This window comes from Delphinapterus leucas, chromosome 18 (genome assembly GCF_059928025.1).
Source record: "Delphinapterus leucas isolate spDelLeu-1000000601 "Yukka" chromosome 18, BTC_Dleu_Yukka2, whole genome shotgun sequence".
Lineage (NCBI taxonomy): Eukaryota > Metazoa > Chordata > Mammalia > Artiodactyla > Monodontidae > Delphinapterus > Delphinapterus leucas.
In genome coordinates, this window is record NC_143146.1 from 31,584,293 (window position 1) to 32,161,008 (window position 576,716).

At 38.8% G+C, this 576,716-nt stretch overlaps 1 protein-coding gene across 5 annotated transcripts; it reads left to right on the forward strand.

Annotated features, from left to right (window-relative positions):
• The first annotated feature begins 22,109 nt into the window (after positions 1–22,109).
• Positions 22,110–471,019, forward strand: KLF12 (KLF transcription factor 12). 5 transcript variants are annotated; one of them, XM_022577039.3, is made up of 8 exons: positions 22,113–23,227; positions 163,409–163,472; positions 222,512–222,601; positions 315,035–315,581; positions 346,545–346,680; positions 390,885–390,947; positions 443,056–443,213; positions 459,525–471,018. In XM_022577039.3, the coding sequence occupies exons 2-8, from the start codon at positions 163,440–163,442 to the stop codon at positions 459,704–459,706; spliced, it is 1,209 nt and encodes a 402-aa protein (XP_022432747.1). In that variant the 5' UTR covers positions 22,113–23,227; positions 163,409–163,439; the 3' UTR covers positions 459,707–471,018. The 5 variants fall into 5 exon arrangements, with proteins under 5 accessions (XP_022432755.1, XP_022432747.1, XP_089755575.1 ...); XM_022577040.2 differs by lacking the exon at positions 22,113–23,227 and adding an exon at positions 23,266–23,480; XM_022577047.3 differs by lacking the exon at positions 222,512–222,601 and having other exon boundaries at positions 22,110–23,227; positions 459,525–471,019.
• Positions 471,020–576,716: the final 105,697 nt, after the last annotated feature.

Here is a 576,716-nt window from a genome sequence, read left to right on the forward strand (position 1 = left end):
ATAACTTGCACACATGTTATCAGGAGACTTATACAAGATTGTCTGCAGCAAAGATGTTCACAAGAGCAAAAGACGGAAAGCAATCCAAATGTTCACAAACAGAAGAATGGATTAGTAAAATGAAGTGTTTTCAGACAATGATGAAAACTGAGAAACCACAACTTACTTTGGAAAGGTAATTGTAGCAGAGGGTATTTTTCAGAAATGGCCACCATATTAGTTCTGGCCCCAAATGTTCTTCCAGAACCTTCTCCACCCTCCCCTCCACCTCCCATTAAGAGGTGGAGTCTGTGTTTTCTCCCTTTGAATTTGGGTGGGTCTTTGTGACTGCCTCGACTCATACAAGACAGAAACTATGTGACTTTTGAGGGCTGGTCATAAATAGGCAATGTAGTTTCCTCCTGGCCTTTGGAGCCCTAAGCTGCTCTGTAAAGAGTCTGATGACCCTACAGCCACCAAGCTGGAGAGACCCCATGGAAAGAATACATAGAGAAGGAGATAGAGGTAGCCCGAGAAGCTGGGCTTGTATTACCAGCCCAGGCAGCAGGAATGTGAGTGAAGATGTCTCAGAGATGACTCTGGCTCTAGAAATCATTTGACTCCAAACACATAAGAGACTCTGAGCCAGAAACATGCTTCTCTCAAACTCCTGAATCCAGAGATAGCACGAGATGTCTGCTTATGTCCGTCAACTACAAATGACGTTTGTTGTTTTAAGCCACTGAGTTTTGGAGTGATGCATAAGGATAGATGACCAGAACGATGACAATGGGTGAAAACAAATAAAAAGTCCCAGAAAAGTTCTTACTGTATAATATCATTTTCTTAGTGCTCAAAAGTAAGTCAAACAAAACAATAAAACTACTTTTTAAATAATTGAAAAAATAAATGCAATATTTTTTAGATTTTGATATTTCTGATTTCATTGCAGTTGAATCAGAGAATATTTGTATTATTTCTACTTTTCAAAATTCATTAAGGTTTTCTGTGTAGCATAATAGGTGATCAATTTTTGTGAATGCGACTTGAGCACTTGAACGTGTGTTTGCTATTTTCAAGATACAACATTTGATATATACATCTGTAGGTGTAAATCGGATCTACCCTACTAATTATACTATTTAAGTCTTTTAGTCACTTAATTTTGATGTGTGAGAAAGGTGAATTAAGGACTTGTAGTGCTAGTATGTTTCTGCCTCTTTTGTAAGTTTTTAAATGTCTGCTTTATTGCTATTCTGCTTTTGTTTTGGGTGGAGCACAAATATCCATACCTCTATCTCCCCTGTGAGTTATAAAACTTCTTAGTTTCATTTAATGCTTATGGGCCTGAAACCCCATAACTGATACTAAGATCATGACTCTTGCTTTCTTTAATTTTTGTTTGTTGAAAGGTTGCCCAGCTTTTTATTTACAATCCTTTTTTTTTTTTTACATCTTTACTGGAGTATAATTGCTTTACAATGGTGTGTTAGTTTCTGCTTTATAACAAAGTGAATCAGTTATACATATACATATGTTCCCATATCTCTTCCCTCTTGCATCTCCCTCCCTCCCACCCTCCCTATCCCACCCCTCTAGGTGGTCACAAAGCACCGAGCTTATCTCCCTGTGCTACGCGGCTGCTTCCCACTAGCTATCTATTTTACGTTTGGTAGTGTATATGTGTCCATGCCACTCTCTCGCTTTGTCACAGCTTACCCTTCCCCCTCCCCATATCCTCAAGTCCATTCTCTAGTATGTCTGTGTCTTTATTCCCGTCTTACCCCTAAGTTCTTCATGACATTTTTTTTTCTTAAACTGCATATATATGTGTTAGCATACGGTATCTTATCTATCGGATGAATGGATAAAGAAGATGTAGCACATATATACAATGGAATATTACTCAGCCATAAAAAGAAACGAAATTGAGCTATTTGTAATGAGGTGGATGGACCTAGAGTCTGTCATACAGAGTGAAGTAAGTCAGAAAGAGAAAGACAAATACCGTATTTACAATCCTTTTAAATCAGAATGTTTTAGGTATGGCTCACTCATAGCATAGCTTTGGCTTTTCTTCGAGGTCGGTCTGAAATCCTTCTTTCATAGAGAATGAAACTTATTTATATTTATTAATGAGAGATATCCTAGTTCTGTCACTTATTCAGTCAGTTAATATTTTTTGAGTTCTTCTACTCCAGGTATATATAATAGGAGCTGGAAATACAGAAGTGATAGATGGTAGATAGATAGATAGAGGCACCATTCTAGGCATCAGAAATGTGAGTGAAGGAGGATTATCTAACTATCTATCTACCATCTTTCTATCTACAATCACTTCTGTATTTCCATTTCCATGTAGCCTGCAGTCTAATGGGAGGAGAGAGACTAAACATAATATCATGTTTTCAGTTTTATAGGCTACTTATTTAAACCTTTAACTCTATGGTCTGTATTATGCATGTCTATGTGTTTGTGCAGTTCTTCTATTATTTAGAAATGTTGTATTCTTACACTAGCGGAACCTTATAACGATATAATATCCTTAGTTTTTCATTTCTTTAGACAGTCTCTGTTAACTTTCTATTATAAGCAATGATAAAATTAGCATGTTTCCTGTTTCCTCTCTCCTCTCCCTCTCTGTCTCTATTATCTTTTTAAATGTTTAATAGTATGGTTACATGTGCTTACATTTCTATCACTTGATCTGTCAACTTGGAATGACATCTCCTCACTCTCAACTATTATAGACGAAGCAAACTGACGCTAACGCCCATTTCCCCTTTCCCTCTCCAAATTTTTGTTAGTTAAATACTTTTTAAACTGTTAGGGCATATAACCCATATGTCTGTTCTGTCACCACATTCCATCACATTTGGTTTAATCTTTGCCTGTAGTTAAACCAATTCAACACTCCCTGCCATTGCATCAGCCAATGTTTCCAAAGTCATCTCCAGGAATTTCATCAAGAGGAGTTAATTAGAACAATATTCCCTGTGTGCCTCATGTTCAAAACAGCCTGGACAGACTTTAGTCTTTATATTCGAAGGATAGTTTGGCTGGATATTTAATCTTTCACTTACACTTCCCTCTGGGAATACTGTAGAAGTATTCAAAATATTGACAGTTCGATGCCTGCTCTTTATCTGCTGGGAAGATTTGCTCTTCTTCTTCTTTTTTTTTTTGTGGTACGCGAGCCTCTCACTGTTGTGGCCTCTCCCATTGTGGAGCACAGGCTCCGGACACGCAGGCTCAGCGGCCATGGCTCACGGGCCCAGCCGCTCCGCAGCATGTGGGATCTTCCCAGACCGGGGCGTGAACCCGTGTCCCCTGCATCGGCAGGCAGACTCTCAACCACTGCGCCACCAGGGAAGCCCTGCTGTTCTTTTACATATTTTTCTTTCTTATTTTCATGATGCTGTAGCACTTGAGCTTTTTCCTGGAGGTCATGGAGTCTGGAAGGCTAGCCTGGAGGATCCTCCCAGCAGGAACATTTCTTCCCCTGTTCTAGCACAGAGGGAAGCTAATTTCTGCAGTTATGGCTCATCTGTGTTTAATTCTACCTTTTCTGTTTATCTGAACCGAAAGGATCTAAAGGACCTCTACTACAGCCCTGCACACCCCAGTTCCTGACCCCTTCTTCTAAACAAATGAAGTAGTATCTGCACTTTAGGAGAGCCCCTTATCTTCAGGAGGTGGCTCAATCCAAGTTCTGGAATTTTCTGGGCTTCTTGTCTCCACCTCCTCCTGTGACTTTTGGTCATTCTTACATGATTTTGAAGTTAGCAGATTTTAGTGGATTATATGTGTAATTTCATGAAAAATTAAGTTTGCAAGGTCCATTTTTAATGCCTTAGGCTTTTGCCTTTTTCCTAGGAGAAGGGGCAAAAAGCTGACTTATGCAACCCTTTTTTGTGTCAATATTTCAAAGTACTTTTGGTTTGCCAGAATTGGACTTAATGAGAAAGAACTGTAATGAGAAAGAATGATGCAAAAGCAACAGCATTCCTCCCAATGCAGATTATCCCAGAAAAGAAGGAAGGACAGGAAGGGAATATTCAAGTGACTAAATATTTAACTTGATTCGGCCCCACAAAAGTTGTAAATGACTGAGTCACCTTGAATTGCTCAGATTATCTTCCTACGACCTTTAAAAGGGGAGTTTTAGAACTGAATTAAGTTCAGTTCTAGAAAAATAAATACTATTAGAGATTTGCACCCATAGGTTAATGAGTGTAAAACTTTAAATCTGCTACATTTGGGGGCTTGCCTGAAATTCCAAGGAACATTCATGTAAAGCATACTTGCACCATGAACCTTAGACAAGAACTGGAGCAATTCAAGAACTGGTCAGGACCATGATGCTATGAGAGAACTGTGTGCAGAAAGCCAAAGTTTGGAGCCCCAAACTGTGATATTAACTGTGACTCGGAAACGCCAAAAGAATAAATCTCCTACTCATAGAAGGAAGGCTGATTCTAGGGATACCAGTTCTGGCCATAAATGTGGTGATGGTGGATATTTGAAGAGTTTGACTTTGGAAGAAGAAACAAGCTGTGAGGAGAACTCATAGCTAGTGATGTAGAAACTCAATAAACTAGGGAGGGGGTCCTTGAGACCTGGAGAGTGGAGACACCATGATATTGCAAGAGCCAAGGATTGATTAGTCAGTGTCTATCATCCCTTTAACCAGATTGCCTGGACACAGTGATGGGAGAGTCACTACTCCCGGGAACCAGTGGGTATCCCAGGAGATTTAGACTGGGGGGTTCCTATACATCATTTCATATAACCCTAAGCAAAGGCACCTTAGTTATCCCAGCATCATGATAGCACCTTTTGTAGTACAGACTACCTCGGAGCGCAAAGTGAGCAAAGAGAAATTCTTGGGAAAGCAGTGACGATCTTCCAGTGGAAACAAGTGACAACTTCACTCATGATCCACATGTAACTCCATAATCTCAGAGACTCTGGCACGTAGATTATGGGTAAACAAAATTTGAACAGGGACTTAGCTATGATACTCTTAGCAAAATACTTCCCTTCATAGGAATGCAAATACTTATTAAGGGGATAAAAGAAAGAAGATAATATTTTTGAAAATTTAATTAATACAATTTATGTTTGTAGTCATTCTTTTTTTTTTTTGGATATTTTATTTACATTTCTAGAACTGTTTAAAATACAGAAAAACACAAAGGATTAAACAATAAATACCTCTATTCCTATCATCCAGAATTAAAACTTTAAAAAAATTTTTTTAAATTTAATTTTATTTATTTTTTTATACAGCAGGTTCTTATTAGTTATCTATTTTATACATATTAGTGTATATATATCAATCCCAGTCTCCCAATTCATCCCACTGTAGTCATTCTTAAGTTCTCAATAGTGTCAAGACTTTATTTACTGAATAAATAGTATTCATTGCTTTAGGAGGGGACCAGATCCAATTTAGAACAAAAAAGTCACCATTCCATTTGCTGGTAGAAACTTAAAAAAATCCCAGGTAGGCAAGCAAGAGGGTAAATTCAAGAGGATCAGTGATGTCTAGAAACCCAAGATGGGGGACAATAGGTTCAGGGGTGAATCCTAGGAGAGCAATAGCTTAGCTTCGCCAGGTAAAGCCCACACACTGAAAATTTTCTAGAGGTTTAAATCCAACATCAAACCGAATGCTGTTAACTAACAGTGGTTGAATAAGATCTCTGAGTTCTTGGGCCTTTGAAGTCCCTGACCTGAGTGTGGTGTGGAGAAGGCCATTGGCAGCTTGCGTTGAGAGAACTGGTGGACCAAAGGACACCTCATGTTTGGAACAAGGAAGGTGAAGAAAGCATGGTTTGACAACTGGGGGCCACTGGAGGGATATGGATCAACAGTGGATATACAGATACTTAAGTCCAGGCAGGACCAGCTATAGCTTACTGGACCAAACAAGCACAGAGGATAACACCTGGATCAGATGACTCATCCCTAGGCCAGAACATCTTTACCAGTGTCTCCCTCGACCTCTTTCTGACCCAGGTCTTAGTTCACCCTCTGTCTTCAAACAGAATGAGGGAGAATCACTGATTGACTGATTTGAAGCTTTCAATTGACCACATTGAATTCAGGAGATTACTGAGTATATTTGAATTGGCAATACGAAAATTTCCACATCAGAGAGACCAGGAATTCTCAAGTTTAAGTAGTTTCAGTTATGGAGGAAAGAAAATCACTTTCATATTTAACACCCAGATTTTGTGACTATGTGAAAATTAAACCCAATGTATGTGTTAAGAGTGACAGGTATATAGCAAACATTTAATAAATGATAGCTGCTAACAGTTATATTATTACATCTTTCCATTGTTATCTAAAATTTATGCTTTGGTCCTATCAACTTTTAGGTCTTAAGAGACTTCCATAAAAGCAAACATCTTTAAAACGTCCTGTTAGTTTATCAGGCGGCACAAAAGTACTGGTAAATAAAATCTTTGGTTCTTAGGGTGGAAATACAATTATGGGAACGGGGTGGAGTAATAAAAGGCAGAAGGTAAAGACGAACGTCTGAGAGGGGAGCATTCTAGAAATTTTGCCTGGATAGGAAAACAAGCTCATCTGGCCCCCAAGTCACACATGAATTATTTGTACCAGGATGACATTTAAATAATTAATAATGAGAAACTTAGCTTAATATTCTGGCCAACCAGCTGTATTGAGAAATCAAAATTTTTTAAGTGGCTCGCTAAATCTGGGATCAGAGTAAATGTGTTGGGTGGTCTTGCAGGCTATTTTCAACACATTGTAGGAGCCCAGTGGCCTGCTTTTCTCTCCATTAAAGGACTGTACCACAGCATCTATTTATATTCCAAAGTCAAGCCACCCGTTTTCTTGGAAAATGCTGCCAAAGATGGAACACTGCCATTATGAATTGCCTCTTCTTATACTTTAAGAGTGCCACCGCTTCTCACTTTGTATTTGTTCACCTCATCTTTTTCTTTTCAACATGTATTTTTAAAACACTGCAAATTAATTACAGATTTTTAAATTCCTAATATTTTTGGTTGGTTACATTGATCAGCAGATATAAAGAGCTATCTTTATTCTTCATGTTGTAACTCCAAGCCACCCTGGTGGTAGATTCCTTCTGTCAAGTCAAGCTCCTGAATCATGTATTTATAAGTTTCAGTCATTTCCTGGTCAGAATTTCTTACTATTCCTTTGACTTTCTCCTAGGTTTAGGGATTCTCCTTAGTTTGGAGTTTGTATAGTTTGGCCTATTGACTATAAATGCCTAATCACATTTTATCTAGTTAGAATTCCAACTTTAAACGTAAATTATGATATGAAAACGCCCCCATTTTTTCCTGCTCTCAAGACTTATTTTTCAGAACTATTAATCTTCAGTCTTCTCTCAGACCCTAAAGCCAATTCTCTATCCACACTTGTAATCGCCTAAACAAGTTTATATTCATGGAACTAACTGTGAAAAAAAAAAAAACAACACCTCACCACCTATTATAAATCCTAAAATTGGTTGTCAGGCATGGAGGACTACTATTTTCTTATGTTACAACTCATTAATAATGATAACAGAAATTTTGTCTTTTAATTCATGGAAACAAATCTCTCTTATTTAAAATACTAATGCTCCGTGTATGAGTGTTCATGGATGGTGATATTTGGGTGGGAAGAATTCCTTCAACATGTATTAGAGAGGTGTTCATTAGTTCGTTCAATAATGAATTCAGTAGATATTTATTAAGTGCCAACTATATTCCAGGCACTCTTCTAGCGAATACATTAGTGAACAAAATAGACACAGATATCTGTCCTTCCTGAGATTACAACCTAGTGGGGAGGAGAGAAAAAATAAAAAATGAATGAATTAATGCTTACCATTGATGTTGATATATGGAGAGAAATAAAGCAGGGAAGGGAGGTGGGACAGGGTGGGGAAGAAGTGCTGTTTTTCAAAAGGTGGTCTGGGAAGGCCTCCGTGACTGGGTGAGCAGACACCAGAGGTGAGAATGCTCACCAGGCACAGATCTCAGGGCAGAGCATACCAGGCAGAGGGGGTAGCAAGTTCATGGTCCCGGGGCAGGGAGGCCTGGTGTGTTCAGGAACAACCAGGAGGCCAGAGTGGGTGGAAAAGTGTGAAGGAGAAAAGTGGGAGATGGGTTTTGGAGAGGCAGCAGGTAGCCATGACATAACCACTTTGGAAGCCTGTGTGAGGACTTTGCTTATAAAGAGTGAGAGGGGACACCACTGTGAGGGCATTGAGCCATGGAGTGATAAGATCTGACTTATGTTTTAAGATGTTCCCTCTGGGTAGTGTCCTGAGAAGTGTCCATGAGGAGGGGAGGATGGAAGCAGAACGTCCATTTAAGAGGCTTCCACAATCACCTGGGTGAAAGGTGAAGGGTAGTAACAAAGAGGTGGTGGGATAGAACTTGAAAGAAGAATCAGTAGGACTTACTGGCTGATCATACACGAACCCTAAGAGAATGATTCAAGAATGTTATTAAGTTTTTTACCCTAACAACTGGGGAATAGAAGTAATTGCCATCTCCTGGGATGAAGAAGATGACTAGGAATGGTTAGGGTTAGGGTGGGGACAGGTAAGATCTGGAGTTCAGTTTTAGATAAGTTAATTTTAGGTATCCATCATACACATGAGTGTAGCTATAGAATAGAGAGTAGACTATGTAAATCTGGAGTGAAGGGCACCCTGAGATATACATTTGAGAATGATCAACATAGAGATGCCATTTAAAGCCATCAGGACTGGATGAGATCACCAAGGGAGTGGGCAGAGACAGTTGAGAGACCGAACAGCGAAATGTGGGCACTCCAACACGAGGAAACTCAGGAAAACAAAAAAAGAATGAGATAATGTGGTGTTCTGGGAAGCAAGGGAGGAAAATGCTTCAAGGAGGAGAGGGTGTTTTACTATCTCTTTCACTTTTGGTTCCTGTTTGTGTTAAACTTCATCTTCTTGACCTCTCTGCGCCACGTGCTGCTGATGGGTCAAGATGATGCAGACTGAGCATTTACTACCAGATTGAAACACCGGATTTAATTTTTGTTGACCTTAAATGCAGTTTTGGTAGAGCGGTGGGGATCAAAGCCTTTGTGACCGCCTGGAGGAGGTGGGATAGGGAGGGTGGGAGGGAGGGAGACACATGAGGGAAGAGATATGGGAACATATGTATATGTATAACTGATTCACTTTGTTATAAAGCAGAAACTAACGCACCATTGTAAAGCAATTATACTCCAATAAAGATGTTAAAAAAAAAAAGTCTTAATGGAATTGTTTTCAAGAGAGGATGGGAGAAGAGAGATTGAGTACAGAAAAAAATTGAGCACTTCTTGGCGGGCTTTTGTTCTAACAAAGAATAGAGAAAGGGGGTAGGAGCTGGAGGGGACTGCGGTGGTCAGCATGGTTTTAAAATTCATTTAGAAAACTTGGTAAATTACAGGACGTTGTATGCTAAAGAAATTGATTCAGCAGAGAAGGAAAAACTGGTGATGCAGAAGTGAGGAAACAATTAGGGAGCAATATACATGAGTGGGTGAGAAGAGAAGGAATTTCATGCTAAAGGGGGAGGAACTGGCTTTAGATATGAGAACCATGGTTTATCCATGGTACCAGGAGGGAAGGTGGAGCTGTAAGAAGATGGGTAGCTGGAGCGTGCAAGCCTATATGTGGAAAATTCATTCCTGAGGGCTTCTGTTTTCTCAGGGAAGTAAGAAGCAAGGCTCACAGTGGAGGGTGAGGATGGAAGAATAGTATTGAAAGAGGTGAGACAGGAAGTGTAAACAGTCAACGGGCCAGGAAATGTCCTAGGATTGGTGGGCAGGACTTACACCCCAGAGGAGCATTTTGGAACTCAGGTTGCTTGGGAAAATATTCCCAGAGTATTAAAAACATGTTTGAAAACCAAGTGATTAAATATTTTGGAGAACTACTGTATGCTCTGTCGGCCCTGTCTTCCAAAGTCACGACGTCAGTTACGAGGTGAACAGCAACTACAGCATCCTCTTCAAAGAAAGATGTTTAACACTGTATCATCAAAATTTTCCCAAATGTTTGAGAGCACAGAACTCTTTGTGTCCCATTACCTATTAGCATCCTTCAGAACAGTGTTCCATGGACCCCAGTTTGGAAAAATCACTGTCATAACTACAGCATCACCAAAGGTGTTCATTAATTCCCCGAGAGAGGCTCTCGCAGTCACTGCTATGCCACCTATAAGGGGCAACATCTGAACCAGGTGCAAAACTTAAGAGACTCCAGGTAGGGAAGAGCTCATTAACTTTTTCTGAAGTTCCTCACTCATGAACCCTAACGGGGTATAGAAAGCCTTCAAGGACAATTCAGTCTAACGGGAAGAACAATGTGCTGGGATCCAGGAACTCAAAGCTGAAGTGCATAGACCTGGCGATTTCGGCAAGTACCCAGCACTCAAGTATCTAAATGTCGACTAGCAAGTTTCCTCCACCAGTTGTGAGTATGGAATACACAGTGATTAAGAAGACTCATCTACCATCCGTCAAACCAGGGACAAATCTTATTTCCATCTCCTACTAGCTGTGTCACCTTGGAAACAAGTTAATATCCATGGATCTCAGTTTTCTTCTTTGCAAAACAGAGAAGACGATATCACCTACCTCACCGGCTATTATGAGGATTAAATGAGAAAAAAACACCTCACTTAGCACATTGAACTTTTACCTGTATATTGTAACAAGCAATAACTGATAGGAAGCACTTTTCTAAATTAAAAGTCTTGTGAAATTGTAAAGCAGCGTTAGTTCTGTATTAACAGTGTGACAAAGGAAATTAAGAATGTTTTTAAAAGAAAACATATAAGTGGCTGGTTTCGTTCTGAAAAGTATGAAGTCAACACACTGCTCCTTCCTAGTCTGTTTTCTCTTCAGTATTTTAACAAAAGTCTACATCAGAGGTTTATTGAACTTGTACTGCATTATTGCAGAAAGCAATGGCTTTTCTGTTGGGGATAATAATAGTAATAAAATAATGTTATTTTAGATTTGTGGTCTAGCATTTCCTTTACAAGCAGGTATTGTTCCTAATGGGAAAATAAAGATTACGAAGGGTTAACTGACTTAGTAAAGGTCAACAAAAAAAAGTCACAATCGGTCCACTCATAGAGCGGCAGGAAAGTCTGTATTTCTGACATATTTATAACTCTATGGTTAAGATGTTTGTTTAATGTTCTCTTTTATTCAAAGGTCTCTGACCATTTAAACCTTTCCCCCCTTTAACTTAGATGTGCTTTGTTAGTTATTAGCATCCTTTAAGTACCTGCTTCATGCTCACTTTAAGATCTGGACCTACCAATTTTCAAAGACTTCTACTTTGACAAAATTCCAAGATAATTACAGCAATTTTAAAAAACATGTTCTAGTGAAAAATAAAACCTTCCTTTAGATTTGAAATTTCAAAGAATTAAGTTTGCTTAATTCTTGTAAGAAGATAATTCTTAGACTTTGTGATACTAAGACTAAAAAATACACTATATTTTGCATATAGGTTTAAAATGTGTTTGAGTATGTTTGCTTTAGCCATGGAACGTGATTCAAGACCAGACTCAGAAGTAGGAGCTAAAAACCTGAAATCTAGGTTTTATTGTCAAATCCATGGAGGATTGCATATCTCCTTTCTAACCGATACTTCTAGATAAAATGGCAAAATATTTCATTGCTGCTTGATTACATGTTACTAAATAAAAGTGGTATTTATAAGTATCGTTGGGGTGAAATTATATAAATATTTTTATTAGCACATGATTGTAAGAGATACAGATCCCAAATGTAGATGTGCATGAATGACACAAGTCAATACACACACACAAAAAGAGATAGAATTACGAATGGTGTGCGTCTAGATTTCCGCAGCCGACCCAGCCATATGTTTCTTGTCTAGGTGGCTGCCCAGGGAACTCAAGCATGTGGATAACAGTTCTAGCGGGCAAGAAGCCATATAAACAATGAACATAACTCAAAATGAAACAAAGAAGCATGCTAATAGCAAATTGTATCATTGTAGAATACTACTCAACCAAACTTTTTTGATGAGTGATAAATGGATAAATGATACAGAATCATCCCAATGAAAAAATAATTGTTTGATGGAAGAACCACATAGCATTTTGTGCTGTAAGATGTGACAGTCCCATTCTCTCTCTGATTTTTGTCTACACTTGCCTTCATTGTAACCTCCCCGGAGCCAGCCAGGACAAACACGATGCCTGATACCCAGTGGTTAAATTCTACGAAACATTTTGTTTATTTTGTCACTGTGATAGGAAAGATCTGCTTCCAGCTTCAAAGAGATAAACAATGGAATTTAAATTCTTTTTCCTTTTATGTAACAAATAGAATGTATACTTTCTGTTAGTTTGTGGGTGGGGTGGGTAGTGTAACAAAGTTATAGAATTTCATTCACATGGGAACATTTTGATATATTAAGAGTAAGCCTTATGTTTTACCTGATGCTTTTTCTGAGAAAATAGTCACCCCGCTTAATTCAATGAGAAAAATACTTAACAATTGATGAGGATTTGTGGAGTTGAAAGTTGTAAACAAGACAGTATTTCAATACAACAGCTCTAAAATAACTAAACAGACTTCCTCTGTTGAATTTATTTACCCTTTCTATAGCACCTATCATCTTAATACTCAGGCATAAAAGTACCAGTAATAATGTGAGAATGAAAATCTTATGATTCTAAGTTTTCTCTCTCAGTGAGTTACAATACAGTGTTCAACCATACATTTATTCCCCTTTGTTACACTGCTTAGTTCCTGAGACTAAGGAATTCCTTATATACTACAACTATGCAGTGATTGGTGTGAAAGAGAGATGAAGGAATGACACTGTCTATTCAAAAATCAGTCAGTAGTTTAACTACAAATAGTGTACAAATATGCAGGTATAGTAGCAGTACCTAATGGCCGTGTATTCATTTTTTTCTGTCCTGGTTTCATTCTCAATTTTGAAGAAACTCTCTCTCATGATCTTGTGATAACCAGTTAAGTTCCTGAGACCAGTATTTATCTGCTGGGTCTGTTGAGAGGTTATCAGGCTCTTTCATGTCAACAAGATATATGGGAAGGATTTATATCATGACAATTAATGACAAATTATACAACAAACTTATAATAGTTTTAAAGACAAAGTGGTACTAAAGCATCAGATGCCTCAGAGTTCTCATCTATGCAATGGGAATTGCGTTAATACCCAAATATTTGCTGAGTGCCTACTACATTCCAGGCGCTTTTCTAACCCAATGGGCTGCAACAGTGAACATGTGAGAAAAATCCTCTGCTCTTGTGGAATTCCTACTCTAGTGGTGGGGCAGATAGACAGTAAGCAACAAAAATAAAGCAAAATATGTAGTGTATTAGATGGTGATAAGTGCTGTATAGAGAAAGATAAAAGGAGAGGAAGATCAGAGTGCTCCCTGGGGCTTGCAACTTAGTTGCAATAGTTGGTGATGCTTGCCCTGAGGAGGTAAAAACAGTAGTAGAGGTTCGTAGAATTCTTGGTTAAGATTGAATGAATTATATGCAAAATGCGTTGAGCAGTGTATGGCACATAGTAGAGGGTTAATAAATGTCAGGTTGAAAAAGAGGGTGTGATACTTAGGGTTATCTTGAGGAAGGTTTTTGTTTGTTCTGCAGACTTTCCTTTATTGGCCATGGCCATTTTTATCTGGAGTTAAGAATGGAATTGTATTTGACTTTTGCATAAAACGTTCATAAAGCTAATTTGTAAACTGGATAAAAGTAAAGAACTGGAAGACCTAGGTCTTCATGGATCAGTTATCCACATTTTGTCCCTGTCTTAAAAAGAGAGAAATAAGGAGGAAGGAGTGGGGGCATGGAGAGGGAGAAAGCGAAGGGGAGAGGGAGAAGGAAAGAAGGAAGGGAGAAAGGAGAGAAGGAAAGAAAAGTTCTTTAAGAGTCCATCTTAAGAATAAAATTGTTTTAAGGCATATAGTTTAAATTACTTTAACTTTATATGTGACTAACTTGAAAGATGGCTCAGTTAAAACAGATCTAGGGCTCCCCTGGTGGCGCAGTGGTTGAGAGTCCGCCTACCGATGCAGGGGACATGCGTTCGTGACCCGGTCCACATGCCGCGGAGCGGCTGGGCCCGTGAGCCATGGCCGCTGAGCCTGCGCGTCCGGAGCCTGTGCTCCGCGACGGGAGAGGCCACAACAGTGAGAGGCCCGCGTACCGCAAAAGAAAAACACAGATCTAAATCCGAATCTAGGAAAGTACCAATCTTTAGTAATTGGGTTCGAACATTTTATTGAACTATATAAAATCTATAGAAATCTCATATATTCCTTAAGATTATTTTTCTTGACAAACAACTTTATTATTCTAGAAGGTGACTATATTTAGGGGTATTTTAATAGTAAACAAACAATGAGTTATTTGTATTAAAGAAGTTAACAGTTCTAGCTAATAGTAAAGAAAAATAAATACTCATAGGGCACCCACAATGTGCTAGGCAATTTGGAAGTTACTTTCATTTTTCCATGAAAAAGTTTTGAGGACTTATGTGTTGGGTGCTGAGTGAGGCATTGGTGGGATAACTAAGAAGTGGTCACACACAATTCTTGCCAAGTTTCAGAGAGCTTACAGTCTTGAAGGAGAAGGTATATAAGACCTCATTCGTTCTCCACATCTTTGTAAAGAAGATGCCATCCCAGTTGTACAGGGAGGAAAACTGAAATCAAGAAAAATGAAGCAAGCTGTCAATGGTCACTCAATCAAGTGATGAAAACCCATAATCAGTTCAGGACTTTTTGGTTAACAGGTACAAGCTCTTTCGCTGCTGATTCACTAGTATTTGAGTATGAAATACGAATGCAGTTTATATTTACCTTTCCGATTGTGACTTGCTTATCCAACTTTTAAAAATTAATGTTCATTTCTCAAAGACATGTAAATCGATAGAATAGCAAGATGAGCCACAACCAGACTCTGTTACTGGGTGAAGCTAAACTGGGATTCTCGTTTGCCTTAGGTAAATCACACATGGATTAATCTTAAATTGGCTACATTATGGTTTGTGTACTTTAATGAGTTTTTAAAAATCACACTGTGGGGAAAAGTATATGTTAGGAAATATCACAAAGTCTTTTTTTTTTCTCTTTTATGAAATGGTGTCCTTACAATGACTGTGTCAATAACTTGTCAGCCTACGATATGTTTTTCCTTTTTTAGCTGTCAGCCAGCAAGAATTCGATAGTCTCAGTAATATAATGGTTTGCAATTTAAAACATTATGCGAAATTATATAGCAAAAAGGTAGAGACTGTCAGTTGGCTGTCCCAAATTCCACCTAAGATGTTCTCTGTGTCCACTTTCCTGTGATGGATCTCTGGGAAGCCATGTGACCCAATCTTGGCCAATGAGATAGAAGCAGATGATATGGGTAAGGCTTTGGGAAAAATTTCTAAAAGGAATAGATCTGACCTTTATCTTTAGCCTTTCTCCCTCTTCCTCCTGTGGAGGGAAAAAAGAGTTACACTTTCAGAAGGCAAGCAGGAAAAGAAAATGGACTTGGAGGCCCTTGGACACCAGAGAGCAGCTTCACAGCCTTGAGCTCTGGCTGTGTACCTTTGGACTTCTTGCTTCACTGCAAGGGCATTGGGTGGGGCGGGCGGGGCAGGGGGAAGGGTGTGTATCCTAAGCAGACATTAGTTGGGTTTTCTGTTGTTTGCAGATGAAAGCAAAGTACTACTGATCAGTACAGTGATGTTTCTCCCTCTGTTCCCTCTTCCTTCCCTTTCTCTCCCCCTATTTTCATTTCATGTTATTTTATTCCCAAGTTTCTGGCTAAGTTTTAATTCTTTCTTTCTCTCTCTTCTTCTCTATCAGCTATCTAATTTGCTATTTTAGCTTCCAATGTGGTAGAACTAAATATCTATTTAGATGCCTTACAGGTTTATCAAAAGTAAAAACAAGTATGAATTTCATAAAGGCACTTTTTTTCTCTTATTACCAGGACTTGAAAATTGAGACAAAGTTTCCTATTTTCTTTCCTTTGTACCCCTTCCCCTAAATACTTAAGTTGTTGAATTTCAGAGTCTGAATTTGTAATGCCAGCTGTTCCAATGTTGATTTCCTATTGTAGACGCACTGGCATCCTCTTAGTTGGGCTGTGGCAACAGCAGTTTGACTCAGTCCCAGCGTCCTACCCACCAATTTCACATTTATATTCCTAGAGTAGAGTTCAATCTCTACTAATCAAACAATTAAAATTCAAGCTATTCTTGTTTACCAACCTAAGGTTTTTTTAAAATGTCAAAACACCACCCAATCTTAGCAAGAACACAAGAAAATAGCACTCTCATATATATGGTGTCATGGTAAACTGGTAAAATACTTTTGAAAAATAATTCAACAATATGTTTCTAGAATAATAAAAACAAATTCATAATCTTTGTTTCAGTAACACTATTGAAACTAGGGGAAACTATCTAAAAGTTATTTTTAAAAGAAAGAAGCCAAGGCGTTTACTCTAAAGTAAGTACAATTGCAAACATTTGGAAAACTTCGAATGTGGGAGGGACAGTACCCTAAATAGATAATAGCAAATCACTATTAGGAAAAATAATGATATGAAGACTTTATGTCAAGATCAAAAATATTAATAATAAAAAACTGCAATGAAAATTTTCCCCCAAGTTGAAAAATAGTAACCCCTGAAGGGACAGGAGAGCGATGCAACTGGGATGACCACAGTGGGTGGCTTAGAAAGTACTGGAAACCCTATGTTTCTTAAGTGCGGGAGAAGCCACATGTACCTGATATATACTATTTTACATACCTGACACACTTCATGTTATTAAGAAATAAAAATATCCTTTCCATCTTTTCAGTGCAACCTTCTCCGCAAAGTTTCCAAACAGATATCACTTTATCCAGAGTATTTTAATTGTACCTCGTGTTATTGTTGTTCATTAGTTTTATCTGAGCTCATCTTCATAAGCTTATAATAGTGAGGCTAGCCCCTTGCATTCAGCATGAAATTAAAGTGGTATTCTGTAAACGATCTATACTTTAGCTGAGCTAAATTGTTTCCATGAGGGTACAATTTTCATTTGTAAAATTTTAAAAGGCAAGGATAACTATAGTTCAAATCTGATATGCCTCAATTTGTTATATTTAAAATTGTAGATTATCTCTATTACAAAAGTATAGCTCCAATGTTTGCAACCTAAAAAGTTGCAAAGTGCCATTTTAAAAAACAAATTTGTTGTGAATTTCCTCTCTGATATTGAAGAATTGAATTTTTATTCAATACAGTATAATTCTAATTCTAATAACACAGAAAAGTAGTATAATTGATTGGATAATTTTTAAATGATTACATATGATAGGGACAATGGAACTAGGTAAAAATGCTTCACATTTAATATATTCCTTTATGTAAAAACTTCTAACTTAGAAGAAAGTTGATTGAAGAATGTTGCCAGAATTAATGTTCAGAGGTATTTCTCAACATATGCCAGAATTTTATTTTCAATATATGTACACAAACGGAAACTCAGGTTTTCTTCTATATTGTATTTTAATGATGTCATTGTAACTTTAATAATTGTTTAATAGATTCAACTAGTACTCATTAATTCCCTACTATGTGCAAAATAGTGTGCCGGGTGAAAGGAAGGCTAAATAAATGGTTCAGGTACTGCTCTTAGTTCACAAAGGGTTATCTGTGATAGGACAGCCAACAATATTTAATGAAAGCAGAAAGGTGTAAGTACCTTAAGAATAAGTGAGGGAATTTACATTTGCTGGATGCCTGCTCAGGCTAAATATATCTCACATCGGTCCAAATAAGCGTACAATAAACGTTAATCCTTCAATATGAGGGAAATATTATTTAAATAGGTAGAAAAATTGAGAATCAGAAAAAGGATGAAAAAACCATCTGGTCAGTGGCTGAGGCACTCTTTCCGTTATACCAGAAGAAGCTCAAAGAAGGGAAAGATGAGTTTTTGGTGAAGGAATAAGAGATGCATACATGTGTATGGGGTGTCATGGCATCATTTGGTGATGATTCCACAGGAGGAAAAGGAGGGGGACTATTAAGTAAAGGTATCCAGGATGGATGGGGCATTGTAAGATGTCCACATGTGCTGGGAGGGGAAGTATGAGATATGAAAAGCTAAGTGGGGCCCTTAAGTGTCATTGTATTGTATTGAAACAAATTTGTGCCACTTTGGGTTTCTAAGTATAGGTATGCTATAATCAAGGTTTTGCTGTTGGAGAGGTGGACTGCATATGAGAGGAGGGGCTAGAACTTCAGAGCTGGGGTACCAGGAGAGCATGTGGTAGTGGGAGCAGGGGGAGACTTGAATGAAAGTGACTATGCAGGATCTTGGAAAAGAAGAGACACATCTGAGGATGTGAGGAAGATATTGAAGCTAGAAGGACCAAAAACTGTACTGACTACAACAAAACAAAGTTATGAAATGTTGTTTTCCCCTAATTTCTAGATAGCCCCTCACTCAAATCAAAAGATGTTGCATGTAATCACATAATATCACCAGCTGTTTGCATTTGTAGTAAGGCTTTTAGATGCCTTTCTCATACAGGAAAATTTCCCTTTGCTGCACATTATTGCCAAAATATGACACAAGGGAAAAAACAACAACAACAACCAGGCATTGAAAACCTAATAGCACATATTCACTTCAGGCCCTAGGAAAAATCAAGGTTATATTTTTTAATTTCTTTAAAGCACCGGGAATCACCTTTCATTTTCACTTCTAGTCAGTTCTAGTCTTTCAACACAGCTTTTACTTCTGAAAATGGACTTCATCGCCCCCCGCCCCTGCCAAATTATACTAGTGTTAAATCATCCATGCAATCTTTGGCATCATGCAGCCAAAGGCTTAAGAACTTTACATTCACATAGATACTGAAGAGAGTCTTTACCTTAGAGAAATCAGGCTATGGGACAGGTAATACTCTTAATACTGTAAAAGAGTTCCTGTCACTGACATTAATTTTTCAAAGAGTATCACAACTGGTAAAGTATAAGAAGATCTGGCAAAAAATTTCTGGGTAGGTAACATTTACATTAACAACTTAACATCTCTAGTTGTAAATTTAGCTGTGTATTTACATTGAATTAGGTATATTATTTGCTTCGAGGGTGCATGTGTATGTTTTTTTTTTGTTTTTCTTTCTGGCCAATATGTTAGGGAAAAGAAATCCAATGTGTGTACTGTTTATGTGTATAAGAATGTCAGAATAAAAACCTACATCCTCTTTAATTCATTCTTCTGGTATTTGCAATAATAAAGACTAAATAAATGAAGTATATAAACTTAGGAAGACAGGTCATTATCTTTGACCCAAATCATCTTGCTTTGAAACAGAACTATAGTATCATATAGAATTGGATTTGACAGATACTTCCAACACTGAAATTTTATGATTCTGTAATTTCAACACATTCTTTTATGCAGACAGAATTATGCATTCTTGGTAAAATAACTTTGCCATCTTTAGATTTTCTGCTTTTTCACATCCCTGCATACACATGGAAGTAGAAGAGAAAGGACTAAACATAAAGGATGTGCACATACTTTTGCCAGGGTATGTGGACTTTTTTCCTACCTCCTCCCAGCTGTTCACACCTTACTGTTTAAATCCAAGTTCTATACAGAGATAGAATTATACAAACTGAATTGGAAATGTATGCCTGTACACAGACACACACTCACATACAATTGTCTCCAGTATCCTAAGTGCCAATAATACCTTGCTTCTTTATTTTCTTACTGTTTTTGCCCTTCCATATCCATCCCCAGCTCACACAATGAAGTGATTCTCTCTCTTAAACCTTTTCCTGTTTCTATCTGGGGAGTTGCCTTAATTTAACATTTCTATTCTTTCTTATGTCAGCAATTTAACAAACTTTGCTAGTATTTTTTTTTCTAATACTTGATATACTTCTCTCTTTTAACCACACTATACAGTTTCTAGATATTAACCTTGACCTATCTCTATTTTCGTTAACCCTCTGGAATGGAGTTTTGTACTTTGTTTTCTTTTTTTTTTTAAACAAATTTATTTTATTTATTTTTGGCTGCGTTGCGTCTTCATTGCTGCATGCAGGCTTTCTCTAGTTGCAGTGAGCGGGGCTACTCTGTGTCGGTGCACGGGCTTCTCATCGTGGTGGCTTCTCTTGCTGCGGAGCAGGGGCTCTAGGCGAGTGGGCTCAGTAGTTGTGGCTCCCAGGCTCTAGAGCACAGGCTCAGTAGTTGTGGCACACGGGGTTACTCGCTCCGCGGCACGTGGGATCTTCCCGGACCAGGACTCGAACCCCTGTCTCTGTCTCCTGCATTGGCAGGCGGATACTTAACCACTGAGCCACGAGGGAAGCCCTGTACTTGGTTTTCTTTCATCATTCTATTAACATGCCCATGGCTGGAGCCATAGGAAGGAAGTGCAGTCTGGAATACGTTTCCACGTACAGAGGCACTTGCTCTAGAATATATTTATGGTAAGTCCGCCACTCAGCTCTCTTTGAGAAAGAGCTGTTAGTACAAGAACTGCCACGATGACATAATGTCTTATAGCATCCTTCCACTCTTGCAGTTAAACTCACTTCTTTCACTCCCTGCCCCACCTAGAGGAAAACTTTACAGTGTTTCCAGTAGAGGCAAGTTTTTCATTTAAAGGCTGTGCATCTGTTGATGGTCTACGGTTTTTCAAACTTGTCTTTTCATGTTGTTTTGATCCAGATGTAGAGGAATGTAAAGGGCTGTTTACCCGGCGCCCAGGATCAGGCCAGCGGGTGGGGTTCGGGGCTGCTTTCTCCGGAAGAGACCCCACCCCAAGGAGGGCCCCTCAGCCCCCAGTTTCCATCTTCCTTTGGGCTTCCTGATTCCCTTGCCGCACCCACGTCTTCGGATGTGGGCTTCCATCGCCTTCCCGCTCGCGCTGCTTTCCTATTCTAAGGATACTTTGCTTAAGGAGTGGGGCACAATTTTTGGCCACCTTCACTTATTTGTTCTTCGACACCCTAACACCAGGACAGACCCCTCCTCTTAATCCTGATTTCTCAGGCGCAGGCCCACTGATTCATCCCGTCAGGACCAGAAGTGGGCTGTGGAATCCTGCTCCGGTCTGGACCACCTTGCCCATCTTCCTCACCTACAGAATGTGGCAGGAGGTAGAGAGCACACCAGGCAGTGCACTGCCTTTGTTTTCATTAATAACGCACACCGGGCCTCTAGAAGTGTTTGGAAAATGCCACAGAAAATGTAGAACATGGCTTTTCCCGGCTAGAACTCGTCCCTTCACTCTCATTTCCTGTTTCTCGGCCTCTGCCTCCTTTTTCTTCCCACCCTACTTCGTGCCACACTTGCGAATCTTTCTTCCCTTAATGTAAACTTCCCCTTCGCTGCCTTCCCACGGCCGGGGCGGTTTCCCACGCGGGGCGGGCTCAGGGGCGCCGCGCCGGGGTGTCCGGCGGCCTGGGCGCCCCAGCGCGCTCACGCAGCTTTGCAAGAAAGTGGCGCACGCAATCGCCACCTCGGCCGGCCGCGCCCGGTCCGCCAGCTCCCAGCCCCGCGCGCCGGCTTCCGCCCCCGCCGACCCTCCAGCGCGGCGCTGACCCCGCGCCCTAGGGGCCACCGCGGGAACGCCGGGCCGCACGGGCTGCCTCCTCCCCCTCCCGCCCCAGAGTCGCGCCGATCCGCTCCCCCGGGCGCGGAGGCGGGGAGGGAGGGGCCCCCGGGAAGGGCGTGAAGGACGCGGCTCCTGGCTGCCCGCATCTCGGGGCGCAGGGCGGGGTGGGGGTGTGCTGGACTCCCCTCTCCGCCGCTCCTCGCTCCGGGTCTGCAGCTCCTGCTTCCTGCTCCTCCCGCCCGCAAGTCCGCCCGCCTGCCTAAATTCCGAGCGAGGGCGGACGCCCCTTCTCCCCGGTCTCCCGAGCCGGCCGCGCGGCTCCGCCTCGCCCCCATTCATCCCGCCAAGGTGAACCGCTGGGAAGGAGGACGCCCCCGCCTAGCCCGCAACTTGCGTCGCTCCAGAACCCAAACAATGCTTCCCCCGCCTTCCGCGTGCGGCCCTCCGCCTAGCCCAGCCTCGCGCGCAGCCCCGCGCGCAGGGAACCGCCTGCCCGGGCCGGGACCCCATTGTTGCCCGGCGCGGGCGATGCCCGGCGTCCGGGGGCGGTCCCCGCGAGCGGTCCCGCAGCCTCCGCCGGCCGCCGGAGCCGGCTCCGCCCACACCTTTCCAAGTTAGCTGGTGGGTGAGCCGCGGGGACGGCTCGGGCCCCCGGCCCCCTCCCTGCACGCTTTCACCCGGGCGGGAGGGGAGGGGAGAGGAGCGGCGGGGGCTGTGGGCCGAGCGGGCTCCGCGCTTTATTTGTCTCCGAATTCTCTTCCTAAGGCTGCCTAGCGCGCTGACACAAAAGAGGGGACTTTCTCGCGGCTCCGCGCGAGTCCTCCCCAGACGAGTTGAAATCGGGGGTTCCTCCCGCCGCGAGGCCCCGCGGGCACCCCTCGCCCCGCGGCTCCCGAAGCGGCGTTGGCCATGTGTAGGTTATTTTGGGTGCCGCAGCAAGGTGGTGCAGGTGATCGGGAGGCTCCGCCGCGGCCGGGGGCGGGGGCAGGGGTGGGGCGGGGTGGAGGTTCCGCGGACCCACCCCCCAGCCGGCGGCCCGGGCGCCGAGGCGAGGGCCGGGCAGTGGGTGTTGCCTTCTACCTCTGCGAGCGGGGAGGGGTTAGTTTCCCACAGGGGATTTCAACCATCACACTCAGAGCCCGCCTCCTAATCCTCGGGCGGAGCGGCTCGGGGGCCCCATTTTATGGCAATAAAGCGACTTAGCGCCTGCTGAGCGAGCCCCTCCCCGCCGCCGCCCCCGCCCTCGGCCCCACCCCGGGGCTCGCCCGCAGCGGCGGGGCTTTGTTTCGGGGGAGGAGGACCCGGAGCTCTTTTGTTTGGGGGTTTGGTGTTTTCACCTCCCCCCCCCGCTTCCCCCAACCCTCCCCCCCACTCCGCGCCTCTCCGGTTTCCTGAGCTGCGGGCTGCAAGGGAGGAGAAGCGGCGTCTTGCAACCCCCCTCGGCTGGGCCCCGGGGTAATTCGATGCGGGCCTGGCGAGGCTCCCCCCGCTAGACCCGGGCTCGCGTCTCGGCAGCCTCCACCCACCGGCCCACCCTACATTTAGCGCATCATGTGATCCGGGTAAGTCATTTGCAAGTACAACAGTTCCCTGGGTTGCCCCCCATTCATTTCCTGAGAACTGCAGAGAGCAGCTGAGAAGCTCTGCCCGTGCGTGTGCGAGTGTGCGTGTGAGTGTGCGCGGGTGACGCCGTGTGTGTGTGTGTGTGAGTGTGCGCGCGCGCGCGTGTGAGAGCGAGAGAGAAAGGGAGAGAGAGAGGGGGACTCTGTGTGAGGGAAAGAAAACAATTTCTCCTGCTCTGCAGCTTCTGTTCAGGTCTGTGCCGATTCCGTTTCTTATCAAAATAAACAACCCCCTCCTCTTTTTTTTTTTGTGCCATCCCAGATCAGACCGTATTCTCTTAACATGTTTTATTTTCCTTCTGTCATCTGCTCAAGTTAAATCATTTTGGTTGGTCTGTGTTCGTAAAGGGGGAAAGTGTTGGGAAGCGGGAGGGGGCCGAGGGAGGGCGATGCTACTGCAGAGCAAGTAGCGTCGGTTGGATTCGTGGAGAAGAAAGGAGGAGGTTTCTCCCCCCACCCCCGCCTCGCAATTTTTTTTAAAAAAGAACTTACCAAGTAGCGTGAATTAAGCAAATGTTTTTCTACCCCTCGTGGAATTGTTGGTTGCAGTGCTTGCCTGACAGTTGCCAAGGATGAGAAATAAAACACCAGGGCTGAATTGGGGAGGGGGGAGCTTGTGGAAGTAGTGTGCCCCCAGGAAGAGAGCGAGTTGGGTGAAGAGCTGCCGCACCGGGCCTTGTGGGCTTGGGTGTGCACTGGAGAGAGCGGAGGGGAAGGGGTTAAGGCGAAGATGACACTGCTGGCATGAATAGTGGTCCTGGTGCTACATTCATTATTGTCTCTGGTCGTAATGATGTGTAACTGTCACTTGCTACAGTGCCTGGTCCATGGAAGTAGCCAGGGGCTGGCCCGTGGCTGTTATTTTCAATTACGGGGGGCCTGACCGGAGTTGACAATGGGCAACTTTGCAGGGCCACCCGGGCCGGGAAGCCCGCGGAGACGGCCTGGGAGCCACTTCTTGCCTTAAGAGGCTCGCTCAGAGGACTCGGACTTGACCTCCGCGACATTAGTTGGTGTTCGTGTTAGATGCTTCCCTACGGGGAGAATCAATCCTGCTTTTGTTGGGTAGAGAACTGCCTATTAGAACTTTGAAAACTTTTATCTTTGGGGAAAAGGGTGGGGTGCACTCAACAGTTCTGTTTCGAAGTGCATTTGAGGCAAATGCTTGGAAAAAGTACCAATTCCTTTGTTATATGCCCTGCAGCTTCCCAACCCCCTTCACCCTGCGCTTCCAGTTTTGCATACTTTAATAGTAACAGCCTTTATTCAGCTGATAAAAGCTGACTGTGTTGAGTTAAAGAGTATTAGTACAACGGAATGTGTAATCTGGATAAACAGTTTGTGTGGTTAGTATTGTCGGCTCTCTAATTTAACTGTACAGATGGTTTAAGTGTCGTGCTGTATGGATTGTTTTAAGCAATTCCACTGGCTAATAGAATCCTCCTCAGACGAGCACTCGAATATTTTATTTTAAATCAGCTTTAATATTCTCTGTTTCCCTGTAACACCAGGGAGAGGAGCAGCTCTATTTACGTCTAGTGCGTGTGCATCTAGTGGCTTCGGTAGACATCTGCCAATCAACGCACGTCATTCTGCAAATCCACCTAGACGCCTTCATGTCCTTTTCTTACTGGAGGATAGAGTTGTTTAGATAAGTTAACGCTTTGAAATAAATTTGGTGGCTTTTAACGGGCAGCAGCTTGTGATGGGGAATAGGGGTGGTCACTTTGAAGGGTGGGTGTATTCCATCTTCTAAGAAATGCTCTTTGGAATTGGCATTCAGTAAAAACAGTGACCCCTCACCTTAAAAAAAAAAAAAAGCCTGGTTGTGCTATTTGCAGACCTCATTCAGATGTTGTTTACATTTTTGAAAACCACGTAGAAATTGGTTGTGATAAAGGGGTATACTTTTAGGCTAGAAAATGTTTAACTTTAGAAGCTTAGAAATAGGTTGTTGAAGGACAAACATTCGGTTGCATAAGTTACATCTTTATGGCTGCAGCCTGGTCAGTTAGAGTCCGAGTTGGGGAGAGAGGGTTTTGAACATACAAGAATTGACAGAAATTTATAATGTAGTTAGGGAAGAGGTTTGTTATTTTTACCTTCTAATTCATAACTATTATGAAATATACTTGCGCTGGTAAAAGTTGGGATGTTTTCACATAAAATTTTGATCACTTATGCACTAAAACTACTATAGCTGTGTGAGGTAAAGAAACATCCTTGAGGGGTTTCTGTTTATTTTTGAAGTGCTTCAGTTATTTATCTATTACTTAGTAATGCATATTTAAAAGAAACTTCTGTCAGCTAAACTTTATTTTGGAATGCGTTGAATTACTATTTACTGAATGAAAATGGTTGCACTAATGGGCCCTTAATATTTTCTTTTTCTCCAGAAAATTCCTTTTCCACAACTGAATGTCATTTGGGAGAAAATTGGTCCTGGTATAGCATTTGAGACCTTGACCTTAGCAGCAACTCTTGGCTGGCGCTTGTTTACTACAGCTGCAGCCTATGTGTGTACAGAAAGGGAGGGACTGCAAACACTGGTGCGCTCTCTCTCCCCAGACCAAGGGAAAAACAAATCAGGATGCTTGATAGTCATTCCGAAGAGCACCCATCAGGCATGTAATAGCATTAGTGTTCTGGTCGTTTTAAAAAAAATCTATGTTCCTCGGGGATTACTTTCCGGCCTCCTGGGAAAGGTAAACATGCACTTCAGCAGACTCAGAGTGAGTTTTAGATGTCATATCATGAAGCAGGCTGCTATCAACGTAATGAAATAATTTGTTCTTAAATATAGGTGTGTTTTCTATCCCCATAAAGATGGCATAAGTGCTTAGGCCTCTAAGCCCATATGAGGGCATTTTGAACTCAAGCCAGTGTTGGTTAATCTAGAGTATTGAGTAACTTGACCAGTGAGGTGATGTTGTTAACTAGTTGAACATATAAACGTCTTGGATATTTTCATCATGGTACAAAATGGAAAGTGTGGAATTTCATATTTCTGCGAATTAATATGAGACTGATCACATTAAATTTGGGGCGTCAAATGTTTTGTTTTCTTTATATTGTGAGAGTAACAGTCCTCTTAGTGTCAACTTCATAAATCTAGCTGTAGATGATCTGTGTATTAATACAAAGAAGTTTGTATTCTGCAAAACTAGAAGTGGCACAAAGTTATTTGAAAAGTTATTCTTTTTTTGGATAAATAAGTTTCTGCGCTTGTGCTTCCATGTTGATTAATGAATAAGAGCTAAAAATCTCCAAAGAGTTTTATTCAGAATCAACGCCATGGTTATCTTTTTCTTTGAGAAAACAACTTTCATTTTTGTAAATAACTCCTAAAATAGATGACAGTGGCTCACCTTTGTGATTTACATTTTGAAAATACCACGTGGTACTGGAGTGGAAATATCTGTATTTTTGCCCAGTGTTCGTTTATTTTCCATTTTAAAATTCACGTTTATTTATTTTTTCAGCCTACACATTATGCACGCCTTTCAGTCTTAAGTATGGACAAAATGTAAGGGTGAAAATATTAAGATTAAATCCCTGGCAACACCCTATAACCACAGCCTTAAGTCATCCACCGCAACCAGGGGTCCCCAAATCAAAAGGCAAGTAACCAGATGGACCTCCCCTGTGCCCAGAAGGGCAGCAGCCTTAGGCTCTGTGAGACCTGCTTGGTTTCTAGATCCCAGGCCCTTCCAGAGAACTGTCTGACTTCAGCTGGCCAGAGTTCATTGTCAGGCCGTAGAGCAGCGACACCCCATCTGATGTCAGCTTTTGTGTTCTTGCGGTAGGGAACACATGCTGTGGATTAAATGGTTACTTTCTCTATATATTCTCAGTAATTATGTTACAAAAGGATTTTTCGCTTTGGGGTGTTTATTGTCATAAAAGTGGCTACTTGAGTAGTCCTGCTGCTCCAATGAAAATTTGTTTTGGTCTGGCAGTAGATTACAGGATATTCACTCAAAGAATTCTGCTCTGGGATGGGCTTTCCTCCTGTCTTTTTTTCCAACTCAAAGTCATACTTTTATTTTGTGGCTAATTTAATGGTATATATTTTTGAATTTTTACTAAAAGCATAGTAACTGGACTGGTCCAAACAGTGTTGCTTTTTAGGTACAGATGCAGTAGCAGAAAGCCCTTGCTGCTGTATTCTGGCGTGGAAGATGAGGGGAAAAACTACAGAGCTTTGGGGTAGTTTTCCCACCCCCATCAGAGGCCATAGAAGCTGCCACTATCACAACTTGTTGGCCTCCACAGCCAGGAATTGTGTTTCACGTGCTACATTCACCATGCTTAACAGTATATATGGCTTTTCACAATAATTGCTGGCATGATGTGTATGTATATACCATATATAAAAATATAGCCACTATTTTAGGTATGTACATATATATGTGTACATACATAGTATTTATATTTATGAATGTGAGTTTTTATATTCTCTACCTGTATAGGTACATACCCCATACATAAACCGTGTACGTTATGACCACGAATTATGGTAAAAAGTCCCCTTCCCACTTGCATAAAAGAGGAGAAGAACAAGCCGAGTTTGTTTTTCAAATTCTATGTTTAGTAATACTATTTTCACTTTAGTTTAACAAGCAGACTTAAAACATGAAAACAGTCCTGCCCCAAAGAAAACAAACCAACAGACTTACATGACAACCAAGGTAAATGATTGTAAAAAATGAAATAAATAACTGTAAAGAAAACCTTCATTCATTTCATAATCGGGTGTCTGCTAAGATTATACATCCTGAAATCAGGACTGATTTAAGCAGAGATGTTGCAGTTTGAGCCTGGCTCTCTTGCTTGCCAACTCTGGATGACCTTTGTTAAATTTCTTAACGCCTCTGAGTCTTTAAAATGGGAAAAATCATATGCAGTTTACAGGGCTGTGGTGAGGGTAAGATGAAATAATGTAGGTAAAAATCACTTTGTAAAACTGTAAAGCACTGGTGTGTCAACTGATTTGACAGGAAAACCACTACCTCCCCGTCCCCCCACCCCCTGCCCTAAAAGGGATGAACTTTCCAGCCTCTCAAAGTGAGCATATAAATTACGCTTATGGAGAAGGAATTTCCGAGTGTGGGTAGAAAACTCCTGGCAGTCAAAGGTCATGAATTCCATTCCTGTCTCACCAGAGATTTGCTCTATGACCTTGAGATCAAGTCACTCTTAAAAAGTTTTTATGTAGCTGGTATAAAAGTTACTGACTGTTAACATTTATATAATGCAGGTGAAGTATCTGAGCTTTTCCAAAGGAAAATACATGAAAATACAGTTTCCATGATCATTTATAGAAAATAGAAAATAAAGATCAGCAAGGATTATTTAGAGATTATAAACCTCCAGGCTACTTCTTCAGTGAGTCAACTGAAACCTCTATCGACTGGTCATTGAAAATGTCCTTAATGTTTTTTTTTTTTATGGAATCATTAAATTTGTGCTGTTGTACTATAATTTAGAACAGCCTATTGAACTTCAGTTCCCTAGTTAAGCCAAGATTCTGTTGATTAAGTTATGTCTGATTTATGGTTTAGTCTCTTGGTTAGACTCAGATGTTGTTGCAGTACAACGTGTGAACAATAAAGGAAGGTAGATGATGGGGATCTTAAATGGGTATTTGGAAATTTATTGCACACATTTTTTTATATGCACACATTTCCGGCCGTGTACATTTTTTAAACACACACACATTTTTGAGAAAATTAAGAACAATAATACTTTACATAATTTCTCCCCAGCTACACTTCCTCCAGTTAAGAAACAATTTTTTTTCACACTCTGCGCACTGCTATGCTTGCAGCAGCAAAGAAACAGACTCAAACTAGCTCATCAATATAACTCTTTCCGTGTCACACATACACCTTGCCTACCTCCTGTTCATGTTACAACTATCACTGTGAACATCACTTTCTGTGGGACTCTTATTTATCATCCCTTGCTTGAAGAATACACCAGGTTCCAGTCTGTAATATATGGCCCCGTAACACACGATGTTCCTTCTGGTGTAATTGCTGGTTGATTTGTCTTGTCCCTTCCCAATAATAAGCCCCTTGAGAGCAGGAAATGAATCTTCTTCATAGTTACTTTCATGGCTTCTAACATAGTGGCTGATCATATAGTGCTAAAATACTTAATGAAGGAACAAATTGAGGAGTACAGTCCATATGACTGTCCTTTCAGTAGCTAAGTGCCAAATATCATGGTCATTTCCCCTTGCCTTTTCATTTCTAGTCAGTATATTCATGTCTATTAATCATTCCACAATTCACTACATTTTCCTGAAAAATTTTTTCTCCTTGCCAAATGAAGCCTTGCAGTGGAGTTAAATACTACTGGATTTGAAACCTTAAGCTACCCAGGTTTTAGCCGTCTAACTGGGCAAGTTGCTTCTGCAAGTCTTAGTTTACTCATTGGTAAATAAAAACAAAAACAAGAACATATAATGTCACCATTGCAGAATGTTTTTGAGGATCAGAATTGTGGTAATGCCTGCAAAGCATCCAGTATATAGAACCTTGTACATACTTAGTGCTCAGTAAATATTAGGCTGCTCAAAAGGTACAAACTTCCAGTTATAAGATAAATAAGTACTAGGGATGTAACATACAACATGATAAATATAATTAATACTGCTGTATGTTGTATAGGAAAGTTAAGAGAGTAAATCCTAAGAGTTCTCATCACAAGGAAAAAATTTCTTTGTCTTATGTTTTTGTATCTATATGAGATGTTGGACGTTTACTAAATTTACTGTGGTAATTATTTCATGGTGTATGTTATCCATTAAACTTACACAGTGCTATATATCAATTATATTGCAATAAAACTGGAAGAAAAAAACTTTCATCTCTTCTAGTATTTTTTTTTTTTAAGATGTTGGGGGTAGGAGTTCATTTATTTATTTATTTTTGCTGTGCTGGGTCTTCGTTTCTGTGCGAGGGCTTTCTCTAGTTGTGGCAAGTGGGGGCCACTCTTCATCGCGGTGCGCGGGCCTCTCACCATCGCGGCCCCTCTTGTTGTGGAGCACAGGCTCCAGACGCGCAGGCTCAGCAGTTGTGGCCCACGGGCCCAGTTGCACCGTGGCATGTGGGATCCTCCCAGACCAGGGCTCAAACCTGTGTCCCCTGCACTAGCAGGCAGATTCTCAACCACTGCGCCACCAGGGAAGCCCTCTTCTAGTATATTGATGGCCTCTCTTAAAAGCAGCCACTGAGAATGAATAGCAGCAACAAAACAACTACTCTTTATTGTGCAGCTACTATAATACAGAAATTAGGCACTGTGCTTTTCATTTCTTAGCTTATTTATTTATTTACTGTAAAGATTTTTTTTGGACGTGGACGATTTTTTTAAGTCTTTATTGAATTTGTTACAGTATTGCTTCTGGTTTATGTTTTTGGTGTTTTGGCTGAGAGGCACGTGGGATCTTAGCTCCCCGACCAGGGATCGAACCCACACCCCTTGCGTTGGAAGGCGAAGTCTTAACCACTGGACTGCCAGGAAAGTCCCTTAGGTTATTTAATATGTACTATTTAGTAAACAGGCATGTCTAGTTGACTTTCAGATAATTGACACTTTGAATCCTCTATGTGGAGACCGCCGAAGTACCTTTTTGTACACTGGATTTTGACTTACGAATATCATCAGTTCATGAATGAATGAATTTTTTAAGCTCTTGTAAGATGGGGCCATGTAACAGTCTTTCCCCTCCCCCCAGCCCTGACTTTGCCATTTTTGATAATAATTTCGAAAATTATTTGTGAATTTTACTGTTTTTATGCCTTTCATTAACAAACTGAGTAGAAGAAGGGGAAAATGAAAATCTTGATTCTGGTTTTGAGGAACAGGGCTTATTATCCAGTTGAGACAAAGAACTCATTAGGTGTGCTGAAAATTGGTGAATCTTTATTGAAAGGGCTTAGTGGAGGTAAGCTAATGAATTGTAAAAAAATAATAAGATGACAGAACATACAAAATGCCATACATCTGTTTTTAATGACACTAATAGATTGTGTATAATTACAGATTTTGTAATATTCCTTTGTCTCTGGGAATGGGTGTCCTTTAAAATGTAAGTCTAGTCCCTTGACTTACACATATTTGAGTTTTGTACAAGTTTGCTGGAGTGCATTATATATTAGAAACATGAGATTCCTTCCTCCCTTCCTTTATTAAATATTCATTGAGTACATGTGTATGATATTATGGTTTCTATTTAATAGATGTGGAAACTGATTTTCACAGAGTAATGCCATCATTATCAATAACCAGTTAGCTTTAAAGCAAAGATTTGAAGACTGGAAAACCTTTGAACTGTCCTCTGTGTTACTCTTACCTCCCTTCAGCATTAAATATGCTATTCCAATTAGTTTTATTGTAGAGAATTAGAGCAAAAGAATGGGAGATTGTACAAATAAATATTGTCTTTAGAGGCTGTTTTATTTGTAGATTATATTGATATACATTTACTAGAATACCTTTACTAGAATATTTACTTCAGTGTAGAAGCCAATTCTGTGTTTAAGAGACTTAATCCAAAAAATTATTTTAGGCGGCAACTGCTACAGGATGTTCCATAATGTTAATAGTAGACCAGTAAATTCTGGCCAGTATGCATTCTGTTGGATAAAGCTATTGAAGTCAGAGGCATAATAAAATTAATAAAAACATATTATCTGTATAAAAAATGCCTTACTTTCTCATTGGACTTATGCTTATTTAGCTCCTACCATGTATCTGGAATTATATATGAAAATGGGTAGGACATCACCAATGAGCTGAAAATCAAGTAGGAGAAGTAAGACTTCTGTAGAAAATTATAATTCAAAGTAATTTGTGATACATGGATCAAGTGCTATAAGTTGCTTAAACAAAAGGCAGGGGAGAAAAATTGCTCCTAGCTGGGAAATCAAAGCTTTCAAGGTTTGAAAGTGGATAGGTGGCACAAATCCTTCATGGAAAAAGTTTTACGTTTTATAGAAAAGAAACAGCAAACCTGCAAGTGGAAGAGAGCAAATTAAAAACAGCTATTTTGGCATCTGTGGTGATTTCACACCTCTTTTTCTGTTATCTTTTAGAGCTGATGGCTTTATGGTGTTTTGGCGAACTTCTGTCATTTGGTGTATCACCAGAAAATTTTCTTTTCCAAAAATAGATCCCGGCATATGCTTGGCTAGTAGGGCACACAGTGTTACAATGAGTTTAGAGAAGGTTTATTTGGATAAACAAAAATAATGGTGGTTCATTAATAAAAATTTAAAAGTACACTTTATATGAAGTTATCTAATAAAAGTTTTGCATATTGCTGAACAGGTTTGATATATGTTTTATTTATAAATGTTGGGAATTTTAGCCTTGACCAAAAGCCTTTACATATAGGAATAAAATCTTTTTTTTCTGTGTAAGAACAATGGAAGGGAAAACTTGAAAATCGATCAGTTTTACAGAAGGTCAGAGTCAGTTGAAGGGATATTTAGAAAGGAACTTTACAGTAGAGTGGTTGAATATTTAAAGAGTGATATCCTCTGGAATGTGCATTAGCTTTTCTGCTGTAGGTATAAATACAGGACACTTAAGCAAACACACGAGATACTTCATTTTGAGAGACTGTATAATAAGAAAGAAATGAACTCTTAATGAGTCTATAAAGAGCATTGACGGTATTTTTATTGTACACTGAACTTTCTGTTGAGTATATTGGGACTCTACCAAGGCTCCAGGCTGAAGCAGTTGTGTTTTATGTATAAGTAGCTTTGTAATTAAGACAGTTTAGAATTCTTGAGAAGTAGGGGCCAGCAAAAAAAGAATTTCTTAGTGCTTGGTGGTTTACAGAGTGGTTTTAGTTTCATCCTGACAATCCTATAATGTAGACTGGACACAGTGAAGGTAAAATAACTAGAAGGTAGCCAAGTCAAAACTAGAACCTTGATTTCCAACACCAGTAAAATAATTTGTTCCCATTTCATTCCACTGCTGTCTTCCTAACTTTCATTTAGTCTTAATAAGCCAACATTTTGAAAGTCCACATTGCGCAAAAGAGGTGCTGCTCAGTGAATATTATTGGATGAATTCTTATCTCCTTCCAAAACATACTTTAAGGGGGTATATAAAACCCCAAATATAACAGCTCGGAGAGATCAACCCAATTAATCCTAGAAGAGACTGTGCAATTGGAATGCATCCATACTCTGAAGGAAATTAGGGAGATGCTTCATCACTTAGCACATAGCAGGGCTTATGTTAGGTGCTGAGGATACTAAGATAAATAGAACATGGGCTTTGTCCCAACGTATAGGCAGATTGGGGAAAATGCAGCACAGTTAAGCCCAAAGGAAGGGCCATGCTAGTGTATTCTGCTCCAGTTTATATTCTTCATGTAGATCTTTTATGTGCCTAAAAATAATACACTAGATATTCTTAGATTTATGTTATAGTCTCTTTTAAGTACTTTCAGTCTTATCGGAAAACCTTTGGAATTCCATTTAAACGTGGCTTTCTAAGTGTTTTCTCTTTCAAAAATTATATTGCACATTTACTGTACATAAAATGTGTATATACATTTTAAAGGTATTATTTAATGTTTACAACCAACTCAAAGCTAGATATTTATAATATTTACATGTGAATTTATTCTTACCTTTATGACTTAGTTTTTCAAAGGATTACCACTTAAGATCTATAGGAAATAAGCTGTGTTTTGCAGAAACTCACTTGTTGGGCAGGGTTTACAAATCTCTCTCTGATAAAAGTAGGTACACGTGTGTGGAGACTTTAAACTTGATTTTATAGTGAACCCCTTTCTCTTTTTTTTACTTAGCTTCCCTTCTTCCTCTAGCCAACAATAGCATTATATTCCCTCATAACCCTCATCATAACCATCAGTATTATGGGTCTTAATATTTTTCTCCATAGCCATAAGTGTTATAGATGCATCTGCACACACCGTTTTTTGATCACGTTTACAAAAGTGAGATTATTTTTTGGAGACTCTTTTTTTTTTCATTTCGTCCTGCCTAAGGGAAATCCTTCCACTTAGCTGCAAGAACTCTAATCCATTAAAAACAAAACTGTTGTATATATTGCAAGGTATGGTTATTTTATAGTCTGTTAACTTACTGATGGGCAATGCTTTGTTTCCAGTTTTTGCTACTAAAACCAATATTGTAATAAATATCTTTATATTACAGACTTGTGGGATCGATCACCAGGGTGGCGTTATTGATTCAAAACGTTGCCACCAGCAATGCAGGGAAATACCCTTTCCCATAAACTCCATCAGCAATAGATGACACTTTTCTAGTATGATAGTTGTGTAGTGGTATCTCATTGTTAACTTCAGTTATTATTTCCTGACTTCTAGTGACCTGGAGCATCTTTTCCTATGTTTGTAGGTAAATTGGTATTCTTCTAAGAGTTGCCCTTTATTCTTTGTTCATTTTTCTATTTGGTTATTGTCCTTTTGTGAGAGTTATTTATATATTACAGCTATTAAACCATTTGTCTGATGCCTGCATTGCAGATAATTTTTTCAAGAACTAATCTTTGGCCTCTTGTCTGTTTAAGAAGTATCTTTTGATATTGTTAACATTTAAATTAAAAAAATTATTTATTTTTGGCTTTGTTGGGTCTTCGTTGTTGCGCGCGGGCTTTCTCTAGTTGCGGTGAGCAGAGGCTACTCTTCCTTGCGCTGTGCAGGCTTCTCATTGCGGTGGCTTCTCTAGTTGCGGAGCACGGGCTCTAGGTGCGTGGGCTTCAGTAGTTGTGGCACATGGGCTCAGTAGTTGTGGCACATGGGCTTAGTTGCTCCGCGGCATGTGGGAACTTCCCGGACCAGGGCTTGAACCCGTGTCCCCTGCATTGGCAGGTGGATTCTTAAGCACTGCACCACCAGGGAAGTCCCTAACATTTTAAATTTTAATATAATCAATTTTTTTCCTCTCTGTTTCTCTGGTTTCCTGTTTTTGTTTTACGTTTTTGAAAGACTTTCTCCATTGGTAAAATAAACATGTAATGTCCTATACTTAGATTTAATTTTTCTTTCCACTTTGATCTTATCTTTAGTCCATTTGGAATTTTTCGTTGTATATGTGGCATGAGAGGGGAGGGAGGGGGTCCACTTTTACTTACTTTCAGATGCATATCCAGTCCATTGTATCAGAACCATTTTTAAGGTAATGTATCCCTTTCCCAGTAAATATAAATTCCACAGTTGTTTTCGTATATCCTATGATAGTACTGGGTTGTTTTTTTTTTAACATCTTTATTGGAGTATAATTGCTTTACAATGGTGTGTTACTTTCTGCTGTATAACAAAGTGAATCAGCTGTATGTATGCATATATCCCCATATCCCCTCCCTCTTGCGTCTCCCTCCCACCCTCCCTATCCCACCCCTCCAGGTGGTCACAAAGCACCGAGCTGATCTCCCTGTGCTCTGCGGCTGCTTCCCACTAGCTATCTATTTTACGTTTGGTAGTGTATATATGTCCATGCCACTCTCTCACTTCGTCCTAGCTTACCCTTCCCCCTCCCCGTGTCCTCAAGTCCATTCTCTACGTCTGCATCTTTATTCCTGTCCTGCCCCTAGGTTCTTCAGAACCGTTTGTTTTTTTTTTTTTAGATTCCATATATATGTGTTAGCATACGACATTTGTTTTTCTCTTTCTGACTTACTTCACTCTGTATGACAGTCTCTAGGTCCATCCACCTCACTACAAATAACATAATTTCGTTTCTTTTTATGGCTGAGTAATGTTCCATTGTATATATGTGTCACATCTTCTGGTACCGGGTTTTTTTCCTTTTAAAACTGATTTTCTTAGATATTCTCAGACATATACTAGGGTTCTAGGGTATATGAACTAGGGTTCATATCTTAGGAGTATTGTATTCATTGTCCACCTCCCCTGGGCAAAAGATACATAAAAACCCTATTGTGATTTTAATTGCACTAAATTTACATATAATCTGGGGACAATTAATATTTTAATGTTATCTCTATTTCTAATGTTATTTCATTTTATTATCCCAGTTCAAAAATATGGTTGTCTTTCCATTTATTCAATCTTATTTTTTATACTTCAAATAGATTTTAATACATTTTTGTAATGATTGTTTTCTCTTTAATTAAATTTAATTCTAAGTACATTATAGGTTTTTGGCTATTTTATATCTATTGGGATAATATAATTTCTTTTCTTAGTTTGTTGGTACAGTGAATTAACTGCACTGCTTAAGTTTTGAACGTTGTACCAGACATTCCTTATTCCTTGTATAAGCCTTACTTGGTCTTGATGCATTATCTTATTATGTATAGCTATATTTGATTTTCTAATATTTTGTTAAGAATTTTTTAAAAGTTAGCTTTTATTCTTGTAGTGTCTTTATCTGATTTTTCTTTCAGGGTATTTGTAGCCTCCGAAAATAACTTGGGAAGTGTTCTGTCCTGTTCGTTTTTGGGATACTTTGTGTAGAATTGGTATTTTTTCTCCCTTGGAAGTGTGGACGAATTCACCAGAGAATTCGTGTGGATTTAGAGGCTTATTTTTCTTTCTAGGAAGGTTTTCAATTTATTTAATGCATATAGGGCTATTCAGATTATAAATTAATTTTTCAGTGAACCTTCTTAGTTTGTGATTTTGAAGGAATTTGGCTTTTTATATGTTATAGAATTTATTGGCATAAGGTTGTTCATATTACCTTATTCTTTTAATATTTGTAGGATCTGCACTGATAACACTTTATTCCTAATTTTGGTGACTTGTGACTTTTGTATTTTTGTCTTGATCACTTTGTCTAGAGGATTATCAATTTTATTGATGTTGTGAAAGAACCAGCTTTCGGTTTCATTAATTTTTTCCTCTAGTATTTTACTTTTTTCTAATTCATTGATTCCTGATCTTTATTATTTTCTTCTTTCTGCTTGTTATAGGTTTACTTTTTTCTTTTTGTAGTTTCTTAAGATGGAAGCTTAAAATATTGGTTTGAGACCTTTTTTCTTACGTAATGTATGTAATGCTATACATTTTACTCTGAGCTCTGTTATTTTACATTTTTATTCAGTTCAAAAGATTTTCTAACTTCCATTGTGATTTCTTCTTTGATCTTGGATTATTTAGAATTATGTATTTTAATATTCAAATACTTGGGCATTTTGGGATATACTTCTTATACTGTCCCTTCCTCTGTGGCAGATGGCTTTTGCTTCATTTGATGTTAGAGTCTTGGATGAAGCCAGTTTTTATGCTTGTCCCCCAGTGGTAGCTGATCCCTACCCGCATGCCAACACTTCCAAGAGTAGCTCTTTTAGGCCTCCTGTTCTTTTTCTAGTCTTTTGTCTTAGCACCTGGAGGAGGATTATGCAGAAGAGTAGGTGAGTGGCTGTGGAGTGTCCTTGCATCTGGTGCTTCCTGGGATACTAAGTGACTTTGCTAGCCCACATTCAGCTTTTAAAAATTTATTACTATTTTAGTGGTTTTATATTGCTTAAAAATTAAAAGAAGAATTTTAATTGTAGTAAAAACAAACAACTTAAAATTTACCATCTTAACTATTTTTAAACTCACAGTTCAGTCATGTCAACTGTATTCACATTGTTGTGCTTCACATCTCAAACTTTTTCATCTTGCACAGCTGAAACTCTGTACCCACTGAACAGCACCTCTTCATTACCCCCTCTCCTGGGACCCTGGCAACCACCCTTCTGTTTGTGTTTCTTATCAGCTTTTATGACTGTTCACTCTTTTTCCATTATCATGGCCAAAGGCAATTCCTATTTCTCTGTGAAGGGTCAGTCCTATGAACTGGAACCTAGTTCACTTGGTTGCCTTGTGACTTAAACTTTTTGGTCTCAAAAACATTATGAATTTGTAGTGTGCTCATCTTACATAAGTATTTTCTTTCTATATCTGCTTAGCTTAAATGTGCTTAGATTTCATTCTTTTCTTTTCCTCTGGTAATACCTGTTGGACTGTGTGTGTGTGTGTGTGTGTGTGTGTATGTATGTATGTATGTGTATATAATCTACTGATGGAAAATTTCTTTTCTCCTTTAGTTGACTATTAGCAAGCATTGGAGGATTTGCTAGTATTGAACTATCCTTGCATTGGGAGCAAACCCTTTTAAAAAATAATTTATTACTTTTTATAACTTTGCTTGATTCTATTTGATAACTTGGAAAGATATTTGGAATATGTATTCACAAGTGAGATTGGTCTATAATATTTTTCTTGGTGCTGAATCAGATTTTTGTATAATAATTTTGGTGGATACATAAATTAACTTAGAAAGTATTCATGTCTTTCCTTGCACTGTAATTGGAACTGTCTCTTAAAGGCTAATACTCAGGTGTGAACCACTGGATCATAGTTGGTTTTTTTTTTATGTTCCCCCAGTGGTACATATGTAATCTTTTTTCCAATTTCGTCTGTATATCTGTCCATTGAAGTTTTCAGCTTTTCGGATCAAGTTTTGGCTAGGAAATATTCCATTTGCTTTTTAAAATTATTTATTTTATATTGAAATATAATTGGCATGTATTACATTGTATTAGTTTCAGTTGATTTCTGAATTGATTACCACAGTAAGCTTAGTTTACATCTGTCACCACACATAGTTACAATAGCTTTTTTCTTGTGAAGAGAACTTTTAAGATCTACTCTCTTAGCAACATTCAAATATCTGATACCTTACTGTTAACTGTAGTCACTATGCTTTATATTACATCCTCGGGACTTACTTATTCTATAACTGGAAGGCTGTACTTTATGACCACTTTCACGCATTTTGCCCACCCCCATACTCAGCCTCTGACAACCACCAGTCTCTTCTCTGTATCTGTGATCTCTGGATATCTGTATGTACCCATTTGCTTTATAGGCTTTTAAATTTGTTACCTTGGGATAACATGTATTATAGTATTCCCTAATGCATAATTACATTTCTACTGTAACACACTTTTTTCTTATTCCCAATATTGTCTTTTTTTTTAACTGTTCTTTCCATAAATGGTCCGTGTGTTACTTCGCTGTTTTATTAATTTTCTTTTATAAACATTCTTTTGGTTTTTTAAAATCATTTCTACTCTGTTTTTTCCTTGTTTTCTTTTTCATGACTTTTTGCTTATATTTTTTCAATTCTCTGTCCTCTATTTCTTTTTGCTTTGTCTTTTTTTCAAAAAAAAAGAAAAACTTTAACTATGAAGGCATTGACATTAGAAATATTGTTCTGAATATATCCTTTGCTATATTCTATGTGTTCTTATTGAGGAATTACTTCCCTTTTCATTGTTTTTAGATAGTTGGTAATTTTATTTCTTCTTTGAATCAAGAGTTTCTAGGAATGTGTTTTTAAATTTCTGATTATTATTTTTAGGTCTTCAATTTTGTATTTCCATCTGAATTTTGATTTACATTCAGAGATTGTAATCTGTAAAACAGTCTCATTTTTAAATCACTAAGTTTTTTTTAATGTCTAAGTATATGATTTACTTTTATAAATATTCCCGAGAGATTTGAATAGCAGTATCTTCTCTGTTGAGGAATGTGATTTTCTATTTTTCATCTGCTAAATTGTTTGTTGATTTATTTTACATTATTTTATGTTCTAACTTATATCTGTTCTGTTAAATTTGATTAATTCAAAAAGTGTGGTGTATTGAGTTTTACATTCTAATCATAGTTTTACATCTTCATTAAACTTAAAATTTATTTTTTGTTATTTTAAATTGTTGTGAAATATAAGTGACCTAAAACTTAACCATCCCCCTCCTCACAGCCCTTGGCAATCACCACCCTACTTTCTGGTTTTTTGAGTTTGACTATTTTAGATACCTCATATAACTAGCATCATATATTATTTGTCTTTTTGTGTCTGGCTTATTTCAATTAGCATGATGTCCTCAAAGTTCATCTATATTATAGCATGTGTCAAGATTTCTTCCTTTTTTTGAGATTGAATGATATTACATTGTATGTATGCTACATGAAAATGGATGTTTGAATGTCTTTTGAGTCCCTGGTTTAAATTCTTTGGGGTATATAACTGGAAGTGGAATTGCTGTATATTGTTGTAATTCTTCATTTAATTTTTTGAGGACTTACTATACCATTTACCACAGTAGTTATACCACTTTGCATTTTCATCAGCAGTGCACAAGGGGTCCAGTTTCTCTGCATCCTGGCTAATACTTGTTATTTTCTGGACTTTTAAAAAAAGCCATTCTGATGGGTTTGAAGTAGCATCTCATTGTGGTTTTCATTTGCATTTCTGTAATAATTAGTGATGTTGAGCATCTTTTCATGTGCTTACTGACCATTTGTGTATCTTCTTTGGAGGAATGTCTAAGTCCTTTGCCCATTTTTTAGTTGGATTTTTGTTGTTGTTGAATTGTAGGAGTTCTTTGTATATTCTGTTCTGGATACAAACCTCTTATCAAATACATGATTTGCAAATATTTTTCTCCCATTCTGTGGGTTGCCTTTTCACTCTGTTGATAGTATCCTTTTGATACACAAAAGCTCTCAGTTTTGCTTTAGTGCAGTTTATCTGTTTTTTCTTTTGTCGCCTATGCTTTTGGTGTCATATCCAAGAAATCATTGGCAAATCCGTTATCATGAAGCTCTTCTCCTGTGTTTTAAGTTTTATAATTTTATGTCTTCATTAAATTTTGGTAGATTTGCTTGTATATTTACCTGTGTATTGTTAGGGACATACAACTCCATGACTCTTTTTAAAATTATCCTTCTTTTTTGTACTGAATACCTTTAAAATTAAATTCATCCTAGACTGATGTTAATACTGCCATTCCTGTTCTTCTTTTTGAGAGAGACTTTAAATATATATGATTTTACTGGACTAAATGACTTATTCTGTCATTAACTTTTCCTTTTTAATTTGTTTTATAATATAAAGTAGTGTTTTTCTTCAGCATTTTGCTTTTTCTTTTACCCATTTCATTATCTCAGCTTTTTAATAGTCACATTAACATAATAACTGTCCCTGTGTTTTTCTTAATTATGATTTTTTATTCATTTCTTCATACTTTTGTGAATTTAATCAAATTGATATTTATATTCTTTTATTTCCTACATGACCCCAATCAATTTGGAAGATATGCTTCACTGTGCTGTTTGACTAATAGTATTCCAACCCCAACTTCATGTTTATAGCTCGTGTAGTGCTGATGTCTTGAGAAAGAACATGCACCATTTCCTTAAGACCACTCTGTTTGACAAAAATTTTTTTTTTTTGGTAATGTACTGCCATTGCCAGAACATTTTAGTAACCGACATAAAAATCTCTGGTGTCTACAGTGTGAAGGGCCCCCTCTTAGATGTGATGCCATTGGTTGCCTGTTGCTTGCTGTGATAAGAGTTAGGAAATAACTTTTCCACTACATCTTACTGCAAGGTGATTGCCATTTTTCTTAAATTTTCTCCTTTGTGAGTTTTCATTATATTGGCATCCTGATATCCTGGAGTACGATATCAGGGATGTTTTATTCTAAGGTTAGGAGTCTACACACACATTGTACTGCTAGCACTTTTCATAATTTGCTAGAGGTTTCTATTTTAAGAGTAGTTCATTGATCTCTTCAAACCTTGGGCAGAAAAATTACTTTAGCCCTAATTTAGTTTTAAAAAGATTTGAGGTTGTTATCCCAGTTTCTAACCTTAACTTGGAAATCGTAACAATCTTTGAACTCCATATAGTTAAAATATTTTCTGAAAAGTCTTGTTGTGAAGTCATAAACTTTGTTCCTTGTACTGGGAACAATCACAGTCATGAAAATCAACTAATTCTCACTGAGTATGTATAATGCGCATGGGGTTGTGTTTAGATCCTGCCTTAGTTTGGTTGGGCTGCCTTAACAAAATGCTACAGACTCAGTAGCTTAAGCAACACAGATTTATTTCCTCACAGTTCTTGGTACTGACAGTCCCAGACCAGGGTTGGTCTGTAGTGAGGACTTTCCTCCTGGCTTGCAGATAGCCATCTTCTCCCTGTGTCCTCACATGACAGAGACAGTGTGCACTGGTGTCTAAGGACACCAGCCCTATTGGGTTAGAGCCCTACCTTATTTAACCTTATCACCTCCTTATAGACCATATCTCCAAATATAGTCACATTGTGGGGTTAGGCTTCAACCAAAACATTTTGGGCAGACACACACATTCTGTCCATAACAGATCAAAAGCCTAAATTTTTGAAAAATAAAGCTTTAACTCTTGGTTAAGTTTCCTATCAGAGTGAGTTGTTAATAGTTTGACTTTCAACCACTCAAGTAAAATTACACATTCATGTCCTTATATAAATAATTTGAAGAGATCAGAACCTCACCCAGAGAAGGTCTTTGTCAAATTACCATGTGAACAAGTACGTTGGTTTGTGAGAAAGGATATATAACTGGGTTTTTTTCCTCAGAATAAAGATATGGTCTCCAGAGATTTGTTGCTGGCACTATGTAGAGTAATTCTTAGGGATCAGCAAGAAAATGCTGCATAGGCTTCTGCCTGTGCCTCAGTGGTTGCTTTTCAAGCAGGACATTAGCAAAGAAGGGAACAAAGTAAAGGCTGTTCTTTATCCATTTTTCCTCTTTTTGGGAAGATGTTTATTTCATTTGGATCTAAGGCAAGAAAACACGTATCTACTGAATGCCTACTGCAGTGGGTTGAATGGTGGCTCTCAAAAAGATTTGTCCATTTCTGAATTTGTCAAACCTGTGAATGTTACCTTATTTGGAAAAAGAGTTTTTGCAGATGCACTCAAGTTAAGGACCTTGAGATGAGGTCATTCTGGATTACCTGGGTGAGCCCTAAATCCCATAAGTGTCCTTATAAGAGTCAGAAGAGAGGAAGGCAGTATAAAGACAGAGCCAGGTATTGGAGGGATGCTGCCGCAAGCCCAGAAACACCGTATAATGCCAGCAGCCACCAGAAGCTTGAAGAGGCAAGGAATAGATTCTCTTCTAGAGCCTTCTGCGTGGTGTGTCCCTGTCACCACCTTAATTTTGGACTTCTGGCCTCCAGAAGTGTGAGAGCGGAACTTCGGTGTTAGCCACCAAGTTTGTGGTAATTTGTTAGGGCAGCTTCAGGAAACTAATCCCCGCCCCGCCCCCCTGCCATGGGGAAGGCATTCTGCTAAATGCTAGGGGTGCAGAATTGAGCAAGACAGGGTCCTTGTCACCAAGAAGTCAACGTTGTTTGAAATGTAAACAAAAGCCTAGTAAAACATTACAATAAATTGTGTAGTAGAAGTTTGTACAGAGTGTACTGAGAGCATTGAAGGGTACAGCTAACTTTGCTAATTTGGAGAGTTTGGAGATTGATTGAGGATGAAACTTTCCATCTGGGTTTGAATGAGGAGTAAGAGTGTGCCTGGAAGAAAGGGGATGAGGGAGAAATGTGTGGGAAGTATCATGTCCTGCTCCTTTAACCTCCATCTGGGAGACAAGCACCCCATCTGAAAGCTCAGTATTTTCAAGTATTGAGAGGAGAGCTGTTTCTGGAAGTGACATTGTCAACTTGAAGCCGCCGGGCTCGAGTAGTTTGTCTCTGTGATAAATGTAAAAGATATTTAAAAAAATCAGTCCCTTTGGCAGCTCAGAGAGTAGTATGAAGTCAGTACCCTACGTGTCCTGAGGTCACAGTTATAAAGACTCTCTATGCTCTGTGATTGGGAGTCTGCAAACTTTTGCATCAAGAGCTAGAAAGTAAATATTCTAGACTTTGTTGGCCATGTAAGGTGTCTGGGGGTGTGTGTGTATATGTGTATATATATTTATTTTTCCAAACACACACACACACACACACACATATATATATGTTTACAGCCATTTTGTGTGTGTGTATGTGTGTGTGTGTGTGTGTGTAGATATAAAATAACCCTTTAAAAATGTAAAAATTATTTTTGGGGAGCAGGCCTTACAAAAACAGGTCATGGGTTCTGTTTGGTCTGCTGACTCTTGTTCTATGATATAATAATATCTTAAATTAGGGGTCTTTTTTTCTTTCAAAAGGAGAGTCAAGTATTTCTGCTATAAAGAAGAGATATTAAATATGAACAGCTTAAAATCTGAGCCAAGGTATGACTGATTGAACTTTATAGCTTTCTAACCTCAAACAAAGATTGAACGAGTGTAGAAACAGCCAGATAAATGCTTAAGTTTTATTTAATACCTTTGCTTTTTTTAAATAAGTGGAACTTAAAAAGTATATATTTCAAAGATCCGAAAAGAAGAGGAAGCTTGCCATCTTGATGATTTCTTTAATAATACCACTTTAAAAGACTACATTTCTGTTTAGTAACTGACAGCACTTTTAAAAGACCATTTCTTTTTCGTTGGCACAGATGTTTCTCTATGTGAGATGTATTGTACTTTTCAAGATGCTTCAACAAGATTGTGTTCTTTAGGATGAATGATTAAATGGACATTTCAGATCATCTTGTGAAAGGACTTTATCATTAGATTGTCTTCTCTTTTTTCACTCACAGCTCCTGAAACGTCCCAAAGTGCTTTTATCTTTAGAAGCTATCAACAAATTATTATTTTGAATTCTTTCAAGGTAAGCTTGTATAGCTACCTCAGAGATTACTTATTTTTAGTTCCAACAAAACTGTTGCAAATTAGGTGTTATAAAAACATTATACTGAGCTTAAAATGAAAAGAATATTACGGATATTTCAAAAGCTTGTCTTTTCAAAAGCTCAGACTTTCTTTCAGACTATAGTACAGTTCCCATTTGTTCTTTCCCCCACTGAGTACATAGAGTTCAACTGAATCAATAAAAATTTCTAAAGCAAAAGGTAATTTTGGATACAAATTATAGAAATCAATTTCAAATACAGAATTAGAATACTTAGTAGTCAGTCTTGTGCTTCATGTGGTACTCATATCCTGTTTCTAGGGTACAAACTCCTCCCCTACCAACACCACGAAGTCCTAACCTCAGTCTCGTTTTTCTTTTAGCCATTATCTCTCACCCTTTCCTTCTTTCAGAGGAGAATACCAAGTCAGTTAAATTCAGACCAACTGTGATGTAGTTGGTGAAATCTGGCAAAAAGAATTAGCATCCTATTTCTTCCAGGGCCTGTTTAGTTATTTACACCCACTCATCTGTAAAACAGGGACAGCGTTCATTCTGCATTTGTTGAGAGGATTATAGAAGTTGTGTGCAAAGTTTCATCACAGCGCTTGGCACAGATATGGCCAATAGATAGTAGTACATATTATTCTTAGACAGTGTTCTACAATCTAGAGGAAGAGAGAGAGAACGCATTGAATAACTTGTAATGTTAAAGCTGTGATAAGAACTGCAGTAGGGGGAAGTAATGGCAATTCCTTCTAGAGATTCTAAGAAGCTCTGTAGAGCGATGGCCTGTGAGCCACACCTTGCTGGGTGGGTTGCTTTGAATGGGTGGAGGGAGAGGAAAGGGCTGTCTAGACACAGGAAGCAGCTTGAGCTCAGGGTGAGGCAGGAAGTGCTGGGTGTGTATAGGGCTGAGGTCCACTGTAGCTGATTTAGCCCACAGCAATGCTTTCTTTGGAAATATACAATGCTTTCAAAAATTTAAGCCAACAGAGTAACCTGAGAGATTTCACTTAAATCTACATTTCCAATTTTTCTTGAAAAATTTGTTTACAACTGTTGGTTGAAGCTTATCACGATTTCTTAGCCTCACATTGTTTTAATTAATATATTTTAGCATTTTAATATAGTTCAAATCTTCTTCCATTATTTTCAGAATGTCTTGGTTATTATTGCTGCTTTATTCAGTGTGTTCTGGTAGGCAACCTCTGTTGGCTTGGATTGATATTTTTATCATGTTAAGGAAGCATTCTTTTCTTTCTTCACTAAGAATTATCATTAAGAATAGACTTTGAATGTTATCAAATATTTTGGGGCATGTTATATTATGATTTTTCTTTTTGACATGTTGATGCTTTGCATTATAGTATGTTTCTTTTTCTATAGTAAATTAGTAAGTGTCCCATGTTTTTCTGTACTCTAGAGCATCAGAATGATCTTTTCTTTTAAAAGTTACTGTAAAATATATTACCTGTTCTTTAAATGTTGAGAAACTTCATGTTTGTGTATATCTTTTTAAAATAATTTTTTGTTTCTTTTCCCCCTGCAACCCCACTGAATCGGATCTGTAGTTGTTGATTCAGTCAGATTTCCTACTTTTTTTTTTTTTAGTATTTATTTATTTATTTGGCTGCACCTGGTCTTAGTTGTGGCATGTGGGATCTTTTAGTTGCAGCATTCAGGCTCTTAGTTGTAGCATGTGGGATCTAGTTCCCTGACCAGGGATCGAACCTGGGCCCCCTACGTTGGGAGCTCGGAGTCTTAACTACTGGACCGCCAGGGAAGTCCCCCTACTTCTTTTAGATCAATGTCGATTAGTAGCCTTGGTTACCTCCAAAATTTAGTAGCATAAATTTAAACATAATATATTTAAAAAGTTTTTACTTGGTAGTTAAAAGCAATTCTTAATTTCATGATTTTTATATCTTATATCTTTGAAATAAACTAGTTTATGATTTATTCTTTTTTAATTTTTTCTTCCTGTTTTATTGAGGTGTAACTGGCATACAGCACTGTATAAGTTTAAGGTGTACAGCATAATGATTGGATTTACATATATTATCGTGATCACTACAAGTTTAGTGAACATCGTTTCGTGTAGATACAAATATTTCCTTGTAATGAGAATTCTTAGGATTTATTCTCTTAACTTTCATATATAACATACAGCAGTGTTAATTAATCATGTTGTACATTGCATACCTAATGCATATTTATCCTGTAACTGGAAGTTTGTACCCTTTGATCACCTTCATCACCTTCATCCCCTCTCTTCTCCTCTTATCTCTTTTTCTGTGAATTTGTTTGTTTTGAAGTATAATTGACCTACAACACTATGTTAGTTTCTGGTGCACAACACAGTAATTTGATATTTATGTACATTACAAAATGATCACCATGATAAGTCTAGTTTCCGTCTGTCACCATACAAAGACATTACAGTACTATTGACTGTATTCCTCATGCTGTACATTTCATCTGTGTGACTCATTTGTAACTGGAAGTTTGTACCTCTTAGGCGACCACCTGTCCTATTAATCTGTTTCTGTTTTATTATATTTGTTCATTTGTTTTTTAGATTCCGCATGTAAGTAAAGTCATATGGTATTTCTCTTTCTCTGACTTATTTCACTTAGCATACTACCTTCTAGGTCTGTCCTTGTCACAAATGGCAGGGTCTCATTCTTTCTTATGGCTGAGTAATATTCCATTTTATATATATCTTCTTTATCCATCCGTCAATGAGCACTTAGGTTGCTTCCATATCTTGGCTATTGTAAATAATGCTGCTGTGAACATAGGGGTCCATGTATCTTTTTGAATCAGTGTTTTTGTTTTCTTTGGAAAAATATCCAGAAGTGGAATTGCTAGATCACATGAGAGTTCCATTTTGAACTTTTTGAGGAAACTCCATACTGTTTTCCATAGTGGCTGCACAATTTACATTCCCACCAACAGTGCACAAGGGTTCAATTTTCTCCACACCCTCCTAACACTTGTTTTTGTTGTCTTTTTGGTAATAACCTTTCTGACAGGTGTGGGGTGATAGCTCATTGTAGTTTGGATTTGCATTTTCCTGACGATTAGTGATGTTGAGCATCTTTTCATGTGTCTGTTGGCTGTCTGTATGTCTTCCTTGGAAAAATGTCTGTTCAGGTTCTCTGCCCATTTTCTAATTGGGATTTTTTTTTTTTTTTTAATGTTGAGTTGTATGAGTTTCTTTGTATATTTTGGATATTAGCCCCTCATCAGATATATTGTTTGCAGATATCTTCTCCCATTCAGTAGGTGGCCTTTTAATTTTGTTGATAGTTTCCTTCACTGTGCAAAAGCTTTTTAGTTTGATAACTCATTTTACCATTAAAAAAATATTCAAGTTTAGTACATTTTTTTCTGTTTTCTGTTGCATTTTCTAATTGGTTATTTCCAAGTGTTTGGATTTTACATTTAGTTATTTTTTAGTTAGAAAATCTGATTTACAATTTCTGCATTTTGGTATTTATTTAAAATCCTTCGTCATGGTGTATATGGTTAATTTAGGTAAAATTTCTCTATATATTAAAAACAGAGTGTTTTTATTCAGTATAAAATTTGACATAAATATGCTAACTTTTGTCTTTTGCTCTTGAAGAGTTCTGCTTAGCTTCTTGAAGAAAGATAATATGTAAATGAACATTATTTAGAGTTGCTCAGAGTCGTAGAGCAATTGGAGTCAGTAGGAGTTTGGTGAAAAAGTTGATCCCAAGAGATCCTAAGGAAGCCAAAATGACCTAGACATGGACAAATTATTATTGCTATTGCAGAGAACATAAATATATATATGTGTGTGTGTGTGTGTGTGTGTATTTTCAAGGAGATGAGGGACATACGTTAAAGAGCCTTTTTTTTTTTATCTTTATAGATTATTATGCATCTGTAACACATTCAGTTTCTTAGGTGAATAATGCCATGTGTGGGCATCTTCACTTTGGTTCTTTCTCTTTGCTCCTGCTCTGTAGGTGCACCATGCTTCAAGTACAGGGCAAGTCTTAATGTCTTAGCTTTACTTGATTTCTGGTTTCTGATATGTGGTTTATTTCTCTAATCTGCTTCTTATTCTTTAAATTGAGATATGTATACATATACCCAGAGACCTCAAATTGAGATATATATATACACACACACACATACATACATATACATAATATACATATACCTAGAGACTTTATACTTAAAGAAGTAGAACATAAAACGATCTAAAAAGTGATGAGTTAACATTCCTTTTTACTCTTATTTCTGTAGTGATATGATTATCTTGAAATTCAGCTTATTACTTTATTTTCGTGTAGTAACACTGTGATTTCAAATTTTGATTGGGAAGTTTGAAGAAAAATTTTACAGGGACTCTACCCAGGATATTTGCTCTTAGAAATTGAATCCTTAATACACATGTGTCCCATAGAGGCGGCTTTATTCCTTTTTCCTTTGAGCTGTTTTGAAGTGGAACTAACTCCCTTGCCAGGACTTTACTATCATAATACAGAGGAAGAATAGGAAAGACTTTCTTGAATTGTTTGACTTGGCTGTATTTTGTGGTTAGTGGGAGATAGATTTGAGTTGCTAAACACCTTGCTGTCTTTACAGAGAAAAATACCTAACAATACTTGGGTTGGAGCTGGCGTCTAAAATCATCTGTTTCACATAACACAATCATATATTTTCTAGGCAGTTACATTTTTGAATATAATTTAATTTATGGTCTTGATGACCCAATGAAAAAATGCACAATTTCTATCAGCAGTTTTGTTGTGTTGATTTTGGTTCTCCAGAAAATGTCACTATTTTTTGAATGTGAATGTTTAGAAAGATTTTGAGAATTTGATAATTAAAAAAAAATTTATGTATTGAAATGTATTGTTGAGTAGGAGAAATGGGAATTCAATTATAAAGTGCCCTAAATTAGTCTGTTTTATTATGTTAGAAGCCATTAATTTCCCCTTATAGTGAAGTATAATCATGATTTCACCAATATTTAAAATAATAAATGAACTTTTCAGATAATTATGTGAAAATTCTATTTTAAGTATTTGAATTCAATTTTGATATCTAAGATGTCCAATTTAAAACAGAAATTGGTCCAGACAGCTGTTGAAATACCTGTATTGTCAAAACAGTCCTAAATATCAGTTTTGATAGATACCGGTTTACGCGTCTGCGAGCATTTCCTGTCTACAGGTAAAGCACAGATGAAGCGTTTAATAGCTAGGAAGCACCAAATGTGATTATGAAATATAATTGACTGTGAGTGCCTTGAGGACAGGGACAATGCTTTATAAATAGCCTTGAATTCCCAGTAGCTGGGGTACAAGCTACATAGAGTAGAGGCTCAACCGAGTGTGTAAAATTCAATTACATCATTTCTTTTTAAAGCTGACAAGAAATTGCTATCTTGTAACCACCTTAATTTTATTACAATAAGAGATGATGCTGAGAGCATCGGTGTCTGGGCTTGAGTCTCTCTTTTTTTTCCCCCCTCTACACACTTTCTCCTTACACGTAGTATGAAAGTCATTTTCCCTGCCTTTCTCTTTGCAAAAGCCTTCTTCCTCTTTTCCTTTGGAGATCAGTAGGCACAATGTGTATTAGTTTTTCTCCTTTTATTGTCAGTGCTTGAATATTGCATTATTTGAACAAGCACTTCATCCTTTCGTGGAAAAAGCCCCTCAGGGGTTTCCCTGGTGGCGCAGTGGTTGAGAGTCCGCCTGCCGATGCAGGGGACGCGGGTTCGTGCCCCGGTCCGGGAAGATCCCACATGCCGCGGAGCGGCTGGGCCCGTGAGCATGGCCGCTGAGCCTGTGCGTCCGGACGGGAGAGGCCACAACAGTGAGAGGCCCGTGTACCGCAAAAAAAAAAAAAAAAAGTCCTTCCGAAGCTCTGTTTCTGTTAACATATTTAGGTTGGAAGCCAAGTAATGCTGTCTTCACTTGTACACTGATGAGAGAAGCCAAGAGTTCAGCCCCTGCATTCCATCCTGTATGAATTTACTCTTTTACCAAAGATCCTTTTCCTTTCTTTTCTAACTTCTGTTCCCCTTTCTTGCCTTCTCAGTAATTTTTTTTTTTTTTTTTGCTTTGTGGATAAACCTTCAATAATGTCAAATTATTCTCTGTGTATTGTATGATGCTTCTAATTAAAGTATTTCAAATATAATGATGACGTGATTTTATTCTTAGCTTTGCTTCCCCTTTTCCCTTCATCGATCAGATTGATATTTTCAAAAATTTTAAACAAAGAGCCTGTGATAAAGTTAGAGATAATTAGGAACAAAACTCAATTCTGTTGGGGATACAAAACTCAGGTAATTGTATTTCTAGAAAATACTTGTCTCTTGAGAATTCTGAAATGGCTAAATCAGTCACTATTTCCTTTGACAGTTATCTCCTGATCTTTCTTATAGACCATCAAACTGCATAGTTTTGTCTTCAACTTTCTTAAGAGATTTATAAATACAGTCATCCAGTAAACCTTATATTTATTTAGTGAAAGAACAGATCTCTCTTATCAGCACTGAAATAATCATTGACTTATGTTGTACTTGGCCCTGATGATGTGCTAAATTTCATGGTGACCCAACCTGCTGTGAACTGTGCAGCTTATGGTCTTAAAAAAAAGACAATAAATAATTTCAGAAATTAATTAAATTAATGAAGGTGGCTGAAGAGCTGTAGAGGGGAAGTATACAGAGCTACTGTGGAACCTATATGGAGTGTCAAGGGGGACCTAACCTACTTTAGTGTGTTTACTCATCAAGTTTAAAATATGAGAGCCTATCTACTCCATATTTTATCTCCCAGTCACCGTGGTTTCTTATGGCTCTTCTGTTTCACATTGCTGGTCTATTACTTCCTAAACTAAATCTAATGAATTTAGAAGTTAATAGATTTAATTAATAGCACTAATGGACTTATATACTAAACTAGGAAAATGTTTTCTTGATAGAACATGTTGACTCCTGAAATTGTGTACTAGCTTTACTATATTATGTTTTCAGTCTGTGAGACTGGGAAAATGGTGGTGTCATGAACAGAAATAAGGAGAAGCTGAGAGGAAGGTAGGGGGCTGGAGATAAACACAGTAAAAACCGTATCTGACCTAACCAGCAAAGTGGGGTTCTGGTCATTCAAAACATCGGGTACATGGATTCACTGAAACCATATGATATTGACCAAGCATTTAATCTTTAATGATTCGGAGGTCACGCAAGTCAGGAAATTTTGGTATCTTACTCATCTTTATGAATTTCAGTTTATGTGAATGTGCAGAAATGTCAGTTTGTAAAGTTACAGTTGAATGAATGTGGTATAACACAGTGCATGAGTTTAATCATTCACTGAATATCTCTACCTGTCCACAGAGGAATAATGTACAAATCATTGAAGTAATATATTAAAAATATGTTCAACTGTGATGACTCACAAGCCCAAAAAACACCTTATCTGGGAAATTTCCTTATCTGTATATGCCTCTTTATTTTTTGTATGATGTGTGTGTGTGTGTGTGTGTGTATTTTAATAACAGGATAACATCAATTTTGTGACCCAGTTTTAGAAAGGTAATTATTCCACTGGGAAAATTGTTCTCACTTTTCTTGTATTAAATTAACTTTTTAGGATCTATTATAGCGTCATATTTTAACTAATAACTTCACCAACCTTTAACAGAACTTCTATCGTCGTCTCTAAATCACAGTGTAAACTGTGATGCTATGATAAAGTATGTCTTACGTTGTGTTGATGAGTTATTTGTGTAATCATTGTACTTTATAGTATCATACTAGATTAAGCCTTTTGAAATTAGGCAGAATTGAATTATGGCTCATCAATACATATTCATAGTGATTTTGAAGTTGTCTTTTTCCTTTTGGATCATTTCAGTAACAATGAAACATTTCCTTAATTGTGATTATTTTTTTCCCTCAAAAAGATCTATAAAGTCAGATACAAATAGCACTTATAACTTAGCCAAATAATACCTCTAATTCAAGGTTGGACTTTGTTCTTCAGAATTCTCTGAGGGGTGTACTTGGGCCACTTTGGAGATTGTTTCTTGTTAGTGACTGTTAGTTTTGATCAGCTGGTCATGTGAGTGTATGTCGGATTTCCCTTCCAAAGTCACCATTACCCCCTGTGTAATTGATGAGCGCTGTCAAGGGAGGTAATCTGAGATTACGCCAGGGTCCTTTCCCTCATCAAAGCACCATCCACCAGGCTTATTCTCCATTGACGGCTCTGCCTGAGTCAGCCAACACGGTGAGAGTTGCCAAATGGTGATTTTCGTTTTCTGTCATTCCTTCTACTGGTAATCTCCTTTATGGAAGAGCTTTCCCTTCTTCCTCATCTTTTAATTTTTTTTTAACGTGTCACAGATTTCTAGTTTATTCAGGGCATTACGATTCACTATTACCCTTATTTATTTTGATGCTCATATTGTCCCAGATTTGGCAAATGGGGACCCCTTATGTGTCTCATCAATCTTGGAGCACTTCCTTATTTTGTGACAGAATAAGTTGTTCCAGGCTCATCTTGCCCTTTCCCTGCCCCATCCTTGCAATACGCTGTATCTCTTAAGGTAACCGTGGTTCCTTTTCTGTATGGTGTTCAGGAACTAAGATCTGGGCCCTCCCAACAGACGCTAGGAAACACGTCCATGTATGCACGTATGCAAGCATTTTTACACACATATACACACCCATAAACACTTCATCTATAGCTATGCATACATCTGTGTGTGTGTATATACACACATATTAAATATATATATATTTAATACATATTATATATATATTTATATATACATATATATACATATTAAATATATATATATATTTTAAACTAAGTTCGTACTTATACTTCCAGTTCTAAACCAACACGTCTTTCTAGCCGTTGCCCTTTCTATGTTTGTAAATACTTGCTCCAGCAGTGAGAAGCCTGGCCCTGCTTAGCCTCAGCATACGTCCTTATTTGCTCAATCATTTTACCTATTTTCTCTATCGACTCTCTGTCACATCGTGTGCTGTCTCCTTACTGTCCACCTCCACTGCCCTGTGTCCTTAGTCACCAGTGGATAGCTGCCAACATGCATCAGCTCAGCTGCTCCCCTCTGCCCTGGGCTTTCCGGGTGCTCAGGGCCAGCGGGCATGCTCACCTGCATGTACCATCCTCTCTCCCCACCCCTGCAGCTCTCCATGTCCTTGGGTGCTTCTGGGCAAACAACACAGTAATATCTTATGGTCAGCTTTGTACCATTTCAGCACCTTTAGCACTGTTGTTAGAATGTGTTTTCAAAGAAATTTCCAGTATAAATCAACACTTTTTTTTTTTTTTCAATGAAGGCTTACCCTGTGTGAGGCACCACGCTGGGTGTATTACAAGAATGAAGATAGACACAGTCTCCACCCATTATGGGACCATGACTAGCGGGTGAAACAACTGAATTAAATGTGATGAATTTTACAAAAAGGGAAGAACGAATGTTGTGGAGGTACATTGAACGTGCTTCCCTAGTACCCCGTATTAGTGTCTTCTTTCTCCTCCAAGATTTACTGGATGGATTATTTGTTATTTGTGGTGTGAATATGATATGTGGCCAGGCTAGAGGAAAGGCTTGGAGAGCTGCAGACTCTGGGTATGAGACCAGCACCTTGGTTTGATGGTCTTTCATAGTCTTCCTCTCTTGGTCAGAGGAAAGGCTATTTTTATGACTCATTTTCTGCTTGGTGGGAGGGCTCTAGCTGATGTTTCTGAGCCAGGTAAGATTTGTATCGTAAAAGGTTTGTATGCTTATGGGGCTTGACCCAGTGCAAAGAGATTTCTCTAAAGCCATTTATAGAATAATAATTAGGATAGAAAAAGTCATAAAGATACCCTTTCCTAACCTTAGAAAGTAAACACCTGTTAATGAAACTTCACTCATTTGTGTTGTAGAACAAGACCTGTAGCATATAACATGTTGTCTCTTTAAGGGTTTGAAAATATTCAGTGTCCCATGTGAACTTGTTTACTTGTTCGCTTAAATGTAAACCTTTTAACATTTTGAACACAATTGCTTCATCATTGTTCAGTGCTACATAAACAAGCTAGCAAAATATTTTCTAAAAATTCTTAAGCCTATGATGAAGACTCCTTGCTTAAAAATTTGAAAACAAAGGTTACCAAGGTGTGATTTATATAATGGCTCTTTCGTGTGGTATTGACTAAATATCTGGGAAGTATGCATTCCTGCCTTGTGGCAAAATCCATGTATGAGGTTTGATACGGCCATTCATTATTCAGTATACAGCTCTCCAGGGCATGAGGCCTAAAGAGTAATGGAAGCTTAAAGGAGCTTTAAATCATCTGTCTTCTGTAGATAAAGGTAAAGTGACTTGTACTAGGTTATAGAGCTTGAATGCAGTAAAGCCAGGGGCCCAGACAGAAATTTAGCTCTCATGGCTCTAAGTCAAAATCTATGCCTGAGATTTTAGTGCTTCTGGATTTGGTGGTGATGGTAGTGGTGATAATAATAATAACAATGCATTTTATGATCATAACAATTTAACATTTATATTTTTATAAATAACTATATAAATAATATATTATAAAAATGAGTTACATAAATAATTGTATATTATATAATTATTATTTAGGATTAATTATAATAATTATTATTTGATTAGCCTAACAGTTTGTAACACCAAGCTTTTGCCAGAAGGTTAGCAATACCGATGGTTAGTAATTACCTGGACCATTTTTAGCACTTAATTAAAATGGGAGCAATGTTCGCTTGTCAGTGTTTAATTTCAAGAATCTGATCAGTGAGTTCAGCTTTATCTGTGACTGAGAAGCTGAAAATCTGAATTGTCTTTGGTATTATGGCTGAAATGGTTACATTCCTGGGATCAGGATTTCTGGGCTATTAGGAGGTGAATGGTACAGACGGAAATGTAGAGCTGTGGTGTCTGTCATTTGGTAGTAGATGCTGAATGTGGCCTATGAAAGTTAGTTTAGCTAGTTGTTTCCATTTCTTAGTTTCTTTTTTGGATTTTTAGGTATTTTAAAAGGGAGAGAAGAGAACATTGAATTTTGAATATCTGTGCGGTGGGCCAGTAGATGCACCTATAAGTCAAAAGGAGTATTGCAAACAAGTATTTGGAGGAGCATTTTGTAGAGTTGGGGCTTGGAGTATGGAAAAATACTAAGTTACTGCTTTAGAGAAAAGTTGCTTTGCAATTGCAGACATTTAAATCATCCAAGCACATGAATATATGTATAACATTTTAAAGTATGCTGTGTGGTTAAATGTTTGGGAAAATACTTAAAAATGTGTTAAAAATGTTGGGATATAGTGTCTGAATCTTGTTAAGCAGCAAATCTCAGCAGCATATGTAGTGTTTGGATCTTTGGGCCAGGGTTGTGATGCCTTACACATTACTGTGATTTAATAATGGCTTTTAGAAATTTGAAACTGTTTAAACAAGCTCTACAGTCGTGTTTAAAACTCATTTATGTTGTGATTTGTGCCTTAGTTTTCCTCCTGTATTTGGTTGTTGATTAAAGAAAAAAGTCCAGGTACTGTGGACCCAGCAAAGATGTACAGTAAATACTAACCATATTCTCAGGGCTAAAAAGTTCATTTGCCGATGTTTGTAGAAGTGATACTCCATTGTACTTTCTGTAAACGCCATGTCTCCCTGTAAACCCTTTAAGAGGAGAAAAAAAAAAAACCCACCCCCCGCCCCGAAAAAAAAAAAATCACACCCTTATTTAACAATAGCATAAAGACTTTGAGAAACTACCAGTTTTGCCATCTTTGAATATAGCACTTGGAGACTCTTCAGAGACAAAATTGTTTCTGAACTTGGTATTTTGTATTCATTTTAAACCTAATTTATATTACCACAATATGAGCTAGGTATTTTTCCTTTTTTAAGAGTTAGAAACCATAGTTCAGAGTAGTGAAGTAACTTACCCAGGTAAAGAGATTTGGAATTTGAACTCAGAAATGTCTGACCCAGTGTTTCTAATAAATCCAGGTTTTACACATTTTTTGTCTCGCCTGTCACATAGTGAGTTAAGCTAAATGCCACAAACTGTGTTGGGCACTTACTGAACTAGATCATAAACCACTTTCCAGCTTTTTGGAGCTCTCTGGGCAGACTTTTCTTCTGTTTGTTCTCCCATCCACCCCAGGAGAAGAAGCAGGCTGGGAGAATGATATTCTAGCTCCCTTCTCATTTCATTGTGATTTCTTTGATACTGGAAGGTCATTTTTTTCTTCTAATAGGCAGTAACCACATATGTGAGCTGAGGATAAAAGGGAAATGACACTGGTAGAGTTTCCTTGCCTTAGGTTAACCTGCTGAGTTTCCTAGGAAACAGACATGATTTACAAATATTGATTTGAAAAAGCTTGGAGGAAATCCTAGGCCATTGTTTCTGCCTTTAAAATAGTTTTTCTGAAGAGAGCAAGTTAAATAATTGAATCTTTAATGATCACATTTTATGGAGAATGCATCTTGCATAATAGGTGTTTCTGTGAAATTTGCGTTGAGGCTTGTGATTGTAATCTTTACTGCCTGTGTGATTTCTTTGTTGGAGAAATGGGGGACCTTTTTTTTTTTTTTTCCTGTAGCTGAGTACAGTCTAGTCAGTCACCCTTTGATTTTCTGAGCGCTGTGCTGAGTGCCAGTGTGAAAGGGGCAGTGGGTACAAAGGAAGGTAAACATAATTTAAGATGCAGCTTAGCGTTTAATTAGAATGATGAACTCTTGTAGTCTGTCTTATGGCAGGCACACTTTTGGAGTTGATTGAACTTGGTACCTTCCTGTACCACCAATTCAGATGAAAACCTTTCGAGTTTTATAATTAAAAGGGGAAGAAGAAAACCTCCAGAAACAGCCTCTGAGCACTTGTCAGCAAATTGACGTAACTGAAAGGAACTGCTCAGGATGTGCGTGTAAAAGTTGAGCCTCTTCAGACCAAAAGAGCGAGCTCGTGACATGGTGGAAGATGGTAGGAATCTGGGTGGGGAAGCCACTACGTTCATTAGAGGATTTCATGAAGGTGTGAGAGATACCGGCTGTGTGTGGGTGTGGGTGTGTGTGTCGGGGGGGAACTGTGTGTCCTTGATGGTATCACGATACCATGCTGAAGACAACCCAACACACCCAGTGCGATTCTGGAATCAGATATGAGGATTGGCAGAGGTCATCACTGTAACTCATGTTCAAAATGGTAACCCCCAAGTCACTATGAATAGTTTTAAGTTTTCAGTACATTCTTTGTAAGGAATTGGAAATATGTAACGCAGCTTATAAACATGTCTTTTAAAAACTACAATAAAAAATAGAGGCACTGAAAATGTTCACTGTAACAAAAATTCAGTCATCTCGGAGGACTTTTTCCTTGAGGAGTCTAGATAATTGAAGTTTCACTGAATGCAGTCATAACCCCCTGACACTTCTAATCTGAAATCCCACGTGGGGTTTTCAATCACATCTCAAGAAAAATATGGATTTGAAAAAAGGGAAATGAACTGATTTTTGTTCTACCTGGGGATTTGAAAAATGTGAACTTTTCAGGCTGGAGGGTATATGATCAGAGCCTATAAAATGCCGACTTAATTGATCAAATCTCAGAAATCTGTAATAGAACTGAGTTTTCCTCTGAAATCTGAAAGATATTTAAGTATAAAACAAGTGAAAGGAAATAATACTGTACACAGTGAGTAGAATAATCGTAGAATATATTATTTACGTGGGGTATTTAACGCTGAAAGCAGTTAGCTTCAGAAATGCTTAAAAAATGTAGCCAAATCAGTAGAACAATAGATCTAAAAGCCTTTCTGGTTGTGGGAAAAAAACATTTTTACTGAGTCCCTCCTATGTGCCAGCCCTGTGCTTCCTTTTGGGGACTCCTGGCCCAGTCCTTTCCCCTCAGAAGTGCACATCTGACGAAGGAGATGACCCACGTGATCTATAAGGGAAAGTGCAGAGCGCTGGGGAAGCCAGTTGTGCTCGGATCATTTCTTCCCCGCCACAAAGTCACGTGCATTGGCTTTTTAAAGCCAGGAGCTGTAGTTTTCTAAATCCGTATATTTTAGAGTTATTAATAATAAAACCAGTGTCCTTTACTTTCCCAGCCCTCAAGGGATTAAATTATAAATAATTTGAATAAACAGGATTTTAAACTTTTTCTGCTGTGTGTGTATGTATGTGTTTGTGTGTGTATGACAAATATTTATTAGTATACACGTGTAAGAGATGGGTCTAAAATATATAAAATTATATACATCAGAATCTATAAAACATACCGATTTAAATTTTTGAATACATGTTTGTGTAACAAATATGGACTATCCCCTAGCTTTTTAAAGAAATTGTTCTTTACTAGTACACCTAGTATACTTTGAAATATTTGGGAAAACTAGTTCTTCCCTAAGCGTTGAAACAGAGTGGTTTAAATGCTGAATTGCTATTTGAACCAAAGTAATGCTCCTTTATGTTAGTTTGTATTTTTCTTTGTTTTACTTGTCTAGAGAAATGGGTCTGAGGCGAATAGTCCCTCTCACTGTATATAATTTTACAGTCGTTTCTTGACACTCTGTGCGTGTGTGTGTGTGTGTGTGTGTATTTATATATATATACATATATATGGCATATGATGATATATTTTCGAAAACCTTAGAATTATAACTTTAGAGCTGGGATTCTTTGAAAAGAATTCTTTGAAAATTAATGTAGTCTAATTCTTTAAAGTTATTTGTAAGTAAATGATAATGATTATATTATGGTGATTTATAGTTTACAGAGTTCTTTTTCATTAAATGGATCTCCAGCTTTGCCTAAATCTATGACCTCTGTATTTTAATTTCTTTATTCTTTGTGTCATGTTATTTTGGACATTAGTGTCAGCAAAGATGACTAAAAAAAGAACAATGGAATTTCCATGGGAAGTGGGAGACTTTTTCGATTTGTGTAAGTGTCCATGTAAAATATATTGATTAATAAAATGGGAAGTAGTTGTAAGACACTGGGTCTGATTTCTTCATACAGGTGGTGGAAAGAAGAGGAAAGACCTGTTTTTGATAACAGAAGGGCAGGAGCATGGGAAGTGAAGAAAATAATTGAATGTTTTCTTAAAGAAAAAGTAGGAGACGAGTGACCTTTCTTTCCCAAGTTTTGGGTTAACTGCCCCCAGTCTGTCCTCAAAGATGATTTAGCCACCTATAAAGATGTCCATGGTGACTTTTTTGTACCTCAGCAGAGCAAATGAAACAGCCATTACCATTCCTACCACTATCTAGTTTAATCTTTCACAGATGCTTAACTTGGGGTGGTGGTGGATTATGAAGCACTACTTTGCAGTCAGTGAGGGAACTTTTCGAGGAAGGCAGCAACATGGCGAAAATAATGTGAAAAGCTTAATCTGAGCAGCATGCGGATTGGGTTTAATGAGGAGAAACTAGAATCAAGGAGACTAGGTAGAAAGTGAAAATTGTGGTCTAGAGTGAAATAAGGGAGTTTTGGAATGCAAGAAATAGGTAGAATTAAGAGCATTTCATGAAGGGTGTTTTGACTCCTGAGAATACAAACGAAGAGAAAGAGAGGGAGAGAGGAAAGAGGATTCTGAAGTTTCAGCGTTGGGTGATTGGGAGATGCCATTCACATGGGGAGATTGTGGGAGAGCTGATCTGGAGTTAGATTCTGAGCTCAGTAATGGACAGATTATGTATGAGCTGATGGTAGGCATTTGAGTGGACCTGTGCTCACGTGGTTAGAATTCAGGTACTGGAGCTCAGGTAAGATCTTTGAGCTGGAAAAAGTTTGGAGAGTAGAGTTCTGAGCGAAGCTTTGAGACATGATTCAATACACTAGGGGGAAACATAGTTTGCCTTTCTTCAAAAATAGCTGTTTCAGCACTTGCCCCCAAGATTATATTTCTGCTCCAATTATCCACTAGCATTTCTTAACTCTGTGATTTAGTCAATTAAGATGTGTTTGATTAGGAGTAAAGAAAATGAACTCAAACTGGCTTTGATAATAAAGGAGTCTTTGGTCTGATCATAGAAAGTCCAGAGGCAGGTAGGTCTTCAGGATTAGTTTGGTTTAATGTCTCAATAGTATCATCAAGGATGTATCCAGTTTCTTTCTGTCTTTCTGTGTCAGCTTTAACGTCATTCTGGCTCTTCCTCAAGTGTGCAGGAGTGAGAAGGAAGGTATCTGGTTTTTCACTTGTAGGATGAGAAGAAGTTGGCTCCTGGCAGCTCTCTCAGGTGAGGAAGCTTCTTTCTCAGATGCCACTTGTGATGAAGATGCTGTAATTCGCCGTGACTGTGGGATGTTGTTTTTCATTCATTCAGATAGTCTTTAATTTCTTTCAAGAGTATTTTCTAGTTTTCAGAGTGTAGGTTTTGTACTTCTTTTGTTAAATTTATTCTTAAGCATTTTATTATTTTTTATGCAATCGTAAATAGAATTGTTTTTTAATTGAGGTGTAATTGACATAACACTATATTAGTTTTAGATTTACAGCACAGTGATTTTGATATTCGTATGTATTGTAAAATGATCACCACAGTAAGTCTAAACATCCATCACCACACATAGTTACAAAATTTTTTTTCCCTTGTGATGAGAACTTTGAAGGTTTACTCTCTTAGCGACTTTCAAACGTGCAGTACAGTGTTATTAACTACCAGTAGACACGTTTTTTTAAATTCATTTTAGGATTGTTCATGCAAGTATATAGAAACACAGTAGATTTTTGTATAATGATTTTTGTATCCTGCAACCTTGTTGAGCTCATTTATTCTAATTTTTAAAATGAATTCTTTAGGAATTTTTATATACAGGGTCATGTCATCTGTGAATAGAGTTAGTTTTACTGCTTTCTTTCCAATCTGAATGGCTTTCATTTCTTTTTCTTACCTAATTACTCTGGCTAGAACTTGCAGTACAGTGTTTAAAAGAAGTAGCAAGAGCAGACTTTCTTGTCTTCTTCCTGATTCGGGGGAAAGCGTCTAGTCTTTTGCCATTAAGTATGATGTAATGTGTGTGTGTGTGTGTGTGTGTGTGTGTGTGTGTGTGTGTGTGTGTTTCGTAGCTGCCTTTTAGCATGTGAAGAAGTTCTCTTCTATTCCTAGTTTGTTGAGTTTTTTATCATGAAAGGGGATTGGATTTTGTCAGATGCTTTTACTGTGTTTAGTGATATGATCATGTGTTTTGTGGGTTTTTTTAGTATTTTGATATGGTGTTATTACATTAATTGATTTTCATATATCAAACCAACCTTGCATACCTGAGGTCAATCCGACTTGTCATGATATGTAATTCTTTTTATATGTTGCTGGATTTTGTTTGCTTGTATGTTGTTGATGATTTTGTATTCATATGCATAAAACATACCAGCCTAGAGCTTTCTTGTGATGTCTTTGTTGGAAATAATTCATTTTTAAATGCCTAGTTTAGATTAGCTGGAATTTTTAACATGTCATTGATGACTAATACTTCTTTATGGGCTTATTTAAGTGCACACATTAAATAAAATGGCATGCGAATTAGTCTTTATTATCATATTTTGAAGGTTTTTTTTTTTTTAGGATTGGAAAGGGAGCACAGTAGCACCTATTTTTGCAGTGGAATGACAGAATTTATTGTATTCATGAACCTAGTGTGTTTTCTCTCCACAGTTTATTTGTTTTTTTGTTTGGGGGAAGTGTTTTTTGATTCTTTGTGTGTTTATAGGACTCATTTACCCCATCATTTACCTGAAAAGCAATGAATATATTATATTATGAATAAGATAAAGTTAATTTTATGGAGATTAAGCTTGGATTTGTATTTAGGGTTTTATTTATTTAGGGTTTTATTTATGAGAATTTTACAAATGATAATTGCACAGTTCCACTGCAGGTAGCAGAATAATTTATTGCACAGGTTTATTATTTCTTAGGAGCTTGGAACACAATACAGTTGTTTATAATATAATCCAAAAGATGAAAGCTTATTGTCTTCAAACATCCCCATATGCGTGCACGTTTGTTTCTTTAATCATAATTCCTTGTGAGTGATCTTAACGCTTTAAAATGCTTTCACATTTGTCATCCTATCTGGCCATCATCAAAACCTTGTAAAAATGGTAGAGTTAACATTGTAATCTAAACTTGTCAGACAAATAAATTCAGTCATTTAGAGATCTTAAGGCCGCAGATCTATGAAGTGACATTAGAAAGATAGTAACCTAGATGTTCAGAATCCCAGCCATATGCTCTTTTTTATAAACCAAATTATCTGCATAAAAGTACCATCTAACGACCATCTCTGATTTCTGAATGGCCTTCGCCTTTTTCTTTTTGTCCTTGGTGTGCTAGAGCAGAAAGAAAGCCGCAGCCAACAATGTCACCAGCGCAGTAGTTTCTGTGGTAGATTAAATTCCTCTGAAGGATGGTATTTATCCTTAGTGGAATTTCTGAGCAGATGATTTACTAAGTAGTAAGAGTTGCTTGGCCTTTGGGCCTGATCTCACCATCTTTCATGGAGTTTTTAGCAGATTCCTGTTTCTTAGGGTCCCCTGATGTTGAGAGAGAGAGAGCAGGAGCATACTTTGTCCGCAGTCTGTAACACCCCCTCCTCCAATCACTCATCCCTGTGAAGTTGCTAAGAATAAGAGCATGTTGGTAAAACCACCCTGGATCATGCCCTCATGAGTGCTCTCTTGCTTGAGGATGCACCTGGGTGCATCCTTTTCTGCTCATTAACTCTTTGTGTATTTGGTGGGGCTTCCTTGATAGCCCAGGTCTGGCTTCCCTCTGTGCAGTGCACTGAGGAACGCCAACTCATTATGTGTTAGTACCTTACACTTTACAGAGATTCTCATTTAATGCTAACAGTGGAAGAACTTTCTGTCTCTAACTTACAAATAAAAAACCCCTGAGGCTCAGGAACTTGAATGACAGGACCAGAAGCTGGTACAAACTGGGTCTAGGAACCTGACTTCTCTCAGATTTTAAGCTTCCTGAGAACAGGGAATACATTTTAATCAGTGTTTTAGCCCTAGCACTCAGCATGTATCTTGGCTCATACTTGGATCCCCCAGATATGTGTTGTATAAATGTTGAGCCCCCGCTCCATATTGTGTGGCTCCCCCCAATTCTGCTATTGTGAGATTGCTTATGCGGAAGATTCTAGACTCTTTACAGGGAACCTGAGGCTCTCTTCTTAGGGCCCAGGGACATCAGCTGCTTTCAGAGGTGAGAAAATCCTGCCAAGATTTTTTTTTTTTTTGAAGCCATTCTGCTGTCTTGTCTCTGACCTACATAACTTCTGACAGAGGACCTGTGTCAACATTCACATCACGTGCTCTTGCTGGTGGCCAAGCTTCTGTGCCTTGTGCTACTGATGGCAGAATTCATGGAGCTGCTGCTTTGGATCTGAACTTGCATGTTGGGCCAGGCTTTCCGTTACTTACTCAACAAGTTGTGTTGTCAGAATTAACTCCAAGTGCAGTCGTTGCCAAAAACATCATAGTTCTTCTCCAGCATCCTCAGGGGCACATACGTAGAATGTTCCAGATAGTGTACGTTTTGGAAGATACAGGAGAGAGGTATAATGGGTTTACGTCTTTAAAACAAAAGATTACCTGCTGGCAGGTGATCATCAATCTCTCGCTGTGCTTAAAATATCAGTGATTTGTTTAGCTTATTTTTTGTTAAACAAAAACAGGTTTTCAAAATTTAAAGCACTTTTACATTTCTATAAAATATTAAAAGCTCAGTATAGTTTTCGTAATTTTAATTCATAAAAAAAGAGAAAGCAGGCTGAAATTAAAATTTAGCCTGAAATCCGTCTACTGCAGCTTTTCCTCATTGAGGCTGATCATCCACTTCAAGTATGGTTTTAGCAGGCACTGACAATCCCTATTCCAGTACAGATGCTTGGCTTTTTGCTTGGAAAATGCATGGGATTGCAGTGTTTCTCAGGGTTGGTTCCACTGACCGTTTGCACCAGACTTAACGAGAAGTATGTGTTCAAATGCAGAGTCCTGGGCCTAACCCCACATGACTAAATCAGAACCTTTTGGATGTGAGGCCCAGGAATGGGCATTTTTACGAGCTCCCCGTTGATTGTGGTGAGCTCTGAAGTTAGAAGCTGGCTGGCTAGTAGATGGCAGCAACGGATCAGAGTCACGGAGATCTTGGATTTAGTCGCTGCAGCCTTTAAGGCTGCTGCCATATCTGTACGTGGAAATAGGGATGATGTAGTTACCTCAAGGAGGTGCGCGGATCCAGTGAACTCAGTGTCTGGTCCACAGCAAGTGCTTAAGAAATTCTGGGCAGGGCAGGCACAGCCATGCTCGTTACTGTTAGCATTGCACCCAAATGACATAATAGCTGCTAGGACTCATCGTCCCCCAAGCAAGGCTGTGAGGGTGTTACCAGAAAAATAACTTTGGAGAGTCATGAAGTCAATGCCGGACCCACGGCCCGTTTTTACAAAGAGCGTTATTGCTGCGCGGCCACCCCGTTTGTTTAAGCATTGTCCGTGGCTGCTGTGGACCCTTTGGCTTACACAGCCAATGATATTTACTCTCTGGCTCTTGACAGGAGAAGTTCGCTGACTCCCGCTCTCCTCTCTGTGAATGTGGTTTTTCCGTGGAAGCTTCATTGACGTTCATCCGTGGTGCAGAGGCAGTCAGGCCTTGTGATAAGTCAGGCCTGGTGGTAGCGGCCAGTGCCCCCACCACACCTGCTGCTTCACGTCTTTACGCAGCGCCAGCCCTTCTTCGGGCCTTTTCTACCACTGCCTTCTCACTCGGCCTCAAAAGCAGTGATGGGGTCCGGGACCATTTCAGCATCCGGGAAGCTGGCTGCCTGAATGCTTTCAAGACCGCCCAGGACTCAGGTGTTAGAGTCCCCACACATAGCAACATGGGAAGGGGAACCAGTTTCCAGAGAACATGCAGACAGTCGAGTCATGTGCTCTGGTGGGCCTTCTCACTGCCAAGGTCGAGTTTACATTGAATTCTGGAAACGCGTTATCATTCATCTCCTACCCTTTCTACGTAAGAAACCACAACCAAGCCCAACTATCAGATGAGAAGAAACAATCCAAAATTGACGTAAAGCTGTAGAAGAATATTTTTATGGAAACAATTGCAGTCTCATTCTCTAAACCTAAAAGTCCAAGTGAAGATACAATTGTTGAAATGTGTGGTTATATTTCGCAAATTAAGGTCACCGCCTAGAACTTCTGTTCAACAAGTATGGTATCAGGCTCAAGCGTACGCGCGACAATTAATTTACAACATTTTGATATTCTCCAGCAGGTTTAATAACAGGGATATCTCATTTTTCCACAAGTCCAAGTTCCGTCCTTCTTGCCGGAGCCTCTAACGTTGTCACGGGCTTCAGTTGGGAAAGCACCTCCGCGCTGTGGTTTTTACGTTTATTCCTTAGCATAGTCCCTCACGCCCCTTGGGGCAGGTGATGAGGTACCTCCATTTTTGCACGTGTTCATGATAGTAAGACAGACATCTCTCAGTCGTCAGTAAAAATGTTTGGAGAGATTGAGAAATTAGAATGCTATCCTGTGTTCATGTGGGTTTGATTATAGGTTGCTTTTCTCTTATATTTCTACTTCTTTGGTGTTTTGTGTCTTTCTCTGTGTGCATCTCATTCCTCCTTTACTTGGTCCCCTAACTCCATTCTTCCTTTTGTCCCTTAACTAGTCATGATAGGTATGTATCCCTTGGGTCTTGCTTCTCTAACTAGTCATGATATATAGTATACCCCTTGGGTCCAGTGTTTATGAAGTATAACTAGCATAGCATTAAATGTTCCTCTTAAAAAAAAAAAGCTTCCTGCCAAACTATAATTAAAAGTCTTTTTATGTGTCTCTTGATTAATATTTTTATTCGCTCACAGACTCTCTAATAAGGAGAGTTCCCGTCCCCTGTTTTCTTGGCCTCTTTATGTTGCTGGCTCCGAGTGTTTGATTGCTTGATGGAGCCGATAAAATTCCCCTGATGTTTCCTACTCACTCTAAATTTGGAATACACCTACAGTATTCTTTTAGGCCTTATTGTTTCCTAGACCATCTATTTAAATACAGTCCTAAAGCTTAAACGGAACACTGTTATTGTGGCTAAGAATAATATGTGTAATGGAGCAGTAGATTAGATTTCATTACCATCCTCATAACCATGCAAAAGCCAGCGCTCCCACAAAGCACTCAGTAAGTTCTCGTGATTATTAAATTTTGCCAGTACCATGGCAAGTTTATAATGGTTACTTGCAGTTATTTGTGAGTGGAGTGGAGGGAAGAACTTGGCCTTTAAATCCAATGGGGCCTCTCTAAAACCCTGATGTTTGAAGCTGAAGCAGAGGTACCCATAAGGACAATAGTCAAGGGGAAATCTGTTGCCCATCACTGAACAGAAAACAGTATCATCTAATGCATGGTTTTGCTGCCTCTGAGGCAGAGCAAGGAGCTTTTAGTGTACTGTATTGTATTGAGACTTCTATGAACTTGAGAATGTTTGCAGCCCTTTTATAGGGAGTGACTGACTTGACGCTCTTATTTCAATTTCCTTTTATGGTTTATCAGAAAACCTTTATATTTGTTTCAGAATCCCAGATTTTAATTGGATTTTGAGACATAACGTCAAATTCATCAAGTGAATTGAATATAAATTATTTTTTAATAGTGAACCTTCTGTACATGTTCTGTGACATTAAAATACATGATTCTGTCATTTCAATTATTCTGTTACACTTTATGATCCTGTGTTTATGTTCTTGCTTTTCCTCAGCTTAAAATTCCCATCTGCTGCTTCCCTCCCCACTCTATTCCCTGTTCTAACTATTCCAACTTTCAAAACCTGATTGCCTAGTTCATATGCCATCTGCTCCGAGAAGCTGTCCTGCTTTCCAAAGTCAAAAGTGAATTTTCTTTTGTTTGAATTTTAATTTTTGTACTTTCTATATGTCAGAAAGAGACATTTTGCCTAGACTTCTATTTCACAGCTGTTTTGTTAGTTTTCACTGATAGGTATCATATCAGGCTGAACCATATGAAATTACCATTATTCAACTATTTTTGAGCTACAAAACATCAAGTTAATAAGGTCAAACCTCATACGTATTTCATCATGAACTGCACAAACTTATGAAAATAAATGATGATCTGAGTTACTTAAAACACATCTTGGACTTGGATTTACATATCTCTGTTCTAGAGCACTTGCTGAGTTATGGACATGACAAATGTATTCAGGAAATGTTTGTTGAAATGAAATCAATTGGACTGTCTAGATCATTACTTTTTATAAACAGCTAATAATTGATATAGAAATGAGACCTGTTCTGTGAGCCACACCCTTTTAATGCCAGCATATACAGGAGTCCACAGTATACTTCGGTGTACATTGTCCAAACCATTACAGTATTGTCACACACGTAAAGTTAAACTTCTTGTCTCAGTCACTGTTACTTATGTTTTAGTTTTATATTGTTACCTTGGTTGAAACATTTTTCTTTCCTTTGCCTATAGTTGTCTTATTTTGCTTTACTTAATGCAAAAATAAGAATTCTTTTATTTTCTAATGTTCCTCTCAAAATTTTTTACCCACCTAACTCTTGGCTGAAGGTCTGTCAGTGTCCCCCTCCTCAGAAAATCCTCCCTGGCTTGCTTTATTTAGCCATGGGGAAAAAAAAATCCTTTCCTTCCTTTGCAATATTTTTGTGCTTGCTAAAGGTCCAGTTAAATCACAGGAGATAAAAGTTGCACTGACAACCTTGGGCATTCTCTGTCGTTTGCCAGAAATAGCAAACTAGATACTCATCTTGTACAAAAATATGTGCATGTTCCTCCTCACTAAAAACATCTTGTATTTGGTAGAGGGGTAGAAGTCTAAGGCAGCTCGTAGTGTGGAATCTTGGACTGGGGCCCATGAGGTGGGGTTGGAGGGGAAGAAAGGATTGTGCTGAACAAATGGAGAAAATTATGCTTTTTTTCTTTATTGACAGATTCGTTAGTTTAATAACATGTAATCTCTTTCTTAGCTACTTGCAATACAGTGTGATTTCCTCAAGACATTTCTGTTTTAGCTCACTCACGCTTTCTTTCTAACTAGAAGAAATTTTACATGAGAAAAGGTGATTCTGGAATTGGAAAGAAAGCTCCGTCTGTAAATATATTGAAATATTTTACAGCATCATGCATAAATATGGTTTTGTGAATTTCTTTTGTTCTTGTATCAACAATTTTGCCATATAATACTTTTAGTTAGGGTAAAAATTCTGATGGGGCTTCCCTGGTGACGCAGTGGTTGGGAGTCCGCCTGCCGATGCAGGGGATGCGGGTTCGTGCCCCGGTCCGGGAGGATCCCACATGCCGCGGAGAGGCTGGGCCCGTGAGCCATGGCCGCTGGGCCTGCGCGTCCGGAGCCTGTGCTCCGCAACGGGAGAGGCCCGCGTACTGCAAAAAAAAAAAAAAAAAAAAATTCTGATGGGCTCTTTTACAAGCTCTTGAGGCATGTATAGACATTTTTCATTTTTAGACAGATCCCAGTAGTTGAGGTTGCTGGAACATGAGATTCTATAATCTATATAGTTGAAATTAGTATAACAATTAAATAAGGTGACTTATTCTCTGATAGGAGTGGAGTAAGGGAACAGATTATTGTAACTGCATAGAAGGAAGCTTTCCATGCCTGTATACATGTATTGTTCCAATGAATAATTCAGTAAAACGCACTAGATCTTGTTGAGCATGGATTGTAAACTCAGGGGTAGAGATCAGTGTATGTCCTATGCCTAGGACGGTGCCTTGCACACGGCAAATCCATAATTATTACCTGTTGAGTGAATGGTTGAATTAAATGGTTGAATTAAAATACCTAGGTGCTTAATACCATGTGATGAGCTCTAAGGAACATAGAAAAAACATATTAAACATGGTCCTTGAGGTTGTAATTTAGAAGTAGAGACAAAAATCGGTGCATTCATGGAGAGTGATTTGTACTGAAATCTATAGTACTTAAAGTAATTTTTTTAATAAAAAAGGAGATGAGGCAACCGTAGAGATAGCGTCATTTACTAATGACCGAATACCTATTTTGCACTATTTATTGTGCTATAAGTGGTTTACATATATCATCCCAGTGAATCTTCATAATAACTCTGTGATGATTGTTCCTGTTACTCCTCCATGCAATAATCAAGGTTCAGTATCTTTCTCAAATCACCTGGCAGTTAAGGGGCAGAGCTAGGTTGTGAGACCTATTTTGTCTGCCTGTTTTACTGCTTTGCTGTATAATTGCTTTTCTGGTTTTCTAGAGCTGTCTGGACCAGGATTGGCCCACAATGGTAGTTGGGTACCAGGAGTTCTCTGGACACCACAGATGCAAAAGAAGACTTGGGGCTCTTCCTAAAGCAAAAGTGTAAAGCAGATACTGCTGTCAGTGGACCTGGGGCTCCACCCATTGGTATCAGTTCAGTGATGGAGAGAGGGACTGTTGTAGAGGGACTTGAAGGGACTGCCTTTGTCTCTTCTGTCATAAGTATCAGTATTAAAAGTCATCCATTTTTAGTGACGTTTGTAAGATAATCAATTTCCATTATAAGAAATATTTTACATACACCTATAAACATTTGTTAAAAGCAAACTGAAGGTTCAACATGGCTGCCATTGTCTTTGAGTCACTTTCGGTTAGGAAACTGATAAAATTGATAGATCTCTGTCTGCTGGTTTTGGTCTTTTTTTTTTTTTTTTTTTTAGCGGTACGCGGGCCTCTCACTGCTGTGGCCTCTCCCGTTGCGGAGCACAGGCTCCGGACGTGCAGGCTCAGCGGCCACGGCTCACGGGCCCAGCCGCTCCGCGGCATGTGGGATCTTCCCGGACCCGGGCACGAACCCGCGTCCCCTACATCAGCAGGCGGACTCCCAACCACTGCGCCACCAGGGAAGCCCCACATACTAGTATTTTAACCCAGTCTCCGGAAAACCTATCAGTAGGTTTGTGATGGGGGTCAGGAAGTCTGTGGATTGATTACTTTTAAAAAACCTTCTAACCGGTCTTCCCGGTTAGAGAGAGAGAGACTGCAGCAGTGAGAGGCCCGAGTACAGCAAAAAAAAAAAAAAAAACAACAAAAAACCATCTAACCATTTTTGAACATACAGTTCAGTAGTGTATATTCACATTGTGCAACAGATACCCAGAACTTTATTGTACAAAACTGAAACTATATCCATTAAAACAACTCCCAATTTCTTCCTCTTCTTAGGTCCTGGTAACCAACAGTCTGTTTTCTGTTTCTATGAATTTACCTATTTCTGATTCTTCATATAAGTGAAATATACAGCGTTTGTCTTTTTGTCATTGGCTTATTTCACTTAGCATAATGTCTTCAAGTTTCATCCATGTCGTAGCATGTGATAGGATTTCCTTTTTAAGGCTGAATAATATTCCATTGTATGTATATACCACATTTTGTGTATCTGTTCATCTCTCACTGTACATTTGGGGAGCTTTGACTTCTTGGCTGTTGTAAATAGTGCTGCCATGATCATGGGTGTGCAGCTATCTCTTTGAGACCCTGTTTTCAATTCTTTTAGATATATACCCAGCAGTAGGATTGCTGGATAATATGGTAGTTCTTTTTTAATTTTGTGAGGAAATGTCATACTGTTTTCCATATCAGTTGCACCATTTTACACATTTTATATTTCTACTAACAGTGCAGGGTTTCAGTTTCTCTATATCTTCACCAAAACTTAATTTTATTTAATTTTTTTCTTTTTGTTTTTTTTTTTTTTGCATTGTGGCCTTCCCACTGGGTATTATGAAGTGTCAGAAAATCTTTTAAAAGCCCACTGGTGAGTCTGATGGTAGATTAACTGTGTAAACCACTATCGGAGCACATCTTTGTATTGCAGAGACTACAACAGTGCCAGCTTCAGGAATCAGTGTATAGAACTTTCTCTTTAGTCCAATAAGAGATGACTCAGTGTTTTTTCAAAAATAGAAGTTTTTCAGGAAGAGTTACCTTATCAAGTTAGCTAATTGGCTGGGTTGAATTTAGGTACTTCCTAGCTTAAGATTTGCATTGTCTTGTGATTTTGTTTTGCATACTGTTTATTTCTTGTGGAGATATTTTTTATTATTATTGTTAATTGTGATAAAATACACATAAAATTTACCATCTTACCATCTTTTAATTGTTTAGATCAGTGGCATTAAGGATATTCAGATTTTGTGCAGTTATCACCGCCATCTTCAGAACTTTTTTCATCTTTCAAAACTAAAACTTTGTACCCTTAAACAATAATTCTCTGTTCCTTCCTTCTTCCAGCCCCTGGCAACTACCATTCTACTTTCTGTTGATGAGTTTGACTACTCTAGGTGTCTCATATAAGTGAAATCATAACAGTTTTTTGTGACTGGTCTATTTCAAATTTGAAAATATTTTGTTGCAACATTTTAAAAATGTTTCTTTAATTAACCTTTATTGAGTCCTTTGGGAATAGAGTGCCATGTATCTGCACATTCCCTCCCCCAGGATCCGCCTCACACACGTTGTAACATCTCTGAAGGCAATTTAGCATTGTATACTAGTTTAATTTGACAGGGGTTTAGTTTCTTGCACATAAAATAATGGTACATTTTACAATTGATGGGAACTTGTTTTCGATGATGGTAGGGTAGGTGATTTCCGTAACGTAAAATGATTACCTAGAAAACATTCATTTAGGGGATGCCCTTACGATGCCCAGTAAATATTTTAATTTAACTAAAGACAAGAAAAGCTATCAGGTATCATTAATCAGCACATTCGAATCATTACTCTGAATGATTATGCTTCATTTATTTTGTGTCAGAATGTTTTCCACACAATAATAGAGAATAAAAGTGCATCATTAATTACAGTAGAGCAACTCACACATGTGTGGGTATATGTATTTCCATATCCTCACACAATGAGGGAAATTTAATGTAAGAATCAGTCCTTAGCAGAGTTGAAGATTCAAGTAAATAATATTACATTTAGGACCATTTATAATTATGCCTTATAAAAGTTTTCAGTAATGCTTGAAAAAGTTTGTAGAAACATTTCCATATACTTGTGTCTTCTATTTGTAAATGACAAGCATTTTTAATAATAATGTTCCTTCCAGCTCTTTCCCTTTCCCATAGCTGTCTGGACTCTTGTCAGAAAACCACAAAACAAACACACAAAACCCACTTGCAGTATATAATTGCACTATTATAAAAACACACAGTGTTGTCCTAGGTCCAAAAGGCAGATGAAGGAAGTCAGCCCCGAGTTTGTTTCATTAGCTGCACTTACTTTCCAGAGTAGAGGACTTAATTTACAGTTCAAAAACCTCTTAAAAGACATATGTCTCTCTTTTAGAGATGAGAAGATACATAGACAAGAAAAACTCAAGTAGTTTAAGTGATGCTACAGGAAAAAGGGGGTGGAGAACAAAGTTTGAAAGGTTCTTGGAGAAAGTTAGTCTCTTTCTGAACTCTGTCCTCTCTCTTTTTGTAAGAAAGCCAAAATAATTTCAACACTTTTTTTTTTTTTTTTTTTTTTTTGAGGTACGTGGGCCTCTCACTGTTGTGGCCTCTCCCATTGCGGAGCACAGGCTGTGGACGTGCAGGCCCAGCGGCCACGGTCTACGGGCCCAGCCCGCTCCGCGGCATGCGGGATCCTCCCCGACTGGACCACAAACCCCTGTCCCCTGCATCGGCAGGCGGACTCTCAACCACTGCGCCACCAGGGAAGCCCTGATGTATAATTTTTAAGGAAATTTTGAGTAATTTGTCCAAGAATACTCATCCTAGTCAGAGCTAGGATTTGGGACTTCTGACTCTTAGGACCATTTCATTTCCACCACATCACACTTAGTGATTCACTAATAACTTCATCACGCTTTGTTCCCTGCTCCCTCCCTAATTATATCATTTATTTCAGTATTTTAATGTTAATTTTTATAGTTAAAAATTTTTGCTGTAGCCTGTGAGTTTGAAAAGCTGTTGAAGCCAAAATTCTTCCAGTATGGAATGTACCTGTGATTTTAGGAGAATATGAAAAAGAAACTAAGATTTATACTAATATTTTGTGGAATACCTATAGTCTGTATACAACTATGAAAAAACTCATTTTTAATGTAACTAAGAAAATAAGCCTGCTTAAAAGATTTCTCTTTTGTAACAGCTTTCTTGAGATATAATTCACATACCATATAATGCACCTATTTAAAGGATACAACTCAGTGGTTTTTAGCATATTCACAGAGTTGTACAACAATAACCACAATCAATTTTAGAACATAGAATACCTACTTTTAAAAGTAGAGTGTTCAGGGACATCCAGGTGGTTTTCAGTTTTTGGCAGTTAATAGAGCTGCTTTAAAAGAAAAAGTATAGGCAATTTAAACAAAATAATCTTTAAGTTAATGTCAGAATCGTATGTTTGAAAACCTTTAATTATATTGTAATTATTTCTCAGCTATTTAGAGACATTTTGTGCCAGTGTGCTGAGCTGAAAAACTTAAAAAAAAAATTTTTTTTTTTTTTTGGTTATATCAGTGACTTAGTGTTTCTCTGTTCCTGTTTTTGTAAGTTTTTGGTCAGGAAGGTGAAGTGAATGATGTTTGCTTAAACAAATGACTTTCATATATTACTGTAGGAGCTATAAACATACACATGGTTAGATTTCTGTTTTAGCTTATCAGGTTCACAGTGTATCGCAGGCAGAACATTTTATGTAGCATTATTTATCAGGCAGTAGTTCTCAATCTAACGCAGATTAGGGTCACATGAGTATTTAAAAATACTAGCACCTTTATTTACTCCTCAGAGATTGTAATTGAATTGATAATTTAATTCAGCATGGGACCCAAGGGCCAGGAGCTGGCCAATTTTAAGTTTCCTATATGATTCTCCTGTATGGCCAGATTAAAAACCTGTTTTAGATTCTTGCTGTCAAAAACATTATTTGAAGATATTTTACCTTTTGTCTGTCTGAAGCCTAAGAAAAAGAACTGATTAAATCAAGGCTAGATTAGAAAGTAGGAGAGGCAACCCTGAGTAAATCACTAGGCAGCACCTCTGAAGCTCATTTGCCATGCTGTTGGCCTTTGCATCCTCTGTACTTAGCAAATGCCTGCTCTGTAGAAGTTCCTTCCTTCTTTTCTTTCTTCCTTCCTTCGACATTTATCAAGTGCCTACTGTCTGTTCCAGCACTCTTTTATACCCTGAGGATATAAATACAATTTGGAGTCCTTCTTACATTTGAGTTGGCAAAAGATGCATGATAAATATTTGTTGAGTTGAATAGAATCACAGCTGAGCCCTCTTGGCGTACTGCTGTGCAGTGCCTCAGATCCTTTGTAGAAATTATGCCTTTTTGATATCCAGGAACATTCCAAGCATTGTTTGTCGTTTCCTCATTTGTCTGCTCAGGGATACCCCACATCTAGCCAGGCTTGAGTCATCAGGATAGAGTTAGTTAGGATGAGTAATTTAGGTCTCACTTCTCCATGTATCACAAACACATGGGTCCTACCAGCAACTGAGTTTTGGGGAAGCTTAATGTCAAGTTCGATGACGGAGACGGGGAACACGGACTGGGGGTTGTAAATGAGAGAAGTCTGTCCCTGGAGGACTTGGTCTTAGAAGCCAGGCTTCCATTCAACCCCATGGCACATTTTCTTTTCTGAGAGCAGGGGAGGAAGAGGAATGGTGTGTTTCTGTAGGAGTTCATACGTTCTGACTGGGTTGATCATCTCTCCTGTGCTTCCCTATACAGTTGCTTGACTATTTTAGCGCTGACTTTACTTATGGAAAAAAAGAGAGCTTAGAACAAAATAGTAAAATGTCCATGTGTGTGCATGTGAGCCCAGCACACACACACACACACACACACACACACACACACATACACACACACATATATTTAAGAGTGAGAAAACAGAAGCAGATGGGGCAATACTTTGTTTTGTTTTTTTTTTAAGCAGTGATTTTTTTAAACACTCAGTTATTTTTAGCTTTTCAGCCTTTCAGCATATAGCAAATACCTTCTGAATAAGAGTAAGTGGGTGTGTGTTGCTGGCTTTTGTATCTTGCTGTGGTGCTCCTGATGGAACTATAACACATGGGAAGAAAGAAAGATTGCAAGGTTTAACAAGGCTTTCCTCCTGGTTGAGTCTTTGCTGCCACTATTGGCATTATTAAATTTATATATGCAATAGTGAGTAATAATATCTAGAGTCATAGCATGTCCCATGTTTTTAGGAAAATATTTTAACAAATACATTCTGCTTTTACTTTGTAAATGAAATATTTAGTTGTTCAGGTTTTTTCCCCTCACACTGCATTCCGCCCTCAACTCCTACACTTTTTATTGGGGCCGTTTTACTTGTTTATTTTGTTTTGCAAAGAATTTATTCTCTGGACATGTGTGGATTGGCATGTGCCTTTTAAAGACTTTTGTTTGTTGGGGCGCTAGACGTATACCAAAGGAGCTTCTGTGTGGCCACCATTCAAACAAAGCTTCCTAATTTCAGTGTCATTGAGTCAGCAGCTGGTGCAGCTGAATTCAGAGGAACAAGCATAGTTATCGACTGTTTTCTCTAAAAACAGCCTGAACAAAGCATTTCCTTAAGCAACGCTGAGCAGGATCTGGAACTTCCTATGCCTCAAAAAAGTCTTAGAAAGGTTTGCGGAAGTGCAGAGATCAACATTACTGCGTGTAATTCCTCTCCTCCACCCCCGATTCATGGTAATTGACTCCTTTAAAAAAAATCTCGTATTTTAAAATCATAGGATCAGCATCTGTAAGCAAAAAACAAACAGAAAAACAAGAAATAATCAGTTAAGTACATGGTCATATCAGCTAGATAATCGTTAGTAACGCCAGAGGAGTGTAAAACACAAATGCTGGTTAATTTAAGAAAGTTTCAAAAATTGTAGCTTAGTTGTAGTGATTGTGTGCTATTTTTACATGTTATTTTTTTTTCTCGTAGACAGTTAAGGGGAGTAATCTTTTATATAATTATATTTCTTCAGTAGAGATCTTTGAAATGGTATAGATCAGGAGTTGGCAAGAATTTATTCATACATTTTATTTTTAAAATTTTAAAATAAATTTATTTATTTTTGGCTGCATTGGGCCTGTGTTGCGGCAAGCAGGGGCTACTCTTCGTTGTGGTGCGCGGGCTTCTCATTGCGGTGGCTTCTCTTGTTGCGGAGCACGGGCTCTAGATGCGTGGGCTTCAGTAGTTGTGGCATGTGGGCTCAGTAGTTGTGGCTCGTGGGCTCTAGGGCGCAGGCTCAGTAGTTGTGGTGCACAGGCTTTGTTGCTCTGCGGCATGTGGGATCTTCCGATCCAGGAATCATACCCATGTCCGCTGCACCGGCAGGTGGATTCCTAACCACTGTGCCACCAGGGAAGACCCATTCATACATTAAAAAAAATAATCATGCTTTCATTATTTTTTATCATAATCATGCTTTCATTAATTTTTCTTTTTAGTGAGTATCTACCATATAGCAGACACTCTGTTAAGTACTCACAGGGACAAAAGAAATGCATGATAATATGCAAACAGTTAAGTAATAATAAAGGTGGAATATAATTTGGGGAGAACGTCAGTGGCATAGATCTGCTTTCATTTGTTTTATTTCCAGATAAATTTGTATTTTCAGGTAAAAGTTTTATTTTTGTAGCAATAACTTAAGGGTTCATAAGGAGGTTTGAATACTATCCCTGCTTTCTGTACTTTTGTGTTCTAAGTGTCTATGAGATATTGCCTACTTGTTCTAGGGGGAAGGAAGATTAGGAAATGTTATTAGATTACATTGTGCTTTACATTTTTCTGGTAACACATGTAGAATTTCTTATTCTTTTCCATTGGCATCGATTTAAAATAAAAATCATTGTATAGGGTCAGACTCATGGCCAATCAAGGAGGGTCATGTTTCTGGGTTGCCCCTTAAAATAGTCCACTGACATCTCAATTTCTTTAAACTACTACTTGGTTCTGTTGAATCCACTTTAGTTTTCTATTCATTATTATTTTTTTTAACTTAATAAAATTTAGTCTCACAGATTAAGGGATTATTTTATGTAGGTCTCCTGCCTGCCTTACCTTACAAAATAATGACTTTTTCTTTCCTAAACCTTATGTATATTTCTCTCAGGTTTTAATGAGGTAGACCTGAGTGTACTGCGGCCAGTATTAGATGGACAGGTTGTGTTATAAAATCATACCATGGGGCAGGTATGATTCCATAGATTATTTGGCTTCTGTTTCTAGACCAAGACATCACATTATTTTTATATGGCCCTCCCACATTCTCATGATCATTAAATTGTGAGTAGGTATCGCCTTTAACATGCATTATTTAGTAAGGTCTGGTGGTTAACACTATGAAGGGCATCACAACTCTGTAAAGGTAATGTTGTATGCTTTATTTTTAGTTCTATTTGGGTCATGTTTAAATTTTAAAAATATTTTTGTGAGTTAAGAGTGTCCTAGAGAGATACCTTCGAGTTGTTCATAGTGCCTTTGGGCACATTTCCTAAGTTTATTTATAACTTGCCACCCATGATGCTATAAACATCTAAAACTGATTTTTTTTTCTCCTCATGAAATGAATTATCGAGGAAATGTTACAGACCCACTTCCAGAGTCTCAGGAGGGCCCCTGCATTGCACACGGGGGCGTTTAAGACTTCGTTGCCTTCCTTTCTCATTCCTTTTTCCCAAACAATGCCACTCTCACCCTCATAGGTAATGTCTGTATCACCGAGACAGTAGATCTCTGTGTGAATAACTTTCTCAGCTTTTTACTTGATCCATTTGTTGGCTTACCACAGCCTAGTTCTCTACCCGTTCCTTCCTTCCCATTCTGAGACAGGCGAGTTCTTTGAATTGGGGGTGTCCTGACATCGGTCCTCTTAGAATCTGGGTCCTTCCTGGCTTTTGGGGAGTTGGGCCCCTCACCTTGTCTCCCATGACTGTTTTCATCTCCTCCTCCGTTTATGAAAATCTCTCAGGTTATATCATCTTAAAAAAAACCAACTTCTTCCTTTATGTTTTAACATTCTCTAAGAAGTACCTTCACTTTCTCTTTCACTTCAGTTGAAGGAATGTTTCTTAAAAGAGCTCTTTTCCACTTCTTGATCTTCACACGCCAACTCAAGACCCTTGAGCTTATGTACCTGCTACCAAGCTCAAACTTCCTTTGCTAATGGTCTCGTAACTGCTAAATACGGTGGTGTCATGGTGATCTTATTTGACCTTGCTTTTGCAGTTGATGTGCTGATTGCTTGCTTCTTTAATTCCCTTCTGTTGGCTCCCATATCATTCCCAAGCTCTTGCTTCTTCCTTTCTGACTGTTACTTCTGAGACTCCTGTATGGGTTTATCTTTTCCTTCTTGCCTCTGGAGTTGGAATTTGAAATAACTGTCCAGTTATTTCTAGCCAGCTTTTAATTAAATATCTCCTTTTGGTTATATAGTAGCGTTTCAGACTCATCATGTCCACAGCTACATTCTTTATTTGTTCCTTTAGAATCCTGCATTTCTTGTTTTTATTTATTTTTTTAAATTAATTTTTATTGCAGTATAGTTGCTTTACAATGTGTTAGTTTCTACTGTACAGCAAAGTGAATCTGCTATGTGTATACATATATCCCCTCTTCTTTTGGATTATCTTCCCATTTGGGTCACCACAGAGCACTGCATAGCGTTCCCTGTGCTATACAGTAGGTTCTGAGTAGTTATGTGTTTCATACTTAATAGTGTATCTGTGTCAATCCTTCTCCCAGTTCATCCCCCCTCCCCTCCCCCGTATCCATACGTCTGTTTTCTACGTCTGTGTCTTTATTTCTGCTTTGCAAATTCCTGTTTTTATTAATGAATCTTTGACCACCAGGTGCTACATCCATCCCTAAACCTGGGAACCATACTTGACTCACTACTTATATCTCTCATCAGTCACCAAATCAGGCTGATTTTACCTCCTCAATATTGTCCTTCTGTTGTTTTATTTTTTTTAATAGGCTGTTTTCATAACCTAGTGTCATGGCTGGTCTCTTTCTGTATTACCTCCATCCATTTGCTAAACTGGAAAGATAACTTTGCTAACATACAGGTATGATGGTGTCATTCTTTTGTTTAACATATAATGATTCCCCATAATTTATAGTCTGAAACTTAAATAACTTTGTCCCTCGTGACGCGGCTCCCACCCTCCCTTTCCAGCCTTCCCACAGTTTGGGAACTTTCGGTGTCTGGGACCTGTGGTGCTCTCTAATGCGGCTCTGCTTTGGCACACGGGCTCTGTCTGCGTGTGCCTGAACTCACACAGCTATAGCCTCACTGACACTATCAACTCACCCTACTGCTCTTCAGACTAAGTTATCTTCTTTTTGACACTTCATGTTTCTTTTCAGTGCTTGGTATAATGGATAGCTGTTCTTCGTTAGCACATCCATCTACCCCATTAAATTGTGACTTACTGAAGGGCTGAAGCCTTCTTCTTCATTGTATTCACAGCCCCTGCTATACTGCCTGGCACATAGTAGGCATACCGATAAGTACAGTAGAGCTTCCTCAACAAATGAAGTTAGAATCAACAGTTGGTCAGTTAGTCAGGAAAGTTATTAAAATAGAAAAACATAAAAATGATGTATACATATCTTAAATATTTTAAACATAAATGCATTTTTTGGCAACCCTTTCATATAAGGCCAAGACTTTTTCTTCCAGTTTCAATTCACAGATGGGATTCAGTGTTATCTTTCGTATCAAAACTAATAATGGATTATCTGTTATTTCCAATTTGTTTATTTTTAGAGTGAAACTAAAAACCTTAGAAACACTTTTGAAGATATTTTTGATTTATTTTTCTCATTGTACAATTATGATTGCCCATGCCTTATTCAATGGCAGCTTTAAAAATTAGTATTTTATTAGGTCTAGTCTTTGAAAATCTTGAAAGCGTTCAACGTATTTTTCATAGAAACAGATATTGTGCTGCTTTTCGTACTCCAGCTTCACTGCTTTAAGTAATATATCATTGAATAAAAATCACATTACTATAATAAAGTATAACTGCTTGAACAGCATTAGGATCAAAACTACTCTTGCTACAGATATGGCTCAGCTGATGGCAGCAGAGGCCCTTGCTCTGCTCAGGAAGGAGGCTTCTGGTTGGGAGCATTCCAGGTGCATCAGTCAATATGATTTACAAAGGGAGTGGAGATCATTGGTTCATCTGGACAGTTGGTTAAGTGGAAGTTGGTTAAAAGCATTCTACCATGTTTGTCAGATTGATGCTTAAAAGATGTTATCTTTGTTACTTGGCATTTTGGTAACTAAGAGAGCTGGATAGAAACGTGCCTGCTTTCGTGTGCACTCTCTCTACGTCATTTATAAAAATGTTAAATAAGACCACGGTGAGCACCTGTCTCCTGGACGTTCTCACGTTTGTACGTCTGTTTCTCTGTCATTTGTCTCCTGCTTTAACCGCAGCAAAATGTAATTTTAAAAACTGCTCTTTGGTTTGTTTCAGTCTGTTGGTTGCTCTCAAGTAGAATGAGTGCTCAGCAGTATTCTACCATTAATTCCTGTTTGGTTTTGTCCCTCAACATGTTGTTTTCTTGACTATTTAAAAGGCCTTCATTTTGAAAATTCTGCTTCGTCATCCTTGTTAGCAACTGCATCCTTCTGTCCACTGGCCTGTCTAACTAGCATTTTACATTTGAGCCAACAGTTTACAAATTCCACTTTGAATCTTTAAGTCTGTGATAATGCCAATCGAATTTTTGTTACATCTTGTTTAATGATTAGGTTTAGACCCACCTTCGAACTAATGACTCTTTGATTAAGTCCTGCATGCCTATCTGTTTCAAAAGATAAGTTGGTATTTGCAATATTCTTAATACTTTTCCCAATAAAGACCAAGGAAACAGTTATTCAGTTTCTGTCTTTCTGTCTCTCATCTAAAGTACATGCTTTGCAGAAAATCTTACTTTACTTCCTGAGGTTTTATCTTTTTAAGCAACATTCTTTTTATTGGTTTTGGAGGACTTTGTAAGGTTACTGTCAAATTCTTTCTTGGCAGGCCTGATTAGTAGTTTTTCCTTGACCCTCTAATCTTTGAGGGTTTCCCTGTATCCCTTGATAGGGCTCTCATTTCATTTTTTGAAAAGCAGTTAGCTATATATGTCGCCTCCGACCCTGTCCCTGTACCCTAAGCCTCTACCCAGGGCCTAATCGTTTTGATCCTTGGCAGATGTTTATCTTGAGCTATGGATAAGGTCTTTAAAATGGTCTTCAAAGTACCTAGGTTTATTTTCTTTAAGCTGCGTGTTTCCTTTTTAGGAATAATGCCCCATTTTTAAGAGTTGGCTAGTGACCTGTTATAGCTGTCTTCCAAGTCTGGAGTGATGATGCTTTTTTAAAAAAATTTTATTGAAGTATAGATGACTTACAATGTTGTGTTAATTTCTGCTCTACAGCAAAGTGATACGGTTATACATATATATATATATGTATATATATATATATATTCTTTTCCATTACAGTTTATCACAGGATATTGGATATAGTTCCCTGTGCTACACACTAGGACTTCGTTGTTTATCCATCCTATATATACTGGTTTGCATCTGCTAATCCCAAACTTCCCTCCTCCCCCTTGGCAACCACAAGTCTGTTTTCTATGTCTTTGAGTCTGTTTCCGTTTCGTAGATAATTTCATTTGTGTCATATTTTAGATTTCACATATGAGTGATAACATACGGTATTTGTCTTTCTCTTTCTGACTGACTTTGTATGATAATCTCTGTTTTGGCAGGACGCCTTCCCAGTCTTTGATTTTCAGTGTTAGGTGAAACTCTCCTGCCTGACACCCAGAGGTGTACACTCATATTGCATTACCATTATTCTTGGTGTTTTCTTTTCACTATCTTATTTAAAACTCTGAGACTGTTCTCTAAAAGGATCATAAAAGTAGGACCTGATAGTTGACTGTACAGGCTCTTTCAGTATAATGTATATATGAGTTGGAAATGGCTATATTTCATAATAAAGGAAAATTATTTTTGGATAAAGAAAAGCGTGCTAGGCTATTAGAGCAAGTAGCTTGAGAAAGCAAGTGTTCCAAATATTCACCATCTGCTTCAGTAGACATTTTGAGAATAATAGAGTACAGTCTAAACCCCCCCCCCCCAGGCATTTCCATTTCCTCTTTACGTAAGTTTCACCTTCTCAGAATCACCTCTGTGTCCACTGGCCTTACTAGAGTGTGGATGTGGATGGACCGTATCATCCACAGCAGCTCATATTTCCTGTTGATGCACCTACCTGCTCCTGTAGCACTTCCAGTCTCCTTTAAAGTGTCCCCTAATCCTTCTGTGTCTGGGTGCCCAGGGACATCTTATATGTACTGATGAGTTATTCCGTCTGCTGGTTACCATGAAGGGTCTTCTCCATTTTGGTCTCTTGCTTGCTTACATCCTCTTTTCCTAAAATCCCTGAGAGGGCCTCATCATTGCTGCTTATAAGTTTTGTAAGAAAGAATCCTAATTCTGTATGCCTAGAGACATCATTCAGAGCTCTCTAGATTGTCAGCCCGTGAACAGAAGGGAGAATGTCCCTTCAGGTAGCTGGGGTCCTAAGCCATGTTGATTATGTACTTCCTTCATGTCACTCCTAACACTGCTTTATGGCTTAGAAACTGGGAATTTGTCCTAAAGCAGGTGCATATAATACTGTTCTCTGTTACTGGCTGCTGTGCGTATCCATTCCTTACCCCATATGATGGACAACTACAACACAAACAATACGAATACCCTCATCCTCCAGCCAAGAAACAACAGCCTTCATGCAGATGGATAGGTGTGGGCTCAGGGAGTTTCCATGTCATCATATTCACCTAGATATGTCTCTTTCTTTCAAGTTAGGAACTCCTATAGAGGTAAATAGGGTCCAGGTAAATTACGACATAGTATCAGTTACAGTAACTTTGAAATCATAACATGAGTGTCTGTTTCACATTTGAACTTCTCACATTGAAAAATACGTATTTTGAATACGAACATGGTTTACTGCTTTAAATTTTAGTGTGTCTCTCTATATGCCAGTATGTAAGTGTGTGAATATAAATAACATACACAGTATTATCAAGGTGTGTATGTGTGTATGGCACAAAGTAGTATGATACATATGAGTAAGTTGTATGTACAGATCAAACAGTGTGATTGATGCACGTATGTGTATGTGTGTGTGTATGCATGTGCATCAAATGTGTAAGAGTCAAATAGAGTAGTGTAATATATATGTGTGTATGTGTATATATGAGTCCAACATAGTGATATAATTGTGTGTGTGTGTGTGTGTGTGTGAATCAGACACAGAGTAATGTGTGTGTGTAAGAATCAGGGGCAGGCAAGCATGATACATATGTGTGCATTTGTATCTTTGTACAGGATTCAGACACATAGTAGTGTAAAGTAAGTGTGTGTGGGAGAATCAGAGTAGTATAGTTGGAAAAACACAGGATCAATAAAATTTATGATGATTCCAAAATGATAACACCTGCGTGACTGTGAATCACACAACCTTTCCAGGCACGATGTAGGCGAGATTTTTACTAGACCTAACTGCAGTCTTTTATGGTTCTAAAATGTGATGGTTAGCGCAGTCGCTGTCTGAAACTACTGAGCCTGTTCCATCACTGTGTGAGTTATTCTATCTGTAATGACACTCATAACTGACCCTTCTGCATTCAGAATCTCTGCTGTATCTTTGTTTATCAGCTTCTGTGGGAGAGAGACATGGTAACCCTAATTTCACGGTTATTTTTCTGAACTATGCCCCAAATGGCCCCTGGTTTTATAATTAAGGGAATCCAACACTTCCTTGGATGTATTGTCAAAACCGCATTTTCTAAATCCTTGCATTAACATAAAGAAAATGTTGCAGCAATCTGTCTCATCTTGTTAAGGCTACCTGGCCATTTAATACCTAACTAAAAGGATTGAGTGAGTGAAAGCCTTGAAGGCAGTATTCATCTTTGTAGGCAGTACATAGATAGCCCTTGCCACATGCTACATACTCAGCATACATTTATGGAATGAACAAATTATATGATAAAATACATTTAAATAATTCATTGTTATCTACGTGCCCATGTGTTTTCTCAAGATTCCTTTGCAATGCTTTGCTTGGAGATGGTGGAGAAGGGTGGTTTCCTACCATCATGGTTGCAAGATGGCAGTACTGTTTAGATGCTCTTGGTAACTGTGACAGACAGGGTGCGGAATTGAGGGATGGTGGGAGTAGAATGTTACTGCTTTTCTCTCTTTTGGGAACAGTTATTGCACCCCTTTTAGAGGAACCATCTTAAATCAGTGAACCACTGATTTAAGTAGCTCTGTGTCCATAGAGTCATATGGGAGCTTTCCTCTGGGCATAAATCTTGTGTCTATAGGGCACTGAAGCAGTTAATATAAATGCTGTCTTTTGGAATCCAAGTTCAGTGCGGACATAGCACTGAGTTATGGTACCGGAATGTCAGACAGTCCTACTTTTCTCTTAGAATATTCTCTTACTGCAAAGGGAAGTGAAAAACTCTATAAGGGAAAATTATAAACAATAAAAGAAAATTTGGTAACCTAATACAAAAGAACACCTTTTTCATTGCATGAAATGCCTTGTACTTTTTTTTTTTTTTTAATTTCAAGATCCATTTGAGCATTCATCACTAAAGCTTGCTGTGATGGCAAAAAATGCCTTTAGAGGCCCTTAGTCAGCTTTGGCTGATTAGGTGTAGTGGTAATTAATTCTTACTTTGATACCTTGTCAGCCTTCTTATTTGTAGAAAAGGAGTAAACATGAGAAATCGGACTTTAAAAAATGTGGGTCATTATTAGCTATTGCAGATGTTCTTCAGGAAGCGATTTGGCCCTGAAATGAATGAAATGAGAACATGTTATATAAGGTTGGTTTCCCAAGCAGTTTTGATGTTCTTAAAGTTTAGCATAAAAAATACTAATAGCCTCTGGATGTCTCATATTGGCTATCGGTGAGCTCTTTTCCTTTAGGCCTCCTTCCAGCATTTTGAAATTCTGGCGTTAGGTGTGTGCTGACTCTAACCTCAGCAAGAAGACTTCTTCCAGAGTCAAAATGAAACTAAATATTCATATTAGGGGGTGGTGGGGAAAGAAACACTGCCTTCCCCTCAGGAGCAGACTGCATGTGAGTTCTGCCAACTGGCCTGTTTGTGAGAATTAGTGAAGTCATCAGACCAGAGCTATTTTCATGCACTGACATGGTGCTCCAAGGCAGCTGGAGGTGTTGCATAGAGGAAGCTCTGAGAGAGAGGTTTTCAGAAGCAGAAAATTTCCCTGCTGACTGACAGCATCCGACATCTCCAGGAAGCATGAGGGCTTGTGTAACAGCCCAGGCAGAAGGACGGGGAGCGTTTTCTAGCCTTTCCAGGTTATCTGAAGGGATGTCTCAATATCAAGGTGCCAGGATTGTCCAAAAGAATAGGTGGCCCTGGGTAAGGAAGATGGTGCTGGAGATGAAATCTTTTGTTTATAGAGCAGCAAGACAGATTCCTTTTCCTCTCCCTCCCTCCCTCCCTCCCTCCTTCCTTCCTTCCTTTCTTCCTTCCTTCCTTCCTTCCTTCTTTCTCTCTCTTTTTGTCTTTCTCTTTCTCTCTCTCTCTCTCTCTCTGCCTCTCTCCCTCTCTCCCCCCCACCTTCTTTCTTTCTCAAAAAGGTCAGAAATGCAAAGGCTGCCCTTTTTGCTGGCACAGTCCTGTAGGAGATTATGAGCAAAGTAAAGGAAGTGGGACGTGCATCATGTATAATTTATCAGCATATTGAAAACAAGTTGGATACTATGCTGGACAGTAAATGACCCCAGAACAGCCCCAATGTGGGAGAAAATACTGTTCAGTTGTATTTCTTAAACGCTTAAGAGAAAGATCTATCACTTGGAAACAGTTTTTTTCTGTAACCTGAACTGCATTTAAATTTTTGAATTCTGAACTCTGCCTTGTGGGCTCTGTCTCTAAAGATCCTTCAGAAAAGCATAAATGAATATTTGATTAGAGAATCATCTACCGGATGCTGTTGTAACCACTTCCGAAATGATCTAAAAGTGTACACGGAGCTCTAGCTCTTCAGAGACTTAGAAAAAGTCCAGGGACATCAACCAAATGGAGATAAATTTAGAGATAATGAGATACTAAGCCTGAGCGTGAGAAATTCGCTCCTTTTCAGCTTCAGTGATGCAAGTATTTTCAATTCAGAAAGCAAGAGGTGTCCTCTGATAAGTAGTTTCCTACAATAGGAGTGAATCAAAGCAGACACTCTTTAGCATGAGTGCACTCAGGGGTCATGGCTGTGCAAGCTGCCATGATTCAACCCTGTTGAGCAATGGGACGTCAGAGACAGAAAGCTGCCTTGTTTATTAGAAGTAGGGTAACCACAGTCTCAGGCAAGTGAGGAAGGTTTTGCTGGCATTTTCATTCTGAATAGCAAGCCCTAGTGCAAGGAAAAAAGAAAAAGCCAAAGTGTTCGGTATAGGTGTTTATATACTACTAAAGCTCACAGAGCTCTTGTTTACTTCTTAATTTTTTAAATTAAAAAGCACAATCCTTACATTTCTTATTCAGTAACGGGTAACAGCTTAGCAGAGCTCTCATGTAAGTCAAGGATGATGGTGCATGGCCTGGATTTCTACAATACTTTACGAATTCGAAGTTAATGAAACCTTTGTTTAGGTGGGTGTTTCCTTATTGCCTTAGAACTTCTGGGAAGGTCGAGGAGGGTTTGCAGAGTAATTTTCTATTATTTGATAGAATTGGGGCCATCCTTTGGAACATTTTCAATTACAGGTGAAGAAACTCGGACCCCCAAGTGTCTTCCTTGCCTGAAATCTCGTAATCTAGGAAGTATTAATGGAAATTAGATGAATGAGTCTAATTGAGGGTTACTTTATGTTCAATATTAGACTTGCTATTTGGGTGGAAAATTAAGGAAAACTGTAACATGCTTATATTAAAGCTCTCCTGGCTATAATTTATTCTTTCTCTGGTACTTAGAAGGAACTTGAGAGCCACGAAATTTGATATAGTTTTGAAAAGCCAGGCTTGGAATCTAACTTCCCCCTTATTGCTGGGACCTTGGGCAAGTGACTTATATTTGGGGCCTCAGTTCCCTCATTTGTAAGATGAACTTAATAAAAGAACCTACCGAAAAGGATTGTTGTGACATTTTGAAAGAACAGATCTGAAATGCCTTAGTGTGGTGTCTGGTATGTAGAAGGAGCAAAATAAATCTGGCCTGTGCGGAAGATGACTAATAATGTTATTTTGTTCTACAGTACCTCAAGGCCCTCGTTTGAGGGATTCAGTTTCATTTCCATCTGAGTATTGGACCCCACGAGGGACCAAGGTCTACATTTGCCCTCACCCCTGTATACTGGAAAATAATTTTCTTTCTGGTGGGCTGAAATGAATGCTCTATCAGTAATCAAGTTCAAGACATTAAAACCTGTGAATAGAGGTCAGTGAACATTTCGGAGTAGGTTGTAGGAACACCCCCAAGTTCACAATGGCAGGTCCCATTCACGGTCATTTTATATATTAAGATCTCCTCTTTTTTGCTTCCACTTCTTACTCATGACTGTATATGGGTATGCATTTTTATATGTGATTTTTGCATATATTATTTAAATGATGGTGGTAAAGTTATGAGAGAGATTTCTTTGTACCTGTTCTATGGATGAGAAAACTGAGGCTCTGAGAAACTTGTGAAGAAGCGGTTGCATTAACTCTGTTTCACTTTTTGTTTTTCTCTCCCCCTGTGTCTCCATCTCTCTCTTCATCCGATTCTTCTCCTCACTGTACTTTCTTGGCTTCCTTCCTTTGTACCCTTCATCTTATTTTTCTCCCTTTGTATTTTATTTTATTTTTCCTCATTTTATTTTTCTGTTGTTTTGTCTTTCCTCATTTCTCTTATGTATGACAAAAACAACTTTTAAGAGTTGCTGTCTCTAATGATTTTTGAATTCTATACCCATTTTTAAAGGAGAGAATACATTTTCTTTTAAAGCTGTTAAATTAAGTTGCACTTTGTGGCCAGCAGTTTAACTCGCCTCCCCTGCATGTCCATGACTAGCTGACAGGAAAAGTAGTTTGTTATTCTTGTTTAAGAGATGGAGGCAACTCATAGATACATATCTTGAAAATTTTCTTTTTCATTGACAGCCAATTCTACTTATACTAACAGAGTGCTCTGGTTTTAAAAGGCATCCTATAGTAGCTACCATTTTGATTGCTTTAAATCTGTCTCCTCGGAGTAGAAAACCTACTGTAACCTATTCTTTGAGAGTCCAGTGAATTTAGTTGGACCCTTTTCAAAAGCGACGGGAGGAGGTCAGAGCTCCCTCCCGGGCTCTGGGGCTGGGCAGAGGCTAGGGACAGCTGGCCCCAGCCTGTCTCTGTCTCACTGTCTCGAACCTGCTATCCTGTTGCACTTTGTACCTCTTCACACAAGCACTCTACCCCTTGTCCTTGCTTTTTCCTTTTTATCAGAAGACCATGTAGAATTAACTTTATGAAGATAAGGGAAACTGAAAAGTTAGACCTCCAGAAACAAAAAAAAGCTTGGAATTGAATACTAGACCATATTTTATAAGTTCCCTTGTCAGGATCCAACAACTTGTGCCTGGCCACCCATCGTTCACCTTGACCCTCCTCTCGCGCCTTAATGGCTCCCAGTAAGTTGAAAAAATAATTCTGAGCTCTTATGTTATGCAGAGCACTACAACTTTCCCTGACCCTGGTGCCCAGTTCTGAATCTCCTTTTGCTTATCTAAAGAATCATTAATAATTTCTAACTCCAAATCTTTGCTTTCCCCTTTCTCTTAGAGGCCTCACAATGAAAGGGGAAGTAGGCAGATTTTTTCCCACTGAGTTGAATTTCATCCCCCTTCCCTCCCAAAGAAGGCAGACATGGCTTTTATTTTTCCAGTCCTCTTTTACATGTAGAATTAAAGCCAAAACAAATTATGTTAATCTTGGCTTTTTGGTTGAGTAGATTTTGGATGAGTTGAAGTTTACTGTAACTTTAAAAAACGTTTTTCAGTTTGACAGTATCGTCGGGTAACACAGTTTTCATTTTCACAGATTACTTTTCTGAGCCTATTTGCAGACCAAAGCATGACAAATACACAAATAAGTTTCACTTCTTTTCTCTGCATAGGAAACTCTTCATGTTAAGTGGGATTCTTATACGCTCAAAGGGATATACTGCATAATTTTATACCTAGTGCCATATAAGTTGGATTTCTTATTCATCACACACCATATGCAGTGTTATTAATCTTTACTGTAAGTAGAATGACAAGTGAGCAATAAAAGCAGGCCTTAAAAAACTACCAACAAACATACAGGAAAAAAATATCCCCTAACAGATGCTTCAGAAAGAAGTGACAGTCAGTGAAATTTGGGTTACATGTATGTTGCATAACTGATGCCCTGGTGTGTACCCTCAATACGGTCCATGGTTTTCACTTCAAATCCTAGCTTGGGCTCCATTCTTTTCTCCGTTTTCCCCTCCATCTCTCTCTTTTCCGTCCTCTCCCATACTTCCCACACCTCTTAACTCCTGTTAAAGACATCTTCTCTGGGTGGGAACTGCTTGCCCCTTTCCTCTTCCTTCCCACTCTTCAGGCAGGTGTTCCATTTGTCTGTATCCATGGTCCCAAGCATGTCCATTGTCTGTATCTGTGGTCCCAAGCATGCCCATCATCTGTATCCGTGGTCCCAAGCATGCCCATCTTCCCTGCGGTGGGTTGAGAATAGCTTTTAAAGTGGTTGGGCCCCACTCACGCTTGATGCTTCCTGTCTCTGTGTCCTCTGCCTTCCTTGCCCATCTGTACAATCCACTGTTGCTCTTGGGGTGGTGGTTTTGGCTATTGTTATTCATGCCTGCTTTGCCAGCTGCACATTGGACTCATTCCTGGGCCTTACCGTGCCGCCATTTATCCTGGTCCTGGGCTTGGTGCTTTATAGCCCTTGCTTCCTGGCCGCCTGCTGCCTGGAACAACTGTGTTTGGGGTGGATTGATGCTGTTGTTTTTCTTCTGTCACGGTTGCTTATCCATACCCTCCTACATTAAATGAAAACCCCTCTTTGGATGCATCTTGACTGTTTCATGTGCTGGGCCACAGTGGGCTCTGCCTGCAAAGAAGTTAAGACCTGCGCAAAGGCTGAAGGACCTTGTAATATTACCATGGGAAGTAGGTTAAAGAATCTTGATTGTGCCTACAGTTTGTTTTCGAGCTCTGGAGATGAGCATCATATGTGCACAGTGGTGTAGAACCACAGTTAACTGGGGCAGCAAGCCTTGTTGCTTTCTGTTACATCTTGTTAAGAACCAAGAAAGTAAAATTTACAAGTATCCTCAGATACTTTAATGGCAAAGTAAATGCCTTGCATTGATTTGTTATTGTGGCCCATTAGCACAAGCATCGTGTATTCTTTTCTTCTAATAAATTGCTTTGCAGCCAGGGTTTTTCTTTTTAAAGTCAGTTAAGTGAATGGAATGGATTTGAGAAGCAGAAGTCTAAATTTCCAACTTGCTTGATGCTAAGACTGCAACGCATTTTGGTGAGAGAGTAAGGGGCAGGATTTGACTTACTAAAACTTGCAGTTAACTTTTCTTTGGTAGTTTCTCTTGACATGACTTTCCTGGTGATTTTTATTTTTTTTCTAATTTTTAATTTATTATTATTATTTTAAACATCTTTATTGGAGTATAATTGCTTTACAATGGTGTATTAGTTTCTGCTGTATAACAAAGCGAATCAGCTATACGTATACATATATTCCCATATACCCTCCCTCTTGTGTCTCCCTCCCACCCTCCTATCCCACCTCTCTTGGTGGACACAAAGCATCGAGCTGATCTCCCTGTGCTATGCGACTGCTTCCCACTAGCTATTTTACATTTGGTAGTGTATATATGTCCATGCCACTCTCTCACCTCGTCCCAGCTTACCCTTCCCCCCACCCCATGTCCTCAAGTCCATTCTCTTATGTCTGCATCTTTATTCCTGTCCTGCCCATAGGTTCTTCAGAAACATTTTTTTTCTCTTAGATTCCATATATATGTGTTAGCATACGGTATTTGTTTTTCTCTTTCTGACTTACTTCACTCTGTATGACAGACTCTAGGTCCATCCACTTCACTAAAAATAACTCAATTTCATTCCTTTTTATGGCTGAATAATATTCCATTGTATATATGTGCCACATCTTTATCCATTCATCTGTTGATGGACACTTAGGTTGTTGACATGTCCTGGCTATTGTAAATAGAGCTGCAGTGAACATTGTGGTACATGACTCTTTTTGAATTATGATTTTCTCAGGGTGTGTGCCCAGTAGTGGGATTGCTGGGTCGTATGGTAGTTCTATTTTTAGTTTTTTAAGGAACATCCATACTGTTCTCCATAGTGGCTATATCAATTTACATTCCTACCAACAGTGCGAGAGGGTTCCCTTTTCTCCACACCCTCTCCAGCATTTATTGTTTGTAGATATTTATTTTATTATTTTTTTTGCGGTATGTGGGCCTCTCACTGTTGTGGCCTCTCCCGTTGTGGAGCACAGGCTCTGGACGCACAGGCTCAGAGGCCATGGCTCACGCCGCTCCGTGGCATGTGGGATCTTCCTGGACCGGGGCATGAACCCGTGTCCCCTACATTGGCAGGTGGACTCTCAACCACTGCACCACCAGGGAAGCCCCGTTTGTAGATATTTTGATGATGGCCGTTCTGACTGGTGTGAGGTGATAACCTCATCGTAGTTTTGATTTGCATTTCTCTAATGATTAGTGATGTTGAGCATCCTTTCATGTGTTTGTTGGCAATCTGTATAACTTCTTTGGAGAAATGTCTATTTAGGTCTTCTGCCCATTTTTGGATTGGGTTGTTTGTTTTTTTGATATTGAGCTGCATGAGCTGCTTGTAAATTTTGGAGATTAATCCTTTGTCAGTTGCTTCATTTGCAAATATTTTCTCCCATTCTGAGGGCTTTCTTTTTGTCTTGTTTATGGTTTCCTTTGCTGTGCAAAAGCTTTTAAGTTTCACTAGGTCCCATTTGTTTATTTTTGTTTTTATTTCCATTCCTTTCAGAGGTGGGTCAAAAAGGATCTTGCTGTGATTTATGTCATAGAGTGTTCTGCCTATGTTTTCCTCTAAGAGTTTTATAGTGTCTGGCCTTACATTTAGGTCTTTAATCCATTTTGAGTTTATTTTTGTGTATGGTGTTAGGAAGTGTTCTAATTTCATTCTTTTACCTGTAGCTGTCCAGTTTTTCCAGCATCTGGTGCTTTTTAAATATTTAGTATTGTCATCAATGGTTACTTTCCTGGGGCATGAGAAGTTTTGTTCAGTGTTATCCATCCTGCTAGATGCCCTTGAGCAAGAAATTTAACTTCTCTTTCCCTGCCCATAAGATTTTAAGTATTATAATTTTTCCCCACTTTTTTTTTATAGGGATGTCATGATGCTTTGGAGTAGAGTTCATGCGTCAATACAAAGTACAGTATAATGGATTTTTATTATTTTCTTTAAAGTCAATCTTTGCTCACTAATTTTTAATTAGGACAGTGGTGCATTGAAGATGTTTAAGCTCGTGAGTCATTTTTCCTAATAAGATAATAGGCATGTTCCTTTTGCTTTTTTATTTAAAATTTTTTTACTTTCTATTGCAGTATAGTTGATTTACAGTGTTGTGTTAGTTTCAGGTGAACAGCAAAGTGATTCACTTCTACGTATGCATATATCTATTCTTTTTTAGATTCTTTTCCCATATAGGTTATTAAAGTGTTGAGTAGAGTTTCCTGTGCTGTGCAGTAGGTCCTCGTGCATTCCTTTTGTTTTTACTTTGGCAAATGAGGAACAAGCAGTTCTGTCAAGAATGGAAAGTACTGGACAGTGTCCAGAAAATGAAAGCCCCTGAGTTAATGTAGTCGGTAAAATATGCAGGCCCTCTACTATGTTCAGAACACCAAAAAATTCCATGAACAGTGAGGCGGCACAGCCGCGAGAATGGCCCTGGGCTCTGATCTTGAAGTTGTCTCGCATTAGCTCTGTGCTGCTGGGTAAGTCATGAGGTATTTTCTCATTTGTAAAATGAGTCATTTCAGTTTGCCAGCCCCAGAGTTCCCTTGTGTTCTGTCATCTTGAAACCAAGTGTCCACTTCCCTGCCTTTCCCTGCCCTTCCCTGCTTGCTCCTCCCCCCGTGTCAGGCCTTGGACTTGGCCCCTGCAAGGGAGCTGATGCAGACCTCCGTGAGCTGAGTCTCTGTGGCACTAAAGTTGCTGATGAAGAAACTCCAGCTCCTGACAATGAGGCCCTCAACTTATTTTGTTTTTTTTTTTTGTATTCTGTATCATGTATAAATTATTCCTGGCTAAAGCGTCTGGAAGTTTAAATGATCACTCTGAGTTAGTTGCTTTGACTTCTTTTTATGAATTGTCCTAGCTCTTTTGCCTAGCCTGGTGGTTGTAAGTCTTTGGAGTTAAGGATGAGCTTTCTGTGTTTGGTTTTTAACCCCCTTGGGTCTAAGAATTTTGATGCTGCGAGTTGTCTGAAATACATGTTGAAGATAGGAGCAGCTTTAAATTTAACATATCTTAATCCTATTTTATATGATGGAATACATGGAAAAGTTTACTGGGGTTGGGATATCATATAAGAAAGTATAAGTTAAATTACTTTTTTTTTTGGAAGTTTTGAATTTTATTTTAATTATTTTATACAGCAGGTTCTTATTAGTTATCTATTTTATACACATTAGTGTATATATGCCAATCCCAATCTCCCAATTCATCACACCCCACCCCACCCCAGAACTAATAAGCCTTGAAATGTTCCTAAAAATACTCTGTAGTCACTAGTCCCACAAAATGAGTTTGTTCTCTCGTTTGTCAGTGAATATGAGTCTCTAGTCTCATTTACCCTTCTGAAGAGTCACAGTGATATGGCAAAAGATTTTCTGCTTTTCCTCCACTTCATCTTCCTTCTCGACAATGTAATGATATAATTTTAAAGCAATCCTTTTAGCACATTTTCTCATCCAGAGAGGTTCATGCAATAATTTAAGTTTTCACACATTCATTCTATACTTACTGAACATCTGCAGTGTGTGAAGTCCAGTACCCACGTAGGGAAGCTCCACTGCTTATATATTTCTTTTGCGGTATGCGGGTCTCTCACTGTTGTGGCCTCTCCCGTTGCGGAGCACAGGCTCCGGACGCGCAGGCTCAGCGGCCATGGCTCACGGGCCGAGCCCCTCCGCAGTATGTGGGATCTTCCCGGACCGGGGCACGAACCCGCGTCCCCTGCATCGGCAGGCGGACTCTCAACCACTGCGCCACCAGGGAAGCCGTGTTCTGGCTGTTTTGAAGCCAGTGAGGGCAGTGTGTTGAATGGTGAACAGCGCTAGCCTCTGACTGCTTGGCTTTTCATCCTGCTCCACGGCTTGTGTCTTTGGCCAGTCTTTACCTTCTCTCTATGCTGCTTTCCTCCTCTATGAAACAGGGAAGTTAACTCTATCTCACAGGGTTGCTGAGTGTTAAATGAATTAATACATGGAAAGGACTTAATATGGTGCCTGACACATGGTAATCCTTACTGTTTATTATTATATTACTATCATTCATTAATAGTAGTAATGGTACTGTTGAAAGTGGTATTTCTTGCCATCATGATTCTTGCAGTTTCATGGGAAGTTGGAAGTTCTATTATAAGGAATATGTATTAAGTATAAATTCTGTTTGGAATACAGGTTTTTTTTTTTTACATATATTTCTTTTTAATTTTAAAAAATTTTATACAATGTGTTTTTTTTTACATCTTTATTAGAGTATAATTGCTTTACAATGGTGTGTTAGTTTCTGCTTTATAACAAAGTGAATCAGTTATACATATACATATGTCCCCATATCTCTTCCCTCTTGCGTCTCCCTCCCTCCCACCCTCCCTATCCCACCCCTTCAGGCGGTCACAAAGCACTGAGCTGATCTCCCTGTGCTATGCGGCTGCTTCCCACTAGCTATCTATTTTACGTTTTGTAGTGTATATATGTCCATGCCACTCTCTTGCTTTGGAATACAGTTTTTCACCACAAATGGCAAATGAGATTTTTCTCTATAAATATTATATTTAATAGAATTAGGTTAGATAATAACCTACTTTGATACATAGTTCATCCTTAATTATTTTGGATATTTCAGTTTATAATAGCAAGTATCTGAAGATGCTCATTGTAAACATATGGACAAAAAAAAATCTAGATAATAGAGCTTCCTGAAACAATGGCTTTCTACTGATGAGGTGTAAGTTAATATGCATGTGCTTTTAAAATTATTGCTGGTATGACTGTGGTGGATGGGAGAGCACAGGGCAGCTGGGAAGACTGCAAAGATTTTAGAGGGAGAGCAAGGTGTTAATTGGCAGAGATGATGAAGAGAGGCCTAGCAGCTGAGGAGTGGAGTGTTTTGGAAATTTGAGGAAGAAATGAGCAGATTATATGCAAGGGAGAGGAGGCTAGTTGCCCTGCAGCTTTTCCTCTCAGCTGTGGCAATGGGAGAAAAGGACAGACACCAGGAAGGGTGACATTTTCTAGAAGGGATTATGTTTGATTCTTCTTGATTCTTTACTCATGGCTGTGAGTGGCCTACTCATGTCCAAGGGACACTGCCTTTAAAATTTAGGGAACTGAAATATAATGGAAACTTGCTTCGGGGAAAGAATTCTCCCATTTGAATTGTGTGCGCTGTGATCCAGGCCAAGATGATGGGGTGTGATGTTGGGCGGGGTAGGTAGCCTGCTTCCTTGGCTATTAATGTGATTCTCAGCTTTGATAAATGGACCCTTTGTGATTTCCTTTCCATGGAGTGTCAGAAAACTTATTTTCAGTAGAAGTAGTCTTCTCAAGGTGGGGACCAGTAGAAAACTTACAAAAAAACACAACAATTGATTCAAAACTGTAATTCTCAGAATTATCTACTGGGCAGCAGATGGGTACCACGAGACTGTTTGTCTATGGCATCGTATCCCAGAGATCGACACACTGTATGCCACATTTGTGATGCCACATAAGGGCCACTTTAAATTTGGACTGTCTTCCAGTTTCTGGGCTTAAAAGCAACCTGACATTTATAGAAAATTTTCTAGTTTAATTCTCACAGTTACTCTAAGCAGAAGTTACAGTATCTTCCTTTTTTATGCATAAGGAAAATGAGGCATAGAAGGTAAAATATTTATTTTAGGTCATATACCTAGAAGATTTGGGAGCCAGACTTGAAATCCATGTCTTCTGATTCTAAATCCTCTTTTTTTTTTGTACTTGACAGCACTTATATTTCTCTCTACTTCATCCCAATTCTGTCTGTCTTTCTTTGGGGGTGGGGTTTAGTGTTGAGCAGTGATGGTGTTTTTGATCCTCTGCTGTAGACAGTTGAGTCCGTTGTACTTTACCTCCCTTATTGCTACCTGGAAGACTCCTCTCCTGTTTCAGTCATTTCACTTCCTTTGTCTTTGACGCCCTCTTTCACTCCTCTTCCCCTGGTCACGCCCTGCTTCTCACAACCAGCCAAGCACACATTCCGATGTGGCTTATGTCCCTAGATGTGCAGGAGTCCTTGCAGAGTTGTCAGTGGTGTTTGTAAGTGTGTGTGGTTGATTTTCATACATGGTTCTTTGTTATAAAACTCATTTCTCTTTTTTATGGTTCTCACCTAACACTGTATTTTTAAGTTATATCTACTTTGGTATCAGTTCTTACTTCTGCATAGTATTCTGTAACATTCACCTATTATATTTTACTTTTCCATTCCCTAGTGTATACCTCCATGCCTTCAACTCCCATTACTACAGTGTTGCCTTCAACGTTTCCAAACATGTATCTTTAAGACGAGTGATCAGATAGGGCTTAAACATACTTAATTTCACTAATGACTGCCATATTTTTATTTTATTTTTTCCATAATGGCTCTACGAGTTTAAACATGCACCAGCTGTGTGTCAAATTTTCCCTTGTTCCAAATCACTGCAAAAACTTGATATTATTCTCCTTTCTCATTCTACACCATTCTGATAGATATGAAGTAATAGGTGGTTGTTCTGATGTGTATTTCCTTGATTTCTAGTGAGTTTTAACCTCTCTCCTACTCTCTCTCCCTCATTATACTATCCTTTGCCTTTTTATGGAAACTCATGCTCATTAACTCTTCTTGGACTGTTGAAGTATCGTTCTAACTGGCCCCTCTGCCTCTCATTCCCCAGTGCCCCTTGCTCAGCACTACCAGATTCATCCCCCTAAATGTGTCACATGGATCTTCTACCCCAAATCTCTTAATGGCTTTACATCCTCTGTGTACGAGGTCAGCTCTTCTTCTGTGAATTGCCCGCCCCCATCTGGCCTCACCATCACGGTGTGGTTGGTCCATGGTGTTTTCTTAGTCTCGGCTCCTACAGTCCCCCATGACCCCTGACACATGGTAGGGTCTCCTCACTGTGCATTACTCCACGTGGAACGCCCTCCCACATCTGTCCGGGATCCTCATTTTGTTTCTTAGTTTTCATTAAAATTTTGTTTACACATAGCTTAAACAGTCAAATTGACCAACACAGCTGGGTAAGAAGCAGCAGCAAGTCTTTGTTTTCTTCACCCTGTTTTTCTGTCCTCTGAGGAACTACTCTTTGTTTCCCTTAGTGCTCGCCCTTACCTGCCGACTTCCCAGTGTGTAATACAGGATTGAGCCCTTTTCCTCTCCACACACCCCTGCCTGCCCCCACCAAACCCACAGCTTTGCTGTCTCTCCAGTGTAGTTGTGTAGGCTTTGGTTCAATCCATATTAAGTGTTTACGTAATTAAACCTTTGGAGACACTGTGCTCAGCGTTTACTCTTCCTTTCTTATAAATTTTGTCTGATTGTTTGTTTGTTTACCGAGTTTTGAATATTCTTATCATTGCTCCAATCCCCAAGTTGTCTGATTCTCCTCTCTGTGCGTTTAGATTCCTGGGGTGTTATGTCAGATCCTTCTTCTTGGGGCCTATGGTGCTGCCCTGCCTCGTGCACAGCTCTAGTCCTGGGGCCCCATAGCTGTCAGTTCTTTCCTCTCTCTTGAGCCCTCTATTCCCTTATCTCATGGTTCCTCCTCCTTTGTTTACCTCCTTCTTTGCTGTGCATCTCTTCCTTCCTGAGAAGGGTCCTTGTAGGAGATGTAAATTTTTGACACCTAACATACCTTTACTTTTATATTTCATTGACAGTGTGGTTCGGTCTGGAATTCAGGGTTGGACATGATTTTCCTTTGGGATTTTGAAGGCATTCCTCCACTCCAGCTTCTGTTTGGATGCCATCATGATTCCCAGTACTTTTGTTGATGACCTTTCCTCCCCCCCGCCCCCCTTGCTTTTTCTCTCTCTCTCTCTGGAATCTTGTAGAAGTGTCTTCCTGTTGCAAGTGTTCTGAATTTCTCAATGATGTGCCTCTGTGTGATCGGTTTTCATCAAATTTTGCAGTTTCTATCATTTGCAGCTGGTTTTATAGTTCTGTCAACTTTTAAACCCTTGTTTTAGGGAAATTTCTTTTTTCAAATGCAGAAATCCCTTGTTATCCAAATTGATTCATTTATTGAGTTCACATAGCAAGCAACCAGAGCGGAACGTGTCAGAGGATCCAGGAATAGTGTTTCCTCCAGAGAGTACTACCTCAAAATTTATTTTCATTATCTATTCAGTTCAGGCAACCAGAGTTTGGGGAGCAGGACGGTTGTGTTTGTTTGATGCCGTCCTCATCTCCATTTTCTGTTTTCTCTTTAACTCCCATATTCCCACGTTGCACATCCTGGACTTCAATTCCAATTTTCTTCAATTCCAGTTATTGTTTTACTCCTCCTTTGTGTTCAGTTCTGCTTCTGAAAGAGCATGTCATTATCATCTTCCCATCCTTTTATTGCATTTTTTTACCGTCACATTTTTAACTTCTAAAAATCACTTGTTCTTATAGTAATCCTTTGTTAATGATGTCCTCTTGTTTTTTGAATGCATTTATAATCACTGTAATCTCTGGTTGGAGCACTCAGCAGCTTCCTGTAAGCTCTGTACTGGAATGTGGGCTTCTCAGCAGAGTCGCCTCCCTGGGCTACTACTTGTGGAGCCCCAAATGGCAGGGAATATCTGTAGGCTTGATTCTAGGACCAATTAGGTTCTCAAAGAAAGAGCTTCCAGACTCCTGCCTACAGGTATAGGCCAGGCAGCCATTTGCAACCTGACTGGGAAGAAAACTGGACATGACACCTCAGCAGTCTGCTCCCCCTGTACTCTGTTCTCCGTATGATTCCCTCACTCACATGGTGTCCCTGGACTCCTAGTAGAAGCCCCATGTTTTCCTCTCTCCCGAGAGTGAACCACCGGTCTTCTAGGATTGGAGAGGGCGGTCATCTGTGTTCAATAAGGTAGGGCATCTGGAGATCTAAATAATTCTTAGAGGGATTCTCGGCCAGTTTCCCTTGATATAGCTGAATTTTACCCCCTTTTCTAGAGTCAAGTGCAGCTGACAGCCTCCCAGATCCTGGAAGGTTTTGTCGGGTAAGTAAGATTGCTTCTCAGTTTTCCTCACAATTGGCTTGGCTTCATTCAGCTTTCTAGGGTCTGCTAAATCATTTACCTTTCTTCCATCTGCTTTTTGCCTTTCCAAAAATTTTTTTTTGCTGTGATTGACTCATCTCACATTCTATGCCAAAAGAAAAATCTATTACCTCTCATTTTATTTGAGTAGAGGAGAGAGTGAAAGTCAGTGTGTATGATCAGTCTGCTCTTAATCCCAAAGTCATATTCTTGTTGGCCATTTTTGTTTCCCTTTCTGTCAATCATGTATCCATATGTTTTAGCAGATTTTTCTGTTGAGTCTCTTGTCTTTTTCTTTGTAGAATTTCTTTATATATTGTAGTGTTAATTCCTAATTGAATTTGTATCCTTATGTTAACAACTTGGGTCACATGATAAAGCTCTACTCTCAAAATTTTGATTTTCTAAAATGTGAAATTAGATGCTCATATTGTTGGATTCTAAATGTGTCATTGTTGTGTGGGATTCCCAAAATGTAAGTACTGCAGTGATTTAATGCCTTAAAGTTTCTTGCTTTTAAATTACAGTCATTGAAAGAACACCTATTACGTAGTATATGATTTGTATAAGTTGCCTTAGTTGGAAATTGTAGACACCCAGATTGGCAGGGACTGATTGTCCCAAAATCTCTGTTCTTAACTTCTTCTGTGACAATAGAATTTTTACTTGTGTGCGTGGCTGCCCAGAAGAAAGGTGACTGACATTTTCTAGCCTCTAAATGCGGCCGAGTAAGTTCCAGCCAGTAAGAACTTACTGTAAGTGGCTGCCACGAGCCCACCTGTAAAGCCACCTAGTGCATTCCCTTTACCTCACATCTTCCTCCCTTCTTCCTTTCTGTGTGTGACATGTGACGCAATGGCAGGAGGTCTAACTGTAGGATTAAACTCATGAGAGGGGGTCTGACTCTAGGAATGGTGATGCCGTGAGCTAGAATGTGCATGGTTCTGTAAGACTTGGGGGAGCAGAACTTCCATACCAGCCCTTGACTCTGCATTCTGAATGCTAGAGATAGAAATTGCAGTCATGTCTAAGCCACTGTCCTTTTAAGTTTGCTGACACTTGCAGCTAAACCCAATCTTAACTGATACACCACCTCAAACTTGCTTAATCAAAAACAGGTTTATGGTTTATTGGCTTACGGAATGGGTCCATCCAAGAGGTGAAGCTGTTTTTAAGTCCTGCCCCATGCAGCAGTTTAAATTATGTCACTAGTGCTCACTTTCTCTATTTACTTTTCAGGTTTGTCGCTTCTGCTTGCTTTATTCTCAGACGGTTCAAGTGTGGTAACTGCATGGCTGCTGGTTGCCTCTATCGTAAAGACATTTATATTCTCAGAGAAAGAGCAAGCACTTCTTCTGATAACTTAACAGTTGTTCCTGTCACCTGTTCTCTAAACCAGTCAGAGGTGACCATGGGGGAGAATGCTCAGATCAGTTAGGCCAGGGTCACATGCCCATTCCTGGGCTCCAGGCGGAGGGACATCTGTACCCAAACACACGGACTAAGCAGAATTTCTCTAGGATGAAGCAGGGCTGGTTCCGAGAAGATGCTGGGAAGATAAATATTACATATGTCTAGTTGCGTTATGGATAATTAATCTTCATATTGCTGTGATTTAAAAAATATGTAAATTTCTTGCTTTTTCTGTTTTTCAGTAGTCCTTTCCAAACAATGCAATGAATGTTAAACTGAACGATTTTATTCATTAGGCAAATCGATGACAGTAAAGAAATAAAAAATGAATGATGTAGTAAAGAAGTACAAAGTATTCTTTGCCTATATAGAATGCAGCAGTAAGGTGATCAGATGAAAATATCTGTGGTAAAAGAATCATAGTAATGTTTTCTAAATAGAGGTCATTTCTATTAGTGATAATTAGGCATTCCTTATTACAGTGGTTACAGTATATCTGAGCAGACTGCCTCAACTGTAGTCAAGAAACAACCGTATACGGTTCAATTCCAATTTGTAATCTTTGCAAGTAACTCTTCTTTTTCTCCTGTGAGCCTCTAGAAAGGCCCCGCGCAGTGTCACAGCTGACCCCAGTTTCTTTTTATCAGGTGGAAAAGCAAATCTCTAAGAGCCCCTCAAAATGAAACGGAATATGTTGTTTCTTTTGGAAAACAAATGGAAAAGTGTAATTTTGAAAACGTGTTTTAAGACTACAGGTGTTGTAGCTTGTCAACAAACTAAATACTTCTATAGCCTTTTTTTTATGGCTTTATTGAGGTGTGATACACACAAAAAACTGCATGTATTTAATGTATATAATTTGATGAGTTTGAACATCTGTACACTCATAATACTGTCATTATAATCAAGGTAGTAAACATATCCATTGCCTCCCAAGAGTTTGTGTCTCTTCGTTATATTTTTTAATGGTTAAGAACACTTAAAATGAGATGTACCCTCTTAACATTTTTAATTTTCTTTTTGGCTGTGTTGGGTCTTTGTTGCTGTGCGCAGGCTTTCTTTAGTTGCGGCAGGAGGGGCTACTCTTTGTTGCGGTGTGCGGGCTTCTCGTTGCGGTGGCTTCTCTTGTTGTGGAGCACAGGCTCTAGGCGCATGGGCTCAGTAGTTGTGGCATGTGGGCTCAGTAGTTGTGGCTCGCAGGCTCAGTAGTTGTGGCGCATGGGCTTAGTTGCTCCGTGGCATGTGGGATCTTCCCGGACCAGGGATTGAACCTGGGTCCCCTGCATTGGCAGGTGGATTTTTAACCACTGCCCCACCAGGGAATTCACTTAACATATTTTTAAGTGCACAGCACGATGTTGTTAACTATAGGTACTATGTTGCACATCAGATACCTAAAACTTGCTCATCTTGTATTACGGTAACTTTATATCCATTGAACAATAACTCCCCTTCCATAAACTTAAAAAAAAACTTAGCCTTGCGTAGAAGGTTAGTCAGGCATTTTTAAAAATAAACTTTATTTTTGAAAGACTTTAAATTTACAGAAAAAAAAATGTGATGGTAGTACAGAGAGTTCTCATACACCCACGCCCAGTTTCCCGTTACAAACACTTTACATTTCTATGGTATGTTTATTACAATGCGTGAATCAATATGGATACATTATTGTAAGTTCATACCTGATTCCCATCTTTGCAGTTTTTATCCACTGTCCTTTTCCTGCTCCAGGATCCCATCCAGCACCCCACACTACATTTTGGGGTCATGCCTCTTTGGCCTCTCGCGGCTGTGGCAGTTTGTCAGACGTTCCTTATATTTGATGACTTTGACAGTTTGCGGAGTACTGGTCAAATATTTTGTAGAGTGAGTCTCAATTGGTATTTCTCTGATGTCCTTCTCATGGTTAGTCTGGGGTTATACCTCTTTAAGAGGAGGATCACAGAGCTAAAGTGCCATTGTCATGACATCAGATCAACAGTATATGCTGTCAGAATGATTTATCACTGTTGATGCTGACCTTGGTTACCTGGCTGAGATAGGGTTGGTCAGGTTTCTACACTGTAAAGTTATCCTCTTTCTTTCTTTCCTTACCGTTACTTCTTGGAAGGAAGTTCCCTACACTTGAAGAGTGGGGAGTTGTGCGCTTCCTCCTTGAGGGTGAAGTGTACACAAAGATTATTTGGACTACTTCAACTCATGAGATTTGTCTGTTGTCCCTTATTTATCTATCTGTCTATTTTTATCTATCTATCTAAACACATATTAATATAGACTCATGGTTATTTTATACTTCTGGGTTATAATCTAATACTACTTAATTTTTTTTTTATTTTTATTTTTTTTTGTGGTACGTGGGCCTCTCACTGTTTTGGCCTCTCCCGTTGTGGAGCACAGGCTCCGGCGGGCCGGCTCAGTGGCCATGGCTCATGGGCCTCGCCGCTCCGCGGCATGTGGGATCTTCCCATACCGGGGCACGAACCCGTGTCCCCTGCATCGGCAGGCGGACTCTCAATCACTGCGCCACCAGGGAAGCCCCTAATACTACTTAATTTTGCTACTCAGATTGTTCTAGTGTTGGCATTGGGGACTCTTTTAGTTGGTCCTTGTATCCCTTTGACAAACCCCCTTATTGTGTTTTTGTGTGGTTGGTTTGTTTGTTTTAGCCATGCAGCACAGCTTGTGGGACCTTAAGTTCCCTTACCAGGAATTGAACCTGGGCCCTCTGCAGTGAAAGCGTGGAGTCCTAACCACTGGACGGCCAGGGAATTCCCTGTTCTTTTTTTTTTTTTTTTTTTTTTGTCTTTTGTCTTTTCTTCCCTTTACCCTTGCCTTTCCCTCTCCCTCCTTTTCTTCCTTACTTTCTGTCACTACAGATGCTACATACTCATTTTATGTATCTCCTGCCTCAGTCCTAGAATCAGACATTTCTCCAAGGAGACCTGGTTCCTGTTATTAGAGAATGATACTAGAAACCAAGATCTGGGTACACGGTGTGCTTGTTGCTGCCGGGGCGTTTTTATTATCCCATTTTACAGATGTAAAGTTGGAGATCCCAAATAAAAATGGTGGCAATGGAAGAGGGTAGAAGTAGTTGTGGTCACATTGTGGAATAAGAGGCCTTGTTTCTGGGTAGTTTTTCTTCCATTCCTCTGCAGTTGGGAACTAATAGGTTTTTCTCTCTCACTGATGTTTTTGTGAGGTCGTTTATTTTCCTGGGCCCTCTCATGAGTCATTTATCTAAGGGCAAAGTGTAAGAGGGTTTTTATTAATGTTCTGACTGGAGGAGTTATTCATTTATTGACCACATCATTTTTTTTTCTTTTTGCAGTTTGCCAAAAAGGCATAAAATGAAATATGATCTGCTCAAGAGTATTGTTTATTGTTTCTGACAATAAGACTAGAATCCTTACAGGATTATTGGGAAACATGGAACCCTTTAGGAGTGTTTAATGGATGTAATGCTCTCTCACTCGCTTCTTTCAACGTAAACGGCAGTTGCTCTGAGGACTTGCCTAATGTATTATAACTAGATCCATAGCCCAATTTTTACATTTCAGTCTTTATTGAAAGCATAAATATTATATGGAGTAGAGAAATGCCAACCTTCCTCAAGGAACGCTTACTTAGAGAAAAATTTAAGCCCACTTCGTCTGTCTTTGTACAGCACATACCACTTTTGTCCCTTTTCGTTAATTAATTAATCAGTGCTCTTTAGAAATGGGAGAGTGGTAGATTTAACTGGTTGTCCTGGCCGGGGACCAAGATACTTCTGTAATCTGGATTTACTGTATTTTAGTAAAATATCAAGAAACACTGAAGCCATTATGGAAGTAGAGAGTGTACACACAGTCATGCACCCATAGAGGTTAATTTCCATTTTTCCATGAGGCCTTCTGTGTGTCTGTTAGGAAGTTGGAGTGAGTTCTTTTGGCTCAGTTTCCTTACTGCTGTGTTAGCCCGGACAGAATGGCCCTCCATCAGGCCACAATGAATTATCCTGTCCTTGTCCTCCTTCCACAGACCCATATTTAGTCATCACTAAACATATTCTGTTCGTTCTGTTCTTTTGAAGCATGTGAATGCATTAATTTTTTTTTTTTTTTTTTGGCGATACGCGGGCCTGTCACTGTTGTGGCCTCTCCCGTTGCGGGGCTCCGGACGCGCAAGCTCAGCGGCCATGGCTCCTGGGCCCAGCCACTCCGCGGCATGTGGGATCTTCCCGGACCGGGGCACGAACCCATGTCCCCTGCATCAGCAGGAGGACTCTCAACCACTGCGCCACCAGGGAAGCCCAGAATGCATTAATTTTTGATGTTTGAAATGGTTTAATTTGTCAAAGGATGAGGTTCTTAATTTTATTTTCCTTCTGGCCATTAGGGGACTAATTAGAAAAGCTTGAGCAGTGCTAGACCCCCATTTCATACAATCTTTCACGTTTACAGAGTTAATGAAAAAATAATATTTCACAAAGGGAATCTCAGTTTAACCTTGTGGAGAGGCTCTTCAGTCAGTTAGTCGGACGTTGCTTATCATGCATGGAATCTTATTTATACTTTTCTTCTTCTTTTTTTTTTTTTGTATTTGGATGATCTTGAGAAAGATCCTGATGAGTCTTTGCTGCTTTCTTGACACTCTGATTCCTGTTTTACACAGTTTCTCCCTACTTTGTTGTGTCTCCTGGAATATCTGGGTACTAGAAAGTCCCAGCCCATAGAGAGCATTGTGCTGTCTCGGTTTTAATTTGTGCCTCAGTTAATGCTTTTCTCATGTTCATTTAAGTGCTTTATGAGTTTCTGTTCTCTGAAGCATAGATCTTAACTGTTTGATTGAATGACATGTTGCAAATATTTAATGTTTCATATTTATGAGGTCCTTCTGAATTATTTTATTACTCTTTTGGACATACTTATCAGGTCTTAATTGATGTTAAGACTTGGCAATCCATTAAGGCCTCTTCAGTCAGTTCAAACTCAGGCTGTAGCTAGGATCCCTGTAACCCTAACTCCTGCAGTGTTCAACATAGCTGAAGCAAAACAGAGATCCTGTTCTGGGTTTGCTTCTTTTTTAGCAGTCTTTAGGACCCTCTGACCTTTTGATTTCATTGTTACAGTAAAAAGCATGGAATATTGCCTGGCCCTGGGAGATGCTACCAGGTCAGATCCATTTTCAGGACTGGGTCCTTAGGCTGTTAATTGCACATGAGATCTTATCTATTAAGAATCAGCAAGTAGATAATCTCAGTCTAAATATTTAAGTAAATTATTAATAAATCATATACATTCCGGAAGATGGTAGTAGCAAACACTTATATACTGTAGCGCTTATTTAGCATATGCATGCTTTATATGAAGGAGGTACCATGTCGTAGTCTTTATTTGGCAAATGATGAAATTATGGCCCAGGTAATTTATATGCTTTGAATACATTCACACAGTAACGAGGCAAGATTGGACCAAGGCATTCTGACTCCAGAGACTGCTATAAAAGCTTGACTGTCCTGCCCTGGGGTCTACCCCTTTCTTGGGGATGGGGGCAGGTGGGGAGAGAGAGGAGGAGGGGGTGGGGAGAGAGGGTGTGTGTGTGTGTGTGTGTGTGTGTGTGTGTGTAATTCAGAGGCCTGGGGAATCTTATTGCCATATCTTTGATGTTGGATTCCTTTTTCATGAAGTTGAGCCGTGGGTGTTGGTGATTTTGATAATGAGTTTTAGGAAATCACAGTTCCTGAGATCACTGGAAGTGCTGGAGTTCCTGCCTCCCCACTCATCAACATTTTAGCCCCATTTACACAATGCTTGCATTTGAGAAGAAGCCAGCATTTTAACATGAATGGTCAAGGTCAGTTCCATTTGATAAATATTTATCAGTCATCTCCTGTGCACTGTGTTCACAGGATATGTCCTTGCACTGGGTGGGACAAGGCAAGCCTTACCCTTACATAAAATACGTCCATAATAAATACTCAGGTGAGCAACTGCATTGCAAGGCATATGAATGGTACAAGGTATTCTGGGGATTCAGAGATGGTAAAGAATCCGGACATAATTTCTTTGAGGAAGTTGCTTTCGAGCTAAGTTGCGAGATGGGATTTTTGTCAGAGATATTTGAGGTGGAGGGAACCAGGTGATCAGTGGCGCTCAGGAGGGAGGGTGTGCACGAGTAGTCGCGTGTGGTTGTTGGGTCCCATGTGTACGAGGTGGGGAATAATTCTGTGGTTTGGGGTCATGATGTGAATTTTATTTAATGTGTACGAGGTGGGGAATAATTCTGTGGTTTGGGGTCATGATGTGAATTTTATTTAATGTGTACGAGGTGGGGAATAATTCTGTGGTTTGGGGTCATGATGTGAATTTTATTTAATGTGTACGAGGTGGGGAATAATTCTGTGGTTTGGGGTCATGATGTGAATTTCATTTAACGGCACACTGGATGATTGTTGTGGCAGTGAGAATGGAAGAGAAGGGATCAATTTGAGAGTCATTCTCAGGACCCCTAAGACTTGACAACTAATAAAATGGAAAAGATCTGGGAGGAGGAAGGGGGGTTCAGGATGGTGTCAGGCTTTTAAGTCAAGCAGACTTGAGAGGGTGGATGGAGATCAGAAGAGCTGGTTTTCATTTTAGCCTGCTTGCTGAGGCAAGGATTATTTCGATATTCGGTATAAACATTTTTTGACCACCTCAACTGTTGCAAACCTGGGTCATACGACCTAATATTGTTTAAAGGGAGAGGGGACAGGTCCCTAAAGGCGTCGTGGAGAAAATACCTCTTAATAACAACAGCTCTGTTATGTAGCACATTCACTGTTTCTGAATGAGGTATTCTAAGAGTCTCTTGTTCAGTCTTAAGTGGCTTGAAAATAAGGGAGAGAAGCTGTAGGCATACTGACTTTGGCACTGAGTTTATAGTACTGGAGTCCACTTCATTCCTGAGACTGTTCTTGGCTTGATGGAGGCTCCAGAGGTCTAGAGGTCTCTGGAATCCTGTGTCCCAGTCTAGGACTGTGGATGTTCAGTGCAGCCACTTGGAGCATCAGTTTTTTTTTCAGGAGTGGTGGGCGGTCTGCACGCACAGCCCTGTGTCTCATGCACAGGCTGCGGAGAGCATACCTTTCTCTCTTCCTTGTAGACGCTCTCCATGACGGCACGAACCCTGTCTGCTTTGGATGGCTGTTGCGTTTTGGCACTTGGCTCCATGCCAGATACATGATAGAAAAATAGAAGTGAAGAGATGATGAGTTGTTCCCATAGTCTGTGGCAGATTAAGTTTTCAAACATGGTATTCTGATGGCTCTTTATTAGGGAAAGTGTGAATTAAGGAACCTATATGTCTGATTTACCATTTATGTATTCCAGTATGTGATACCTGTAGTTGAATTATTTCAACCAGAATATCTGTTTAACACTATACTCAATTTTTGACATTCGTGAGTTTTTTTTCCCGCCTGCAAGAGTGTCTTGGTTTTTATTGGTCCACTATACTTATGAATATATTTTTGATCAGCTTATAAGGGTCCACAAAACAAAGATAAATAAATAACCCTTTCTGGATTATTATCGGGGTTGCATTGAATTGATATGACATGTTTTTGGAGAGAAATGACATCTTCAAAATAAAAAAACATTTTCAGTCTCATAACTTGGTATCTTTAATCATTTATTTAGGTCTGTTTAATGTCTTGTGATAATTTATTTTAGATAAGAAGTATTTTATTTAATGGAAACAGTAAAAATTCTGTAACATAGTAAGTCTTATTAATTTTGCCTGCATATCATTTTTTATAGTTTTATTGAGATATAATTGACAAACATCACTGTGTAAGTTTGTGTACAGCATAATGGTTTAACTTTATATATATTGTGAAATGATTATTGCTGTAAGTTTAGCTAGCATCCATCAACTCATGGATACAATAGAAAGAAATAGCAAAAAAAAACAAAAGAGAGAGAGAGAAGAAGAAAGTCTTTTTCCTTGTGATGAGAACTCTTAGGGTTTGGTCTCCTGAGTTTGTTCGTTTTTTAATAAATTTATTTATTTTATTTATTTTTTATTTTTGCGTTGGGTCTTCGTTGCTGTGCACGGGCTTTCTCTAGTTGTGGTGAGCGGGGGCTACTCTTCGTTGCGGTGCGTGGGCTTCTATTGCAGTGGCTTCTCTCGTTGTGGAGCATGGGCTCTAGGCATGCGGGTTCAGTAGTTGTGGCTCGCGGGCTCTAGAGCTCAGGCTCAGTAGTTGTGGCGCACGGGCTTAGCTGCTCTGCGGCATGTGGGATCTTCCCAGACCAGGGCTTGAACCCGTATCCCCTGCATTGGCAGGTGGATTCTTAACCACTGCGCCGCCAGGGGAGCCCCCTGAGTTTGGTTTTTGAACAAGCCGTACTGTGTACTTTATACAGTGACTGTAAGATACTGTTTTATATTGATTTTTTGGACGATAGGTCATGTGTGAAAGTTTCGGGGCAATGCAGGTGGTACTGTGTGTAAGTCAGGAGTTTTGTGTAGTCAGCATTGCCATCTTTGCTTCTGCCCCCTTGAGTCCAGTGATCATCCAAGCTGAGGCTAGAGAGATTGGTAGAATTTCCGTTTTTCTCTTAATTGTGTTCAGTTTTTGAAAGCTAATATTTGTCCTTTATTATTTTCTCCTATTTCCAAAAGTAAGATTTTTTGTTGTAAATCTTTAATAAGGCCAAAGCACAATAATGGCATTATTTCTTTGTTTAAAAATTTTTTACAGAATTATGTTTTCTTGTGTAGCAGTTTCCAGATATAATATTAGAAGTATGAGGGAACCCAAGGATTTGATTAGGCCAACTAATGTGAGAGGGACTGATAAATAAAAGTTAAGATACTGACATATTGTTAATGGAAAATCAGAATCAGGGAGGAAGTACCTCTTAAATAAAAGATCTTATTGATTTAAAGTGAAACTGTTTGCTTTTACAGAAGTTTTCCAGGAAAGCACGTAACACGCAAAGTGAATCCATAGCTGTGTTTTAAAGAATAGCAACTTCTATTCCAAGTTAATATTCTTTCTTTATCACCCCTCAGTTTTACATGTTTTAAACTAAGCTGTAAATTTAACTTGAATAATTTTAACATTTCCAAAGACGTATCTCAAAAAGCAATTTAAAGGAAGCATTGACATTTTGAAGTCAAACACAACCCCCTTTCTTATGAAAGCAGTCAGCTTATTTTAACTGAACATTTATTTGCTCTTAAGATAGAAATACCTTTAGCAGAAACTTTTCTCCAGGGTTGAGATTTTTTAATGATGTGAACCTTACGTTAATATGACCATTTTATTCTGGTCGTACATAGTCATTTATTTTGTGAATGGAGTGGTGATTGGCAACTACATTTGCTTTCATGTAAAGCTTGACTGTGACATGCACCAGCTGTAGACCCTTACGTGACCTCTGCGCGTAGAGTACCGTTGTACCTTCTCTTCCCTCCATACCTTGCTTTCCTGGTGGATGACCAGGCTGTGAGTTTCTCAAGATCAAAGGTGATATCATTTCTGGGTCTGTAGCCCCAGCATGTGCGACAGTGCCAGGCAATAGTATGTGCTTAATAAATTGAATGAATATGACTAAATGTATGTCTGTATGTATAGCAAACAGTGTTTGCTACTGACAGGTTTTCTTTCTGAAAAATTTATTTTTAACTAATTATAGGTTCCTAGGAATTCTCCTGGGTCTTGTACAAAGCACATCTTGTGTCCCTTTACCCAGTTTCCCTCGGTGGTAACGTTTTGCCTGACTGTAGTGCAAAATCACAACCAAGACCTTGGTCCAATCTGCAAAGCTTGTTCAGATTTCACTAGTTTTACATGCAGTCATTTGTGTGTGCTTGTGTGTATAGTTCTGTGCAGTTCTGTCACATGTGCAGATTTATTTAACTGCTATCACAGGCAGAAGGCTTCCTTGTGCTACCCTTTTATTGTTCACCTCCCTACCCCCATGCAACAGGTTTTTAACAGTGCCGACTCTGCTTTGCATTCACTTATGCATTAACTGTGGCACGTAAAAGAATTACGTTTCTGTTCAAGAAAAGGGAGCAGCAGTGATAGCATTCGTGATTGTTCCCCAGTCTGTAGGTCATCTCTCACCCACGAACAGTTTACATCTTTCCTATTTTAAAGAAACATTACCTTAAAGTTGGCTTCCCCAAAGTTAGGAATCATCAACATTATCATCATGGGAGTCTACTCCCATTTGTTGGAATTTAGAGACCGCAGGGTATATTCATTATCCAGAAAATGCGTGAGGTTGCAAAACATAAATCGAATGCTAAAAATGGGGATCCACAGTGTTAATGAGTTAGATATTGACAGGTGAATCTTAGGAAATGATCTTGAGACCGAAAAACTGATGCAATCTCATGTGCCCTGAATGGGTGTGTCCACTGGGTTTTCATTGGTGTGACCACGGATCCCTTGTGCATGATGGAGGCTGTAAGGATGGATGCATGCAGTAGGCTTAGTGTGTCTAAACGTGTGACTTTATGTGTTGAAAGGGAATCTGTCCCTTGGGGTGAATATAGCAGGCTGGTCGCTGATATGACCACCTATGTTTATGTAAGTATGGAGGAGACTTTTGGTGTAGAAGGGAAAAAACAGATGCTTGTGGATGTTTTCCTTTAGGAAGTAGTTTGAAATTTTGAAAATGAATCTCAATACAATAGAGATTGTATTGTATCTCGTGTCTGGGTATGAGAGAGAAGGCAGTGTCTCTCCTCCTTCCCTCGCCTACTTATTCTCTCGCATTTCATTTCATTATGCTGGAAGGCAAAGTGGTGGACGTGGCTTGGGAGTTTCATCACTGGGAGTGAAAGGACCCTCTCCTGCTGACTCTGCTTCTTGCCTTTCTTCCTTCTCTAGCCTCTCCCTGGAGCACCTGCTGGGCCAGGAGCTATTGTGAAAGACCTGTTTTGTAAAGAAAAGCCTCCAGGTGACACTCCCCAGATCTGGGATCAGAAAAGTACTGCCACCTCCTCAGGGTGAAAACCCTGCAACCTGTCTTGGGCACACTGAGCCCCTATTGGGCGTGGAATGTGGGTTTGTGTGCGCGCTGTGAACAGATCTGGGAGTCTGCAGGTGGGCGTGGGGATACCACGTCTGGGTTAGTGTTTGGCTAAGCCTTTAAAAATAGCTTGTTTTTCGTGTTTTGGAATATAACCTCCCTGTTCCAGTTTATTAACCATCAATTTTAAATCCTTACACTAGGTGCTGTGGGAAGTTTAAAAAAAAGCCTTTATCTTTGAGGAGCTAACAGTCTCTTCAGAGGATTTATCTACTAGTGGGAGAAAAAGAGATTTACCAGGAATGCAAAATAATAGGCCACGGACTATTTTAAGTTCTGAGAGAATACATTGTTAACCTGATGGCAGTGGTCTGGGTGCAATCTGTGAAGACTTAGAGAAGGGGCATTTCCAGACAGTTCACAAGGAGTGGATGACTGCTGGGCATTGAAGAAGGGGGCCCTCGGCTAATATGTGCACTGGTGTGGAGGTGAGCAGGTGTCCTGGGTTCAGGTCCTGTCCCTTGCTGGACTTTTTAATTCAAGTTGAGTTCCTTCGCTGACTATAAAATCCCTGCTGTCGACTGAAAAAAAAAAAATAGGCACAACCTCAAAGTTAAGACTTGTATTTTATTTGGTGGACAAAACTGAGGACTTGAGCCCAGGACACAGCATCTCAGATAACTCTGAGGGACTGCTCCCAAGAGGCAAGGAGGGGAGCCAGGGTGTATAGGAGTTTTTGCAGCAGAGGCCAGATAGTCGGAGCGTCAAAAGATTACTGCTAATTAAAGAAAACCAGGTGTCTCAGGTTAAAGAATTTAGCATTTTTCTATGTATGGGAAGATGCAAGAGTCTGGGCTCACTGAAATCATTCCTTTGCTATGCACCTCAGCTGTCTGTCGCCAGTATCCTGTACTTTCTCATCCTGAGTCCCCTGAGGGTGCATCCTCAGGGGTGGCCGCAGCATTTGACTGCTAGGCGGCGGGCATCCTGTTTCTATCCTGAGTTCTCTCAAGGCTCACTGTTGGGGACACTGTATGTGATGGCTTGATGGCTGCAACATCCTTTGTTTATTGATATGGCAGGCAGTAGTTTTCATTCATACTGTCCTCAAGTTGTGAATACTAAATAATGTGTACAAAAAAGCTCTGTAAACTGCAAAACCCCACACAGATTTGAATTCTTGCTCTTTGATTATCAGTCTTAGAAATCAAAGGTTTTTTATTTCTTTTGTATACGCTTTAAAACTGCAGAGCATTGGAAAGTACACTGGTATTTACCTATATTTAAGAGCATGAAATGGTACTGAAATAGCCCGATTTAGCAGATCACTTTAGGATGAAATATGTTTTCCCCTTTCGACCCGTCAGGAATGAATTTTTAGAATGATGGTGCCCCTCTTCAGCTTTTCTAAATATGTGTGAGGGAAAGATGGCTTACTTCCGAAGAAGGACTGTGGAAGGACAGCTTTTTGTTTGGCTTCAATCTGACTTTATATTTTTCCTAGAATAACAAATGCCAGCAAACAAGACAAAAAGCTATATGGAACTAAAGCTAAAGGAACTTCCCTTCCACCCTCGAGGACCTGTTTAGATGCCAGCTACTGCAGTGGGGATCAAAAATCCTCATCATCTCTGCCGTGATTCAAGTAATCAAATTAATAAAAATAAATGTATCATTTCCAACCGAGACCTACTGTAGGATAGAGGGAAAAATCCTGAGTGCTTTATAACAGGCACCTGTGAGGCCGTTCTCCCTGAGGAAGTAATTTGAGTACAGATGTGAAGTAAGCTGTGGGATCAACAAGCCTGGAAAGCAGAACAGAGGTATATGGATTGAGATAAAAATTAATTGCTAAAAATATGAAGCCACTGTATATGACTTGCCTTTTTATAATATTCTGCTCCGGAAGCTTAGATAAAGCCGCTTCTATATCATCCTTAATACAGTGGTTTGGCTAAGCATTATGCTTTGTCCAACCTGAGATATTTTCAGAAATAATTCTCTAAGATTTCAAATACATCTTCCTAATACTTTGCTTCATAAAACTGAATCAGAGTAACGTATAAAAGGTACTAAAGTAAGATTTAGATTAATACTTTTTTAAATCTGTATGGGTGAAGAATTTCTAAAGGATGACACTGAATCCAGAAATCATAAATTGGAAATAGATGGGTATATTTGACTAAAAAAACTAAACACATCTTTATAATAAAAATTTGGTGAATTGAAATGACAGATTATAATGTGGAAAAAAACTATCTGAAATATATATAGCAGTGAAAATTCACATATATATATATATTTTTTTTTCTTTTTGTGGTACGCGGGCCTCTCACTGCCGTGGCCTCTCCCGTTGCGGAGCACAGGCTCCGGACGCGCAGGCTCAGCGGCCATGGCTCATGGGCCCAGCCGCTCCACGGCATGTGGGATCTTCCCGGACCGGGGCACGAACCCGCGTCCCCTGCATCGGCAGGCGGACCCTCAACCACTGTGCCTCAGGGAAGCCCGAAAATTCATATTTTTAAGGGAAGAAATCTCTTAACCAGAATAAGGCAACTGCCCCTGTATAAAGATGGGAAAAGATTTTAACAGGGATTTTGCAGAAGACATACACGTGACCAGTGAACTGATGAATTCATGTTTAGTCTCATCGATAGTCCAAGAAGTTCAAATTAGAACCATTTTATTTCTGCTGTCAGGTTGGGTAAGATTAAAAAGATGACCATACCGGGATTGCCCTGGTGGTTGGTCCCGTGGCTAAGACTCCGTGCTCCCAGTGCAGGGGTCCTGGGTTTGATCCCTGGTCAGGGAACTAGATCCCACATGCTGCAGCTAAGGGTCCGCATGCTGCAACTAAGACGTGGCGCAGCCAAACAAATAAATAAATATCAAAAAAAGAAAGAAAAGAAAAGAAAAAGACCATACCAGACGCTGGGGAGGATGTGGTAAATACTCATGCACGTGCATAGATGAAGCATGAGTAAATGTGTACTTTTCTGTGGAAATATGTATAAACATTTAAAATGTGAGTACCCTTTGGACCAGAAATTTTACTTCTAGAAATTTATTCCAAAAATGTGATTATGAATATGTGCAAAGATCTGGCTACAATCATGTTCACCAGAGTATGGTTATCATTAAAAATTATGAAGCAATCAAAACGTCAAATAGAGATAGTTAAACAAATATGGTACATTGATAGAAGAAGCACTAAGCTGCTGTTAAAAACAACATAGTTTTGAATTTATTGATAGGGAAATTTGTCAGTGAAGTGTTGTCAACTGAAGGAAACAGGTTACAAAATGGCGTTTATGTCAAGGATATATAGTAATGTTGAAAATGTGCTGTATGTTAGATCCTTTGCTAAGTGCTTTACATTGATTATCTCCCTTAGTAACCACAACGTTCCTCCTACTAAATATTATTGGCCCCATTTTACAGATTAACAAACAGAAGCATCCGGAAGATAAATAGCTCAAGGTTGCAGCAGTAGGAGGTATAGAGCCAGGATTTAATGAGTAGCTTCCGGAATTAAACTTTTGTATGTGTGTATGCATATATGAAAGGGCACAGCAAATATGGTAACAATGCTTCCTGTTCGTTACTAGTATGTCAAGTGATTTAAATTTTCTTATTTATACCTTTAGGCATTCTCTGAGGATTTTAGAATATGCACATTGTACTTTTCTCATCAGAAAAAGCAAAGCTATTTTTATTTTTTAATGTTTGTATTATAAGTAGCAGTTTTTAGAGTTTTAGAAGGGGAGGTGCACTAGCTCTAATTTGTATACAATGTGTGTCAACTTTTACTTTAAGAGGAAGAGTTGAAGAAAACTATGAATGATGAGCATATATAGTTGGCATTTTTCATAACACCCATGGGACATTGCATATTAGGAAATTAGTAAATGATGTTTTCTGTGGTACTTTTTAGGGTAGATACAACAAAAAATGAGTTTTAAAGAATAAAAACAATTGAACATTGGACACATTTATCAGTTTAAAATTTTAAGTACTATTTTGAAAAATCCAAAAAGGAAAGAGTTCATATAAAGGTAATTTTATTTTTATCAACAAGCCGTTAAGTATTTACTGAATATGGAGAATTTCCAGGAATAAAGAAGAAGTGTAAGATGCAGAATTAACAATCTAGTTGTAGACACAAAACGTCAGAAACAGATAATCTGTATGTATTTAAAACAGTATGTTATCAGGTGGTAAATGATAAACTTCAGATGAAGATACAGAAATAAAACTGAGTCATAAGGGTAGGGTTGTATATAAATATATACTTGTATATAAGGTACTATAGAAGTATGCTTATAAAGTGTAAGATGGATAGGGTTAGATAATACTCATGTGTAATAGGGAAGGTACATGGAGAACGTAAGGACTGGGTTGACACTGAACACAGGATGGGTGGCAGGTAGCCTGAGCAAGTGGTCGAAGCCAGAGAGAGCAGGATGGGAGCAGGCGTTTAGTTCAGTAATGGTTGGCAGGAGGTGGGAAGTGAAGTAAGGCGAGGGCAGATTATAGAGATTCCAGTGTGAAGCATTTATGTAGAAAGTTTGACAGATTAAAAAAAAAAAATTCGAGGGGGCTTCCCTGGTGGCGCAGTGGTTGAGAGTCCGCCTGCTAATGCAGGGGACATGGGTTCGTGCCCCGGTCCGGGAAGATCCCACATGCCGCGGAGTGGCTGGGCCCGTGAGCCATGGTCGCTGAGCCTGCGCGTCCCGAGCCTGTGCTCCGCAACGGGAGAGGCCACAGCAGTGAGAGGCCCACATACCGCAAAAAAAAAAAAAAAAAAAAATTCGAGGCTGTCTACAGGCTTAATTATAATAGTTTTCCAAAAGTTTCTCTTCAGTTCGATAGATTTATTAAAGGAAGGTCCTTTAATCAAGAAGAGTCCATGCCTGGGACTTCCCTTGTGGCGCAGTGGTTGAGAGTCCGCCTGCCAGTGCAGGGGACACGGGTTCGAGCCCTGGTCTGGCAAGATCCCACATGCCGCGGAGCAACTAAGCCCATGCGCCACAAGCCACAACTACTGAGCCCGCATGCCACAACTACTGAAGCCCGTGCACCTAGAGCCCGTGCTCCACAACAGGAGAAGCCACTGCAATGAGAAGCCCACGCACCGCAACGAAGAGTAGTCCCTGCTCGCTGCAACTAGAGAAAGCCCGCGCTCAGCAACGAAGACCCAATGCAGCCATAAATAAATAGAGAGAGAGGGAGGGAGGGAGGGAGGGAGAGAGGGAGAGAAGAGTCCATGCCTAACAGATTTGGAAGTTCCTGTTATACACCACAGGGTTTTATTTTCAGTTTTCAAACTGTGCTTTTATGCTATATAACATCCCATGGATATTACATGAGAAGTAGTGTAGCTGATCAGTCTGATTGGAGCTCTTGTAAGTAGCGTTCTTAATTAAGAAACTCTGGTTGGATGGGGCTTTAGACATCATTTAGTTTGAGTTCTCACCTCAGTAAAGAGATTTCTTCTATGATAATCCCCAAAGGGGATTATTTCTAACTATTTGTTTAAAATGAATAGAAAGAGGAAGATGAAGACGTGTTTGATGCTTAGGCCAAAATTTGAAGTAGCCTGTTTTATCTGTTGAAACATATATTTATAACTGAAGAAAAATTTAAAAGCACACACCACATGTTTCTTTTTAGATTTATACTTGGAAAGGATCATGTAGAATACTAAGTTACCAGTTAAGTAATTTAATCTTTGAAATGCTTTAAAAAAATAATTAATTAATTTTATTTAGTTTTTGACTGCTTTGGGTCTTTGTTGCTGCACGTGGGCTTTCTCTAGTTGCGGTGAGCGGGGGCTACTCTTCGTTGCGGTGCCCTGGATTCTCATTGTGGTGGCTTTTCTTGTTGCAGAGCAGGGGCTCTAGGTGTGTGGGCTTCAGTAGTTGTGGCACGCAGGCTTAGTAGTCGTGGCTCGCGGGCTCTAGAGCGCAGGCTCAGTAGTTGTGGCTCGCGGGCTCTAGAGCGCAGGCTCAGTAGCTGTGGCGCATGGGCTTAGTTGTTCTGCAGCATGTGGGATCTTCCCGGACAGGCAGATTCTTAACCACTGCGCCACCAGGGAAGTCCCTGAAACGCTTTTTTAAAAACCATTTAATCTTTCATTGCAAGATGAAGGAGCATCCTTAAATCTCTTAAATTAATCTGGGAAATTGAATATTGTTTTTTGTCAGTGACTTCATAAATATGTTAGTTAGCTTTCTCAAGTAACGAATAAAATGTCACTTGATCTTTTGGTGTGATTATAATGTATTAAGTATATCATGTTTATATTCTATAGATATTAACTATTTTATTGTCTTACAGTGTACTCTTTATAATACTGGACAGGTAGCGTATTAAGGGTGTATACAAAAAGTATTCACTTCTGGTTTGATGAAAGATCAATTTCTTTGTTAGTAATAATTTAAATCAAGCTGATTGTATTATTAATAAATTAACAAATGCTTGTGTGCTTCACACAAATACTAGATTATTACCAGTAGCACATACATCCTCTAAGTAAAAAAGAGACCTATGATGATAGTTTTTCATAAGCCTAGAATTAAGATTAATCCAGTTCTTTGTGCCTGAGATACACCCCATCAAACTAAGTTGTATACTCTCCTTGATATTCAGTATACAGTGTATTGTAGGTATAGTTGGTCATTTAGAACAAAGTAGAAGGCACCTTCTCTGTATTTGTTGAATGTAAATTTTATGTACCAAGCCATTCAAACAAAAGAAGCTACAGGAATTGATTTTAAATCAAAGATAATATCATATACAATAGCATTGCTAGACTGATTGAATAAATAAGGAGAATTAGGGCTTCCCTGGTGGTGCAGTGGTTGAGAGTCCGCCTGCCGATGCAGGGGACGTGGGTTCGTGCCCCGGTCCGGGAGGATCCCGCATGCCGCGGAGTGCCTGGGCCCGTGATCCATGGCCGCTGAGCCTGTGCGTCCGGAGCCTGTGCTCCGCAACGGGAGAGGCCACAACCGTGAGAGGCCCGCGTACCGCAAAAAAAAAAAAAAAAAAAAAAGGAGAATTAGTTAAGAAAGACATTTTGGAGAAAGGGAACAAGAATTTGAAAGAGCATAAATATGGACATTAGTGGACCAAGGCAGGTTTACATACAGAAGGAATGGTGAATTGTTGGAGTCTATGAACCCATCAAGACTTGGACTGTTTACCTAATCTTTACATTTCCAGGATCCAGCATAGTGCCTTGTACATATTGGTGCTCAGTTCTTTTCTTCTTCTTCTTCTTCTCCGTCATCTCCTCCTCCTCTACTTCCTCTTCCTCCTTCTTATTAAATATAGTGCCTTTCAGATATCAAAAAGGGTAGAAGGTAGATTTTAACAACTTGCAGTATAATTTGGCAGTTCAGAATTCAGTTCGGAGTTGGAGAGATGGAAGTTGACTCCTGCCTTAATTACTTGCTCCCATTTTGTGATGTTGAGCAAGTTACAAGTTACCTTCAAGTTACAGTTCCCTCAACTGTCAAGTGGTAAAGAGTACCTAACCACAAGTTCCTAACTTGTGATTTTAGTGAGATAAATCTTGCAAGCCTTTAGCACTGTGTTAGCTTAAATGTTAACCTTAAATAAAAGAGATGTGGGATGCGGCAGAATGCTACTTTTGTGGTTTGCGTTAACATGTAAATGTATTCTTTATGGCCTGCCATAAGCTTCTAAGACGTGATGCTTAGTGGCTTGACTATTATCTGTAGAATATGATTATTTTCTTTTTAAATTATGTTGGTTGGATGTGGGGCAGCAATAGGGAAGGTGTGGGTGGTGAGTAAATGATGGCCAGGTTTTGTTGTGGAACGGTGGAGCTGTTCAAACTTTTTGTCCCTTCCCCATGTAGGTATTTAAAAATTTTGTTAAGGCCCATTTAAAGTAGGGTGCGAGATCACTGTGCTAATGCAAGGAATTGGTATTTCCCTGGGCCAGAGGTTGACATGAGTAAATACAGAGTCCGAAGCAGGGAGAGGAAAAGAGAGGCAGTGACATAGGAGGGAAGTCACACAGTGCTGGGCAGGGCCCTGCCCATTCCTCCCCAGCTCTTCCCCAGTGACTGCTTTTCTGATCTCTTAATGCTTTTTCCTGAGACGTAGCCCTTCTATCTCCAGTAGACTCTGTCGTCAGACATCTTCTCTTTCGTCTCCTGTTTTCCAATAAACCCTCTACCCTACCGGGTAAAGCAGAGCATGCCCTCCCCTCCCCCAAGTCTCAGCCCTGGCTCTGCGTCATTCTCCTCTGGGATGTCCACATCTCCGAGGGCATCCTGACTTTCATGTTTGCCTGTCAACTTACTCAGGTAATTCAAGACAGATGATGACTTAAAACAATTTAAATAAAATATAAAAGATCTACTGTGTAAATTTTTGAAGAAAATTCGTGTCATAAGAAAATACAGAATTTCAGGTACCCTAAGACCCATGTGAGGGTGAATCATGTTCTACTGGCAGTAGCAACTCACTCTCCTTCTTTCCCCATGGGCTTTCACTCGGCCCTGGTTCTACACTTAGCCATGGTCTAGAGGTAAGAGTTGATAAGGCAATGCCTTTAGGAGATTACATTACAGAACTTAACTCAGAGGGAACCAGACATGTTGTTTAGGAAGGAGGTAACTGTTAAGGAGATGATTGAAGGAGCTGTTAATATTGGAATGCAAGGCTCCTTCTAGAGGCTGGGAATTACCTGGTGTTTAGAATAAGACATGCTTAGAAAAATACATGAGAACAAATTGGAAGAGTGATACTGGGTGCCCTAGATGCCCAAACCTGTTCACAGATCTTCCTAAATACTTACCTTAGAAATCATGAGTGACTTAGACGCCAAAGGAAAAAGTTAAAAACATATCTAATCCAGTGTATTCTGGCAAATTGTCCCCGGTGTAGCTAAGTCTGACCTAAACAGTAATATGATCAGGAAACATGCCTGTATTAATTTTGTGATCTTAAAGATAAAATTTCTATTTAGTTGGAAACATTTAATAGGAAACTTGTTGAAAATAAAGGAGATGACTAACCATGATGGATGAAGTTTTCTTATTGTATAGTTGAGGAGCTCTTCTATTTTAAGAAGAATAGATACGAACACCTGAGGAAAAAGCAAATCTAGTGGGATTATATAAAGAAATATAAGTAGGGCTTCCCTGGTGGCGCAGTGTTTGAGAGTCCGCCTGCCGATGCAGGGGACACGGGTTTGTGCCCCGGTCCGGGAGGATCCCACATGCCGCGGAGTGGCTGGGCCCATGAGCCATGGCCGCTGAGCCGGCGCGTCTGGAGCCTGTGCTCTGCAGCGGGAGAGGCCGCAGCGGTGAGAGGCCCGCGTACCCCCGCCCCCCCAAAAAAAGAAATATAAGTAAAAGTGCTGTTTTTATATGGTTTATACATTTTTTTTCTTTTAAAGTCGTTGGAGAAAGCATGCAATAAAGGATCAGAAGATGGTTCAAGTCCTAGTTCTACCCTTTATTGTTGATTGGATGTCCTCCGTATAAACTTGGCCAAGTTATAGTTCCTACTTAAGCTTCAGTTTCCTGATCTGTGAAATGCATTTACTAAACTTGTCTAGTCGGTAATGTTGTACTGAGTGTGAAATGATAAGTATGTAGAACATGTGGCAAGGTGTCTGGAAATTAGTACTCAATGAGGGATAACATTTTTTTTTTTCCACCTTGAAGTTTCATATGTAGGGGACTTACTGTACTTAAAAAGAAATAAAAGAAAATCCATTATAGTTTTCTTTTAATTTTTTTTATTGGGGTCTAGTTGTTTTACAGTGTTGTGTCAGTTTCTACTGTACAGTGGAGTTCCCTGTGCTATACAGCAGGTTCTTATTAGTTATCTATTTTATACATATTAGTGTGTATGTGTCAATCCCAATCTCCCAATTCCTCCCCCCCCGAGTGATAACTATTAAAAATAGTAAGCGATAATTGCAAATTCCTTTTTTTTTACGTTATACATTATTGCTGGTTGTTTCTCTAGAGTACTGTAATTGGTCGTATCATGTATGTCCTTTTTAAACAAACTGAAAAGGCTCTTTTTCTTTATTTCTCTCTTGTAGTGTAATCTTTCCATAATGATGTGATTCTCTTACCTTCTTTCTCTTACACACTGTCATTTTCTGCAGCACCTGGCAAAATGCTTTTTGGTAATCCTGTTAACACGAAGACTAATTGAACGTTTTGAATCTTGAAGTGTTTTCCACTTAAGAGCCATGTTTATTGTATTATTCATCATGTTAAGACAAATTCTGGGAGTGACCTTGTTAATCTTTATAGTCTTTTCAATAAACACTGCTATTTGAAATCTGTTTATTAATATTTAAAAATAGTATTAGGAAATATACTTATAAAAATATATAGTGTATGTAGTTTTTTAAAAAAAACATTACGAAGGTATGTCAGTAATGCAAAAGTAAGGTAGGGAAGAAACCTTAGACCACCACACCACATTTATTCAACAGATACTTTTGTGTATTTTACTAATTCTTCATGTGCACGTCATTTTTACTTAGTATTGCTCTTTTCCCCATCTTTCTTAAACGTAGTTTATATTGGTAGCATAATAGTTCATTACATTGTTTTACCATAATTAAGTCGGCCATTTCCTTGTGATGAATGGAAAAGAACTGGAACTGTTTTTAGGTTACAAATGGAGTTTCAATGAGCCTCTTATTTATTTGTTATTTATAACTTTATGTTATTTATTTTTTTTTGGCTGCATCAGGTCTTAGTTGCGACACGTGGGATCTTCGTTGAGGCATGCGGGCTTCTCTCTAGTTGTGGTGCACAGGCTTCAGGGCACACGGGTTCTGTAGCTGTGGTGCGTGGGTTCCAGAGCACGTGGGCTCTGTAGGTTGGGGCACGCAGGCTCTCTAGTTGAGGTGCACAAGCTCAGTAGTTGTGGTGTGTGGGCTTAGTTTCCCTGTGGCATGTGGGATCTTAGTTCCCTGACCAGGGATGGAACTTGCATCACCTGCATTGGAAGGCGGATTCTTTACCACTGTACCACCAGGGAAGTCCCCCTCAATGAGCCTTTTATATGTGTAGTTTTCCTTCTTTTGTTTATTTTCCCCTCCCTTCCCTTTTTTTTAGGGGGTAGGATTAATGCAGGAATATTATTACTGGGTCACAGATTATTAACTATTGATATTTTGACTCTTAAAACACGAGTGCCTTTCAGAGGGTTCTGGTAGTTGGTATTGCCATAGGCAATGTACGAGTAAGATGGTTCTACCATTTTCTAACAATGAATATAATAGGTATTCGTTTTAAATTGGCTAATTTAATTGATGCTTAGTGATATCTCACAGTTTCTTATTTCTTTACAAGGGGCGAAAGTGACCTTGTTGACATGTACTTACTTTCTGATTTAAGACAAGAGATCTGGTCATGTCTTGCAGTTTTCTGGAATTAGTTGTATAGTTGTAATAAAGCACATCTTGCTGGAACTAATTTAAAGAAAAACTCTTTAATGCAACTTGTTGACTTTTATATGATGAATTTGTATGCTCACAGTTGAAACTGCTTATAGGAAAAGTCTTTGAAGTTAAAAAAAGTACTTAAAAATGTTTTTCCGGTTTATAGATCGAATTACTGATTATTTGACTTAATGAAACATTTGCTGTAACCTCTTTCTGTCTGCAGTCCCAGTCACTAAATGTAGGATTGGAAACCACTGTTTTGGTTTCATGGGTGGTTAAAAATAGCCTCAGGGGATCCTTATCTTGAGTTTTACTCTTCAGGCCAATTGCTTACTCTTCTTAGCTTGCTCTCTTTCACGTGATTTGTAGGAGGACAGATCTTAGTATTTACTCACAGTACCCTCCCACCCCCTCCCCTCCCCTCCCCACAGCAGCTTGGACGAATAGACCTAGAGGGGCAAGGAAATGTCCCTGAGATGTACAATTGGAAGGAAATTTAAAAAAAAAAAAAGAAAGGAGGAAAGGGTGAGAACAAAAGAGGAGGACAAGGGGAAGAAACTTAGAAGGGAGAAAGACCTGCACATATGGAAGGGAATAGATTTGAATTATCACTGCCTTCAAATTTCTTCACCATTTCCTCTGTAAGCCTTACGATAGGCTCAGTTGATTTGTATTTTTGATCAAACTAATTCTGCATCTCTTTCCCTTGCTCTTTTTCCTTTACTTTTCAGATTCTTTGCTTTATTTTTAAGAAATGCACAGTCTGAGTTTCTGGATCTTTCTGCCCTCTTGTCAATGCACCCACAGCCCTGCCTCCATGTGAATTTGCACTTCAGGGGAACCGTTTCCTGTCAGAAGCCCAAGGCAGGCCCCTGACATTTCTAGGTGGCGACTCACACAGGAAAGGACCTGAGAAGTTTCACAGGGCACATGACTTCACGGTGGGACGAACTGATCAACTTGGTGCACAAATGGGTCCCTTCTATCCCACACCTTTTGGCCTCCCAGGGATCTGAGATTAGAGTGGCTAGAAAAGTTAAAAACTGATGTAACCATATTCCAGAATATAAAATATGGAAGGTTAGATTTGATGTTTAGATTCACCTGGATTGAAATCCAGGTGAATGATACTGATATTTGATTCCAAAATAAAGTGATTTTTTTTTTGTGGTAGTAAAATTTGCATAACATAAAATTTACCTTTTTAATCATTTAAAAAACGTGTCACTTATATGACAAAGTTATAGCTTTTCACACTGTGCAAAGAACTTTTCTAAATTCAAAATGAACAGAACCTGATTCTTGTCTTCAAACAGCAGAAGTAGAGTTAAATCCATGTAGTTTCAGATAACTGTATCTAACTTGGAAATATGTGTATGCATATGTAACCTACAAAGATGAAAACCATTCCTTCCCTATTTTATGAATAGATGAACCTCTAAATAGCACTTCATTTTTATTGTGGTAAAATATACGTGACAATAAAATTGACCTTTTAGCCATTTTAAGTGGATATTTCAAGGTGATTTTTATTCACTGTATAATTTAAGCATCAGGGAATTATATAAAGTTTTATGACAGAAGCATACTGCTAAAAAAAGTTGATTTGCAAATCTTTTACTTTTTTTTTGAATTAAAATAACTGATTTTCTTTCCTCTTCCGCCTTTCTACATTTTTTACACATATATTTTGGTAGCTGAACTATTGCCAAGTTATTTTAGACCTGTTTTTCCTCTAATGTGGAGATTTTTTTTTAATTCCCCATCAAGGTCTAAAAGAAAAGATAATTTTTTCATGGGATGGGTTTGCAATCCATGTGCAGTTATTTACAATAATTTTATAATAAAAATATGAAATTGATAATTTTGGATGTGTTTCTTTTGGCATGAATTATGTTAATTAATAAAGTTAAACTTTGAGTAAGGTTACCTAAAATACAGCTGTTTTGCTGGGTAAACCTTAGCAAGTCTAAATTATTTAAGGAAGGTAACTTTTGCATTCTCCAAATAATATTTTCTTTGTATCATAAGGACGCTAGAGGTGTGATTATTTATGGCAGTAATCAAGTTAGATGCCTGACATATCTACTTGGTTTCTTCATTTAGCTGTATCTGCAGTCATTTGGTTATCTCATCAGATCAGTCTAATGCATTTCATTTCGCTTTATTGATTGATATAATCTCTATTATTTTGTGTTTATGACAGTGACTGTTTATATAAAGGCAGAGCATAAACTTTTATGATTGTGAATTCCCTTTTGTATCTCTCATGCTCAGTGTATGTTAGTAAATTATTATTATGGGCTTGATAGACCTAAGGCAATGAAGCACCAGAGCCTTTGCACCTACTTAGATTGATTTTATAAAACTGTAAAAAAAAATGAAATGTCCACCATGTATAATTTACTAATGTTCATAGCTAAATTAGTAGCACAATTAAGAACCTTTAAATCGACTTTGAAGCTACAGCGGTAGTTGGGGCATCAGATGTATTTGGACACTTCACCTGAGTGGATTAGCGACTCTTCTCAGAAAGTAGAAGTAGTTGGGAAGGAATGACATTTGCATAAAGGCACTTCCTTTTGCTACCTTTGGAATTTTTTTTTTAGAAGTATGGTTTAATCTTACTCCGTTATTAAACCACTTTAAGCTTCTTTTCAAGTATCACAGCCAAACCGAAGGATTTATTTCCTTGCCTGTTTTTTAAAACACTGCTGTCAGAGTAAAAAAAGGCAAGCAGTAGAGATACAGCCCCCTTGTGTTTTCAGTTTATTTGCATTTGTTCATGACTTCTAAGGTATTCTACATTCCCAAAGGAGTTTGCTTGCTCTGTTATATATAAATTACCTGAAAGGGTCTGTAAGAGATCAAAGTAAATGTCAGCCTAGTAAATAGAAGAGATTTTTTTTTCTCTCTCTGAGCTACATTATAAAGGGAGATTTCTTTTGCCTTATTTTTGTTTAGAACTTAATGTAGTTAGGAAAACAGTGAGTTATTAAAGTTTGGAAAACGTCAGGAATCTCAAATATTTGAAATCTATTGAAAGCAAAAAACAATCAATAAAAATTTATTTGATTACTTGGAGTTTCTCCTAGTTTCCTACATTTTAGAGAGTTTTTGCTTTTTTCTTCCTTAATGTTGAAAAACAAAATTTGGCTGAAATAAATGATTCTGCCCATCTCCCTTAAAGTAGTATTTAAATGAACAGTACTAACTTGTTTATATTGCCAGTTAATTTATAGGATGCTTAAGGCCAAAAAAGATGACCAGGGACCAAACTAATTTGTGTCCATGGGCTAATGATTTTCGTCAAAAAGTTTTTGCACTACATGTATTGATTATACCTTCTCACTCTCCTTTTCTCTCTCTTGGCAGAAGTCCAACTGATGGCTGCTAACATCGTAGGGGCTCTTCTTAGTGTGTCACAGAGAAGTTTTTGAGCATGACAAAATGACCCATATATTCTTTGATTTCTTTGGTTATTGGAAACAAAATGTCTGTGCTAACTGTTGCTAGTGAGGACGATTAATATATAAACCATTTGATGGATAACCAAAGTGCTGAATCATGGAAAGTTTATTATTTTGCTGGGTATTTGTTAGAGTATGAAGTTGGAATTCAGAAAGTATTGTCCCTGAAACATGATTGGGTATGTGCTTGTTAGAGGTGGTTAATTCTACAAAGCACATTTCATCTATAATGCCTGCCTGATAAGAATGTGCTACTTCCATTATAACTCTCTCTCTCTCTCTCTCTCTATATATATATATATATGACAGTGTATCTCTTGGGAATTGTTTGAATTCTCATATCAATTTTTAGGAACATTGCTGTAACTCTGACAACAGAAATAAGGAAAGTTATACGTCACAGGCCACTTGGTATTTCAAAGGCTGGAAGTTGAAAGGGGTTCCATTGCACTGGTGGTGATAAAGTCTTAGGGCTTGGAACCCCTTTCCAGGTTATCTTTTAGGGACACTTAACTCTAGCTCTGTCTCACATACCTCTTTATTTTCTTCGAGATCCCCAGAAACTTGGCTGAAATACTACCTGTTTGCAAGCAACACCTGATGTTTCTGACCAGAGTTGCTGTTTTTTCCGCCTTTTTTCCTGCTGTGCTGGGTTCATTGGTGTCTCCCTAAAATTCATGTCCTTCATGGGACCTCAGAATGTGACTTATTTGGAAATAGAACTGTTGCAGATGTAATTAACTAAGAAGCGGTCATACAGGAGTTTGGTGGGCCCTTAATCCAATATGACTGGTATCGTTAGAAGAGATACAGAGACACAGACACACGGGGAATACCATGTACCGAGGGAAGCAAAGATTGAGGTGATGAGTCTTTGAGCCAAGGAGCACCGAGGGTTGCTGGCAACACCAGAAACTAAGAGGAAGGCATGGGACAGATTCTCCCCTGCAGCCTTCAGCGAGAGCATGGCCCTCCCGATACCTCTAGCCTCCAGAACTGAGAGACAATAAGTATCTATTATTATAAGCCACCTAGCCCTAGGAAACCCGTAAACCTGCCAATAAGCTGCAAAGAATAGTCTCCGAGTTTATCAATTGCAAGTCTGGTTTTGAGACAAGTGCTTAAGTAATTTTAAAGTTCCATAAGCGTTACTCCTGCTGGAAATGGTACAAAAGTAGAATATAAAATAGGGAAACTTATAATAGTTGAAGGAATTCCAAAACCAAAGCTGAGGATCTCTAGTTGGAAGAGCATTACTTTCAACCACAGCTTCAGCTCAGTATCTTGTGGGAAAGTGTTTCCATGCCTCAGAGATTCTAATTTAGTTGGCTTAGGGTGGGGCTCCGGCATCTGTATGTTTAAGCTTCCCAAGGGAATCTGGAAACATGCGGCTTGCGGTGAGAATCACGAGCACAGAGCGTGGAGTAAGAACCATTCTGTCTAGAGCAGCGGTTCTCAGCCTTGGTTGCACCCTGGAATCACCTGGGTGACTTTGAAGACCCACTGATGTCCGAGCACGGACCCCAGAGATTCTCTGGTCATTGGTCAGGGATTTTGGTGGCTCAGAGGGACTTTAAAAGCTCCTAATGTACTGTGATGTGCAGGCAAAGTTGAGAAATGCTGGTCTAAAGGTCTTTTTATCCCAGTGAATAGCAGGGATACTTATTTTAAAAATTTTGAGATTATGGCGATGATGATTTTTGTTATGCAATGGATAGGTTTAGATTAATGTTAACTTTCAAGAAGACAGAAACAAATTTAGTATCTGATTCTTCCTCACAGTGCAAGATTTCCCGGACATCTCTGATAAAGGAGGCCAGTGAATTATGTGCTCGAAGGATTGGAATGGTCCCTGCTGGTTGCATGTTGGTTAGGGTGGGGCTTGGTGTTTTTTAGATGGACTCTTCTCTCTACCATTGCTTTTTCTGCTGTTTGAAAGCCTGCTTTGGGCCCACATTAAAAGAGATGAGGATGAAAGTGTAGAGTTCAAAAAAGTATGGAAGATACTTTTATCTAGTGTCTAGTACTGGTATTAAATCTAGCTAGGGAATGATTTTCTTTTGTGACATAGAAATGTGTAGATATAGTGAATCACATTCCTTTTTCTGAAATTCTGTTCATAGTGAATGTTACCATTGTATCAAGTGATGGTTTCATGAGACGGCATTCCTCCTGATCCTGTGATCCCCCTTTTACTGTGTAGACTTGACGAGTGGGTTGTGCCTTTAGTGTTATGGACTGAGAGCTGGTTAACACCTCTGATGCTTCCTAGTGGCTTATTTCTAGTATTTCATTGTTGCCATTTCGTACACAGGGATGGTATATTTAAAATACCTAGGAAGACATAAAAGCGACAAATTTAACCTGGGTCTGTTTCATGTAGAAGGCTCAGAATGAATGCCTCCGTGTTGACTTCCCATTTTGTGCTGGTTTCCTTGTCAAGTGTGCATGCTTTGCTATTTCCCAGTGACCTTACCTATGTTCCTTTTTGTGTATTTGTTTCTAAACTCCACTGCTGCTCTCACAGCTGCTCTTCAGCCACTGGAAGCCTGTGGTCTGAGCCAGCGCTACCATGAAGGAGACCTCATTAGGTGAAATTCTTTGAGGTTGCCTTCTGTGATGTATACTTGATGGCTAATTCTTGAAAGTAGTAATAGTCATAGCTATCTGAAGTTCTTGTATGTCTACTAAGCACTCTTGTATTATTGTATTTAATTTTCATATGAATTTTTTGAGGAAGATGCGAGTACTTCTGTTTAATTGGTAGGAGACTGTCACTGAGCATGGTAATTTGGATCTAACCAGATATACTGATAAATAGCTTTCTGAATAAAAGCTCTGGTTTGTTACCTTTGCTGATTTCCTTGATATAAATGTACTGACTGTGATGAATTCCAAGCTATGAAAGTGTAGTCACAGGGTTGTGCAGAGATGTACACAGTCAGCTCTCATGTGCCTCTGTGAGCCAGCTCCAACTCTTCTCTGGCTCTTACACCAAAGCTAATGTTTCTATTGTGTTTTCTGTTCTCCCTCGCTCCCTTCCTTTCTTCCTCCTCTCCTTCCCTCCTTCCCGTTCTTTCTCCCTCCTTGCTTCCCCCAAGGCAGTTATTTTACAGAAGCTCCTGTATCACTATCTCAAGAATATCATGTCCTGTTTGTAGCTTCTTCTATTAAGAGTTTCTTAGGGACATGGAATTATCATCAAATGTCAACATCTAGGACCTTTATTGCTTTAAATTGAAGTCAAATTAATAGGGTTTATTATAGTAAGTTGTCTCTTTTTTATTCTTGATAAGCAAAGTGTTTGAGTATGCTATCAAGTGAAATGCCTGATCATTCCAGATGTGAGCAACAATTTTATGAACTTATCAGTAACAAATCAACCTGATTTTATTCACAATACCAACCGTTCTTTTTTAACATCTTTATTGGAGTATAATTGCTTTACAATGGTGTGTTAGTTTCTGTCTTATAACAAAGTGAATCAGTTATACATATACATATGTTCCCATATCTCTTCCCTCTTGCGTCTCCCTCCCTCCCACCCTCCCTATCCCACCCCTCCAGGCGGTCACAAAGCATTGAGCTGATCTCCCTGTGCCATGCGGCTGCTTCCCACTAGCTATCTATTTTACGTTTGGTGGTGTATATATGTCCATGCCTCTCTCTCCCTTCGTCCCAGCTTACCCTTCCCCCTCCCCATATCCTCAAGTCCATGCTCTAGTAGGTCTGTGTCTTTATTCCCATCTTACCCCTAGGTTCTTCATGACCTTTTTTTTTCCCCTTAGATTCCATATATATGTGTTAGCATACGGCATTTGTTTTTCTCTTTCTGACTTACTTCACTCTGTATGACAGATTCTAGGTCCATCCACCTCACTACAGATAACTCAGTTTTGTTTCTTTTTATGGCTGAGTAATATTCCATTGTATATATGTGCCACATCTTCTTTATCCATTCACCTGTTGATGGGCACTTAGGTTGCTTCCATGTCCTGGCTATTGTAAATAGAGCTGCAATGAACATTGTGGTACATGACTCTTTTTGAATTATGGTTTGCTCAGGGTATATGCCCAGTAGTGGGATTGCTGGGTCATATGGTAGCTCTATTTGTAGTTTTTTAAGGAACCTCCGTACTGTTCTCCATAGTGGCTGTATCAGTTTACATTCCTATTGTAAATAGAGCTGCAATGAACATTGTGGTACATGACTCTTTTTGAATTATGGTTTGCTCAGGGTATATGCCCAGTAGTGGGATTGCTGGGTCATATGGTAGCTCTATTTGTAGTTTTTTAAGGAACCTCCGTACTGTTCTCCATAGTGGCTGTATCAGTTTACATTCCCACCAACAGTGCAAGAGTATTCCCTTTTCTCCACACTCTCTCCAGCATTTATTGTTTCTAGATTTTGTGATGATGGCCATTCTGACCAGTGTGAGATGATATCTCATTGTAGTTTTGATTTGCATTTCTCTAATGATTAATGATGTTGAGCATTCTTTCATTGCCAACAACCGTTCTTTTTGAGTTTGATTCAAAACGATTTTTTCTTTCCATGCCTCCTTTTCCTCTGCATAGCCTTTACCTGAAACCACTTTTTTTCCAGGATAGGATTTTCCTGACACAGCTAATGTAGGAGCAGACTTGGAAGGGTTCTGGATCTCAGTGGTCATGAAAACCCATGAGAAAAATCAGTCATCTTTCTCCATAATTGCAAAGGAAATGGCTGGTGTTAAAATCTCCTTCCCATTGCATATTTTGATGGAAAGTCTAAACACTTGTCTAATCTCCTTCCCCTTGTCGATTTCTACCTGATTATAAATCTCAGAAAACACGTGTCTTAGACTTTTCATTTATCCTGTCTCTGGCTGTAACACTGACTTTCTTAAAAACTGGAGTGTATTCTAAATCATTGCATTTTGTCAAATGCCCTGCCCTTGCTGAGACCTCGAGTTGGATGTATTAGGCGTTCGTGAAGTGCTGCTGCCATCTCTTTAGGATTTGCCCTGTAGTGATTAGGGTACCCATCTTCTTTCTTCAGCAGAGCTGTGATAGGTGGCTGGGAGTAGAGAGTGCTTGAATCCATCACTGGTATGGACTGCTTGCTTCTTCTTCATTACTTGACTATACAGAAGTTGCTTTAGTCCATGAGTCCTGTGTTATTTGAAAAAAAAAAATTGTTAAACAAAATTTCTAAAATTGCTTCTTGAAGTTTTATTTATGCGTGAAAAAATACTTTAGTGAATATCAATACGAGGCTTGTAAAGTCTCCTTTATAACCAAATTACGGGTAAGAATGACCTCGCTTTGAAGGCAGGCTGCATTTTTCTTTTCCATCATGTCAGACCCCTTGAAGACATGGCCACAGGCCATGGGATTTCCCATTCAACAGAATGTCATTTTATATTTGATCCCCAAAGAATTTGGAATTGTTGAGATTTTATGACTGTCTGACACTTGTATTTAACGTGCAGGCCACGCCACTGAGTGATAAGAGCAGATGGGCATGGGGACCATAGGCGGAGTTTATGTTACTGTAGTATTACAGAGGACTGTGAAAGAAAACCCCAGAGGGTTCCAGTGTGGTTTGCAGTGCGGGTAGTTTATTTTGCTTTTGTTGAGGAAATAAATAGTTAAAGGAGTAGATTTTATCTTCTTAAATATTAAAATTGGAAGCGTTTTCCACCAGAAAAAGAAATTTCCCAGAAAAGAAACACTTTTATTTCTCAGTCTGATTACAAGAAGAGATGCAAAGTGAAATTGATCTGTTTCCTACTTTTATTTAAACATACAGATCTTTGATTGCAAGGTACTTCGAAGTTAAAAAGATCTATTACAAGTGAGCTTCTTGACAGTGAAATCTGATTTTCTATGCGAACACCGTGAATGGAAACTGCTTTCTCTCTGTGATAGTTCTTTAATAATTGTACTGATTTATGAGGAATATATTTGTTATCCAAAGAGAGTTATTTCGAAACGGAATTAAAATCAAATACTTTAGAGCCAAAGAAACTCTAGGTTTGAAGTCTTCATATGGAGCGTTAATAGTATGCGAATGGAAATACATACACTTTATGTAATTTCTGTTAATTGAATAAAGCATGCCTGACATTTGTTGTTTGATTTCATCAGTAAAAAATAAAATCATGTTGTAGCTTTTCAAAGTAACAGGTCACCTATGACAAGACTAGGATGTTGCCTAAAAATTTGAATATTATGGAGTTAGACATAATTTTTAATGAAACAGAAATGAAATGTCTGGTAAAAACTACATGTGTGAATGTTTTGAACAGTGACTCCTTCCCGAAGGTGAATTTGCCTTGTTGAAACTGTATGTGTGGATCTATTTTGTGTAACTGTTCAGCAGTGGTGAGCTCCCTCTTAGGGCATCTCTGCATCTTAGGTCATGTCTGTAGGAGATAATTAGCTGTGTGTTATGCATAAGAAAGCAGGATGCCTGGAGAGAGTGGGGGAAGAGAAGTGGAGAGATCCTGGAAAATTTTTAGTGAGCAAGGGTTTGAAATGAAGAATTCATTGTTTAGCAACATAATTACTGATTTAAAATTGCATTGAAGTTTTTTTCCTTCTTGGGGATGTTGCCTTTATGCTTTTTCTTTTAAAAAAAAAAGTAGTAAAAGCAGTAATTATAAGGACTTTCAAATGTTTTCTCACGACTCTGGTTGTTCCAACCCTAATTTCTCACCTTCTCTTTTTTTTTTTTTCTTTTTTAACATCTTTATTAGAGTATAATTGCTTTATAATGGTGTGTAATTTTCTTCTTTATAACAAAGTGAATCAGTTATACATATACATATGTCCCCATATCTCGTCCCTCTTGCGTCTCCCTCCCTCACATCCTCTCTATCCCACTCCTCTAGGTGGTCACAAACCACCGAGCTGATCTCCCTGTGCTATGCGGCTGCTTGCCACTAGCTATCTGTTTTACGTTTGGTGGTGTATATATGTCCATGCCACTCTCTCACTTTGTCCCAGCTTACCCTTCCCCCTCCCCGTATCCTCAAGTCCATTCTCTAGTAGGTCTGCATCTTTATTCCCATCTTGCCCCTAGGTTCTTCTGACCATTTTCTTTCTTTCTTTTTTAGATTCCATATATATGTGTTAGCATACGGTATTTGTTTTTCTCTTTCTGACTTACTTCACCCTGTATGACAGACTCTAGGTCCATCCACCTCACTACAGATAACTCAGTTTCATTCCTTTTTATGGCTGAGTAATATTCCATTGTATATATGTGCCACATCTTCTTTATCCATTCATCTGTTGATGGACACTTAGGTTGCTTCCATGTCCTGGCTATTGTAAATAGAGCTGCAATGAATATTTCTGTGCATGACTCTTTTTGAATTATGGTTTTCTCAGGGTATATGCACAGCAGTGGGATTGCTGGGTCGTATGGTAGTTCTATTTGTAGTTTTTTAAGGAACCTCCGTACTGTTCTCCATAGTGGCTGTATCAATTTACATTCCCACCAACAGTGTAAGAGTGTTCCCTTTTCTCCACATCCTCTTCAGCATTTATTGTTTCTAGATTTTTTGATGATGGCCATTCTGACTGGTGTGCGATGATCTCATTGTAGTTTTTTTTTTTTCCCTGTACACGGGCCTCTCACTGTTGTGGCCTCTCCCGTTGCGGAGTACAGGCTCCAGATGCACAGGCTCAGCGGCCATGGCTCACGGGCCCAGCTGTTCCGCAGCATGTGGGATCCTCCCGGACCGGGGCACGAACCCGTGTCCCCTGCATTGGCAGGCGGACTCTCAACCACTGCGCCACCGGGGAGGCCCTCATTGTAGTTTTGATTTGCATTTCTCTAATGATTAGTGATTTTGAACATTCTTCCATGTGTTTGTTGGCAATCTGTATATCTTCTTTGGAGAAATGTCAATTTAGGTCTTCTGCCCATTTTTCGATTGGGTTGTTTCGTTTTTTGAAATTGAGCTGCATGAGTTGTTTGTATGTTTTGGAGATTAATCCTTTGCCAGTTGCTTCACTTGAAAATATTTTCTCCCATTCTGAGGGTTGTCTTTTCGTCTTGTTTATGGTTTCCTTTGCTGTGCAAAAGCTTTTAAGTTTCATTAGGTCCCCTTTGTTTATTTTTGTTTTTATTTCCATTTCTCTAGGAGGTGGTTCAAAAAGGATCTTGCTGTTATTTATGTCATAGAGTGTTCTGCCTATGTTTTCCTCTAAGAGTTTGATGGTGTTTGGCCGTACATTTAGGTCTTTAATCCATTTTGAGCTTCTTTTTGTGTATGCTGTTAGGGAGTGTTGTAATTTCATTCTTTTACATGTAGCTGTCCAGTTTTCCCAGCACCACTTATTGAAGAGGCTGTCTTTTCTCCACTGTATAGTTTTGCCTTCTTGATCAAAGATAAGGTGACCATATGTGCGTGGGTTTATCTCTGGGCTTTCTAACCTGTTCCATTTATCTATATTTTTGTTTTTGTGCCATACTGTCTTGATTACTGTAGCTCTGTGGTATAGTCTGAAGTCAGGGAGCCTGATTCCTCCAGGTGCGTTTTTCTTTCTCAAGATTGCTTTGGCTTTTTGGGGTCTTTTGTGTTTCCATACAAATTGTGAAATTGTTTGTTCTAGTTCTGTAAAAAATGCCAGTGGTAATTTGATAGGGATTGCATTGAATCTGTAGATTGCTTTGGGTAGTAGAGTCATTTTCACAGTGTTGATTCTTCCAATCCAAGGACATGGTATATCTCTCCATCTGTTGGTAACATCTTTAATTTCTGTCACAGTGTCTTATAGTTTTCTGTATACAGGTCTTTTGTCTCCTTAGGTAGGTTTATTCCTAGATATTTTATTCTTTTCGTTGCAGTGGTAAATGGGAGAGTTTTCTTAATTTCAGATTTTTCATCATTAGTGTATAAGAATGCAAGAGATTTCTGTGCATCAATTTTGTATCCTGCTACTTTACCAAATTCATTGATTAGCTCTAGTAGTTTTCTGGTAGCATCTTTAGGATTCTTTATGTATAGTATCATGCCATCTGTAGTGACAGCTTTACTTCTTTTTTCCAATTTGGATTCCTTTTTCTTCTCTGATTGCTGAGGCTAAAAGTTCCAAAACTATGTTGAATAATAGTTGTGAGAGTGGGAAACCTTGTCTTGTTCCTGATCTTAGTGGAAATGCTTTCAGTTTTTTTACCATTGAGGACGATGTTGGCTGTGAGTTTGTCATATATGGCCTTTATTATGTTGAGGAAAGTTCCCTCTATGCCTACTTTCTGCAGGGTTTTTATCATAAATGGGTGTTGAATTTTGTTGAAAGCTTTCTCTGTATCTATTGAGATGATCATATGGTTTTTCTCCTTCCATTTGTTAATATGGTGTATCACGTTGATTGATTTGCGTATATTGAAGAATCCTTGCATTCCTGCAATAAACCCCACTTGATCATGGTGTATGATCCTTTTAATGTGCTGTTGGATTCTGTTTGCTAGTATTTTGCTGAGGATTTTTGCATCTGTGTTCATCAGTGATATTGGCCTGTAGTTTTCTTTCTTTGTGATATCTTTGTCTGGTTTTGGTATCAGAGTGATGGTGGCCTCGTAGAATGAGTTTGGGAGTGTTCCTCCCTCTGCTATATTGGAAGAGTTCGAGAAGGATAGGTGTGAGCTCTTCTCTAAATGTTTGATAGAATTCGCCTGTGAAGCCATCTGGTCCTGGGCTTTTGTTTGTTGGAAGGTTTTTAATCACAGTTTCAATTTCAGTGCTTGTGATTTGTCTGTTCATATTTTCTATTTCTTCCTGGTTCAGTCTCGGAAGGTTGTGCATTTCTAAGAATTTGTCCATTTCTTCCAGGTTGTCCATTTTATTGACAAATAGTTGCTTGTAGTAATCTCTCATGATCCTTTGTATTTCTGAGGTGTCTGTTGTAACTTTTCCTTTTTCATTTCTAATTTTATTTATTTGAGTCCTCTCCCTCTTTTGCTTGATGAGTCTGGCTAATGGTTTATCAATTTTGTTTACCTTTTCAAAGAACCAGCTTTTAGTTTTATTGATCTTTGCTATTGTTTCCTTCATTTCTTTTTCATTTATTTCTGATCTGATCTTTATGATTTCTTTCTTTCTGCTAACTTCGGGGTTTTTTTGTTCTTCTTTCTCTAATTGCTTTAGGTGTAAGGTTAGGTTGTTTATTTGAGATGTTTCTTGTTTCTTAAGGTAGGCTTGTATAGCTATAAACTTCCCTCTTAGAACTGCTTTTGCTGCATCCCGTAAGTTTTCGGTAGTTGTGTTTTCATTGTCATTTGTTTTTAGGTATTTTTTCATTTCCTCTTTGATTGCTTCAGTGATCTCTTGGTTATTAAGTAGTGTGTTGTTTAGCCTCCATGTGTTTGTATTTCTTACAGATTTTTTTCCTATAATTGATATCTAGTCTCATAGCGTTGTGGTCGGAAAAGATACTTGATATGATTTCAATTTTATTAAATTTACCAAGGCTTGATTTGTCACCCAAGGTATGATCCATCCCGGAGAATGTTCCATGAGCACTTGAGAAGAATGTGTATTCTGTTGTTTTTGGATGGAATGTCCTATAAACATTAATTAAGTCCATCTTGTTTAATGTATCATTTAAAGCTTGTGTTTCCTTCTTTATTTTCATTTTGGATGATCTGTCCTTTGGTGAAAGTGGGGTGTTAAAGTCCCCTACTATGATTGTGTTACTGTTGATTTCCCCTTTTATGGCTGTTAGTATTTTCCTTATGTATTGATGTGCTCCTATTTTCGGTGCATAAATATTTACAATTGTTATATTTTCTTCTTGGATTGATCCCTTTATCATTATGTAGTGTCCTTCCTCGTTTCTTGTAACATTCTTTATTTTAAAGTCTATTTTATCTGATATGAGTATTTCTACTCTACCTTTCTTTTGATTTCCATTTGCATGTAATATCTTTTTCCATCCCCTCACTTTCAGTCTGTGTGTGTCCCTAGGTTTGAAGTGGGTCTCTTGTAGACAGCATATGTATGGGTCTTGCTTTTGTGACCATTCAGCCAGTCTATGTCTTTTGGTTGGAGCATTTAGTCCGTTTACATTTAAGGTAATTATCGATATGTATGTTCCTATTACCATTTTCTTAATTGTTTTGGGTTAATTACCGTAGGTCTTTTCCTTCTCTTGTGTTTCCTGCCTAGAGAAGTTCCTTTAGCATTTGTTGTAAAGCTGGTTTGGTGGTCTTGAATTCTCTTACCTTTTGCTTGTCTGTAAAGCTTTTAATTTCTCTGTCAAATCTGAATGAGATCCTTGGTGGTTAGAGTAATCTTCGTTGTAGGTTTTTCCCTTTCATCACTTTAAATATGTCCTGCCACTCCCTTTTGGCTTGCAGAGTTTCTGCCGAAAGATCAGCTGTTAACCTTATGGGGATTCCCTTATGTGTTACTTGTTGTTTTTCCCTTGCTGCTTTTAATATTTGTTCTTTGTATTTAATATTTGATAGTTTGATTAATTTGTGTCTTGGTGTGTTTCTCCTTGGATTTATCCTGTATGGGACTCTCTGTGCTTCCTGGAGTTGATTAACTATTTTCTTTCCCATATTAGGGAAGTTTTCAGCTATAATCTCTTCAGATATTTTCTCAGTCCCTTTCTTTTTCTCTTCTTCTGGGACCCGTATAATTTGAATGTTGGTGCGTTTAATGTTGTCCCAGAGGTCTCTGAGACTGTCCTCAATTCTTTTCATTCTTTTTTCTTTATTCTGCTCTGCAATAGTTATTTCCAGTATTCTATCTTCCCGGTCACTTATCTGTTCTTCTGCCTCAGTTATTCTACCTTTGATCCCTTCTAAAGAATTTTTAATTTCATTTATTGTGTTGTTCATCTCTGTTTGTTTGCTCTTTAGTTCTTCTAGGTCCTTGTTAAACGTTTCTTGTATTTTCTCCATTCTATTTCCATGATTTTGGATCATCTTTACTATCATTATTCTGAATTCTTTTTCAGGTAGACTGCCTATTTCCTTCTCATTTGTTAGGTGGTGGGTTTTTGCCTTGCTCTTTCATCTCCTGTGTGTTTCTCTGTGTTTTCATTTTGCTTAACTTACTGTGTTTGGGGTCTCTTTTTAGTAGGCTGCAGGTTCGTAGTTTCCACTGTTTTGGTGTCTGTCCCCAGTGGCTAAGGTTGGTTCAGTGGGTTGTGTAGGCTTCCTGGTGGAGGGGACTAGTGTCTGTGTTCTGGTGGATGAGGCTGGATCTTGTCTTTCTGGTGGGCAGGTCCACGTCTGGTGGTGTGTTTTGGGGTTGTCTGTGGCCTTGTTATGATTTTAGGCAGCCTCTCTGCTAATGGATGGGGTTGTGTTCCTGTCTTGCTAGTTGTTTGGCATAGGGTGTCCAGCACTGTTGCTTGCTGGTCGTTGAGTAGAGCCGTGTCTTGGCGTTGAGTTGGAGATCTCTGGGAGATTTTCACCGTTTGATATTACGTGGAGTTGGGAGGTATCTTGTGGACCAATGTCCTGAACTTGGCTCTCCCACCTCAGAGGCACAGCCCTGATGCCTGTCTGGAGCACCAGGAGCCTTTCATCCACGCGGCTCAGAATGAAAGGGAGAAAAAGTAGAAAGAAAGAAAGAAGATTAAATAAGATAAAATAAAGTTCTTAAAATAAAAAATTATTATTAAGAAAGAAAATTTTTAAGGCAAAAAAAAAATGGACAGACAGAACCCTGGCACAAATGGTAAAAGGAAAGCTATACAGACAAAATCATACACAGAAGCGTACACATACACACTCACAAAAAGAGGAAAAGGGAAAGAAATATATATATCGTTTCTCCCAAACTCCACCTCCTCAATTTGGGATGATTCGTTGTCTATTCAGGTATTCCACGGATGTAGGGTACATCAAGTTGATTGTGGAGCTTTAATCCGCTGCCTCTGAAGCTGCTGGGAGAGATTTCCCTTTCTCTTCTTTGTTTGCACAGCTCCCGTGGCTCAGCTCTGGATTTGGACCCGCCTCTGTGTGGTGGTCGCCTGAGGGCGTCTGTTCTTCGCTCAGACAGGACAGGGTTAAAGGAGCCGCTGATTCGGGGGCTCTGGCTCACTCAGGCCAGGGGGAGGGAGAGGTGCGGATGCGGGGCAAGCCTGCGGCGGCAGAGGCTGGTGGGACGTTGCATCAGCCTGAGGCGCGCTGTGCGTTCTCCCGGGGAAGTTGTCCCTGGATCACGGGACCCTGGCAGTGGCGGGCTGCACAGCCTCCCAGGAGGGGAGGTGTGGAGAGTGACCTGTGGTTGCACACACACTTCTTGGTGGCGGCAGCAGCAGCCTTAATGTCTCATGCCCGTCTCTGGGGTCCACATTGATAGCCGCGGCTCGCGCCCGTCTCTGGAGCTCCTTTAAGCGGCGCTGTTAATCCCCTCTCCTCGCGCACCAGGAAACAAAGAAGCTGGAAAAAGTCTCCTGCCTCTTCGGTGGGTGCAGACTTTTCCCCAGACTCCCTGCTGGCTAGCCGTGGTGCACTAACCCCTTCAGGCTGTGTTCACACAGCCAACCCCAGTCCTCTCCCTGGGATCCGACCTCCGAAGCCCGTGCCTCAGCTCCCAGCCCCGCCCGCCCCGGCGGGTGAGCAGACAAGCCTCTCGGTCTGGTGACTGCCGGTCGGCCCTGATCCTCTGTGCGGGAATCTCTCCGCTTTGCCCTCCGCACCCGTCGCTGTGCTCTCCTCCGTGGCTCCGAAGCTTACCCCCTCTGCCACCCGCAGTCTCCGCCCGCGAAGGGGCTTCCTAGAGTGTGGAAACCTTTCCTCCTTCACAGCTCCCTCCCACTGGTGCGGGTCCCGTTCCTATTCTTTTGTCTCTGTTTTTTTCTTTTTTCTTTTGCCCTGCCCAGGCAACGTGGGGAGTTTGTTGCCTTTTGGGAGGTCTGAGGTCTTCTGCCAGCGTTTAGTAGGTGTTCTGTAGGAGTTGTTGCACGTGTAGACGTATTTCTGATGTATTTGCGGGGAGGAAGGTGATCTCTGCGTTTTGCTCTTCCGCCAACTTGAAGCTCCCTCTCACCTTCTCTTATATATAGTGTTCTGGTAGGTAGCACAGAGCGGTCAGGCACCTCTGTATAATCCGGTTCCCCTTGCACTCTCCCAGTCTGTACGAGTCGGCAGTGCCCACGGCTGTGGACCTGTCTGCTCTGATGCTTTCTTACCCCCTCTTGCTTCATCCCTGAGGGTGGCCAATGGTTCATATGCCCAGACCTCTGCTTTTCTGTGTCTTTTCAGTGCCCTTTGCCAATTACTTTCAATTCAGACCATTTGACAGCTATGTCTTGCTGTAAACGTAAGTACATGGAGTGTGTGTGTATCATTTCTATCTCTTGACAGTTGCCAACTTATCTCAGGAAAACCGCTTTCCTTCTTTTTCTTCCATTTGGAGTAAAAAGATCATGACCCCATTTCAGCTGTTCCATCCTTTTTTTTTTTTTTTTGCGGTACGCGGGCCTCTCACTGTTGTGGCCTCTCCCGTTGCGGAGCACAGGCTGCGGACGTGCAGGCTCAGCAGCCATGGCTCACGGGCCCAGCCGCTCCGTGGCATGTGGGATCCTCCTGGACCGGGCCACGAACCCGTGTCCCCTGCATTGGCAGGCGGACTCTCAACCACTGTGCCACCAGGGAAGCCCTGTTGCATCCCTTTTTATGGCAATGTTAAACCTGTGTATACATAGTCTATATTTAGCAAATAGGTTAAAATAGAATTTCCCAATAAAGGGAAGAGTTAGAAATAAGACCAAGATGAGATCTCAAATAGAATGAAGTGACTGGTCAGGCTTAGAGGATTTCAGACTTCCTGGAGTTGTGTGAATCATCTCTGTTGACTTTTATTTTTAAGGTTGAGTGCATTTACTTATTCATTTATTTTTAGCTCACCTTTTCACCAGAGTGCAGTTCACATGCAGAAAAGCGCACATACCGCTGGTGTACAGATGGGCAAACTCCCACAAAGTGAACATAACACACTCCACTGCCACTCAGATCAAGTCATGAAACATGACCAGCAGGTGCTCACGCACCAGTCGGCTGCTGTCTCACCTCCATCACCGTAGACGACTGTCTGTCCCTGATGCTGCACAATACACGTGCTCTTTTGAGTCTGGATTCTTTTGTGCAGCGTTATGTTTTGAAGAAAAAAATTTTTAATTGAAGTACAGTGCTGTACAGTATTATATGTTACAGGTGTGCATTATAGTGATTCGCAATTTTTAAAGGTTATACTCCATTTATAGTTATTATAAAATATTGGCTGTATTCTCTATGCCGTACAGTATGTCCTTGTAGCTTATTTATTTTATACATACTAGCTTATACCTCTTAATCCCGAGCCCTCCCTAGCCCTCCCCTGTCTCTCCACCCTCCTTTCTCCCCAGTGGTAATCACTAGTTTGTTCTCGGTATCTGCGAGTCTGCTTCCTTTCGGCTGTCTTCACTAGTTTGTTGTATTTTTCAGATTCCACATATAAGTGACATCATACAGTATTTGTCTCAACATTACGGTTTGAGATTCATTCCTATTGTTCTTTTTTTCATTGCTATATAATATTCTGTTATAGGAATTTACCAGAAACCTTCCACAGACTTATTTATCCATTTTACTGTTGATGGACATCTCGGTTGTTTCCAGGTTTCAGCTGTTAGGAATATATTGCTATGAATATTCTTGTGAATGCCTTTTGGCACGTGTATGTACATATTTCTGCATAGCATGGTAGTAGGAATGGAATTGCTGAGTCTTCAGGAATGTATTTTCATTTCAGTAGATACTGCCAAACAGTTTTCCTTAGTGACTATACCAATTTAGACTTTATGAAAGCTCCAGATGCCCCATATCTCACTACTCTGTATTTTCTCACTCTCTTTTTGTCATTCTGATGGTTGTGTGTTGATGTCTTAGAGGTGACTTTAATATACGTTTTCTTAATAATTAATGATGGTGTATACGTTTCATATGTTAATGGCCATTTGGCCATCTTTGGGGAAAAACTTGTCCACGTTTTTTCGGTCCATTAAAAAAACTGGCTTATCTGTCTTTTCTGTTTTTGTTCATTTCTAAAATTGAACCGTATCCTAAATCCAGTGTGACTTTTCTTGCGGAGGGTGAGAATCATGGAAAGGTTATTCCGGTAGAAATATGTATGTGTTCATTCATTTAACACAAGGTTTATTGAACATGTCTTATGTTCTATACCTTTACAATGGTATAAAGGTAGTGTCTGCCTTTGCAGTCTAGTGGGGTATTAAGGCATGTCAAAGACATCAGGAAGACTGAGGGTTAAGTGCTTTGCTAATTAGGGACAAGGAGAAAGCCCAATGAGAAAGCATAAGCAGGGCACATAATAGACTCAGAGTTTTTAAGAAAAGACTTCCCATGAGAGAAGAAAGGGAACCAAAATTTAGATGAAAAATAAGAGTTAGCCAGATGAAAATGAAGATGGGGAATAGTGTTTTAGGTGGAAGAAGCAAAATCATATTGGAGAAATGGCAGTGTCTGTGGAGAGGAAGGATGTGTTTCCATGTAGATAGGGGGGATGTTGAAAAAAATATTCATCGATTTATTTAATTATTGTTTGCTGAGCACCTCTCATGTGCCAAACCCTGTGTAAGTTGCAAGGACACAAGGGTGGATAAAATTATTAACCACAACAATGATAATATCTAATATCTCCTGAGTGCTTCCTGTGCTGTGCACCGTGCTAAGCTCTGTACCTGCATTGTTTCATTGAACTCCCATAGCCGTTCTGTGACATAGGCACAGCTGTTATTCCTGTTTTATATTTGTTAAAACAGGGTCCTCCAGAGTTTAAATAACTTCAGTAAACCTAGAAAGCCTCTATGCCCACTGAAAATAAATCTGTTGGGGACTTCAGAAATTGCACAAAGAACTACACATACCAATTGTAATTGCATTGGAGGGTTACAGTAAGTTAGAGATGGGTCTGTATATGATAACCAGAGTAGATTATAAGAATAAACATTTTTTAGTGTTTTAAAAAAATTATAGGTATATAATATAATACTATATGTATATTATATGCACTATACTAATACTGTATATAAATTATTGTGTATAAAATATTTCTATCCACATGATAATAAACAGGTAATAAACTATACTACCTGAGAGCACAGACTCTGGAGTGGAAATCCTTGGTTTGATTCCTGACTCTGCCATTTATTATTAAACTAAGCATGGCAAACTCTTAACCTGTGTGCTTCACTTGGAAAAATATTGTTTTAAATCCCTACTATTAATATATTCATTTCAAAATTTGGTGGTCCTGTGAGGAAAAATATTCAAATTTGCCTTTGGTCTTTTTCTTGAAAGTTTCAATGTGCTGCACGCTAACAAAAAGATCATTTGCCAACAGAGACCTTGTAAAGTACATTAGTTTGGGGACAGCAGACAATTTTTGGATTGAGCTGAAGGCACTGAAAATAGAAGGTTATAATTGAAATGTCAGCAAATATGACTTTAACAATTCTAGTTGATGCTCTTGGAATATTAAATATACCTGTTAAATGCATTTTTCCTTTTCAGTATTTAAATTTTAATATGCATCTCCTATTGCTGCAGCCTATTTCCTGTATCAGTAGTCCCCTGTGGCAGCTTTATCTTTGAATACAAACTATTCTTGTTCAATATTTGAGTAACGATAATGAGTTTTATTCCGTAAATAACAGCCTTAGGTACTCTAAACTAGAGCCCAGCATAACTTTACCGTTTGCAAGAACTACAAATATTTTTTATTTGTTTTGTATTTTTCATTTGTTTTATTAAATGTTTTATATTCCAAATAGCCATTTTAATGTTTTATTCATTACAGTAAACAAATGCAGAACACATGAAGAAAACTGTTGATGAATGTACAATGGGTAAATCTGTTGTGTTTGTGGGGTACCCTCTCTCCACTGGGCTGGAACACCTGAGATGCTGAAATGCAGTGTTCCAGGAGCCTTCTAGAACAAGTTGACAATATGAATTATATTTGAATTAGCAATCTAAGTGGCCCAGAGGTGATACACACTCCAAACTATGGAAGAGTCCTTGAAAAATCTTATTTTGTTCAGAGTTTCTTGTCCCCTCTGAGGGTTGCCCAGTAGTTTACTTTTCAAACTTTTCCTCAGAAAGGGAAAATCATTCCAGGTGTGTGGTTGAAAGTAGCCCGCTGCAAGCAGTGAATTTATTGACTCTCTTATTTTACATTAAATCATGTGATTTTTGAACTGTGCTCATAATATACTCAGTTTGTTTTAATACAGTTTCTCCAAAAAAAAATCTAAAAGTGAAATTGATGCTTCCGTTAGAAATTCCATGTTTATTATGTGAATTTATGTTCTTCTTGGCACCCCGATGCAAAGGCCCAGACAAATCTAGGGTGTCCATAGTTTGTAGTTTCCTTGGCCTCCTAGATGTTTTGAATCTGAAGGTCAGGCCAGTGCAGTACATATCATGAACTGATTGATGTGTGGATGGTGTTTTGTTTGTTTTTTGTCAGTACAGAAGTACTGTGTTTATAAAGTAGGAGATCTCGTAAACGGGTATAGAGGCTTCATTTCATTTGAATATAACTACGAGGGAACCACTGTCAGCAGTTGAGGACCAGCGGCCCTCTGCAGAGAGGACATCCCTTCTCTGTCCCGCTTCCAGCCTTCTTTTGGGTGGCTCCACTGTTTCAGCCTCTTGGCTCCTGGGAGCATGGAGATTTGTAGCTCTCTCAGTAAATTAGCCCAGAGCTGCCCAGCTGATGTGCTGGGGGTCGGTTCCAGGTGTGTTGAGATACTGATTTCCTTAAACAGTTGAGGATGCCCTGAAAAGGGTTGGGAAGCACTGAGTTAGCCTTTGGTAACTTCATGTGTGGCCTGGCACCTCCACCCCTAAGATGCCCTAAGGGTTGTGGGTTCCGGGAGTTTTTATACAGGAGGGCCTCTCTGTGTTTATATCACCATGTGGAGAATGGTCAACTCTTAAAAGACCCTCTGCAGAATTAGAAGAAATAAATGCATGTGCTCGTTGTCAAGCAGATCCTCTCTCTCAAGTCAAAGGTTTTATTGCCAGTGAACCAGTGTCTTCTGAGTCTAGCCCTGCTCACTTTGCCTGGTATCACACTTATTCATAAAGTTAGCATCTGGCGGGAACTGACCCACCAGGGATATTTGGTAGAAATGATACGATTGAAAACATGACTTCACACGTAACTCCATGAAAAAAATGAGGGATGGTATGAGCTATAATATGTGATTGTTTTTTAGGTATTGCTACTTGTCAATAAAAGTGCTGGGAAAATTCCTTAAATGTACAATGAATTCTTTCACCACTTTTACACATTATGAAAATGAGAAACTCTGTTAATCAAATTTGTTTACTCAGAAGAATGCCTAAGGAGAAACATAAAGAGCAACATTGAGACACAGAATGAATGAAAATGTTATTGTCAGTAGTTTTGACATTTAGAAATTTCAGAGGATTGTTTGGCCTGAGTTTCCAAATGATGCTGTAACATAATATGCTTGGCTGTGTTCAGTTTAATGATGTATATATTGTCCAAACAATTTTGATGGGAAAGTGTATTTCCCATCAGCAGCAGAGTGGATATGTGATGCAGAATACGTTACATTTTATTTTATCAATTTAAATACAGCTATGCTTCAGGACACAAAGTGGATGTTGGGTTGTATTTCTGGTCCTCTGGGGATCTTTTAGTTTTAATAGGCTATGAGGATTAAGGAAAGCCCTCGACACTTGAATTCAGGCATGGCTGTGCGTGAATGACTGTGCTTTTGGAAGATACACACGACACTTTTGAGATCACTTTGCAGAGTTTTCAGAGATCTGAAGATTGATAATCTGGTGAGATAAAAATCAGGTACCAACAAGCATCAAATACATTCTTCACAATTATAGCTTTCCAAGGAGCTGAGGACTGTGCTCAATTAACAGTACATGTTGGGATATATTCACATCCAGATACATTAGATGCTAGATTAAACAAGAAAACATATCTTTGGGGAATTCAGTGGAAGAGAAGCCATTATGGTCTCTATAAAATACAATTAGAGGCCAAGAAAATTCCCAGTGTGTTGTACAAGGCTTTGAAATGTAGGACCTTTGACCGGTGCTGTTTAATAGAAATATAATGCGAGCTGCTTCAGTAATTATAGAGTTCCTGATTGCCATGTTAGAACGTAAAAAGAAATAGGTGAATTTAACTTTAATAATATATTTTTTTTAACCCAGTATGTCCAAAGTGTTGCCATTTCAGCACATAATCAATATAAAATGATAAATGAAGTATTTTAAATTATGCTTTTTGGTAAAAGGTCTTCAAGTGTATTTCACACTTGCAGAGCAGCTTGATTTGGACCAGTCATATTTCAGATGCTCAGCAGCTACAACTGGTGGCTATTGGAGCAACCACTAGGAATGCGTGGCGTTTAGTTTCCTTAGTACTGTGAGTAGAGGTTTTATGCTGTTCCGTTGTACGTCTTCATGGTAATTAAAAACAAAATTCTGAGGGGCTTCCCTGGTGGCGCAGTGGTTGAGAGTCCGCCTGCCGATGCAGGGGACGCGGGTTCGTGCCCCGGTCTGGGAAGATCCCACATGCCGCGGAGCGGCTGGGCCCGTGAGCCATGGCCACTGAGCCTGCGCGTCCGGAGCCTGTGCTCCGCAACGGGAGAGGCCACAACAGTTAGAGGCCCGCGTACCGCAAAAACAAAAAACAAAATTCTGAAATCAGTGCTTTCTAAAACCTCGAGCCTCCTTTATTTTTAATTCGACGAGGGATTTAGTTGGAAAGAGGAGGAAGGAGAAGCAGTACTTGTTGATCCCGTGAATGAGTGATTAACGTTCATAGGACAGAGATCAAGGTGTGGATTTCCGAATAATTACAGGGATAAGATGGACGACATTAGAGAGGCAGTAAAAGAGAGGGTGTAGAAGTTACTGAAAATCAGCGTCTAAGGCTGGAGTAGATATAATATTAAGTTGTTAAGTTTTAGAAGATGGAGCCAAATAATCTCCATAAACAGGAGTTCTGGATGATGGATTTTCAGAATGATCTTCACTTCTATGGGTTTTAGTTTATTTGGGTCCTATTACTATGAAAAATTGGAAACCCATCTCCTGTTGCCTTGTTCCCTGTAGAAGAAGAGTATGGCATACGCGTGCCTGTTTTCTGGAAACCTGGCTGTCTTTAGTAACTCTTTCTCTTTTCTTAAATTAGTATCACTTAATAATACAGGATACCCAGAGAAGTTCATGTGGCTTGTTTTCTCATCTCTTTCTGGCTCCAGCAGGTTCTGTGGCTTAGTACTGTGTTTTAAAACCAAAGTAGTACTTATAATTATGAAAAATAATAATTGAATAATAACTACTCTTTTTATCGAGAGCCTTCTGCAAATTGCACTTCTTAGATTCTCTAGACGTAACAAACATGCTGCAAGGTAGGCATTATTTTAGCCATTCTTGTGGATGTTGAAAACCTGAATTCTAGAGAGATTGTGATCGGGCCATGGCCGTTTAACTTGGAAATAGAAAAGCTGAGTTTCGAATTCAGGTCTCTAGGATGTTAGATGTCATCCAGCTCTGAAGAACTCTGCAGTTACTGTTCATGGTCTTGTAAAAATGGGAGGGTTAACTTTCCAGTAACTTCTGAGGCTCCTGGGACTTCTGGCTACATGGGGGAGTGTTCTTGCATAATATCTCTGAGAAAAGCTACATTAAAAACAAAATGCATTGGCAAAAGGAGCTCTGATGTCCTTTATTTAATATAGACCCCATTCCGTCCACAGAACATACATGGAGAAATGCTGCCCAAGTGTAGCAATAGCAACACTGGGGCCATCAGTGGCTCCTGATCATAATTGAGAATGGGAACAGCAGTGTCTTCAGTGGCTGCCCGGATCCACAAAGTGAGTGTTGCGGTGCCTGAAAGCTGGCCACATCTGTACCTGGATAAATTTGTCCTGGCATAGTGCTTTCATCAAGCTCACACCTCAGGAGCTTCTAGTGAGGGGCACTGTGGTGTGAGGAAAAGAGTATGGACTTTGGAATCAGACAGAAGAGTGTTCAGATCCCCACTGTGCAGTTCAGTAGCCATGAAGCTTTCTTCACTGGTAAAGTGGAGGTTAATATCCCTCCTTCATGGTGAGGACTCCCTAAGATAATGTGTATGAAGTACCTGCGACACTGCCTGGCGCGTACCTGGTATATAGAGTACATTTTTGCTGCTGAGATACTGTTGGAAATAATATATTCCTTTAATTTACACAAAACAATGTCGCAGATATGTTTCTGAGCCTTCCAAGTGGCCATCGTAAAACCCTAGGGAAAGAAATTACTTATAGTCACAGATGAACACTACTGTAATGCATTGCGTCACGGAACTGTGCTTAGAAAAGGAATTCTCCCTCTTCCGCTTTGGAATTGTTCAAGACCACCTCCAGAGGATCATTCAGCTACTGGTGTGTCCACAGGCTCAGCTTTGGAAAGAGTGAAAATATTTCACTTCATGGTCCCGTCTTTACCTCCTAAGCATTTCTCTTCAGAGCACCACATAGTAAAGAGATGCGGTGTGCTAAGTTCCCACTGACCTATTAGTCATCCATTATATTCTGCCAGGTGAGGAGCCACTGGGAAGGAGAAGTTTTGATAAATTTCACTGAGTTCATCACTTCAGAGATAGAACTCAAACTCTGTTAACCAATATTAATGTATTCCAGCTCATAGCATATGCCTTGCAGGCTTGTGCATTTTGTTTTCAACAACAGCTGTTTATTCCACTTTAAAAGAATTTCAGAGAATTGGACTCTCCAAATAATTCCTGTGTTCTAATATAAATACCTTCTTTTACAGTAGGAACTCAGTAAATTGCATTCCATAAATTATTTTTGGTGACTTCGTATGATTCTTTTCTTTCTTATTTTTTGTGCATTTTTAAAATAGAGGATTTGTAGATTCCACAACTTTATAAGTGAAAGGAAACTTGAAGACGTTTCAGTCCCTTAATTTCATAGATAAGGGAGCTGAGGCCCAGATCGGTTAGCCAATCACTAGCACACAGTTGATAATGTTAGTATTGCCATATACTGTAGTGTTGTTTACTCTATCTAATGTGACACGAATCTCATCAAATAATGTTTAGTGGTCAGCTACAGGAATTCAGCATATTGCTAAGAACCATAGAAACTCCAAACAAAATGTATCATACAATTTGCTTGCATTAAAAACTGATGCTGGGTAGAAAGGGTTGTTCAAGAGAGTTGGAGCATTAGATGTGTTTCAAGTTGCTTGCCCTTCTGTAATCAAGAGTAGCTCGTGTAGCCTCCGCTTGATAACTGATTGGCCCATGGGTGATAGCTAGCTTTGGAGTGACTCATGCATACACTGGACACGATTCTATAATATCTGTGTGGGAAAAAAAGTAGAGCAAGACTTTAGCAAGAGTTTAGGCTTAGAGATGTTCATTTGAGAGGTAATAATCAAATCTCTGGTGGGTGAACTTCCTAAGAGATCAAAGCCCATTGTAAAATTAAGGAGAGTTTTGGAAGATACCCCTTTGTAGGGAGGTAGACTATTTAAAAGACATCCAATGGTAGTAGAGAGACTGGAGAAAAGAATCAGAGACCTCATTGAAACGGGGGAGGGGAATTTTCTTTCCAGGTGCAGGTTATCTATAATGCTAAATATACATCTGTCATCAAAGAGACCATTTCATGGTCCGGGGCAGGTGGATCAACTTAGAGTTAATGAGTTGTGATCACATGCCTGAGGAAGGGTAGAAATTGTTCTGTAGTTACCTGAAGTTACATCTAGTAGTAGAGCTGGCTGACTGTTAGCATTGAGACAGAGATTATCTGAATATTTTGAAGGTAGGAGAGAAGATGCATATGCCGGAGAGGAGTACAGAATGAGAACCCAGATGTGGTGAGGGAACTTTAAAGCCCCTCAACCAAGTAAGACACCTTTAAAAAGGATAGCTAGGGTAGGCCTATATGTCAAAGCATTTTGTGAACCTGACGGTGGAAGCATGTTGAAGTTTGAAGCTTGTGAGCAAAATTTAAATAAATGTTCATTATGTAAGTTAGCAACCAGCAACCTGTATGATGAAGGAAATGAATATGTTTTGGACAAAGGCTGGCATCCATAAAGCAAATAGTATATGGCTTGCTCTTGTGTGACACTTGTGTTCGCTTAGATGCTAGTTGAATGCTCTTTTCAAATTCAAGTTGAACAGCAGATTCACGTGTATACTTCATAGCCCTCTTCTTGATTACTAGCAAGTTGTCATCTATCAATACTTGGTTCTCACGAACTGAAATGCAGTTATTTTCATTCTCCAGACCATGGCTTTCTGCAGAGGTGAGGTTATGTGTCAAACCTCAACACCTGGTTTTACCAATGTTTTTTTTAGCAGGCCCAGTAGTTTCCCAAATAACAGCATGCCACCTCCAGCCTTTTGTTAATCTTAAAATATATGATATATGGGGTGTATTTAGACATCCTTTTGGGAATAAAGTTAAAGAATTTAAAAGACTGTCCTTTTTTATTTTGCGGTACGCGGGCCTCTCACTGTTGTGGCCTCTCCCGTTGCGGAGCACAGGCTCCGGACGCGCAGGCTCAGCGGCCATGGCTCACGGGCCCAGCCGCTCCGCGGCGTGTGGGATCTTCCCAGACCGGGGCACGAACCCGTGTCCCCTGCATCGGCAGGCGGACTCTCAACCACTGCGCCACCAGGGAAGCCCAAGACTGTCCTTTTAAAATCAGATGTTTTTTGATATTATATTTAAATTAAACTGTAAAAATACTTGCCCATGCATATTGGGGATAATTTTAAGGAAGGAGAGAAGATGCATATGCTGGAGAGGAGTACAGAATGAGAACCCAGATGTGGTGAGGGAACTTTAAAGCCCCTCAACCAAATAAAACACCTTTAAAAACGATAGCTAGTGTAGGCCTGTATGTCATAAAGCATTTTATGAACCTGAAGGTTGAAGCATGTCGAAGATAGTATACTTACTATCTATGGGCATATTTTCATTGCTTTGTATTTGATTAATAAATATTTTGAAATATTTGATCCATGAGAGTCAGAAATGTCAGAAATACCTTCAATCATGGAACATAGCACAGTTCATGAGAAAGCACTTTTAAAGTCATTTTTTCCATAGAATTAGCTTCTTTAAATCATATTTTAATGTTCTTGGTTTAGCATATATAATATAAATCCCTTTATACTGTAAGACAGATGTGCACCTAAGACACTGGAAGTTATGCTTTCACAATTGTTTTGATCATTTATTTGAAATGGACCTTCTCTCCACATTACAGATTTCTATATTAGAGCCCCTCGTTGGGTGACATGGGCTGGCTGGTGTAGGTATGCTGATCCTTAGGACGCTCGGTCATGTGTGTGTGTGTAAATTATATGTGTCTGTGCATACGTGTGTGAGTGTTCTCAGACTCAGATTTAAATGTGCTCATTCCTAGTGCATCCCCTTTCCCTGAAATGTCTTTTCTTCCTCACTTTTCACAACTCAGCTTTGTTTCACCTTGCTGTGGGTTCCCTCAACTTCCTGCTGTACTTTATTCTTTTCACCAGACCTCATATGATGTTATTAGTTCTTCAACTTGATATAAGTTAGAGAATATGGACTTTAATTACAGTTACTTTCATTTTAAAATGTGGGTATTAATTCAAGGTCATTAGAATAGCTATGCCTTGTACATGCATTTATTAACTAATATATATAATAACACCTAGTTCATGTTAAACATATGGCAAACATTCAATAGATGGTATCTATTATTGTTATAATTATTTTACTTATTTATATTTGTCTCACCTTTGTTGTCTGTGAGCTTCTTTAAATTAGGCATTGTGGCATATAATTTGTAATGCCCTCAATTTCTGGCATATGGGTGATTCACAGATGAATTAATAACAGAATATATGTACCATGTAGTAAATGTCAGTGGGCCTTCATCAATAAACTGCTTGGATTGTACTTGAGTTGAGGTCCAGTTTCAGTATTTTTCAGTTTTTCAAGTGGTCTTTTTGATCCTTCTGAACAAGAATCAACCTAATATATCATTTGTCATTCTCAGCAAAAGTTATTTTGATATTTTGGTATTAATTAATTATGAGAGAAGCATAGGGTTATGTAATACATTTGACAGTCTACTAATTTGCTCATCATTGAGAAATACTTATTGATTATGTACTTGCCATGACAGCCAGCTATCTCTTATGGATCAGATTATGAACTACATGGGGCAATGACTGTGATGTCTGAATATGCACACTGGATTAATGAGTTCAGCTGGTCAAAACTATCGTTCAGTAAGGCAAGATTTTCGTTAAAAATATCAAATAAACCCTCTTGTTTCTGTATCATTATGTCAAAATGTCACTGAAACAAATCTACTTACTTCATTGATCCATCTTCAAATTATATTTAAAATCTGCCTGTGTTAAAACTTCTTTGCGCCCAGTTACGTGAAGAGATTGAACATAAAAGTATCCTTAAAATACCTCAGGTCTGATGTTTTCTAATTCTTGTTAAATATTTTGAGATTGCAAATTTCATTTAAATGTCAACTGTAATTGTGTGCCGTTTGTTTTTCTACTCAGGTTTTACAGTTTGATGGAATGTTTTCCCCACGATTTAATAAATATTTGTTTTATTTCACGTGAATTAATTCAAAACTGGATAAGAGCAACATATTTTAATCAACTATTGTTGTGATGGACTAGAAAATTTACTCCGTACGCAAACAGTTCACTATGCCTTTGAGTGGGGTTTATCTTGCTTAGCATTGGCAGGCTAAACATAGAAAGCAATAATTAATAGGAAAGCCAAATATGTATACTGAATGAGGCACTTATTTATTTATATTTTAAATAAATTTATTTATTTATTTTTGGCTGCATTGGGTCTTTGTTGCTGCGCGTGGGTTTTCTCTAGTTGCGGCGAGTGGGGGCTGCTCTGTCTTGCGGTGTGTGGGCTTCTCATTGCGGTGGCTTCTCTTGTTGCGGAGCATGGGCTCTAAGTTCGCGGGCTTCAGTAGTTGTGGCTTGTGGGCTCAGTAGTTGTGGCTCGCGGGCTCTAGAGCACAGGCTCGGTAGTTGTGGTGCAGGGGCTTAGTTGCTCCGCGGCATGTGCGATCTTCCTGGACCAGGGCTCGAACCCATGTCCCCTGCATTGGCGGGCGGGTTCTCAACCACTGTGCCACCAGGGAAGCCCAAGGCATTTATTTTTCCTGACTATGTCATAGCTCTTTAGTGTATAGAATTTTAATTACCCAATAATATATACACCCAGTTATGTCCAGATAACACCCATTGAAGTAAAGTAGTGAAGAAGTTCTTAGACCGTGTGAATTATGCATTTATAAGCGGTACCAAATGTGTGTTTACCATGATTTTATTTTCATTTGTTTTCAAAACTTGAAGTTTGCTTTTCTATATGTAAATCACACAACCACATTATATTTAACACAACCACATTATATTTATAGAAAGTGCCAGGAAGTGAACTGGAGATTAATAAGTAGCTGGGTACCCTGTGACTCCTTTTCTCCTACCAGCCTCTTAAAAATCCCAAAGATTTTTAACATCTTTGGCATGATGGTTTAAGACACATCCTGACAGAGAGGGTTGGGGAAGGATGTTAGGGTCCCCCACGTGGCGGTGCAGACTAGTGTGTGGCCAAGTTACTTTTGGCAGAACGTCGTGTTACATGCAGTAGCTTTCCATGCAAGTACAAATTGCACATGCTCATATTTGTGTTGCAATCTAAATCACATAAATTAGACATACGAAGACAAGATTTAATCATCTTGTCAGTCCTTTGCAATACAAATCAGATTTTTGACTACGCAGTCCCAGTAAGATGGCAATTACACTGGAAGACGAGCATAGCATACGTTACTTTTCAAACCATTATATTGAGCACAATATGTGTAAAAGAAAGGCTTAATTCATTTGCTATGGTTGCTTTCTTTTAAGGGTTTATTTGTTCTCCGTCTGCGCAGAATGATGGGGTGTAACGGAAGCCGCAAACAGATTGAGAGAGTAATTTCCACGTCAGTGTGCTTTGGCTCCGCCTCCTCCCTCAGAGAATGGACTGTTTATTCAGAGAACTCTGTTCTTTTATTTATTTATTTATTTATTTTTGCGATACGCGGGCCTCTCACTGTAGTGGCCTCTCCCATTGCGGAGCACGGGCTCCGGACGAGCAGGCTCAGCGGCCATAGCTCACGGGCCCAGCCGCTCCGCGGCATGTGGGATCTTCCCGGACCGGGGCACGAACCCGTATCCCCTCCATCGGCAGGCGGACTCTCAACCACTGCGCCACCAGGAAAGCCCGAGAACAATGTTCTTAAATGATTGTGCAAAGCATACGTTACTCCACATGGGACCTTAGTTCTTAAAGTTTGCTCTTTCTGTATTGTCTGTTTTTCTTAATAGTGAAGAATTCCTGGGTGGAAACATAATTTCAGAGAAACGTAGAGCTGGAAATAGGGAAGAACTGTTTTGTAAATGGAGAATTTTCAAATGATTTGTATGTAACTAACAGAATTCCAAGGGGATTATTATGGGATATGGGTTATTAATGACCTTGAATTCCCTTTCTCCTATTTCTGCTAGCTGTTACATCATTGAACTCTCTTAATGGGTGCTGTACTGTGATACCCTAGAGTGGAGATCCTGTCGTCTTTGTATTCCCAGGATCTTCCCGTAAGAGACACACTCTCATGGTTGAAGGTGGTATCGAGGAAGTGGAACTTGGGCCAGAGTAGGTCATTGCTGGTTCCTAGTTCTCAGGAAAGTTTAAGTGGAAATAGGAGATTGGACACTTGATGATAAACGTAGCGAATAGGGGCGGGACTGACATTTGCTGAGTAACTAGTATGTGTCAGGTAGCGTGGTAAATACATTGTCTACATTCTCCTTTTCAGTGCACCCCACAAGGTTTTTATGTTACTAGTTTAATAAATTCAGGAAAGGGAGTACATAAGGTGAAGCAACCTGCCCCAAGTTATATGACCCCAGATGTTAAAGCTGGTGTTCATTCTGTCTGGCGTTCATGCCTGGATCTTTTTTGTGACCATCAGTACCACCTTTCTAATGGGAGTGGAACATACCATTCTTCATGTGAGGTCCCAATTCTGGGCATAAAACCGTCCTTGGCGTTTCCATATCATCATTTGGATTGCCTGATGAGTAAAGGAGGGGGGGTGGAACTTGGTGCCTGGGTTTTTGTCTCAAGGAAGGGAGGTAATGCTACAAAGTTAAGTGTGTAATTATAAAATATGTCCAGGAAACAATCTACATTGAGGCTTTTTGTGCTTTTCTTTTTGCATTCATCAGATCTTTGCTATGATGTTCTTGTATTAATACATTTAATACAAATTGGGTTCCTTTTTATCAGGATATGCTTTCTCTATGGATTCTGCCTACCCTAGTTGAAGTGATCTCTATTAAAAGTGTGAAAATTCCGAAGTGGGATACAAAGAAAAATTATCGCTCTTTAATCTTTATTCACGAGTCATGAAAATTATATGTATTTCATATGTAGATGTTATTTAGATTATAGAGCCACATCTACTCAAAATGGAAAATAAAGAGCTATCCTTTTCTATTTATTGTGAGAGGCATATCTAAAATCACATATTCATACAGATGTAATTTCCTGACTACCTGTGGCCTATATTTAAAAATACCTGAACATTAGTTTGCTTCTCTACAGAGAATGATGTGTGTGCCATGGAAATCCGTGTGTCTTTTCTCAGCAGTGAGATGTCTCATGCTGTACAGGTTCAGAAGAGATACTGTAGGTGTCACCTGTCACCTAGCAACAAGCTTACTGCTTTGTGTCTTTAGTGTCTCTTTTTCATTTTAAGTCAAAATAGTTATGAAAATGTAGCGCTTAGATTTGCATTTATCTCCTGAAATATTTAGATTAACCTTCAAACATTTTCAGTTCCCAAGATAACTCACCACGACAGATGAAACAGAGATAACTTTCAATAAAAAAAGGCAACTTATATATCAGAAACCTTGGTACAGAGTAAGGCCAACATGGATCCTGTTATATAATATCTCAGACTGAAATGCACAGGCCTGCCAGTGAGTTCCCTAATCAGCTTTAAAAGTTGTGGTAACTGAATTGAATAGGTATATTACACGTTTATTACTTGGCTTTTTTTTTTTTTTAATCAGCACTTGAAAACACAAGATCACAACTAATGAAGTAGTGATTTGTAAAGTTGAATCCAGAAGACAGAATTCCAAATGGGATTGCTATACCGGCATCAGGATTCAATTATTTGAAACAGAGCAAACTAAATTACCTGTGGGCAGAGTGGTATACCCTGACTAGTCAGATGTCTGTAAACACTTTTAAAATGTGTTTCTGTGTCTCTGCTTAAAGATACATAAAGGGATTATCAGAGGAACCAGCAACAAGTGTACTTATGGGTCCTGAAGTATTTTGAATGTGTTAAACACTAGCCTTTAAAGATTGAGAACATAATAGATCATTTAAGATGTGATGAAGAGCCTGTTACTAGAGGGTAATGTAATGCCTGTACTCTGAGGTAGTTATTCCGAAGTAACTCCTTATTCATTAAGGAGGATAGCATCCACTTTCATTCCGGCCAAGGTCATTTCTGTTATCCAGGATACTCTCTTTGAATTCTTATGGAAGCTGGCTGACCAAGTGGAAATTTTAGGGAAGAAAACAAGAGTTAGAAAGTGAAGAATTTGGACAATCATTCTCTATTGCTTATAGCTACTGAAGAGAGAAACAGGTGTAAGTAGAATTTCTCCAGACTATCCACTAAAAGAAAAACAAACCAGTATTTACCAGTGGTTCCAGGCAGCAATATTTTTGTTTAAAAGTAAATCTAAAATTCTTTCTAAAATACAATATTTTATGCCTTTTGTAATTTCTAATGTTTTTCATATTGGAATAAGTGACAACTAACCCTTTGCTTTTCTTCACCTGACAATTGAGAATCATTTTTGGAGCCGGGAAAGTGAGGACCAAAACACGTGTGATGAGTTTTTTGATGAGGACTCTGCCCTTTAGAACTTCGGTACTTAGGGAAGATTTACTGGATAATTTCACAAACCTATTTGGCAGAGTTAAATAATCTTTTAATTGGGAAATTGATGATATAATAACTGTTATTGGAAATGTGCCAATTTCCTATTTTATATCGTGGTTTGGTTTTGATGGGAATTTGGGGAACAACCCAAAGGTCCCTTAGCATGAATAAAATTGGAGCTTCATCTATTCTATCTTGTGGTCTTAATTTGGGGAAATTCTGTTGTTTTCCTGTTTAATATCTGTCCATTGATTAAAGAGTGATAAATCTTACGTGTGCTTACGTATATGTTAGTGCAGATTGTTGTATAGACATTACTTCAGTTAGGGTATATCGGGTAGGTAAAACAGGTATTATCCTTGCTTCTGTGGAGACGGAAGGTGGGCCTCAGAGAGGTTGATTGAGGTTTTTAAGGTCACAGAGCCAGTAGATGACAGAGGTGAAACTGGGGACAGGTCTTCTCAATCCTAAACTGTGTCTTCGTTTTCTGTGGGGTGGGTGCCACAGAGCAAAAGATGACCTTGGGTGCTTCGAACAGCTTCAACTGAATGGAGAACAGAAGTTAGCATTGCACCAAGCTGCCGCCAGGTTTAAAACGTACTGAGGTGTACATTTAAATTATAGGTAGTTACAGAGATATATACAAAGAGCCGTCCACTAACATCTGGGACTAACTCAGGGGTTTTAAAAGGACCCCACCATTATCTGACTCGTTGCATAGGAAATTAACCTCTGATCGTCACTGTCAAATGGATCTTTTTTTTTTTTTTTTTTTTGTCAAATGGATCTTAAAATGCTCATGTGCTCAACTCACAGAACTACTTTCAGAACAAATATTATCATTAGGATACTTGGTAAATCCCCAAATGCTGTAAAACTGTGTGATGTTGTGTTTTGTATAATTCACAAAATTTAATGTTTATTGTGGCCTGTAGCTTAATTGCATCAAAAAAATACACATTATATAATTAAGGCCCTAGTTACTTGGTTAAGAAGTAAGGGGAGTTTATTTTTCTTTTGTTTCGATCATTAGCTTCTCTTATTCATTTGACAAACCTTTATTTTATCTCCTAAAGTTTGCTGGGCAATGGGCTGTGTATTGGACAATAGATGGTAATAGAACTAGGTTAGCAGGTACAGCTTCTTCTGGTGGGAATATAAATTGGTGTAGTCTGTATAAAAAGCTTCTTCTGGTGGGAACATAAATTGGTGTAGTCTGTATAAAAAGCAATTTGGGTAATATATTTTGAAAGAGTGAAAAAAGTTCTTATTATTATGATCCAGTAATTATACTTATATAACTATATTCTGAGGCAATTAAGGTAATTAAAGGTGCAGACAGGGCAGCTAAGTACAGTGGTGTAGGATATGGATGCTTGGCTGAGGGGTGAGCCGTGGAAATCTACACTAGGCTTCCCTGGCCAGGCCCCACCTCCTGATTAGAGCCTGTCTGTGTCTTCCCAGAGAGGGCATCCTTTCTAGTTGTCCAAAGGCATCCTCCAGGCTAGCAGAGGTCCTTGTGTCCAAGATTTACGTAGAAGGATGTGTGTTGTCAGTAATAGTAAAAAATAATAAACTAGTAGACAAAAGTGAGGGAGTAAATAATACTGTATCCCTACAATGGAGTATTATGAATTTAGGGAGAAGCATTAATAAGTTGAGTGTCATGTAAAAATTCTCATGGTTTATTAAAGTGTGAAAAAAAATTATAGAACCAGAATGTAAGATCGAAACCAGTTTTGAAGTACCTGGTACATTCTGCTGAGAAGTGGGAACTGATGGATTGAGATATATTTTGAAGAATAGAAAGGACAAGACGTATTTTGATAAGAACATGGTGTTTTAGATGACTTTTTAGTTCTTTCAAGGGGTACCCTATTATGGTTTCATAATGTAAAATAGAATTATCCTCTGAATTTCAAGAGAATATTTCACCACTGTCATATTAAAATATTGTATTTATGTTCCATTGCTTCTTAGTGGCATTTCTAGTAGTGGTGAAAGCTGTACTATATTTTAGGGGATGTGTTTTGAGTCGTAAGAGACATATCTATATCAATATAGACATAGAGGGAGAGATGGAAGGAGGGAGGGAGGGAGGGAGGGAGGGAGAGTCATTGACTGACTGATCAATTGATTGGGTTAAAACTGGAATAAAATGAAAGACCACATCATCTTACAGGCCAAGCCCATGGAACATGTACATTCTGGTACATTTCATTTAAGGCTTTATGAGTGAGTGAACTCCTTTTTCTGTTCAAATGTATGGAAACACATACAAAGGAGACCTGGCTGGATACTGCCTGTGTAGACATTGGCACAGAATGGGTGCTGCTAAGAACTCCAAGGCGTGTCCCCTCTTGAGTGTAATTCCAAATGAAAAAAAAAAAGTCAACTGTGCCTAATAAGCTGGCTTAACTGAATGCCAAAGAAAATTTGCCTCATGAAATGGAAATTCTGAAGCAAGTTACATAATACTGAGAGAGAATAAATAGGAGGACTTTTAAGATCTATCCAAATGGGGCAAATGGTGTATTGTAATCAGAACTCTCCAGTACAGCAATATTTAATTCTATTTGGTGAGATCCAAATGGTGTTGGGGATTTGGAAGCTTTCAGAAATCACATAAATATTTACTTGGTATTTGTTTAATTTTTGAGTGACATATCTTAGATCAGTTTTTAAAAAGTTACTTGGGTATTGGATAACATGGAGCCACCCAAAAGTATTCATGTTAGTTGTTCTGCACATTTGTATCAGCTATAAAGAGGGAGAACAGCATTCCTTTTAACAATCTCTTAGTTGCGAAGAATAATAGAGCCAACTGCTCCAGCCGGAACATTTGTGGCTTCTCTTTCTTACATTAAATTTACTTCTAAAGCAGTTTCTGCCATCTTCTCCCCAGCCTTCTCTCCCTGTTGCATGCCTTTCTTTTTCTCCCCTCCTTCCCTTATCTTTATACAGATTTTCATATCTTGTGCCCAGGATCTGTCATAGTGTCATAGCTGGAGTTTCTGCCTCTGTTTCTTCATTTCTCCATTTTGCCCTTTACATGGCTGCTAAAGAGGAAGCAAAAACCAAAACTGTTCGTCAGCTATTACTTTTATTGTGTCACTCCACTAATCAAGAGCTTCAAAAATTGCAGAATTAAGGTTTTCTTTTTCTTTCCTCCAGTGGAAGAATGTTACCAACATGTGGAACTTTTTTCTCATTTTTTAAAATTGAAGTATAGCTGATGTACGATATTATATAAGATACAGGTGTAGGATATAGTGATTCACAATTTTTAAAGGTTACAATCCATTTATAGTTATAACAATCCATTTATAGTTATAACTATAACATATAGTTACAGTTATAACATATCTATTTTCCCTGCGTTCTACAACATATCCTTGTAGCTTATTGTATACATAATAGTTTGTACCCCTTACTCCCCTACTCATACGTTGCCTCTCCCTACTTCCCTCTCCCCACTGGTAACCACTAGTTTGTTCTCTTTATCTGCGAGTCTGCTTCTTTTTTGTTATCGTCACTAGGTTGTTGTATTATTTAGATTCCACATGTAAGTGATATCATACAGTCTTTCTCTGTCTGATTTATTACACTTAGCATAATAGCCTCCAAGTCCATCCATGTTGTTACAAATGAAAAAATTCCATTCTTTATGGCTGAGTAGTATTCCATTGTGTATGTACAGCACATCTCCTTTATCCATTCATCTGTTGTTGGACACTTAGGTTGCTTCCATATCTTAGCAATTGTAAATAATGCTGCTATGAACATTGGGGTTAGCGTATCTTTTTGAATTAGTGTTTTTCTTTTTTTTTCAGATGTATATCCAGGAGTGGAATTACTGGGTCATATGGTAGTTCTATTTTTAGTTCTTTGGGGAACCTCCATGCTGTTTTCCGCAGTGGCTGCACCAATTTACATTCCCACCAACAGTGTATGAGGGTTCCCTTTTCTCCACATCCTTGCCAACATTTGTTATTTGTGTTCTTTTTGGTGATAGTCATTCTGACAGGTGTGAGGTGATATTTCTTTGTGGTTTTGATTTGCATTTCCCTGGTGATTAGCGATGTTGAGCATCTTTTCATGTGCCTGTTGGCCATCTGCATGTCCTCTTAGGAAAAATGTCTATTCAGATCTTCTGCCCATTTTTTAATTGGGTTATTTTTTGATGTTGAGTTGTATGAGCTGTTTATATATTTTGGATATTAACCCCTTATTGGTTCTAATTATTTGGTTTTTTTGTGTGTGCTTTTCTTGCAGGATCAATGTGACTCTGGAAACAAATGGATGAATGAATATCCATATGAAGAGGAAAACAATAAAGGTTGGTTAGTCAAACTGTATAATTGCAGTGGCAGTCCTATTTTGAACATTAATTTTGGGCAGTTATTCTCATTAGAGCACTTCTTTGTCTGACTGTGAGACAGAGGTCAATGGTTAGAGACATTCATCTATCTATAAAGTGTAATTTTTTTTTTTTTTTTTTGCGGTACGCGGGCCTCTCACTGTTGTGGCCTGTCCCGTTGTGGAGTGCAGGCTCCGGACGTGCAGGCTCAGCGGCCATGGCTCACGGGCCCAGCCGCTCCACGGCATGTGGGATCTTCCCGGACCGGGGCACGAAGCCGCGTCCCCTGCATTGGCAGGCGGACTCTCAACCACTGCGCCACCAGGGAAGCCCTAATTTTTGTTTTTAAACCCTTAAATATATAAAAAAAAATTATAAAGAGGCAGCCCTTCTTTGTGCAAGTCTAGCTGTTGTCAGTTTCGGGAACTGAAGCTGGTTTAAGAATCAACTTTCAGATGATAATTAAAAAATGGAAAACCACTTGATACAACTGATCACTGGGACAAAAAAAAAAAAAGCCAGATTTTGTTTAATATGTATCAATTCCTACCACAAGCCTAAGCCTAATCCTAGTGCTCTATGGTATATGATTGCTGTCAGTGCTGTCCTCTTTGCAGCTGCAGTCTTGGCTTTCATCAGGGACATAGGATGATTATGAAAGGCTTTTAACTTTGGTTTTTCACAGACAAATACTGGTGTAAGTTAGAGGGTAAGAAAATCCTGGGAATTTCAACAGTAATCAAGTGCTGGCTATCACTTTGTAGTATTTATTTGAACTTTTTGTGTACTTCATACTGGTCATAATATAAACATCATAAATTAATACTAAGAAAATGACAATATGTTAAACCATTTCTATTTCATAAAGTCTAGTACAGAGGCGTGTGCCTCATAACTCTTTATATAGCTGCACAACACATACAGTTTCATATTTTCCTTCCCCCATTGCTCCTGCTACCTTCAAATAAATGTACATCATGTCTTTTTCTGCCAGCCCACCTTCACAGATACTTACAAATGATTTTCCAGATTATATCTTTCACTTGAAATTGCCTTCTTCCAATTCAGCTTCCATTCATGACAAAAAGTCTTAACAAGTTAGGCCTAGAAGGAACATATCTCAACATAATAAAGGCCATATGTGACAAGCCCACAGCTAATACACTCAATGGTGGAAGTACAAAAGCTTTTCCCCTAAGATCGAGAACAAGACAAGAGTGTCCGTTCTCACCACTTCTATTCAACATAATACTGGAAGTCCTAGCTAGAGCAATCATGTAAGAAAAAGAAAAAAGTTATCAGAATTGCAGCGGAAGATGTAAAATTGTCTTTATTTGCAGATGGCATGATTTTATATATAGAAAATTTTAAAGACTCAACCAAAAAAACTGATAGATATGATTAATGAATTCAGTAAAGTTGCAAGATACAAAATCAACATAACAAAAATCAGTAGCGTTTCTATACGCTAACAGCAAAGTTTCTGAAAAAGGAATAAATTGATTCAATTTACAGTAGCATCAAACACAGTAAGGTACTTAGGAATAAATTTAAGGAGATGAAAAAGAATACATTTTAGGAGATCTCTATGCTGAAAACTACAGGACATTGATGAAAGAAATTGAAGAAAACACAAATAAATGGAGAGGTACCTCATGTTCATGGATTGGAAGAATTAATATTGTTAAAATATTAATATGACTGAAAGCCATCTATAGATTCAGTGCAATCCATATCAAGATTCCAATTATGTATTTTACAGAAGTAGGAAAAAACATTTCTAAAATTTATATGGAACCACAAACGACCTTGAATAGCCAAAGAAATCCTGAGAAACAAAAAATGGGAGATGTCACATCACACTTTCTGATTTCAAGCTGTACTATAAAGTTATAGTCATCAAAACAGTATGGTACTGGTAGGAAAAAACCCAACAAATAGACCAATGGAACAGAATCGAGAGCCCAGAAATAAACCCAAACATATATGGTCAACTAATATTTGACAAGGGAGCCAAGAATACTCAATGGAGAAAAGGCAGTCTCTTCAATAAATCATACCGGGATAATTGGATATACATGTATGAAAGAATGAAATTGGACCCATATCTTACACCACTTACAAAACTTAAGTCAACATAGATTAAAGACTTAAATGTAGGACCTGATACCATGAAACTGCTACAAGAAAGTACAGGAACAAAGCTTCTTGACATAGGTCTTGGTAATGATGTTTTGGATATGACACCTAAAGTACAAGCAACAAAATAAAAAATAAACAAGTGGGACTACATCAAGCTAAAAAGTTTCTTCACAGCAAAGGAAACCATCAACAAACTGAAAAGACAACCTACAGAATGGGAAAAAAATATTTGCAAACTGTGTATCTGATAAGGGGTTAATAACCCCGAATAGAAGGTGCTCGTACTACTCAATAGCAAAAACCCCCAAATAACTGAATAAAATAATGGTCCTAAGTCTGAACAGACATTTCTCCAAAGAAGATATCTGAAAGGCCAGGAACATAAAAAGATGCTCAATATCCCTAGTCATCAGAGAAATGACATATCACCTCACACTTGTTAGAGTGGCCACAATTAAAAAGATAAGAGATAATGCTGACATGGATGTGGAGAAAAGGGAATCCTTGTGCACTGGTTGGTGGGATTGTAAATTGGTGCAGCCACTATGGAAAACATTATGGAAGATCCTCAAAAAATTACAAACAGAACTACCATATGATCCAGCAGTTCCACTTCTGGGAGTATATCCAAAGGTAATGAAAACACTAACTTGAAGAGATACCTGTACCCCCATGATCATTGCAGCATTATTTATAGTAGCCAAGACATGGAAACAACCTGTCTGTCAACAGATGAAAAGATAAATAAGATGTGGTATATATACACAGTGGGGTATTATTCAGTCATAAAAAATGAGGAACTCCTACCATTTGTGACAATGTGGATGGACCTTGAAGGCATTATACTAAGTGAAATAAAGACAAAGGCAAATACTGTATGATTTTACATGTATGCGGCATCTTAAAAAAAAAAAAAAAAGCCTTTCTTTTTTCCTTGCTAAAATTTCTCCTTTGTTGTATTTGTTTCTGGAAAGTTTTTAGCCCTCTAGAGGGAGTTTTGATTCAGAGATGATACAAGGTAGATTTCTGGGTAATGTTCTTTTTTATGATCTCAGTATTACCTATATGGGTACATTTACTTTGTGAGAATTAATTGTACTGTGTACTTATTTGTATATGGATTAGTGGTGTGCTAGTAAACTGGCTCTAGGGCATGGGGTGGGGAGGCCTGATCTGTAATATTTGTCAATTCCCATGGTGTAAATATTCCCACTACGGCTGGTTTCAATGGTTTAACAAAGAGCTTGCAAGATTCCTTAAAATTTAACAATTGGCTCTCATGAGCTGGAGATGAGCTAGCTCCAGCAAACCATTGATAATTTCATGTATAATGTAACGTTAAACAATTTTCTATACTCCTTAAGACAAAATAGGGCAAATGTAGTAAATTCAAATTTTCCTGACTCATTGCTGCGTAAACATGGAAACCTTCACTCATTATCATGCAGAAAGTACTTATCCCTTTTCTTATGTATGATGTTGATCTTATATTTATGTTTTTGTTCATTTTTAATTAAATTTTTATGTTTGAATGGATCAGTGTCAGCTTTGTAAGTTTATACATTTTGACAGTGTCATTGCTCTGTAACTAATTTTATGACAACTGAAGATTATTGCAAAGAGAATCTTTGTGTTAATACTTACCCTGAGGGTAGACTGAAAATATTATCTGGATTAAGTATAATATATTATGTGTGATTCATTCTAAATGATCGTGCCTCATAGCTCATAATTCATGAGTTCAGAAGTCTTTATAGAGGAAGGAGCAGTGAGTATTTCACTTAATGTGTTTGTCCCAATGAATTATGTTTTTCTTCTTGCTGTTCCTTATGTTTCTCAATCTGTGTTTTCAGTTATAGATGCCTTAGAACAAAGAGTACATTGATGCTTGTTTTTAAACCTGCTTGAATCAGGTGTTGTTAGTTTTAGTAAGGTCTGATTCAGAGAGAAAATTGCAGTTTGGAAATTTATCTCTTCTATATTTCATGTATATTCCCAAGGTCAGTTTTAAGATGACGTTTTTAAAATGTCAGCAGTGGATGCAACATTGCCACTGTCTACATAATTGAAAAGGGATTTGAATATGGCTCTTAAAACTATTTTGTACATTTCCAGTTTGCCAGCGGTGATAAAATCTTGCCAAGAGCCACAGAATATCATGCTGTGCCTTCTGCTTATGCTCTAATATTTAAACAGCCTAAATAGCATTTGTAAAATTTACTTTGTGGCCATATCAATAGTTTATTTTCAGGTGCTGTCTTCATCTCCTCTTTCAACCAGTCAATCAATCAATTAATCAATAATATATAAATACAGTATATAAATGTATTTATATCAAAATATGTGTGTGTGTATATATTCACACACACACTCAGTTTTTAAGTTCTTTCTTTACTTAAAAAAAAAACTGAGTTCTTTACTCAGTTTTTAAGTTCTTTCTTTTACTCCATTTCATTGCACTTGAATTTGTCGCTTTACCATTTGCCATTAGATAACATTAAATAAGTTCTAAAAAGATTCCAGTTATCCATTATTTTCTATTCACATATATCGGCATAAAACCTTGTCTGTGTGCTCTTTAACATATTTTAGCAGTTGCTCTCATTGTGAATGTTTGTGGACCTGACTCCACAAACCTGGCTTTGCTCCATTGTTTTCCATCCATTTCAGTATGTTTCCCAAGTGCTCTCAACAGCTGGTTTAGAGCAGGTGTCCAAAACATATGCATGCATATACATTAGTCCAGCTTATCAGAGTTCATGTTCAAACTTTTGCTCTGTGACTGCCTCTGGTGAACAGCTGCCTAAACCATTCAGCGTTAACAGTGGCTAAGTTTTCCTTTTTTGGATTTGGAAAGCAAGAGGACGATAGCAGGCCTTTCTGGGACATCTTTAATTCCCTACAGAAAAAAAGTTTGCTTCATAGCTATGGGCATATATAGGGTGGTTACTTTAAATTTCTTTTCCATGAAGTTTCAAGGCTCTTTCTTCACTCAAGGTAGAAAGACTGTAATAGCAACAATCCAGCCTTTCTTCCATTTTGAGCTAAGTAGGCATAGTTGTTGAGAAAGCCCCAGTTGATGTAAGTGAAATATATTGTCAGCGGTAGGCCACTATACATTTATGTAGAGTAGCTGCCTGGGCAGTAAACATGGAATCACAAAAAGTCAAGTCTTCGCTCTGCAATTCTCTGCCTGTATGATCTTGGACCAGTGACTTCTTGCTGAATTTTAATTTTCTCAAGTGCCAAGTGGAACTAATAGCACCTGTCCTACCTATTTCAAGAATTGTTATGGGGTGAAAGAAAATATGACATATTTATGAAAGTAATTCAGAGCTGTAGAGTTCTAAAAGTATGGGTCGTGCTTGCGACTATTATTTATGCAGCATAAGGCAGAGATTCATGACTTTGTTGCATGACGTCACATCACAAAGTCAAGTATCTTCAGAATTGGAAGTGCCCACAAAGGTCATTGACTCTAATCTGTGCTTGGTACATGGCTGTCTTTCCATAAGAGTTGGTTGGTTACTTCAGCGCTGTATCTTGAGTACTGCTTGGAATTTCCTACTGCATGTGGCAGTTCATCCTGTTTCCAGGCATGTCTAGTTATATTAAAAGTTATTCCTTTTATTGAGCCTAATCAGTAGATGTGATAATGATCCAAACTAGTAGGTGTATAGCATATTTATTAAAATATAGTCCTGCGTGAGGTCATTCTTCGGTCAAGTCCTGTCACCCTTGGGTGTCTGATTTCTTAGACCTGGGATACGAGAACAAAATGATATACAGGGATTTGAGAAAGATTATGCAGTTATTGAAGTAGAATAATGGCTTTATTCTTTGAAAAGATGATGTATTGCTCATTTTAAAACATTAAAGCATGCAAAGTCCCATCACCTCCCTGTCCCACACCTGTTAGCATTTGGTGAGCATTATTTGCAGCATCTCTGTGTACGTATATACAAGTAAAGAGAGATGGTTTTACAAAAATAGGATCATATTTATACTTTGTATTTCTAATATAGAGTTATTTTTGTTTGCTTCTGATGTAATGGAAGAAATAGAAGCTGAGTTTAAACCAAAGGAATTTATTATTTTCAAGTTAACGTCCTTTCACCAAAGTGATGCTCTCATCTGAGAGTTAAGAGAAAAAGAAAATAAAAAACTTTGAGTTCTGATAATTCTGTGGTTTTTTTTAATGACTGAATTTAACTTCAAACAACATCTTTTGACTTGTTGCTATGAAAGATGGGTAAATTAATGACATTTCTAACTCTTTTCCCTCTTCTTGTTTTACTATCTTCTTAAAACTTAGGTTTATTAACATTTATTTTCTGATTGTTAACTGTAATTATCAAAGCCAATTAGTATTAATTCTTATTTTTCTCAGAAATATGGAAACACTACTTTACTGTCATCTGGTATTTGGCGTCACTGTGAAGGCTGAAGCAAACTGGTCTTTGCACTTGTTCTTGTCTTGCTTTTTGTTCAGATGTCCATGGACTATTTTTAGTAAGCTAGAAGTTCAGTAACTTCATCAGTTTTGCTTCTTGGTTTTTATCATTCTGTGTCAGTTTTTCTTGGATCCTCCCATTCAGCTCTGAGAAGTAGACTCTGTTTTTATGTCTTCAGATTTAAATATTATATTTAAGGTGTCTTTTCTATTTGTTCTCTTGTTTAGTAACCCTGAAGATAGGTATAATGTTTCTCCTTGGCGTTTTGTATCTGTGGTCTTCACCTTTAACGTTTTTATTTCACTTAACTGTGCTTTCCCATTCAACATTTTTTCTTGCTACCTTTTCAGTCAAATTCTTTGTTACTCTTTAGTTCCTGGAGTTAACTGTCATCTCTGTAGTATTTCATAACTCTGTCTACTTACTTTCATCTGTTTCACATGTCCTGTATTTTATCATTTGAGCCCTGTACTTTCCTGAATATTATTTTCTTTTAAAGCAAGACCCTTTTGTTTGAACCATTATTATTTTTGAGCCTGTGAAGTGGTGCTATTTATCCAAATTCTTCATCTGTTTCCTTGGGTAAATTCTTCCTGCGGTGTTTGTTCTTCACTGGCCTCTTGCTTACATTTCTCTCTGGCTTTTAATACTTGCTGCTTTCATGCACAGTTCCCTTGTGGCCTCTCTCTGGTTTTTACCCATCTTTGAATGGGGCCGGTAGTTTCCAGTATGGCAGGTAGTATTGTGGACAGGGGCACCAACAGTTTTGGGCATGTGCTAGATGAGTCCAAATCTTTGTCTTGCGTTTCTTATTTCAGATACTCTAAATAAAGGTGTTACTTCCAGAGTCCTCCCTCAATTGCCCTTGTACAGCAGAGCCTCTGGAGACAAAGGCTCCTGTACTTCTGGCACTTCAGTGACCCCCCTGGATGATGGAGCTAGACTCTAGAAAATGCTGCATCTGTGTGTTTGCTCTCTTAGCACCACTTTCTCTGCTTTCACTGGATAGGCCTTTCATCGCTGTGATTTTCACTTTTAGGAAATTGCTCCAGGTCTGAGGAGGTATGTATCCGTTCCCCGAGGACTCCGAGATTTCACAGTCTTTGATGAGTATGTTTTGATTGGCAGTCTGAGTTTCTGACTGTTTTTACTTTCACTTAAGATGGAGTTCTTCTCTGTTTGTTTGTTTTTTCTAAATTGGCTTTAAAAGTTTTCAGTGAGTTTTAAAGGAAGGGTAGAAAAATGCCTTAACATCGCCGTTTCTAATAGGTAGTATTTTAGGTACATTTAAGGGACCCATGGAGACTGCTGAACCTGCTGACGTGTTTAAGAGCTTGGCTCTACGTGCAGGCCTCCTGGCTTTCAAGCCCAGCTCTGCCAGGGCTTCGCCTGCTTCTGTAGCTCATTGTCACACCAGTGCTATGTGGATGACAATGATAGTAGTGTCTCGTCCATGCAGTTGTCATGAAAGTTAAGTGAGCAAAATGCTAAAGCGTTCACATATTGTCTGGTAGTTGCTAAGTGCTCGTTGAAATAGCCATTTCATCATTTTAAGTCACGTTAGTGATGTCCATTTGGCTTTAGGAAAATTTGCTGTTCAGGCCAGTAATTGTATCTATATTGTTTCCTTGGACTGAGGATACTGCTGGAACATACCTGCATACCAGGGGGTACCGGGTCTCTGACTTAATATGTCAGCTTCCAGTTTCAGGATCTGACTGGGGACTTCTAAGTTGTTGCTCTGTATCGATAAGAAATAGATACCTCTGGCTTTCTCTCGGAGGAAATAAAATCCGTGCACTCACTGGATATGCTCCAGTGGTTGGTACACATGCTATCCATTTCCCTCACAGAATGTTGACAGCTTATTTTGTATTAGGCAGGGTTCTCCAGAGAAACAGAACTAATAGGATATATATATATATATATATATATATATGCATACACACATATATGTGTGTGTAAATATACATATATATATAATATATGTAATTTATTGTAAAAATTGGCTCATGTGATTATGGAGACTGAGAAGTCCCATGATCTGCCATCTGTAAGCTGGAGACCTGGGAAATCCAGTGGTGTAGTTCCAGTTCAAGTCCAAAGGCCTGAGAACCAGGGGAGCCGGTGGTGTGAATCCAAGGCCAGGAGAAGTCCAGTGTCCCAGCTTAAGCAGGTGAGAAAGGACTAATCCTCCCTTTCTCCACTTTTGGTTCTATTCAGACCCTCAACAGATTTGACGATGGCCTCCCACACTGGGGAGGGCCATCTGCTTTACTGAGTCCACTGATTCAAATGCCAATCTCATCTAGAAACACCCTCCCAGGCACACTCAGAAATAATGTTTAATGTGGGCACCCTGTGGCCCAGTCACCTTGATACATTAAATTAATCATGACACCTATGCTGTAGTCTGATTGAATCTAGTAATCTTATACTTAGAGTATGTTATTTGTTAGACACAGGCCTACAAAGCCAAATTATATTTGGACCCTGTTTTCAAGGCTTCTTCATCTCAGGGACAGGCAAATGAGTTACTACTATTTGATATGATTAGTGCTACAATATATATAATGAAACCTAGGGAGCCGGTGATGGCTTCACTTGTGAAGTGACCTTTGACCTGGGCCTTGAATGATGGTGTCACATTTTCTGGAAGAAATAGGAGTAAAAGTCACCATTTTTTTGTTCAAAAAAAATTCTAAGTAAACACAAAAGTATATTTTCTTTCTCTTGGTCACAAAAGTGCCCTGCAAAATTTCCTTTTGGAGCTAAGGATAAATGTAATACTCAGTGATACCATTAAATATTTCAGCTAAAATCTGTTGAGGCTCGTTTATGTGTCCAAATGATTTTCTCTTTGCTTCCCCCTCTGTCTCTCTCCCCTTTTATGTCTCTCTCTCTCTCTCTGTCTCACATGCTCTGGTGTACTTTTGTGTTCTCTCTCTCTCTCTCTCTCTCATTTTCATTCTCTGGCCCTTTGATTATAGTGGATCTTCAGCTAAGCTTTATGTCATCCTATTTAGAGTACATTACCAAAGTAGTTTATATAATGTGTTTTACTAGAAATTTTCAGGAGTGATCATAAAAATGATATGAGCATCTTTTAAACATAACCATTTTAGTTAACCAGTTTTGATTTAATGAGAACATCAGAGTATTAAAGCAACGTAGTGATTGATTATTAAAAGCATTTGTTGAAATATAATATCTATCTGGTTAATTTTGTTATTAACAACATCTGTGCATTAAAAAAAAATTGTAACCTCTTTCACCTCTCTCCAGTTGATGTTAGCTGAGAATTAATCTCTTACTGTTCTCTAAAGAGACTTTTGTTTAATAAAATCATGAATGATTATTGACTCAACAATGAGTATGATTCTTTATCCTGTAGTTTAGTCCTTAGTATACCTTAAGGCCTAATGGAAGTAAGGCTCACAAATATTCCAATTTAAGAATCAGTTGGTTATTCATATTCAACATGCTTTTTTCCTGGAGCTAGGGTTGGCTCGGAGGAACAGAACCACGGGAATGGTAGAGAATATGGAATTTAGTATCAGGATTTGACCTCATCTGATTTTAGGAGCTAGCTAGGCAAGTTAGGTGTGGTTGTTGCTTCTGTATTTTGGGTGCTAGGCCTGACGTCAGCAGGGCACGCAGTCAGGAAGAAAGGGTGACAGGAGGTGCTGGAGAGCAGGGATGAACGGAAGCCGTGAGGGTGAGCTGAGTCCACACAGGCTCCTCACTGCTCACCAGCCTCCATCTCCTCGAGGATGCTGCGAACTGCAGGGGAAGCTGGCGCCTTCTCTGAGTCACAAGTATCTCGTGTGAGAATCAGATACGCTGATGGAGATTTTGGGGGTTCGTTCCACCCCTGAGCCAGCATGGTGTGCAAGCACAGAGTGGCAGCGGGCACAAGCTGCACCCGCCCCTGAGCCCTGCATTGATCTTCTAAGTGTGGTGAGAACACGAGGGCTGCCGCACTTCTGCCTTCTGAGTCTCACCACGGTGTCCCTTATAACCCAGGAGCTGTGGAACCCTGCAGGGAAGACAGTGCTGGACCATGCAGGTGGAGCTCAGCTAAGCTGTGACAGTTCATACCCAGCACTGAGTCCCACGTTGCCTGTTCTCCCCATTTTCCTGCAGGAGTCTCCTTCCTCACCCTTCCCTCCACCTGAGTGTTGTATGTCGTACCTTTTCTGATCCATGTCCTCTTTCCTTGATCCTTCCATTCCCGTCCGAGGACGGAAGCACTGTCTTTGGGACCCAGGCTTGTAGTGGAGATGATGTCCCACACAGAGAAGTCTCACCCGCTCTGGACAACCACCTGCCTGGATTCACTGTTTTTGAGCTCTGCTCACCTCTTGAGGAACGGCAGGATCGTTTGTGGCCTCATGTGGTACTTGACTCGTTTTTGGTGTCAGTAGTAGCTGAGATCACTATGCTCCCTGGATTTTGACTGTCCCTCTATAATGTAGTAGAACGGTCAGGCTCAAGCCAGGGCCGTGTGGCCATGGGGAGCTTTGAGAGCATAGGAAGATCGAACATAGCATGAGAAGAGGGGAGATTCTGATATAAAATGGTGGAAATTAGGTGGGTCATCCGGATGTTAGGGGCTTATCCAGCTAGTAAAGTTCAGAGTAAAATTATGAGCAAGAATGAGATTGAGAGATTAGATCCAGAGTAAGAATAAATGATGTCAGGGCCAGCGTACGTTAGAGGTGAGGGTGACAGGCTGTAACTGAACAGAATCGCTGGAGAGCAGCTAAGGAGGAGGCATATGTTAATTCACGCCCGGTTCCGGACAGGAGGCGCTAATACTGGAGGGGAGGATTGGGGGCTGGGGGGGGGGCGTCAGAGGGCAAAGGGCAACACCAGCGGGACTGCCGAAGTAGGAGCATGCTGGCACCAAGAAAGGTGAGGCCTGTGCAACAGGCTGGAAGGGCAAGTGGCTCTTTATCTCACAAGTCGACTCTCCTGTGCTGGGAGGCTTCCCGGAGGTCTGTGTTGAGCCCTGGTGCAGGACCAGGAAATCCTGTATGATGGGCCTTCCTGGAACAGAGGTAAAGGAGAGCATTTGGAGAGGTGGGTGAAGGTAGACAGGGAGAGGGTATTAGCCCTTGACTGGGTTTGGGGGGAAAAAGAAGAAAAGCTTTTGAAGGTAACCTGCCTTCAGTTCCCAGAATTCCATCCATAACCCCAGAAAGGACTTGACTCTGATTTGTGATTTAGAGTAAATTCAGAAATAGCATTCTAATCAGATAGAGAGTAAGAACAATTAGGTTGCTAAAAAAAGAAGTTCAGATACTGGTAGAATATGCCAGTTTATATTTTTACATTTACATGGTGTGTGTGTGTGTGTGTGTGTGTGTGTGGAAGAGAGAGGTTGATTGATTCTAGTTTATGGGTAACGCTTGCTAGATTTTTCTGAGTTTTAATTACTTTTTAAATTTAATTACTCCATTCCTTTTAAATTGAATTGCAGATCGAATTCACAGTCCTTAAACACCAGGATCACATGAATTGAGACACTTTATCTGGTTATTCCCTTTGTGGACTCAGTTCTTTCCAGTGGTGACTACTTTTCACGGAGATTAATGTCGCCAACCTATAGATATGAAGGACAGAGTATCTTATTTATGCTTGTAAACTCTTCTCTCCTCCAGAATATACTCATTCTAAAAAGGAGAAAATGATGGAAATAGGCGGGTGTCTGGCTTCTGGCTAGATATGTTATTTCCATCCGTGACAACCTTTATCATTCTCTGAGATCCTGAGGGACTTGCGTAAGGTTGCACTGCAGTTAGTAGAACGGCGTACATTTAATCTTTGTTTCGAAACATTTATTTGTACATCATTTCTAAAAGTGCCATTTAGAAAGGCCCCAGTAGAGAAATAATTGTGGAGGAGCTACTTGTGACGATATTTGTGTGGGAGGAGAGGTTGAGTGATTACAGGTAGAGGAGAGTAAGCAGAATTTATTGTTTTAAGCAACTAAATGATTTCCATTTATAATTTCTTCTGGTTCTACTCCAGGACATTTATGCATCTGAAATGCTTGCTTGTCTAACTAGGTAATCATTGCACCCCCACCTCACTTCTTAATTCTCCTCATAGAGTTTGAAGAAAAACTGAGATATCAGCTATTCAGAGGTGGCCCCGGGCATGCAGTCTGGCAGTTCCCCAGCCCACTTCTGGCCAGCTTGGTGTAAATAATCAAGGGGCGGCAAAGAGAGAAAAGGCCAAGAGATTTCTGTGTTGCAACTCAGTGTGAATTGAGGTCTCTTCCCTGGTTCTAATCAATTATGCAACAGCATTTATTTTTTGTTCTGCCAGAAACAATATACATTGTTGTATGTAAGAATTTAATTACAGTGGAGAAGTCTCTAGTGCTTTTTGAATGAGAAATTAAGTCTCCATCTTACTTTGCCTCTAACTGTGAAACAGATACTACTAAAGCCCCAGCAGAAACTGCTGGTAAGGTTAGTTGCTCTTTCCATGTTGAAATATGTTGACCGGGTGAGAGGGGAGACTAAATGGGACCAGTGGGTTAGCGAATTGTTATTCTTTTTATGTTGGCTCAGTCTTGTTCAGTAGTTCAGGATGCAGGGTCTGTGCTTCAAAGGGGTGATGTTATTGCTGCCCTCAAGAGCAGCTTCTTTCCAAACTCACAGATGCAGAGAACAAATTAGTGCTTACCAGTGGGCAGGGGGGGCAGTACAGGGATGGGGGAGTGGGAGGTACAAACGATTGGATGTAAGATAGGCCCAAGGATGTATTTACAACATGAGGAATATAGCCAATATTTCATAATAACTGTAAATGGAAAGTAACCTTTAAAATTATATAAAAATTAAAAAAATTAAAAAATAAAAATAAATTTAAAAAACAGTAGCTGTTTTCTAGATTTTTCTTCTCAAGCAATGCTGAAAATTTCAAACATATATCTTAGAAATGTAGAAATTTGGAGTTGGATGTTTCTATAAGAAATATCTCATTCAAGTGGATTAATGTAAATAGGAGGAAAAAAATCAATAAAAATGAAGCAATTTGCTCAAGGTTACATAGCCCAGTGTAGAGGGGTAGGTTTGGGAGAAAGGAAGGCTAAAGGGAACGTGGTGACTTGTAGTTCACGGATTTTTAAAACCCAGTTTAAGCAAGTAGGTTTAACTTTTGCCTATTTTTGATTTTAAAGCAAAATGGATGGATATCATTTTAATGGACGTTTGAATAAACAGATGGATGGAGGATGAATGAGGACAAAAGAAAGAGAATGAGAAAGAAAATGAGTCTGATCTCTCACTTTTTCCTTCTTTGAAAAAAGTGTTAAAGAATGTCATCATGTGATCATGTGCGATGGAAGAGTGACAAAGATGAGGCCCTGAAAAGTTGGCAGATGGGTCACACAAAACCTGAAACACTGAAAATTTATTAAGGTTGACTTTTCCAGTAAGTGGAAGAGTGAAAAGGTCTGGTTTACAGGAGCTAACTATGTGGAAAATGGCAAGGCAGGATTTTCCTAAACAGTTACCCTACACAACTATGCTGATGACATGGCAAAAATATTCTGAATTTACTGCTCAGACTATGGTTAAATAAAATAACAAACATGAAGAGGGTACTTTCCTATACTAAGTATTTATGATTATTAGTCTATGCATCTGTGGTAGCCCCAAAATTTTATATTAATGTATCTAGCAGCATGATATTTTTTAATGGATAATATGCTTTTTTTTTTTTTTTTTTAGTTTGGTAAATTGAGTGTCCTAAGGATTTCCCCTCTACTCTTCTTCTTATGCTTTGGTGTTGCAAATTAAATTTTGATTCTTAAAATAATTGCTTGTGTTGTGTGATGACTATGTAGTCTTAACAAAGCAAATTCTAGCTAACAGTCATTTTATTTCAGAATCAATAACTTTGAAAATTCTTATTTAATCAATTTAAACAATGTGTTTCTAGTTGAAAGAGTAGGGGTAGATGCTTTCTTGAAGTTATGAAGTTTTTGGTAGATGTAAAAGAATATATGTGATGGATGTATATGTAAGTTATTAAGACATAATGATAAAGAGAAACCCAACTTAAGAAATAGAATGTTTCCAGTATTTTTAAAGACCCCTTTTAGTTCCAGGCATGAGCATTATCCTGCATTTTTTATTGTACTTTCCTTGCTTTTTATAATGCTTGTCATCATATATAAGTTTGTATTCAGGAACTACATACTGTTTACTTTTACTTGTCTTGGGACATCAGATAGATGAGTAGTGCTATACTCTTTTCCTTTGTAACTTGCTTTTCTTACTCAAATTTTGTGTTTTGATATTCATCCACATTGATACATGTAGGTAAAATTATTCATTTCCACAACCGAATAGAACTATATTATATGACCATACTGTAATTTATCCATTCTTCAGCCATAGACACTTTTATTCTTTCTAGCTTTTTGCTATTTTAAACCATACTGCTGTGTACAGTCACTTAAATGTGTCCTGGTGCACAAGTAGAAGGGTTTCTCTGGAGTATATCTCTAGGGGTAGAATTGCTGGATTGTAGAGTATGCACATTTTCAACTATACTAGATAATGCCCCGTTGTTTTCCCATATTGTTGCAACACTTAAATAGCACTGTTTGATAGTTCCATTTCTCCACATCCTTACTGACTCTTGGTTTCTGCTGACATTTAGAGTTTTATGAGTCAGGTGTGTGTTAAATAGTGTTTCCTTGTGGCCTTAATTGCACTTTTCTATTACTAATAGTTTATATGTTTACTGGTTATTTAGTTTCATCTGTGGAATTCCTTTTCATGTGTTTTTGCCTATTTTTCTGTTGAATGGTAGTCAATTTTTTTCTCGCCTTGGAGTAGATATTCAGGGCTAATTAAATATGTTGAAAATATTTTCTCCAAGATTGTGGACCGACTTTTCACTTTTATAATATTGCTTTAATTTTTGATTTGGCTGAATATATATTTATTATATGGCTAGTGTTTTTCTATGCAGTTTGTCATGATAATTTTATATGGGATGTTTGTATCTACTAAGTGAGATTGGCCTGTAGTTTTCTTTTCTTATAATATTCTGACTGGGTTTTGGTATCAATATTAGGATCTTTTTTCTTTATTCTTTGAGAGCATGTGAATAACTAGAATAATCTTATCTTTACATATTTGGTAGAACTCACTTGTAAAGCTATTTGGGACTGGAGTTTTCTTTGTGGGTAAAATTTGAACTTGAAGTTCATTTCCTTTAGTGGTAATAAGACTATTTAGGTTTTCAGTTTCTTCTTCAGTCAGTTTTGGTAAGTTGTGTATTCTATAAAGTTGTTCGTTTAAGTTTTCAGATTTATTGACATAAAGATTTTATTAGTTTGCCAGAACTGTCATTACAAAGGACCACAGACTGGATGGCTTAAACAACAGAAATTTATTTTCTTACATTCTGGAGGCTAGAAGTCCTAGATCAGGTGTTGATGGAGTAGATTTTTTCTGAGGCCTTTTTCCTTTGCTCATAGATGGCTTTCTTCTCCCTGTGCCTTCACATGGTCTTTCCTCTGTGTACCAATCATATTGGATTAAAACATACCCACTTGACCTCATTTTACCTTAACTACCTCTATAAAGGCTCTGTCTCCAAATACAGTCACTTTCTGAGATACTGGGACTTCAACATAAGAAATTTCTGGGGGACACAATTCAGCCCATAGCAAGGATGTTCACAGTTGTCCATTAATTATATCTTTAATCTTGTTGTATCTGTACTTATGTCTCTCCTTTCATTTTATTTGTTTCAAAATGATTATTTTTATGTTTTTTACTTCTCTTTTTATTTCCTTTGGTAAGTCTTGTCAGGGATTTGTCAATTTTGTAGTCTTTTCAAAAGCTCCTTTTGTTGTTGTTGTTGTTTCCTTCTATTGTATTTTTGTTTTTTATGTATTCTTAGTTTTTATTTGTCTTTTCTCTTGAGTTTCTTCTCATAGTGGTTGTCTGATAAATTTAGTTACTGAACTAACTAATTTTTAACTTTATACTCTAAGGATTTCAGTATAGAATTTCTCTCTAAACACGGCATTAACTGTATTTCATGAGTTTTGATATGAAGTATTTTCTATATCATTTAGACCTATTTATTTTCTGTATTCCACTATAATTCTTTTCTGAGAGTCTTGAGTTATTTACAGATCTTCTTTGACTTATGATGAGATTATGTCCTGATAAACCCATGATAAGTTGAAAATATCCTTGGCAATTCCCTGGCGGTCCAGTGATTAGGACTCTGCGCTTCCACTGAGGGGGCCCGGGTTTGATCCCTCGTCAGGGAACTAAGGTCCCACAAGCCAAGTGTCATGGCCAAAAAAGAAAAAAAAAACACCCTAATTCAAAAATGCACTTAATGTATCAATACCTAACTAACCAAACATCATAACTTAGCCTAGCCTACCTTAAACGTGCCCACAACACTTAACGTTTTACCCACCTGGGCACAGACGTGCCCAAGTTGGGTAAAATCATCTAACACAAAGTCTGTTTTATAATAAAGTGTCGAATGTCTCGTAATTTATTGAATACTGTTACTGAAAGTGAAAAACAGAATGGTTGTCTGGGTACAGAAAGCTTGTGTGTTAATTGTTCACCCTCCTGTTTATGTGGTTGACTGGGAGCTGTGATGGCTGCCACTGCCCAGCATCACCAGAGTGTCATACTGCATATCACTAACCTGGGAAAAGATCAAAATTCAGAATTCAAAGTACAGTTTCTAGAGAATGCATATTGCTTTCACACCATTCATAAAGTTGAAAACTCGCAAGTTGAACCATCGTAAGTTGGGGACCCTCTGTAGAAGTTTTAATTTCCAAATGTACTTTTAGTTAATTTTAAATTACCAAACATTAGCTTTGTTGTGTTATATTTATAGCATGTTGTCTGCTTGATATTAATTATTTATAGTATTACTATATGGCCTACTTCAAGGACAATTTTTGTAAATGCTTTGGATTTGGAAAGAATGTATGTTCTCTTATTGTTAGGTATATTGTTTATATTTGTCCAGTAGATAAAGCTTTTAAATTATTTTGCTCAAACTCTTTGTAGCCTTACTGATTTTTGCTTGGCTAATCTATCCATGACTGAAAGAATGGGTTATAATCTCCATTTCTTGGCTAATCTATCCATGACTGAAAGAATGGGTTAAAAATCATGACTCTCTTAGTTTCTTGTTATTTCTATAAATTTTGGCTGTGTATATTTTGAATTATGCTAATAGATGCATACGCGTTTAGAATTTTTTAATACTCTTAGGAAATACATCCTGTGTCTCATTACTTAGTCATTTTCCTTTCCTTTCATAATGCATTTTGTCTGTATGCTTCTTTTGTCTGAATTTACGTATTCCAGCTACTTAGTTATTACTGTCTTTCAGCATTGTGAGGACATTATTCCATTTCACTTTAAATGCAGTCAGAGTCTTTGAAAGATTGCAGGCAGGAGGTTCATATGGTCGAGTTTTGCGAAAATGGCATGGACTTCTGTATGGAAAAGGCATTGGAAGGTTGCAAAAACCTGGAGTTGGGCTATTATAGGGCAGCATGAGATGGTGGTGGCTTGGCTTGGAGTCTTAGCACCTGAGATGGAGATAAAGAGAATGTATATGATTCAGAGGGAGAATTAATTGACAGATGTTGGTGATGGATGTCAAGGGTGATGTGAAAGACAATGTATGAATGATGAAGCTTCAGTTTCTACCTTGAGCAACTCATTCCTTGAAATTATCATTTATCAATTTTAAAGTAGTAGAGGAGTGTGCTCCTTCAATTCATTTTTGTACATGTTGCATTTATTTTTCAAAAAAATGTTGAGGGTCTCTGAAGAATAATTTTCATACTTGCTGCTTTAGAAAGAATAAAAATAAGCCTATTCGTGTATGGGGATGCTATGAAAGAGCTTTCTGTCTAGTCCTATTTATTAATTCCTTAACTTTTTTTTTGATGACTCAGTGTGTGCCAGGCACAGTGCCACTTTTTCTGGGCTTGCAGTGGTAAATACGGTGAGTAGAGTGTGTGTCTGTGCTGAGTTTAGTAGTAAATGCAGATCAGCACAGACTCATGTATCAACACAATGTGGGAGGAGCTTTGGTGAGAGAAGTGTTCGGTTCTGTGACAGCACGTGGCAGGGACACCCACCTAGATATGGCCCAGTAAGTATGGTGAAGATTTTCAAATGAAGATGAAGCTTAGACTAAAAGAGACTCACCAGAGAAAAGTTAAGAACTTTGGAGAAAGAACATAGGCGAGAAGGAGATTTTGACAAAGTTGAGGAACTGTTAAAAAAAAAAAAAAAATCATTAGGATTTGAGAGTAGGGTGCCAAGAGATATAGTACCTGTTTGAGGAAAGGAGGACTCAAATTATGTTAGTGCCTTATAACTTAAAAGTTTGGTATTTATTGTGAAAACAGTGAGGAGCTTGTGAAGAGGTTTAAGAAAGAAATTGACATGACCAGCTTTGCATTTTAGTGAACTCTTGAGTATATATGAAAAGGATTGGGTTGGGAGGTAAGGGTGGACCACCAGATAAAGGACTGATGATAATACTGTCTTGAACTGGCTTTAGGCTTGGCTGTGGAGGTGGAGAACACTGGATAGATTTGGAGGATATTTAGGAGATAAAGTGATAGATTTAGTTATTCAGTGTATGTGATGTTGAAGAAATTAAGGAAGTCAGAAATGGTAGCAAGATGGGGCTTGAGTCACTGGGTGGATGGTGCTACTGGGAGGATCAGGTTTGCAAAACATGATGAGATCTTTTAAACTTTTGAGATTGGAATGTCCTGGGAGAAATCCAAAGGGATTTTCCAGTGCGTATATTTGGGCCTGTTGCTCAGGAGAGAGTTCTGGGCTAGGAACTTAGGAAGTCAGTGATATATTGATGGCACTTGAAGCGGTTGGAGTGAATGAGATCATCCAAGTAATGTTTATGGAAAGAGAAGAGAAAAGTGGGAGGGTCAGCATGGAGAGAATTGATATAAAACAAGTACAAGAGGGTATAATATAATAATATGATGAAATGCAGTAAGAAGATATAAACCGTTGATGGGATTTTAAAGGGGGTAGTTGCTGTTAGGAGAACAGGAAAGTCTTCACGTGAGATGATCATTGAAGAATGATGGCTAATATTGAATAATTGTGAAAGAGAATGATTCAACCAGAAGGAGTTATACAAGCAATCACGCAGAGGGAGGAAAAAAAGAGCATAACTTTAGAAACCAAAGGATAATTTAGTTTAGGACAGAACAGAAAGGTCAGTTGGGGCCATTTTATAAAATACCTAATGCATTATAATGTTAGAGTGTAGTTCAAGGTATTTGAATGAATTCCATTAGTGTGCCTTGTAAAAATGTCTGTCTCTTATTTATTTTATTAACCATGAGGTCACAGTTAACAGTTTGTAGGTGTTTTTTATTCTTACTGTATTTCCCCTTGATGTGATTAATTGAAATTCTTTTGAGATGCTTTTTGAAAATCTGTTTCTTTTTTAAAAGAAATACTCAGGTTGTATTTAAGGAAATTTATTAACACTGAATTCACTCATTTGATTTCACTCATTATGTTATATAAGTAAGCATGCACTAATTATTAAACTCTGGTGTTTAGAGGGAAAAAAAAGTGGTTGAAATGATGAAAGGTAATTTTAGACATACCTGAGTTGGCAGGTCTCAAATAGTAACAAAAAATTGAGGGTGAATAAGTGAGATAAACTTTTGTCTTTCCAAACTTTCTGCATACATTTTTATTAGGACTTCTAGAGTTAAAAGTATACTTTTGAATTACAAAGTAGATATGTAGGTGATTGGAATTTTAGATTTTTGGATGAAAACACTTGTTTTATTAATGGAAGAATTAATATTTTTAATGAGTATACAGTGATAATGTTGCAGTTGAAAATTCAGTTCTTAAGTGTCAAGATTGCCTTTTACTGAATCAATTGAACAATTAGCAAACTTTATCGACTGTGTAGAGCTCTCTACCTGAGCCTCTGGAAAAGTAGGACACCTGTACTGTGTTCTTAACAGTTCATCAACTAGTTAAGCAGCAAAAGATTTAAATCAGTTAAATTAGTTTGATGTTCATCCTGGTCCTTTTCCATGGCTTTTTCATCCTGAGTTGTTTCTTTTAATTTATCTCTTGGTCGACTAGATTTCATTGTCAAGTAATTTTAAGAAAATATCATAACACCCTGCATTCCCTAAGATATTTTATGTTTGAGCACATTAAACAGCTGCTTTTATACCCTAAGGTCAGATTGATTTAATAAAAGAATTGGACCATACTTTCCCTCAGAACTTTGTAAAACTTGAGTGCCGAAGTAGTCCTTTTGCCATAGCGTCTGTTAATAACTTGTTTGGCTAGATTCTATTATTGAATAGTTTATTTTATGAAGGACTCATGGATGCTGTGTTCCCTGACTTCTTGCATGTTTCTATATCTGTTTCTTTTATATTCAAAGGATATTTTGCTTTGTTGTAACATTTTGGGGTCCTACTAAGAAATCTGTAGACATGGCTTCTTTGTCTTCCGGCATTGAGTGTTCCTCCTATAGAACAGTGAGGCTAGTCTGACCTCCTCACCACGCCATGGGAGTGAATTGCTCTTTTCTGCCTGAACACCTGCAGAACGTTTTTACTTTATCTTGAAGTTCAGTGACTCAAGGATATAATTCTTTTGGATCGTTCTGTATCAATTTTTAACTGTTATTGCAATCTGTTCTTCCTTCATGTTATGGAAAATTCATACTATCATTACTTGAAATATTTCTCTAGCCAGTTTTTGGGTTCTTTTCTACAGAGTCAGCAGTTTTCAGTTTGTTTTTCGTGCTTATCTTTTCTCCATTAAAAAAAAATGTATTTGTCTTTCTCCTCTGTATTCTTTGGAATTAAGTCCTTTTTTAAAAGATCAATAATTCAATTTTTAGCCATATCTTCTCATTTCTAGCCATGTCGCCTCATTCCCTTGCTGTTTTTATTTTATTAGTTCTGAATTGATAAATTTTTGATCTTCTGTTTGTTTTGATGGCTCTGCAACATCTTTTTAATTTCTGTTATTTCATCATTTCATCTTTGATCCCCTCTTCACTGATAATCCTTTAAAATAAATCCTGCTATAATGGGAAGCTTTTTGTTTTAGGTTGTGTTTTCTTTTGGAATGAGTGCTTTTCCCCTCCTTTCCTCCCCTTCCCTCGCATTCTTTCTTTTATTACTTCCTTTATTCTATGATATGTTTCCATATTTCCTGTTTTGCTTCATCTTGTCATGTAAGCAGATAGTCTGTTTGCTGAGACGCAGTGTTGGTGAATCTTTCTTTCCTTCTTTCCTTCTGTGGTTGAGACCTATCTATTTTCCCTTGGTTGCTACGTATTGAGAATTAGTTGTCCCTTTCATTTTGCTCTAATTCCAGGTGAGGAATGGGATGGCCTTATTGTGGGGAATGAAAGAAGGGAAGGGCTTGGCAGTGTGAGCTGTGTCAAAATGTTCTGTGACTTCTCTCCCCAGATGGCCGTGCGTACACAATGATGCCCTTCAAAGGAGATCTCAGATATAATACTTCCTTACGAAAGCATGCAAACTATTTCTGCACCTTTCAGCTAAGGGGCACGGAGCTAGTCTTTAGGGAGCGTGGTGGTGTTTTGTTTCATCCTGTGGCTTTCCTGTTTACGCGTATGAGCCCTGTTGCATACATCTTTACTTATTCAAGGGCTGAAAATCTCTCCACAGGGTAATTATTTTAAGTATTTAAGATTACTTTGGGCCCTGTAGGAACGTCATCAGCTTTAAATAACAATGTCATCTTATACATTTTCTAGAGCAAAACATCTTCAGAAATACTGAAAGGGCTTTGCATTTCTCCTGTATGTATTGCTGTTGCACCATTTCCTGTTGCCAACATAGAAACAGCTTACTCTAAAGTGCATATCATTTTAAATTATTAGCTCGTTAGGCATCCTGGTTTTCTGTCATTCTTGGTGTTTCAACTTAAAATGAAGTATTTATAAAATAGGTACATAAGCTGTATTAAATCACTATGTCCGGCACCTCGTAGAAACTTTTTCTCAAGGAGAGGGAATGATCCTTTTTTGGTGCTGACATAAATCCATTCTCACACGGACAAAACACAACCTCCAGTGTGCTCCTGGTGATTCATTAAGTCTTTGGAGTGCAGAAGGGCAGTGGTGGGTTACACCAGGGTGAGATTTTAGCTGGGAGTCTGTCACCTCCTATCGATCTACTAGTTATTTGTTTCATTTATGTTTGAAGATGCTCCACTGCAGCTGTGATGACTGTGAATTCCATATGAGTCATACAAGATGAGAAAATAAACTGAAATGTATACAGTTTACCAAAAAAAAAAAAAAAAAAAAAGGAAGTCAAGCTTCATGTGCAGTTTATTATGGCTTCATGCAATTGATGTTATACTCCCTTCTACTGAGATGGCCCGTAAGGAAACTATTTGTCATCTGTCATAAAGATTGACTCTCTGTGACTGAGGAACCACCATGCTGTTCTAAATGATTATTACTAATCCATCGTATTGATAATGTTATTGATTGGATTAATTATAGGGAATCAAACTTTGAAGACTACTTTAAAGACTGTCCATACTTCTTTAAAGGCACATTCACAATGAAACTGTATCAGCATAACGGGGAAGGTTTCATTTATTGTCGGTGTTTCTTCATCCCGATTACTCAAAACTCAGTGCTAGAACAGCCGTAAGCTCTCAAGCTATAATTATGTTATCTTAAACAGGTTGCTGTGATTTTATATACTCATGCATTTAAATTTTTTTCTCTTCTTTTTCTCAGAGTAAAGATTTCAGAATTTTAAAGTTTTCTTTGGCATCATAACTTTACATCATTCTTTTCCCGAAAGTATTTTTTGTACCATTAACTTTGATTTAATAAACATTTATTGATTGCATAATACCAAAAAATATGATTGATTTGGCCAGTGGAGTTGTGCAACCAGTTAATTTGTGAGTGGGAAACTAGCAAACAGACAAAAAAACTTTTAAAACTCCTATCTGTTCAGCTAGGAAAAAAATCTATTAGCTGTATTTGTTTGTAGTTCATATTGCCACCACGAACGTATGTCATCAGTAGTTATACACAAAATCTAGAAAATTGGTGGTGATGAAACCTATTTAGCCACTGTTAATGAAGAAGTTTCTTTGTTTTGAGTCTCAGGAGAAATATTCGTCATGCATTTCTTAATCTGAGGCCTTAAAGGAATCAACTTCATAGTTTACAGTTTAGTAACTTTTTCTGTCTTGGAGCATATCATCATATAGGTGAACTAACCTGGAAAAGGGTGCTGTAGCCCAGATAAATTATATATGCATCACAGTGTTGCCTAAGAACAGGGGTCAATTGTTCTCCGGTCTCTTATGGTATATTATTGTGTCTTTATGGAGTCTGGCAGCTTATCAGAGCCTCTGTCTAGCTTTTGGTCCCAGAGTTTTATTTTGTTAAGGAAGTGTATGTATTTGGATTGCATTATGTCTCTCCCCCAAATTATTAACTTCAGTATAAGAACCCTTAAATGTGTTTGTAATTGATTGTTTATTAAAAAGATCTGGCAAGTGAGTGGTTTAATTTATAATGCTTATTAACTTCTTGACTCCCTGCTTGATTTTATCTTTCTTTGGCATCTATTTTTATTGATATATTACATATTTTTAAAAATAGCCCAGTTTTTTATCCCCTGCCAAGTTCTGGTAACTTTCTCATTTTGTGATATTAATGTTTATAAATTTCTACCATTTGCAGTTGGTATAAACTTAACTTTGAAAACCACTAACAACTCTTTTGTTTTTCATGGATGGACGCCCTCCCACAGTTGACATTAACCTTTTTTCTGCAGCTTATGAAATTTTGTTTAAAAAAACATTCCCTGCCCTTCTGCTACTTCTAGCCCTTGATTTAACCCACTAAAAATGGGTACTTTTGATAGCATCTGTACTGGGAAATGATTCCCAAGGAAAACATTTGTTAGAACACACAAACGATTTATTTAGGTACATCTCAGAGCGTAAATATTCGCTTCAGCTGCCAGTATGTGCTTTATTGGCTAATGTTTCTGCAGTGTTTCCACATTTTTATAGGCTGGCGGCCAAGTTGTCCAATAGTCTGGTACCTCTCAGGGAGTGGAAGTGGGTGTGTCTATGGGGAGTTGGTGGCACTAGAATGCTCTTTTGTGTAGCCAGTTGGCATATGCTAGAACCAGCAGAAGTTGATCAGAAGGAACCTGGAAGCATCTGTCTATAACCTGGAAGCATATAAATACTAATGAGCTTCCTCTACCTGTCCAAAGTGGCTTGAGGAAGCCTGCTTAGATCCGCTGTGATGTTGATCCAAGGAAATCAGAACTCTTAGAGCAACTTGTTCAGTCATGTTCGATCTAAAGTAGTTAAAACATTTAGTACAACTGAGGTCTAATATGTCATTTTTGTACAAAGATATATTATGGTAAAAAATACTTCTGTAGTGCTCTGTGGTTTTATAAAGAGCACTGTCATGTGTTTTCTCATTTGATCACCCAAAAAAAAAAAAACCAACTTGTGAAGTAGATGGTGTTATACCCATTTTACAGATACGAAATCAGTCAGTCACACAAGCTGGAAATGCTGACATTGTGGGTTTAAATCCTTGTCACTGGATCCCATCTTCTGTGTTTTCTCACTGTGCTACACAGGAAATAAGGGTTGGCCAATGGAAGATGGACTGAGCTAGTATAATACAAGATTGCGTCAAATAGATATCAGATTAAGGACCCAAGAATGCTGCTTGTACCACCAACCTCCGGTGGTCAACTGGCAACAAGCTGTTTGTTGTTGATCATAACTAAGCACTATGGGATTTGTAAAGTTTTGATTAGATGAGATCTAAAACTATAAGTAGGTCTCTATATGATAAGAACAAAAACTGGATGAGTGAGGAGGCAGATTTGTATCTATCTAATAGACATAAATAATATGTTTTCTGGGTGTGTGTGTGTCTTTACTGCATTAAAAGGAAGAAGATTTGATATAATCCCTTGAGGAAAGTTTTGAGAATGGCATATTGTTAGTTAACTGGGATCAGTGGAAGAGCTTCTGTCCCGTGTATGCACTGAGTGCTTTCTGTGGCTGTGCTTGGTGTCAAGCAATAAGCCGGGTACTGGGGTGACAAAGATGATGAATACATAGGGTTGAGGAGATGACTCCTTCACTTTGGCAGATGCTGTGGACTGAAATGTCTCCCCCAAATCCACGTGTTGAAGACCTAATCCCAGTGTGACAGTATTTTCAGGTGGGGTCTTTAGAAGTTAAGTAGATTATGAGTGTTGAACCCTCATGATGAATTAGTGCCCTTGGAAGAAGAGATGTGACAGATGAGCAATCTCTCTTCCCATGTGCGGGCACAGCCAGAAGATGGCCTTTTGCAAGCTGAGAAGGGAGGCCTCACCAGGAACCAAATAGACCAGCACCTTGATCTCAGACTTCTCAGCCCCCAAAACTATGAGAAATAAGTTTCTGTTGTTTAAGTCAACCAGTCTGTGATATTTTGTTGTAGCAGCCTGTGCTGACTAATACAGCAGAGTTAGAGTACTCTTTATAGACCCACATTTGAACAAGGGCTTGAAGGATGAGTAAAAGTTCGGTTGCCAAATGAGGAGGAAAGGTATTCCTCCCAAGATATGAACTAAGTGTGGGCATGTCCTAATGTGTGGAGGGGAATGTAAAAAATTCTAGTGGTAGCATGTTGTTGGGAGGATTGAAGGAGAAGTTAGAAGCTAAGCTGGGGCCTGTTTGCCAGCTGTCCTCTCGAATGTAGGCTGTACTGGAGGCCATTGCACATAACATCCAGTCTAGTGACTTTTACCCCTTTTTAATAATTCTGTATCTTCATATGTTCGATTTACTGCAGGCAGTATAAAATGTCATTATTCACAGTAGTTGTCTATGATATGTTTTAGAACCTCTGAGAGGATAGGTTTTGTATTCTGATCCTTCATCATTTTGGATCCATATTTTTTGGCTATTATGCCTCCTCCCTCTTTTTTTCCTACACATGCGCGCGTATGTGTGTGTGCGCACACTCACACACACACAGACACGTTCACACACAATGTGAGGCCAAACTCAGCAGCAGCCTAGTATTTCCCTTGGATTAGTATCATTTAGCTCCAGTATGGCAGAAAAAATTGCGAATAGGTGTCATGAACAATAAGAAGATATATATATATGTATATGCATGTACGTTGATGGTTTTTTTACATATGTGTATATGTATACATATGTAAAAAAATCAACCTGTATGTTTTATAGAAATATAATTCATAGCTGATCTATACATAGACTGGAAGGGAAACTGTTGGCAACTGAGAAGGCAGTTAGGGGCTATTTGATAATCATTAAGAGATGATGACCTGAATTAAGGCTGCAACAGTAGAGTTAGTAAGCATGGGTGGTGTGGAGAGGTCTTTCAGAGGTGGCATCAATACAACTTTGTAATTGATCATGAAGTCAGAAAGAGTGGGCTCCTAGATTTCTCATTTGGTGCATGTTGATGTTATTAACATGGATAGAGAATAATGGAGAAGAAAGTAGGTTTTTGAAAGTATGAGGTAGGGAGAGAAATAAGTGAGATGAGCCTTTATAAACTTCCTTGGACACTTTTTAACTTATGGCAATCCAAGTAGAGGTTATGCTAGGGAATAAGGATCTAGAGCTCAGGAGGAGGTGGGAGCTGGAGATGGGTCACCCATATAGAGATGGAATGATGGCGGTGAGCATGACTTGGATTACTCAGGGAAAAATGTGTAGAAGGAGAAAGAGATACAGACTGAGGTATGGGTTTTTCAGGCTCCTGATGGTGACACTGAAGTGTGTAATAGAAATCACGTGCGAGGGACTCCTGAAAAATAAAAGATGAATAAATTACTTTGCGTTTGCAGAAATATCCTTTACATTTGCACTTTATTTTATATTAAGTGTTTTCACAAAACCATCTTTTAGAAAGCTTCCTAAGTAATTCTGTCGTCCAAACACATAAGGCAAAGAAAGTCTCAAAACTGAGTACTCATTTTACAGTTAGTTTACTGACAGGCATAGATGATGACATATACAGATTCTGCTTTTGGGTGACCTGAAAAAGAGCCCTCTCAAATAAGCAGTTATTTGCATTGAGAATACTAGGCCAAGTAGAGACATACGGAAGTATAGTGGCGTATCATTGGTAAGGTCTTAGTTATCCAGAAACCATAGCTGTACTAGACCCCACCAACTACTGGGAATTATATAGTAAGACATCTGAGAAGACAACTAGACAGTACAAGGTATATTCACTTTGCTTATGTGAGAGTATATTGCACACTTAAGTATCTGTATTACTTTCCATCTAACTTCAGCTGGCTTATTTAAAAAATATATAAAACAAATGAGAAGCAGCAAGTTTGCATTAAGCATTTTAGCAAAGAAAAGGATTGAAAGAGTTACCTAGTTAAATTTCCTGATCTTACTTAGGCCCAAAGATGTTAAGTGACTTATCCAAGGTCATTTAGCTAAATAATAACCTAAATCAACTTAACTCTTAGTCTGATATTCTTTCTGTTCTACCATAGGGCAGAATGAGCATTCATTTTTACTAAAAAAAAAATAATATTGAGAAGTAAAAGCCTGACAGACTATAAAATGCAGGTACAAGAACTCAAGGAGCACAGGAGTTTCAGGTCATTTAGTGTAGACACACTTCAGTGGGCCCTGAAGTTATGTCTTTATGCAGCATTGCATAGTCATTGAGGTTCATAGTTATTGGTCTGAGTCATCAAGAAAATGTTATACCCCTTATTACCTTCTACGTAAAATATATTAGGAAGATTTCCATCCCAAGTAGGTTAGTATTTTTTCCTTTTAAATTTGAAGTTAAAAGAGATACACTCTCGGGCTTCCCTGGTGGCGCAGTGGTTGAGAGTCCGCCTGCCGATGCAGGGGACACGGGTTCGTGACCCGGTCCGGGAAGATCCCACATGCCGCGGAGCGGCTGGGCCCGTGAGCCATGGCCGCTGAGCCTGCGCATCCGGAGCCTGTGCTCCGCAGCGGAGAGGCCGCAACAGGGAGAGGCCCGCGTACCGCAAAAAAAAAAAAAAAACACACACAAAAAATACAAAAGAGATACACTCTCGCCCGTCCAGAAAGCGAAACTCTCCAGAACACAGTATTCTAAGAATGCTGTGTAAGGGAGGCTTATTGATGAAGGGATAGATCTTTCTTGCATTGTGCTTGCTCTCTCATTAAAATGACAAGACTTACACGTTTGGTGCAGAGAGTAAAATACCTTAAAGAGTGCGTGACCTTATTTAGAACTGAAGCCTTCAAATATTTAGAGGGAGGAGGGATCTCTGTTAGATGCCTTGTTTACCAAGCTCATGGTTTAAGGCTCATCCTGGGCAGGAGGCATGAGAACCTCAGGAGAAGGTCTCGCCCCCCTGCCCCCCACCTGAGTTTGTCTTACAAACTCCCATCACACATTAGTTACCTCATTCTTCTGTCCTTGAACACCACCACGCTTGAGTTGTGTTATGTGGCTGTGTATTCCAGTCTTGGCTGAGTCCTTCATCTTGACATTTCTGTGGCTCTCTCATTGATTCAAACTCATTTTCTCAGTTTTGGCGACCAGCATAACCCTATTTTAACTGGTCATTCTTGGTTCAACCCTTCCACCTTTGGCTGTCAACCATTCCACCTTCTACCCCTTTCACTAGTCTAGGAAACTGATTCCTGAGACAAAAATGCATTTAATTATGGGCTTGGGAAGTGTTACATTTGTCTTCATAGAAAGTTATCAGAAAACAAAATTAGTGGCCTTTCTCAGTAAAGGAGCTTGTCAGAATTGATCATTTTTATTTGTCTTTAACCATATCCTGGCATTTATTTTGGTCATTATTTATAATATTTTTGTCTGTAAAAGTTAGAGGGAAACACACATGAAGATTTTAAATAGAGCTATCATTTTCTTTGTCTCAGTTTGGCATATATGAGTGGCTGAAATTAGAATTAAATTAATGTGGAAAAGTCAGAAGTTATTAGTGCATTGCCGAATATTAGCTAACATTTTACTGTACTTCCTGAGTAAAGCGCTGGCAAGTGGCTGGGCGTGTAAATTCAAGGTCATTGGGTGTCAGTGCTGGGTGTAAGACCTTTGGGGTTAAGTTCCCTTGAATAGGGTAAAGGATTGTGGGGGATCAAGGGCATTGTATGGAATGGACTACTTTGTGTGTCACCGAGTACAAATTGTATTTTGGCTCAATCCTTTTGCACATGGAGGCGCAAGAGGCCACAGAGGTTACGCCTGCATTCAAGCTGTCCTCAGATGAAAGTTGGCTACCCTTTTTTTACAAATCCCCAAGGAAAAGAGATTCCATGACCTTGGTTGACTGCACATTTCAGAGCTTCTCAATCACACTTGTAAGGAGTTCTTCCTAAAGCACGTTCCTAGTCCTTCCTCTTTCAGTTAGTTTCTTTTCTCTGGCATATTACAAAAAAAAAAATCTTTTACTGTTTTCTGTCCCCCCTTTAAGTTTCTCTTTATCAAAACAATACATATTCTTTATGTACTCATTAGAGAAATAGCAGAAAACGTAAAAAGAAGTCAGAGACAAGAAAAGTAAACCTACGTAGTTTTCATTACACTGGAAATGAGATAACTTCTTATATGCTATTTGTATTTTGATTTTTATACTTAAGCATATGTAGTACAAACCTTTGTGTGTCAGTGAGCATATTTCTACATCTTTTGAAATGACCCTTTATGGTATTTTATTTTACAGCTCTGTGATAATTTATTTAACCACCATCCTATTTTTGGACATTTAGTTTGGTTCCAAGATTTAGTAATTACAAATAGCAGAGAAATAAATATTCTTTTGCACGCTCTTAATTATTTCCTTAGGATGAATTCCAAGAGTTAGAATTGCTAGAACGAAAGGCATATGCATTTTATGGCTTTTAATATTTTCTGCCAAATTGCCCTGTAGTTAACAGCTCCACCCACTAGATTATGAGAGTAGCCTGCTGTTAATTAATTTACATTGCAGCTGTATTCAAGAACTTGGAAAAGCTAGTTTGCTGGCCTGAATGGTCATTTTCTAGGTTGAAGAGCAGGCTATATAATAGGTGCTCAATAACCATCATCCCTTTTTTCTACTGAAATTCCTGTCACCTCATGCCTTTTGGTCAGAGTGGGAGATTTTAATATATTCATTCTATTTTAAAAAGGAAAGATGAGGGCTTCCCTGGTGGCGCAGTGGTTGAGAGTCCGCCTGCCAACGCAGGGGACACGGGTTCGTGCCCCGGTCCGGGAAGATCCCACATGCCGCGGAGCGGCTGGGCCCAGGAGCCATGGCCGCTGAGCTTGCGCGTCCGGAGCACCCCGCAACGGGAGAGGCCACAATGGTGAGAGGCCCGCGTACCACAAAAAAAATGAAATAAAAATAAAAAGGAAAGATGAGTAGTAAAAAGGGAACAGGAGTTTTGGAGCAATGTGCAGTTGTGTGCGTGAATGGTCTTTGCATTTCCTACCCTAGGGACATTGAATCAGCTTCCAGAATGTACCTTTGTGGACTGTGGGCAGTGGGATCATAAACAGCCGCATAGATATGAGTGCAAGGTCTCCGAATGGGTGACAACTAGGATTCCCATCTATTCCATCCCGATCTGCGAACCCGATCAGTCTCTCTCTGTATAGGACTGAAACAGAGGTAATTAGAGACTGGAAGTTCTGTATATGTTAGAAAAATCAGGCTAATATTACAATTTCCAAATTTTGTGGAAGAACAAAGAAGTGGCCTATCAAAAATAAATTGTGCTTTTAAACTACAGTATTTCTTATGGAGACTTTATTAAAATACTGTCCCCTAAGGAGTCTTTCATCTGAAGTAAATATGTTAGAAATTAATTTTCTTAGGAAGTGGACTTTTAATGGTGGCAACATTTATCTATGTAGATATCTATAATATCTACAATATTAAACTGTAAAGATGTTGATGGTGCTTTGATTCATAGCACTACTTTCTTAAATTAAAAAATTTATTCTTTTACTGAGGTGTAGTTGCTGTACAATATTATATAAGTTACAGGTATACAGTACAGTGATTCACAATTTTAAAAGGTTATATTCCGTGTATAGTTATTATAAAATAGCGGCTATATTCCCCGTATTATACAATGTATCCTAATAGTTTGTATCTGTTACTCCTCTACCCCCATCTCGCCCCTCCCCCCTTCCCTCTCCCCACTGCTAACCACTAGTTTGCTCTTATATCTGTGAGTCTCGTAGCACTGTTCCTTTTAATTTCTTGTTTTGTCTATAACCTAGCCATGCTGAGGGTATTTGATCCTAAGGCAAAGCCTTTCAACTAGTGTGGTATCAAGTCACACTGGTATGCCACAGATGGGTTACAGGTATCCATCCCTTGAGCGTTTGAGACTATCTGCCAAGGCCAGCCTTGTCTGATTAACTCACTGTGCGGTAGAGCCATGAATTGTGACTTTTGGCTTCCTTGGAAGACTATATTCTAGGTTCAGATCAGCACAGACGTGTCTGAGCATCCTTATTCAGTCTCCTGTAGATTACTCTGATACCATTTGGGGGAGAATTGAGGGATCCAAAAACTTTTGAGGTATTCACTAGAACTAGAGTAGAACGAGAGTTACCTAAGATTCTCATAGAGTGATGCTGAAATTCAAGAGGTAGTTTTGGTATCTTCAGTGCCCTTTGCCCTGGAAAAATGACCTAGATAGGCTTAATTTTGCAGTCCTGTGTTCTATGAACTGTACTACAAACAGTGGGAGTTGCAGAGATAATCAGTCATGGTTAAGAGCTGTTGAGGAGCTTACCACTGCACAGACCTTCTTCTTAATGTCAATATTTGTACTTCCTTGCAGACTGTGTATCCCTGCATCCTTGGCTGTAATTTTTGTAGGTGTGAAAAAGTACTGAATACCTAGGCTTGCTCTTAAAAGTTGTACCATAGCACAGATCACATTCTCATTGTCTAAGTTTTGAATGGAAGATTCTGAATGGTATAAAATTAGACATTAGGCATTTGTAATAATACTTTAGGAAGGACCTATCAGCTCTTTCAGCCATATTTGTTGGCTTCGCTGGTAATAAATTATAAAAATAGGCCCATAAGTTGAACCTCAGACTCTTTTATTTTCTGAATTTTATTTTATTTTTTTATACAGCAGTCTCTTATTAGTTATCCATTTTATACATATTAGTGTATATATATCAATCCCAATCTCCCAATTCATCACACCACCCCCCGCCGACCCCGCTTTCACCCCTTGGTATCCATACGTTTGTTCTCTACATCTGTGTCTCTATTTCTGCCTTGCAAACCGGTTCATCTGAACCATTTTTCTAGATTCCATATATATGCATTAATATACGATATTTGTTTTTCCCTTTCTGACTTACTTCACTCTGTATGACAGTCTCTAGGTCTATCCATGTCTCTACAGATGACCCAATTTCGTTCCTTTTTATCACTGAGTAACATTCTATTGTATGTACGTACCACATCTTCTTTATCCATTCGTCTGTCGATGGGCATTTAGGTTGCTTCCGTGACCTGGCTATTGTAAATAGTGCTGCAATGAACATTACGGTGCATGTGTCTCTTTGAATTATGGTTTTCTCTGGGTATATGCCCAGTAGTGGGATTGCTGGGTCATATGGTAATTCTGCTTTTAGTTTCTTAAGGAACCTCCATACTGTTCTCCATAGTGGCTGTATCAACTTACATTCCCACCAACAGTGCAGGAGGGTTCCTTTTTCTCCACACCCTCTCCAGCATTTGTTGTTTGTAGATTTTCTGATGATGGCCATTCTGACTGGTGTGAGTTGAAACCTCATTGTAGTTTTGATTTTCATTTCTCTAATAATTAGTGATGTTGAGCAGCTTTTCATGTGCCTTTTGGCCATCTGTATGTCTTCTTTGGAGAGATGTCTATTTAGGTCTTCTGCCCATTTTTGGATTGGGTTGTTCTTTTAGTATTGAGCTGCATGAGCTGTTTATATATTTTGGAGATTAATCCTTTGTCTGTTGATTCGTTCGCAAATATTTTCTCCCATTCTGAGGGCTGTCTTTTCGTCTTGTTTATGCTTTCCTTTGCTGTGCAAAAGCTTTTAAGTTTCATTAGGTCCCATTTGTTTATTTTTGTTTTTATTTCCATTTCTCTAGCAGGTGGGTCAAAAAAGTCTTGCTGTGATTTATGTCAAAGAGTGTTCTTCCTGTGTTTTTCTCTAAGAGTTTTATAGTGTGCAGTCGTACCTTTAGGTCTTTAATCCATTTTGAGTTTATTTTTGTGTGTGGTATTAGGGAGGGCTCTAATTTCATTCTTTTATGTGTAGCTGTCCAGTTTTCCCAGCACCACTTATTGAAGAGACTGTCTTTTCTCCATTGTGTGTCCTTGCGTCCTTTGTCATAGATTAGTTAACCATAGGTGCGTGGGTTTATCTCTGGGCTTTCTATCCTGTTCCATTGATCTATATTTCTGTTTTTGTGCCAGTACCATATTGTCTTGATTACTGTAGCTTTGTAATGTAGTCTGAAGTCAGGGAGTCTGATTCCTCCAGCTCCGTTTTTTTCCCTCAAGACTGCTTTGGCTCTTCAGGGTCTTTTGTGTCTCCATACAAAATTTTAGATGTTTTGTTCTAGTTCTGTAAAAAATGCCATTGGTAATTTGATAGGGATTGCATTGATTCTGTAGATTGCTTTGGGTAGTATAGTCAGTTTCACAATACTGATTCTTCCAATCCAAAAACATGGTTTGTCTCTCCATCTGTTTGTGTCATCTTTGATTTCTTTTGTCGGTGTCTTATACTTTTCTGGGTACAGACAGGTCTTTTACCTCCTGAGGTAGGTTTATTCCTAGGTATTTTATTGTTTCCGTTGCAATGGTGAATGGGAGTGTTTTCTTCTCTTTCTGATCTATCGTCTTTAGTTTATAGGAATGCAAGAGATTTCTGTGCATTAATTTTGTATCCTGCAACTTTACCAAATTCATTGATTAGCTCTAGTAGTTTTCTGGTGGCATCTTTCGGATTCTCTATGTATAGTATCACGTCATCCGCAAGCAGTGACAGTTTTACTTCTTTTTCAATTTGTATTCCTTTTATTTCATTTGCTTCTGTAATTGCCGTGGCTAGGACTTCCAAACTATGTTAAATAATAGTGGCGAGAGTGGACATCCTTGTCTCATTCCTGATCTTAGAGGAAATGCTTTCAGTTTTTCACCATTGAGAATGATGTTTGCTGTGGGTGTGTTGTATATGGCCTTTATTATGTTGAGTTAGGCTCCCTCTGTGCCCACTTTCTGGAGAGTTTTTATCATAAATGGGTGTTGAATTTTGTCGGAAGTTTTTTCTGCATCTATTGAGATGATCATACAGTTTTTATTCTTCAGTTTGTTATTATGGTGTATCACACTGATTGATTTGTGTATATTGAAGAATCCTTGCATCTCTGGGATAAATCCCACTTGATTCTGTTGTATGATCCTTTTAATGTGTTGTTGGATTCTGTTTGCTGGTATTTTGTTGAGGATTTTTGCATCTATATTCATCAGTGATATTGGTTTGCAGTTTTCTTTTTTTGTAGTATCTTTGTCTGGTTTTGGTATTAGGGTGACGGTGGCCTTGTAGAATGAGTTTGGTAGTGTTCCTTACTTTACAGTTTTTTGGAAGACTTTGAGAAGGGTGGGTGTTAGGTCTTCTCTAAACATTTGATAGAATTCACCTGTGAAGCCATCTGGTCCTGGAGTTTTGTTTGTTGGAAGATTTTTTTTTTTTCTTGCGGTACGCGGCCCTCTCACTGTTGTGGCCTCTCCCGTTGCGGAGCACAGGCTCCGGACGCGCAGGCTCAGCGGTCATGGCTCACGGTTCCAGCCGCTCTGCGTGGCATGTGGGATCTTCCCGGACCGGGGCACAAACCCGTGTCCCCTGCATCGGCAGGCGGACTCTCAACCACTGCGCCACCAGGGAAGCCCCCAGTCAAGCATTTTAAAATGAAAAATATATCTCTTCGTGCTTATTGTATTATAGCAAGGACTAAATCATCATAGAACTTTTCCATATAGAGAAATAGAATTATTTTGTTTAACTGTTTTTAAAATTAAAGGATAATTGGTAGAAAGAAACGTTCTAACCATAAGCTCTTTTAAAAAAAAATTATTTATTTTTGCCTGCTTTGGGTCTTTGTTGCTGCGTGTGGGCTTTTTCTAGTTGCGGCGAGCGGGCTTTTCATTGCGGTGGCTTCTCTTGTTGCAGAGCACAGGCTCTAGGCATGCACGCTTCAGTAGTTGTAGCATGTGGGCTCAGTAGTTGTGGCTCGCAGGTTCTAGAGCGCTGGCTCAGTAGTTGTGGCACATGGGCTTAGTTGCTCTGTGGCATGTGGGATCTTCCCAGGCCAGGGCTCGAACCCGTGTTCCCTGCATTGGCAGGCAGATTCCTAACCACTGCGCCACCAGGGAAGCCCAGAAAGAAACATTCTAAAAACATTGTTGAGTGACCTGTCCTATTTATTAGAAGTAGTAAGACTTACTACCTAAAACTATTTTTTTCATGTTCATATAATACGTTCAAGAATTGGAAACAGATTGAAAAGTTAAGGTTAGTCAGGGCAAAGTGTTGTGACTCAAAATCTCCAGTTGTTTTTCCCCCTGGACATTTTTCAGGGACATGCAAATCAAAGTCATATATATAACAGATATAACTTATATACAAACACACTCAGATGTACATATACTTATATCCTTCTATCTTCTGGCATAATAATGACAATTTTATTGCTTTATTCAATTGCATTTTAGTCTTATATATAACAAATACACTGGGTAACAAATTTCTTTACTGCCAGGAGAAAAATGATTAAATGCAGAATGATATATTTGCCCACATTGCCTCATATTTCAGATGATTAACCAATCCCTTCTATTGGTCTTGACAAAATGTGTTTATAATTAATGTAAAGTAATAGACTAACATTTGAAACACTGCTGTCAGTATGCTTAACTAATATAAAATAGTGTTGGAGACTGGTCTGTTTCTTCACAATTCTTATGATAGTACCTTGCAACTTCTGATAGTTTTATAGACTTGGTAGTAGTGGTTGCCTTTAGGAATCATTATTCTTTTCTATGTATAAATATTATTTCTGATGTCCTCTGAATGAAGTAAGAAATGCGTGTTTGAGTTGCCCATTTATTTTTTAACTGCTTTTTGAGACCACTTTAAAGAATGTATTCTTTTTTAATTAAAAAAATGGAATTTGTGATTAAACATACAGCAGAGAATTTTTTTATTTAATAAACTTTTTTTTTTAGAGCCATTTAGATTCACAGCAAAGCTGAGCAGAAAGTATAGAGTGTCTGTGTACCCCCTATCCCCACTCATGCACAACCCACACCACAAGGTATATTTGTTACAATAGATGAACCTACACTGACACGTCATCATAACCCGAAGTTCACAGTTTACATTAGAGTTTGCTTTTGGTGCTGTAAATCCTGTGGGTTTGGACAAACATATAAGTTCCATGTGTTAACCACTGTAGTATCATACAGCAATAGAATAGTTTCACTGCCCTAAAAATCCTTTATGTTCTGCCTGTTCATTCCTCTCTCCTGCTTAACTCCTAGCAATCAGTTATCTTTTTGCTGTCTCTGTAGTTTTACCTTTTCTGGAATACCATATAGTTGGAATCATGCAGTATATAGCCTTTTCAGATAGCTTTCTTTCACTCAGTAATACGCATTTAAGTTTCTTCTATGTCTTTTCATGGCCCGTTAGCTCTTTTTAGTGCTGTTTAATATTCCATTGTCTGGATGTAGCACAATTTATTTATTCACCTACTGAAGGACATCTTGGTTGCTTTTAAGTTTTGTCAGTTATGAATATAACACTACTGTAGACATCCGAGTGTAGGTTTTTATATGGACCTAAATTTTTAATTCATTTAGGTGAATTCCAAGGATTGTTATTGTGGACACTATAGTAAAAGTATGTTTTGTAAGAAATCCTTAAACTATCTTCTAAAGTGGCTGTACCACTTTGCATTCCGAACAGCAATGTATCAGTGTTCTGTTGCCCCACATTCTTGCCAGCATTTGATGTTGTCAGTGTTTTAGATTTTGGCCATTCTAATAGGTGTGTAGTGGTATCTCATTGTTTAAATTTGCATTTCTCTAATGATATATGATATTGAACATCTTTTCGTATGCTTAATTGCCATCTGTATATCTTCTTCGGTGAGGTGTCTGTTAAGGTCTTTGACCCATTTTTTTAACCAGGTTGTGTATTTTCTTATTGTTGAGTTTTAAGAATTCTTTGTATATTTTGGGTAACAGTCTTATATCAGATGTGTTTTTTGCAAGTACTTTCTCCTATTCTGTGGTTTCTCTTCTCATTCCCTTGAATGAAACTTAATGAAGTCCAACTTATGAATTATTTCTTTAATGGGTCATGCCTTTGGTGTTATATCTATAAAGTTATCTCCATACCCGGTGTCATCTAGGTTTTCTCCTGTCTTCGAGGAGTTTTATAGTTGGGTATTTTATATTTAGGCCTGTGATCCATTTTGAGTTAATTTTTTGTGAAGGGTATAAGGTCTGTATCTAGAGTGAATTTTTTTTTTTTTTACATGTGGATGTCCAGTTTTCCAGTAGTGTTTGTTGAAAATACTGTGTTTTCTCTGCTCAGTTGTCTTGCCTTGCTCTTCTGTCAAAGATAAGTTGACTATATTTATGTGGGTCTATTTTTATGCTCTCTATTCTGTTCCATTGATCTGTTTGTCTCTTCTTTTGCCAGTACCACACTTTCTTGATTACTGAAGCTTTATAGTAAGTCTTGAAGTTGGGTGTTGTCAGACCTCTGACTTTGTTCTTCCCCTTCAATATTGAGTTAGCTCTTCTAGATCTTTCACCTCTCCATATAAATCTAGAGTCAGTTTGTCGACACCCACAAAATAATTTGCTAGAAGCTTGATTGGGATCGGGTTGAATCTGAAGATCAAGTGGGAAAAACTGATATATCGACAATATTAAGTGTTCCTATCCATGAACATGGGGCATTTCTCCATTTATTTAGTGCTTTGATTTCTTTTGTCAGAGTTTTGTGGTTTTCTTCATGTAGACCTTGTACATCTTGTGTTAGATTTATATCTGTGTTTAATTTTGGGGAGCACTAATGTAAATGATAATATGTTTTAAAATTCAAATTGACTTGTTTATTGCTGGTATATAGGAAAATGCTTGACTTTTGTGTTTTAACCTTGTATCTTGCAACCTTGTAATAATTGTTCATTAGTTTCAGGAGTATTTGGTTGATTCTTTGTAATTTCTACATGTAATTTACGAGCAACGATAGGTTTATTTCTTTCCAGTCTGTATACTTTTTATTTCCCTTTCTTATCTTTACTAGATCATGGGCTTGGATTTCCAGTATGATATTGAAAAGCAGTGGTGAGAGTTGACATTCTTGCTTAGTTCCTTATCTTAGTGCAAAGCTTCTGGTTTCTCATCATTAAGTATGATGTTAGGTGTAGGTTACTTGTAGATATTTGTATAAGTCAGGGCTCTCCAGAGAAATAGAACCAGTAGGATATATATATAGCTAAGAAGATTTATTATGAGAATTGTCTCAGACAATAATGGAGGCTGAGATATGCCACAGTATGCCATCTGCAAGCTGGAGAACCAGGAAAACTGTTGATATAATTCAGTCCATGTCTGAAGACCTGAGAACCAGGGGAGCTGGTGCTGTTAAATTCTGGAGACCAAAGGTCGAATAATGAGGATCTTTGATGTCTCAGAGCAGGAGAAGATGGATGTCCCAAATGAAGGAGAGAGAGAGAGAATTTGCCCTTCCTCTGCGTTTTTGTTCTGTTTGGACCCTCAATGGATTTGGTTGATGCCTGCTGACATAGGTGAGGGTGGATCTTCTTTACTCAGTCTACTGATTCAGATGCTGATCTCTTCTGGAAACATCCTCATAGGCATACCTAGAAATAATGTTTTACCAGCTATCTAGGCATGCTCTTTAGTCAAGTCAAGATGACATATAAAATTAATTATCACAATGTTCTTTGTCATGTTGAGGAAGTCCCCCTCTAGTCCTAGTTTACAGAGAGTTTTTATCATGAACGAGTATTAGATTTTGTGAAATGCTATTTTTGCATGTATTGGTATGATCATGTGATTTTTTTCTACTTTAGCTTGTTGATGTGAGGGATTGTTTTCATTGATTTTCTAGTTTTGAATCAGCCTTACAATCCTACTTTTCTGTGGTGTATAATTCTTTTTATACATTGTTGCATTCATTTTGCTAATGTTCTGTTGAGAATTTTGACAGCTGTGTTTATTAGAGAGATTGGTCTGTAGTTTTCTTGAAATGTTTTTGTCTGGTTTTGGTAATATGGTAATACTGGCCTCAGTGAGTTAGGAAGCCTCCCCTCTGATTCTGGAAGAGGATAGAAAATTCGTATAATTTCTTCTTTAAATACTTGGTAGAATTCACCAGTGTACTTATCTGGACCTGATACTTTAAGCTTTGGAAGGATAAATATTAGGTATAAAATAAGCTACAAGGAAACATTGTACAACACAGGGAATATAGCCAATATTTTATAATAACTATAAATGTTTTATAGTTTTATAATAAAACTATATAAATAAAAATTTATTAAAATTAATTAAATTATTAAATTAAAAATTTTAATTATAAATTATATCGTTTTATAATTATAAATAACTATAATAACTATAACTACACCTTTAAAAATTGTGCAGTCACCTGTAACATATAATATATACGGCAAGTATACTTAAATAAAAACAAAAACCAAAACAAACAAACAAAAAAACCCAGCAAAACATTTTTTTCTTTAATGGATACAGGCCTATTCATATTGTCTGTATCTTCTTGTGTGGGTTTTGGCAGATTGTATCTTTCAAGGTAGTGATCTATTTCATCTAGGTTATCAAATCTGTGGGCATAGAATTGTTCATAATATTCTTTATTCTTTTATTGTCCGTGGGATCTGTATTGATGTCTCCTCTTTTGCTTCTGATATTATTAATTTGAGTCCTCCTTTTCCCTTAGTTAGCCTGGCTAGAGGTTTACCAGTTTTATTCATCTTTTCAAAAAGCCAGCTTTTGGTTTTGTTGACTTTCTCTATTGATTTACTGTTTTCCATTTCATTAATTTCTGCTCTAATTTTTATTATTTCTTTTCTTATGCTTACTTTGGATTTAATTAGCTCTTCTTTTAGTTTCCTAAGTTGGAATGTTCGATTATTGATTTTTTATATTTCTTTTTATATAATACATTCAGTGCTATAAATGTCCCTCTAAGTACTTCTTTTGCAGCATCCGACAAGTTTTAATAAGTTGTATTTTCATTGTCATTTAGTTCAAAATGTTTTAAAATTTCTCTTGAGATTTCTTTTTTTGACTCATTTGCTGTTTAGAAGTGTGTTATTTTGAATTCCCAGCTATCTTTCTGTTACTGATTTCTAGTTTAGTTCTAGTGTGGTCTGAGAGTAGACCTTGTAAGATTTCTTTTTTAGAAACGAATTAAGGTGTATTTTATGGTCCAGGGTATGGTCTATTTTGGTGAATGATCCGTGGGAGCTTGAAAAGGATGCGTAATCTACTGTTGTTGGATAAAGTAGGCTGCAGTTTGAATTATATCCAGTTTATTGATGGTGCTTTTGAGTTCAGCTATGTCCTTACTGATTTTCTGTTTGCTGGATCTGTTCATTTCTGATTCAGAGATGTAAAGTCCCCAGCTGTAATGGTGGGTTCATTTATTTCTCCTTGAAGTTCTATCTATGTTTTTGTTTTGCATATTTTGACATTTTGTTAGACAAATACATATTAAGGGTTGTTATGTCTTCTTGGAGTATTGACCCCTTTATCATTGTATAATGTCCTTCTTTATCCCTGATAACTTTCCTTGCTTTGAAGTCTGATCTGCTTGAAATAATATAGCTACTTACGCTTTCTTCTGATTAATGTTAGTATGGTATACCTTCCTCTATACCTTTACTTCTAACCTATATGTCTTTATATTTAAACTGGGTTTCCTATAGACAACATATAGTTGGGTCTTATTTTTTTGATCCACTATGACAAACTCTGTCTTAATTGGTATATTTATATCATTAATGTGTAAAGTAATTATTTCAGTTGGATTACTATCCACCATATTTGTTATTATTTTCTATTTATTGCCATTGTTTTTTGTTCTTGTTTTTCTCTTTCACACTTTTTCTACCTTTTGTAGTTTTAACTGAACATTTTATATAATTCTGTTTTCTCTCCTTTCTTAGTATATTGGTTATATCTCTTTATTCACTTTTTTTAGTAGTTGCCCTAGAGTTTGCGATATATGTTGATGACTAATCCATGTCCACTTTTAAATAACACTGTCCTGTGTCATGGATAATGCAAAGTACCTTATAATAAAAAACATATTTCTGATTCCTCTCTCCTTTGTCTGCCCATAAAAGGCATTCCTCATTTCTGTTACAATGTTTTTGATCACTTGTATTTCTTTTTGGGTCTTTCTCAGCATTTCCATTTCTCTACTTACATTACTCATCTGTTTTTCCATGTGTCTACTTTTAAAATGGAAGTTCTTAGCATATTAATTGTAGTTTTTTAAATTCCTGGTCTGGTTATTTCAACATTCTGTCACATCTGACTCTGGTTCTGATGTTTGTTCAGTCTCTTCAAACTGTGCTTTTTGCCTGTTAGTATGCCTTGTAATTTTTTGTTGAAAGGTAGACATGAGATACTGGATAAAATGAACTACAGTTAATAGGCTGTTCGTAATTTAGTGGTAAGGTATAGTGCTATGGTCAGGTCTTAGTCTTTTGGAGAGCCTATGCCTCTCAGCTGTGTAAATCACCAGTGCTTCTGAGTCCTCCCCATCCCCTTACTTGGGACAGGATGGCTAGAGGGGGCTGGAGTTGTGTATTCCCCTCCCTGCAGGTAGGTTAGGTGCTTATAAGACCCAGCCGGTTAGGCTTTGGTAAGAATTTCTCCTAAGGGAAGTTCTTGTTAAGAAGAATTTAGTGCTCCAACATGTTTTTCAAATGGAAATCCTCCCCCTGATGGAAGTATTAGAGGATTTTTCTCCAATATTCACTGTAAGGACATGGTACAACTCCCAGAGAATAAAACTCAAAAAGTGTATGGACACCCTATAAATGGAGTTTTTAATTCTCCAGTTTGTCTATCCTGAGCTTTCACTAATTCTTCAATTACAGTTCAGGTTTCTCTACCCGAGCACTGCTTCCCAAAGAGGTTTTGGTTCAGGGGCTTTTGCTCTGGCAAGTTGGGGTTCTCTGCATCCTCTTGTCTTTCCAGTTTTTGGAACAGCAGTTTGCCTTATGACCTTACTTCTCTGATGGATCTAACAAAAGCTGTGGTGTCTGTTTATTGAGCTTTTTACTTGTTGTCATGGTGGGTTGATGACTTTAAGCTTCTTACATGGTGGACCGGAAACTGAAAGTCCCTGAGGTTATTTTTAGTTCTTCCAAAACTGCATTGTTTAGAACCTAGTTCTTTTATTTATTTTCCTCATAACTCTCTAGGAATTTTCTCAAATAACAATTCCAACATTGTTATGTAATCAGAGAATGTGGCCTTAACATTTAAAGGTCCAGGGAAGTGGGAGATCTACACAAAGGGCAGAGAGTATAGTAGTTTGTGGTTATTATAAGATAGAATATTTTGTTTAAAAACCTGACAAGTATAAGTCTTTTCGCTCCAATACTTTTTCAGACAAGAACAGAAAGGATTGATTTTTCCATAAGACTAAAATCTTGTAAAATACACTCACCGACTGCTCAATGTAGTGGAAAAAACAAAAATATTTGGCACATAGTTTCCTTTTTCAGGATGCTAAATTCTTAGCTGAAGATAGTAGTATAATGTGCCCATTTTTTTTTTTTTGTGGAATTGAATTGAACTTAAAAAAGATTATAGATTTTGCAAATTAGATAACAATGTATCATAGCTCTTTGCATAATAAAAAATATTTGCAAATATCAGTTGATAGCCCACTTGAAGCAATATAACAGAATTCAGTGAGTCAATTACAAATACAACTTAGACAATAAGTTCCTTTCAATTTCACCTACATATTTTTTTTAGATTTGTAGTAGTTAAATTTTAACTGCAGCGTAAATATACATGCAGCTCTGTGTGTGTGTGTACTTTCCTTGTTAGAAAATTGATATGACTTTTTTATACTTTATGAAAGTTAATCTGGATTAAAAACTCATTTCTCCCATCTGTTTTTCTTTTAACCTGTTTGGCTCTTTTTAACCTCAAAATTTGAATGCCCAATTATTTCTTTTAATTATACAGATAATATATGAAATTCATAAAAAGTGAGAAAATTGGTCAAAACATGTGAAGAAAATCAGTCAATGTCTTGTCAGGTCCAATTTTGAAATGTATATCCTTTTACCTCTCTCTCCTCCCTCTCTCCTTCCCTCCCTCCCATTCTTCCTTCCTTCCCCCCACCCCACTTTTCTCTCTATCTCTCTGTCTGTTATAAGCATTGTTTTTAAAGATACAGGAACATATTCTTCTGTCATTTCTTTTTCGCTTAATTATGATCATTCATCTACTTTAAGACAGAAAGCTGCATATCATAAATTCAGTGAATAAATATTATTCACTGGTTTGTATGTCCCATAGTCCATTCAACCAGTTACCTGTGGTTTGGCATTTAGATTGATTCCTTTTGGTTCTTTTAATACTACAAGCAGGGCACTGTTGTACATGCTTAAGTATGTGCTTGTTCAGTCATTTTCTTAGAATAGCATTTTCTGTTAATTTCATTATTTTTTACCAGGATACTAGTAGGCCTTGATGTTTCTCTTCCATTTGTGTATCTCCAGCTTTTTTCAGTTTAGTAGGCTTTCAAGTTAATGTTAAAAGAAAAACCTACATTTTGCAGTATCTGAGGCTGTTGTTCCAGTAATTTTATGCATTCAAAATGTGGTTATGGGTCATCATGGTCCGATCTTTAGGAATAAACCATGTAGTTATGAGCAAGATAAACTTTACCATTTTTTTTGTCCCTTTAAAATCTAGCAGAGATATTTTTGTTTTTAAAGATAGCATTTATCTGATATTGTGTTGAAAAATACTGTGCCTAAAATAAATCTCTTTATTTTTAGTCCAAATAACCATACATGCTAATTATATATTATGTAAATTTATTATATATATTATACATTTAGTACATAGTCATATACATGTGTTATATATAGACACATATATAGAATATGTAACCATATGTAATCATATATAATACTTAAACTACTTTATAAGTCACTTTTAATTCTTATGTACTAATATACTTAATTTATTATTTTTCCCTTATTTCACCCTTTTTGCTTAAAATGAAGTCAAATTTTCTAAGGCTTACTTGTGACCTTAAATTTTATCTACCATCAAATATCAGGGAAATTTTCCCTCTGATCTGGCTAAGTTTAAGTTACTTAAGCCTTAGACCTAGTTAGGGGAATATTTCCCCTCTGTCTCAAGATGTCTCTGGCAACAGAGTAGAAGAAGGGTGTAGCAAGACTGTCACTTATTGGACAAAGAGTAATGGGAACTGAGAGTAAAGGCTGGCTGTGATGGCTAAGGATTCTGGTAGCACGGTTCATGAAGGGTTTCTAGCCTGAGAAGCAGGGTTGATTATGAAGTCATTCCTTGAGGGACAGTTCATTAAGCAGAGTAAGATTTTCCTGTTCCTTCCCTCCCTCCCTCCTTCCCTCCTTTCCTTCCTTCCTTTTTTTGGGAAGGGCTGTATGGAGATCAGAGACACTGTATTTGGTTTGGATTTGTAAATCATGGCCTACTCAAGGAATGTCCAATTGGAGATGTTGACCAGTCAGTTGGAATATAGTCTTAAGTAAAAGAAGTCAGAGCTGAAAATACAAATTTGGGTTCCAGCAATTAGCTGCTGCCATTTGGCTGGCCGATTATATCACCTGCCCCTTTTTCAATGGAGACACAACTGTAGGCAGGTGAATTCTTCATTTTACGGGGATGACTTCTGCACTGAGGAATTTTAGCATCCCTGGGCATTAAAGGCCAGTGACACTCCTCCAATTCTGTGACATTCAAAACTTCTCACTTCTCTACCCACCCTGCCCCTACCCCAGTTCCCAAAAGGATTGGGTAGAAGCTGGAGGGAAGACCATGATCCCAGTAGAGGCTGAGGTCTATTGAAGTGATGGCATAGAACGACTTTGTCCAGTAGGCATGGAATGAAATCCATATGTGTAGTTCTGAATTTTCTACTAGACACATTAAAAATTTTAAAAATAACTTTAATAATACATTTTATTTATCCCAGTGTAACCAAAATATCATTTCAACATGTAATCAATTAAGTTAATGAGATGTTCTACATTCTCTTTTGCATACGAAGTTTTCCACATCCAGTGTGTATCTTATATATAAAGCACCTCTTAATTTGGACTAGTCACATTTCAGCTGCTCCATAGCTGCATATAGCTAGTGGCTACCCAGGCATTATAGGTGTAGACTGTGTGTATCCTAATGGAAATGAATTTGTGGTTTGCTTTCCAGCATGTTCTCCCACCTTCTAAAAAGAAGTCCTTCTTTTATTCCTGTGACTCTGAATCAGCAGTGAGATGCTCTAAGAACCTACTAGCCCTCAAAAATTTTCATTTTTCAGGAGAAGGCACCCTTCCTCTTCTTCTTTAGCAGGGACATTGTGGCAGTTGAATTTACATAACCTTGGTCGTGACTTAAATTTGTTTGGTCCGGTACAACTAGATGGAACTAACTCCTGTATTACCACAAGGGTATATTGAATTGTTACGTAAAAGGTAACATTACTAACACAATTGAGAAAATATAGACAGGTTTATATTTCAGTTCATAGTCAGCATATTCATTTAGGTGATTACAGTTTCTTACTTTTGGGGTTTTCTAGGCTAATTTGGTAGATACTCACTGGCCATGTCTAGGAATGAGGTGAGAGATCTTCCTTGAGTTGTTATATTAATACTGAAATCCCTATAGGTTTCTTTCAGTTGCCGTAGATTGAACTAATGAGCAAGTTCTTGCAGCTCCTTTCTGGTATTTTTGCCCTTGTTTAGCGGGAAAATTTGGATATGCAGAAAGAGGAGAAGAAATTTGAACAAAATAGTAAAGCCATCTTGTTAAATGTTTCTCATTTCCCAGTTAGGTGTATTTTAAGGTAAACTGTAAATATTCTTTATAATCAGATATTATTTTCTTTTAATATTCAGGTTGTATCTATACTCTTGGGCAATATAATTCAACAGAAAATTAAGATTCTTTTCTAATGAACTCATTAGAAAAGTGCTTCTTAGGTGGGGCACCCTCCTTTGCTTCTCCTTCCTCTGCCCCTCTCCCTTGACATTTGGCCATTTCTCACGGTTTTTTTTTTTCTTTGCCATACCCCGCAGCATGTAGGATCTTACTTTCCTAACCAGGGATCAAACCCATGTCCCCTGCATTGGAAGCACGGAGTCTTACCGCTGGACCACCAGGGAAGCCCCTGATGGCATTTTGGATTGCCACAACTGTGGGGGTGAAGGAATGTTCCTGGGATCTAGTTGTAGAAGGCAGGGATGCTGCTGAACGTACTACAACGTACAGGACAAGCCCCCAGAACAAACAGCTATCTGGTCTAAATGTCGTAGTACAGATGTTGAAAAGCCCTGGTCTAAAAGAATACTGGAGTTATGACAATGGACTTCCTTAACAGAACCTATTTCCTCTCTCTATGAGCAGAATTTAATTTAGACATATTGACTGTGAAGTAGCAGAAAAAGGTAATAGAAACTTCCTGGATACAGTAAGTTATACAGGTTGAAAATTATACTGTTTCTGGTTTTATGGGGCAGGTTTATTAAGAGGCTGGAGGAAGTAACAAAGCCTAAGTAAATGCCGTGTAGTTATTTAATTCCTTAATAAAAAGTGTGCTTCAGATTTCTGTTGAATAAATTTTCCTTTCTGAATTGCATTGCGTTGCATTTTAGAAGTACTGCTTATGGAAAAAAATAGCCCTAGATTTAATTTTTCTACACACACACCCCTTATAGAAGTTCTAAGAAGGCATAAAGATGGTTGATAAAATGAGGGAGGTGCAGAGATGGGGGAAAGTCATTCAGGGTGACAACAGCATGGGTAATGGCATGGCGGTGTTAATATCACTGGCATTGTATTGCCCTGAATACAGACAGATTTTAAACTTTTAGCCCCTTGGATTTATTTTACCTTCTATGTAGTTTTTCTGGTTTCCTCAAATAATTTTGCAAGTTTTCTACAGCTCAAATAACAGGGCACTCTGTAGGTATCTTCTCCTACAGAGAATATGTTGTGGTAGTGAATATCTTTCTTTAAAACAGTGTATTTGTGGGTAATCATGTGAAGGGGAACCATAGAAAAGGCTTTGAGCACTGCATCAAATAACATTTGATTGCTAGGAAGGGCTATCAGACACTTCACGGCTGTGCCCGGCAGTCGGAGAATATTAACTGTCCTAGAGATGTCCATGGAGAGGTGAGCTGGGTCTCTGTTATTGGTGTTCATCCTCACAGTTTTAAACAGATAAAATAGTTCACTGTTGCCATGCATCATGAGAAATATATGTTAATTGTGTAGATCAGTCTTCTATCAATTCCTTTCATTAGTATTTTTATCAAATCTACCATTTCCATTCTAGTTCTGTAATAGTTCACATAGAGAAATCTCACACATAAAACCAAGAGGGTTCTGCAAAGAGTCAAAAATCAGATTAGGACATCCATTCTTAAAAGTAAGTTTAGTAGAATGGCTGAAATAGTATAACCATTACTACTATTAATTAAAATTACTTAACATTAACAATTAATATAAAATACTTTGTGCTAAAGTATCTTATGTGCATGAACTCATCAAATCCGTAAAATAATTCTGTGAGATAGAATGTTATCTGCATTTTACAGATAAGAAAACTGAAACCGTGAGAAGGTCATAACCCATGTTATGGACCCATGTTCTGGGCAATATTCTATTCTAACTTACACTTCTATATAGTCATGAAAGTGTACAGAAAAAAAGCATAGACTTGGAAGATAGAATGCTTTTAAAAAGGTAAAAGATAAAGTAGTCAGAATTCTTGGAGATGGTATTGGATAAAATGAAAGTAGATGTGTAATAAGTAGCATTGCCAATAAAAATGTCAAATTAGTACAGGATTTGGATTATACGTAAAATTTAATTATTACAACTAAAGACATCATTTGGGGAATCTGGAGAGATCACAGCTAGAGGTGGGTATACTTGGAAGCTGACAGATTACATTTTGGGTTGAGCCAATGCATTTGGCCATTTGGCAGCCAACTACTAATGTCTTTCTCCACTGCAGTCCCAGGACCCAGAGTGTTGAGGAAAAAAGAGAGGGGAAAGGCCATTCCAGTGATGTGTCTTACATGATTGTCCAGGCAGTGCAAACAATTGCACCTTTGTATTTCTGATACAGTCTTTTTAAAGCACTTTTGTTACACCTTTTAATAACAGGACGAACACTACCTAGCGCTTTTACATGCTTTGACAATCCTTCTTAGATGAAATAAACTGTAAAGGTCATTTGTTCTAGCTTTACTTTTTCAAAACATACATTAAAAACCAGTATAATGCCTAGGGTTTTCAAGGAATGTGATATTTTATATTTGTTACAAAATCTTAGCTAAATAATATGTATAAAATAGGAAGGCATTGAATATAAGACCTAGTTTACCAGTCTACATATTTTTCTGGCCACTGAGGAGACCCACGAGGTTGATCTTTTCTTTTTGTTTTCATTAGAATAGTTCTAACTAAAAAAAAAGTTAACTTGGATTTTTATTTCTCCTCAAAATTTTTTTGCGTATTCCCAACTCTTCAGTGCTATTTCTTCAGGCTGCACAGGAGACAGATGTTCAACAGCTCGTGTTCTAATAAGATAATCCATTTTGGGTGTGATAAGGAGCCACTTCACATCATTGTAGGTCAGGAAAGGTGGAAATATAGGTCAATAGTCATTTCCTTTGTTTCCTACAGAAAATAAATGACTTTATTTTTGATAGTAATCTTCATTGTCTCCAGGCACAGAGGACCGGTGATGTTACTTATTTCATTACATATTCCATTCAGTGTTCTGCATATTTTTTTCATTACTATCCAAATGACTTTTCATAAAGGGAAACAGCGATGAATATGTTAATGTACAGTACTCTTAAACTCGTACTTTGGCAAATATTTATTTTGTTTTAAGTTTTGATAACCATGGAAGTCTGTAAAATGATAAATCCCGGGAAAAATGATAGTGAAGACAGAGTTAATTCTTGTCTTGAAAATGCAGCTAAGAAGATGACTTCTTTATTTATAGTTTTTTCCTTATTTCAACCAAACCTGTGTTTCCAAGTTTGAATAAATTTGACTCTATTAGTATCTGTTATAATATTCGAATGTACTCAGCTTGAGAGAAATTTTCTTCGATGCATAACAGATCCTGAGTAAGCAAAAATGTATTGAAATTAAACAATATACCGAAATATTCATGTATCCCAGAGTGCAATAGGTCCTTTACAGGATATTGGAGGAATATATGACACGTTTGGCTTTTCCTGCTGGGCTTCCTGCCTCAAGCTTCATGTACAATGTAGAAAATCAGTGCCATCCTTGACAATCCTCTCAGCTCTTACTCCACACTTCCTCCTTCTTGTCAGTCATCAAAAGCTGTTCATGGGCTTCCCTGGTGGCGCAGTGGTTGAGAGTCCGCCTGCCGATGCAGGGGACACGGGTTCGTGCCCCGGTCCGGGAGGATCCCACATGCTGCGGAGTGGCTGGGCCCGTGAGCCATGGCCGCTGAGCCTGCGCGTCCGGAGCCTGTGCTCCGCAACGGGAGAGGCCACAACAGTGAGAGGCCCGTGTACCAGAAAAAAAAAAAAAAAGCTGTTTATTCTTCCTGTGTACTCTCTCTCAAATAATTTTCCTCCTCTTTATTCCCACTGCCACTGTTTTGGGTCAGGCTCTCCCCAGCTCTCCCCTGAGTTGTTGCAGTAGCCTGTGAACTGGTGGCTCTTACCTCTGCATCAGATTCTATCTGTTTATAAGCCATCTTCCAAAGCAAGTCCGGTGCTAGCTTTTTAAACACAAAGCTTGAACACATTATGCTTTTGCTTCATGATGCCCCATCACCTGCTGTGTGATACCCAAACACATTTCTTTCCCATTTACCTCAAGTTTTCTTGGGATAGGGAATCTTTCTCTCTTATTCACTTGGGCCCCTAGCTACTAGCCCATTGCAGGCATTAAAGAAACATTTTTGCATGAATAAATGAATTACCATAACATATAAGACCTTTTGCCCCCTAACACCAAGTTACTTATATGGTCTCATCTCCAGTTTCTCCTCCAATAAATCCTGTGTTCCAGCCACATGAAATCCTTTATTATTGTTCACAAACATGGAGAATTTCATTGCCCTACGATTTTGCTTATGCTCTTCTTGCCATCTGTTTCGCAACAATCAGTTATACCACCTGGGTCAGGTGAACCCAGGGAATGAACTGATTTTAGATTTATTTACATTTATTCTTTCATCAGCCCAACAAACATCTACTGAGCACATAGTGTGTGTTAGACACAGTTATAAGTTTGGGGATAGGGACTTATGAACAAAAAGGCAATGTCATGGCCCTCCTGGAACTTACATTCTAGTGTAATAACAGATAGAGAATTTGTCAGGTAGTGATGAATACAAGGGTGGAATCGAATATACAGAGGCCTGGAGGAGAGAGCGTTTTTCACATGGTTGAGATGTACCCTGAGCAGAAGGGTGGAAAACAGGGTTGGGTAACTGGTTAGAGGCACATTGGGTAAATAGTTAGAGGTACCCACTATAGGACAGGGTAAAGACTCCATAATGACCTTAACACCATCTCCCTTCAGTGTGTCTGTGATCAGCCTGCCCTTGCCTTGCTGCTCCCACTTCAGCCCTGGTTCCCAGCCTTTTGATATCACAGGAGCTTGAAGTACACTAGCCAGAGTGGCTTGGACACTTCTGGGCTAATCCAAACTTTGCAGCCAATGTCAGAGTACCGAGCAGTTGAGAATCTCTATCCCAGGTAGCAATGGAAAATAGGTATTAGCCCCAGAGTTAGACTGCCGATCATTTTCATAACCTTGGGCAGATTACTTAATCTCTCTGAACCTGAACTTTCTTGTCTGAAATGGACATAGTAAAAAAGAAAAGAATGAAACTCTGTAAGTTTCCCCATTTTGTTCACTGATGTTTCCTAAATAGCGAGACAGTGCCTGGTTCTCAGTAGGTATTTTTTGAATGAACGAGTGATATAACAAATGTAAAGCCCATGAAACAGCACTTGGTACGTAAGTGTTTAGTAAATAGTAGTTACTGTTATTATCATTGTTCGAATATGGTTATATATATATTGCTATTATAATTGTTGTATAATTATTTTTAAAATTTTGAGACCCTGTGGTCATATTGTGGTTGTATTGCAAGTGTAATTGTCCATGTGTGGGTCCTGTGTACTGCATCAGCCTTTCTGCCCAGCCTCATGGTGCCTGGTTTTTGTGCCCATGTGTGTGCCTGGGCTTGGGCACATGGCTAGCTCTCTGATTCTTGTCTGCGTCTGTTACCCAGTTCTGGCTTCTCCTGGGGCTAGGCACTCAGAATTAGTTTCAGCTAGCCCTGCTCCCTTCAGAGAATCTTGTTTCTGGCTTCCTTTTCCAGGACTGAACTCACTTCTCTCTTTTCTTTCTCATCCTCTTTTCTGGGGGGGAGGTGGGAGCTATAATTGACATATACTGTTAATAGAGTCACCATGCTGTACATTACATCCCCATGACTTATTTATTTCATAAATGGAAATCTGTACCTTTTGACCGCCTTCACTCACTACACACACACACCCCTGTGGCAATCACCAATCTATTCTCTGTATCTATGAGCGCTCGCTCTCTCTCTCTCTCTCTCTCTTTTTTTTTTTTTTGGTATTTTGTGTGTGTGTGTGTGTGCATTTAAGATCTTACGTCTAAGCGAGATGTGGTATTTGTCTTTCTTTGTCTGACTTATTTCATTTAGCATAATGCCCTCAGGGTCCATCCATTGTTGTTGCAGATGGCAAGACTTCCTTCATTTTTATGACTGAATAATTCCCTTATACTTTACCTGACATGCAGACCACTTGTTAGCCTATCCTGATACGGGTTCCTACACATTTGATCTCTCCCTGGGATGTTAATATCTGCGCAGCTGAGCTGAAGTTTTGTGCTCCCTCTCTAGGGTTTGGTTGGTGGTCAGTTGGCACGTCTCTTGCCATGATAATTGCCTGATTTTTTGACCTGGTTTCTGTTCTCCAGTCCTGGCTCTGCCCGTTATCTCCTGTAGTGCCTCATGGTTCATGAATGTGTCACGGATAGAATGAGATGACTGCCATAGCAGAGACCCGTCACTGCGTGTTTAAGGAGAAATTTGGCCCACTCATGACCCCCAAGTGTGTGCAGCTCTTCAGAATATGAATGACAAAATAATTTTTATTACAATCTGTATTAATGCTGGGATGGAAGACTTATTTAGAAGCTCAGTTGACATTTCTAAAACTATTAGTGTAAACGATCCATTGTTGTGGTAATTTAGCATTTTACCAACATAGAAAGCAATGATTCTTTTTTTTTTTTTTTTTGCGGTACGCGGGGCTCTCACTGTTGTGGCCTTTCCCGTTGCGGAGCACAGGCTCCGGACGCGCAGGGTCAGCAGCCATGGCTCACGGGCCCAGCCGCTCCGCGGCATGTGGGATCTTCCCAGACCGGGGCACGAACCCGTGTCCCCTGCATCGGCAGGCGGACTCTCAACCACTGCACCACCAGGGAAGCCCGAAAACAATGATTCTTGCTATCAGGAAAATATAAGTTGCTGCATTGCATGTGCAGTTTTTACCAATTCTTATGAAAGACACAGTTCCATGTTTCAATGTGAGGTGATCATGGAAGGGTTTTGTTTTTGAGACTGATGACAGATATTCAGAATAATGTGTCTATGGATCATTGAAACCACTGAAGGGGATTTAAGTTGCAAGTCCCAGTAGGTCTATAGTTTGGATTCTAGTTCTCCCAGTAAAATATGATCATCAGTGTGATATCCACTCTCCCGTGCTGCAAAGCAAGGGAAGATGAAAGCCTGGGCCAGAATGGCAAAGTCAGCATTTCAACTGATGTTTCTTTTGTACCATCAGAGGTACTTTAATTACACATATGCCCTCTACAAAATTGACTTACCAGTGTGAGGGTATGTGAGTGTAGAAAAATATAATTTTACACTTAATCTAAGCACTTATAAATTGAATGTGAGGCCCGAATGTATCTCTTTTGAGTATAAAAGGTCGAAGATGAAGTTCGTGTATAATCCAAGTACTTGACGCTATTGTGAAAATATCGAATGAGCCGTCTAGGATATGAATATTTTCAAAACACTGGGTAGCAGGTGAGGTTACCATAGATTTTTCTGGATGTTCAACTCAGGATGGGACTGACTTGCTGCTAAATTAATTACGAGATGTTTCTAGGATAGGAATGTATAATCTTATCAAGCTAAGGAAATATGTTGAAAGATTGATTTAAAGAAAAAAAAAAAGTGAACCAGGGGCTTATTTGATCTCTTATTGTTATTCCCCAAACTGTTGATACTCACCCGTGACCAGAAGTTGCGCATTCCTTTCGGTGACTAAATCAGTTCAGCCCTGAGAGGAGCCATCGACTGAGATTCCAGAGCTCCTCTGTTGGGGCCTTCAGTAAGGTGCTCATGTTTTTTTTCCACGTCGATTTAGGGAGCGCACAGAGGAAGATGGAGAGAGAAGGAGAGGGAGGGGAAGGGAGAGAGGGGTGTAGTGGTTGGGAGCTTAGCTTGGTTGGGCTCAGGCTCCTTTGGTTTGGAATCGAGCTGCACCACTTACTAATCGTGTGACCTTGGACAGTTTAACCTCCTTGTGTCTCAGATGCCTCATCTTCGGATAATAAAGCCTTGACCTCTTGGGTTGCTGTAAGGACTGAATGAGTACGTCTCTTAGCACAGGGTCTAGTCCATAGTAAATATGCAAATAGTAGGTGCTGTTATTACGTTTGTTAGCAAGATAATAATAAAATGGTAGTTGTGTTATGCTACCTATTGTTGCATAACAATAGATAATGGAAACTGTTGTCTGGGCATAATTCTAATCTCTTAGGTGTGTCGATCCTTATGAAGAGCAGGGATTCACTCATTCTTTTGCATTTCAGCACAAATTTGGGGGTAGTATAAAACACTTATGTTTTCTCTGAAGAAAGGACCTATTGGTTGAACTGGCATACAGGCTTGGAAAACAATTGTTATTTTTGTTGGTTTTTATTGTCGTTATGGTAGAAGTGAGTCAAGAAAGGGGAGAGATTGACTTCTCTATGAAGTGGTTTTCAAGCAAAAGGCGAATTTCCTTATAATCTGATGCTGCTGCTTTTTCTGTAGGAAAAAGTACTCAGAGGATGATACTTTTAACCAGTTGGTATGCCTGCATTATAACCCGTTAAGAATCTTTTCCGAACGTGCCTTAATCAACTTGATGCAGTGAATCCTGAATTGCTTCTCATATGTCCCTTTGATCACTGTTGAACATAACACGGGTAGGGGTGAGGGCAATTCATATTTTTCATTACCTGTAGCCAAACATGGAGATTCAAGATGGAAATATGTTTAAGTGAATATGTCCTGTATCTTGAGAAATCGGAACAAATCCCAGTAGATGTTTTTGGCTTATGAAGGGAAGCTTTGTTGAAAACTTTGGTCTGTTGAATGTTGACTAGCTGGCTCTTTATTACCCCACCTGTGCAAAGTGGATGACGCACAGTCTGGAAGAGGGAGAGGAAAGAGACCTGCATTCTGGGAGTAGGAGGGTGGATTGTAGTAGTTGCCCTGGAAAGTCCCCCCTGTTCTATGATTTCATGAGAGAGGATTATTGAGCATCAGTCCTTTTCCTTCCTGCAGGTTCCATTCAAAATATTGTGAGATGCTAGGATTGATGACAGTTGTGTTTACGTGTAGATGTATTTCTGATGTATTTGTGGGGAGGAAGGTGATCTCCGCGTCTTACTCTTCTGCCATCTTGAAGGTCTCTTGACAGTTGTGTTTATACTGCTTTCGACTGGGAGAGCTACTCTCAGCTGGACTGCTGTGTTGCCAAATCTTATTTGGGAAATAGGAGTATCCAGAGTACCCTTCTCATCCGGCGCATGTGTAATTGATCGACAGCCAGCTAATAAATCTGATGATAAATTTGGCTGTAATTGACACAGTTTACTCATATGAAATAAGTAACATAGGTGTATAGATACGTGTACATGAATATAAACACATATACATAAATTATATAGGGTTGTATAATATCAAAATATTTGTTACAACATAGAGAGTACCATGTTACTAAAATTGATGACTAATCTTATTTACCTCTTGGGAATCAATTGAGCTATTGGATTCCCCAGCAAATGCGTTTTGATCAAGATCACGACAAGATATGTTTGACAGCAATTTCAAATTATTAGAGTTTATTACATATTTAAAGTCTGAAGTCAGCTGAGATTGTATGTATCTGATTTTTAGCGTAGAGAGATAAATCTATCGATATTTTGTTCCAAGGACTATGTCCTCAATGCTGTATAATTACCATGGGCTCCGCAAAAACCACACACCTTCTTGGATGGTCTGGAATATGGTGTGATGCTCGGCCCTTCTCTTTAGGCTAAACAAGGTCAGAATCAGGAATGCAGAGATTAATATGCCTCATGTATATACAGTATAACTTTCAGGCATATGTACTGATGGAATCTGCACTAGTTGCAAGAGTTTAATAATTAAGGATTGGGTTCCTTAGCTGTGAACGTTGTTATTTATGGTGTCTATTATGGGTGTGCTACGCTGATCCTGGAAAAATCAGGGAAAGAGAAATATTTGCCGGGCAAACTTCATTTCTTAAAAAAATGCTTGAAAACGTGTTTAATTATTTCACTTTTACATGAAACTGAAGTGTAACCCTGGCTTTAACGATCTAGAATTATCCCAGTACAACAACAACAAAAATTATGATGGAAACGGTGATATTTAAATGTACTAAATTGCATGTGAACCCAGTCAGCTTTTTATGATTTATCCGTTTTTAACTTCAAAGACTCTGGTTAGCTTGCATTTTTTTTTTTAAATGAATGGGTTGATCACAGCCAGCGAGGAAAACGGCTGAAGTCTATCAGCTGTAAATTGGTACAAAGCACTAAAAGGGACATTAGCCTCTAATCAGATTCTAACAGTTCATTAAACCTGCCTTTCCAGAATCGCTCTTTGTCTTTTCCCCTCCTTTGCAAGGCATCTTCTTCCCTTTCCATCTGGGCAAGACCTCCTCCGGGGTAGGAAGCAGTATCAACTCATCCTTCATTGTCTACCAACCAAACAGCCTACGGGAGCCTTTGTTAGGGTGGATTCCATGCTGCTGTGAAAGGCCCGGCAGTTGAGGGCTGCTGGCAGCAGGAAGGCTTTCCTGAGGTTGGGAGGTAGCAGACCAAGCTGGCTGCTTCCAAGCATGGAAGCAAGTGACACATTGGGATTTGAGGTCCATGCCTGATATGTAAACAACCCACCAGCCTCCGTGAAAGGATTTTAAGCTTGGAACAAATGCACTGAGCTCACCAGTAATGCCATAGTTCCTTCTGTTCTAAGCTATTAGGATGCAAAAATCCCCCCAAAATATGGACAAGTCAAAAGCAAACATGTAAAAGCAATGATGTATCCTGCCAGCTTTAATAATATTGTACATTTCTAAGAGAGGAACATGACAGTAATTTTTCTTCTTTTTATTACCTAACAGACTAGGTAGCACGGGATTTCTAAATGCTCATTAGCTAGCTCTAGAGTAAATTTGCTTTTTCTTCTTGCCGTTGATTTCTCTGAGCAAATATTTGTGATAAGAAGCCCCATACATTTTATTTCTCAGAGTATTTTTCTTAAACAAAAAGGAGAGTCAAGAAATGGGAGAAATAATTAGAGCTTCACTATACTGCACTCTGTTGGTATTATTTGGTAATAAAAACGTTTAATTTATGATGTGTTGAAGTGAGAGTTGTTTTTACTTAACTGTCTGTTGGGGAGAAAAGCAACTCCATGAATGGCGAAAACCTGAAGGTTTAGAAGTGATATTTAACCTTTGTCACCATGTAGGCAAAACATTTAGAAATGTCTCTTTCTTTTAATAAGACCACCTTAGTGTCATGTGGTTACATTCTGTAACAGCAAAGACACTAGTCTAAAAACTCAGTCAAACTTAGTCATTTTAATTTCTTGGTTTAGTCAGTGTTTGAGGGTAAAGTTGGCATTCTCAACATATTTTAAAGCAGGAGCCTGATTTTGGCCTGCAGCAAGCACTGATGTGTGGCTTTCTGACTCCCTTCCTAGGTTGCTGACTTCAGAAAATCCCCGAAGCTGTGGAAATTAGTCAAAAAATAACCCTGATTTAATCTTTTTATAGATGTTTGAAATTCTATTGCACCACAATAGAAGTAAGGTTTTCCCTTCAAGAGGTGTTAAATGGAGGCAAACATATACCGGAACAGAAACCAAATTGTCGTTTATTCTTTGATTATGACTTCAGCTTAAGAATTCACTCTTAATCCAAGATTTATGTTAGTTGTTTTTAAAGCAGATGTTTGCCGTTGAAAGGTAGAAATTTTCATTTGATCAGATATACCATGATACCGGAATTCACTCTCCAGCATTATAGTATCTTGTATTTAAAGTTATTTCCACTTTGACAGTAGTATGAGAGTATATAAATTATTTTGATCTGTCTTTTCCTTTATGGATTTCTGTATACAGTACAACCTCCAGAGCTAAGGAAGAAAGAAACTTGCCTGGTATTTCCTTCCACGATTGCAAGTGTGATGAGTTATTCCGGCCCCGTATAAATTAACGTAAGGTTGCCTTACTCCAGTTTATTACCGTCTGACCTCCAACCCAGGGGTCATAGAATCAGACTGATTAATTCAAGTTCTTGGTCATTATTTCAAATGAAAGTTCAGCATGGGGGGATAATTGGCTATGCTGATGTTCTCCTTTAATTATACTATATTGTTAAAAAATTAGGTTAGCAGTACTAAATGTACTACAATGAAGGCAGACTCTACTAGCTGTCCTCTTCTGAACGCTTTATAGCTGAATTTCCCTCTCTCTCTTTTTTATTCTCAGAATTTCAACACCCTTGAGAACAGAATGTTAATGCTTGATGGGATGCCGGCAGTCAGAGTCAAAACAGAGCTTTTGGAATCTGAACAAGGGGTAAGCAGAAGTTTCCGACGATGCCCCACCCCCTTCTCTTTAAGAGAGTGGCAGTGTTTACCTCCAGAGTGTTCTAAGGTTTGCAGAACACTTCTGATTTTTCACTTGCTTCAGCTTTTCTCTCTTGAGTAAAAATCATCTGAGACCATGGTTGATTCTCACCCATTTGCAACCTCAAATATTACTAACGTAGGAAAGATAAGGTCTTGAATTTAGGAAGGCATAGTGACCGTACGGCTTTATTTAAATTGGTGAATGTTTTGGGAAACTAATTCAAATCCAACTCGCAGAGGAAGTATTAAAAAAATAAGATGGGGCTCTAACCTCAATGCCAAGATAGTTTGGTTCTTGCTAAGTTAGGAAATTACAGAGTACAGTTATGGGAATGTTACTGTTTTTGGATGGATTTCTCTTTTGACATTTGTTTTTACCCTTTTCTATAGTTGATAGTGAGTTTGAAAAGCACTTAAAAGCAAAAGAAAGCTTATTGAGCAATAACGTAGCCAAATTGGCAGTTTATGGCTACTGAAAGTGTAAGGACTTAAGAACACAGCTAGATTTTTTAAAACGATGTGGGTGATTTTATAATTGTTAACATCTATAGCTTCACTAGTAAAAATCATAATCACCGCGATGTGATTCCTTGCAGCATTGGCTGACCACCTTTTGTATTTAAGGGAGAAAGCACTGCCTACCTGTCTTACTAAAACAGCATCACAGAGGCAAGTACACGTGACCGCAAAAAGGACATCAATTAAATACATATTTAATCTTAATCTTATCTGTGTATCCCTTATTCAAAACAACCAAAACAAAACATTAGCAGTGTTTTGTAACTGAGCAATCAAATTTAAGTGTTAATAAACTCTCACTCTTACAACAATCAGTACGCATGAGTTCCTCTGGGACCCCATTCAAGAGGTTAGGATACTGATGTACCAGGGATCGAGGACAGGGATCTCGATGGTTGCATTTAGAGGGTTCTCCAGTAATGTCCCCATTCCTGAGCACTATGTGGCAGGGTGTATGGCATCTCATGATATATTTCTCTTCCGTGTAAGTCAGTGTCTGAAACAGACCCCCATCACGTAGAGCATATCATTTCATCTTTATGTTCAGCGTAGACTGTGGTAGCTCTGAAATGCACATTGTGGAGTATGTCCGCCGAGAACATAACCCCACAGTCTGCGTGACATAATGAGTGAGTCACAGAGATTCAACCCCAAACTTAGGCAGTAGAGCATCGTGAAAGAAAAGACTATGTGTTGGTTATTAATAATTGCTTGTTCATTGTAGACAAACCTTCAGAAAAAAATCACGTGTTCACCTGGATTTTCTAGGCTGACACTCATCAAGTTAAACTCTATATCCTCCAAACTAAGTAGTTCTTTACCTTTGTTTTTTTAACCAAACCACAGAAGGATGTTTTTTATTTCTCAGGAATTCTGTTTTCTTAATCTAAATGCATTAGCATCAGTTTAATAAAATAAATTCCTACATACCCCGTGTTTAAGTTTAACAAAACATACAGACTGTCACATCTTATTTGGAGAAGGCAGCCTGATGGAAAAGTGAAAACGGTATATTTCACAATGTCGCTTTTATTTCACAGTATGTTCTTCAACTTAAATAACAGTAAATCTGTTCAAGTCATACATGTTGGAGGGAGGCAAAAAAGTACAGAAAACCAGTCAGAATATGTTACTTGGGCTCTTAGGCAAAGCCAGGAATAGTGCATTGTTGTCACCAGTCCTGGGAATCTGTAAGAACATCTAGGTACTTCTCTCTCCTTTACTATTATTTTTCAGTTTTAAGGTAAGGTTTGCATGAAAGGTTTAAGTATACAAAAAACAAAAGCCAATATTCCCAGGGGTTTTACAGTGTGAATAAGAAACTCATGTCACATTATTTATGGAAAGTATTTTTCTGTCCTCAAATAGGGACAGGAAAAATTGTAGGTTCTAGGTTTTACTTAATGCCTGTTCATTAAAATCCATTTTCTTCTTTGTGAATGGAGATGATGTTGGTACTTTAACCCTAATTTAGAATGTGTGTGTTGGAGGGGAATAGAAGCTTCATATCTTCTTTTCCTTAGTCTCGTATATACTTTTCTTAAGTATATGACACGCAAACTTTTGTTCTCTTTTACAGCAAAGCTTTAAGAGAAGCAGACCACAGTGTTGAATGAAATGTATTATGATTTAACTATCTATAGAATACAATTAATTTGTACTTAGTCATTTGTAATGCTTTAAATCAACTCTTCTTTAAACAGCTGAAATCTTGAATTTTAGTGAACTTTATTTTTGGTCCCTTTACTGGAGTTTTTTATTGGGGGTGATGGGATGGGTGATAATACTGTGTAATTTCAGAATCTCAGAACTACTTTTAGATAAGGAGTGCTAAAATTCTGAAGATTTCTTGATTTCCATCTTATAGAACTCTTTCCTCATTGAGTATTAAAGGCCGTTTGAAGTTTGATTCTTCATAAGAAAATGTGAACATATTGGTGACATTAAAATCATCACATGTGTGATTATGGGCTTTTGAAAAAGATGAGACTTTAGTTACAGTGAACAAAACGTTATAGAAATGTATCTGTGCATCACAACAATGAATGGGAAAGCCTGAAGCTTGTGCATTAGCGGGATTCTGTAATCACTGTGGAAACCTAGTTCTGAGACTCCTCCATCAGCGTTGAGGGGAAAAAGACTTAGTCTGCCTTTCAGGCTACAGGCAAGTATTGTAAAGATCTGCTACTTTACATGGACCTCCTGTCTCAGGGCACCATGAAGGCATCTGCTCCTTCCCTCTTTCTTGTCATAAATAGTCCCTTAGGTCTTCGGCTGTCAGCTGGTCTCTGCATGTGCCCCCTCCTCTCCAAGGAATCCAGGACTGGATGAGCACATTTCAGAGCTTAAAGAAAGACTGTGGAACAGGCCGAGGTTGGCCACTCTGCTTTCTCTTCTCTGAAAAGTCCTGGCTGCCTTGCCTCTTCCTCTAAATAGTTCTGTGGCGTGTGTGTACGTGGTCCCATCTCTTTAATCAGATTCTAAGCTCTCAGAGGGCAAGAACTATTCCTTGTGTTTTTCTCGTAGTTCCTGGCACATGGTAAGTGCTCAGAAAATACGTGCTCTATTAAACTTGTCCAGGCACTGTAACTGGCACGGTGCAAAATATGAAACTAGTCAATAGCTACTTATAAACCTGCTCTGTCTACCTCATAGGGTTGTTGTGAACATAAAAATAAGAATCGGAAATATTGGAAATAATAGATTCCCTTTGGTGGCAGTCTTCATCTTGTAGCCATGTGAACTGGATGGATAAGGGTGGCTAATTCAGACCGTCTCTGTGTGCCTTACTTCTCTTTGGAACCCTTAGTTTTGTGGTATTGAAGTCGATCATTATTGCAGTCTCCTGAAATGTGACTTAAGTTTTCTTCAGCCTTCTTGGTAATACAGCGCATGCTGCTACGTGGTCCACGGCAAGGTCATGTGCTCTTGTGATATACTTCATGGGCACAGCGTGGAGTGGTGGAGTGACTTTGTCTGTGACCTTTGGTGCTTGTGTCCTGCTGTTATAAGAGCTTCTCAAGTGTGCTCTCAGCCTTGGGATGTTCTAAGGTGTTATTAAGCCCAGGACTAAAGCAGGAAGAGGAATGCTAGAATTTGTAAACCCAGAGATAAGACGGTGTGCAGAGAACAGGCACCACTTCAAAGACATAAAGCGTGATTTCATTCCTGGCCCTGCAGCTCCCTAGCTGGAACGGCATTGGGAAGGAACTGCCCATCTCCAGGCCTCTGTGTCTTCATCTGTGCAGTGGGGATGTTAGAGGCGAGACCTTCCAAATTCAGTCTGACGGTATTTGATTCTGGTCACAGGCATGGAGTGAGAGAAGGCATTTCCAGTGATACTGCAATGAAACTGCCTGTGTGTGGAAGTAGAAATGCACAGACTTTAAAGTGAGACAGACCTGAGTTAAGATGCTTCCTCAGCCGCCTCTGTCCACCTGTTCCTCCTCACCTGGGAAGTGGAGCGAACCCTCCAGCCTCACAAGGGCCTGACTGCATGTGGTGGGTGCTCAAGAAATGTTCTCCTTTTGAGGAAAAATAGGATTATAAAGGGCCCCATTGCTTCACTTTCCGTTGCTGCAGTTCTCATAGGTACTTAGTAGAGGTTCCAACATCTGCATTAATTTATAATCCTAAGAGAGGACTTCAGGTAAATCTTAAGCTTTGTTTTTTTTATTTTAATTTTTATTTAAGCCTATCTGGAGAAATGTTGCAAATTCTGCTTAGATTTTATCATGTAAAAAAATAGAATGGTGGGGCTTCCCTGGTGGCGCAGTGGTTGAGAGTCCACCTGCCGATGCAGGGGACACGGGTTCGTGCCCCGGTCCGGGAAGATCCCACATGCCGCGGAGCGGCTGGACCCGTGAGCCATGGCCGCTGAGCCTGCATGTCCGGAGCCTGTGCTCCGCAGCGGGAGAGGCCATAGCAGTGAGAGGCCCGTGTACCGCAAAAAAAACAAAACAAAACAAAACAAAAAAAACCAGAATGATGAAGCCAGAAATCAGTTATTATTTTAACACAGAAGTGATACCGCTTGGTGTGATAATGCTATTTGGCCATAATTTTTAAAAAAGGAGTCTGAGTTCGCATACTTTAAAGACTTGTTGGTATATTTCCAGATGAAATAATTCGATGTCTGGGATTTGCTGCAAAATAAAAGGGGAGGGTGTAATGGATGGGGATAGAGATACAGTAAGATTGGTCATGGTTCCATCATTACTGAAGCTGGATGATGGATGCAAGGGGGCTTGTTTAACTCTTCTGCCTAATCTTATATATGTTTGAAATTCTTAAAAGTAAAATGTTTAAAAAAGCTCTCTCAATAAAAATATGAAAAATACGTAGGCGTCAGAGGGAGGCGGGAAAGAATCATTCCTCACTCAGTCACCCTCGCTCTTTGTGTTCTAAGGCCTGAGGGGTCTGCCACAGGGATGGAGCGGACCTGAGTCCCTCCTCCAACCACAAGGGTGTTGGAGCCCTTGGTTTCTCCTCCTCTCTCTCCTCTTGTAGAGGCAGGTGCCGTCCTGGTCCGCGGGCTTGTAGGCACAGGGAGGTGGCAGTAGCGTGGCTGAGAGAGAGAAGGAGATGGGATGTTCTGCCCATTTTAAGTGTTCCGAGCAGTTGGTAATTGGGTGATAAAAGACCCCTCTGTGTTACACTGTGGGAGACAGCCTAAGGTCGCTTTACCACAGCCCGGGAGCTGGAGAGGTGACAGGAATGGCAGCGGATAGGTATGGTTCCATGGCTTCCTTGCAGAAAATATCAGCCCTGGTCGGACCAGAGATCTCTGAGCGCTCTAATTTTAGAGGTAGGACAAAAGAGAATAATGGTTCTTTCCCCTGGAGGCTTGCAGTGCTTTTGCAAACCGTTCAGTAGGACATTCATAGCAAGGTGTTGAAGACATTTGTATATCAAGGAGAAGTAGTGCCGTTAAGGCGACTATATTGTCACGTCCTTAAGAGCAGAGCTAATGCTTTTTGTTTCTCGTTATTCCTCATCCTCCCAGCGCAGGGAGCTGATGCTTAGGCAGAGCTCAACAAAGAGCGATCAGTTCAGATGCTCTTTATTGTAAGTGGGAGCCAGTGTCAATGGCAGAATTGAGATTTCGAGACAGGTGCCATTTTGGAAAAGCCGCCAATCCTTAGGTTTGATAAACAAAGAGAAACAGGTGCAAGTGTTGTAGCTGAAGCTACATGTGTGCTATGCAGTGCTGATTGGAGACAGGCAGTTACATTAAAATTCAGTGGCTTTAGAGAAAAAAACTCCACGACACGTCTAACTTCTTTTTCCTCAGTAAACCACTATGTTTAACTTAACATAGAAGATTTAATATACATTAGTGTGTCAAGGCTTAGTAAGACAGTGTTACTTTAATGACTATCAGAAGAGCACGAGAAGGCATTATAAAAATGCCACTTGCGTTTGCCTTCCACAGTGCCTCATTATTACCCCCTCTACCTTGGGAACAGGGGCCAGCATAGCTAGTAAATCGGTAGGATTATCTTAGACATACGATGTTGCTTATCACTTAATATTCGCTGATGAGCCACTACTTGAGATCTTTTGATCCGTAGTCCAGTCTTTGCATGTCACTACCTGGCTTCAAAGAAAAGCATACGCAGAAGCTATGTTATTGCTAATACAAGAAGACCGTTCTTTTTTTTAAAAGCAGGAAAAAATATCTGCACTTGCAAAACTCATATTTTAGGGAAGAGCTGTCCTCCTCTGTAGAAGCGGAGTTGGACTGATTTTAATAATGTCGGAATGGCCAGTAAATGTATTAATAGAAAGAATTGAAAATCAATGAGCTGTGATAGTAATTACAGATAGTACCCAAGGGAAATATAGCAGGCAGCCAGACCCTTTCCCTCGGGGCCTGCCCTGGGCAAAGCTATGAAGCTGATAATTCTGCCCCCTTTCTTTCCCATTAGCAATGTACTTTCTCCTTCAACTTTATTCCCTTCCGCCTGCCATCCAGACACCCTTGACCCTCTGTGCAGTGTTAGTTCTTGGTATCCACAGATGACCGGTTCTAACTGCAGTCGTATTAACTGAGGAGAATGTGAAATGCTATTCTTTCCAAGCATTATTTGCATTTGCACAGGGTCAGTGCTTTGTAAAAAGGAACATTTTTTAAAAGAAATTTCATGCTCTGAGTAATTTTGATTTGGGGGAAATTAACCTTTCCAAAATATTTCAGCTTATGAACGATCATGTTCTCCTTCATGTACCAGTCTTTGTAGTAGAATCAGGAAAAAAAAATCTGGAGCATGAGGTGTATATTGCTCTATGTCTAAGTGTGTTTTCTTATACTAATATTTATATACTGATTCATAGTCTATAAAGTGCCTCACAAAAATATCTTATGTAGCCCTTGGAGGACTTTCTGCTCCTGACTGTTAGGGATTAACTGCTGTGGGTATCAACCTCCCACCATAAACACTAGAAAACCAGACAAAATACATGAAATGTTTTTCACGTATTGGACAATAGGCAGTTAAGGACTGTGATCCTTGGGACATGGGATGAGAAAGGGGGTGATGCTACTATTGCCTCAATCTCCTGCCTGGAGGCAAACAGGGAGGGCGGACCCAGAGAGGGTCTAACAGTCACACCGAGCTAGGCAGGCAGGGCTTGGAATTTGGAGAGGTCAAAGCAATTAATTTTTAAAGAGAACGATAACAGAGAGGATGGGGTTGTACAAAGAGAGGGCTCTGAGGATCTTCAAACTGGTCCCTTTAAGGGTTTTGCTAAGTAATGATCTGCCTATGTGAGGAGGAAGGCAAGGAAAGAACAAGGATGGCAACGGGTGGAATGATTCTTGGATTTCACATAAAATTCACAAAAACCATATGGGAGAGACCTCTTCATACATGGGCATTTGGTAGAGGTCTCAGAAGGGCCACAGCTTAGTAATAGAGCTGAATTAGTTCCATAATAGTCTGGTCTGGACCTTTCCATGACAGAAAGGATCAGACTGATCTGCAGGTTACTTAGTTGTGCCAGAACAAAATCCAACAGTCTCAAAGGAAGACAGATCTAGCCTTCAATAATGTAAAAGTAACAATGTCGTGGCATTTAATCAAAATTGATCATATAAAAAAAAAATTTAAAAACTGAACAGAGTCTCAGTGACCTATGGAACAATCCCAAGTTGTCTAATATATGTACAATTGGACTCGCAGGAGGAGGGGAGGCCAGAAAAAATATTTGAACAAAGAAATGGCTGGACATGATCCAAACGTGATGAAAACTATAAACCCACAAATCCAAGTTCAGCCCCAAGCAAAAGAAATCACGCCAAAGCATATAGTAATCAAATTGCTGAAAACAGGTAATGAAGAGTAGTCTTAACAGCAGCCAGGGGAGAAGGAGGAAATATACCTGCCATACAGTGGAACAAAAATCAGACTACTTACCAGACACCATTCAGGGCAGAAGAAATGACTTCCTTAGGTGGCGGTAAAAGGACACTAGGTAGGAATTTGGATCAACACAAGGAAATGAAGAGCACTCAAAATGGCAAATACCTAGGCAAATATAAAGATTAAAAAAAATTTTGGAAGAAAAATTGCTCAAAGCGAACATAATAACAATACATTATAACATATATTGAAGGAAATTGAGTAACAACAGTAGCACAGAAATGGGAGGATGGAAGGAAGGATACTGTTGTGTGTGTGAAGAGTTGTGGTATCATTTGAAGGTAGTCTGTGTTAAGTTAAAGGTGTAACGCTGTAAATCCTAGAGCAACCCCCCTACACACACACACACACACACACACACACACGAAAACAACCAGATAGTAGCTAATAAATCAATGGTAGAGATGAATTGGAAACATTTGAAAAGGTACTCAACTGTATTTAAAAGAGAGCAAGAAAAGAGGAAAAATGAACAAAGAACAGATAGGAGAAATAGAAAACAAATAGGGTAGTGCATTTAAACACAACACCTTGATTATTGTGTGAAATGCACATGGTTTAAGCACTTCATCTAAAAGACAGATTGTGAGATTGGAAATAAAAGTAAGACCCAACTACGTGCTATCTACAGGAAACTCCCTTTAAAAATACAGATAGGTTAAAAGTAAAAAGAATCAAGAGTAGTCAGAATTATGAAACAGAAAATGGAATGGTGGTGGTTAGGTGTTAGGTGGAGGTGGACATGGGGAGTAGCTTGCTGAGGAGAGAGTTTCCGTTTTGTGAGATGAAAAAACTGTAGAGCTCTGTTACAACAACAGTGTGAATGCAGTTGACACTACTGAACTGCACAGATAAAAATGGTTAAGAGGGTAAATTTTATAGTATGTATTCATTACCACAATGAAAAAAAAAAATTTAAAACTCCAGGGAGCTGATGTTTACAACTGTCCAAGGGACAGTTTAGTATGGATTACTAAACTGAATGGCTGAAGGAGAATTTCAGCAGAAATAGCTTCAGGTAGTTCAAATGGGAAGTGACTTTTAAAAAAATCTGTTTGTTATAGCAGCAACTATGTGTGAGTAATGGCCCTATTTTTACTTAAAACGGCCACTTCTTAAATGAATGTTGGCTTTGACAACACCCTTCTTCTGACTCTGGAGGAAGAAGTTTTATGTGAAAAGTGAGGTTACAGTTGAGGAACCAGGCAGGGGTTGTTATGAGTGCCAAGCCTCTGAGCAGCTGAACATTTAAGTATAGCTTGTATTCAGCCCTCCGCATCTGGCGTTCCTCCATATCTGTGTTCCGCATCCGCAGATTCAAGCAAGGTGGATCATGTAGTATTTACTGTTGAAAACAGTTGACGCGGAAGAGGACTCATGCTGTTCCAGAGTCAGCTGTGTCTGTGTTTAGTCATCCCAGTCCTGTAGATTGCGGGTCCTGTCGATCATCCAGATCAGAAACGTAATTCTTATGTCTGGTAACATTTTTATCATTGAAAAATTCAAATATATAAAAAACCCATCGAGAAAAAAAATAAAAGGCATGATCACACTACCTTGAAATAAAAGCTGTTAATAGTTTAGAATTTTTTTCTTCAGGAAATTAATAATTCTGTAATAGACATTCTTTTAAACAAACAAAAAGTAAAAGGATAGGAAAAGATGCATCATGTATACACCAAATAATTACAAAAAAACAAAACTGCAGTGCCTGTATTATTATTAGAGAAAGTAGACTTAGGGACAAAGGGAACCAGAGATAAAATAAAACATCTCATAATATAAGAGAGTCAATTCATTGAGAGTCAATTCAACAATCCAAGTTGCTTTTTTACCTTAGTAAACCCTTGAGTCAATATAATATTAGCCCTATTAGTCATTAAAATTGCAGAGCTATTGTACACCCAAGGTCATATCACCAGTAAGTAACAGGCATGTAACTGGAGTTCATGTATTCTGAATCAGAATCTTTTCATATTGCAAGCTGTCCTTGACAGTATTATAACTAGTCATCACATTGGAAATGATCTGATTTCAAATAATTTCCACTACAATATTAATGTTTAAGAAAAATTTTAGATCTTATGAAAAGTTTTAATTCACTACTCCAATAAATGCAGATTTACCAACAGAGGTTCAATGCCCAGTGCACACAGTAGCATGAAATAAATATGAACTCTTGGAATCTCTCTTTTACCTTAATTACATAGGATTAAAAAATATTTCACTACTTAGTGTATGTTTGTTTTAATATAAAATAATGTTTTCAAAAATTTAACAGTAAGTAAAAACGTGCAAAAATACTCCCTGCTCATCACATTGGCAAAATTTTATTTCACTGTGTGTCTATCAATTTTAGAAATCAACAAATTGAGCAGAGCTGACAGCACACATTAGATGCACCTTCTAGAAAACTCTGTCTCTCTGTCATAGTATTTTGAGAACCCAGAATTTCATAAATATGTAACATCAGAATGTCAACAGTTGTTTTTTTTTTTCATTGCTTTACAAATTATGTCAGAGTCATCACTGAGGAAAATATATACTTTGCCACCAAGGCACATTCGACCTGGTGATAATTTTGATCAATTTAACGTCTTGCTGAATGGTCGTGTCCATGGCCTGTGGAAAAATGAATTTGTCTCTAATCTGCTGGTCAGTCCTTTTTCTTCTCTTAAGGGCATATTGTCCGAAGATTTTCTTAACGAAGAAATATGTACTTCTCGTCAGTCATAAATGAGCTGTGAAGTTCAGATGACTCATAGTCTCCATGACCAATTCTATTTCCAATTTTAATTTCACTGTTATGCTCTTGTCATGACTAATTATATCTTTTTCAATAAAGCCATGCAAATAATTATTGAGTTTATTTAGTCTTAAAGCCTATATCCGCTAAACAAGACAATCTTATTGTTCTTTACAATTAAGATAAAGAATGTGCTGTTCTTAGGTTTGTTTTTTAAAGACCTCAGTTATATACTTTTTTTACCTTCAGATTGAAAGAAATTAATACAGCTGTGGGTTTAAAATCTGCAACCTCCTTTGGCTAAGTCAGTTATAACAAGGTAGTAGAATAAGTCTCTTGGGTCACTTCACGTGATAAATTTCATATAAAGATGAGTATTCAAACCATTTACAAAGGAATCATCAATATATTACTCTAGTTACTGAAAAATATAAAGAGGCAAAGTGTTTGAGGTGAAGTATTTTCTATGAACAATGCAGTGGTTACTGGCACCTTTTAGGGACCTGACAGTCTGGACATTATTTTCCCACGCATATGTATGACCTTCTCAGGTATGAGATCATATATTTTTTTCCCCCAGTGAATATTGTACTTACTAAAAATTTATATATCTTGCTGAAAATTTCTTCAGTCTTTACCATCAAGTATTATGCAAAGGGACGTAATTTTCATACCCATCTTCATTATTAATATGGTAAATAAATACCCATGATATGACAAAACCCTTAATGTCTGTTGTTTTATCAAGTCATAAAATAGATGTAGAGACAGTTATCTCTTTCCATTCACCTTGCGTGACTGTATACCCTCAATTTGCTCTCATTTCCCTCCCACCAAATTTTATTTGCCACAGTGACTTCTGATTTCCACGTTGGCATTCCATAAATATGTAAAAGTGGAGATTTTGCCTTTGTCCTCTTTGGATTATTGTTCTTGGGGTATATTCACATTTCTGTGCAGTGTTTTTGAATGACTGAAATGTTTCTGAGAAGGATGTGAAACATTTTCCTATGTTTAAATTGAGGTGTAATAAAGGGTATAGAGTTCAGCCAGGTTATTGAAATTATTTTATATGCATAATGCTTAGCATAGTACGCTATGTATTAAGTAATCAATAAAAAGCAACTGCTCTTGGAATTGTTATTGTTAAGTCTGAATCTCTCCTTAACTTCATTATGTAAAGTACATTGCATATGGAAATTAAAATATATGTTCATTTATTCACATGGATTTTGGTGCCGCTCCAAAGTCACACTGTTTCATATGAAACCATTATCAATTAAAAAATGGAACTTTCAATTTATGTTTACACAAGAGAAATAATATATATTGTGTTATTAATACCTGCCTTTATGCGTAATTCACATTTAAAAATAAATCTTTAGTTCTGTATTCTTGAATTTTACTCTGAAATACTATATCTTATTGTATGCAGCTAACTTTCCTTAAGCATAAAGAACAAGAAACAATTGTTACTGTAGAAAGCACTTGAAATTTTATTCAGAAACATTATGTGGCCATGATAGTTAAAGGAGTAGTGGTTTAAAAATAACTTTCTGTTTTGTAAAACAAAACTAAACTAACTCTTTTCTAGTGAATATTTATAAAGTATTTTATTTCAAACTCCTATTTCCACAAAGACTAAGTTATATTGCCACCATTCAAAATCTCCATTGTCTTGGAAAATGTTTCTTCGACAGAAGTATAGGAGAACTATAAGAGGCAAAAATAGTACATGCTATGGAATGTGAACAGTTTCCTAAATTAGTATCTTTTGCTTTTTCGTATAGGAAAAATGATACATATTGTTATGCTGTAACATTCTGAAATCACTGGGGGAAAAACAGTCACCAAGTAGTTGGTATTATTAGTTTTTGAATTACATGAGTTATTGTCTTTATGTCTTGTGAAATGTCTTGCTATTATAAGAGACCTATGGCCTTTGTTAGAAAAGAGTAAATTGTTCCCAAATGAAATGAAGTTTTACCTACATGATCTGACTCTCCTTTATGTAGCTGACATTATTCATGAAAACTTCTCAGCCCGCCCATTATCAGAGTGTGTAGTGGCCCTTTGCGATTGCCTGACATCTTTTGTTTATCATCTTGACTTCCTGTTAGCTTCCCATATTGTGATTCCAATTCCCCTGATAGAATCTTTAAAAATAGCAAAAACACAACCCAAACACCTGCAGTTCCTAGACTCTCTTGCAGCTACGACTTGTTGCCAGTGAGTTGCACCACCCACTAGAGGGACACGAGAAGGAGGCAGTGCAAGGCTGATGCTCTTTGGGCGAGTGCAGTGGCGAGAACTTCCGGCTTTTGGGGGAGGTTGTAACAGACTTTTTGGCATCAGATGCTGGAGGACAGTAGTTGTGGAATTTTCACTGGAGGAGACCTGAGGTGTGGTTGGACTTTCTTCCACCCACATTGTTCCTGGCTACGTAGTATTTAAGCCTGGTTCTCTGACGTACCAGAAGATTTTATGAACTGATATTTTAAAAAAATATATTTCTCTCCACTGAAACTACTCCGAGTGGGTTCTGTTTACAGCTAATACAATGAGGTCTACTCACTTTCCTGCTTAAATATTTTGGGACTTACCTTGGTGACTCTCCATGGTTAAGTGTGTGGGCTCTAGAGCCAGACTGGCTGTACTTATGTCCTGTCTCTAACATTTTTCCTGTGACCTGAGCAAGCTACTTAATCTCTGTCTTATTTTCTTCATCTGTAGAATGGGGATTATAAGAGTACCTACCTACTGGAGTTTTGGGGAAGATAAAGGAGTTAATGTGTATTATATCCATTTGCTGCCAGCTGTTGCTTCAACCTAATACCCTCTCTGTTCCTGTAGTTTGTTTAGGTCATGGTTATCCTCCAAGTCCCAGGACAAAAATCTCTCTTCCATAAAGCATTCCCATTGATCTCTCTCTTCTCTGCACTTTTACTGAATCTATCTGTAGTCACTACCCACCCAATTTAGCACTTAATTGAGCTCAAATTGCATGATGCATATTGACTCTCAGCTTGATTTCAAGCACACTTATTTGTTAATACAGTCTCAGAACAATCATTGATGGTGCTGGTTGTTAGGGATCTAGGTATATAGCCTGACTTGAAAGAGCCCCATGGTTTATTAGGCAGATGATCCTAGTGTTAATTTTCCCCAAAAGACTAGTTGTGGAGGGTGCCATTTACGGGTACTTCTGAGGGCCTGGTCCTTTATATCATCTCGTCTCACATTCCTGGTTGTCCACAGTGATCATCTCCACTTCACCAGCGAGGGCAGAGTGAAAGAGGTATAATTCATCCCTTTGTTTGGACAACAGAACTCTGTTACTTGTACTATGAAGGAAGGATGCTGGTGTAGTACTGATTTTGGGGGTGATCCATGCTCTTTGGGACTCTCCCACTCTTAGCTGACCTACTGGCTTCTCTCCTTCTCTTCCTCACCTTCTCATTTACGTTATTCCCCACTTTTGCTGTGGTACTGGATTTTCAAGCCTGTTTGGCTGTGCCAGATGAGATAAATTCGGAATTATCGATACTCGTTCACATAAAAGCTGTGTTATAGTTAAGTGGCTAGACGTTTGAGTTCCATGCTTCACACCCTTTCAAATTCTTTATGCCATTTCATTTATCCAGTATGATTTCATTATAATTCTGTGTAACACTTTGGGAATCATCTATGGGATTGCCTTGGGCCCATTATTTTTATGGACCCAGAGTACTGCTCTGTCATGTTCTCATCTGGAGTCTTAAAATGGTGTGAGTGTGATTCTAGAGACGCTCCTTTTTACTGAAATCATACAGTACTATAGATGGGCAGTGAATTTAGCCTGATTCTGCATAGCTACAATTACTTGGGTAACTCAAGCAGAGAAACCACATGCGCTTGAAACCGAACCATTTGTTGTGTCTTTCACGAGTTAGAGTGATTTAGTCTGATTAGTTTTGCAAAATAAGTTACCCTTCTGCAACATCTTTGGTTCTCAGTTATTTATTTATTCATTCATTAAAAAAAAATACTGGGGGAGGGCACTGAGTAGATATACCTGGGAGAACCCTGAAAATATGAAGTTAATGTGTATATGTCGTTTTAGGAGATTACACTTTGTTACGTACTGATGTACTTTGCTGTTTAACGAGCTGGTCATGCTATCTCTGAGTACCACTTCACATCTGTGAATGTCCTTTTCATGCTTCAGAGCAGTTTCCTGTGCATTATAGCTTGATGTCTGTATCAATTCAGTGAGAAGGTCAAATAGGAAGAGCTTTGCAATCACCATTTTTCACAATGGAAAACTGAGAAATTAAGTTGGTACACTCAGGAGCAGTGTGGTTTGTTAATCCCAAAGGCTGGCCAGAGATTGCAGGGTTCTTGTATGACGCTGGGTGAGATTGTGAGCCGCGTTGAATTGGTGGGAGGTTACGTCAATCTCTGGAGTCAGAGAGCTAGGGCACGGAAAGCAGCATTTTTCAAAAGTGTGGTCTGCTGCCCGTGGCTTCAAAGCCTCCTGCGTTCCTACCCCAGACCTACCAAATCAGAATCTCTGGAAATAGGAAAAAAACAACCTGGGTGTTCAGCCGATTCCCCAGGTGATTGTTATGCTTTTTTTATAGCCTTTAGAGAACCGCTGATACAGAGTGAGGTAATAGGGTCTCTGGTTCATTAGACTACTTGTGACTATGACTTCTGAGGTGCTACCATCTAAATCACAGAACCACCCTTTGTCTGGGAGCGAAGGAAGGCCTCAGATGGTTGCTGCGACCCTCTGCGAAAGTCTGCCTGGCTGGTGCACTGGGTTTGTTAGAGAAGCCGGTGGGTGTTGCAGTCTGGAGGCAGCTTAGGAATTTTTAACACCTGAAATTGATTAGTGGATGCACGTAAACTCTGAATGGCACAGATGATTCCTTTAAAACTCAGTGAGGGTTGTGAGGACGTTGCATAAGAAGTATAGTGAGCAGGATACGGATAGTTCTGGGCCCACTTTCTCCAGCAGCCTTTGAGTTCCTGTGGAGCCCAGTGAATTCCCACTGTCAGGTTCCAGCACTGTATTTTCAAGTTCTAAGCCAATTACCGTTGAATTGTGAGAAACGTACTTAACTCTGTCTTGGAAGAAGTAGTTCATGTTTCAGGCACTGACATTTTATTTTACATCTTCTCTACTAAGAGAGTGAATGACTCATTTGGAAGTTAAAAAACATTTGAACTTTGAAAAATATTGATTTTATAAGTGCCATAACTTAGAAGAGGAGGCATGAAAATTGGCATTTAAATGATGTCTCCAAAGATTCCACCTCTTTTGTACAGCATGGGACTCGCTATTGGAGTGAAGCTGCGGTGTCACATTCTGAGTTCACCCCTGAGAGCCTGGTGGTGGGGGCTGCAGAGGCTGAGGGGCTTCACATAAAGCCACCCTGCAGAGGGGCCATGGGTTAATATTCACCCTGTGCTCTCCGGGCCAGTCAGGAGCCCCAGCACATGAGTTTTCTAGGGTAAATTTTTCTAATTACTCCTCTGAATAGGTGTCTTTTTCTGATTTTTTTCCTCAAACAACAAAGGGCTTTGGGTTTAGCCGAAGTCTTGCACAATACTTACGATAATGCGTGAAGTAGGTTCTTGACAAATGTTTCTTTCGTTTTATTTCATTGAGCCTGACTAGAAGTCTGAGATTCTGTGTTTATGTTCCTGTGACACGGTTTTCGAGGTTTTGCTGTGTAGAAGCCTGATTCTGTCACCTCTGACGTGGATGGTCCAAGGGTCCGCCTTTCTCTTGACTGTAAGAAGAGATGGATCGCATCCCCCTGACCTGAACAAATAAATGAACAAATTTTATCAAGTCTTAAAAGACCCACGTCACACTATTCCCCTCTCTCCCTTTCCCTCTCATTTTCTAAAATCCAGTCTCAGATGTCCCTTTGGCAGAGTCCTTAGCAATCAGAGATGAGTGTAGGTGACAGTTGAATGTTAGCACGAGAATCAACACAAGTACCCCAGTGTCTGTTTTTTTAAGTTGACGTTTTATTTTTTTAAGATGGAAAATAATTGTCTCATAAACACTGTGTGTGTGTGTGAGAGAGAGAGAGAGAGAAAGAGAGAGAGAGACAGAGAGACAGAGAAGTCTAGGACACCTTAGCTAAAGGAAAGGAGAATAATGACATTTATTTAAATAATCATGGTTTCAGAAAAATCTGCCAGAACTACTGAGAACATGGTAGTTTTAACTTTTCTGAATAATAGAAATAATATTGATAGTAATAGCTTAATTCTGTATTTTCCTTTTTCTTTTAATACCTGGCAGGTGACTTTTTGTTTAGCCGCAGTAGAACAACCCTGACTTGTGAACACTCTTTGGAGACGTGTGATAACTGGTGAACTATTTCTCTTGTTGGCAAAACGGCAACAGTCACTTATAATTTCTATCACTGGTATTAAGTCTGGCTGAAATAATCTTGAGGTGAGAACAGTACTGCTGTTGTCTGGAGTTTTTAGGAAAATTAGAATCATTGAAGAAAAACCTGGCAAAGCCTTTGTTAATCAAATGTCTCAAAACTTTTTACACAATAGGCTACCTTCTTGATTTTTCTGGGCCTTTTCCAGGGATACAGAGATGTTAAGCTCATCTTCAGACCTGTAGTGAACTTGAAATACACAAATGATCTATTTATGACACCGGGAGAGTATCTGTAGGGTTTCCAGCGTAGCCCATTGAAGAGGGAGGAAAGAAAAAGACAAACACAGCTTTGACCCTCAATTCATATGTAAAATCTTTAAGGCAAAGACAAGAATCAAGTAATTTTCAGTATACATAGAATATGAAGACTTTACTCCTTGGAGGTAATGTCAATATAAATGGAAAACCATTCAGTTGAAACTAGACAATAAATTCACTCAGTTAAATGGAAAGTAGGTGCCAAAAAACATCATCCAATAGTAGAAATTAGATTATTTGTACTGCTCGAAGCATAGGACTTCCCTATGAAAAAAAAAAGAGATTTTGTGCAGTGTTATTTATTGGTCCTGCAAGCGCACAATAGCACGTCCACAGATTCCGAAGCTCCTGTTTTCTTTATAACTTTTGGGTGTGACAGTAGAGTTTTAATATTTCTTTTGATCCGTATCAGATGAAGAGGATTCTTCCTGTTACCTGAAAGTAGGGTACGGAAGATAAGTGAAATAATTTGAAAAGACATGGTATCCAGAAAACTTACCACATGGCTTTTCAATACGTGTGCTGTGGTATTTATTTACTCCATAGGGAGGTACTTTTAAAATACTTGAGTTACTCTAACACTAATCAAGCTAAAAAAAAATTGAGTTTATCTTAGGAGATATTATTGAATTGACAGGGCAGGTGAGACCAGTGTTTATTAAGATATTTGTTTTAGTCTTTTAACGTGTATGATTACATTTGATTCTTACAGTGACATCTTCAGTTGAGGAAATCAAGTCTCCGAATGTATAAGTGTCCCATCTAGCATCAAATCTTAGGAGTGTTCTTTCAACTACACACAGAAAACGAAACAGTGCTATCTTAAGTGTGTTCTCTGATAGACATGTAAGGTAGGGAAACATAATGTGTAAGTATTCATTGCCTCCCCTTTTTGCCAGCTTCTTTTTTGTTGTGGCCTTTGTTATACAAAATCTGGATGAGCAGAGAAAGAGGACTTTTGGGGGTGTGGGTAGAAGAGATAGAACAGGGAAACCAGCATGCTTTCATTTATTCTGGAAAGGTCAGAGCATTGTTGCTGAGGGAGAGAATAATTGATTTTGAAAGCGTGTGCAGAGATCAGGGTAGGGAGATGGGGCATAAGAGCCAAGAAGAAATCTTTGGTGAGTTTGGATAGAGAGTTAAAAAGTAGTGGGCAGGGAGGGATAGATCTGCCAAGTGTTTCATTTTTTGAAAATGGAGGAAAGGGCATTTTGCTAGTTTGTGTATTATGATCACATTTTGTTTTGTTTTGTTTTTGTTTTCGTTTTGCGGTACGCGGGCCTCTCACTGCTGTGGCCTCTCCCGCCGCGGAGCACAGGCTCCGGACGCGCAGGCTCAGCGGCCATGGCTCACAGGCCCAGCCGCTCCGCTGCATGTGGGATCTTCCCGGACCGGGGCACGAACCCGCGTCCCCTGCATCGGCAGGCGGACCCCCAACCACTGCGCCACCAGGGAAGCCCTATGATCACATTTTAACTTTTAATTTTTTTGTCCAGAGACTTGACTACACATCTAACTTGTTTATTGAATATCGGATTGGAATTTCCTTAAAGAGCAGATTGCCATGCCTGGCCCATGCAGTAGCTCACCTCCACATGGGTTACAATGCATATTTAAAAGTAAACGCACACATGTCCACACACAGACTCATACACACTACATATATACATGTATGTATATAGTTATACATATGTAAATATATATTTATGCATACACACAGAAAATACAAATATATATATGTGTACATATTTGTGTATGTATTGATTTATTGAATATTTATATAACTTATAGTTATTTAACACATCACATAAATAAATTCGTATGCACAAACACCAGACTCTTCTCACAGTATTGGCAGTGTTGTATTGTTTAGAACAGGCTTTTCAACCTACTTTACATTTTTCCAAATTTGAAGGGGAAAAGGTGCCAACATTGGAGCCCCTGACAGGAGATGGAGAAGACCCTGACAGTGAAAACCCTCAGTGGAATCCGGGGTAACTGCTGCTGCTGGCTGGACTTCCTTTCTTGCCATATAGTGAGAAAATTTAGGGGAGAAAGATTTGTAAGAGATAAAGCGTTGAGAGTAGCAATCAGCTTGGATGTCTCTCAGATGAAGTTTGAGAATCTAAGGATACAACAAAGTCAGTTGGAGGGCAACCCTGATGTACCAGAATACGCCTCATATGAGGAATGAAAACATTTGCTTTTCAACATTGCAAATCCTTGGGGAGTTATTTTGCTTTTCATGGTGTATTGATTATAATACCCAGAATTCGGGATGCATTCAAATGGGATGCTAAGGATTAATTCATGACAGCATGGTGTATTATGTTAATATCGATAATGTAGTTAGAAATTGAAGATTAGTAAAATGCAACAATGAAATAAGCAGGATCATTTGACCCATTAGGACAAACTGCAGAGTAATGTAGCCAATTTTTATTTGTTGAGGGAATTTTAAATGTTTATGCAATGTAGGCAAAAAAAAAAAGGTTCATTTAATTTTCTATCTACGCTGTTCTATTGATGGATTTAGGATTTAGAGAAAGACAGCTTTCTTCCGTATGTCAAGATAAGCAAAGTCAACAGAGAAAATCCACGTTACCTCTGTGCAGTCTAGAGAGATCATACCCTTGAGTTGTCACGGTAGAGTCAGTGCTAGGTCTTGCTGTCACAGTCAAAATTCTGTCATGGGGGTCAGCAAATTTTCTAGGGTATTGATCCCATTTCTGTATAACCATTCTAGAAATGTTCATGACAATTCTTGAGTGGCTCAAATTTTAGTTAGGAGCTCCCGGCATTAGAATTCTTGAAGAAACACCAGGACTTACTCTTTGAGTTCTGTATCAATTTTGAGGGATTTTAAAGCGCCCGTTTGGCATCTGGGGGCCTCCTTCAGCCTGGGCTGCACTCCTGGGGTAGCTAACAAGGACTTCCGTTGGCTCTTGAAGCCCAGGGTAAGACCTGCTCTATGAGTTACTACCCACAGTTTGATCGCAGGGCATCCATTTTGCTTGCGGCATTTGGCGGGTGTTCTCCAGAATCTGACTGGTTTTCAGAAGAGTCAAGTCGACCATCCATTCAGAGGTAATGGCGTGTTTCCGACCTTCAGGACTTTGGCAGCACAACTCTAAACAGAGGAATTAAGAGTAAATTAGGCAACATTAAAGAGTCTAGTAGGAGTAGGGTTTAGAGCACATCAGCAGAAATGCTCAATAGCAAATAGGGTTCCCTTAACAATTCTGAGGTTCTGGCAGGAGAAATCCAGTGTCTAGCCAAACTCAGCATCAGGTGGTAGGAAACAATTCCTTGATGAATAATTCTTTTACTGGCAGTCTTTCTTTTTTTTCTGGTTTTGATTGTTAAGTAGCTCTCTAAAGGTTCTCTTTGCATTGGGTAAAGGGTTTAAATCTGAACAAGCTTGGATTCTATGCAGTTCATATCACAGGGTCTGTGTTTGTTTCTTTTGTTATCAAGTATTAAAATGTGTCAAGTATTGGGACTTCCGTGGCAGTCCAGTGGTTAAGATTTCGCCTTCCAGTGTAGAGGGTTCGGGTTTGATTTACTGGTGGAGGAGCTCAGATCCCAAGTGGCCAAAAAACCGAAACATAAAAAGAAAACAGAAGCAATATTTTAACAAATTCAATAAAGATTTTAAAAGTGGTCTGCATCAAAAAAATCTTAAAAAATGTATGAAGTATTAAAAGTATTATTATAGTCCTATGTAAGAACTCTTGTGTAGTACAAAGGGATGAGATGAGAAATGTGCCTTAAGTTGGTAGACATTTATGTAGCTCATCTACATCATAGAGGGGAGAATTGGGCTTTTCTAGGAGCAATTTAAGAGAGAGAGCAGTAGAAATACTGTAGACTGAATGTAGACATTCCAGTGATGGAATTTCAGGGTAGAAACATATTGCCATGGAAACAAAGATTTGAGTAGGAGTAAGAAGAGGTTAAGGATTGCAGAGGGAAGTATATTTGGAAAAAATGAAGTAAGGAAAAATAAGTTTTCAGTTTAACGCACTTATAATTGTTTGCCGAGTCAGCACTCGTTTTTGTTCTGCCCGCCCGTTCCTTTTCACTCACAGTCTTGTATGTAAAAAAAAAAAATATATATATATATATACACACACATACGTGTATATGTTTAACTAGACTAAACACTTAAAGATTAACTGCTCTTTAACTAGACTCAGCTTTTTTACTAGACTCCGTTTTTTCACTAGGCTAAGCCCTTAAAGACGTAAATAAAGGTCAGGAATGATGTCTTTTTCATTTCTTGCCGTGCCTTCACAATGGGAAAGCTCAACAAATGTCTGATCACTATTTTTCATTTAATTTCAATGTAAAAGTGCCTTCTGACCACCAGTTGTGTATAAGGCATTGTCCTAGGTGCTGTAGGCACACCAAGTACATAATACATAATCTCTGATATGCAGAGAGTTTATACTCAGAAAAGAGAATGAGGTTGTAGCAGGAAGAAGAATATTAGCTAATGTGTATTTATTACTGATGTGCTAGATTTAGCACTTTACGTAGATTATTTCATTCAGTTCTTCTGGTAAACCTGAGGGTTAGATATTATTATCCTCTTCTTCCTTAAAGAAACTGAGTCTCAAGAAAGATATGCCAATCATTGTGATAACTACAAGTAAATGGCAGGGTTCACCTTGGTGCCTGGTGTAAACCGAAGCCAGGCTCTTAAATATACCTCTGTGGTGCCATCATATATGTATGTGATAAGCAGTATGGGCAAGTAGAAACATATGGGTTTTAAAAACTATTAAGAGATTTCTGAGCATGGAGTGATTATTTCTAGTTTAGAAGATCTGGAAAAGCTCCAAGGTGATGACAACTGATATACACCAGGAAAAGGTTAGTACAGGCATGAGAGGAATCAGTCTCAGTAGCGGGAACAGCATCAAGAAGGGTGTTGAAATTTATTAGTGTAAGTGTCTGCCTCTGAGTACGAATGATATGTGCCAACTGTTTTAGTATCTCTTATAAAAAATAATCATTTTTCTAGCATATAAAGTGGACACTAAGAAAATGGAGTGTTCTCTCAAGTCAGGGCCGGTCAGACACTTAGTATGCAACACATACTGGACCTCGGACGGTGTATGTTTGGTGATGCTTACTCAAATTTGGTTTGAGTAAGTTACAGAGTTTCATTTAAAGACGTGATTGTTGTTTGACTTAGCTGGGTACGGTAGTGGCCCAGGGAATACCAGTGTTCACGTTCCTACCTTCAAAATAATTGTTTACAACATTTTATTGCCTTGAAAGTGTTTTATACCTGTTAATTGGGGGCAGATGAAGTTAACAATTAAATAAAAACAGTTATATCACTGTAAGATCTCAAAGCCAGTCATAGAGTACTAAGAGCAAGATGCAGACATTCTGCTTCCTTATCTCCCATTTCTTTGTTAAATATTAATACATTAATTTATACGACCACAGTCAGCCACTGGCACTTCTGCTTCATCTCCCCGTACATCAGAGTTACATGACAGTACTTAAACCTTCATTTACAAAGTAACTTGCACATTCTGGCTAATTCGTCAAAACACTTCCTAACGGTTCTCATTTAAATATTAGGATTGCTATTTTATAGGCAGAGAATAGGCGGCAATGACACGGACAGTCTTTATTTACATTGAGTATAAAGCATTATACCTAGAATGTTTCGTTCAACATAATGACATTAACTGCATTCTGGATTTTTTAAATTTTGGGGTTCTGCGATGGTTGAAGGGTAGGTTATTGCAGAGGAGACAGTCTGTTGTGGCTCTTCTGCCATAGGCAGCTAGAGATATTTACTAGATTCGACAGCTCTGGTCCTTGTGGTCTGTGTCAGTTCTGGAATGAAATAAGTCCATAGTTTAATTAGTCGTTACTTCTCTGAGTTACTATAAAAAATAGTAGCCATTATGTTAGATTATTAACTTTTTAAAGCCTTTTTTTTGTGTAAGTAAAGGATCGTCACCAAATTGGAATACTATTTATTTGTCTGTTTCAACGGGATTTATACTTCTTAATTATCACAGTCACATCACTCCAAACATCATCTAAAAAAAGTCTATGCAGATCAGCAAGAACAGATGAAACTGTAAAACCTCATGCTTTAGACATAATAGGAAGACAGAACACTACAGACTTCAAATTATCTGCAGTAGGAAGGTAAACACCAATGTCTAGAAAAGATATTTCTTATTTCCCTTATCAAGCCTTTGTGGAGGACTGGGTTTTTCGCAAAATTGTACAGAAAAGCGAAGATGTAATTGAGCTACAGTCAACCCTCAAGAGAGAAAATCAGTCCTAAATTCAAAAACACTGCACAAGCGGCCTGGGTAGCTCAGAGCACTGACTGCAGGGAAAGGATTTAAAATGCGGGTGACCCATGCCAGCAGTCTTGGAAAGGCAACGTATCTGGGGAGAAGAAGCGGGAGGCTGAATAATGGCCCCTAAAGCTATCCATGTCAGAATCCTTGGAACCTTTGAATTTTACTGTGTTTTCTGAAAAAGGGACTTGTAGATATGATTACATTAAGGATTATGCGATGGGGAGGTTATCGTGGATTATCTGGGGGGACCCTAAGTGACAGCATGAGTGCTCTTATTAGAGGGGGGCAGGATGGGATGTGACCACAGAAGAGAAGGCAATGTGAGGACATGGACCTGGAGTGATGCCCACGCAGGCCCAGGAACACTGGCAAACCACCAGAAGCTGGAGGACTAAGAATAAATTCTCACCTAGAGCCTCCCCAAAAGCACCCAGCTCTGCTGACACCTTGATTTTAGCTACATATGACTTATTTTAAACTTCTGGATTCCGGAACTATAAGAGAATATAAATTTCTGTTATTTTTGTGCCATTAAATTCCTGGTAATTTGTTATAGCATCAAAAGGAAATGAATACAGAGATTAAATGGGAAATTTGCCTTTGGGAACTCCCTGGTGAAAGCATGAAGAGCAGAGGGGAATGTAGGCCCCTGAAAGACACAACACACCAGAAAGTAGACGGAAAGCACACAGCTCCCACAGCCCATCATCTGCATGAATGATTTCTTGGAGAAATGTTTGTATGTTTTACAGGGTACACGTTTTGTACAGTTTGTACAAATTAAAGTACATTTTTGCTACACTCACAGGAGAGGGCACTCTTAATCTAAAATTGTATTAATCACCCCAAACTACCACCATCGTTCATGAAATGGAATTATAAACAGCCTTCAGAACTATTCTAAGATGAAAACAAAATGAGAATCAGAACCTGTTGGTTGATGAAAATTCCCCTCATAGTGCCAGCCATAAAGTAGGAGAAGACTGGAACACAGCACTGCAAACTGAATTAAATATTCCTAAGCAATTATTTGGGACTGTAAGGGGGAAAACCTTTATGTCAAAACTTTAAGAACAGAAGTGGACTAAAAACAGGAAGAAGTGAAACACAATTGAACCTAGGAAAGACACAGAAATAGGTAAAATCATAAGCAATATTGTAAAGACTAAATTATAAGATGTGCAAGGTGGGGAATGGATTAATATAGGAAAACTTAATAAGGAGCATTGAAGACATAGGCAAATAACTAAGAGAATGAAAATAAGATAAAGGTAAAATTAGTCTCACAGAAAGTTGTTGAAATAGACAGGCAGAGAAGATCTAGCCTATGGATAGAGAAGAGAAGCAAAACAGTGACGCAGAACTAACATTTAAACTGTAACCCAAAAAAACTGTCTTGAATTAAAAGACGACCTGAAGGTACACATACTGGAAGGGATTTCCAAGTAACTAGAGAATTTGACAAAGAATGATCAACTCTTATGTATTTCCTAGTAAAAGTAGTGAACTTTAAAGCAAATAATCTTACAATCTATAGCAGGGGTTGGCAAACTACATTTAATGGCCAGTTTTTATGTAGAATTCAAGCTCAGAACTGTCTCTGGGTGTATTTTCAAAGGGTTACAAAACAAAAATATGTGACAGATAACGTATGTGGCCCACAATGCCTAAAAGAATTTATTACTTGGTTCCTCACAGAAAATGCTTGCTGACTTCTGGCCTACAGGCAAAAACAAACAAATAGAAAATCACCCAAATAATTCAGAAGTAATTAGGAGGGCATCAGACATCTCTAAAGAACACGCAGAAAGTAGCAGCAATTCAAGAAATTCAAGTGTGAATTCAGAGTGTGAACCATGAGTTTTATATCCAGCCAAGCTCTTCATCAAGTATAAAGCTATAGAGAAACTGTTCTAAACATGCAAAAGCTCAAGGACTTCAGCATCCAGTGAGCTCTTCTTGAAATGTTAAGAGAATGAGTTTTGGCAACCAAGAGATGACTGGGAAAATTTTGGCAAAATGACGTGAGAGTGAACATTTATATTTACTTGTAGTTCTAAGCCTGGAAAAAAAGGTGGGTCCATGAGTGGGAGAATAATACATAGATGTTCTGACAGTGTTGAAGGAAAGCGTTCATCAAATTTGAACATGGACTGTGGATTAGATGCAATTATTGACTTTGATAATTAGATTATGGTTATGTAAGAGTATACTCATTCTTAGTGTGTACATGCTGACACATTAAGGATAAAGGGGCAGTATATCTGAAACTTACTCTGAAATGTTCAGGAAAAAATGGATATGTTTGTACACACGTATGTAATTGTGTGTGTACGCACTTGTATACACATTGATGTGCGTGTATGTCTGCAAATGCTTTTAGTTAGATATAAATATATAAAGAGATGGATGGTTAAGCAAATGGGTATAGTCATGCACAAATGCATGTAAAAAGAGTGACATTTTAAAACCCAGGTTGCAGGGTATATGGGACTTTTTTTTGTATCTTGTTGTAATTTTCATGTAAGTTTAAAATGATTTCAAAGTAAAATGTACCCAAAAAAATGACACAGAGGGGGTCATGAGAGAGTGTGCTCTCATAGCCTTGTGTAATGTCTCCTGCATTTTTTTCCCCTGGAAGAAAGAACATGAAAGTGGAGGCCCTTCTCTGTGGCGTCTGCCAACCTTATTCTGGTTTTCCAGTCTCACGCTTATAGTCAAAAGCAAGCCAGAGAATTTAGCTATTTTCATATTTATAACTTTGTAGATGCTCATTTCTCTTTGGAGGAAAAAATTCATTTGCTCATTCAACGTATGTTTATTGGGTGCACTATTCTACGTGCATTGGAGGTAGGAGTTAGTGAAAATGTCTCATTTTAGTGAAACTCCTAAGCCTGGAACATACCCTACAACCCTCCAGCAGTGAGGGTCTGTACCACCGGGCTTAAGGTCCCAGAGGATGAGTGGATGGGTCTTCTCGTGGCTGCCAGGACTCTCAGGAGGATAAGCTGCACGGGAAAAGTGGGCTTGTGAGAGGTGGATAAAGAGGACACAGCCAGGGCTTTGTGCTGGTGGATCTAAGAGAGTCATCACAGCCAGGGTGCAAGAGAAAGACCTTCAGTGGGAAACCCAAGGGGTGAGGAACAGCTATCAGACGTAAGTCAAAAATGGCATTTAAAGTTGGTCGAAGTAAAGTGGTTTGGGATATTCACAAGGAAAATCAAGGTCCATGGGCCATTTGTTGATGTTGGCAAGAACAAGCTAGTCGGCTTACAGACCCAGGGCTGGGCTGGCCAGGGACCAGCAAAGATGAAAAAGTCAATTCATTTAATTCATAGAGATGCAGTGCAAATGGTTTCTTACAAAACACTTGACTGCGCTCATCCTTTTTCACTGACATTTTTCTTTCAACAAGAAACATACTTGTAAAGCTGTTTCAGATGCCATTATAGTGTGTATTGCCCTGTTTAGAAGTTTGGCATATACTGCTTATATTGTATCATTTTTAAAGTGCTACAGTTAAAACAAGAACAGATGAAAATATGCTGATGGTAATATTCATTTATACATAAAAGTGCTTTTAAAATATAAATAAATGTTAACAGCGTGTGTTTTATTTGAAAGGTATGAAAAGCTTCTTTTGTTTTTGTGTGTGCTAAGTTCAAATCTGCTCTTTTGGTCATCACCAGCATCAATGCTTGCTTTTATTTGCTGAGCCATCCAGTTCCGTTCCATCACAAAGGGTGAAAATCCACACATGGTCACTTATATCAATGGAAGGAAAGGGTTCTCGTATTCGTGCTTAGACTCGCATGGTGCTGCTTCTGCTGGTCTGCCTGCTGATCAACAGAACGGAAAGCCAGGCTGGACAGAATGCAGACCATGACTTACAGGTGATGATTAAAATTATGGCAAACCTGAGGAATAGCCCAGGTCCCTGTAGCTGGGCTGTGGCTCCCAAGTGCCGCATCAGCTGGTTTTTTCCTAGAATTGCATCTAAGGATTTTCTCGACGGAAGCCCTAAAATTACCTGCTGACTTCTAAATTGAGGATTACGTGATGCATGAGCCGAAGGGGATCTAAAGAGAGGAAAGCATAGGATAATGCAAGATAGGAGTAGTTCAGCCGTGCAGCAAATATTCTGAGCCTAGTACTAAGTTCGGTCCTGGGGGTGCAGCGGTGAGAAGCAGTCAGTGTGAGTTCAGAGCCGACAGTCGTTGGGGAAGGCAGAGGTGTGTCACAGATTTGTTTGTTATGCTTGGGGGAAAGAGAAGCTCAGCACAAAACCCAGCCTGGGAAGAGATTAGGTGAGGTTACGTGGAGAAGGTAACTCGGAGATGAGTTTGAAAGGTACGTTAATGACATGAAGAAGTGTGGGGAAAGAGAGCCGAGAGAGAGAATGTTACAAGCAAAGAGGATGAAGCGTAAGGCTGCATGCCATGAGTGAGGGCAGTGTGCGTAGCTTGCAGTATAGGAGGAATACAGCACACTGAAGAAAGAGAAGATTGACTTAACAAAGACGTGTGGTATATGTCAGGTTACCACAAACTTTGTGTCTTCCAATAACAGAAGTGGATTCTCTCACACCTTTGGAGAAGTCCAAAATTAAGTGTTGGGAGAGCCACGGCTCCTCCTCTGAAACCTGTACGGGAGAATCCTTTCTTACTTCTTTTAGCTTTTGGTGTTTGCCAGCAATCCTTGGTGGTCCTTGGCCATTTAGACGCGTTACCCCCATCCCGGTCTCCTTTTGTATTTCTGTCTCTGTGTCTCTTCTTCTTTGAAGGACCCCCGTCATACTTGACTAAGGTCTCACGCTACTCCAGTACTACTTCATCTTAACTAGTTACATCTGGAACAACCCCATCTCCAAATAAGGTCACAGTCTGAGGTTCTGGAGGTTAGGACTTAAACATATCATTTTGGAGGACACAGTTCACCCAGAACAGTATCCACAAAGGAGTGTTCAAGTTTCTGTTTTCTCCTGGGTGTTGCTTAAAGGAAGGCCACTCAGTGGGAACCTACACCTGTGGCCTGATAAACTGTGGTGATTTTTTTAAACAACATATGTAGGACAAATAAGCAGACTTTGACGTAATGAACTTAGAAAAAGAACAGTAACCATCAAATTAGCTCTAGTAGCCCTTGTTAAGTAAACAATCGGTAGCATTTTTCTGAGAAGGTATTTTATTTTATTTTTTTTATGGTACGCGGGCCTCTCACTGCTGTGGCCTCTCACTGTTGTAGCCTCTCCCGTTGCGGAGCGCAGGCTCCGGACGCACAGGCTCAGCGGCCATGGCTCACGGGCCCAGCCGCTCCACGGCATGTGGGATCTTCCCGGACCGGGGCACGACCCCGTGTCCCCTGCATCGGCAGATGGACTCTCAACCACTGCGCCACCAGGGGAGCCCTGAGAAGGTATTTTAGAACCTACCTTCTGGGAGCTATTGTGAAGGAGTAGTAAGTAGTTAGGCCTTTAGCAGAGCCTTACCTGGGGCAAAACAAAACAAACCCAAAACCACAAAACCCTGGACGCATCCTAACCTAAATCATTGTACCTTATAGAAGCATAAAAGGAGCAGAAACATTGGAGAAAACCGTGGGGCTTCTGGCCTACAAAACAGTTTTATTTAAAAGGTTATGTTTGCTTGGAAATAAACAGAGTCACAGAACGAAAGCACAAAGACACCGTGTACATTTCTGTGGTTCAGAATACAGGGAATGTTAAGTTTTGGTCTAATGTTTGTACTGTTTCTCATCTGAATATTTTTCTTATCTCTGTAACTCCTGATATATTTATTCTAGGTACATTAAAATAATTCTTTGATTAGAACAAATGAATATATATCCTCTGCTTTATAGAAATTTGTGCATTTTTCAGGAACACGTCTTTTCTGTGAACTTAAAAACCACTCTTGTATGTTTCTCTGTTGCTGACTGTAGGAACGTGTTTGGCTGTTAAGCTCCTGGGTGCATGGGCAGTATTGAGGTTTTGAATTGCACTGAATTGTATCTTTAAAGATTATCCTGAAATTCCACTAAATTTATATTTTTAGATGGGGCCATTACTTCATATCATCTTTTTTTTTTAAATAGATCTTTACTGGAGTATAATTGCTTCACAATACTGTGTTAGTTTCTCTTATACAACAAAGTGAATCCGCCATATGCATACATGTATTCCCATAGCCCCTCCCTCTTGACCTTATGAACAAAAGCTGAAATAGCTTCCTGATGTGACTTTCTCATTTTAATAAGCCAGGAGATTTTTAAAAATTGTTTTCATTCACTCATATACTACCATACCTTATCCTCTTGTCTCATAATTATTGTAAGGTTATTTTTTTAAGAGTCATGAGTTTGAATTCATTACTATATAGCTCAGTATTCCCATTAGCTAAAAATTTTGTGGCTAAGATTCAAGTTGCCTTAATACAGGTAGCAGAATAATCTGTAACTTTAGTTTATTATATAATGTTACATTCATGTTTAGATTACAAAATTCTGTCCAATATATTTAGGTGTTTTGTCTGTTAGAACACATGAGGACTGAAAAATAGGATTAAATCTGCTTTTATTTCTATCAAATGTTCAACCTTTCAATATAGAGCAAATATATAAGTGCCAGAAGCTATAGAATGTTACAGTAATTGTAAAACGCCCCCCGCCTCCAATATTTTTTGGAGAATATTAAATAGATTGTTTGTGTTAACATGGAGTGAACATGGGTATTTCCTAAAAGCAGAGCTCAGAAGCTGGGCAGGGTGCAGGAGACCTAGTACAAATGAGGAATCAAAAGCCTTGGTATTTAATACCAGCCCTACACCTAACATGCTGCAAGCTCTGAGCTCCTGATTACCCTTTTATAACAGGGGCTAATAATTGCTATTCTCTTCATATTGCTGAGCCATTGGATGCATCCAAAAAAATTAAGGTTGGAAATTATTGTAAATTTAAAAATTTATAAATTATAAGGAACTGTACCACTCTAGGGTGATGGTGTACAAAATAACCTAATGGTAAAGCTTATTGGAATAGTGGATCAAGGAAAAACCAAAGACTTTTTTGATTTCAGCAATTTAAGAAAATGGTAAAGGAATCTTCCATTAAGTTATTTAGTTATTTAGATAAGATGGGAAAACGTGGACTGAACAAGAGTAACGCAGATTCATAGGCAGTGAAACGTCAATATTCAGAGATTTTTTTTTTAAAAACACACATAAGTCACGTCTAGGACATAATGGATGTTCACTTAACATCCATTGTAGATTGATGGTGAATGGCTGGCTGGATATCACAACTCTTAAAATTTCTTTGACTCTGTGCTGGAAATGCTGCACATGTCCTATTAGGGCGACAAACTTTGAAAAGATGGAATCTCTTTAGATGCAAGTGGTCAGGATGGTGAGAGATTTGAAGTCATCCCACATAAACATAACTGAGGTAGCAAAGAGAGATTTAGCCAACAGAGCAACAGACATAGGAGGAGATTCAATAGACTTTCAGATTTTTGAAAGTTTATTACAGATGATGTATCTGTAATTAACTTTAGTTCAGAAGGTGGTGTTAGTACAAACCAGAAGTTATAGGAAGTCAGGATCGATTATGAGGAAGCAAGAGCTTAGTAACAAGTAGAATTGTTTGAAAAATGAGATCCTCTTTCTGATGAGTGCTTTGTGCCCTGTCACTGGTAGTGTGGGAACAGAATTTAGTTGAATACTTGGCGCAGATTTTACTTGGGATTTCTTGGTCTGGGAAGGTTGATCTTTATCTTCCAAAGATTTTGTAAATCCATGAAAGATCTCACGTATAAGTCATGGGTCTACTGATCAATTGTAGGAAGTTGAGATGAAATAATTGTGGGGGAAAGAGGTGCCTGATTTTAGGTAAGTTAATTAAGTTTGGGGGGATGATGGCATAATGTAATGCAAATTTCATGAAGAGAACCCATCCTTATGAACATTAAAATTTTTTCTGATGTTTAATCTGAAGAAAAATGTATTACACAACCACAAAGATTTATTTTATTATATATTGAGAGTTAAAATGATCAGAATCACTTTTAGTACAGTATTTCAGGATGTTCCCAGCTTTTATGTATGTATTCCAAGGATATAATGAAAAGGAGACAATACAATGTAAGATCAGCTACTAAATTAATTGGGAATTAAATCTCTGGAATTGACATTTTCTTGTTAACACAAAGTAATAATGGCAAGAGTACAGGAACTAATGCTTGGACTTGGGCACAAATATGCTGATTTTACTCTGAAATGTGTATTTTTAAAGCTATTGTACTGTTACTTACCCAGGGTACTAATTTAGCAATGGAGTGATTAACTATGATGATAACATTTCAACAGAGTCTCACGAAAATTAAAAAAGGTCATTGCTGCCTCAGGTTTCAGCGAGGCAGAAAAAACCAAAAACCTTTCACTTGTGCAAGTAAAACAATAATTTGAAAGTTAAGAGGTAACTGAAGAACAAGAGTAAGGGCAAACTGCAGGTTAAATATGAGTAATGAAGGGATTCTTTCTAAAAAAGGAAAAAAAACTTTAATACCTCTAAAATCGTATATGATTTTTTCTGTTGTTTATGATATTGCATTAAATAGATATATCAGCTTGGCCAAAAAGTGCGTTTGGGTTTTTCTGCACGCTGTTATGGAAAAAACCCGAACAAACTTTTTGACCAATCCAACAGTAGCCATACAAACTAAACAGATATGCAGGTTAAATTGACAATTCAGAAATCTATAAACTTCAAATTAATATCCCATCTGTGATGGATGATGATTTTTGCTGAGTGTGTCAATTGCCATCAATGTGAATGGCTTCTGACTGCTAAAGCCCAGGTTTTTTGAGTCTGGCAATCCTGATCTACTGAGTTCTGGGTCTTCTTGCTATGATCCAGAATATAGTTATATTAATTTTTAAGATGGTCACTGAAATGAAGTGACAGAATTTCTTAGGGATAGCTAGGATTTCTGATATTGTTGTGTCCTTTGGCCTGTTTGGACCTAAATTTCACAGTGAGCTAATGGAATCAAAATTCAGTTTGTAATTTAAAAAATACACATGAGAAAATACCTTTCCATCTCTTAGTAAAGTTGATAAAGTTAAATAGTGCATTATTCTGTTCTCTAATGAAAATTGCATTTGCTATATATCGAATGATCCAAGGAAACAGAATTCAGAGATTTGGGGGAAATGATTGTTACGTAAGTCGGCCTATACATCACAGAAAACAAATTTGTTGCATCAGTGTTAGGAGGAACCATAGGGTAGTAGGTTTTATTAATGACCGTCAATAGCTATAATTAGCGTATAGAACCTTTGAACCTGATTGGCTTTTTTTTCCCTGAAGTCTGTGGTTGAGATGACTTTGATTGCTTATTTCTGATCTATTGAGTATGCATTTGTAGCCTTGTCTTTGCCTGTAACTGCTACCCAGAAGTTTACTTTAAGGTTGTTGATTGCCATTAAAAAGTATTTGGTTATGGTCCTCCTTGATGCAGACCACTTTCTTATATTCTCTTGTATATCTTTAGCTTGGCTTTGTTGCAGACTAAGTGCAAGAGCAGAGGAACAATTTGAAACTTCTGGGGCATTAACTTTCCCCCATGCCCATTTATTACAATTCAGTTGATCTACCTATTTGAAAATGGACTTGATATGTGGATAGGGAAGCTTTCAGAAAAAAATTACACAGTCCTATTCTTAAATTTGGTTTTAGATTCAAACCCTGTTATTCTTCATAGTAATATGAATTTCTTAAAAGATGGCCAGATTTTTATTCTTTTAGTATATTTTCAAATATCATGTCAAATTTATCAGTCCCTTTTATTTTCCTTGTACTGTTGAAGTTACAGGCTTATCATGTATTTGTGGGTTGCCATAATTAATAAGACTTTAGACACTGTGGTTAATTTTAGTGTTTATTGCCCATCTCCTGAGGTGACGATCACTTCGTCACCGTCTCAGCATGTTCTGGCACACACAAGTGTCACACACAGACAGCATCTTTATTAATAAAAAAATGGTACTGCTTTAAAAATTAAGCTATCAATTAGACATAGACCAAGTGAGATGATATCTTCTATTAGATCACATTACATAAAAACTCTCGGTAGCGCATATAAAAAAGTATAATGTCTTGATTTGTGGGCTAACCTTTTAGTTAAAAAATTATAAAGAAAAACTTTCAGTGGCACATGCAGAGGCAGTGATCTGAATAAAGCAACTGTATCCTTTTAGGATAAACTAATGAAGACTGTACACGTTTCTCCAAAAGAACGGCATAAAAAAAAATGAACTAAACCCAACTCAGGGTCATATTGCTGGACAGCACTTATTTTTAGTCTTTTTAGTAAGACTTTCACTAATCTTAGTTATATCATCATCTCATTGAAACTAACAGAGGACTATTGATGGATTGGATCTTGAGCACTTTGAGAATAAAAGGATAGAAAGAAAGAAGCTTTAATATTCTTGATTTAACAATGAATCATTACTGTGTGCTGAGAAAGTTTCTTCATTGTTTGTGCAAAGAATATTTTAGAATGTATTGTGTGGCTACTGTGCTACATAAAGTGACACCGGAAGTAATACCATAGTGAAGTGTTGGAAAGCTCCCTGGCTTTCGAGTTACGTTTGCTTCCTGGGAGCCCTGTGAAGCACGTCTGTGAACTTGGGCAAATCATTTAATCTTCCTGAGCTTTGGTATCCGCCTCGGTAAAGATGGCAAGACATTCACTCTTCTTCCACCTCCTCCCTTGGTAGTATTTTAGAAATAATTGAGAGAACAGATGTCAAAGGGCCTCATCTAATGCCAGGAATTCTTGAATTAAACAAATTGCGTATGTAAAGTGACCAAGAAATAGAATACCTACCTCAAGGTAGTTGAGCATTAAAACTTTTTGTACCCCTCTCTGCTGCTTCTGAATCTCTTACCCTTCCAACACACATCTCCATGCCTTCCCTTCTTACCTGCTCCCTGATATACACCATAAGCATTTGGGGACAGTAGAAGTCCAAGTAATTACATTTTTGTAATTTTACTTTTTAAACTATCCTCCATATTTAGTTAAGATTTTGTGTTTAAGTGGCCCTATGAATAAGCACATTAAAATGTAAGCAGTAGAGATGACTAAATTCTGTCTCGTTCCTCTGGTCCCAAATGGTACACTGTGGATTTCCACTGAAAGTTATTTACAGATACATGAAATGATCGTGTACTTTTAAGCCATTAATATGCCTCAGGGAAGTTCATTTGATTCTTTTAAAAACAACCTTTAAAATAATTTATGGAACGGTATCCCAGGCTCCCCGCCCTGAACTAATGATTCCTAAAATGGTTTTCACGTTTGGGTCGACACGGTGAGATTTATTTCCCCATCTCCAGGCAGCTGCTGACACCTTTTCTTTCGGAAGCCACTGACCCCAGAGCTTAGAATGAAGAAAGGGGATACGGAGAATTATTTGCTGAATTATTGCTTTGCTGCATTATGGAGGTTTTCAGCTGAACCAAGGGAGCAAGAACCCATTAATCAGGGACTGTTGTCACTGAGAAGACTTGTGTTCTCCATTTTGGGGAATGTTTTAGAACTAAGGACCACATCTTATTGATAACCATCAGGACAGGGTAAATTATCCTCTAATTTGGGCTAATATATGCCCCCAACCCACCCCAACACGTGTGCGTGCACACATGCACACGCGCGCACACACACACACACATACACATGCACACACGCCATTAATAGCAGGCTAATGTGAAGGTGATGTTTCGTGCTGAGGACAAGGTGGCTTGAAGATATTTCTATGGCAACAGAAAGGCCCCTACAGATATCTGTCTTCTAAACTTGATGCTGTTTATCGGAGGCTGCCTGTTTCACAGACTGTAATTACCATTCGGTAGAGAAAGGTTGTTGAACGTGGGTGGACTGCTTGGCTGAGGCTTTCTGACTGATTTACTTAGCATAGCTTTTGAGAACTTTCAAAGGAATATTAAGAACCTGAGATCATTGTGCTCCTTGTCTCTGGAGGTGAAGCCATAGCTAATTATAGGATGTTTGCTGAATGTGGATGAAGTTTTTGAATCGACAACATAAATAGCAACACAAAAGCACAATTAAGAGTGATGGGTCTGGGCTTCCCTGGTGGTGCAGTGGTTGAGAGTCTGCCTGCCGATGCAGGGACACGGGTTCGTGCCCTGGTCCGGGAAGATCCCACATGCCGTGGAGCGGCTGGGCCCGTGAGCCGTGGCCGCTGAGCCTGCGCATCCGGAGCCTGTGCTCCACAACAGGAGAGGCCACAACAGTGAGAGGCCTGCGTACCGCAAAAAAAAAAAAAAGAGTGATGGGTCTACGTTAAATGATTTTAGTGTGTATGCAGTTACACTGTTTAGAGAAGTCTATTATTTCTTCACTTCAATCAAAATGGCCATTGAATTAATCAAGTTGTCATTGGAGTGTTTTTCCAGTCTATGATTCCTAATTTATCTTCTGTTTTTACAACTGGGACTCAGAACTTCCAAGATTTTTCTTGGTTCTTGGCATACAATTTAAAGCAGATGGGCCAACAGGAATCCCACTCTGATTGGGATGTGTGTGAAGTGTTTAGTATGCCTGCATTTATAGCCATGAGCAGTATACCGAGTAAGCCAATACAATGTTTTTACAAAAGGAAAAACGTGTAGAAATTTGGCTAATTTTGGCGACACAATTGAATGTTTTCATTTTTTTTTCAAGCATGAGATTTCAGTTGTAGTATTGCAAAAAACAGTTTCTTACTATGTATGATTAGTTTTTCAGAAGTTAAAAACTATAGTTTTCAATTACAGCTTGAGTCCTTAGTCTGTGTACTTAGTGAGATTTTTCATGAGTAATAATGTAGTTGCATAAGACTTTATTTGGAAATCATGTAATCATCCCATTAAGACGTAGAACTCTGAATGAATTTCACTGACGTTTGCATCGTTCGATAATGTATTAAATTGAAAAAATGTATTAAAAGGCTTAAGATAGGTTCTCGTATTTTGTAAACCCCTATTTTGCTAGTTACTGTAAGTAGCAGTTAATAAAACTTATTGAAGATAGAGGTGGTTAGGAACAGAATGATTTGTCTATTGGGTATTATGGAATAGCTTAAAAAATTTTGCCCTTAATATGTAGTCTAATTAGGTGCCAGTTCTGCTCTAGCAAATTGTTGTCTCATTTGGATGGTTTTTCTTGTATGATGACTGAAATCGCTCATCAGTTTATTGAAAACTCTGAATTTGGTAAAGTATAAACTTGAAATTTTGTGTTTTTCCTGAGTCTTTAGAAGTTCCCATTTGTATCCCTTAATTGACATCTCATCTCAAATGTTTTCTATACCTTATTAGTGACTTTCGGTCATTTAAAAAAAAACTTTCAGTCCAGCTTCATACTTGAACCTCATACCCAACTGTAAGCTCTTGTGCAGATGGCTCAGAGGAGGGAAAGAAATTCTGTTTTTGGTTTTGTTTTTTAACTTCATCTTCTTCTTCCTCAACTTGGAATGTGTCTCAAGGAGTGGGGAGGAGGGCAGTATTGGTTTCTGGGTCATTTTCCTCCCCTCCTTCTAATAGGTGAGAATAGGAGGGGAGAGGGGAGAGAAGACAGTAATGAGAGCCAGTCTACAGTTTGATCTGGCTTGATCTAGTTCTTTACCACTGGTGGCCTCAGTGATGCGGTGTTCTCCGTATAGATGGCGTTCACTTTTATTTCACCTTCTCAGAGGACCTGTCAAAGCAGGGCAGCCATGTTTTCTTTCAGTCTTCCAGTGGTCCATGCCTCCATCCCCCTCTCTGGGCAGGGTGCCCCTCGCTGGTAGCCTCCTGGGCAGCCCCATTGTACGGTTCCCTAATGGGGGACATCTAATGCTACTAGCGTGACCTTTTCTCACCCACCTCCCTCAATTGTTGCCATCAGAAGCATACCTTATGGCTGTTTTCTCTTGCAGTTGCCTTTCATTGCTAAACATTCTTTTGAGGTACGGGCCCAAATTCCTTCTGCAATGTTCCTTAATTCATGGGACTCTCACCTATTACAGTGCCAAAAGGTGGGAGTGTAGTCTGTGTGCTCATTCCTCTACGTTTCACTACCTGTTGGTCTCTAATTTCTCTTTTCACATTTTTGGATAGGTAGAAGGATAATAAATGTATTGCCGAAGTGCATGTCCAGCCAAGGGTTGAGATATAAAATTTCCCCTTCTTATAAGTATTATATTCATAACAGACTTGGTCGCTGTCCATCGCATTCACCTTTGGTTGGGGTAAGCTCCTAATACCCCTGGTCCCCTGTCCCGACAACCAGGCAGAGGACACATGATTCCACAGTTCTCTCCTTTTCCTCCCTAGTCTCTTTCTTAAGGACTTCAGAAGTGGGCCAGACTTGGATGATGGTCATGAGTAGCAGAGCTTTTTTCAGCTACAATTTTAAAAGTCCCGAGGGAATTGTCTGGTGCTAGATATTTATGAACCTCTTTAAATATTAGGTGGTTTATCTCCCCGTCTTCAGCTTTGTGCTAGTGGATAAATTGAGGACAATTGAGAAGAGCCTACAAGTCTCCTGCAATAAGGTTTTCTTTAAGAAGGAAAGGGCTGGGGGGCGGGTAAGATATGTATTGCTGCCCTTTGTATCTGAAATTATCAACCTGAAGATCACTTTCTAAGATAGGTTAATTTACTTCTTGAGCATTGTTTTAGGAGTTTATTGTGTGTCAGGCAGAGAAAGATTTTAGTTAAGAGAAAGAGAAAAGCTTTAATAGGAAGCTGACAGTAAGGAGGGTTGCTTAGCCCAGAATTTTGGAAGTTGGTCTCTCTCCTGCAGGAAGTGAAATCTGAGTAAATGATTAAAGGAGATGTAGGGGTTAGGCAGGTGACAGGAGCAAGGGAAAAAAGTGTTCCCTGACAGGCATAATAACTATCTTTACAAGGTCCCAGAATGAAGAGAGGACTTGCAACCTTGAGGTCCTGAAGGCCTAGAATATGCAGTACTTATAGGCCAAGTAGGGACTGATTGGAGTAGTCTTACATGACTGTAGAGAAATAAACAGAAAACAGATCATGAGAATTTTTTTAAAAGGTATCCTAAGTGGGCTTCTCTGGTGGCGCAGTGGTTAAGAATCCACCTGCCAATGCAGGGGACATGGGTTTGAGCCCTGGTCTGGGAAGATCCCACCTGCTGCGGAGCCACTAAGCCCATGCACCGCAACTACTGAGCCCAAGTGCCACAACTACTGAAGCCCGCATGCCTAGAGCCCGTGCTCCACAACAAGAGAAGCCACGACAATGAGAAGCCCGCGCGCCGCAACAAAGAGTAGCTCACCGCAACTAGAGAAAGCCCATGCACAGCAACGAGGACCCAACGCAGCCAAAAATAAATTAAAAAAAAAAAGTATCCTAAGAGAATTGGAGAACTAGTGAAACATTTTAAGTGTGGGCGTGGCATCATGAGATTTGTATTTTAGAAGGACCACTGTTATGTTGGGTTCAACGAATTGAAGAGGGCATGAGGAATGCAGGTAGATCAGTTAAAAAGCCATTGCAGTGATCCGTGTAGGATATGACTGATGGTGGCCTGGAACAGAGTGGGGTAGCTGGTGTGAAGAGAAATAGACAAATTAGAGAGCAGTTTGGCACGTGAAGTAGTCAGCATTTGAAGACCGATGGCAAGTAGGGGTTGAAGAAGAGGAAGGAGTCAAGAAGAAGGTACCAGTGTCTGTCCTGAGATGCCAGGTAGTTTGATATTGGTCTGTCCTGGGATAGAGGACACGGGTGGAAGGAAGACCTGATCAGGATGAAGAAGATGATGGATTGAGTTTTATACATCAACAGGGTCTGAAGTGCCCAAAGGCCAAAAATATGGAGAGGTCAGGTAGGCAATTGAGGTATCAGGAGGTATTTGGCCTGCAAACGCAGATTGTGTTTGGAATGCTGGATTCATTACCTAAGCTGTTAGCTCATTCAAAGTGAGAATAAGCAGACTGCTCTATCGTTGAGTTGCAGTGCTTGGGTTAGCAAACTCAACTTTTTCATTTGAGGCTGTTTTTCCCCCCCATGAAAATGATTTATTAAATGTTTTCAATATGCTATAAAATTTATATTCCCTCTTTCCACCATAACTCGAAGAGTTTAAGGTGATTTTTGCCATGGGAACCAAATTTAGAGCACAAGTGTGTGTGTACATAATGTGGCTATCATGTCCAAGATAGAAGTGCTGGACCTGGGACTTCCCTGGTGGTGGAGTGGTTAAGAATCCACCTGCCAATGCAGGGGACATGGATTCGAGCCCTGGTCCGGGAAGATCCCACATGCCGCGGAGGCAACTAACCCCATGCGCCACAACTACTGAGCCCAAGTGCCACAACTACTGAAGCCTGCGTGCCTAGAGCCTGTGCTCCGCAACAAGAGAAGCCACCGCAGTGAGAAGCCCATGAACCACAACGATGAGGAGCCCCCACTGGCTGCAACTAGAGAAAGTCTGCACACAACAGCGAAGACCCAACATAGCCAAAAATAAATAAATTAATTAATTAATTTAAAAAAAAAAAGTGCTGGACCTAAAAGTAACCATTAGTTTTGCAGGCCTGTTGCCTGGTTGAGACTGGATATGAAATATGACAAAAACATTTGCCCAGGAAAAGAACTGTTAGTATTATGAGTTTAGAATTTTTAGCATGATAAAACACAGAAATAATAAAGCACAAGTCTTCAATATCCCAGTCTCTCATTCTCTTGGAGGGGACTAACTGTTAGCCGTTATATTACAGCAGAAAACCTGAGTCCATCATTTAGCGCTCATACATATGGATTTAATGAATCTCTATCAACAAAAAAAAATTTTAAGTTTTAGGGTAAAGGACAAAATATGAAGAGAATTGCTAATTCTGGAGAAGAAAGCCTAGATTTAGAGAATAGACATTAAAACACTTCAAGGAAGAAGTGAATTAGGTGGGGATGAAAACTCAGACCTAGTTTATGCTCCTCTGATGATTTTTATTTTTATATGAGCTACTCCTTCATAGATGAAGCTGAATATGCCACACTGTTACTGTCAGCTTGTTATTATGTCCTGGGGAAAGACTGAGAGGCTCCCCGACACTGTAGCTGACTTCAGTGGTCACCCTCAGCATACTGCTGGCACATAGTGGACCTTCAGAAAGTATTCATTCCCTTCCCTCACATTTGCATTGCTTTTGGGAAAAAAACATAGTTTTCAATGTGATTTTGATTTCATCAGAAACTTTCTTATCCAAAGATTTAAAATCAGTTAATTGGGGCTTCCCTGGTGGCACAGTGGTTAAGAATCCTCCTGCCAATGCAGGGGACATGGGTTCGAGCCCTGTCCAGGGAAGATCCCACATGCCACGGAGCAATTAAGCCCGTGCACCACAACTACTGAGCCTGCGCTCTAGAGCCTGCAAGCCACAACTACTGAGCCCACGTGCCACAACTACTGGACCCACGTGCCACAACTACTGAAGTCCGCGTGCCTAGAGCCCATGCTCTGCAAGAGAAGCCACCACAATGAGAAGCCCGTGCACTGCAACGAAGAATAGCACCTGCTCACTGCAACAAGAGAAAGCCCGTGCGCAGCAACAAAGATCCAATGTAGCCAAAAATAAATAATAAATAAATAAATAAAATAAAATCAGTTAATTGGGAACTCTTTGTTCGACATAACTTACTATCTGAGTTATAATGAACATAATAAGAGGCAGTGTGTCTTGCTTTATAACGGATAATTTTGATATCAGCTTCTTCTGAATGTGAAGCATGCTTGGGACAGGATTCCTCAAAAATTCATCTTCTGTCGTAGCCACTTTGTTTTCTTCCCATCTGTAGGACCTGTGGTGGTTTCTCTTTGACCTGTTCATTATGATCAAACTTCCAATCTAGGGCAGCAAAACTTAAACCTAATATCAAACTGCCTAACTGTCCATTCCTTCCACTCCAGTGAGGTCAGTCCTTTGTTGTTCCCCATCATTCGTTCCTCCTGGTGTATCCCCTACACTCCTCTGTGCCCTAGGTACTGCCATCCACTCTTTGACATGTGGCTCGTAATTCACTCTGTAACCTTCTGTTCGATGTCAGCATTGCTAACCACCCACCATGAAGATATTAGAATGGCTGGCATAGATCAAAGCCCATTTCCTTTTCTGATGTTTCAAGTCTTAAATATAATTTCATATGGGAAAAGTTCTACCCAAACCAAATGGACAAGAGGAAAATTATGGTAAGTGAAAAATATGTTACCTGGTTGGCAGGCTGAGATCTTAGCCTAAGACTACTAGATACTTCTGTATATTCTTGGAAAACATTACTTAACTCTCTGGGCTTTAGGTGATTGGTTTCTTTGTTTTCACTGTTTCTAAGTTCTTTAGCAGTTCTAAGATCTATAAAAATAAATTCCTTTATGACACAGAAGTTAGGCCTTACATAAGCTAAGCCATCTAGAATCTGGCAACTGGATAAAAACAAGGATTTGGCGGAAAAGAAGTTTCTTGTTCTCCACCCGTGATAAAACTAGTGAAGAAATGTTGAACCACAGATAGAGCTCAGACTGTGATTGTGTGGTTCCTGAACAGAGGAATAACCACAGAGAAAGAAATACTTTTATTGGCTGGCTTTTTTATAATGCCAAGGCATTTTGTGTATAAGCCAAGAAATATAGGAGGTTTAAGAGGAAAAAGAAGATAGAATGAATAAAAAGGAAATCTGTTGTTAAATATGAAGAACTATTACTCTGTAATCTTCTCAATAAATTCTGACATTTAATAGAATTCAACTGCCATTCCTTAGAAAAATACTAAAAAATAAAACTTAATAGGTGTTTCTTCTAACCAGTAGTCAACAGTATATTTAACGGAAAAAAAACAAGAGTTTCCATTAAAATCAGAAAAGAAGCAACCTGCTAACACAATCGTCATTATTTTGTTTTAGAAAATCTACTCAGTGTGTACCTGGAACACAAATAAAAAGAGTAAGCACTAGATAAACTTAGATAAAAACAGTATTTCGAGAGAGTGTGATTGAATACCTCAAATTAGAGAAAAAGGTGGTTAAGTTAGGATTAAATAACTTGAGTTTAGTAAAGTAAGGGTGCTAAAGTAAATATCATATCTATGCTTCATTAATAACTAAATTAAAAATATAATGGCATTCATGGTGGCAACTTATTATGAACTACCTAGAGATAAATTGTGTTGATGAAAGAATGAAAAAGGCAGTGAGACTGGGGGAGTCAAGAGAGTCTCTTTGATCCCCAGGCTGTGCTCTCTGTATACTCATGGGCATCATTTCATTGTCATTGTGACTGAGCACATATTATATAGCTCATGTGTGAGCTGGTGTGCATGTGTATGTATGCCTGGTTTGTGGACATCTGGAAAGTGAAACGTTTTATAGACTAATTAATCGTTAAGTAATCATTACTGAAGTCTCAGTGTCTCTTTGCATTATCCATTCTCTTTCAAGCTGTGTTTTCCAAATTCCCTTACCCACTGGCTTGTCAAGAAGTTCAGCTAGTGGGAAGCATTAGCAGACAACTACGAAGGTTAAAGGAATGGGGAAAACCAGGGTTTTAGCTCTCTTCTTAGCCATTTTCCAGTGGCTGTGTCTCTTGTACCCAGCTCCTCAGGCAGCCCTCGCTGTGGATCTAGCTGCCTTTGGATGGAGCCAGCCTCGATTCTTATAACATCCTCTCTGACCTTTGTCTTTCCAGTTCTAGAGATGAGAGGGGCTTTTGGAGGTTTTGCTGTTGCTGTTACTTCTCTGTTCCCCTTTTGGCTTCTCAGTCACCTGTGTTAAATTTCCTCTGTTTGAATATCCAGCATGGCACCTGTTTCTTCACTGGGTCCTGATTTAGAGAAGCCCACGGTTTTTCTTCCTGCCTCCCTCCCTCCGTCCCTCCCTTCATTCCTTCCTTCCTTTCAAAAAATCTATATAGAACAATATCTGGCACATAGTTGACACTCAATATTGTTGACTGAACATATTCTAAAACAATGAGGATGAGGAAAAATGATCAAATTATTTTCAGATATTCAGTCAACTAAAGCTAATGAAAAGATCTGCATCACTCACATAATTAAATTAGATCACATGGATTGTGCTTATTTAGTCATTAGAGAAGAGATTGGAGGGTGCCCCCTCTCTCTGACCCAGTGCTAATTGGAAGAGTAATGCAGAGGTGTGGGTCATGGATTTTTTGAAGAGTGCCTTTTCAAAATATGATGTTAGGGCATCAGGTTTGGGGCTGATAAGCAGTCAGCAAAACAGGAAATGGCTAGGGTTTTTCTGTTTTTGTCTTTACTTCCAAAGCTTTCTTTCTGAACACAGTATATTATCATCTGAACACATTTACATTGCCAGCAAAGTGGTTGATTTTAATTATCCTTTATTTTTATTTTAAGAAAAGTGATATATTCTTGTGATAGAAAATATTCACAGAAGGTTGTGGCTAAAAAGTAGTAGCTTCATCCCACTCATCTCCATCCCTACAAATGTAGCCTAGGTGAATGGTGCATTGTAACCACCATACAGTGGCCTCTGCATATATTAAGAATATGCAAATTGCATTTGCAAGGTATACTGTTTTATAGCTTCTTTTCTTTACTAAAGAGAATAACTTAGACATCTCTCTCTAGCAATCCGGAACTCTTTGCCTTTCATGTTAATAGCTGCATAGTGCTCTGTTATATGGATGTAGCCTAGTTTAATTGTCAGATTCCTTATTGGTTGGCATTGGATTTTTGGCAGTGGCTTCTACCCTAGCAGATAGGCAACTTTTAACAAAATAAGAAGAGTTTGACTTTTTTTTTTGTCCATATTCTCATAATGTTCCTGTTTTATATAAACATCTGTGAGAATTGATAAAAACCATAGTAGCTGTGAAATTTCTACAGCTTTCAAATACACCTGAATATATACGTGGACCTCTGATTCTGGCATCTTTTAAAATCTTCACTAAAAGTTTGTTATTACTTGAGAAGAGGAATACTGTTCTATTGCTGTAAGGAGTTAGAGTTCATCCTGAAGAAGTGAGATCACTATTTAATAGTTTACTCTCTTTACTTCCATGGTTGTCCTGTTATTTTCATGGGTTATTACAGAGTAATGTTTAGATTACAAAATATTTCAGGAGAGATTTCTGATGATGAAGAAGAATTTTTAGATTTAAAATAAGGCCTTTGTAAAATATTCAAATCCAAAGTCTTTGAATTTATAAGTTAATACCATTAAAATAACAAACTGGGGTGATAAGATAAATTCTTGTCACAAAGTTTCTTCCTGTAGTAACATAGAAATAACATTGTGAATGAATGCTGTTGACGAATCAGCCATACACAGCAGTAGCGAGGAAGGTTGGTGACTACTTGGGAAATTATATTACTTTGGCTTTTGAATCAGTATTTTAATTCAGTAATTCAATATTTTAACTTTCTGTTGGAAGATAGTCATATTATATTGATTAGGAGTTTGTACATGACTACTCTGCCTTACTAATAAGAAAGAAATAAATGATCTACAAATGCAAGCTTATCAGCAGAAACTTCTTTAGAAATAAAAATTATAGGAAAACTGTAGACTGTGTCAATTTCTGTGCAACAACTACATCTTTAGAAGAAGACATAAATTGATGTAGGCTCTGCCCAGAAAAGATCATAATATCTCCATTTTGGTTAAGAAGGTAAGGAAATGCATAATTATCTTAGAAATGTTTTTTCCGAAACCAGCTTTGATTATAACTATTTTGAAAGTATACTTGTCCAGAACTCATTATTCCTCATGGTTCTTGAAAACTATATTTATGGACCTTCATTTAATTTTTGTTTCATTTTTAGGGCAGAAGTAATTCAGTTACTGAATGTATTAATATTAAAAATTTTATTGCAAAAGTGACCTTTATCTGTCCCAACTGTAATGCATTCAGCTGTTCAGAGGAGAGGAGATGGTTCTTACTCTAGGTCATTCTAGACACATGGGATTTTTGTCCTTATATAGCAAAAGTGTGAGAGGCAATCTACATTTTTGAAATACATGAAAATATATTTTAAATAACATTTGATTTTTAATATAAAAATGTAAATTTTTTTTTTTTTTTTTTTTTTTTGTGGTACGCGGGCCTCTCACTGTTGTGGCCTCTTCCGTTGCGGAGAACAGGCTCCGGACGCGCGGGCTCAGTGGCCATGGCACACGGGCCCAGCTGCTCCGTGGCATGTGGGATCCTCGTGGACCGGGGCACGAACCCGTGTCCCCTGTATCGGCAGGCGGACTCTCAACCACTGCGCCACCAGGGAAGCCCTAAAATGTAAATTTTTTGACCAAAGTTTTTTCTTGTGGTCTTTTCTAACTTAGCCATACTCATGAAAATTTATTTGTACGTATGTGCGTATCTCCTAAAAAAGTAGAATGCCGTAGCACAATATTTTCTGCTTTCAGCTTTCTATTGTAAATACTTCTGGTTTTTTTGGTTTTGTTTTTGTCCTTTCAATTTTTTTCCTTATTCAGATGAAAAGAAGTGTTGGAATAGCCGAGGAAAATTCATTCCATATTTTGAGGTTTCAGCTAAAAAGTTGGAATTCAGATTCTTTGAGACGTTTACAGAGGTTTTAAGCACATTCCAATAAATGTGTATTTTTGTTTGTTTCCATCTTCAACATTTACATTGTCTTTAAAAGTATAAAATAATTAGTTTCTTCTAACTTCTTTATATAGAACAGACCATTGGATTATACATGGTTAAAATCTATTGAAGTGTGTGTCTGTTAATTTTTTAAAGCTCTCACTAGAAAATTAAAATTTGTTCCCCTTTAGTCATCATTGTTTCAAATTATACAAAAACAACTCCACTTACAAGTATGTAAAGTGATTTTTAAAAATAACACTTAATGGGATAAAAAGGATTATTTTCCCTTATGGGAAAAATCCTCACATTAAATGAATTTATTTTTGCTTTTTTTTTTTTTATGGTAAGAGTATTTGGGATTTCTGATCAGAAGGTTTAAGCAAACACAGAGAACCTTTATAAGGTTAATTTCTCATTCCTTGGTAGAAAGAGGCATTTTGGGTGATAATTTTTTGAATTATAGCCCAAAGTAAGGCTTGTAAAATTCATGACCCTTAACACTTACATGAGGCAGAAGATAAAGAATACAGTTTAGTGGGTGGGAATGAGTCAAAGGAATTTATCATTACTTATCTGATAATAAACTACAAATAACACTGGATACTCTCCTACTACGGATATGTTTCGTTTAAAGACAATATCCTTGTGTGTTCTCTGCTTCAGATATATTTAAGGTCAATATACGTGTGATAAATCAGATTATATCTTAAGAATATTCTGAATTTAGTCTCATAAACCATTACTTAGAGGAAATCTTGTAAAAAGTAGGCCCAGAAATTCACTGTTTTAATTAATTCTTTATTCTTTTTATTTGAAAAAAATTCAAAACCTATCTTGTACTTGAAAGATATTCTCACAACTTACTATTTGAAAATGTGATTATATTTAGTTCCTTTTATCTTTGCAATATTCTACACAAAAGTGATATTTTGCTTAAATATTTAAAAAAATGATTTACCCAACTTTTCTAGATTTTTTTTTTTTTTTTAACTGTATAAACCCCTTATTTTACATTATCCTTGCTCATACATTTAAATGTATAAAATGCTTCAGAGGGCTTCCCTGGTGGCGTAGTGGCGATGCAGGGGAAACGGGTTCGTGCCCCGGTCCGGGAAGATCCCACATGCCGCGGAGCTGCGAGGCCTGTGAGCCATGGCCGCTGAGCAGGCGTGTCCGGAGCCTGTGCTCCGCAACGGGAGAGGCTACAACAGTGAGAGGCCCGCGTACCGCCCCCCCCCCCAAAAAAATGCTTCAAAAACTTAGTGATACTCTTGGGTTCTCTTAGATGAAGACTAGTCTTTCAAAACTGCATTTCTAAATGCATGTATGTATTTATTTTTTTAACAAGAGAAAAACGAATAAGTTTATTAACATGTATACTTTGTGTATATGTGGGAGATGCCTAGGGAAAATGAGTAAATTCCTCTTTTTTTTTTTAGATTTAAACCACATATCTGTCATTGGGTTTTCTATAGATATGCTTTAGTAATCAAGCATTAAAATCATAGTACTTGGGACTTTCTATATTTTTTTCTATATCATATCATGTGCAGATCGTGACAGTTCTACTTCTTTTCTATTCTGTATTATTTGCATTTCTTTTTATCTGATTGCTGTAGCTAGGACTTCCAAAACTACATTGAATAAAAGTGGTGAGAGTGGACATCCTTGTCTTATTCCTAATCTTAGAGGAAATACTTTTCAGCTTTTCACCACTGAATATGATGTTGGCTATGGGTTTGTCATAGATGACCTTTATTATGTTGAGGTGTGTTTCTTCTATACCCGCTTTGCTGAGACTTTAATGTAAATGGATGCTGAATTTTGTCAAAAGCTTTTGCTGTATCTATTGAGATGATTATATGATTTTTATTCTTGCATTTGTTAATGTGGTATATCACATTGATTGATTTGTGGATATCCTTACATAAATCCCACTTGATCATGGTATATGATCAAGTGGGATTTATGTAATAAATGTGGAATAAATCCCACTTGCTCATGGTATATGATCCTTTTTGTGTATTTTAAAATTTGGTTTGCTAGTATTTTATTGAGGATTTTTGCATCTTTGTTCATCAGGGATACTGACCTGTAATTTTCTTTTCTTGCAGTGTCCTTGTCTACTTTTGGTATCAGGGTAATGTTAAAGGCCTCATAGAAGGAGATTGGTAGCATTTTTTCCTCTTCAATTTTTGGGAATAGTTTTTTGAGAATAGACTCTTCTGGAAATGTTTGGTGGAATTTACCTGTGAAGCTGTCTGGTCCTGATTTTCGTTTGCTGGGAGTTTTTTGATTGCTGATTCTGTTTAATTACTAGTGATCAATCTGTTCAGATTTTCTATTTCTTCCTGATTCAGTCTTGGAAGATTGTATGTTTCTAGGAATTAGTTCATTTCTTCTAGGTAGAAAGAAGCATTTTTGGGGTGATAATTTTTTGAATTACAGCCCAAAGGGAATGTAAATTTGTGTAGCCACTAGGGAAAACAGTATGGAGGTTTCCTCAAAAAATTAAAAATAGAACTACCGTACAATCCAGCAATTCTACTTGTGGGTATTTTTCCAAAGGAAGCAAAAACACTAATTTTAAAAGATATTTGCACCCCTATGTTCATTACAGCGTTATTCACAATAGCCAAGAAGTGGAAGCAACCTAAGTGCCCACTGATAGGTGAATGAATAAAGAAGATGTGGTATATATATACAATGGAATATTAGCCATAAAAAAGAATGAAATCTTGGGCTTCCCTGGTGGCACAGTGGTTGAGAGTCCTCCTGCCGATGCCGGGGACACGGGTTCGTGACCGGTCCAGGAAGATCCCACATGCCGCGGAGCGGCTGAGCCCGTGAGCCATGGCCGCTGAGCCTGCGCTTCCGGAGCCTGTGCTCCGCAATGGGAGAGGCCACAACAGTGAGAGGCCCGCGTACCGCAAAAAAAAAAAAGAATGAAATCTTGCCATTTGTGACAACATGGACGGACCTAAAGGGTATTTTGCCGGCTGAAATAAGTCAGCCAGAGAAAGACAAATACCATATGATTTTACTATAGTTGGAATCTAAACAAAAACAAAGGATCAAACATAACAAAACAGAAACAGAATCTTAGAGACAAAGAATACACAGGTGGTTGCCAGAGAGGAAGGGGTTTGGGGGGGAATGAGTGAATTAGGTGAGGGAAATTAAAAGGTATTAACTTCCAGTTACAAAATAAATGAGTGACGGGTATGAAATGTACAGTGTGGGGAATATAGTCAATAATTATGTAATGTCTATGCATGGTGACAGATGGTAACTAGATTTATCGTGGGGGTCATTTTTAATGTATAGAAATAATCGAATCACTGTGTTGCACATGAGGAACTAACGTAGTGTTGTAGGTCAGTTGTACTTCAAACAAACAAGCTCGTAGAAGAAGCGGTCAGATTTGTGGTTACCGGAGACAGGAGTGGGGGGGAGAGGAAATTGGATGAAGGCAATCAAAAGATACAAACTTCCAGTTATAAGATAAATAACTACTAGGTAGGCAGTGCATAACATGATTAATATATTTAACACTGCTCTATGTTACGTGTAGAAGTTAAGAGAGTAAATCCTGAGTTCTCATCACAGGAAAAAATATATTTTTTCTTTTTCATTTCTTTTGTATCTATACGAGATGATGGATGGTCACTAAAGTTACTGGGATAGTCATTTCATGATGTGTGTAAGTCAAATCATTACGCTGTACACCTTAAACTTACATAATAGTACCTCAATTATATCTCAATAAAACTTGAAGAAAAAAATCCTACTACATGGTCATTGAGAAAAACAAAGCATGATTGCCTGGATTCTAAATTTATATGGTGGGAAATTAAAGGTAACCTCTCAGATTTCCAGTTTCTCAATGTGTGTAATGAACATAATAATTCTCACATTATAGATGTTAAGAGCTATTATACGGCTTGTGTGCCTACCCAGGTGTTCAAAGACACTATTATCACTGCTTCTTAGTGTAATTTGAACTTTAGACTCATAATGCCATAAGTCACTGTAAAAGGAGGGGAGGGAGGGAGGGAGAGAGGGAGGAAGTAAAGAAGGAAGGAAGGGAGAAAGGAAAGAAAGGAGATTTGACTTGAGTACATATCATATGTGCATAGGTATGCGCATTTATATGCATATATATTTTATACATAAATGTGGCTTCTGCCTATCCTACAGCATTCTGTGCCTTTACCCAACCCTCCAACTCCCTTCTAAAAGTAGGGGAGAGGTGCATACATTTGGATTTCATTAGACACTAGAATGAAAGAAGACTCATGATATGAAAAGATTCTGGCACTTCTAAGTAAATCAGTCTGGATCTAAAATAATCTGTAAAGACCCATTAGCTTACATGATCAGTGTGGTTCCTATCCTGCAGGAGATTTATAGGAACACAGTTCTAGAATTTTTAGTGGTTTCTTAGATGTTAACCATATTTTCTCAGTGACTCTTCCAAATGCAGTGCAGCCTGCAGTTAAGCTCTTTGAAGATAAAGGAAGAGTACAAAGCATGACAGACAGTAGCAAAGAATCAAGTTTTGAGTCTCACAAGTCCCCTAAAATTTGAGGAGATTTCTTACTTTTCAAATGACATTTCATTCTTGGAAGAAAGGCTCATAAGCATACAAACACTGATTTTCTGTAGAATGATTGTTTCTTTCTTGACAATTTCAATAAGATATGTGCTTATCTCTTTTCCGTTCTCCTTTTTTTTGGACAGTTACTTACCATATTGTTTTTAAGAAACTGAAGCACAATAACCTTCTCTTTTTAACCAACACAGGTGAAAGGCAAAGAGTTTTCATGAAATAATGAAGGATAGAATTATGCATGCTGAGATTTGGCGTTAGATCTTGATGCTATTCAGAGCACTAATGTCCCCACCAAAAGCCTTCATAATTAAAAGACAGTCCATGATTTAACAAAACTTTTATAAGGAAAATATTAAAAGAGGTAACCTAAATTCATTTTAGTCTAAATTATTTTCATCTAAAAGTTATAAGGTTTTTTTTATCAGATATTTAAATGTCATGATCAATAATCAGTGTTTCTCTCATAAATAAAGCAAACTTAGAAATGGCCGTCATAGTCTTATGTATTCAGTCACTTCTTGTCATGCAATCCTTTATCTTGGTTTCCCTAAGAAAGCTCATTCAGGATTCTTTTTTTTTTTTTAATTCATGGGGATAATATTGGACCAACTTCAGATAAATGTTTATTTGGAGCTTACAAAAATTTTAAAAGTGCTTCAGATGAATAAATGGATAAGAAGTTTTTTTAAAGAAAACAGTTTAAACAAAATGAACTTTTTAAAGAAAATGGTACTTTTATTAGCTTTGCTGTCTTTAATTTTTTTTATTATTTATTGTATTTATGGATGGCTTGAGCAGTATATCTAGATTAGACTATGTAGATTAAAATTGGGCAGTTACGCTTACTCAGTAGCACATATGCACATAGCTCAGTTTCTATTTTTGAAGATATTTGATGTTTCCAATGATGATTAACTGTGAGAGTGTGTTGTGTGATCAGAGCTAGTGAGTGAGCAGTTTTGATCTGACTGTATACATTGACAACAATTATACTTTAATTTTTTAAAACATTTTGATATTTTTGACGTATCCAATAGATTTGATTCTCTGTCCTGTGAGATGGCTATGCCCTTTTACAAAAAGAGCCCTTGCTGTGTGCCACATTGCTACTTCCTAGTTAACTTTGTTATTTGGTTATTACTGATCTTCTGTCACTGAGCACAGATTTCACGCAGAATTAAAGGATGTCCTGGATGGCAGCTGGAGAGAATCAGAGAGATTCTGTGTGTTCCATGCTCATGAATAAAACTGGCTTCTCTACTTAACTAGTAGGAATGGCAAACCTCTGGTATACAAAATATCAGTGGGCATATTGTGGGTAAGTGGCACTGGAGGTTAGAGTTTTCAGGGTTCCATCTTTGTAGCACTCTCCTAGATTTGTGCCAGCTGACCTTTGTTGTCCATCTTTGGAACCTACCTATGTGATGTCCCTGCAGAACCTCCACCACCAGCGTTCACCTAAATGGTGGGTTCCATAGTGCACCTTCCTTATCTCAGTAGGGGGCACCAATCTTCATCAGGTTTCTGACGCCAAAGCCAAAGGAGCCAAAGCCATCCTTGCTATCCTTCATTCCTGCATCCTCCACATTCAATTAATAACTTCTAAATATGCCTTTTATCTGAATTCATCTCCACCTTCCCAAATGCTCACCTCAGCTACACTAACTAATAGCTTCCTAACAGGTTTCTCTAACTTCCATTACCACCCGTCAGCCCATTCTCCACATAGCAGGTTTCTCTTCCCAACTTACAACCTTTCAGCATCGTTTCATTTCCCTAAAAATAAGACCTAGTTTTCATTCATAGCTTAAGGCTCTTGCTTGTCCTCCTTTCTAGACTTCTCTTTCTCTAGGTATCTGCCTAGCTCACTCCTCCTTCTCTTATTTCAAGTCTTGATTCAGACGGCCACTGTCACTAAACCCTTCCATTACCACCTGTTTAAAAGTGCAGCTGCTTCATTGGGTGAAGAGTTGTAAGGATGGGTGGTAATGAAAGCAAACGTGGATGCAAGAAGACAAGTTTGCAGACTTCTGTAATAGTCAAGACTAGATGGTGGTGACTTGGAGTAGGTTTGTGGTATTAGAGATAAAGTAGCGTAAACCAATTTGCGATGTATTTGTAGGTTTAGTTAAAAGACCCCACTTACGGATTGGATTTTGGAGCTGATGAAAGAGGAATCAAGGATAACCCCTTAGTTTTGTCTTGAGCTACTAGGTAGATGTTGATGCTATACAGTGACAGGGGGAAAGACTAGATTAGGAGATGTCTTTTTGCAGAAGAGAGAAATTGAGTTACATTTAGATGCTAAGTGAAGATTTCAGGAACATCATTGGCTATGAGAATCTGTATTTTGAGGTGAAGGTTTCATAGTGATTGACATATTGATGTAAGAGATTACCTAAAAGATTGTAAATAGAATAGAAGGTACAGGACTGGGCCCCGAGGAATTTTAGTACTGAAAATTTGAGCACTCTAAGTGGAGCCAGCAAGGAAGCCTAAGAAGACTGCCAATGAAATAGGCAGAAAACCAGGAAAGTGTGCCTCAGAGGTCAAAAGAAGCAGGTACTTAATGAAGAGGTGATTGCTCAGCAGTGTTGAATGTTACTGAAACATCAAAGAAGATGAAAATAAACAAGTAAATAATAGATTGGCAGCAAGCTCATGGGTGGTCTTGATAAGAGAATTCTGAGCGGCCAGTGTTGTGGCTACTAGTCCCCTGTGGCTTTTTAAGTTTAAATGTACATTAATTCAAATTAACTAAAATTAAATATTCCTCAGTCACACTAATCGTATTTCATGTATCTAATAGCCACAGGGGGCTAGTAGCTAGACATTGGACATTGTAGCTATCTAGCATTTCCATCGTTGCAGAAAGCTCTGTTGGATACTGCCAGACTAGAAGGCCAAGTGCAGCTCTGAGTGAGCATGTCCTCTTTTGGCCTGACAGACTCCTCTCCCTGTGAGGAAGGGTGTGGCCAGAGAAAGACTGGAGCAGAGTCCTTGAGGCACTGGATCCGGTATGCCTGGTCTGACCTAAGGGGATAGTAGAGTAGTGAAGATGAAAGCATGGTTGGAGTGGTTCAGAAGAGCTGGAGAAGTGCAGACAGGCTGTAGATCTCTCTGGTTTAGGAGACAGTGGAAGCGATTACCGCAGATCTTTTCTTTTATTGACTGTAAGTGTTACACTGTTTTGTGCAGTTGCACCCCTGGGAGGTCAAGGACACATGAGGAGGTGATTGCGAAGCGTGTTGTCTGGGAAAATTTGATTCTGTAGACAGTACTTCATGCTAGGCTGAAGATGAATAAAACTCAGATCCACAAAGGAGTATTGATATGCCCTTCAACTGAGGGAAGAGAAGAATACAAGTGCGGTTGTGTTTTAGACATATTGACATATGGAGTCCTCAGAACAACTTTAGGAGGTAGGTATTGTTAATATCCTTGTTATCCAGATGAGAAAAGAGTTCCATTTTATTCTGACAAATGAGATTGATAGGAAGTCAACTGAGGACCTATTCTGTGGATCTCTGAAAACCAAGTAGGGGACTTAACTTTTAACATAGTGTACAAAAAAGACTTTGTTTTTTCAACTGTATTAAATTTGGGGAAGTTGCCCCAGAAAGGCTATTGTTTTCTCTCATAACATATCTGTAATTAAGTTGGCTGTCATTCCATTTTATCAGTTTGTCCTTTATAGCAGAATAGCTAGTCACCGTGGTACAGGAATGTGGTTTATCTCACACATTGTCATATAGCACATGCCCAAATTGTAACTTTTCTAACAAAAATTAACACTTTTTAAAAATATGAGTTAATTATTTTATCAACTGTCTGTCAGAGGCAAATGTCCTACCTTTTGTCACATTGTGCCTTACAGTGGGATTTGCTATGTCCATGCCTGTTTTTCAGACTGGGTTATAAATTCCTTGAGGTAAAAATGGGTGTGTATTTGTTTTACCCTGGAGTGCCCTGCTCGAAGCTTTGCAGATACTTAGATGTTGAATAGATGCAGGTTGGGTTGAATTAAGTACTATGTTACTTCTGTTGAATCAGTTTCCGAGCAGAATTATTTCCTATTCTCTTTCCTTTTGTGCTCGATCTTATGGTGCCCTTCCCTGTCACATCTCTCCAATGTACAATAAAAGAAACATCCCTAACTATACTACTTTGTAGTCTTCCCCACTGAATGTCATCCTGTTTATGTAATTAGCAAGTTATCAATGTGGCAAGGACATTTAAATTTATATGTCTTGTAGAGCAGAGGTCCCCAACCCCTGCTCTAGAACCGGGCCGCACAGCAGGAGGTGAGCGAGTGAAACTTCATCTGTATCTACAGCCACTCCCCGTTGCTCAAATTACCGCCTGAGCTCCGCCTCCTGTCAGATCAGGGGCAGCATTAGATTCTCATAGGAGCATGAACCCTACTGTGAACTGCGCATGTGAGGGATGTAGGTTGCGCGCTCCTTAGGAGAATCTACTGCCTGATGATCGGAGGTGGAGCTGAGTCGGTGATGCTAGCGCTGGGGAGTGGCTGCAAATACAGATTATCATTAACAGAGAGGTTTGACTGCACAGAGACCATAATTAACCGATCGCTTGCAGACGCATATCAACACGCTCTCAGTGAGTGGCAAGTGAAAACAAGCTCAGGGCTCCCACTGGTTATGCATTATGGTGAGTTGTATAATTATTTCATTATATATTTCAATGTAATAATAATAGAAATAAAGTACACAATAGATGTAATGTGCTTGAATTATCCCGAAACCATCCCCCTTCAAACCCCAGTCTGTGGAAAAATTGTCTTCCACGAAACCAGCCTCTGGTGCCAAAAAGGTTGGGGACCGCTGTTCTAGAGGACTCTGCCACATATTCGTAAGGCTTATATGATAAGAATTGGTGCTCTGTCTTTTTCAACAAAGAGGAACTTTTCAAACTTTGATAGAATCACTCATTTTTTTCTCATGCAAGTAACTTAGTTTTTAATGAATTTACTGCTTTTCTCATTAAAGTTGCTTATTTATAAAAAATGTGTGATAAGGCATAATTGAATTCTATTTAATAGCTAACAACAAACTTCAGAATGTGTAAAAATAAGGAGGCAATATAATCTAGATATTAGCCATAGTAATTATTTGAAAAAGGGTCTTTTTTTTTTTTAGAGAAGGTATTCTTAATTTAGCAGTCATCAAAATTACTGGGCTAATAAATTTCATATTCAGGGATGATTGTTTTCATTGCACAGAAGACAGTTTACAAAGGCACCAATGTGACAATTCACTGAAAAGAAAAATGAAGAATGAGTATGACTCCATCCATAAATGCTGTTTGCCGAGCATGAGATAGTTCCCTAAGCCAGTCTATACGTGGCCCTGATATTTGTCTCCTTTGATAGTTTGCTTTATTGTATGTAATGATGGACTCTGTTAATGTATATTAATTTGTACTGCTTCTGTTTCGAAATAATTGCAGTTGTTTTAAAATGCTTATAGGACAAAATATCAGACATTAGCAGCACTTATTTTGGGTTTTAGTATTGGCTCTCATGATTTAAACACAATAATTTTTATTTGAGTCCCTTCTTAGCGATAAAATATGGGCTGATGGAATATGATTACGTAAATATCCTTTTTTTTTCATCATCTTTATTGGAGTATAATTGCTTTACAGTGGTGTGTTAGTTTCTGCTTTGTAACAAAGTGAATCAGCTGTACATATACATATATCCCCGTATCTCTTCCCTCTTGCATCTCCCTCTCTCCCACCCTCCCTATCCCACCCCTCTAGGCGGTCACAAAGCACCGAGCTGATCTCCCTGTGCTATGCGACTGCTTCCCACTAGCTATCTGTTTTACGTTTGGTAGTGTATGTATGTCTGTGCCACTCTCTCACTTTGTCCCAGCTTACACTTCCCCCTCCCCATATCCTCAAGTCCATTCTCTAGTAGGTCTGCATCTTTATTCCCGTCTTGCCCCTAGGTTCTTGATGACCTTTTTTTTTTTAGATTCCATATATGTGTGTTAGCATACGGTATTTGCTTTTCTCTTTCTGACTTACTTCACTCTGTATGACAGTCTCTAGGTCCATCCACCTCACTACAAATAACTCAGTCTCGTTCCTTTTTATGGCTGAGTAATATTCCATTGTATATATGTGCCACATCTTCTTTATCCATTCATCTGTTGATGGACACTTAGGTTGTTTCCATGTACTGGCTGTTGTAAATAGAGCTGCAGTGAACATTTTGGTACATGACTCTTTTTGAATTATGGTTTTCTCAGGGTATATGCCCAGTAGTGGGATTGCTGGGTCGTATGGTAGTTCTATTTGTAGTTTTTTAAGGAACCTCCATACTGTTCTCCATAGTGGCTGTATCAATTTACATTCCCACCAACAGTGCAAGAGGGTTCCCTTTTCTCCACACCCTCTCCAGCATTTATTGTTTGTAGATTTTTTGATGATGGTCATTCTGACCAGTGTGAGATGACATCTCATTGTAGTTTTGATTTGCATTTCTCTAATGATTAATGATGTTGAGCATTCTTTCATGTGTTTGTTGGCAATCTGTATATCTTCTTTGGAGAAATGTCTATTTAGGTCTTCGGCCCATTTTTAGATTGGGTTGTTTGTTTTTTTGGTGTTGAGCTGCATGAGCTGCTTGTAAATTTTGGAGATTAATCCCTTGTCAGTTAATTCATCTGCAAATATTTTCTCCCATTCTGAGGGTTGTCTTTTGGTCTTGTTATGGTTTCCTTTGCTGTGTAAAAGCTTTTAAGTTTCATTAGGTCCCATTCGTTTATTTTTGTTTTTATTTACATTTCACTAGGAGGTGGGTCAAAAAGGATCTTGCTGTGATTTATGTCATAGAGTGTTCTGCCTATGTTTTCCTCTAAGAGTTTGATGGTGTTCTGGCCTTACATTTACGTCTTTAATCCATTTTGAGTTTATTTTTGTGTATGGTGTTAGGGAGTCTTCTAATTTCATTCTTTGACATGTAGCTGTCCAGTTTTCCCAGCACCACTTATTGAAGAGGCTGTCTTTTCTCCACTGTATATTCTTGCCTACTTTATCAAAGATAAGGTGACCATATGTGCGTGGGTTTATCTCTGGGCTTTCTGTCCTGTTCCACTGATCTATATTTCTGTTTCTGTGCCAGTACCATAGTGTCTTGATTACTATAGCTTTGTAGTATAGTCTGAAGTCAGGGAGCCTGATTTCTCCAGCTCTGGTTATCTTTCTCAAGATTGCTTTGGCTCTTTGGGGTCTTTTGTGTTTCCATACAAATTGTGAAATTTTTTGTTCTACTTCTGTGAAAAATACCATTGGTAGTTTGATGGGGATTGCATTGAATCTGTAGATTGCTTTCGGTAGTAGAGTCATTTTCACAATGTTGATTCTTCCAATCCAAGAACATGGTATATCTCTCCATCTATTTGTATCATCTTTAATTTGTTCATCAGTGTCTTATAATTTTCTGCATACAGGTCTTTTGTCTCCTTAGGTAGGTTTATTCCTAGATATTTTATTCTTTTTGTTGCAATGGTAAATGGGAGTGTTTTCTTAACTCCACTTTCAGATTTTTCATCATTAGTGTAGAGGAATGCAAGAGATTTCTGGCATTAATTTTGTATCCTGCTACTTTACCTGATTCATTGATTAGCTCTAGTGGTTTTCTTGTAGCATCTTTAGGATTCTCTATGTATAGTATCATGTCATCTGCAAACAGTGACAGCTTTACTTCTTCTTTTCCAATTTGGATTCCTTTTATTTCTTTTTCTTCTCTGATTTCTGTGGCTAAAAATTCCAAAACTATGTTGAATAATAGTGGTAGCAGTGGGCAACCTTGTCTTTTTCCTGATCTTAGTGGAAATGGTTTCAGTTTTTCACCATTGAGGACGATGTTGGCTGTGGGTTTGTCATATATGGCCTTTATTATGTTGAGGAAAGTTCCCTCTATGCCTACTTTCTGCAGGGTTTTTATCATAAATGCATGTTGAATTTTGTGTAAAGCTTTCTCTGCATCTATTGAGATGATCATATGGTTTTTCTCCTTCCATTTGTTAATATGGTGTTCCACATTGATTGATTTGCGTATATTGAAGAATCCTTGCATTCCTGGGATAAACCCCACTTGATCATAATGTATGATCCTTTGAATGTGCTGTTGGATTCTGTTTGCCAGTATTTTGTTGAGGATTTTTGCATCTATGTTCATCAGTGATATTGGCCTGTAGTTTTCTTTCTTTGTGACATCTCTGTCTGGTTTTGGTATCAGGGTGATGGTGGCCTCGTAGAATGAGTTTGGGAGTGTTCCTCCCTCTGCTATATTTTGGAAGAGTTTGAGAAGGATAGGTGTTAGCTCTTCTCTAAATGTTTGATAGAATTCGCCTGTGAAGCCATCTGGTCCTGGGCTTTTGTTTGTTGGAAGATTTTTAATCACAGTTTCAATTTCAGTGCTTGTGATTAGTCTGTTCATAAGTATTCTTTGTCAGTAAAACAAAAATTTAAAGTTTATAAGATTGTTTTGCACTTGATATTCCTCATACAGACTGTACTTTGAAAATTAAGGTTTTATTTGTTAGTGATTTACATATATCTTCATGCTTACTCATGAAATTCATGTACTTGTTTTAAAATTCAGAATTATTTAAATCCACATCTCTTTGGTATAATTAATTAAAATCTAAGCACAAATTTCTTTCCCTATTTTAGTGTATTCTGTATGTGAATATATTCTGTGTGAGTATAATTTGGATAAAATTAATAAATGACCTTAATGAAACTGACATTGGAAGATATGGTTCTGAGACAGTGTAGTGTGTTTGTGTATATATAAGAATATTGTTCAGTCATAAACAAAGGAGGAAATCCTGCTATTTGTGACAATGTGGATGCAGCTTGGGGGCATTATGTTAAATGAAATAAGTCAGACAGAGAAAGACAAATACTGTGTGATCTTACTTATATGTGGAATTTAGAAAACCGAACTCATAGATGAAGAGAACAGATTGGTGGTTGCCAGAGGTGATGTGTGTGTGTGTGTGTGTGTGTGTGTACGCACGCATAGTAGGTGAAGGTGCTTAAAAGGTACAGACTTCCTGTTAGAATATAAATAAGTTCTGGGGATGTAATATACAGCATGGTGACTGTGGTTAACAATATTGTATTGTGTGTTGGAATGCTGCTAAAACAGTAGGTCTTAAACGCTCTTATCAGAAGGAAAAATAATTGTAGCTGTGTGAGGTGATGTTTGTTAACTAAGCTTATTGTGATGATCTTTTTGTGGTATATGTAATACATATATAAAATCATTACCTTGTGCACCTAAAACTAATACAGTATTGTATGTCAATTATATCTTAATAAAACTGGGAAAAACATAGAGTTCTGCAAACTCCAAAAGGTAGGTCCTTCAAACGTTAAAGAACAGGAGCTTTTTAAACTTCAAGCTTTATCTGCAGCAGTCAGTATTTCTCACGCCTGCGATTGACATGTAGGCGGCAAAAATCGGAAAGGCTTTATTCCCATCTTGCCCCTAGGTTCTTCATGACCTTTTTTTTTTTTTTCTTAGACTCCATATGTATGTGTTAGTGTACGGTATTTGCTTTTCTCTTTCTGACTTACTTCACTCTGTATGACAGACTCTAGGTCCATCCATCTCACTACAGATAACTCAATTTCGTTTCTTTTTATGGCTGAGTAATATTCCATTGTATATATGTGTCCCACCTTCTTTATCCATTCATCTGTCAATGGACACCTAGGTTGCTTCCATGTCCTGGCTATTATAAGTAGAGCTGCAATGAACATTTTGGTTCATGACTCTATTTGAACTAGAGAATGGACTTGAGGACAAGGGGAGGGGAAGGATAAGCTGTGACAAAGTGCGAGAGTGGCGTGGACATATATACACTACCAAACGTAAAATAGATAGCTGGTGGGAAGCAGCCGCATAGCACAGGGAGATCAGCTCGGTGCTTTGTGACCACCTAGAGAGGCGGGATAGGGAGGGTGGGAGGGAGGGAGACGCAAGGGGGAAGAGATATGGGAACATATGTATATGTATAGCTGATTCACTTTGTTATAAAGCAGAAACTAACACACCATTGTAAAGCAATTATACTCCAATAAAGATGTTAAAAAAAAAGAAAATTAATGACATCCATATGAAATATAAATATATAAACATATTTAAAAACCCAGTTAATTTTTGGAACATCCTAAAAAAAAAAAAAAATCGGAAAGGCTGACCAAGTAAACGACAAGGAGAGTGAAGCAGCTGCTGTTCTAGTCAAGCAGAACACGCCCTCACTTTACCTTTAAAAATGTAGTGAAAGCAAGATTAAATGAGCCAACAAAACATTCCATAAGCCCTTACTTTTTAATTTTTATTCACTTGTTGGACAAAGCCATAAATCATGCTGATTATTTCAAGTTATACTGATGAAAAAGACCTGGTTACCTGACTTATTTTTATAATGAATTTTATTAGTGTCATATAAACAACGTAATGCCACATTACTCGAGTTAAGATTTCATTCCACCCCTTCATTAGCACTAACAGTAAAAAATGGGAGTAGAAAATTCATGATCTTGTGCCAGGCCCAGATTTCTAAGGTTACTAATGAACTGGAATGGCAAAGCTGGTGTGGACGCTTGTTTTAAGTTTGTCAGTCTAAACCAGGTCTTGTATGCAGTGGATTCTTTTTAGCTCTATCTATAAACAACATAGTTTGCTTTTTTAAAAAATCATAAGGGAAAAACACCATGGTGTGCCAAAGGCAAACAAACAAAAACCCACCTATCCAGTGTCTACAGAGGAGGAAAAGTTTATATGAGAGCAAAACTCTGTTTGAAAAACTTTTTATATGGGACAGTAGTTCTGTGCCAAAGCTTAGAAAATGAAATTCCCTCGACCTTGCCAAACTATAATTATACCTGTATTATCCTATTTTTGTATTAAATATTTTGTTTCCTTAGATTTATAAATTAGGAGAACTTTGACTAGATCTTAGTTGTTTTGTGTGTGTGAATAAGTTGGCTGAAATTTTTTTACCTCTCATACTAAATATAAGAAAGTAGTGTTCGTTGCTAAATAGATGAAAGCAGTTATTTTACCACTTTAAGATTTTAGGAAAGTTTAAAGAGAAAATGTTACTTTATGTGCTTTTTATCTTCTATAAAAAAAATAACACTTACTGACTCTATGTTGGTGCCAAAATACAGACATCAAAATGAAATCTATGGCTTTGTAAATAATGATTTATAAAAATGGATTGTTTCCGCTAATTTGGCCTTCATTTCCAAAACTCCGTCCCCTTAATTTCTGTTTAGTTTTGCTTGGCAATGACTCCTGAACTGTGATTTTTGTTTCGTTGTCTCTAGAGAGCATGTTTAGGAATTAATGACTGTAAATAGGTACATAAAAGAGTTCTAATCTGTCTTGAGCGTTAACATTTTTAGGTGTCAGCCTTGCTTAAAGTAGGGTACATGCTTTATTTTTTAACAGAATAATAATATAACATTAAGTTTACTCTTTGTAAAAGCAGTAGGTCTTTATAGATTTTTTTCTTTAAATAGGTCAAGGTGTAGTTTTCCATTCCATAATAGTTCAAGTAATTGTACTAAGTTTCTGATTCAAGAAAAACACCCATTTAGAACACAGCCAAGAATCTGGAATTTAGAAAAATTATCTTTGGAAGAGCAGCCCTTTTCATGCACCTGTAGGAAAAAAAAATCCCATAGATCCTTAAAAGCCTATTTATTCTAATTTTGGATACCAGTTTTACCCCATGTTTGTTTTGTTTTCCAGCTCTAAAAGTAGTTTTAAAGCAGCAAATTAGGAAGGGAATGGTTGAGTCATGGCTAGAGGCATCTGGAAGCCACTGAATATGACAGAGGAACCTTCATCACAGGTTGGAAGTAATTCCTCAGAAGGACCAAAGTCCCTACATATACATTTTATAGGAATAATCCTTTATAAACATTTTTCCTAAACTTACAGCATGTGACAAATTACCATGCTGACTCGTAGGATGAGGCAGTAAAGTGAATGTGAATTTCTTTCTGGCCCATTTAACTCTCTCTCAGTCTGGGTCTAATGCCAACCACCTTAGCTGTTGAAAAGTTGAATATTTGTTCATTTGGAGAAGAAATGCAAAGTCCACAAAACATTTCCTGTTCTCAGCCATCTGATATTTAATTAGGGTGGCAAGGATATAAATAATGAAAATCAAAAAAGCTATGTGTGAAGTTCCAGGTATGCATTAGTCAATAGGGACCTGAGAGGAGGACTCTTAGCATGTTGGACAGTGAAGAGCCTTCTGTTAGAGAGATGGCCTGAGTTAAGTCTTAAAGGAGACATGGACTTAGCCAGGCAGAGGAGGTGGAGAACCCTGCTCCAGGCAGCAAAATTAGCACTGACAGTCAGTGAGAACCAACGAAACAACCAACGAAACAGGGTTTATTTGAGTAGTACCCTAAGTCTTGAGGAGCTTCTGGTGAAGTGTGTCAGAGCAGGGGTCAGCAAACTCTTTCTGTAAAGGGCCAAATAGTAAATATTTTAGACTGTGCAAATCTTAAGGACCATATGATCTGATGCAGTGGCTCCATAGATAGTGTGTAAATGAGTGGGCATGGCTGTCTGTGTTCTATGGTGACAGTTTCAAAAATTGTCATGTTGGATTGGCCCTAAGGCTCCAGCTTGCCAGACCGCTGGTGTAGAGGTTGTGTAAGCACCACAACCCTCTACTGCTTTGAGTAATTTTCTCGTTGCTTTTGTTAATACCTTCATGAGATTGGTCTGAATGGCATAGTGTAGATAGAATTAAGGAAAACTTTTATATACTTCCCCTTTAAAACTTTTTTTTTCCTTGTGTTTTAAATATTGTAGTTTTACTGTGTGTTTTAGTATCTGATATTTGCTTTCCATTCTGGAGATTCTAACATTTATTAGCATACTTACATATAGCAGTTGCTCACAGTGTCTCATTACCTTCACATCTTTTGTTCTGTTTTCTTTTTGTTTCTTAAGTTTGTGTCACACTGAAAGTGTCACAGTAGAAGAGTAGCAGAAAACACATTGAATATCCAAGGGTCATAGACATAGGCTTTACAAAGCAATAACATTGGAGCTCGCCCTTGAGGGATAAGTATAATTTTGCCAAGCAGTGAAAAAAAGAAACGATATTTTGGGCATGAGAAATAGCATCAGCAGAAATAAAAAGTCGTGAAAGGCAGTGCAGTACTCAGTGAACATAGTCCAGAACATCAGAAAACCTGGAGGGTATAGATCTATCCTCTGTTTTAAAGTATCTTAATTGACAATCTTAGTTGTTTGGGTTTTTCCTGCAGCCTGTGGAATGTTCTTACCCTTCTGCAGGGTCTGTTTTCCCTCTCACAGCCAAAATGATTGCTTTTAAATGTAAATCAGATGGTATCACACCTCTGGTCAAAGACTTTCCTACTCAAAAAATAAAATAAGAACTCCTTGCCATCTCCTAAAAGATCCTCCATGACCTGACTCCTTACTCCCCTGTATGAACTCATTTTCTCCCATGTTTCCTGCTCTACCTCCACGGGCCTCCTTGCGATCTCTCAAGTGTACTCGGCACACTGCTGGCTCATAGATCCTCTGGAGCACTCTTCTCAAGGATGTCTCCCTTATTTTATCCGGGTTTCAGTTCCAATCTCACTTCATCAGACAAGCCTTCTGTGAACACCCAATCTAAGTAGAAGCTTCTTCCATGAAACTCTCTGGCCTCTTATCTTGTCTCTTTCTTGACAGAAAATCTCTTAAAAACGTAACTCTGATGTCACTGTGGAAGTGGGACTGCAAAATAGTTGAAGACCTTGGCTGAGGAATTAGGAGAAAAATGTAACACAGAGCAAATTCTGGATATTCCAGGCCAGAAATACTTTTAAGTAATTAATAGAAGTTTTGCACCTTCTTTACCAGTTCTTCATTCCTTTTTTAATTTTGCCTTCTTAGAACAGCTCCCAAAGCATGTCAAAATGAGAAAGTCTATCTTTAGGTGAGAAACATCAAATTTCTAAGGTTAAATTTTACGTCTATGTGGCCTCTATAGGAAAATGTAAAAAGAACTTTCCCTTTTTATTAGCCTCTGTATAATTTTAGGTCATTATTCATATAGAATGTAATTTTCTATTGTGAATAGAATTAGTACATAATTTAATTAAAGTTACTTTGAGTTTATGCTTTTCCAAAACCAGCTATAAAGTCAGTGTTACTCTTATAGTCCATGAAGAGTCTAACATTCATGAGAGATATCCATTAGCACCTTTTCAAATTTGAAGGTCAAGAGAAAATGCCAGTAGAGTTATTACTATATTATCGTGAGGTTCTTTATGACAGCTAAAACACTAAGAAAAGTACAACTAAATTGTATGTAATAAGGATTTATTAGCTAGATACACATCTCTCTGAGATAAAAATACTCCAGATCCAGGAAAGGATACATCAAAAAACTATTTTATATCAACTGAGCTGTTATATGTTCCATACGAGGCTCCCTGACTTTTTCTGGGGCACAGGATAAGCTGTGAGAGTTCTTTAGGGAGAAGTGAATAAACACAGGAGTATTCGTAGTCATTCCTGGTTAATAGCTTAGCCAACATTTCCCCTCCCCTCCCCTCCCCTCCCCTCCCCTCCCCAACCCTCCCCTCCCCTCCCCTCCCCAACCCTCCCCTCCCCTCCCCTCCCCAACCCTCCCCTCCCCTCCCCAACCCTCCCCTCCCCTCCCCTCCCCTCCCCTCCCCTCCCCTCTCCAACCCTCCCCTCCCCTCCTCCTTGCCCTGTGGCTTGTGGGATCTTAGTTCCATGACCAGGGATTGAACCCAGGCCCTCAGCCGTGAGAGCGCAGAGTACTAACCACTGGACCACCAGGGAATTCCCAAACTCTTTCCTTTTTTAATCTTTATCTCTACTCACATATCAAACAGTGAACCACGATAGGGAAATGTTTGAGGGAGAATATGTCAGCAGTGTATCACTGAGCATGAAGTAGTCATTTTTTTCCAATTTTATTGCCTAAATTACATAATTATGCCTAAAGAAAAGTACTCTGGTCATTTTAGTTGTATGCAAATGTTGCTCTGATGGCCTATTTAACTCTCTCAGGTGAGATTTAGTGTGCTGGGTCACCTGGATTTTATATTTGGCATGCACTTTATTCAAAATATGGGACATAACTTAGCATTATAAGAAATTGTGTTACTTATGATGGTACAGGTTGTAGTAATAAAACAAATGTCCAAGAGCAATGAAGGAAACAACTTAAAAAAAAAAAACATGATTAAATGATTTGATGTTTTGTTCTTTATAGACAATGATACTTCCAGTAGTATGGAGGAGTAAATACTCTGAAAAGTCATCCTACTGAAAAACAATTAGAGAAGAGAAAAAATAGGGCAGATTTTTCAGGTCCTTCCACCATTCCTAGTTGTTCCCTTCCCAGTCAACACAATGACACACACATACACATGCACACTAAAATATCAAGAGGTCATAATTGGAATTACCCTGGGAACAAAATATCAAGAGGTCATAATTGGAATTACCCTGGGAACAATGTCAGTATTAGACTAGGGCTGACTGAGATCAAGAAACAAATAGAATTGTTAAAAATAAGAAGTATAATTGACTCAGTGGATAAACTACAATGTCAAAACTGAAAAAAAGACAAAGAAATTCATAAAAACAGCAAGAAAAAGATATCACTTACAAAGGAAATACCAATAGAGACATCCAACTTCTCAGTATCAACAATGGCAGCTAGAAGACAGTGGGATAGTATTTTCAAAATGCTGAGAGAACATGTCAACATAAAGTTGTGTTATCACTCACTATAATTCTGTGAAATAGCTTCCGAAAATATGAGCAAAACTCAGGACATTTTTGAGTGAACAAAAACCAAGAACCTAAAGTAAAGGACTTCCTAAAGTATTCAACTAAATGATTCTGACATATTAATACTTGAGGAAGAAATAGAATGATCCCAAAAGGATGATCTGAAATCTAAAAAGGAATGATGACCAAAGAAGTTGGTGAGCATTACATAAATTTACACACACATTTTCTTCTTGAGATACTACTACTAATATTTAATTTGTAGGATTTTTATATAATGACAGAACTGAAATGTTGGACTATCATAACATATAAGTTTAGAGAGTTTCCTAAGGTCCTTATGTTATATCTCTATGACACTGTTAATTATGCTTGGTAAAAATTCAAGAGTAACTACTAAAAGAATAGAAGTGCAGTACATAATTTCCAAACCCAGTAGAATGGAAAAAAATGTATAAGACAAGAAGCAAACAAAAAAGTATAGGCATCTTTTTTTTTTCTATGTGTTTTTTTAACATCAGAAATGATAACAAGTAGGTAAGAAAGGCAGAACAAATGGAAAGCCAAAAGTAAGATGATAAGAATAATGCCACATATCACTAGTTATAATAAATGTAAATGAATGTGATAAGCTGCATTCTGGCCAACCTCCAAGTTTTCCTGTCTGCCCCACCCAAGGGTGCATGCTAATCCAACCTCCAGAAGAGGACTTGACTAGCTGAAATCTTGATTTTAGCCTGTGAGACCCTGTGAAGAGCACCCAGCTAAAATGTGCTAGATTCTTGACCCACAAAAACTGTGAGATAATAAATTTGTGTTGTTTTGAGCCACTAAGTTTGCAGTAATTTGTTATTCAGCAATAGAACACTAATACATTGGACTAAGCATGAAAGCCAAAAGATGGAGATTGTTAGTTTGATTTTAAAAGTGTAATTATATGTGGTCTACAAGAGAAATACCTAAACATAAAAACATATAAAGATTAAAAGTAAAGGAATGATGACAAGTTTATCATGGAAATGTATCCATTTTATTTTAGATCATTCAGACTTTACAGAAAATATAATTAGGTAGTGATAGAGTTTCACTACATATATTACATGTTATCAGGATTATATAACAATTATAAACTTGTAGGCAGCTAAAAAAAGTAGCATGAAAATATATAAAGCAAAATTGATTTAAACATAAAAAATGGAAAGTTCTCATACAGAGGGAGATTTTAGTATAACTTTGTCAATTATTTTCATGTCAGAAAAAACTAGTAAAGATAATGATGAATTCTAAAACATAATTCATAAGGTAACTGGAATAGAAAATATAGACCCTTGCATCAATAATTTAGAAAATAATCATTCTTTCAAAATTTTCAAAACTGTAAAAATGTACAAAAAAAAATGCCATAAAAGCAAGCCTCATCAAAGTTCTGAAATTCCTATCACACAGCCCACATTTCCTGACCACTGCATTTAATTAGAAGTCAATAATGTAAAAAAAATTGAAATTTAACATCTTTATAAATAACTCATGAATCAGGCAAATTATAATGGAAATTTAAAAAATAATTAGAATTGTATGATAATGAAAATACTATATATCAAAATTTGTAGGATGCTGTAAAACTGGTACTTATAACCTTAAAAGAGAATAAAGACATATATTAGACAAGAAACTAATTATGGATGTTCGTTTTCTTATGGTTCATATAAATTTTATATTTATTATGCCTACCTATATTAATTGCATTATTTTGCATATTTCAAATATTATAAAAATAAATCTACTGATACAATTCTTTTTTTTAATACTGAGTGGCCTTTCTAATTTGGCAATAATTACTGTGCTGTCTTCTAATAAGTGTTCTTTTGCAGATGATATATGAAAAATTAAGATGACCAGTGCTGTTGAAACAGTGTAGTAAACAACATTTAAGTTGCTCTTAATCATGTTTTTATTTTATATCTCATCATTGAAGTTCCTAATTACAATCTGATATTTAGCAATGGCTAGATATTTGCAACATATTAAGGACAAGGAGCTATCGTTCTTAAAAGTTTTCTTTAGATAATATCTAATCCAAAGGATAGTGTTTGTAAGTTCTTACTTAAAAGAAAGCTTTCACTGAAAACTTCATTATCACTTGATAATAAAGAAAATAAAATAATATAATTACTAAGTTGTGACAGTCAATTGTCCCATGTCTCTTAGTTCTGATGACTTGAACTGGTAATGGTTTCACTTGAGGGAGGCTATTGCCAAGTTGGTGGGTGGTGTAATAGGGTGTCCTTGTCTGCTTCCCAAGCCTGTACAAGTACTTACTTCACTTTGGTGTAAAGTCAGTGCCCTGTGCTAAAGAAAATACAAATTCATTATTGGGCATGTTATAATTCAGAATAGACTGACATTGCTGCAGTTACATTTTCCTAAATAACTGAATTTGTCAGTATTGAATTTTATTGTGAAAAGGGCATCATGTCATTTATTTTACATGACATTATGGCTTCTAGTAAGATTGACTGATTTATAATTTATTCTAATTTGTAGTGCATAATTGCTTAAACTTATTGAACAAGCATCAAATGTTTCACAGGGGATGTTTCCCCTCTTTTCTCTTTCAATAATCTGAATGATTTACCTTCATAGAACTGCCTATTTTCCCCCATAAAAAGCAATATATCTAGTGTCCATTAAAGTCCCAAGGTCAAATATTCAGAGACTTCATAAATAACCTTATCTGAAATCATCACAGTGTGAGAAAAGCTCAGTAATAAAAATTCAGAACTGCTACTTCCTTAATAAGTCGTCCACAGCTCCAAAGGCTGCACTTGACCTCATCAGAATTCTCCCCAGTGAACAGTTCTCAACCTTGCCTTTTCCACTTCCGTAGTAACCTTTCTAACCAAGTTCACTTGTATTCATTTGCATTTTTAATGAATTATTTGCTTCAATGCCTTCTTTTGAGTGGTGTCATATGTTTACTACCCTCATTATAAATTCTGAATGCCTTCTTAATTTAAATGCTATAGTAAAGCTTTTGAAAACATCATCAGTGTGAATTATTTTTAGATATTTTGAAACATATTAATACATATTACTGATATTTCATAACCCTATGTTTTTTTCCTCTGAGAATTATTAAAGAGTATTAAATCTTTTCATTTCACATATTTTTACTTGGAGCAGAAATAAAACACATTCAAGTAAATATATTATTACAATTTTTAAAATAGTTCACTAAAGAGTTTAGGCTGAGCAAAAGTTTTCAGAAAAGTCCACAGAAACAAATATGGACATAGGGAAAGAATAATAAAGTTGGGTTCTAATAGCTCATTTCCCAGTGCTTTGATTATATCATATACTTTTGTTTGGGAACTTACGATGTAAGTTGATTTTAAGCTGTGTTATATATAAGTTGCATGTTGTTTCTAGAAGTAAAAACACAGCAGTCATACCAAAAGTAAAGTAAAAGAAAATTTGACAAACAATATTTTGAGCATCGTCATCTACGTAAAATTAGGCTAATGGTAAAATGATAGAAATCTCAGACCACATTTAATAAAGCTTTCTTAGGAAGCCTCTCTTCTCAGTGTCTGACAGATGATTCTCTTGGCTCATTTCATGTTTAGGCTTATCCTCCCTTTTATTTATTTTTAGAGGTTAAATCTACTAAAGTGATTTCTGTGATTATTTATGGAAGTTCTTACTTAATAGGGAAGCAGAGACGAGAGCAAACCAGGTCAAATTAATCATTGATTAGGTTGTTTTAACAGGCTATTATCAAATGGCCAAGGCTAATAAAATCACTCATTTAGATCAGTTGCTGAATTCGTTGTAATGTTCTATGGTAAAATTAGGTGATTAGTTTTTCACCTTTGATTTTAATGTGATTCAGCTTATATTTGTTATTACCCATGTGCAAACTTGACATAAATGAAAGTATAAACACACAAACTTGACGTAATGAAAGTCTTGCTTTAGGCTTAAAACCGTGAAAATATGGTAGGTGCAATGGGCAATTCTCAGTGACCAAAGGAGATACCAAGAGAGAAATAAGCAAATGGGATAAAGGAAAGCATGTAACAGCACCAGCCTCATTCCATTCATTTATTCAGCAAACATTCCAGATATTGGGCACTATCAGTGAAGGAAGTAAAATTCTCTACTCTCATGAAGGTTCAGTCATTTCTTCTGATTATTTTGATTCCCACAGCTGAGCCTTGAGACCTCTACTCCTAAAAGCTTGACTCTGTTTTCCTGATTGTTTCAAAAATTTATCAGACAATACTTAACTTCCCTCTTTTCCTCATTCCATTTACCTCTCCCGTACCCACTTATGAGGATATCTTAGCCAAGTGAGATATCAGAACTATTTAAGAACAGGTAGAACAATGATTGATCAGTCAAAAAGGGTTCTGGCCGTAAAGAACCAACTACTCAACTAATCCAGAGCTTGGTAAGACCTAGCAATGGCTGGTGGCTTCCTAGGTGCTCCCAGAGTTAATCCCCTTTCTTCTAATCAGTGGAGTCTGACTCCCATTCCCTGTTCTGTTTTGGACAGTGGTCCAGGTTCCTGGCAGAGTCCATCTCTCCAGTCCCAGTTCTAGCATGATTGCCTGCCCACCTTACACCTGTCCTCAGGTAAGGACTGAGGAGTCTCAATCCATAAACTGTCTGCAGACACTTGAGTTCAAAATACTGAATGAAACTTATAGTTTTTCATTTTTCATTTCTATTTTTGTGTTTATATATATCATTATACTGAAAGGGATTTGAAGACCTAAGTGAGAAATTTTGGCCACTAAATGAGTTTATACAGGGTGAAGGCGGGTGATGCTGACATAAGGTGTGTAGATTAAATTTTGAAATGTATTTTAGTGTGACAGACATAAAATCTGGACAAAAAAATGCCATCATTTACCGCACATAGGACTTGTTAGAATCGTTTCCCTTTCTATAGGGTGCAGGACCTAAGTACGTAGTCTCCCACGCTTAGGGAAGTAGCTTACGGGGAGAATTGAAAGTTTCTCTGGGGCTTTGATTCAAGCCCTGATGAAATCCATTCCATAGATTTTTCCTCATTCCCTTTAAAAACTGAACCCTACAAAAATGTAAACTTCCACTGTACCAAATGGGGGATGTATTTTTTAACTGATATAATTAGCCTCTTCAGGCAGATAGAGCAATGAAAAATATAGACTCATTCTCTCTTTTATTCATTTGACAAATATTTATTGAAAGTAGTCCCACACTGCAAGGACTCAGCAGTCTTCTAAGAGGGACAGATACATGGGCAGATAATTTTAATACAGCATGGTAGGTGGAAAAATAGGTTGGACACAAGAAGAAAGCTCCTAATGGGACTAGAGTGAGTTTCAGAGAAAGCTTCCTGGAAGAGGGGACATCTGAATTTCATCTTAAAGATGTCTAGAAGTTAGGGAAAAGTTGAGGGTGGAGAAAAAGTGGTTGGGAGAGAATTGTGTACTTCTTTTCAGAGGTAACAGAATGTGTGAAGGGGCCCAGAATTTTCAATAATGTGAGGAAACTCCATGCACTTTGAGACGGAGAGAGTGGAGGGATATGAGAGGTGGGTGTGGGACTATCAAAGGTTATCATTTATGCTGTGTTAAAGAACCTAGAATGCATATCCTTGGTGACGGGTAACTGTGCATTTTACACCTTCCTTTACATTTCTTATCTATATTCATATATTTTTTTCTAATCTCCTAACAGGTTTGCAGACTATAACACAGGAAATGGTAACCACTCTAGGAATTGAGTGGAATTTCAAGCAGCCAGGAATTTAATGTAGAGAATTAGATGTTTATGTAATCCATTGAAGGGAGGGAGGGGTTGAAGGTGGGTTTGCCTCTCTATCATTGATTTCAGGACACACCATCATAGCTGTAAAGCAGAGACTGGGAAGCTCCTGGTATTGCCATTACTGCTGTGGACACAAATGCTTCTCACACAAATTATTCAACCCTACAACGTGGAACATTGTTGTCAGCAGCCACCCCAGCCAGAAGATGACCTCCAGCTCACTTCTGACTTCTAATACTTGCATGAGGGCATCTCACTGGCAGAATCTAGAACTTTACTATATAAGAGAGTTTGATGTTCCACCCCTGTGTTTCAGGGAGATATAAGTGAGCAGTAGTAATAGATGATAAGCAAAATCTAATCACATCAAATACAATATTCGGTTTTGTACTTGTTTATATAGTGTGTAAAATGCTGAATATGGTTTTTCCCCGACCTTTAGTATGAAGGTGACCAGAAAGGAAATAAAAAGGTTATCAACAAGGGAGTGAAAAGAAGTCTGGAGAAGAAAAGACTCTGGCTAGGATAGTGGGGGGAAAAGTACATTTGACGGACCAAAAGGATGGCAAGGTTTAGAGGGAAACCTTCTTTGTAGCTAATTTTAGGTGGTTTTCAGTGAACATCCCTTCACACTAATTTCTACTTTAACCTTATGTTTTTCTCTACTGAGACCTTCTCAAAGCTCTGAAGGCAAATGTTCTGACGTTATGCATTTCATAAAGCTGAATGATCATATAGGCATAAGGACAAAGGATCACTTTAAGATTGTGTTTAAGACCACTGATCTACACACACACACACACACACACACACACACACACACACACACTTCTAGCTACCTTTAAGTACTTTTAAGAATATCTTTCCTCTATACCAGAATAAAAAGCAAGCTGTGGACTTCAAAATGGGAAATATTTGAAAAGTGATGACTGTAGAATGGAACCAAATTTGTGTTGACATGTGTTTTACAATGTTATTATAAAATCAATGATATAATGTGTAAATTGTTTAACTCGTATAAGTGAAATATTATTGGAGTGTAGTGTTAGGACATCTGGTAAATCTCTGACTTGCTACAGTTATAGGAAAAGGAAGCAATGAGGTGAAACTGATGATGCTCTGATTAGGTTCTGAATAAAAAGGGATGTCAAAAAGATGGCAACCTGGGGAGAATGGAAATTTATATTGAATTTTGTAAACGTTGGAAAAGAAATACTGGACATGGTAGTGGGGGGAGAACGTAGGAAAGCTGGAGTTTTAGAGTGCTGCAAAGAGCAAAAAAGTTACTCTGGTTCAAAATAAATGAGAAGTTCTATGACTCATAGAGTAATCAGAATGGCTCTACTAGGAGCTTTTTTATTTCAGTTATAAAAGATAAGTTAGTCAGGGACAGGGAAGAGATAGAACTGTTCAATACGTGTTCCATCAAAGAAGAACTCTCTAACTTTTAGAAAGGGAGGGACCAGTTTTCTTCAGAGGAAATTGAAGTCTTCAATGGAAGATAAATTGTTAAGAGACTGTCTGCTCTGTCATGAAGTCCATTCCTTCATTTAATGACTGTTAATGAGTACCTATAAGGACAAGGTGCCAGGAGCTATGTTAAGCGCTGAATACATTACATATATGTATACTGATAAATCTTACCTATGTAATTGCAGGATGATTATGGAAAATCTAAGAAAAGTTGAGGAGAAATTGGACAGAGGATTGGACAGATATTTCTTTTATAATTTTCAAAATGTAAAATTAAACTCTGGAAAGGTGTGCTGCTATATTTGTTGAAATTGTATTATTAAACACATAGTTTAGGTTGGTGTTTAGAAAGAATATTGATATCCATATAAACTTAAATGGATTTCCTGAGAAATCACATCAAATGTTATTTTTCACATTTTTGACATTGGAAAAATGCCATCAGTGTAGTTGGGTTTGATTTCAGCAAGGCATTCTCTTTTTCTTATAATTGTTTTTCATGGACATGTGCAGAAAAAATACTCTGAATGCTAGTGTATCAAGGTAACAAGTTTATTCTTCAGACAATTCACACGTAATGTTTTATGGATTATTGTTGACCTGTAGTGAGTTCTAATCTAAGGACTTGGCTCTTTCATTTATTTTTCTAGGTATGTTTCTTCTTTTAAATTTGATATATAACATACATACAGAAAAGTTCACAAATTACAAGTGTGCTGTTTGTGAAATTTTCACAAAATGACACAGACACATAACTACCACCCAGATCAAATAGAGGAATTTATGTGTCCCATTGACGTTGCATCACAGTCACTACCCAATTTCAAAATAATGACTATCTTGGCTTCTAAAGCTATAGCTTAGTTTTGCCTGTTCTTGAATTTTGTTAGGTTTTGATCACAAGTTTGCCAACCTCATAAAAACATTTAAAATGTGTTCCTTTTTTTTAATTCTGGAAGATTTTGCATATGATTTGGGTTATTTTTAAATTATTTCATCATAATATGTTTGAAATAATTCATGAAGCAAAATCTGGCCCTAGAGTTTTTAAGTCAGAAGGTTAAATCAATTTCTGAAATAGAAATAAGATACTTTGATTTTCCTTTTTTTTTTTTTTTTTTTGCGGTACGCAGGCCTCTCACTGTTGTGGCCTCTCCCATTGCGGAGCACAGGCTCCAGACGCGCAGGCTCAGCGGCCATGGCTCACGGGCCCAGCCGCTCCGCGGCATGTGGGATCTTCCCGCACCGGAGCACGAACCCGCGTCTCCTGCATCGGCAGGCGGACTCTCACCCACTGCGCCACCAGGGAAGCCCTGATTTTCCTTTTTTTTTGGTGTCAGTTTTGGTAAATTGTACTTATTAAACAATTTCTCTATTTTATCAGAATTTTTAAATCTGTTAGCATAAATCTATCCTTAACATTCTCTTATGTTTTTAATTGAGACATCCCCATTTCTTAATCCTGATATTGGTAATGACTGCCTTTTCTCTCTTTTTTTCTTTAACAGTTTTACTGTGAGTTTATTAGTTTATGGGTCTGTTGAAATAACAGGTTTCAGGTTTTGTTTAGGTTCTCTGTTGTGCATTTGTTTTCTATTTAATTAATTCTAGTACACTAAATGTTTTCTTCCTATCCTTTATTTAAGATAAATTTGCTTTCTTTTTCTAAGTTCTTTAGATAGATATTTAAATCATTGATTATCAACCTTTCTTCTTTTGTAATTATGTTTTAGCATAAGTTTTCATCTAATCACACCTTTAGATATATGCCACAGATTTCACATATCATATTTTTATTCATATTTGAATCAAATTATTTTCTTTTTATTGTGATAGTTTTTCAACCCACAGGCTGACTTTAAGGTGTACTGCTTAATTTCTTAGTGTTTTGGAATTTTCTAGGTATCTTTTTGTAATTGATACCTAGCCTAATTCTGCTATGGTCAGAGAACATATGCTGAATAATTTTAACTCTTTGGATTTATTAAGAGTTAGTTTACAGCTTACCATGTGGTCAAATTCTGGTAAAAGTTTCAGAGTACTTGAAAAGCACTGTTTATTGGGGAGATACCAGGTATATTGTAAACAGATCAACTAAGGTAGTTTTGTTAATTGTGTTGGTTTTTGTTTTTTCATCTTCTATACTTTTAGCTCCCTGTTTATGAGCTATTAAGAGAGGTGTGCTAAGATCTCACACTATAATTATGGATTTGTCTATTTCTCATTTTTAGCCCTTTATGTTTTTAAGGCTGTTTTCAGGTGGTTATAAATTGAGAACAATTATATGTATTCCTGTTTGTGAGGTCATTTTGTCAAAATGAAATGTCCCTCTTATAGTAATTATTTGAGTTTACAGTATACTTTTTCTGGTATTCATATAGCTATGTGAGTCTGTTTTCATTCTTTCAGTTTCAACTTCTATATTCTTATATTCAAGATTTGTCAGTTTTAAGGTATTAACAAAATCTAAAATATTAAAAGATTTTAAAGCCATAAAAAATTAGTCTACTTAATTGCAGAATGTAGAATCTTTTACATTTAAATATAGTCTTATTGTATGTTTTTTGTTACCTTTGTTCTGTTACCTTTCCATTTCATCTTGGGGAACTATTTACAATCTGATATAGTTTGTGTGTATTTGTAGGAAAAGTGTAAATCAGTGTTTTCTCTTAAGACCCCCCCCCTTTTCATATGGTATTGCTTAGGTTCTATCTCATCTACTGACCAGGGAAAGTATCAAAAATGTTCCAGCATATTAAAATTCAAATCTAATAATTTAATCTAGCTAACCAGCAAAGTATAATGAAAGAAATCAATTCCTAATTGAAATAAGGGGAAAGGGGTAATGCCATCTACATGTCACCTTTTTGCAAATCAGGATATCTGCCATATCCTTTATACAATTAAGGAGTCATCATATAAGCTGGAATTACTGTTTAGAGTTGCACTAGCAAGAAATTATCCAGCACCATTTTATGCAAACCAAGGGAAGGATTTTTTTATTCTTCAATTATCTTAACCTATAATTCTGTGATATGCAACACAGCTTTAATGAAAAAATGTAGAATTGATATTATCAGTATCATTTAATCCAGTTTCACAATCTCTTATCTGTTAAAAGTTAGGAAAATTTAACATTAAAAAAAAAAAACTCCTTTAGGGCTTCCCTAGTGGGGCAGTGGTTAAGAATCTGCCTGCCATTGCAGGAGACACGGGTTCAAGCCCTGGTCCGCGAAGATCTCATGTGCTGCGGAGCAACTAAGCCCCTGTGCCACAGCTACTGAGCCTGTGTGCCTAGAGCCCATGCTCCGCAACAAGAGAAGCCACCGCGATGAGAAGCCCACGCACCACAATGAAGAGCAGCCCCCGCTCACCACAGCTAGAGAAAGCCCATGCGCAACGATGAACACCCAATGCAGCCAAAAATAAATAAATAAATTTTTTTAAAAATTAAAAAAAAACTCATTTAGAATTAAAACCTGGACCTAACCAATGTGCGGATATTTATAGTCCTTATTTCTAATTCGATGTAAATGCTCTTTTGTTTTACTGCCAAAATATTAATATGTCTGAGAATGCAGTTCCACTCCGAACCCTCTTGGCGATGTGCTCTTACCTTCCTAAAATCCTCAAAGTTTTAACGTATATGGCCCCAAGCGTTGAAAACAAGAAATTGTGTGTTTCTAGTATTTTCCACTTGGTTTTGGTAGTTATATCATAAATATGTCCAGTTGTCTTCTGCAGAAGGTAATGAACAAATTTCAACATTTGACCCTATAGTGTGCTAATATAATTTATTGAATAATCAAGGCAGTGTCATTTTATGGAAGCTAAACTGTTACAGACTATCAGATATAGTCATCTCTAGCTTTAGCACTAGAGTAAAATAGATAAAAATAATAGCTACAGCAAGAAATACAACCACAATTTTAATTGAGTGCTTTGTGTCAGGCAGTGTACCTTCAATAATTTAATCTTCAGAACTCCTTTCAAATGTAGGTAGAAATATTAGCACCATTCGTAAGTGAGGAACTGCAGTTTAGCAGATAAGCAACTTGCTTTGTGGTCACAGAACTGGGGCAGAGCCAGGGCACAAACCTAAGTCTATTAGTGTTTATAGCCCATGCCCTTCACACCTCTGCTATAGTGTTGTAATATATCCTTTTTAATTAATCATTATAAGACATTTAATAAATATGAAATGCAATTTCACAACCAACTCTTGATTATCTTCATGTCAATTACCTATGGGAAAAACATGCTAATAGCAAATCAACTTCCTTTTGTCATCCAGCTTGTATCTGGGATCCTCCCTTCTGCTGACAGTTGGCTTGTGCTCAAGAAATACAAATGAATTTTAATATGAGCCTGAGAAAAAGAATATGATTATGGTGGTAAATCTGCTGGAATCATATAATGAATTTAAAACCCAACATAAATGCTTTTTGGATTATCTGTCATTTGGGATTACTTATACTGCGATCCCTTATAAGACGGTAGATAATTGAACATTGGCCATTTTACTGCAGCTGAAGGTACTGATGCTAAGGAGAAAATGAACTATGTAAATGTGAGTTTGCTTATTTATTTAATAATGTGCTTGAGATTTCATCACAGGAATCATTTAAAGCCAGAAACACAGAGTAACTTTATCTCATGGGAATTAAAGTTCTATTATTTAAATCAAAGAAGAGATTAATATGCCTGATTCTTTTCTTTTTCTTATATATTCAGTAATGCATAATTGAATAATGTACAGTTGTTTTCTTAGAGATATAAGGAAACCAATGAAGGAAAAACAATTCTGTTAATACATGTTTGTGAAGTCCATGAAAGCTTTAAAAACCTTTTTAGCCCCTTCTTTATGAAACATAGTCACCTTTAAATTGCATGAAATTAAAGGAAAATGTTCTATGGCACTGATACAGTGATTTCAGTCTTTCCTGATCCGCTGGAGGCATACAGTATAGAATCAGACATGGAGATCAGTGTTGCATTACAGTCGAGGCAATGGGTTTTGTTGTCAGGGATCACTCAAAGTTGTGTCTTGACATTGCCACTTAGCACTGTAGAGCCACTGGCACATTTCTTCACCTCTCCAAGTCTCTATTTTGTATCTGTGAAGTGTGATTGGCAGTAGTTTCCTATATTGGGATGTGAGGATTAAATGGATATATCACAATGTGTACACATGTCGGTAAGTGTTAGATACATGCCATTTCACCTTTAAGTATGGTGAAGGTGATTCAGGTTTGAGGCCTAGACAGGGTAGCCATCCTTTGGCTGATGCCAAAAGCCTCAGTAGAGAGGCAGATGCTTGATGGAGCTCGGATCATCAACCGTACTTGTTACTTCAGCTCTCTGACTCAACCCCAGTCCCCCTTGACTTTTACACAAAACAAATATATCTGCCTTCTTCTATTTATGCGCCTAAGCACAAATATGAGAGGTAAACAGTAAATACTTATAAAATCAAGGCAAGTGAACACACACACATACACACACATCTGCATATATAGATCACAAACTCCTCAAGTTATTTTTTGTGCACATTCTCACTACACACACACACACACACACACACACACACACAAACACACGTAACCCTCCTGTAATTTTTAAGTGTACCGTATGGTAAAAGTCACAAGAATGTATGCATGTTAACTAACATTCATATTAATATATAAACCATACCCAGTTCTAACTAGCATTCATATTAATATATAAACCATACCTAGTTGCCCACAGAGATGCATCTACTGATGTTTTAACTGTATAGATGGATTTACCTGATTAATACATATGGAGGAAGTTGAGGAGGGAAAAATGAGAGGGAAATAATATAAATTATTTTTTAAAAGGAAAAAATAGGACGGTAGAGGGGAAAAGATAGAAGGAAAGGGATGGTAGCTCAGTGCATGGTTTCTCAATCTCAGCCCTATTGATCTTTCGTCTTTGTTGTAGAGAAAGGCCTGTCGCCCTTGCCCTCAGTCGTGATAATCAAAAATGTCTTCGGACATTCAGTGCTGTGTCCCCTGGGGGAACAATTACCCAGGCTGAGAACTGCGCCCTTAGCTGTAAGAAAGAATGTCAGATATGCAGATGAAGCTGTTCTTTTGTGAGAGGAATTAATAAAATGGCAATCAATTAAATTCTTTTTAAAGGAAGGAATGGGCAGATGGAAACTTACAATGCTAAGTTTCATATGTTACAGTTAAGTTAATAAGTATATTTACTGTTTGTTAAGTTTCATAGATTTATTGAATTTTAGAATTAGTAAGGGCTTCAGAGAGCAACTGGGGCTTGTTCCAGGGACTCTGATAGGTGTTGGGTGACAAGAGTGTAATAAAAGTGGTGTGGGCTCACAGCCTGGTTAGAGAAAAGACACACCAGCCTGGAGTGCTTTGGAAGCATAGAAGAGTGGTATCTCATCAGGACAGGTAGAATCTGGTAAAGGTCGAGGTGGTAACAGACATGTGACTGTGCAAAAGCAAAATCAAAGTCACTTTCAGTTAGAAATTAAAGGAAGAGAGATGATGAGTAAGCTACCTGCCTAAAATAGAACCTCTCCTAAAACTCAGGCAAGCACTCGTTTTACAAAACCGTGTTGCCTCTCGCTTAGTGTTCCGTTTACCAGATTTACACTTTATTACGCTACTTTTATCAAGGAACATGCATCATTGGCCAAAAATGAAGCATTTTTTTTCATTTCTGAGTGTCTGGTTTACAAGAAAAGGAACAAAAGAAGTTAAACAGATGGTGAGCTGGTTGTTTTTCGCTTACATTTCTAAGGTGTTGCTTACAAATCTAATTAGGCTTTGGTTTTTCCATTTTTTTCCCCCCATCTTTTCTCATTTCTTTCAAACTTACATCACATACAGTTTGGCCAGAGCACCAAATGCAGGATGCTGTTCCTAAGAATGATGATTCTAGTTATGGTTATCCTAAAACTTAATGTGAAAACAAATTGGAAATAAACATGAAATAGACGTTATAATGTGGGTTACTGATACCTGCCTCCTGCCCTTAAATTTGCTGTGTGCTAGGTATGTTGGGAAAGTGAGTTGGTGCCCACCAGACAGCTATCCAAGCAGCGCTCATTTTTATACTCTCTTCAGTTTAATATTGCCAGGTACTAATTTCACATGAACTGCAAGAAAATATTTCTCAAAGGCACAGGTTCTCACTCTTTTTCCATCTTTCAGGGCTGATAAGGGCCGCATGGGGGTAAGTTCAGTCTTAGGAGTCACTCTTAGGTTTAGATCACAGATCCATATTACATTGTGGCCCTGGACAGTTCTTTCAAATCCTGGGAGATGATATTTCTTTATTTATAAAACTGGAGGAGAAAATTCTACCAGATAATGTTGTCGTAAATATTAAGTATATTTACTTTTTCTGTATTTTAAAAATCAATCATTATTATTCAATTAATTAGTATTGAATTAACTAATTTATGATTGCAAGTTCTCTGTAATACTTATTTGAATGTTTACTTGTTGATTTAAAGAGCACAATTTTGTTTCCTCAAATTCATTTAAACTGTCCTGCATTCTTTATAGCACAAGGTTGAATGAAACATTCCCCATTGTTCATACCACTTCATGTTTTCTAGATGCAGTTCACTAGAAAAGTGGTGAGACTATCATTAAAGCTCTGGGGGACGGGGGTGGGGTAAGAGTTGCTTCTATCACGGTCAAGATTAAAATCCTTTTGCCGTATCCTCAGATTTTGGGTGAAAGCTTTTCATCAGAAACATACAAAGCTTTGTAGTACCCATACATTGTTATATAATTGTTGACGTTAGCTTCTCAAGTATGAGAATGTTTTCCTAGTAAACCGTGTTGCGGAAGCTTGAGGTTTCCAGAAGAATTCATAGTTTTAACCCAGTAGGGTTACTACAATTGAATACTTTTAGTTACCAGTTACATTTAACTTTTTTCTTAGTTTAATTGCAAGATATATAGGTAGATACGTTAATTTATGTAGAATAACCATGCCAACAATCTATGACTGATAGTAGTAACACCCTTGGCAAATTGAGATTTTAAGAGAATTTGCTGTTTTCTTCTAATAACAGTATATTATAGTGATTTGCTTCTAATAACATTACGGTTCACTAGAATCTTGGAAAAGCCAGACTGAAAATTATAAAGCACCTCCATTCACTTTCTAGGTTTTTTTTTCTTTAAAATATATTTTGTACACTACTCATTTTTATCTTTCTGAAAATGTAACTTGTTTCTTTTTATTTTAAAAGTAGTGGGACTTCCCTGGCGATCCAGTGGTTAAGACTTCGCCTTGCAATGCAGGGGGTGCAGGTTCGATCCCTGGTCAGGGAGCTAAGATCCCATATGCCTTGCGGCCAAAAAACCAAAACATAAAACAAAAGTGATATTGTGACAAATTCAGTAAAGACTTTAAAAATGTTCCACATCAAAAAAATCTTTAAAAAAAAGAAAAAGTAGTAGATTCACTGTAGAAAATATGGAAAACAGGAAAGAAGTAAAAAAGGAAACATGGATCACCCACAAATTCACCAAATGGAGAAGTTATTATTACCATTCTGGAGTATTTTTTCTAACCTTTTTTTATTATTTTCATGTATAAAAATATTTTGGTGGAACAAAGTTAAACTCATTTATTATAGGCAGTTTTATATCCTAACGTTTTTAAACTTAACATTACATAGATAATAGTTCCCCATGCCACTGAGTATTGTTTCTCAAACTTGGGTGATCATTGCAGTCTCATGTGATGCTTTTTAAACTATTGGTGCCTACACCACATCCCAGACCTATTTCATCTCTGGCCTGTGTACCTTTAAAACGTTCCATGTATGATTCTGGTTCATAGTTAGGGTTAAAATCATTGTTCCAAATTTTATTTTGTTTTTATGACCACTTTGTTGTTTCTAACTTTTATTCCTGTAAATAAGGCCAAGTTAAATATTTGTGTATACATCTTTGTCAAAATCCCAAATTGCCCTTTATGTCTAAAGGCAAGTCCCTGCGTTAAGTTATGCCCTGTATCCCAGAAGGAAAGTTTTATAACCAACTTGAATATATAAACTTGTAGATAATTTAACTTTAATAGTTATAATATTTTAATATACTAATTAGTTGCAAAACAAATTCAAAATCACATTTTATGTAAAATGTACTTATTTGCATAAAATTGAAATGGTTGATACATATGTCATCTCCCTAACAGAATGACCATCTTTTGAAAGCTTCTTCACAGTGCCAACGCTTAAAATTATGAGGTCATTTCACAGGAATCATGACTAAATCTGTGTTAACATTCCTTGACTTTTTTTTTTTTTTTTAAGCATATTCTCTTTGGTGATTTCTAAAAGTCAACACTGGTGTTGATTGAGAATTTGCTTTTCAAAAGAGCATTTTGTTTTTCAAAATAGAATGATTTGAGTAGACGTATATACATATATATGGAGAGGGGAGAGAGGGAAGAAGAGAGAGAGGGAGATGGAAGTGCCCTAGATTCTTTTTTTAAAAAAATTTTATTGGACTATAGTTGACTTATAATGTCGTGGAAGTTTCAGCTGTACAGCATAGTAATTCAGTTATACATACACATATATTCATTCTTTTTCAGATTCTTTTCCAATATAGGTTATTACACAATATTGAGTAGAGTCCCCTGTGCTATACAATAGGTCCTGGTTGGTTAATCTGTTTTAGAGATAGTAGTGTGTGTATGTTAATCCCCAAATCCTAATTTATCCCTCCCCACCTTTCCCCTTTGGTAACCATAAGTTTTGCTTTTGAAATCTGTGAGTCTATTTCTGTTTTGTAAATAAGTTCACTTATATCATTCTTAAAAATGCTATTACTTGTGTTAAGGTATTTTAAGACTCTTGAGACACAGCTCACCAGCATTCCTGAAAGTGTGTATCCATTTACGCTGCTGTCCTGAGCATAATAAAGTGTCTGTTTTACTACAAGCTTGTCAGCATTACTAGTATCATTTTTTAAATCTTTATTTCTTAGAATTCTGTGTCCCAGCCAGGAGGAATACTGAGCTATTTCCCCTGTCACTGTAAATCATAGCTGGTTAGCAGGAGTCTTGTCTGGCTGGCAAGTCCTCTTTTTCAATCAGATCGGTTGTCCTCCGTCTGCCTCCCTGTTCCTGCCTTTGTCTTCCCTGAAGCTCTAGCCTGCCCCTTCTCCCCTTTTGCTCAGACGCTCATCTCGATGGGTAAAATCAACGGGGGCTCGATTTGTACAGTTAATTCTACACCTAAACGTATTAATTACGTACGCATGTGTGTGCCTTGTGGCAGTTGCACCTAAACAGGACCACTTTAAACAATCTTTAGACAGTTTCACCCTCTCAGATCCTTAGAAAGACCTGCGTGCATCTATACCCCATTTACCAGGAAGCCAAAAGATGAAGCTCAAAGAGTTGGTTTGCATGAGGGCATTTTGCTGATTTGTAGGGGGCTGGGATGGAATTAAATCCACTGCTTGTGAACAAGTTCTGGAGCATTTGAACACTATTGCTTTTCTACTTCTGCCACATTCTCATGGTAGCTCCCTCTGATTCCAGGGGTAGGTGAGAAAAGGTGGCTTTCTCTCAACTTTGCTACTTGTCTTGTTTTGGCTTGGTTGTTGATCTCTCTTTAAAGACATTTTCTATGAGTAGAGAAGCATATACAGGCTTCTCTGGACTACTTGCTTTCTTTAAATATCCAAAAAGTAAAACCTACATTTTGCAAATATACCTCCCTTTACATAAAAAGATTGCGTTATTGCTTTATAGGTTTGTAATATGTTAGGGTTTCCAGTTGTATCATTTGGGTATCTCAGCCTCTCTGAGGTCATCTTCTAATCTCTGAAATTTGATGTATTCCAGTACTATGAAAAATATCATTATAAAACTAACTCTTTATGGTGACTATTTTGTGAAATCAAAAGCACAGTCCATCTGGTAGCAGACAAGATTAATCTGTTTGAGAATGGTAAACATTATTGCATATTTTAAAATATGTAACTAGCACAGAACATTTGCCTCAGGCGTTTGACTAAGACTGTGGCTTAGGGTGAAGATTCAAATGAACTTTTTATCCCTAAAAGTCTGTAAGACATGTTCCTCTCACGTATAGTGAAACTTTAATATCTTACATCAGTCACTGAATAATAATACCAATTTAAAACCAAAAGAAGAAGAAATTTAACCATGATGTAGTCAAGATAAGTCTATAACAGTTACCTCTTTTTAAAAAAAATTGCAAGTGTTATGATAATAGTTTTGGTTTATGAATTTTGCAAAGAATTATAAACAAAATAATAGATAAAATTGAATCTTATCAGTAGCACTAATATTACATTCAAGTTAATTTAAAATCATTAGGGGACTTGACTTTTTCAGTAGAGATTTACAGAATAATTCGGCAGATTGTACTTAAGAATTCCATATACCCACCCTACCCGCCCCCTTCGCAGTCTCCCCTATTATTAAAGTCTTGCATTAGTGTAATACTTTGTTAGATTTAATGAACCTATATTGATGCATTATTGTTTAGTATCGTCCATAGTTTACATTAAGGTTCATTCTTTGTGTTGTACACTTCTGTGGGTTTTGATAAATGCATAGTGACATGTAACCACCATTGCAGTCACATACAGAAGAGTTTCACTGCCCTAAAAATCCCCTGTGCTTCTCTTTTTCAACCCTCCCCTCCCTTCCCCCAAGCCCCTGGCAACTACTGATCTTTTTACTGTCTCTATAGTTTTGCCTTTTCCAAAATGTCGTATAGTTGGATTCATAAAATTTATTTTTAAGACATATTTGTATGCTTTTGTGAAGTTCAATTTGACAGTAATTATAAGAAAATAGGAACAAAACTACCTTCTTATACTTCCTTTTTGGACACTTATTGTTGTGACACTATTTCGTTATCTCATTTGACCAGGTAAATTGGATTTAAGTGGCTTAATATCTTGAGCACAAATATTCTCATCTAGCAAATGCGTTTGAGTCTTCAATGATTATGTTATGTGGTAAAACACAATAGTAATTTACATGTAACACATTATATTCATGTTCAAACAAGTTTGTTAGTCTTTTCGTTGGTTAGGAATGTCTATTAATTTTTTAAATGCACAAATAGAAATGCCTCTGTCCTCTACCACCCTGTAGGAGAATCCTCCCCACCTCAGGTATGACCCTGACTTTACAACACATAAGTGCCAAACCAGAATTTCAGATGTGCAGTCAACTGTTAACATAAATTCTGATTGCTTTGGGTAAATAATATGATTCATGAAAGCCCTGGGAAATAAATAATAGGTCATGGAAAAGTATAATAACTAGGAAATAAGGAAAATTTAAGATAAATTTAAATGCCTGTATTGAATCCTTTTAGAAGGCTGGCATTTTCAATTTGTGAAAGCATAAAAACATAAATGTAAAGCACAAAGAGTCCATTATGTTATGCATATGTTCTGAATTTTCTTAAGGAATCAGTCATCTCTTAAACCAGCACTTGAGAGATTGAGATAAAGCAGTTGAATTAAATATGCATTGAAAATCTTCCTCTTTAACTCATTCAGTACTTTTGAAACCAAGTTCCAGATTGTAAACATAGGCTATTTCTACTTGTTGCCTTTTATTCTCTCATCCGTACTTTTAGAAAAATTACAATTTGTTTTTCCTTTTTTGAGTATACTTTGTTTTAATTTTTTCGTGGTCAGGTTTACAGATTCACACTCGTACAGCAACTGTAGTTAAGAGTTTGCTCTTAACATGAAGAATAAAGAAGAAAAATCACTAGGCTTGAAAGAAAGGTGAACGATGACCATCAGGGCCCATGCGAGACAAATTTTGAAAAATTTGTCTTTGAAAAAAGGCCTTCCTTTTTAGTAAAATAACGCAATAGAGAGGAAAGCAAAGTACTTGTTTCTTCACAAATTGATGTTTGGTGCCTTTCACACTTCGAGCAAAAATGACCTGTCAGAGTTGAGCAGGTTGCTTGCTTGAACCATGGTGCTCATATTTTTAAATTTTCATTTACTAATGTGGAAAACTAAGACATGTACCTATTGTGCATTTCATGTACAAAGAGGAATTCTACTCTTTAAATAAAGTGTATTTGCATTGAAAATAATGCAGTATAACAAAAGCTCAATGATAACAGGATATGGAGTCATAGTTTATTCCCTTTTTTACATGAAGTGCACAGTAAGTTTCTTTAAGTACCTCCCGTAGAAAGTGCACATTCAACTACTCACCAAGTCAGTGAAACTTACACAAACTAAATTTCTACCGAGACACAAGAAATAAATAAAGCTCTACTATTTCATCTCATGATAAGACTGTTGAAGAATAGCCAACATCCCAAAACAACTATTTTAATATATTTATGTATTATTGTCATAATGGATACAAACTGAACTATGGATTGATAGACGATATTTATATAGTGGAATTAACAAATCAGACCAGTCAATCAAAATGTATTCCGTCAACTATTACATGCTCATCCTGTGGGCCAATCTAATTAAGCTAAAAAATAAATAGAGAAAAAAAATTTGAATAATGTCAAATGACTGTCCTTGTGCATTTTAAGAGAAGATGTGTTTGTTTAAAATTTTATGTGGAACCTGAAAATGCTTGCAATATTTCTACATGTTCAGCTTACTTTTGTAACATATATCTGTTTGGTTGTTTAGCAAACACTGCCCCTCTGCAGTGGCTGTATTATGCCATCCTGCCTCAGAATATATCTTATGCTGAGTTCATGGAGCTATAGTAATAGATCAGGTTCTGTTTGGAATTTTAGTTCTAAAAGGGGAATCTCATTTACTTCTGTCTCACAATTCTCAGTATTACTTAAAAGCACTCAATGTCCTAAATTCAATCTTTACAGCAGTTGTGTGAGTTTGGAATTAATATTACTCTTTTATAGGTGGATAAACGTAGACCTAGAGAATTTTCATGATGATACCATGACTGTACAGCTAATAAGTAACAGGGCAGGTCATGAATTCAAGTCTTTTGTGTCCAAATCAAATTTTCTGTCTCTAATAACCACATAACAGGCTATAAAGCGTGGATTCTTATAACTGTGAAGCCATGAGCTTTGTAACAGTAGGCAAGTCACTCTACAATCTTCTAAACGCTGCCATGAAATGATTTCTCAAAAAACTTCTATAAAGTTGGAAAGATAAAATTAAACGTAATCTTTTTATGCTTTAAATGCTGCTTGCTGACCTGCTGGCTCCCTGGCTGGCTGGATGAATAGATGAATGGAGAGATAGAAGGATGGATAGATAGTTAGGCACACCCTTTTTGTGTGTGTGTTTGTGTGTGCACGTGTGTATATGCATAAATATTATGTTAGTTCTCTGACAATCCCTGATGCCATTAAAGATGAAACAGCTTATAAAGCTTGGATAACATTTAGCAGAATATTACCCAAGTGGTCCTCAACCAAACGTAAGAGTCTCTGGAGGGCTTTCCAAAGATGAGGTGGTGTTCATATATATTTTTTCTCCTTTTAAGATTGCCGGGTGATCAAAATACATGACAAGCCTTAAAAACCCATATTCACTTGAGGACTGTAATAAGATTCAGCTGATGGCAATGGCTGACTGTAGGAAACACATCAGGTACTCTGAGTACTCACACAGAGAAAGTTTTAGCTACGTTTTTGCATTTATTCAACAAAATGCCTAAAGCTGAAGTTACATTTTAAAACGTTTATTCAGGAAAAAGATGATCTCATTAGAACAGCTCACACGTAATCCCCAGATCCACTGAAGGGAATATGTTCACTAGAATATTGTGCATTATATTTTATTGAGTGGATTATTTTGAATCAAACTGGCCTTCAGACTTTTGAAGAAATATTATTACGCAGCAGTATAATCCTGTTTATATTTATCTTTATGTTTTTCACACACCTTTTTTTAATGAAGTATATTGTTACATTTACCTTGTCAGACTTCTGTGTGTGTTTATGCATTTATTTCTTAAGGTATGTATGAAAGGCTGAAAAATTACTTTATTGTGGACCCCCTCCAAGAAATACTATATCATCTCTTGGAAAGTGAAATTAATTACTCTCATTCTCTTTGACAGAAATGCAGCGTGCCCTTCAATCTTCACATCCTTAGAAGGAATTCTGTTTCTGTTGATAATATTAAATATAGTTTAAGTGTTTGATCATCTTTTCCACCCCAGGGTCATCAAGAGCAAAAATTCAGCTAAAGTCGCTGCTCCCAGGCAAAAATCTTGATGGGCTTTTATTTAAAACAAACAAACAAACACCAAAACAACAGCAATGCTCAGAGGATGCTGCTGTGAGTCGTCCATCAATGTTGTATCAAGAATTGAGTAGTTAGTGACCAGGGGCAGAATTTTAGTATGAAATCCTTTCTTTGTTCCTTTTTAGAAAATTTTCTTGTCCTAATTGTGCATAAAACTTTTCTTTGTGATATCTGGTCTTTTCAGTGTCCCTGCCTCTTAGAGGCTGTTTCCTGGTAACATAGCCATATCTTTTCTCACTTTCTCAAATCTGTGTAGTCCTTTTATTTAATTTCTAACTGCTATAAGTGCTGCTTGTTTGGTGTTTTCCCGTGGTTTCCCCAGCTTTCCTTCTGTCTCTTGGCTGCTCTCCCATTGCTACACGTTTATGGATTCATATCTCGGAACCAATGTGTTTCCATTTTCCACTGTCCAAAAGCCAAGAAATGAATTCTAATAATGATTTCAGGATCAAGCCTTTCAGGTCTTTTCTTTTTCCCAAAAGGAGGAGGAAGCGTATACCTCAACTGTTTGGGAAACATATTTATGCAGTATTGCTGGTCTTACGTGTACGTACGTGCAGCTTGAAGCTGGAATTATGGATGGTTTACTGGCCACATTATCACAGTAGAAGTGATTGGTATGGGCTATGAGAATATATTATGTCAACACTGTAAACGGATGAATGGTATGATCAGGGTTTTGTCCTCCTTAGACTGATGAGGCATTGTTTTTGGATATGCTGGTTGCATTTCAACTGCTACGTGTGAAATAGGAACCAGCATGTGCCTCTGTGATGTTTACACTTACAAATTCATGCATAACATGTCTAACGCTCCCAAATAAGATATGTCTGTTGTCCAAAGGTTTGGTTGATTCTTCCTAATTTTTATGAGCATTTTCTGTATTTTGGTTTGAGCTCATGCAAAAGCTATGTAGTTCTCAAGTATTTGAAAGCACCTAGGGGCTCTTAGTATTGGGTCTTCCTAGCTTTCTGGTATATACAGCAGAATTACAAGAGGAGTGCTCTTCCTCTGTTGTTGTGAAACAGCTTAAGGAGTAAAAATTTTTTTAGTGAGGGATTAAGCAGATACCTACAAAGTATGGACTCGTGTTCATAATCTACAGAAGTCTTAAGCAGTTTGCAAATCTCAATGAAGCTTGATGCCTCAGAAACCATCTATTTACAGATAAGCTCCATGTTTACCTACTGTATTGTCGTAGTCTACGAAAGCACTCTTTCATTTACTTTATGAAATGTTTCTACAGTGATGAATTGCACCTCAGCCTTTGGTTTATAAACCTATGTTAGAACCTTGTGTCTAAGTGTAATTAGGAAGAAAAAAATTCGTGATGGAAATAGTCGCTGTTCCCAAAATTAGAATTTTGGAGAGAAATTAAGGCTATATTTGAAAGCAAACTATGTTTGATAATTTGTGCTTAATGACATATTTTATAATGTTAATGACAAGCCAACTGGGATATTTTATGAAAGCAGCCTCAACAAAGAATTTCTATATGGGTATGACATACTAATAAGAAACATCCTACATTGTTCTACAGAGAAATTAAATGATAATACTGTGTGCGAACTGAAATAGTGTTCTAGTTAGAAGAGTAGATAATGCTAATAGCTTTTTATAAAAGTTGCTCTGTTTATGGTGTTTCTTTTCTTTTGTTTCTTAATATCTGAGAATATTTAAATTCTTACTTCTCAATTTCAGCACATGAAATGAAATCTTGTCATTTAGAATTTTATGCAGTAGATATTTGGATGCTTCATTTTGATATTTTCTAATTCTTTTCTTTTGGTGGGTAAGTAACCATGTTAGCTTAGAAGCAAAAAAAAAAACAAAAAACAATAAAACATCAACCCATTTTCCTGTTTATTGATCTGGTGCCATTGTTCAGCTTATTTTCTTTCTTTTCTCATTGTTGCTAAATAAAATGCCCTTGCACTATTGTATTTCCTGAATGGAGCTATAATTTATATTCTATAAGGAAAGACTTGAAGAAGCATGTTTTGTTCCTTTAAGTGTATGCTCAAGCTTTGAGGGGACTAGCAAACCAAAATCTTTTATTAAACAAAGAATGAAATGAACCAAATTAATATAATTTTAGGCATTGTTGTTCTCATACCATAGTGAAGCTGAAAAAAAAGAAGGTTTTGGTCTTCATATAATAGAACAATAATGTCTACGTTAGCCTGGTCAAATTAGATATGACCAAAAATAATCTTCTGTAGTCTATCTGTTAAGGCTAGACGGACACCTGCTAATTTGGGGGCCATTTTAGGCCTTGGAAATAGACATTTAGTAACTATTTCTTGAATTTATGAGTGAATAGGTATAAAATTAAATTATATTCATGCTCAGTAATAACACACTGAGCCCATTAGTCTGGGTGGAATCTTGGATTCTTTATTATTATTTATTATTAAATTTTGCTCATTAAAACTTGAAAGCATGAATACAAACTTGGACAAAATTATTATCATTGTCTTAAATTACACAGCACAAGCATAGGCAACTTAAGATTTACAGAATAAGCTTTTCCTAAAATTATTTCCTAAAAAATACCTGTTGTAGTATTTCTGTATATTATTTTGAGAAAAACTTTTTCATTGCTATGAGCTCAGTTATAATCCAGTTATTAGAAATGGCTTGTGTTCAGTAATTTAGCAAACGGGTGTGGGAGGTTGGAGAATTTTATGCCCTGTTTTAGTGTATTTCCCTGGATTTTGACAATGATGTCTGTCGCCCTCCCAATCGTCTTACTCTGTTGTGCTTTTGTACTCTCCACTTTAATTATGACGACTGTCCGAGCGGTTCTTCAGATATTTGGAGAGCGAATTAATGTTCTGTAGCAATAAGAGAAAAATTAAAAAACATTCAAGTCATCAATCATACCTCTATTTTTCTCCCCACAGTCTCCAAACGTCCACAACTACCCCGATATGGAAGCTGTTCCCCTGTTGCTAAATAATGTGAAAGGGGAACCCCCGGAGGACCCGTTATGCGTAGATCACTTCCAGACACAAACTGAGCCAGTGGACTTGTCCATCAACAAAGCCAGGACATCCCCCACAGCCGTTTCCTCCTCCCCCGTTTCCATGACAGCGTCCGCCTCCTCCCCTTCTTCAACTTCAACCTCTTCGTCGTCTTCTAGTCGTCCAGCCTCATCGCCAACTGTTATAACATCAGTATCTTCAGCATCATCTTCGTCAACGGTATTAACTCCAGGGCCCCTTGTTGCCTCTGCCTCTGGTGTGGGAGGCCAGCAGTTTTTGCACATTATCCATCCCGTTCCGCCTTCAAGTCCCATGAATTTACAGTCTAACAAACTGAGTCACGTTCACCGCATCCCCGTGGTGGTCCAGTCGGTGCCTGTTGTCTACACAGCTGTGCGGTCACCTGGAAATGTGAACAACACTATCGTCGTACCACTTTTGGAGGATGGGAGAAGCCATGGCAAAGGTAAGAGACACAAGCAAGCCTTGATTTATTTCAGCAGTAACTCTTCATTTATTCAGTGAGCGGACCCCAAGTCGTAGGCAAACACACTACATCCAAGTAAGTTCTGTGCAGAACGACACAGGAACCAGCTGATCCACTGCTGAGTAGAGCACAGTTTAGTAGAAACTAACCTCATATTTATATAGGCATATGCTTCAGTACTACTTAGTCCATATTTCTATATATCAAGTCATTTACTGTCAGAATTCAAATACCTAAATTTGCAAAATATTTTTACCTTCAAGTGCGCAAATAGAAAGTTCAATCTGTAGTCAGCATAACTGCTTGTGAGATGCAAATGTGTAAATCCCTCGTAGAGGTTAACCACTGAAATTTTTACAAAGTGTGTCAGGATGTTTCTCCTTTCAGTTGTTCAGGCTGGAACTGACTTGTCTGGCAATAATATAAAATTCCAGGAAGTTCCAGTGGTTGGAACCTGATCATTCACTTTTGAGTAACTTGTAAATTAAGTCGCCATTAAAGTAATTCTAAAGTTAGGTGTTTGGCTACAAATGTGTTATGTAGCTTGAGTTCTTGTCTTCATACAAGCCTAAGTTTTTATTTTAAATAGCAGGAAGCCTCCATATGATAGAAATAATTCAAAATGCAGTATTAATATTTCCTTCTGGGGGTTAGAAGGCAGAAAGATACTTTGTTACATGACTGCCTGTAATAATACCAAGTTAACTATATATGCTAGTTAACTGATCATGAAGTTATTTTTCTTCTTCTAAGTTCTTTTCGTTTCGTTTTTAAATAGAAGGAATTGTAATAATATCATGGTGTTGATTTTTCTTCCCTTTCTATGAATCTAAAAAAATAAGCCACCCTTCTACAGAGATGTAAAATGCCTATAATCATCAACTCATATGTGTGTATTTTGTCTTCAGAGCCTAGAAATGACGATGGATTAAGACTTAGATTGCATTACTTTTTGCTTTGATACCATATTACTTCCGAGGCCCATAATTAAAATACGATGGGTGAATACATAAAACACTGCCTTCGTGTAAAATACTAGTAAACATAGTTGTTTTGGTTCTTACGTAAGGTGGGATTCAGTGCATAGGAATAACATTTGGTCGTGAACTTGGAGAAATTTTTGCAAACACACATTACAGAATTGTGCATTCATCTTTTGCAAGTTACTATTTTATCTGCAGTGAGTTTCTTCATAGCACATGACAAGTTTCATCTTCCCAGTTTTACCACCTGAAAAATCTTGTGCTTTACAGCAGTCAGAGGTTTAAACTGCAAACTTGAGATCCAGATGCTCTGCTTACCTGACAACCTATTTTTTCTTTTTTTTTTTTTTCTTTTGGTGCTTTTATGGGCAAAGGCCAGGAAGTAGTCCCACCACCATCTTTGTGAGCAGGTAGAAGAAAAAGAGGAAGAAGTGAGTCTGTACATAGATTTTTCTTGAGTCGAACCTTCTTTGATATTACTAATACTTCTGATCCAAGTGAGCTAATTGATTCAAATAATAATAACATAACTAAAGGCCACATTAGGTATTTATTTTTTTTTATAATTTATAGATGTGCTTTAAATTTTTTAAGAATTAGGAGTTAACAACTAGAAAAATTATAACCTTGCGTGTTACATTATATATGTGTACACCATAGAACCCAATCTTTTTACAATAACACTTATGAAAAATATTGCTTTTATTGTGAAGGTGATTGATAAGGATCTTAACACTGTTCATGACCTGATTTTACGATTTCCATGCTCTAATGAAGGAAACAAAAGAGGTGTCTCTTTTATTTGCCATTATTTGATGGGAGAGATTACTTTTATTTAAAGTTTACTGCCAAAATTTAATTTTCTGGAAAATTTATCTTTGCAGAAGAACTGTGTTAAGTAAGACTCATGCTGTAATTTGTTCTCTACATGAGTATATTTGTTAGTTTCATGCAGTGTTTTCTATTCAGTAGTTTCCTCATATCAAGAGTAAACATTTATATAACCATAAACACACTAAACTATAATGTGGATGTTAACAGCATGAGATTTGGGATCAAGGTTGTATGGGTTAGCATCCTAGTTCCGTCACTTCCAGCTTTGGACTGGGCAATAACTGGGCAAAGTTATTTAATTTCACTAATCTTTATTTTCTTCAGTGATAAAATGGGAATAAAAGTATATATCTTTGAAGATTATTGGGAAGATAAAGTAAGAGCTTATGTGTAAATGTCTAGCACTGATCAACTGTCAATAAATGTTTGCAGTTATTTATCATTATTATATCCCCCCCCCAAAAATACCTGAAGCAATAATGTTCAGAAATTTTTTCTCTGTCTTATAAAAACAGAAAGTTGGAGGAAAAAAGACTTATTGAATTTAAAAGTGAAAAACTGTTTCCAAGAAGTTGGTATAGAAATGCTTCTCAAAGTTGTTACAACAAATTATAAGGGATGAGTGTTTAGGATGAGAAATTGTCTGGAAAATCCCATACTTTCTATGTTTATTAGTTTATATTAAGTTTTTATAATCCCCACATTCTACAAATATTGCTACACATTTTATAAGTTTTTTTATTGTTTAATTGATTAATTAGATGATGGTAAAATTCTCTAATGGAGGAGGTCTGCCTACCTCACAGAATGAATAAAGGAAAGGGCATTTCAGTGATTCCTCACGTCTGTATTTTGCACATATGCACTGGGCACTGGGCCAGCAATGAAATGGCTGGGTGATAAAGGGAGCCCTGTTTCCATTCTCAAATAGGACTTGTATATCTGGTATGGATGAGCAAAAGAAAATACAATGGGGGAGCTGGTTTTTCAAAATACTACTAATAAAAATACAAAAATAACTCTTATAAATGTAGGTGATTGTACTAGCTAATTACCTTTGAAGTTGGTATAACATATCTGGTCTGTGGTAGAGAAATAGATTACCTTACATCACACTGCACAAGGGACTGTGAATGAATACATCTGTATCTAAAATACCATGAATTGAGTCATTTGTCCATTCAGGTATTTACTGAGCATCTCTTATGGATCAGGCATTTTATTGGCACCAGAGACATAGTGTTGAGCAAAACAGATGCTGTTTCTATCTGAGTGCTTGTAGTCTACTGGGAGATTTTGACATCAAACAGAAAAATCGTACAATTAACTGATAACTGTGGACAGAGTTGGGTTAAAATGTAGACCAGCCATGGATGTGCCTAGGGCAAAGAGTTTAATTATAACTGCAGAGAGAGAAAGTTGTATATGACAAAAGTATTTTCATACAGGGTGTTATATGTGGTTGGAAAAAATGTTTTTGCTGTTATGCTCAGAAGCGGGTGTTCGGGGCCTGGGAGTGTGGTGGGCTGGAACTTCCGCACGGTATGCTTGGATGTGAAAAAGCATTCTAATGAGGAGAGGACTCCAGCCTATCCAGTATCTATGGAATATGGTCTAAAGGAATGGCAAGTTGTCAGCTAGCCCAGGGCACCAACAGATCTCAGTTGGGTCTTGAATGTAATCTGTGATATGAAGGAAAATGGCATGATGTTCTGGAAGGCACAGTAAACACAGTGTAGACTAGAGCCATCAGAGGGATGCTGCCAGAGAAGTTCTCCAGAGGAAGACATTTTTCTGCTTGATACAGGACAAAGTAGCAGTTAGCCCTTCGAAGTGATAGTGCTGAGGGGTAGAAGGCCCTCCGCGGAAGCTGAGACCTGTTATTTATAAACAAGACCCTAAAGGGATTATTTGACCTTGTAAAGGAATTTCAGTTCAGCCTGGGGAAGTTTTTGGTAGATTTCCCAGGAGATTTTCATTAGGTTTTACAGATATTTAGCAACAGGAAGCATAGAAGGTCAAAAAACAGATCACAAGCAAAGTGATTGGTTTGTTACTGCCTTGATGGAAAAGTAGGCAGGCACTTTTATGGTTCTCTTTTCCTTCCTTCCTTTTGATCCACTATTAAGGTGAGGGAAAGAGTGTTTAAGAGAATGCAAGTGAAGAGAGCGTTTTACCAAGGGACTCATCAAATGTATCAAAAGCTTCTAAGGGGCCACATAAAATAAGGACTAAGAATGGAGCATTTCGGGAGGATGGAGTTTACTGGTGACACTGTGTCAGTGGAGTGGTGGGGACAAAGGGCGGACTGAAGTGAGTTCATGTTCAGATGGGAGGTGAGACAGGGGTGACAAAGTCTAGACAACTCTTTGGAGTAGTTTTGCTGGAAGAGTTTTGGAGAAATGGCATGATAGCTGGAGAGGCATTTACGCTCTCAAGGGAGGAATTTTAAAAGAGGCAGAAAGTATAGCATATTTGTATTCTGTCAAGAATAATCCAGTAGACAGTTGAAAATGGGTAACTCTAGAGAGGGAAGAATTACAGAAGCAAAATTGTTAATTGCACGTTAGTTGCTTATATAATTTTGTGGAAGTAACCTGCATCTTGCAGTAATTAACCCAAATTCTAAAGTCAATTTATTAGATTGACACAAGTTTTAGGAAAAAAGGTACATAATGGAAAAGGAAAGAAAATGCAAAAAACAGCAGATAATGACCTAGGATTGATAATGAAAAGCAAACAGAAGTTCAGCAAAATGTGGGTTCCACTGAGAATTATAAAAACGATACCAGCATTAATATGAATATAAGGTCAGACATTTCTCATTCACCACATACTGGAATGTACAGAATAATTAAAAGAAAAAGGTAACCCCCAAATAATTTGTTGTTGGAAGACATTTTTATAATTGAATATTAACAGATATTACATTTCAGAAACGCAGAACCCTGAAAGAGCAAGGCCGTAACCAGTCTGTGACCATCCAACTAAAGAGCTAAAAAAAGAAAGGATTTACTTTCTCCCTCCCATATGTGAGCTAGTCCTTTCTCCATGTAGCTAAAGGAATAGGTAATATCACCTTGATGCCCAGGAATGAGGCTCGAGCCAAGGTGTGATTGACCGGTGGCTTTGAAACAGCCAGAACTGAAAAGCCAGCTGGGTATTTCACTGTTGCCCAATTTTCTTCCCTGACCACTATTGCATCCTTCTTCACTACGTTATATAGATGGTCTGTTGGTCTGTCTTCTCCCCCCTTCCCCATATTGTCTTCTCCCCCCTTCCCCATATTGTCTTCTCCTTAGCCACCCAAACCCACCGGATGTCCCCGTGACTGTAAAAAAGGAGATTGCCCAGCGGAGGAAGCTCAGCTCGTTTCCTATGCAGCCACTTTTCTTTTTCCTGAAAATGCAACCCTGGCAGCCCAGCCTACCAGAAGTTTTACAAAACATATTTCTTGCATCAAGACTTTTTATTATAATGGTGTCATACTTGAAAAATAACTCATTATGGGTCATAAGTGCATTATTCCTGCCCATATATTTATAGGATAAAGTCCTTGAGTTTAAAGTACTTTTCCCCCCAGATGTCTGACTAGAGCATGTTGTTACTGCTGTTAAGAAGCCAGCAGCCATTTGAGCATGTCATTTCTTTCGTCATCTCGTTAATAAAAGCGTGTTGTTTTTATATTATTTGTAGATGAAGTGAGGAATCCTCCAAAACTATACCTTTTTCCCATAGCACTGGTTCAGGAATTTCAAAGGGCCGTGGCTGCGAGCAAATCTGAAATACTCAAACCCCATTTCTTCCTATAGGCTTTTGCTTTTCTCAGCAGCCCACAGAAAGAAGCCACAAGTGTATTTTTAGTCCTAGGCCATTTATACTTGTGAAGGGAAATCTGGTCATTGCAGTGATTGCTGCAGAGCTGGTTGGAGGTTGTGACTGTAGCTCCTGACCGTCTAATGCAGCTGGAGTTTTGCTCCCATGAAACTCTGCATTTCAGATCTCTTTGTGTCGCCAGTTTTCTTCTGCTGTCAGCTTTCCCAACGTTGATGTTTGTGGTATCTTTTTTCAGGTCCAGGTTCATTTTGTCACAGACTTGCTTCTCCTGTCTACCTTACACATGACTGTTCTCTTTTAGTTCACCATTCAATGGATTCCTGGTGTCATCTGTCCATAGGACCAGAATAGTCCAGGGCAGCTGACTTATGCTTATGTATATGGTTGTCTTGGCTTCTTGAGTGTTTGAACTACCACAGCTTCCTTTGGTAAATGTATTCTTCTACTTACGCTTAATTAAGTATGATAACTACTAGATAGAGATTCCTATTTTAAATCTGAATTTAATGTCTATTGACAAACCATCTAGTTACTCAATCTTTTATTGTTAATTTTTTAATGTTGCTTATTGGGAAGCAGGTCTGGATAGTTGCTGACTTTGGGCTTATTATTCTTGAATTTAGACTTTGATAGGACTTGAGTGTTTTATTACTGTCATTATAAGACAGGAACATGTCAAATAGAAAGGCAGCCAATATTTATGAAAAACTGAATTTTAAATAGGAGGTCAGAATATTTTATATAGATAACGTTGGTCATTTGTTGTTTGTTTTTACCTGACTTTCAACAAGGAGTAGAAACTTATCTGTATTTTTTCACTTCTGGGCATCCATAGGAAGTTGAATGGATTCCATCAAAAAAATGGCTTCTTATGCTCTTGTTTATCTGAAATACCCACAATCTGTCGACTCCTCTGTTTTATCTGGCATAGACTGGGTTGGGCCTAAAATTTGATGATAATAACTGTCTTGAGAGAGGAGACAGAAATTGTATGTTCTGTTCTAACAGAATTAGCAGAAAAGAGAAAACTGTAAATGTAAACTGTAAAATGTCAAGGAATGAGTTTGGCTTTTCCCCTGCGCAGTTAAATAGTAAATAAAATTACGAAGGGGAAAAGAAGAGCAAAAAGTATGGCCTGCAGAGGGGATCCAGATTAAGAGAGAGGTGATACTTCATTCAGAGATAGATATTATGTAAGGAAGCAAAGATAATAGACAGGAGACAGACCCATTAAATAGATAAAGTAGCTAAAGCAAGGGGTTACCAAAGTGGAATTTGTGTCCATTCTGTTATAAAGTGATACCTAGCACACCATTTTAATTTGTTAGGTCAAGTGCCTCCTATGATAAAGTGGTCTAATTTATATTTAAATAGATAGATGCTTAAATGTGATATATTACTAGTATTTAGTCTAAGGTTAGTCTCTGTATTCATTTTTCACCACACCTGAAAAGTTTTCTCTGATAATATTTAACACACTGAACATTAACATACTGGATCTTGAAATATAATATCTTTCCTTTCCTCTATAGTTTCCTTTTTTAAGAACAAGTTTTTTCTCTCCTGAAGTGATGTTCTATTTAAATATAAAGCTTCTAATTTCAAATAGTACAGGTGCTGTTATGCTGCAAGGAAATTCTTATTTTACATATCAGATTGCAGGTATTTATAGGATTCTTTTGATGATGTTTGGACTTATATACTCACTGCAAGAAACCTTTGGGTATTGGATGGATATATCTATATATGGAGAGATACAGATATCTATCCTTATCTGGATATATCTATATAGATATAGTTATTTTTTGCAAATGGGCATTTTACCTAGTGACTCTTAAGACCTGGAAAGAACAAATGAAAGAAGGAAGAATATAAGATCCAAAAGGGAAACTTGGTCTTAGAATCCTTGCCAGCACTGTTTTAAATTGGCTTTTTAATTATTTATAACCCTCTGGCTGTGGTTTGTGTCTCCCGATTTTTTCTCACTCCCTCAACAATAATTCTTTTTCTATTCCAAGCTCTGTTACTATTTTCTCAGCCCCTTCTCTCTGCCCGCTCTCCATTGTTAATGGAGAATTTGATTAACTGTTCTTCCACTTTGTGTTCTTTAGAAAAGAACAAATTGATATTTGTCTTTCTGTCTAATAAATAAAAGAAGAGCTACCAATTTACAGAGTTATCATTACGTACTCCATCTTTCCTCCAGCCACCTTCATGTGGGGGAAATGCTGCTTTGATCATTGGCCAGTTGTATGTGTTTTTCATGACCAGGCGTCTTCACCATCGTTTTTCTTCATTTTATCAGCAAATGTCTTATGGACCAGTTATATGGCCAGAAATGTCACTATGGCGATTTTTAAAATAACTTCTCTCCAAAGCCTGCTTTTTAGTGTACAATACACTAAAAGGATACTCATCACGCTGTGAGTCGTTTTCCTGTTGATGGATCTTGAAATCAGTTTATTAGCTTATAACCAGCATTTTAAAGAAATTAAATAGGATGGAATTGATTAAGAAATATGAGCGTATCACCCAAATAAGTATTATATCATGAACCTTTTACTTCCATACATGCAAATGCAGTACTGTGTGTGTCTGTATACTGTCTGTGTACTGAGTCATATTGAAATACGTATTTCTTACTGTAGTTCCTGTCTCAAAAGTTTGAACGACACTACATGGAGTTCCGTCACCTTTAATTCAGATTTTTTCCCCTCTTCCTTTCTCTTTTTTTCCATCTCCCTCTCGAATACCCTTCTTGATTCCACCTTCTTTCCTCTACCCTCTCACTCTCCCATCTCCCCTCCCTTTCTGTCTTCTTTCTTCTCCCAGGTGTCCTTCTCCATCTCCCTCTACCATTCACCATTCTACCTTTTCTTGAAGCTTGATTCTTCTTTCTCTTCTATATGTAACCAAATCACCTATCCCAGAAGTGATGTATTATGGAACTAAGCAACCTATATTGAAAATGATAGCCTTTGTACTGCCATCTAGTGGTGGGATTTTAAAATATTGTGAACGGAAAGAGTTGGAGGAACTCTATGGAATCAAGTTATTTCTTCTATGATTGCTCTCGGGTTTTCCCAGCTGGTTTAGGGTTGTCAGGGAGTTCAGTGAATATGCTCCTTTAAAGTGAAACTCGAACATGAATTCGAAACCTAACTTATCTCCTTTGTTTTAAGAAGCATCCCTTCTACTCACTTGTCCTACTTCCCATCCTGCACATTTGTATGTGACTTCTGTTTGGTAGAAATGAAATGCTACTTTCTATGTATCTTTGCTTAGTTTTTTTTTTTGTAACTATGGATTGTGTTTGTTGGGTTAGTGGACGCACGTATATGCCGACTTGTGAACTATTAAGTTTTATTGAATGTCACAGAGAAAAAATAAAACGAGAGTTATGTCTGGGAGAGCAGGACTGCAGGAAGACAGAAAATAGGAGAATTTGGTGAAACTGATAACTGGGAGTAGCCCTTGGAGAATTCATCAGAGAATCGCCTTCTCAATAGCTAGGGACTTAGGAAAAGCTCAGTGGAAACGGAGTAGAATTCGAAAGATATTCCCATGGATGGTTTTCTCAGATTCTCAGTGTGAGAAAGATCTAGTGGGACTGGGATGACCTACAATAAGAATAAACTTTTCTGTTGACAAAAACTGTAGTTGCTTATATAATGCAGTATATATTATTATAAATCCTCACTCACGGGATGAAATAGGCTGACATCTCCCAAAATCCATCTGGGCCTCATTAGCTACAATTTTTTCAACACATTGCATTGTGCCTGACACTAGTAAATGTTCAATAAATACTTAGTGAATGAACAAATGAATTAATTAATGTAGGTGCAGTGTTTTATATGAGGTGCTCAGTTAGAATGCCATGGCCAGTGCTGGTCTCTAGTCCTAAACCCTAAACATAAAAGGAACCTTCCCCTGTATGGTGAAGTAGAAGAAGCAACAACATAAAGTGGAAACCAGCAGGGTTCTCATATCCTCACAGCGTGGATCCTAGCACCCCTCCCCGCCAGGCTGTTGCCATTCCACTGAATATGTCTCATGTCTCAGCCACCATTTCCATGGCTTTTCATGATGACACCTCTCCCTTTATCCATGTAGTTTCCTTTTCTTGGACAGCCTTTTCTTTCTCTGGAAAAAGACCTGGTTCAGATGCCTTCTCTTCTAGAAAGACACATACCAAATTGTATTACAATTTATGCCATACATATAAACATATACATACACATACACATAGATATACATATATGTAAAATATATTCTCTTGGCTCAATATATGTGGCTCAAATATATTATATATAATATAAAATTTTATAGTAATGATATCTATATCGTGGCCTTACTGCTTTGTCCAGTGTCTGGCACACAATGAACAATAAATGTTTGCAGAATGAATGAATATCATTCCCGGAGCTGTTACTCTCTTATGTCAGTGGGCCATCTGTAATTCCCTGGTGTTTTTGAGTGTATTGTTTCTACTGTTTCCCAAGTTTGTTTTATTTCATTGCATTTAATACTGAAGAATAATATTTGGTGGTACATTATAGATGCTTGATATGATTTAGGTTTTAATGGTTTCTGGAGTTGAACCCCTGTGGGTGAGACATATTCTTATGGCTTCTGAGCAGTCTTAATGAAAAGATATCGCTGTATGAAAATTACAGCCAGTTCTTATTTATTGTTTTACTCTCAGGTAAAATAGTTTGCCTGTGAAACTAGGATAAATAATGGCTTTGATTGGATCCAGGCAATTAATAGAGTCTGTGAGGTTTCTTATGTAATAGTAATGCCAATTTCATTTCCCAGTCAAGGTGAAACAAATTACACCTCCTACCCCACTGCAGTTAACTGTGTCAGCATCACAGTACCATAAAATCTCAATAAAATCTGAAGTCTGTGGAGTATGGATAATCCCACTATAAATTGTAATAAAAATTACCCCTCCAGACTCTGTATTGTCTCCATGAAGTTCATAGACACTGTCTCTTTGTACATAAAGTTTTATGAAATACATCGACCAGTTCTCCTGTCCTTACCAGATAGCAAGCTGTTTTGATTTAAAAGCTGATAACGGTATAATCAGTTTTTGGTGTTTGCAGTGCATTTTAAAAACATAAGTTTCATCTAAGGAACCTTAAGTAGAAGGAAAATGCTACTTTTATTTGCACTATGCACCGAATGTCTCCTTGTGAGAAAGAATAATGACATTTTTACCATGGTGGGGCCCGTTTGCTGCAGCCATAAAACAAAGATTTCGTTTCTTTCCACCAATCTCTAATTTTAAAGGTATATTAAGCAAACCCAAGCACAAATCTAAAAGAGCTTTGCTAAATTGCTTCAAATTTTCTGCATTTAGAAGGAATTGTCAATTTCATGATTACATTTTTGTCTCATCTGTGCTAAATCCAAGAGCTCCCTAATCATCTCTGGTGTGGCCTTTGTTAGGAGTAGATGTTTTGTCAGTCCTCTATAAACACAGAGCCCTTTAAGACAGAGGAAACCTTCCAGAGACTTAGGTTGTAAATCTGCAAAGAACATGAATTAGACTCTGGAGGAAGTCATATGTTATAATGAAGGTAAAGTAGGTAGCATTTGACGTGGAAGTTAAAGAAGCATAAGGCTTTGCTACTTGGAGTAGGCAGAAGTATTCCAGCCAAGGAAAAGAGTGAACAATGAGGACAGAGAATGAAGGGTACGTAAAGAATGAAGAATAGTGTAGCTTTACTGAATCTTAGGCTATAAGGCACACACACACACACACACACACACACACACACACACATACACATGGCATAGGGTATAACATATACATTGCATACGTGATATATACTATGAATTACTTATAGGGGAGGACCTGAGATTCTCCTTCTCTGAAAGAGAAAGCCTTTTAACTCTTAGTTTAGATGTACTTCTTACATCCTTTGTGAATATGACTCTTCCTGCTGTGTGTAGAGAGGAAATAGTGAATAAAAATGGCAAAAGAAAAATATAGAAGAGGTATATTTCTCAATTTTTATTTTTATAACTCATGTCCCCTGAAATGTTGTCTCAATAGATTTTTTTATGTATTCCCAATAGCCACAAAAACTGTAGCATTTCACTTTCTGTAGTTTTCCTTAGGAAAAGAAGTTACTGATTTTGCGTTACCAATCTACAGATGCTCAAAACCCTCTGAGATTCTCATCTGCCAACCCCCCTGTCAAAATAGGAAATTCCCTTCATCTGTAGGTGGACTTAGGGCAAAAGAGTGGCAGCTAACAAAGGAGGTGTCAAAATTATTATTAAGATAAGAACTTGAAAAATCACAGCAAGGTCTTTCGGGATTGCAGTAAATAGGCTTACACAGCTCTTGAGTCCTTGGAGGTAATACTTTATTACAGCATAATAATTGCTTTTGAAATAATGACCATTAGTAATGAAGGAAAGGCTGAATTATGGTCAGTCTGTTTGAAGTAGGAGACAAAGTATGTAATAAATCTTGTATTTACTAAAAATCATTTAAATAATTAACCTTAATTGAATGCTTATATGTTCTTTGTGCTTTACATACATCAATCATCTTTAAGTCTTACAGTATAACCAGTGTATAGGTATTATTGCTTGTCTTTTACAGATAAGAAAACTGAGACTCATGTACCTTCCTCTACTTCTTATAAGGTTACAGCTTATTAGTGATAGAGCCTTGAATAAAATCACAACTTTTTAATACTTTTGCCATACTTTGCCATAATTAAAAAGGCATGCCTTAGTTATCTAGAAAATTTGTCAACATTAAATAGCCCAATTTCATATTTTTTCAAATTAGGTACATTGTATTTTTAAATCATTTTATTTCTGTCAAGGTGTAAAATATTACATATGAAATTATCTATATATAAAATCAAGTATGGGCTTCCCTGGTAGCGCAGTGGTTGAGACTCTGCCTGCCAGTGCAAGGGACACGGGTTCGAGCCCTGGTCTGGGAAGATCCCACATGCCGTGGAGCAACTGGGCCCGTGAGCCACAACTACTGAGCCTGCGCGTCTGGAGCCTATGCTCCGCAACAAGAGAGGCCGCGATAGTGAGAGGCCCGCGCACCACGATGAAGAGTGGCCCCCGCTTGCCACAACTAGAGAAAGCCCTCGCACGGAAACGAAGACCCAACACAGCCAAAAATAAATAAATAAATAATTTTTTTTAAAAAAGACAATGCTATACACTCTTAAACTTTAAAAAAATAAAAAATAAATAAAATCAAGTATGTATATGAAATGCATGAGGTAGTTCCATGTTGCTAAATATTGACATTATGGTACCATATTATGTACTTCCATTTTCTCCAGCATCTCGCAGCACTGAAAACAACAGCCTTGAGCTATAGGTTAACATTTCCTAGGTACAGGGAAATTTTGTCAAAGTGTGGTTCACTGAGTTTCGGAGATCGACATCTGTGTCATTTTTCGACATATCTGGTTCCTGCCTGGAGCTCTCGTGAGCAGGGAATTGCTTAGACAGACATATACAACACAGATGTGCCTGTTCTGTCTTGCCTCGCTCTGGTAGTGGTTATTTTCTGAAAAACACAAGGGGAAACTACAAAATAAAGATACAGCCAGCGTTTATTAGTATCGTTATAATTATATTTATTTTTCTTAGATTAATGAGTTCAGTAAAATTCTGAGCACTAGTCAATAGCAAATAATCATGACAACATTACAGCTTTAGAATTATCCTAGCTTATGTAGCAGATGTTCCAAAATGCCTTCTTTAGAATTGGAAAATAAATTCCATAAAATGTGTGTTTGGTTACAGAGAATAGCTTCAGAGTAAGATCTGACATTTTCCAGTTTTTGTGTCAGTTTCTCTTCAGAGTCTCATATACTATTTTTCTATGTTTTTGTTTCAGTAGTTCTCTTACTATTTTATGAAGTTTAGCAGAGAGTAAAATATCTTGTATGCTTTCCAAAATTGATCGGTACCATGATACATGATAGCAAGTAAATATTTTCCAGTATATTCTTGGAGTCATGGTTGTCACGGAACATGACCCATTTCTCATCTAACAAATGGGCACTAACTGGTGAGCCCTTGCTTCCTGGCATCGTTGTGCCCATTGGTATGATCTACAGTAATCAAGGTACTATATACCTCCCATTTACTACCTCATTATTTACCTTGCAAGTAGGACAACTTATTAACAGGCCCCTTTATTTCCTTCCTTGGCCCATTGTGATCATTTTTGATGTTAATCACCACAATAAGCCCCTCACACTTAAAAAGTAAACCCTTTTTCAGCTGTAACTTAAACTAGTTTTACCTGTAGAATTTTGCATGATCTGATACAAGTGGAAAGTTACAACTTTTTCAGTTCATAAGTCTAAGTAAGCCACTGAACGGTTTATAGTGATCTTTCAGCGTCGTGCTCTGTATTTTTTATTATGGTAAACACTGAGACTAGAGTTATGCTTAATTGGCAGGAGTAAGCTGTCACACTTAGACTCTACTTGTTAACACTACTTATTCCATACCTCAGCCAGTGGGTGGTTTATTTAGAGGGGCTCTGCATATTTGTAAGGTACAGGGTGCAGTGGTCATGTCTTATCTGGGCATGTTAGAATGCACTCAAAGAAGAGCTTGGAACTGTACCTTATTTAAGCATGTATATATAGATATAAATACATGAGAGGTATGTATGTATATATATTCATATTATAAAATGATACCACCTAGAAACTGTTGTATTTAATACTTTGTAAACTAAATGAAATTAGTTGACTCATTATATAAACTTCTTGAATTTTTTTCCCTATGTTGTGCCATTTAAATAGGGGAAAAAGTCTTCATATTTATGAATTATTGACTGAACATGATGAGTATAAAAACCATTTATTTTCTTTCTTGCTTTCTTATTCTTTTACCAAAACTAAATAAATTTGAACTACCAGATTAAAATTTTAAAAAAATATTTAATTCTTATTTATTTAAACTTTTGCCTTACCCAGGAATTATCCAATGTATTCCTTTCCGTTCACTTACTCATTTGATTAATGCACATTTATGATTCAGCCACAAGTTCAATGCACAGACAATGCCCACAAGAAGTGCATAGTCAAGTGGATGAAGGAGACAACTATAGTGAGACGAGTGCTGTAATACAGATAAGTGTAGACTCACGGTGATATATCATAAAGGAGCACGAAGCTGGGGAGTTGGAAGGGGGTGGTTGTGACTTCAGGAGAAGGGCGTTTCTCAGAGGAAAGTGTTACTTATATTATCCACATAAATGAGGAAGGAAAGGCAATTGAAAAAAAAGATGCAACGTCCTAGAAATATGAAAGAGCATATACTGCATCCTGGTAGATAGGGAGATTATACAAGTAGATAGGTTGGTATGGTTCAAGTGAAGGGTATTTATCAGAAATGGAAATGGGGTTCCAGGGGTATCCATGGATCTGGTCATCACAGCCCTGGTATGCCAAACTAAAGAGTTTGTATTTACCAAACACTATAGGGAGAGAGACTTGTAAGTAGATGGGAGTGACATGGTAATATTCAAATTTGTGGATGAAGGACTGAATATAGTGACAATAAAGGAAAAGAGAAAAGTTAGGAGGCTGTTTTGGGAAGCCAGGTAAGAATTCCCAAAGGCCGTTGCAGAGGCAGTATGAATTGGACATCTGATGGACAGAACTCATTGCCCAAATGGATGTCAAGGATGAATGAAAAAATAAATCTAGGCTAGTTCCCAGGTTCTTGTTTTGGCAATATTGAGAAAGTTCTTCAGTGGAAGAATATATGAATTGAAAGATTGTACTGAGAATTTTACCCAGAAAACAAGGCAAAGTAAAAAAAAATTGACAAAAATATAAAAGAAAAGCTATGGGCATGAATTAAAGTATTCCAACATTTATCTGAAACAACTTCCATAAAATAGGAATAGATAGAGTATGATATTCAAAAAAGCAGTATTCAGAGGAAGATCTGAGAACTTTGGAGAATTAAGGGATGACATGAATCCTAGACTATAGACAAGTCAGTAAAAATAAATCCACATCTAGACACATAGCAGGGAAACTGTCAAGCATGAGTTATAAAGAAAATCTCAAAAGCTTTTCTACAAAGGAATTAAAGAATGACAGAGGGTGTCAACAACAACAAATGCTGGAAAGCAATGCCCGTAGTCTCTTCAAAGCACGGAGTGAGGGATCCTATAATTCTATTCTCAACAGAAGTCAATTCAACTGACAGTAAAATGAAAAAAAATTTCAAACATATATTGGCTAAATTTACCACCCACACAAATATGCTGAAAGAACTAAAGGATATGTTTTTGAAAGAAGAAAAGAACCTGAAAGGGAAGGTGAGCTTGGAACTGGTTTTAAAAATAGAGATAAATACCTGCATGAAGAGAGAAAGTTTAATTAACTCCTAACAGTGAAACGAACCAGAATTTGGACTATAATGAAAAAGAACTTGGGGAAGGTGGGAATGTTCACTGGGCTGAGTCCTTCTTGTGTTTGGGAGAAGATATACATGGAATGACTTTAGACTAGCAGAACTTTAAATGAAAAGACTATAAATAAATCTCAAATGTAATGTGAAATTGTAGAATATGATATTATATACGGTTTTTATAGAGCAAAACTGCATTGGTGGTTGTTCATTGATATATACAGAGTAGAGTTAAAGCATTAAAACTTATATACACTAGGACACTATGGAAGAGGGAAACAAAATAGGGGGAAAAATGGAAAGAGTCAACTCTTTCTGTGATATTTTACTTTTTTTAATGATCTGAAAGATATACTGTGAATGTTGAGATTTTTTAATCTTTTGGGAGAATAAATAGGTGATTATCATATATGTGTGTGGAATTTCTTAAATAAAAATGGCATCAAAGAAAAGCCGTAGGGGCTTCCCTGGTAGTGCGGTGGTTGAAAGTCTGCCTGCCGATGCAGGGGACGCGGGTTCGTGCCCCGGTCTGGGAAGATCCCACATGCCGCGGAGGGGCTGGGCCCGTGAGCCATGGCCGCTGAGCCTGTGCTCCGCAACGGGAGAGGCCACAACAGTGAGAGGCCTGTGTACTGCAAAAAAAAAAAAAAAAAAAAAAAAGCCGTAAATAATTTAACTCAAATTTTATAAGTAAGTGTATGAGAGCAATTGTTGGGTCATATGTGAGATGGCTCTTCCTATTTTATCTTCCTTTTTTTAAAATTTTTTTCTTTTTTTTTTTTTTTTTAACATCTTTACTGGAGTACAATTGCTTTACAATGGTGTGTTAGTTTCTGCTGTATAACAAAGTGAATCAGCTATATGTATACATATATCCCCATATCCCCTCCCTCTTGCGTCTCCCTCCCACCCTCCCTATCCCACCCCGCTAGGTGGTCACAACGCACTGAACTGATCTCCCTGTGCAATGCGGCTGCTTCCCACTAGCTATCTGTTTTACGTTTGGTAGTGTATATATGTCCATGCCACTCTCTCACTTTGTCCCAGCTTACCCTTCCCCCTCCCCGTGTCCTCAAGTCCATTCTCTACGTCTGCATCTTTATCCTTTATTCCTTTATTCATCAGAACCATTTTTTTTAAGATTCCATATATATGTGTTAGCATACGGTGTTTGTTTTTCTCTTTCTGCATTACTTCAGTCTGTATGACAGACTATTTGTAGTGAGGTCCATCCACCTCACTACAAATAACTCAGTTTTCTTTCTTTTTATGGCTAATATTCCATTGTCTATATGTGCCACATCTTCATTATCCATTCATCTGTTCATGGGCGTTTAGGTTGCTTCCATGTCCTGCCTATTGTAAATAGTGCTGAAGTGAACATTGGAGTGCATGTGTCTTTTTGAATTATGGTTTTCTCTGGGTATATGCCCAGTAGTGGGATTGCTGGGTCGTATGGTAGTTCTACTTTTAGTTTTTTAAGGAACCTCCATACTGTTCTCCATAGTGGCTGTTATCAATTTACATTCCCACCAACAGTGCAAGAGGGTTCCCTTTTCTCCACACCCTCTCCAGCATTTATTGTTTGTAGATTTTTTGATAGTGGCCATTCTGACCGGTGTGAGGTGATACCTCATTGTGGTTTTGATTTGCATTTCTCTAATATTGAGCGTCCTTTCATGTGTTTGTTGGCAATCTGTATATCTTCTTTGCAGAAATGTCTGTTTAGGTCTTCTGCCCATTTTTGGATTGGGTTGTTTCTTTTTTTGATATTGAGCTGCATGAGCGGCTTGTATATTTTGGAGATTAATCCTTTGTCAGTTGTTTCATTTGCAAATATTTTCTCCCATTCTGAGGGTTGTATTTTCATCGTTTATGGTTTCCTTTGCTGTGCAAAAGCTTTTAAGTTTCATTAGGGCCCATTTGTTTATTTTTGTTCTTATTTCTATTTCTCTAGGAGGTGGGTCAAAAAGGATCTTACTGTGATTTTTATGTCAAAGATGGTTGGATGGGAGAGACAATGGGAGGAAACAGTTTTCAGGATTTGGAGTGGTTGAAGGAGAAAAAAGGAATAACAATACCGACTAGTTGCTTTGGTCCTTGACATCTTATTTAACTGATAGTGTGAATGGGGTAGACACAGAGGAAGAGCTCTGTTTTTCGCATACTAATGTGCACGGATTATAAGGAGCCATCCGGGCTTCTCAGCTCTCTGCTTGGCCTCAGGGCCAGCTGATGCTTAGTGCCGAGGAGGTGACCTTGGCAGCTGTGGTGAAGGGGATCAGGGTAGATGATGTTCAGAATGCACACTGTTAGAGCATTATACGTTTTAGAAGTCATCCACACATAAATGTCAGTAGTCTTTACCAAAAAGAAAAATCTATTTTTCTCTATTACTATATTCAAAGAAAACAATATCGAATATTTGTGTTTGTTTAACATCTAAGCATACTGACCTCAAGCATGATGCAATCTACCAGACATTGGCTTGGGAAAGTCTGAGACCTCACCCTCTACGATAGCCCTTATCTTCTTCTCCTCACAGAACCGAGATGGGCTTTCGTAAAGAAGTTAGTGTAAACCCAGTTGAAAGTTAAGAAAGCTAAAAAGACAAGTGTATGCCTTTTACACCCTCTTCCAATATAGCATGTATTAATTAGCATATATTGTTTCACCTGGCCTGTCTCTAGGTAGAATTTTGAGTTTGACCTTGTTCTTGGAGTCATTTCTGGAGAGAGCGCCACCTGCCTGTATGGGCTCCTTCCCTGACCATGTCTCTAGGTAGAATTATGAGTTTGACCTTGTTCTTGGAGTCATTTCTGGAGAGAGCGCCACCTGCCTGTACGGGCTCCTTCCCTGACCATGCGCTCAGGAAGGGGTCTGTGCAAATGAGACCCAAAGTAGTGGTTGTACCCGAAGCCAAAGGAAGTTATGATTCCATTTCCAGATGGTGGGGATCTCAGAGGCTAGGTAATTTATCATCCCCAAGGGGGACTTTTAGGCAAAGCATCAAAATAACATCTCTTTAAAAACAAACAAAGCCCCCAAACAGAGAATGCATGCTTCTTAGGGGTTATGGGGAACTAATAGAATTGTCCTTTCTTCTAAAAGCATATCAAACATAGAATTGATATGGAAAACACCTTTAATCCAGTTTTGCAGAGCAAATATTTCTCTTTGGAGTTTGCATAAAATGAGGATGTGAGCAAACACATCCTTCAGCCTAGGTTGAAACAGAGGTAGAAAACGTAACAATACTTGCTTTTTGGCCCAAAGATATTTACAGGTCATTTTCGAGTAGTTATTCATCCCAGGTTAGGATGAAGCCAAACAATGCACTGCAAAGAGAAGAGTTAGCACTGACTTTTGCCCTCGTAAAAAAATTATTTTTCGGGATTTTAACACAGTAGACCCTGGCATTGACAGGTAGAACATCTAAGATGTTGTAGAACATCTAAGATGTTGGCTTTTCACAAGTGTCCCTACAAGTCTGTTATGTAGTACCTATATTTTGCTAAGTCGCAAGTTAAAACTTTTTCTAACAAGTCACGTCAACATGGGAGTCAGTTCTTGCCTGAGCCTCCAAACTACAGGACTCATTTCAGTGATGCTTTGTGCTCTCTACCTGTGGCCCACACAGTAACGCTAGTGAGTTGCTGTGGGGAGAGGCGTGTGTGTGGGTATGTGGGTAAATTGCTAAATGAGAAAGAAAACTTTAATAAAATTTTTAAAAATATGATGGGAAGGTGTGCACAAGAGGTATATAACTCCGGATGGAAATGTATTACAGGGTATATGGACAAGTGTGCCCATTCCCAAAGCCAAGGGTGGAGAGAGTTTTAAGAAGAGGATGGAAGTGAAAGTGAAGAGGCGTAACCAATCGTCTTGAAAGCTGTAGAGAGACCCAACAGCGTGTGTCAGTAAATTACAAATTTGAGGATTTTTACTAGTCTTGGAACAAATCTTCAAGAATTCCAAAGGTCTACTGTATGTCTAATAGGATGAATTAAATCACTGTTACATATCATGACTTACCGCACGCGGGCCTCTCACTGTTGTGGCCTCTCCCGTTGCGGAACACAGGCTCCGGACGCGCAGGCTCAGCGGCCATGGCTCAGGGGCCCAGCCGCTCCGCGGCATGTGGGATCTTCCCAGACCGGAGCACGAACCCGTGTCCCCTGCATCGGCAGGCGGACTCTCAACCACTGAGCCACCAGGGAAGCCCCATGACTTACTTTTAATTGGCAGGTTTAAGTATATTGTAAAATGAGGCACGGAAAGCAAACCATTTAAAGAGGGGTAAGAAGCAATAGCAACATTGATTCGAAACATGCCATGGTACTTTTATGTGCCCACTTTTTTAACCTTTTTACTTTGAAACTAGCAAAGAATCTTTCTTTGTAAGTGTAAGTCATTTCCATGCCAACTAACTATACAGAGCTTAGTTGATATAGAAACAGAACTCTTAAGTTCAAGGTAGATTTTCTGCCATTTCTGAAGTATTTCTTTTCTTATATCTAAGCACCTTATATTTAAATTGAGGATTATGATTTAGTGGTATTAAAATCATTATATCAGAACTTGATCTGTTTCTTGCAAGATTCAATTGTACCCAGGTGACGAACCAGAAAACACAGAGCAGAGAGACCAACTAAGTGAAATAAGAAAAGTGAATTAAAATGCCACGGATTAATGCCTAAAATCATCTTCTTTGTGCCTTACAGATGAAAATGAGTTTGATGATCTCATTATGCACCATATGTACTCACCACAAATTCACTTTATTATTAAGTATTCTAAATCATCTCTGACTAAAGTAGATTCAGTTGTGAATAAATCAATTGGAGCTGGTTAGGTTGGGTTTTGAGCAGTTGTAATGAATTGAGAAAATGGAAAGGTAGTGGGAAATAGTGGTATAGTGATATCTCAGAGGACTCCTAGAGTTCAGGGCTCTTGGCTGACTCTGGAGAGTTACATAAGGTTAGTGTAAGTAAAACCCCACTTATTAATGGAAAATTTTATGAATTCTTTTTAACCATAAAAGCTTTTTATAAGCTAAGGCATACTTCCAGTGAACACAAGACAATTGTAAATCTCTATTCATTTTCTTTTTATAAATAAGAAAAGTAGTTTTAGTCATGATTCTTTAGAAAATGAAACCCTAGTTGCTGTTGTGATAATCTCAACAAGCATTAATTTTAAGCTGTATTTTAAAGCATTGAATTCCTTTATTGCAGTTTCCAAGCAGTAACTCATATTATAGAAATGATAGGTATGTTGATGTATTTAAAATATTTTCCTGAAAGGAAAGAAAAGCCTGTTAAATGTAATTGAGCTTAAAAAGTGAAGAAAAACTAACAACATTTTCATTCCCATGTTACCCTGTGACCTATACAAACCAAAAAATATATAGAATTATCTAAGACTTCATAGAGGAATAGAAATTTAATGATTGTGACTTTCCCCCCACAAATGTTAATATTAGAATATAAGCCAGAATGTAATTTTTAAAATAAAATGTGAAATATACACTTTTATCATTATACTGCCGAATCTTTTGCCAGCTGGGAACCACTGTGATCATTTCAAGTAGAGATCTGCATTTATTACCATCATCTTCATCAGTAAATGACTGTGTACAAGGGAATGTAATCAATGTGGTCTCTCCTTTCAAGGAGTAGATGGAATAAAAAGGGATGTAAAATAAGTACATGCTTAAGTATAATTCAAAATGGGAAGTGCAAGAGTGCCATGAAAATATTTAAGTACAAAATATAGGTATTTTTTAAAAAGGAAAGTTTATATTTTTTTAGAAAATGAAAAGAAGGTTGATGAAGGAAGGTTTTTTGTTGACTGAATTGTGGGTAGAAGGGAATACCCCATATGTAGCTGGATTCAGGGGCCTTGCAGATAAGACACATAAGTGTTCCAAATGAAAAATGAAATTGTAGAATGGTTAGTGGGCGCTGCTGTACCTTATTTGTTGACGTGGTGGGGAAAATTCAAGGCTTTCAAATGAAGAGTGATTTGAGGAAAGTCCTGCATTCATTTAATTACTAGAGAAATACTATAGAAGACAAATTTATGTAGCAGTACTTTGAGGGAGTTTATTGAGTTTATTATGAAAAGAAAGGAAGGGGCTCGAGAAAAATTGTGGGGTAAAAGCAATAGCAATTAGCAGCTGGTTGAATGAAGGGGACACACATGAAATGATGAGAGCTCTGAACCTGGGTGACCAGGAGAATGATGGGTCTTTCCATTGAGACTTGAAAGAGGTATAGGACCGGAGTTTGAAATGACTTTCCGACAGTCAGGTGAAGTAGGATGCTGGAAATATAAATGTAAATAAACTGGGGTTTAGGGCAGAGGTTAGAGACAGGAACATGAATTTGGTGTTCGTCTCCACTGAGATAGTAATTGAAATTGTGGAATTGTCTGGAATTACTGAGAAGGTCACCAATAAAGAGAGGCAGAAATAAGAAGGTAGGTAGTGGAGTCTGAAGGGGTAACTAACATTTAGGTATATGCAGAGAGAGGAGATGAAGAAGGTAAGAGGGAGAGAGACCCAAGAGAATTAAACAGTCTACAGCAGAGTCAGCAAATGCTTTCTCCAAAAGGCCAGGCGGTATTTTATGGCGAGCCATATGGTTTCTGTGACAACTACTCAACTGTGCCGTCTGAGCCCTAAAACGGCCAGAGACAAAATCATGAGCATGCTGGAATAAAACTTTATTTATAAAAGCAGGTGGAGGGCTTCCTTGGTGGCGCAGTGGTTGAGAGTCTGCCTGCCGATGCAAGGGACACGGGTTCGTGCCCCGGTCCGGGAAGATCCCACATGCCATGGATCGGCTGGGCCTGTGAGCCATGGCCGCTGGGGCTGCGCGTCCGGAGCCTGTGCTCCACAACGGGAGAGGCCACAATAGTGAGAGGCCCGCGTATAGCAAAAAAAAAAAAAAAAAAGCAGGTGGCAAGCCTCAGTGTGCCCACCCCTGAAATCAAGGCAGGAGAGAGATTCAAGAAGAGGCTGCAAGTGAAAATGAAGAGAGATAACCAACAGTCTTGAAAGGTGCAGAGAGGTCCGATGGCATTATCACTGAGAAGGAGACCTTGCACTAGGGAATTATAAGAACATTATGAGGTTATTTTTTAATATAATGGGGGGCAGAAGCCATAACACTGACACATGTGCAGAGAGGAATTGGGAAAAAAAATAAGTAAGTTGCGTATTGTATCTGCAGAGTACCAACATCCCAGGATTTGCATAATTGATTGGATTTTTAAATCTCCATTGGGGGTTATCTAAACAATCACAGTTACTACTATGTAGAGGCATAGTTACATTAGCAGTAACAAAAGTAAAGAAAGTAAGAAGCAGAGCGCAGTGGAAACATCAGTAAGTAGAGTGGGACCCAGGAGAGCTGGTTCTAATCTTGGAGTCCACCATCCTTTGAGTCAAGCTTTATTTACTTATGTGTTTTTCTCTCATCATCTATCTTGATATGCTAGAAAAATCAAGTATGTATTTGAGCAACTGATACGCTGAAACCAAATGAGGTCAGAACATCAGTTGTACAAATGTATTATGAAAAGCGTGCTTCATAGCCCTGCAGGTAATAAAGTTCTACCTAAGTTTTAATTGACTATGTGTGGCCAGCATGAGGTGACCAAAGAGAGAAAAGCTAGTGCAGTTTTTAGGGAATATTAATATCACTGATGATTCTCCTGCATGTATCTCCATCTGGATCTCCCCCTGTGCTTGTATAGCCAGGGTGATCCTGGTCAAATGACGTAACTTAGATCCTGTCATCCTTTTACTTAATCTTTCCCAGTGGCTTCCTTTCCCAAGAACAAAACTCAAAATCCTTCCACTGGCCATCAAGGCTTTCGTGCCCACCCTCCTCTGCCTGGCCTCATGCACTTTGCCCTCCGTGTCTCAGCTCCAGCTATAACCTCCTTGCAGGTCCTCAGGCACGTAAAACCTGCTCCCACCTCAGAGCCTTTGCACCTATTGTTTGTTCTGCCTGGAATATCCTACCCCATCCACCGAAATAAATAAGCCACATCTGCAAGCGTCCCTCAGCTCCCCCAGGTCCTGGCTCAGGTGTCACCTTCTCCGTGAGACCTTCCTGGCCACCCTGTCTGAAATTGTCAGCCTGCCTCTCAGCGACCCCTACCCTCCCTTCCCTGTTTTATTTTCTCCATGGCACTTACTGTCTAACAGAGGATGTGGTTTTCTTACCTATTTATTTTTGTTATCTGTCTCCCCCGCCCCGGCCCCAGTACAAAACCAGGAATTTTTATCTACCTTATTCTCTCCTTTCTCCCCAACACTCAGAAGAGTGCTTGGTACCTCATAGGTACCCAATAAATATCTGTTGACTGAATACAAATCTTCCTTGACTTAAGATGGGGTTACATCCCGATAAACCCACCATAAGCTGAAGATATCTTAAGTCAAAAATGCATTTAATGCACCTTACCTACTGGTCATCATAGCTTAACCTTGCCTACCTTAAACGTGCTGAGAGCACTTACGTTAGCCTTCAGTTGGGCAGAATCATCTAACACAAAGCCTACTTTATAATAAAGTGTTGAATATCTCATGTAGTTCGTTGAATACTGTACTGAAAGTGAAAACCAGGATGGTTGTAAGTGTACCGGCTGTGAACAGTTGTGATTGGGTGGCTGACTGGGGGCTGGGGCTCACTGCCCTGCACAGCATCATGAGAGAGTCTGGTAGGGCATATTGCTAGCCCGGGAAAAGAGCAAACTTCAAAGTGCAGTTTCTAATGAATGCATATCGCTCTTACTCCATTGTAAAGTTGAAAAATCGTAACTCAAACCATCTTAAGTATGGAATGTTTGGATTAAAAGAAGTAGTGGTTTTAGGTATTATATATTTAGGTATATATATTCTCTAGTAGTATTTTCAGCTTAGGTACATTTAAAAAGAAAAATGCTTGATTTGAATAAGTCCAGGGGAAGATGAGGGCTTTGTAAATAGTATTGTATCGATATAAGGGAAGGCTGAAGTAGTAGTACTAAACTTATTGCCAGGATGAAACAGAATGATGACTGACTCCTAAGTGCAGGGCAGGGTACTAAACACTTTGCATATATTATCTCCTTTACTCCTCACAGCGGCAATGGCAGGGGAAGAAAACTGAGGGTTAGTGGTGGGAAATCAATTGCCCAAGGCCAGATGGCTGTAAATGATGAGTGGCGGGGCCAGGAGTCTCACCCATGTTCTCTGAAGCCAGAGCCATGTTTTTATTCTAAAAACCCTCTATGACTGTCATTTTTGGAGCACTCCTACATTGAAAGTGCTGAAGGAGACTCTCCTACTCTGGGATGCTAGGAATTCTCCCCCCCATACATTCATTTTCCATTTTTCCCCTCTCATCCTCCCACTGCCCTTGTTTCTAGGGAAGCAGCGGCCCTCCTGGAAACCAAGGTTTCTGTAACTGGGGCACGCTTCAGCCTTGGCAGGGCGAGCAATGAGGACATCTGCAGGTAGCAGGCAGCCTGACAGTGGCCGACAGGGGAAGAGAAAGGCTGGCAGCACGGCAGCTGCCCATCCGACTGCCTCACCCCGCTTCCATCCACGTGCACCCCTCTCCCCTCCAGCCCTGATGGGCGGAGGTGAAGGCGATTGAATGCATTCCTTCTGGTTAGGAAATGTTCGTCTGTAAATTTCCATGTGTGTTCAAAGATGATTGTATTATACATAGTAAATATGGTGACTTAACGGGAAAGCTTCCTTTCCTTTAAGAATAGCTGAATGGACCAGTTCCTTTCCAGGGAAGTTAGAAGAGCACCTCGCCTGAGGTGACGGAGGTGAGAATGGATGCTGATGCCACTGCGTCTGTGTCAGTCCACTGTTATGTGGGGGGAAAGTAAAGTTTACGTTTCATGGGAGTTCTAGAAAGGCAAACATAGGGAGTGTAGCTTTGGGTGATCATGTACCTGGGAGTTCTGGCCATCTGAGCCTCCTGTGAACTATGAACTTGGGTAGAAAAGCTTTGTTCACCAGAGCAATAATACCAACTCATGGCCCCTTTCCCATAGAAGCCTGTATGAGGCACGGTCAAGGTTCAAAGAAGACGCTTTTAAAGACAAAATACCTGTAAATCCATTTTGCACATTTTGGATTAAGAAGTAAATAATGTAAAATCACATGTGGCATTTATTTTCCTTTATTGTATTAATAGCCCACTTAAATATATGCCACTGGAGGCCAGATTACCTCTTGGGAGGGAAAGAGAGAGGAATGTGATAGGCTGACTATAATTGTAGCAGAAGTCTTTCCACATCGTTGCCAGGAAATCACTGGAAGGAACTGGGAGAGTAGCTGGTATTGAAACCGTGCACCTCAGGTTGGGACTTGAACCCACATGCCGGGACTCGAACCCATGTGGCCGGGACTCGAACCCGGCCAAAACCCACAGTCTTCCAACTGAGATCACACACCTGGTTTCAGGACTTAATGAAGCAGGTTCTTGAAGTCTCATCGCAGAAAGAATTCAGCGAGAGACAAAGTGATGGGTAAGAAGTGGATTTATTTGGAGAGAAACACACTCCACAGACAGAGTGTGGGCCATCGCAGAAGGTGAGAAAGGCACCAGGGTATGGGGGTTGTCAGTTTTTATAGGGGAGGGTAATTTCATAGGCTAATGAGTGGGAGGAGTTTCCCAGCTATTTTGGGAAGGGGCGGGGATTTCCAGGAATTGAGCCACCGCCCACTTTTTGATGCTTGTGGATCCTTGGAACTGTCATGGCACCCGTGGGTGTGTCATTTAGCTTGCTGATGTGTTACAGTGAGTGTATAGTGAGGCTCAAGGTCTAGTGGACGTCGACTTGTCCACCATCTTGGACCCATTTTGTTCTAATCAGTTTATGTCATGTCCTCGGCGTGTGTCATTCTTTCAAATGCTGTGCCCTGCCCCCCTTCCCTCCTATTTCACTACATTGATTTTGTATTGCTGTGTAACAAATCACTCCCAAATTTAGTAGATGAAAATAGCAACTATTTTATTTGCTCACCGTTCTGTGAGTCAAAAATTTGGAATGGGTTTAGCCGGGCTGTTCTTACGCTAGTCACTCCTATGAACGTGGTCATCTGGTGTCTGGAATGTGTCCGCTCGGTCTAAAGTGACTTCAAGTCATCGAGCCAAGGCCAGAGTCACTGTGGGAAGGAGCCCCACGAGAGCCTGGCTACAGGGAGACACGACTCATTGGGATGATCTTTACAGTAACATTGACTATAGGTGGGTGTTTGAAAGGGTAGATAGGTTCAACTTCAGGTGTTGGGGGTTCTGCAGTTATCTTCCAGAGTTTGTGTGACATGGAGTGAAGTTCACACCGCGTTCCCCAGTACCTCCACCTCGGGGATGACACTTCCACCAGCAATGAGCTGGAGTACCCACCCGTGTCTGATCCCTTTTTCATTTAAGAGGAATAAAGTCTCAAATGTAAATTCTTTTCAGGTGCTTATAGTTCTCCGGCTGCTCTCTTACTTCGGGAAATAGGTACGTTTTTGGTTCTGGTGCCCAGGTAACTTTTCCATTTTCTCTGCATGGGCACCCCAAAGAATTGGTGTTCCCTAAATGAGCTGAGAAACTCAAAGACTGATGGAGGTTAACTAGGATAAATGTCCGTACCCCACATTTAATAAAAACAGAGTGGAATTATGCGAGTATGTAGATAAGCTAATCATCTGACCTAATCAGCAATGCACGTTTTTGTGGGGGTTTTTTTGCGGTACACGGGCCTCTCACTGCTGTGGCCTCTCCCGTTGCGGAGCACAGGCTCCGGATGCGCAGGCTCAGCGGCCATGGCTCACGGGCCCAGCTGCTCTGCAGCACGTGGGATCTTCCCGGGCCGGGGCACGAACCCGTGTCCCCTGCATCGGCAGGCGGACCCTCAACCACTGCGCCCCCAGGGAAACCCAGCAATGCACATTTTAAGAAGCTTTTCTAATTACTTCCTCGACTTGGCTGAAGGTACGGTAAAAAGAGTTTCCCAGCATGATGGCAGCAGATGTATTTCATAATATTTATTGAAACTATTGCAAAGAAATCCTCAATTATAATGCTCCTGAAAAGTACATCAAAAAAGACATCATATTTAACATATTTTAAACTCTCATTAAGATAGCAACATAATTTAGATGATCAACTCTCACACCAGTTATTTGGAATCTCATACAGCGAGACTAACTTTCACAGCCAAATTGCTTATTGGTTAACCGCCTGTGTCTTCCTTGAGTTGTATTACTTACCTGTGAGAGCTCTAGTTGTCTTGCTAAAGATGGGACCAAAATATTCTCTTTTCTCTGGCTATCTGTTAATTTGATATCTTGGCAAAGGAGTCTTCGTGCATGGTGTTTCAGGAACTTGAAATGTTAACTTGTTGATGTTTACAGGTGTATGTAACACCACACAGTATGAGATTTGGAAGCCTAGATAGGTCTATTACTCATTTTCTTGGTTGAATTTGAGCAGTTGTGAACGATTGTTAAATGAATCATTTTACAGTGAGATGGGCCCAGAGGAAACCTATTGATGAATTCCTGGTTGAAATGCCTGTATCATCTCTGTGTCTTGGGCTACTTGAGTGCTGGTTGTTCAGCTTTACCTTCCATTCTGTGAGCTGCCCAGTATCTTTCCACTACATATGTTTAATATAAGTTAGCCCGAGCCAGTTTCTGTTGCCTGTAGCCAAAATAAATCTTAAATGGTCTGATGCCTTCAGTGCCTTTGGAATGACTGAATACTTAAGTAGCTCTCTGTTATTGCATAATTGTGGGACTGGTTACTTTCCTCTACAAAGAGTTTCTCCAACATCCCTCTCCTAAGAAATCTCTAGAGATCAGATGGAAAAGAAAGTCTTTGTCCCACCATGTGATAAAAAGACAACATTCAAGGACTCTTAATGAGCGTCACTGCATAATTCATTCCTGGCGTTGGAGTGAGTGAGTGCTGTATCGGTGGAAGTTACGAGTGCCGAGTCACATGACAGTGAATTGTTTTATTTGAGGATAGAGCCAGAAAAGATGGATAATCGAATGTGTGATTTAATTTCGTCGCTAGTGACTTTGAAACTGGAACATAGTTATGCAATTGAAAGTCATCAGATGTAACACTGTTATGTCCAAACTCTTAAATCTCTAGGTCAAAGTTTCTCAGCCTGGTGCTATTGACGTTTTAGACTGGTCCATTCTTTGTCATGGGGCACTGACTGTCCTGTGTTTTGTAGGATGTCTAGCAGCATTCTTGGCTTTTGCCTTCTGGGTGCCAGTAGCATCCCCCTTCCTTCAAGTTATGACAAATCAGTGTGTCTCTAGGCATTGCCAGATGTCTTTTGCGGGGGGGGGGGCAAATTTGTCATCAGCAAAGGACCACTGCTTTAGATTAGTTTCATTATTTTCTCTTTAATTTAGCCAACATTTACCAAACACTTCTACTATTCAAAGTACATTTTCGTGTTTATACTTACAGGCAGAATGTATGTCAAGTACACTCACACCCTAGGTTCAACAGATATTCGCTCCTTCCTAACCAAGTTTAGTTAGAAATATATCAGAACTCTCTAGGTATAGTTTTCCTATTCATATGGTAAGTATTAGGTAGAATCATGAGAAATTGTCTTTCGTGGTTTAAAAAATGGGAAAATATCAGCATTTTCCTGTGGCTCTACCTAATGTATGATGCACAGTAACAACAAGAAAAAAAAATGATTTGAGAAAAAAAATGAAACTGTAAATGTACCCAAATGTCATTGTAACCACGATTTTAAGTGTATTTTGCTTTTCTTTACAGCTAGTGGTGCTTTCAGAAATCTTTTGTAGGCAGCTTGGAAGAGCAGGCTGCGGGAGCTGGCTGAGGGTTGAAGTCATATATTTTAGCAATGCAATTACGTAGCTAGCGCAGTACTTCTAATTTAGAAGGTGTGCTTCTTCCGTGCCTGAGCTAAGAGGGCTGATGGAAATCCTAGGCGGTGGTTGCTAAAGCTGTTCATAAAGAGAAGGAGGTGGGAATGAAATCTGTTTTTTAAAATATACATTAGTATATTAAATGTTGATGGCGATCCTCTCATTTAAAAGGATCTGATGGTCCCCATCAACAGGAGTCAGAACATCAGGCTATGTCCTGCTTTGGCCAGTTTGCAGCGGAAGGAGGATCTTATCTAGAAATGCATTTTTGGAGAATGAGATCAGCATAGAGATGAAGGGCACTTTCTAGCACATGTAGACACAGTTAAAATGCTGCTACTTCAGTCATTTTCCTGCACTCAGATCTCCACTTAGAGCAACAACGAACTGTGAACAAGGATTCACTGTAGTATGAAGAATACCTAAACCTTTATGTTAGTCTTGTAAACCTTGTCGTTCTTTAAGCTTCTGATGGGAGCCCTAAGCAAATAAAACCTTCTCTCCCTCCTGCTCTCCACCTTCCAGGGAAAGTGCTAATGTGCAACGAAATAGCCAGAGCTCTGGTTGCAGAAGCAAGAAGAAGCCAGAGGGTAGAACAGTAACTCATGAGCTACCTAATCAGCTTCTCAGAAGTTGGTAATATTGTAGATTTTACAGTTTCTATTCCATAATCATCCCCTGAAACTACCGAGAGCTGATGGAGGTTTTATAAATCAGACGAACAAGGGATAAGAGTCAGTGCGTGCTCAGTCCATAAAATACGTCGCTTTCACTAATTCCTGGGATTTCTGGAGAATTCCATGTGTGTGACATACACAGAAGAGACATTCCATGCTTGATGTTGGTCCAGGACAAGGTTAACTTTCTGCACACTAATTTTAATTCATTATATATGCCTTTTTTTCCCAGCACAAATGGACCCCCGAGGCCTATCTCCCAGACAAAGTAAAAGTGACAGTGATGATGATGACCTGCCAAATGTGACCTTAGATAGCGTTAATGAAACTGGATCTACGGCCCTTTCCATAGCCAGAGCAGTACAAGAGTAAGTATCACATTCTCAGGATGAAATAAGAATTGCCAAGGTGTTCAATGGATAATGGAAACAGCAGCATCTCCTGTTCCCCAGACCTGTCATTCTAGCTCTGAACGGGCACATGTGTCAGCATCTTTCCATTCAGCCTTGTGTTCTTTGGGAGGAGATTAGGGGAAACATGGAGTGTTTTGCGTAGTTGAAAATTTGTATTTTGAATAGAAATGAGACTTCTTTTTTAATACTTCCCGCCCCTTCTCCTTAACTCTGAAAAAAAAAAAAAAAACATTGTTCTTTTCGAGTGTCACTATCTAATTATCATCATTGTTTTCATTATTCATATAGAACAGTCAAGAGAGGTAAAATATGACAGGCAGTATTACCTTGTGTTGATAGGAAAGTACAGAAGAGCTTTTTTGAAATTTAAAATTTGGAAGATACTATGTTACCCCTTTGAAACATTCAAATCATATGTAATTTTTAAAGGGATCGTTTCTCACTCCTTTAACTGTAACACAGGGTTAGAGTTTAGCCCTTTTTCATTGAAAATAGCTGCTTTTTCATCATTGTCAATTCTGTGTCTAGAATTGCACCTATGACTAGTCCATGTGTATTTTTTTCTCTAGCATAATTTTTAATAACATAATTTTAAAGAAGAGGAAGATTTAAATTAAGCCCCTGTTACTGCCAACACAAAAGTTAATTAACACTTTACTTAAAATGATCTTAATTACCTCCCATATATTAATTCTTTTTTCCCAGGTATTGACTAAATATCTACTCTGTTTCATGAATTAGGCCTTGAAATAAAAAAAAAAAATTAGTAGGGCATTTTAGAATTTAAAGCCTATGTGTGTGTATATGTGAGGGTGTATAAAATGAATCTCTATGATAAATAGGTACTAGGTATATTATATATTAGAGGAAACAGGATATGGAAAATCTAATGAAATTGCAGTCAGAAAGATTTGGATTCAAGTTCACATTCAGTCACTTAATAGCCATGTGACATCTGGCAAGTTAACTAACCACTCTGAGATATTTCTTCATCTGTAGCAAGAAAGAATACGTACTTTATAGGACCATTGTGAGGGTGTGCTATAGTTACAAGGCATGAAAATTGAATTGCAAAGTTTTGACAGATGAGAGCCTCAAGGGTGAAATTAATATTATTATTAGTGGCAGTAGTAACAATAATGGTAATAGTGTGTAGTATAGGTACATGACAACTAGTAAATATAAATATTGCAAGTGTCATGCTGATTTTACAAATGAAGATACTGAGGATGAGAGAGGTTCAGTGTCTTCTCCAGAGTCATATAATAAGTGGTGACGAGACAAAGTTTAGGACTTCTAACTCCCCAAACACAGCTTTTTCTCAAGAGTGCCTGTAATGTCTGTTACCAGTCATATTCTTCCACTTGAACATGTATAAAAACACTTTTTTCTCTCATTTGTTCCAGTAACTGGTTGTAGTAACTTACTTAGTTTCTCCAAAGCGTTGGATCAGAAGGATGGCTGAAATCATATTTAAGTGCTAGCATGCCCGGTCACTTCATCACCAGTTCAGTGATCAGCGCAGTGATTGTGGTTTTGTGGGAGCTAAATCTTAAGATCAAGGATTCCATGTTCTCACCTGCAAAATTAGACTAAATGATGACAAAGTTCAATTCTGAGATGAATCATAAGTTTCATAGACATTTTAATCACAGTTTTCCTGCACCATATAATATATACATAATTTGTGTGTGTGTGTTATAGCTATGTGTGTTTCTGTAAGTTTGGCACTGTGATTACTAAAATCTAAGTCATGCTTACTCCATTTCGGGCTTATCGAGCAAATCATGGTATTAACATCTTAAACATAACCATTTTTTGTGCTTTTAATATTATGTGCTGAGAATATAATAGTATATTTTAATATGAAACTTTTAATAGCAGCTTTAGGAACTGGAGCTTCATTTTCAACATAACCTCTCCGATTTGCTTTGTGAAAACATTTGTAAGCCCCACAATATTTTGTTCTGACGGTGCATACGCCTGCCTTTATTACTATTGCAAAAGTTGCATGTGTATCTAGGCAAGTGCCAGATTCATTATTCATGTAAGTGTTTTCATTAAACGATTAGTAAAGAATACTGAGCTGTCACTTGGGAAGCCCTAGAATGCCAGGACCCATCAATAGTTAATTAACCATCATTCAAGAAGGAGTATGTGTGTGTAAACACTGAGAAGTGCTAAGATACTGTTAGATGAAGCGAAAAGAATGTTCTGCAGAGACCTCTTAAATATAGGTGTATTTCAAAACTTAAAACAATATGTTGAGGAAAATTTTATTCTGGGACAAATAAGTATATAGTCTTTGTCAGAGAATTTTAAAAAAAATCTGTACTTAGGTTTACCCAAAGTTAACTCTCGGTGGATATGTCTTCCTGCTCTTAATTTCTCTGATTTTTAATGCACGTCTCTGTTTCAGTATTAATTTCCCTTTCCTCTTTTTTCTGTTTGCCTTTGGATCTTGATGGCTTCTATTAACTCAAAAGCTGTCCAACAAACAAAAAAATTCCAGTATACTATGAGCAATAAAATAATGCTTCAAATCGTAAGAGGATTGAACATCATCTTGGCATGTACGAGATGAGAGGATTTCAAAAGACATCCGTGCATCTGTTTCTGGCGCTTGCAGAACTTTGAGTTAGGTGAGAAGGATGCCTGCAGGTAGAGAGGTGATAAAATCAAGGGTTTATTTGCAATAGAGGTAGCACATTTTAGAAGCCCTGGGCAACCAAAACACGTCTCTCCAATTAAAGCCATGGTTTAGGAGGGGTTTGAAGGCATGCCTCTTATCTCATTGGCCACCAGTGCAGTGTCAAGGAAGAAAGCGGGAAGATGAGAAAGGAAGCTATTAGGAAAGACTGACACTAGAGAGGGGCGAAACTGCCTTGTCCTAGGCCAGCCCTTCAGGCAAGATCCTAACCCACAAGGTGACTCTCTCCAACTGAATCTCTTCTTTGTCTCCTTTCCCATTCGGGTTCATAGCCTTGCCTCATGCAGTCATCACCGTAGTTTGAATTTTTAATTTGGTGGCTTACTTTGCTGACATTATTATATTTACATAGCATAAACCTTAATATGCTAATAAATGCTCTTTTTAAATATTTGGTATTATGCATTTTACTGGTTTTTAAAATGAACGTTTATTAAATCTTCAGTTCAAGAAATTTTCCTTTGATTTGAAATGCAGAAGTTGTTAGCCATTGCACCTCTCCCCACCCCAATATATAATATTCAGATACTCTTGTCTTTGAATAAAAAGGAACAATGCTTGGTGGCTAGAGCTGCAACCTAAGTTCACTTCCATTTAAATAGATTTTTATAGCAAGGCTCCTGAACTGTGCTTGAACCAATCATTGCAACTATTTTCATTGATTCACTTGCTTCTCGTTTATCAGCTCAGCCTCAGTGAATTCAGATAAATGGGAAGAACCGGCCATAGCGAGGCCTACAGGCAGGCTCTACCCTTCTTGTATTTCAACTGTAGAGATACTGTCCGAGCCAGAGACAGTGTATTCAAGTAATTCTGACAAAGCCAACTTCCAGCAATTCATGGAACATCTGTTTTGCTTAGGTCTGGTGTTTTTTTTTTTCCCCCTCTGATGCTATAATAGGATCATTACCCTTAACTACTTGACAAACGTAATTATGAAATAAGTGTTTGGAAAAAGAGAGGTACATGATTAGAGCAAATTATTATAATTAACTCTAACCCTAGGCAAAACAATGATATTTTTTAAATAGGTAAAATTTGGCTCTCTTACTCAGAGCCTCTAATTTCTGTACCCCTTTTTCTTCTTTTTTCTCTAACTCCAAACCTTCCTACTCCTCATTTGTTGATGCTGGTAGAATAATCAACTTCCTTCAAAGTAAAGTGTAAATGAATAAGAATATCTGAAAGCGGGCCCTCCTCAGAGGAATTAGTGTTCAACCAGGCGCAAGCCTTAAACTGAAAGAATAAAGGTCTAGACATGATACTTTCAGTAAGAGTGAAGTGGGAAAGGGTGGAGTAGAGGGTGGGAGAAGGCGATGAAGATTTTAAGGAGATGGACCAGCTTTCCTCAGTGTCAGTTTTCGCAGAATTGGTAAATGCACGTGATTGTTTAACTCACACCATATCTGAGTTCTCTGCCCTCTCTGATCTTGATTGTAACTGTCAGAGTGGAAAAGAAGCAACATGCATTAGTAGCTTTTTGCTTTGGTTAGCATCCCTAAAATTTGAACCTGTTAAAAGGATATTCTTTTCAAATAGTTCCTTGTTAATTACATTTAAGCTAATTAAAACACTGGCTTCCTCCCCCTGTTTTTATTATATTGCCTGTGTCAAGTGCCCTTCTTCTTAAAGGAAAACGATTTGTGAATTCTGGAAATGAAGAGTCCCATCTTTATTTGCACTTAGATGCCCTTTGAAAGAACAGATATGGTAGCAAGTTGGGTACCCTGTTCCTTCAGAGTCTGCTGCTCAAACATCATGGTTTCTAATTTAGAAGGTTGCATCTGATGATCAGAGAAGGGTCAGAAATCTTGGAGGTTTTCGGTTTGGGCTTTTTGTGTGTGTTTTTCATTTTCCTTATTTTAAAATTCTTGATCCTTATTTCTGAATCTCCTCATGCGTAACTTTGTTAATGTCTTTTAAATGACAGTAGAGAACAGGCCTAGAGATAAGGAAGAAAGAGAAAACAAAACTGTTACTGACTGACTTCTTTCAGGCAGATTCTGTGAGGACTTACACAGTTTTCATTTAATTTGCCCTATGCTCCTGTTTTTATGCACAAATAAACGGAAGCCCAGAGAGGTTTACTCTATCCCCAGAGGTCCTATAGCTGATAATTTGCAGAGCTCATATTGAAATCAGAGTTTGTCTGACTATAAACCCATATTCCTTTATGAAGGCAGCTCTTGTTTTTATGTTGTGGCTTTAATATCTCTAAACCATAACTTTCTAAAATTAGCAAAGTTTTTTGACACCTGAATCCCAATAAGAATATAACTTTTATGAAATAATTTCAGATTTTTTTCATCTTTAAACTCGCTGTCACTTTAAATATAATCTGACTTAGGGAGAGATAATTCTATCAGATGCCTTCTCAGAAATAGTTCTTAAAAAGGTGTTCCACTTCTGTAAATCACACACAGCATTATATTGATATGTGAAGAAATAAAGTACAAATACATTAGAGCATTCTTTCTATAAACTTCACTGTTGCTATTATTTTAAGAAATTAATTGTTTCAGTATATACATATGTGCTGACATTCCCAAAATGAGCATCCTTTTTAGAATTGCTTTCTGTCAATCTATAAAAGGAAATGTTTGTCCAAGGGTTGAAATGGTACTGTGTCATCTAATTTTGCAGCCCTTGACTGAAAGATTTGAGGGTATTTGGATCATGCCTCTTCCCTTGTCTGCTGATTAGAACGAACCCAGCTGAGCTGATTGTGCCCAGAGAAGAAGCCAGAGAGCTCAGTAGGTCAGACAATTTCAGGGGTTTTTTTCTTTTAAATCTTTCCCAGATTCTTGTCTCATTAAAAGAAGCTATACTTTTATTTAATAAGCCTAATGTGTTTGGGACGCCTTCAAATCCCTACTTCATGCCTTAACAAAGAAATAGCTTTGATTCAGTTCTGTAGGTGGAAGTCTAGCTCTCTAATAGACTAATAATAGACATCATGGCTGATGGGTAAATCTGAGAGGTGTTCGCTGTCTTGCCAAGGAGATAAACACTTTTACATTGCTCTTCTTCTAAAGGAGGTCAGAAAAAGCTCCTGATTTGATGTGAATGAACATAGGTAGAGTCTGAAGTGTATACTTAGCCTGCATCAACCCAACCTTCTAGCAATATTAAAAAAAATATATATATAATGATCACTGAGTAACTCAGTCCCTGGGTATTTAATAGCAAAGATGAAGACTGTACACCCATACACAGTCATTTCTATCGCTTTGATGGGACCATGTTGGTCCCACTTCTGTTTAAAGTCTGATCAGTTTTTGATAATAATTTGATATTTGAGCTGTTTTGTGAATTAGCAAATTAAGTCATGTCTGTATTTGGCGAATAATTAATTCATTTATTTAGCCCTGTGTTACATGCTGGGGATACAGGATGAATGATTCATAGAACCTTACCACAGGGAGCTCAGAATCAACATATATGAGGCGAATCAAAGCCCAGTGGGATAAAAGCATGAAGGGCTGCAGTGAGGAAAGGGGGAAAGGTCACGTAGCTCAGTCTGGAGTAGAGGAAAGCATTGACATGCGGTAGGAATGTGTGAGTTCATAGTAACTGGCACGGAAGTGAGTGTGGCGGAAAGCTGGGAGATGCAGCTGCCTGGGGAGGTGGGTAGGGACCTGATCAGGAAGGGTGAATTTATTCTGTAGACAATGGGGAGACATCAATAGGTTTTAAATGGCAATGGCGTCATCAGCTTTGTGTTTTACAGATTTCAGTCTCAAGGAAGCTGGGTATCGTGGTGCGGGTTGAGCACGGTACATCCCAAAGGGTGCCATTTATATGACTAGCGCTGCCTAGCTGTCCACAGCTAGACACAGGAGCTTGTGGTATATATATATATAAATCTTTATATGTGTATATGTACACATACATACACATATATGTATATGTATAGACACCCCTGTGTCCATACATGTCAGACTCTCCAATATATTGAGCTGTTCAGAGGGTAGATAACATGTTCTAGCCTTCCATGTATCTCCAGGGCTGCTAGCACAGTGCCTGGCCAGGTACTTTTTTAAACACTCGAACAGCATTGAATAAAATAGACAAAATCACTGATTTCATGGTGCTTATATTCCAGTGGAGGAGGTGGGAGGGAAACAGACAGTAAGCATATGGTACCTCTGAAGAAGGTAAGTGCTCTGGAGGTGAGAGAGACAGGATGTGGGTGCTGAGTGAGCTGTGAGGGTAGACAGCATTTACTCTTTCACGTAAGGCATTTAAAGAACTCTGATAAGATTGTATGTTAGGAGAGACCTAAAGAGGCATGAGGTCAGGTCCCCAGGATATCTAAAGGAACCGCGCTCCAGGCAGAGGGAATAACAAGTGCAGAGACCTTAAAGCAGGAATATTCTGGAATGAATAAACAAACTCACTGACCAATAGAGAACATTAATTTTACAGAAGAAACTGAGCTCTGTTGATGCCAAGTAATGATTCTCCCATTACATCCCTAGGGAGAGGGATTCAGGGCTGAATCTCTTCATCCACTCATACTTTTCCCTCTATGCTGTGTTACAAGTTCTTTTCTTTTTTCTAAGGGAATCTGCAGTTTTTTAACCCACACAAGAATCAATAAACAAAAACAAAAAATAAATGCAAAACAAAATTTTTCCTTCAAAATTTCTTTCAAAGAAGTACTTACTTCTCTTGGGCCTGGGTTCTTGAAATCTAATTTTGTATCCCCTGATAAGTCAAAAATATTTATTATCCTAGAAAGTTTTTTTTTTCGTATGTTGTTACTGTATCTTCTAGGATACAGAAACATTCGTACTTTTTCCCTAAAAATGATGCAACTGTTGTTCCAAGTGAGAGCTTACCCTCAGAATTTTTTATGCCGGAATCTTTTTGATCATTAAAAAGTAAAATAAAATAAAAGGCACCAGAATTCCCTGGCGGTCCAGTGGTTAGGACTCCACGCGTTCACTGTTGAGAGCCCGGGTTCAATCCCTGCTCAGGGAACTAAGATCCCACAAGCCACGTGGCACGGCCAAAGAGAGAGAGAAAAAAAAAACGAATACAAGTAATACAATTTGTTCTAGAAATGCCAGAAAATACGAAAACCAACAAACAAAACAAACAAAAAAGAGCAAAGAAAATAAAAGGCACCATATATGAAAGCTACTACACAGGTGTTGCTGGTTTTTTGTGGGGGTTTTTTGCCGTACGCGGGCCTCTCACTGCTCTGGCCTCTCCCATTGCGGAGCACAGGCTCCGGACGCGCAGGCTCAGCGGCCATGGCTCACGGGCCGAGCCCCTCTGCGGTATGTGGGATCTTCCCGGACCGGGGCACGAACCCGCGTCCCCTGCATCGGCAGGCCGACTCTCAACCACTGCGCCACCAGGGAAGCCCAGTTGTTGCTGTTTTGAGAGTGATTTATATCTTGTCTCTTTGGTAGGCATGTGGTACTCCATACATAATGCTAAATAGTGAGTTTGACCTTCTCCCTCCCCAACTGAATTGAACATCATCTTTCTGTATACTACAGATATAAACAGATTATTTGTTTAGCCTTCCTAACCACTTGGAAATTATTGTTAACTGAGTGTTGATTTGTTTTCAAACTGCCATGCCTCATTCTAATGTGAATTAATTACTTCTAGGTGATCAATTTAAAAATAGATAGAAATCAAACTTTTTAAAGCCAAACTTTTGTTTTTATATTTATTTTTAAACAAGGGGATTCCAAAGCTACATCATAGACAGAGTGAAGAGCCGCTTTTGTTTGAGAGTGGCTACTTATTTTTGCTACTTCTATATTTAAAAAAAATTTAGTGCCAGTAATTACTGAGATGACTCATCATTTAAAATAAAGTGGTATTTCATGTGGTCATACAGTATACTCCAAACTGATTGCCAGTATTAACTTGCTGCCGATTGCTTGACATACTTCTCTGTGTGAGATCTTCGTGTAGCTTTTTTCTTTCTATATGTTCTACCTGTAATTGCATTGCAAATTTATGTATACCATTTATATTTCTCATCCATATATTCTTAATGAGTGTAACAAGTGAGTACAGGTAGTCATTTCTCATGCATTTTTGATGTGTGTTGACACAGATACTCAACGATGATGCTGAAATATTAATGCTTCGCTACAAGTTCCCGGAACTATTCATCACTCTTTCGTTTATTAATATAGTCAGAGAGAGTACATATGACAGAAAACCATACTGTAATATATTTGAAATTAACTCAATTCACCAGGATATAATCTCTTCCATTTGCAGTCAAATGCTCTAGGCACTCTCTTCTTATTACTCTTCATGAGTTATTGCCATTGTACCATAATTTTCCTTCACTTTATAGCACTCTCCCACACTTGAATCTCATTGAATATGTTTACTTACATGTGTCAAATGAAAGTAGAAAATTGAAGGATACGTTTTCATGGAGAACCTGCTGCTATAAAGAAAAATCTGACATAGATAGAAAAAGATAGCTTGGATTAGAATGAATCTTATCAGGTTGACATTTTACCATGATTTTGTGCCATCTACTTTCACAGTCACAAAGTTGAGGGTTGCCCTCAGTTGAAATCTAGTACATCACACATTATGGCTTATCCTAGAAGCTAAATCCCAAACCATGTGCAGTTAGTGTAGTAAAAATGCCAGCAAATTTCTGGGTACAATTTTGGATCTTTTTTGTTAATTTGAATAAAGTTCTATCTATTTACCTACCTATCTGCATATCCTTTCAAATATCGATTAATGTTACTTTTGGTTGCAAATAACAATAAATGTTACAAGAGAACTTAAACATGGAATTATTTATCTGGGATAACGAGAAGTCTGGAGTAAGCAGGACAGGCTGATGGAGTGTCCTAAGGTTCGTCCTAGGGTTTCTTCTCTCTTCCTGTTTTGTTGTCCTTCAGTTGTGGCTTTCCAATGGTTATATGAAGTCAACTGCATCTCCAGGTATCCCGCCCTTATAATAGTCAGAAGAGAAGGAGTAAAAGCAAAACAAACTGACCAGAAGAACATAGCAACCAACTGTGTCACTTTTAAAAAGCTTTCCCAGGACACCCACCATGTGATTTCTGCTTATATCTCATTGGCCAAAACTAATTTACATGTTCCCAATTATTGGAGTATGGCTAAGGAAAAGAAAAACATGGACAGGACTGATTCAATTAATCAGTAATGTCTGCCACCAAATATTAATTTAATACCTAAGAAAAATATGGCACCACCCCAAATTCAATATCAAGGTGTTTGTTTGTTTGTTTTCCTAATCATATATTGCCGCTATAATGCTGTGTAGCCAGTCATTCCGGAACTCAGTGGAATACCGTCATAAAACATTTACTTCTCTTCCATGTATCAGCTGGTCATTTGGAGCAGGTCTGCAGGTTCTTGGAGCAGTACTGTTCACTCATTTTTCTTAACCCAAAGGGCCGCCCAGGGCATGTATATCTCACAGCAGTGGCTAGAACACAAGAGGACAAGCCCTATAGTACAAACAAATTTTAAGCCTTTGCTCACATCATTCATCTGCTAGCATCCCGTTGGCCAAAGCAAGGCACATGACCAAGCCCAGCATCAATGGGGTGGGGAAATATATTCCTCCCATGGAGATGCAAAGCTTTAGGGGAGTGATGACTAGTGTATTTCGGGAAAGAATGGCTCTTGTTTCTAGAAGCAATTGAAATTAATTTACCTATTTTTGAAATTTTATTTTCTAAGTTTTAGCAAAGTTTAGTCATGTTCTCATGAAATTTCTAGATGGCCCTGGTGGATCTCATAAATTCCTCTTTCTATATCTACTTAATGATGTATGTTTTAAAATTAATAACAAGTACATTTATTGAGTCTTGATATCTGGATTTCATAGTGTAAACTCTTCTCTCCAGGGCTTACACTCTCAGAAGTGTTTGATTTTGCCAAGAGTAATAGAGTGGTGTTACAAAAGATGTAGCACGTAGCAAGAGGCTGATTCTAGCTGAATAAGCAAAATCTGTGAAATGTAGTTATGTTCAGTCTCTAAACTCAAATTAACATTGATTAACCTCTTATGGTGCACAAAGTGACAAAAAAATTAACATTAGCTAATGTGCCTGTTCCCCTGATTTCTGGAATTAGATAGCTGTGGACTGTGAGAGTGACAAAATACAAAACATCAAATTGAAACTATTACACAGGTAAGAGAAGATAAAATCTTTGAGCTAAAATTTTGTGACCTTTCAGCAAAAAGTGTTTGGGTCTTCATTTCTACATCCCTTCTCTATTTTGTTCTGTATATGTAATCACTGTTACAAGTGATAGAAAACATGGAATTGATTCTTGTAGTTTCGATTTTCTAATGCAAATATAAAACTCATTTATTTATTATTATTATTATTTTTTTGCGGTACGTGGGCCTCTCACTGCCGCGGCCTCTCCCGTTGCGGAGCACAGGCTCCGGAAGCGCAGGCTCAGCGGCCATGGCTCACGGGCCCAGCCACTCTGCGGCATGTGGGATCTTCCCGGACCGGGGCACGAACCCATGTCCCCTGCACTGGCAGGCAGACTCGCAACCACCGCGCCACCAGGGAAGCCCTAAAACTCATTTTAAATTGTACATTTAGAGAAACTTTTCCTAGTGTATAATAGTAAAGTGCAAACGAGGAAATTGATTAGAAAAAATAAATGTCTTTCTTAAAATCAAGAAATTAGAATATCTTCTTCTCTACTTGGGTGGATTACATTGTTGGGGTTAAGATATTAATTTTTCACTGTAGCTTTTTATGAGGCTTGTTATTCAAGTAAAGTCAGTAGACCAGTAAAGGTTTTACAATGTGAGAATATCCAGCAAAAGTATTGTCAAGAAAACAAACAAAGTAATTGTTGAATTAAAAGCACGTAATCTCTTCATAGACTAAAATCAACCTGGTTTTTTAAAAATAGATTTATAGCCTTGGCTTTTTACTCCTACATTTTTACCAAAGCTTCCAGATTGACAGCTACTTTGAAAACAAATCAGGAGTTTCATAAATCTTGCCATATGTATCTTTAAAAGATCAAGATTATCCTAGTGTTTTAAAAGGGATTGCATGATAAATTATTAGTCATGAAAATGAGTAACAAGTTGGTCACATGCCCAAAAAACTCAGGAAGACAATATCGGAAGTTATTGAAGTAGTTCAGACACGAGCACCGCTGGGCCTGGGCCAGGGCTCCAGTGGTGGCTTTTGAACCAGTAACAATCACCCTAAGTGTTGTATTAAAAATATAGTGCTTTATAAGTCTCAGTTTATTTTTATTATGTATCTCACCATGTTCCTAATGTAGCAGTGAATGAATTATCTGATGTTACAGATGAGGACAATGTAACTCAGGAAAGTTAAGTACTTAGTAGGCATCATAAAACTAATAAGTAGTGATGCTAATGATGCCCGATCAGGTATATTTTACAGTACATGTTAAAAGTGCTCCTTCCTGCATTCTGTCTTGAAGGGAAAGGATTTATGGTTTAAAGGAATAATTGACAGTTTTAGTGATAACTAGACTCTAAAGGATAAGATAAAGGCAAAAGGAATGGCCATCCCTTTGAACTGAATAATGTAATTGAGTAGAGTGGGTGGAGTTTGATAAAATGGTGAAACATACAAACAGAACCATCCTGTTGGAATTTTGAGATCTGGAACTGGAACCGATTAGAGAAGGCTGGAAATATAGAAAGGCAGTCATTGGCATAAGAATGATTATTGAGGTTAATTTTTTTTTGAGGTATTATTTACATACAGTAAAACACACATATTTTAAAAATACAGTTCAACAAATATCATATATTAACGCATATATGTGGAACGTAGAAAAATGGTACAGATGAACTGGTTTGCAGGGCAGAAATAGAGACACAGATGTAGAGAACAAACGTATGGACACCAAGGGGGGAAAGTGGTGGAGGGGGTGTGTGGTGGGATGAATTGGGAGACTGGGATTGACATATATACGCTAATATGTATAAAATGGATAACTAATAAGAACCTGCTGTATAAAAAAATAAATTAAATTAAAAAAAAATACAGCTCAAAGGGTTTAACAATTGTATATACAGTTGCCTCTTGGTATCCGTGGGGATCGTGTTCCAGGACCCACGTGGATACAAAAATCCGAGGATGCTAAAGTCCCTTATGAAAATGGCTTTAGTATTTGCATATAACCTACACAACATCCTCCCTTACACTTACTTTAAATCATCTCTAGACTGCTTATAATACTAACACAATGTAAATGTTATGTAAATAGTTGTAAATACAATGTAAATGTTATGTAAATAGTTACCAGCTCCTGGCACATTCAAGTTTTGCTTTTTGGAACTTTATGGAAAAAAAAATTTTTTTTTTTTCAATCCACAATTGGTTGAATCCACAAATGCAGAACCCTTGGATGGCGTGGGCATGGGGCCGGGGTTGGGTCTGGGGGGGAGGGGGGCGACTGTACTCATACACCTGCAACTTTTTTTTTTTTTTTTTAATTAATGTTAGAGTAGAAGTATGTGTATGAGATGGGTAGAGAGAAATGGTGGTGGGGGGTTGTTGAAGATGCCCTGCTTAACTAGCTTTATTTTATTTTATTTTTTTAATTTATTTATTTTTGGCTGCATTGGGTCTTTGTTGCTGCGTGCAGGCTTTCTCTAGTTGCGGCGAGCTGGGGTTACTCTTCATTGCGGTGCGCGGGCTTCTCATTGCGGTGGCTTCTCTTGTGGAGCATGGGCTCTAGGCGCACGGGCTTCAGTAGTTGTGCTGAATCAAGATACAGAACGTTTCCATCGCCTAAAAAGTTACCTTCGCCCCCTGCACCCACCAGTAAATTCAGTACCTCCCCCTAACCCCCAGCCAGTCACTTTCTGACGTCTGTCTATGGAGTAGTTCTAGACCTTCCTTTATGGAATCGTATTCTATGTATTCTTTGATTTCAGTCTTCTTTCACTCAGCATGATGTTTTTGAGATTCTTGCATGTTGTTACATTGCTAAGTAGTACTCCATTACTTGGATGTAATATAATTTGTTTATTCTTTCACTCACTGATGAACATTTGGGTTGTTTCCAGTTTGGGTTTATTATATTAGGGCTGTATGAACATTCTGTGCAACTCTTCGGTGGACATGTTTTCATTTCTCTTAGGTAGCTACCTAGAAGAGGAATTGCTGGGTCAAGGGAACATGTATGTTTATCTTTGTAAGAAACTACACAACTGTTTTCCAAAGTAGCTGTGTCCTTTTACATTCCCGCCAGCAGTGTGCAAGAGTTCCAATCAGTCCACATCTCCAGCTACCTTTGGTATTCATAGTCTTTTTTTAAGGCATTCTCTTGGTTACTTAATCTGTAAAAGAAGATCTATTCAGTCCTTCTCAGTGAAGAACAAGATGCCAAGGGCCAGTTTTGGAGGAAGACCCGTGGTGAGGAGACAGATAAAGAAAGTTACACGGACAGAAGTGCTAAGAGAAGCATCAAGAAAATAGGGAGGAGTGATTTTCAGCCAGATCCTGTCCCTTTGAGGTTTCAGGAGAGTGAAAAATGAGAACTCTAACCAATTTAGCAAAAAATGAACTAGAGACAGTACAGATCTCATTGAGTTGTGGAAAGGACTTATAAGCCTGGATGCAGCAAGTTAATAGGAAGGAATCATGAGTGCTGAAGGGGTAGGAGCCTAAGATTCGAGGAAGCAAACGTATACACATAACTGTGAGGGAGATGAGAAAAATAGGATGACAGCCAGAGGAGTGATGTTCATTTCTGTAGACTAGAGATCAACCCAGAGTGCAAAGAAAGCTTGGGACACTTATTCAGATAACTGTGTTTGGGGGAAAACAAACAAACAAACTTAATTACAACATGTTTTTGTCTGAATATATAAATTTGATTATCTGATAACTATCGGAGAAATCAATGTAGGTAGCAATTATGAACTTTTATCCATTCAAAATATACTGATTAAAGGCCCAGTAAATGCCATAGTCATTGGTATCTCCCCCTCTCTGTTTTCATTCTGGGTACATCTTTGTCTTCTTATCCACATGAACTTTGAAATTCTTCCTCTGATCTCTTAACTTCAAACGTGAATGAGTATTTGTAAGCTTTAAACCCCAGATGAGTTTGGGTCTTGGTTTATTCCAATGAGAAAATAAGGAGCTTTTCTTTTAGTAATAGCTCTTCCATTTGCTAACTTCATAATAGTTTATAACTCTCCAACCTTCCCATTTCTTATCCATTAAAGATAGGGAGAGTCTCAAGCATTTTCCAGATTTCTGTGCTTGTAGAGTACCCAGGAACTATAGTTACCTCTTTATATTACATAACTAAAATTATAAAGTCAAAATTGCAGGTGAATATTACTGATTCATCCAGATACTCCTACCACGTCATTTGAATGACTGTTTATTGTTCTACTTAATGACGTGACAGACATCAGGAGGGGATTACTTCCTTCTTACACTTCATTCATTCAGTGCTTACTGAACGCTTGCCATGTGTAAAGACCTCACCCTCAGCTTCGTGAAGGAGACAAGTAGAGAACGTCATCTCTAACACGCCAAGAGTGGTTTCGTTTTCTGTCCACCACAGTATCTAGGATATTTGTAGTCAAAGAAAATTTCCAGTGAACTTAAGTTCTTCCACGCATTGCAGTAATTTCTGTTATCTTTCATGGAAGCTCACATTTCTTGAACATCGAATATATGCCAGAAATCACCAGTCATTGGGGAAGGTCTGCGTGGGTCAGGCAAACCCATCTTTATCACAGGGGAAAAAAAAGATTCAAGATTGTTTCACATGTCTTCCCAATTTAAGGGGGGGAAAAAGTGTCAATACTTCCTTTTTAGCAAATCCGATGCTTGTAAAACCCAGTTGTTATTGATTTTAAAACCAGTTTAAGAGGGAGGAGATAATGGGGATATATGTATACGTATAGCTGATTCACTTTGTTATAAAGCAGAAACTAACACACTATTGTAAAGCAATTACACTCCAATACAGATGTTAAAAAAAATTACTTGAATTTAAGTAATCAAGTAAGAGTTTGGAATTTAGAGTTTTAGAATTGAAACTTCAATAAGATTTAATGTAATGATAATAGATGATTTATACGAGATCCAATTAAAAAATGTCAAGAGCCTGCTTTACATATGAAAAATATTAATCACGAAGACAGTAGTTGTTTAGGAAAGGAGTCCTAAGCCAGGAAATTCATTCCCATCATGTCTCCAAGCTTATTCACTGCTCTGCGGGCTAAGGAAAGGAGTTTGTGAGCTATAAACTCTTCGAATGAGAAGTTATGTATCTGGTGTCAGAAAAGTTCCTTTGATGATGCTTTTCAAGATGACACCTATAGAATGCTAGATTTTAAATGCTTAAGGTTCATTTTAATGAAATTCAGTAAATTTTAAAATTGCAGTTATAATACAATCACGTATAAGAGTTGCCAAACAACTTTTTTTTTTTTTTACAAACTTGGAGCCTATAATTGCATTAATTTGTGCTGCCATATTATCTTATTTTAGGGGCAGATTGCAAAACAGATCTCCTGCCGTCTCTCTGTTCATATGTTTAAAAATCCTGTAAATGCAATTCTTGAGGTGCTGAATGCAGGAACTCGGCGCAGTGCTTGTAACGTAGTAAAACCTCAACCCAATAAATGTTAGTTGTTGCTGCTTCTCTTTATGACCCTTTTTATCATACATTGCTAGTTATAAAGGTTGTCACTTTGCACGAATTCTTTTCAAATTCATGTCTACAGATGTCCACTCACATAAAATTGCACAGCTGAGCACATTACTAAAGCACACATGTGCCAGGCTCAATTAAGTGTCAGGCAGAGTCAGGCATATGTGTTCAACATGTGACTTCACCATGGCTTAGCAGTCATTTGTATCAAGTGAATCTTTATAGCATGTGTGGCCAAGGTAATATATTAGAAATCATTTTGGTTCTTATTTTCTAACTCTAATAATAATGATAATGTACACTTTCATTAGACATTTTTCTTAACTAACTTAAAAACAAAAGTTTACTGTTTTTCAGGCTTCTGGGTCATTGTTTTATTATTAAGATGTGACATGTACATTGTTAAGTATACAGATCTTAAGTGTACAGCTCAGTGATGAACACACTCATGTGACCTTCGTATAGATCAAAATATAGAGTATTTCAAATGCCTCAGAGGGTTCCTTTACATCCTTCCACTCAGTACAAATTTAAATTATTCAAGTACTTCTCCACCCAGTGAAAACTGACATTATTCTAATGGCAGAGGATTCGGAGATTGCGGAATGGCCTGTTAAACAGTCTGACCATTTTTAACTATGAATTTCAGTGGTTCCAGATTCTTTTAGACTCACCCACTGGAACAAAATGCAAGGTCATGTGGATGCTGCCACTGATCTTAGAAAAACCCTCACATTTTAGTATTTATATTAAAACACATAATTGTTCTTTTCATATCCATTTTGTAATAATTATTAAGAATTTCTATTCATAAAATAAGTTTATTATAGCTACATATTGCTTTTGTCTCTTATACGCTTTGAGATTCTGTGTTCAATTTCATTGCAAAAAGGCTTCTTGTAGCAGTTTTCATCTAAGATGTGGATACAAATTGGTGGGTTAGGACTCACCGGTATATTGTAATCGGTTCAAAGAGTGGAGTTGCAGCTAACTGGAAGTATCATTTAACCTGCTGTCTGTACCATAGCCATAATGAGCAACCTTCAAAATCTGGGTTTATTTGTGTCTATTTTCTGGTGTCTGTTTGACTCTGTATATAAACATGAGAATTACATGTCTATGAATATTGGGGGAAAAGCAGTTAAAAACAGCTGATTTAGGTCGGTGGCTTGCCGTATTTAGTGCATTCTGCAGACCAGGATAGCACATTGTGGGGAATAATTTTTGAGACTACTCCAGCATGATGCCAGTGAACTGGATTCCTGTTTTGATGATTGTATTCTTTGGCCCACAGGGATCATAATCCCAGAACAGAAGCCATGACAACAAGGCCGAAAACTGTATTTCTTTACTTATTCCCTTTCCCATTTCAAAAGAAATTTTGCCATAATCTATACAAATGTACCTAGTATAGTGTAATTGAAAAATTAACAACTGGGCTAACAAATCAACATACAGGAAAAATAATGCAACAACAGTTAGATAAAGCTAGGGAACTGTTAATACCTAGATACGCAGAGCATGAGATTCTGCGTAATAAATACAGGTAGGATGCTCGTGTCATCCATATATACTTAAAGGTCACTTCTATAATAAGGTTTTATTCTAGGAGAATAGCCACAGAAGTATTGCTCTTAAAGAAGACAGTGATTTTTTTTGACCTGACAACTTATCTGGAATGACAAACAGGTAATGTGGCAGAAAAAATGGCAATTCAATGAGGAAGAATGACAAATTGCATTGAAATTCTGCTACAGTATTATTTATAGAAAAATACTTTCAACTGCATCGTTAGATAATAGTGTAATAATGATTTTTAGCTTTTACTATGTCTAAGTAGTCACATGAATATATACTTTGACTACTAAATCTGGTAAACATTTCTACTCGCGTCTTTATAAAATGTATAGACTGCACATATCTGTTCACTCTGATTATCGTATTTTGAGTCCGTTTAACTTTCAGATAACTTTAAGAAAATGAAAGAAGTCCTGGGAAGCTTTTTTTAGGGATCTTGAGAGAAATGTAAAAGAATTTTTTTTGTAATTTATTTCTGGTGAGTTTGAAATGCAGAACATGTTTTCCAAGGGTTAGTTCCCCCTACTATCAAAAATTTCAAGATCAGAATAGATAATGTTCTGTTCACTCAATGTGTTAGTTTTAGTTCCTGGAAGGACAGGAGGGACTTTCACGGAAGAAGGAGTATGATTTGTGGAAGCCCAGAGCTGTGAGTCCTTGGTCCTGAATTTCACTTCCCCTCTGTGTTCTGCTGGCCCTGCTTTCAGGTTGCCCAGCCTCAGCACTCACTCACATCTACAGAATGGAGATGAGGAGACCAGCTCCCTCCTCTGTTATTAGACCAAGAGGAGGGAGACACCAGGATTAGCTGGAGAGTTCTTGCAGCTTCTTTGTAAACTTGTTCCTAAATGCGCTGTGGCATCCCCAGAAAATTCTCTAAGGACGCTTTCTAAGCAGTATTTTGACTCCAGGACCATGCCCAGCACTGCATGCAGTAGATAGGATGCAATATAAAATTCTATGCATGTCTATTAATTGGTTTTGAGTGCCACCCTAGAGAGTCTTGACTTTTATTGCTGCAGAGTAGTGTCAGCGTGGGTCACTTCACAAAATACTTGATCATTGGAAGGATTAACTTCCATTCTAAGCACAAAACAGTGTAATTTTAAAAAGAAATTACAAAAATAAATATAAAACAAATGTATTGTCCAGAGCAGACTGATGTGGGTTTTGACTTACACTTTTAAATAAATTATAATAAGAATAGTATGCTTACTGTTTGGCCTAGTATTTTAAGGGAGAGGAATGTATATAATAAAGATTGAACAATTAATTAAAAGAAACATAAGGATTACCTGCAAAAGTCAGAAACGGATACATTTAAAACCAGTTTTTGTAAGCAACTGGACTGCTGAGATGTTTAGTTTATGAAATAAAATGTGAAAGCTGAGTACCATTATGTAAACAGTGAGTTGAAAAGAGGGCAAGAAAAGAATGTGTTCTGAGCAGTGGTCATGAGACAGGCACACCACATCTCATCTCTTTTCATTCCCACAGCTACAGAAAATAGGTGTTAATATTCCCACTTAAGCAATGAAGAACCAAAAGTCAAATGAATGTAGATCACTTGCACAAGATCACAGAGAGTGTATTTTGGAAATAGGGTCCAACCTAGCTATGTCTGACTCTGAAGCCTTCCTTTTCATTACATTAGGGAAGAACGAGGGCGTCCTTAGTCCCTGTGTGGCCAGAGTCCCACTCTGGGCAAATTGTATGGTCTTATCCTCACCATTGGGGATGAGGGAGATCTCCAAATTGCTTTCTGGCTCTGAGTTCTGTCTGGGTAGTAGAAAAAAGAAACGTTTAGAATTGGTGCTCATTTCTTACTGACTGGTACCATGGTGACCATGGTGACACCAAGCAAGTCCTCGAATGCCATAGGGTGCTCATTTACAGAATGCAGATATAGTAATGCCTGTGTTCCTGCCGCAGGCTTTTGTGAGGATCGAATGAGACAGCAGTGTTTTGTGCACTCCAGGGCACTTCCCAGATGGAGAGTATCACTGATCCAGCATTCATGGCCCCGCTTAAAGACCAATGGATGAAAATATTTGTAGGAAAACAAAGGTGCGCAAACCTTCCCTTATAGGATGCGATTTGTGAGACCAATTATGTGTCCCCAAGAGCGTTTATACTCTTAACTCACCAGAGTAAAAGGAAACTTTATTCTCAGTAGTTTTGAGTTTTATTAATGACTCAAATTGTTACAATTCGGAAAAAAAGTGGAGTCTCTTAATAGCTTTCAGAAGTAACAAACTATTTTGAAATGTGTACAGAACTCAGCAGTTTGCTTAGATGACAGATATATAGGACTCAAGGCAGGAAAACTAGTCAGTTTTCACTAGACTATGACTTTTATATCATAATTAGCAGAATGTGTAGGTGCAAGTTTCACACTTTATAAGAAAATGAACTGCAGAGAACTCCATTTGCCCAGCTGTTTACTTAATTTGAAAGTTAATATGTAAGGTTGAAATGTTCTGAAACAAAAATGCAAAAAGAGATGAAAGCAATTTCATTTTAAACATAACTAGAGAGCAGACATGTAAACAAAGCGAACGTGACATGTGTTTGATAATAAGAGCAGAGAAGTGGTTTCTGCATGCCCAGTGCAGAGCTGTCCTTTACAGACTTGCTCTTAGCAGTCACCGGGAACCACCCTGTATTACTGAACTGAAGGTTTGCTCCTGAAACAAATCTGCTTTCAAATGCATTTGACGTGTGGGTGTACTTGTCACTTTCTATAGGCCATCGTTTTACCTCTTCACTGACTTCCTGAATGACAAATGAATGTGGAGAAAGGAACAAAAAGACCCTCATGAAAGGATGACAAATTTGGGTTGAACTAGAATTACCCGCTCAAATTCAGTTGCTTTGAAACCCAAGATTTGAAATAAGTTATGTATGAGTTCTTTAAGGAAATAAAATTATGCGCATTTGCCAAATTTAATATGGTGATAATTTTACAAGGGAAAAGTATTATAAAAAACTAAGAGATAAACTACAAATTTGCGTATTAAGAGTAAGTTAACATAAGGAAAGAATCAGTCAAAGAAGAGCATCTTATTCAGCAAGGAGACTTATCAAGAGAACCCTGAGAGATTTAGTCAGTAATTATTTTTTTTAAATAAAATATATGTGGGCTACTATGGGGAGGACTAACATGTCAGGTGACATCCTCTCAAATTTTGAGATTATATTTCCTCAGGTTATTCTTTTTTTTTTTTTTTTCTTGCGGTACGCGGGCCTCTCACTGTTGTGGCCTCTCCCATTGCGGAGCACAGGCTCCGGACACGCAGGCTCAGCGGCCATGGCTCACGGGCCCAGCCGCTCTGCGGCATGTGGGATCTTTCTGGACCGGGGCCCAAACCCGCGTCCCCTGCATCGGCAGGCGGACTCTCAACCACTGTGCCACCAGGGAACCACCCCCCAGGTTCTTCTTGCCCTGCCTGTTCTTCTCTTTTCCCTGACTTTTCAATTTTCAAATGTTAGGCTACTTCCATGTCTTGCAAACTAGAAGATTTAAATTGTCACAGTAATCATGACTCTTGTAATAAAGAAAGTGTGCTATGATATACCTTATTTTTATTATTTTTTTGCTTAAAAACAAAAGATTTCATTGAATGGTCTCCCAGTCAAATCATTGTATCCTTCAGAACAGAAGTGTTTGTTCTAAGATGCAATGCATGCATTCTGGAGTCAAATGCTTGGGTTCCAAGTGCCATGTATTGATTGGCACTAAGATCTTGGGAAGTTACTTAATTTCTCTTGGTGGCAGTGTGTTTTTTTCATCTTTAAAACATGTAAAGTATCTAGTCTTGAGGTGGTTGAGTGGATTAAATAAAACATCACTTGTAACGTCGTGCTCAGCATAGAGCATGACAAATAGTAAGTGCTCAAGAAATGTTCCTTTGAAAAAATAATTTCCTGATTATTCAGTTGGTAGTTGGATAAAATATCTATTGAACATCATCTTTCCTCTAACTCCATGACCCTGGACAAGCTATATAACTTCCCAGAACTTGTTTCTGTTTCAGCATCCATTAAATGAACAAGGTTGTCACGTGGTGGGTGTCCACGGATGGGACATAAAAAGTGCCTACAACAGCACCTGGCTGTAGTAGGTGCTCAGTAAATTAGCTATTTAGTTGTTATTATGGATGATATAATGTAGGTTCCTCATGAATGAATATTAGAGAGAGAAACCTTATGAACTTGTATAAGAAAATTATCAAGAATATACAAAGCCATAAGTGAAAAATATATAGTCTGACAATATAATATGTCCTGTCTGTCTAGAGGAGGCAGAGGAGAAAAATCACTCCCGCATGAGGTGGTCAAGGAGGGCTTCAGGGAAGAGGTGGGGCTTATTCTGTGCTTTGAAAGTTAGCTAGAGTTTATGTCAGAGACAGGAAGAAAGGCATTTCCAGTAAATGAAATGGGGTAAGCCCTATAACAAAAAAACAGAAGCCTAGACGGAAAGGTTCTTACAGAAAGTCGTATGAAATAGTACCTAGTGGGTCAGGGCCAGAATATCAAGGTCTTTGATGTGATGATAGGGAGTTAGGGCTTTATACTATAGACATTAGGGACCCCTTTGATGGTTATTGAACTGAGGGTTGATATAATGAGGAGAGTGGTTTAGGAAAGTGTTTCAGGCTTTTTAGTTGCTGATAATAGGATCCACTCTAACAATTTATGGTGAAAGGGAGTTATTAAATGATACACCAACAGAGCAACCAGAGGGCACTTCTAGCAAAATACCTCCGATACTCCCCACCCACCATTTGCACCTTTAAAGTGGACCTGGATGCCAGGATCTCCTCCCAGCTAGCCCAGAAGAACTTAAGCCTCTACTGTTAGACTTGTCGGGAGACAAGGGTCTCTGCCCAGGGTTGCTTCCTTAAATTGCTCACATCTGCTTTGTTCGGGGACTTGGTGGAAACAGCTCACACACAGAAATGTAGTGACAAGGGCCTCTGGGAAATGTCGCTTTTCTCTTTCTAGACTCTCTTCTTTAGGAAGTCAAAAAACAAGAGGCTGGCATAGTGCTGAGTGAGCCAACGTCAGTATCTGCCCAGATAGCTCATCTCATAGCAGGATGTCACATGGATTAGCAGGGACAGAGATTGATGCATGCCATCCAGCGGAAACAAATGTGCAAAGTGTAAGATAACAACCACCCGCCTCATTTAGAGGGGTTGAAAGAACATGGAAAATAAAGGCCAGTGGAGACAGCTCAGTCAACAACGGTTATTGGCTATAAGGGGTAAGAAAGAGGAGATCAACAATACTTACACAGCTCTGAACTCTGGTATCTTGAAAAACACTCATTTTACTAATAAAAATATGGGTGGAGAATTGGTAATGGAGAGAAGATAAATGATGAGTTTGTATTAATAGTGAGATATACAAGTGGGCAGATCTCGTAAGGAGTTGGAAATGCAAAATTAGAATTTGGGCAAGGTTAGAACTAAGAGCGTAACTGTGAGAGATACCAGCATGATCTACCTTAATGAAGCCTATGGAAACTAAGGGGAGAGGCAGGAGAGGGGGAGCAAAAGAAGATGATGGGGGTGTGTCAGAGGTGTCATGAGACGTGGCCGTCAAGAGAAGGACAAGTTTCTGTTGATGGGAATGGAAATCGGTGCAGCCACTGTGGAAGACAGTATGGAGGTTTCTCAAGAAACTAAAAATAGAGCTAGCATATGATCCAGCAGTTCCACTCCTGAGTGTATAATGAAAAAAATGAAAACACTAATTCAAAAAGATACATGCATCTCTATGTTCAGAGCAGCATTATTTACAATAGCCAAGATGTGGAAGCAACTGAAGTGTCCATCGACAGATGAATGGCTAAAGAAGATGTGGTAAAAAAAAAAAAAAAAAAAAAGATGTGGTATATATACAATGGAATACTACCCAGCCATAAAAAAAGAATGAAGTTTTCCATTTACAGCAACATGGATGGACTTAGAGGGCATTATGCTGAGTGAAATGTCAGAGAAGGATAAATACCGTATGATATCACTTTATGTGGAATCTAAAAACTAGTGAATATAGCAAAAAAGAAGCAGACTTGCAGATATAGAGAACAAACTAGTGGTTACCATGGAGGGAGGGGCGGGCAACATAGGGGTGGGGATTAAGAGGTACAAACTATTGTGTATAAAATAAGCTACAAAAAATAAATAAAATAAATAAGCTACAAGAATACATTGTACAACACGGGGAATATAGCCAGTATTTTATAATAATATAAATGGAGTATAACCTTTAACAAAAAGAAAAGAGAAGTGCAGGGTTCAGACCTGGCGTGAGGGAAGTGAGGGCTCAGCCAGGCTAATTACTAAAGTGAATTTATACTGACTTAAAACCAAATCCAAAGTAGTGGAGGTAGAAGCCAGATCACAAGAGGTTAAAAAAGAAATGTAATGCCTAAGAACTAGGGTCAGATGTTAATTAACCACTTGTCGCAGAGGGTAAGTTGTAAAGAAGCAGCAGAAGTTGTGTTTTTTTCCACCCTCGTTTTATTTAATAGAAAGCCTATTCTGCGTATTCTTGAGGTTCAGGGGAAACAGGGTAATACAGACATACTTCATTCCGTTGTGCTTCGCTGTATCGTGCTCCACAGATGCTGCGTTTTTACAGACTGAAGGTTTGTGCCAACCTGACTCAAGCATGTCTGTTGGTGCCGTTTTTCTAACAGCATTTGCTCACTTTTGCCTGTGTCACATTTTGGTAATTCTCGCAGTATCTCAAACTTTTTCATTATTATTGTTATGGTGACCTGTGGTCAGTGATCTTTAATGTTGCTATTGCAAAAAGATTACGACTCAAGACTCAGATGACGGTCTGCGTTTTTTAGCAATAAAGTATTTTTTAATTAAGGTGTGTACATTGTGTTTCAGACATAATAAAATTGCACACTTAATAATAGACTACAGTATATTGTAAACATAACTTGTACGTGCACTGGGAAACCCCAGAATTTGTGTCACTCGCTTTATTGCAGTGTGAGGAACCGGATGGCATAATTGAATTTAAGACTGTGCAAATATATTTCCAAGCTGTGTACTTGTGGATTAATTCATGGTCAAGGTGAAAAAAAAAAAAGTAGGGTGTATACAGGCTCTTACGTGACTTACAACTGGCATTCCGCAGTAATTCACATTGGCAAGATAGAAATATTCTCTCTTTGAAGCCCTTGAACCCTTATGTTGGTAATGCTGTTACCTTAAAAAAAAAAGCGTAATTTAATCAATCCATGATTTGCTTCCTGTAGTGTGAATGAATCAAATGGGGGAGCAAGTGTGTGTTTAGCATAATGATACATGTCTGAGCAGAAGAGAGTCTCAGGATCCCTGCTATTCAGCACTACTCAGCATACAGAAAGCAATAAATCAGTCCAACTGACTGTCCTGTTTTGCCCTGCCCAGAATGATGCTGCTTTTATAAACACAGCCACAATTCGTAGATGACTTAGCAAATTAGAGCCCCTGGCACCGCTGCAGTAAACTTTCTTGACTCTCATGACAGCCATTCCTCTGATATGCAGTCAACACCAAATTTGAATATGGATAAAGTCAGAAGAAACTAAAGTCCCCTCACAGCCACTGGGCCATACTTCCTAGTCAGCAGAGAATTTGTCTAGTTAGTTTCCCATTTAATTTCCAAAATACCCCTTACTCTGGGATTCTAACAGAATGCTGTCTACCACAGCTATACTGATTTGAATTTGTCTTGCTATATTTAACAGGTTGTTGCAATACTCTGGTGACTTTTTATTCAAAAATTAAGCTTTTACATTTCTTCATGATGAATTTCCCTAGTTATGGACAAATTGAGAGCTGGCTGTTTTGAGATAGTCTTTATTGTTGTCTCCTAGCATTTAGACTGTACCTAATACCCAGAGACATACATCCTCTTATTATTGCCCTTGCTTCAGAGGAAAGTGAGACACAGAGACATAGGGCAGCCCTGAGCAGACATCGACACTGCAACGTGGGACTCTCCTAGGGAAGGTCAGGATAGTCAGGTAGCTAAGAGTTGTCCAGCACATGCTGTGCTCCAAGTATTGTTCTGAATGAGAGGATGTAATTACCCTCACTGTAAAGATGGGAGAACTGAGATAGATAGATATCTAAAAGATTAGCTGTCTTATCCATAGACCAAACAACCAGTAAGTGCTAGAACCTCATAGTGGTTGAACCCAGGCAGCCTGGTCCAGAGTCCGTACTCTTAACCATGCACTGTGTAACCCTGCTATGAAATTTCTGTGATGTTTGAACTCTTGAGCCTGGAAAGTTTTTCAGGGCAGGAGCAATATTTTATGGATTTGTACATCACCAATGTCTAGCACAAGGCCTGGCAAACAGTAGAAACTAAGAAATTCTTTCAATTCGTTAATTATTATTTTCGAATGTTGAATTGTCATTTTATCCCTTGTACAACTAGCTGAATCATATTGCTTTCTTTCTCAGATCTCCAGGGCAGGAATGCAAGAGTGAAACCATCAGCTGATTCTATTTCAATTTTATCAATTCTTTTAAAAAAAAAAAATCACGATAGTTTTGTTTTTTTGGTTTTTTTTTTTTTGCGGTATGCGGGCCTCTCACTGCTGTGGCCTCTCCCGTTGCGGAGCACAGGCTCCGGACGCGCAGGCTCAGCGGCCATGGCTCACGGGCCCAGCCGCTCCACGGCATGTGGGATCCTCCCGGAACGGGGCACAAACCCTTGTCCCCCGCATCGGCAGGCGGACTCTCAACCACTGCGCCACCAGGGAAGCCCAGTTCTGTTTTTAGGCCTATATACTTTGTGTGGTATTGTTTAGTACATGTATGGAATTTTTTTTTTTCTAGGTTGGTTCTTCTCATTTCTGCAGATTTTGCAGGGACTCTATAAAAACTCTTGCTTTCTTTTATTCAAAGCAAAAATAATGCTAAATAGTAAGGATGCATTTGTGAGCAGTTTCCAGACCCAGCCTATTTTGCATAACACCTGTATTTAATCAGGGACTACAAATTTAAGCAAACTGCTCTAATCATATTTTGTAAATTCAGTTTGTCTTGATTATTTAAAAGAGACTATCAGGATTGGTAGATTTAAATATGGGTTAATTCTGTTTAATGGCTATTCATGCTTCCACATTTTCTAATAAGGAGATTGAGGGGAAATAGTCCCCCAAAATTTTGCAGAATTTTTAAAAGATCGTTTAACTTACAGACTTAAAATCATAATTTCACTTTTTGACAATGGCATTATGTGCATTATTCTCATGTTTGGCCAGACCACGTGGGAAATTTAAGTACTATGAAAGCTCAATATAAAATTGTTTGAGGGCTTCCCTGGTGGCGCAGTGGTTGAGAGTCCGCCAGCCGATGCAGGGGATACGGGTTCGTGCCCTGGCCCAGGAGGATCCCACATGCCGCAGAGCAGCTGGGCCCGTGAGCCATGGCCGCTGAGCCTGCGCGTCCGGAGACTGTGCTCCACAACGGGAGAGGCCACAACAGTGAGAGGCCCGCATACCGCAAAAAAAAATAAAATTTTAAAAAATAATAATAAAATAAAATTGTTTGAAATATATATATACATACACACACACACACACACACATATAAATTATATAAATTATATGTTGTTTTCCAAACAGCAACCAATTATCCAGTCCTCTGACACCAGCAGTGTGTCCAACAATTCAGTTCAGTTCTGACACTAATTACCCACAGCTAGCAAAGACCCACAGGTCAAGGGCTCAGTCCTATAGGACTGCCCCTCTTTAGATGCCAGCCACATATGGGGTCCCCAGGTTTTCTGGTCAACTACAAATTTGAGGGTTCCTAAGATCCCTTCTCAAGCTCAAAAATTCATTACGATGATTCACAGAACTTAGAAAAGTGCTTTACTCGTGATTACCAGTGTATTATAACAGATGCAACTCAGGAACAGTGAAATGAAAGAGATGCAAAGGGCAGGGTATGAGGGAGAGGGGTGTGGAGGTACCATGCCCCCTCCAGGCACACCACCCTCCTTACCCACTGTTGTGTTCACCAGCTTGGTAGCTCTCTGAATCCCATCATTTAGGGGCTTTTATGGCGGTTTCATTACATAAGCATGATTGCTGAAATTGTTGGCCATTGGTGATTGAACTCAATCCCCAACCCCTCTCCCCTCCATGAGGGTAGGTCTGAAAGTTCTAACCCTCTAATCATTGCTTGGTCTTTCTGGTGACCAGCCCTCCTGCAGAAGCTACCTGGGAGCCTGACCCTGAGTCACCTCATTACGATAAACTCAGTTGTAGTCAGAAGGGGCTTGTGAGGAATAACAAGAGACACGCTATCACTTAGGAAATGGCAAGGGTTTTAGGAGCTCTGTGCAAGCACCTGGGGCAAAGACCTCTTATACCGGGTATATGTGGACCACTGTATATATTATAAGCAATATTTTGAGGTTAAATGGTCATTTAAAGAGTTCAGACTACTTCTTGACTACTTATAAACATAATTCTCAATTTCAAGCAACACTGTTTGGTAAACACGAAACTATAAGCAAGAAAATTTTGCAATATGTTCTATTCTAGCTGTTCTCCACTTGACATTTTTTTTAAAAAATAGAGTTACTTCTTTGCTCATAAAATAAACAGAGTGGGACATTGTTTAAGAGCGTGGCGTGGAGTCTGTGTGGCTTGGACTTGAGTTTCAACACTGTTGTGTGACCCTGAGCTAGGTATATCACAGCTCTCTAAGCTTGCCTTCTCCTTACTACAAAGTGGGAATGATGATGTCTATGTCATGGGCTGCTGTGTGGAGAAGTGAAACTGTCCAGTAAAACTCTGACCATGTACCCAGTTCACGGTAAGCTGACTTTTAAGAAAATCTTTGTGTAGGTGTCGCTGCTGTGTGTCAGGGACACTTTTTTTTCCATTGTGCTTTCTTCCTAACATACAGAATGATAGCTTCCCTTTTCTTAAGAGAAAAAGAAAACACAAATGACTTCTTTTGGTCCCTGCTGGCTGTTCCAGCTGTTTCTCTTCTTTCATGGGAAAGCTTCTCAAACAGAAGTTGTTTTCCAATATTCTTTTATCCCCATTTTTTAAACTTTTTAAAATAAGCTTTATTTTTTTTACAGAAGTTTTATGTTCATGGCAAAATTGAGTGAAAAGAATGAGAGTTCCCGTATACTCCCTGTACCCCCAACCTCCTCCGCTATTAACATCCCACACCAGAGTGGTACATTTGTTACAACTGATGAACCTATACTGATACATCATCATCACCCAAAGCCCATAGTTTACATTCATGCTTGCTGTTGTACATTCTATGGATTTTGACAAATGTATAATGATATGTTTCCCCCATTGTAGTATCATGCAGAATAATTTTACTGCCCTAAAATCCTCTGTGCTCTGCCTATTCATCCATCCCTCCCTACCCACTGCAACCACTAATCCTTTTAGTGTCTCCATAGTTCTACCTTTTCCAGAATGTCATATTGTTGGAATCATACCATTTGTAGCCTTTTTAGTTTGGTTTCTTTCTCTTAGTAAGATGCACTTAAAGTTCATCCATGTGTTTTCATGGCTTGATAGTTCATTTCTTATTAACACTGAATAATACTCCACAGTCTGGATGTACCACAGTTTATTTATCCACTCACCTACTACAGGGCATCTTGATTGTTTCCAAGTTTTGGTAATTATCAATAAAGCTGCTATAAACAACAGTGTGCAGGTTTTTGTGTGGACATATGTCCTCTCTCTTTTTTAAAATTTTTATTGGAGTACAGTTGATTTACAAGCCTGTGTTAGTTTCTGCTGTACAGCTAAGTGAATCAGTTATACATACACATATATCCACTCTTTTTTACATTCATTTCCCATATAGGTCATTACAGAGTATTGAGTGGAGTTCCCTGTGCTATACAGTAGGTCCTTACTAGTTATCTATTTTATATATAGTAGTGTGTATATGTCAATCCCAGTCTCCCAATTTAGCCCTCCCCCCCATTACCCCCCTGGTAACCATAAGTTTGTTTCCTATATTGTGACTCTATTTCTGTTTTGTAAATAAATTCATTTTTACCGTTTTTTTAGATTCCACATATAGGCAATATCATGTGATGTTTGTCTTTCTTGGTCTGATTTATTTCACTCATTATGACAATCTCTGGGTCCGTCCATGTCGCTGCAAATGGGACCTAATTAAACTAAAAGCTTTTGTACAGCAAAGGAAGCCATACGAAACAAAAAGACAACCCACAGAATGGGAGAAAATATTTGCAAACGAAGCAATTGGCAAGGAATTAATCTCCAAAATATACAAACAGTTCGTGCAGCTCAATATCATAAAGACAAACAATCCAATCAAAAAATGGGCGGGAGATCTAAATAGACATTTCTCCAAAGAAGACACACAGGCAGCCAAAAAGCACATAAAAAGATGCTCAACATCACTAATTACTAGAGAAATGCAAATCAAAACTACAATGAGGTATCACCTCACATCAGTCAGAATGGCCATCATCAAAAAAATCTACAATCAAAAATGCTAGAGAGGGTGTGGAGAAAAGGAACTCTCCTACACTGCTGGAATGTAAATTGGTACGGCCACCATGGAGAACAGTCTGGAGGTTCCTTAAAAAACTAAAAATAGAGCTACCGTATGATCCAGCAATCCCACTCCTGGGCATATATCCAGAGAAAACCATAATTCAAAAAGATAAATGCACCCCAGTGTTCATTGCAGTACTGTTTACAATTGCCAAGACATGGAAGCAGCCTAAATGCCCATGGACAGAGGAATGGATAAAGAAGATGTGGTACATATATACAATGGAATATTAGTCATAACAAAGAATGAAATAATGCCATTTGCAGCAACATGGGTGGACCTAGAGATTGTCATCCCCATTTTGAGGCTTTAACGCTCTAGAGCCTGACGCTCATTCCTTCTGTAGCTTTCCCAAGAAAACTATTCTTAGGAGGGTTACCAGTTGACCATGTAATGGGCCTTTCCCATTTCCCACTCTCATTCCTTTTAGACAATTTGACAAAGTGGCTGTGTTTACTTCTCACAGGATCTTTTTATATTAGTTTTCCTCTTATCTGTCTTAGTCCTTCTCACTCCTTGATTCTTCCTTTTCCTCTTGCCCTCAGCCGTAAGGTATCTCAGAGTCAGTGCCTCCGAACTCCTCTGCCTTTGTAGCTTTCCTTTAGAAATCTCACCCACTTTTTCAGCTACAGTTTTCTGCACTATGTTTATGAAAATCGGATCCATTTCTGCAAGTCTGCCCTCCAGCTGCCTAAAATTAAAACCATGTTTCCCACCATTCCTCTAGTCTCTCAGAACTCGAGTCTTGCCTCTACCTTCCTTTATCCAGTGTTAACAGATCATGTGGATACTTCTTTTCTCCCTGTTCCCTCAGGACCTCTTTGGGTTTGACTTCTGTCCCTTTATATCTGAACGTTGCAACATATCCAGATTATCTTCATATTAGTCATCTGTGCACCACGGGCAGATGAATTCTTATGTGATACCATTTCTCCTGTGAAATGAAATCTTCCATGAGTTTTGCACTTTCTAGGGAGAAAAATCCCAAAACATCTATCACCAGTCATCAAAGACATTCCGCCTTCTGGGCTGCACTCCCTTGCATGAACTCCTGCTTCTGCCTAAGGTAACCGCATCCTCTTCTCCTCTCCCACCTCTTTCTGTTTGTTCCTCTTTTACCCTCATCTGCACACACGCACGCCTGGGGCCTTCTCCGCGCCTGCTCAGGAGATGTAGACTGGGAGACCCGACCCCATCTCATACCCTTAGCTTGAAGTGATTTTTCTCTCCCCTGCCCTCTTGAAGTCATCAGTGCTTCCATTTTTTCAGCATCTACTGTCTTGCGCCAACTCTTCTGTTTGGAGAACTGACGTTCTTAATCTTGTATTATTATTTAACCTTTCTGAGGCGATTGTATACTCACCCAGTTGAACTGCAGTCTGTTTTTAAGGTCGGAGGCCATATCTTGGGTTACTTTAATATCACCTAAATTGGCCGGCAGGCGCACGGTGCTTAATACACTTCAATCAGTTCTTTCTTCTTTATCCTTTTTTCAGTCACAGGAATGGTTGGGTGCTTCATAAGCAACGAGAACAACGACGTTGCGACCTGTGTCAAATTCAGAAATAACCAAAATAACGAAACTAGCTGTGCTTAGGTTTGCCTATTTTGTTAATATAATAATATCCCATAGGTGTTTCTGCAGGAAAACTCGGTAACCTCTTGGGTCAGTGCTACATGAAGCAGTGGAAGGAAAATACCAGTGGCTGGCGGTGGGAGAGGAGGGAATGGTGAATATGAATGCAATTAATGTAAATGATCGTGTTCAATTGTAGAAGGCCTGGTGCATTTTGGAAGTGCTTATATGGTGGGTGCATTGCTCTTTGTCTAATTCTGTTGGTAAGTGGGTGTGTGATATTTCATATATCCCTTGCCAGTCTCCACAAGCACCTTTAGCCCTGTGGGTACTGATTGATGTGTTTGGCAGCTCTTGGCCTGCGATGCTAAGTTCTAAAATAATGTGTCTCTGCATAAGCCAGTAAGTCATTTCCTGGCTCTTTTGCCTTAAAGTCCTCCAAGCTTCTTGGCCTTCAGTTTTGGCAGTGAAAGGACAGCCTCTACAGCCGTCTACAGATCAGACTGCTCTCTGGTTCAGTACTGAGTCCATCTCTTAGATACCATTCCTTTTGATTTATTTGGTGTCTACTTAAAGAAAGACAAATCAGGCTTTATACACACATACAAATCCATAAATCCATTTCTTTTAAGCACATTATTAAAATAGAGAAAGCAGTTACATTTAATTACCAGGTTGAAGTTTTTCTAGCATTTGAAGTTTTACTCTAAGGGAAATGTAAGCTACATTTTCTCCTTAGCAATTGCTTATCACCTTTGGGGTCTACTTTATGCCATTTTCATTATGCCTGTGAACCAAACGATGTAAAATTTTGTCCTATTCAAAGGAAAAATGGTGCAGCCCAGTGAGCTATAACCCCTTCTTGAGAGAATGCTGAATTGTAATAGGTCCAATTTGGGGTGACAGAATGCCCATATTACATACTTTAACTTTGCCTCTTTTTTCAGCCTAAATGAGGCATCATAAAATTAATGCAAGCAGAGGCAGTAAAAGCGTTTGAAGTAATTCTTCCAGCACTCCAACTTCTCCACAGAGCGCACCAAATAAAAGGCATTAGCAGTGTGACTAATAGAATAACTACCAATCAGAATGTCTGTCAATTCATGAAATTTTCAGCGCCATCCATACTAACAACTAAATCAAAGTATTTCAGTTCACGTATTAAAAGTTGGGAACCTTAACACACCATATACTGAATGCTGAAGAATAATGTGTCAGACTTATGTAGATGCAAAATGAAGTAAAAAATTGAAGCAACTATCAGGGTAGCTCAGGTCAGAGCAGGCATGTGGAATCTATATTACGTGGATGAATGTCAGTTCCACAATGTAGGTTGCTGCTCTGTAGACATGATCTAAATTCCCCCCCCATAGCATTATTTTTATTAACCTTTTATTTTTTAAATTTTTATTATTTTTTACATTTATTTATTTTTGGCTGTGTTGGGTCTTCGTTCCTTCACACGGGCTTTCTCTTGTTTCGTGAGCGGGGGCTACTCTTGGTTGTGGTGCACGAGCTTCTCCTTGCAGTGGCTTCTCTTGTTGCGGAGCACGGGCTCTAGGCCCGCGGGCTTCAGTAGTGTGGCACGTGGGGTCACTAGTTGTGGCTCGCGGGCTCTAGAGCACAGGCTCAGTAGTTGTGGCGCACGGGCTTAGTTGCTCCGCGGCATGTGGGATCTTCCCGGACCAGGGCTCGAACCCGTGTTCCCGGCATTAGCAGGCGGATTCTTAACCACTGTGCCACCAGGGAAGCCCTTTGTTAACCTTTTAAAATGACTTCATCTTTTTTTCTTCTACTCCTTTCTACCACTTCTTAGCACACCTGTTATTAGTAATTCTCTACCCAATGCATGGAAAAGATGATGGTGAAAGCATTAGAATTGTTGATTGATGAGTTTAATTACTAAAAAAAAGTGTGAGAGAGAATATACACACACAGATATACTCATATTTATAAACTTATAAAATGCATGCTATCAGCAATAACTAACTGTTGAAAAGCATGAAATAAAACAGGGAAAAAGGAGTTCCTAGAAGATCTGTATTGCTTATATTCTTATCCCAGCAAAGAAATAGCACTTTAAGAATGTTTTATTTTTAAGTAATTTTAGTCTTAAATAATTTTAATATTTAAAAGTTGCAAAAATACTATAGAGAGTTCATAGATCCCTTTCACTCAGCTTCTGTATGCTTTATATCTTAAATAATAATAGTACAGTTGTCCAGACCAAAAAATTACTATTGGTTCAACACTATTTTTTTTTTTTTTTTTTTTTTTTGCGTTACGCGGGCCTCTCACTGTTGTGGCCTCTGCCGTTGCGGAGCACAGGCCCCAGACGCACAGGCTCAGGGCCAAGGCTCACGGGCCCAGCCACTCCGTGGCATGTGGGATCTTCCCGGACCGGGGCACGAACCCGTGTCCCCTGCATCGGCAGGCGGACTCTCAACCACTGTGCCACCAGGGAAGCCCTGGTTCAACACTATTAATTGAACTGTAGACCTCATTTAAATTTCACTAGTGTCTCCACAGTGTCCACTAATTTTCCACAAATTTCTCCAGAGATGAGGAAGTGATAGACACATCTGCTTTGGCATCCTGGCCCTGGATGGGTCCTGTGCTCAGACTGTGTTGGGCCTGGGCTGATGCAGGGTCCAAAGAACCCATCTCCTGTGGGACCCAGGAGACAACACCCAGGCCCATTCCATTTTCATTCACCTTCTCTTCCACTTTATATTTTAGCATGTAAATACATATTAAATATAAAAATAAATGCATATTAAATCTGTGTATAAAATTATTATGTACATTTACTTATTTATCTTTCCGGATTATTGCAAGAACAAATCTCAGGGAAAATAAAAAGGCTACTATTACTAATTCTCATCATCCCCTTCTCTTTAAAGAGCAATATATAATTGTATCAGATGTAGGGTCCAATACGGGGCATAGAGTGGAGAGCTAAGGAGAAAATCGTTTCTGCTTCTCATTGAATGACTGCATCTGTATATAAATAACCACAAGCCTGATGAGAAGGATAAATGCAGAGAATAATGAGTCTGTAGTATGGACATGATGTAGGTTGCTGAGTCAGGGAAGGTGCCCTGAGAGGCACCTTTGAGCTGAGAGAGGCATCTTTGAGCTGAGAGCTGAGGATGAGTAAGAGTTAACCAGGTGAAGGGGCGGAGGGCCTGTTGGGGCTTCTATAGAAAAGGAAGAACATAAGCAAAGGCACCAAAACTGAAAGGAGACCAGGGTGATGGGATCACAGAAAGCACAGATATTGCTGGAAAGTGAAGCTAGAGAGGTAGGCAGGGGCCCGATCGTGGGCATTTAGGCTGTGTTGAGATCTGGGTCTATTTGAAGAGCAATGAAAAGACACTAAAGGGCTAACAGAGCGAGGAAAAAACAGGTTTGCCTCTTAAAAAGATCACTATGGTGCTAGTGTAAAGAATGGATTGGGGGAGGAGGTTTAGGGAATAGTGCTGGTAGGAGAGAAGAGTGGGTTAAAATGGGTTGATGGCTGTGGAAATGAAAAGTGGGTAGGATGTAGCAGACGGGCCTGAAAATGGGTTGGATGTGGGGAGAGAGGTTCAGTCAAAGATGATTCCTGGGCTGCTGCGTTCTTTCACGCTATTGTGGTTGGTGCCATTTACTGCCCAAGGTGATACTGAGGGAGAAACAGATTATTTGGGGCTTTTCTGGCATTGAGGGAAGGGTAGAGACGATCAAGTCTCTTAATCTTGGTCGTGAGATCACATGAGCCTAAACTGAGTCATGAAACTCCAACTTCCCATCCATATGTGGGAATCTCCAGGGTTCCCTGTTATTACATAATCTCCTGCCTCTCCAGACCTGCCAGCCCTTGGCACCCTGAACAATTTGTAGTTTTGCTATGGCTATTTCTACCCTTCCATGCTTCTTCATATCTTTGGATGCCCCTTTCCTCTTCCATAGCTGAAAACTTTTCCTTTAAAACTTACCGTATTTATAATCCAAGGAGAAGCCTTTGTCTGCTCCAAAGCTTTATTCTGATGACCTTTTTATCTGCTCCCATGGCCAGCTATCACACTGCACCCTGATGGCCAATCATTTGTCTAAACTCATGCCGTGCTGTACGCTTCCCGATGTCAGGAATCACGTTTTGATAGATGTAACATCCTCTCCCCTAACACAGTTCACCATGCTTAAGAGCCTAGAAGTGTCTGGCATAATAGATGCTCAAGTAATATTTGAATTCATGAGTAAATACTAAGTATGCAATAAATGTTGCTTAAATTAAAAATATACATGAAGTAATTATACCCCAATAAAGATGTTAATATATATATATATATATACATGAAGTATATACATTGCTTTGTCCAGTAGAGGAAAGATTGATATTGTCCCACAACTGACTGTCCCAATTACTGATTCCTTTTCAGACATTCATTTATTGATCTGTGTTCTACGCCTGCCTTGACATTCTAGCTCATCTTTCCCCAATTTTTCTAAGAAACTCTCCCTTCCAGGCATATCTTTTTATTCACCTCACACCTTCAATTCACGCTTCTCTTCCTGGAGTATCTTCCTACCGCCATTCACTTCTGATGATGAAATTTTTACTTTTCCTTCATGCCCAGCTTAAAGGTCTTCTCCTCAAAACCTTCTCTGTTACTTTACAGTTTGAATTAATTCTAACCTCTTCTTCCCTCCAATAAAACTTGAAATCCCTTTTAATTTTCCTACCCTATTTTATGGTAGTTGCTCCCTCTTTATTTAACCTAGACTGCAAGCTGCCTGAGGGCAGAGATCCTGTCCTAGCCCACAGTGCAAGACTTCATGGGTAGTAGCTGTTAAGGAAAATGTGTTGGATTTAGTTAATATTGATCAATTATTGAAGCTCTAGGTGCTCTGGAGGTGCTCAGTAAAATAGCTCAGATTTGTAAATCTAAAATATTTTATCCTTTTTCTGCATCTTATTGCTTAACAAGTATTTATTATATGCCTACTCTGTATTATGCATTTTGCTAAGCTCTGAGGATGCAGTGGTGACTTAGACAAAGCCATTGCCACCCATCCTAGAAGTTCTGGTCTAGTAGGGAAATAGGCCTAATGCTCCAACAGTTATTTATTGGGTGCCCACTCTGTGGCAGGTAAAGGAGTTAATGACAGTGAGTGAAAAGAGAAAAGCTCCCTTGTCCCCTTAGAGCATATCATCTACTTGGAGAGGCAGACAAAATAAACTAAACATACAAACAACTGTAGTCTTTAGTTAATGTGTGCTAAGTATCCCGGGCTGTGAGACCTTGGAGCAAGTTGGCCTAGACCTAGAGGTTTGGGACAGCTTCTTAGAGTTGAGCATTCCCTAACCAGGGGACAAGGGAAGAAGGAGAATCTTCAGTGTCACTGCCACAGAGAGAGCAAGTGGGGGTGCTGGGAGATGAACCTGGTATTAATTAATGTGATGTAATTATACCAACCAAATGTTCCCGTTTTAGAATTTCTCATTGTGTTGATGTGTAGCAGAAATACATGTTTTTCCTTTCAAAGCACTATATTTTTAACAAAATTTATACTGTTAAAGTGAACTGTGAAGAAATGATCACATTAATTCTGTATGATGTTTAAATTCAGCCTACTCTTCTGAAAATAATATCAATGGCTCTGCATAGAGAGAATTAAATAATGGGAGGGAAAAAGAACTCTTAGAAAATATATGGCATCCCTAATGGTCATCTAATCAGTGACTTGATGAAAACTGAGAATAAAAAGGGCCCACTTAGTTTAAATAAGTGTCATGCTTATATTTTTATTTGGTCAGGTGTAGTGTGTGTGTGTGTGTGTGTGTGTGTGTGTGTGTATTATGATAAAAACATCCAAACCAACCTGAATAATCATGAGAACTTGTATTCAGTACAACTGTGTGTAAGAAGGCAGCAATACCAAGAATTACTTTAAAATTATCTTTCATGTGATTCTACATAGGAAAATTCTGATTCTTAAGAATAATCGTGGAGTTATTTAGAGATTAATCTTTGCTTCCCCAAATGGAGTAAACTGAGTTGTTAAAGTGTGTATTTTGTTAAATAATTGGATCAATTTATGGATGAGAGTACGGGCTACTCATTTTATTACATAACAGAAAAAAGTGGATTTAAGAATAGGAAATATGTATATATAATAATTTCTTATGATCTTGTAACGAAAATCTCTAATCTTACTAGATGAGTAATTTGTTACAATAAATATTTTATTGGGCTTTGAAATAATAACTTATTCTGATTTTTCTCACTTAAGCAGCCTCTCTAACATATGGGGCATGAGAACATGAAACGGCTCAAATATTATTTCAGGGTTGCAACTGGGTGAATGATGCTGCCAGTTTTAAGCCTGGGAAGATAAGAAAAGGAACACCTTTTATTTTTTAAGGGAAAGGTTGGTCGGGGCTGAAAACCCTAAGTCTGGTGTTGATATGGGGCTAGGGCTGGAGATAGAAATCTGGGAGTCCTTGTTATATGGATGGTATCTAAGGCCTGTGGATGGGACGAAATCATCAAGGGGATGAGGGGAGCTATTTTGGAGACTCCTTTATCCAGGGAGTGAGCTGAAACAGGGCAGAGAAAGGTCATGGGAAAATGATCCCCAGGCCATACCAATATTTAGAGCTCAAAAGAATGAGAGGAAGAGACTTAGGCAAAGGGAAAAAAAAAGAGTAAGAAGGCTGGAAAAATGTCACTGATGCCGAGTAGAGATTTCAGGAATGGAGTGATCAGTTCTGTGAGTCACTGTGGAGAATTTGAGAAGATATGGACTGAGACTTAACCAGTAGATTTGAAAACATGGAGACCATTGATGACCGTGACATCGATGGTTTCATCAGACACGTGTGGTCCCAAACTGGATTGGTTTGGGTTCTAGAAAAAATGGGAAGTGAGGAGGTAGATTCATTTTACCATCAAAAACTTACATGTGTTACACATTATGTGTTGAAATGGTAACACAAATAATGCGGAATTTTCATGAAGAATTAAACGGAGAACAAAGTATATGACTGTGACTCTATTTCTGGTGAGTCCCCGAAGGCTTAATATTTAGCCCGGTGCCAATTTTAGGCCAGGAAAACCAGTACATTCACTTTGCATCTATTTATACTATAGAATGTTCGGTTGGGCTCAAATAAATGCTAAGTCTTGTTAAGGCCCCTGGTGCTAATTCACTTTATTGCATCCTCTGGGGTAGTGGGGAGGGAATATACATGAGTTTATAAGTATTGGTTGATAATCTGCAGGAAGACAGGTCAGACATACCTGTGTCCGAGTTCTGAGTTTGCTTTTCTCCGTGCAACTCTGGCAACTTATCTAACTCTTCTAAACCTATTTTTCTCAAAGGTAAAATGTGGATACTAATGATATGAGGAGAAAATATGGTAATGTAGCTAAAGAGCTAAGCATGGTGTCTGGCACCTAGTAAAGGCTTAGTAATGGGGATGACTTTACTCCTATGGTTACTGACTTGCATGGGATACAGCTGAAATACTATCCAATTTAGTAAACGGAAGATAGGTCTCCTAATAAAGAAGACAAAATGAGGTGCCAGAGAGGAAGTCATACCTTAGAAACCAGAATATTTGGTTCATGTTACTCTATGGGTGTTTATTTCTCTTTGCTATTTCCTCGCCTTCAGTGAAGTCATATAAGCACAGTAGGCGAGACTGCAGGCTCTGTAGAGCACATTTATCTCAACCCCCTGGAATTAACTGGATATTCCAGTTCCATCTTCCCATGCTTTCCGATCCAGTCGGCACTGCTAATAATAGCTAACATGTATTAACTGCTTCCTGTGTGCCGAGCACTGTTCCAAACACTTTAAAACTATGAACTCATTGAAATCTCACAGACCTAGGAGGTGGCCACTATCGTTGCCTCCATTTGTGCAGAAATGAGAAAACAGAAGGGCAGACAGGTTAAGTAACTTGCCCTGAGATGACACTGTTGGTAAATGGTGGAGCCGGAATTCAATCCCAGGCAGCTACACAGTTTGTACTCTTTACCACTTCATCCTGATTCCACTGGGGGCTATAAGATTGGATTTAAATTGTCACAGCTTTTCTGCGGTGGGGATAGTAAAAAGGTAGGATGGGTGCCCTTCCCAGCAGTTCATCCGTGATCAATAATTTGCGTTGGGGATGGAGATTTCACATCCCACCGCCGGCCACCAGCCATTCGGGTAGGTTCAGGAAAACATTGAAAAAGAAGAGACCGGTCATATTCTCTTGATTAACCATAAATGTTAGTCATTAAAATACAAGATTTGAGGGTCGGGTCCTTTAGTGCTTATACCGAAAGAAGGAAGAATCATTTTTGTATGAAGGTATCTAAAAAGTTCTCACGTGCTAAGCAAAAAAGCTAAATTAAGCCTTGTGTTGGGTAAAATTATAAACATGCTGTCTGCCTCAGATGAGTAAGTGTATATAAATAGAACAGTTGGTGTACATGACCTTAATGTTATAGCTTCCTTTTTTCTGTGTAATGTAAATTACCAAATGCAAGCATTTCCATCTGACCTAAACTGTCAGTCTCCGAAGAGCACATTGTAGGATTGAATACATGTTATACAACAACCAAGATTGCCCTTTTCTTCAGCCTGGTGATTTTTTTTTTTTCTTTCCATATCCAGCGGTTAGTACTAAGGCCTGAAACCCTTACTTACAGAACAAAGTGCCTTAGCAGTAATCAAGCCTGTGTGAGGCTAAGAGAAGAATAATGAACATTCCCTGCAAGCTTCCTGCCTAGATGCAGGTGCAGGAATCAGGAGGTCATGAATAATGCATGACATGCAGATTAGATGGTGGTTTCTCCTACTGGGGTTTTGACTTTGCTACCTGCCTAGCTGCTATATGTGGAAAGAAGGTAGACGAAGGCAAAAAGTGCCACAATTTAAAGACAGAGCTCACAGAAACACTGCATATTCTTTTGCAGAAATGAAATTGGGGAGTAGCTGAAATGCAAACCTTTACGGTCTACTTTATCAGATTAAAGTAAGCTCCAGGTTATCAATTTACTCGCTTTGGGAAGGGAAAAAACCTTTCTTGTTTTACCATTTCAAGAAACCTTATAATTATTTGGTCTTACATACACAATCAGGAATTCTTTGAAGACTGGTAAACAGTTAAGAAATTATCAACTTACAATATTTGATCTATGGATCAATGAAGTTTTGCTAAAAGATACAATTACTTAGAGAATATTGTAATTATACGTTAAACAGACCCATTTTTTCCCACTGATGTATGTATGCAGTGAGAAGCATCGGTACTTCTATATCATCAAACTTCACCTGGTGGAATTATCATGATGACTAGAAATAGGGTTAAGGTGGAAGCAACATGCTGTAAACATTTAAAGGATGCGGAGTGAATTAAAGAACTGTGAGTATGTGGGCTATTACTCCTGCACATTTTATTTAGGCAGTAGGATTCTGACACCCCAGGGGGTATGCAGGCAAGGTTCACGAGGATTTCCTGCATTTTCCCTTAGGTCAGGGAACTTTAACTGGAGAGACAGTTTGGGGCTCACAATTCCATTTTGATGACTGTGTTTCAAACAGACAGACTGAAAGAAAAAAGAAAGCAAAAAGAATGAGACTTGCTACCTTGTGTATAATTCTTATGCATTTTTATTGGGTGTTTGTTCTCTCTCTCCCCAAATTGGGGCACTGGAATATGAGCTGGCTTTCATTTCTAGCTGAGTCTGTCATTTCCGATAGGCCCCCCTGTGGCCGGATGCCAAGACCAACAGGTGATCCTTGTAGCTGCAAAACAGCAGGAAGTGGGCCGTGCTTGAAAGAGACAGTTCACCAGAGGGGCTGTCTGGCCTCTCTCCATCTTTCTGCATCATCAACAACCCCTCCCCCATACACAGCAGAAAATCTGTGCTGAGCGGCTCAGCTGCAGAATCCATTGAGAAGTGCTGTGAGGAAAAGAATGTTAATAAGGGATGTTGGAAGAAATAAAAGCCTTCTGAGTGCAAAGTGCAGCCTGGCTCTGGGTTTACGGAAAGACTGCATTTGGCCCTTCTGAGGGGCTAGAACTGTACTGTCCGGTTTTTTTTTTGTTTTGGGGGGTTTTTTTTGCAATACGCGGGCCTCTCACTGTTGTGGCCTCTCCCGTTGCGGAGCACAGGCTCCGGACGCACGGCCTCAGCGGCCATGGCTCACGGGCCCAGCCGCTCCGCGGCAGGTGGGATCTTCCCGGACCGGGGCACGAACCCGTGTCCCCTGCATCGGCAGGCGGACTCTCAACCACTGCGCCACCAGGGAAGCCCTGTACTGTCCGTCTTGAAATGATTCTCACTCGCTGAACAACTATGGAGAACTGGGATTCTAATCAACCTTGGGGCTCTTGGTTCTAAGTGGACTTTAAGACCAATTTAAAATCCCCATTTTGTTTCTTGTCTTGTAAATAGAATAATGTCTGAGACATAAAGAGTAAAGATAACACAAGCTTAACGACTGCCTAGATCTCACAGGTACCTAGTAAAGAAAGATGGGCACTTTACTAGGAAGCGGGAAGGTGTCCACAAGGACAGGAAGCAGAGCAAATTGTGCTGCCAGTAAGTGACCCACAGAGAGGTGGAGGTTCATGGAGTTTCAGCAGCTATAGCTCCTGATTGGAAGATATTAGCAGTTCCTAGAAATTTCAACTATTTCCAGTGGATGACTCCAACCCCGGAAGCTTGTAAAACAATATAGTCTTTACTATCTTTTCCCCATAATTTAGCTAAAGGTTTGAAATGACTGTTTTCTTTAAAGCCCGGCTGGAGAGTATCACATCTAGAAGACCTTCCTCCTAGAAATAACTATTCACCTTTCCTTTCTCCTCCATTCCCACAGATTCTGTGCCTGGACATTTGGATGAAGTTATTGTAGGGGAGGAAAAAAATTTTTTTTCCTCCACCCTCTCCTTGTTTAGGGTCTGGGGGCCTGCAAATTAAACTGACAAAAGATAGATTAGCAAGAGGAAAAACAATCCAAAGTTTATTTACACATAAAACGTGCATGCATACATGCATGCAGGAATACTCAGTGGTGAGTAACTCAAAGGGGTAGTTAAAATTTGAAGCTTATATACCATTTTAACAAAGGGTAAGAAATTGTAGAGAAGTGCCTTGTCAAAAGAAAAGGGGGTCTGGACGTTTAGGGGGGGCTAAATTTTAGGAAGGTGACTAGGAAATGTATGGGGGAAACTAATGGTAAATAAGGGTTGTTTATGCCGGCTCATCTCAATACCATTTCTGGTGATAAGAGTTGTACATTGTACTCTGCTTCCTGGTATGGGGCGGTGGGGTGGGGGGGGGGGCAGGGAACGCCTTTAAAAATGAAAATTTCCTTTACAAAAGGGAAATGTATGCCCTGCTTTTAGGCATATAAAGGGAAGGTAGAGAGTTCCTCCTCCTGTTTGTGTTTGTGGTTGCCTTCAAATGAAACTAATCCTTATGCCTCAGTAGCGTATTTTGGGGTGGCGTATACTGATCCCCTTCATTATCTTGCTTTTCAGGGCTTTAAATCTGGAAGTTGACTGAGGGAGTGTATACTTAGACTGTCTCTTCGTGTCCTTCTTATGGAAACAGGTAGCAGAAAGGGCTCACTGAGGGCCAGCACCAGACCCTACATTACCTTTATGCACTCCTAAACCTGGCAAGGATTAGGTAGGCAGCAGTAACTTTTTGTTGGACTGAATGAATGAATCAACTTACTAAAACTGGTCCTACCTTTGGGGGGGTCTTCACAGTGAACATTGTGACAAACACTTTGTATGTTAAAAGTGGTGCAGAAGGAAAGAGAGAGACTGACTGCTGGTCTGTAGGCATAGGAACTTAACTGCATCCATTTACTAAGAGGTGCTCAAGTTCTGGGTCATTTTATATTCAGCAAATCTAAAAGAGATCATTTATAAGCCAGATCACTTTTTGTTTGTTCATTTATAATCAGGAAAATGCTTTTTCAATGACTGGATTACTCTCATCTCTTACAGGGTACATCCGTCCCCAGTATCAAGGGTCCGGGGAAATCGAATGAATAATCAGAAGTTTGCTTGGTGAGTATAGAGTCTATGTGATGAGAATTTATAAGTCTTATGGGAATTTTTAATAGGACTGTGTTAAAAGAGAATTATTCCTGCTTTCTCTGTAGAGAATACATTTCTACTGACTGAACTACATTATTTCCCTTTCCTTTGGAAAATTCTAAACAAACACGAATAGAGTTCCTTTCCAGCCAAATCGTCTTCACTCACCAAAAACTGAGTGCAACATTTTTTTCCTAACAGATATGGCATATTTCCAAGGATTATCAACTGTTACATTTTTAAAGAATGTTTTCCATTTTTAGAAGACACTCACTTTTTTAGTAAGATTTAGACAACAACTCGGATTTTTCTCAGGTACCAGCTTCTACTTCTCATGAAGATTTTCATAGTAAATTAATCTATTAAATTAATTATGATGATTACTGTTTAGATGCCCTTTTTATGACCTTAGCCTTAAATATCGAGGGACTTGTTCTTTAATTTGGGGAATAGAAAGATCTCCTTTCACTGACTAGTTCTTTTTTTTAAAACATCATTATTGGAGTATAATTGCTTTACAGTGGTGTGTTAGTTTCTGCTTTATAACAAAGTGAATCAGCTATACATATACATATATCTCCTCCCTCTTGCGTCTCCCTCCCACCCTCCGTATCCCACCCCTCTTGGTGGACTGACTAGTTCTTGAACAAAAATAGAGATGGAACTTAGCAGATATGACCTGAAGAGTTATTTCAACCACAGAACATTGATTACTGATTGCTTAAAGAGGGAATTTAAAGTGTTTCACAAATGTTTCGTATGAAACAAACGAACAAAAGTCAATGTAGATTTAAAATCTATATTTGTTTACGTTACTCCATTCTCCAAAATTAACCTTTCCACACATAGTGTATCTTCATAAAAAGGAAGGAAGGAGCAAAGGAAGGGAGGGAGAGAAGTAGGGAAAAGAAAAAGAAAGAACTGATCTGTGTACTGTCTTACTTCAAGGGTGAATGGACATTCACAGGTCTCCATTCTTTTACTTCATTGAATTGCGCTTAGAATGGGATTTTGATTAAAAACTATGGCATTTTTTTAAAATTTTAGGTATGGGAAGATGATTACGAAAGATTGAGCTTCCAAATTAATTTTACTCCTAAATCAGGATTATTTTTAGACACAAAATAATGAGTCTTTGAATTTGAATGGTGCCTAACCAGCTTGCCTCCCTTCCCCCATTAAATCTAATTAACCCTCACAGTAGCTCGGTGATGTTAAATATTACGCTCTTCTTTTTCACAGAGCGGGAAATGGAGTACAGAGGAAACAGCCATTTGCTTACACACTCCCTAAAAGCTGGGGCATCCCTCATGGTTTCTCACAGTCACTAAAGCATTACCGTTCCCTGTCAAACCTGGAAAGCTGAGAGGATAATAATGCTGATTATCATTACATAAAAGGAAAGGGAGAAATCAGGCCCTTTTTTGACTTCATGGAACTGATATTCCTTCTTAGTCCAAAGCATATCGTGCTAAAGAAACTTTATTACAAATAGAGAATAGGAGCTGTTCAAGTGAGTGACATAAGCTAATGGGTAGAGTACCACGTTGTCAGGCATGAAATCCAGTTTCTACACCTTATTTCTCAGTGGCTAAATGTGGAACACCGAGTACATAACACATTTTCTTTCCTTCACTTTTCCTTTCTGAAGTATTAGAATAACAGTAACTTGTTCCTACATAATTCATAGCACAGTATTTGGTTAGTAAGTTTAAACCACTTTTATCTCCAGAGAAATAATCCATGAAAAACAAACGGGATCTTTACTACTAGGCTTGAGAAAATTCAACATTTATTTATTCAGCAACATTTATATACACTCTCAGGCACTAGATTACAAGGATAAATAAAATATGCTTTCTGTCTTTATGGGGCTCACTGTCTTGTAGGAGAGGGGTGTGTGTGATGCCTCACATATATAATATACAATATGACATCATATAAATAATATTTAATAAAATGTGGATAATGCTCTAAGAGATACATTCATAGTATAATGTTCAGAGGAGAATGTTATCAGCTCTGTTTAAGACTAGTTTGGGAGTGAGCAGTTGGGAAGGGGAAAAGTACAGGGGAAGGAAGAGGATTGTCAGAAAACCCATCCCCAAGAAGAAGGTTTTTGAGTAAAGACCCAGAATTAAAAGGAAAAGCAGAGGGTTGACACAGCGCTTCCTTTATTGATTGAAATACATATACAAAGACCTGGAGACATTTCTAAATTATTTGGTCATGTGTTTAGTTAAAAATCCTATTGCATATGCTACCTTGAATTTTTTCTTATGTAAATACTATGAGGCTGGTGTATGGAAATAAATCACCCAGCTAGGAAGAAGCCCAGTGAATCACCCAGCATCTACGTCTACTTAAGTGATAAACTCTCGCTATTTCTTTGTGAAATATTGACTCTGAAAATCCAGAAGTTTTAAATACTCATGCTAGCCATGGATATGAAAGTGATAGTTGCTCTCCACAAAATAGAAGTTTGGGATAGTTTATAGAATTAGATGGCAAGTTCAGCACTAACTTGGTTCCGGCTTGAGTTAGATCCGCAGACATTATATGTGAGTGATGTTGGGTGATTCTGTGAAGCCAGCAAGTGGTGCAGTCAGTTAAAAAATATTGTTCATCACATAAAGCATTAAACCTCAGTAAAAGATGAAAAAGCTTGAACTTGTAAGTTATGCCTAGGAAATGCATGACAATTGGTTGTAAATGTCAACAGCTGTGGTTGAACTATCAAAACCACTGTTTATTATTGAGTAAAGATGGCTTAAAATTGTAAGTAGTGTTTTTCTTTGCACAATGTCAGTACAAGAGGCAGCATCCATCCACTGGCCTCATTCCTGTGGCAGCATTTCCTTTGGAGCTGAAGAAAGGTGTGGAAAAGAATGTCTGTTCAAGACAAACAAACCTGCTGGAATGGAAAGAAAATGTGGTTAAAAAAATATACATAACCAGGAAGGAGCTGAAAGCACCAGACTGTAAAGGGTCCAATGACAGCTGTTAGGATAGAGCCAGGTCTGCTAACTTTTAGGATTAAGAAATGGCAGTAAGAACCTCTTGCAAGATCTATTAGCACCCCAGTAGAGAACACAAGATCACTGGACAGCTCATTTAATATTCAGTTAATCAGAGGTAGCAATCCAGACCAGGCATAAACTCTATCAGAATGGCTCTCCCCTGACGGCCATCCCGCTCTAGTAATATTTGTTGATTGGAGGATTGATGAAGCCTTTGAGGTTCAGCACATGAACTTCATTCTCTATGTCACGTGTCACAGCTCTCCTCTTTTACACCTTCCTTTGTCCAATGTGAACCTTTTCAAGAGCATTTGGTATTTTTCCTTACATATGATAATGACAGGGAAAAAATATACTTTGCTCCATGGGGGGGCAAATGGGGCAAGTCTTATTAGAGAGTTGAATGTACAGATAGGCTTTTCTTCTTCACAGATCTTTTTGCTAGAAGCTCTTGTATTCTGATACCAAACCCACAGAGAGTGGCTGTTTCCAAGTCGTCTTTCAGCTCTTTTATTCCTAAAGCTATTCTAGAAATCTGGAACCTGTGTTTGGTGTGTAGGTTGAACCAGGACAGGGAGGGGCTTGGTGGGGAATATCTCTGAACTGAACGTCGAAGTTGATCTAAGGCTCCAAGCTTGCCAGGATCAGTGGGAGGATTCCAAAAACATACACGTAGTATATGCTCATTTATAGCTTTTCTTTCGTTCTTCTCTTTATTTCTCCTTCCAGCCTGCTCCAGCCCCAAAGTTTTCAAAGACTTGGGTGTATATGGTTGTTTGATGATGGTGTAGTCATGGTTGTACTGTGCACCCAAAGCATCCATGTAGGGCTATTATGTGACAGAGGTATGTGTCACGTAATAGACACTGTGGACTATTTATACGATAATGGAGAAAATTAGGCATTGTGAATAGGAATTGCCATTAGTAAAATAGGATTAATTTTCTCTAACCAACCGGCTGCTGCCACCACCAGCCTCAGTCATGATTCCTTTCTTACCAACATGCCTGAGATGTTACGTAGCTGTCTACAAAAGAAGCTCCAGTTTTAGTAGCCTATCCATGCAAATTGTGACACGTTCTGGGTGTGAATCACATTTCACATTTGGAAGTGAAAAAATTCTGTGTCTCCAATTTTGGGGAGGGCAGGAAGAGCCTTTGCACGCTTTGATGTTTTATTGTTTGATACGCTGTGCTACAATGAACTTAAATATTTATATGCATATAGTTGCAAATGTTAGACATGGCTTCATTGAGACTTTTTGAAGGGTATAACCAGTATGGATTTTTGTCATAAAAATAAGGACATTCCTTCTTGCTTAAACTTTTTGCCTTAACAGAGGAAGGTACTCAAGTTGTTGATATTGGAAACCTTTCAGAAAGCTGAGGTAGAGCTAACCCATGTTCTGCATGTCCAAATGCAGTAGTTATCAACTGTGGGGCTGAAAAGAAACTGTAAGCATTATCAAGTTCAGTTCAGCCTCTCACTTTTACAAACGTAGAAATGGAGGTCCAAAGACAGAAATGTGTTCCATGTCAGGTGTAGGCATAAAACCAGTTCACTGCACTCCTGTCCAGTCAGCTTCCTGCCACGTGGCAGTTAGTTACCTGTGGGCAGAGCAAGAGAATTGCTAGAGATTAAATCAGATGGATGTTTAATTCATTACAAGCTAAGCAGAAGGCTTTTGTCTGGGAAATTCCCATGAGATTGATGTGACGAGGGAGAGAAAGCAGGAGGAGAGAGACGCCTGATAAAGACATTGCTTTCCATTCCAATATGTAGCAGTTGCTCCCTGCCAAAATGTTTACTCATCATCCTGCAGATCCTTGCACGCTCATTATTTATAGATAACATTGACTATGTTATTTTAATTACCAGAGCATTTCACTGCTTCTTGTTTTTTTTTTTTTTTTTTTTGGTTTGTTTTTTTTTTTTGCGGCACGCGGGCCGCTCACTGCTGTGGCCTCTCCCGTTGCGGAGCGCAGGCTCCGGACGCGCAGGCTCAGCGGCCATGGCTCACGGGCCCAGCCGCTCCGTGGCATGTGGGATCTTCCCGGACAGGGGCACGAACCCGTGTCCCCTGCATCGGCAGGCGGACTCTCAACCACTGCGCCACCAGGTTAGCGCCTGCTTCTTGACTTACGGGGCAAAAATTATGATACTGTGTCTGAACTTTAATATGTGAAAATTCCAGTTCCCAGAGTGCCTGCCTGGCCTTCATTTTTTTTTTTTTTTTCTTTTTAAATCCATACGTGTTGGCAAATAAATAACAGCAGGTTGCCTTCAGATTTAGTTTGGAAGCATGGTCTCTCCAGTGTTTGATAACAGATTCAGAAAATGGGCCGTAGTTTATATAATCATAAACCGGTTTGCGAGTTCTCTGTATCCTGAATTACAATGAAAAGTACTTCCACAGTGTTGCCACATTTAAAATCCCTCCAAATCCATATCTTTTCTTACGTTATAATCCAGTGTCAGCCAGTAAATTCGTTACTTCCGCCACCTCCTCAAGTTTAGCTTGGTGACAGTTATGTATACTTTAAACTTATATGCTGTCTTTCAGATTGCCCTTCTTAACGACCTTTGGTCTAATTTTCTTCAATTCTCTATTACCCAGAATTTCAGCAAGAACGGTCATAAAATTGTTTCACATTCCTGTAATAGCAGCTGATTTTTGTGTCTAGTATTACTTCAATCACAATAAAGATGATTTGGGGAAAAAGTTAAAGTAAGTTATTTTCTACAATTATTTTCTAATTATGGGAGAATCAAGGCTATAAGATCATGCTGAGCTAAAAGGTCACCACTTCTGAGACATTTTTCTATTAAAAGTTCATTATTAATTTGTTTTTACCAACCCGCTGCTCAGGACCATATTAGTGTCTTATTGGGCATGCCAATATATTCCTTGCTCTTTGTGACATCTTCTCAGTGCCGTAGCTAGGTGTGGTACTATTGTGTATTAAAACATCTCTGTTGTATTAACTAATTTTAGCATGACCAAGAAATATTAGTTCAGTATTCGAAAGGACTTGTTTGGAAAAATCTAAAAATACACAGAGACTTAGCAACATACTTATGTAATACAGGGGTCAAAGAAGAAATTTCAAGAGAAATTTAAAAATACTTTTAACTACAGTTGACCCTTGAACAAGCAGGGGTTGGAGGCACTGACCCTGTGTAGTTGAAAGTCTGTGTATAACTTTACAGTCAGCCCTCCGTATCCATGCTTCCCCATACACGGGTTCAACCAACCTCTGATCGTGTAGTACTGTAATACATACTTACTGAAAAAGATCTGCATATACGTGGACCCACACGGTTCAAACCTGTGTTGTTTAAGGGTCAGCTGTAAATGAAAATGAAAACACAACTTTTCAAACTTTGTAGGTTGCATCAAAAAGCAGTGCTTAGGAGGAAATTTATTGCACTGAAAGCATATGTTAGAAAAGAAGGATCTAAAGTCAGTAATCTTTTTATTTTATTTTATTTTTTTATACAGCAGGTTCTTATTAGTCATCCATTTTATACATATTAGTGTATACATGTCAATCCCAATCTCCCAGTTCATCACAGCACCACCCCCCGCCACTTTCCCCCCTTGGTGTCCATATGTTTGTTCTCTACGTCTGTGTCTCTATAAAATCAATAATCTTTAAGTTTTTACCTTAGGACACCAGAAAAAGAAGAGCAAATTAAATCCAAAGTAAGCAGAAAGAAAAAACAAAATGACTTGTTTGTAATTCTAGGATTTGTAGCATATGTTTTCATATAATTGTTGTTTCTTAGCTTGGTTTTATATAGCTTAAGGGTATTTAAAATCCACACAATCAGGAATCATGATTTTACTGGGAAAGCTACTTAAACTACAGCTTTTTATAGTTTTGAAGTGTGTGCAGTGTGCATTATCCTCCATCACAATCCCCTCCCTGTTAAACTTGTTCAGATGTAGACCTTTAAAATAATGGTTGTGTTGTAATGAAACAGGCAGAATAAGGGGATTTAGGGAGTCATTAATGAGTAATGCAAGGAAAAAACTGTCCCAATATGAAAAAAATGATGTACCTACTGTTAGCACCAGTACAAGTTCTGTTATAATTAATGTATGAAATTAAAACAGTGAAAGATCTTATTTTATATATCTCTAGAGGAGCCTCAGTCTTTCTTAGCCTTTTACAGTATTTTTCAGTGGAGATTTTTGGGCTAAAGAATTAGCTAACCAAAGGTGGCTTCTAAATATATATATTTGAAAGAATAATGACTTAATATTGGGACCCAATCAGAAATCCTAATGTGTTCTTGAATGTGCTGGGAATACCACTCAGGATCATAAATCTTAAGAGAATGCTTGGGGTACCAGCGGTTTTGTTTTGATTTGGGTTTTTCAGTCATATTTCCAATATAATCATTCTAGCCATGGAGATTTATCTGTATACACATGGACAGTGAACTAGCAATTTTAAAATTAAATAATATATCCTCATCTTACTATAATTTTTCTCAGCTGACCCCTAGATTTTCATAGTTTCTTAACAATTCTTAACAATTTCATAAAGTTTCTATTTATTACATTTCTTGGTACCGTACTAGATTACCTAAGGAAGGACCAATATCCTCATAATGAATATATTTCTTTTAATCGGTTCTAAGAGAGCAGTAGACAGCGTGTGACCTATTTACCCCCCCAATTAAAACCAACCCATATCACACGGGTTTTAGTCACAGCTGCTGCACATAAACCCTCAGCTAATAAGTAGCAGGAGAGCTGAGGACCCTGCAGGAATCCGCTGTCTGTAGCCATTACCCGTGTCTCAATTTTCATTCAGTTTAGTCTCCTTTATCAGGTGAGTTTCTTTTGCCGGAAGTAATGGAAACTGAGCCTGTTTACCTTAAGCAAAAGGTAATTTTGTCGAAGGACATGAGGTGGGTTAAGGGAGTCAAAGGAAGAAAGAGGAGCCGGGCCTCAGGACACACAGGGAGCGGGACAGCACCCGGGAGCGAGATTGAATAAGCAGGTGCAGGCCCAGAACGACGGGAGCTGGACTCGCTTTCCAGCTCCCCGATCTCAATCAAGGAGGTCAGAGTCTGATGAGCCCCAGCCTGGCGCAGGTGCCCAGCCCTTGGCCGAGGTGGTTGACAGTCCTGTTACGACCACACGTAAGGAGGAGTGTCCCAAAGGAAGAGGAGCTGCTGGTACCAAACAGTGATGGGAAAGAGGGTGCTTCATAAACCAGCACCGTCCACTTGCCCTGTTATCCTGAGAACTAGAAGCGACCAGTAAAGGCAGTTACTGAACTTCACTGTTATGCCTTGGAGGCAGTCTTTTCTTATATTTTGGATGATGGAGGCACCCCTGCAATTAGTAACTAGAATAAGTGGCTTCTCTCCGGCCTCACTCTTGAATGTTCAAAGCCCAAGAAGAGTGTTTAGTCAAAATAGACTTCATTCTTGAAACTTAACAGTTTTTGATCCTGATCCCCTCAAACTCTCCATTTTCCCAGAAATCCTGCTTTAAATCATGTATTTTCCAAAGCAGCTTTTAAAACCAAACACACTGGGACTTCCCTGGCTGTCCTGTGGTTAAGATTCTGCGCTTCCACTGCAGGGGGCGTGGGTTTAATCCCTGGTCAGGGAACTAAGATCCCGCATGCCACGAGACGCAGCCAAAAAAGTAGAAAATAAACAAATAAAACCAAACACACTTAAGGGCTTCCCTGGTGGCGCAGTGGTTAAGAATCCGCCTGCCAATGCTGGGGAAAACGGGTTCAATCCCTAGTCCTGGAAGATCCCACATGCTGCGGAGCAACTAAGCCCATGTGCCACAACTACTGAGCCTGCGCTCTAGAGCCGCGAGCCACAACTACTGAGCCTGCGAGCCACAACTACTGAAGCCTGCATGCTCTAGAGCCTGTGCTCCGCAACAATAGAAGTCACCGCAATGAGAAGCCTGCGTACCGCAACTAAGAGTAGCCCCCGCTCGCCGCAACTAAAGAAAGCCCGCGCACGGCAAGAAAGACCCAACTCAGCCGTAAATAAATAAAAATTTATGAAAAAAACAAACACAGTTGTGAAAAGATATAAAATAGAGGAAGCTCCTATGAAATCAGTAGGGCTTGAAGTCTGCAGGCTTGGGTTCTAGTATAAATTTGTCACTTACACTAAATCGATCTTTCTGCTCCTTTCACCCCAGTATTTCTGTTAAGTGAACGAATGAATGGTGTTTCACCCAAACTATTCAGATTCGGTCTTGGGAAGAGTGCAACAGAGATAATACTCGTCATAGTATCACCTTGAAAGAAAGTGCTTCATAAACCCTAGGTATTAGCCCACAATTGAATGTCAACTTCACATAAAAGGAATCTTCTACCACCTGGGTGATTTTTTTGACATACCCAGTAGTTATTATAATCTCAAATGAGGCTATAAGTTACTTCGACTCTCCTGGGTCCTTCTTAACTGTAACAGTTTAGAATCCTGAGCAGGTGAGTATAGGTAGGTAGGACTGTGGTTTGATACATTAGGTGAATACATGTTCCAGGAAGGGCAGGTGGTACATCCAAGCAGAAATGATAGCTTTTTAGGTTACAGATGGAGCCACTTTACTTCAGTTTCTGTGAAGGCCAAATAAACAGAAGGGTAACTAAACACTCTGTATGTTACTAATTCTGTGTGACTAGTAATTATTCTCTTCCACCCTATATTTGGAATGCCTTCATACATAAGACATATTGGGTTATATCCTTTAGAAAGCAATGATTTAAATTACCCATGGGATTAAATTAATGTTCTTGTAAAATAGAAATCTCTCCAATTCCATCTATTTTCCCATTCCTCTACTCATTGCCTTCTTTCCTTAGAGGACTGTAAAGAAAAAGAAACATTGCTTTCCTTAGATTTTGTAGTTGATAGGTCTGGAGAAAGAAAGAAAATAGCTTTCTATTATTTTTCACTTTAGACCTGAATTATTTTGTACTCTTTTTTATTTGTTTAACATCTTTATTGGAGTATAATTGCTTTACAATGGTGTGTTTGTTTCTGCTTTATAACAGAGTGAATCAGCTATACATATACATATGTTCCCACATCTCCTCCCTCTTGCGTCTCCCTCCCACCCTCCCTATCCCACCCCTCTAGGTGGTCACAAAGCACCGAGCTGATCTCCCTGTGCTATGCGGCTGCTTCCCACTAGCTATCTGTTTTACACTTGGTAGTGTATATATGTCCATGCCACTCTCTCACTTCGTCCCAGCTTCCCCTTCCCCGTCCCCGTGTCCTCAAGTCCATTCTCTATGTCTGCGTCTTTATCCCCGTCCTGCCCCTAGGTTCTTCAGAACCTTTTTTTTTTTTAGATTCCATATATATATGTGTGTTAGCGTGTGGTATTTGTTTTTCTTATTTCGTACTCTTTGAAGAACCCTGTAGCTTAACCGAAAGAGTTGACTGATTTCTTACAGTGCAAGCGGCTTACAATAATCTTCCCCAAACTTTACAGGCTGTGAAGTGTTTTTCTGAGAAAGAGAAGGAAGGGTGGAATTGTATTGAAGGTAGGAAGCAAAGGCAAAGGCGAGGGTGTTGAGAACAGAAGGAAGTTGCTGCCACCTAGAGGTAGAAGTTGGTAAGTGGAGGGTGTACTGTGAAAGCTCATGGAGTGATCTTGAGAGGAGACTGAAATGTTGCCAGTTGACCCAGTCTCTGCCTCTAAGTGGGACTAGACTCATTCCCTCCCCTTCCCGTTGGTAGTGCGCCAATATTTCCTATGAGATTTTGCTGACCCTCGTGGGTTTTTCTATTTTTGTGGACAGTAGCCTTGTTATTGATCATGAAACCGTCTGTTAAGTCTTTGGAAGTTACTGGAAGTCCTCTGTACCATGTAATCTCAATTATTTGGAGGAGTCCTTATTATCTTGGCTAATAGAGAATGTCTTTTCCATAATCTATGCCATGTATTTCAAATGTTACCTTGGAAGCTCCTCGAAGACTACATTTTCATTGAATTTTGTGGCTGACGCTCTCCTGTGTCTCAAGAAAGCTCAGGTAGCAGGGAGACCATTGAGATGGGAGCAGAGAGGCCCGGGAATACCATTGAGAGGAAGGGACCCGGAGATTCCCCTGAGTTATGCCTAAACCTAAAACCAATGCAGCACCAGCCTCAAGAATAATATACAATGTAGCCCATTTTCATTTTGGTTATTAGGAACTCGTTGTACATAGCAGTGACAGTTTTTTTTGTCTCGCCAGGACATTTTTAATGGAAAATCCTCCCTCATAAAGAAGCCTAGGCAGCCAGGGTTGTACTGCCACGCTTGGCTGGCGGTTCTCTCTTTCCAGGACGGCCATATCGCACAAACCCAGGGGGCACTCTTCCCATTGTAGCCTATGTGGAGGGTACCTCCTAGGGCACTAAAGCAAAGCATATTGGCATGGAAAGGTGAGAAAAGACGAAGAGAATATCTGTGTGAGTTTATACCTCAGCCCCTCTCTCCTCTCCTGAATGGGAGACTTGATTGAATGTTGTGGATCATTGTGATGACGGTTTTCAGGGGGAAGAAAAGGCTTCAGAAAATACCAGAAGACATCAGCGAGACCTTTTAGAAAATGAGGATAGCAAGCAGAGTGTTCCTGTGTTCCTTGTTTATTTTAAACCCGACTGCTGCCCTAGAACGCATTAGCTGAACCTCTTTTCTGCCTACCTGCCTGGTGGGGCTTGACGTACTTGCTTGCCATTTTTATTCTGTTTCTTAGCTTGAATTTAATTTTAAGTTACAATTTAAGTATTTACATTCTATGTCACTTGCAAACCTGATCACTTTTGAAACTGCCAGAAGTTTTGTGGGATTTTTGTTTTGTACTCGATAGCATCATCGCTTTTCTAGAATATTTGTGTTCATTCATTTGTTCCCTTATTCAGTGAAATTATGGCACCTGCAATGATCTGGCCACTTTTCTGCACTCTGGGGACACTGTATGTAATAAGACAGACGGGCCTGTGATCTCACAGAGCTTACCGTGGAGTCGAGTAAGATAGATAACTAACAAATGTCTGGAGGTGATAAGTGCTCTGATGAAAGTGTAACGGGGGGGATGATTGGAAACGACTGGAAAGCCACCCCAGGGGCTCGGTCAGAAAAAAACCTCTTGAAAGAAGGAGACACACAAGCTGGAAGATGCATGAAAAGGAGCCAGCTGTGTGGGCCTCTGGGGGAAATGGCCCAGGTACTCGAAACAACTCACACAAAGGCCCTAGGATGGGAACACATTTGGAAAATCCAAGGAACATAAAAAAGTGAGTGGGGAGCAGGTGAAACAAGGTAAGGGCAGAGAGGTTGGCCGGGACAGAAGCCTGCAGCCTGTGGTCTGAGTGTAACGGGACCACGGGAGGAGGATGAAATGACCAGATATGTGTCTATCTGCAAGGCTCTCTCTGGCTACTCTGTGGAGAAAGGATTATTAAGAGTGAGTAGCCACACACACCCACAGGTAAATCAGACAGAAACTATCACGGTACACCTAAACGGAGCCTGCCGTGTCCTCGGCGTGCAAACTTACTACACCTCTGTATGCTATCAACAGCCCATCATAAAATGATGCCACCTGCCCCGGTATATGTCCAGCCCAGGGCTGCTTGGTGAGACACTCAGCCTCAACTAAATAAATAGATCTTAGTACCCAAAGGCGTCTTTTCCCAAAACACCAAGTACCCTGACCCCTTTCTTCCATGGAAAGACTTAGCACTGGAAAAGAATCTATCTGTTCAGCTCCTCCAGGCCCAGTTTTCTTCCTGTTCTCCACCCACACAGTCACCCAAGCCAGAAGCCTCACAGTAACTTCAACTCTGTCAAAACCAACATCTATTTGATCACCCAATCTAGCATTCCTCTTTCTAAATCTTTCTTGGCTGTGTTGGTTCTTCTTCATCCCACCTCTTGCCTGAAGTATTAACCTGAGCTCCTAATGGCCTCCTTGGATTCTGATTCTTTCTACTCCCTGCTGTATTCAGCCTTCACCATGCCTACAATGATGTTTGTAAAATGCAAAGGGGATTGCCCTTCTGTACAACTCTGCCAGTGCCTTGCCATCGTTTACACGTCCCCCAGAGAGTTTAAGGAATGTTGTCCAAGTTTGCACAGCGAATTTGAGCTGGGATTAGACCTTCTGTCTCCTGACTTTGATGGTTTCCCTTCCACTTTTTCATGGCTGTTTCCTGTTCCTTATTCAGTATTTTTTTAAAAGTAGAAATACTCAGATTCAGAGAGCAACAAGAAATTTGTTCATGTTAGAAACATCTTTAGACATTACTTACATCATCTCTACCGTTCCTCTGCTTATAATTATTATACTCAACAAAATAGTTGAAGGATAATTGTAGAATACTGACCTGAATTTCAGAGATTGGGGGCCTCATCTGTCACTCTCTTAATTATCTGATCTGGGGCAAGATTGAGTCCCTCATGCCTGCTCTTGCCTATATATTTCACAGAGATGATACGAAAATAAATAGAAGAGATTTTGTAGGAAAGGACTTAATGCTCTGCAAGGCAAGATGCTCCAAAATGCCTCGGTGGTATTTTTTTGGTCACTGTTCACTTTTCTCTTAAATGTAACCTCCTATATTGGTACTTTAAAAATACATATGTTTGACAGCTTTCCATTTCTCTTTTTGTTTCCACAATCATGTAGTTTTATAAAGGATTAAGATTCCAGTTGTTACCTCCACCTGACTTTTCCATTTACACCCTTCCCTCTGATCTACTTGATTCTGAATTTAATTATTAGGCTTACGTTAACACCCTGTCTTTTTGCTTTCTTCCTGCCTAGTAGTTCTTCCTGCCTAGTAGAGTGAAAAGAGCTTGATTAATAAAAGCTTGCCCTTTTATATTTCCTCGTAATTAGTCCAATAAAAAGGGGTCATCTCCTGGATGAGCTTTGTGTAGGTAATTTTTTTTAATTCGTTGTCCTTTGGGTGTGCTAATTCCATGACTTTTTTGTTCCTTGTGTATATTGATGGATTTGAAAATCAAGCTTCTGGTTTTTATTGCCACACCTTCAAAGACGCAGACACCCACAAACATCACAACTCTGGAAATAGGATTTGGAAGGAGATTTAAGTGGTGGCTCTGTGGTTTAACAGGATTAAGGCATGGGACATTGTCAGATGAACAAAGAATACATATCTTTTCTCTTTTTAATCGATTAGCTAACTCAACAGGTCCTGCATTTTAAGTGGCACTGCGCAAGAATATCAAATCCATGTTGGTGTGAAGAGTTAAATCACTTATCTTCCCAAGGGCTAAGAAGCTGGACCTCCCCGGGATCATAGCAGTTGTGGACCCATGGTCCCAGAGCGCACACCAAAAAGGGCCTGCTGATGATCATAAGGGAGGATCGTTGACTCTGTAGGAAATGTCCATCAAATCAAATCTAGGGCTGTAATTGGCCACAGAGGGAGGTGTGGCCTCGGAAGTACTGAATGTAGATTTCTATTCTCCAGTAAGTTTTTAAGGCCTTTAAAATTGACCTGGGATGAATAAATATAAAAATAAAAATCCAGGCAACTCAATGGATAAAAGCACAGGCTTTAAGACCAGGGGATGCTAGTTCAGGTCGTGTCCTCTGCATGTATTGGTTGTTTGGCCTTAAGCGAGTCATCAGATTCCTCACCGCCGTTTTCCTCAGGGGTAAAAATATAACAAAAATATCTCTTTTCTAGAGCTCAGCAAGTTAAAATTTAAATGTGTGGATTCAGGTTAACGATCCAGCTGGAACAGGATTGTGTGTGTTAGTTATTATTTTTATCAACATGCCAACTCCTAATTATGTCCTCCCTCAAAGACAATCGTCTAAATATCATTTGTGTCTGACTCTGCCTTCTATGTGGGTTATGTACTACCTCCTGACCAAGGGGACCTGATACAGAATTAGAAATGGGCCCTGAAATCAATAATTTGCTCTCAGGCATGCCTGGTTATATTGCTGGTAAATAATTCATCCTTTTGTGGTAGAAGGTAGGTCTCCAAAGCGATTCTCCACAAACTCCTCATTTTTAACACTTCTCTCCAAACGGGAACAATGAAGCCTGATTTCCTCAGGAAATGGACTGTGTAGTTGGTTCAACCACCTTTCAGTGATATTTTACATTCTTAAGCTTTTTAGAGTTTTACGCATTTTCATACATATCATTCCATTTGTTCTTCATAACAATTCTGGGAGATATCTTAAAAGATATTACTCTCTTCATCTTTAAAATGAAGAAGGGCAGAACAGAGTGGGGATTAAAGCATCAGTCTACTTATTTTCATGTTGCAGTTACCACATACTAACTGTGTAACCTTAAGGCAGATGTTTTAATAGCTCTGTGCCTCAGTTTCCTAATCTATAAAATGGGACTTGCTGTCAATCCTTGTGCCGTGGTTATTGTGAGGACTAAATGTACTAATACCTAGAGAACCGTAAGAACAGTGTTTGGCAGACTCAATAAATATTGACTATTAGTATTTTAAGGGAAAGCAAACCTAATTTATGCAGGACCACAGCTAATATATAGCTAGCATTAGTTATCTCATTAATGTCTAGAAAGTATTTTGACCCTCTTACAGATAACAAAATGGAGACCTACGTTAACTGATCCCAATACGATACACTCAGCTGACCTCAGTATTTCCACTGCATCCCTCCTGTTCACTCTTCCTTTACCTCCTTTTTAAATGTTCATGTTTTCCAAAGTTCCATCTCATTTTGCATAATCTTTCTTAATGATAAGAGCCTTCTCCACGGTTTAAGTCCCCACCCTTTTGCCAGTGACAGCTTGGATCGACCACTTCCTCCTCTGTGTGCCCACCAAGTCTTTCTGTCAAAACCCTTGAATGTGTGTGTGCTCGAGCGCGAGTGTGTGTGTGTGTGTGTGTGTGTGTGTGCGCGTGTGCGCACGCGCGCCTCTCTCTTTTAGACTCGAAGTCTCCAGTACCTTACAAAAGGTCTGGCCCATACATAGCAGGCACTCTGGAAATCTTAGAAGAAGGAAGAAGAAAAGGGATGGGGCATGGTTTTAAACTGAAGTGTTCTTATCCTCCTAGAATACTTCCCAGAATATTCTGGAATGTTTTAAGAGCTTTCCAAGATTTGCTCAGTTAAAATAATCTGCTTATCAGAAGTCTGACTTATCTTGAGTACATACTCTGTGCTAGTCACTGTCTGTCTTTGGGGGAGATTTCAAACTCTCAAGAATGAGTTAGCAAAATTACATTGTTGCTGTGTGTTGATGGTCTTTTGTAAAAATCATGTCTACGCCTCAGCAATTTAACATATTTAGATACTGCATCATGAGTTGGCCCTGGGCGTCAGCACTGTTTGAGCTAGTGCAATTCATGCATAGAAATTATTTGCACTTTTTCGTTTCATTTAAAAGTTTTTTAAAAAGTGTCTCCATTGTCTCCTTTTCCTAGTGTGGTTTACCACGTTTGTAAACTGAAAAATAATTGAACTAATACAGTTCCATCACTGTTTGCCCACATGCACATATACACACTCCTGATGGTGGTAATGCAGTATTTTTGTTTGTGGGTTTTATCTGTGGATCTTTGCCAGCCTGATACTACTCCACTCTATTGACATTGGAATGTCACTAGAATGCTGATTTCTCTCTGGGTTTAAAGACCCATTTTGAAGGTGTCAGGCATTCAGTAATAGACTTTTGCCTGGTGTAGACTGCCTGCGTTACCTACGTAGTCGGACATTACTATCCTTGAAACGTAAAAATGATACATCATTTATCTCATGACCACTAATGTTGTTCCGCTGTTATTGATTCAGTTGTGTAGTGGCATGCCCTTGACTTGCGTGCTTTCAAACTGTTGGGCGTCTTGAAAATAGCATTAAGTGAAAGCAGAATCATGGCTGTTATTGCCCGGAGTTGTCTGAAACAGCATTTGCTTTTATAAGTCGGTGCTTATCAGTAGATCGGGAGGCCTCTGATGGTGGAGATCGTAGATGTGAAGCACAGGTGTTGACAAAGGAGCATTTCCTTCTCTTCTTGCACTTGGTACTTCGGCTTAGTGTGTGAAATATAGTAATTCTTGCATGCGATACTTTCATAAAATATGGAACCACTCGTTCTCACAATGTGGACATAATATGTCCTTTGTTAGATACGTGTTGGGGATAATAATAATTACAGTTAATATGTATCAATATGCATGATTAGGATTAGATTGGTCAGAGTATGTCCTTCAGCCCTCATTCCAGTTGACCTGAATGTCACATGGTTTAGTCACTGGAAGAGGAAAACCAAAGCCTGCTCCCTGGCTCCTGACCCAGACCCCTTCATGGTGAGCTCCTTCACACCTTCACGATTTTAGTCACAATGAGGTGAGAGTAGTGACTTTCCTACATGAGACATATCCTTTAAACGAGCGTGCATTTGCAGTGTACATTCTTTTATGGCCCCCGGGGCTCAAGAACACATGTCCAAGAATAGCTCCACACTGCAGGTGATTTATGGTAATGAGCCATATTTTTAAAGTGAATACAAACGTAGTGACCGCCACTTCTCCTAACTACAGAATGAGTAAAATGTTTATTCTCATTGATAAATAAAAACTATCATTTTAAGCATTCCTAAAAGTGACTGATTCTGTTATCAGGCTTTGGTCCAAAGGATGTAGCCGGCTAAAGCTAGAAGGCTCTGTGCCTCTAGGTGCAGCTGTCATCTCTGGATTTAACACCAGGATGCAGAAACATCAGCATTCTTCTTTCTTTTTAAGTAATTAATTTATTTTATTGAAGTCTAGTTGATTTTCAATGTTGTATTCGTTTCTGCTGTACAGCAAAGTGACTCAGTTATACATATATATGTTCTTTTTCACATTCTTTTCTGTCATGGTTTATCACAGGATATTGAATATAGTTCCCTGTGCTACACAGTAGGACCTTGTTATTTTTCTATTCTGTATATAATAGTTTGCATCTGCTAATCCCAAACTCCCGATCCTTCCCTCTCCCACCCCCCTCCCCCTTGGAAGCCACAAGTCTGTTCTCTATATCTGTGAGTCTGTTTCTGTTACATAGATAAGTTCATTAGTGTCATATTTTAGATTCCACATATAAGTGACATCATATGGTGTTTGCTTTTCTCTGTCTGACTTACTTCACTTAGTATGATAATCTCTGGGTCCATCCATGTTGCTGCAAATGGCATCATTTCATTCTTTTTTTGGACATTTAGGTTGTTTCCGTGTCTTGCCTATTGTAAATAGTGCTGCAGTGAACATAGGGGTGCACGTATCTTTTTGAATTGTAGTTTTGCCTGGATATATGCCCAGGAGTGGGATGTCAGCATTCTTTATTTCTGAAACACTAGCCTTCGTTGAAGGTAAACCTCAACCAGCTACATTCAGGAAATAACAAACTCTAATAGTGTAGAGGGACACACGCACACATTCACATATATGTGTATATCCATACCTGTGTGTATGTCGATCTCACCCTGCAGTTTTATTTCTTAATATCCTGGTACAGATTTTGCATGTGATGAGCATCCCGTCGTCATGCTAGCCTTAAGCAGCACATGCTGCTGTACTTTCCATTCTCGCATTGCTCTTCGGTGCCCACACACCTGCTCCTGCAGCCCTGGGGCGTTATAGCAGTTCTTCCCGTGCTCCCTGCTCTGGTGTAACTCCCATTGCTGCCACCACCCCTCCCCATACTGGACGAGCTCCCGTGTAGCTGACTCAGGCTCCAGGTGGTCCAGCACAAAGACCCCCGTCACCGGGCCTCCTCTCCTACCACTGATTTGCCAAAAAGGGTTTTATAAAAACTTGTCTTGAGAAGATCCCTACTGGAGGGGGCCTATGCTTATCCTTTTAAATCCTTTTTCACCCATTCTCTCATGGGAAACTCACAGTCAACCTTTGGGACATTAACATTCGGCATCACTGAGCACATTTTGTCAGTGATGAAATTAAGGGTCCAAAATAGAGATTCAGTGATTCGTTCTCTGTAACAAGCCACTGTGGAACAGAGCTGGCACATTGAGATCTCAGTCCAAATTTAGCACTGGATCTCCTAACCCATGCTGCCTAGAGTCAGCTGGAATTCTTATTTGTGGAAGGAGAATTTCAAAGCAGACACATCAGCTCTATTTTATTTCAGTACAAAGATGCCACAGACCTTGGCATTTGGCTTTGTTTGAAGTATGGAAAAATATTTTGTAGAAGTGGGAAAGATGAGCTTCCAGATAAACATGAGAGGTCACAGAGGTTCTTGAAACGGATTTTCAAAACCTTTTTAAAGGTATAGATTAGTTTTCTCTCTGAAATGCTTGACATACAATCCTGCCTCAAGGAACTAGGGAATTACAAGAACTCTCAATGTACTCTATAGTCGTCTGATTTTTCTCCTTTTTTTTGGACACCACAACTTCCTAGAAACCACCATCATGGTTTTTCTCATCAACACAATGGGACTTTAAAACTAAGGTGAGGGCTTCCCTGGTGGCGCAGTGGTTGAGAGTCCCCCTGCCGATGCAGGGGACACGGGTTCGTGCCCTGGTCTGGGAAGATCCCACACGCCGCGGAGTGGCTGGGCCCGTGAGCCATGGCCGCTGAGCCTGCGCGTCCGGAGCCTGTGCTCCGCAACGGGAGAGGCCACAACAGTGAGAGGCCCGCATACCGCAAAAAAAACCCAAAAAAAAACACACCAAAACTAAGATGATTATTCTGAAATTATTCATGGTTCCGCAGCACACTGTTACCAAAACGATTTTTAAGATGTACTTCTTGGATCAACTTTTTCTAAATAGAAATAAATGCACATAAACCTATGCATATAACAACATACATATCTCTTGGTAGTTTTTCAGAAGCCATTTCAAAAGAAGTTTCCATGTAACTTTAATGGAATGAGAAAACATTTCTTCTAGTACTTCTCCCCCGCCACCCCTCTTGATTTCTAAAAATATGCAGCTTGTTAAATAATCGTATAGTAAGTCTTTTGGCAAAGCTAAATTCTCGGGTGTTTTCTGGATCTTAAAACAGGGGGCTATTTTAAGGAACATAGCACTGATCAGACAACAGAATTTAAGACTGCATAAGAAGAGTTGGTCCTGCAGGAAGTCAAGATAAACCCCTTCCGCCAACATTCGGCAAGAGGGAGTGGTAGTAACAGCACATGCAGTACTTAGATAATTCACAGATGAATATGCATCCTCCAAATTTGCTCATAATCTTTTTTTTAATATCTATCTATCTATCTTGGCTACGCCGGGTCTTAATTGTGGCATGCAGGGTCTTCTTTGCCACGTGCGAGATCTTCATTGTGGCATGCGGGATCTTTCAGTTGCAGCATGTGGGATCTAGTTCCCTGACCAGGGATCCAACCCGGGCCCCCTGCATTGGGAGCGCAGAGTCTTAACCACCAGGGAAGTCCCCATATTTGCTCATATTCTAAGCTCAGATTTTGGAAATGGAGCATAGCCAGAGCTGAAGAAATCGAGGCTGATGTCCTCAACCCATCTGAAATGTAACAGGCTACTTCCTGCCTCGTTTAGCAACTCTTCTTGTAAGTGGAGAAACTAATGGAAAGATGTGGGATCTTCTTATGTAAGAGAATGAAAGACCAGAGGAGGGTTGAGACTCAAGGCTAACTTTTTTCTTTATGCTCAGGAGAACATGACTATACTATGGCTCTCCCAGACTTAGGGTGGTGATGGAAAGAACTGAGAAACAGTCACTCCTTTGAGCAGGGGGAAGCTGAGCCATTTCAGTCCCTCACCGGGAGAGGTGACTATTGTTTCTTCTGGATGAACTGTTTTCTTAAGGGAAAAGCAGATTGGAATGCTGAGCTCTCACTTGAAAGTATACGCGCTGCCATTTCATATCCTCAGTGCTAAGAGGGTTGATGTTACTCACGTTCTACTGTTTGACCTCTTTAAGGTTGTTTAATCTGCCTGAGCTTTATTTTACTCATCTGTAAAATGGGAGTGATAATGCCATCATCTTAGAGTACTGGAAGAACTAAATAAAATTTTACACGTAAAAGAATTATCAAAGCATCCGGCAAACCTTAATTTGTTCTATAAATGTTAGCTATTGTGAGCTATTATGATTTGAACACACAAAAGTTCAGTGAAAGGAAAATTTCTATTTGTGATGCTCTAAGTAGAGACTAAAATCCATATACTCTGTCTTTTGAGCTCAGGTTTGACTGGAGTAAAGCTAGCAAGTAATTTCAGAGATTTGGTTCCGTTCTTAAAATTTTCTGCTTTTCCAAGTGAAAAAATGTGCATGTTCCACAGAATACCTTAAATATTCAGAAATCTTCCCTGAGTCTAATGACTGTAGCAAGAATCTGAAATATTAAGCACTGCCTTTGCTTCTGTCACTTTTTTTTTTTTTTTTTGCTTCTCTTATACCTGTAAATATCCAGCATTTCATTAAATTGACCCTGTTGGCTCTGCTCAAAATCCACAAAATGAGAGAACCGTCAGCAGGTTGGGCTTGAAACTCACCATGTCAGTAGGCTTTCCAGCCACTTTTCAGAGGTCAGCGTGCATGGCCGCAGGAACATGAAGGCTCTTGTCCCTTGGTGGCCTGGGGTAGGTGTGCAGCAGATGACAGCAGGGGACTGTCACAACCCCACTTGCTGCTGAACCCCCAGAACTCAGAGCTGTGCTCACACATAGTAGGTGCTCAAGAAACGTTTGTGAAATACTGAAGAAGTGACTGATCTCACAATGACATCTTGAGATTTTTTTCAAAGCAACTAAACTGTACTTTTTAAAACTTTAAAACTAAACTTCATATGGAATATTTAGAGAGAGAAGAGTGGTAATTGGTTAGTATAAACTTATTTTCTATAAATTTAGATTTCTTTTTTTAAAATTGAACTATAGTTGATTTACAAAGTTGCATTAGTTTCTGTGTACAGCAAAGCGATTCAGTTTTATATGTATATACGTATATATTCTTGTTCATATTCTTTTCCATTATAGTTTATTACAAGATACTGAATATAGTTCCCTGTGCTATACAGTAGAACCTTATTGTTTATCTATTTTATATATAGTAGTTTGGATCTGCTAATCCCAGACTCCAAATTTATTCCTCCCCTACTTTCCCCTTTGGGCCTATCGGCCATCTGTGTGTCTTTGGAGAAATGTCTGATTTCTTGTTTTAAAGTCAACCACTGAGAACAATGAACTTGTTGAAATTCATCACTGGAGGGACAAAGGTGAGAGTTTAAGTCTTATTATATTAGCCATACATACTTGAAATTCAAATAATTCGAAACAGTGACACTGAAGCTCTTGCAGATTCCATGGTACATGGTTTAAGACAACTGTCATGGAGCTAAGAGAGAATGTGGCGTTGGCCTAAGGATTATAAGAAGAACTGTGATCCAGGGGATCACAATAGAAGTCTTTGCTGTTACTCTTTGTAAATCTGAAGGCAAGATTCTTATCCCACAAGGAAACCGGAACTTACGGCTTTGAAACCCCAGCTATGTCTGACCAACCCAAAGCTTTTGGGGGTCTTGGGAGCACTGTTGGCGCCACCCAGTCCTGTGGGCAGGGACCAACCCTGATAGGCTCTCTTGTGCTTGGGAGGCATCGTGGCTCCATGGCAGAGCACACCTGAGCTTTTGTCGCTCTCCTTCTGTGCTCGACTTAACTGTGCTTTGCTCTTTCTCTCCTCTAAGATGCAGGAAAGTTTCTGTTCCGTGGAAACATTGTCAGGATGAACTGGAACTTTAAAAATGAATAAAACATTTTTAGAGGAAGTTTAACTGCTCCAAGGAAAGATGCTATAGGAATGGAAGGAGTTATTATAAACTTTTTAAAAAATTGGTATGTAAAAATGCTCTTAGCACTTTGAGGAGAATGTGTCCCATTTTACTCCTTCTGTTTTGCCTTTGCTCCTGGAATTTTTAGGCCTGTCTTCTGGATGCGAAGATCACATTGGGGGGCGGGGCCGGGGGAGGGCTTTTCATACATGAGTTGCACTGTCTGTCAGAGCAGATTGCTCTGTTGTTTCTCCTGATTTTCCTCAAAGTCTGCCCCACGCCGGTAGACCCACACTTAATATATGCCAGAGCATATATGCTTTCACCTTGGGACACGTAGAGGGTGTATCAAGAATACTTTCCCTGATTCCTGCTTCTTGAGATAAAAGAGCATATGGCAAAGAAAATCTTAACTAGTTGCTCTGAAACAGTAAATCAAGAATTGAACTCATTTAAGCAAACTAAAGGATGCATGACATGGCTAGTTCTAAATCATCTCCCATGACGAGGCTTAAGCAGGTTTACCCTGCAGCGCTCAACTGTGATTCACTCTCTCCTGTAACTATTTCTGGGAGCGCTTCTTGGTACTTGGAGAGCATGCAAACAGGTCACAGGCTCTAGCTCACACAGTCCACAAAATTGAATAATTTTACAAGGTCTGTGCCCTTGCAGCCCACCACATCAGCTCTGAAAAAATAGCTGAGTGCATATTCCGGTGCACCACCTTACCGATTTTTAACTATCACACCTCACAAGGTGATATGTTTCTGCTAAAAGGAAAAATTATTATTTGGATTTGAAAACTAGACAGCTCACTTAAAAAATACAATTATCCAAGAATGTGCTAACCCCAGGTAAATTTACAAATGTTTTGATCATTGTCAAAGAGAGTGTAATATGTTTTCTGATTATTTATCATTATCTCTATGTAAATGTGAGAATGATTCAGAAATTATTAATAGTCCGCAGTGGTGCAAAAGTCTCTTGAGAATATCAGATGACAATAATGAAAAGAGGCATAAGTGGTGTGTTCATTTCCCCAACCTCTGCCCCTGAGCACTTTGAACTTTCTTAGAGACTTAAACTTCTTACTTTTTTTATTGACATTATGCCTTCACTTCTACATCCTATATGGGCTATGTGACATACATTTTGTTACTTTTAATTGAGATGTAATTGACATATATTAGGTGTTGGTTTGATACATTTACATATTGCAGTATGACTACCACCTCAACACTGACACCGCCATCACATTCCATAATTATCTTTTCTCTTTTTGCGTGAGAACAATTCAGATCTAGTCTCTTAGCAACTTCGAAGTTTCTAATACAGTATCGTTGACTATATTGACATGTGTTTTTCTAACTGAAGTTTGTTTGTACACTTTTGTTATTGTCTTTGACGTTAACAACAATACTTAATCCATTCCCAGCCCAAAATTAGGGGACAGCGTGAGGTAAGATTTATTGAGGCTAACCCAGGATCAAAGGCTAACCAAGTAGTAGGCACTGTCTTAAATACCTTACATGTATGAATTTATTTACTCCTTATAACAACCCTGTAAGTCCGCTTATTTGTCCCATTTTATAGAAAAGAAACTGAGGCGTTGAGGCCTTGTCCACAGCTGTACAATTAGAAGAGTGAGGCTGGGTGATCTGACTCCCACACAGCCCCAAGCACTTAACCACAGACCTTCTCCCATAAGGGATGGCCAACAGACCAGAGTTTACAAATAATATAATCATAAGTGAAAGCTTCATGAAATCATCTTGGCTATGTTTATCATGGTCTTTTCAGCTATGCAGCCCTTTAAGGGTAATCTTAACACCCTGGTTAACTCCCTCAGCACTCGTCGATTCTGTTTTCATCCTCCATAGCTGCTTACATTTGGTCTTTTGTTGTTGTTTTTTCATAAACATAATGCACATTGACTTACCCATATTTTAAGTTCTAAAGATCAGAGACAATGTCTTTTACTATTTGTCTATTTTCCACAAGAAAAGACATGGAAAAACAAAGATAGGGTAAGCACTGAAAAATGTATACTGAATGAGGTGGATTTAAGAAAGTTAAATAATTTGGTTTTTATTCAGCTATTTTTTACATCTGCCAAAATGTGTAATCTTCAGATAATTTGGTATCATTGGTTTTCAGTCACATATTAACGCCAACATGCATTTGGCCAATTTGGTCATCTTCTGAGAGACTCACAGAAATTTCTCCAAAGAAGATGCTTAATACGTTCTCACTGATAATATACATATTCTTTAACTAACTTCTTGCTGAAAAACAAAAACAAAAACAAAACCCCAGATTCCAGATAAAGCTAAATGAGACAGTTACAGATATTTCCACAAATGCCTAATATTAATGCACAGAATTAATTAAAAAATCAAAGCCTTGCTATTCTACATTAAAGTATATTTTTATTACCCAATAAACAAGGAAAATTAAGCTGGTAATTAGTATGAACTTTGTATCTGATTCACAGATGTCTTCTGATAACTCATATTTAATCCTGCAATGTCGTTGCCAGTAATACATTGAATACTTATTAGGTTTATAGGCACATCATCTTTTTGAAGGGTCTCAGAAGTTGTCCTCGGGTAATCTAGATAGGAGTCAAAAGAATAAATACATTGCGTTGTTTGGAAAATAGGATAAGAAATCTTAGAAACCAGTGATACGTAATCCTTTTTGTTAGAACATGAATTTAATCTTAGAAGTTAGTGTGTAATGAAGAGAACTAAAAAATCAAACAGATAATGTTTCATCTATTGCTCTAAAATTTTTTTAAGAAATGAAACTCTAAATGTCATATGCTGGAGTATAGCTATTAATATGTAATTTTCCCCTGGGAAGCCCTTCTGTTTTGGTCACTGTCTTTATAATAAGCAGCAACACTTTATGTTTCTGCTTTACTGTCTCTTTGAATGAACCCAAACTTGCACCAGTGATGTCAAACAAGTCTGAACAGTGGATCACAACATACCAGTTAATCCTGCATGGCAACAACCCATCTGATAACCAGCCCCTATATCGTTCTTCGGAAGCCGTAATACACATCACGTGGAGATTTGCACCTTCCCTGTAACATAAGCACCACTAACACTTAGAAATATATAAAGTTTCTGCTTGACAATGTGATCTTTAACATACAGGCACTTATATCACCTGGTACTATGTAAACCTGTGGAAACTATGAGATAATGAGAGAAATCTTAAAATGGTGAATTTTCTAGCGTTTGAATCGTTTTACTGACTCTTGGAATCAGACAGTCTTAAAGTATTATAGTTTATATTGGCAGCTGGAAGAACCAAATATTTATTATATTGATAATTAACTCTCTGAGTTAGGAGCAATAGATTGTAATTCACAGAAACTCCAGGCTTTCTGGAGACATTATCCTTAATTAATATCTCTAGATTATGAAACAGTTCTCACACTACACATCCATTTTCCCTATACATGAGTTGCATTATGTAGGTTTTGATGGCTGAAAGTAGGTCCTTGAATGGAGGATCCAGGGGACGTGTTAGGGGCAACTAAGGAATTTCAGTTAGTAGGGCTTAAGTAGACTAGCAGGCTAGTAGACTTGTCTTGATGCATGCATGCTTGGAAGCATGCGTCATGTTCAGGATAGCTTTGGGAAGAGAGGAGGTGATTTTTAAGTAGCACCACTGGTGGTTATTAAGATGGGAGTAGAACTTCACGGGGGAGGGACCCAAAAAACTCGGTGCATACAGACCAAAGACAAGTAATTTGTCTTAGCATTCAAAATCTTTACCAAGACTGCCTACCCATCCTTACCCCTTACCATGCGTCCCTACCTCACCCTTAGTCTCAGTTTTCCCATCTGTTAAATGGGGATAGTAGTGTTAACCTCATATGGTTGTTCTGAAAATTAAACAGATAATCCATACATAGTACAGTGCTTGGCGTCATTTATTAAGTGCTCGATAAATATCAGCCAGCATTCTTCTTCTTCCACTCCTCCAGAAGTAAACTCTGAATTTCTAGTAGACTGCCTTACCCACGTTTGACCAAATACCCCTCATTCCTTTTTATCCCTGCGCCAATGCTCAGGTGATTCATCCTGTCTGGAGTGTGACCCTCTCCACTTCACCCTACGCCTCCCTTCTCGAATTCCCACTCAAAGTCAGGGTCCTGCTCAAATCTCACTTTTCCCAGGATGACGTCCTAACCACCACAGCCCCCAGGGGTGGCTCCCATCTCTGAATTCCTCTAATGACCACGAACAGTCTTTGGAACACCAGTTTGTTGTCCCTTATATTGTCGGGTGTCTTTTAAATTATGTGTATAGCTATGTGCCTTGTCATACCACTTACTAAGCAGCATGTGCCTTAAGGTAGAGATTGTTGCGTCTGATGCTCTTGGGCCCCCAAATCGCTGAGTAGGAGATCTTGCAGAGTGGCCTAGTGGAATAAGTAATCAGCTTTGGAGCCAGACAGCTCCTGGTTGGGATTCCTGGCCTGCCACATCCTTGCCGTGTGATCTTGGGCAGTTTACCTTTCCTGAGCCTTAATTTTCTCTTCTCTAAAGTGCAGACACCCTATAGAATTTTTTGAAAATTAGTAGTAATATGTATCAAGCACCTAGCACAGTTCTGGGCACAGTAAATGCTTCATGATATTGTTGTTATTATACAGAATAGATATCAGTAGCTACTGCTTACCTGATCAGTAGAGAACAGCAAATGCCCATCCTTCTCCCCGCCCCCAAAAGAGGAAAAGACATATATGTTTGAAATTTCAAAGAATATTTTGCCATTTCTAATGAAAATAACAAAACAGGTAGATTAAGCTTCTTGATCTTAACTATCCCAAAGTATTAAACCTCTGTGAACATATAACCATGCATTCCTTCGATAATTAATGCCGTGATTTGTATGGCACTGTTCTAGGTACTTCAGATGAAAAAGTGATTAAGAAAAATCTAAAAGACACAGCAAACTAGTGAATATAACAAAAAAGAAGCAGACTCACACATATAGAGAACACGCTAGTGGTTACCAGTGGGGAGAGGGAAGGGGGGAGGGGCGAGATGGGGGCAGGGGAGTAAGAGGTACAACTATTAGGTATAAAATAAGCTATAAGGGTATACTGTAGAACACAGGGAATATAGCCAATATTTTATAACTATAAATGGAGTATAACCTTTAAAAACTGGGAATCACTATATTGTACACCTGTGACTTACATAATATCGTACAGCAGCTATACATCAGTTTTTTAAGTCTTTAATTAAAGACAAGAAAGAAAAAGTCCCCACCCACATCTCTGCTGAGAGAGATGGATGATAGATAAATATACTATATAATGTTAGGGGTGATAAGCGACACGAAGGAAAATAAAGCAATAGACAGTGAGAGGGTGGGGGGAAAGGGGGTGGGAGGGGACATGTATGTCCTCTCTGAAGAAGTGACATTTGATTAGAGCCGTGAATTCAGTGAGGCCAGAAGCCATATGGGGAGAAATAGTTCTAGGCAGAGGAATAGCAAGAGTGAAGGCCCTGAGTTGAAATGAGTTTGACATATTCCAAGAACAGTTAGAAGGCCACTGTGGCTGGAGCAGGAATGATAAGGTCTGAGAGTTCCTAGAGGGCCTTGTGGGTGATAATAAAGACTTCGGGCTTTGTTTTCAGTGAAATGGGAAACCGCTGGCGTTTTGATAGGACACTGTTTCTTTATTAAGAAGACTATGAGAGAACATTTCGCAGCCATTAGGATGGCTATCATTAAAAAAAAAAGTCAGGTGTTAGGATGTTGAGAAATTGGAATCCTTGTGTCTTGCTGATGGGAACGTAAACTGATGCAGCCTCTGTGGAAAACAGTTTGACAGTTCCTCAGAGTGAAGCAGAGAGCTACCCTATGATCCAGCAACTCCGCTTCTGGGTATACACCCACCAAATTGAAGACAGGGATACAGGTACACTGCTATTCACAGCAGCAATGTTCACAACGGCCGAAAGATGGAGACAGCCCAGATGCCCCTCAGGGGATGAAAGGATATACAAAACGTGGTAACTACATGCAGCGGAATATTATTTGGCCTTAAAAAGTAATGAAATGCTGTTAATGCTACAAAGTGAATGAATCTTGAAAACATTATGCTAAGTAAAATAAGCCAGACACAAAAGGACAAATACTGTATGATTACACTTATATGAGATACCTAGTTGAGGCAAATTCAGAGAGACAGAAGGTACAGTAGAAGTTACCAGGGCCTGAGGGACCAGAGGGTGGGTTATTGTTATATACTGGGAGCAGAGTTTCTATCTAGGGTATTGAAAAAGTTCTGGAAATGGATAGTGGTGATGGTTGTACAACAGCGTGAATGTACTTAATGCCACTGAACTGTACACTTATAAGTAGTTAAAGAGTAGGGCTTCCCTGGTGGCGCAGTGGTTGAGAGTCCGCCTGCCGGTGCAGGGGACACGGGTTCGTGCCCGGTCCGGGAAGATCCCACATGCCGCGGAGCGGCTGGGCCCGTGAGCCATGGCCGCTGAGCCTGCGCATCCGGAGCCTGTGCTCTGCAACAGGAGAGGCCACAGCAGTGAGAGGCCCACATACTGCAAAAAAAAAAAAAAAAAAAGTAGTTAAAGAGTAAATTTTATGCTACATATACTTACTATAATAAAAAACAAACAAAAAAGACTATGGGGGGAAAGGGTGTGGAAGCAGAAATTCCAGTTAGATGCTGTGGCAGTAAGCCAAATAAGGAATACATGGCCGTGGAGATGGTGAGAAGTATTCATATTCAGGATGCATGCTGAAAGTAGAGCCAGTAGGACCTTGCTGACAGGTTGTAACTTTAAGAGGATAATCACAAAAGACTCGTAGTTTTGTTCTGAGCCACCAGGAGAACAGTGGTCATTTCCTGAAGTAGAGAACACTGGGGAAGGAGAGAGTTTGGGGGAAAATATCACGTATTCACCTTTCAACATGTTAAATTAGATGTCTAATGGACCCATGAGTGGAAGTTCAAGATGTATGAGTGTGGAGCTCAGGGAAGAGAGCCTGCAGAAATAAAAATGGATGGGTGACACGCAAAAAGATGGCCTATGCCGCACACTCTATGAAGCATGGGGGCGAATGTGATCACCCAAGGAGTTGAAAGAGAAGTGGTCAGAGGCCTGAGCTCAGGGACCCTCCGGCATTCAGAGGCACATACATGTGAGATGCTTTTCACTAGTATTAGCAAGCTTCTGTTAAGCACCTCCTCTACCAGGCACTGTTGGAGGTGACTGGGACAGCAATGCCTAAAATAAGGCAGCCCCGCCCCCGCTAATATTATCTATTGCTCTTGGGCGAGTTACTTGACTGAACCCCAGATTCCTCATCTGTAAAATGGGCTTGATCTTTGAGGTTCACACAAAGTGAAACAACGGTAACTTGAAACATTTCCTGATTATCCACCTGTTTATACAAGGTGTTTTATTTTCATAACTCTAATTCATCTTATAACCCTGCAAGGTAGGTATAAAGTTTAGGGAAGCTGATAAATTTTTCTAAGACACAGCTAAAAATTCATTTTCATTGGCAAGATTCTTACCCGGGTAGTTCTGAACTCACATCTTTCAGTCCATCCAATATTTCAAGCCATTCTAATATGTAAAATACTCAGCAAGCTGCCTGAGGCGATAGTAAGTGCTTCAAAATACGTTTCTTTCATCCCTTCTTTGTCCTCCCCTCCACTTAAGTGAGTCTCTTTGAAGTCCTGAAAAACAAACTCCTATAATTAAAACCAATCAGAAAAGCAATCACTGAGGTCATCAATATGTAAACTGCCAACTGTAAACTTAGTAATATCCCTAAACGAATTTAATGGATGTTAATTGACTGAATAAACAAAAGCTGTGCATTTGTAGTCTAATTTTCTCTACAAAGTACCTGGCCTTTAGAATTTACAGATTGGACAGCATTTAATGAAATTCCATTACTATTAAATTAATTTTATGAGCTTTCTTTTATAAACTGCATTCAAGATATCCCTGAAAATACTACCTTAACTTAGTTTATACTACCCTTTTAAATTATTGCTTGTCTGGCAAATGAAAAGAAAGTGCCACTCGGCTGTCTTTTTTTTAATGATCATTATTTATTTATTTTTTTGGCCGCGCTGCTTGGCTCGTGGGATCTTAGTTCCCCGAACAGGGATCGAACCCGGGCCCTTGGCAATGAAAGTGTGGAGCCCTAACCACCGCCAGGGAATTCCCTCTGCTCTTTTTTAAACATAAATCTATTGTTTATACGTAGATTAATTTTAATCATTAGTGCCTCCTATCTTGCCACTCTTCCTGGGGACTCTAGGATGGTTAAGGACATTATTAATTATCCTGGTCACCCAGGCTAAGCTGCTGGGGTCATTCCTCCCTCTCCCTTATCTGCCATCATCCAGTCAGTTACCAAGAACTGACAGATCTACTTCTGAAGTGTCTTGGAATTGGTCCCCTCTGATTCAGATTTAAAGACAGTACTTTGGTTCAGCTTAGAATCCACTGATTAGATGATGGCAGTAAATAGCTCTCTAACTGATAAAGGCTGATTCACTAATGAATCCTATTTTTATAAGCCAGAAGTTTCCTCCTAAAACTAAAAAAAAAAAAAAAATCCTGACACTTCCAGGACCTACAAAATACGGTTCCTTATAAGGGAACACTTAAAGCCCATGGTATCTGGCTCTGGTCATCCTGTTCTTGTCTCTTCTGCTTTTTCTTTACCACTCACACATTCTTTTAAGACCCACAAGTCAGTGTCCTACATTAAGCTTGCTCTGTTCTCCTCAGAATTAGACACTTTCTCCCTTTGCTCCCATAGCGCTTTATTATTCCTCTCTTTATCACATATCATTTCTACGGCTTTTATAATTATGATTCACATACATAAGTTGGAGCAATTTTTTATTATCTTAACAGATGGCACCAAGTTCCTGCAGGAAAAACTCCTTTGGTGTAGAAAATGTGCTTTTAGGAATGCTTGGAGGTAGACTGACAGCTGAACCCCACTCCTATTTCCCGGCCAAGGATTTGGATATAACCTTAGCCCCAGGGTTTTTAGTAGGGGAAATGTGCCCCGCGTGTGCCAAGGGAAGGAGTTTGTTGTTTTTCTCTTGAATAAAGATGAGATGGGGGTAGAAGAAACCAGAGAAGAGATGAAGGAGAGAGAGAGTGCCAGGAAGATGTACACTTGCCTGAGGCTGGAGGGGACCAGTGAGCAGCACAAAAGTACCCCAAAGCATTTTATAAATACAGGAACACTAGGAAGAGAAAGACAAAGCTCCAGGAGTGCCTCGACGTCTATAGTAAAAAGGGCTACTGAACTCTGATGAGCGTTTGTGGTGGTTCTTGATGTGAAGATTGAAGAAGGTGCTGATTTTTACATCCGGATTAATGATAGAGGCCAAGATAGCCCTGAGAATATAAACCTCCCAGAAATTTACATACATCTTTTGGGAGTGAGGGTTGGACTTCCACATGTCATATAATGGGTAAATATTTGAGTCCTTTGTCAGCTGTCTGAGGCAGATAAATATCCAAATCCTACACCTCACCAGATTATAAACTCTCCGAGGATACTTTTGTATGCCCACTTGCTTTCCTATGGTGAACCCACAGAAAATATTTGTTGTTTTCTTTGATTGAATAAGTAGTGTTAAGATGAAAAATACCTATACACCTGACTGCTATTTATTTAAACTCTCATCTTATGGATTTTCTCAGTGGGAAAAAGCCAAGTAAAAAAATACCAACAGTGCAAATGATATTTAATCATCAATGAATATGGTGCATGAGGCTTGGTGTTGTCATCTTGATATATTATAGGTTTTCCGTCTTACTCTAGGACTGACGTGATGTGGGAGGAAGTGTAGACTGGAGGTCTTGAGTCTATCATTTCCCAGGCATTTAACCATTCTTAGCATCTATTTTCTCGGCTGTTTCTCAGCTCTTAGACTGCCAATAACAATATCTACCCTGCCAAGCTTTCTGTAATTTTTGTGATGATCGTCTAAGTTTATGTATGGTGATATAGAAGTCATTCTTATGCCATCTGCAGTATTTGATAGTACACAGTAAGTTTACTATAAACAACACAGTACACATGGAGAGGCTACCAATCGTATCTAATAATACTCTGGTCCTGAGAGCTGTGGACAGCATTTTACCAATAATGGAGAAGAGCGAAGTTAGGAAAGTAAGTGATATTTACATGATGCTTCAAAGCTTGCAAAGTTTTTATCTAACCCTTCTTCTTAAGAAAGATGGGCCAGGGCTGTACCCTTGGTGGATAGTCTGGCTCCGAGATTTTAGTGATATATGAAATTCTAGGTGAGAAGTTCTAGGCAAATAGCATAGAAATGACGGAAACATCAGCTTCATAGAAGCAGGCTAAGAGCAAAACTGAGGTTGGAAAGAAAATGTAAGTATCAGCAAATGGGAACTTAGCAAGGAATGGCTCTTGGTATAAACATGGTTTCATGGAACCCAAGGTAAAGAAGGAGCTCAAAACGCTTCTCAGCCTCTTCTGTGAGACCATCATTCCCCTGATACCAAAACCAGATAAAGACAAAAGAAAACTACACAATATCCCTATGAGTATAGGCTCAAGAGCCCTTAACAAGATACAAGCAAACTGAATCTAGCCACATATACAGAAAATTATATACCATGACCAAAAAGGATTTAACCCAGGAATGAAGCTGGTTTGACACATGAAAATCAATCAATATAATACATTATATTAATAGACTTAAACACAAGACCACATGATTATCTCAATTGATGCAGAAAAGGGATTTGATGAAATTCAACATCTTTTCATGATAAAAGCACTCAGCAAGCTAGGAATAGAAGGGAATTTCTTTAATCTTATAAAGAACATCTATGAAAAACCCGTGTCTAACATCCTTAATGGGTGACTGAATAGTTTTTCTAAGATCAGGAGCAAGACAAGGATGTTTATACTCACCAATTTCATCCAACATTCTAGCCAATTAAGAAAAAGAAATAAAAGAAATCCAGATTGGAACAGAAGAAGTAAAATTATCTCTCTTTGCAGTTGACATGATCTTGTATATAGAAAACACAAATGAATCCCTTCAAAAACTATTAGAACTAATAAACGAGTTCGGCATGACTGCTGGGCATAAGATTAATATGCAAAAGTCAACTGTATTTCTATCCACTAACAATGAACTATCTGAAAATAAAATTCATAAAATAACTCCAACACAGCATTGTAAATCAACTACACTTCAAGGAAAAAGAAAATAATTCCATTTACAATAACATGAAAAAAAAGAAAAATGCCTTGGAATAAATGTAGCCAAAGCAGTACAAGATTGGAACACTAAAAAATATAAAGCATTGTTTTTAAAACAATTAACTCTTAAAAGAAAAGACATTCCATGTTCATAGTTTGAAAGACATTGCTGTGTAAAATGGTAGCATTCCACAAAATGGTAAATAAATCAATGTAATTTCTATCTGAATTCCAACTGCATTTTCTCTTGAGGAAATTGACAAACTGATCCTAAAATTCATATGGAAGTAATCTTGAAAAAACAATCTTGAAAAAAAGAATAAATTTGAAGGACTAACACTTTGCAATTTCAAAGTTCACCTCAAAACTATAAAGTCAAGACAGTGTGGTACTAGGCCAGGTATGCACATATCGATCAATGGAATAGAAATGAGAGTCTAGAAATAAACCCTTACATTTATGGTCAGTTGCTTTCTTCACAAAGTTGCCAAGACAATTCAATGAAGAAGATCTTTTTAACAAACAATGTTGGAATAACTGTATCCACGTGTAAAAGAATGGTATTAGACTCCTTCCTTTTTTTTTTTATACCATACACAAACACAAACTCAAAATAGATCATAGATCTAAATGTAAGAGCTAAATCTGTAAAGATCTTAGGAGAAAGCTATAGGAGTAAATCTTTGAGCCTGAGGTTAGCTAAAGCCTTCTTAGATATAACAGTAAACACACATACAACTAAATAAATATTAAATTGGACCTAACCAATATTTAAAACTTCTGTGCTTTAAGGATACCAGAAAGTAAAAAGACAACCCATGGATTGGGAGAAAATATTGGTAAATTTTATATGTGATAAGGGACTTGTATCCAGAATATACAGAAATTTTATAACTTAACAATAAAAAGACAACACAATTTATAAATAGGCAAAGTATTTGAATAGACATTTCTCCAAAGAAGATATACAAATGGCCTATGAGCATATGAAAAGATTCCCAACTTCATTAGTCATTAGGGAAATTACAAATCAAAACCACAATGAGATACCACTTTACATGCACTAAGATGGCTAAAATCAAAAAGACAGACATAATGTGTTGGTGAGCATAAAAAGAAATTACAAGTTTCTCACAGTGCTGGTGAAATTATAAAATGGTGTAGCCACTTTGAAGAACAGTTTGAAAATTCCTCAAATATTAAATATAAAATTACCATATCATCTAGTAATTCCGCTCCTAGGTGTATGCCTGAGAGAATTTAAAATATATGTCCACACAAAAACTTGTACAGATATTCATAGCAGCAGCATTCTTAATAATCAGAAAGTGGAATCAACCCAAATGTCTGTCAACTAATGAATAAAATGTGATGTATCTGTTTAATGGAATATTATTCATCCATTAAAAAGAATGAAGTATTAATCATTTCATGATGTACATAAATCATTATTCTGTACACCTTAAACTTACACAGTGCTGTATGTCAATTATATTTAAATAAAACTGGAAGAAAACAGGAATGAAGTATTGATGCATGCTACAACGTGGATAAACCTTAAGGACTTTATGCTTAAGTAAATGAAGCCAGACACAAAAAGCCACATATTGTATGATTCTGCTTCTGTTAAATAACCAGACTAGCCAAATCCATAAAGACAGAGAGTTGGATTAGTAGTTGCCAGGAGCTGGGAGGAGGGGGTGTGTGGAATGACGGTTAAAGAGTACGGAGTTTCCTTTTGGGGTGACGAAAATATTTTGAAACTAGATAGAGAAGATGGTTCCACAACATTGTGAATATAATGAATGCTACTGAATCGTACACTTTATAGGGTGATTTTCATGGTATGTGAATTATATCTTAATAAAGTTATTATTAACCAAAAAAAGGAAGAAGGAGCCCAAGGCTAAGAAGTGTTGGTGGTATATTGGACATTGAGTCAGGTCTGCATTACTCTAGGTTAATCTTCCTGACAGCTCCACATTTGAAATATGGGAATCTGAAAATCCAAAAGATTAAATCTAAGATACCATAACTAATAAATTATAATAAGCTATAATTCATGCATAGATTTCAGATTACAGTCTATGCTTTTCTCTAGGGACCACAACAAAAAAGAGGATTCTTGTTCTCTTTTTTTTCTTAAAGATAATAATATGAACTTATTGATCACAAAACTTTAATTTAGAAGTCTGCAGATTCAAATTTCACATGTTTTTCTCCATTTTTAAGATCAGCATGTTCTGGGGTTTTTTGTTTTGTTTTGTTTTCCTTGTGTACCACGAGTACTTGACCTAGTTCAGAAAGAACTTTATGAGACATACATTTAAGAATGACTTTATAGGGCTTCCCTGCTGGCGCAGTGGCTGAGAGTCCGCCTGCTGATGTAGGGGACACGGGTTCGTGCCCCGGTCCGGGAAGATCCCACATGCCGCGGAGCGGCTGGGCCCGTGAGCCATGGCCGCTGAGCCTGCGCGTCTGGAGCCTGTGCTCCGTAACGGGAGAGGCCACAACAGTGAGAGGCCCGCGTACCGCAAAAAAAAAAAAAAATGAATGACTTTATAAAGTTAAAACTGTATTCTTTTGGGTTGGGAGTTGTATAAAGTGGAGAATAAACACACCAGATCCTAGGCTATTGTGGCTGAGTTTCCTGGTAGCCAAAGCAAAAAAGTAAATAGGGTGGGGATTTTACTTCTATCTGATGAAATATATATATATATATATACATCAGTGTTACCAAGCACATTTTCTTCCATACCAAATAAAAAATATAACATAGCTCTTTCTCTCTTTCTCCAATGTCATTGGAGAGTGAAAGAGTCCTAGCTTGAGGGGTCAGGAAATAGTGTCTGGTTCCACCTCTGCTACTGTTTAGCTGTATGGGCTTGGCATAGGTTAGTTCAATTAATTTTCTGAGCCTTGGTTTCCTCATCTTCTAAATGTCTTTCAAATATGAATTTGGGTCACATTAATATACCTTCCAACTTTTCCAACATTAATTTCGCAAAGTATTCAAAGATTAAGTTGAGTTTTCAAGACGGAAATAAAAAACAGGTAAAATATTCCCTCTGTTAGATGGGAAGATTTTTGGTTTTCTCCAAAATTCAACCACAGCCACATTTTATGGTAGGAAAAATGCCTGTATGTGGCACCAGATAGCCCTTCTGGTCAACAAAAACTCAAGTGGGACATTACTAATGAGCTCTATTTGGCCTTGTTATTTTTTTTCTTTTTAAAATTTTAGATGTTTTTCCAAAAATTCAAGTGAATGGTAACCAAATTATTTCAGATAATAGTCACTTTTAGGTAAGAATGGCTAATGATACATTTTGGTTTTGAATTTTATCCATTTTTTTATACAGCAGATTCTTATTAGTTATCCATTTTATACATATTAGTGTATATATGTCAATCCCAGTCTCCCAATTCATCCCACCACACACACCCTCCACCACTTTCCCCCCTTGGTGTCCATACATTTGTTCTCTACATCTGTGTTTCTGTTTCTGCCCTGCAAACTGGTTCATCTGTACCATTTTTCTAGGTTCCACACATATACATTAATATACGATATTTGTTTTTCTCTTTCTGACTTACTTCACTCAGCATGAGACTCTCTAGATCCATCCACATCTCTACAAATGACCCAATTTCGTTCCTTTTTATGGCTGAATAATATTCCATTGTATATATGTAACATATCTTCTTTATCCATTCGTCTGTCAATGGGCATTTAGGTTGCCTCAATGACCTGGCTATTGTAAATAGTGCTGCAATGAACATTGGGGTGCATGTGTCCTTTTGAATTATGGATTTCTCTGGGTATATGCCCAGTAGTAGGATTCCTGGGTCATATGGTAATTCTGTTTTTAGTTTTTAAGGAACCTCCATACTGTTTTCCATAGTGGCTGTATCAATTTACATTCTCACCAACAGTGCAAGAATGTTCCCTTTTCTCCACACCCTCTCCAGCACCTACTGTTTGTAGATTTTCTGATGATGCCCATTCTAACTGGTGTGAGGTGATACCTCACTGTAGTTTTGATTCGCCTTTCTCTAATAATTAGTGCTGTTGAGCAGCTTTTCATGTGCTTCTTCTTTGGAGAAATGTCTATTTAGGTCTTCTGCCCATTTTGGATTGGGTTGTTTGTTTCTATAATATTGAGCGGCATGAGCTATTTGTATATTTTGGAGATTAATCATTTGTCCGTTGATTCATTTGCAAATATTTTCTCCCATTCTGAGGGTTGTCTTTTCGTCTTGTTTGTATTTTCCTTTGATTTGCAAAAGCTTTTAAGTTTCATTAGGTCCCATTTGTTTATTTTTGTTTTTATTTCCATTACCCTAGGAGGTGGATCAAAAAAGATCTTGCTGTGATTTATGTCAAAGAGTGTTCTTCCTATGTTTTCCCCTAAGAGTTTTATAGTGCCCGGTCTTCCATGTAGGTCTCTAATCCATTTTGAGTTTATTTTTGTGTATGTGTTGGGGAGTGTTCTAATTTCACTCTTTTACATGTAGCTGTCCAGTTTTCCGAGCACCACTTATTGAAGAGACTGTCTTTTCTCCATTGTATATCCTTGCCTCCTTTGTCATAGAGTAGTTGACCATAGGTGTGTGGGTTTATCTCTGGGCTTTCTATCCTGTTCCATTGACCTATATTTCTGTTTTTGTGCCAGTACCATATTGTCTTGATTACTGTAGCTTTGTAGTATATTCTGAAGTCAGGGAGTCTGATTCCTCCAGCTCAGTTTTTTTCCCTCAAGACTGCTTTGGCTATTCAGAATCTTGTGTCTCCATACAAATTTTAAGATTTTTTGTTCTAATTCTGTAAAAAATGCCATTGGTAATTTGTTAGGGATTGCACTGAATCTGTAGATTGCTTTGGGTAGTATAGTCATTTTCACAATACTGATTCTTCCAATCCAAGAACATGGCATATCTCTCCATCTGTTTATATCATCTTCAATTTCTTTCATTAGTGTCTTATAGTTTTCTGCATACAGGTCTTTTGTCTTCCTAGGTAGGTTTATTTCTGGATATTTTATTCTTTTTGTTGCAGTGGTAAATGGGAGCGTTTCTTAATTTCTCTTTCACATTTTTCATCATTAGTGTATAGGATTGCAAGAGATTTCTGTGCATTAATTTTGTATCCTGCAACTTTACCAGATTCATTGATTAGCTCTAGTAGTTTTCTGGTGGCATCTTTAGGATTCTCTATGTATAGTATCAAGTCATCTGCAAACAGTGACAGTTTTACTTCTTCTTTTTCAATTTGTATTTCTTTTATTTCTTTTTCTTCTCTGACTGCCGTGGCTAGGACTTCCAAACTATGTCGAATAATAGTGGTGAGAGTGGACATCCTTGTCTTGTTCCTGATCTTAGAGGAAATGCTTTCAGTTTTTCACCATTGAGAATGATGTTTGCTGTGGGTTTGTTGTGTATGGCCTTTATTATGCTGATATAGGTTCCCTCTATGCCCACTTTCTGGAGGGTTTTTTTAATCATAAATGGGTGTTGAATTTTGCCAAAAGCTTTTTCTGCATCTATTGAGTTGATCATGTGGTTTTTATTCTTCAGTTTGTTAACATGGTGTATCACATTGATTGATTTGCATATACTGAAGAATCCTTGCATCCCTGGGATAAATCCCACTTGATCATGGTATATGATCCTTTTAATGTGTTGTTTGATTCTGTTTGCTACTATTTTGCTGAGGATTTTTGCATCTATATTCATCAGTGATATTGGTCTGTAATTTTCTTTTTTTGTGGTACCTTTGTCTGGTTTTGGTATCCGAGTGATGGTGGCCTCATAGAATGAGTTTGAGAGTGTTCCTTCCTCTGCAATTTTTTTGGAAGAGTTTGAGAAAGATGGGTGTTAGCTCTTCTCTAAATGTTTGATAGAATTCACCTGTGAAGCCATCTGGTCCTGGACTTTTGTTTATTGGAAGATTTTTAATCACAATTTCAATTTCATTACTTGTGATTTGTCTGTTCATATTTTCTCTTTCTTCCTGGTTCAGTCTTGGAAGGTTATACCTTTCTAAGAATTTGTCCATATCTTCCAGGTTGTCCACTTTATTGGCATAGAGTTGCTTGTAGCAGTCTCTTAGGATGCTTTGTATTTCTGCGGTGTCTGTTGTAACGTCTCCTTTTTTGTTTCTAATTTTATTGAGTCCTCTCCCTCTTTTTCTTGATAAGTCTGGGTAATGGTTTATCAATTTTATTTATCTTCTCAAAGAACCAGCTTTTAGTTTTATTGATCTTTGCTATTGTTTTCCTTGTTTCTGTTTCATTTATTTCTGCTCTGATCTTTATCATTTCTTCCCTTCTATTAACTTTGGGTTTTGTTTGTTCTTCTTTGTCTAGTTCCTTTATGTGTAAGGTTAGATTGTTTATTTGTGATTTTTCTTGTTTCTTGAGGTAGGCTTGTATTGCTATAAACTTCCCTCTTAGAACTGCCTTTGCTGCATCCCATATAGGTTTTGGATCGTCCTGTTTTTGTTGTTGTTTGTCTCTAGGTATTTTTTTGATTTCCTTTGATTTCTTCAGTGATCTCTTGGTTGTTTAATAACGTATTGTTTAGACTCCATGTGTTTCTGTTTTTATGCTATTTTTTCCCCAGTAATTTATTTCTAATCTCATAACGTTGTGGTGGGAAAAGATGCCTGATATGATTTCAGTTTTCTTAAAATTACTTAGGCTTGATTTGTGACCCAAGATGTGATCTATCCTGGAGAATGTTCCGTGTGCACTTGAAAAGAAAGTGTAATCTGCTGTTTTCGGATGGCATGTCCTATAAATATCAGTTAAATCTATCTGGTCTATTGTGTCATTTAAAGCTTGTGTTTCCTTAATTCTCTGTCTGGATGATCTGTCCATTGATGTAAGTGAGGTGTTAAAGTCCCCCACTATTATAGTGTTACTGTCGATTTCCTCTTTTATAACTGTTAGCATTTGCCTTATGTATTGAGGTGCTCCTATGTTGGATGCATATAACATACAATTGTTATGTCTTCTTCTTGGATTGATCCCTTGATCATTATGTAGTGTCCTTCCTTTTCTCTTGTAACATTCTTTATTTTAAAGTCTATTTTATCTGACATGAGTATTACTACTCCAGCTTTCTTTTGATTTCCATTTGCATGGAATATCTTTTTCCATCCCCTCACTTTCAGTCTGTATGTGTCCCTGGGTCTGAAGTAGGTCTCTTGTAGACAGCATATATATGGGTCTTATTTGTGTATCCGTTCAGTGAGCCTGTGTCTTTTGGTTGGTGCATTTAATCCATTCACGTTTAAGGTAATTATCGATATGTATGTTCCTATTACCATTTTCTTAATTGTTTTGGATTTGTTTTTGTAGGTCCTTTTCTTCTCTTGTGTTTCCCACTTAGAGAAGTTCCTTTAGCATTTGTTGTAGAGCTGGTTTGGTGGTGCTGAATTCTCTTAGGTTTTGCTTGTCTGTAAAGTTTTTGATTTTTCTGTCAAATCTGAATGAGATCCTTGCCAGGTAGAGTAATCTTGGTTGTAGGTTCTTCCCTTCCATCACTTTAAATATATCATGCCACTTCCTGCTGGCTTGTAGAACTTCTGCTGAGAAATCAGCTGTTAACCTTATGGGAGTTCCCTTGTGTGTTATTTGTTGTTTTTCCCTTGTTGCTTTCAATAATTTTTCTTTGTCTTTAATTTTTGTCAATTTGATTACTGTGTGTCTCGGCGTGTTTCTCCTTGGGTTTATCATGCCTGGGACTCTCTGCACTTCCTGGACTTGGGTGGCTATTTCCTTTCCCATGTTAGGGAAGTTTTCAACTATAATCTCTTCAAATATTTTCTCTGGTCCTTCCTCTCTCTTCTCCTTCTGGAACCCCATAATGTGAATGTTGTGTTTAATGTTGTCCCAGAGGTCTCTTAAGCTGTCTTCATTTCTTTTCATTCTTTCTTCTTTATTCTTTTCTGTGGCAGTGAGTTCCACCTTTCTGTCTTCCAGATCACTTATCCCTTCTTCTGCCTCAGTTATTCTGCTGTTGATTCCTTCTAGTATATTTTTCATTTCAGTTATTGTATTGTTCATCTCTGTTTGTTCTTTAATTCTTCTAGGTGTTTGTTAAACATTTCTTGCATCTTCTTGATGTTCGCTTCCATTCTTTTTCTTTGGTCCTGCATCATCTTCACTATCATTATTCTGAATTCTTTATCTGAAAGTTTTCCTATCTCCACTTCATTTAGTTGTTTTTCTGGGGTTTTATCTTGTTCCTTCATCTGGTACATAGCCCTCTGCCTTTTCATATTGCCTGTCTTTCTGTGATTGTGGTTTTAGTTCCACAGGCTGCAGGATTGTAGTTCTTTTTGCTTCTGCTGTCTGCCTTCTGGTGGATGACATTATCTAAGAGGCTTGTGCAAGCTTCCTGATGAGAGGGACTGGTGGTGGGTAGAGCTGGCTGTTGCTCTGGTGGGCAGAGCTCAGTAAAACTTTAATCCACTTGTCTGCTGATGGGTGGGGCTGGGTTCCCTCCCTGCTGGTTGTTTGGCCTGAGGCAACCCAACACTGGAGCCTTACCCGGGCTCTTTCATGGGGCTGATGGCGGACTCTGGGAGGGCTCACGCCAAGGGACACTTCCCAGAACTTCTGCCGCCAGTGTCCTTGTCCTCATGGTGAGCCACAGCCACCCCTTGCCTCTGCAGGAGACCCTCCAACACTAGCAGGTAGGTCTGGTTTTGTCTCCTTTGGGGTCACTGCTCCTTCCCCTGGGTCCCCATGCGCACACTACTTTGTGTGTGCCCTCCAAGAGTGGAGTCTCTGTTTCCCCCAGTCCTGTCGAAGTCCTGCAGTAAAGTCCCGCTAGCCTTCAAAGTCTGATTCTCTAGGAATTCCTCCCCCCATTGCCGGACCCCCAGGATGAGAAGCCTGACGTGGGGCTCAGAACCAGTCCAGTGAGTGGACCTCTGTGGTGTAAGTGTTCTCCAGTCTGTGAGTCACCCACCCGGCACTTACGGGATTTGATTTTACTGTGATTGCGCCCCTCCTACCGTCTCACTGTGGCTTCTCCTTTCTCTTTGGATGTGGGGTATCTGTTTTTGGTGAGTTCCAGGGTCTTCCTGTCGATGACTGTTCAGCATTTAGTTGTGATTCCAGTGTTCTCACAGGAAGGAATGAGCGCATGTCCTTCTACTCCGCCATCTTGAACCAATCTGGCCTTGTTATTTATATATACCTGTATGAGCAATTAAAAACTATTTCAGGGGCTTCCCTGGTGGCACAGTGGTTGAGGGTCCGCCTGCCGATGCAGGGGACACGGGTTCGTGCCCCGGTCCGGGAAGATCCCACATGCTGCGGAGCGGCTGGGCCTGTGAGCCATGGCCGCTGGGCCTGCGTGTCCGGAGCCTGTGCTCCGCAACGGGAGAGGCCACAACAGTGAGAGGTCCGCATACTGCAAAAACAAAAAACAAAAAACACAACTATTTCAATAATTTATGTAAGTACCAGATAGTTAACTGATATAATTTCAGTGCTCTTTAATAAAACAAATCTCTAGTGGAACATAGACCTGGTTAATGATAAACATAAAATAGATGGAGGCTGTGTGGATGGTCATTTAAAAAGTTTATTTATGGTTCCCTTACAATATCTCATTAGAACTGTATATTTGGAACAATTTATATATGTTTTAATATTTAAGGCACAGAGTCTTATTATATACTGTCCTTGCCTAGGGTATATCCAAACAACTACCTTAAGACTGAATCTGCCTTATAAGAAGATCCTTCTGATATGGAAAAATTAACCTGTTTATATCAAGTTCTGCCCTAGAGCAGTGTTATGGTGAGACTCCAGTGTGTGCCCTTGGGAACGTCCTCATGAGGTAGACTGTGTTTCCCAAGCTCCTTTCTCTCTCCCTTTCCCATCACCCTTTCCAGCACCTACTGATATGCCAGCTTCTAGAGAGGCATGCAAGTGACCACATCTTCATTCTTGAGGAGTTTAAAGTTTATCTTTAATGAAATAAGGAGAACTTATTTTTCTGACTTAGCACAATTCTAGAGGGTCTCAAAATCAGATGGGTTCAAGGGCCACACCAATAAGATAAATGCATAGTGCTGTCCTTATAAGGCAACAGGGAGTTTTAGGGCTCGTGCCAACCTGAGGAGGACAGCGCCTGCCTTAAAGGCATTCTGATTAATTAATCCTGTTCAGACCTAGAAAGTATTTTTTTTAGGTTTAAATGATCCATCAAGCTATATCTCCTGGTATGAAACATAATTTAAACCCCAACGTTTCCTGAAGAAATTCTGTGGAAACGTTTTTCTGAATATTTCAGTAAGTTATATGTCTTCCGTTCCATGTCCAGTGTAATTCAGAAATCCACACTTGTGGGAATTCCCTCACATCCAATGGTTAGGACTCCGTGCTTTCACTGCTGTGGACCCAGGTTTGATCCCTGGTTGGGGAACTAAGATCCCACAAGCCGCAAGGTGCAGCCAAAAAAAAAAGAAAAGAAAAGAAAAGAAAAGAAATCCGCACTTGTTTCAGGACCCTTGTTCCATTCGGCATTATGAATTGATTTTATGGGGAAAAGTCTTTACGATGCCTACAGTGTTCCCCCAAAAGAAAGTTTTGAATAGATATTGCCTATCTGAAATGGATCTTTTTTGTTAACAAATAATCCTCTCTCAATTTGTAATATCAATTCATCATGAAAGTTTGATAGTATAAGGAATCACAGCAAATGCCATTAATGATTCACTTTTGTCTGTTTATCTATTTTACTTTTTGCTTACACAGTTTATGATTTTACTTACTTGCTAAAATATGATGAATTAGGAGATTCTGAGATCTGTAACAGAGCCTGTAACAGTTCTGAGTATTTTAATGGTCCTAGATAGTAGTGAAAAATACTTAGTAGCAGCTGTTATTTTTAAGGAAAATCATGATATACTATGAATCTATCTGCAGACCCACCTAAAAAAACTTCGTTGGTAAACCCATTATATTTTAATTAGTAGGATATTTCATATATTAGAATAATAATTAGAAATACACTTTGACACATTCTGTTCATATGAAAAAGTGTCAAATTCTAGTGGAATGTATGCCAGGATTGAGCTTTGGGACATGTTTCAGCAAATGTATTACTCTTGATTTATACATTTTGTGAAATGGATTTATTTTTATTGGATCCAGATTTCAATGTAAAGTGGTGTATAATGTTTTAGTCACAGCTTCTGAAGAGATTGGCAACTACTAATCTTACAATTTCAAGTCTGCTCGAAAGTAGTTTTCTGTAGGAAACTATGGGCTGGAATGAAAGAGGTGAATCTGTGAATCAGTGAATCTGGGCTGCCTTGGAATGTAGCTTCTGGGGACTGGAGGGTGAATGCATCTAACGCCTTCTCCCCAGTTCATGTCATAGAAGAGGCACTGACATGGTTTGATAGAAGCTAGATAGAGTCTGTGATAGTATGGAAGAGAAGTATAAAGATTCCTGCTTCTGAGAGCCATCTGCTGGCTAAGAGAAAGCCTGCAAAAAGCCCACAAATGTCTGGCTTGTCCACGTGAATAGAATCTCAATTACAAAGATTTATGTAACTCCGGTTTAACTGAAATTCTCATCAATTCTTTTTTTGGCATGTGGCCTCGATATTTTTTTTTGTATATTTATTGGAGTATAACTGCTTTACAATGTTGTGTTAGTTTCTGCTGTACAACAAAGTGAATCAGCTATATGTATACATATATCCCCATATCCCCTCCCTCTTGAGCCTCCCTCCCACCCTCCCTATCCCACCCCTCTAGGTGGTCACAAAGCACCGAGTTGATCTCCCTGTGCTATGCAGCAGGTTCCCACTAGCCATCCATTTTAATTTGGAAGTGTATATATGTCAATGCTACTCTCTCACTTCGTCCCAGCTTCCCTGTCCCCCGCTGCGTCCTCAAGTCCGTTCTCTACGTCTGTGTCTTTATTTCTGCCCTGCCACTAGGTTCATCAGTACCCTTTTTTTAGATGCCATATATGTGCATTAGCATATGGTATTTGTTTTTCTCTTTCTGACTTACTTCACTCTGTATGACAGACTCTAGGTCCATCCACCTCATTACAAATAACTCAATTTCATTCCTTTTTATGGCTGAGTAGTATTCCATTGTGTATATATGCCACATCTTCTTTATCCATTCATCTGTCGATGGACATTTAGGTTGCTTCCATGTCCAGGCTATTGTAAATAGTGCTGCAATGAACATTGGGGTGCATGTGTCTTTTTGAATTAATGGTTTTCTCAGGGTATATGCCCAGTAGTGGGATTGCTTGGTCCTATGGTAGTTCTATTTTTAGTTTTTTAAGGAACCTCCATACTGTTCTCCATAGTGGTTGTACCAATTTACCTTCCCACCACCAGTGCAGGAAGGTTCCCTTTTCTCCACACCCTCTCCAGCATTTATTGTTTCTAGATTTTTTGATGGTGTGGCCTCGATATTTCATCCTCAATGTGGTGTTTGATTTACTAACAAGGAAGTAGTTCTTGCTTCCGTCTCTTCTGTGGCAGAAGCTGATTCAGAATTCCCATAGGTGATATTTATCTCCTGTTGAAAACGATTTTAAAGCAAACTTTGGAAAACAGTACAAAATATACTCTTAAAACTGAATGTTCCCCCTTCCCTTAAGGTAACTGTGTCGTGCAACCAACTCTAAGTGCTTTTTGGTACAATTGTAAATAAGCTAAAATGGCAGGGAAGGAACTAGTTCTGTGGTCTCGATGGTCAAGGAAGACTTAATCGCGTACCACTGCCAAACTCAGTCTTCTACAAACATGTCCCTGGAAAGAAATATGTATTTTACAACAACCTGAAGACAGTATTTTTTAAGGTAGATTAATAGTAAGTAATACTGAGTACCTCTACAAATAAAACAGTTTACCTTAAAATGCTCAAGAGAAAAGTACATTATAGCAGGCTACGTTTAAGAATGCTTTTATGTGCTGTTGTTTTCTATAATAGGATTAGAGGGGAAATTTAAATGATACAGATTATTTTGTTGCTTTTTCATAGTGTGTTATATGCTGGTTTATATTCCTGTTTACCTGAGTCAGTAGAACATATTAACTAGGATTGGGTTCTGGAGTCAATCAACCACTTGGGTTCAAATTCTGGTGTGGTCACCAACTTTGTTTTGGCCTCGGTCTTAACCTCTCTTTGCCTCAGTTTCCTCATCTGTAAACTAGAGGTACTAGTAATATTGACCTCCGAGAGTTGCTTTGAAGCTTAAGGCATTCAGAGCGGTGCCTGGAACATGGTAAGCATTCTGTAAATGTCAGCCGTCATGGTTATCCTCAGCCATACTCCTTGGCGTTCTGTTGAGATGATACATGTGAATTTGCTGAAGCACCTTCTATCCCTCTGTTTTCTGCTCTTGTTTTAAAATTTAGGATGTGTGTGTCCTCCCTTCCCAGCCTTAAACGAATGTCCTAGCTTCTTTTTTCTAACTCCTATAGAAACTCCAATTTCAGTGAAGGGCGTCTCATCACACTCAGGTCACACGTGACAAATGGCCTTTTATTACATGTTAATTACAGTTAACCTTCATTTCTTTCATGGCAGCGGTGTGGTGCCTTCTGTTTAAATAGAGCTGTTCCTGGATATGACTTTTCGAGCCTCTCTGGGTTTAATTCTAATTTAACTTGCCGTTCCAAGTGGGACTGTTGTGTAACTGAAGGCGTGATGCACTCATTTGTTTTCTCTACGTCTAATTATCACAACGCAGTGCCCATGAGGCCCCCTCGGGCATTCATTCACTTTTCTAAATGGTGGAACCTTCTGGGGAAGGGAGTGGGCCTTTAGTTACTGTTCTTTTGAACTGCACGGATATGTTTATTAGTGCAGTGTCTGGGAACACACTAGCAACTCTTTTACCCTGACCATTTTCATCATACCGGGCTTATTACCAAGGATTATTGGAAGAATCCTCTGCTGGGATAGGCAGTAGTTTCTTGCGCATTTCCATTCTTCAGAACAAGGCCAACTTTTGAAGCACACAAGTCAGTGTGTGTGCATTTGAGGATACCTGAAGTGCTTTGGAAACGAAGGGCACATGGCTTTCAGAAAGCATAAGAAGGGCAGGATAGAAGCACCCAACATGTAATTATAGCTGTTCTGTTACCAATGCCATGCTTTTAAGCCCCAGGATGAGTTAAGAATCAGTCCTTCACCCTTTTGCACTCACCTAGATGCTTACCTAGGATCAAAGGGAAGCTCTTTCTTTCATTCACCAGCATCTTATACGTGTTCAGAGGGATCTCAGCAGTCTCCCACTGAGAATTTTAATTGTAAGCTGTGCTTTAGAATGCCATTCTCTTGAACTTAAAGAACCAAGGCACTTTTATGTGCATGTGGTTTTAATGGCTACCCAGAATCCCAGATATTCAGTAGCCACTTTGTATACTATAGCATTTAAAACATGAAATTTAGGGAAATGAGAGCAAGAGTGAGGAATTGAGTGACCATTGTTGGAAGATTTGCAGTCAGAGGATCCTGGTAAGGATTAGTTAACCAATTAAAGATTCATTAATTAGTTGATTATATTAAATTAAAAATTAGGCATACCCGACTTAATACATTCTCCCATTCATCCATCTATTCATTCATTCTATTTAGCAAACATTTCTTATATGCCCACAATGTTCTAGGCTCCAGAGACACAAAAATACTTGGTACCAGCCCTGTGACTATCAGATTTCCTGCCATGGACTTGGCCAAACACCCAACCCACAATTGTCTTCCGCCTACAGTGCCCCCTAACTGTAGGATCATGCCGTGGGCCCCAGTACAGCAGCAGTCCTCTGTGGAGTTGGGTTGTCCTCTCCTCTTCCTGTGTTCTTTAAGCTCTTCTGCACTTTTTATTCTTTTTCACTTCAGCCCCACTTACCTTCCTGCCTTTCCACAAAGAGATCAAATAAGTTCTGAAAGGTACAGGCTAGCCTAAGGTTCTTTGATGTCTTCTGAGGATGTCTCTACCATTTAAAAAGGGGAACCAGGGAAAATTTTACCCACTGAATATCATTTTAAAGCTAGTTTTTGCTCGGTCCAGCTATTCATTGCACATACCTTTTTAAAAATTATTTTTATCATCATCATCATCTTTACACATATACCTTTAGGTGGTTGTTCTTCATAATGTCCTAAAACATTTCACTTTAAAATGAGGAAAACCAGGGTATGAAGTTTTGTAGAACATTAAGGCCGTCCACCTAACCTGTCTTCATTTAATGTAAATTCAGAAATCTGAGTGCAGTAATTTTATACCATTCTATAGCCCTTGCTTCCCCTTCTCTGCCTGCCGTATAGTTCAGTAGTTGATTGACTATATAGCAGCATTACTTCAGTCCCTTAAAGACCTACTTAGTAGTTACTCAGTTTTTTATTTCAGATTTATTTTTCACTTTTCTCTGTATACATGTATACATAGCAAGATAAATAGCTAAAGTCAACTATGGGCAAACAATATGTGTGTGTGATTATGCTTAGTTACATTTAGACTTCTGCGTACTAGTGTGTAGAAATTATTGTACAAAACAGAGGGTTCTTATTATAGACTTTAAGTTATAATTTGAAGGAAAGAAATACCATATCATATTCTCAATTTGAAAGATGTCAAACATACCACAACGTGAAAGTTTCTATTTTTGAGGGCCCCCAGTGACAAGATCCATATTTGTTTTTATGACTAGATATTCAAGAAGTGAATTACTGTTGCCCTCTTACCACACACACACACACACACACACACACACACACACAGTCTTAATTATTTGCAAAAATCACAGCCTATGCCAGAACATACCTTGTTAGGAGTGACTAAAGCTGTTCTCTCATGGGCAGACCTGTCACACTATTTTGACTCTTTTCACAATAGGCTCCAATCCCTACAACTGAGTCAATGGTGTGGAAAACCACAAATCCGTATTGAGTGATAAGAAGGCTGAAAAAGTGGCTTCGCTCTCCCATATGTTCTTTCCTTCAACTACTAGAAACCTTGCACAAAACTGTTTAAGATACTAGTAGATAAACATCATTTATATTTGATCTTATCTAATAATATGAAGCTTTGGCTACTGAATCTGTTATTTGTACAAGTGAAAAGATGCACTGAAAACCTAAAAGGCAAGTACATGGAAGGAGACATTCAAAACAAGTTCACTGGAGCAATGTTATAGTGAAATATTAGAAATAATTTATATGTCCATCACCTAGGAAATGGATTTTAAAATGCTGAGATGATATTCTTTGGACTACTCCCGTATTTCATCTGAGTCAAGTATCAAGCAACTACAGCCCGTGGATCAATTACAGCCCACTATTTGTTTTATAAATAAAGTTTTATCAGAACATAGCCATACTCATTTGTTTATATATTTATCTATAGCTACTTTCATGCTACAGTTGCAGGGTTGATTTGTTACAACATAGACTGTATGACTCTCAGTCAAAATAAAATATTCACTTCTAGCCCTTTACAGAAGAAATTTACCAACTCCTGATCTAGGTTAAAACACCATCTATTGTAAAATACACCATTACTTTATATACCACTAAGAAAGAAAAAAAAAATATGTCAAACTATGACAAGCTGTCAAATGTCAGAAGCATCCTGCTTTTAGAGACATTAAAATATTCATCTTAGAATCAATGAACTGTGGTATATAGCATTGCAAATAAACAATACAGTGTATCCATATGAACAGATCTCAGATCCTCGGTGTCAAGTGAACAAAAGTCAAGTGTAGAACAATTTGCAGAATCATGTGAACAGCATATTATTTATTTGTCTCTTAAAAAACACCAAACAATATAATGAGTTTCTGTGAATGCAGATATATATCAGTAAGCATGATTTAAAAGAATCGGAAGAATTTAAAGAAAGCTGATGATAGAGGTTTTCCCTGAGAGGAGAAGGGACCAGGATAATGATAGAAGGGGGGAGGGGTATCTTTATCTGTTGAGTTCAGGTTTTTCAAGGATTGATTTATTAATAGAAAGGAATTTTAAAAAGCATCAAAGCATGGAAAACCTGGAAGAAAGTAATGTCAAAGTATTAATAGTGGTAAATTTTTTATAGTAGGAGTATGGGTGATTTCTTTTTTTTAGTGTATTTCACTCTAATTTTCAAGAACTTCATGAATAACTAAAGAAGATGAGTCATGCTCTTCATTTCTATCTCAATCAAAAGACATTAAGGTTGGAAGAAGTACATGTTAATCGGTTACCTGACATTACAAACTAATCCTGTTTTTCTACTGTGGCATTAAGGTTAAACAATGTAAAAGTCAGGGCCAAATTTCATAGTTAAAACTTTTTTCCATAATGGGGTACAGCTAATCTTTCAATACAGTGAACTTTATTCCTCACCGTGAAAAACCACCAACGAGAAAAGTCAAATGTCAGGTGCATTTTACAGAACTGAAATAGCTTGTCATGAGTCATGTTATTGTTGTACTGATGTCATTTCTTTCAACCCGACCTTACTTGTTTTGAAATTACGTTGTGATTTTACACGATTGTGTATGTTGTCGTGTGCAATTCAGACCCTCATGTTACTTATTCAGTGCATTCATTTTGTCATTTGTCTACGGCAGGTCTTCCTAAAATATGCTCTGTAAGTGTCTTCACAAGTTCAAAAGTTTGAGAGGTAGTTTTAACACCGCCAGATTATTTCTTTCGATGATGGGGATCTACTCACTCACCACTGCTTTCATTTAGTTTTTGTTCTTGTCATTTTGTTGTTATTTTAAGCATGTCTTTCTCTCCCTAAGAGTGTTCCCTCAAAAATAGGTCTAGCTGCCTGCCTTCAAGATTAAGAAATGAAATGTGTGCCAGAAGGTGACAGCGGGAAATGTGGACAGGGGACCTTGAGTCTATGAAGCCGCAGGCTATGAGCCTCAGGTGTCATGGCAATGGAACCAAACAGAGTGCTGTATTGCTCACCATTTAAATCTACTTTTTCTTTTTCCAGTTCAATCTCACCATTTAGTATTGAGAGCACAAGACGCCAGAGAAGGTCTGAATCCCCAGACTCCAGAAAACGGCGTATCCACAGATGTGATTTTGAGGGATGCAACAAAGTGTACACAAAAAGTTCTCACCTGAAGGCTCATCGAAGGACACATACAGGTACAGCTCTGCAGGGCGTCTCCCCTGAGGGTCGCTGAGAGTCCAGAAAGGGCCAACTACTTGGCTTTGGAGCCATGAGTGTGCTGGAATGTTCTGTGCTCACCCATCACATGTGCATCATATGTTCCTTTCTGAGCGGAGTACATTCCCTCTCTCAGTTGAAAAAAGGCCTGAGTCTTCATGAAGTTTAGCAAGCAAAGAAGTATTTCTTTTGTGTCTTAAGGACTTTTAAAATAATAGTATGAACACGGTGGTCTAGTCTTTTTCGTAATCAGCGTTGCCACTTAATCGTTGTCTAGTTATTAGGTTTCAAAATGTCCACATAACATACCAAACAAGCTGAACAAAATCATTCTCTTAAAGTTATCGTTTTCACCACCACTTAGATCATGTTTTTCTCCCCTTGATCTCATCCCCCAAATAACCAAACAGATAACCCCCCTCCGAAAAGAAATGAAATAAGATTGACATATACATAGCACTGTGGGGAGTTTAAAACAATACTTCCACATGATTCCATTTGATTCTCACTGGTATTTTTTTGTATAAGAAGAGGATTTTTCGTATTCACAGTTTTCAAAGAAGGAAATTGAGATCACAAGTGATCCACTGACTTTGTCACCATCCATTCACCCATGCACCTACCCAGGAAAGAAGCCAGTGACTCTTCACTTAGCTCCCTACCCACCGCATCAATCCTCTACCCTGTGTGCCCCTCACCTGGCATCCCCTGGCTTCCTTGGCTTCTGGATCCCATTGGGTACCATCAATGGGAGGCTCTGGGAAGAGACCAAAGGTGGAAGGAGGGACCCCCAATTACAGAACTTTTTGGTCAGAAAAGTGACTGGTGACTGGAATGTGTGAACCTCAGAGAAGCAGAGAGAAGAGAGAAATTCATTCACACGCATTCCTGGTAGCAACGTGCTATAGAGCCAGTAACTATCCTCGACAGGAGTCAGCCTCCAGCACCTGCCTCTATCTGGGAGCTTCACGTGTAACAGACTCCTGTGGGGCTGCGTAAATCGTGCTCCCATCTCCGATACATTGAGAGACCACACTGTATAAACTGTTTCTCAGCTGAGGTAGCAAAATCATTTAAATCGTCATTCTTTGCCATTTATTGAGCCATGTTCTTATATCAGATTATTTGAAAGCTGCTTTACAGAGACTTTCGTGACTCTGATCGTTAAGATGGGACATCTTTTTGTGTGTGTGATGAAGTTATAGCACGGGATGCTTGCCTGAAGTCAGAAAAGCTTTATAGAATCCGAAGTTTACCTCTGCTTATATAATACATTAATACTATTACTGTTTCTAAGGGAATTCAACGCGGTGTGAAAACTGTCGCTTCCATCTTTCCTCCCTATCCCCAGTCCTTATCCCTTTTCTACTTAATTCCAAATTCTTTCCTCTCCATTGATCCAGAGCTTTCCCAGGAGAGGTTTTCATCTATTTCTTCGGCACTATTTCTTCTTTTCGGTACGCGGGCCTCTCACTGTTGTGGCCTCTCCCATTGCGTCGGCATTATTTTTGAATCAATTTTCTTTCTTTCTTTTTTTTTTTTTCTTGGATCTGAAAAATTAAGCCATTTAATATTTAAGTTAAGTTTTTATTGAAGTTAGTTGATTTATAATGTTGTGTTAGTTTCAGGTGTACAGCAAAGTGATTCCATTTGACATACACATATACCTTTTTTTTTTCAGATTCTTTTCCCTTAAAGGTTATTACAAAATATTGAGTATAGTTCCCTTGCTATATAGTAGGTCCTTGTTGGTTATCTATTTTATATAGAATAGTGTGTCTTCGATTTTCTCATTAAGGCCAAGAATGCGTATAGAGACATGAAAGTTGAATAAGCATGTTTCATCTATCAGTAGACAGTGAACACAAATCGGAGGAGTAAGTACGATCAGCTCATATTACTGACCTCTTATGGGAGCATTTCAGTTAAAGGAAAAACAGAATGACGTTTCTTCAGTGAATCCTTGTATATTTTGAGTTACTTCTGTTTTCCTTGAACTTTCCAAAATACTTATTATCCCCATTTTCACATAGGCACCCTCTATTTCATTTATGCAAGTGATGAACAGTGAAAGAGAGGAAAAGTTTTAATGAGGTACTATTAAAGGATTGAATGTTATGGCATGATAGGATTGCATCTTATAGGTTTTAATATAGATTGTGAAAGTGGGGGAGATGTGATGTGTGCATTATAATTCAAAGCAATATAAACCTTTAATGCTGAAGCAGAAGTAATTAGTTTGGCTTATTAATAAGATGAAATCGTCGACTCCTAGGGTCCAAATGGACCTTATATGTCACCAAGTCTAGTTCGTTTCCTAGCTAGAGGTATCCTTGGGTGTCCTCTTTCACAGAGATCCAGCCCCTATACTATGCAGTATTCTGCACACTTAACATATTTTTTCTTTCACTTGATCCACACAGTAACCAGTGTCATTACCTCCTTGGTATGAGTGTGACTCCCGGTCAAGTATTATTTCCCATCTCTCCTTAAGCGCCTCGCGTGACAGAGAGCTTTTTCTTGTGCAAGACAAGTTGGGTGACATTTCTGAGGGCGGAGTCCTCGTCTCTTACAGCATTGAATTGTCTCTGATGGCGTTGTTTGGCTCCCGTTGTCTCGTTGTCAAAGGGAATCGCTCGAGCCATCACAGTGTAAATTTCACTTCCAGCACCCTGGTGCTCTTCTCAGCGCTGTCATGAACGGCTGGTATCTTCCTCTCTCCAAACTAGACACCCGCTGTTCTCTCAGCCACGTTTTCCTATATGCCAACATATCACAGTATCTTTTAACGTTTTCACACCACAAATTGAGGGAAGAGCTCTTGTTAATGGACGTCTCTTAATAGACGTAAAGATAATGATAAGTCTTTTAGCAGTTGACTCTGTTAGGTCATCTAAATCAAAAACTGCTGAAAACTGGATCTTCCCATCCCCTGTACCTATAACGGATTTCTTTTCAACTTAAACGCGCAGTGTTGTATTTGTCATTGAACCTGTCCCTCAGATGATGGCTCCCTTGGGAATAGTGGGTTTCCCGTCACTGAGGTGTTTTGCCCCAGGCTGGGTGACCTCTTGTGGGAGATACAGGACAGAGTCATTACTATGGGGGGGCTGCACATACCCTTTCAAGTCTGGGAAATAATTATACTGCATCCATTTTATTGACTTGGGCTCATTATTCTAATAAATTGAAAAGATTTTGGAGCGCTCCCTGCCCACCTTGCTTTTACTTTTTTAGCTTTCTCCTTCAGCTTCTCCATTTTTCCAAGTACTAAGCAGAACAGGTTCAAGGAAAAAGCCCTGAGATGTGATGTTGGAGACTTCCATCCAAGTGGGTCTTAATTTATTAACTTACAGCTAAGAATCCACTTAGTTGTCCTACTCCAATCCATGTTTCTTGATCTCACAGCTGCATCCGAAAGTCCTTGTGAAATTCCTGCTCCAAACCCAGATACGGCAAATTCATCCATCCACTTAGCAGAGAAATACTTACTCTGCTCAAGGCAGAGTCTCCTAAACTACCAGTCAAATAACAGTACTTTTAAAAAGAAAGAATGAAATTTGCTTGATTTGCTGCCACTGGTTCAAAGTGAGCCCATACTGGTTTCTGATTTATAATTACATGCAAGATTTCATAACTTAGGGTTCAAAGTAAAATCAACACTAGTTCTATAGGGATTCGGGTTGGCTTGCTTTGATTTTAATAAATATCTTCTTAGCCTTACCTTTGCTTCAGGCATATTGCGTAAGTTATTTGTGTGTGACCAGTAATAATGAATGTGAAGTTTGGGATTATAACAGATGACTTATGAGAACTACACACGCAATGGGAGGTGAGCAAGGGACAACAAGACACTTTCTTTGAGAAAGTCACGTTAATTCTACCTTTAACACTTGATCTTTTGTGCTTTATTAGCACATGATCAGTCATCTGTTTAGGACTTATACGTACAGTAAATTAAACATATTTGTAGGAGTGTGAAAGAGGATCATTTTCTATATATTAACGAGGAATTTAGAGTAAAAAATAAAAGACATGCTGAAGAGTACCTTTTAAAAATAATTAAATATCGTTTCATAAATGTGCAGTTTAGATAATAACATAAATGTTTGACCAAATATTTTTAAATGCCTACTAACACCTGTCTGTGGTAAGTTGTTTAAGGCACTTTCAGTAGAAGGAAAAAAATATATCTCGGTCATCGCATCCGCCCCTTTGTCAGCAGGTACATTATTCCTACTCACGGGCCTAAATTGTGTGTTTCCTCTGCATGAAGCAGTGTGCAGTGTATTTAAATGAATATGCAGTGTATTGAAATTAAAGGTCATTTAAATCTGTGCTAAACATAACTACTATGTATTAATACAATGAGTTTCCCTCACTTTAAGAATTTCATTACTTGTTAAGTGATCTAAATATGAATTTTAGAAAAAATGGTTTTATGAGTTTGGTATTGCTGTTTAGAATTCTTATTCCTTTCTAAAAATGTATGCCATTGTGTTTTCTAAAATGCAGTTCAAGCAAATAACGCTCAGGCACCCGTGATTCTTACAACCACTAGATGGCGAACTACAACCAGATGTTGGGTCTAGTCTAAGAGGGTCCAAGGAAGAGTCAGCTAGAACCCTCTAGTGGTACGTTTGACAGGGCGTGATGATCACTGCTCTGCAGAATATTATAATTTAATGATGAACAAGGAAACGGCAAGATAAAGATTTAAAACCAGATTTTTAAATAAGTAGTTTTGACCTATAAAAATGTTGTTTCAGATGAATCTGAAATTTTCAACTTGGTATCCTGCTCTCTAATAAATCTGAGGCTCATTTAGCCAATCTTGTCTAATAATCATTTGAATTCATATGAAAACGATACAGCAAAGTTTTAAAAATTAGTAAATATAGAGAAGCCCCGTGTCTTATGTCTGGCTTTAGCAAAAATAATTCATATCTGAATTTTACACATCAAGGAAGTTAACTCATATGGATGCTTCAAAAATTTTAACCAGTTTTGATTTAAACGTCTCTAAAATATGTCCTTCCCTACCTTTACAAATGAAAGAGATGATGTATTATTTAGCCCTTCCCTTGAGGAATGAAGACTTTGTAACTAATATCACGTGCTATAATTAATATCCGATAATGACTATGCGTGCGCGTGCGCGCACACACACATACACCCCAGTCCAAAATGCTTGTGGATTCCATGCTTTTTCGCTTTCTTTCTTGTCTCATTAATTCTCATTGCTATTCCTATATTTCTTGCTTCTAATTTGACATCTTATTTTATTGGATGAGATTCTGAAATGATTTGATGATATCCTACAAAGAAAATCATGAGCTATGTGACAGCTGTGCATCTTGGTGGCCTTTTGTTCACAAGTCTTGGGGTTGCTAGATCTTACCTTCAGGCGATGGGGTGCTACTTATACTTTCACATCTATCTTCATTAATTAAATAACTCGTTCCATATAAAGCTCCACGTCAGACCCTCTGTCTAGATTCATTGTTAGATAAAGCATAGGGCTTAGTGATGCCAGGATAATGAATCACTTAAGAACAAACTGACGTTTTTCAGGTAAAAATCCTCTGCAAATAAGCTGTTTGCAGATCTTGGCCAGAGAGCTCACAGATACGCTCCATATTGGTAACTGTGAAGAAATAGGAAACTATCATAGAAATAGCACTAAATTTGAAGTCAGGCAACAGAAATTTGTCTGTGGCCCCTAACTGGCTTGTGAGCTTAGACAAGCTACTTAACTCTATGTATCTCAGGTTTTCTATTTTTTTAACTTTGAACATAAATATAGCAAGTTGTTGCATAATTACCACAGGGGGCCTCATTGTTATATCCCCAGTGAATACAGTGACTAACACATTGTAAGGACCCAATCATTATTTGTTGAATTGAAATTGTGTATGTCTGGATATTGACGTGGATATATATTATTAATATGAGCAGTAGGTTCAAGGCAAAAAAGTTTGGATAATTTAATGTATCATCACAATCAGCTGTAATTATATAATCTCTTTACTTCAGACTCAACTAATTTAATATTTATATAATGCAGAAAAAGTTGGAGTAAAAGTATTATTTTATCAGCCCTTTGTCGTCATTTTTATAATGATAGTATAAATAATCTTTTCAGGGACGTATTTTAAATACTTAGTAAAACGTAGTCTTTTATTTGAAAGGACCTATTCATAGACAGATTCAACAAGACAGATATTTATTGAGCATTTTCCATGTCCAAGGCACTATAGATTTTTCTTGACAAAGGCAGAAAGAGGCAGAACCCCCATCTTCCATGAGCTTCTCCATAAGTATACTAGGTAAGATGCATTGAACAGTCACAGCGAAGGCCAGGTCTGCAAAGTCATATAATAAAGATACAAGCAGAATAACAAAAGAGCACCATGGGCGTTGTCTGTTATGGCCAGGGAATTTGGGGACACCTTTCTAAGCTGGGCATGCAAGGCCCTTCTCATCTGACTCCTTTTCATCCGTCAAACCTCATTTGCTGACCCCGTCCCAATTTCCCCCATTCCCCACCCACACAAATGAAGCAACCTCCAGACATGCCCAGCTGCATGGAGTTCATTTGTATGTTCTTGCACCTACCTGAAATGGCCTGCCTGGGCACCTCCATTTTTGCTTCTTGAGTTGGTAAACTCCTATTTATTTTTGGAAACTGCCTCAGTGTCACCTTGTCTGTGAAGCTCTCTGACCACCCTCCTTCCCTAGGCAGGTAGAATTTTTTCCTCCGTGACCCTGGAACACTTGGACGTTTCCTTGTTGCAGCAGCACAGTGGGCAGAGAGGAAAGCATGTGGGAAACAGTGGAGCAGTAGAGACAGGAGGGCATGGCATCTGCTTGGACGTGAGGGCAGGGGAAGGGGAGACTTTGAAGACATCTGGGGTGCATGGTTAGGAGGAAGGAATGCTGTGAACAGACATGGAGACCAGCAGTGAGAGAGAACTGATATTTCCTGAGGACCTGCCAGGTCCCAGGCACAGTGCCCCACTCTGCTAGTGCTTTACATATTTTAATCACATCTGTAAATCCCCTGGAAGGTTAGAGCACTTGTCCACTGTCATGGAATGAACAAGGAAGGAGTGGAGCTGTGATGCAGACTCTAGTTTCTCTAGAACCTGTGCTGCTGTCATTACACCTGGTCTCAGACAAGTTTGCTAATAACCTGCCAGTCTCTCCCACTAGGGCCACACTCCATGCAGGTCTAGCTAGCGGTTCCTACCTGTTTAGAGTTGGTCATTAAGGTACTTGGAAGTATCAAGATAGCAAGTGATTGGTAAATGGCCTATTTTTAAGGATTTTCATCATAATGTGAACTGATCTTTTTTTGTTTGTTTTTTGGTTTTTTTCGGCCATGCTGTGTGACTTGCGGGATCTTAGTTCCCTGACCGGGGATCAAACCTGGGACCCCTGCAGTGGAAGCATGGAGTCCTAACCACTGGACCACCAGGGAATTCCCAGTCTTTCTTGAAAGTCGACTAAAGTTTTGCTTTGTTAGAAAGCCAGTGAGAAGACTGGCTTTCTAACAGGAGCATTAATAATTAAACTGGAGGTAGCAGGACATAAGACAGGGAAACAGAGCAGTAGAAGTTGGTATTGGTGAAAGGTGGTGAAACTCTAAAAAGAGGCAGACCATCTTCATAGAGATGAACTGGAGGGGACATTTGGAAGGCAGAACTGGCAAATGTAATAATCGGGTTGGGGCAGGTAGAGAATAACCGATAGGAAAGAGTCCAAGAAATCTCGCCAACTGGAGAGATGTATGACTTGATACCTGAGTAGATGGGCTTGTCTTTTTTCCAGATATCAAAATAGAAGGAGGAACATGTCTCATCTAAGTGGTAGATGCTGAATAACGTTTTGGTCACATGGGGTTGCTTTCGGGCTGCCAACTGGAGATGTTGTCTCCCCTTCCATGGTGCTTGGGAGAGAGACGGAGGTGTAGACACTTGGGAATCTTTCCCTTATAAGTTGTGGTAGAAGCTGTGGAAACCAAGGAGAACCTATGCAAGTGAGAAGATGTCAAAGCCCAAATCTCAGTAAACATTTGTGTCAGCGTCCCCAGCCTTTTTGGCACCAGGGACTGGTTTCGAGGAAGATAATTTTTCCACGGACCGGGGCGGGGGATGTTGTGGGGATGATTCAAGCGCATTACACTTATTGTGCACTTTATTTCTATTATTATTACATTGTAATATATAATGAAATAATTATGCAACTCACCATAATGCCGACAGGAGGCGGGGCCCAGGCAGTAATGCGAGGGATGGGGAGCGGCTCTAAATACAGAGGAAGCTTTGCTCGCTCTCCCACCACGCACCTCCCGCTGTGTGGCCTGGTTCCTAACAGGCCACGGACCAGTACTGGTTGGGGGTTGGGGACCCCTGATTTATGTGACAGGTAAAGGAAGGCGTCTACAAAAGAAACTGAGGAAAAGGTAACCAGAACCAGGAAGATAAACGTTGTCCCTACATAGAAATATAAACTCAGCCACATAGAGTATTATCCTTAGACCTTGAACTTTTTACTTCCAGTAAAGTACATTTTTATTATAGGGTATTTTTTTTTTTTTTTTTTTTTTTTTTTTGCGGTACGCGGGCCTCTCACTGTTGTGGCCTCTCCCGTTGCGGAGCACAGGCTCCGGACGCTCAGGCTCAGTGGCCATGGCTCACGGGCCCAGCCGCCCCGCGGCATGTGGCATCTTCCCGGACCGGGGCACGAACCTGCGTCCCCTGCATCGGCAGGTGGACTCTCAACCACTGCGCCACCAGGGAAGCCCTATAAGGTATTTTTAACTTCATTTACATTTGATTTCTAGAGGAGAGGGGCTAGCCTCTGGGTTAACACAGTGTTTGTCCTGTAAGTACTAGCTCATATTCTGTCAGTCTGCTTGGCCAGTTCTGACTGGATATCTTGGTTTACGAAAGCAGTGATTTAAGGTGTTGAGAGGCATTGTAGGGTAGTGGTTAGGATTGTGACCTTGGGTGTCAGGCTCCCTGGGTTGAAATCCCCCCTCCATCCACCACATACTAACTCTGGGTGAAGTGGGGTTGGTTACAGCAACTACAGTTAGGGTCGAAGTTAAATGAGTTCAGATCCATAAAACTCTTAGAGCTAAGTGTGGTAGATGGAAGACGCTATATGCTGTAGCAAATATTATTTTCATCAAAGAAATCCACTATATAATTGCATGAAAAAAAAGACCCACTTGGTCTTGTTTACACATAATGAAAAGGAGAATTAATTCAGTCCAGACAGTTCCATAGGGCAGATACTAACAAACTGATCACTTGTTTGATTGAATTGACAAGACCAAACGGATCAAACAAATTATAGAATAGATTGGTCTACTTGGCCTATAAAGGAGTTTTATACTTAAAACGTTAGAAAAAATCAGGATCAGGATCGGCATCCATTTTACCTGCAAATCTTAATTCCTTCCTTAAAAGTAACAAATTCAGAGTCCGCCCGCCGATGCAGGGGACACGGGTTCGTGCCCCGGTCCGGGAGGATCTCACATGCCGCGGAGCGGCTGGGCCTGTGAGCCATGGCCGCTGAGCCTGAGCGTCCGGAGCCTGTGCTCCGCAACGGGAGAGGCCACAGCAGTGAGAGGCCCGCTTACCACAAAAAAAAAAAAAAAAAAAAAAAAAAAAACCAAATGGGATTTATTTTTAACTTTATGTTATTTATATTTCTTAGCAGAAACAGAAAAACATTGAACTTCATAACTATAGAATCCAGTATCCTTTATTGAGCACCTGTCATTTGCCAGGCACATGGCATGTGTATTTCTAAGTTTCACAGTGGGAACAGTGTTCCCATTTTACAGACGGGGAACAGAGTTTCAGAAAGCTTAACTCTCTAGCCTGAGATCCAGTCGCAGATTGGAGACTGAGCCTCATTTGACCGTGCATTCCGCTTGATTTCAAAGCCTGTGCTGTTTTCTGCCCCCTTAACACCAGCAAGAAGGAAGGCAGCCTTGTCTACCCCTGGACAAGTCAAGGGCCTTGTAATCTCAGCTCTAGGTTTCTGTTTCCTCATTTTCAAAGGACCTAATTTCCTTCCAGATCTAAAATTCTGTGAACTTTTATGAACTAATGTAACAGAAACCAGAAAACAAGATAGGAATCTTGATTCTGGGTTTTTTTTTTCCCCTCATATGCAAATACCATTCCTCAAGTGAAACAGATTGTCACAGCAAATATGTTGAGCCTTGAGTGTAATGAAGCTCATTTGTCAGTGTCTGGGGCCCCCTGACTTTATAAAAGTTAAACAGGGACACATTTCAGAAATGCACTTCTGAACTGAAGAAAATGCCTATGTTTCCTGTTGCCAAAGGTGTTTTTTTTTTTTTTTTTCGGTTGCTTGAGAAAATAATAGAGAGAAGCTGATGTGAGGACATGGGCGTTTTGTTTGACGGGGAGCTTTTGCAAACCGCACATTCCTTTTCTGTTGTTGCTCACACGTCATTTTAATATGAAAGGGCACCTGTCTTTTGTCTCAGGACACATTTACCTTTCAGCGTTTCAGATGGTGAAATGGGAGGTACCCGAAAAAGTTATTTTTGTTTCCTGGGTTTTGGGAATCCATTCAATACCTGATGTTTTCTTTAGACTTTATTATGCCTTCTGCTGGGTAAATGTCATGGAAATGCACTGAGTGACTCTTAATCCTTTTCTTTAACCAAAATTGAAAGAGGCAGCAGTTCTCATAATAAATCAGTTTCTTGACTGTTTCAAGAAAAAAACCTTGATGAGAGTTTTCATTTTCCCAGGATACTTAATTAGAATACTAGAATACTATTTAAATAATACCTGTGAATACACACACACACACACACACACACACACACACACACACGGGCCAGTGTGCATATAAAACTGTTTCTAACATGAACCCCAAATGAGGAGTTAAAAAGAGTGTTTTCGAACAAAAATTAACAAACCCTCTTTTTTTGGTATGTTCTCTTTTTAATCTTTACAGGACTCTTTCACTTTAGAATAGGAGGGCTTGCTATTAGTTTCAGTTAACATTTTTCTTTTTCAGAGGTTTCATAGTTTAGTTCAGGTTTTATAAAGACCTGAAAGAGGACAGATTGTGCTGAAAAATGGTCAAAAGGTGGAAGTGGCTTACGGGTTTTTCATGGGACATAGAGACCTTCGCTTCAGAATTGAAAGTCTAAAAGTTAATAACTACACTCCACGGTGAGTGTAGTGTTAAGCTACCAGCTACCCAGCTCAGGTCCTTTGATTTTTTCCTATACATTAGCAACTTGATGTCTCGACTTAATCACTTACTAAGACTTATTGGTAAGGACATATACCACACCATTCCCTATCATTTTTTTATTTCACAGGATTAATATAAGAAACAAAAATCAAAGGTGATCTGATGGTGGAGCCAAAACTTCTGATTATTTTGAAAAATATTTAAATACATTTTCAAAGACTTTGCTACTGAGGATTCTAAGTGTAATTGTGGGTTAGACCGAACAAACAAACAAAAAAGGTGGGCATGCTTTTTTTATTTTTAGCTTATTTCTAGTGAAAACAGTGTTGAATAACACATTTGCAGAATTCTAATTCAAATGAGTTTAAGGACCATTCACTATTCCTGAAGAAATCACTGGAAATAGTGTTTACTGTCACCCCCATTCAGCCTGATACAGAGCAGCTGTGCACAATAGCCGCCCAGACCCTGGGAGATGCTTGACTACTATTAGTGTCCAAGCCAGCTCTTTCCATAGGAAAATGTTCATGGAAAATTCACCTACCGTTCTGTCCTCACCACTGACTTTTTTAACTTTAAAGTGAGCTTTCTGTTTTCTAGCAAGATTTAAAGGAAAGAAGGGGGGATGGAGGAAGGATTCTGTCTGTTCTTTATTATATCCTTTCAGGGCTCATTTATACATATTACAGTGTATCTTACAAACTTATTTATCATCTTAATTAGTTTTTACTCACATCATGAAGTTAGTGTCTCTTATCTTAATTTGTTTATAAGATTGTACCCTTTAAATAGCTTCAAAGCACAAGCATAAAATATAATGTTCAGTTTTAACATAATGTAGTAGCCACTAGCATTGTTCTTGTATCCACTTCTAAAACTTAACTAGTCCAATGAGAGAATTTATTGACTTTTTTTAATGAAATGCTAGGCACTAGGTGGATATAATGGAAACCGAGGTCCCTCTTGAGGGAGGGGCAGAAGCCTGCTCTCTGCCTGGTCCAAGCAGCCATCTCATCTCCATAGAGAGGAGCCACCCCTATAGCTCAGCCTCTAGCTGTGAAGAGAGATCTGAAGATCTTATTTTCTTTTTTCCCCTCTTCTTTCTTCTGAGTATGGAGAGAGAATACCCAAACTCTGGTTTTATTCGTGAGGAAATGGGGGCAAGAAATATTATACAAGAAATATTTGGGGATATTAAAAAGAAAGCATATATTTTTGTAAGAAAAGCTTCAAGGAAAACTCATCGATCACTCAGATAATTAAGTTTATTATTTTCTGATATAGGTCCTCCCTCCCCCCACCCCCTAGATGAGAATGTGTTCATTCTTTTTTACGTGCCTTCATTCATCACTTAGCCCCTAATGGTTTATAAGCTTATATATCATTTTCACTGGTTTTACTCATGAAGTAGGGACGTATCTGCATCTTGCATTTTGGAGGCACTTACTGTACCTGATTTCACCTCGCAGAATACTTTTCAGGTTCTGCACTGAGTTTCCTGCTGCACGTTTGTGGGCCCACAGAAATCCTCGCCATAGTTGTTGCTTTCTCTGCCTCTCCGCCTTTAAGACATCCACCTTAGAAATGATGCCAAACATCTGAGCTCCTCTTTTCTGATCCTTCCTTCCTTATGTCCTCCTCAGACTAAGTAGAATTAATCGCAGCTCATCACTGAGCACGGTGGCCATGGTAACACAACCGTATTGAAAGGGTGGGTTGGAGTGGAGTAGGGCAGGGTCGGGCTCCATCACTGTAGAATCAGTGCTCTTTTGGTTAGCGGGTAAAGTGTATAGAGACGTTCCTGACCCTTCACCCTCATAGCGAAGGCCTTACTCATTATTGTGCTTTTATAATGAGCAGAGGAGATCCCGAAGGCTTTTAAAACCCTGACTGAATTGGGTGAGCCTTTTCAGAGAATCCCTGATTTCTCCTTGTCCAGAACTCTCTATTTAAAGCATCGGACATGAACTATCACGTGTATTCATTACCAAGAGGACAGTTAGAATTTTAATCGAGGAGCCTGAGTTAAGAATAAGTGATTATCTTATAGCCAAAATATTCCCTCACCCACCCATCCCAAACGAACACGGTGTGTTATATATATCCTGATTAAGTTAACATAATCAGGAAGCCTGACAAAAGCTGAGGTGCCCATCCCTTACATCAAGAGTCGGCCAGCCTTCTATAGTAAATGGTTTAGGTATTGCAGGCCATGCATTCTCTATTGCAGTGTTCAGTGCCTCCATCCCTGGAAAGCAAGCCGTAAACAATATGCAAACAAATGAGTGTGGCTGTGTTCCAATAAAGACTTATTTATGGCCACTAAAATTTGAATTTCATGAAAAGTATATACTTTTCACATGCCACGAGAGAGCCCTCTTTTGGGTTTCTTTTCTTTTTCAACCATTTAAAAGTGTGAAAACTACTCTTAGCTTGCAGCTTGCACAGAAAACAAACCACAGACTAGATTTGGCCTGGGGGCCACAGTTTACCACCCCTGCTATAGATTTTCAAGTGAAAAGGGCACAACTACCGTTATTAAACAGCCCAAGTGAAAGTAAAAGTATGTCCATTATAATTTGGAAGAAGAATGTGGAGAATATTAAATGCCGAAATTGGATGTACAAGGAAATTCAGAGAACCCCTGAGACAACAGGACGTCCCTACGGTGGCCATACCAGCCTCCATCATCCTTCTTGAGGTGAGACTGAAGCCCTGTCTCCTTCTATTGCCTCTCTTTACTTCCGGGCCCATCCCAGTTATGGAGCCCCTTCCTGCCTCTCCATCTGCAATGCCAAGGTGAGGGTCCAGCAGCTTTTCTAACCCCAGTCATACTCAGATGACACTTCCCCGCCAAGATAGAAACAGACGTCCTCCTAACACACAACTGAACAATGCTTTTCCCCAATTAAGAAAATCTTTTATTTTTTCCTTCTTAGGCCTATGCTCTCTGTGGCTGGTTCCTTAGTAACACAGGAGATAACTAGGAGATACCTGTTGGTGACAAGGAGTCAACTGGCTGAGCTCAGTGCCCCAAAGATGGATGTGTTTTTGAAGATATGATTTATATCAAGCTCAGCTTATTAAAACCCATGCTCATGTTGTAAATTTCAAGAAAAAAAACCATATGGTGATGACATGTAAATAAAAGCATTTTAACAGTTGCCATGGATATACTGTATGGTGGATTGCCATTGTTTTTAAGTTAGGGGTTTTGCTGATTTTTTAAAATTTCTGTTGAATTCTGATCAGTAGGCACCTGTAAATGCAGATTTTTGTCTCCATAGGACATCCAGAATGAGTCGGAAGTTGAGGTTTTGGATTAATCCAGTCAGTAGGCATCTACCTGACAGGAGCCCTCTCAGAGTAACCTGGAGCTTTCTGTGGGCCACAGTTAATGCGTCTGTATTTCTAGATTTAACTGGGCTGTACTGTTCCCTCACTGCTGTGAAAGGGCCACTTGATCCTAAAAGGACCCCTATGGTTAACATTTATTTAACAGTTGAACAAAAACTGCTGGGTCTGGTTCAGTCTAGTTTTCCCATCACCTGTACTTCTCATTCACAGGGCTTAGTAGTTTCCTGTGTACACGCCTTTGTGTGAGCATGTCTGTGTGTGCTGCAGTTTTATTAATTTATTCAAACACTGTTTGAGACATGCTTTTAAGCTCTGAGGATAGTAGAGGCGTGATTCTTCATCTCTGCGTATTCAGAAACTGGTAGAGGGGAAAGACATCTAGACAAAACCTGTATGATCTATTGTGGTAGGCGACTTAATAGAAATAGGAGTTGAATAATTTGAAAGTACCTAAGAAGGTGGAATCAATGTTGTCTAAGGATGTGACAGAGTTTAGATGGGGAAAGAATTATCCACTCCCCTAGAACACAGTGAAAAGCGCTGCATTTGGAACCAAACACATCTATTTACTGGCCTCAGGCAAGTTACCTTACTCCATTGAACCTCAGTTTTCTCATCTGTGAAGTGGATTTAACAAAAGTCACTTTGCAACTCTGTACATTGGGATCAGCAAACAGCTCCTTTCCCTGTCTTAGGCCCTTTCGCCAGACACCAAGTGTGGCTAAGCAGCATTTAGTTGACTATTGGATGGAAGCGGCAGAGGAGAGATCAGTTCTTGTGGGGTTGCATGAGGACAGCGCTTCCATTCTGAATGAGAGCCAGGAAAAAGCACACCTAGGTCAACTATTGTCCCATTCCCCCAGGGAGCTCTTTTGGACAATGGATAGCATATCTTTTCCCAGCAAAGCCTTTGCATATTTTACTGTCCTTACGAGTTGACTGAGGGATCTGGTCAAATTACGTACTTCTTCAGACTGTTTTTTACTGTGGGTTTCAACACTAGGACCAACTTGATGATTCCTTAGGGCTTGCCCTAATTCTTAAGTCACTGAAGAAGATGTTGAAACTTGCACTATTAAGGTACCTAGGATTCTTTCCCAGTAGACAAACAAACAGTAGATGTTTATAAATAATAAGTACTTAATACCTAATTTCTGGGGGTGGTAGAGTGCTTACCTTTTAATGAAATTTTGTGTGACTGATAAAAGGACATTGTACCCTAAAATAACCTTTAAACATCTAAGTGATACACTGTTTGGAGGAATATTGCAACAAAACATATAAATCACTACCCTTTATAGTTCTTTGTGAGTTTTAGCCCTGGAGTCAGTCAACCTAGGTAGAGCTCCCTAACACGCCTTTCCAGTCTACCATGGTGATTACGTCCAGTAGCAATCAGTCTATACCTTTTGATATTTTGACTGCAAAGTAACTTACCCATAACTGAGGATGCAAGTTTTAACTAACCTGCCCAGTGTCACAGCAAGAGAGACGAAATTGAACCGCCACCTGTCTGACCCAACACCAGCTGGTGGGGTGATTAGGTTTCCCAACCAAAGGATTACCAAATGGAAAATCCGTTGAGAACAGTCATTTCCCCAAATATCACGTTGGGATGGTTTTTCTGGAGAAATGATGGAGCACCAAAGTGTGTGTCCCCTTGTTTCTTCCAGGAGAGAAACCCTACAAGTGTACCTGGGAAGGCTGCACCTGGAAATTCGCTCGTTCGGATGAACTGACGAGGCATTACCGCAAACACACGGGAGTGAAGCCATTCAAGTGCGCAGACTGTGATCGCAGCTTTTCCCGGTCAGATCACTTGGCACTGCACCGCCGGAGGCATATGCTGGTGTGAGGAAGGCTACCTGTCCAGCTGAGTGTAAGAGCTGGATCTCTTAGCGGCACCCAATTCAGCAGGGCTGAATCCCCTTCACAGTGTTAACACAAAAGGGCATCACCATCCCACGATGTCTGAAAGCAGAGCAGGAAAAAGAAGTAGTAACACTTCTCCTTTCGGTCTGAAGGTAACCCCCATCATGACTACACGAGAAACAACTTCATGCTGGCCTGGGAGATCGGTGACACAAATGCTGAAGAGACAGGCATTGTTTTCCGTGCTGTGTCCTCTGCCATTTCAAGATGTTTGTAGTTTGTACATTTTCTGAGCTGTCGGACGTTTTGTTATTGATACTTTAAAGGTCATCTACCACAAATTGATGGCTAGAGCAAGACCTTGTAAATTTGAATTATTCTCCCATCATCCCACCCCTGAACCCGTTTTTACAAGTTTGAGTTACTGTCTAAGTAAGATAGAACCCACTTCCAATCTGTTACCAGCAAGCAGCCTGAAAGTAGAAAAGAAGAAGCTGTTGGAGAGGTTCCATTACCTGAAAAGAAAGGAGCGCTCAGGCAGCCCTTTGCAATAGTGATGGCAGCCACTAGATATCACCCGCAACTTGTCATTATGCCATCCATGCCCTGGAGAAAACCAACATTGATTCTTTCATTTGTTTGTTGTTGATCGTTTTTGTTTTGTTCTGCTTCTGTTTTGTTCATCTGTTCGAGCAGAGGGGCAGCGACATTTCAGTTGGAGTCTAGTCCTGGTGTCTGCCCTGGCATGGACGGGCACAGAGCTGTTCTGTAGTTGAATAGGAAGAGCCTGTCTAAAAAAACTACTGCCCCACTTCAAATTGCAGTGTTCTGTCACCTAGGCATCATCTCTTCCTGCCCCTAGTATTTGATTACAAGGAATCGGGGGGAGGGGGGAAACTTTCTTAGACACACTGGCACCAAGGTAAGAGGTGGGGCTGACCAGGCAGTCAGTGAACATGAAAAAATCAGACAAAGCAGAGATGGAAATAATGCGCCTCTTGAGGAGAAAAGCAATAACGAATAAAAGGACTTGCCTACAATAACTTCACTGAGGACTCATGTTACCAATTTTCATACTCACTAAAGGGATTGTAAAAAACACCCCAGCATTTTAGAGGTCTTGGTTACATTTGCAGCACTGAGGTAATCTTTCTGCTGTTTGTTGTCCTCCTTGGTTGAGTACCACAATTAAAGATTATGCTCCCCCTTTTCTTGTTTGAAAACAGTTATTTGGTGACTAGAAAGGCCACGGAGGCATAGCAGGGAATTAACTCTTGGGTGAATGGGTCAGTTCTTGGAACCAAGTCAGTGGGAAAGGAATGCTCCCCAGGGAAAGCCTGACACGGTGCTAGTTTCCTCCCTTGGAGAGCCAAGGATAAGTGACTCTCCAATAGGTTCTTGTCTACAGATTTCATTTTCTAAACTGTATTAGCACCCAGTGGTTCTGCAATGGCACCTGCAGGGGTATTGAACCCACTCATCCTGTGCTGAGGGTGAGAGGAAATTATAGTCCCGTCAGCCCCCAAAAATTATGAGCCCGTTTTGCAACTAGCAAAGTCTATAGTAAACAAAGCAATACATCACCAATGAGCATTCTTTCAGAAAAATTATCATATTTTTTCCCCACTAAAAGCTGGGTTTTTTCAGCTTTCTGTGGCTAAGGGGCTCGGTGAGGTTTTTTTTTTTTGTCGTTGTTGTTGTTGTTATTATTAAGATTTTTTTTTATAGCTTAGGTATAAGAAGTTGCCAGCATAGACCTTTGCAATATATTTTAATTACAAACACTTGATTTGGAGAATTGCACAAATCAACCTCACAATATTACTAGCTCATTTTTAAAGGTGTGAACATTCTGAAATAATTTCTGGTTCTAGAATTATCCTTTTTAGGATTATCTTCTAATTCAGATAATCTTATTTTGGTGAAGCAAAAACTATAAACATTGAAAAAGGATGATTTGTGTTGGATGGCATTAAAAGGATTTTTTTTTTTTTTTCATGTTCAAGCAACAGCATAATGATTTTCAGGTCAAATTCTACCTTCAAAAGTATGTGCTCTACATTTCCTGCCAGGTCTGAAAAATTCATTGGCAGTTTCCCTCCAACAAGGGCTGCAATTCTATGGATAAATAGCTTCTTTAGCTACGACAGTGTACTACCCACCAAGCACTGGGTTTTTGTGGGGTTTTTTACCAACTGGAAAGTTTTTTATCTGTACCGTATGCAACCCCTACTTCTCATTGCCTGTGACTATTTTGAATAGAAAGGCCAGTGTCGGTTACTGGCCAGTGGCAAAGAACACAGCATGACGAACACAGGGCATGGTGAACACAGCTGCGAAGCCCTCTATGCTAGTCCTGGAACCAAGTTGGCAGATAGTAGGTGAATCACTGAGGTGAAGGGCAGACTTGATTTGACTCTGCCTGCTCTCGTAAGAAGGGCCAATCCTGTTCTCTGCTGAGAGATCTTGAGAGCGTTACAGGTAGAAATGGTTTTTAGAATTCATAGAACTGACAGGCAGTGGGAGCCTCCTGAGTGACAGCTCGATTTAAATTTAGCACAGAACGAAATGAGCTGCTCCTCTGTAACAACATAGGAAAAATTCAGGGACGTGAGCTTGTCTGCTCACCCCCTGAAAGTGGCAACCCAACTGAGACAGTAATTTTACTGATAGAACCTGTCAGCATTATGCCATTTCCCCCCTTTGATGTATTGATACTTCTAAGGAGGGATCCAAGCACAAATAGTGAATGAGTTGCTGATCTAGTCGCAGGACTGAAATTTACCTGGGGCTTGTCTTGGGACACAACAAATTCTCCTTGGTGAATTTTCTACAAGTGTTTCCCTGTGGAAAAGAAGGTAGTTTGGGAGAGAAGGAATTACATTTTTAAGTAAGAATATCTTCAGGCATAGAAAAGCCTACTCTATTTTATCTTATGTCCATTCTAGACTCTTTTTAAAAGCACAGTAGATGATTAACAACAGAAAAGGAGTAGAATCCAAAGGACTTCTCAGTTGTTCTCTAACTAGAAGCATTCTTTGGTTTCAAATTTGAAGCTATTCAGTTTGCAGCTGGGCGTATGTGCATGTTTGGGAACTTAGACACAGGTAGCTGCAATGGCTTGAGAAGCTACAGTTGACCTGTCTCTGCATTTTAGAGATTGATTTCAAGGAAGTTAAGGTTATTTGAAAAGTTAAGAGGTACAGACTTTGAGGTTTCAATAGATTCCCTCCTTGTATCCTGATCTTAGGTTGTTTGGGAAAAGATTCACACTTCCACATCCACTTCCAGCCCCATCCCATCAATTGCGTGTGGACTTTGAGAAGCCTGCTTGATAACTTGTCTTAAGTTCTATTAAGGCATTTAGACTGAAATTGCTAATGGCTTTACCATAAAATTTATACTGTTGCCTGGCATTACTTTTACAAAACACTATAGGACATTTATTTTCAAAGGCAGTTGAATAACAATAACATAAACCACATTTTTTTTTAAAAAGAGCACTTTTTATTCACTTTAAAGTTTAAGTGGAAAATAGGAAGAGGAATGTCATGGGGGAAAAACTTGCAAAATGCTACAGTGTTTACAAATGCCAGTTCTAGATGATTGAAAAGGCCCTTCTCATAATGGTTGAAATTTGGAATAGCTTATACAAAGATTGTGTTCATTTTTATACAGTTGTTTTAACTTCAAATTGCTATTTGTGTTTTAAACATATAATTCTGCACTTTGAAATCAGTTCATCAGAATGATAACATGTATATGGATAAAGATGCAGTATTCCTTATTCTGTACTTTATTATACTTATCAAAGCTGCAATTGAATAAATCTGGTGAGGTGAGGCCTTCAAATGTATTAATACGCCTTTGTTACATTGTTACAACTGCTTAGAAATGTAGCCATGATGTTGTTATAAAGGTGTCTTAACATTTACGGTAAGGATTGACAGAATTTAAGCAGTGTTAAGAATACCAGCATTCATTATACGTTGAGTTACAATCTTTGTGTAAAGGATTGAACGTGAGATAACTCTTATGAATCATAATAGGCCCAGGAAGCCTTAATACACCTAGTCCATAATCCAATCTCAGATTTTGCTCCTTACTAATTAATGCCTATAAATTTAGGAGGTAAATGTATTCTGCAACTTCACTGATCAGGTCTCTGCCTTCCACTTTTCTGAGGTAGTGCACCTCATGAAAAAAATCTTTCAACTTGATTTGGTTTCGTTTAGAAAAGGGGTTTGGTGAGCCATGTGTCTTCCATATCGCATTTCTCCTTATCTCCACACTGCCTTCCACTTAACCTGTACAGGCCCCCCCCCCGACAGATGCACACCTGTGTACACACCTGTATATGCAGCAGCCAGGGGGCTAATAAATATCAACAGAGAACTTTTTTAAAAGAATGAATTTGTAATAATCCATGCTGTCTAGAAATGTAAGTTATTTACCTTACTAGGGAATCAGCTTATAATGGTATATATGACTTTGCCTGCATTTTATAGTTAAGAAGTGTACATAAAAGTTTAAAATGCTATATTTTCACAGTTTCATTATAGAATAATGTCTGTTTAGCAACCCATGTCCATTGGTACTTTAAATATGCTAAATACTGTGCAACTGCAATAGAAATACAGATTTGCGTAAGAAAATGAAACAGGAGGATACTGCATCTTAAAGAAATAGAGTGAAGATATTTTACTGTATTCGTGACATGTGTGATAGTGGAAAAAGTATTTTCAAACTCACAAATTTTACAGAGGTTGTAAATAGTTTGATGAAGTATGTTGGGAAAAAGAGCTTCTAGTTTTCATCACAATAAAAAAAAAAAAACTTGTTCAGATATGCCTTGTGTATCTTACACACGATTAGTGATATTGCCATGGGGACTCTGTTCTGCTCTGTCAGAGCACAGCCCTTGTGCTTCCTGACAAAACGGAGTGGCCACTTGTCTCGATTTAGCCAGGATGGTTTAGAACGCAATGAAGTCATTTTAAGTTGCAGCCAACTGATTCCAAACTCAAAATGTCTTTGCCTGAAAAGAGAAAAACAGCTGCAAAGGATTTTACTTGTGCTAAAATAGAAGCATCTAGCAATTATTCTCTTTTCTCAGTTACTTTCCTCCTCCATGAAGTAGTTCTCTATCAAAAGAAGCAAGCACCTTCTACAGGTGTTTATTCTTGTTGAATCCCAGAGGGAATACTTTTAGCAGTAGCTACCTGTTGACAAGATGAGTGCTATGGATATGGCCACATGTGAAATGAATCTGTGCTGGCAATAGGAATAAGCTAATGCCAATTTTCAGACATGAATTAAAAGCTGAAAGTGCCTGTCAATAAACATTATGACCAATGAGATATTCCTATACTTTTACACAGCAATAATTCTTCATCAGACTGGGTTTTTCCTCCACCTTTGCTAAACACATGCACACAGAGTAAATATATGCACACAGTAAATTGAATCTGTTCATATACCCCCTCAAAAATTATTTGGTGTGTTTTAAATATACCTAATCTTGTTTATGTTAGCATTTCTTAATTTAATCTTTCTTAACTACAGAATGTAAGAATGCAAGTCTGAACTTTATGATTATCTCCAATATATACTCTGGCACACGGCATTTATAATTTTGAGAGGAAAACTTCACTGTGATTTGCCCCAATCTTATGAAGCACTTGTGTGTGGCTCAAAAAGTTTTGCTCGGTTAAGAAAAGCCAGTTTATTTAGAACAAAACACTAGAGATATTTGTTTGTTTTCCTTTATTTTATTCACTGATATCAACTGCACAAATCCATCTTTACATTTCTTCATATCCTTTTCCCCTAATATTTCCTGTTATCATCTAAGAACCATTTTGGAGTGAATACTGACACAATCATTTCTCCCCAAAAAGCCTACAAAGGTATGACACATTTAGTAGGCCTAGTCTTTGACTAAGCTTTACAGTTAGTCCTGGAAATGACCAGATTTACATTCAGAACTTCACAATATTTTCCTGTCATTATTTCACTGCTAAAAGTGGAGTCATGAATAGAAATATATGAGTAGATGATATGAATAGACAAGAGCCCTGGAAATTCACCAGCCTTACCATCTCAGAGCACAAATCCACCCAAACAAGCTATCAGTAAAATCATATTCTTTCAGAGCCAAACATTTGGTAAGAGCAATTTTAAAAGTATAATTGTGATTAAACACTCAGGCTTTAGACAGTGAAGACCTCCACGATGGACAGTGTTCTCCAGAACCAGATCATAGGCCTAGAAAACCATCTCCCGTTTCTTCCTCTGCATTTCAGAAAAAAAGGGAAAGAAGGAAATATGCCAGGATAGGGTATAAAATAACCATTTAAGTGTCAAAGGAAAGCTGCTGGGTTCCATAATCTCACTGAAGGCAAGTCTTCTGACTGGGCTGTTTTCTGCAAGTTGTCTGAAAGAACTAAAAGAACTTGAAAGGTCAAAAGTTCAGCAAACCATGAAAATAATAGCTGTTCTTTAGTAAACCCTTACTACGTGCCAAGCACTATACCAGGCAATATTTAGACATGTTACCTCTGATCTGTACAACAGTACCAGATTTTATGGGTGGCTGAGTTGTCCACAAACAGAAATAGTGAGCGACAGAGTGGGAATGTGACATTACCTCTCTCTGGCTCTGAAGCCTGTATTCTTCCCAGTGCGCCACAGCACGTGTGTTCCCAGAAGCCACCCTTCCATATCTAACTCTTAAGTAGTTTTTTGTTGTTGTTGTTGTTGTTGTTTTGCGGTACGCGGGCCTCTCACTGTTGTGGTCTCTCCCGTTGCGGAGCGCAGGCTCAGCGGCCATGGCTCACGGGCCCAGCCGCTCCACGGCATGTGGGATCTTCCCGGACCGGGGCACGAACCCGTGTCCCCTGCATCGGCAGGTGGACTCTCAACCACTGCGCCGCCAGGGAAGCCCCTTAAGTAGTTTTATTATGAATGTGTATCATCTATTTTCCGAATAAGATATAGGGACATGATACAGCACGTGACTTAACCGTGGTACATAATATTTGAAATCAGCCTTCTCCTGGAAAGTCACACATGGAGGATTATTACAAACAAACAGCACCAGCCAGCTGTCTCCCTGAACTTGTCACTTGCCTCTTAAAATGTTTGGCCTGGAGATCCAAAATCATTAAAACTCTTCCCTACTTTGTAGCATTTTCGACAGAGCAGGTTTTCTCGATTCTGCATATTTCTTTCTAGGTTTACTAGAAGGCTTTCCACCTGTATAGACCTTCTAGAGTATGTTTAAGTTACATTTGAAATGTTCACCTCCATGGAGCTAGTCGTTAATAACAGAGCCCACTCTTGGCGGTGGTGAATGGGGAGACCATCTTGAACATTCAGATGATCAAGAAGAGAGAACGGACAATTCCTTTTCAGATTTCTCACCTAACAGGACCACCTTGGAATGTTTTCAGTAGCCTTATAAGTAATTTGTTTTTAGTATTGTTGTTAGGTTAATTGAATTTTACGTAGGAAGCTGTCCAACCTCAGAGAAATGACCCCGACCCCCCTTTTCTATGTAGAACAAGGTCTCTGACAGTATTGATTTATGGAAATACTAATGGACTTTTAGAAAACATTAAGAGAGTGTCATTTCTCATGGTATTTCTTTTTCTGAAAATGAATCTCCTGAATTATGATCGTTTTCCATGTTACTTGGCTGAGGGAAGAGATAAAACCTGTATAAGCAAATTCCCTTCCATGCTGACAGCAAGTGTTCCATGTGCACACAACCCACTGCAGAAAGGGGCTTTCTCCTCAGTGAATTGGGTTTCACAAGCAATAATTTCTCAACAACAAAAACCACAACTCTAAGTGAGTTGAAAAGAGGTGAATAGTGAAAATAGTCACATCGGTACTTTTTCTTTCTGGATTACTTCTCTAGAAATTTTAAATGTTTGAGGCAACAGTCTGCCCTTTGGGCAAAGCAAGAACCAATGAATGGACTCCTTGTATGAATTATTATATCTTGCTTTTTCCAAGTAAGGGTGAAGAGGAGGGTAGAATTTGGGTCAAATTCTAGTCAAAATGCTCAAGTAATCAAAAAGTAGGGTATTTTAGGGATATACCAACATCTTCCCTTTCTGCTAATTTCATACTCCTAAGCTATAGCATAAAACATTATAGGAAATGCTTTTGTCCTACTTGTGTTTGCCCCGCTAGTTTTTCCATAACAGAATTTTGTAATTACATCCAGACTACAGGGTATATTTCGTCCCTCAGACTTGATTACATTGGATGGGTATTGTTGAACTGGGGCACTGGTGCCTATATTCAAGGCTCTTTCCTATCAACTTGTCTGTCCACACTTTGTTGTGTTTAAAACTTCATTTTAAATAATTACCATCACCGCCCCCGACCCATGGAATGGTGGCTGTATTGTTTTGTTCATGTCTGTGTGGGACACATTGCATCACGTGGCAAACCAGCTCCCCGTGGATGTGAGATAACTACTTACAAAACCAGCTTGAAAACATCGTCTTCTGTATTATGTCATCCTGTATCATAATGCAATTATGTGTATCATAACATGCTCATTTAAAAAAAAAAAAGAGAGAGAGAAACCAGCAAATTCATGTTTGTCCATAGAAGAATGTACTCAGAACTTTGTGTTGTGAAACGATGAGAACAGACCACGTTTAAGATACCCACCTGCCACTTAAAATGACTTAGTTATAATTAGTAGTAGTCTAGACGTTGCTCTTGGTGTGTGGGATTCAATTCAAACGTCATCTTCTTTTGAATAAATCTCTTGGTGGTATTTGAAAAAACACATGAGAATAAAGAAAAATATCATCTTTGACCAAATCAAGCAGGCATCTTTTTCCTTTTCCTTGACACTTAGCTCATTATACATGGTGATTGGATTACAAGAGCTGTGTAAAAATACAAAAAACATCCTTTCGTTTACAAAACAGTTATTCTAGGCTTGAAGCCTCTGAACAGCAAATTGAATAGATGTGCTGCGTCTGATTCACTTTACAGGTGTAATTTTACAAAAGGCTCCTGGGTCTCTGACCCCAGAGAGTTAGAATGCCCAGAGGAGGTCCTCCCGAATTAAAGGATAAACCCGCCGCCCCCCCCCCAATAATGCTGGGAAGCAAATGTGTTAATTTCTTAAATCTTCATTTAGTTTTCTGTTCAGAGTTTTAATTGCAAATGAATTTATTTCTCCAGCTTATCTAAAGATCTAATTTCCCAATAGTTTCCTCTGCATTTATATACTCTGTAGTGTTTAGGCAACCCCTGTTATAAGTTTATTAATATTATGTAAGTGTTGTTCTTGTATTTATGTATAGTGTATGTATTGTAAATATACTCAGAGCTTTTTTCCTTTTACTGTAAAATGGTGATTTTTTTTTTTTTTTTTTTTTTTTTTTTTTGCCCTATGATAACGTAAAGGGAGACCCTCCTAATGAGATTCTCTCAGAGGATGATTATTCCAGTCTATTCTCAGAGATGTAAATGAACAAGTGTTATCGTTTTTAATGGTGTCTCAGACATATTCTGTTGGTGCATTGCTTTTCTGTATTCAACTTTCCTATGAATTGAGCTGTGAACCGAAATAGAGTTTAAACCTTTAACTGTATGCATTTGTATAATTATCTGAATGAAGGCATGAAGGTTAAATAAAGCATTTTGTATGGAACGAAACTCCCTAATTATTACTAAGGCTGATCCAGACACTTTGGAAATCATAGTTATTAACCATTCTAATTAAACCTTTGTTATGAAAAGTTTTACCATTTGTGTATAGTAATTTAAAACACAGAACAAGATAGCCTCTATACTAAAAAATGGACAGGGTTTTATTTCATAACACCCAGGACCTAAAGAGGGATTCCTAACAATATTTTAATGAATGTAAAACTAAAAAGTGGTCCAGAAATATGAAGTGATACGAAAAAGAGATATTTTTCAGAACCTAAAATTAAATCTGTATAATTTAATGAATTATAATATTTTTCAGACTTTGTGGCTCATTTAAGTGTAGAATGATCCATTTAACACACGCCAACGCTAGTTTATTTCTGTAAATTTTTTAAGAAAACAATTATAAGGGTTTTGAAAATAAGACCATTAATGAGTAGACTATCTTTTAAATAATTGCTAAAAAAGCACTTGAAAAATCTAAGTACAGTAAGTCCCCTACATACGAACGAGTTCCGTTCCAAGAGCACGTTCATAAATCTAATTTGTTCTTGAGTCCAACAAAGTTAGCCTAGGTACCCAACTAACACAATCAGCTATATAGTACTGTACTGTAATAGATTTATAATATTTTTCACACAATACCAAACAAACACAAAAAATAGAACATTTTTAATCTTACAGTACAGTACCCTGAAAAGTACAGTAGTACCAGCTATATCGCCTCCGCTTTCACCCATGCTTCCAGACATCCTGGGTTTGGAATAAAGACACTGTACTACTGTACTCTATACAGTACTGTACAATAAAGTACACAAAAGCACAACCACTTGTAGAGAACGCACACACGTGACAACGTACGCCAGACACGGTGATTCGACATGCGAACGCGTGTTCGCATCTTTGAAAGTTCACAACTTAAAGGTTCATATGTAGGGGGCTTACTGTATCCTCCTGTTAGTGTCCTTCAATTGGAGACCTACTAGAAGAATCCATTCAACAATGAGAATGGTAGTAAATGCTACTAACAATTATATAAGAAGATGATAAGTAAAACAATATTTGAGTACTTCCTAGATACCAGGCAGTGTTCTAAGTATTATATTTGCTCCCTTTATTCATTACAAAAATCCTGAGTTAGGTTCTGTTATTATCCTAATTTTACAGAGGTAAAAGTAAGGTAATGAGTTCAGGCAACTTTCCCAGTCAGTCTGGTTCCAGGATTGGTGTCTTAGGCTACTGAAGGGTTACAAGTTAAGGGGATGGAGAAAGGATGGAAGGTGGAGAGCAGGGGGTCCAGGTGATAGAGAGAATAAGTAGTGATGAATATCACAGAAATGTTCGACAAATACCTTTGATTATGTATGTACAAATAAATAAAAATAAATCCAATAAATGCTATTCTTCATACTTGGCAAACCGTAGTGTAGTTTAATAACTCATAAAAATCAGAGATTGAAATTGATTTTGACTCACTTTATTCCTGACTCAAATCCATTTGTAAATGAACTTTGAGTTCTGTGAAATCACTGGGTTCCACTCAGGGACGCTGTGCAAGGAGAGCCATGAGGGCTGCACATCACTCTCCACTCCATCCAGGCCGCTCCTTCCATGTAGGTTGGAAGCTCAGTTCACTGTATATTTGACTTTTCCAAGCCTGGTTGCTTTGAGCATCTGAAGGGGTCCTAAGAGAATGATTCCTCTCCCAGGGCGAGCTTCCTTGGCACTTTCATGGTGATCACAACACCAACTCTACAGAAGAAATCACTCACTAAATGATGATAAGATTCTTTGACAATTGAGGCAACAAACTGTAAGTATATTTTTTTACTAAACTATTTATGAACATTTTAGTCGTGCCATTTTAGAAATAATCCATTCAGGCAAAAGCCAATAAATTAGGATAGTCTCTGTTGTTTAACACTCTGGTGAAGCATGGTAGTAACTTGTAAGGCTGAACCTAATTCATTCACTTACTTCATTTTTGGATGTGACTTTGTAACCAAGTGGGAACTTGGACATCAGATTTACATGTCTTTGGCCTGATTTCCTGAGCGTTCTCTTTAGGCCACACAAGCAGCTAAGCCAGCTCTACAGCTTTGTTCTTGTTTGTTTTTCAGTCTGCCTTAGGAAACTTGGTCATAAGCATAGACCCATGAAGCAAATCTCATGGAATAGATCACCCGATACTATCCTACGTTCAAGGTAATTTATTTGTCAGTGTTTCTTCTCCCAAGTGATTGCTGGATACTTCAACAGTAGGTGGAATTATATGGGTGCTGGATAATTCTGAAACTTCCTCAGCTCTTACACATTTCCTCTGGATGTTTTGCCATAGCTGAGATTTCTAATCTGAACATTGATGGTTTCACTGTTTCTGTTTCTCTCCACGTTAATGACTACAAAGCAACAGCATGAAAGAGTTAAAAGTATAGAAATAGCAATGTGATTAAGATGAGAATACCTTGGAGCTTTATCAAAAAACAAAACTATTTCAGTGCTAGAACAAAATTATACTCCCTAAAAAACTGCTTCAGTCCCAAAAGGCCACTGATGGTTTTCATACCATATAGTACATTGTCTTCCCACCAAAGTTGCATGATTTCCTTCAACACAATGAGTTCCCTGTGCTTTGTCCAAGTGCTGCCTGGATTTAATATATTTCTCTCCCAGTAGTGTAATAAGTATAATTTACGTCACTTCCTGTTTAGTCTAAATTCACCAATGAACACCTACACAGCCCATACACTTGAATGATTGTCTATTTCTAAAATAAAATACATTTTCCTCCTACAGGAACAACTTTTACATGATCTTTCCCTTTTATAGTTTCACTGTGGTAAATTCATATGTGTGTGTGTGTGTGTGTGTGTGTGTGTGTGTGTGTAACTCAGTTTTATGAGGCCATGATAATATCAACATCAGACTTAAGCAGGTATGCCAAAAACAGGTTCACTCAGGGAATACTCCAGAATTGCTTAAAAATATGTATAGCCATCATGATGCCCCCTTTTATTAGAGCTACAGTTTACATGCATATATTGTAATCTATTACCTTGGAGAGGATTGCAGGGCACTGTAAGTCTGTGCCATGAGCTACTGTGATGTCCAGATCCCTTAGAGCTTTCAGACTGCACCAAAGGCTCAGGTCAGTTCAAACATCTCAAGGGCAGCCTTGCTGTGCCCCAGACTCCTCTGAGCTCTTCAGCTTGACCAGAGACCAATTCATGAGGTAGATGTGGTCATGAAGGGTTAGCATAATTGATCATCCTCAGGGCCCTTAAAGCTTACATTAGTACAGACTGTACATTCCATTGCTGAACCCTACCTCACCTTTCATGGCTAATTTGGAGCCACTACTTTGTAATATGTTCAGCATGAATCCACACAGTCACTTGGGCATTGATGTTGATTCTTTTGTAATATATATATATATATATATATATATATATATATATATATATAAAAAACAATATTTTGTAACTTAAGTGAGAAATTATATTTGCTATATCTAAACCATAGGAGAATGGTTAGGAGATTTCATACAGTTTATTTATTCAGCCACCCATAACAAGTCAATGTTATTATGGTTACTAGTAAAAAGTTTTATATGCATAAAATAAAGCACACATTTGAGTTATTACTCCGTGTAGGTATTATACTAATCAATATGGGATATAAAAATTGTACCTCAGACATGATCCCTGACTGAAACTAGGTTACAACCATTGGAGTAGATAAATACACAGTTTCTATAGTATGAAATATAAACGGATAAGCACAACCAGAACTGGCTAAGGTGTTGTGAAAGGTTAAATGTAGAGAGAATAGCTTCTGTAACACAGGTAATCAGCGGGGCTTCCATGTCCCCTGAGATCTCTCTTGCATGCAGTTGCCCAGATCCCTAATTCCATGCCCAGTGAAAGACCAAAGCCCTCCCCAGGATTTCCGTGAACTTTGAGGGCATGTGCAGCCCCGGGGGTAAAGGAGGCAAGGCTGCTCGCATCATCACAATCACCTCATTCTCTTGGTTTATGGATCATTTCAAGGTCTAAAGTGTGCTGTCTCTGTTTCCTGACCTGTCAGCTTCTTCTTTGATTTACTACACGCATGCACGTGTGCACGCACACACACACATGTAAATTATACATTCATTTTTTGCACACTGGAGTTTTGTGATCCATTAGTGGCAATGAAATCCATTTACTGGGTCAAGATGAAAATTTTCAAAAATTAAATAAAGAATAGAATGGGATGGTATAGGACAGGATGGAATGGAGTGTAATGGAATGCAAGAAAAAGGAAGAGAAGAAAGAGCAGAGGAGATGAAGCGTAGCTTTTGTTTCAGTTATGTACACAAGAGCATGCATGTGACAAGGCGCAATGTAAAAAATACAGTTTGAAAGCCTCTAGTTGACTGATCTCTCTCTCTCTTTTGCTCCTGCCCATCTCCCATGGCAAATCCAGTTGCGCTAACTTCTCACACTGAGCAATTTATCCATTGTGGTGGTTGATTTTATGTGTCTACTTGGCTGGGCCACGGTGCCTAGATATTTGGTCAAACATTATTGAGGATGTTTCTGTGAGGTGTGTTTTGGATGAGATTAACAGTTAACTAAGTGGACTTTGAGTAAAGCAGATTAACCTCCATAATGTGGATGGGCCTCTTTCAATCAGCTAAAGGCCTTAATAAAACAAAGACTGTCCCTAAGAAAGAAGGAATTCTGACAGCAAACGCACTTACACTTGAACTGCAACTTTTCCCTGACTCTCTAACTTGCCAGCCCACCCCGTCAGATTTTGGATTCACCAAACTTCTACAATCCTTTCATCAGTGTCTTTTCTGACTACAGGTCTTTTACCTCCTTGGTTAGATTTATTCCTAGGCATTTTACTCTTTCTGATGCAACTGTAAATGGGGTTGTTTTCTCAATCTCTCTTTCCGGTAGTTCACTGTTGGTGTATAATTTATTTATTTATTTTTTGCTGTGTTGGATCTTTGTTTCTGTGTGAGGGCTTTCTCTAGTGTGGCAAGCGGGGGCCACTCTTCATCGCGGTGCGTGGGCCTCTCACTATCGCGGCCTCTCTTGTTGCGGAGCACAGGCTCCAGACGTGCAGGCTCCGTAGTTGTGGCTCACGGGCCTAACTGCTCTGCGGCATGTGGCATCCTCCCAGACCAGGGCTCGAACCCGTGTCCCGTGCATTTGCAGGCAGATTCTCAACCACTACGCCACCAGGGAAGCCCCACTGTTGGTGTATAGAAGCACAACAGATTCCTGTGTATTAATTTTGTGTCCTGCAACTTTACTGAATTCATTTATTAGTTCTAATGGGTTTTTTTTAAATATAAATTTATTTATTTTTGGCTGCGTTGGGTCTTCATTGCTGTGTGCGGACTTTTTCTAGTTGCGGCGAGTGGGGGCTACTCTTCGTTGTGGTGCGTGTGCTTCTCATTGCGGTGGCTTCTCTTGTTGCAGAGCGTGGGCTCTAGGCGCACGGGCTTCAGTAGTTGTGGCTCGTGGGCTTTAGAGTGCAGGCTCAGTAGTTGTGGCATATGGGCTTAGTTGCTCCGCGGCATGTGGGATCTTCCCGGACCAGGGCTCGAACCCGTGTCCCCTGCATTGGCAGGCAGATTCTTAACCACTGCGCCACCAGGGATGTCCCTCTAATGGTTTTTTGATGGTGTCTTTCTATATATAGTATCATGTCATCTGCAAATCGTGACAGTTTTATTTCTTCTTTTCTAATTTGAGTTCCTTTTATTTCTTTTTCTCGTCTGATGGCTGTGGCTAGGACTTCCAATACTATATTGAGTAGAATGAGTGAGAGTGGGCATCTTTGTCTTATTACTAATATTAGATGAAGTGCTTTCAGCTTTTCACCGTCAAGTATGATGTTGCCTGTAAGTCTGTCATAATTGGCCTTTATTATGTTGAGGTATGTTCCCTCTATACCCACTTTGTGGAGAGTTTTTATCATAAATGGATGTTGAATTTTATCAGAAGCTTTTTCTACATCTATTGAGATGATCATATGATTTTTATTCTTCAGTTTGTTAACATGGTGTGGTGTAGCACATTTATTGATTTGTAGTTATTGAAACATCCTTGCATCCCTGGGATAAATCCCACTTGATCATGGTGTGTGATCCTTTTAATGTGTTGTTGGATTAGGTTTGCTAATATTTTGAGGATTTTTGCATCTATGTTCATCAGTGTTATTGGTCTGTAATTTCCTTTTTTGTGATATCTTTGTCTGGTTTTGGTATCAGGGTGATGATACCTTGTAGAATGAGTTCGAAGGCAATACTTCCTCTGAATTTTTTAGAATAGTTTGAGAAAGATAGGTGATAACGCTTCAGTAAATGTTTGATTGAATTCACCTGTGAAGCCATCTGGTCCTGGACTTTTGCTTTGGAGGAGTTTTTTTTTTTAATTAGTGATTCAATTTCATTACTGGTAATTAGTCTGTTCATATTTTATGTTTCTTCCTGGCTCAGTCTTGGAAGATTGTACATTTCTAGGAATTTGTTCATATCTTCTAGGTTGTCCATTTTATTGCCATATATTTGTTCACAGCAATCACTTTTGATCCTTTGTATTTCTGTGATGTTGGTTGTACCTTTTCCTTTTTCATTTCTGATTTTATTGATTTGGGCCCTCTCTTTTTTTCTTGATGAGTCTAGCTAAAGGTTATCTATTTTGTTTATCTTTTCAAAGAAACTGCTCTTAGTTTCATTGATCTTTTCTATTCTTTTTTTAGTTTCTATTTCATTTATTTCTGTTCTGCTCTTTATAATTTCTTTCCTTTTACTAACTTTGGGTTTTATTTGTTCTTCTTTTTCTCGTTCCTTTAGGTATAAAGTTGGGTTGTTTACAGTCCTAAAGACTTTCGAATGTGATGATTTTTTTTTCTTATAATCATTCCTATCTAGTAGGGTTATAGTCCTTACCAATATTAAAGTGATTATGTGGACACACAAATCTAAGACAGTGATTCTCAACTGAGGACAATTTTTTCCCCCACATGACATTGAGCAATGAATGGAGACACTTCTGATTATGACAGCTGGGAGTGAGGATGCTACTGGCAGCTAGTGGTTAGAATCCCAGCATGCTACTAAGCATCCTACAATGTTCAGGACAGTCCCCCAGAACAAAGAATTCTGTCCAAACTCTCAATAGTACCAAGTTTGCACAACTCTGGTCCAAGGTCATGTCATAGTTATTAGGCTCCCATAAGCAACCATCATCGTCTACTCTAGTCTGCAGAAATGGCAAGATGAGCCATAAACAAAGGATTTCATGGATAAATGGCATTTGGAAGATGGTGAACCCCTGCACTCTTTGTTCCAGAAATAGTCAAACATCTGTACTTGAACAGATCTACATTCCTATCTCAGACTTGTGTGCCTGTGTACAGAGCATCATTTTCTGTGTGTCAATTTGGTGAATTCTAATTTACTCATTACTCCCCCTATATAATATTCACCAAGTCTGTTATCTATCCAGCCAGGAAGTGACTGGCATTTCCTTTTGTGCCTTTAACACACGTCAAATATTGCACTTTTGATACTGTCAGTAGCTGATTACGTATTTTCTTCTTTGCTAGACTGCGAGCTGTTTGAAAGTAGAAATTGTACCTTATTGATATTTGGGTCTCAAAGCTTGGAACATGGTAAGCACTCGACAAATATTTGATGGCTACATAAATGATCCAGTTTACAAATAGGATTTTAATGAGGGAATAGAAAGTAAAATTGAAAGTGTATTTTTGAACTAGATCACAGAGGGCCATAAAGGCTAAATTGTGGACTTTGGCTTTATTGTTTAGGCAATAGAGAGTAATATTATTATTCCTAAAAATGAATGTTTTGATAAATCTTTTGAAAATTAGGTCATATTTTAAATGCACTCCCTTACACACACTTCCACACACACAAATATATTAGGTTTTCCATTAAAGAAGGAGCATAATAAAATAACTGATAATTTAAAACTTATTCACATGTTAAAATTAACATCAGTGGAGGCTTATCAAATTGTATTCTGTAATCTTTCACTGGAATTTATATATATATATATGCTTATGGTAAACTATAAGTATAAAATTATAAAGCATAAAATTCCTTTTTTCAATAATTAGAAAATAGAATTTTATCAACTCACCAAGCACTTTATAGGGAGAGAATATTTTGAAATTTTCAAATATTGTGAAAATTACAAGGTGCCAATTTACCTAAGTTTCTGCTGAGACTCTGCCAGTGCCCACGCTTATTAGCATCTGATTACCTTTTCATTATTTCAATCCACAGAGTCTTATGACAATTAAAAAAAAGTCTTTTAATTCTGTGACTTTAATACTTTTGCATCTTTCCAAAGAAATCCTTTAAGAAAATGCACATTCAGTAAACCCTAAATTGATACCGTACCTCATGTATGAGTCTCTGTTTAGAAATAGCTTTCACTTGATCATTTGATTAGGGTTGGGTTTTAAAAACATATTATATAATAAAGAATTTTGAAACTCGGAATGACAGCTGGTATATAGAATTCACTGCAATCAAAAAATAAATTGTTTTCTTCAAGTGAAAAAAAATGTGTTGACTATGCTTTTGCTGAGCAGGTAGAACTGTAGCTGAGGAACAATTTTCTAGTCAGAAATGTTGTCTACCTTCAAGTCATAGCATTCAGGTGGCTTGGTAGCTTGCCCCTGTGACAGTAGACAACTCAGGAGCATGGAGGCCCGAGCATACACAATACTTCCTCATAGCCAGGGCAAGTAGGAACAGGCCACCTCTTCACATTGTTAATGGATGTTTTCTTTCTTCTTCCAATATTAATGTATTTTATGCTAACATTGTCATTTCCCGTCTTTTGTGAAAGATTCTGTAATATTAGAATCATTCAGGCCAGATGGGGTCTAAAAATTTTGCATTTCCTTTGTTAAAAATTCATTTTCTACACTGATGTGGCTGTCTTTATTCACATAAAACCATAACCGTAGTCCCTTTTTTAATGACATGTAACTGTGATATATTATTTACCAATATGCTGACTGTATCATATAAAGTATTTAATTTGATTTTGTGCCTATGCAGTGAATTGCTAATCAGGGACTAGTTATTTTCCACCATAACCCTGGAGAGCTACTATTTTAACATATTCTTTACCTTTATTTGTGGGGACAGATTTATGAAAATTTTGTCACCCATGCAGGGGAGATGGGTGGCATTTTCTATGGATCTCTAACTGGTGGAAGGTGCATCTCTCTATCAAGACCTTTAAGACATCAAAGATGACAAAGGAAACCTTTTGACTCCTTTTCACTGCTTAATCTCTTGGCATTCTGTGTATATAAAGACTATCACTGGACAGAAAGCGGTAATAAAATCCAGAAGTAGGTAAAAGCACAAACAGTGAAACCAAGGTATTTGTAAAGCTCTATAAACCTGCTAACCAGAAATTGCAGTTTAATCTTTACATACAGTGAAGTCTCAAGGTTAACTGCTCCGTAAAGCTTCACATAGGCACTGGTGTTTGGCATCTCTTCACTTCCTTATCAACTAAAGGACCCTCCCATCGTATTTCTTAGAGTTCTACTTCTTTTGAATGTATTATCAGTGAAAGATTCCTCTACCTTAGATTGAAAATAATGCCATTGGCTGTTGGAATCAATTCACAAATAGGACATGTTTGATATAAATGTAAAGAAGACTGAGATTGGCCTCAGTTGGTTGTTGATAAATGGTGTAATGATAGCATTTTCGATTCCATGATGAGAAAAAAAAAAAAAAGACTTCCTACCAAAATTGGACGAATTCTTCTCCATTTGTGCCAGAGGATCTAGGTAGAAGTTTGGAACTGTGAGTGTTTTGAGGACAGAGGTTAAGAAAGAAACTTTTGATAAAATATACTGGTGGAGCTACGACCTTAGTCTTTGTTACAGAAGGTTGAAGGCTTTTTAAAATTTATTTTATTGAAGTGGAGTTGATTTACAATGTTGCGTTTACTTCTGCTGTACAGCAAAGTGATTCAGTGATACATATATACACACTCCTTTTCATATTCTTTTCCATTATGGTTTGTCACAGGATACTGAATCTAGCTCCCCGTGCTACACAGTAGGACCTTGTTGTCTATCCATTTTATATAGAATAGTTTGCATCTGCTAATCCCAAACTCCCAATCCTTCCCTCCCCTCCCCCCTTCCCCTTGGCAATCGCAAGTCTGTTCTCTATGTCTGTGAGTCTGTTTCTGTTTTTTGTTTGCTTGTTTGTTTTGCGGTACGCGGGCCTCTCACTGTTGTGGCCTCTCCCGTTGCGGAGCGCAGGCTCTGGACACGCAGGCTCAGCGGCCGTGGCTCACGGGCCCAGCCGCTCCGCGGCATGTGGGATCTTCCCGGACCGGGGCACGAACCCGTGTCCCCTAGCATCGGCAGGCGGACTCTCAACCACTGCGCCACCAGGGAAGCCCTGTTTCTGTTTTGTAGATAAGTTCATTTGTGTCATAGACGTTGAAGATATTTAAAATATTGGCACGGTGGAAAGAGTATTCGTGTTAAGGTCAGACGGGAGTGTTTTTAGATATTGGTTATTCGGTTTACCGGCAGAACGATGCCTGCAAGCTCCTTGCCTAAGGAGACACATCTTAACACTGGGGGTAAAGAAAACACCGCCTTCTCGGGTGTTGTGGGGTATAAACAGGATCACATATACAAAATGACAGTGCAGAGCCTGCCCAAAGTCAGCCTTTGTTGTCATTCCCCGTTCCTCAAGTTCATAAAGGGAAGAGATTTCCACTTGACTCCACAGGAAGGAAAGTTCAGCAAGATCGACCCTAGCCATTCTCCACCCCTCTGTGTTTCCTCTCCAGAGGAGTGGGAGTAACTTATCCATTTTGTGAACTTTAAAAGAGCGAACACACGGTGGCTCAGTCCCTCTCCCTCTCTCAGGATACTCTGCCCTTAGAACGCCCATGTTCTCAACCAGACCTACAGCAAAGATCCCTTTATCATTATCATTGTCTTCTGCAGAGTTTGGGGCCATCTCCCTGCGATCTCCAGGAAGGTAAAGGCGATATTTTATTTTGTGAGTGTGGGCTTTAAATGTTGGAACAAAGGAGATCACAGCTACTTAAGTATGAAAGGGTATCTGCCTTAAGCATACACAGATTATTAGCTACTTTATTTGGGGGTCAGCTAAAAATACCCCTTCTAACCCACCTCCTCAGTAAGTATATTCTCTACTTATGCACTTGGTGTTTGAAATTACCCATTAGACTTCATTTATTTCCCTAAGGCTTCTAATCACTTACGAAATAAGCCTGAAGAGCAAAAGTGGTAGCCTTATCAACAGTCACACCTTAATATTAATGAGCCTGGAGATGTATTTACAAGAGCAGGTTTAGATTAAGAAGGAGAATGAAGTTAGTACAAACACCTCCCTCGTGTGATTGTGTGCTTTTTGTGGTGGTCATTGTGGTTGCTTGCGGTGGCTGGGAGCTACAGAAGTGGCAAGGGGTAAGGAGAGAATTGTGCAGAGGTTCATGAAGGAGAGACAAGAACCCTGGAAAATAATCTTTTTCTGGCTTATAATTTTACTCAGGGTGAGTCTGCCTAAGAATTAAAGAACGTGTCACTCATCTGCTTAGTCCCTGTTGAGTAGGGGGATTTGTCAAAATACACTTTCATGCACTGGAGTCCATGCAATCTAATACCCAGGTGGGTTATTCCGTCCAACACACAGATGGAAAATGTTTAGAAAAACAGTTTTCTACAAATTACTTCACTGAAGGTATGTCTCTTATTTGAGAGTTCTGGGCAAATCAAATCTGATTTGATAGTTTTCACTACTCAGTCTGCTATTTGATTGCAAACTGCTATCAAATGGCATTTTTTTTTTTTTTAACAAAAGAGCAAATGGGAGGAAGACTAGAAATGCAAAAGCATAGGTTAGGAGAACTGTACTTTTTTTTCCTGTAAACTCCCGTTCTTTTTTCTAGGAGAATTGAATGTCCCGCAGGGGAGTGGTTGAGAGCTGGTCAAAGCAGCAAAAGGATTATTAAAAGCTTTTTTAAAAAACTTGCTAATATTGTGCCAGGAATATTTACATTAGGAATGTTGCATCACAAAACAGATTTCAGATTTTATATATATGAAGAATAAAGTCATATTTATGAGCTTATGAATAAATTCATTCAATGTCCTTTTTAACTTCTTTAACCACTCAGTGTCTGTCATTTGGGAAACACAATTTTTTTTTCCATCTTGAACAGAATGTTCAGTGTGATAGTATTAATAAGCTGAAATTCAGTGGGATGAATTTTCATGCTGTAGAGCTGTAGAAAATATTTTCAGGTATGTCAAACACATTTATTCAGCGTACAAAATCCAATACCCCCAAACGCCTCTTCTCTGTATTTAAAAAAAAGATATTGAGTTGTACGGTGAATAAAGAAAACACATACTCACAACATTTTTTTTTTCTGAAGAAACAAAAAAAAATCACATTATAGAGGAAAGCTCAGGATTTGACAAGGCTGAATAACCCAGTTGGTGACCAGCCCTGTGGCTTGCTAGCCATGTGAGTCTCAGGCAGGTGAATCATACTTGCTGGTCTTCAGATCCTTTATCTGTAAAATGGGGATAACACATAGCATCATAGGATGCTAGATCATTTAAATAAAATACGATATCTGAAGTTCGGGGTTCTGTTTATTTTCACCTCACTCTACTTATCCCCTTTTACCCACTATATTCACACAAAGGTGCCTCTCTGTGGCTCTAAGGAAAGCTGAGGGCACTATTTAGGGTATTGTTTTTGTTGGTATAGTTGCTTGCCTCATTGAAATGTCTGATTTTTTTATTTGCAATATGAGAAGCCATGTCTTGTTCGGAGACAATGGATTTTTAAGAAAATATTGAAATAACTTGGTATGTACACACTTGGCAAAACTTCCCATCCCTCTCTTGTTTTAGATTGGTTCCTGATTTTTACCAGTGACCTTTTATTCAACATAAGAGTGAATAAGCCCTGGACTTTCCCAGATTAAAGATACACATAAACCTGGAAGCAGCTACCACAAAATATCACTGTGTAAACATGATAAAATGCAGAAGTAGATCATTTACATTCAATGAGTAACAAGGTATTTGCAGGAATTAGCTGCCCTTGACCAGCCCAATTCTGTCCATACAGTTTATGCTTTCACTTTATTAATGCCTATAAATAAACATTTCTTGTCTAAATGTGCCCTGGTTCAGCATTTAACACACGTAGGGCTATATTTTATAGCTGTGGGTTACACAGCTCAACCTCCAGGTAAATTGTGATTCCTTTCCTCCTACATAGGCTGGCGTCTGCTGTGAAGGTCTGCATTTCTGGGACTTTCAGTTAGAATCATAATCCATTGCCTGTGGGCCAATCATCCACAAATAAGCCCTCCCATCCTTCTGTTCCTCTGGGCCATCTTTTGGGGGTTTTCATTCCTTTTTTTTGAATTTTTATTGGAGTAGAGTTGCTTTACAATGTTGTGTTAGTTTCTGCTGTACAGCAAAGTGAATCAGCTACACGTATACATATATCCCCTCTTTTTTGGATTTCCTTCTCATTTGGGTCACCACAGAGTATTGAGTAGAGTTTCCTGTGCTACACAGTAGGTTCCCATTAGTTATCTCTTCTATACATAGTATCAGTAGTGTATATATGTCAACCCCCATCTCCCAATTCATCCCACCTCACCCCCCTTCAAGGGAGTTTTCATTACTTTGTAATGCAACTATTGTTCGGGAGAAAGAAGTAATATCCATAAGAGTATATTTGTGAGGATGGCCGGGAAGGATTAGGTGTGGAAACAGTTTCTGTTTTTTCCCCTGGGTAATCAAGAGTTCAATATAAAATGCAAAGATTCTCAAGAGACCAAGCTTATATTTGAAAAATAGTTTGGTCAACAAAGATGGCGCCAAACTCTACCCACAAGTCTAAATGGAATTTAGAAATACCCTCTTAACTCTTAGCTCCCACTCATGGAGCACTTATTATGTACCAGGTATTGTGCTGCGTGCCTGAAAAATGTCTCATTTAAGCTTTCCATATCCCTGTGAGGCAAACATTACCCATCTTAGAGGTAAGGACTGTAAGGCTTAAAGAAGGCAAGCAGCTGTCCAGAGACACACCATGAGTAAGTGGCCAAGCTGGAATTTTCTGCCCCCAACCCAGCTCTTAATCACATTGATGCTGTATGTAGTCATCATGGTAATCCAGTCTTAGTCAAAATCCACATCCCAGGCCCATTGAAAAATAACTAATTTTACACAATGTCCAGACCTCATTCAGCAGTAAATCGATGGTGTTAACCATGTTTCCCTAGTTTTATTTTCCCCTAGTTTTCCTACATCTATAGCATTTTCTATTTGGAGGCTTTTAAATGGAAAGAGTTCCTTTAAGAAGTAATTATAAAAATTCTATAAATATTTTTTTGTAGAGCTATGACCATCACCAAGGAAGTTGAAGACAAAATTCCTGCCCTAATGTGTATTATTCAACAAATGCTTATTGAGCACCCATTTTTGTGCAAGGTCTTGTTAAACACAGGAATGAAACGGTGTCTATGGCTGAGTTACTGCACTCAGAATGACTGCTAATTCCATGAGGAAGATAGGTCAGAAGAAACAAAGTGGACTACCGTGTGAGAATTGCTCTGGCTGCCACGTAAGTATATGGCCAGAGCACTTAATCCAAACTTGGCCATCAGGGAAGTCTTCCTGCAAGAAGTGATACCTGCACTGAGTTGTAAAAGGCATATACAAATCAGTCAGGTAAAGAATGGAAAGGTGAGATGGGAGAAACAAGTGATTTGGTTCAGCAAAAAGAAAGTTTTGTGGTTTTGGAGAAACAGCAGAAGTAGTTCAGTATGGTTAGAGTGTAGATCAGTGGTCTCAAATTTGCTGAAAATTAGAGTCACCTGGGGAGCTTTGAAAACTCCCCAATGGCCAGGTTGTACTCCATATCTCTTACATCAGGATTCTCTGGGCGTGTCATGCGGACATCAGTAAGTCGTAAAGCTCTTTAAGTGATTTCAACGTGCAACCAAGTTTAGGAAACAGTAATGTAGACCAATAGTTCTCAAAGAGCGGTCTAGAGACAGACAGTATCAGCATCACCTAAAAATACAAATCCTATGCATGGTATTGGAGAAGTGACAAAGTCATTAAAACACATATTGCTGGGAATACCACCCCCAGAGTTTCTGATTCAGTAGGTCTGGGGGCCTGAGCATTGGTATTCCTAATAGGTTCCCAGGGGATATTGATCCTGATGCTGCTGGTCTGGGAGCTGCACTTTGAGAACCACTGGCAAAGGCAGTGCTTCTCAAACTCTCATGTGCATATGGTCACCTAGGAAAATTATTAAATTGCAAATTTTGATTCAGTAGGTCTAGGGTAGGACCTTAAGTTCCCTATTTCTAACCAATTCTCTGGTTATACCAATGCTGTTGGTCCTCAGATGACACACTGAGTGTAAGAAGACAGATAAGAGGTTAAGGTGGAAAGGTAATTAGGGACTAGGTCATGAAGAGCCTTATAATGTTTAGGATGATTTCATATCAGCTTTAAAAAAGTAAGTTATAGTATGTTCATGGTTGGTTGGTTTCTTCCATCATTTTGCTTTGTCTTTCACAGCATCAACTTTAGCCTGTTAAGATAGCAGCCAAGAGTAATCAAGGTTATATCCTTTTACTGTTTACCTCAATATGGGAAGAGAGAACTCTCCTATTTGTGGAATAAAACTTCCTCACTTCAGTCTTAGAGTGGACCAACTTAGTCACCATATCCACAGCTCCATCAATAAATGTCACCAGTGGAATGTCCAGCATCAATTACCTCAGCCCTCGGTTCCAAAATCCATTATTGGCGAGGGGGATGGGATCATCGTGACTGGCTAGACTAAGCAAGATCTGCCTCTGAAGCAAATGTCAATTCCTAAAATTATTCTGCTGCATAGTAGGAGGATAGGATTGGGAATGGATGGGGTCAATCACAATTAGCACTACGAACCATGAATGTCTTCCTAAAGTATTTTTTTCGGCAGATTTTCAGGAATCATTGAAAAATTTTAAGTAGAAAGGTCGCAACATCAGATGTGCCTTTGAACAAGAACACTAGATTTTGGAGGTAAATAACTTGTAGTGTAGTGCAAGAAAGCCAATGAGGAAGATATTGCATTCATCAAAAGTTAATGGTGGCTTCATCTTAGGCCATAGTAAGGCAAATGGAAGAGTCTAAGAGACTAGGTGATGATTTGCCGTGGGTTAGGGAAACAGAGGACTTGAAAGCCACTCACATGTTTCTGGTTTTGATAAGGAACATGTGAAGAGGAGAAGGTTTTGGCTTGGGATAGTGGAAGAGGGAGGGGGTTGGATCAAGGAGTAAGGTGAGTGGAAGATGATAGGTTTAGCTTTAAGCATATCATTTCAAGTGCCAAGAAGACGTCCAGATAAAATTGCCCAAAAGCAGTTTGAACTACCTGTATAGGTCTGGACCTCAACGGAAAGGACAGGGCTGAAGATATAGAATCAGGAATCTCTATTTGGCCAAAAAGTTCGTTCGGGTTTTCCCATAATATCTTGCGGAAAAACCTGAATGAACTTTTCAGCCAACCCAATAGATGGTGGTGTAGAGTATGAAGAGAGGTCAAGATAGAGCCATAGGGGAATTGGGGAATCCTGACATTCAAGGGGAGGACAGAAAAAAAGATATTTATAAACGAGACTGAGAAAGATTAGGTTGATTATCAGACCACAGAAGAATGCGATATTGCAGACTCTAATGTTCATGATAGACACAAAATTTCATGGTAGAGATTGCTCCAAAAGTACAGGAAAGTGTTCAGGGAATTAAGCTGCCACAGGCTAATTAGATAATATATATCAGAGTGTATGGACTTAGAGCAGAGATGAAGAATGAATGATTTGGGGTGGTGGGGTTAGCAGGTGTAGACAATCCTTCCATGAAAATCATCTGTGAAGGGCTGTAACTAAAGGGGAACTTGGGATTTTTTTTTCTTTGTTATTGTTAAAGAGAAATCAAACTTATAACAATCGTTATACTTGTTGCAATTTTGTCCAGGAGCAGGCTCATACCAGCTCTTGAGAGAGGATTGAGTTCATCACTTCCCAACTCTATGTTAAGAACATCACAGTGGTAGCTTTAAATTTGTTATAGTGGGATACATACACCCCAGAAATTGACAAATGCTCCAAATCAATGCTTCTTCCCCCTGGAGCGCCAGTTAAATATTTACTAGCATGCTACTGCCTTTAGTTAAATTTTAGAAGCTACAATGAATTTTTTCATGTTTTTGGCTGCTCAGCATCTGAACTCCCCTTGCTGTTTGGAGAGTTTCTGATTTCAAAAGTTCTGGTGAAGAACAGACCCCATTTTCCACTTCCAAAGCTGAAAAGATCCATGCCCCTGGCAGCCAGGATTCAAACACATGACACTCCTTTCTGGACTTTAATTCTAAAGAAAGTGATATGAATTAAAAAAAAAAAAAAAAAAAAGAGCAGTGAAATCCATATGAAAGAGGAAAAGTCTAAGAATAGTCAATTCCAGTTATAAAAAAGAACAATTTAACAGAAGCTGTGGAGCTGGAAACTGAACTTAGGCAGCATCACTCAAACCCCACAAGTTTTAAAAACTAGCAACACACTTGGAGAAGATACTTTGCACATATAGAAGAAAGATTATTACACAGAATATATTTTGAACCTCACCTATAAATCAATAAGAAAAAGACAAATCACCACCAGAAAAATAGACAAGCAATATGAGCAGGTAATTTACAGAAGAAAGAACCAGGATGGAAAAATACACAAAAAGATGATCCAACTTGCTAGTAATTGGGATAGATCAAAATTAAAATAATTTGAAATCCAGTTTCATACTTGGATTGGCAAAAATGAAAAAGTCTGGCAATACCACATGGTAGCAAGCAAGAAGAAAAAAAATCTTACCATACTAATAGGATAGAAAATAGGTACAATTACATTGGGAAGTAACTGTGCAATATGTAATAAAGTGTAAAGTGTGCATACCTTCCTACCCAGATTTTCTGCTTCTCATTCTAGAGCTGTAGTTCTCAACTGAAAGCTGCTCATTAGGATTATCTGCAAGGCTTTTAAGAGACAGGCTTGGAGATCTTATCTTAATAAGCCTGGGATATGACCCTTGAGGACCATTATCCCAGAGAAACGGTCACACTTGTGTGCAAGGAGACAGGGAAATGTTTATAAAGGCCAAAATTTGGTAACAAACTAAATAGCTATCAACAAGGGAATGTCTAAATACAATGTGACATATGTGTTTGTAAATGTAATAAAGGTGTATATACGTGTACAGAGACACACAGACACACACATCAGAGAAAAGAAAGCTGAAGCATGTTTCCTTGTTAATGGAAAAATGCAAATGTAACAGAGAAGAACAAACTTGACTCCACATTGGATCTACTCCTTTAGCTCTAAGCCTTGTGCTCTGTTGCCTGTGCTTAGTCGTGCTGGCTCTGCACCTTTTGTAAAAGAATGTTGCCTCTAGCCTGAAATATACATGATAGTACATACTCAAGGCTCTGACCTTTAAAGGTATAACACTTTTCCATTCACATAGAGATAAATAGTTGCAGAACAGAGAATGACATTTGTCTTGTTGGAGGTTTACAGGAACATGATGAACAGGCCTACATGGACAGCTGCAAGAACAAAGGATTCCTGCACCAAGAAGTTTGCAGCAACCAGCCAAACCCTCTCCCCTTTTAGTATAAAAGAAGCCTAAATTCTACCTCAGGTAACGTGGTTCTTTGGGACACTGGTCCACCTTCTTCTCAGTCTGCTGGCTTTCTGAATAAAGTCACTATTGTTTACCCCAACAACTTGTATCTTGATTTATTGGCCTGTCATACCGCAAGCAGTATGAGCTTGGACTTGGTAATAGAAGGATCCAGGAGAGATGGAAGGTATATAAGAGAAGGATTGACTGATGCAGCCAGGTAGGTCCCTGACGAGGGAGGATCCAAGGACTTCTTTGGAGGATGGAGCCAAAAAAACAGGAGGAGGACTTGGTCTTCAGAAGGCTTAGTTAAGTAACAGGAGAGGATCTCTTCTACTTGACAAAAGTAAAGGAGTCAAGAATGAAGATCTGCACTCATCCATCCATTCCTCTCCCAACAGCCATTCATGAAGTACCTGCAGGTAAGTGTGCAGTGAAGCTTTGGGAAGTGAACTTGAAAGGATTCTGCCTGGAAATTGAAGGGATGGTCTATTTTCTCAGTGAAGGAGATAAATCATCTGCTGAGGGGTGGAGAGTTAGACAGTAAGGCAGTTAGTAATTGTATTTCTAGAATGTGAAAGTGTTTTAAATAATCTTTATTGTTTTTCAATTTACTTGTTGGCTAATCCAGTAAAAGTGTTTTCATTTTTAGAATTAACCGTCTGTTTCTAATTTTTCCAAGTCCAGAGCCAAGTTTTTAAAAAAATTTTCTCTGGTTTTTGTTTTTTACTTAAGCAATTGGCATTTTATAAACTATTGAAAGGACAATGATTTACAAAGGAATCCATTTCTGCATGTGGCTTATCACATCAGAGACAGATCTTTGAATAAAGCTATTCAGCTAGACTTTATAATCCTAATACAAGGACTTCACAATTATTTGTGGACAAAAATAAATTTATTTTTGGAACACTATTGATATTTTCAGCTTTATTGGCATTTAAAAATTGAACCAAATCAATTGAACATAAGTCAGAGTCAGGTTGAGAAACTGCACTTCCTGATTACAAATTGAGGCCACACATCTTTTCCCAAGGGCATACACAAAGGTTTGAGCTCTCTGAATAGGCCAGCCAGCAGCATATGGATAGAATGTATTAAACAAAAGAACCAATAATGTGACTGCAGTTTTTGAAGGCTTCCAAAAAGAGCAATTGAACTAATTTTGGCATTAGCTATTTCACAAGAAAAGGAACTATGAGAAAATGGAGATCTAAAAATGTTCTTTCACTGGAGACCTATTATCAATTGCACATATAGTTATTGAAGTTGGTCTTACATTCTACACCTGCAGCATTGTGTGAGATAATTATTTTATTCTTTGCTCATTAGAACAAGCAGACCTCCCAGAAAGTAATGTGCATTCTTATTTTTTTTTAATGGATTTATGGACTCAAAGTATTGAATACCAAATTTTCTGTGGGTTACTAAAAAGGCACAGAGGGATTCTGGAACAGACTGGTTGTCAGAGTCCAGGCGCCTTGTATCCAAGGAAATGGGCTTAATTTAATCCAGGTGACTGGCTATTCAACACAATCTTTTCTTAATTAGTGGTACCTTGACCTCTTCTTGTGGAGTCCCTTTCATGATCTACATTTCTTGCAACTAACTAGTCATATTTTCCCACATGACTTCCCACAGTTTAATTGTCATAGAAAATCTTTTTCTTTTTTTAAAATTCCTTCAATCTGAAGTATATCCAAGTAGCTAAGAAGAGGCAACTGTTCTTTGCACTAGTTTTGTGGAGGTAATTTTTCTCCCCAAAAATGAAAATTGTGAAAGGCAATTCTTGGATCCTCAAGAATCTTAGCAGCAACACTAGTGATAAGAGATATTTAAATAGGGATATGTTTTCCATTTCAAGTGTGGAAAGAAAAATTCTAAGAGAGCCCCAAGATTCTTCACTCTAAGTATGTACATTATCCCAGTTATTCAGCCAAACGATAATCTAGGGTACTGCTGCGAAGGAATTTTTTAGATATAAAAATGTCCCCAATCAGTTGACTTTAAATTAGGGAGATTATCCTGCACCTAACTTTACCAGGTGAGCCCTTAAAGAAGTCAGAGAGATTCTTCTGTCAGTCTTAAAGAAGCAAACTGGCATCATACGGAGAGGGCTTTGTGGCACGGAACTGTGGGGGCTCTAGGTGCTGAATGCCTCGGTCCTAGACCCACAAGGAACCTAATTCTGTCAATAACCAGTGAGCTTGGAAGAGGACCCAGAGCTTCAGATAGGATCAGAGCCCTGGCTGACACCTTGATTTCAGCCTGGGGAGACCCTGAACAAGGACCCAGCTAACTCTCCAACACGAGGTAAAAAATTTGTGTTGTTTTAAGCCACTAAGTTTTTAGGGTTTCCACAGAAGACGAATACGCTAAGGGAGTGCTGATCTAGCGTCTTGACTTGAAGGTAGAATATTAACTTTTTACTTGTCTTCCAGTTTCTAGAGCATGGGGATCCAGCTTCTGTATGAAATGCAGTTTTAGAGAGTGTAACTTCCAGTTGTTATTGGCATAATCCTTTCAAATGCCCGAGTGAGAGAAATGGTAGAGAAGATAATCTAAAACAGAATTCTCCACCTTTTTTGACCCTCATGCACTTGCTGGATGAAGCTCACCTTAATGATACTCTCCCATGACTGTATCCTGTTTAATTCCCATTCACAGACTGTAACTATGTCCCTTTCTCTCCACGGTTAACAAAGCAAATGATTGAAAGTGACACTATAATAGTGATAATCGTGAATCCACTCTGATTTATTTTAAAAAGCAATTTGCTTTCAATATTTGGAACTTTAGCTACTAATACACTTGTGACAAACCTCACGACTAGTGTTTCTTCATCAAAGAGGAAAGCATCTTCCTTTTCTTCCCCTCCCCTTCCCCTCCCCCTCTGCCTCCTCCTTCTTTTTCTTCAGATTCAGTGAAGACTGATTGAGAATTTATTGTGTAAAAGACAGTGTAAGTATTATAAAATCGCCTTCCTATGTCTGCTACTCCAAAGTAATTCTATTAATTGGATCAAGAAGATCTGTGATTACCAAGTCTTCTTCCACCTATCAGCCCCTGACTATACCTTCCTTAACTTTCTAGTAAGTACCATACTGTTTTGATTACTGTATCTTTGTAATATATTTTGAAATCAGGAAGTGTGATGTCTCCAGCTTTGTTCTTCTTGTTCAAAATTGCTTTGCTATTCAGGTTTTTTGTGTGTGTGTGTGGTTCAGATGAATTTTGAATTTTTTTTTCTATTTCTGTAAAAAATACGATTAAACATTTGATAAGGATTGCATGCAATCTGTAGAACACTTTGGATAGTATGGACATGTTAACTATATTAATTTTTCCAATCCATGAATATGGGATATCTTTCCATTTTTGTGTCTTTTTAAATTTCTTTCATCAATGCCTTATAGTTTTCATCTATAAGGGTCAACTATATAGTTTTCCCCTTCTGAAGGACCACAAAGTCTCTCCCCTTCCTGGTTAAGTTTATTACTAAGTATTTTCAGAGATTTCTGAACAGGGAAGAAAGCTGGTCATAACCTCTTCATAGTTTTCTTGTAAAACCAGAGTTGAAAATGGAAGGAGTAAGGATATCAGAATAATCTCAGAGCTCAGGCTGCAACCAGAGGATCAGTTTCAGTGCAGCGTTGTCTTGACAGGTCCTAGACAGCAACGGGACACTAGGTGCCTAGGAAAGGTCATCTAGCAGAGACTCAGGAAGTAGAGATGTGTGCTTACCCTACGCATCTGCTTAGTATTTAAGGTCCACTACAGAGCTGGAAGGAACACACGTTGGGTTAGGAAAGATGAAACCTGGCTGGAAGGAACATGGTTTTCATGGATATGAAAAATCGCTGGATAAAACACAGTCCACAACCCATCCACCATTGTCCGCACTGACTGATGAAGTTGCCAATCAAGTGGTGGTCTTTGGAGCTGGGAGAAACCTGAAGAAAGTCATTTTTTAAGCAAGGGTCATGGGTCCACAAGCCTCACCTCACTCCATGAATGTCACTGGACCTAAGCTCTGGTTTGAGTGGGTTTCTCAGGAGACTCTGCCCCCTACAGGGTTTTGGAGAAAAACAAGGCATGGCCCTTTACAGTAGGGCTTGAGCTGGGACAGAGCTCACCTACTGTATATGTGTGGCCAGGACAGGTTGCAGGGATATGGCATTGATGAAGTGGGAGGTGGTGGGTGGGGAGAGAATGGAATGGTCCTGGCTGGAGAAGTGCGGCAGAGACTAGGGAAGGGGCATGCTGATTGAGAGAAGCACTACCAGGCCAAGTGAACAGGATGTGATTCTGGTGGGAGGGGAGTGACCATGGACTAACACAGGGCCCAACCAGCAAAGTGGCCTTGGAGGGAAAGGAATGGTGGGTGAGGGAGGAGATGAGGTTAGAACAGAGTGTATTTGCCAAGACCCAGTGGATAGAGGCATGGCCTTGTGGAAGGGGTGTGGTGGGTTGGAGGGGGCATGGTTACAATGGAGCACAAGGAGTGAGGCCCAAGGGGCATGGGTATTCAAAGGACCCAGCCTGGCCACAGGAGAGTAATACAAGTTAGGGAGCATACTGTAAGGAACAAAAAGAACTTCGCCTGGGAGGTTGTGGCAGAATCAAGGCAAAGCACAGAGGATTGGTCTGGAAAAGAAAAGCACAATATACAGGAGAGAAGGAATGTGTCCTGCCAGAAAACACATGGCCCTGTGGAGCCAAGAGACATGGCCTCAGAAAGTTGGGTGTGGCCATAAAGAAGCACCGGGGCATGACTGGCAGTGGCCACGCCCAGAGGGGAGTAGAATTAAGGACATGAGGGAGCATGGTCTAGAGGGAGTGCGGAGGTGGGCGTAGCCATAACTGAGGGGATATGGCTTCTACCAGACCATGAGAAGCACAGAAGTCCATTAATTTGTATCTAGCACAATTCCTTGTCTCTCCTCAAAGCCCTTCCTTCTTCCATAATTCTTTGTTCTTATTGACAATTCTCTCCCACAAGTCTCTGTTCTCTTCCACAGTTCTCTCTTTCCCCGAAGCCTCTGTCTTCTCCCATAATTCCAGGTCTCAAGTACAATTCTCAGCAGCTGTGATGGAGCCCTGGATATGGCCATGGGTAACCACTGTGTGTGGCCCCAGCAGGAGTTGTGGGGCAGGAGGGGGAGGGTCATGAAGGAGTAAAGGTGGCTTGGCTTCGGAGGGAAGGGCTGGACTCAGACAGACTGTGAGGGCAGTGGCCAGAAGTGACGGGGGTGGACCCTGTGGGAAACGCTGGTGGAAGAGCAGTTGTGAATTACTTCTCTCTCCCCACATTATCTTCTTTCCAGTAATTCCCTCTACCATAATTTTCTGTTCTCATCCACATTTCTTTCTCCCACAGTGTTTTGTGGGCACTCATATTCCTCTGTGCTCTCCCACAATCCTTCATGTTCTCCCACATTTCTCTTTTCTCCCCCAGAATTCTCCATTCTCTCCCCAAATTCTGTCTGTCCCAGGATGCTCTGTTTTCTCCCACAATTCTCTGAGGTGCCTCAGTAGGGGGAGTGGCTTATGATGCTTCACTAGTGACCCTGAATGGGAAGTGTGACCATGGAAAGCCTAGGGTGGACTTAGCGGGAGAGGTAGGTTTGCATCATTTGGGGTCATGATGGTCAATGAAGGAGCTAAGGTGGTGTGGCCGGTGCAAGAGAGGCAGGTCAAAGTGCCCAAAGCTAAAAGGTTCTCATTCAGGAATGCTTCCTTCCTCCCTCCCTTCCTTCCTTCTAAAGTGTACCCTTTTTGTATTTGCTCTAGAAAGGCTACACAGTTGAAGCAATATGATCACTTCCATATTTAATGTAATTGGGCCCAGAGTTTACAGAGGAATTGAGGTTATTCTTCAAATCAGCTATACAGAACTGCTTCTGTAAAATTTGTTGGGAAGACTGTTGTTGAAGGCAATTATTCTTTCTCTCAACAAATACTTATTGAAGGAATCTCTGTGCCAGACACTGGGCTAAGGGCTAGGGACAAACTGATGAATGAGGCACACTGTCTTCCTCAAGAAAGTATGACGTGGTATAAAGCACAAGTTTTAAAAAAGGCACAGATTCAGCCTGGGAATCTCAGAGATGTTTGAGCTGTCTTGAAGTAGCAGTATTAACGAGGAAGAATTGAGTGGCAGGTGAGGAGTGAGAAATAATAAAAGGAATTGGAACCACGGAGCATGAAGAAATAGAGCTGGTGACTAACCGGGGAATGGCAAGGAGTCAGTATGGCTGGAAAATGGGGGAAGCCTAGTGGTACTGTGGGAAGTGAGACTCCAGACATGGATAGAGGACTGTGGTCTTCAAGATAATGGGAAGCCATTGAAAAACTATTCAGGAGCTCGACACAATCATACCTGAGTTTTAGAAAGGTCATTCCTACAGAAGTGTAGAGGATAGGTAGGAGGGGGTAAGATTGGATTCAGAGAAACTGGTTATAAGGTGAGCCCAGCAGTATATTGTAGGAAATTATGGGATCTTGAACTAAGACAGTAATTAATATTTGAAGAAGAGAGATATTTAAGAGATCTAGAGTATCCTTCATTGTCCCCTATATAAAATGTTGGAAAATTTCTTGTCTGCCCTGAGTTGGAAAGGGCATGGATTTTAGAATCAGATAATCCTCGGTTTAAATCTCAGCTCTCCACATATTAGCTGAGTAGAGAAATATCTCAAGTCTTCAAGTTCCTTATCCATCAAATGGGAATAGCATGGGCTTCCCTGGTGGCGCAGTGGTTGAGAGTCCGCCTGCCAATGCAGGGGACACGGGTTCGTGCCTCGGTCCGGGAAGATCCCACATGCCGCGGAGCGGCTGGGCCCGTGAGCCATGGCCGCTGAGCCTGCACGTCCGGGGCCTGTGCTCCGCAACGGGAGAGGCCACAACAGTGAGAGGCCTGCGTACCGCAAAAAAAAAAAAAAAAAAAAGGGAATAGCAATATCTAGCTCACAAAGCTGTAAACATTAGTAAACATATACAAAGTGCTAGCATATAACTCGAACTTTGTGGTTGACCTTCTTTACGTTACTCACATATATTAATGTTTTTCTTTAGATTGCAGGAAGTTCAGAGTTAAACATAATGCTAATCAACAGAAGTCCTATTACACCTCATGACCAGCATATATGCTTTCACTATCTTCTAATATTTCTATTATATCAACTTTACTGAATATTTAGTCCTTTACTGTAAACAATCTTATGTTTCTTTTGGAAAAAAAAGGTGAATAAGAAATAGGTAGATGGATGGATAGACAAATGGATGAATGGATGGATGCATGGATGGATCTATGGATGTCGATCAGTATAACCTTGACCTTGATTATAAACCAACCCCAAATTTAGTGGTTTAAAACAACAACCCTTTTTTAGCTCACAATTCAATGGGTCAGCTGGAATGACTCCAGCTGGGACAGCTCATTTTTGTTCCATTTGTTATCAGCTAGAGTCAATCATGCTTTGTTGTCAGTTGGAAGCCAATGACCTCACTCACATTTTTGGTTGCCTGTTGGCTATTGGCAGGGACGAAGAAGGTAACTGAGCTAGCCTAGGTTGTAGGGTTCTCGAGAGCAGTGTAACAGGGCTACTCGCACTGAAAGCACTTTTTGTTCCCTTCATCACGTTTGCTAATGTGACACTGACCAAAGCAAGTACATGGACAATTCCAGACTCAAGGACCAGAGAAACTAAGCTCCACTTCTTTTTTTTTTTTTTTTGCCGTACGCGGGCCTCTCACTGTTGTGGCCTCTCCCGTTGTGGAGCACAGGCATCGGACGCGCAGGCTCAGCGGCCATGGCTCACGGGCCCAGCCGCTCCGCGGCACGTGGGATCTTCCCAGACTGGGGCACGAACCCGTGTCCCCTGCATCGGCAGGCAGACTCTCAACCACTGCGCCACCAGGGAAGCTCCTAAACTCCACTTTTGATGGGAGGAGCTCAAAGTCATATCGCAAATGGATGGGAAGAATTTGTGGTCATTTTTTTGTAATCTACCGCCACCTGGGCTAGCTTAGTCTCTTTCATATGGTAATTGTTTCAGAGTTCTTTGACTAAGTTTCCACGGCTATAATGCAATAATCCTTTACCATTCACATCCTTGCTATTTGAGGATCTCCAGCTCCCTGTAAAGTCCTGAGGGTGCATCCTGGGGGGTCCCCCAAAGAGTGTCTCATTATTCTCAGTTGCTTCCTACCTGAAGATATTTTCCCTTTTGCACCAGCCTCCTTTCCCCTCATTGGATATCCCAGACCTGCCAGATGCTGTTCTCCTCATGGGCATTTAATCTGCTTGCTAATCTAACTCCTTTATCACTGGTGCATAAAGAGTCTTTCAGGCATAAAGCTACCCAGTGTCTTGTGGCACTGCTGGGAGAAGGCCATCCTTCCCTTTTCACAATTCCACTCTTGGTTAGTGGAATACCAAGTGTCTCATAGTGTTTTGAGAACACACTTGTACATTTTCCATATGGCCTGCCTCCCATTCCCACCAATCACGGTTCCACTGGTTGTAGAGGTGTTGTGAGGGACACTGAATCAGAAGACGAATCCAAGTTTATAATCAATTCATCTTCAGGACGCTCCAACCAGTGACTAAATCTTGTTCACCTGACTCCTTCCTTCACTGTGAGGGTTTTTTTTTCCCCCTAAGACTCCTTGGGACGATATCACCAGTTCAAGGAACATAGTCAGACATGTCTGAATCTCAGATAAGTGCTATTATTGTCCCCAGTTTGTAGATGGGGAAACTGAGGCTTAGAAGGAAATTCAGAAAATTGCCCTTGGTCTCATAGCAAGTACATAACACAGCTGGGATTTGAACTCAGGCACTCTGACTCCAGAGCTCATTCACTTAGTAGCCTCACTATAGTCTATCCCCTAAATGTAAATTATTCTACTAGGTATACATTTCAGCATTTCTGCTTAAAATTTAGGTGTTGTGAATACAATACACAAGAGCTGTTATTTCTTTGTGCTAAAAGAGGACAATTGAAGCCAACCTGAGTAAAGACAGGGAAGTTTCTCCTTTTAGGAGAAATTCCAGTGTAGTCGTGGTAATAAGATGCTAGCTGTCTGGTTTGTGGCTCTGTACTTTGCAATATAATACAGTTTTGTACTTTTAAGTATGCTACTCTGGGAAGCCATGGACATGATGGCTTTGCCAGAGAAGAAAGAGAAGAAAAAGGAACTGTGGTAGAAACAGAAAAAGGAACTACTCAGGACATGCCTCCAAATTTCAAGTGTGTCGTGGTGTGATAAAAAGAGCAGAAAACATGCATTCAGATTGTCATGGGTCCCCAAACCGATTTCCCCTTTACCAGCTGTGATGTTGAGCAAATAATATAAACCTCATTTTTCTCTACTGAAAAAAAAGGGTTCCATCACCTCCCATATAATGTTGTGAGTGTTAAATAAGTTAATGCATGCAAAGCATCTTAGCCAAGTAGCTGGCCCAGAAATATGTCCACTTAAGAAACTGCATCTACTATTATAAACTTTAAACCTTTTGAAACAAGGTAGATAAATCAGTAATTATTATAATAAAAGGAAAACTGAAAAGTTGCCAGCCAACAAACACAGCTTTTGTTCAGTATCAGTTCTCTTATAGTCAACATGTTCTTAGTCTGTTTCTTATATCCTTTTCCATGTTTTTTTCCAATCCTGGCTCCATGGATGGGTTAGTTCTCATTTGCCCTAAGATCAGTAGACTTATTCTTTTTACTTTCCCTTTTCTTTTCTTTTTCTTCAAATATTATCCCATAACATCCTTCTTTGCCGGGGCGGAGGGTGGGGGGTGACTTTGCACTGGTTCTTGAAGAATTTCAACAGGTAGAGAATGCAACAAATCTGACCATCTATGACATTTGCAAAGACTAGTGAGCAGCTTGGTGTGTCTGGAACACAGCATATTACTGGGGGAATTTTTTGTGAAGGGAATTAGAGGGAAAGTGATAGAGCACTATGAATCCCAAAGTAAGAAATGCAGATTTTACTGTAGGCAGTGGAGGCTTTTGAAGGTCTCTGAAGAGGCAAATGACATTTCGGATCTGTATAATAGGAAGATAACTGTGACACCAGTATAAAATTAGATAAAATTGAATAATGGATTCAAGTGAACAGAGACTGGAAGTGGGGAGATCATTTAAGATCATTTAGAGTCATGGCAAGAACCCTGAAAAGCTATGAAGATGACCTGACCCAAGGCAGAACAGTGGGAATGAGAAGATAGGATAAGGTCCAAGAGGCATCTGCCTAGCTGAATCCGCATTTGTTCAATATAAAGTGTCCACTTCATGGCAATAACTGTTCTAGGTACCAAAGACACAAAGTGAACACAGTTACCAAAGGTCATGCCTCGGGGGAAATTTTAGGTGGTGAGGAATGTGCTGTAGAATAATATAGCTGGGATGGAAAAAGGGAGCCCTGGGTGAGAGCCGCTGTCTCAGAGAGAGAACTCAGTGGGGGTCTTTAATACAGTGACACAAAGAGTCCATGATGGAGCAAGCTTGGGGACCCAGCAGGGAGATATTTCCAGGATGAGTAGCCAGCAGGCACCAAGTCAGGAGCTTCAGTGTGAATTCTTAGACCAGCAAAATGGTTAGACTCTGGAACAGGGAGCAGGAATGTGAAAGCAGTAGGAGACAAGCAAGCAGGGGCGTCTAGAGGGCCAGTTCTTGGAGGTCATTTAAAAGACCTTTTACTCTGAGCACGATGGAAGCTGTTTTGCGTGTTTTGTGATTCATTTATTACTAATTAACTTAGCCATACTTAGGCATGTAACTGGAGCCTTTCTGTGCCTCAATTTCCTCATCTTTAAAATGGGTAGAAGAACTGTAAGCCATATGTGGTTGGTGTGAGCATTAAATGACTGTTGAAAGGCACTTGAGTGTTGACCAGGTATGTGGATTGAATGGGTGGGAGAGTGACCTTTCGGGTCAACACAACTAGATCATGGTGGTATTTTCTGGAAACATAGGAAGAGAGCCAGACTGGTGAACAAGGGGCTGTGTGACATCCAGGTGGTTGTTGTGGTGTGGCCGGTTCTATGGGTGTGGACTCCGGAAAGAGGTGTTGCCTGGAGACATGGATTTCAGAGAGGGAAGGTGGAGAAGTAGGGTAGTCACTACATTTTTACATAAGTTGCTCTTAAGCCTTCAATAATCTTTCGTCCACTACTGCCACACATTGTCATTGTCTCCTAATGTTGAAGGAGAGTCTCATTAAACTAAACTATAAAACAATTCTGTAATCATCATTCTTTTTTTTTTTTGCGGTACGCGGGCCTCTCACTGTTGTGGCCTCTCCCGTTGCGGAGCACAGGCTCTGGACACGCAGGCTCAGCGGCCACGGCTCACGGGCCCAGCCGCTCTGCGGCATGTGGGATCTTCCCGGACCGGGGCACGAACCCGTGTCCCCTGCATCGGCAGGCGGACTCTCAACCACTGCGCCACCAGGGAAGCCCTGTAATCATCATTCTTAAGCCTCCTTCTCCTGGCGCAGGCACACAAACCTCCTTCTAACCGTCTGCCTTTAACTCTAGATGTCATAGAGCAGGTGTCCAGTGGACACCTGCCGCCAGAAAAGGCTTGACGGCCTTGCCCTCTTTTCTACAGCAACTTCCAAGTTCAGAATGGAACACACCTGCACACACACACCTTCCACCATTAGGTATTTTTCCCATTTGTTTGTTTCTGCTTTCCCGATTCTTTTTGTCTTCTTCCCTTTTAAAGTATATGTCCAGGCTATATACACATCCTCACATCCTCCATTTTTCCATTTGCAATATTATTATCACTCACTTTGATGGATTTACCTGGGTTTAACTGATTCCTGATCTCACTAGTCACTGTCATTCAAATACACACCCATATGTATTTAAACATTATGCATAATGACATCACCTGCCAAAGATGCAAGGGGATGGTGTCCATGAGAGAAGCCCTTTCTTTTCTTTTCTTTTCTTTTCCTTTCCTTTCCTTCTTTCCTCTCCTCCCCTCTCCTCTCCTCCCCTCTCCTCTCCTCCCCTCTCCTCTCCTCCCCTCTCCTCTCCTCCCCTCTCCTCTCCTCCCCTCTCCTCTCCTTTCCTCCTTTCCTTTCCTTTCCCAAGCAGTGTCCTTAGGATTGAAACAAAGCAGGACCCTGTGGGGCACTGCCGGGTGCAGATCCTTTCCATGTCCCCCGTTTTCTCTTTGTAGGAAATAGGCTTCATTCAGTCCCCTTGACCTTCCCTGAGTTCCAAAGGGCAAATTCAAACAGTTGCTAATCAGAAAAGGAAGAAAATGCAGAAACACAGAGGAGCAATCAAGAAAAATAAATAGTACAGTGATAAAGCAGGGTCCTGGTTCCTCCTCAAAGGATATATATATATACATATATATATATATATATATATATATATATATGTATATATATATATATATATAACAATATCTTTGAGTTCTTCTGCAGGAACTAAGGCCCCCGCCCCTCAGGTGGAGGATGGTAAAGTCAGGCTGAGCACAAGATTCCTGGAACACCGCCCTGCTACCTCACCACCAAACAATCAGAAGAAAGCCTGCACACAGTGGAAGATAACGAAGACTCTCATCCCCAAATGATTAACTGTGATTAACTTCCCCTTTCTCCCTTTAAAAACTTTCATGGCGGGGCAGAATCTTTGGAGTTGGTTATTGGACATGAGTCCACCTTCTCCCCAGGTTGCCAGCCTCCTGAATAAAGCAAACTTTCCTTTCCAACCAACACTCTTCTCTCAAGTATTGGCTTTTGAACATCAAGTTTGGTAACAGAATGGCTCTGGGGGGATCCATGGAGCCCAGAGTTAGGAGCTGAGAGGGCCACCTTGTGCGCTCCTGCATTTCTTACTCTGAGAAGGGAGATGCCACACCCACTGCCATGTCTAACATCCCCCGTACTCCTGCAGCTTTAAACCCTCTACATGGAAAACCTTAGTTTGCCTTCTTGCTTGAACCATATTATTCTCCGCATCTTTCTTATTTAAGCAGATCCCATGATTTTCCCTAAGCCTCCATCCCTTAAAGTCACATGTTACATGATTTTGTAACCAATATCCGTCTGTTTCTACTATCTTCCTTCTGTCTTTTTTCTAACCCTTACCCTTACATTAGGAGACTGGTAGTTTCCATCTTTTTCCCATTGCAGTTGAAAAGAACTGCTGAAGGTGTGGGCAGGCAGGAAACCCTTCAGAAGGAATTCAGCCATGGCGTCAGCCAACCCAGGAGGCTGCTCTTCTGCTGGAATTTCTGCTCCCAAGTCATTTGCTTTCTCTGGTCTGGGTGACTTTGTACCTGGTTGAATACTGTGAACCACTTTCCTCCACCCCAGGCGTGCCTTAACCTTCCCCCATTTTTGTTGGGCTAACTCTGCCTTGTTCTCTGCTTTTGTTGGTAAGTATAACACCAATTTCTCCCCAAGGCTACAACAGGTGCTTCTGTCTGTGTGTGCAGATCAATGTGTGTGTGTGTGTGTGTGTGTGTGTGTGTATACATATCCTCCATAGTCGCCCAATATTATATGGCCATTGTCCTGGGGCTTTTCTGCCTTCCCATTTAGATAGTGACTCCTGCTGAGGTCACTTCAGTCTCACTGACACCAGTATTGAGCCTGAGCGGATTCTGAAAAGATGCTTATTAAATGAATATGTGCATTTCTTCATTCTTTCATCGTCATGCTAACATTAAATCAGATGCTGTATATTACTTTACCCACATAAAACCTTTTTTTATTCCCACTTTTACCTGCTCTTGATGTCTTTTTTCCCTCCTAAAATTATTTCTTAAAAGATTATCTATTATATGAAATTTCTCCTTCGGTGTCACCAGAATCTATTTTTATAGCATCACCCTTTTTCTTTTTTCTTGCATACTTTGAAGCGTTTTGAGGTTTGCCTTTATTTTCACCTGTATCAATCATCTTACCATCCTGAGACTAGTATCCTCAAGCAGTATAGCAAGTTGCCTCAAAATCATTAAGCTTTTTTCAAACTACATATCCTCATCAAGAGAGTCTATGGGATTCCCATTTCCTCACGCTACCCAACTTTATTTTAGAACTAGCCACCATTTCAGATGGATGTTTTTTATGTCTATCAAGTGTGTTGGGACTAAAAAAGTAAAAAGTTGAAAACTACTCAGTACTATATAAATATGTTTCAACTGAACTTTGATTTTATTTATGAGTGATTATGAAATGAATCACAACTCAGATTTGCAAGAGGAAAAAGGATTTATTTATCTTAAGTCTAATACAAGTTCCTTTTTACCAGGAAAGTGGGAAATCAATTGCAATTTCTCTGGGGTTCCAACCTCTTTTTCTCCAGAATTGGGCTTTGGGTCCTCTGACATCATTCTTTCATTATTCATTCAAGAAATATTTATTTAGCTCTTACAGTGTGATAGGCAGTGTTTCAGCCTCTGGGATATAGCAGTGAACAAAGGAAAGTTTCTGCTTTCATAGAAACAAATATACACATACATACGTATGTAAGTAAACATGTGTAGGTACTGTTAAGTGGAGATACATGCTATGAAGAAAAATAGCATGGGGTGTATGGGGACAGGAAATCCTAGGTGGGAGCCACTATTTAAGATAGGTTAGTCAAGACAGGGCTTTCTGATATGGTGATATTCGAGCCCTAGGAAAGGAATTAGTATAGATACGCAAATAGAAAGGGAAGGGAAGATAAGACTGATCCCTGGGGCTTTCCAGATGGAATAGAAAAGGAGTATCAGTAAAGAAGACTAAGAATAGTTTCCGGAGGTAGGAGGAAAGCAAGAAACCCAGTGAAGAAAGTGCCTCAAGAAGGAGGGGCCAACAAGCTGTAATCAGTGCTTCTGGTAGCAAGAGTGAGATAAGGACTGAGCGCTGACCACCTGTGGAAGGCTGTCCTCTCTGAGATGGCACTTGCCCCCTCTGGCCCTCTACCACCGGTTTATACAGGTCCCTTTCCATTGGGTTCAACCTTTTCCACCTGCTCTGTGAGCCACATTTGTGCTCCAGGAACCAACGTACTTCACTGAAGCCATACTCAGGTATGGGGTCCAATGAGGCTAAGACACTAACTACTGTCAGGGAGGAAGAAATTTTCCTCTACTCTTCTAGGTCCTTCTAGCTGGTCTAAGAATTAAACTGACATGAGACAGATAGACAGGAGGAAATGAAACAAAAGTTTTAGAGCAACTGTACTTGGGAGAGACCAGGAAAACTGAGTATCTCACCAAAATGGCCGAAGCCCTCAACTTAAATACCATCTTCAGCTAAAGACAAAAGATGTTGGGGGTAGATGTTCTGTTACCCTTTAATCCTTGTCTGAATTCAAGGGGCTGCCAGTCCTAAAGCAGGGATTTCATAGGAGAGGAAGGACTCTGGGTACGAGCCCTCTATCTAAATTCTTTTAGGCAGTTATGGAGGAAGGTCAAAGGTTCTTCCTGAGTCTTGGGCCTTCACATGCCAAACAAACACGTTTTGCGGTGGCAAATTTTGCTCCCTTATACTACTTAGACACAGGAGGAAGCTATTTCTTTAGAAGGATCCTAAGACATCTTCTGGAGTAAGTGTATAAAATGGAACACAGGTTTCTTCTTCTCTAGGTTTTCTAAAACCCATTCAAAAGACTCTGCTGTCCCCACCTTCATGTTACTCAAAATGAGAAGGTGTGAAGCTCAGGGTCCTTTTCAGAGACCAACCAGCACCTAAATTCTTCTCCTTTGACTTCCTGTTCTACATATTTCCTACAACGCAGGAAGTCTTTATTTAGTGGAAGAATGATGGGTGGAGACTTGTTATGTATTCTCTCTTCTACATTGTCTAAACTCTGAATTCTTTCAGGTTCCCTCAGGACCTACACTTTTACTCAAAACTTGCTGCTAATAACCATTCCCTGATGTGAGGAGCGTAGCATGGCAGCCCCTTGAATTCAGAGAATTAAAGGATAACAGAAAACACCAAGGTGAGTCTTAATTTTTTGTCCCAATTTCTTTTTTTTTATTTTTATTTTTTTATTTTTTGCGGTACGCGGGCCTGTCACTGTTGTGGCCTGTGGCCTCTCCCATTGCGGAGCACAGGCTCCGGACGCGCAGGCTCAGCGGCCATGGCTCATGGGCCTAGCTGCTCCGCGGCATGTGGGATCTTCCTGGACCGGGGCACGAACCCGTGTCCCCTGCATCGGCAGGCGGACTCTCAACCACTGTGCCACCAGGGAAGCCCACCTTTCTATTTTCTACTGTAAGTTTCTTTATTTATTTTACTTGCAGTTACCAACATGTGTTTTGACTCTGGAGAAAGGGAAGTGATCTCTGCCATCTTCTTCCTTTAATCCTCCCTGAAGGAGGAGCAATTTTGATTTGGGTCTGTCTGCTCCCAAGTTGCTGAGTGAAAGATATCTTCTAAGGGACAAGCATCACCAGACACATCCACATGGCCACCTTCTGTCTGTCTCTTCCTGTTAAGGGCCAGGCTGCTCCCTCAGGGGAGGATGTAGGATCTTGGGATCTTGTTTTGGTTCTGGCTGTCCTTTCATGTTTTCTCTTCCTCTAGCTTGGTAGCCAAAGACTCTCAGGCCAACTTGTTTGTGAACACCACAAGTAAACAGGCTTCTTTTATTCTACTTTATTTTGGTTGTTGCTGTTTATTTTCTTTCTAATTTCAGTTTTCCCTATTCCTGGCAGAAGGACATGATTCTAGCCTTTCCTTCCATTATAGGGGTAGAGCTGAGTTTTGGCTTTGGAATAGGGGACAGAGTGAAGAGAACAAAATAGTCCTTGTGGTCTCCTTTAAACCAAAACTTTTTATTTTTTAAGTTTTATTCAGACATAATTCACATAACATAAAATTCACCATTCGAAAATGTACAATGCAGTGGTTTTTAGTATATTTACTATGTTAAAGAACCATTATCACCATCTAATTCCAGAGCATTTCCATCACCCCGAAAGAAACCTCTTACCCGCTAGCAGTCACTTCCCAATTTCCCCTCCCTCAGCCCCTGGTAATCACTCATCTACTTTATGTCCCTATGGATTTGTCTATTCTGGGCATTTCATATAAATGGAATCATATATATATGGCCTTTTGTGTCTGGTTTCTTTTACTTAGATAATATTTATGTTTTATTCATTTAGGAAAAAGGAGACTTCTACATGGTTCCATATAGCTCATTAGAAGTTGGCATTGGCATTCACAACCCCAGACTCAGCATATCATTGTAGAATACTGTACCTTTCATTGCCTTGTTTGCCATTGTTCCATCAATATCAAGGGACCTGTAACCAAGGCTGGCTGGGACCGCTAGCTATCCTAGGACACCTTGGCCATAATACCTAATAACAGTATCCAAAGGATATGAGTATCCCATTTTCATAGAAACAACTCGCTTCATGCCTCCTGTGGAAAACATAACTTATAAGAGGAGCAAAAGTGCATATCCTTTGAATATTTTCTTGTTGTGTATTTTATTTGTCCTATTCTAATAAGATTTCCTCATCATCCTAAATCTTGACCAAGTCTTTCAGTGTTAATGATAAATTAGTGTAATTATATGATTGGAAAGTGCAGTCATTACTACCTCACATTTTATACAACCTTGATTTCTCCTTATACTTAAAGCTTTCCAACAATATCAGACCACTTATATATGAAATGTGCTGTGTGTGAGTGTGTGTGTGTGTGTGTGTGTGTGTGTGCAGGTGTGTTCCATTCTGAACTTATGCAGTATACATTATTGATCTCAGACACATCTGGTCACATGTGGCAAACTGGTGGAAAAATCCATGCAAGAAAAATGTCTCCTTAGATGGAAGCATGAGGTACATCCTGAGACAGATGTAAGCCATGGACTTGGTCTTGTAAGAATGCTCCTGGTGGCCAAACGCAGGCATATCCATGCTTCCTGGCAGTGGTCAACCTGATCCGTGGCACAGGAAGTGTTGCCAGCAACACTGGCAGTTCTGAGAGCACCAGATGGCCAGCTGTGCTCCCCAGGTGGGCATGGGTAGCCGTGAGAATTGTGAATCCAACTCAAGCAACTCCTCTCTGCTTGTAGTGCTGAGAGGACCAGTAGCTGACATCACTGGGAGCAGGAAAGAAGAAATCAGTGGATACCACATGGTAAATAAGAAGACTTATCAGTGAGCCCACAGGAGACACCCTTGGAGACTCTTCATAATAACTGAAAGTGATCTTGAGGGGGCCCATGATAGTATGTGACTAGGAAAGGCAAAGAAAAATTATCAGTCTGATCTCATTTTTACCCCAGGACTGATGTGCTTAAAAAACACTGATCAGTTTTATAAACAAGAGACAGAGAGAAAAAAAAAAACAACATATATATAATATATATGATATTCATACATATGTAAATAATAAAATTATATTATATATAGTGATTGTTTAAATTCACAGGCTACTTTTTTATTATTTCCAACCAGGGGCCTAATCAAGTTCCAAAAAATCACTCAAAAGGACAACAACTCAAATAAATGGAGAAGTTTAATCTTACTCAACAGTTTCCTATTTAGCCTGAGGAAGTAGCAGTGTTTCCTAAAAACTATTTCCTATTTCCCATTCTCTTCTCTCCCTCCCATCATTTTAAGAGACAATGTCCGATAGGGAAAAACAGTTAGAGAAAGCTAAGGGGCTCTATTACTTACCGGCTGGTGATCTTAGACAAGTTAATTAATATCTCTGAACCTCAGAATCTTTGTATGTAAAAAGAGGGATAAAATACCACCTACCTGTTGATATGTGGAGAGGCTTAACTGGATTCGGATCCATAAAGTGAGTAGGAAAATGCCTTGCATGGTGGGCTCTCAGTCAATGGTAGTTCTCTGCGTTCTCTTGCTGCTGTGGTCTGGGCCCCTTGAGGAGACCACCCTGGATGGTGTTGACAAGACAAGTCCTGGAAGAGAGCTCTCCAAGGAAGCCCATGGCAGCCAGTGCCACGAGCTCACTTCTCTCTGGAAACGCCATCAGCTCCTGCCTCTGAGTGTCATCCATTGCTGCCTTCCTTGCCTCTTTTTCAGATGCCATTTAGCCTTGGACTTCTTCCAGCCAGTAGAATAGGCAAGGTCTCCCCAGGCTCACGCAGAACTGGGCAGCCTCTGACACCTCTGCGTCACTCTCTCTGTCACAGTCCTCTGACCAGGCAGGGCCAGTCCCCCTCCCCACTCCTGACTCATCCCTGGGTTCCACTTCCTACACCAGTAGCTAAGGACCACCAGGGATAAAGCATCACCATCGGACTTTCCTTCTCCTCTTACATATTCTGCCCTGCCCCCTCCTTTCCCACATCCCTCCTCAATTTGTTCCTTTCTTCCATTTTCTAGGTTCTCTTTTGAGGTTGATGAGGGAGAAAATAAAGCTCAAGAAACAATGGCTCCCATTGTCTCAGTATTTCCAGAAATAACCGATTAGTATCAAATCTGCCAAACTGAAAATCATCATAGTTTTTGGCACTCACCAAAGTTTGCGTAGACAACACTAAACAATTTTACCCTTGCATGAGAAGCGATCCCAAGATCATTCCTAAGGAAAAATCTGACCTCAACATCAGACATCCTGTGACCATCTCCTGGGAAGGTGCTTCACTCCTTATCTGAATGTGGAGTCGAGTCAGTTGTATGAACTTGCTCACACATGCCCCTCATTGTATGGCTCGAGTCCAACACATAAGGGGTCTCCCTTCAGCCAGGAGCTAGGAGCTAGTCCATGTCATGCAGTAGTTAAAAGCCCAGCTGTGGCACCAGGCTCCTGAGATTTCAAGCTGTTGGTGATCGGTAAATCTAATAAAATCTTTGTTTTCTGATATATAAAGTAGGTAGAATAGCAGTTATTAGCTAATAAATTTTTATGAGACTTATGTGCGACAATCAAGACCTGGAACATAGTAAGTGTTCAAGAGCGTGTTAGTATTACTGTTGTTGTTGATAATTTTCTAAGATGAGGCTAGAGAACTTAACTTTGAGCAGACTGTTTTAAGCTAAACTGAGGGAAGTAAAAATATGTACATAATAAGTAAAGAACATACATAAAGACGATTGTTTGAGACAGTGGTCCTCAAACTTTCATGTACATTAGAATCACTGGAAGCCTTGTGAAGATACAGATTTCTGGCCTCCACTCCCAGAATTTCTGTCAGTAGGTCTGGGGTGGGGAAAGAAAAGTTGCATTTCTAACCAGTTGATGCTGATGTGATGGTCTACAGGCCATAATTTGAGCAGCACAAATTTAGGGTTATTTCTCTTTTAGAAAAATAATATGTTTTTTATCAATGGTTGATACAAAACATGGCCACATGTTTCTATAATTTTTCTTCTGAGAAAGCAGAGTTGAGGTGTGGCTTACCCGCTTTCAATGCCGTGTATAAATACCCATGTTAGGTTGAGGCTTCACTCAACAGTCTTACGAATTGAGCATCTGTGATGTGCCAGGTACCGTCCTAGAAATACATCAGTGGGTAAGACAGACACTCCCCCTGCCCTCATGGGGGCTAATGGCCTCCGGGGGTGATAGGCATTCAGCAAATAATTCCATGGATGCAAAATTACATTTACTATTGAGTGAAAAAAAGCTTTCATTCTCATTTTAACTCTGTGAAACAATACAAATATTATGGCTCTATTTTAGAGCTAAGAAAAAAAGTACAGAATCGAGTAATTTAAGGGCCGGCATTGCCCTTAGAAATCACTTTTTAAAACTCTTATTGCAAATGGAGTTAAAGAACTTCCTCAAAGTGACAGGAGTAATTGGCATCAACACTAGAATTAGACTTTTATTTGAATTTTCTTTTCATACCGCCTGAAAACGGAAAACATGGCCTTGGTGTTTTATAGCACATATACTATATACAACATACCAACTCTGGTAGTAAGAGTGAAAGAATAACAAGGGAGCTATCAGGCAACATAAAGAGACTTTCTGCAGCTCTGATTAGAGCTTTACGTGGTATTTATAATTTCACTCCTACTTCTCTTGGTGGCCTAGAAGCCAGCCATTATTCTTTCATTATTTACTGGGTGGATGTTTTTCTCTTTGAATTTTTGGAACACATTCTCACAAGGACACTTGACCATGTCTGATGGATTACTATGTCATTTATTTATTTATTTATTTTTTGCGGTACGCAGGCCTCTCACTGTTGTGGCCTCCCCTGCTGCAGAGCACAGGCTCTGGACGTGCAGGCTCAGTGGCCATGGCTCACGGGCCCAGCCATTCTGCGGCATGTGGGATCTTCCCGGACCGGGACATGAACCCGTGTCCCCTGCATTGGCAGGCGGACTCTCAACCACTGCGCCACCAGGGAAGCCCCATTTATTTTTTAAATTGGAAATTTTGTTTAAATCAGTCCACAATTTCTAAAAACAAATCACTTTTCAGATATTCATAAAAATATAATTCTTTTGTAAAACGCCTCTCAGCCAGGTAATCGTTGAGGTTGTTAAATTTTTCCCGTTTGAAACTAAAAAGTTCATAGAAAGTAAACAAGAAATATTGCTACTAATTAGAACACATTAAAAAAGAGTGATGAGAAGCTTATACATATTGAAGCTCACACATTTTAGGGAATTAAACTTTTAAGTTACCTAAGACAAATCCATTACGTAAACTTATTTTAGCTATGGAAATCAGATATTAGCTTCCATTAAATCTTTCCGAACTCGGTTACAAGGGATCCTACTTCTAAGTATTGCAAAGAGGCGGGAGTGGGGTGTAAATCACGGTGCCCTATGTTACTTACCGTGAACACATGATCACAGAGTTTTAAAGGCACAGAACTAGATAAAAACTTTTTAAAATAATCAGTTAAAGTAGCATTTCTAGAGTCAGAAGAGAACGTGGAAAATTGTCTTTTCTTACTCTCATTATATGGATGAAGAAGCCATCTCAGAGAGGAAATGGCCTTTCTGTGATCTTGCGGGCAAACTTCCAATCTTCTGATTCCCTGTCTGGTGCTTTTCTCTGAACTATGGCAGAGACATAGTGCTTTGAAAGTATTATGACATCCCTTCCCCCTCCCCCATTCCTTGGCTGTTCCTTTAGCCTAGGCAAGTTGGAAATTTCTTACATAGTGTCCACAGAGAGAAGAAATCACAGTCAAAAAAGTCTATTCCTGGTTTTGGGGTTTCATAAGCCTAGTTCCCAGCACAATGCATAATGCTTTGGAGCAATGCATAATGATGTGAAGAACAAGGCTTCTTGCCTCAGGCTGGATAAAGATTATCTGGGATGAAGAAGGAAAAGTTCAAAAAGTAGATGCAGAGAGCTTAGACATGGTTGGTTTCTGAGAAGGGACCATGTGACCTGCTTTTCCTTAACCAAACACCTAGCGGGAGAGGGTGTTATGGAAACCCAGGATGCAGTTGGAAGGTTCAAGTATCCCAAACCAGGTCTGAGTCCTCAGTCACTGGACAGGGAGAAAGTTTCCAGCAGCTCTGGGTTTCATGGCTGGGACGCAGAAGCAGTGTTGGGCAGACAGGCCCCAAACAGCCTCAGTGAGCTCTGCATCCTACTCTTTGTCACACCACCAATGAACTGAACCTCTGCACCCAAGAGGGACAGACGTGACACAAGAGTGGGAGAGTCAGAGGGGTCTGAGGTTGTGAATGAGGAGGGATGCAGCAGTAACCTGCAGGGGTAGTTGATGACTGGAGGCAAGGCTGAGACCAGGGTGCCTCATGGACGCCAGGGTGGATGTTGTCCCCCCTCCAGCCCTTCCCATGCCTCAACACCCTGTAAGTCACCCTAAATTTAGGCCTAATCCTGGGGAAGCAGAGAGTAGGTGAAGGTGGGAGACAGGGAGGAGACCACATTATATAGACTGAGATCAAATTTCCAACCATTTGGCAAAATGGGGAATAGAAATGAACATTAAGTTCAGTTACAACAAAACAGGGAAATTTCTTGTCACCAAAGAGTTTGTGGGTGACTTTTTTGCCCACTATAAATATTACTGCTTACTTGGCATGAGTATAGTTGCCCCACATGGCAAAAGAGTTTCTTTTCTGAATTCAACTTAAAAAGTAATTTAATCCAATTATTTGACACGTAAAATGCCCTTAAATAACATTTTAGGAAACATGGCAACTCCTCTTTTAAATGAAAAACTGTTGTGAAGAACAATTTATGTCTTAAAACATTTTAATGTAAAACTTGTGTTGGTATATCATTTTGGACTTGAACACCAACTCAGCCCCCATACATTCCCCTCTTACATCCTGTCTCAGGAAGCTTCCAGAAACTCTGCTGCACTGAGGGCCTCTCAACAAGACCTCCCAGCTTCCTTTGGGAAACACCCCCAGCCCACTCTCAGCAGAGTACATGATCATTTTATTATTTGATCCAAATTGTCTTTCTTACTTTACAGTGTTATTGTTATTTACACATTTCAGCTGTTCCCATATTTGTTCCTGAAGTGCATGCAGTTAACATGCACTTCAGCTAACATTTACACATGCCCTTGAGGGTTACCACTGGTTTCTTGTCTTTTTCAAAAAGGCACTGTGGGTCCAGCTCCCTTTTCTTGTATGGGTGTGTCAGGAAGGGGAAGGCTCTGAAGGTCAAAGTTCAGGCTTTGGAGCCCCTCCAGGCTCTATCACCTACTGGCTTTGGGTCTTTAAGCAAACCTCCTTATGCCTTAATTTTTTCATTTATAAAATGAAGATAACGATAGTTTCTACCTCATAGAGTTGCAAGAATTCAATGTAAAATACTTAGTGCAATTTCTGGCAAATAGTGTTCAAAAAATGTCAACTGTTACTGTTATGTGACTGAAACAAGGAATTTGCCACCTCTGTCCTCTCCCCCCACCCATTTTCTTCTTCCCTTTATGCTATTTTATTCCCTAATAGATGCCTGGTGAATGTATTCTAAAGGAACCATTTGCTTTCACTTTTCAGTTCTATAAAACTTAATTAAACCAATGGCCAGACACCATGGTAATGAGACAAGACAATGAATAAAGCTCTGTGTTCTTCATCTTAGAGCGTAAGAGAGACAATTCAGAACTTCACATTCGCACATGTTGACTGGGATGTTGACTGGGAAGGGGCACTGGAGAGCCTTTGAAGGCTTCCTAGAGGGGGCAACCACTGAGCTGAATCCTGAACCGTGTGTGAGAGTCAGCTAGGGGAAGAATAATGCACAGGTCTTTCCAGTCAGTGGGAAGAGCCTGGAACAGGGAGAAACAGCATGAAGACATTGTGTGTGGGGAAAAAAAACCAAAACAACCTTGGCATTTGCAGGGATCAGGGCAAGAATGCAAATGGCGGCCACATACCTTATGTCTATTTAGAAGTTATTAACCAAGCTAACAAACTTCTATATAAAATAAGTTTTATCCTCCTATCCTGACAAATATACCTTCATAACATTCTAGAAGGCTGGGCTGTAAGTTGGAATACTGGAACTTATTGGAATTCCAGGCTAGAAATGTGATGTTGAGGAGAGAGTCAGCTCCTAGCCCATGGCCCATCTTCCTCTTTTCTCATTCCTGGCTCCATCACCCACCTCCCTTTCTTTGGTAATAATGCTATCATTTGCCCTTTGGCCAGCCCACCTCAGACCTGCCTAAGGTTATGGTCTATCCTTCAGAGCTTAAACTCAGGGAAGAGAACAATACAGGTGCTGGAAGGGCTTTGGGTTATTTGTCCAGGGAATTCGGGAGACCAGTAGCATGGTCTGCAAGGAGGAAGCATGGCCTCCGAGTGAGTGCCTCCCCTAAATACATGGACTTCTCAACTGTGAAGATGACCAGGGAGCACCAGAACCATGTGCCCTAAAGAACAGAGGTCTTAGAACGGTTACCCTGTGTGTCCAGATCTAAGAGTGATACCAAAGAGAAATCAAATTCTCCATTATGAGAGCATAGAGACTAAGGCAAAGAGTGGGGTAAGAGGCTGGAAGGAGTAGATAAGAGTCATGCCATGGATGCCTTTGTGTTCCATGGAGGCTGAACTTGAATCTGTTGGCTTAGTAGAAATATTGAAAGGTTTTGTGAAAAGAAATGTCATGGTCACATTTTTAAAAAAATTATTGGCTACAATTTGGAGGACACATTGAGTTTTAAGAGAAGATAAGATAGTGGTAGACGGGCCAGTTTGGGAGCAGTTCAGTTGAAAGATAAAGCCAAATTTTATGGAGACGAGAAGATGGGTCAATACGTGTTTTGGAGGTAAAATTGGTAGCAAATGTCCTTTGTACTTGGGGTGGGAGAGTGTGAAGGGTGGAAGTCAGGGAAAACTAGAGCAGGGGTCCCCAACCCCTGGGCCTCGGACTGGTACCGGTCTGTGGCCTGTTAGGAACCAGCCCGCACAGCAGGAGGTGAGAGCTGGGCAAGCAAGTGAAGCTTCATCTGCCACTCCCCATCGAATTATCGCCTGAATCATCCTCCCCCTGACCCCCATCCGTGGAAAAATTGTCTTCCACGGAACTTATCCCTGGTGCCAAAAATGTTGGGGACCGCTGAACTAAAGGATGACTCCCATGTTTTGGCTCAGTGACTGTGTGTTGATTTTTTTATTATTGTCACAACAAATCACCACAAGTTTAGTAGTTTAAAACAACACCCATTTTTTATTTCCAAGTGCATCTCAGCTGGGTCCCCTGCTTAGAGTCCAGTAAGACTGGATTCCATTCTCTTCTGAAAGATTCAAGGATGAATCTGCTTTCAGACTCGTTCAGGCCATGGATTAAATTCCGTTCCTTGAGGTTGTAGCACTGAGGACCCCATTTCCTTGCTGGCTGTCAGCCAAGGGCTGGTCTTTGCTCCTAGAGGCTGCCTGAGTTCCTTCACATGCTTTCCATACAGACCTCTCCAGCAACAGCAGAGTTCCTCACACTTAGAATCTCTCCAGCATCCCTTTTTCTTGCCATCTCTCAGCTGCATTTCTCTTGTACTTTCCTCTTCTGTAAATAGAAGAAATAATTCTCTACTTTTTTTTTTTTTTTTTTTTTTTTTTTGCGGTACGCGGGCCTCTCACTGTTGTGGCCTCTCCCTTTGCGGAGCACAGGCTCCGGACGCGCAGGCTCAGCGGCCATGGCTCACGGGCCCAGCCGCTCCACGGCATGTGGGATCTTCCTGGACCGGGGCATGAACCCGTGTCCCCTGCATCGGCTGGCGGACTCTCAATCACTGCACCACCAGGGAAGCCCCCTAATTCTCTACTTTTAAGGACTCATGGGATTGGATTGAGCCCACCCTGGTAATCTAGGATAATCTCCCCACCTTAAGGTCCTTAACCTTAATCACCTCTGTAAAGTCCTGTCATGGAACTCGATCTATTCACAGGTTCCAGGGGGGCCTGAAGATGGGGAGGGGGTGATATTTAAGGAGGCTGTTCTGTCTGCCACAGGCTCTTAAAATGCTTCTGGAATTATTCAGTCTAACCAACCTGCTCATTCCACAGATGCCCCTTGTCTAAGGCCAATCAGCTGGTTGGTGGCAGAAGTTGGGTGAAAAATCCAGCCTTCCTGATTTCTAGCCCAGGCAATCCAGGACCACGCTATCTAGTAGCCCCTGACCCTACCTCCCCGACCTCACCTGATTTTTCTCTATCAAATCACCTTGCTTTTTCCTTCACTGACTCCATGAGACCCTCAAATAATGTTACTAGTTTATTATTTATTGGCTGTCTTCTCTCACAAGTATTTCAGCTCCCAATTGAGCTACAAGTCTAAAATAGGGATTTTGCCTGGTTTGTTCACCATTGAAGTTCCAGTGCTGCAAACAGTGTTTGGTTCATAGTAAGTGTCAATAAATGCTTATTGAATGAATAAATGAATGGACGATGATGATAATATTTGGCCCGAGTAAATGAGTCTTGAGAAAAAGACATACCATTGCAGGCCAGAATTTTTTCAATCTTCACATTGTTATTAAAATCCAAAGCATGTTTAGTCATCCTCTAATTCTTTTGGCAAACCCTCTTGATTTCAAATATGCATTTGCAGCATACCAACTCAGATCATAATATCAACATCCAAATCAGGTAGGATTGACTGTGGTTGGATTTTCCCTAGACTATTAAGTTGTGCTTGCAAAGCAGGCCATTTTAACCTTCCACGGTAATACCTCTTCCATGAGTGGTCCTATTAAAATAAATCAGCAATATTAAGGCATAATTTTACTTTAATTAATGACTTTACTAGGGCCAGCTGGACATTTGCATATGTTTATATTTCTTACAGTGTTTTGTTATAAATTTAAACCTTACTTGTCATATGGGTTGGAAATAACTCAAGAGGTCATCTAATCCACCATCTCCCTTAAATTACAAGTATATGAAAACCACCCATAATGTCAACTGAGTAGCTGCTTCTTAAATAGCCTCCAAAAAATAAGGTTCCTTACTAAAAGCCCCAAATTTCACAACTATTAATCAAGTACATTCTCTCTAAGGCTTAGCCTTTCTTTTTTTGCATTATTTCTTAAACTGCATTGACTTAATTATCCTTCAGTGAACAGAGTAACATCAAAATAATTTATATCCTCCATTCTTTTTCAGGCTTCCATGGGAGATGAGAGCTATAAAGCTAACTTTTATTCACTAGGATTTTTTTTTAAACGATTGACTACACAGCCTTCCAAGTTACATCTCATGGATGAGACCTCAAAGTGAACACAGTGTTTTAATGAAGTCCTAATTAACGGTGTGTGTACTGAGTATGTGCCTTCTCCTTCCTGTATATGACATTCCTCAAGAAACACAGCATTTTCTTTCCGATCTCTTACTCTTTTGGGGGGCCTCCTGTGGCTTATAAACTAAGAGTGCCACCTGAAGTGAGTTCTAAGTGCATTTAGGTAGGAATTAATTTAAAATAAACTCCAGAAGCATTAAAACAATCTGTTGGTCAGTATCTCCTTCAATATCTGATCGTGGTGGTCCATGTTTTCCTTGTGTACAGGCCAATTTTTAAATCTCCAATTTTTAAATGCAAGTTGTCTACCTTTGACATCCGACACATTTCTGATTTTCTTTTAGTGGGTGTGCACTCAGACATGGAAACTCATTTTATCACAGAAATGTATACAGCTTCATGTAGGGTGGGGATCCCATTACTGAGGAGCTGCTGGGGGGCAGCAAGCATGGGGCAGTGACACTGGAGTTTGCTGGTGGTGTCCGTAGAACCTCTGTGGCCATAATGGACCTCTCCAAGGAGTGTTTCACAAGCAGAGTTTAGATTCAAGTTGGTTTCTTTTGTTTTTTAATTAACTGTGTTTTTATAAATTGAAGAGTAGTTGATTTACAATGTCATGTTAGTTTCAGGTGAACAGCAAAGTGATTCAGTTACATATATATATATGAATATATACGTATTCTTTTTTCAGATTCTTTTCCCTTATAGGTTACTACAAAATATTGAGTAGAGTTCCCTGTGCTATGCAGTAGATCCTTGTTGGTTATCTATTTTATATATAGTAGTGTGTATATGTTAATCCCAAACTCTTAATTTATCCCTCCCCACCTCTTTCCCCTTTGGTAACCATAAGTTTGTTTTCTATATCTGTGGGTATATTTCTGTTTTGTATATAAGTTCAGTTGTATCATTATTTTTTTAAGGTTCTACATATAAGTGATATCATATGATGTTTGTCTGGATTACTTCACTGAGTATGATAATCTCTAGGTCCATTCATGTTGGGGCAAATGACATTATTTCATTCTTTTTATGGCTGAGTAATATTCCATTATATATATATATATATATATATATATATATATATATATAAAATATCTTCTTTATCCATTCATCTGTCAATGGACATTTAGGTTGCTTCCATGTCTTGGTTATTGTAAGTAGTGCTGCAAAGAAATTTCAGGCTTGTCTGGGTCTCTCATTCTTGGATACAGATCTTTTCTTATTCATCTAGCTCCAAATTTCTTTCTTATAGCTTCACATTCTGTAGAGGTGCCTTGCTGCTATGTACTATTAAAGACAATGCTAAAAAAGTAAGCAATGTCCGGCTTGCCATTAGTAAACTATGGAGATAGTTCACAGATCCATATAATGGTGACTCTGTTTAAGAATAAGGTACAGAGGAAAGGGGTATGGGTATCACAGCAACATCTACCACCCTATGGTCCTATCCTATTGCTGTTGCTGCTATCCTTTCAGATGTCCCCTTAGTGTGGATTTCCACCACAATAGAAACAGATGTAAATGTTGATTCATTCTCACTTTTCACATGGCATTAATTTAGACTTTATTAGGTTTCACAATTTTTGAAAATATGAGCTTGTTGCAATTTCTTTAATCCTTGTGTTGATCCTTTGAGTGACAAGATGCCCTGGTTATAAAACATAGATCATTGTTTGACCCAAAATATAAAGAAATCTGTGCCTTATTGTGTAAATATTCTGAATTCTCCATACTCCATTTCCATGGAAGATTCTGATTCAAAAGACATACAAAAGAGTATATTAATTCTTTTCCTAAATCCTTTACATTTTTTGGGGGGAAGTTAGTGAAGCTTTTCCTACATTTTGTATATTGTCGAACTGTTTTTACTTGGAAGTTTTGTTCAATATTTACAGCTCATCGTAACTTATGCCAAGACTGACTTTCTTTTTATGCATCTTCAGGGCTATGTGCCCAGATCTGGAATGGTGCTTGTTATCAAAAATACCCCTTAGGATAGTCTCATATATGGTTGCTTTGTAAATAATATTATCCCCTTCAAACCCAGGTTCTTTTCTATTGGCTAGACAAAATATACACAAGAAAATGCCTGTGCATCCTTTTTGTACAAACAGTGGGCTAGTTTCTTTAATGCATAATAAATCACAATCCCTAACCTCCCCAGAATGTGTCTAAGGAGACAAGCTCGATAAACTTATAGACACAGAAACACATCATAAAACCCCCTTGAACTACAATTTAGCATATTACCAGTTATATGTCACTATTTCTTATTGCTATACCTTTTTCTATACCACACGGCTCTCTTATGCCCTCATGCCTTAACAGAGAGTCTGGAGTTAATTAGATTCGATTTAAATAGCTGTTGAAATCTGGAGAATTGGGTAAACAGAGAAGAATATTTTTATCCTGTTAATAAAAAAGTTGAGACAATGTTCCTCTTTCTGAATCAATTCATACTCCAGTAGTGCTTTCGAAACTTTTAAAACATAAGGTAATTAAATTATTAGGAAGTCAAAAAAAAACCTGTACAGTTATAGGAATCATCTTCCAAGAAGGGTAAAGATGTGTTGATATGCTTTGTATAAAAAAGAGAAATACTTATTTCAAATAATTGCATTAAAACAAACGACTGAAAGAGTAAACCCTGCATCTAGGGCTCTCTCATGTGATTCTGAAAACTTACACATGAAAATAAGCAGCTTTATTTTATTTTTTTTTAAAGATTTTTTCTATGTGGGCCATTTTTTAAAAGTCTTTATTGAATTTGTTACAATATTGCCTCTGCTTTATGTTTTGGTTTTTAGGCCACGAGGCATATGGGATCCTAGCTCCCTGACCAAGGATCAAACCCGCACCCCCTGTATTGGAAAGCAAAGTCCCAACAGCTGGACCACCAGGGAAGTCCCTGCAAATGAGCAGCTTTAAAAATGGAAAGGCCTGAAGAGAGAAGAGTTGGGACTGGATCTTGGGAAATAGGAGTTAATTAGATTCTCTCTTCTGGTCATCGCCGATAGCTGTGGATGGTCAGGAGATGGGAGAATGTGATACGGTATCAACTGGAAAAGATGCACAACTTAAAAGTTGAGAATTATGTTTTGTGCAGAGGATTCTCTGAGGACTTTAGCCTGGAAGACAGCCTCGCAGATGGCTCCGAGGGACTGCTCAGAAGAGGTAAGGGAGGAGCCAGGATGTATAGGAGTTTTGCAAAAAAAACCCAGGTAGTCGGAATATCAAAAGATGACTGTTCATTAAAGAAAACCGGACATCTCATTATGAATTTAGTGCTTTTCTATGCATGGAAAGATGCAAGAGTCTGGGCTCATTGAAATCATTCCTTTGACATGCACCTTAACTATCTAGGCCAGTAGCCTGCTTTTCTCCATCCTGAATCCCCTCAGGGTGCACAGTCAGGGCGGCTGCAGTGACTGCTGGCTTGATGTCTGAGAAACTTCCTTTGTTTACTGCTATGATAGGTGACACTTTTCATCCACAATAGATTCTAAAACCTGGTCAATTGAATCCTGTGGGCTTTAGCACCTGGTCTGTGAGCCCTTCCCTTCTAAATCTGAACATATTTCCATCCCTCCTAAGGCATTTAGCAGGCCTTATATGCCAGAGTTCATAAAGCCAGCAACCTAATGGGCACAATCCATAACAGTAACAACATTAAGAACGAGTAAGGGCTTCCCTGGTGGTGCAGTGGTTGAGAGTCCGCCTGCCGATGCAGGGGGCACGGGTTCGTGCCCCAGTCCGGGAAGATCCCACATGCCGCGGAGCGGCTGGACCCGTGAGCCATGGCCGCTGAGCCTGCGTGTCCGGAGCCTGTGCTCTGCAACGGGAGAGGCCACAGCAGTGAGAGGCCCTCGTACCGGAAAAAAAAAAAATAATAATAAAAAGAATGAGTAGAAAAGGACACTGAGATTATGGGGTATCAGTATGATCCTGACTGAATCAGGAGTGGATCTCATATGAAAGATAAGGTTATTCTTTCTGTCCATCACCAGGGGGAGATGGATCTCCAGATAGGACACACGACCGAGAAAGTGAATATCAGGTAAGTGAGAGAAGCCACATTTTGGGGGATTTAGGAATCTATGACTGGGTTCCCACTACTAGGAAATCTCTGCCCTTTAGTAACTATGGCTCCTCGGATCCTAGAATAAAAATAGACTGAGATTTTTCTGGGTTGAAGACTCCCAGGGGATTTGGTTGACTTAATTATGCCTTTGTGCATTCTAGGAGTAGGCCATGGGTGTGTCAAAAATACTTCTAAAGGGTTCCTCTTATCTCTCTTACTCGCCTGCTTCTCACGCTCACATGGGCATACACGTGTGTGCAAAAAAAAAAAAAGAACTCTTCACTTATTTTAGCATTTTCCAATATTCTCTCAGTTCCTCACTTACCCAGTCACCATTGTAGCGCACATCCCATAATAAGCAGCGTGTGTTATCAGCAGAGATAACAGTGTGATATTTACCACCAATTTGGCCTCAGAAATCTTTCTTATCTTTTTTCTTGTGAGCTTTCAGAATCTTATTACAGAGAACACAGTCTTTGATCAGTGAAAATATTTCCAGATAAATCTGCTCCTGAATATCTTTGTGCTAAAGGTGTCTCCTGGATTCTTCCTCGTGTCCCACATCAATAGATCAGATGGAGATCAAAATTACACTTATCTTACATGCTGACTAGGCAAAATGTGAAGGCCAAGGTTCTAAGGGAAGAGGGGGTACAGCTTATCACTGTTCCAAAGATAAGCACGGTGGTGTGGAAACCAGTGGTTACAGGGCCTTATCTGAAGAACGGAAGGGAGAGAAACCAGTTCAGATCTTCCTGCTTAAGCAGCAGACCAACAGAGCCCCTCCGAGTACAGTAGACACCCACTCAGCACTGCTTCAGGGTGTGGAAGCATGTCGACCACTGTAGCGATGGGACTCAGGACTTGTGGGGAGGGAACACTTGCAAGATGTCCCTTTCCTTCCTGGGGTCTTCTGCATACCTCTCAGCTAGAAGAGCAATTCAATAACACGTGTTCTAGTGTCTGGAGCCAGGCACTCTGCATTTATTTCTCCTGTTCTCAGTTTTTAGCGGGTTAGTTCTCAACCCAGCCTGAATATCAGGATTAAATGCCAAGTGAGATGCTTCATAAGCCTCCACAGTCCTAGGCCCCTAGACGACAGGCCTGCTATATCTCATTTTCTGTAAATCTGAGATTAAATTCTGTTATGAATTGTGTTTCTTCTCCAAAAAGAAAAAAAAAAAAAAAAAAAGGATATGTTGCTGCTGTAATTCTGAGTGCCTCGGAATGTGACCTTATTCAGAGAGAGGGTCTTCCCAGAGGCACTCAAGTTAAAATGAGGCCATTAGAGTGGGCCCTGATCCCATATGTTGTGAGACAATACGTTTCTGTTGTGTAAGCCCCCCAGTTTATGGTCTGTTGTTACAGCAGCCCTAGGAAGGGAATACAAATTCCATTTACGCTTTGTCTCTATAGCTGACTTGGTTCTAAGCTGAGGAAAAATTTATGATCATAAGTGCAGTCTATTTCTGTAGAAATCAGGAACAACTCCTGGATCCCCACATCCAACACCCCAGGGACTCTTTCCTTCTTATGTGTAAGGCAAAATTGCACACCAGGCACTGGGGGACTACTCATTGGATCCCTTGTTTGTCTTGAATAGGCATATTCTGAGGAGTCCTGGATTTCTCTCGTTACTTTCATTTTCTAGCTAAGTATCAATATATTCCGAAAATGATTTGATTCCTCAATCTTAGTTTTCCTGCCTAAAAGAGGGTTAAAGTTCCTTCCTCTAGGTATTCATTTGGTTTCAATCAAAAGGTGAGTGTAATATGCCTTCCATATACCAGGAACTCAATGCATGTTACTTTCATTTCCCTTCTGTTCTAATTTCCCCATCGACCAAATTTAATGAGCCCTCAAAACATAAACGCCTCTTTGTGACTCGAACTCCTCTTCTATGAAGGAGGATTATAATAGAACATACTTCGACTTTGTAGGGTGTTTGCATGGATGAGGTGAGTGGTTACGTGTTAAGTGTGTAGCCCTGGAGCACCCGGTTGCTGTTAGCTGGTACTATCCCTCTTATGGCTATAAGCATTAGCTCCCAGTGGGAACAACAGCTTCCATTCAGTGACATAACCATCCATCTGAGAATAAAAATGCCAACGGGCAAAATCTAACACATGAAATAAATTAACAATTATATAAATGAATGATTATTTCCTTAGATGGTTTTAACCTTTACCTATTCATTCAGGTAACCTTTATTTTTCTGTGTGAGGGACTGAACCCAGTACATGGTACCTATTCAAGATAAACGAGGGATCCAATATCCCACCTTATCGCCCCCCTGAGTTCCCTCTATGCAATTTCACCTCATACAGAAGGAGAAGGAAAAAGTCCCCTATGTGATGCATGTGGGGATCCAGGAGTTGTTCCTGATTTCTATGGAAGTAGACTGTGCTTATGATCATAAATTTCTCCTCAGTTTGGAACCAAGTTGGCTCCAGAGGTGAAACACCAGTACCCAAAGCAAGACCCTCGAAATTAAGTCCCAAGTTAGGTTTCAGGGATTTCTCTTAGAAAGTAAATAAAATGTAAACATCATATGTCAAATGTCAATGCTTCCAAGTAAAATATTTTTCTTCTTGATTCAATTCTATTAAATGGTGTGGTTCAGAAGTGTTCATGTGATTATACTAATTTCCATAACAAAATTGAAATGGGAGAGATAAAAAATGATCTTGAATAAAGAAGAAACAGGGGAGAAAAGCCTCAACAGATTTAATCTCAGGTGTAACTACATATGCAAAGTTGCATGGTCTTGAAGAAATACTCCAGAAAAAGTAAAGAAAAACTCACTTTTGCTTCAAATAATCTAAATACTAATCAGAATATCTAGATAATTAACTCATTTCTCCATTTTATGTTTATATCTATCTTATATTTAGGCAGGCATCTATATAGTAAGTAGGAAAGCTTTTCCTACGTAAATCAAAGAATGCTGCCCACACAATCATGAATGAGTATCATTGCCAAGGGTTGAAAGTCCCTCATGGGCAGCGTTATTTAGGTAGTCCTATCACCATGGGGACGTTAGAATGGAGAACAGTGGGCATGTTGTAAGATCCTCATGTGAGGGAACGAACCAATGCCTTTGCCAATGCCTCTGCAAAGGAAAACATTTAGCATTTAGCATTCTGCTTACTCAGGTCAATCGTGGACACAACAGAGTTTTATTCCTTTTTAAAGTCTAAAGGCAGCTTCTGTGTTTGAGATCTTCCATACATCACCCAGTAACCTCAATATAGACTTTGCTTCCTCATGGAAACTTCTCCTCAGGTTACAAAGTACACGAAAACAAGAGGGAGGGTGCTGGAGGCGGGGGTGGAGAATTCCACTCTCTAGTTGTATAATTTCAACAACAGTGACATTGATCAGATTTACTCCTATGGGAAGGTTACAGGAGATGGAATTATTGCCCAGTGGTAAATGTGCACTTCCACATCTCTATTTTGGGAATAAATACTCTTTAAGAAATCCTTGAAGTGAATGATTAACACACACGTATTGCCAAACAACAAGAGGGAAGATTTGCAGACCTGGCCAGAGGAACTTCCCATCTCCTGGCTCAGCTTAAAGTGGTCAGGAGCCGCCTCCAAGTCCCACAATGCATATTTCCCCCACGGAGCTCCAGAGTGAGGCATTTCTGGTTGACCGGAGGTTTCTACTAGTAGTCTAAAGAGAAACAATGCTTAACTATTGGTCTGGATTTGTCTCTGATTTTTTAAAAGACCGATTTCATTCCAGCTAAGGGAGCATTTTCCAGCATATTTAAACAAAATGGGGGCAAATTGGATGTAAAACTCTGGAGAGAACTCATATAATTTTACCATATGAACTTCCTTATGCAATATTTTCTTTACCAAAATTTTCTTCTGCACTACAACATAAGTTGAGAAACAACGTGAGAACGACGAAGCTGAGCCTAGAAAAAATGTAATTAGACACAATGATGTCAATTTAGAAACAATATTTAAAATAAAATTCAATCAGGGCTTCCCTGGTGGTGCAGTGGTTGAGAGTCCGCCTGCCGATGCGGGTTCGTGCCCCGGTCTGGGAAGATCCCGCGGAGCGCCTGGGCCCGTGAGCCATGGCCACTGAGCCTGCGCGTCCGGAGCCTGTGCTCCGCAACGGGAGAGGCCACAACAGTGAGAGGCCCGCGTACCGCAAAAAAAAATAAAAATATAAAAATTAAATTAAATTAAATTCAATCAATCTTGAGGCTCTCCTTACAGACTTCATGTGTAGCTGTAATATGGATCCTTCTAGTGGCCTGAGACAGGGTGGAGCTTCACGCTGCAGGCTTTGGAGGCAGACAGCAGGAGTTGGAAACTCAGCTCTGTCACTCTTAGTCTATGATCATGAGGTATTTAACCTCTTGGGGCATCATTTTCTTCATCTGTAAATCTGACAACAAAAGCACCTCCCACCTGGGGTTGAGAGTATTAAATGAGATGATGCCTGTAAAGGACTTAGGAGAGTGCTTGTTAAATAGGAGGTATGAAATAAATATTAGCTTATATTATTCAAAAATATAGGAAACAAGTCTACTGAGAATGTTATTGACTTCTAACAAAAATGCAAAATGTAACTAACCTTGGGAGTATATATGTATATATCCATCCAGTGATGATCTGTGCACTTAGGACTCAGCGAATCTAGACAGGTCTGCAGGATAACAGAGGAGAGCCCTTTAAAGCTGAGTGAAGGACTAAAAGGAATCCTATGAAAAGACTCATCCTAAGTAATAGAGAATGACTCAAGGACACAGGGCTGATGTTGGAGCGGGAAAAGAGACTGTGAGAACCACGCATGTCTGCCACTAAGATATTTGACCTAGCTCCTAAAGAATACTTGACCAAAAGGCATGGTGTGGCAATGAAAAGGACACAAAATCAAATAAAACAAAACAGAATAAGTGGAAGGGAATTTATTAAAATTTGCTTGGAATGTTAAGTGTGCAAAGTGGCAACCCTGGTCCAGCAGCATTAGCATGACGAAAGACGTTGCCAGGGGCTCTGGAAGATAAAGACAGCCTTACAGAGAACTCCATGTCCTGGACATGAATAGCTTCAGGACAGACACTGCATACAGCTGTAGTGTGGACATGATCACTGGGCACTGATGAGGGATTATTCTACGGACATCGGCAACATAACTGATGTGGTCAGTGGCAGTAGCGTCAACGGATATTCTACAGGGACCCAGAGCAGGCTATCATCTGGCCAAAAAAAAAAGAAAGGAACTGGCTGAGCACAGTTGAAACCACCCTGGCAATTCAGAATTGTCTGTGCCAATTGCAACAACGAACCCTAGAAAATGCACTCTTCCACGCAGGCAGATACCTCTGGTCCAACTTCGGCTGCTCATCCAGTAGAAACTTTGGATGTCTGTTCCCACCAAGACCACCTACCCTAAACAATTTAAGGAGTCCAGGAAGGAGTCCTAATTGGAAATATTTACAACAAGCAAATACTTCTAATTTTAAATATTCTCATAATGCTATAATTGAAAATTTCACTTAGAGCTAAAAGTTTGCAGCCCCTACCTAAATGAGCTCCTTTGTCTCTGACCCAGGAGTTGCATGCCTTTTGTCAGCATTCATGAAGCTCTGGTAGGCTAATGTGTATACATGATAACATCTCAAACCTTTTATAGTCCTTGATAATGTTCAAGATCCTTACCCTTAGGGAGACACAAATTAAAACACATCAAGTTACCACTACATATCTATTAGAATGGCTAAAGTAAAAAAAAAAAAAAAAAAAAAGCAAGTACTGGCAAGGATGCAGAGCAACTGGAAGTGGTGGAAATACAAAAATAGAACAACTGCCTTGGAAAACTGTTTGCAATTTCTTATAAAGTTAAACATACATATGACCTAGGAATCCCACCCATAGGCATGTATCCTAAAGACATCAAATCTTATGGTCACACAAAAACCTGCACACAAATGTTTATAGCTGTTCTAGTCATAATTGCCCCAAATTTTAAAGTCCAAATGTTCTTCAGTGGCTTCAATAGATAAACATGTATGGTACATCCATACGATGGAATACCATATGGCAATTCAAAAGGAATGAACTATAGAAACACAGAACAAGTTGGATGAATCTCAAAGGCATTAAGCTGAGTGAAAGAAGCAAGGCTCAAAAGATTACATACTGTATGCTTCCATTTATATGACATTCTCCCAAAGACAAAACTATAGGAAGAGAATAGATCGGTGACTGACAAGGGTTAAGGATGTGGGGAAATTATGACTATAAATGGGTAATATGAAGGGGTTTCTGGGGGGTGATGGAACTATCCTGTATCCCGATCGTGGTAGTGATTCCATGAATCTATCCATGTGTTAAGATTCATACAATGGCATAAAACACTTTTACTGTATATTATTTTAAAAAATAAAATTTAAAACTTTCACTAAAATTCTCACCAATGTAATCCTACCCACCATCTCATAAGTTTTGAAACAATGTATAATTTTTTGAGAAATAATTAATGTGTAGTAAAATGCACAGATCTTAACTGTATAGGCCAGCAAGTTTTGACAAAAAAAGCAGATGTATAAATTTCAGCATACAATTCTAAATGTTTCTTTTGAGAAACATACCTTTTTTTAAAAATTTATTTTTTATTGAAGTATAGTTGAATTACAGTGTTGTGTTAATTACTGCTGTACAGCAAAGTGACTCAGTTATACTTATATATACATTCTTTTTCATATATATTTTTATTTATTTATTTATTTATTTTTGTTGTTGTTGTTTGCGGTACGCGGGCCTCTCACTGTTGTGGCCTCTCCCATTGCGCAGCACAGGCTCTGGACGCGCAGGCTCAGTGGCCATGGCTCACGGGCGCAGCCGCTCCGCGGCGTGTGGGATCTTCCCAGACTGGGGCATGAACCCATGTCCCCTGGCATTGGCAGGCGGACTCTCAACCACTGCGCCACCAGGGAAGCCCCCTTTTTCCTATTCTTTTCCATTAAGGTTTATCACAGGATACTGAGTATAGTTCCCTGTGCTGTACAGTAGGACTTTGTTGTTTATCCATTCTATATATATACCAGTTCAGAGAAACATGCGTTTTTATTGTCATTTTCTCACCATAAATGCTATTATAGCACATCTCAATGACGCTATGACATTATATTTTCTTCGTATTTTATCTGTTTGTCCTATATACTCTGTCATTTATGCAAGAGCAAAAGGCAATAACTTAACAGTTTCAGTTAATTCATCTCATCTGAATGAATACTTTAAGGTAGTATTTTACATTTTCTGTGTCATCTGTAATAAGACTCTACCTTTTAATTATTTTTAACACTATAAATATATCCACATTATATTAGTTTATAGAAAGTTTCAGAAGTTGCACTAAAACTTTAAAAACTCAGTGTTCAGCATAGAGATTGTTCCTCCTGCTGTAATGAAGTATAATAAAACATAGTAAAGAGCCTTTTTTAATACAAATACATGGCAAAAAAGAAAAATTTTAAACAGTTTATCTTTTTATATATCTGACTCTTTCAAATATATTGATAAAACATTATTAACTTTTTTAACCAACACAATGATGAGAATGCACATAAGTTTTCTAATCAATGACTTGCAGCATGATAATACCTAAAGCACGACCAAAAAGAAAAAAAATGTCTAACTCAATGGCCAAGAGAGTCCTAAGTAAACACTGGAGCTTATTTTAGCCAGGCTCAAATGAATTTGTAGTCGGAGAAAATGGTAATCAAATAGCTTTAAAAGAACATAAATAGCTATAATAAATTTTATTTAAAGACAATGAGAACTAAATAGGAGCCCATTCAAATAGGCACAACTCTTTTAAATTTCTTTCACGTTTTAACCGTGAAGAAATCTAGTGACAAGACCAAACCTGTTCTTTAACCAGTCAAGCAGGTAAAAAATATGATCGATACTGTAAAGAGAAAACCTAACCCCAGCAATTTTGGCTTTGAGAGTGAAGGCGATTCTTGGGTAACAAGCAGGGAATCTCTTTGATCAATGGTCTAACACTTCCCAGCGTCTAATCCAGCGCTTTCTGAGATCTCGCATTAACCTGAGCAGTTGACCTGCCTATTCACTTTTTCTTTCCAGATTCAGAATGGGCTGAAAAATAATGAGTGTCCCAGGAAAAGCTCCTGGCAGGCATTTCCAAAGGTGCAGCCTCTCCTTAGTCTACTAGGAGAATAATATAATTCGGACCTGCTTCTGGCTTCCTGTTTTTAATTTAATACCAAAATAATCAGTTGTACATACAAAATGGAGTCTTTCTATACCTGAATGAGCCTGGTTCAATCAGATTCTGTGAGAGGGGTGGCTTTCCTAGTCTGCCCCCTTCCCTCCCCAGAACCCTGGCACCAGTTAGATGAGGTGCACCTTATCTGTCAGGCTTCTACTTTAATAATACTGGGAGAAGTTCCTTTATTTCAAGACTTTATAAATAGAACAAAAGTGGGTAGTTTGACTGAATGAACCTCTCATACAGGATCAACTATACAGCACACCAAGGAGTTAACCTAAGTATTAGCAAGTTCAAAACAAATTACAAATCACATACACAGGGCTGTTCTTGTTTTAACCCTTAGCCCTCTTTTAGGAATTGGTGCATAGGAGCTGAAGCAAGGATGACTAAGAGACGAGTCTTTGTTCTGTTCCTGTCCTGACCCTCTTCATTTTCAGCCATCCTGTTTTTATGACATGCATTAATCATCTTCTGGGGACTGTATTGTTTAATTTACCATACTGATCCTTTATCAGCACTTCCCTTTTAATGGCGGAAGTTATCAGGTCCTTGACTGCAAATAACCAAGGTTCAAAGTTCAGATTTTCTGCTCACCAGCTGTGTGAAATGTAAAAAATAAACCTCTCTGTGCCTCAGTCTACTTGTCTGTAACATGGAGATAGTAATATCTGTCTTATGGGACAGATTATTGTAGGGATTAAATGGGTTGGTGTGTATAAGAGGTTATAACAGTCCGGTTTAGCATGGGCACTATATATATTTTAGCTGTTTACTCACCAAATTGTGAACCACCTAAAGCCTATTGATAACCAGAGGTCTGGATGGCATGGACCCACTGAGGAAAACATGTAAAAGAAAAAGGGAAAAGGAGTATGGAATAGAACTCTATGGCTCAAGTTTTAACTCCTGTGGGATTTCTTTTCTGTGAAGAAATTCTTTTGCGGGTGTAAAGATGTTTCTGAACTCTCTTACCTCTGCACAAAAGTGTGTCCTCGGTGCCTGAACCAAGGCTGAATATAAAATGGACACTCAGTAGATGTTTCTGGAACAAAAATTACTGATAATATGAGTGGGATATGGACCATGGGAACAATTCTCCTACCCTGAGGCCTGGCTGTAATTTCTTTCTACAATCTGGGGAATGTGAAACTCAATAGTCGAGATCAAATTAAAAGTTTGGAGAACACTTTTGGAAGTCTTGGAGGGGCAGAGGCCTGCAGGCAGAGATGTAATTCCAACAATTTGACCAAATGTGAACGTCATAAGCAGCAATCAACACAGGACCCAGCTTGAGAGGCTGTTGACATTCTGTGTAATTACCGCAAGTGCACCCTGGGTAGCCCACGTTATTGTAAACTGCATTTCCAACACTGTATGGCATTAAATTAAAACAACCGAAAAAAAGCAATGAAGTTATAGCCATTAGCACAGCTGAATTGGAACTCCTAGAAAATGTCAAGGAGATCTTAATTGTACTTTATATAATGGTCTCCTAGGCTAATAAGATATGATCTAAAACCATTAGGTATGAGAAGGTAAACATTTTAAGAGCACTTTTTTTGCCAAAAGGCTCTTCATCTCTGTTTGACAACTCTCGCTCGGCCTTGAAGTAAAGCATTGCAGTGTTCTGAAAGAACAGATATTGTTTGTGACAGAGGCCGTAGGGCCCTGTGGTGTTGGAGAGTACTCAAAGATAATGTATACAGAGCAAAGCTGTCTATAAATCTGATTCTTAAGTCACCCATCACTGTTCCCCACCTCCCACCCTGGCAGAGGGGTGGGCAGGTATGCTCTAAAAGCTATTCCCCTGTCACATATCGTGCAATTCCCAAATGCTGGGAAACACCCATTATTCTGACAAGCTTCAGAACACATAAATCTACTTAACCTTATAAATGACTGAGATTCATTCTCTCAAGGTCGGAATCTTGCCAACAAAGAGCCATATATTCGTGTCTTGTTTTTTTCAAAGAGCTTCTGAGCTAAGACAGTGGATCCTTGAATCTCTGTAGCTGTCAGAGATTTTTTGGAGTCTCTGCTCTCGATTATTGATAGAAGTCACCAGCGATCAAATCTACAGGTCAATGTGACTCTGCCCCTTGAACTCCAAAGTCTTGTCTTCTATTGATATTTCTGGTTCAAGGAGCACACGTTTTACCTTAGTTCATCTTTTTCATTGATTTCATGTTAAAATAACATGAAGAAATGTCATTATTCATCACCAAGACTTATGTGTAAGTAAGAGGTAGGCTCCCTTCTACCTAACTTACCACTCTGTTAACAAAAGGGACTAGCTGTTGACTACCCCTAAAGAGGGAAATATGTGAACAAAAAGAACCAAAAATTAATATATGTTTGAATTTTACAAGTGTGTCCAGTTAAAATCCACTACGTGAAAATCCAATTACCAAGGTACAACTTGACTTAGTTAAGTCTGGTTCGAAACTGTGAGTGGTTACAATTTGCAATTTGGTTCTGTTTGTAAACACAGCTTAGAAATCATTGTTCAGACATGAGGGTTTTGGTTCCGGTTTGTCTCAGTCTTGTGTGTGTTCTGGCAAACAACCTAATGCTTCTTTATACCTTTGTTTCTTTATTTGTCCAGGGGAGAACATTACCACTAAGTGAAATTTGTATAGTGCTTTGGGACACCTGGACAAATTGTGCCATTTCAAATGGATATTAAGATGGTCTTTGTTTAATCTACTGCAAAAACAGAATAATACTGTCCTTAACGCTGGTTGGGTCATGTTTACTAAAGTGCGTTTGTTTCATTAAACATTAGCCTTTCAGGATTAGATGTTACATGAAACGGCCTACTTTTGTCAAATACATTTATGAAACCCTAAGGTAAACAAAGTTAAACAAAGGCCTTGCTACAGGACTTCTCAGAGCCTTTAATATGCTAATGAGAAATATGAATCTCCTAGATGGGTATGGTATGTGGTGTTCCCCAAACTTATTTAACAATAGTATTTTGGTGGAGAGAACTTTTCTTTGGGGGTCAGAGAGAAGCTTTTGTGAAATACTTGGCAGAAGAATGAGCACCATGAATAAGTGCAATTCAAAAAATGTTAAAGAGGAAGCACAGTGTTGAAAAGCATCTCTGTTCTTTTAATATCATAATAGAAGCTGCCTTAGTTGACATGCACTTAACTCACAGATCAGCTTTTCACGACTGTAAAACATACTGGTTGAATCATATTGAATTGCTGGTTTTGTAGGTCAAAAAATGATGGAACGCCAGCATTTTCAAGTATTTCTACCTAATATCAATGACCCTGGTGGATTGAACCATGGGGCTACTGGGCTACATTCTAGTATGTCTGCAAACTTCTGCTCCCACCAGTTGAATTATGTTGACCAGAATCAACTGTATTTGCTCCTAAACATTTTATGACAGTTGTGCTTATTCCTGTAATTGCATAATTTAATTAGATATTATGTAAACCCATAGAACATGAATATGAGTATAAAAAGAAAGTTGGTGGATTCTGTGAAAACTAGATTGAATGCTTTGTCAATACTCATGGTGAGATTTAAAAATTGCTTTTAACTGAGGCTTAGGTGAGATATTCTAAAAGTTTGGGGAGGGGAATCTTAAGGTTGCAGAGTGCATTGCATTTTAAGTGATTTTTAATTCTCACTGTACATCAAAGAAACTGAGAATGGAAATTTAGCACGATATGTTTTGGGCATGGTTTATGGGAAGAAAGAATCAGAATTCCTATCAGAAGACCTATACTCAAAGAAGTGACTTTGATCCTGTCAAAAGATTGATAAATATAGAGGGATTATATCCAAATATTTTAATAATTGGTATGGCTTTGACACTGATCAATCAGAATAAATGTCTGTCATAATCAGAAAGGAATCTCAGACTTAAACAATTACACATGCTGGCTGAATGTCAGCTGTGCCTACAAATGTTTTAGGTTAAAGTATAACATTTTCATAGTTTACATCATTTTAAAACAATTCCTTGTTTTAGACAAATATTTTGATTATCCAGCCAAATGCTACTCCTGGTTGACTCAAGAGAAGACTTCTCTTGAGTTACTACTGCTATCGACAATAAGAGGAACTAGTCTAATGCAAGGTACTTTCTACATACGTCATTCCCTTTAATGATCAGGAACTGAAGAAAAGAAGTTTGGCTCCTGTAAGCAAATGTCCTGGAAGAAGCAGGTGGAGGATTTAGAAATCAGAATTTAATGATAGAAATCATTTCCTTGTTAATCATTTGGTGAATGAAAAAGGTCACAAAAAGGGAAAAAAAAAAAAAAAGATTTGGAACCAGGATTCCAGATTTGGGTAGAACAATCAGAATATGTGCTGTCAGAGGCATTTCCTGATAGGGATGAGTACTCAGCTGGAGGAAATTGGGGAAAGTGGGGGGTAACTGTACTAAGTGACTGTCCCTGTGTCCCTCACATTCTAATCATTATTAATGCACGAGGGTAGATGGAGGGCTGTCCAGCCACATCTCAGAACCACCATCCTGCAGCTTAACCAGTACAATATGAGGCTCAGAAATCAGGATTAAATCCAGACACAAAGAAGAAAAATAGGGCTTCCCTGGTGGCGCAGTGGTTGAGAGTCCGCCTGCCGATGCAGGGGACACGGGTTCGTGCCCTGGTCCGGGAAGATCCCACATGCCGCGGAGCGGCTGGGCCCGTGAGCCATGGCCGCTGAGCCTGTGCTTCGCAACGGGAGAGGCCACCACAGTGAGAGGCCCGCGTACCGCAAAAAAAAAAAAAAAGAAAAGAAAAATACCACAACGAACTCTCTCAACTGACAAAAACATAAGGTGGTCTATCCATAACTATCAATTTTTAATTAGCTGGAAATAATATAGTTGAGAGAAATTCCAGTGTTCTTTGAGGCAGTAAAACAAGTATAAAAATAATGATTTTGTTAAATAAAAAATATTATGGTTATGTCAAGGCTTTATTTTTCTTAAATTGCACTCTTTTGAAACCAGTCATCTCTTCTTTTGAAATATCAGTTACTTGTTAATCTGTGTCTGGAGAAAATCTGTGAGTTAGAAGCTACTATTGCCATCTGCAAGCGGCTACTGGCATTGTCACTTAGTATTGAATACCTAGCTGTGTACTGGGATCATCTGGGGCCTTTAGATGAGTACTGACACCAGGGGCCACTCCCAGAGATTCTGAATCAAGTGGTCTGAGATGATGCTGAGGCATCGGATTTTAAGAGCTTCCCACCTCAAGTGTTGTCTGTGGACCCGCTGTGTTCACCTGGGGACTTTTAAGAAATACTGGAAATCAGATCCCATCCTAGACCCACAGGGAATCTGAACCTGCACTTTCCCAAGACTCCACGTGAATTGGTGGCATATGAAAGTGGGAAAATCTAGAAAACTGTTTCTCAAAGTATTGTCAGAGAACCTCCATTAGAAGCACCTGAGGTATTTATTTCTTTTGTTTAATAAAATGCAGATTTTTTGGCCCCAGCTTAGCGCCTGAATGAAGATCTCTGCGGGAGAGGGAGGGTTTTGGTTGGGGGAGGGACAGGTGGGGTGGGATGTGAGCCTGAGGAAGTAAAGCTTAACAATCACCCAGTAAGGACTTTTATGCTTGTCTAAACTGAGAGCCATCTGGTGGGGGAAATAGGGAGAGGTTTGTAAAGGGTACACGTTGTCAGCTGTAAGATGAAGGTCTGAGGATTTATTGTAAAACGTGGTGACTGTCGTTGATAACATTGTATTGTATGATTGAAATTTGTTAAGAGAGTAGAATTTAAATGTTCTCACCAAATAAAAAGGATAACTGTGTGGGGTGATGGAGGAGTTAATTAACTGGTTGGGGAAAGTCCTTTTATGATGTATATTTATATCACATTGTACACTTTATATATCTTAACAACTTTGTCAATTATACCTTAAGAAAGCTGAAAAAAGTAAACTGAGAGCCAGCATTTTAGAGAATATATCTTGAGACTTTCTGATACTGCTGACGTCTGAATCTGAAAGGCGGTGGAAGGGGTTGGAAGCAGGACAGAGGGTACCCGCTGTATTAACAAATACAGGTCCTCAGTCGTGAAGCAGCCCCCTCTGCTTCCAAAGTCTCAAATAATGCTATAAAGAAGAAGATGCTCAGAGCATCAGTTCTTGGGGAATTTGTGTCTACTCCTTCTAGGAACAAGTCAGATTTCAGGGGATAATCTAAGATGCTCACTTACCTTTCTTTAAGCACTAACAGTTAGCTGAGGTTTGGGATCCGTTCCAGTGCTTTTGTTCCTCATCAGAATTTAAAATAGCCATTCTCAGAAATAAAGTTTGTGGTTAGAGACCCAAGAACCTCTTGTAGAAATGATTGACACAAACTTGTCTAGACATTTTTTTTCTACTCATACCCCAATTAAGTAAGTTCTGGCTGTGTTTCTAAATACAGAGCAAGGAGCACCCTTCTATTACACAACCACGGAGATAGCATGAATCACACAACAGCTCTGGCAAAGAAAAATTCTATGCAGTGCAAGTCTTAGCATAGTATTGGCTTTTCACATGGGTGTTAATATTGTCTCCCAATATTATATACTGTCTCCCAGACTAAAAAGAATTCTACTGTAGCCTTTATTTATTCTAGTAATTCAGGTGCATATATATCAGCTCATGGTTGTTATCATGGGTCTAGGTAGGACCTTATTTTGTTTTTGTATTAGTTTGTTAGGGCTGCCATAACTAAGTACTACAAATTTGGTGACAACGGAAATTTATTGTCTCGCAATTCTGGAGACCAGAAATCTGAAAACAAGATGTTAGCAGGGTCATGTTCTTTCTGAAGGCTCTAGGTGAAGACCCTTCTGTCTCTTCCTAGGTTCTGGTGGTGACTGGCAATCCTTGGCATTCCTTGTCTGTAGAGGCGTTGTTACAATCACCCTGTGTATGTTCACATTGTCTTCTCTCTGTGTCTCTCTGTGTCCCTTCTTATAAGAACATCAGTCATATTGGATTAAGGGCCCAACATACTTCAGTATGACCTCATCTTAACTAACTACGTCAACCACGATCCTATTTCCAAATAAACTCACATACTGAGGTCCAGGAAGGACATGAATTTGGAGGGGTACTATTCAACCCAGTTCAGTTTGGTGTTATTTTTAAGTTTCATTATTGTTTTTCTCCTTTATCCTCCCTCCCATTCTCTTCCATCCCTATTGATGGCAATATTTAATTATATTTTATACATATCCCTCTCCCATTCCACTTTCCTTCTTTAGATAAGTATGCCTCCTTGAAAATGCGGTGTTAAATTTATACCAACGGAGTCTTTAAATGGAAATAAATGGAGTTGTGCTATAAACCTCATTCTGTTTCATATTTCTTTTGCTCATTATTTTATGTTTGTGACCTTCCATGTTGGTATCCATTTAGTTAATTTCTTCTCATTGCTCCATATTCCATCATCAGCAAATACCATGCATAAGCATATAGACCCTTAGTGATAGACACCTAGGTTACTTCCAGCCCTTTGCTGCCACAAACCACCATATACTGCAATCATCGCTCTCCTCTGCATCTCCTGTGGACTTAAGGAGAAGGTGCCAGAAGTAGGATTCCCCTGCTGTGTTAGCATTGGTGTCAGCATATTTAACCCACTGGGTTCTAACAGAGTGCTATGCAAAATGGCAGTACCATCTCACAGTCTCAGCAGCAATGGCTGAGAATTTCCATTCTCTTCCTTACCTATAACCAAATTCAACTTTCTAAACTGTGTCCATCTGATTGTGAAAAGGGGTATCTCACAGTTTTTTTTAATGTACAGTCCTCCAGTTACTAGTGAGGTCAAGCCAGTCAGCATTCCCTTCTCTGAATTGCTCTTTTTTTTTCGGTACGCGGGCCTCTCACTGTTGTGGCCTCTCCCATTGCGGAGCACAGGCTCCGGACGCACAGGCTCAGCGGCCATGGCTCACGGGCCCAGCCGCTTCGCGGCATGTGGGATCCTCACGGACCGGGGCACAAACCCTGGTCCCCTGCATCGGCAGGCGGACTCTCAACCACTGCGCCACCAGGGAAGCCCCTGAATTGCTCATTTTTATCCTCTCCCCATTTTGCATTTCTCTTGCTAATTTTCAGGAGCCCTTTATATACTCCACATATAATCCCCTCCCTCCTTTTCAGATATCTCTTTCTCCCCATTAACTTTGCCTATACAATCCCTCCTTGAGTGGAAATCTTTATTTTTGCGGCAACCAAATCCACTAGTTCTCCTTCTGGTTTGGTCTTTGAGATCTTGTTTTAGAACATCCTTCTCATCTCCCCCACCCACTATCATGAAAAAATTCTCAAACATTTAGTTTTTTCAGGTTTGAGTTTTCCATTCACATTTATATATTTATAATTAAATTTGTTTTAAGCTATTTAAAACCCTTCTATGAGCTTCTATTATTCAGAATAGAGTTTAAAATTCTTCTCATAGTGTGTTAGAAAATTCCCCAGAATTTTCTAACTCAACTCTCAATGCTTCCATCTCTTCACATCTTAATTTGCTGAATTGCTCACATGCCTCTAAGCTTGCTACACATTCTCTAACCCTCTGGATTTCGCATGTGTTTTTCTCTTGGCCTGGCATACTCTTGCCACAGATTTACTGAACTGATTCCCACTAGTCCCTCAGGGCTGGGCTCAGATGTCCCCTCTTTCAGGAAGTCTTCCTAGACTCCAGGACAGTATTAGACAGGCCCCTATGTGCTATCCATCTCTGGTCATATTATATCACACTAAAATGTAACTGTCTGGATACCTGTCTATTTCTATCACTAGATTATAAGTGATTTGGGAGAATAGATGGGGTCTTAATTATGTGTAGACTTACATGGACTTATGTCCACAGTGCCTAACCTATTGCTTGGCAGACAGAAGGAAATAATAAATAATTATAGAGTTAAAGAGTGAATAGTTTCCTGACTCAGAAAATTTGACTCATGTTTCCTCTATGGACAGAACTGCCTTCTTACTTTAGAGTATATTCATGAGCAGATAAAAGTTTGCTCTAAGTCATCTTTCCTGGTATAATAAATATATTACCGGGAATTCCCTGGTGATTCAATGGTTATGGCTCAGTGCCTTCACTGATGTGGGCCCAGGTTCAATCTCTGGTTGGGGAATTAAGATCTCACAAGGCACCTGGCGCAATCAAAAAAAAAAAAAAACTATATATATATATATATATATATATATAGAGAGAGAGAGAGAGAGAGAGAGAGAGAGAGAGAGAACTTTAAGGCTCTTAAATAATTCTCCTTTTCTCCCCTCAGCACTCCTTGATTCCTAGTGTCTTGACCATCTACCAAGAACCGTACAAAAGGTACAATCTTCCAGTTATAAGATAAGTAATCCTAGGGATGTAATGTATAGCATGGTGACTACAGTTAATAATACTGTATTGAATAATTGCTAAGAGAGTAGATCTTAAAAGTTCTCATCACAAGAAAAAAAATTGGTAACTATCTGTGGTGATGGATGTGAACGAAACTTATTGTGGTGATCATTTAGTAAAATATACAAATATTGAATCATTATATTGTACACCTGAAACTAATATAATGTTATAAGTCAATTATATCTCAATTTAAAAAAAAAGGACTATTCAGTTTCTGCCATAATGTAGGGAAACTTTTCTTCCTACCTGTGGTAGCTTGACCGTGAGGCCCACTGCCCTAAGAAAAAAGAAGTATTGACAATAAAAGGAGTTCTGAGCACTCAGGAGGAGGAGGTGGAAATCCCATACCCTCTCTTCCAAGAGGGAGTGAGAAAAGGTGGGGCAGAGATAGAGGAAATAAGTAGTCAATGGCCAATGCTTTGTCCTTGGGGCCAAAATCTTGCAGAGTGTATTAATCTATAGCTATGTAACAAATTTGCCCCAAACTTGGTGACTTAAAACAACAAACTTTTACTTCCATGAGTTAGGAAATCTGGGCCTTCTTTTGCTGGGTCCTCTGGCTCCAGGTCAAGATGCTGGTCGAGGATCAGTCATCTGAAGGTTCAGCTGAGGGAGGATCCACTCCCAGACTCACATACATGGTTGTCGTCGGATACAAGGGATTTGTAGTGTGTGTGTGTGTGTGTGTGTGTGTGTGTGTGTGTGTGTGTAGGTGCAGGCTGTAGTATTCACTGGAAAAGTCAAAGTAGGCCTCATTGAGAATATGAAACTAAGCAAAGAAGTAAAGGAGATGAGGGAGTGCCAAGGACATATCTGGGGAAAGTACATTTTAGGCAGAGGAAACAACTAAGGCTTAAAGACAGGAGTCATTATAAATATATATATTTAAATTTATATATTTGTATTTTTATAACTATACATAAGACAGGAGTCATTTATATACATACATATGTGTGTGTGTATGTGTATATATGTGTGTGTGTGTATATATGCAGCTATTGAACGTGCTCTAACCCACAAACAATTGTGATTTATTGGGTCTAGAGTTAGAAATGTCCTTCTGTGTACAAGGCATACAGAAAGACAAACATGGAATAGCAAATCTTTCTAAAGTCTCAGTAATGACAATGGGTTGTTTAAAATATAGGAGTGTGTATTTCAATGAAGAATAATATGGACTGTGATACCAAACTTGGAGGGAAAATGTCTTAGTCAGAATAGGCTAGGTAAGTCTGCATTAACAACAAATCTTGAAATCTCAGTGGCTTAATGCAAAAAAGAAAAAAAAAATCTTCTTCATACAAAAGGATGCTTCCATCCCACCAGGAAGGTCCCTTCAAATAATGGCTCAGCGATGGAAGCGGTTTCCATTTTATGGTTCTGCCATCTTGATATGGAGAGTCTACAAACTTTCCAGAGCAGGCGAAAAGAGAGTACTTGGAAAACTCACAGCATTTTAATCCTTGTCCTAGAAGTGACTCCTGTTACTTATGCTTAAGCTCATTGGCCAGAACTAGTCACGTGTCCCAACTTAACCACGAGGGACATTGAAAAATGCATTCTTTCTGTGTGCTCAGGATAGGGGAAAGGCATGGGCGTAGTGAAAAATGCATTGTCTCTGATAGAGAAGAGAATAAATCAGACAGTGTTTGAGTTCGTAGCACTGCTGGGCAGGTTAACCTTAAGTCCTGAATGGAAATAATTCTAACCAGCTTTCAAGAGATAGGTTTTGACATAAAAGTGTTTTTTTCCCTTTGTTTTGTTATTTAACTTTCTAGGTTTCTTGCTTCCTTCTTCCTCTAATTCTAATGAAGTCTTTTGGCCATTGATGGCTCATTTTCCCTCCTCCCAAAGGTACTGAGCACACAATCCACAATCAACAAATTCACAAACTTATTGACTGAAGGGACAAAAAAACTTTAAACTCAATCAATCCTGACACTTGGTAGTTTTATTAAAGATTTGATGAGGAAAGAGATAAAAGAATAAATGAATAGAAAGTTCCGTTAACAACCAACGACTTAATTTATTCATCTTTCATCCTCCCCCAAAGTAGCCATAATTAATGGTTGACGATGTCATCACCTATAAAAATAACCTCGATTTGTATCTTCCTTTCAACTTTGTGAAGTGTGCTACATCTATTATCTCACTATATCCTCACACCTGTGAAGATAGCAAAGCAGGCATTATCCCTATTTTGCAGATTAGAGAATTAAAACGCAGCAATGTTAAAGTGAGCTGCCTGAGATCCAAGACAGGTCCTGATGTTGTCACCAGAAACTGGATCGCCTCCCTTCCTGTGCTATGCTTTTCCCCCACTAGGACATAGAGGTGTCTGCAAATGGTGATCCATAGAGGCAAGGAAACATCTCCTTTTTAACCTGCTACACGGAGAAATCCAAGTTGGCCATAATAATGTAATGAGAGCATAATTTTAAAAGACTTCATCCCAGTGCATGTCATTCTATAAACTGTTCTGCATGTGAGTGGAGAATAAGGTTTAGGAAAGTTTTCCTCTTAAGGACCAGATAGTGAATGTTTTAGGCTTTGCAGTCATATGCTCTTCATTATTTTTTTACTCTAGTTTTAAAATGTAAAAAGTCTTTTAGCTCACAGACTGTTCACAAGTAGGCCGTGGGATTTTTCCCACAGGCACTGTGACTATTTGTCCACAGAAGGTTCACAGCGACCATGCAACTGACAACTGCACCATAAACTTGCTGTCGTTGCCTAGGGTGACCTGCTGCGCAGTTTTCTTTAAGGTCACGAATTACCCACTTTTAGGTGAGATAAGCCACTTTTTTTTTTTTTTTTTTTTTTTTGCGGTACGCGGGCCTCTCACTGTTGTGGCCTCTCCCGTTGCGGAGCACAGGCTCCGGACGCGCAGGCTCAGCGGCCATGGCTCAGGGGCCCAGCCGCTCCGCTGCACGTGGGATCCTCCCAGACCGGGCCACGAACCCTCGTCCCCTGCATCGGCAGGCGGACTCTCAACCACTGCGCCACCAGGGAAGCCCATGCCACTTTTTCTCTGAGTTTCTTGCTCTGCCAGGTGACATGCAGCGTGTCCCTTCTGGGGCATTGCTGGATCTGTGACTTGGTTTTGTGAACTATGTTTTGAGCTCCCCTCGCAGTTGGGGACCATGGGTCGTGATGTTCCCTTCCTTCTCTAGAGAGCTGAACTTCTGCTGCACGTTTGCTTATGTTGGGCATCTCCAAAGTGCCCCTCCCACCTCATTTTATAAACTTGCGCCTTATTTATCCTCTTCATTGTCTCTTGTGAAAGCCAAAGAGGGTGAAGTTTGGGGTATCTAGGAGGTTCGTCAAGGGCATTGACATAACCCAGGTGATCATTAGAGGCCAGAGAGCCTTTTAGAAATTACTAATCTCATGCGATCTAGGCATGCCTGCCTGCATGAACTGCATTAATGCTCTGCTATGGAAATCAATCATTTTTTATACATGTCTCCTAATGATTTTTTAAAATTTTTTATAGAAAAAGAATATTTTATGGCCTAGATTATGGGCTTTCTTGGTAAATATTTTGTGTGAACTTTATTTTTTTTTAACATCTTTATTGGAGTATTATTGCTTTACAGTGGTGTGTCAGTTTCTGCTGTATATAAAAGTGAATCAGCTGTACATACACATATATCCCCACATCTCCTCCCTCTTGCGTCTCCCTCCCACCCTCCCTATCCCACCCCTCCAGGTGGTCACAAAGCACCGAGCTGATCTCCCTGTGCTATGTGGCTGCTTCCCACTAGCTATCTATTTTACATTTGGTAGTGTATATATTTCCATGCTACTCTCTCACTTCGTCCCAGCTTCCTAACGATTTTTAAATTTTGGCTAAGTTTTTTTCCAGGCAAAACATGCTTTGTTCATTCAACAGAAGTCTTCAATCCACCGTCAGTCAGGCACTGTATTCGCTGCTGGGGCACAAAGAGAATTGAAACGTGGTATCAAGGAGCTTACATCTTTGAAAGAAATAGAGGCAAACGTGGGCTGATAAAATACAGAATAAGTACAAATATAGAGCTTTGCACGGGGAGCCACAGGAGCATGGAAAGAGTCTTAATTCTTCACGGGGAAGAAACAGCTAAGGAAGATGTCAGAAAGGAAGTGATGTCTGAGCTGAGTAGAAGAGAGAATGAGAAAAATGGTCAAGACAGAGGGGATAACGTGTACAGAGATATGGTAGAGGATGATGGGATCGGGAACTATCTAGAGCCTAATGTGCCTTGTGCATGTGGTGTATGTGAAGGAGGGATGGGTGGTCAGGTACAAAAGTAGAAATGTGTCAGAATGTACTCCATGCTCCAGTGAAAAGTTTGTTAATCCTGAAGGCAATGGTGAACAACTGCGGCAAAGCAGCGGCACCATACGGTGTGTGGTTTTGCAAGCCCTCTTCGGCTGTGATGTGGAGGTCCAGCTGACGAAATCTAAGTCCGCAGCGGGAGGTAATTACAGTTGTCCAGCAAAAGATGGTCAATGTCAGTGTTATGACAATAGCCAAGGGGGTGGCGAAAGGGAACAGGTTCAAGAGATGATTAGGGAACAACAGCACTTGGTGACTGATTGTGAGTGTGAAATAGGGAAAGATCCAGAACAATCCCCAGGTTAATGGCTTGGAAACTGGGAAACGATGCTGTAATCCAACAACACTGGAAACAGTGAGAGGAGCAAGGAGGAAGTTAGGAGGCCAGATGATTCATTCCACTTTAGACATGCCAGGTCCCAAAATCCTCTGGGATGTGCAAGTGAGGGTGCTCAGCATACAGTAGGAAAAACTGGTGTGAAGGTCAGGGATAGTGACTCAGCTGGATATATTTGGGAAACATCAGTAACTAGTTGTTGGCTGAGGCCAGGGGTTTAGATGTGATTGTCCAAGGACAATTCGGAGCTTGAGAAATAAACAGGAGCAAGGATGAAACACCGAGGAGCCTCAGCTTTTTAAGATGCAAGAAGAGCCTGCAATAGCATTAGGGGATCAGGAAGGAATGGTCAGAGAGAGAGGAATGTAATTGGAACTGTGTGCCATTACGGAAGGCAGGATTGGAGAGAGTTTGAATCTAGTGAGATAAGAATTAAAAAAACCATTGATTTTATGTAGAAAACAAGAAGTCACTTATTGAAAACAATCCAGTAAAGGGGTTGGTAGTAGGAGTGAGATTGAGTGATTTGACGAGTGACTTGACTATTAAAGGAGATAATATTGGATGTAAAGTCTGTAAAAACGCCTTACTGTAAAGAGGTATGCAAATATAGAGGAGACTTTATGAATGCATAATTAATACATGACTAAATGGACTTGGAACTATTCTTTGAAATAATTAATCCCTCTATATTTAATTTCCATGCCTCAGAGATAATAGACCACAGACAACAGAAGCAATAGATTCATGATAGAAGCTACAACAACCCCTTATCCTCAACAGAAATCCTCTCTACAACTCTATCCATCCTCTGCAGGAAACTCATTACCTTAAAAACACTCCTGTCCTTTTACTGAATAACTCTAATTATTAGAGGCCCTATCAGGATTTTCTGGGGTTTTTTGTTTTTGTTCTTTTGCGGTATGCGGACCTCTCACTGCTGTGGCCTCTCCCGTTGCGGAGCACAGGCTCCGGATGCGCAGGCTCAGCGGCCATGGCTCACGGGCCCAGCCGCTCCGTGGTATGTGGGATCTTCCCGGACCGGGGCACGAACCTGCGTCCCCTGCATCGGCAGGCGGACTCTCAACCACTGAGCCACCAGGGAAGCCCGGATTTTCTGTTTTTTATGTCCTGGGGGCCCTTCGCAGCCCTGGACAGTACACAGACCTTCCTTTCTTGCATGTGAGCGGACCTCACACACAACCCCTGTCACCAGTCACTCTGTTCCCTGGGATTTTCTCATTATTCTTGCCCTGGAGTTTGAGGACCAAGAAACCATATCCTTGGCTCTCCTTTACTTGCCCTTTTCAAAGGTTATCACATAGGCCCTTTGTGATTTCAAGGGTTTGGGAATCCTTCTGCTAGTGACAAAGAAAGAAACATGATTGAAAACAACAACAACAAACATGGGAAATTTTCAAAGCTTCAGAAGTCTTAGAATTAAGATTTTTGGTTGACGAGTGAGGTATTAAGTGGACCTCATCCCTCTATGCCTATATCAGAGCTCACTAAGTCACTTCTGTCATATCTCTTCCTCCTAATTCCATGTCCTCCTGTTCTTCATGACCTTTCTACCAGGAGGACTCAAAGGTAACATCAAGCTAGGTCTAGAGGCCTCCCTTTGTAACGTCTCTGAGAACACACAGGCTAAGTGACCCCCATTCCATTGACCTCACCCCTCAAAGAAATGATCACCTTTGTGTATTACCTCACAGATGTTTCCCATGTAGAGTTGAAATACAGATCTTCATTCTAAAATACAAATACTTTCCATCCTTCCCAGTTTAATCTCATTTGTTAATTTGACAATCTTATATTCTTCTGTAAGTCTATAGACCAGAGCAGGACCAAGGAGAAAGGCCTGTGGTGTGAAAAGGGAGACTATGTTTCCATATCATATTCAATTCACTAATGTGTTTTAGGAAAAGCCATTCACAAGTTATGGACCTACCTCAATATTTGATAATTCAGTTTCCATTTTATCATTGTGTTCATGAGATATTGTGAGAAATACTTTGCTGAATCTCAGATACATTATGATGAGAAGATGGTGTGATGGTTACAAGTATGGGATCTGAAGCCAGATATGCTGGGTTTGAACCTGGTGCTTTGATTTACTAGCTTTGAGACCTTGTGCTAGTTACTTAACCTCTCTTTGCCTGAGATTCCTTATCTATAAAATGAGGGTAATATTAATATCTCATGGCATTTTCTTACAGAGTTTTCATGAGGATTAGATAAAAATAATCCACATAAGGCATTTAACTGTGTCTGATAGATAGTAAGTATTCAATAAATGCTAGCTTTTTAAAATGCAAAATGGTAGCTCTCCAGTGGGGCAGGGGGAGAATATTGAATAATCAAAATCTCTGTGTGGGTGATGGGGACAGAGACCATACTTTGGAAAAATGCTATAGTTGATTCTAACATACCACTCCTTCATCATGGTGAAGAATAAGTGGTATTTAGTTTTCTTCTTTTCAGCTGTATTTTCATTAAAATGAAAAGAAATCTGACTTAATCTGTATGGGCTGAATTGTATCCCCCGAAATTCATCTGTTGAAGTTCTAACCCCCCAGTGCCTTAAAACGTGACTGTATTTGGACATGGGATCTTAAAGAGGTAATTCAGTTAAAATGAGGTAATTAAGGCAGACCCTAATTCAATACAATGGGTATCCTTAGAAGAAGAGGAAATTTGAACTAACTTGGCATAGTATGGTGACATATTGCTTTTCCCTCTAATCATCAATAGTAGAAGAAAAGACATTGCCATCCTTGGTAGGAAGAAACACCTTTTGGTTCTTGCAGACCGAGTGTAAGATCTGGTTTTGTACAGAGGTTGTGTTTTAATGTTTTCATAAAAGGCAACATGGCGCAGTGGAAGAGATCATGCTCTGGAGTCAGCCAGACTTAAGACCTGGCTCAGCACTGACCTGTATGGAGGGTGGACCATATGAAGACACAGGGAGAAGACAGCCATTTGTTAGCCAAAGAGAGAGTTCTCAGAAGAAACCAACCCTGCTAAACCTTGATTTCAGATTTCTAGGCTCTAGAATTGTGAGGAAAAAAAATTCTTGTTCTTGACTTATCACCCAGTCTATGGTACTTTGTTATGGCAGCCCTAGCAAACGAATCCATAATCTGATAGAAACATTGATTTCATTCTGGGACTCGGGCATTTTAAAGGGTATCCAATGTTGGGAGCAACCAACATTTCTTATGGATGCTTCCAGAAATATTCTATAAACATTCATATATATCCTTTCTCCTCTCCCCTCCTTTTTTACCCAAATAGTAACATCATATGAATTCTTTCCTATACTATTATCCTTTCTTTATAAGAATGCCACAATTTCCTTGCTGGGAATTTCCTTTCCTCATCGAGTCATCTCCCCAACTGAATTCTGTGATTTGGGGATCAGAAGTTTCTTTTCTCTCAGTTTCAAAAACTATCCTTTAATAGCCTATAGTGTACACCTAACTTGGCATAGTATGGTGACATATTGCTTTTCCCTCTAACCATCAGTAGAAGAAGAAAAGACGTTGCCATCCTTGGTAGGAAGAAACACCTTTTGGTTCTTGCAGACCGAGTGTAAGATCTGGTTTTGTACAGAGGTTGTGCTTTAATGTTTTCATAAAAGGCAGCATGGCTCAGTGGAAGAGGTCATGCTCTAGAGTCAGCCAGACTTAAGACCTGGCTCAGCAGCTCTTAAACTGACTCTGACCAAGTTCCTGACCTCACCTCACTGAGTCTCTATTTCCACATTGAAAAGTGAAACTAATAAATAACTACCTTATAATGTATTTAGAGTGCCTAGTATATCATACTTGCTTTACAAGTATTGATCCTCTTTGTTTTAATGCTATTTTACATGTATTACATTTATATTTTCTCACTCTTCTTTTTTATAATATTCATTGAGCAAATTCCAAATCATTATCAATAAACATTTTTTGTTTATCTATTGTTTAGGGGTCTGATCTAGATGGTAAAGATACAAGGAGGGAAAGATACGTCTCTCTTGCTACAAGGGGATTATAACTTAATTGAGCAGGAAAACATATCCAAAGAACAGTAAGTGGCAGAACCTGGCAGTCATGTTCTGTACTTAGATTAGGAATGAAATAATTTAATGATAAAAATAGAAAGAATAGACTTTTACATGAAGAAATGAGGTGAAACCACACTAAATACAAAATGCTGTATTACAATATGTAGTGCTGTTATTCCAAAATTTTGAGTAGCTTAATATTTAGAAGAGAAGGCAATAAACAGAAAATCAATGTAATTAAAACAAAAATTCCTACTTATTTTAATTTTATTTTTCTTAAATGAGGAGTATACTCTAAAGATTGTTATACTGGGATAAAATTAATTTCCTTTCAAAAAGAACTTAAACTACTGCATTTTTATTCTGCTATATAGAATATAGGAAAGTTACTATAGATACAGCTTAAGTTTGGAGACTTTGTTCCCTCTCACTTGAATTCAATGTATTAATACGAAACATAATTAGATGAACAATTAATGGAAATTCATTTCTTGTTGACACAGCCACATTTCTGTAAACTCTTTCTCATTATTGAAATTATTTGTCCAGGGTCTTAAAAAAAACAAAAAACAGCTGACGACTAAGACAGTACTTACTAAAACAGGAACTAAATAAACCTGCCTTGACCGCATTCATGAGGTCATTCAATTGAATGATACTGCATGAAACCTGGAACACAAGAGCCCAAATCTCTAAATGTAGCTGGATAATCAGAGTAGAGAATTTATTGTGGGGTGATTCAAAATTGCATCAGAGAAATAATGATCCACCCTTTAATTACTTTCCTTTGTAGTGAGCTTAGATCAGTATCAATGGTTTGTTTTATTCAAGCTCCTTTATTTTTCGTCCTTAAAAAAGACATTATGTGACTATGCAAGTACAAGAACTAAGAGAAACTCAGAAGCATTTGTCAGGAAAGGTAGAAAGCATGATAAAAGTGACACACATTTGGTCTCTGCAAAGACTTCTGCTGTGGCAAAAACTTAACAGGTCATCCAGAATAAGAGTCATAATAAGATCATCATCTTTAGTCTAATTTTTATTGAAGTGTGGGAAAATCATGATGAATATATGAAAATGGAAAAATTTGCGATTATGTACAGATTGGCATTTTTAACTGAATTTTCAGCATGTCCCTTTGAATGCAGTTATCCAGTAGAGTAGCTTAATTAGTTGCCACTTTTAATCTCTCTCTGGCTTCTCATTGTTGGTGCCAAGTGTTATTACTATTATTGTTGTTTTATTTTTTGCCAAGGAAAATGAGGAAATGGTCTTTAAAAACAAAGGATGCTTTTTAGCTTTTAAAAAACAAAGGATGCTCGAAAAGCAAACCTGAGTTCTCATCCCATGCCAAGTTGGAAAGGACATATGGAAGTGAAAGAAAACATCCTTTGAGGGTGGCCGGTGTTGAGGGCACATTGAGATCTGCTAGGGACGTTGCACCTGGTTCCCAACACTGATGCCACAGACAAATAAAACCGCATACTTGGGTGTGGCACCAGACTGAGGCAAAGGCTCCTTTAAATTAGATTCCTCTGAATGGTAAAATTTGTACATGACTTGAAGGACAATCCAGAAACAGCCTAGGTGTTCATACCAATGCGATCGTGGACATAATTCCTCCGTGGGATGGCAGGAAAATTGTCACAGACCTTCTTTAAGGAATTGTGTCTCTGCACCGGGGGTGGGCGGGGGCACTCTCTCACCCACAGTGGTGAAGTTGCTTTGAAAAGAGTTATGCTGCCATGTTGCTGGGTCGTGTTGTCCCGTCTCATCCCCACCAATGGTAAATTTACACAGGGAATTTCTCTTGTGATTTTGTAGCCTCACTTTTTTCAGTCCATTGGTAGGTAGTGTAATAAAGAATTACGAACATGGGCTTGAGAGGCAGACAGTTTGTGTTTGAGTCCTGACTTTGATGCTTTTTGATTCTGTTCCTCAGTTTCCTCAACACTGCCTTTCTCTTTATATTGTTATGAAGACTAAATAAGATAATTCTGCCAAAAGTGGTAGACCGCAAACTGGCACATAGTAAGTGCTCAGTAAATACAGGCATTTTTATTGTTTTTGGTATATAACAATGACTGTACATCATGTTTCATTTAAATGTTCAGAAAGTGGGGTATTTTGTGAATGATCAAGAATCATACAGAAAGTTCTTTTTATCAAAATTCTTATAAATATTACCCAGATCCTTATAAAAGTGTACTCATAACATCTCCTAAGACTACTACAGTAAAAATAATGTAATCTCTGATGATAATTTTACAATGCCTCAGGATAGCATTCTGAACACGATTGATTATTACAAAGAACTGAAAAAAGCTATGGGAATTTGGAATCAATCATGCATTGATGCAAATAATCCCCTCGAGGATTTTTTGAAATTTTAATATTATCTTTTGTGAGTTTTTTTTTCCCATTCAACTTGCCTTTAAAAGCAGAAAACAAGATACAAATCCAATTGGATTGTTCCAGTTAGTTGGTTATAGCTAATTGAAATTTCACTGTACTTCTCAAATGATTCATACTTTCTTACATATTCACATCCTTTTTATAAGGCTTTTAAGTACATTTCTCAAAAACTGACATTTGAAGTTGTGCTTGTTTGTGTATAAACTTCTATATAAAAGATGTATGCTCATAAGGCATAGCCAAGATATATGTATTAAGAAATTTAAATACTTTATTTGATAAGCAAGAAAGAATAAAATGAAATAAATTAAAATTTCAACCCAAAAAAAAAAAAAAAAATTTCAACCCAAGAAGCTAGGAATGTAGCTACAAAATAAATCCAAAGAAAGCAGGGAAAAAGAATTTATAAATGTTAAAGCAGAAAATAATAATAAGTTAGAAATAAATAGGATTTGTAAACAATAAGATCAGTTTCGGTGAAAAGTATAGACAAAGTCTGGCTGTTTTAATCAAGAAAAACAGAAAAACTCATAAATACACAGGATTGTAAGAAAGATGACATAACCATAGACCCATAGGAAATTAAAAATTATAAAAGAAGACTCTTCACAATGCTTTGCTAATCTATTTGTAAAACTTGATGGAATATTCAATTATTCCAGGAAATACATAAATTAAAAAAAATGGAAGCATGGAAAAATCAAAACAGCAAAGGAACAAATAACCACGAAAAGAAATCAACAAAGTTGTCAGAGAATTGCTCTTTTTCCTGTACTTCCCCATAGGTGATACGATAAATTTCTGGAAAATCTTTCTAGCATAAATTATGTTTATGTTAACAAAGCTATTACAGAGCACGTAAAAGTACGGACATGGTAGTTCATTCATGATGTGCAGCTAGCATAACCTGACAAAGATAGCAAGCAGAAATAAGATTATAGGATACAAAGTCACATTTTTTTTCTGAGTCCCAAATGCTTGGAATGTAAGTAGTAGGGAATCAGAAATTTTTGAACAAATAAATGAATTTACTTTTAACTTTGCCTTGTTGAATATTTCAATTATTCATCTCTTTCTGATGCACATACACTCATGAAAGGAGTAGGTTACATACAGATATTGAAGATTCCTCAGAATTCTCATTCTGTAAAACGTATTCACTGTTCTTGAAGACGTTTTATTTTTCTCAAGCAAACACATGACCTTAGGATATATTTCCTTCTTTGTTCAGTCTGCCAGTTTCTCAAGACCAAACTGCATCCACTAAGTCTTAAAAGTGGCCAGAGATCTTCCTTAAGCTCCCTTTTGTCAACTTTCTTCTCTTCACTGGCGTAGCCCTTTTTCCTTCCCTGCCTGTCGAGTTCTGTGGTGGCTTCATTTCCTGTCTTTTAGGAGAGCGTAGACTGCACAGTGGCTCTTGCCTATGTAGTTTACTTTTCATCAAAGACTCGTCTACAGTTGCCAGCGTGAAGGAAAACTTAAATCCTTTCCCCCTTTTTCTCCATATTCTTTCCCTCTGTTTTGCCATGTACTTAACTATCTGGGCCAGAGTGTCCCTTCCTGTTTCCAGTGGATCCTAAAAGTGTCTTTCTATCTATTCAGCTCTAAAACTTGCCCTTCTCTCCCTTACAACCATATTTCACATTCTTATTACCATATGTAGTCAGAATAGATGAGCAATACTCTCAATTTCTCTCTTGAATATTGAGAAGAAAAAAATCAATAGGAGTCATTTGATTGGATCAAGCACACATCTATTCTACATGAAATTCATTGCTGCAGAGGGAAAGGTAAAATGAAACTTGCATGAAAAATGGCTGAATTTTCTTTCTCTTTTTAAAAAGGATCTTGCTGGACAATATTTGCCTTAGGCAACAGGCTATGAAGGTTACTATCCCTGGAGTTTGAAGAGCCAATATAATCACAGACTCCAATCATTCAGCAAATCCAGGCACCATAGTCCAAAGAGCTGCTGCTTCCAGTTTCTTTATTTTTCATAAAAAATATGGTCAGAGATTTATTTTACTAAACAGCGTCTGAAATAGAAATAAAGAAATCTTTCAAATTTGATTCTGATTCTTTGCTTAGTCTGCGATTAAAGCACTCCAAAAGGGGCATTGCTGTTGTTCCTAGATTTCTTCTTAAGTCAGGTTGTCATTATAAAACGAATCTATTGGGTCAAAAGATATTAAATACAAAAAAACCCAGAAAGATTGTTGGAGACTTGCCAAGTGGTTAGACTGCCTACAAAGTAGCAAAAGTACAGCTGTGCTTAGCATGAACGTGCTGGCTTCTTAGATAGTTAAAATTTGAAAATATGTATCTGAAAAATGAGTCTGAGGATAAGTTACACTAACTTAACGTTTAAAGCATGTGTGTCAATTAGAGAATAGAGATTCACTGTAATTGAAGAGTTGTGGTTATAGCTAAGAACAAAGACCAGAGGCACAGATGAATTTCATACCTAAACCTTAGAAATCAAGTAAGACTTAATATAGTAACTGAACACTCCTCTCTTATATGCTGCTTTTTTTTTTTTCATAACTTTTGGGGCTCCTTAGAAATTGGGGGGATTGCTGCTCTTTGGCTTTGTTTCAGGAGTGATACTATTAAAAAATATTATTTCTTAGGTGGCAGCGATGCTCAAAATAAGCCCTCAGACTCAACAGATTCCCAGTTTGCTCTCGAATGGCGAAGAAAAGGACTGTTCTCTTGATTTTAATATAAGGTTACAAAAGCAGCCATTGCCCACTCACCACCTTATATTTATCCTGCACTCTTTCCCCGAGGCTACTCTCAAGGCTGAGATGCTGCGGGCAGAGTCTCTATGCTGACATAAGCTCTCACTTGGAGATTCTGAGGTTCTAAGTTCACCAATTTTTTTAATGAGAAAATTCACTTTTTACCCCAATATAAGTAGAAAATGTGGACTGACTTCCTTCTCTCTTAAGTAAAACCCACCCTGAAAGAGAGCCATAGGGAAGAAGTCTTCTCTAGCCACCTCTGTCTGTGATTCTCCTTAGTCACTCCATTGGCTCCACTTACAGTTCCTGTGGCCGCTGTTCCCCTCTGTGTGGGCTCCTTTGAGTAATGGTTGATAAAAGCACTTTCTTTTAGCCAGTCTTCTGTGGAGTTGCCACTGTTTCTCATTTCCTTGTTTGGCCAACAGCTGCTGAAACCCTCTGTGAGGATTACCCCACCACATGAAGAGAGCCATCCTTGCTATGCTGAGCCCACAAGGACCACAGAATTCTTAGAAAGAATGTCCACAGTCTTATAAAGTTGCTCAGAGAAGCAAATCTACATGGTGTTGCAGGATATCATACCATTAAAAGTGATCTTTACTCATTTATGATTCTCAGCGGCAGGTCCTAGATTCCCTAACTCTCTCTTTTCTTGGGTGAGTTTTGTACTCCCTAAGGATCTCTCTTTAAGGGCAAGGCAAGGGAGAACCCTTCACTTCCTCTTAGAAGTGGTGGACCTCAGGTGACTAGAGTATTTTGCAAACAAAGCACATTCTTCTTCAGACATTCTGCCACAGGGCACAGGAAAAACAAGTACTCGAAGCCTAAGAAAATCTACAGGTATCCACAGTTCCACAGAATCGGTATGCAAAATACATTCTTTACATGCTATGACACCACTTCGTACCCATGCACACGTGTACCCTGCGATGTTTGTCTCTGTGTGTATGTGTAAATAGAAAATATTTACTGTTCAAATCTATATAAGTGTGTGTGTGTGTGTGTTGTGATAAATTCCTCAGAAACACCGTTTACTCGTTCTCTCTCTCCCTCATTACAGTTCTAACTAGATCCCAAAATTGAGTCCAAGGTTTACATCTGAGGTCTAAGGCACAAGCAGGGTAGTAAATATGAAATATGGGGACAAGAAGCCTCAGAGTCTACAGAAAAAGCACTGGGCTGAGCTTTGAAAAGAGGTTTAACGTCTGCTGTGTCATGGATATAATTCTGACTTTGATGATTTGGTTTGCTTATCTAGAAAATAGAAATGATGACAAATATCCAGTGGGGCGATAAATGTACTTGAACTACACTCCAATGTGTTGAGAAAATGTGTAGAGAAAATCCCAATCATCCCTCCCCCAACCGCCTTCCCCTTGGCAACCACAAGTGTTCTCTTGATTTTTTTCCTGTAACTGATCTGATTTCCTTCAAAAGTCCCCACAATGTTACGTAGTGATATGATATTATAGACCAATTCAGTAAATGTTTCTAATTCAATACTTTAAACAGTCTCACTAGAAAAATTCTGTCTCATTCAGACAAAATGCATAGACTCTTTTTCTTTTCTTTTTTTTTTTGGTTTGTTTTTTCAGTTTTTTATTTTTTAATTTAATTTAATTTTTTACATATTTATTGGAGTATAATTGCTTTACAATGGTGTGTTAGTTTCTGCTTTATAACAAAATGAATCAGTTATACATATACATATGTTCCCATATCTCTTCCCTCTTGTGTCTCCCTCCCTCCCACCCTCCCTATCCCATGCCTCTAGGTGGCCACAAACCACCTAGCTGATCTCCCTGTGCTATGTGGCTGCTTCCCACTAGCTATCTATTTTACGTTTGGTAGTGTATATATGTCCATGCCACTCTCTCGCTTTGTCACAGACCTACTAGAGAATGGACTTGAGGATATGGGGAGGGGGAAGGGTAAGCTGTGACATAGACTCTTTTTCTGACCTCTCCTCAGTGGTCTGGACACATAGGAAAGTAGGTTCGAGTGACCTCCTGGTGGTAAAGGGGAGATCAGGATCTCAGTTGCTCTGGGCTAGGCCTGGACTAGAGACAGATGTTGCCTGATTAGTCTTTTCTGTGTGTCCCTGCATAGTCTGGGGGTGTCTACTGTTTACTCTTTCTTTTTTTACTTTCTTTTTTAAATTGAGGTATAGTTGATTTACAGTGTGTTAATTTCTGCTGTACAGCAAAGTGATTCAGTTATACACACATATATATATATATATATATATATATATATATATATATATATATACATTCTTTTTTTATATTCTTTTCCATTATGGCTTATCATAGGATATTGAATATAGTTCCCTGTGCTATACTGTAGGACCTTGTTGTTTATCCATTCTATATATAATAGCTTGAATCTGCTAACCCCAAAATCCCAATCATCTCTCCCCGCAACTGTCTCCCCCTTGGCAACCACAAGTCTGTTCTCTATGTCTGTGATCCTGTTTCTGTTTCATAGATAGGTTCATTTGTGTCATATTTTAGATTCCACATATGATACCATATGGTATTTGTCTTTCTCTTTTTGACTTACTTCATTTAGTATGATAATCTCTAGTTGCATGCATGTTGCTGATAATGGTATTATTTCATTCTTTTTTATGGCCGAGTAGTATTCCATTGTATATATGTACCACACCTTCTTTATCCATTCCTCTATCGATGGACATTTAGGTTGTTTCCATGTCTTGGCTATTGTGACTAATGCTTCTATGAACATAAGGGTGCATGTATCTTTTTGAATTATAGTTTTGTCTGGATGTATGCCCAGGAGTGGGATTGCTGAGTCATATGGTAATTCCATCTTTAGTTTTCTGAGGAACCTCCATACTGTTTTCTGTAGCGGTTGTACCAACTTACATTTGGAGGTGTCTGCTATTGAGGTTTGATGCTGGTGTAACTTATAGGCTGGTTTCTTGATTTGACAAGTTTGACACAAATCTTTAAAAACTGGCTCCCCTCACCTCCTTTGTGGTATATTTGGGACTTCAAACTTATCCTCAAAACCTGTCAATGTTCGAACTCTTGGCTTTGGTACCGCTTTGCTACCCACTCCTCCCCTACCCAGAGTAACTCCAAACAAGGTTCTCCATCTCAAATCTCACCCCCATCCCCACTCTGAGATCACATGGGAACTTTGGGGTTCTGAATATACCACTTGTGACTTGAGCCTGACTTGTGTGTGTGCAAGGTCTCTCCCTGAACACCCTACAGTGCTGTACCCCAAGATGGCAAATATAGCCTACAAGAAGATTTCCTCTAAGAATCCTAAATGGGAAGCTTGGCAGAAAACCCTTCTTCCCTGAGTGATTTCAAGTGCTTTTTCTTACCTTTTGAACTTCAGTCAAGTGAGGCAGATCAGGACAGTTTGACTCTCACTCTGTTTCTTCTTACTCTCTCCACTTTTCTCATAATATTTATACTAGAAGAGAAAAGTATACCTCTCCCTCCTCGTGCAATGACAGTTAAACCTAAACAGGTAAGCTCAAAATAATACAAGCTAGAAAGGCCCTGATTAGTTTAAGTAATCTTGAGAAAGAATAACAAAGCTAGAGGCTTTCTGATTTCATGCTATATTACAAAGTTACAGTAATCAAAACAGTATGGTACTGGAATTAAAAACCAGACATATAGACCAATGAAACAGAAGAGAGAGCTCAGAAATAAACACATGCATATACAGTCAACTGATCTTCAACTGAGGCGACAAGAAAACACAATGGAGAAAAGATAGTCTCTTCAATAAATGGTTGGGAAAACTGGATATCCACATGCAAAAGAATGAAATTGGACCCTTATCATACACCACACACAAAAATTAACTTGAAATGGATTAAAGACTTAAATGTAAAATCTGAACCATAAAACTCCTACAAAAACAAAACAAACAAACAAACAAACAAACAAAAAACCATAGGGAAAAAGCTCCTTGACATTGGTCTTGGCAATGATTTTTTGGATATGACATCAAAAACACAGAAAACAAAAGCAAAAATAAACAAGTGGAACTATATCAAACTAAAAAGCTTCTGTACAGCAAAGGGAACAATCAACAAAGTGAAAAGGCAGCCTATGGAATGGGAGAAAATATTTGTAAACTACCTATCCGATAAGGGGTGATATCCAAAATATACAAGTAAACACATGCATATACAGTCAACTGATCTTCAAGTAACCCTTACAATTCAAGAGCCAAAAAAACCAGATAACCCAATTTTTAAAATGGGTGAAGGACCTGAAAAACAATTTTTTGAAGAAGATAAACAAATGGCCAACAGGCAAATGAAAAGGTGCTCAACATTACTAATCATCAGGGAAATGCAAATCAAAGCCACAATGAGATGTCACCCCACAACTGTTAGGATGGCTATTACCAAAAAGACAAGAGATAACAAGTTGATGAGAATATGGAGAAAAGGAAACCCTGGTACACTGTTGATAGGAATGTAAATTGGTACAGCCACTATGGAAAAACCTAAGTATGGAGGTTCCTCAAAAAATTAAAAATAGTACTACCATAATCCTGCAATCCCATATCTGGGTATATATCCAAAGGTGTTAGTATCTCAAAGAGATATCTGCACTCCTGTATTCATTGCAGCATTCTTCACAATATCTAAGACATGGAAACAACCTAAGTGTCCACTGACAAATGGGTAAAGAAACTGTGGTAGGTACATGCAGTGGAATATTATTCTGCCATGAAAATGAAGGATGTCCTGCCACTTGTGGCAACATGGGTGAACCTGGAGGATGTTATACTAAGTGAAATAAGCATAGAAAGACACAGAAAAGCAAACTCTTTATGGTGTCACTTTTGTGTGGAACCTAAAAAAGTCAAACTTATAGAACCAGATAGATCCTTGAATGGCAGTTGCCAAGGGCTTGAGGGAAGGGGTAGTAGGGGAAGATGGGGCAACGTTGGCCAAAGAATACACATTTTCCCTGATAAGGTGAATTAGTTCTGGGGATCTAATGTATAAGATGATGATTACAGTTTATAATAATAAATTGTATACTTGATATTTGCCAAGAGAGGAAAATTTAAATGTTCTCACCAACATACACACACACACCTGCAAACACACAAGGTAACAATGTGAGGTGATGGATGTGTTCATTAGCTTGATTGTGGTAATCATTTTACAATGTATATGTATATTAAACCATCATGTTGTCCATGTTAAATACTTATAATTTTTATTTGTTAATTATACCTCAATAAAGCTGGGAAAAAAGAAGCTTATTTCTTAGGCATGTAGGTTCCAGAGTGGTGTTGGGGTGGAGGTAAGACAGAGTTTCAGTTTTCTATTGATGCATAATAATTTACCTCTAAATTTAGCAGCTTAGAACAATATTTGTATTTATTATACTTCATGATGGTAGATTCAAAATTTAGGAAAGATTCTGCTGGGCAGTTCCTCTCTGCTCTGCATGATATCAGCTGGGGCAGCTCAAGTGGGATTGGAGGATAGCCTTCTGGGAAAATTTACACATATGGCTGGCAAGTTGAAACTTGTTTTTAGGGTTCTCTCTACAGGGCTCCTTAGGCTTCCTAAAAATGTGGTGCCTAGGCTCCAAGAACCCTTGATGGGAGTTCAAGGCAATCACAGAATGACACTTCTGAACAAGTAAGTCAATAAGGTTAGCCTAGATTTCAAAGGAGTGGAGGAATAAACTCTATTTGTTGTTGGGAAAAGGCACATACATATGGGCAGGGAAGGAACTGATGGTGGTCATCTCGGAAATAAGCTACCATATGCTCCATGCAGTCATTCAGGGATTCAGTCATGGCAGTTGCTTTGCCATGTAGCTCCCAAAGTTATCTTGGGAGTTTCCTACGTACAAGAAATCTAAAAGAAAGAAGGAGCCCACGTGGGACACTTTTTAACCTGGCCTGGAAGTGGCACACAGCACTCCAATTTATATTCCATTGGCTAAATGATCATACCTGAGTGCAAGGAAACTTCAGAATGTAGCCTCTCTGTGGACCCAGGAAAAAGAAGGGAACAGAATTATTGATGGACAAGGGTCACCATACATACTGTAATCAGGTCAGCCAGGCATAGCTGTTAATGTAGTATGTAGGAGGAGCTGAGATAATTTAGAAAAGTCTATGTTTCTTGGCAGTGACTGACTTTCAAGCCCATTTCCTCACTGTGAGTTTTTTAAAAAACTATTCTAACTATTTTAAAGTTGAGTGCTTATACTGAGGTGACCTGCCTCAATGGATGGGGAAATCTATAGCAACAAGATTTACAGGGTATGGAAATGCATCTGAAATAACTTAAATTTTTCCTTTCTTCATCATGTATGTTTTACATAAGGGTGTCTTAAAACTAAAAGAAAAATGCACTGTTTATAACTGCACACACCAAAATTTTGTTGGTTTGAAAAAATGTAGAATGAAATATATACTTAAAAAATTGGTTTGCTCTTGAGTAACAATAGTAAAACCATCTCCAAATGCTCCTGAGACACCCTAGGAGATAAGGCAGCCATCATATTCACCTTTGCATCCCTCTCTCCCTCCCCACAACATTGCTTATTTATACAACAAATATTTATTGAGCACCTACCATATTCTAGGCCCTTTTTTTACTGGGGCTCCATTAGGAATGACCATCTCCCTTTGTTTATGGAGGCTACATTCTATTGTGGGACTTATATTCTGGTGGGCTTACATTCCAGTATCTAGCCCAGTGTTCAAATTCATAAATACTTGTAGAATGAGAAGGAACTGTACTATTATAAATTATAAAAGGCAAGATGATTTTAGGCTCTTTAAACTTCTTTAAAAAAAAGAGGAGCATGTCAAATCAGATAAAATCAAATTTGTGTCAAGTCTGATAAAATTAAATTTGTTTAAAAGAAAAGCAAAAACACTTAAAACTTACTAATTATGTATTTACTACCTATGTACAAAGTATTGGTATAATGAATAGCTATCAGAATTGTGAAAATAACCCCTAATTGAGAATTTTCTTACTTAGTACCTAATAACAAATTATAAACTGGGAGATTGAGATTGACATATATACACTAATATGTATAAAATAGATAACTAATAAGAACCTGCTGTATAAAAATAAATAAATAAAATTAAATTAAAAAAACAAATTATAATTGTTAACAAAAAGTAGAGGTACCACTGAAGTGAATACAAATATATTCTAGAAATAAATATTTACAATTTTTTTAATTTAAAAAAGGTAAAATGTAGCCTTCAAAGTTTTTTTGGTAATTTATAAAATTTCCAGGGAAAGTGTTAAAAGCTTTATGTACTTAATTGCATCTATGGTTGTAACTGCTTTCATAATCAAGAAATTATTTTAAATAACATGGGAATACCAGTCAAGTTAATGAACAACAATAATAGAATCAGCGTATAACTCTTTATAGAGCACTTTCAACTCTATTCCATACATTCATATGCGTCTTCTCATTTTATTTAGCCATTTATTGATTTTTTAAGAAATGTAAGGCAACTATAAACAAATTTCAACTCAGAAAATATTAAGAGATTTACAGATTGAACTATGGAAAATGAACAGTTAGAAAATGAGCATTGGGAACACTTAGTATTATTTCATTGCTGAATTACCATGTCACCTTGAGCAGGTTATTTAACTGTCTTCTCCTTAATCATTTACCCTCAGTTAGATGGGAAAACTTCCTCCATGGTTTTATAAAGATTAGATAATAACTATAAAGTAATATCTGGAAAAAAGCTCTTGGCAGAGGTGTAGCAGGGATAGATAATAGTTTATCATTAACTAGCAAAATGGAGTCAAAATACCCAAGTCATAGAAAGCAGTAATTAAATCGAGCGTAATACGTGTGTATCTGTAAATATTAGGATGAATAAAGAGAATGTGATGTGTAACACTGGCCCAAACTTCTTCATGCCATAAAGACATCTCCTATTTAAACGTACCACATGAGTCCTGTGGTAGTCATAGGGTAAGAAGAGATTTGAAAATAGGCTTTTCAAGCATAAGCATTTAAACTTCTTTGGGAAACAGATTAATTAAATGCACTTATAGGAAAATGGAAGGTTTATTAAAGAGTTACTCCTCCTACTTCCAGCCAGTATTTCCAAGACCAACCAATAGATGGGAAAGGAGACGTTGAGAACAATGCACAGTGGGGATACTGCCCTTCAGATCTGGAAAATTTGTCTCTGTAGTCGGTAAGTCTCCAGTGTGATTTTCCAATAGCACTCATTGAAGGAAGAGTAGCTACCTTGAAGGAGATGAGATCATTGGATCAAAAACAAGCTGGGGACATCTGACCTGAAAGTGAGTTTAGATTAGGGAGTAAGACTATAGATTAGCTCACTTAAGAGCCAACTAGGAAGTCTTGATTGGAAAAATGAAGACATGATATTATTATAGGGCCAGTATATTAATTGGCTTTTATATTTACTCCAAGAGAATCCCAACAAAAACATGGTATTATCCCAAGAAGCCAGAATCCTGGTATGGTTGGCGGATACAGGTGTGTACTGTAGGTGTGTTTTATGAATATTCCATGTGATTGTGTTTTTCTGTAAAGATATTGGCTCATTTCCCTATTAAGGGATGCCTACTGTGAATTCTTTTGTAAAGAGTAGAAACTTTTGGTAAGGAAAGAATTACCAGCCAATTGACTCTTTTAAGTGTTATATTTGTCTAAGATGTGGTATACGTTAATGAGTAGTAAGATGCTCTCTATGTAGGCAAATTTAGTCAATAAGTGTCTATATGAACACCTACTACATTGTAAGTCTTTGTTTTGACACAGAAAGCACAGAAGAATGAATCAGACATCACTTATCATTGAGCTCACAATTTAATGGAGAAGATAGTCTCTGTGCAATTAATTGTATGAGATGGAACATAATACTGTATAAATTATATTTTTTTGAAAAAAATGTAGAATTACGAAGAGAATGCTAACTGGGTAGATGTGAGAAATATTTCATGGAGTAGGTAAAATTTGAGGTGGACTTTAGAAAAAGAGTAAGATCTTTAATAGGTAGAAGAAGGAAGAAAGGGTATTCAAGACAAAACAAAAAATAGCACCAGCAAAGCCAAGTGGTCTGAGAGCCTATTGTGTCTTCTAAACTCAAGGAGTGGTGCAGTGTGGCTAGATTAAAAAACTCTGTGTTGGGGAGTACGAAGTCAGGGGTGTGTCCACCATGATGAGCTTGTTACGTCCCTTTATTACTTAGATAATGGAGGATCTTTAAATGCTCTTGCCCGTAGGAATGGAATCATTAGATTTGTGTTTTTAAAAGAATTAAATGGCAATGTGGTGAATGAATTGCAAAGTAGAAATTTTGTGAACATGGTAAATATTTATTAGGTTAATTGGATAATGTATATGAAAACATCAAGTAAATTTATAAAGAACAAAACTAAATGTGAATTGCTCTTACTATTATATTTTTAATTTAATTTTTATTTTATATTGGAGTATAGTTGATTTACAATGTTGTATTAGTTTCAGGCATAGAGCAAAGTGATTCAGTTATACATATACATATACCTATTCTTTTCCCATAAAGCTTATTACAGAATATTGAGTAGAGTTCCCTGTGCTCTGCAGTAGGCCCTTATTAGTCATCTATTGTATATACAGTAGTGTGTGTATGTCAGTCCCAAACTCCCAATTTATCCCTCCCCCCCGCATTTCCCCTTTGGTAACCATAAGTTTGTTTTCGAAGTCTGTGAGTCTATTTCTGTTTTGTGAATAAGTTCATTTGTATCTTTATTTTTAGATTCCACATATAAGTGATATCATATGATATTTGTCTTTCTCAAATTGCCTTTATTATTATTATGGTCCAGTAAAACAATGATGAGTACCTAAACCATGGAAGTGTCAAAGGCAATGGGAAACAGCAAATATTTGAGAGACATTTTAGAGATGACAATAATAGTAATAAAAGTGAACATTTATTGAGCAGGTACTATGTCCCAGGTACTTTTTAAAGTGCATTGCATGCATTACTTTATTTAATCCTTACAATCCTTTAAGAGGTGTCAACTATTTTGAAGTCTGGTCATGAGCAAAGAAAGATTAAGTAAATTGCCCAGACCTCACAACTGGTTAAGTGGTGAAGCCAGGTAGTAAACTGAGGCAGTCTCACTTTAGATGTACTCCTAGGTGTAACTATAGAAGGAGGTGATGAATTTTATGCAGAGGTTAAGGGACAGGATGGGTCAAAAATGATCAATAGTGGCAGTTTTCAACGTATCTTTTGTAAACATGAGTTTTTTCAGAATGTTAATAGATGTTGTATACGAAAGGGGTCCCATATCAAATAGAATACTAAGATAAACAAGGTAAATATGTTTTCTACTGCAGGAAATGTAAGAGCTTTTAGAAGCTTAATTTTCATTGTGAATCTCCAATAAATTGTGATATAGTATGTACAAGTTCCCAGACTTAGTTGACCATAAGTCTTTTTAAATTTAAGCTTTTTGGGGATTAGTGTTCCTGGAACACAATTTGGAAAATGCTGATGTAGCAGTCCTACTTTGGGCACCAGATGTAGGAGCAACAGTATTGTAGATAAAATGGTAAATTTGATTTGGACATCTTGAGTGTTAGCTGCCTGATGGGAAGATGCATAATAGAAGGTTATAGATTTGGATCTTGAGAGATAGGTCAGGATTGGAGATGTAGACATGCAAATCCCTCACATGTGGGTGGCAACGAGGACTTGAACTTAGTGGCAGTGGCTGAGCTCACTAATGGGAAAAGTGAAAGAGAAGACCCAGGAATACATTTTGGGTGCTGCCTATGTGTGATGACAGTTTGTGCAGGACTCAATTGACGTTTAGTTGCTATTTAAATTTGAACATATTTTGTTAAATTACTTTTAGTGGTTTGTTAAATTTCAGCATACCCTTATGTATAATTTAAGCCATAGGTATTCTTTTAATAACCATGTTTCTTCAGTACAACTGACCAAGCAGGAACATTGAATTTCTTTTTTTTTTACATCTTTATTGGAGTATTATGGCTTTACAACGGTGTGTTAGTTTCTGCTTTATAACAAAGTGAATCAGTTATACATATACACATGTTCCCATATCTCTTCCCTCTTGCGTCTCCCTCCCTCCCACCCTCCCTATCCCACCACTTCTCCTTGGGAGAGATGGTCTTTAATTTGAGCAAAGTACAACTCAACTGTAAGTGCAACGATGTGGACCTATGCATAGCATTCCATATGTCACTTGTCCCCATGACTGTCTTATATAAATTTAAGGAAGGATTATTATTTCTTAAATTTGAGTACAGTCTTGAATTTTAAACATGAGGTCTCCTATTAATTTAATCCATGGCAACAAAGATTCCCTCAAAGCAAAAAGTTCCAGGAGGATCTATTTTAGAAGCAACATCTGTGAACCATTCTAAAGGCTTGCAATAAAAAAAAAAAATCATATAATATCTGACCAGAAACAACAAAAGCCAAATTGGATTCCTCCCTGGAAAATGAACTTCAAATTATGTTTTAAACCTACAGACTTTTAAGGGAAAAGGTTAAAAAAATCATATTTAATTCATTTAAAAACAAGTAGTTTCGGGCAAATACACCATGGAATCTTTGATTTCAACATGTTGAGAATGTGTTTTCAGTGTCAAGGCCAATGTTAACCTAAAAAGAGAATTAAGGAGAAAGAAGTTTAGCTAGATTTTTTCACTCCTCTGAGCCCTCCCCAGTTCATCTCATACACTGTTTTTCTAAATGAACATAGGCCTTGGTCCTGCAGTTTCTCTGCTTGAAAAATCTCAATGGTTTTCCATCACACAGACAGTGAAGTCCAAATCCCTTAGACAGACATCCAGGTTCTGGAGGCCCAGGCCTTTGTGTGGCTTCCTGGTCTGATCTCTTACTGCTCTACCTCTTACCTGGAAGATTCCAGCCAATTGTACTGCTTGTTTACTACATCCAAACACTGCACTCCTCCTTTTGCTCCTTTAAATATGTTGTTTTCCCTTCTTAGATTACTTCTTCATCTCACCAACTCCAACTAAAGGTAAATCTCTTCTTCTCTTGTTTCCTACGTTATTTCATGTAGACTTCTAGCGCACAACCACTTTCCAACTTATATTATCGCTAATAGGAAGTCCAAGTGAGATGATCCATGCGACCTTGGGGATCTGCCAGACGCTGGTTTCAACACATGTTTGTCTTATTAGCTAAATGGCCTTTGGCAAGTCTCTGAGCCTGGCTGATCCTCAATTTCCTTATCTGTAAAATGGAGATAAAATGTTATGTATAAGTTTCTTCAGAACTCTGCCTGGCACACAGATGTTAATACACATTCATTCCATTTAAATAGTTCTTCATTTTATTTTTACTTTCTAAGTGCATACATATCAGCTCCATTTAAAGACTAGAGAATCTGAAAAATTACTTATTTCATTAGGTTGTTAAAGAATAAAAGAGATAATGTATTAAAATGCATAGTATATTTCCTGGCACAAAGTAACCATAATAAATGGCCGCTCTACTATCATTATTATTATTTAGGTGTATAAACTTCAGTTAGTAGGGGCTTGTGTGCAATTCATCCTTGAATTTCTGTCAGTGCTTAGGAAATAGTTGACGCTCAACTATTATTCCTGGAATGTATACTTCTGTATTGTTAGGATCAAGTCTGTGAAGTAAGAAATCATGATTTGAGCAAACCCCAAGATAGGTCCCCTTGGTAGGCTCTATTTTTAAGAGAACTGGTGAATAGGCATTTGACTCAATTTGGTACCCACTTCAACACCCAAAAGCATAAAGAGCAGAACTCAGGAGAAACAGTAAATTTTTAATTTCCTTTTTAAAAAATTTGTGATAACCAGCAAGGACCTACTGTATAGCACAGAGAACTATACTCAATATTTTGTAATAACCTACAAGGGAAAAGAATATGAAAAAAATAGTTATATATGTATGTATAACTGAATCAGTTTGTCGCTTACCTGAAACTAACAGAGCACTGAAAATCAACTATGCTTCAATAAAAAATAAAAATAAATTGTGATTTAAAAAAAGCACACATAACATAAAATTTACCATCTTAACCATTTAAAAAGTCTACAGTGCAGTAGTGCTAAGTATATTCATTATCGTTGTGAAGCATATCTCCAGAACTTTTTCTTCTGGCAAATCTGAAACTCTATACCTGGTAAACAACTCTCCTTTTCCCCTTCCCCCTAATCCCTGATAATCACCATTCTACTTTGTGTTTCTAAGGAAAAAACATTTTTTTAAGGAAAGAAAAGAGAAGAATTCTATCATGAGTGCCTCGTCCATTGATTATCAGAGGAGGTGGAAAAATACGGAAAATAATAAAACAGAGAGATGTCCTTAGTACAGCAAACCTGTCACATGCTAAGTTAATGAGACTGAAACTTGGAGCAGGTTGTTCTTGGCTGGGGAGCCAGGGAGGAATAGCAAGTCCTGTCTGGGAAGCAAGAGGTGGAGTAGTGCAGCAAGGCCAGAGTCACTTTTCTGAAAGTTAGAACAGAGAAAGGCCAAGAGCTGATTTAGGGCAGGTACCAAAACTACAGTCTGAGGGCAAACGTGAGACACCAACAAGAAGACAGAGAGGAAATGAGAGAAGGGAAAAGCAAAATACTTAATTCCTATGGGTGAGTCTGACTGTGTTGGTCATCTTTCAAAGGACCAAACATGGGCCTCTTGGACAATGTTGAGCGGGGCTTAATAACACCAGCCCCAGCTTGATGAAGGAGGGGTCACTTCCTACCTCTCTACCCTAATTACTGTTTTTAAGAACTGAGGCTCATAAATATTTTACCCAATTTCACTGGTATAAACATATTTTTTGGAGAAGTGGAAGAGAAGTATTGAAAAAAAAAAAGCCAACCAGGATTTTTCTGGGTCCCACCCACTTTCAAATAGGCCTGCTGGGAAACAATGCTGCTTAAGGAAAAAAGAAAAACAACCCAGAACATCTAAACTAAAAATCATGAGTCCTAGATATTTTTCTAGCTCCACCTAGTCTTTGTATATATGACCTTTGGCTGGTCCAATCTACTAGCCTTTGGCTCCCCTTAGGATCAATCTCCTTGTAATTTTCAAGGACTTTGAATGTCATGTTAAGTCACTGAATGAAACCAGATATTTTCTTGCCCTTGTCTGGTGACTATTTTAGTGTTTTGATTCTCAAAATTGTTCTGTGATCATATTAAAAGTTAACACTCCATGGTTCACATATATGAAAATCGAGGTTAACCCGAAAGAACAATACAAAATGAACTTTAATCATTTTAATAAATGATTTAGCTTCTGTAAAATTAATTCCTTGACCATAAAATACTGAAGGACAAACTTCCTTCTTTGTTCATGCTTATCTTCCTCAGAGTTCCATGGTAGACCATGTGGGCCTAGAGGACAGTAGAGGTCTGGAGGTGATGACTGGCTGAGAAGACAGGTGGAATATTCCCATTCATTCTTCAGTGAATGGGCAATGCCAACACAATGGTGAATAGATACATGCAGTCCTTTTGTTCTTGGACCTTGCACTTGGATGTGGGATAAGGGAGCTTGTATTCTAATGTGAAATAAGTATTAAACTAGTAATCCAGAAAGGAAACAAAATGGTGACCACATGAGAAGCTCTAGGGAGGTAATAAATAGCAATGGTGATATACAATAAGGACAGAGATCTTTAGAGAAGTGTCTTGAACCTCTTCTTCCTCCCTCTTTGCTTAGAGTCCTCACTTCCTTGTCCCCTGTGCCTTAATTTTCTATTGCTGACATAACAAATTACAATGTTTATTGACTTAACACAAATTGATTACAGTTTTGTAGGACAGAATTCCAACATGCGTCTCACTGAAGTAAAAGCAAGGTTTCAGAATAGCTACATCCCTTCCAAGTGTTCTAGGAGAGAATCCATTTCTTTGCCTTTTCCAGGTTCTACAGGGCCCAGATATTCCTTGGCTCGTGGCCCCCTTCATCCTCCTTCAAGGCCAACAATGTAGCATCTCTCCAACCCTGCTTCCGTTGTCACAAGTCTTTCTCTTATCACAGCTGTGAAAGGCTCTCCATTTTTTTAAGGACTCATGTGATTAGATGGGGCTCACCTGCGTAATCCAGGACGATCTCCCCATCTCAAGATCTTTAACTTAAGCAAAATCACTTTTGCCTTGTAAGTTTACATATTCACAGGTTCTGAGGATTAGGACAATCTTTGGGAGTTATTATTCTGTCTCCTGCACCAAGGTATCTAGAGCTGTCAGGTTCCTTATAGGAGATAAAGTCTGTCATTCCAGCAAAACTCTCATTCCCTCAGCTGTTGGCTAAGGGAATTATGGAGAAAGTAGTGAAACAAATTCACACTAAGTTTGTAATAGCTGACAGTCTATAGTTTCTTGTAGCACTGGATTATAAACCTTAAAAAAAATTCTGACAGAATACCTGGCTGTAGAAGAAGATATATAGATAGATAGATACTTTTTGATTTCAACTAGATTGTTCTCTTTGAAGTAGACCTATCTACTCCAAAGACACAGGAGGGAGGGAACATCTTCATAGACTTTTCTCTGTTGTAGGGAATGGGCAGGAATTACTTTGCTTTCTCTTCCTTTCTCTTCTCAATCAATTTTGTTTGGAGCTGAGATCCAACCAAAGTTGGTAGGAGCCTGGTTTTAGCATCCAAATGACTAGAGCTAACTCACTCATGAGAGGAAGAGTTTAAAATAAGGAAATCATGCATGAAATGGAAATACCTGTTTTACCAATACCCAGTGTTGAGTTCAGCAACTTTACAGACCCTCTGATTCTTGATAATTTGTCCTGTAGAAGCAGAGATAGCTCACTATCCCTGTCAAGAGGCTGAGGGCAAATTTCTAGTATATCACACAACTTTTCCTCAATTTCAGTTTCCATACTACTTTTCCCCCCACATCAGGAATCATCTACAGCCCATCTCAACACCTAACCCAGTGTTTGGTCCATAGTACATGCACAATTAATATTGGTTGAATAAATGAATGATTTCTTGTCTAGGTCACCGAGCTGTGAATACTGTGTGGCAACAGGTACCATTTATTGAGTAGAACACCTACTCAATCTACCAGGTCAGCTTTCACATATTTTCTAGATCTCCACATATTTTATGCCTTTCAGCTTCCCAACAATTCTATATGGTGGTCTTATTGTCTCTAAAAAAGTCAGGAACTTTAAAAATTTTGTCCAGGATTACACAGCTAGCTTATAAGTAAAGGAGCCAGGACCCCCTAAGCCCATTGTTCTTTAGGACTTTACACTGCTGTCCTCTTCCCCACCATCCTGGTCCTGTGATCCACCCAGGATCAGCCTAGCTAGCAAATCGCCAGTCTCATAATAGTGGGGTGGGGAGGAGAGAGCTAAGTGCCAGAAGTGGTCCTGGGCATAATTGTGAGCAAGACTGGTTTTGGAGTCCACCAACCCTCTCACACTATCTTTGCTTAATATTTTTAATAGTACTATAACAATTGTGTGTAGTATTCATTATGGGACAGATCAATATTTTTGGCAGTTTTGTTTATTCTTTTTATGGATACCTGGCCTTTTCATTTTTGCTCATGTGTAAGATTGTCTCCTCAAAGCACAAAAATTTTAGTAAAACCTTTAGAGGGGAAACAATGGCCAAGTTTTATAACTGGGTCCTGCCTGGACTGGCCTTTTAGATGCCCTACACTATCATTCACTCCAGCTCTCCCACCCTCTGCTATATAAAATTTAGAATGTATTGAAAAATCCATAAACTATAGGAAAAAAGACCAAAAAAGAAAAAAATTCTGATTCTTGGGGTATCTATTTTGAAAGTCTTTTTGAAATATTATTTTAAAAAATAGTTCTTCTGAGTAATTAGATGTATTCTCAGAGCAGCAATAAAATGAAATTCGCATGTCTCGGGAAAAAATAATTAATTAATTAATTTTTAAAAATAGTTCCACTTTGCTGGTTCTCCCAGCACATGATAATCCCAGGCAATCCCACCCGGGCTTTGCAGTTTTTTGTTATTTGTTTTTGTTTGTCTTTTGTTACCCAGAGGGAAACTGAGAGAAAGCTGGGGGTCAAGTGCTCTAGGCAAATCCAGAGATTTCTTGAGATTACTTGGGGTTGCTTTAATATCTTTTTCCTGTTCATACCATGTGTTCATGTTCTTTCTTTGCTCAGAAAAGCTAAGTTTGTATAATATGTCACAGTAGATCATTTTCCTTCATGTCTTTAGTACTTTTTTTAAGCTAAGGGGAAAACTGTCCCTAGTGAAGATCTATGTGAATTTTTCTTCCTTGGATTTTCCATCAGTAGATTTGTAAAAATCCCTTTTCCATAGTCTTTATGATGAATAGACTGTCGTAAAAAACTACCAAGTGACTTACGATTGTAAATGACTATTCAAACGCCAAGAAATAATTCAGTCATGCTCGTCTTTTACGTGCAAATTTTGTTATTTGTTGCAGGAGTGGAAATCCATAATCATATGAGACCATTTCAGTTATGTATTTAGGGATCCCAGGAGGATGCCTTGGATAGAAACCAATATTTGTTTTAACAGCAGTTTCTGAGATTCTCTTAGACACCAAGAACTGTTAGGTACTGAGGATACAAAATGAAATGATTCTCCAAATCAATCAGCCAGGATATCATTTCCCTCCAAAATACAGGCTAATTATTGACCTTTAATTTCTTGAGACGCATATAAATAATTACAACTTTCATAAGCACACGTGAGAATCCAGTTATTTGTGTAATTGCCTTGTTTTTTGTAAAATTTTATTTATTTATTTTTATGCAGCAGGTACTTATTAGTTATCTATTTTATACACATCAGTGTATACATGTCAATCCCAATCTCCCAACTCATCAGACGCCCCTGTCACGCTTTCCCCCTCTGGTGTCCATACGTTTGTTCTCTACATCTGTGTCACTATTTCTGCCTTGCAAACCAGTTCATCTGTACCATTTTCCTAGATTCCACATATATGCTTTAATATACGATGTTTGTTTTTCTCTTTCTGACTTACTTCACTCTGTTTGAACCCTTTAGGTATAGAGTTCTGGTGAGAGTTTCTGTATTCCTAACTAAGCCAATATTAACTATAAAATAATCAAAAACATAGCTATAAAAACTACATTGGGCTAATTCATGGTAATTGATCTCTGGGGTGTTATCTGAATCATTATCTCCTACACAAAAAAGAAAATAAAGAAATCTGTTTGCCAAGAGAGGAGGAAGCTTGGATGTTCGTGGAGCACAGACCCTCATCTGGATGATGTTGTTGTGCTATTACACACATCTGCTGGGCTTCCTGTTAGAATGGTAGCCTACATATTGTCATGAAATAAGTAGAAAGGTTTTAGAAGAGTGTATGCTAGAAGAGCCCAAGAATAAGGTTGAGGAAGAAGAGAGCCTAGGGAAATTGGTGGAGACACAGGTACATACCCAGAAACTGGAGAATATGGTAGGGAGAGGTAGTAGAGGTTAGCAAATGGGGTTGAGAAGTAAGGGGAAAAAAGATAGAGAATAATGAAGCAGTGAAAATGCCAGGAAAGATTTATACAGATGGGAATGAGAGGAGAAAAAGGACTGTAGATAGAGGGAAAAAAAGAGAAAGGAAAGACGTTTAACAGTAGAAGACAGACGTTTCGAGAGAGAGAGTGAAATGCTCACTACATTCTCCCCCACTGTTCAATTCTGGGATTAGATGTCTGTTGCTGCCACAGCCCACGGATAGCACTAGTCATGGGCCTGTTGATAAAGGGACAGTCTCAATCCTGAACAAGAGGACTGTCTCTCAGCCATGTCTGTGAGCCAAGCAGAAAGGCTAGGTTCCACCAGCTGTCCGGGAAGCCCTGCTGCCATCTTAGTCTTGACCTATGGCTTCATTTGAGAAGCATAAGGAATGGGACAGGGTTCTCTAGGCTAGTGGGGTTGAGGCTAAGGTGGAACATGCCTAGCTAGAAGCTCCTGTGCTTCTCATCAGGTATAAAGCCAACCCCATGCAAAGGAGTGGATAATCTTCAGCTTCTGTGACTACTCTTTCTTTCAGAGCAGGAGTAGAGAGAGTGCTTGGCAGATCCAAGCAGGAGAGTGAACAGCAGCAAAGGGAACTTTATAATTTAATTGGCCACCAAGACACTTCCCTGACTAATAAAAATCTCCCACTGAAAATTTTGCCTGAAGAGTGTTGCATGTTATCTTATCCTTGGTTTGCTAAGAGTATTCATCAGGTCAGAAGTTGCTAAATGTTATCCATTTTTTTCTACATGTATTAAGATAATCATATATTTTTATTCTTTTAATCTGTGAATGTAGTGAAATGTATTTAAATAAATGTATTGCTAGATTTTGGCTTACTCTGTTTAAAAGAAAGCTTACACTTATGAGGACAGAGGAGACGAATGCATAATTTTTTTCTAATATTACCTTTTTCTGATTAAAGGACCAAGTTTTACATGAGACCATGCAAAGTATCGGGAGCTTTTGCTCTTATAGTGTTCCCTGGATGTGATATGGATGATCTGATTCATGAAAGTTTGGTGTAACTCATAAAATGGTCAGGAGAGTTCTTGGGGTGTGTGTGTGTGTGTGTGTGTGTGTGTGTGTGTGTGTGTGTGTGTGTTGAGGTGCATACTATTCAAGTGTATTACTTATTCTTAAGTCAGTTTTGATAAGTTATGTTTTTTTTCCAGGAAATTGTCCATTCATTCAAATATGTAGATTTATCAACACAAAATTATTGATAGTATTTTCTTATTATTTTCTACCAAGTTTGCAGATATACTTCACCTTTTTTTGTTTACTTCCAATATTGTTTGTTATTTCTTTTCTCCTTTTTATTCTTGAGACATCTCACCAAATATTTGTCTATTTTATTAACATTTCAGGGCTTCCCTGGTGGCGCAGTGGTTGAGAGTCCGCCTGCCGATGCAGGGGACGCTGGTTCGTGCCCCGGTCCGGGAAGATCCCACATGCCGCGGAGCGGCTAGGCCCGTGAGCCATGGCCACTGAGCCTGCGCGTCCAGAGCCTGTGCTCCGCAACGGGAGAGGCCACAACAGTGAGAGGCCCGCGTACCGCAAAAAAACAACAACAACAACATTTCAGAGGATAAGCTATCGATTTGGTTGTTTTTCTCTCAGGCATTAAAGTAATTTCTGCTCTTTTTGTTTCTTCTCTTCCTTTTTTTCCTTTGGGTTTTACCCAGTTGTATTTTTTTCTAACTTCTTGAGTTGACCATTTAACTCATTAATTTTCATTCTATATATATTTAAAATTAAATTTTTCTTTCATTATTTCTTTAGTTTCTTCCCACAAATTTTGATATGTAATTTTTAAATATTTCTGTTCTAAGTATTTTCTCATTTACATTACAATTACTTATATTTATTTATGTTATATGCATTAACTTCCAAATGTATGAGATTTTTTCAGATTATATTTATTAATGATTTATAATTAAATTGTGCTGTAATTGTATTTCTTTTTTTTTTCCTTGGGTTTCCTTTTATTTTTTAACATCTTTATTGGACTATAATTGCTTTTCAATGGTGTGTTAGTTTCTGCTTTATAACAAAGTGAATCAGTTATACATATACATATGTTCCCATATCTCTTCCCTCTTGCGTCTCCCTCCCTCCCACTCTCCCTATCCCACCCCTCTAGGTGGTCACAAAGCACCGAGCTGATCTCCCTGTGCTATGTGGCTGCTTCCCACTAGCTATCTATTTTACGTTTGGTAGTGTATATATGTCCATGCCACTCTCTCACTGTGTCCCAGCTTACCCTTCCCCCTCCCCATTTCCTCAAGTCCATGCTCTAGTAGGTCTGTGTCTTTATTCCCATCTTACCCCTAGGTTCTTCATGACATTTTTTTTTTCTTAGATTCCATATATATATGTTAGCATACAGTATTTGTCTTTCTCTTTCTGACTTACTTCACTCTGTATGACAGACTCTAGGTCCATCCACCTCACTACAAATAACTCAATTTCGTTTCTTGTATGGCTAATATTCCATTGTATATATGTGCCACATCTTCTTTATCTGTTCATCTGTTGATGGACACCTAGGTTGCTTCCATATCCTGGCTATTGTAAATAGAGCTGCAATGATATTGTGGTAGATGACTCTTTTTGAATTATGGTTTTCTCAGGGTATATGCCCAGTAGTGGGATTGCTGGGTCATATGGTAGTTCTATTTGTAGTTTTTTAAGGAACCTCCATATTGATCTCCATAGTGGCTGAACCAATTCACATTCTCACCAGCAGTGCAAGAGTGTTCCCTTTTCTCCACACCCTGTCCAGCATTTATTGTTTCTAGATTTTTTGATGATGGCCATTCTGACCGGTGTGAGATGATATGTCATTGTAGTTTTGATTTGCATTTCAGATTATATTTATTAATGATTTATAATTAAATTGTGTTGTAATTGTATTTCCGGGTGAGAGAAAACATAGTCACCCAGAGCATGTCATGATTTCCACTTCGGATGAGGCTGAAGTGCTGGCTGTGGTTTCTGTTTGGTTTTAGTTCAATCACTATACATTTCTGAAAGAAAAGAGGTGAACCCTGTATTCTTCTTGGGGAATTGTCGAAGAATTGAGGATGTTAAGGTGACATGGTAAAACCTCTAGAAAAATCACTCCTTTAGGTTTACCTCCCTCTTTTCACTTCTCATGCTCATCAGGATCAGCCACTAACCTGGTTACAATTTTTTAAACATTCATCTTTCCACGCTAAATTCAGGGTAGTAAAAGCTAGATGAAAAGCTGATTTTCCTTTTTAAGCAAGCAAAAGAAATTCCCTTCAGGCTGTACATTACACTGTCAGTGTTTGTGAAAGGGTGTTATTCACAGGGTCAGTTGGTGAGAAAAAAAAGTGCCCTCAATTTTTCAGCAACTACTTAAAAATGGACATAACTTGATTTGTAGGCCATGAGGGCTGAGGGCTCTAAAGAAGGACCATTTAGTTTGGAAAAAAACAAAAACCTATTTATATTTTCCTTCCCCACAAAGGAAACATTCTATAGTCACCTAGCTGGGCAGGAATTTGTAAGAAAATTGGCAAAGTTTTTGTTTTGTTTTGTTTTAGTGCTGGAAGGAATTTTAGAGATCAGCCAAGGCTATTTAACAAATGAGGAAACTGAGTCCTAGGAGGTTTAGAGGTTTGTCCACGATCACACCCCTTGCTCCTGGAAAAGCTGGAAGTGGAATCCAGTATTCTGCCTCCCTCACCGCAAGGCTTGATTTGAACACTCTTTGTAAAGCTTCTAACTAAAGATGTGAAGATGTCTTTTTTCCACAGCTCAACATATAGCTTGTAAATATCCCGATGAGCTATAAAACTTGGCAGAGCTGAGAATCCTGCAAAAGAGTAGGAGGTGGGAATTTTCCATACTTCTTGGATTATCAAAGGCTGAAATTAATGACATGTGCTATTGCTAGAGATCCTCAGATCCTGGCAATGTGATGTGAAATGTTTCCATTTTTTGTTAGAACACGAAGAAGGCTTCTTTACTCAGTGGGAGCAAATATCAGATATGGTGTAAGATCAACACATGAGCCCTCAACAGGCAGTATAGATAAGATCGAAGCCTATGGAAAGAACATCCAATAATGACAAAATTCAACAAAATGTATAAATCAGAGTGTATGCTGATGGAAGCATAGGAAATATCAAGCCTACTTATTCTTAGCCTTTAAGACTATCTTTTTAGACATGATAAAAGCCTGTAGGATATTCTGCTCCAGCTGTTCAGTTCACGACCTTTATTCTGGGCTATGGCTGGACCATAGCCTGTGACAGAGGGAAGAAAAGAGGCTGAGGGTCAGGCAGAGGGTGGGCTGTATCAGGCCTTAAACATTCATGCTGAGAGCATTCGAGAACCATGAAGCAATGAGAAGCCCCTAAGGGTTGCAAGTTAGAGAAGTAATTTAGTTAGATTTGAATTTTAAAGCAGTCACTCTGGCAGAAGTGTGGGTAATCAATTAGCGGTATGCAAGAATAGAGGCAGGAAGGGACTTCCCTGGTGGTCCAGTGGTTAAGACTTTGCCTTCCTATGCAGGGGGTGTGGGTTTGATCCCTGGTTGGGGAGCTAATATCCCACATGCCTCGCGGCCAAAAAATCAAAACATAAAACAGAAGCAATATTGTAACAGATTCAATAAAGACTTCAAAAATGGTCCACATCAAAAAAAAAAAAAAAGCTTAAAAAAAGTAGAAAGAACAGAGGCAGGAAAATCAGTTAGGAAAATATTAAAATTCTCCAAAATAAAATGAGAAGGGTCTGAGCTGAAGCCTAGGAGTGAGGATGGAATGGAAAAGACAGATTTAGGAAAGGTTAAGGAGGTAAAGGTTTGAACATGAGAGATGAGCAGAGGAGGTGAGTCTCAGAAACCCAAGTTTGGCCCTAGGTTACTTAGTGCATGGACATACTATTCACCAAGCTAAGAAAGATGGCAGAAGCATGTTTGGGAGGACAAATATGGGTTGATTTTCAGACATGTTGAGTTTTACTTACCTTGGTCTGAAATGATGGAGAAGAAACCGGTCCAGTGGTCTGCATTTGAGAGTGCTGAGCGCATACGTGGGTGCCATGGAGGAAAGATGAGTTTCCAAGTGAGAACACACAGAGGGAAGAGAACCCAGGACAGAGCTGTAGCAAACAGTAACACTGAAGGGGAGGACAGGCAATGAAATCCACTACAGGATTATAAGGACTGAGGCCTTACATGCTGGGCTAAGGAATTAGAGGGAGTATCCCCAAACAGTGAGGATGGGTATTTCAAGAGTGAGGTAGGGGCTTCCCTGGTGGCGCAGTGGTTGAGAGTCCACCTGCCGATGCAGGGGACGCGGGTTCGTGCCCCGGTCCGGGAGGATCTCACATGCCGCGGAGCGGCTGGGCCCATGAGCCATGGCCGCTGAGCCTGCGTGTCCGGAGCCTGTGCTCCGCATCGGGAGAGGCCACAACAGTGAGAGGTCCGCGTACCACAAAAAAAAAAAAAAAAAAAAAAGCAGAGGTAGTGAGAGTAATAAACTCAATGAAGGTGGTGAGAGCAATAAGGCAACAGGGAACACTCAGCTGATGTTGAAGACCAGAAATCTGTAATGGCAAGAAAAAATTGAATACAGTTGATATAAAAGATGTGTGTGTGAGAGAGAGAAAGAATGGACGAATGAATGAATGAATTAATCCTTGTTCAGAGTACCAAATTCACCCTTGTAGTGGTTGGAATAACTGTTTTTGTCAGATAGAATCCCTCTTTCCCATGCACTAGGCTAAACCAACACTAACCACTTCTTAACTGTACAGTTATTATTTTATTAGTAATCAAAATCACTATTATCTCATTCTGAAAACATCATAATATAATGAAGTGCTCTACTGAGTGAACTGAGAACCATGCTGATCCCAGCAACTCAGTTACACACCATTTACCACTTCGGGCTACTCCACAGACAGCAAAGTGATTCAATGAATATTGCTGTTTATCTAGAGTCAGTTTCATAGAGGGATATTTCCTTCATCTTAATGTCATATCTTGGCGTTGTATCATTTCTAAAGCTTCTGACCATTCTGTCTGGGCAGGAATTGCTCTGGAGGGTGAGGGATGGAAGCAGGAAGGGCAGCTTATGTTACCAGCACTACATCACATCCGGGGAGGTATCGGGGGGCACTTTCCATCCTTCCAAGCATGTACACTTTTCTGTTTTCTCTTATTTTTAATCTCTGTCTTCTGATTCTCTTCCCCTCCAATATAATCTTCCCCTCATTCTTCTCTTTCAATTATATCTTTGCCTACCTGTTACATTTTGTGTTGCAAAATGACACTAGACTTGCAAACTAAATGATCTCTTGGAATCATGATTCTTCCTCTTTGATGATGGTGTCTCTTCCTGAGATCTCATTGAGATGGACCTCACAGTGAGAAATAAACATCTCTCAGTTTCATGTATAATTTGGGAATGCACAGCCTCCCTTTTATGGCTCTGCTCAGACAGGACTGCCGTACATAACCCTCTCATGATGACTCGTCCTTTCATCCGATGAGTTTCCACCACTTTAAACACACAAAGATAACAGTGTGTGCACACAGAATTGCTATACAGGGATGTATTTTGAGTGGGGAAGGGTTTCTCTTGATGCTC

Coding starts and splice junctions, on each gene's coding strand:
- KLF12 (XM_022577039.3), top strand. CDS start 163,440: ATGAATATCCATATGAAGAGGAAAACAATAAAG. Junction 315,582..346,544: donor TGGGAGAAGCCATGGCAAAG/GTAAGAGACACA, acceptor TTTTTTTCCCAG/CACAAATGGACCCCCGAGGC. Junction 443,214..459,524: donor TCATCGAAGGACACATACAG/GTACAGCTCTGC, acceptor TGTTTCTTCCAG/GAGAGAAACCCTACAAGTGT.